Source organism: Ovis aries, chromosome 4, assembly GCF_016772045.2.
Source record: "Ovis aries strain OAR_USU_Benz2616 breed Rambouillet chromosome 4, ARS-UI_Ramb_v3.0, whole genome shotgun sequence".
NCBI lineage: Eukaryota > Metazoa > Chordata > Mammalia > Artiodactyla > Bovidae > Ovis > Ovis aries.
The window spans coordinates 16,371,117-16,947,832 of record NC_056057.1 but is presented as its reverse complement, the minus strand read 5'-3'; the positions used below and the strand labels follow the sequence as shown (position 1 = coordinate 16,947,832).

At 39.6% G+C, this 576,716-nt stretch overlaps 4 protein-coding genes across 13 annotated transcripts; 1 reads left to right on the top strand and 3 right to left on the bottom strand.

The window, feature by feature from the left end:
• Positions 1 to 20,699: 20,699 nt before the first annotated feature.
• GLCCI1 (glucocorticoid induced 1) lies at positions 20,700 to 130,881 on the bottom strand. Of its 2 annotated transcripts, none has more exons than XM_027968481.2 (8): positions 129,902 to 130,881; positions 100,639 to 100,790; positions 74,936 to 75,022; positions 51,245 to 51,361; positions 43,829 to 43,981; positions 39,771 to 39,981; positions 24,729 to 24,849; positions 20,700 to 23,566 (listed from the first exon to the last, which is right to left on the bottom strand). In XM_027968481.2, exons 1-8 carry the CDS (start codon positions 130,356 to 130,358, stop codon positions 23,221 to 23,223), a joined length of 1,644 nt encoding a protein of 547 aa, XP_027824282.1. In that variant the 5' UTR covers positions 130,359 to 130,881; the 3' UTR covers positions 20,700 to 23,220. The 2 variants fall into 2 exon arrangements, with proteins under 2 accessions (XP_027824282.1, XP_060270493.1); XM_060414510.1 differs by having other exon boundaries at positions 51,245 to 51,358.
• A 99,718-nt stretch (positions 130,882 to 230,599) lies between these two features.
• Positions 230,600 to 495,358, bottom strand: UMAD1 (UBAP1-MVB12-associated (UMA) domain containing 1). 4 transcript variants are annotated; one of them, XM_012176385.5, is made up of 4 exons: positions 495,277 to 495,358; positions 457,492 to 457,591; positions 309,761 to 309,834; positions 230,600 to 233,687 (listed from the first exon to the last, which is right to left on the bottom strand). In XM_012176385.5, the coding sequence occupies exons 2-4, from the start codon at positions 457,571 to 457,573 to the stop codon at positions 233,430 to 233,432; spliced, it is 414 nt and encodes a 137-aa protein (XP_012031775.1). In that variant the 5' UTR covers positions 457,574 to 457,591; positions 495,277 to 495,358; the 3' UTR covers positions 230,600 to 233,429. The 4 variants fall into 3 exon arrangements, with proteins under 4 accessions (XP_012031775.1, XP_027824283.1, XP_060270506.1 ...); XM_027968482.3 differs by lacking the exon at positions 495,277 to 495,358 and adding an exon at positions 482,141 to 482,392; XM_060414523.1 differs by lacking the exons at positions 230,600 to 233,687; positions 457,492 to 457,591; positions 495,277 to 495,358 and adding an exon at positions 288,783 to 297,263 and having other exon boundaries at positions 309,761 to 309,836.
• Positions 495,359 to 495,656: 298 nt separating this feature from the next.
• Positions 495,657 to 498,824, top strand: RPA3 (replication protein A3). Its single transcript, XM_027968480.2, has 4 exons — positions 495,657 to 495,775; positions 496,890 to 496,964; positions 497,750 to 497,858; positions 498,447 to 498,824. The coding sequence occupies exons 1-4, from the start codon at positions 495,677 to 495,679 to the stop codon at positions 498,527 to 498,529; spliced, it is 366 nt and encodes a 121-aa protein (XP_027824281.1). The 5' UTR covers positions 495,657 to 495,676; the 3' UTR covers positions 498,530 to 498,824.
• Positions 498,825 to 516,697: 17,873 nt separating this feature from the next.
• MIOS (meiosis regulator for oocyte development) lies at positions 516,698 to 556,237 on the bottom strand. Of its 6 annotated transcripts, none has more exons than XM_042248402.2 (12): positions 556,194 to 556,237; positions 555,133 to 555,224; positions 547,848 to 549,192; positions 547,431 to 547,529; positions 540,470 to 540,724; positions 538,152 to 538,321; positions 535,732 to 535,797; positions 533,526 to 533,684; positions 528,887 to 529,039; positions 527,280 to 527,484; positions 520,473 to 520,602; positions 516,698 to 519,359 (listed from the first exon to the last, which is right to left on the bottom strand). In XM_042248402.2, the coding sequence occupies exons 3-12, from the start codon at positions 549,139 to 549,141 to the stop codon at positions 519,263 to 519,265; spliced, it is 2,628 nt and encodes an 875-aa protein (XP_042104336.1). In that variant the 5' UTR covers positions 549,142 to 549,192; positions 555,133 to 555,224; positions 556,194 to 556,237; the 3' UTR covers positions 516,698 to 519,262. The 6 variants fall into 6 exon arrangements, with proteins under 6 accessions (XP_042104336.1, XP_042104338.1, XP_042104333.1 ...); XM_042248404.2 differs by having other exon boundaries at positions 547,848 to 549,189; XM_042248399.2 differs by having other exon boundaries at positions 556,198 to 556,237.
• Between the last annotated feature and the right edge of the window lie 20,479 nt (positions 556,238 to 576,716).

Sequence of the window (576,716 nt, the reverse complement as noted above, 5' to 3'; positions counted from 1 at the left end):
ACCTGTTACTCCAGGTGTTTCCTGACTTCCTACTTTTGCATTCCAGTCCCCTATAATGAATAGGACATCTTTTTTGGGTGTTAGTTCTAAAAGGTCTTGTAGGTCTTCATAGAACCGTTCAACTTCCGCTTCTTCAGCGTTACTGGTTGGGGCATAGACTTGGATGACTGTGATATTGAATGGCTTGCCTTAGAAACGAACAGAGATCATTCTGTTGTTTTTGAGATTGCATCCAAGTACTGAATTTTGGACTCTTTTGTTGACCATGATGGCTACTCCGTTTCTTCTAAGGGATTCCTGCCTGCAGTAGTAGATATAATGGTCACTTGAGTTAAATTCATTCATTCCAGCCCATTTTAGTTCGCTGATTCCTAGAATGTCAATGTTCACTCTTGCCATCTCCTGTTTGACCACTTCCAATTTGCCTTGATTCATGGACCTAACATTCCAGGTTCCTATGCAATATTGCTGTTTACAGCATCAGACCTTGCTTCTATCACCAGTCACATCCACAACTGGGTATTGTTTTTCCTTTGGCTTCATCCCTTCATTCTTTCTGGAGTTATTTCTCCACTGATCTCCAGTAGCATATTGGGCACCTACCGACCCGGGAAGTTCCCCTTTCAGTATCTTATCATTTTGCCTTTTTATTCTTTTCATGGGGTTCTCAAGGCAAGAATACTGAAGTGGTTTGCCTTCCCCTCTCCAGTGGACCACATTCTGTCAGACCTCTCCACCATGACCCGCCCACCTTGGGTGGCCCCAGAGGGCATGGCTTGGTTTCATTGAGTTAGACAAGGTTGTAGTCTGTGTGATTAGACTGACTAGTTTTCTGTGATTATGGTTCCAGTGTGTCTGTCTTCTGATGCCCTCTAGCAACACCTACTGTCTTACTTGGGTTTCTCTTACCTTGGATGTGGGGTATCTGTTCACGGCTAATCCAGCAAAGCGTAGCTGCTGCTCCTTACCTTGGAGAAGGGGTATCTCCTCAACGCCGACCCTCCTGACCTTGGACGTGGAGTAGCTCCTCTCGGCCCTCCTGCGCCCGCGCAGCCACCGTTCCTTGGATGTGGGGTTGCTCCTCCCAGCCGCCACCCCTGGCCTTGGGTGTGGGGTAGCTCCTCTCAGCTGTGCTTCTGCCATGCGGTCCGTCCCAGCTGGCACACTTCACCCACCTTAGATGGTTACTAAACTGTGAGAAAATACATTTCTGTTGTTTTAAGCCACCGAATTTATGGTAATTTTTTTACAGCAGCTACAAAAACTGGATACCTACATGTAAAAGAATGAGATTAGAACACTTCCTAACACTGTACCAAAGATAAACTCAAAATGGATAAAAGACCTAAGTGTAAGACCAGAAACTATAAAACTCTTAGAGAAAGACATAGGCAGAACACTTGATGACATAAAACAAGATCCTCTGACCCACCTCCTAGAATAATGGAAATAAAACCAAAAGTAAACAAGTGGAACCCTATTAAACTTAAAGAGCTTTTGCACAGCAAAAGAAACTATAAGCAAGGTGAAAAGACAACCCTCAGAATGGGAGAAAATAATAGCAAATGAAACAACTGACAAAGGATTAATTTCCAGAATATACAAGCAGCTCATACAATGGATCTCGAAGAGTCGGACACGACTTTCACTTTTTCCTTTCACGCATTGGGGAAGGAAATGGCAACCCACTCCAGTGTTCTTGCTGGAGAATCCCAGGGACGAAGGAGCCTGGTGGGCTGCCGTCTATGGGGTCACACAGAGTTGGACATGACTGAAGTGACTTAGCAGCAGCAGCAGCATACAACTCAATGCTAGAAAAACAAACAATCCAATCAGAAAGTGGGGAAGAGACCTAAACAGACATTTCTCCAAAGAAGACATACAGATGGCTAACAAACACATGAAAAGATGCTCAACATCACTCATTATTAGAGAAATGCAAATCAAAACCGCAATTACCTATCACCTCACATTCTGATGGTCAGAATGGCCATCATCAAAAAGTCTACAAATAGTAAATGCTGGAGAGGGTGTAGAGAAAAGGGAACACTCTTGCACTGTTAGTGGGAATGTCAATTGATACCGCCACTATGGAAGACGGTATGGAGACTCCTTAAAAAACTAGGAATAAAACCACCATATGACTCAGCAATCCCACTCCTAGGCATATACCCTGAGGAAACCGAAATTGAAAAGATAACATGTATCCCATTGTCCATTGCAGCACTATTTACAAGAGCTAGAACATGGAATCAACCTAGTTGTCTATTGACAGATGAACGCATAAAGAAGTTGTGGTACATATACACGATGGAATATTTCTCAGCCATAAAAAAGGAATGCATTTGAGTCAGTTCTAATGAGGTGGATGAACTAGAGCCTATTATACAGAGTGAAGTAAGTCAGAAAGAGAAAGATAAATGTCATATTTAATGCATATATATGGAATCTAGAAAAACAGTACTGAAGAATTTATTTACAGGGCAGCAATGGAGAAACAGATAGAGAATAGACTTATGGACATGGGGAGAGGGGAGGAGAGGGTGAGCTGTATGGAAAGAGTAACATGGAAACTTATATTTCATATGTAAAATAGATAGGCAATAGAAATTTGCTGTGTGGCTCCGGAAACTGAAATAGGGGCTCTATATCAACCTAGAGGGTAGGGATGGGGAGGGAGATGGGAGGGAAGTTCAAAAGGGAGGGGATATATGTATACCTATGGCTGATTCATGTTGAGGTTTGACAGAAAACAACAAAATTCTGTAAAGTAATTATCCTTCAATAAAAAATTTTTTAAAAGTCAATAACATTTCAGACAAAAATTATAAAATTTTTATCACATTTACCAGGTCACTCAGTACTATATAACTAATCCTTTCTGTTAACAGCTTTATCCATCAAGGTTTCCATTAAAATTAATTTTTTACCCAGTTCAGCAGTATGATGTTAGTTATCAGAAACCTATGCTTTTCAAAAAGTCCTTTCGATGAATATTCTTGAGGATGAAGCATTTTTGCAAAAGCATGCAAGTGAATAACAACTGTCTCTGAATGACAAAAGGACTTCAGAAGTCACGGTTATGGCTCAGTGGTAAAGAATCAGCTTTCCAATACAGGACACAAAGGTTCAATCCCTGGGTTGGGAAGGTCCCCTGGAAATGGCAACCCACTCCAGTATTCTGGCCCATGAGAAATCCCATGGGCAGAGGAGCCTGGCAGGCTACAGTCCATGGGGTTGAGAAAGAGTGGAACATGACTTAGCAACTAAACAACAACAGCACCATTGATCATAAACACAACAAAATCAAGAACTGTTTGGAGTAACAAAAAGAAAAAAAGAATTCTGTCAGTTTGATTACATTCTGCTCTGCAGAAATTATAATCATTTTCATCATGTGGTTCTGAAAAAAAATCCTTCCATGTTTATGGATATACAACGAAAGAGCATAATTTCCTCATGTGCCTTACTTGTGCTGGTATAGTCTTATGTCCAAGATTTTCTGCCGTTTCACTGAAAAAGAACGTTGACTGAAAAGTTGAAAGTATGCCAGCTCTTGTAACAGTTCTTGTTTTATTCTCTTTCATGGTGAGGCCAAGGAGTCTTTCTAAATGGAGATCAGGGAGCAGGAGCCAGACTCTCCAGGGAAGGACAGAGAAGCACCAAGTCTCTGTTTGCTGAGAACTTAGTAGGGGGCGAGCAGGGCAAAGGGCTGACACTGGCAGACACAGGAGGCTGTAATGAGACTCGACATTTGCCCAGTGCTTTTGGTCTTTGAAAGTATATACATACATCATGCGAGCATATGCATACACAGCATATGTATATACTTTCTCTCTTAATCCCAACAATAACCCCCAAAGTACATACATACTCAGGCACACATACACAGCATAGGCATACACTGTCTGTCTTGATCCCAACAATAACCCCCAGAGGTAGGCAAAGGATTCTTTCCATCTCAGAAATGAGAAAATGGAACAGGTTAGGGTTAGAGTCACAAGAATAACAAACAATGGAATCACAAGTAAATTAAGCAAAGAAAACAATTGAAAACAAGGAATTTGGTAAGGTGAAGTCAGAAGAGAAAGAGAGCAGGTATGAGCAAAAGTTAGTCTCCATCCCTTGTTTGATGAAGACGGAGGTCAACAGTGTGGCTGATGGAAAGGCCTTTGGCTGAGGAACACATAGGATTGGGCAGAGAGGGAAGGATGAGACCAGGATGAGCATGGAGTTTGGACTTAATGTGACTCTGTAATTAAGTTACAGAACTATTTTTAAAACATACCCTAAACTGCAGGCAAAATATAATACAGACAACATCTTTGTACTCTCTCTGATCTTTATGAGGTACTAGGCACTGTTCCTCCAACAACACTAGGTCCTATTATTACTATCCCCGTTTTACTGATGAAGAGACTGAGGCACAGAGAGGTTAGGTAACCTGGTCAAGGTTGCTAAGATAGGAAGGGGCACAAGTGGCATTTGAGCCAAAGCAGGCTGGATTCAGAGTTCATGCTCTTAACCACTGCAGTATCATATTCCTCTAAGCAAAAAGAAGACTTCCAAAAATGTCTTCTGAAGGTTCTCCTCTGATTTACCTTGTATATTACTGAAACAGCCAGTCTTATCAGCAAAGAGGGTTAAAGTTGTGGATTATCCATCTTTACTTGACTATTTTTTGCAACCCAGAAAGAACCAATAGTTGTAAGCAGTAGATGTAACATCAGAAATCTTCAGGGGCTTCATAATATATGCATACAGTAAAACCCTTGAGAAAAATTAAAAGGCATCTAAAAAAAGTTATTGTTAAAGATCTGACTACCAGACCACCTAACCTGCCTCTTGAGAAATCTTTATGCAGGTCAGGAAGCAACAGTTAGAACTGGACATGGAACAACAGACTGGTTCCAAATAGGAAAAGGAGTACGTCAAGGCTGTATATTGTCACCCTGCTTATTTAACTTATATGCAGAGTACATCATGAAAAACGCTGGGCTGGAAGAAACACAAGCTGGAATCAAGATTGCCGGGAGAAATATCAATCACCTCAGATATGCAGATGACACCACCCTTATGGCAGAAAGTGAAGAGGAGCTAAAAAGCCTCTTGATGAAAGTGAAAGAGGAGAGTGAAAAAGTTGGCTTAAAGCTCAACATTCAGAAAACGAAGATCATGGCATCTGGTCCCATCACTTCATAGGAAATAGATGGGGAAACAGTGGAAACAGCGTCAGACTTTATTTTTTGGGGCTCCAAAATCACTGCAGATGGTGACTGCAGCCATGAAATTAAAAGACGCTTACTCCTTGGAAGAAAAGTTATGAGCAACCTAGCTGGTATATTCAAAAGCAGAGACATTACTTTGCCGATTAAGGTCCGTCTAGTCAAGGCTATGGTTTTTCCTGTGGTCATGTATGGATGGGAGAGTTGGACTGTGAAGAAGGCTGAGTACTGAAGAATTGATGCTTTTGAACTGTGGTGTTGGAGAAGACTCTTGAGAGTCCCTTGGACTGCAAGGAGATCCAACCAGTCTATTCTGAAGGAGATCAGCCCTGGGATTTCTTTGGAAGGAATGATGCTGAAGCTGAAACTCCAGTACTTTGGCCACCTCATGAGAAGAGTTGACTCATTCGAAAAGACTCTGATGCTGGGAGGGATTGCGGGCAGGCGGAGAAGGGGATGACAGAGGATGAGATGGCTGGATGGCATCACAGACTCGATGGACATGAGTCTGAGTGAACTCCGGGAGTTGGTGATGGACAGGGAGGCCTGGCGTGCTGCGATTCATGGGGTCGCAAAGAGTCGGACACGGCTGAACGACTGAACTGAACTGAAAGATCTGACTGCCATGCATAAGGCCTCTGGGACTTACCCAAGCTGCTGTGACATACATTTTGAGGTAATAACTAAAATTATGACTAACAACATCGTATCAAGGCATATTTAAATTATTGAAATTTCATATAATTTCTAGAACACTTTTATTAATGACATGCATACAGTATAACCTAAGAAGGTTGACCACTGCTGTGATAGTGCCTCCCATGCAATTTAACATATAAAACAATGCCAGTTAGTTTAATATTTCTCTCTCAGATGCTTTAGGAGCTCTCTGGAGTATTCCAAAATTAGCTGGAGATCAAAAGAACTTTAATTAAAATTTGATATTTGAGGAGCTTGTCAAAAATACCAAAAATTTTTCTGAATATTTGGACGAATAAGATCATAGATCACTGTGAAACAATACTTTTCACGTTAACCAAATTGACAGAAAATTTGAAGAGCAAATGCCCATCATTTAGGCTGTCTGAGGAAGTCCCCACAGGCTCCTGCTTGGTTACACGTTTACTTTGCATAATATTTTAAAAGTTCATCCATGTTGTATCATATACCAGTACTTCATTCCTTTTTATTGCTGAATTAGTAGTTGTATGCATATGACACATTTTATTTACCTAGTCATCAACTGATGGATATTTGAATTGTTTCCACTTTATGTCTATTATGAATAATGCTGCTGTGAACACTTCTGTGCAAGTTTTTGTGTAAACATTTATTTTTGTCTTGGGTGTATACCTAGCAGTGGAGTTGCTGGGTCAAATGGCAGCTCTATACTTAACCTTCTGAGGAACTGTTAGACTGTTTTCCGAAGTGGCTACATCATTTTACCCTCCCACCAATAGTGTATGAGAGTTCCAATTTCTCCCCATCATCACCAACATTTGTAATTATTTGTCTTCTGGGGTATAGCCTTCCTAGCAGGTTTCAAATGGTATCTCATGGTTCTGACTTTCATTTTCCTAATGGCAGTAGGTGTTTGCTTGCTGTAAATTGTGTCTCCCCAAAGATTCATGATTTGGAGTCCTAAAGCCCTAGTGTGACTAGATTGCACATATGACCTTGGGAAGTAATTAAGGTAAAATGGGATCATAAGGAAGGGTGGGGCCCTGACCTGATAGGATTAGCATCCTGAGAAGAGAGGAAAGGCTCAGTGAGGACAAAGTAGCCATCTGCAAGCCAGACAGAGTCTTTTCTAGAAACTGAACCCTGCTGGACCTTGATCCAGGACTTCCAGTCTCCACGAACATGAGAAGGAAATGTCTGTTGTTTAATCCACCTAGCCTGTGGTCTTTTGTTACAGCAGCCCAAGCATATTGAGAATTATTATCTCTTTTTGCAGACCAAGACTCTCAGGGTCACAGGGTCACCACTCACTCTTGTCTGATGCCAAACCTGGACCACATCCCCTTATGCCACTCTGCTTCTGGGTCCCAGAATATGGGAGAGACATGGTTTTCTACCATGTAGAGCCAGCCAGCTGACCAAAACCACAAACGACCAAGTGTGAAGACTCAGTCTGGAGAATAAGGGGCAGAAACTGGCCAAAAAGTAGAAATAAGGAAATGTCCCAAGTTACTGTCCACCCCATTGGCTTATGCCAGCTACAGATTCAAAGACTAACAGGAGGGACCAAGTCCTCCTGCACTGGTGATTTTCAGGCCAAGGACTTCACTGCAGCTTGTTTAGTGCTTTGATTCCCAGTCTCCTCCAGTTCAAATCCTGGCTGGCATCCATCTCACATGTACCCACTTTGTGCAATCTCTATAAAGCTAGACTGAACAGCCCTCTATGAAGAGTGTACTAAGAATCAGGAGTCATATTCGGGAACCATCTCTTGGCCACTTCCAGGTTTATATAGTTTGCTTGGGGCAGGGAGTTCTTTTCAGTTTTTCTTGATGAGGTAGTTCAAGAAGTTTAATCAATGGAATGGACTGTGGAGCCCCTGGGTGCCCACACCACGAATCCAGCTCAGCTGAGTGGACGGCAGTTAGTGTGTTCCATGCTCCGGGTGATGCTCTGTTCTCAGAACTTGAGATGCAGCCTCCTCCAAGTGAAATGTACCTCCAGTTCCAGTCCAAGCTTAAATCATTTAAAAAATTTTTTGTTTTATATTGGAGTATAGCTGATTTACAATGTTGTGTTAGTTTCAGGTATATAGGAAAGTGATTCAATTATCTATATCCATATCATCTATTCTGATTCTTTTCCCATTTAGGTTATTACAGAATATTGACTGGAGTTCCCTGTGCTATACAGTAGGTCCTTGTTGATTATCTACTTTGTGTATGTGTGTGTGCTTGCTAGGTTGCTTCGGTCATGTCCGACTCTTTGCACCTAGGGACTGTGGTCTGCCAGGCTCCTCTGTCCATGGGATTCTCCAGGTGAGAATACCAGGATGGGTTGCCATGTGTTCCTTCAGGGGATCTTCCCGACCCAGGGATCCAGCCCACGTCTCCTGCATTTTCAGGTGGGTTCTTTACCACCTGGGAAGTAGTGTGTAATGTCAATCCCAAGCTCTCAATTTATCCCGCCCACCACCACTTAAACAACTTAACCCTCTTTACCTGGTTGTGAAGCTGTTGGGGGCCATTTTTTTCTCTCCCTAAGAGGAAAAGGCTTCAAACTCTGTCATATTTGGACTCTCCCACTGAGCCAGAATTCGCTGTACCAAACCTTCTCTCAAGCCACCTTGATTTTAAGAGATCTGTGGCTCATTTCTGTTAAAATCTTTTCTACCATTTCCTTCTTCTACTCAATATTTTTTCCCCTTCTCTTGATTATTTAGAAATTAACATGCACTTTCTCTCAGGTTATATGGCTAACAGTTCAGTTCAGTCGCTCAGTCGTGTCCGACTCTTTGTGACCCCATGAATCGCAGCACGCCAGGCCTCCCTGTCCATCACCAACTCCCGGAGCTCACTCAGACTCACATCCATCGAGTCAGTGATGCCATCCAGCCATCTCATCCTCTTTTGTCCCCTTCTCCTCCTGCCCCCAAACCCTCCCAGCATCAGAGTCTTTTCCAATGAGTCAACTCTTCGCATGAGGTGGCCAAAGTACTGGAGCTTCAGCTTTAGCATCATTCCTTCCAAAGAAATCCCAGGGCTGATCTCCTTCAGAATAGACTGGTTGGATCTCCTTGCAGTCCAAGGGACTCTCAAGAGTCTTCTCCAACACCACAGTTCAAAAGCATCAATTCTTCGGTGCTCAGCCTTCTTCACAGTCCAACTCTCACATCCATACATGACCACAGGAAAAACCATAGCCTTGACTAGACTGACCTTAGTCGGCAAAGTAATGTCTCTGCTTTTGAATATACCAGCTAGGTTGCTCATAACTTTTCTTCCAAGGAGTAAGCGTCTTTTAATTTCATGGCTGCAGTCACCACCTGCAGTGATTTTGGAGCCCCCAAGAATAAAGTCTGCCACTGTTTCCCCATCTATTTCCCATGAAGTGATGGCACCGGATGCCATGATCTTCGTTTTCTGAATGTTGAGGTTTAAGCCAACTTTTTCACTTTCGTCTTTCACTTTCATCAAGAGGCTTTTTAGTTCCTCTTCACTTTCTGCCATAAGGGTGGTGTCATCTGCATATCTGAGGTGATTGATATTTCTCCCAGCAACCTTGATTCCAGCTTGTGTTTCTTCCAGCCCAGCGTTTCTCATGATGTACTCTGCATGTAAGTTAAATAAGCAGGGTGACAATATACAGCCTTGACGTACTCCTTTTCCTATTTGGAACCAGTCTGTTGTTCCATGTCCAGTTCTAACTGTTGCTTCCTGGCCTGCATATAGGTTTCTCAAGAGGCAGGTCAGGTGGTCTGGTATTCCCATCTCTTTCAGAATTTTCCAGAGTTTATTGTGATCCACACAGTCAAAGGCTTTGGCATAGTCAATAAAGCAGAAATAGATGCTTTTCTGGAACTCTTTTTCCATGATCCAGCAGATGTTGGCAATTTGATCTCTGGTTCTTCTGCCTTTTCTAAAACCAGCTTGAACATCAGGAAGTTCACGGTTCACATACTGCTGAAGTCTGGCTTGGAGAATTTTGAGCATTACTTTACTAGTTTGTGAGATGAGTGCAATTGTGCGGTAGTTTGAGCATTCTTTGGCATTGCCTCTCTTTGGCATTGGAATGAAAACTGACCTTTTCCAGTCCCTGGTGGCCCCTGCTGAGTTCTCCAAATTTGCTGGCATATTGAGTGTAGCACTTTCACAGCATCATCTTTCAGGATTTGAAACAGCTCAACTGGAATTCCATCACCTCCACTAGCTTTGTTCGTAGTGATGCTTTGTAAGGCCCACTTGACGTCACATTCCAGGATGTCTTGCTCTAGATGAGTGATCACACCATCGTGATTATCCGGGTCATGAAGATCTTTTTTGTATAGTTCTTTTGTGTATTCTTGCCACCTCTTCTTAATATCTTCTGCTTCTGTTAGGTCCAGACCATTTCTGTCCTTTATCGAGCCCATCTTTGCATGAAATGTTCCCTTGGGATCTCTGATTTTCTTGAAGAGATCTCTAGTCTTTCCCATTCTGTTCTTTTCCTCTATTTCTTTGCATTGATCACTGAGGAAGGCTTTCTTATCTCTTCTTGCTGTTCTTTGGAACTCTGCATTCAGATGCTTATCTCTTTCCTTTTCTCCTTTGCTTTTCGCTTTTCTTCTTTTCACAGCTATTTGTAAGGCTTCCCCAGACAGCCATTTTGCTTTTTTGCATTTCTTTTCCATGGGGATGGTCTTGATCCCTGTCTCCTGTACAGTGTCACGAACTTCATTCCATAGTTCATCATACACTCTATCTATCAGATCTCATCCCTTAAATCTATTTCTCACTTCCACTGTATAATCATAAGGGATTTGATTTAGGTCATACCTGAATGGTCTAGCGGTTTTCCCTACTTTCTTCAATTTGAGTCTGAATTTGGCAATAAGGAGTTCATGATCTGAGCCACAGTCAGCTCCCAGTCTTGTTTTTGTTGACTGTATAGAGCTTCTCCATCTTTTGCTGCAAAGAATATAATCAATCTGATTTCGGTGTTGACCATCTGGTGATGTCCATGTGTAGAGTCTTCTCTTGTGTTGTTGGAAGAGGGAGTTTGCTATGACCAGTGCATTTTCTTGGCAAAAGTCTATTAGTCTTTGCCCAGCTTCATTCCGTATTCCAAGGCCAAATTTGCCTGTTACTCCAGGTGTTTCTTGACTTCCTACTTTTGCATTCCAGTCCCTTATAATGAATACGACATCTTTTTTGGGTGTTAGTTCTAAAAGGTCTTGTAGGTCTTCATAGAACTGTTCAACTTCAGCTTCTTCAGCATTGCTGGTTGAGGCATAGACTTGGATTACCGTGATATTGAATGGTTTGCCTTGGAGACGAACAGAGATCATTCTGTCATTTTTGAGATTGCATCCAAGTACGGCAGTTGCTGCTAAAGAAAATGTAGAAAAACAGAAACACAAATGTTAAAGAGAGATTATCTACAACCCAGACATAACCACTGTTAACTTTTGTACCTTCTTCGTGTCTTTTTTAAAATTCACATATATATTTTTTTATAAAACTATGGGTCACACTGTTTTGTGTAAGTCCTGCCATGCTCCTCTTCAGAAAGGTGGACCAATTTATTCTTCTAATGGTATATATGAAGATAATCATATTCCTGCTACCCCATTGTGAAAGTGAAAGTCGCTCAGTTGTGTCCGACTCTTTGTGACCTCATGGACTATACAGGCCATGGCATTCTCCAGGCCGGAATACTGGAGTGGGTGGCCGTTCCCTTCTCCAGGGGATCTTCCCAACCCAGGGGTTGAACCCAGGTCTCCCACATTGCAGGCAGATTCTTTACCAACTGAGCGCTACCCCATTAAACACTGAATATTATCCTTCCTGTTAATCTTCGCCAGTTTAAAGGAAACAAATTGATTCCATTTGTATGGCTTTGATCATTAGTGAGGCTAAACCTTTATTTTCACATTGATCATTCCCTTGAACTCCACCCTGTCTTTATATCAGGAGTGTGTGAAGCAGTTCAGTTCAGTCACACCCAGGTCAGCCCTGTGGGCTGCAGGTCTGATGAATGGACAGTAAGAAGGGGGTTGCAGGCAGAAGGAAGAAGATTGCCAAGGATTCTGCAAAAATGAAGATCATATTTTTTGTCCTCTTCTTTTAGAACACATTACTAAAGGAATGCATGCCCATTGTAAGCAGAAATCAGGTATTTCCAAAGGGCTTATGAATATTGTGAATGCTCACCTCCGCCCTCTTCTTGCACCACCCGCAGATCCGTCCCCGTGGTTTAACCATCTTTGGTCTCCTTGCATGTCTTTGTTGTCTTCCTGCGGGACCTGAGTTTAGCAGAGTGACCAGAAGAAAGGGTCAGGGATTCAAAATAAAATGCGTTCCTCACACAAAGCTCCCAGGGTGGTCAGCTGGGAAGGGAAGCAGGGCAGACCACCCCCGGGGGTTTGTCTGAAATCAAATGGGCAGATGAATGGAGAGCAAGCTACATTATCCAGCTTGCCTTGATTTCAGGCTGTATGGAAAATGGCAGGCTGTTGACTGTAACACATGAGCAGTGGCCTTTGTTAAGTGCTGTCCCTTGAGTATAACCCCTTTCCTTTACAAAGCAGAATGGAAAACCTGAGACATGGTTTGCCTTTTCCCTCATGAACCCTTTGCTCCGTCTGGCAGGTCCCTGTGAAGCCCTCCATCCACCTTTGATCCAGTCTGCTTCCCCACAGGGGCTTGAAATAACATCCACTGCCTGCAGGCCCACACCCAGGTCTGGCTTAAGGGATGTCATCAAAGTCACGCTTAAAATTTATGCCCAAATCTGAGTAGAATCTGTAGTGTGAAATGCGACCCATTTCTTATCATCGGAAAATCTTTTGGAAGGAAAATGATCTAATTATTCAAATTCTTAGTCAATTTTAAGAAAATGACTCTTGAATGAGAGGGGTCATCACCCAACTGATCTGGAACTTTGAAAACATTTTCCTCTCCTGAGCAACTCAGAGGCCTCTGGAATGGAACAGGCCATTAGAATCAATGGATCACTAGCCTCCTGTTCATTAAAGGGAAAAAAAAAAAAAAAAAAGACATTTGAGATGGAAATATTTCCCATTATTTTCAGAGATTCTGCTTTTCCACTGATCATCTATCCTCCTCTCTTTGCCTCCCTTCCCACAGGGAATCCTTTCCTGCAAGGATTTAATTTTTCCCTCCACTGGATTGTCTTAGGTATGATGGTTTAATGGTAGGCAACTTTCCATCACAGTCTATTAATAGTAGATTATCATGTGAGTTGTTCAAGTAACAGAATTATATATGAGAAAGCTTTGTCTTGAACTTAGTCCAAATGGCCTTCATTCAAGGAGTGTCCATTCTGAAAAGGCAAGCATCATTTTCTGGAGCCAGAGGATGGAGTGATACAGGTGAGACTCTAGGTGATATTGGTGCCAGTAATGGTGCTAGTGGTAAAGAATCTGCCTGCTGAGATACGAGACGCAGGTTCAGTCCCTGGTCAGGAAGATCCCCTGGAGGAGGGCATGGCAGCCCATTCCAGTATTCTTGCCTGGAGAATCCCATGGACAGAGGGGCCTGGGAGGTTACATTCCATGGGGCTGCAAGGGAGGCTGGAGGGCAGCTGCTGTATTGTATATTAGTTCTCAAGCCCGAGATGACAAATTACCTCCAAACTTAGTACCTTAAAACAACAAACATTCTCTCACACACTTTCTGAGGGTCAGGAGCCCAGGAGTGATTTAGCCGGCCTGGCTTGAGGTCTCTCATAGGAGTCAACAGTCAAGCTGTGGCCTGGGGCTGCAAGCGTCTGAAGCTTCACTGGGGCTGAAGAGTTGTTTCCAAGCTCACTCACATGGCTGCTTGCAGGCCTCAGTTCCTCGCCAGCTGGAGGCCAGGGGACTCTGCTGCTCACTGTGTGGGCCTCTCCATAGACTCCCTGAGTATCCTCACAGTGTAGCTTTCCCCGTAGCGAGTGATCCAGGCGTGCACGTGTGAGACAGCAGCCTGTCTGTGCTGCTGTGCAGCCGCTAACTTCTGTCCAACTCTGTGACCCCATGGATTGCAGCATGTCCGGCTTCCCTGTCTTTCACCAACTCTCAGACTTTGCTCAAACTCATGTCCATGGACTCAGTGAAATCCAACCATCTCAACCTCTGCTGCCCCCTTCTCCTTTTGCCCTTAGTCTTTCCCAGCATCAGGGTCTTCTCTGAGTCGGCTCTTTGCATCAGGTGGTCAAAGTATTGGAGCTTCACCTTCAGTCCTTCCAATGAATATTCAGGGCTGATCTCCTATAGGATGGACTGGTTTGATCTCCCTGCTGTCCAAGGGACTCTCAAGAGTCTTCTCCAACACCACAGTTCAAAAGCATCAATTCTTTGGTGCTCGGTCTTCTTTATGGTCCAACTCTCACATTCATTCTTGATTGCTGGAAAAACCACAGATTTGACTACACAGTTGTCATTCTGTAACCTAAGCTTGAAAATGACAACCTGTCACTTCTGTTGATTTCTATTTTTAAGCAAGTCCAGCCCACACTTAAGGGGAGGAAAATTAAACTCTACGTCTGGAAGGGAGTAGTATAAAAAATTTTGATTTACACTGTTGTATAAAGTTCTGATGTACAGCAAAGTGTGTGTATATATATATCTAATTATATATGTAATTCTTTTCCATTATAGTTTATTAAAAGATATTATAGTTCCCTGTGCTATATACAGTAAGACATTGCTTATCTGTTTTATACATAGTGAAAGTGAAAGTAAAGTCGCTTAGTCGTGTCTGACCCTTTGCCATCCCATGGACTGTAGCCTACCAGGCTCCTCAGTCCATGGAATTCTCCAGGCAAGAGTGCTAGAGTGGGTTCTCATTTCCTTTTCTAGGGGATCTTCCCAACCCAAGGATCAAACCCGGGTTTCCAGCACTGCAGGCAGATGCTTTACCGTCTGAGCCACCAGGGAAGCCTTTATACATCGTAGTGTGTATCTATTAATCTCAAGGCCCTAATTTATCCCTTCTACCTCTTTCCCCTTTGGTAATCATAAGTTTTCTATGTCTGAGAGTCTGTTTTTTGTTTTTCTGTTTTTTTTTTAAGAAAATTATATCCATTCATCTGCTGATGGGCACTGAGATTGCCTCCATGTCTTGGCTGTGGTAAACAGTGCTATTATGAACATCAGGTGCGTGTATCTTTCTGAATTAAGAGTTTTTGTCTTTACTGGATATATGACCCGGAGTAGGATTGCTGGCTCATATGGTAGCTCTATTTTTAGTTTTTTAAGCAACCTGTATACCGTTCTCCACAGTGTTTGCACAAATTAACACTCCCACCTACAGTGTAGGAGCATTCCCTTTTCTCCACACCCTCTCCAGCGTTTATTATTTGTAGACTTTTTGATGATGGCCATTCTGATTGGTATGAGGTGATACCTCATTGTGGTTTTAAATTATGTTTCTCTAATAATTAGCAAAGTTGAGCATCTTTTGGTATGCCCATTAGCCATCTGTTTGTCTTCTTTGGAGAAACATCTAAGTCTTCTGCCCATTTTTTGATTGGGTTGTTTTGTTATTGAGCTGTTTTGAGTGTTCGTATAATTTGGAAATTAAGCCCTGTTGGTCTCATTGTTTGCAAATATTTTCTCCCATTCCATAGGTTGTCTTTTCTTCTTTTTTCTGTGCAAAAGCTTATATTCTGCACAAAAATCTTCTAAGTTTAAGTCCCATCTGTTTATTTTTGGTTTTGTTTCTATTTCCTCAGGAGACTGATCTAAGAAAACAGTTATGGTTTATGTCAAGAGAATGTTTTGCGTACATTCTCTTGTAGGAGTTCATGGTGTCATGTCTTATATTTAAGTCTTTAAGCTATTGTAAGTGTATTTTTGTGTATGATGTGAGGGAATATTCTGACTTCATTGATTTTCACATGGCTGTCCAGCTTTACCAAAACTACTAGCTGAAGAGACTGTGGACATATTTTTGAAACAACCACATTTATGACACAGGTTACCCAATCTAGCTTATTCTTTGGTCTATGCTGCTAAGTTGCTTCAGTCGTGTTCTGTGAGACCCCACAGACAGCACGGCCCAACAGGCTCCTCTGTCCCTGGGATTCTCCAGGCAAGAATAGTGGAGTGGGTTGCTGTTTCCTTCTCCAGTGCATGAAAGTGTAAAGTGAAAGCGAAGTTGCTCAGTCGTGTCTGACTCTTAGCAACCCCATGGACTGCAGCCCTCCAGGCTCCTCCACCCATGGGATTCTCCAGGCAAGAGTACTGGAGTGGGGTGCCATCAGCAGAGGTCAGGTCAGTTCAGTTCAGTCGCTCAGTTGTGTCCGACTCTTTGTGACCCCATGAATCGCAGCACGCCAGGCCTCCCTGTCCATCACCATCTCCCAGAGGTCACTCAGACTCACGTCCATTGAGTCCGTGATGCCATCCATCCATCTCATCCTGGGTCATCCTCTTCTCCTCCTGCCCCCAATCTCTCCCAGCATCAGAGTCTTTTCCAATGAGTCAGCTCTTCGCATGAGGTGGCCAAAGTACTGGAGCTTCAGCTTTAGCACCATTCCTTCCAAAGAAATCCCAGGGTTGATCTCCTTCAGAATGGATTGGTTGGATCTCCTTGCAGTCCAAGGCACCGTCAAGAGTCTTCTCCAACACCACAGTTCAAAAGCATCAATTCTTCAGCTCTCAGCTTTCTTCACGGTCCAACTCTCACATCCATACATGACCACAGGAAAAACCATAGCCTTGACTAGACGGACCTTAGTCGGCAAAGTAATGTCTCTGCTTTTGAATATACTATCTAGGTTGGTCATAACTTTTCTTCCAAGGAGTAAGCGTCTTTTAATTTCATGGCTGCAGTCACCATCTGCAGTGATTTTGGAGCCCCAAAAAATTAAGTCTGACACTGTTTCTACTATCTATTTCCCCATCTATTTCCCATGAAGTGATGGGACCAGATGCCATGATCTCCGTTTTCTGAATGTTGAGGTTTAAGCCAACTTTTTCACTCTCCTCTTTCACTTTCATCAAGAGGCTTTTTAGTTCCTCTTCACTTTCTGCCGTAAGGGTGGTGTCATCTGCATATCTGAGGTGATTGATATTTCTCCCAGCAACCTTGATTCCAGCTTGTGTTTCTTCCAGTCCAGCGTTTTTCATGATGTACTCTGCATAGAAGTTAAATAAGCAGGGTGACAGTGTACCTTGATGTACTTGATGTACTCCTTTTCCTATTTGGAACCAGTCTGTTGTTCCATGTCCAGCTCTAACTGTTGCTTCCTGGCCTGCATACAGATGTCTCAAGAGGCAGGTCAGGTGGTCTGGTATTCCCATCTCTCTCAGAATTTTCCACAGTTTATTGTGATCCACACAGTCAAAGGCTTTGGCATAGTCAATAAAGCAGAAACAGATGTTTTTCTGGAACTCTCTTGCTTTTTCCATGATCCAGCGGATGCTGGCAATTTGATCTCTGGTTCCTCTGCCTTTTCTAAAACCAGCTTGAACATCAGGGAGTTCACGGTTCACATATTGCTGAAGCCTGGCTTGGAGAATTTTGAGCATTACTTTACTAGCATGTGAGATGAGTGCAATTGTGCAGTAGTTTGAGCATTCTTTGGCATTGCCTTTCTTTGGCATTGGAATGAAAACTGACCTTTTCCAGTCCTGTGGCCCCTGCTGAGTTCTCCAAATTTGCTGGCATATTGAGTGTAGCACTTTCACAGCATCATCTTTCAGGATTTGAAATAGCTCAACTGGAATTCCATCACCTCCACTAGCTTTGTTCGTAGTGATGCTTTGTAAGGCCCACTTGACGTCACATTCCAGGATGTCTTGCTCTAGGTGAGTGATCACATCATCATGATTATCCAGGTCATGAAGATCTTTTTTGTACAGTTCTTCTGTGTATTCTTGCCACCTCCTCTTAATATCTTCTGCTTCTGTTAGGTCCGTACCATTTCTGTCCTTTATCGAGCCCATCTTTGCATGAAATGTTCCCTTGATATCTCTCATTTTCTTGAAGAGATCTCTAGTCCTTCCCAATCTGTTGTTTTCCTCTATTTCTTTGCATTGATCACTGAGGAAGGCTTTCTTATCTCTTCTTGCTATTTTTTGGAACTCTGCATTCAGATGCTTATATCTTTCCTTTTCTCCTTTGCTTTTCGCCTCTTCTTTTCACAGCTATTTGTAAGGCCTCCCCAGACAGCAGAGGTCAGTAAATGTTTTTTCTATAAGGGCGGTTGTTGTTCAGTCACTCAGTCATGTCTGACTCTTTGTGTCTCTGTAGCATGCCAGGCTTCCCTGTCCTTCACCATCTCCTGGGGCTTGCCCAAACTCATGTCCATCGAGTCAGGGATGCCATTCAACCATCTCATCCTCTGTCATCCCCTTCTCCTCCTGCCCTCAATCTTCCCCAGCATCAGGGTCTTTTCCAGTGAGTCAGTTCTTCACATCAGGAGGCCAAAGTATTGGAGCTTCAGCATCAGTCCCTCCTATGAATATTCAGGATTGATTTCCTTTAAGATTGACTGTTTGATCTCCTTGCAGTGGAAGGGACTTTCAAGAGTCTTCTGCAACACTGTAGTTCAAAAGCATCTATTCTTTGGTGCTCAGCCTTCTTTATGGTCCAACTCTCACATCCATACACAACAAGTGGAAATATGGATAGCTTTGGCTATACAAACTTTTGTTGGCAAAGTGATGACTCTGCTTTTTAATACAGTGTCTAAGTTTGTAATAGCCTTTCTTCCAAGAACAACCATCTTTTAATTTCATGGCTGCAGTCACCATCTGCAGCGATTTTGGAGCCCAAGAAAATAGTCTCAGTTTCCATTGTTTCCCCATCTATTTGCCATGAAGTGATGGGACCGGATACAATGATTTTCATTTTTTTGAATGTTGAGTTTTAAGCCAGCTTTTTCATTCTCCTCTTTCACCTTTATCAAAAGGCTCTTTAGTTCCTCTTTGCTTTCTGCCATAAGGGTGGTGTCATCTGCATATCTGAGGGACCAAATGGTAAATATTTTAGGCATTGTGAGCCACACTGTCTCTGTGGTAGCTACTGAATTCTGCCATTGTACAGCAGAGTCGCCAAAGGCAGTACATAAGGAACTAAGCGTGGCTTTGTTCCAGTATGTATGTATGTGTTAAGTCACTCAGTCATGTCTGACTGCAACCCTGTCGACTATAGCTCGCCAGGCTCTTCTATGGGGATTCTCCAGGCAAGAATACTGGAGTGGGTTGCCATTTCCTTCTCTAGGGGATCTTCCCAACTTCCCAGGATCAGACCTGGGTCTCCTGTATTACAGGCAGATTCCTTACCATCTGAGCCACCAGACAGTATAAATGTAGATTTATAAAAATAGACATTGGGGAAGATTTGGTCCGTGGGCTATGGTTGGCTGACCCCTAGTCTACAGCTGAAGAGATTTTTGGAAGTCCAGCAAACTTATTTTTCTTGCCATTTGAATCCTGTTTCAAAAGAAATTCATCCACATAGCATGGCTGTCTTACCTACCACCATCACAGCTCTAGCAGCTTCATATTTCAGTGGTGAACTAGTAGGAAGACAGGCAATTTTGATTTAGGTGAAGAAAATGTCAGAAAATAGTGTTCTAGTCCTTGTTTTCTGGGAAACAGAAGGAACATAAGTGTGAAGGAGAAGAGCTAACTTGGTATGACAGGAACAAGAGTGTCTTCATTCCGTTTAATCACTGAAGTTGAAATGAGGCAAGAAGTCCAAGAGGAGATGCTTGCTAGATATCTGGAACTGTGGGGCTAGACTATAGCATTCAGCTTTTGACTCAAGGTGTGAATTATGGGATCTACCTTCACAAACTTCCTGTAGTTCTAAGGAACCCTAAGTTCACCAAAGTGAGTTTACCAGGGAAGACAGACTTGTGAGGTCCAAAGATGGGGTAGGAGATAGAAGCTGCTTATAGGGAGTAAGTTGGGGATAACTGAACTTCAGAGCTAGAACTCACTTCACACTGTGGGTGGTGGTAAACATTTATTTTGTGATATTCATAAATAACCTTTATTTCTATTAACATAGGGTTAAACATAAAATTTTTAGAATTTCTCCTTCCTTGTTCCTTAGGTTTGATTTTGCAAATACTAACTTGTCTCAGGGCCATTTATTATTAAGCTTGTATGATCAAGCAAAGATGGGGCTGAAATTCCACTTTTTCTCCACATTCATTTGCAGTGGAATTTTAAACTTGTATACAGTAGATAATTTCCTGCTTAAATCATATATAGTCCTGAAGAAGACAATGGATCAAACTTACTCTTAAAAAGTTATATTTTTTAAAGCCCCAAACATAATCATTTTAGGTTCAACTTAAATCTGTTTAGTGAGAGGTGCTTTGGAAATGAAGACTATGCTGCTGGCAAAGTATTTCTCAAAGCAGTTAGTTTTTGCTTTCAAGCTACCACATGGCCTATGATGACCCTATTTAGGTAACTGGGAAAAACATCAACACTCTTTTGCTCTGTAAATAAAAAGAGTGAAATTTTTAAAATTTTTGCTGCAATCTCCTTTGTGGTGATTTCATTAAACAAACATTTTCATAAATAATTCTTAGGCATAGAATGATGACATGAGGACAGTGTCTTCTCTTTTTAAGGTGCTCATTGCTGGGAACAGAACAAAGACTTGGTGAACTTCAGACATCACATTTCTTAGCTTGTGATGAAAAGTGTGTAAATAAAAATATCAAGAGGAAACCAGGCTGTGGAAATCTAACCCAGTCAGTGTACCTCCAACCTGAGAGCTGAATTCATCCTTGTCAGGTAAGATGCTAAAAGCCCAGTCTTTCCAAAAACATAGTGAACTATTCCAGTTTTACTAATAACTTTATTTAAATAAGAAGACACAGGAACTTCTATACTGAAAAAATACAAAACAAAAGCCACACATTTCCTTGTGTAAAGCCATATTGTATGGTAACTCAAATACTGTTCAGCGCAGTGTAGAATTAAACAGTACAACTATATACAAAATTTAAACAATCTCTGACAAATTTCTACAGCTGGATGTAGGATACATTTGAGCTCAACAACTTCTGGGAAATTTACATGGCAAAGCATAAGCTTTAACACATTTGGTTCAAAACTTTAATATATGCTAAGAACAAATGTACAACACAATATTTAGTTTTCTCATGAGAAAATAAAAGCACATGTCACTATAAATATCGTACATCAGATTTCATTACCAAAAAAAGCATATTCAGTCCATCGTTCAGAAATTGATATTGATACTATTGCATCTTATTTGGACAAAAGCAGAGTATAAGATCAACACATCATGTAATGCTAAACCAGATATCAGAAGTTAATGGAGCTCATATTTATCTTACAGAACTAATAATTTTCTCCCTTTAACCATAATCTACAAAATATAGTATTTTCATCAAGGCCTGAGATTATTAGGGTTAAAGGTGTCTTCTGCTGAATAGATTGTTTTAAAAGGTTCCCCTGTGAAAATGGTGAAAGTAAACTGAGTCTTTCCCATGACAGTCTCCTACAATATAACACTGACTAATTGAAAGGAGCCAGAATGCACCTTCAGGAGAGAATATTACTGCAAACTTTGGTGGAAAGAAGATAACTGGGATCATGACAAAATAATACACTGAACACATACACAAACATATACACACACATATATATATCATTTCTTAAAAAAAAATCAATGGTGTTGCTTTCTTCTTTATCACATCTTCCTTCTTCAACCTCCTTAGAAAATAAAACAAAGGAAAACCCAGGAATGACTGAAAGGAACTGAAACGCTCCTGTAACTGTAGGCACCTTGTTCCCCTAATTCTTCAGAAAATTGTGCCATGCACTTTCGGTGCAGATCAAACAACGGTTTTATTGAACGGAAGGAATAAGCACACAGCAACTTCTCTCCGCTTTTGAGCATACTCTTTGTGCTGCAGAAAACAATGTCAGAAGTTGGGCTCTTTCACTGACCAATCTGGAACATCTAGGGCTCTCCTCACACTTCAGGAAGTTATGCCAAGTCTGCAGGGTCAAGGCTCTTTACTTGGGTTTATGGTCTACTCCATGCTTCCAAAATATGAACAGAAGTGTTCATGGTATTATTGCGAGAGGCTTAAATGAAACAGCTCCACACTGCGTGCACTTGCGAGTCACCAAATAACCTATTTTGAATTCGGAGACTCACATGTGCTCTCTCTACATTAAAACAACTCATGCACCTGAACTGCTTGAGGAAAATAACCAGTCTGTCATTTCTTAACCTGCAGATTCAAGAATTTCCAAAAGAGAAACGAAACGTGACTATGCCTTTGGATAGATCAGTAGCATTTCATGACCCTGATGGCCAACCTAAACAAAAAAACCTCAGCCATCCTCTGGGAAAATTACACCTAGACATTCTTGTCTTTAACATCCACACACACACTGGGGGAATGTTTCGTACAGCCTAGTACCTGATACTTTATTCGCAACACTGTATCAGTCATTAACTGAGCAACACCTGAACTTGTTAACAACAACAACAAAAAAGCCACATTTACACATGGTGAAACGGTGAATGCAACAGTTGTTTTACTTGTAACCCCATGACAACAGTGATGTCAGACACCACGGATTTGCTGGTTCTCCTCGCGTTCACCCATGTCCAGGATTTCTGTCCTCCTAGGGTTGAATGCACTTCTTATTCTAAGAATGTGGAATGTAATGAGGAAAGGGAAATGCATAAAAGAAGAAAAGGCAAAAGAGTGCTGTTCCCTCTTTAGCTTTTTAGCTGTGAAATAGTTAATATCCCAATATGATATACATTCCAAGTTACCTGAGTTTAGACTTCAACTGAAGTACCTGAAGCTAGGCCATAGGGTGGGCCCTGTGCAACTGTTGTGGCCATTTGTTTATTTTTTGCATTGTATGTATTACAGAAGTTAGAAACAAACACCTGGATCAATTGTAAACATAATCCTGAAGTACAGTATTTTTCCATAGGACAAAACACAGCAAGACATTTTCTATTTAGACAGGCAACTTTCTGATATAGAGCTTATTTATACTGAAGATTTGGGGACAAAACACAGGACACAGTACTAATCTGTCAGACATACTATGAAATGCATAGTCTCCACTTAGAATGCTGAATGATACACACATTTTGCAAGCATTACTGCTTTCCACAAAAACTGCTGAATAGGAGTTCCGTCCCTGCCAAGATAAGTGCTGAGATACTTGATGATTCTGATTCAGTCTTCTGTTGGTGGTGGTGGTGCTGTCAGAAAGTCGGTCACTCCATGCAGATGGGTGTCTGAGATCTAGTTCTAATGCGTGGGAAACAGGGTGGAGGCCAGCTCCCCCTTCGCTTTAGATGACCACGTAGTTGTGAGCGGAGATGTGGTCCTCACCCGGCAGCTCCTGCAGGAACTGCTGCTGCTGGGATGGCTGTTGGGCAGAGGCCTCCGCGGAGCCCGCTATGCTGGTGTCGTCGGAAAGGGATGTGAAGGAAACCCGAGAGGAGAGCTGCTCGACGGTCAGGGTGGCCAGAGCCGAGCTCTGGCCCGAGTTAGGAGAGTTCTTGAGCATCAGGTCGGAGGCAGGGAGAAGAGGGCCTAGGAGTTTTACAGGACAGAAAGCTGATCCGGTTGGGATGAAATTAACCTTGTTTTTGTCAGGACATGAAAAGAGAGGGGCTGAGATAGGCTGACGAGACCTAAAACCATAAAACAAAATTAGGTTTTACAATCATTAAAAAAGTCAAGCATTTTACAAATTAACTGGAGTTCTCTAAAACAGCTAAAATGTGAATGGCAGGGAATGGATTCAGTGTACACAGAGGGATAAACATCTTCCATAGCACAAGTCAGCTGGCATACTACTGACGTACACAGCACTGAGGCGATATTGAAAACAAAAGGATTTCCAAAAGGATTGGGCAGACAAAAATGTTTCTGACATTAGTTTGCTTTCATTTATTTAGAAACGTCGATTATGCGATGTTAAAATGACCTCTTCTGTTAGTATATGGGAGAGGGATTACCCCATCGGATTTTTGGTTTTAACTACTTCCTCCTTTTTCTGTATCTCTATACATAGTTCTACTAATACAGATCAGGAAAAATAAGAAAAAAGTTTTTCAGTAGTTTCTTGTAGAGCCAGTCAGCCCAACAGAGCAGTGTCCACAAGCCCTTCATCTCCCCCCATTCCTGCGAACTATGCCGTTACCTCCTACAAGACCGGTCTCTGTCCCCTTTGAGGTTACAGGAGTGCAGCAGCCTCCAGCGGGCAAGCCTGCACGGGGACAGGGGGACGAGTGAACCCAAGAGCCGCACACTCTCTTTATTTTGAGCTGTTCTGCCAAGTATTTACAGCATGAATCTCTTTTCCCTGAATTTTTCTACTTTAAACATACTGAACTTTCAAAAAGAATAAAAAAGAAACCCGTGAACAGGAAGTCTGAATTCAATGAATGCACATGCTCGATGTGTCTACAGGGAAGGAGACAGTCCCTCCGGCTGGTGGGGTCACTGTCGTGAAGGCTACGCACATGTGGGGATTCAGTGTGCTGCTGCAGCTGTTTGTTTTCTTTAGCCATCTAAATTAATAGAGCTTATGAAAGGAAAATTCTTAAAGATTCAAAATTGATCTTGTAGGTAGTCGGGATGAATTTCCAAGTTTCTCTGTGTTAGCGTATTTCCAGCACACAGACTCTTAATTCTCCTGATCTCTTTGGCCTATTGAATTCTCTTTCCATAATTTACTTCTGAAACACATTATCAGCTGGACGGAGTAGTTGATTCATCTGTAATCAACTGGTCTCAGTAAAAAGCTTTACAGCTTTGCAGATCCCAGCTGATAGAAAAGACATTACTTACGCCATTTCCTCAAAGACCTTCACTCGCTCACATCCCTCTGGGGGCTCCCGTTTGAACATGTAGCTGTTGTTTGGTTTGGGAGATGAAGCATACTTGGGTAGCGGTGAGCTACTCCCACTGTCTGTAAATTTAAAGCAGTTACATTAACTAGTGATTGAAGGTTCTTTTAAATTAAATGTGATTTCCAAACAAGCAGCCTTTTGCACAATTTATCCACTGTTGCCCCTTGGCTTCCACCACAGAGCTTCCTTTATTGCAAAGCTATTTCTAACATCCTTGTGTTGTACATTTCTTATAAATAAAAGCTTCAATGCAACAGAAGTCTGCCATACCACAGAACATAAAAAAGCTGATAGTTTGGTCCAGAAAATGGTATTTTGAGTAAAACAGAGCTGTAATCCTGAAAATAAACACATCATTAAGTATTTCAAAAAGGTAAACAGATGGGGTAATATGTATAAGCCATGCAGAAGAATTGTAAGAGATTAGGATACAGGGTTCTCTATATTTTCTCACTTTTCAACTGATTTAATTGAGTATCTTAATTTGTAGGATAATCTTCATTACGAAAGCTGTTAGCAGAAATGTTACGAAGTACTATGAATGACAGGTATGCAGGGAAAAACAGGCTTATAAGACAATATACTTTCCCTTGGCCCACAATGAAAAAGGTAATGCTCAGAACTCTGCTTTTTAAATGTCTCTACAAAAGAACTTTTTGAGCACTGTTTGTATTTTTGCTGCTGAAAGCATGAGGAATCTAAAAGCATCTTCGTATTTCTGACCAAAGAGAAACGGTCTATTCATGAAAAGCCATAAAGCCTATATGCAGTTTCTTCCTTTCCTACCTGGCAAAGGATTTTGGAAATTCAAATCCCCCCAAATGTGTCATTATCTGTTTAAGATGCCAAGTTGTAAAGCCAGTAACATACCTGTATAAATACAGTAGTCCTATTTAAACAAATGCTGACTTAAAACCAATCCTCAATGCAAAAATACTAAGCACATGACCTACTGAGGATATATTATTTTTATACATATTTTGAAAGATGGCATTAGTACCATAATTACAGGTGTCACCATTTTGATAAGTTGCTTCAGTTTAAGATTCAGTGCACAGTCCAACACTCATAATCTGAGTAACAGGGTTTTTTTAAAAAATCATCATTTATGAAGTATAGTACATGCTTAAAAAGTAGACCCTTGAGGCACACTTATAGTGTATTTGGTGAATAATTCAAAGAGCATCTATGTAAGTCGTGGGAGTGCAGATGTGTGCTTGTGGTTGTATATGGCAGTATCTCTGGCGGGGAAATCACTGCCTGCAAAATAACAAGGCCACATTACTGGGAAACCTAAGAGAACCACACAGTCCATCACTACTGTTACACATGTCCATACAGATTATGTATAGTCTCTTGGAAGGAATGAAGTTTCGGAATTAAGCTGGGTTTCTTCAGACTTGAGGATTTTCTGAGATTCAGCACTTTTTTTTTTCTTTTTAAACTGCTTGAACAAATGGGAAGGGAGCACAAGGAATAGTCTTTCTCTCAGGGAGATACAAAACATCACAAACCCGACTAGACTCTGGGCTTCCTGCTACTTGAGCTAGGCTAGACAAAACAACTGGTCTACCTCATGGTCTACGGTGAGACCTTGAATTCAGTGTGATACCAAGATTACAGGTTGACCTTGCTTTACTATCCAAACGACCAGCCTTGCCAAGGACCTCCATGAACAAGTAGCTATGGCATGTGGTGGCCCTTGGAGAGGACTGGTGGCGACCTGCCTCACTGCCTGCAGGACAGGCTCATAACCATGGGCTCGATGCCTTTCACTAGCCTTTTCTGCCATCAGCAGAGGGGTGGCCATGTCAGCAGTCAGGCATCCACCCTATTATCATGTAGGGAAAGTCACCGTGGCCACAGCCTTTTGTCTCCCATTTCTGGCCACATCACCATTCCTACTACATGATTTCTCTCATAACCTCGTTGATGGTTTCACGGGACCTTCCCAGAATGGAAAGCCAGCTGTTGAGCTGGAAGCTGGATAATCTGCAAAACTCTTCCTATTAACAATCTACAGTGAATTAGACAGTAAATGGTTTTTCTTCTTAAAATTTTTCTAGTATCAAGAGAGGCTTATATTTCTATAGAGTTTTACCTACTTGAAAATTCTTTTTTGGGAGAGGGGGAGGGTGATTAATGTTTAAAGAAACACGGTATACTGCTGTCCCAGAAAGATGGTATTCAGTGCTATTATATTACGTTGCCTTTTCAATAAAAACTATTTGTAGAAAATACACATGCACAAACACAGACACACACACACATATGTGTGTGTGCTTGTGTATTACATCTAATGTTTGGTGCTGGAAAGACAAAGCTTGAAAGAGAAACTATTGGTGCCATCAACAGATTTCTTAAATCTGTTTTTTCCTCCCTAAGGCAAATATGCAATCTGATAAGAGTATAAACAGGAAAAAGGAATAGAGATAACCTTCTGTGGTTTTAGCTCTGTGACTAGCTGCATAGTTCTATAACCTTCAACACAGCTGCCTCTCTAAGTTTCTATATTACCACAGGAATTGCCATTCCTAACTAAAATTCTGTAATTTGGGAGAGGGATAGTTAGGGAGTTTGGGACTGACGTGCACACTGCTACATTTAAAATGGATCACCAACAAAGAAGAGGGCTTCCCTGGTGGTTCAGACAGGAAATAATCCACCTGCAATGCAGGAGACCCAGGTTTGATCCCTGCGCTAGGAAGACCCCTTGGAGAAGGGAATGGCAACCAACTTCAGTAGTCTTGCCTGGAGAATTCCATGGACATAGGAGCCTGGCAGGCTACAGTTCATAGAGGTCACAGAATTGGACAAGACTAAGCAACTAACACTTTCAACCAACAAAGACCTACTGTCTAGCACAGGGAACTAGGCTCACTATTATGTAAGAATCTAAGTGGGAAAGGAATTTGAAAAAGGATAGATACAGGTGTATGCATAAGTGAATCACTCTGCTGGACACCTGAACCTATCACAACATTGTTAATCAACTATACTTCACTATAAAAATGTTCTTAAAAACAGGTTCTAACATACAAAAGAGGGGAGGTGTAACAAAATATTTTTTTGCTTTATAAATGGCGTGCTTTAAAAATAACTCCCATGAACAACTCATTATACCCATTCCAGACTTGGCTGTCTAACTTCTGCATGTGGAAGCCTGTGTTGAGTTTGATAGCCACATTTCAGTAACTAAATGTGAGGTAAGCATGCTTGCTCAGGAGATTCAAGATGAAGTCTCATGGTAATCTGTATTCAATCCCTTTTGTTCACAAGCATGATACATTTTCTCATTCTGTTATCCCATGTTAAGACAGTAACTAGACATGTTATTGAGATTAAGTCAAATGTTACCTTATAGTCTTGTAACTTCATAAGCCATATGAATTATGAAATTAAATGTGATTAATATGATTATATCTGTCTGTATTCACAACAGTTTCATCTATATTTATAATAGAATCACCCAGATCTGGAAACATTTTACTGACCAGTTTATTATAACAGATTATACTTAAGCAGGTACCATACTAACAATTAAAATATAAGTATTTTTAAACACATGATAATGAACTAAAGCTTGGAAAAATTAAAGATACTGAAGTCTGAAATTCCATATAGAAACAAATTTCATTCAACTTTGTGTTTTTGTAGTTTTCTGAATTTCTGCTTTTATACAGCCTCATTACTTCTGGTGTGTTAGGTTGCATGGCCCACAATTCTAGTATTAAAGACGGTAGATATAAAGTTGCTTCATTTATGTAGGAAGGTATGTAAAATCTCTGCCATGGTTCTACTCTAGCCTTAAGTCTTTACATGTGCTTTTTCTGCTACTATCAGATTACTTTATCAAATTAAGTAAAATTAATTCTAATATAAGCAGTATAATTACAGGGCAGTGGTTCTCAACCCTGGTTTCACATTAGACTCATCCCAAGATGTTTTAAAAATACGAATAAATGCCAGTGTTGACACCTCATCCCAGTAGAGGTTCTGACTTAATTAGTCTGGGGCCCCTTTCCCAGGCATGTGCTGTCCCCACCCCCCCATTTTTTCTGGTAAAGCTCCCAAATGCTTTTGAAGGACAGCCAGCTTCGAGGACCAGTTATGAAGAGGTTTGGAGTCAGGCCACCTGACTTCTCTCTAGGCCCAACTGCATGGCCAAGGAACAGTGCCAGCCTCTGTGCTTCGCTGTATAAAGCAGGAAGAACTACTGATGTGATGGTTGTGGGAAAGCCTGTGTCCCTGAAACACAGCACGCTCTCAACAAAGATTGCTACAATAGTAGAAAGAAGACATCGCTACCAATTTACCAATTAAACTATGGTGGACCATTCAGAAATTCAATGCCTATTCCATTCTGTTGGCAGAAGAGAGTAACAGAAATGTCCTTTTTAATAGAGCTACACACTAACTTTGTTATGTTATATAAAGATGGCATCTTTTAGCATACGGGGATTTATCATTCTGAAATTTAACAACAAGGCCTAAAGTATACAGATTCTATAGATTCCTCTACAAAGAAAATATTTATTATATGTGCAGCAACAGCCAGTAGAATATAATTGTTATTTTAATTCTAGTATGAAAATGACTTCTTTAACAGAAGATGTGGTACATACACACAATGGACTATTACTCAGCCATAAAAAAGAATGAAATAATGCCATGTGCAGCAACACGGACGGACTTGACTTGGAGGACACTGTGTTAAGTGAAATAAGTCAGAGAAAGACAAATTCTGTAGGACATCACTTATATGTGGAATCTAAAAAATACAACAAACTAGTGAATTTAACAAAAAAGAAGCAGATTTATAGATACGGAGAACAACTAGCGGTTACCCGTGGAGAAAGGGAAATAGGGACGGGCAACACAGGGGTAGGGAAATGAGAGGCGCAAACTATTAGGTATAAAATAAGCTACAAGGATATACTGTACAATGGGGGTATAGTCATTATTTTACAATAACTGTAAACAGTTATAACCTATAATAATTATGAATATTATATACCTATAACATATAACAGTATACAGTAACTATGCTTCTATTTAAAAAATTATTGTGTATTAGGAAATGAAATTATCAGCAGTAGTGTGATTTGATGGCCTAATGGAATCAATAGAAACAACTGTATAAGCATGTCTCGATGACAAACTTCTGGCACTAGTTGGCATTACCTATTGTATTGAACACCTGTGTTTTCAGTGAACTCCAAGATCAAACTGGGAAAGAGCAAGGAGAACATCTGACTTTCACAAATAGTTTCTAAGATTTCCCCACAATTTCAAAGTCAGCCTTTCATGTGAAGGTTTGCTGTTGTTCAGTCACTAAGTTGTGTCCGACCCTGTTGCAACCCCATGGCTCCCCTGTCCATGGGGTTCCCCAGGCAAGAATACTGGTGTGGGTCGCCACTTCCTTCTCCAGGGGAGCTTCCCAACCCAGGGACTGAACCCATGCCTCCTGCCTGGGCAGGCGGGTTCTTTACCACTGAGCCCCCAAGGGAAGCCCTTATGAGAGGGTCACACAATTGAAAAAGGAAAAACAACACAGCTATAGACAGACAGCTAAGATCTGTTTAGATCAGCATACAGCAAAAGGTAAAGAGGAAAAAATCAACATTATAACCCTTGTCACTTGTATTTTTGAACTCTGTTCTCAAAGACGACTGTGTTTTGAACTAACTGGGACTTAACTTACATTCCAATGTCAGGCCCATGTTTTACATTTTATTCTGCATTCACTGAATCGATAATTTACAAATTAAGCAAAAAACTCTAGTTGCTCCTTTGTTCTTGTGTACTCAATACACAACAGCTTCTTTTGCAAACATAATCCTGATAGGCAGCACAACACTGCTTAGTATTGTCTTCAAATGTGACTTGACATCATCAACATACTAACTAGTCACTCAGACTTGTACACAAATGTGAACAAGTCACTCTGAATCTATCTGACATGGCAGTTAAAAATGAAAGCAAATCACCCTATTGAAGACAGTCTTCAAACCAATTTATAGACTAAAATCATGCCTCTTATTAATCACAATGGTAAAACTAAACTGAAAATTTCAGATTATTTTATATCTGAAATATTTTATATCTGGAAAAGTAATGTAATTAAGGATCTTAGGAGAGTTTTTCTGATAGAACCTTAGTTTTCACATTCTTAAGCTTTATAGATGAACAAATTTCCAGGGACATCAGTTTTCAAAAATCTGAAAAACAGTGTTTCATATTAAAGTGCTCCAGAAGTGTCCTACAGAAGGAAAAATGAAAACTTCTAATAAAAGTTTCAGTATAATTTTAAATGTGCACTTATATATTTACAGAGTGAAACAGAAGGCAAAACAAAATGCTATGTATCAATATTAGGTAAAAATTCAGTATTTCTCCTCTCTCCTCATTCTTGCTTAAAGGGAAATGGCATTATAACATCTCTAAGCAGATAACCAAACATAATGTTACACTTATATAACAGTCACCTGAAAGCCTGTTCCTTCTCTGACATTCACTGCCTTATTCACAGTGGTAATTGTTTTCCCATGTTCCAAGCTAGAACTTTGTTAGAACTCTGCCTTTATCCTCATTTTTCGAACCCCTCACCTTGTACATCTGATCAGCCACCAAATGCTGCTGATTCTTCTTCAGTCTGTTTCTTCCAGTTCCTCTGCCTGTGCTATCCCTCCTCATCTTTGCCCAACACTTGTGGCTTCCCAACTAGAGTGCTGGGAAACAATCTGCTGACATGCAGGAAGAAAGCTGGAGAACACTTATATGTATTTACTGTTTATCCCTAAAACTAAGAAAACTTTACCAATACATATTTTGTATATGCATTGAACTATGTACTTAGATAACTCAAAAATATATAAATTAAAAACTGCTGAAAAAAGTGTGTAATAAGCCACGTTTGGAGACTTAGGACTAGACTATTAAAACAGCATCTTCTCTCCTCCTCGTAAAGTCTCTCTCCACTTCTGTAGCTTTATCCTTAGAGCTGGTCATGTCCTTTAGCTGACAAAAGTTCTTCAGTTAGTTGCTTATTTCAGCAAGGCTACAGGCCCTTATGAAACAGTGGCCTTCCTACCTACGTCTCCACTCTTACTGCTTTCTCCTCCCTACCACTTATCCCTGTGCTCCGGCCACACGGTTCTGTACAATTCTCCACACACCAGGCTCTTCCACCGCTGAATGACTGTGAAATGGCCATTCCTCTTGCAAAGGCAGCAACAAGTAGTGTGAAGTTACTGCAAAAGATCTCTGTTGGCCTCTCGACTCCACAGACTTTAGGAAAGTTCACTTCATTTTTCTATGCCTTAGGCTCCCCATTCTTAAAATAGTGACACTATGCCTACTCACAGGATTGTGGTAATATTATAGGAGCTAAAAAAAAGATAAAGGCTCCTGAGCACGTTTCATCATCCTAACAATCCTATAAGGCAGTGCCATCATTTCCCTTAATTTACAGGTCCGAAAACCAAGATACAGAGAACCTGAGTAACTTGCCCAGAGATACACAACTAGTCAGTGGAAGAGCAGAGATTCAGTGGCTGCAGCAGAGTCAGAGTCCATGACCATCATCTGTCTGCATCACCGTTTTGATCTATCTCAACTGTAGTGTCCTCATGAGACTAGATGACCAAGTTCCAATCTAACATTCTAGGCTTCTACTGAAGAGTCTTAGAGCTTAGGCAACAGCTTCATGGGGTCTGCCTTCTATTACAAAGACACAGTGCAAAGAACGGCGTCAGTGCTTGCTATTTCTTCTTAGAGGAACGTAACAGATAACAGAAAGAAAAAATTCAACAGATTCCCCTTTACTTGATACCCTATTTTTTCCCTAGTCATGATCAGAGTATAAGATGGGATAGATTTTAGCAAAGTTACTTTCTTTTCTGTAATTTCAGTCAGAAATCTGAACTTTATGGCTTCTTTCTCACCAAAGACCCGTCATCACTGTTAGCATAACCTTAGAGTGGTTACTCTTTACTGTCTTTTTTTTGGGTAGCAGGGAGGATTATCCTACTCTTCCCAAACATTCAAAAACCTAACATATATAATTAAATAACTTAAAGAAAAGGATTCTATTGTTTTTAACAATATATTCTGTAAAAAATGGACATACCATGAAGAAAGAATACTCAAAAAATCTCCACTAATCATTACTTTATACTAATGATCAGCAGCACGGTAGTTGTTGAGGATAAAGTAATGAGCGAATTAAAGTTACCTGCTCTTGATGAAGCTTATATCATAGTAAATAGATAACTGGAGATTAACTGAAATTATATATGCATCCATGCTCACTAGCGTCTGAGTCTTTTGCAACCCGATGGACTGTAGCCCGCCAGGCTCCTCTGTCCATGGGATTCTCCAGGCAAGAATACTGGGATGCATTGCTAGTCCCTTCTCCAGGGGATCTTCCCAACCCAGGGATGGAAATTATATATATCAAAATTATATATGCAGGCATATAAATAAATTTTGGTTTGCTTTTATTTTAGACTCTAAGTTGTAAATGCTAGAAGTGAGTTGTATACTTAATAATAATTTTGAATTAAGAATAGTAACTCATCCACAGAAAGTTAGTACAGCAATTGCCACTAGTACAACTGTAAACATTCCAGAAAGAGTGGGGAAAGGCATTTACTGGATGATTAAACACATCAGATAATGTGAATATATATAATTTCAGACGCAATCTTGAAAAAGCAAATCAGGGAAGATGAACTTAGGGATGTAATTCTCCAGAAGTTCAGTTTTTAACCTATGGAATAGGTTAAAATAGGTTAAATAACTCCTTTGTAGGGGTAAGAGTTCTACACTCTTTGTAATTTTACCACGGAGAGGTTCTTCTAGGATAATAAGCACCTAGAATCATGTGGGGATAACCTTTTGATTGAGAAACAGATCAAGGCTCAAACGAAGTGATTTTCAAGGTGTGGTGGCTAAAACAAGTATATCTAACAAATCTATTTTCACAATATAAACCACAAAGAAAAGTGCCACAAAATCTTGGCTGATGAGGCTGTCTGGAAGATGGAGAGTTAAAGTATGTTAAGAGCAAACGTCAAAGAGTGTTAAGAAACAGAGCCCTAAAGATGACTGCAAATAGAGTTTAAAATGTATATAGAAAGGAATAAGACGTCAAAGAGAGTCTTTTTCAAAAGTATGGCTAGGGTCAGCCCTAGACCCTGAAGAGATAAAACTGTTTCTTTCTTTCCTGCAACTACGGACTTCTCAGTCCTAATACTTACTGTTCAGAAATATTAATGCGTTAAATCATGGTATGAGTTAAACAGACTGATGTGCACTGGCCTTGGAAACTCCATCCACATGATATACACTGTTCCTGTGGGGAGACCCAGTTTAAGTTCCAAGTAGCCAATTTATGGAGTCTTGGAATACAGCTCCTGGTGGTTGGCCTGAGTAGAATGGTTCAGTTGACTTCATGATTAGAATAATCAATGTTTCCACAATATCTTGCAAAACTGCAGAATTTTATAACAACTGCCTAAGTGAACTGTGCCAAAGATCAACTGTAAGTGGCAGACTGAAGTCTAGATTTTGTGACTTGGTACCAATAAGGAAAGCCAGCAGAGCTGCTGAAAGAACTAATATATGACACTGCCATTTACATTATATAAAAGACTGTTTTTCTCCCTTGCATTTTGGGTGTGATAAGGCAGAATTTAGGCTAACTAATCATAGGGTATATTCTGCAGATGTGAAGATGAGAGCTTATTCTGGATCCCTGAACTCTCCGCAGAAATCATTATGTAGAACTGTGACTGTTCCTTGGTTAGTTAGCCAAGCAACATTACACATGATAGCTGGCTGCCTTCAGCCTTTAAGTCACTGGAAAAATCTGTCCAAAACCACCCAACTCAAAAAACTAAAACATGAAAAGAGTCTCTTAAAGGCTAGACTTTTCTTAATAGAGTGTTTTTGTCCTGGCACTGCGATTGAAAGAACCAAAGAAAACCAACATGTTAATCAACTAAAATTATTTAATAGATCTCAAAGTATACATGTGTCATGGAGAAAAACGAATGTTAGGGATAAGCAGAAATAACAAAGTCAAGAAAAGGATAAGTATATAGCACATGAACACTAGAAAAATAATCACACCAGCCCATCTCTCATTAGAACAATATACTCATGTGCCTCTCCCTCTCCCGTGTGCATGCCAGTTCTGGATGTCTAACCTAGCTCTTCCACAACAGCAACTACAGAAGAGGTAGGTACTCCAAATCAATCCAAACCTCTTAGAAATCTACAGCTTCCCTTTTTTCTTTACAGGAAATAAATATAAAACAAAAGATCAATTTAAGCTTTACTGTGGAAAAGTGCAAATTATAAGCTAGAATTAGTATTGTAAAAAATTGGGCTGTTCATAGGGAAGCAATGAGTTAGAGATTATTCTATAGTTTGAATGACTTAAATATGTAAAAACTGCAAAACTGACAACTCCCTCTCCTTTGTACCTTTAGTATTCTGAACATACTCGTGTAATAGTGTATTATTTTTTAACACTACTATTAATCCTTATTAGAGTATAAAGCTCTTAAAAATAGGTATCACATCTTCCTCTTCTCTATTTTCCCACTGTCCAGTAGAGTGCCTGACATGTAGTAGATGCCTAAGAAACGTTATCTTGAATAAATCAGAAGCATTAACTCAGCTGAAATACATAAACCTCCACTCCCAATCCTAAAATACATGTATATGTATGATACACATATACAAACATATGTAAGAGAGATGCTTTTTAATTTTCCTTCACAAAGAAGGTAGTTGATTTGAGAACTAAAAACTGAACATTGTAATAGGTCACACAGTTTTCCAGGAAACTTAATTTCCTGGAAATTAACTGTAATTTTTCTTAATTACAAAGTAATGCAGTTCCAGAAAAACATCTATTTCTGCCTTATTGACTATGCCCAAGCCTTTGACTGTGTGGATCACAATCAACTGTGGAAAATTCTGAAAGAGATGGGGATACCAGAGCACCTGACCTGCCTCTTGAGAAACCTATATGTAGGTCAGGAAGCAACAGTTAGAACTGGACATGGAACAACAGACTGGTTCCAAATAGGAAAAGGAGTACGTCAAGGCTGAATATATTGTCACCTTGATTATTTAACTTATATGCAGAGTACGTCATGAGAAACGCTGAGCTGGGAAAAGCACAAGCTGGAATCAAGATTGCCGGGAGAAATATCAATAAACTTAGATATGCAGATGACACCACCCTTATGGCAGAAAGTGAAGAGGAGCTAAAAGCCTCTTGATGAAAGTAAGTGAAAGTGGAGAGTGAAAAAGCTGGCTTAAAGCTCAACATTCAGAAAATGAAGATCATGGCATCTGGTCCCATCACTTCACGGCAAATAGATGGGGAAACAGTGGAAACAATGTCAGACTTTATTTTTGGGGGCTCCAAAATCACTGCAGATGGTGACTATAGCCATGAAATTAAAAGACCCTTACTCCTTGGAAGAAAAGTTATGACCAATCTAGATAGCATATTCAAAAGCAGAGACATTACTTGGCCGACTAAGGTCCATCTAGTCAAGGCTATGGTTTTTCTAGTGGTCATGTATGGATGTGAGAGTTGGACTGTGAAGAAAGATGAGCACCAAAGAACTGACGCTTTTGAACTGTGGTGTTGGAGAAGACTCTTGACAGTCCCTTGGACTGCAAGGAGATCCAACCAGTCCATTCTGAAGGAGGTCAGCCCTGGGATTTCTTTGGAAGGAATGATGCTAAAGCTGAAACTCCAGTACTTTGGCCACCTCATGCGAAGAGTTGACTCATTGGAAAAGACCCTGATGCTGGGAGGGATTGGAGGCAGGAGGAGAAGGGGACGAAAGAGGATGAGATGGCTGGATGGCATCACCGACTCGATGGACATGAGTATGAGTGAACTCTGGGAGTTGGTGATGGACAGGGAGGCCTGGCGTGCTGCGATTCATGGGGTCACAGAGTCGGACATGACTGAGCGACTGAACTGAACTGCCTCAAAGCTACATTGGTAAGTATATTAAGAAACTTATGTCATGAGGTCTTAAATTTCCAAACTGAGGCAGTTTTGTAGAAAATGGAAAAGCGTCTTAAATGCTTCTGCAATCTCCTTAGTTTCTAAAGAAATTTTTTAAAAAATGACTATTAGTCACACCCAACACTATTTATTCAATGTTTACTACATACCAGGAGTTGTGCTAAGCACTTTGTCCCAATATCTCATTTAACCCCAAGAGTGGTATCAAGTATGAAACCAAGTATTAGCACCCTGTTTTACTAAGAAAACAATTTTTTTAAAAAAACTGTTGGCCTTAGAGATGATCTGGACCAATGTTCTCATTTTACATTAAAAAAAAAAAAAAACACCAAAACCACAAGAGGAACAGAACATTAACAGGTAGTTATCTGGTAAAAAGAATAAAAGCATATAGAAAAAATATATACAACCAAAGGCAAAGTCTTAGGAAAACGTCTAACTTCCCTAAAAAATTATCAGAATTCAAGTTATTATACTATCTCAAAGAGATAGATGTCTTCCTATACTATATCATGGGGACAACCTAAGTGTCCATGAACAGATAAATAAAGAGAATTTGGTTCTAAGTGGCTGTGAGACTGCTTCATCAAATATAGGCCCACAGAGGCCGAGAAAGCAACCTCATGAACAGCTAACCAAAATGGAACTCATCTATCAATTTCCTAATATATCTCCCTTTTGGTTCAGCATCTCAATTATCCACAGGATTATACTTAGAAGAAAACAAAACTCCAGAATTTACTGCCTAGCTTTATATCACTGTTATTTTTACTTTTCCTTTTAACTCAACTACAAGTGCTAATAAGTAGCAAAAGTGATTTGCACTTATCCTTTTTTACTGGTATAACAAAGAATACAGGTTTTGGAATCAATCAGACAATATTTGCTTTACCATTTACCACCTGTGCATCCTAAAACAAGTTATGATTATTAACCTTCAAAACAAACCCTGCTACTAGAAGCAAGGTGTCTTCTTGTTTTATTATGAAACATCCATATTAAAAATGTGAGGAATTGATCGACATGTCTGCTGTGGTAGGACACCTTAGCCTACTGGAAGTTCCCTAGTCTGACTTTCCTTGAAACAGAGATTCCACTTGAAGCAGAGAGATGCCTAATTAATGTTCTGCTTTCAATACATTCTTAATGGAGGAAGAGAACTCCAAGGCTTCCAATAAGGAAAGGGCAAAATCAAAGGGGAGAAGCGTTGATGTCCACCCACAGAAATCAAAGCAGACGACGAAGTCCAAGGGAGCTTCCCTCTAAAATCTCAGCAGAGAGTCAGGTATAATGATGACTGAAACAAGCCAGACCAAAAGAACACAGACTGCATCATTTCATTTCTGCGAAATCCAGTAATGGGGGAAAATTAGGCTACAGTGATGCAAGTGAGAACAGTAGTTACTTCCAGGCAGAGGGGAGAAGGATTCTGTCTGGAAAGGGAGCTAAGGAGCCTTCTGGGATGCAAAAAATATTCTGTATCTTGATCCAAGAGGTGGTTGCATGAGTGCAAACGTGTAAACCTTCAGGGGGCTTGCACTTAATATCTGGGCACTTTAAATGTATTAATACCTCAGAAAAAACTGAGGGGACTGGGGGGTCAAGCCAGGACAAGGCCCATAAAATCCTGTAAGATTTTGTAAACTTTATTTTTTTCATCTTTTTAAACTTTCTGTTGCCTATGACCTGTTTCTCTGTGGTGAGAGGCAGTAATGTGTTACAGAGGAAGCTCAGTATTCCTTCATAAGTAGCTAGGAAGGTGGAAGCTGGACAGTCTTTGGGACCTTCTGTGCCTCAGGGGCCAGAAACTGAAAGAAGAGAGTGAACACTGGTGGTCAAGTGCCTGACACGAGGACGGGAGGACATGGAGAGTGAGGGCCTGACATGAGGACACAGGCGGTGAGGGCCTGACAGGAGGACACGAGCAGTGAGGGCCTGACTGAGGACAGGAGGACACGGGTGGTGAGGGCCTGACTGAGGTCAGGAGGACACAGGCACTGAGGGTCTGACTGAGGACAGGAGGACACAGACACTGAGGGCCTGACTGAGGACAGGAGGACACGGGCGTTGAGGGCCTGACAAGAGGACATGGGCGGTGAGGGCCTGACTGAGGACAGGAGGACATAGGCGGTGAGGGCCTGAGGACAGGAGGACACGGGCGGTGATGGCCTGAGGACAGGAGGACACGGGCGGTGAGGGCCTGACTGAGGACAGGAGGACACGGGCGGTGAGGGCCTGACAGGAGGACACAGGCGGTGAGGGTCTGACTGAGGACAGGAGGACACGGGTGGTGAGGGTCTGACTGAGGACCGGAGGACACAGGCGGTGAGGGTCTGACTGAGGACAGGAGGACACGGGCGGTGAGGGTCTGACAGGCAATAAGCCCCGCGGGTTCTGCACTCTTACTGGTGTTAATAATTCATCTACATACCATAATATAATCCATGATGTGCTGCAGGTACTTGTTAATCTTTATCCTTCTTAGTTAAAAATATCCTCATTCTTCCAACTGAATTTTTGGAAACTATTTCCTTCCAAATTAATCTGATTATGAAATCTAACCTCAGGCACGAGAAACCTAAAGTCTACCATAACCATGCTTTACTCTCGACAACCCCGAGGGAAAAACTGTGTGTTGTATTATGTGAAGCTGTCCACACTCATTTTATAGCTTTCATTAACTGTTAGAACCACGCGCTGTGCTCCTCTGACACATTTATGGAAGATGTTTGCGAAAGTCACAAAGAAGGGGGTACGTGAAACCAATGAACAAACAAATCTAGTCAACCAATCCTTTACAGTCCCACCATTCAACAAAAGAAAAAAGGTGATGTAATGGTCTAAGACAAAGGAAGTATAATGAGCAAGGCCCTGTAACACACCCGCTACCTAAGTGGATGATCCCATTCTCACCTTTGTCACGATCATAGAGTAAATCTTCTGTTGAGCAGGGGCTGCCGTCCTGGGATTCCGGGGGACAGAAGGGAGAGACACAGGGTGAGTGACTGCTGCAGCTGCTGCTGCGCTCCTGCACAGAGGGGGTCTGCGTGTCGATGCTTCGAGTGCTGCTGCTCCGGTAGTGAGCAGGGAGGGGGGCTCTCCGACCATCAGGGATGTCCAAAGGCTGGAAGAGCAGCAACCACCAGAGTCAGTGACGGTTTATACACTTCATCCATACAGAAAGCACATGCTGTTTCTTTTGATTTCACTCTTCACTATTATTGCCAGCATAGCTGATTCTTCAGAGAATAAAGATACCTATCTTAGGTCATCATTTCTGCCAGTTACCTTTAGGTCAGTACTCTCAGGAATACTCCTCTAGGACAGGGGCGTCCTTTAACACTGGATCCTAATGCCTGGCACTGTGCCTGGCAGACAGCAGACACTCAATAAACATTTGTCCAAAGAATTAGTCAAACTGCTCCAGAAATCACTTTGACTTGCTAATAAGAAAAGAGAAATCTCATATTCAAAGGTATGGATTTCCATTTTTCATTCTTTCTTTTTTTCCTTTTACAAGCCAGCAACAGGTTTTGCAGGTTACCCAAAGTATCTAATAAACAGACTTATTCTAGTAGAACTGAGTGGAAGATATTAATATAACTGAACAATTCTACTAATTTGGTATCCAACTGAGTAGGACTACTAATGAATTTTGCCTAGTTCTAATGCATTGTTCTGAGTGGCAAAAATAAATAGAAATGAAATTATAATTGTAGACTCATATATGAATCATATATTTTCAACCTAAAAAGACCCTAGACCTCATCAGCACAGTGTCTTCACCAATAAAGAACTTATAGAGCTCCTGCTGACATAATCATTTAAATGGCATCAGAGCTTCTGACTCTTTCTACTTTGCTTCTGCTGTAAAGATGTATCTTACTCACCAGCAAGCTAACAAAGTGAGGTCAACAAATACAATGTATATATTAACCATTTACAGTATTTTTGTTATTATATAGACAAGGATGAAATGCTGGGAAAAAAGAACCAGTATATGCTTAGTTTATTTACAACTTATTTTCACTATTTACAGGCTATCACTCCTGAGGTTTGTCATTTCAGAGATTTTAGAAACACTGTCAGATGGAAAATGACTTAAGGTAAAACATGAGACTCAAAGAGTATCAGTTTTTTCTGTAACAAGTAAAGGCCAAAACCTAAAATGAAAACTATGCCATCTTTACAACCTGACAATGACCATGCTACTATTAAGAAAATAGCCACTTATGGAACATTAATTCATTTTGTAACAAATAACAAAAGTAAAATTTTCCAACTTAGGAAAGAAATATTCCCAAAGATATATGAATTTACTTGGTCAAATGCTATTACATTATTTTCTTTTATTTAACTAAATTTAGATTTTAATTACAACTCTGCACTAAATTCTAAGAAATCATTGGTGCAGGGTTTTTTTCTTTTTTGACAAAATTATATGATAGATGTGGGATTTTTTCAGAACAGCCCATCAAGATCATTTTGGAAAATACATGAGGCCTTTATGACAGAGGTCTTTCTTAAAACATATATTTAAGTCGATGAAAATCTTACTTTAATAAAATGTCAATATTGGTAATCAGTAACATAATAATGTATCAATTTGTAATTAAAAAAATTTAAGAACCTGAGTTATGTTTTACTCATATCCTATTTGATAAACACAATTTTTCTGTAGTCCCACTTCTGAATCTATAACTGGATAATACATACCAATTTCCTTAACCAACTTCTATTTTGTTGGGGAGAGGGTTCAGAGAATTAGAATAACAAGACAGATTTTAGAGGTTTACATATTTACACAAAATAATGATGGAAATTATAAAGGCTTAGAACATTGATATACTTAGGAAGCTACTGGCAGGCTCACCTGCCAAGATGATAACATTTTGATTTAAAACTCTGAGGCACATTTAATCATAAATCTAAAATTTCTTAAAATTAATATTTTAGTTATTACTGTGTTGGTTACCCCAAAGTAATTCTGAAATGTCTACTGTGAAATTAGAATATGACTTATTTAAAATCAGAATTACATCAATATATTTAATTTTCTAATATAGTTTTGCTTAGCAGTTCTTAAAGAATTAGCAAATATGACTGATTATCTCATCCTGAAAAAATCTGACCAATTTTACTTTCTTACATTACTGTTCTTAAATGTCACATAATGTATAAAGGAAACATTTTAATGGTATGCACAGCTAAGCTAAGAGCACAATTTCTAAAGGGTTCCTTTCTGGCCTAATGAATATAACGTAAAAATTTAACTCTTAGGGAGAGTAAAATGGCACAACCTTTTGGGATGGTAATTTTAGCAGTATTAATCAAAATTTAAAATGTGCAAATGCTCTGACCTAGCAATTTCACTGCCTGGAAATTGTCTGCCAAGAGTACACTGTGTTTTCTAAAGCACTGCTTATGATGACAAAAATTGACAACAGTCTAAATGTCCACCAGTAGGGGACTTTTAAATTAGGGTACATTCATGCAATGATTCAACATATATTAGCATACAGGCATATATTTGGAAGAATAGACAGTAAATTATGATTAGTGCTCATATTTGCTAAGCAATATTGAAAGTTGGAAAAAGGATTTTTTAACCAATTTTATAAATATAAAATTATGTGAATTTTGAGATGAACTCTAATTAGTGTTTAAAATCTACACATTATTTGAAGGAATCAGATACACATTTGACATAAATCATATTTTAGTTCTAAAAAACCATTAGAGAGATAATTAAGCCAAAAGCTACTTGATGTTTTCTTTTGTTGAATATACCTTTAAAATGTGGTCAAATATAGGTTGATGTATAGGAGTGTCCAGATTTCTGTTCTGGGACAGAGATAGTTTATAAAGTATTTTTGATTAATTCAAATGGATGCAAGGCTTAAATATATGTGGAAACTAACACCATAAAACCCTAAGAGGAAAACACAAGACTAAATCATTGTGACCTTAGATTAGGCAATATTTTCTTAGCTATGCACAGTGAAAAAGACAACCCACAGAATGGGAGGTATTTTCAAATCATCTATCTAATAAGGACTTCTTATCTAGAAAGTAAGAACTTTAGACCTTTTACATTTCAATAGTAAAAAGACAGCCTAATTTTGAAATGAGGCAAATAATCTAAATAGACAGTTTTCCAAAGAAGATATATAGTAGTCAACACCATAATGAGGTACCACTTCACACCCATCAGAATGGCTATAATAAAAAAGGTAATTACAAGTGTTGCTGAAGATGGAGAAATCGGAACTTACATACACTGCTGGTGGGTATGTAAAGATACAGAGTGGCTACTTTGGAAAACAATCTGGCAGTTTCTCAAAAGGTTAATCAAAGAGTTACCATACTAGCAATTCCACTTCTAGGTATATACTCAAGAGAAATGAAAATGTCATGTTCACCCAAAAACTTGTATACGAAGTTTTTTTCACGGCAGCATTATTTTTAACAGACAAAAAGTAGAAATAATGCAAATATTCATCAATTAATGACTGGATAATAAAATCTGTATGAGTGAATACTATTCGGCAGTAAAAAGGAATAAAGTACAGATACATGCTACACTATAAACGAACCTTACTTCAGCCTTAAAAACCTTAATCTGAGTGAGAAAGGCCTGATACAAGGGCCCTGTATTGCATGACTACATCTACATGAAATATCCAGAACAGGCCAATTCACAGACCGAGTACATGAGTGGTTGTCTCACTGGGGGAAAAGGAAGAGATGACCGCTAAAAAGTACGGAGTTTCTTTTGGGGGTGATGAAAAAGCTGTAAAGTTGATTGTGGTATTGACTGCATAACTGTGAACATGCAAAAACCACTGTACACTTTTAATGGGTAAATTGTATGGTATGTGAATTATATCTAATAAAGCTGTAACAAAAAAGACTGAGATACTTCACAGTGTTAAAGAAAAAAGGGATTCAAACATCCCATATACCCTTACCTTGGACACGTCCTCCTTCCCATTATTTTCTTTAATGAATACCTTTTCTAATTCGGGACTTATTCCTTCTACATTGCAGGGCACACGTGAAACAGATGATTTTGGCACAGATATATTTGACAGCGGCATAGGGACTGATCTTGATCCAGTAGCCTACAAAACACAAGGTAAGGTGGTATCGAATTATTTGTGGATGAAGAAATTATGAACTAAAGAGCAAGGTAAATCTTAAAACAGAAACTCAGTGAGTAGTTATTTTGACATTTCAAATACAATATAAATTCAGGTACACAAACAGCAATTTAGGTTCCAAAGTAAGAAGTAAGGTCAAAATTACAGAGTCAAAATAATCTTTTATGGAAGTGTAAAGCTATAATTGTAACTGTATACATTTTTTCAGCAGAATATCAGACAGAACCCTCTGTACTGTTTTTTAATTCGTTTTTCTGATTTTACTGAAAAAGCACAGCTGAAATCATGTAAAATGAATGTATCATGTGACTCTTCAATTCTGCTCTATGCTTATGTGTGTGTGTTTAAACGATTTGTTCCCCACACTGTGACAATCCCCATCTAGTATTTTTCGTTTCTACTTTATCCAGAATTTAAGAAAACCTTTTGGATTACTAATTAGTATGGCAACAATATCATGATAAGTTCTATAACACTCACTTAACAGCTTTAAGGCTGTTTTCAAAAGTCCTTTGGAGGACTTGTCAAAAATTAATACCCCTCATAGCTGTCTTGTGGGAGGTACCATAAAGTGGAAGTCAAGCCTGTTGATTCTCAAGGAACTTAAAGAACACAAAGGAAATTAAAAACATTAAGATGAACAAGGAAAAAAGAAAAATAATATGATCTGTACCTTAATCTGAATGGTTAAAGCTGATACATATGATTCACAATGAAGTAGACAGCTAGGCACTGATTAAATGAATATTTCCCACACACATGCTATGCTCTTGCCATTTGTGAATTGCTGCCTGCGAATGTCCTTTGTCTCGTATTAACGTATGAGTTTTTTTCATACTGAAGTTGTAACTCTTTGTCATCCATTTGCTGTTTGCTTTAGTACGAAATATCTTTCTTCCAGTACCTTTATGGTTTTTCATATTTAAATATTTAACCTATCATGATTTATTTTTCTGTATGTTATGAAGCAGTATTTTTTCCCACATGGTAATAAAACTGCCCCAACATTTCTCTTTGGATTCTATATTTTATTTCCTTTAAGTATTATCCAGCATTTCTCATGATGTACTCTGCATATAAGTTAAATTGGCAGAATGACAATATATAGCCTTGACATACTCCTTTTCCTATTTGGAGCCAGTCTGTTCCATGTCCAGTTCCAACTGTTGCTTCCTAACCTGCATATAGGTTTCTCAAGAGGCAGGTCAGGTGCTCTGGTATTCCCATCTCTTTCAGAATTTTCCACAGTTGATTGTGATCCACATAGTCAAAGGCTTTGGCATAGTCAATAAAGCAGAAATAGATGTTTTACTGGCACTCTCTTGCTTTTTTGATGATCCAGCAGATTTTGGAAATTTGATCTCTGGTTCCTCTGCCTTTTCTAAAACCAGCTTGAACATCTGGAAGTTCACAGTTCACGTATAGCTGAAGCCTGGCTTGGAGAATTTTGAGCATTACTTTACTAGCGTGTGAGAGGAGTGCAATTGTGCGGTAGTTTGAGCATTCTTTGGCATTGCCTTTCTTTGGCATTGGAAGGAAAACTGACCTTTTCCAGTCCTGTGGCCACTGTTGAGTTTTCCAAATTTGCTGGCATATTGAGTGTCGCACTTTCACAGCATCATCTTTCAGGATTTGAAATAGCTCCACTGGAATTCCATCACCTCCACTAGCTTTGTTCATAGTGATGCTTCCTAAGGCCCACTTGACTTCACATTCCAGGATGTCTGGCTCTAAGTGAGTGATCACACCATCGTGATGCAGACTACATCATGAGAAACACTGGGCTGGAAGAAGCACAAGCTGGAATCAAGATTGCCGGGAGAAATATCAATAACCTCAGATATGCAGATGACACCACCCTTGCGGCAGAAAGTGAAGAGGAACTAAAAAGCCTCTTGAGGAAAGTGAAAGTGGAGAGTGAAAAAGTTGGCTTAAAGCTCAACATTCAGAAAACAAAGATCATGGCATCTGGTCCCATCACTTCATGGGAAATAGATGGGGAAATAGTGGAAACAGTGTCAGACTTTTGGGGCTCCAAAATCGTTGCAGATGGTGACTGCAGCCATGAAATTAAAAGACCCTTACTCCTTGGAAGAAAAGTTATGACCAACCTAGATAGCATATTGAAAAGCAGAGACATTACTTGGCCAACAAAGGTCCGTCTAGTCAAGGCTATGGTTTTTCCAGTGGTCATGTATGGATGAGAGAGTTGGACTGTGAGGAAAGCTGAGTGCTGAAGAATTGATGCTTTTGAACTGTGGTGTCGGAGAAGACTCTTGAGAGTCCCTTGGACTGCAAGGAGATCCAACCAGTCCATTCTGAAGGAGATCAGCCCTGGGATTTCTTTGGAAGGAATGATGCTGAAGTTGAAACTCCAGTACTTTGGCCACCTCATGCAAAGAGTTGACTCATTGGAAAAGACTCTGATGCTGGGAGGGATTGGGGGCAGGAGGAGAAGGGGACGACAGAGGATGAGATGGCTGGACGGCATCACTGACTTGATGGATGCGAGTCTGAGTGAACTCTGGGAGTTGGTGATGAACAGGGAGGCCTGGTGTGCTGCGATTCATGGGGTCACAACGAGTCAGACATGACTGAGCGACTGAACTGAACTGAAAGTATTATCTGACAATCTCTATTCAGAGGTCCACTTTAACTGCTGTAATTTTACAACAATTACATTTTGCATTCTGGTATCCAGTAGGGAAAGCCTTTTCAAATTTTGTTTTTAACTGACATTACTTTTCCACATTAACACTGGAAATAACTTTTAAAGTAATAAAACAATTCATTTTGCAGTTCCATTGGAACTCAATTCGTACATTAATTTTGGGCAAATGACTATTTGAAAAATGCTGAGTCCTCCCATGTATGAATGCCTTCCCATTTATCTCTATTGTATATTTCATATCCTCAATAAGGTTTGCATATTTCTTTTAAGGTTAATTCTAGGCATTTTATATTTTTCACCAGATATATACTAACATGCTATTTGGTTTCCACCCCAGTTCCTGACACAATGTTCCTGAATTCTTGTAATTTCCTGAGGGATGAAGGCATTAGGAGCATCTTTCGTTCAGAAATTTGGTTTCTGACACTGATCCTGACAGATAGCTCCTAAACCCCTTGGGATTTCCTAAGTGATGGGAGCAAGAGTCTTTCATTCTAATGAGGTGACTCTTAGTGGGTTCCTGAATAGGTTCAGAATGGGGTGCTGGTCTCTAAAAAGAACCTATGACTAGAAGCTTGGAACTTCCAGTCCCACCTCTGGTGAGAGGAGAGGGAGCATGCCTATGTGATGAAGCCTCCAAAAATCCCAGCACTGTGGGTCAGACAGTTTTCAGGTTGGTGAACATATATCCATGTATCACGAGGGCGGCGCACATCAACTCCATGCCAGCAGAAATTCTTACATTTGAGTTACCGCCAGACTTTGCCCTGTGAACCTCCTCATCCTGCTGTTTATTTTGTTGTTCAGTCACTCGGTCATGTCTGACTCTTTGCAATGCCATGGACTGCAGCACGGCAGGCTCCCCTGTCCTTCACCATCTCCTGGAGCTTGCTCAAACTCATGTCCTTTGAGTCGGTGATGTCATCCAACAGTCTTATCCTCTGTCCCCTTCTCCTCCTGACTTCAATCTTTCCCAGCATCAGGGTCTTTTCTAATGAGTTGGCTCTTTGCATCCTGGGCCAAAGGACTGGAGCTTCAGCATCAATCCTTCCAATGAATATTGAGGATTGATTTCCTTTAGGATTGACTGGTTTGATCTTGCAGTCAAGGGGACTCTCAAGAGTCTTCTCCAAAACCACGGTTCAAAAGCATCAATTCTTTGGCGCTCAGCCTTCTTTATGGTCCAACTCTCACATCCATACATGACTACTGGAAAAACCATACCTTTGACTAGAGGGACCTTTGTTGGCAAACTAATGCTTCTGCTCTTTAATACGCCGTCTAGGTATTTCATAGCTTTTCTTCCAAGGAGCAAGCATCTTTTAATTTCATGGCGCAGTCCCCATCTGCAGTGATTTTGAAACCCAAGAAAATAAACTTTGTCACTATTTCCACTTTTTCCCCGTCTATTTGCCATGAAGTGATGGGACCGGATGCCATGATTTTTGTTTTCTGAATGTTGAGCTTTAAGCCAACTTTTTCACTCTTCACTTTCACTTTCATCAAGAGGCTTTTAGTTCCTCTTCACTTTCTGCCATAAGGGTGGCGTCATCTGCATATCTGAAGTTACTGATATTTCCCCTTACAATCTTGATTCCAGCTTGTGTTTCATCCAGCCTGGCATTTTGCATGATGTACTCTGCATATAAGTTAAATAAGCAGGTGACAATATACAGCCTTGTCGTTCTCCTTTCCCAACGTGGAACCAGTCCATTGTTCCATGTCCAGTTCTAACTGCTGCTTCTTGACATGCATACAGGTTCTGCAGGAGGCAGGCAAGGTGACCACAGGCAGGTATCAGACCAGGCTCCTAAGGTCTGATATTCCCTCTCTTGCAGAATTTTCCACAGTTTGTTGTGATCTACAGGGTCAAAGTCTTTAGCGTAGTCAGTGAAGCAGAAGTAGATGTTTTTTTCTGGAATTCTCTTGCTTTTTCTGTGATCCAGTGCATGTTGGCAATTTGATCTCTGGTTCCTCTGCCTTTTCTAAATCCAGCTTGAACATGTGGGAATTCTCGGTTCACATACTGTTGGAGCCTAGCTTGGAGAATTTTGAGCATTACTTTGCTAGCATGTGAGGTGAGTGCAAGTGTGTGGAAGTTTATTCTTCGGCATTGCCCTGTTCCAGTCCTGTGGCCACTGCTGAGTTTTCCAAATTTGTTCATCTGTATGGATCCGTTATATCCTTTGTAACAAACAAGTAAATGTACTTCTCTGAGTATTTTGAGCCCTTACAGCAAGTTACTGAACCTGAGGACAGGGTTGTCAGAATCCCTTCTTTATTACTGGTAGGTCAAAAGTACAGATGATGACCTGGAACTTTCAACTGGCATCTGACCAGGGGCAATTTCATGGGGTGGAGTTCTTAATCTGTGGGGTCAATGCTAACTCCAGATAGTCAGTGTTATAACTGAATTGTAGGATGCCTGGTTGGTGTCTAAAGAGTTGGATAATTCATTAGTTGGTGTGGAAAAAACCCCACACCTTTGGTGTCAGGAATGTTATAAGTAGAAGGAACAGTATTTTACCTTTACCAGTACAGGAGAAAATAATAGTTTTTTATGTGTTTATTTTTTATCCATTTATTAAGTTCTCAATCTTTTTATTGTGAGAAATTATAATCATAATTAACAGAATACCTAATAGATGTACATAATCCAGCTCCAAAACTTATTAACATTTTCTAATCTTACTTCATCTAAACATCCACTTGCTTTTGTTCCTGGAGTATTAACACACATTCTAGCCTTCATATTTCATCTATAAGTATTTCAGTATGTATAGCAAGATAATTATTTTTAGATAACCACAATGCAAAAAAAAAATCAATGTAAATTGGGAACAAGTGTATAAATCTTTTCTTGTTAATCAGTAAGTCAATAGATATACAGCAAAGGTGCTCTAAATAACAAATAAGAATGAATGGTATATTAATTCTAGCAGATTAAGAAGAAAAAAAGGAAGGCATATGTGAATTTTCTCTTGAAATGTCTGCAATGTTTTACAGCTCTGATGAAGTATAACTGGCATACAGTAAAATCCTCCCATTTTAAGTATGTAATTCTTTGAGCTTTGTATACAGTCATCCAATTATCAGTATAATCACATTTTAGAAACTTCTATCGTCCAAAAAAATGTCTCTATGGCTTTTCTACAGTCAGCTTTTCTAATACTTTTCTAAAAGGCAACATTTTGCCTTTTTGAAGATGTACGGTAATGTAGCCTTTTGCTTCTGACTTTTTTAACTGGCATGATGTTCTGAGATTCAGCCAAGTTGTCATAAATACCATCAGTTCCTTCTTTTTACTGCTGAATAGTATTACACTGTATGGATGTATGAAGTGCTGTTTATCTATTCACCAGTTTATGGATATTTGCTGCTTTCCATGTTTTGAGTTTTATAAATGCTGCTGCCATGAACATTGATATAGATGTCTCTGTGTAGACATTATGTTTTATTTCTCATGAACAGATACCAAACAGTAGAATTCCTGAGCTGTATGGTCAGTGTATGTTAACTTCTTCAGAAAATGCCAAACTTCTTACCAAAGTAGCTGTACCATTTTGTGTTCCCACCAGCAATGTGTAGCTGTTCTGATTATTTCACATCCTCATCAATACTTGGTATTGCCAGTATTTTCCATTTCATCCTATCATTAGTTTTAGTAGTTCAACAAATTCACTTTAATTTTCTAAATATACAACAATATCACAAATAGTGATAAGATTCCTTTTTCTTACTGCTCTGTCTAGAACCTCTAAACTACTAGCAAATAACATCAATAATTACAGACATCTATGACTTAACTTTTATTTTTAACAGAAATACTTTCAGTATTTTACTGTTAGGATCTCACCACATTTGCAGGTAGTTACATTAGGAAGTATCCTATTTTAAAATAAGTTTTTATCACATATGGATACTGAGTTTTAATCAAGTGTTATTCAGCATCTGCTTTGACTTTCTAATGCAATGAACTAACAATGCATTTCCTAATGCTGAACCATCCTTACATTTGTGAAAAACCCCTAATTAAAAAATTTTTTGATATGCAACTTGGGCTGCCTCTGCTATATTACTATATTTGATTTACTAAAATTTACATTAATATTTGTAAGTAAATTTAGAATATCATTTCCTAAATTTTGCTCCATAGGATGTATCAGTACAAGTTTGGTAGGGTGGGGGGACAAAAACACTAATTCTCAGTTTCTTCATAAGTAAAGTGGAGTAAAATATACAAAGTGACCAGAGATAAATGGGTTAAGGTACTATTAGAAGATTAAATAAGAAAATGCCCAGAGTTGCTTAGTCAGTGAATGAGCTAGGATTTCTGTCCAGGACACTACCAATCATCCTTGAGACCATTATACTCTGTCTGTTATTAAAAGATTATACATATGGCTAAAACAAAAACATTTTTTTTATAAAAAACACTGTAATTTAATCAAGCTAGAGATATACATTAATTTTTTATCCTAAAAGGATGGAGTCTTCCTTACAATGAACCCTTTGAAAGGAATTATTCCAATCTGGACGAGCTGTTAGCCTACCTGAGTGTGACTGATTGCTATATGGTTGCCATGGAGAGGTGACTGACGATCTTTCTCCTTACTGTGCCGACTACTCTGTTTACTACGCTGTAGTTGCTGCCTCAGTTTGGCAATCTGCTTTGGGGAGAGGGAAAGAGAAGGAAGAAGAGAACAAAAGTGAATACCAAGCTTTAAGCATTTATTTTTTTAAGTTTGGATATTAAAAAATAAAAATTTTATCAAAGATTTCAAGAAGAGATATTTCATTACAATGATTTATTCTCTAATTTTTAATAGTTGAAACCACTGAAAACAAGAAATATGTGCTACAAATGCTTCACTTATACAATTTAAATAGTGTTGTTGGTTAATACATAGACTAAATTTCCCCAGATTATTTCATATTTTACCTTTGTAACACCAGAGATATCTTCCCTTCTAAGCATTTTTTCTAAGGGGTAAAAGTAGTATTTCATATGCCTGCTGATTAAAGTCAAACCCAATCTCTTAATATATAGGGATCACATTAGTTTCTAAGTTCCCATCTTATATAAACAAAATTGATCTGGTATACTAATTTCTGAACATAAAAAAAAAAAATCCCATGGTGTAAATCCTTATGGCATTTAGCATTAGTTACTTGTATTTACCATCTTACTATATATTACTTTAGTCACAAAATTTTTATTTTCCAGCTTTATTGAGATATAAGTGACATATAACATTGTGTAAATTAAGGTGTGCAACATGTTGATTTGATGTTATTGTATACTGCAGAATGATGCTACTATAGCATGACAGCTCTACTCCATTACATAATTTGAGATTTATTCTCTTAGCAGCTTTGAAGTAATAACACTATTACTACCTAGAATCAAAATCCTATACTTTAGATTCCCCAGAACTCATCCATCTTGTAACTGAAAGTGTGCACCCTGTGGCTACTCCCCGTTTCCTTTACCCAGGAACCACCACTCAACCCTCAGTTTCTTTGAGTTTGGCTTTTCTTCTCTGGTATCACAAAGCAGTGATACCATTCAATATTTGTCTTTCTCTAACCGATTTACTTCACTTAGCATAATGCCCTCAAGGTTCATCTATATTGTTTACAAAAGGCAGGATTTCCCTCTTCCTCATTGCTGAATATATACGCCACATCTTCTTTATCCACTTATTCACTGACAGACACTTGGCAGTAGTGACATACATTTAAAGACAAATATAACTTAGGTATTTTCCTAAATGGAATAGTAATACTCCAAGGCTTAAGAGAAAAGTCATTTCTATAATATGGCTTGGAATTCATCAAACTATTAATATATTTTAGGTGCTATACAATCGTCTTAAACTGTGCCAGACCAGAAGGCAAATATACCTGAGCATTTTCAAAGGGAATCATTAGCAATTTGGGGCAAGTTACTTAATATTTTCCTTGTAGATGATGACATGAATCAATTAGTAGGTACTCCTTGAACACTTACAATGAGCCCAATTTTATGTTACTTATAAGGCAAAGTGCCAATACAAAGTCAAGTCTGTAAAATATATTGATTTTCTCAAAGACATGTTAGCAAAATGCTTACCTTGAATAACCATGGCAATAAAAAGCAAAATAGACAGTTGCTATTAAAGCCTATAAATGTTCAAGGGGAAAAGCATATGGGTTGCTGGGAAAATTTATTTTTACCTGTGGCAAACAGAAAAGAAGCAGCATGGAAGAAAATAGAGAACCTAAAAGAAAATCTATATTTTTCCTTTTAAGTAAGATCCTTAGTCTCCTCTAGTGTTTTGAAACTCTTTGTAGCTTTAAGGACATCACATACAATTTCCTTACAAAGATATACAAATGAGATTATGTTAACATTTGTGTTCCTTGCTCTCTGTTGAAGTGACATCATTTTCTTCTAGAGAATATTAATTTTCATGAGAAAAGGAATCAAAATTAGTTGGTAATCATTATAAACCAAGCCAGACTATGATAAAAGATAAATACAATTTCAAATTGTACAAGTTATTTAATTAGGACAGAGGTATAAAATTAAGTGTTTTCTGAGTATTAATGATGTTTTAGTGGTGTTTCACGGAGAAGGCAATGGCACCCCACTCCAGTACTCTTGCCTGGAAAATCCCGTGGATGCAGGAGCCTGGTGGGCTGCAATCCATGGGGTCGCAAAGAGTCAGACATGACTGAGCAACTTCACTTTCACTTTTCACTTTCATACTTTGGAGAAGGAAATGGCAATCCACTCCAGTGTTCTTGCCTAGAGAATCCCAGGGATGGGGGAGCCTGGTGGGCTGCCGTCTATGGGGTCGCACAGAGTCGGACACGACTGAAGTGACTTAGCAGCAGTGGTGTTTCAAAACTGGCGTTTTAAAGAGCTTGTAGAGAAGAGCCCATAATGCTTACAGATTAATCAAAGCAGTGTGTACTTTTTCATTTTTAAAATAATCTTTAAAAAAAAATCTGAAAACTGATCAATCCTAATCAGTCTCTTTTTAAAGGGCTTTGAGATATCATAATAAACCAGAAGTTTTTGTTCTTTAACATACCATTCTTTAACATAATGATACACACCCTACTTTGCTAGGAATACCAACTTATACTATGCAGTCTTATAGTTTCCACATAATACTGTTTATCTCTGGATTATAACATTGTTATGCTTTTGTTTACAAATTAGAGATTAGAGCAAAAGGAAAGCCCATCTTACTAGATATATAATCAAAACATTACGACTCTTACTCAGGAACCATGTAGAATGAAAGCAGGGTATAATAAATCTTCCTTTGCTTCAGAATATAAGAGATTCCCATGTTTCCTTACATGACATTCAGAAGAGTGGCTTATGTATATAACAACTGCAAATATTCTTGCCTTCCATACTTTCACTTAGAATTCTTCTCTTCTCCCTTGGATGCTCAAGAGCCCATGGTTATCCAAAGCCATCTCTTCTCCCTAACCTCAGTACCAGTAGACACAAAGGTATCTCTGGGAGGAAGGGGCCGATGTGTGTGTTAGTTACTCAGTTGTGTCCAACTATTTGTGACCCCATAGACTGTAGCCCACCAGGCTCTTCTGTCCATGGAATTCTCCAGGCACAAATACTGGAGTGGGCTGCCATTCCCTTCTCTAGGGGATCATCCCGACCCAGGGACTGAACCCAAGTCTCCTGCACTGCAGGCAGATTCTTTACCATCTAAGCTACCAGAGAAGCCCAGGAAGGGGCTTAGGGAGTTGTACTGTCCGATCTAGTCATACACCCCCTCCTGCCTAAGGCACCCTCTCTAGTCAATCTCACGTTCCAATGTATCACCCAAAGCTCTTGGTTCTCACTTCAGTGAGTCTACTCACCCTGGTTACTACAGTGAAACTCCTGCATACAACCTTCCTTTATAAAGGGAACCCTGAGTTATACCAACTGGATTTCTTAAACTATAGATGAATCTTACTTGTGTTTCTAAATAGTCATTAGCAATGCTTAAGCACAAAATTAAGAATGGACCTTGAGGATATTATACTAAGTGAAATAAGTCAGATAAAGTTAAATACTGTATGAGCTCACTCATATATGGAATCTGAAAATAAACAAACAAACAAAAAAAACAACTCAGAGAACAGCTTGCTGGTTGCCAGGGGCAGAAAATGGGTGAGAATGGTCAAAGTGTACAAGCATCCAGTTATAAGATGAGTAAATTTGGGGGGTGTAATGGATAGCATAGTGACTGTGGTTAATAACAGTCTATTGTATATTTGACAGTTGCTATGAGAATAGAGCTTAAAAATTCCTATCTTACACATACAAAAATCATAAAATTATGACGTGATGGATATGTTTACTAACCTTCTTGTGGTAGTCACTTTACAATATATACATATATCAAATTATTATGCTGCATATACCGTAAGCTTGTATGATGTTATATGTCAATTATACCTCAATAAAACTTAAAAAAAAATTAAGAGGGAAGGAGAGAGGAGCATTCTCTAAACATGAAAGGGATCTTAAGCACATGTACTCTGACATTTTAAAAAGATAGGGCATAAGTACCCCGAGGTCACAAAGAAGAAATAATAACTGTAGGGAGAAGAATTATCATAAATATTCACTAAGAAATGACTAAAATATTTGTGGAATTAGATAAAGAAAAATCAGAGACTGGTCCCACTTAAAATCTAAGAACTAGGAACACGTTTTACTGTACATTTTTGGAAACCTGGTCATATCACTCTTGTTTATTTGTAATTTTTGTCCTGATAGTTTCTCCCATATTGTTAACACTTAAAAAACAAACAAACAAAAAAAAAACCCTGAACTCTAAGCCTCAAAATACTAGTCGATTATTTTTGCCTCAGGTACTGAAAAGGAAGGGACAGAGGGTGATATTTCTCAAATGAATTCTACTCTATAGTAGGCAGGGAACTGAGAAATCTTAAACAGACTAAGTAGATGCAATAGGAACGGAAGCAAGACCCGAAGGAAAAAACGAGATGAGAGCTAGATTAACACCAGGAAAATGGCACTTTGCCACTCATATTTATATTGTTATAAAATGAAATATTTTCTATTTTGTTCTCATTCATTTCTCAATAGAAACATGAGATAAATGCTATTATTATCCTCACTTATTAGGTGAGGAAACTGAGGGGCGGGAAGGTTAGTTTGTTGAAAGCCACACAGTTAAGTGGTGAAACAAGTACATGAACTTAAGGAAGTGGAATTCCAGAGTTTGCTCTCTTAATCACTATTCTATACTGCCTAGAGAACCAAATTAGTAACTCACAAGGAGAGAAAGAATCTTACAAAAAGACAGACAGACATATAAATAGGAAAACATACGAATGACAACAGCTGAGCTGTTAAAAGACCAAAAACAATTACTAAAGATATTAATCCAACAAATTTTCCTGAAAATACAGTTTGAGAAGTTATCAATCTCAAGCTGTTATTCCCTTTTATGTGACAAGAGAGAATACGTGACAAACTTGAGTGCTTACAAAGACCAATGTCTCAAAAGAAAGGTTCTGCAGTATGAAACAGAGTTTACATACTATATCCTTTGTCAGTGCTCAAAGGAATTTAAAATGCAACGTACCTGCTGTAACACTAAAATAAAATTTAAAACTTAACATAAATATGAGCAAGTCATGCTGTTTTCCTTTTTTCTTTCATTTTCCAAAAGAAAAATGCTAATGAAATAACTGGGGCTTCCCTGGTAGCTCAGATGGTAAAGAATCTGCCTTCATGCAGGAGACCCAGGTTGGATCCCTGGGTCAGGAAGATACTCTGGAAGGGAGAAGGGAATGACAACCCACTCCAGTATTCTTGCCCGGAGAATTCCATGGACAGAGGAGCCCGGTGGACTACAGTCGGACTGCACTGTTCAGTCCTCTGATACCCAAATGCACACACACAGGCATATGTGTGTACAAACTGCACATATAAAGAACACACAGGTGTGTAAGCACACACACATGAATAGGGAGCTGTCACCTGCACACACATCACCAGTACACATGCATGCCCATGTACAGACTCACACCCCCACCTCAGTCAAAGAAACAGATGTTTCCATATAGATTTATCTCCACAGATACAGCTACCTTTGGGACACTTCAGTTTTTGATACAGAAATTTATTTACCAATAAGGTATAATTGTCAATAGAGGAATGCTGACAATAATATCAGACTAACATTGAGAAAAAAGTTCATAAAACAACTAGATTGCACAGATATACTGTAACTATTTTACAGATGAGGAAGCCCTTTAAAAAGTAAAGTATCTTTCCCAAGGTAACACAACTAATAAACAGCAGACCCAGTCCTTTAGCCTTTATTTCATAACCTCTTTCTATTAGCTACCAGTGCTGCTGAGAGTAGTACTACATTAATGTTCACAAATAACCACTAATACCTCACTATGTATTGGCTCATAATCTCAACCACTTCGCAAAGTAACTTCCTTTCTTAATGTTGGAGATATTGCAAGATGTGAAATTGCAGTAAAGATGAACAAAAGTTTGATGTGGCAATTAACTGACTACATACTAACTTACTGATACATTTCTTTTTCAATAAGCAGTTTGATGACCCTAAATACCATTCTTACTGGTCCAATTTTAAATAATGAAAATATGACATCTTTACAATTCAATTTAATGTGAACTCAGAATTTACTGGATGAGTATTTGTACTTTTAAGGTTTTACCACATAATTAAATAAAAATTCTTCAGAATGTTGTCTTTTAGGTCCAGAGAAAATATTACTGCAATTATTTTCCCCTAGTATGGTATGATAAAGCAATTCTTTTTAAATAGCAAAAGTTAACAGAACATTAGGGCAGTTATACTCTTAGTAATGATTATGAGGAAACTTTTATTTTTCTTACTGAAAAAAGAAAGACCCCAACAATATGTGTTAATTACTACTGGATCAGAAACAAGAAATGTCCCTAATCATTTCACTTAGAGTAAAACTATCCCAAGTAATAACAGAGCTTATTGATGAGATAAAGAAGCAACCTATGATTTTTTTCTTATATCCACTGAAGAACTTAAAAATACTCACTTTTTAAATTTATCTTTATCAAAATCAGAAACAATGTAAAAGAGCCAAAACAACGATATAGTCATATTATTTATATTCGGTCTGGGAACATCACCCTCTGGGATAAAGAGTAGGTTTACTTACTCCTTACTATTAATGTAAAAACAGTGGATTCTCCAAGTTCTGTTTCTCTCCTGTAATGTGATCTATTATTTGTGCAGGCATCCATTTAGACCCTCTCCATCTACCCCACTGGGGTTTACAGGGACGAATGCAAATAATAGTCTTATTACTTGCTATGCTGTGAATAATAAAGTCCACTGTCTCTAAACCATGAGCCTCATGGCTTCTGCTAGTGTCCATGAACTAGTAAAAGGCTAACGTATTAGGCTATCAATAGAAAAAATAAAATCCAAGATGTGAACCAGTGTATTTCCTCTTCTGCCTCAAATGAAGAGAAAGGAGTTTTAATGGAACATCTTGGGAAGACTGACTGTTCCTCACAGATAAAAGGACATGACAGACTGGAATCTGACTCCCACTCCTGATACCGATAATCCTGAGTGAGGATGATGGAGATTTACTGTTGCATCAGAGTCAGCCTCAACTCCCAGATAGTAACCAGATTTTTTAAATGTGCGAGTTTCTCAGTAACCATCTGGGAAATTTGAAAGTGAGAGTCCCAGTGGAGGGCTGGCTTAGGTTCTACCTAGGAGGGCTACCCTAAAGGATAAACAGAGCTCAACACTGGAGAAACCGAACATTATTTCTAGAATTCTAGAATCTTTGGAGAAAGTAAGATAGAACCGTAGGAAAGAGATGCAGCAACAAGGGATGTCCAAAGAACCCAAGAAATTTCAAAAGAAAGTCAGTTTCAAAAATCTGTCAAGACCAGGCAATAGAAAGGTACCTTATAACAGTACCAGCAAGCAGGAACATTTCTGTTCCCTTTATCTCCCCATTGGAGAAGGCAGATTCTTACCATCTGAACCACCAGGGAAGCTTTAGAGCAGGAGACATAGGTTTGATCCCTGGGTCAGGAAGATCCCCTGCAGGAGGGCATGGCTACCCACTCCAATATTCTTGCCTGGAGAATTCCATGGATAGAGGAGGCTGGAGACCTACAGTTCATGGTGTCACAGAGTCAGACACGACTGAGCAACCAACACAACACTACCACTACCACTCCACCTCTCCCTTAAGCTCCAACTCCAGAGGCTCAGACACAGTAGCTATGGAGTTAGGACAAAGGTGAGCAAAAAAGACAAAGGCGCTTTCAGGTTCCCTTCCCCCAGGAAGCCACTCAGTGGTAGTATGCCCCAGCTAGAAGAGGAGCGACCACAACCATGAAATGAGGAGGCTTTACGAGAGACTGGAATGCATGCTCATTTACAGAAATCACAGGAGTGTAAGAGCTTCTAGTTTTGCACTGAACTTCTCTCACCAAATAAAGGACAGTGAGAGTTAATATAAAGTCCTTTTATTATCCCTTAAAGCCTTAGTTGCCTTTCCTAATATGTAATTAAGCTCTTTAAAAAGTAGATTTTACCTACTGTTTCTTTTAAAATTCTACATGCTTTTACACAATTTTTAGCATACAATCTTATTCATTTGATGCTAATCTATGAACAAATACAGTGTCCCTACAGGCTGATAATGTATGCTAAAAAATATCTTTAAAATTTACCTTTTTTCTCTTTTACCTCTATTAAATGTATACAAATCAAGTACCATAAAAATAGAAATAGAGTCACAGATGTAGAAAACAAACACGGTTACCAGGGGAGAAAGTGGGGTGAGGGGGATAAATTGGAAGACTGGGATTGACATACACACACTACTATATAAAATAGATAACTAGTAAGGACGTGCCCAATAGCACAGGGAACTCTTCTCAATATTCTGTAAGGAACGATATGGGAAAACAATCTGGAAATGGGTAGATATATGTATATGTATAACATTCACTTTGCTGTATGGCAGAAACTAACACAACATTGTAAATCGACTATACAGGTTATGCGACACAACCCATCACTACTCTGTACACGGCTATCAATTACAGGTTCTGATAAATGAGTTGATAATCTGATTCCTAGTTTTTTCATAGGTAATCTGCTTTTTTCTAATTGCAAGAATGAGTATGTGTGTGTGTGCTTGATCTACAACCCACCAGACCTAAAAGTGGAGATTTTTGTTTTGTTTAGCCTCCAAGGCATTGGTGGGCTTTTTCAATCTAAAGACCCACCTCACTCTCCAAATTCAGCATATTGTCAAACTTTAAGAAATACCTCTTCCCTGATACCTACTATTCTTTCCTTTGGAGACTCCTTACTCAGTCTGTTTTCCATGTTTCTTAACTTCTCTTTCATATTTTTAACCTCTATCTTTTTAAAAATTATTTTTTATTGAAGTATAATTGATTTACAATGTGGTATTAGTTTCTGGTATATAACAAAGTGTTAAGCTGTAGATCTATCTATTCTTTTTCATATGTTTTTCCATTATGGTCTACTACAGGATATTGAATACAGCTTCCTCTGCTATACAGTAGGTCCTTGTTGGTATCTACTTCATATATAATCACTTGTACCCGCTAATCCCAAACTCTTAATTTATCTCCCCCACCTAGTCTCTTTCTCCTTTGGTAACCATAAGTTTGTTTTCCATGTCTGTGAGTTTGCTTCCGTTTTGTAAGTAAGTTCATTTGTATCTTATGTTAGAGTCCACATATGAGTGACATCATATGGTATCTCCTTCTGACTCACTTCACTTAGTATGATAATCTTGAGGTCCGTCCCTGTTGCTGTAAATGGCATGACTTCATTCTTTTTTATGGCTGAGTAAATCTTTATCTAGTGCTCCTATGAACATATGGGTGCATGTATCTTTTTGAATTAGAGTTTTTGTTTTTTCTGGATATATGCCCAGGAGTGGGGCTGTTGAGTCATATGGTAGCTCTATTTTTAGTTTTTTATGGAACCTCCATACTGTTTTCCATAGTGGCTGTACCAATTCACATTCCCACCAATAGCACACACAAGAGCATCTTTCGTCTCCTCTATATACTGTCCAGCATTTATTGTTCATAGATTTTTTAATGATAGACATTCAAACTGTCAATTTCTATCTTTTTATTTTATATTCTAGATGATTTGCTCATTCAAACTTTCTCATTTGAGACTTTTGATTCACTAATTCTCAATTCTGCTATGTCAACTTAATCCACTGAAGAGTTTACTTTCAGTTTCACCAACTTTTCAGCTTCACCAATAAGCCTTGGAAAGGACCCTTTATCATTCTGCCTATTCTTACTTACTTCTGTTTTCATTGTGAGTTACTGTTTCATTTGAAATTCTTAAATATTCTAAGTTATTTTTGGGGATTGTGTTATTTTCCCAGATATACCCTATTTAATGTATCCACTCTCTCTTAGAGCAATACATTTCCTTACATACCATAAAACACTTACTTGCAAGTTCTCTGTATGTGGGAGTTTTATCCTTTGTAAACGTTTTACTGTCTGTCTTGCTCATAGTTCAACTGATAAAGAATCTGCTTTATTGCCACATTATTTCATGGTTGCTCAGGACTATGGTGTTTCAAAGGTGCATAGCTTCAGAGCAAGACTTAAATCAGGAAGATTGGGGCTTTGCCCCTACATGAGTACAGCTCTATTCCAGACACCATATCCACACATAGCATATGGTTACTATTTCCATTTTTTTTACAGATGTTCTTTTTACACAAGAACACCAACAGTGTCAGGTGAAATTATTTCAGATCTAGTTTTACTGTTTAGACACATGGTCCTAGTTCCCTGCTTTAAGCATACAGCCCAGTTCCAATCTCCCATTTGCAAGACACATTTTACCCTCTTAAAAGGTGTTGTTGTTGTTGTTGTTGTTGTTGTTGTTCAGTCGCCCAGTCATGTCCGACTCTTTGTGACCCCATGGACTGCAGAACGCCAGGCCTCCCTGTCCCTTGCGATCTCCTGAAGTTTGCCCAAATTCATGTTCATTGCATTGGTGGTGCCATCCAGCCATTTCATCCTCTGACGCCTACCCTAGTCTCCTGCCCTCAATCTTTTCCACCATCAGGGACTTTTCCAATGAGTCAGCAGTTTGCCTCAGATGACCACTAGAGTTTCAGCTTCAGCATCAGTCCTTCCAATGAGTACTCAGGGTTGATTTCCCTTAAGATTGACTGGTTTGATCTCCTCACTGTCCAAGCAACGCTCAGGAGTCTTCTCCAGCACCATCATTTGAAGGCATCAGTTCTTCGGCACTCTTCCTTCTTTACGGTCCAGCTGTCACAACTACATGTGACCACTGGGAAGACCAAAGGCCTCTGTCGGCAGAGTAATGTCTCTGCTTTTAAACACACTGTCTAGGTTTATCATGCTTTCCTGCCAAGAAGCAAATGTCTTCTGATTTCATGGCTGCAGTCACCATCTGCAGTGCTTTTTGAGCCCAAGAAGAGGAAGTCTGTCACTACTTCCACCTTTTCCCCCTCTATTTGCCATGAAGTAATAGGGCTGGAAGTCATGATATTAGTTTTTTTTTTTTTTAATATTTAGTTTTAAGCCAGCTCTTTCACTCTCTTCCTTCACCCTTATCAAGAGGCTCTTTAGTTGTTCTTTGCTTTCTGCCATTAAGGTGGCGTCATCCATGCGTCTGAGGTGGTTTATGTTTCTCCCACCTATCTTGATTGCAGCTTGTAACTCATCCAGCTCGGCATTTTGTTCACGACGTGCTCAGCATACAGATTAAACAAACAGGGTGACAGCAGACAGCCCTGTCATACTCCTTTCTCAATCTTGAACCCATCAGTTGTTCCATCCAGGGTTCTAACGGTTGCTTCTTGACCTGCATACAGGTTTCTCAGGAGACAGGTAAAATGGTCTGGTATTCCCATCTCCTTAAAATGTGTAGTAATCTACAGTTTCTTAAATTTGGCTCAACTCACAGAAACCTAGCCAACACGATTCAGATTTCTGTGAGTCAGATAACATCAGCATCTACTCATCATTAAGGATTTCCCTTCTATTCATGGTCGGCAGGGGGTTCTATTGTCTTAAATGTAGCCTAAATATACTTAGGTATTTCTTTGAACATTTTTCACATTGTAGTCTTATAAGCTTGGAGCAAAGCAGAAGTAGACTATACAGGTGCTTTCACTGACATTTAAGGCAGAAACCCAGATGCAGATTATCTGAGGTGGGGAGCATATCTCTGACTCAGGAAGAATGGATGTGATATAGCTGAATTTATGCCATGACAAGGAAGCAGGTCTAAGTTATTTAAAACAAAACACAATGAATTTTAGTAGCATGTACTTTTAAAAATATTACTGTTTCAATAACATTAATAGTTTTGGCTTTCATAGTTCCCTCAGATTCCAGTTTTGTCATCTTTGTAACTATTCTTAATATTTTATTTAGTCTTTACCCATATACTCAGTTTCCAGGCTCAGTTACATAAAATCTACTATGAATATACAATGAAAAGCCTACTAGTCTTTTATGTCTATTCCTTTTTTTTTTTTCATCTTTACTGAAGTATAATTTACATTGCCTTAACTTCATCCATTGTAAGGGTAAAATTAAATAAGTTGTAATCACTTTGTAGAATTGTACAAAGTAATCACGAATCAATTTTTAGCACTTTTTCATCACCCCCCATATTTGCTTTGAGTCTATTTATAGCCAATCACCACCGCCTCCACCCTAGTCCCAGCCACATGCAACCACTAATGGGCTTTATTTCCTCTATAGATTTGCCCTTTCTGGCATTTCAATATAAATGAAACCATATAATATGTAATCTTATTCATCTGGCTTCTTTCACTTAGCAGGGAGTGGCAAGCTACAGTCTGCAGGCCAAATCTAGTATGCCACGTGTTTTTGTAAGTAAGATTTATTGGAACATAACCATGCTGAACATAACCATACTCCATGCTGGCTATGGCTGCTTCCACACTATGGCAGTGGCGCTGAATAGCTGCAACAGAGGCTCTGTGACCCACACACCATAAAATATTTACTATCTGGCTTTCCATAGAAAAACAAAATGTGCTGACTCTTGACTCAGTAAAATGTTTTTGAAGCTCACTCCCACTGTAGCATGTATCAGGATTCATCACAGTGTTCCTTTTTATTGCTGAACAGTCTGGTATTGCATACATATATGACATTTTCTTTATCCATTTACCAATCAATGGCTATTTTCATTTTTTTTTTTAGTTTTTAGTTATAATAGTACAAGTAATTCTGCTATAGTGTTTGTGTAAATGTTTCAATATAGACAGGTATTTTCAGGATTCTATTTATAGAGTCCCAGAAATAGAATTGCTAGGCTATATGCTAAATTTCTGATTAACTTTATATTTATTCATTTTTGGCCGCACAGATTCTTTGTTGCCGGGCAGGCTTCTCTCCAGTTGCAGCGAGTGGTGGCTACTGTTTGTTGCAGTACACAGGCTTCTCGTTGCGGAGGCGTCTCTTGATGTGGAGCACAGGTTCTAGGCACATGAGCTGCTTCGGTAGTTGCAGCACACAGGCTCAGCAATTGTGGCTCATGGGCTCTAGAGCACAGGCCCAACACTGTGGCGCACAGGCTCAGTTGCTGAACATGAGATCCCTTTGGACCAGGGACTGAACCTGTGTCCCCTACACTGGCGGGCACTTTCTTAACCACTGGACCACCAGGGAAGTCTCTCTGATTATCTATTTTAGGGAAACTGTCCAACTGTTTTCCAAAGATGGCTGTAACATTTTATTTTCCCAACAATGTTTAGGGTCCCGGATCCTCTTCATTCTTGCCAACACTTGGTGCTATCTGTCATTTAAATTAGTCACTGTAGTAGTGTGTAGTTGTATCCTGAGGTTTAAATCTATGTTTGCCTAATGTCAAATGATGTTGAATACCTTTTCATGTGGTCATTTACCATCCATACATCTTTGATGAGAAATTTCTATCAAAGTATCTTACCCTTTTTTTAATGGGCTGTCTTACTGATTTTTAAGAGTTCTTTATATATTCTGGATATAAGTCCTATATCAGATATTTCTGTCTGGTCTTTTCATCCTTTTAGTCATGTAGTGTAAATGTTCATTTAAATGAAGTTCAATTTTTTTTCTTTTATGGCCTTACTACTGGTACTGTATCTAAGAATGTCTTGCCTAATCCAAGGTGTTCTAGAAGATCTAAAATTTTGGAGCTTATATTCAGGACTGTGATCCATTTTGAGTTCATTTTCCTCTATGGTGAGTGTCAAGGATCTAAGTTTCTTTTTTGTTAACTTTTAATTTTGTATTGTTTGTATAACAAACAATTTTGTGATAGTTTCAAGTGAACAGCAAAGGGACTCAGCAAATGGACTCATGGATCCAGTCTCCCCCAATCTCCCTTCACGTCCAGGCTGCCACGTAACACCGAGCAGAGTTCCATGCACTATACAGTAGGCCTGTGCTGGCTATCCATTTAAAATGTAACAGTGTGTGCATGTCATCCCTAACTATCCCTTCCTCTATCCTTCCCTCCTGCAATCATAAGCTCATTCTTCAAGTCTGTGAATCTTTTTCTATTTTGCAAATAAGTTCGTCTGTATCATTTCTTTTTAGATTCCATATATGAGCCATACCATACAATATTTCTCTGAGTTTCTTCACTCTGTATGACAATCTCTAGGTCCATCCATGTTGCTGCAAGTGGCACTATTTCATTCTTGTAAATGGCTGAGTAATATTCCATTGTGTGTGTGTGCGTGTGTGTGTGTACACACACATAGCACGTCTTTATCCATTCCTCTGTCAATGGATGTTTAGGTTGATTCCATGTGGCTATTATAAACAGCTCTGCAGTGAACATTAGGGTACATGTATCCTATCAGATCATGTTGTTCTCTGGATATATGCCCAGAAGTGGGACTGCTATGGATATGTAATTATTCTAGTACCAGTTGTTAGAAACACTGTCCTTTTCAACTAAGTTGTGTTGGCAGCTCTGCTAAAAACTGACCATAAAATATAAGGATTTATCCTTGGGTTCACCATTTTGAATCATCTTTATTTTTTCTTTATGCTAGTATTTTGCCAAATTCATTAATATAGATTTATAAGAAGTAGTGACATTATATAAGAAGTAGTTCTCCAAAATTTTCCTTGTTTTCAAAATTACTTTTGCCATTCTAGGTCCTTTTTATTTCCACATACATTTTAGGATCATCTTGTCAATTTTTAACAAAAACCCTAGGAAAAAACAGGGATTACACTGAATCACTTTGAGGAGAATTGCCATCTTAATGATAATAGAGTTTTCCAATCCATGAACAGTCTTCCTAGTTATTTAAATTTTTAAAAACTTTGTCCAACAGTTTTGTTTTCAGTGCATAAATTTTGAACTGCTTCTATTATATTTCTTCCTAAATATTTTAATATATTTGATTCAACTATAATAAATTATTTTCTGATTTGAGGATTGTTCACATCTGATACCTAGACAAACACTTGATTTCTGTATGTTGATGTTTCTTTTCCTGCTGAACTTGTATTAGTTCTAGTAATTTATATATTTGTATGTTCCCTAGGAATTTCTACATATAGGATCATACATCCAGGAATAAAGACAGTTTTGCCACTCCCCAATGGCTTTTATTCACTTTTTCTGCCTGACTAGAACTTCCTGTACCACACTAAGAGAAGCGGTGACAAGGTGACTGTGGACATCACTACCTTATCTTAGGAGGAAAGCATTCTAGCTTTCACCACTGAATATAATGTTGTCTGTAGGCTTTTCAGAAATGGTCTTTATCAGGCAGAGAAAATTCTCTTATTCCTGGTTTATTTAGAGATTTTTTTTTTTTACCATGAATAAATACTGGAGCTTGGCAAATGCTTTCTCTGACTCTACTGAGATAATTATGTGGTCCTGTTCTTTAGTTTATTAATATAGTGTATTTACATTAATTGAATTTTGGATCTTAAAACAACTTTGCATTTCTAGAACCAATCTCACTTGCTCTTTGTGTATAATCCTTTTTATAAGTTGTTAGATATGGTTTGCTAATATTTTGTTAAGGATGTCTACATCTGTGTTCAAGAGAGAAACTGATTTGAAATGTTCTTTTCTTGAGGTATCTTTGCCTGCCAACATCAGATAACTCTAGACTGATACAATACATTGGGAAGTGCTCCCTTCTTTCTGAAAGAGATTTGAAGGATTGTTTCGTTGAATATTTGATAGAATTCACCATGTCAAACCCTGGGATTTTCTTTGCAGAAGATTTTTAATTCCTTAATTTCTTTATTGCTTTAATTTATACTCATATTTTTCTATTTGTTCTTAGATTAGCTTTGGTAATTTGTTTCTTTCTAGTAATTCTTGTCTTGCTAGAATTTTATCCATTTCATCTTATGTTCTATTAATAAATTGATGACATACATTTGATTATAATATTTCTTTATAAAACCTTTTAAGTTCTAAAAGGCTGGTAGTAATGGCACCCCTTTCACTATTCATTTTGGTAATTTGTGTCTTTTCTTTCTTGGTCAATCTAACTAATGGTTTGTCAACTTTGTTCACCTTTCCAAAAAAACAACTTTTAATTTCATTGACTTTTCTCTAGTATTTTTCTGTTTCATTAGTTTTTTGCTATATTCTTTATAATTTCCTTTGCTTGCTTTTGGTATGATTTTCTCTTCTTGTCTAGTTTCTTAAGATGGAAGCTTAGGTACTGATTTGAGAATTTTCTTTTTCTTATATGTGCACTTACATATAACTTTTCCTTGAAGTACTGCTTTTTCTGTAAACATAAATTCGATCCAAAAATCTGCAAGCAATAAATGCTGGAGAGGGTGTGGAGAAAAGGGAACCCTCCTACACTGTTGGTGGGAATGCAAACTAGTACAGCCACTTTGGAGAACAGTGTGGAGATTCCTTAAAAAATTGCAAATAGAACTACCTTATGACCCAGCAATCCCACTTCTGGGCATACACACCGAGGAAACCAGAATTGAAAGAGACACATGTACCCCAATGTTCATCGCAGCACTGTTTATAATAGCCAGGACATGGAAACAACCTAGATGTCCATCAGCAGATGAATGGATAAGAAAGCTGTGGTACATATACACAATGGAGTATTACTCAGCCGTTAAAAGAATTCATTTGAATCAGTTCTGATGAGATGGATGAAACTGGAGCCAATTATACAGAGTGAAGTAAGCCAGAAAGAAAAACACCAATACAGTATACTAACACATATATATGGAATTTAAGAAGATGGCAATGACGAACCTGTATGCAAGACAGGAAAAAAGACACAGATGTGTGTAACGGACTTTTGGACTCAGAGGGAGAGGGAGAGGGTGGGATGATTTGGGAGAATGGGAATTCTAACATGTATACTATCATGTAAGAATTGAATCGCCAGTCCATGTCTGACGTAGGGTGCAGCATGCTTGGGGCTGGTGCATGGGGATGACCCAGAGAGATGTTGTGGGGAGGGAGGTGGGGGGGGGGTTATGTTTGGGAACGCATGTAAGAATTAAAGATTTTAAATTTAAAAAAAAAAATTCTAAGCTGTCTTTTTTGCTTTCATTTATTCAAATATTTAAAATTTCCTTTTTGGTATTAGGTAAATGTTCTTTAAATGACAAATATTTAGGTTTGTTACAAGATTATTTTCTGTTATGTGATTTGAGTCTTTCACAACCTATTGAGTCTTGTTTTATGGCCCAGTTTATGGTCTAACCCAGAAAATGTTTCAATTTGAAAAAAATGTGTATTCTACAGTCACTGGGCAGTTTTCTGTGTATGTTAGGTCAAGTTGACTGATTATACTGTTTAAACTTCTATCTCCTTGCTGGTTTTCTACCCAATTCTATCAAATATTGTTAAGCAAAACGATTTCTTCTTCCACAGTTGTGCTTCACGCATTTTGAGACTGTTGTTAGATATATAAACAATTATGAAATGTCTCTGCCTTCAGTAATATTTTTTGTCTAAAGTCTATTTCATCTGATAAGAAAGCATCATTACTCTTTTCAGTGTAGCTTTCCCCATCTTTTTATTTTCAACCTACTTATTCATATCTTTGAACATAAGGTGTGTTTCTTATAGACAAGATACAGGTGAGTGTTGCTTTTTTATCCAATTTGACAATCTGTGCCTTTTGAACGGAATGCTCGCTCCATTCATTCGATGCAATTGGATAACTGGATTTATTCCTGGCATTTTGCTGCTTTTCTACTTGTGTCACATCTTTTTTACTCCTCTCTTCCTCCTTTAGGTGCTTTCTTTTGTGATATTTTGTATTGTATCATTTTATTCCACTTTTGGGGAGAAGGCAATGGCACCCCACTCCAGTACTCTTGCCTGGAAAATCCCATGGATGGAGGAGCCTGGTGGGCTGCAGTCCATGGGGTCGCGAAGAGTTGGACATGACTGAGCAACTTCACTTTCACTTTTCCCTTTCATGCACTGGAGAAGGCAGTGGCAACCCACTCCAGTGTTCTTGCCTGGAGAATCCCAGGGACGGGGAGCCTGGTGGGCTGCTGTCTATGGGGTCGCACAGAGTCGGACACAACTGAAGCAACTTAGCAGCAGCAGCAGCATTCTACTTCTGATATTTTCTATTCTTATATAGAGTTGTTTTGTCAGGAACTGCTCTAGGGATTATAACAAGAATTTTAATTTATTATAGTCTACTTCAAAATAATATTTTATTCCAGTAAATGGGAAACGATATTCCAAAATATGTCTTTTCCCTTGTCCTCTTTTGTGTTATTACTGTTATATTTAATGTGTATGTTATACACCCAGCATAACAGTATTATAATTATTGTTTCATATAATCTTGTGTTTTAAATAGGTAGAAAAATGAGAAAAATGTACCTACAGATTGCTTTATATTTACTCACACATTTGCCATACCCAACACTCTTCAAGTTTTCCTATCGATTTGATTTAAACTGGAGTCAGCACCTTCAGTATTTCCTGTAAGACAGCCTCAGTTCAGTTCAGTTGCTCCGTTGTGTCCGACTCTTTGCAACCCCACCCAAGACGGGCGGGTCATGGTGGAGAGGTCTGACAGAATGTGGTCCACTGGAGAAGGGAATGGCAAACCACTTCAGTATTCTTGCCTTGAGAACCCCGTGAAGAGTATGAACAGTAAGACAGCCTAGTGGCAGGAAATTCTGTCAACCTTTATCTCGGAAAACTTTATTTCACCTTTATGGGTTTTCTGAATATAGAATACTTGGTGGATATTTTTTTCTTGTAGCACTTTGAATATGTCCTGCTTTATGGTTTCCAGTGTTCTGATACAAAAATCAGCCATTATGGTATTATTGTTCCCCTACTGAAATGTGTCATTTTTTTCTCCCAGTTTCAAGATTTTCTCTTTTCCTTTGGCTTTCAGCAGTTTAACTATGATGTGTCTATGTGTAGTTTTTTGGTTTTCGTACTTGGGGTTTGTTGAGCTTCTTGAATTTATAGATTGTTTTTCATCAAATCTGGAAAGTTTTCTGCCATTATTTCTTCAAATTTATCTCCTCTCCCCTCTCCTCTCCTCAGTCTCCACTTTGTGTATACATATGAACTTAATGTTTCCCCACAGGCCTTTGAGGCTCTTCTGACTTTTCTTCCATCTTTTTCTCTGCTCTCTGACAGTATTCTATTGACCTGTACTGAAACTCACTGATTCTTCTGCCATCTCAAATTTTCTACCGAGTTCATCTAGTGAATTTTCAATTTTAGTTACTACACATTTCAACTCTATAGAGTTTTGTATATTTTTCGACTAATCGCATCTTTGTGGATGTTCTTTATTCACTGAGTCACAGATGTCCTACTTCCCTTTAATGCTTGAAACATGGCTTTCTTTAGTTCTTTGAACGTACTTATAATAGCTGCTTTGATGTTTTAGTCTGCTAAATCCAACATATGGAGACACTTAGATACAGTTTCTACTGACTGTTTTTTATCCCTCAAGTATAAGTTCAGTTCAGTCACTTAGTCGTGTCTGACTCTTTGCGACTCCATGGACTGCAGCATGCCAGGCTTCCCTGTCTATGACTAACTCCCAGAGCTTGTGCAAACTCATGTCCATTGAGTCAGTGATGCCCTTTGTCATCCCCTTTTCCTCCTGCCTTCAATCTTTCCCAGCATTAGGGTCTTTTCCAGTGAGTCAGCTCTTCATATCAGGTGGCCAAAGTACTGGAGCTTCAGCTTCAGCATCAGTCCTTCCAATGAGTACTCACAACTGATTTCCTTAAGGATTGACTGGTTTGATCTCCCTGCAGTCCAAGGGACTCTCAAGAGTCTTCTCCAACACCACAGTTCAAAGCATCAATTCTGTGGCGCTCAGCTTTCTCTATAGTCCAACTCTCACATCTATACATGACTCATGGAAAAACTATAGCTTTGACTATATGGACCTTTGATGACAAAATAATGTCTCTGTTTTTTTTAATATGATGTCTAGGTTTGTCAAAGCTTTTCTTCCAAGGAGCAAGTGTCTTTTAATTTCATTGCTTCAGTCACCATCTTCAGTGATTTGGAACTCAAGAAAATAAAGTCTATCACTGTTTCCATTGTTTCCCATCTACTTGCCATGAAGTGATGGAACCAGATGCCATGATCGTTGTTGTTTGAACATTAAGTTTTAAGCCAGCTTTTTCCACTCTCCTCTTTCACTTTCATCAAGAGGTTCTTTAGTTTCTTTTTGCTTTCTGCCGTAAGGGTGGTGTCATCTGCGTATCTGGGGTTATTGATATTTCTCCCTGCAGTCTTGATTCCAGCTTGTGTTTCACCAAGTCCAGCATTTTGCATGATACACTCTGCATATAAGTTAAACAGCAAAGTGACAATATACAACCTTGATGTACTCCTTTCCCAATTTGGAACCAGTCTGTTGTTCCATGTCAGGTTCTAACTGTTGCTTCTTGACCTGCATACAGATTTCTCAGGAGGCAGGTCAGGTGGCCTGGTATTCCCATCTCTTGAAGAATTTTCCACAGTTTGTTGTGATCCACACAGTCAAAGGCTTGAGCATAGTTAATGAAGCAGAAGTAGATGTTTATCTGGAATTCTCTTGCTTTTTCAATGATCCAACGGATGTTGGCAATTTGATCTCTGGTTTCTCTGCCTTTTCTGAATCCAGCATGAACATCTGGAAGTTCTTGCTTCATGTACTGTTGAAGCCTAGCATGGAGAATTTTGATCATTACCTTGCTAGCGTGAGATGAGTGCAATTGTGCAGTAGTTTGAACATTCTTTGGCATTGCTTTTCTCTGGAATTGGAATGAAAACTGATCTTTTCCAGTCCTGTGGCCACTGCTGAGTTTTCTAAATTTGCTGGCATATCAAGTGCAGTACTTTCTCAGCATCATCTTTTAGGATTTGAAATAGCTCAGCTGGAATTCCAACATGTCCATTAGCTTTGTTCATAGTGATGCTTCCTAAGGCCCACTTGACTTCACATTCCAGGATGTCTGCCTCTAGGTGAGTGATCTCACCATCGTGGTTATCTGGGTTTAAGATCTTTTTTGTATAGTTCTTTTGCATATTCTTGCCACCTCTTCTTAATATCTTCTGCTTCTGTTAGGTCCACACCATTTCTGTCCTTCACTGTGCCCATCTTTGCATGTAATGTTCCCTTGCTATCTCTAATTTTCTTGGAGAGATCTGTTGTCTTTCCCATTCTATTGTTTTCCTCCATTCATCACTGAGGAAGGCTTTCTTATCTCTCCTTGCTGTTCTTTGGAACCCTGTATCCAGATAAATATATCTTTCCTTTTCTCCTTTGCCTTTTGCTTCTCTTTTTTTCTGAGCTACCTTTAAGGCTTTCTGAGATAAACATTTTGCCTTTTTGCATTTCTTCTTTTAGGGATGGTTTTGATCACCACCTCCTGTATAATGTTACGAACCTCCATCTGTAGTTCTTCAGGCATAGTTCCTCAAGTATGGGTCATCCATTTTTGTTTCTTTGCATATCTCTAAATTTTTTGCTGAACTTTGGACATTTTAGATAATATATCGGAGCAACTAGATTCTGATTTTGTCTGAGAGCAGTTGATAGACTAAAAGTCTATTTTCCCCACAATATGTGGCCACTGACATCTCCATTTCTCCTGCCCCTCATTCTTCTTTCTAAGACTGGCTTTTTCATACCTTTTTAATGTGGTCTCCAGTGTCACCTTACTGTTTAGCAAAACACTATTCAGACAGTTTACTCAAACATCTCAGTCCAGTAAAGCTTCCACTCTCAGGATGTGTGTATATTTCAATGAGGTTTATGTGTGGAATGAGGAGTGCATTCAAAACCTGGGCCTTTTACAAGCTGGCCTCAGATTTTATTACCACTGGGCGTGTTTGGTCTCATTTCCGCTTATTCTTAGGCTGCACTACCCAGTGAGAAGTGGGTGACTTGGGCCCATTGATATTCTGCTACACTATTCTACAGCCTCCAGTCAACCTGGGATATGGGGTGACCTTATCAAGCCTCCAAGGCTGTCTGACTTCCTAGAACTCTCTATGAAATCCTGCCACTCTGTTGAGTCTGGGCTTGCCACAAATCACCCCTAAATCTCAGACCAGCAGAACCACAGGTCCTTCCTACCTTGCAACTAAGAACATTGTTTTACTCTGTAACACTCCCTTAGCAAGGTTCTCTCTCCAGCAGGGGCAGCACAGCTTCTGCTTTTCAAGGCCTGCCCCGTCCTAGCTGAAATACCACACCTGCAAAGCTGGAGGTGAGGAACAGGGAAAGAAGCGCAGCACCAAGTAAGACCACCACAAACTTGTGTTATTCTCACCCTGAGGAGTTCAATACTTTCCATGAATGAGGTTTCTCAATTTGATTGACTTCCAGAGTGCTAAATTTGTTTTAATTATTTTGTCAAACTTTATTATTCTTTTGTGAGGAGAGTAATTAAATCTCTCACTCCGTCATGTCAGCCATTCCTTTTTAATAGGGTATATCATGTACTGCTGTAGTACAAAGTTCAACTATACCAATTCCTGGCTATAGCTTTAAGATTATATTTACCTGTGAGATAAAAGAGCAAATTTACTTTTTATTCAATATCACTCAATAGTCTATGCATATATACATGTCTTCAATGCCTATCTTAAACTAGATATGGAGTCAGCTTCCTTTTTTGTTGCTGTTGGGAAAAATTGATTTTGTGCATGTGTTTGTATGTGGCATGAATAGGAACTGAGGATTTCTCTACATCAATAATGTAATGAAGCAACTAAAAATGTAACACAGTCATAGGCAACAGACTATGCGAAATAGACTACTGTATCTATTTGGTCCAGATACCACAGTACATGAGAAATACTGATACATAAAGTATATGAAAATGATACTAAGAGGTATGGAAACTATCATATGAATATACTTGAGAGAAATGTCAATGTTTATCCTGGAGGAAAATGACATACTGCAAGCCTTTCAAATATTTAAATTATACTTTTTCAATATTGATACAGAGGGCAGAGTCAAAACTTAGGGGTATAATTTTAAGTTCAATATACAAAATAAACTAGTTAACAATTGAAGCTGAAACAACTGAACTATTTTGGTTCCCTTGCAAAGTGATGAGCTTTTTCACTGAGAATGACTATAATAGACTAGATGAACATTTTCTAAGGAGTGCTGTGTTCTTTTTTATTTTTGATTGGAGGATAATTGCTTTATAATGTGTTGGTTTCTGGAGTACAACAATGTGAATCAACTATAAGCATACAAATTTATTCAGGAGATGGACTAGATGATCTTTCAACTTTAAGTTTCTCTAACTTTATCATACCGTTGTAAAAACCTGTCATCTATAGGTCTAGTTGCTGTAATTCAAAAACAAGAAAGCTGAAATGGGGAAAAAAAATAAAATGAACAAGATAAAATTACATAAATTCAGACTTCATTCTGGAAAGGCAAAAAAGCTCAGTGAGTACATAAGAAATATTCATAAAAATATGAAGGGCACGAATCATGTAAACTCAATTATTCACCAAAAAGTGGAAAGCAACCCTTAAAACTCTGAAAGAGGTAAGTTTATCACAAATACAGGAAGTATCATTATATTCAGGAAATAGTTAAGACAATTTGCTAGGACCAGAGCATGTTACAGACTGGAAACAGAAGTAACTTACCTCTTTCAGTTGATCAGCACTCCCCCATGATGCAGAACGCTGATGTGATCTCTTTTCTGCACCTTCTTCTGCCCAACAACTAGGTGTCTTTAAAAAAAGAAACAAATAAAAAATGAGGAATTTTGTCTGTACTCCTTAATCTCATAGCAACTCAAACATATTATATTAGCACATACCAATTACAGGGTTATACTAAACACTAAAAACCTTAAAAGCTAGGACTTTCATGACCCTGTGAAATGTTTATTATTCTAACTTAGATACAGTCAATCTAAGATGTCTCTGAGTAATGTTACTCAAAACATTTGGTTTTTTACATCAACATTAATAACTTAAAGTTATCAAATTCAAAGAGAACTGTGAAATATACATATTGGTTTTTGTTTTTTAAAGAGAAAAGGCAAGCTAACTATGAAATGGTATTTTTATTACATACAACAGAAGTAAAATTAACAGAATGTGTTTAGAAGCAGCGGGCTTACAGATTACCTCTATGTCAAATACCTATTGATAGGTAGTACCATTTTTTGAAAAACATCAAGCATGTTTATATAAAAATGTTATAATAATAGGAGAAGATTAGGCTAAATTGACTATAATATTTGCTGTTGTTTTTACTAAGAATAATTGCTTTACATATTTTTCTGCCACATATCAACATGAATCAGCCATAGGTATACATATGTTGCCTCCCCACCACCGCCCTCCCCATCCCACCCCTCTAGGTTGTTGTTACCACAGCCCCTGTTTGAGTTCCCTGAGTCATACAGCAAATTCCCATTGGCTATCTATTTTATATGGAAATGTAAGTTCCCGTGTTACTCTCTCCATACATTTTGCCTTTTCCCTCCTCCCCAACCCCTGTGTCTGTAAGTCTGTTCTCTATGTCTGCTTCTGCACTGCTGCCCTGTAAATAAATCCATTGGTACCATCTTTCTAGATTCCATATATATGCATTAGTATATGATATTTATCTTTCTCCTTCTGACTTACTGTACTCTGTTATATAGGCTCTAGGTTCATCCACCTCATCAGAACTGACTCAGATGTGCTCCTTTTTACGGCTGAGTAATATTCCATGTGTATATGTACCACAGCTCTTTATCCATTCATCTGTTGATGGACACCTAGGTTGTTTCCACATTCCAGTTATTGTAAATAGTGCTGCAGTGAACATTGGGGTATATGTGTCTTTTTCAATTTTGGTTTCCTCAGGGTATATCCCTAGGAGTGGGATTGCTGGGTCATTGCTTTTATTCCTAGCTTTTTAAGCAATCTCCTAGATTTTCAAGTCTTCCATAGTGACTGTATCAATTTACATTGCCACCAACAGTGCAAGACGGTTCCCTTTTCTCCACACCTTCTCCAACATTTATTGTTTGTAGACTTTTTGATGATGGCCATCCTAACTGGTGTGAGGTGATATCTCATTGTGGTTTTGATGTGCATTTCTCTAAAAATGAGCGATGTTGAGCATCTTTTCATGTGTTTGTTAGCCACCTGTATGTCTTCTTTGGAAAAATGCCTGTTTAGGTCTTTTTCCCATTTTTTAATTGGGTTGTTTGTTTTTCTGGTATTGAGTTGTATGAGCTGCTTGTTTACTCTGGAAATTAATCCTTTGTAAACTGACTATAATTTAAAGCAGTGCATCTTAAAAAACAAAAAGAAACTGAGCTACATGTCAGCAAACAGAATTGCTTTTACCTAAAACCTCATTTTGAGTGAGTTAATCCATAATACACACTTCATCCAAATATACCATAAAACATTAATTGCCACATAGTAAGGTCATTTACTGGTTGTCTTAAAAATAAAAAATAGTAAAACTATCATCTTTAATATATGCGAAGATTTCTGCAACTTAGGGAACATTAAAACCACTATTTTAAGACAGACAAAGGGCAGTGATCATCACACATAAATATAAATATATATGGCTTTTAAATGATTTTTAATATGTATCTAAAATTCATCATTTACATTGAGGCTACATCTGTGACTCTACATAATGCACAACTTCTTATGAGGAAGCCATCAGTTCTATACAATTCAAAATGCTTGTGGACAACTTTTTAAATAATTACCAGCTCTTAAAAGTAATGATACTCCAAAATAAAACCAATAACAACTGAATGCTAGTTGAATAAAAATACATATAAACTGCTTTAAGAGTTCAAATAGTAAAGTGAAACTATTTAGTCATATTATTGAGTAAAAGATTTTATTCAGTTGGCATGTGCAAAGAGGTATTATTAATATATTAAATAAGCTGCTTGCAAACAACTGGTTATTAAAATTTTCTAATCTCAGTGTTAGATAAGAAAAACTACTCTGAAATTAATCCCTAAGTAGTTATATCTTTAACAATTCTAAAATTATTCAATTATGATAGTTTTAGTCAAACTTTTATTTTGAGAATCTATATGCCTTAATACTTTTGCCTTTCTACCAAACATAAGCATTACTCTAACCCAAAGTCAAATGATTAAGGGTCATCTGATTTTGGATCAAATGACTAAGGATCAATGTTTAAAACTCAAAAGTGTATTTGCAGAAAATTAGTCAAATTTCTGATATGTTCCATAATTATTTAACAATAACATTTATAACACTATTTTCATTTTGTAAGCTCTAATTTTTTCAAAGGATATTTATATAAACTGTATCTTCAACTTAGAGATAAATCTATAACCAGGAAAATTCTGCAAATGCCTCAATTCTGGCAAGCATGCCAATGGCAAATGAATTTAAATCTGAGGTCTCTCATCTGAGGGTATCTTCTTTCTTCCTATTGTCATTCTTTTCTTAAAACTGAATGTGAAACCCTTTTGATCATTTGGAATGTAGTACTGGTTATACAAAAGAAATACATAAAAACTAACTGTAAACGAATATTTATGATCCTGAAATCTATCTAGCAAATTACGTAGGTTTTTTTTTTTTTTTTTAAGTACAAAACCACTGGGAGAATTCTGTCAATCATGTAGCTATAAAATGACATGAATATAAATTACTTAAGTATATTCATCAGTTTCAACTTTTCCAAAAAAGAATTATTTCATCTTAATTGCACATATATACAAATACATTCTAAAGACTGCACTGTCCAAAACAGAAGCTACTAACCACATGTAGTAATTTTAATTAACAAAAATAAAACAAAAAATCCAGTTCCTTGGCCTCACTAGCACATTGTACATGCTTAATAACCACATGTAGCTACTGACTGCCATACAGAACAGCACAGATATAGCACATTTCTACCACTGCAGAAAGTTCTGTTGAGAGCAGTGTTTTAAAAATCATTGATTTTTAACAAGTTATTCAAATCAAACCAAAATCAAAGATGGCTACTTGGTCTTCAAATCTACTTATAATTATGTTTCTGAAGTCACAGAGGATGAGTTAATTTGTATCCAATTTGTTAAGTCTGAGTACATGAGAACTATTTTACCATTTGAATTAGGAAAACAACAACGCAAAGTAGCAAAAGTTATTTGCTTTCATGTCAGCAAGAGATTCTTTTCCAACTGGCCTGTTATTCGGTTCATTAATCTAGAGTAGAGTTTTATGAACTGTCCTACTTATGTCCTGGATTTCAGTAAAAAACTTATGACAGAAGAATCCCATGATCAAACAAATTTGGGAAATATTATATACTATATCTGTCTATTCAGTGTAACAATGCAATTAGCATTTCAAAACTCAAATATACAACCACATACCCAAATAACTTTTTTTTAAACCTGCTTTACTCTCTCTTATGGGCTTCCCTTGTAGCTCAGCTAGTAAAGAATCCGCCTGCGATGCAGGAGACCCCTGGGTTCGATTCCTGGGTCGGGAAGATCCACTGGAGAAGGGATAGGCTACCCTCCCCAGCTGGGCTTCCCTGGTGGCTCAGCTGGTAAAGATTCCGCCTGCAATGTGAGAGACCTGAGTTCAATCCCTAGGTTGGGAAGGTCCCTTGGAGAAGGGAATGGCTACCCACTCCAGTATTCTGGTCTGGACAATTCCATGGACTGTATATCCATGGGGTCACAAAGAGTCAGACACAACTGAGTAACTTTCACTTTCACTTTCACTTACTCTCTCTTACTTATATGATCCTAGAACACTTATACTTACTAACATTTCCAGGCAACCTGGAAAGAAAGAAAAGAAATATAATCCACAGTGAGTGGTATTATATATAACAGCTTGCTTTTCAGCCCACATACTTAAGAGGATTCTTCCTTTCTAGCTGCCTCTACTTAAACTACTAGGGGAGAGAAAATGAACCTTTCATACATTTGAGAAAGACTATTGACAAAAAGGTGGCTGGCCAAAAAAAAAAAAAAAAAAAATCCCCTCTACATCAGAAAGGATACCTATAGATGGAAGAGGCCATTTTAAAATTTTACCTCTCAGAATCACACAAAGTCCAGCCCTTGAAGCTTTAAGGACCCCCTTAGCCGGCCTACTGTCTTGGTTTCCTGTGAGATGAATGCTGCTTCTCCGAGTAAAATAAACAAAAAATAATCCTACTGCACAGGACTACACATTTGTATTTAAGACTATTTTTAAAGACCAGTTTCAGGCTAATAGACAGACTGAGAGACATTACAGAGATTTTCTATATACCCTTCACCTCCACAAATGCACAGCCATCCCTACAGAGTGGGACATTTGTTACAACTGATGAACCCACACTGACACATCATTATTACCCAGAGTCCATAGTTTACACTTAGAGTTCACTCTTGGTGATGTGCATTCTATGGATTTGGAAAAATGTATAATGACACATATCCATCATTACATTACCATGCTGCTGCTGCTAAGTCGCGTCAGTCGTGTCCGACTCTGTGCGACCCCACAGACGGCAGCCCACCAGGCTCCCCTGTCCCTGGGATTCTCCAGGCAAGAAACTGGAGTGAGCTGCCATTTCCTTCTCCAGTGCATGAAAGCGAAAAGTGAAAGAAGTCACTCAGTAGTGTCCTACTCTTCGCAACCCCAGGGACTGTAGCCTACCAGGCTCTTCCATCCATGGGATTTTCCAGGCAAGAGTACTGGAGTGGGTTGCCATTCCCTTCTCCATACCTACAGAGTTATTTTCACTGCCCTAAAAATTCTCTGTGCTCTATTAATTCCTCCCCCTCTCCAAACCCCTGACAACCATTGATCTTTTTACTCTTTCCACTGTTTTGCCTTTTCCAGAATGTCAGGTAGTTAGAATCATTGCCTTTTCAGAGTTGTTTCTTTCACTTAGTAATATACATTAAAGGTTCCTCCACGCTTTTTCTTTTTTAAAAAATATTTATTTGGCTGCGTCAGGTCTTAGTTACAACACACAGGATCTTCAATCTTTGTTGCAGCACGTGGGGGTATTTACTTGCGGCGTGCGAACTCTTAGTTGTGGCATGTGGGATCTAGTTCATTCACTCATTCACCTACTGAAGGATATTTTGGTTGCTTCCTAGTTTGGCAATTATGAATAAAGCTGCTGTAAATATCTGTATGCAGGTGTTTGTAAGTTTTCAACTTCTTTGGGTAAATACCAAGGAACATGAATGCTGGTCTGTAAGCTAAGAGTATATTTAAGTTTTGTAAGATACTGCCAAACCGTCTTCCAAAGTGGATGTACCACTTCCTATTTCCACCAGCAACGGATGACAGTTCCTGTTGCTCTGCATTCTGCTCAGCATCTGGTGTTGTCAGAGTACTGGATTTTGACCATTCTAATAGATGTGTGGAGTACCTCATTTTAACTGGCTTTTCCCTAATAACCTATAATGTGGAACACCTTTTCATATGCTTGTTCACAGTGTGTACATCTTCCTTAGTGACCTGTCTATTAAGGTCTTTGGCCTATTTTTTAATCAGCTAGTTTGTTTTCTTCTTGTTGAGTTTTATTTATTTATTTATTTATTTGTAAGCTATTTTTTTATTTTTTATTTTTTTAAATTTTAAAATCTTTAAATTTTACATGCGTTCCCAAACATGACCCCCCTCCCGCCTCCCTCCCCACAACATCTCTCTGGGTCATCCCCATGCACCAGCCCCAAGCATGCTGCACCCTACGTCAGACATGGACTGGCGATTCAATTCTTACATGATAGTATACATGTTAGAATTCCCATTCTCCCAAATCATCCCACCCTCTCCCTCTCCCTCTGAGTCCAAAAGTCCGTTATACACATCTGTGTCTTTTTTCCTGTCTTGCATACAGGGTCATCATTGCCATCTTCCTAAATTCCATATATATGTGTTAGTATACTGTATTGGTGTTTTTCTTTCTGGCTTACTTCACTCTGTATAATTGGCTCCAGTTTCATCCATCTCATCAGAACTGATTCAAATGAATTCTTTTTAACCGCTGAGTAATACTCCATTGTGTATATGTACCACAGCTTTCTTATCCATTCATCTGCTGATGGACATCTAGGTTGTTTCCATGTCCTGGCTATTATAAACAGTGCTGCGATGAACATTGGGGAACATGTGTCTCTTTCAATTCTGGTTTCCTCGGTGTGTATGCCCAACAGTGGGATTGCTGGGTCATAAGGTAGTTCTATTTGCAATTTTTTAAGGAATCTCCACACTGTTCTCCAAAGTGGCTGTACTAGTTTGCATTCCCACCAACAGTGTAGGAGGGTTCCCTTTTCTCCACACCCTCTCCAGCATTTATTGCTTGCAGATTTTTGGATCGCAGCCATTCTGACTGGTGTGAAGTGGTACCTCATTGTGGTTTTGATTTGCATTTCTCTAATAATGAGTGATGTTGAGCATCTTTTCATGTGTTTGTTAGCCATCCGTATGTCTTCTTTGGAGAAATGTCTATTTAGTTCTTTGGCCCATTTTTTGATTGGGTCGTTTATTTTTCTGGAATTGAGCTGCATAAGTTGCTTGTATATTTTTGAGATTAGTTGTTTGTCAGTTGCTTCATTTGCTATTATTTTCTCCCATTCAGAAGGCTGTATTTTCACCTTGCTTATATTTTCCTTTGTTGTGCAGAAGCTTTTAATTTTAATTAGATCCCATTTGTTTATTCTTGCTTTTATTTCCAGAATTCTGGGAGGTGGATCATAGAGGATCCTGCTGTGATTTATGTCTGAGAGTGTTTTGCCTATGTTCTCCTCTAGGAGTTTTATAGTTTCTGATCTTACATTTAGATCTTTAATCCATTTTGAGTTTATTTTTGTGTATGGTGTTAGAAAGTGATCTAGTTTCATTCTTTTACAAGTGGTTAACCAGTTTTCCCAGCACCACTTGTTAAAGAGATTGTCTTTACTCCATTGTATATTCTTGCCTCCTTTGTCAAAGATAAGGTGTCCATATGTGTGTGGATTTATCTCTGGGCTTTCTATTTTGTTCCATTGATCTATGTGTCTGTCTTTGTGCCAGTACCATACTGTCTTGATGACTGTGGCTTTGTAGTAGAGCCTGAAGTCAGGCAAGTTGATTCCTCCAGTTCCATTCTTCTTTCTCAAGATTGCTTTGGCAATTCGAGGTTTTTTGTATTTCCATACAAATCTTGAAATTATCTGTTCTAGTTCTGTGAAAAATGTGGCTGGTAGCTTGACAGGGATTGCATTGAATTTGTAAATTGCTTTGGGTAGTATACTCATGTTCACTATATTGATTCTTCCGATCCACGAACATGGTATATTTCTCCATCTATTAGTGTTGAGTTTTAAAAGATGTTTGCATATTTTGCATAGGGGTCTTTTATTAGGTATGAACAATGGGTACTTGTGCGATTCATATCTATATTCACAGACATCAAGGGTGAATACGCTTTCCTGCTTTATCAACTTCAAAATGGATCAAACTAACTCCTAGCAAAATATTCTTTTTCAATATGCAAGAGCCTAGAGTCAGTTCCAAAAATCTCACCAAAAAAAAAAAAAGAAAAAGTGAATCACTTCAGAAAATTCTCTTAATCTTACTTAAAACTTACTTTAAGTCCTATGTAAAACTTTAAAATCTGTATTTTTTGTGTGGTTTACATTTAGTCTTAAAAATTTACTATAGTTTATAGTGTATTACAGAAATACGATTCCTAACTGCTACTTACTTTTACTTTACTTAAATAGATGATACTTAACATTATGGTACTAATAAACTTGACAAGAAAAGAAATGGAATTACTTGAAAAATCAATGATAATTAATTTAATAATTAAGATTATAATCTGATTTTAAGGTACAGAAAAGTTTTTAAAATAGAAAATGACAAACCCCTCATTATTCATGTCTTTGAGAGATTTGGTTTTCTTTTGACTAATAATTTTTTTTAACTTTTTAAAAACTCTGAAAAGATCATTTTGAAAAGACTATCCTGATAAAGCATTAAAAAATAGAGCACAATAAGACTGTGACAATAATATTATGCTTTGCTTTCCCAGTAACTGTATATAAGTTTATATATTTTTATAACCAAATATAAACATGAATAGTCTCTTCACTAATTAAGACGTGTACAAAAGGAAGAGTCTGGCTAAAAACAAGAGCTTTAGGAATTCAGTGAGAGCAGTTACACACTCAAATTTTTTCATCATGCTCCAGCTACATACTAAGTTACCTGCTCATTCTGTTAGATTACAAAAATGTATAAAATCCATGTCTATTTAGGCTTAAAAGTGTTCCACACACAACTGAATAAAAGCCTGTGTAGTAATGGTTTGTGATTTTCTAGATTATTAGCCAGGGATCTTATTCAGAAGAGTTAAGAAGTTATATTTCTGTTTCCAGATCTTAAGGTGATGGAGGTGTTGGTGGTACATCTCTGGATAGCAATTTTTAAAAACAGGAAATACCACAGAAATCAACTATCACATCTATGTTCAGTTCAGTTCAGTCGCTATGTTATACATGATTAAAGTATTTGCCTGATCTGTAAGAAAGGTTAATTTGAATAAAAGCAATCATAAATGTGCCCCAAATCTTAAGAATATTCATAGTAAATGTACTTCTAAAAACTAATCTGAAATGCACAGCAAGAGAAGCAGTGGAAATAAATGTCTATCAACAGAGAAAAGAAAAATTGTGGAACAGTCTTATAATACAAGAAAACACACTAAACAGACTGTAATCCCACTTTAGTAACCAGATACACAAACAGAGAAAAAGACTTTAAAGAGATATTTCAAAATATAAATATGTAAGAATTCTAGACAATTATAAATTCTTTTTTTCAGCTGAGAAAAATCAAGATTTAAAAAAGAGACTTAAAATAATACTTAATGACGTAAGAAAATGTTATGATTTATTAAATAGGTTATAAAACACTACCAGCAATATCATCTGAACTCTCTATTTTTTGAACTCTATTGTTTAAATGGTAATTTAAATTTTTTAATTTTCTAAATGTAAATAATCAAAATATAAGAGGGTATATACATCAAAATGTTAGAAACAGCTATCTGGATATTAGAATTTTAAGTAGCTTATTTTGAGATTTTAGGTATTTTCCAAATCTTCTGCAGTGACTACTGTTTCAAAATTAGAAGTAGGATTTTAAAAAAATAAGAGAGCTGTGTTATATAGAATTTGTAAGTGTGGATGTATATTCTGAGAAAGTCAAACACAGAATTTATAGAAATTCTAACTTTAGATGCAAACCTCAAATCTATCTTGGAAGACACATTACAAGTTAAATAAAGAGGTTAGTATACATCACCATAAAATATTTCTCACTGCACAGGGGTCCCTCTGACTAATAGGCTGGGGCTCTCTCACAGCTGCAAGTGCCAACACGTAGTTTATCACTGGCTGTGGGAATAGAGTTGGAGACTTTAGAAAAGCCAAAATATTTAAGTGTTTAGAGTAAATGAAAACTGAAGATAACTGAAAAGTCCAACACCCAGAAATATTAGTGGAATGAGAATATGACAGGAAATTATAATTCAGTTTAGATATGTCTTTCATGTTATACTTTAATTATATGGAGGAAAAAATATCTATAAAAATGTTTTCCTGAAAAAGCTAAACACAGAGCTTCCATATGCTCCAGCAATTCCTAGAGAAATGAAAACATATGTAAACACAAAATCTTGTATGCAAATGTTCGAAGCAGTTCACCAACTCGAGAATGTACAAATAAACTGTAGCATGTCCATTCCATGAACATTATTTGGCAATACAAAGGAATGAAGTACTGATAACTGTGCTACTGCATGGATGAAACTTAAAAATACTATACTAAATGGTAAACGCCGGAAACCAAAGGCTACAAATTGTATGAGGCTATTGACTGAAGCAACAGAGCATGCACGCATGCACTGATATGCAATGTTCAGAGCATGCACACCAAGAGAGGGAGAAAGGAGAATACTCGGCACTGTGTGCGGCTGAGGGAAGGAAGGCTGGGGCCAGACAGTGAGGGACTGCTAATGGGCACAGTGGTTTTCACTGGATGGAAATGTTCTAAAATTGATTATGGCAATGTTTGTACAACTCTGAATATATTAAGAACCATGAATTGTACACTCTAAATAGATGAACTATATGGCATATAAGTTATATTTCAATAAAAATGGTTATTAAAAATAATTATGTAAGAGGAAATTATAAATCAATCTCATTTTTCAATTTTAAAAAAGCCCAGTATTGCTAAACCTGAAAGTCCCAAGCATTGCTTGTATTTTCTCAAAAATAGTCTTCTCTATCAGACTCTTCTTGCCAAGCTTCAAATCACACTGAGGCACTAGTTATGTCATAGAAAAGGGAAGGAGGAGTACATTAGTATTCTATCCAGTCAGGTTTCTCAAATCATTTCAAGAACATTTAACAAAGAAAATAATGTAACATAAAGTAAACTATATATCAAAAATGCTAATCTCTGACTTCTTACAGAAACAGTTACTAAATAGGCTCCTGACAAACAACCGGTTTCTGCTTTAATCAAAAGGAGACAGTCCTATGAGGAATTAAAATTATAAAGAATATTTTAACTTATTATTTGGTATTTATACTTAATAGTACCTATTGTCTTGAGTTTTATTACTATTATTGTGGATAAATTTAAAGCCAAACTAATTTTCAGTTTTTAGAGAGCATTATTAAAACATTCATTCTTTACTGTTGCGATTTTTTCAGTTGCAATTTGCTTTGGTTGCTGAGTTTCAAAAAACTGATTCCACTTGTAAATAATGAGAGCAATTTTACTTTTTTAAAAGTAGTATTTCCAAACACTTTTAAAAAATATATTTGGCAAACACATCTGACTATAAGTGCCTCATTATTATCCAAGAGATAAATAACTTTTATTGCTTTTAGTATCTTTTAAGAATTGATGCTTTTGAACTGTGGTGTTGGAGAAGACTCCTGAGAGTCCCTTGGACTGTAAGGAGATCCAACCAGTCCATTCTGAAGATCAACCCTGGGATTTCTTTGGAAGGAATGATGCTAAAACTGAAACTCCAGTACTTTGGTCACCTCATGCGAAGAGTTGACTCATTGGAAAAGACTCTGATGCTGGGAGGGATTGGGGGCAGGAGGAGAAGGGGATGACAGAGGATGAGATGGCTGGATGGCATCACTGACTTGATGGACATGAGTCTGAGTGAACTCTGGGAGTTGGTGATGGACAGGGAGGCCTGGTGTGCTGCGATTCATGGGGTCGCAAAGAGTCGGATATGACTGAGCGACTGAACTGAACTGAACTGAATGTTTTTTAATCTCTTATACTTGACAGAAAATCAGCAACATAGGTGACTGACAAGACAGACATCAGAAATACTAATACTGACTAGATACCTGCCAAAAATATTTCCATACCATTCTGAAGTCATAAAAACTAATAGTGCTCAACTGATGATGACATGAATATCATCAATGGAATACGTTAGTAATGAGAAGGGAAGTAGGAGTTTCTGTAGCAATAAAAGTCTACTCTCCCATACTTGTACTTATAAATCTGAAATACCATTTCTTACTTGTAAGACTGCACAGTAGAAAACAACAGCTACTTCTGACTGAATGAATCCTGACCTACCAGGAACTGCTTACTGAGTCTGTGAGTCCGAGCATGCCCTGGAGTTAGTTGCATCATTTCTATGCCACTTCTGACCAGTCCAGGCTTAATGTTCATAACTGCACAATTATTGACACTAGTAATACTGTCTACTCAATTCAGTATTATTATATTTAAAGAATAAAATACTATAGATTCCAATACAAAGATAGGTAACATTTATCAGCATCTACTATGTCCTACTTACTGTGCTTTACCATTAGGTACCAGTGTTACCCTCAAAAGCTTTAAGAATTTCAACAGCATAAAAACTTATTTTCACTTGGTTTACACTAATGTTTCCTACCAATGTAGGAAACATGATGTATTTTATGCCAATCATTTATTCAAAAATTTATACCAAGTTATTAACAACTTGAAAGGCATACTGCTTTCCCATACTACATACACCCTTAACTATGACCCAGTTCTTAAATTCTTAACTCTTAATATCTCTAATAAATGTCTTTCTAATATCATAGGATTTTTGATAGAAAACTGATAGATTTTAGAATATAAAAAGTTGAGAAACAATGTACCAGACAACAAAGGACAAGAAGACAGTCTAAGAAGGTTGTTTCAAATAAATACGACCTATTTCACAACTTTTCCTAGAGCTAGTTTAGGGGAAGGGAAGGGAAGAGATAAAGGAAAACAGGTTGATCTGTTAACTGTTAAACATTTCTGGTAATGGGAAGAGACTGGTACATAGGCAACAGGAGTATGGGGAAGGCCTCTGCTATTTACCTTCTACTTTTGATTTGAATGGATACATTATTAAAAATTAATACGGAGAACTTGGAGTTTCTGTTAATTTTAGTGGTAGTAGTTGAAATTGATGAGTAAAATAGTAAATATTGTTCAGTAAAATAGTAAATGTTGTATTTTAGCTATGTATTTAAATTTTTCATCAGTACATCTGAGTACATTTCTTTGGCAACCAAAAATATTACTCCCTCAACTAGGAACATGACTCCTATCATGTGGACAGTTCAACTCTAGGATTAGAAAAATCGTCTTTTAATTACCTAATGGCTGAAAGAAAAAGTAATGGAGATCCTAAACAAGATAGAATCTTTATAAACTTACTCAACTGCCAGTTGGGGACCAGCTTCATAAAACTTAACAATTTAGGTCCCTGGAGTGCAATCTAAGAGGCCAAGATCTTTAGACTTGCTTCCATTTCAAGAAAAGCTTCCCCTGTTCAAAATTGTTCCAACAACTACCGCTTCTTAAACAAACTTCAACAGCAAGCTCTTCAGCAAGGGCACAGGAAACCCAAAGAGCTGTACAAAGTATGACTTTTGGTCAGGAAATGAGCTTCTGATCAGAGTGGTAAAACTGAAAGTTCTCTTTTATATCTATTACTATTTGAAGTGTATCACCTACTCCTTTGATTAAAGTCCTCTCCACCCAAACTCCTTTTGTGAAGGGAAGCAAAGGTTAGAGTGTTTTAAATGTTTATTTTCAATAGCAAAGAATTAATATATTTTAGTTGAGTTGTTGACTTTATCATACGTTGGCTCGAGTCAACAGTAGGTACCTACTCCAGATCTGTTTCTTAAAAATAAGTATAAAAAGGATTTTTAGTGAAAGACACTGGCATAAGACCATGAAACTCCATACACTCAAACTCAATGTAATGAAGAAAAATAAATTAAAAGTTTATCTTATGTACCTTTTGGGCATGTTTAAATGTTGTACACTGTAAAATTTGAAAATTAATTAAAAACAATAAAATATCAAAGAAAAACATCAATCTGGAGAAAAGAAATAAATATGCAGAATTTCATTTAAAAATCTAACCATTCCATTTCTTACCCTTCAAAGAATACAAGAGATAAATGGGAAGTTCTGAAATCTTCCTCTGATACCAACTTTGCAGAGAAGATGTATAAGGGGGATAGACCAGCATTCAAAGAGGAAGGACTCAGAGAGAAGGAAAAGCTACTCACACCTCAACTGGTCATCAGACATTTAAAAACCATCAGGCTAAAAAAAAAAGTCAGGCTTACCATGTCATTTTTCCCTAACAAAGAGATATATGGCAGATGACTCAAAAAATATATATAAATGGCTCAAAGATAATTATTTCCAGCAACAAGCAAGATTTATCAGAACAGAAAGACAAATGACAAAAACACTGAAAGAAAAACCATGGAAAACAGGTGGGAAAAAAGGAGGAAGAAATTGCTATTGGAAGTTCCCCTTTCCAGCTGTGAAATAAGAGTGCCACGGCCAATATCCAAACATCCACCTATTTTCTTCTCTCTGCTAGTAAATGTAAGTAATGTGAAATGCAGGCTGGACGACTCACAAGCTGGAATCAAGATTGCCGGGAGAAATATCAACAACCTCAGACATGCAGATGATACCACCCTAATGGCAGAAAGCAAAGAGGAACTAAAGATGACGGTGAAAGGGGAGAGTGAAAGCTGGCTTAAAACTCAATATTCAAAAAATGAAAATCATGGTATCTGGTCCCATCACTTGATGGCAAATAGATGGTGAAAAAGTAGAAACAGTGACAGATTTTATTTTCTTGGGCTCCAAAATCAATGCAGACATTGGCTGCAGCCACAAAATTGAAAGACGCTTGCTTCTTGGAAGAAAAGCTATGACAAACCTAGGCAGCATATTAAAAAGGAGAGACATCACTTTGCTGACAAGGGTGCATACAGTCAAAGCTATGGTTTTTCCAGTAGTCATGTATGGATGTGAGAGTTGGACTATAAAGAAGGCTGAGCACCAAAGAATTGATGCTTTCGAATTGTGGTGTTGGAGAAGACAACTCTTGAGAGTCCCCTGGACTGCAAGGAGGTCAAACCAGTCAATCCTAAAAGATATCAGCCCCGAATACTCATGGTAAGGACTAAAGCTGAAGCTCCAATACTTTGGCCACCTGACACCAAGAGCGGACTCACTGGAAAAGATCCTGATGCTGGGAAGGGCTGAGGGCAAGAGGAGCAGAGGATAAGATGGTTGGATGGTATCACTGTCTCAATGTACATGAGTCTGAGAGAACCCCGGGAGACACTGAAGGACAGGGAAGCCTGATGTCCTGCAGTTCATGGGGTTGCAAAGAGTTGGATATGACTTAGCAACTGAACAACAATACTGACTTATTGACACTTAATATACCAGTCATTATACTTAGCATTTTAAATTCATTAACCCAAATTAACCCTTACAAGAATCCTGTGAGGTAGAATACTCCATTAATAAATGAGGAAACAGGCAAAGTGGTGATCTGCCCAAAATTACAAAGCTAAAATGCTAGAGCCAAGATTCAAAGCCAAGCTATTTGGTCATAGTACTCTGTGACAACCTAGATGGGTGGGATGTGGTGGGGGGGGGGGAGGTTCAAGAGGGAGGAAACATATGTATACCTATGGCTGATTCATGTGGATGTACGACAGAAACCAACACAATATTGTAAAGCAATTGTTGTTATTGTTCAGTTGCCGTGTCATGTCTAACTCTTTATGACCCCATGGACTGCAGCATGCCAGGCTTCCTATTGCCATCTCCTTCATGTCCACTGAATCAGTGACGTCATCCAACCATCTTATCCTCTGTCATCCTCTTATCCTTTTTTTTTTGTATTTTTGTCAATTTTATTTTCAATTGTAAAGCAGTTATCCTCCAATTAAAAATAAAATTAAAAAATACACAAAAAAGACAATTCCAACTGTAAGTTTTAACAACAACAACAAAAAAACCAAGCCATCTGGTTCCCAAACCACAGCTCCTGGCCAATGAAAATGAGTTTACAATGTTAATTTATATCATAAAAAGGTTATATTCAGGGAAAAATATTAATCAAGACATTGACTATTCAGTAACAATAAACAGTATCAACCATAAGAAAGACATACGGATATACATCTTTAAAATATCTGTATTATCATCTAAATACAAGGCAATGACCACTGGAAACAGAAATCAACAAAAATTTTAACAACATCCAGCTCATGATAAAACAGACGGACATAAAGGGGGCTATATGGAAACTAACATAATTAATATGGCTGAATTAATATGTAATGAGGGATTTCCAGGTGGCACTAGGTGCTAAAGAACTCTCCTGACAATGCAAGAGATGTAAGAGTCATGGGTTCAATCCCTGGGTCAGGAGGATCTCCTGATGGAGTGCATGGCAACCCACCTCAGTATTCTTGCCTGGACAATCCCATAGACAGAGGAGCCTATAGTCCATAGGGCTGCAAAGAGTCAGACACAACTGAAGCAACTTAGCACGCATGCCAATATGTTATGAATTCTTTATCTAAAAGTAAAGACTGTATCCTCATTTTCAAATACAGAGAAGTAAGAAAAAATAAATCATATATTAAGCTACAAGGAAAATCAATGAAGTTTCCAAAAACCTATTAGTCTATACTATAATGCAATAAAACTAGAAATTGAATTTTTATTAGGAAAAGAAACTTTAATCATTTGGAAGTTTAAAACAAAGCAAACAAAAACTCTCATATTTTAAACAGAATATCAAAACTGAAATTGCATAATCTCTTGAAAATACAAATAATGGAAACATATGAGCCAAAATTGAGCTCAGAAGGTAAATCTTGGCATAAAATGCATAAAACACGGACATTACTAAACAGTAAGTATCATGAATAAAAAAATTAAGCATTAATCTTCAGAATCCAGAAAAAGAGCACTGCATATGCCAGGAAGGCAGAAGAAAGGCAAAAACAGATCAAAGTCAGAGGGCAAGGAACTCGAAAAAAGAAAAACAGGAAAATAAATTCAACACCTTAAAAAATTTAATATATAACCTAGTAAATTTAATTACTCGAACTCAAATATATACAATATTAAAAATGAGAACAGAAAAATAACTGCAGATAAACAAAAAGCTGAAAGAATTATAGAAAAGTACTTTGTGAAACTCTATGAAAATACACTTGAAAATTTGGATGAACTAGATTATATTCTAGGAAAACAAATGAAAAAATTGAACAAAAGAGACAGAAATCAAAAGAAACTAACAGCCATGGAATAAACTGAGATTTACTAAAGAGCTATAATCCAAACACATACTAATCTGCTTCATAGGGGAAATTCTTTCAGATCCAAGTAACAGATAACAGAGATGAAATTTACACCATGCCAGAACAGAGGAAGGAAATCTCGCAAAATCTTTTTTATGAAGCAAATATAACACAGAAATCTAAGGGTTACACTATAGAAAGAGAAACTTTCAGACCTCATTTCTCAATACTGAAACAAATATAGTTAAATATTAAACACTTCAGTTGCTACTATATATTTTAAACAACTCCATAAATGAATAGTATTCATTTCAGAAGTGTAACTATGATCAATTAAGTATTTAAAAACTCACCAGATTATAGGTTATGAGTTAAAACAACCTTCATTTCAAAGATGAAATGGCATTTCACACCTAATGAATCATTTTTGATTTAAAGAAAACAATTAGCAACATACGCATGTATGTTTGATGTTAGTCTTGTCAAAGTGAGTGCTCTAGCTTTCTTTTAAATTGAGGTATAACTGACATATGACATTATATTAGTTTTGCGTATACAACATAATTCAATATTTGTATATATACAAATATTGCTGAATGATCACCCCAACAGTCTAGTGAAATCTGCCACCATACATAGTTACAAAAAGCTTTTTCCTTGTGATGAGACCTTTTAAGATTTTCTTTCTTAGCAACTTTCAAATATGCAATGCAGTATTATCAAGTATACATACCATGCTGTGAATTATATCCCCATGACTTTAGTACTAGAAGTTTGTGCTTTTTGACTCCCTTCACCCATTTTAACTACCCCACTATGGTGTTTCCTGTGGTCATGTATGGATGTGAGAGTTGGACTGTGAAGAAAGCTGAGCGCTGAAGAATTGATGCTTTTGAACTGTGGTGTTGGAGAAGACTCTTGAGAGTCCCTTGGACTGAAGGACTTCCAACCAGTCCATTCTGAAGGAGATCAGCCCTGAGATTTCTTTGGAAGGACTGATGCTGAAGCTGAAACTCCAGTACTTTGGCCACCTCATGCAAAGAGTTGACTCATTGGAAAAGACTCTGATGCTGGGAGGGATTGGGGGCAGGAGGAGAAGGGGACGACCGAGGATGAGATGGCTGGATGGCATCACGGACTCGATGGATGTGAGTCTGAGTGAACTCCGGGAGTTGGTGATGGACAGGGAGGCCTGGTGTGCTGCGATTCATGGGGTCGCAAAGAGTCGGACACAACTGAGTGACTGAACTGAACTGAACCCCCTCCACCCTGGCAACTACCATCTGTTCTCTGTATCTAGGAGATGGTAGATTTTTGGTTTTGATTCCATGTATGAGTGATAAGATATGGTATTTGTCTTTATCTGACTTATTTCACTTAGTATAATACCCTCAAGGTCCATCCATGATGTCACAAATGGCAAGATTTCCTTCTTTTTATGGCTGAATGATAGTATTTTTTATCTATTCATTTTCTTGCTAAATTCATCTATCAACAGACAGTTAGACTGCATCCCTATCTTGGTTAAGTAATTCCATAATGAACATGAGGGTGCCTATGCTTTTTTCAAGCTAATATTTTCTTTTGGATAAATGCCCAGAAATTGAACTGCTAAATCATATAGTAGTTCTATTTTTAAATTTTTTAAGGAACTGCTATGCTGTTTTCTGTAGTAACTGCACCAATTTACATTCTTACAAACAGGACAAGAATTCCCTTTTCCAAAAAAAAACAAAAAACAACAACAAAAAAAAGAATTCCCTTTTCTCCACATTCTCACCAACACTTGTTATCTCGTGTTTTTGATAATATTTTCTTCAAGTATGAGGTGATAGTTCATCATGTATTTGATTTGCATTTCCCTGATGATTAGTGATATTGAGCGTCTGGTAGCCATCTGTATGTCTTTGAAAGAATGTCTATTCAGGTCTTCTGCCTGTTTTTTTAGATTGTTTTGCTATTGAGTTGTCTGAGTTCTTTATATATCTTGGATACAAACCCTTTATAGGATATATAATTTGCAAATATTTTTTCCCATTTAGTTGTTCAGTTGCTAAACTGTGTCCAACTCTTTGTGACCAGGCTTCCCATTTAGTAGGTTGCCTTCTATTTTGTCTATGGCCTCCTTTGATGTGCAGAAGCTTTTTAGTTTGATGTTGTTCTGCTTGTTTATTTTTTCTTGTATTGTCTTCACTTTAAGTTTTAAATCCAAAAAAAATCATCTCCAAGACTCATATCAAGGAGCTTACCACCTACGTTTTCTTTTAGGATTTCAATGACTTCGGATCTTATATTCAAATCCTTAATCTTTTTTTTTTTTTACTTTGTTGAATATCATCAATTATTGGGTCTTTTACTTTCTTGAACTAGTTGCTTGAATCTAAGACACAGAGGAAAAAAACTCCAAATGATGCTTTTGAAAAACAGGTCTTACATTTTTTTTAATTGAAGTACAGTTTGATTTATAATATTGCATTAGTTTCACATGTGCAGCAAAGTGATCCATACACACATACATACATATATGTTCTTTTTCCGATTCTTTCCCATTATAGGTTATTACAGCATATTGCATATAGTTCCCTATGGTACACAGTAAAACCGTGTTTATCTATTTTATAAATAGTAGTTTGTATCTGTTAATCCCAAGGTCCTAATTTCTCTCTCTCCCCGTTTCCTCTTTTGTAATCACTAGTTTGTTTTCTATGCCTTCAAGTCAGCTTCTGTTTTGTAAGTTCATTCGTATCATTTTTTTAGATTCTACGTAAGTGATATCATAGTATTTGTCTTTTATCAGACTCACTTTACTTAGTATGATAATTTCTATGTATATTCATACTGCTACAAATGAAAATATTTAATTCTTCTTTATGGCTAAGTAATATTCCATTATATAATATATAGCACATCTTCTTCATCTGTTGACGGCCACAGGTTGCTCCATGTTTTGGCTCTTGTAAACAGTGCTGCTATGAAATTGGGTGCATGTATCTTTTTAAGAGTTTTTTGTCTTTTCTGGATATATGCCCAGGATTAGGATTGTTGGCTCATATGGTAGCTCTATTTTTAGTTTTTTAAGGAACCTCCATACTGTTTTTCATAGTGGCTGTACTAATTTACATTCCCATTAACAGTGTAGGAGGGTTTCCTTTTCTCCACACCCTCTCCAAGATTTATTATTTGTCGACTTTCTGATGACAGCTTTTCTGACTGGTGTGAAGTGATAACTCATCATAATTTTGATTTGCAATTCTCTAATAATTAGCAATGATTAGCATATTTTCATGTGCCTGTTGCCCATCTGTATGTCTTCTTTGGAGAAAAGTCTAGTTAGCTGTCCTGCCCATTTTTTGATTGAGTTGGTTTTTGATATTAAGCTGTCAGAACTGTTTGTGTATTTTGGAAATTAAGCCCATCTGTGTCAGTTGCATCATTTGCAAATATTTTATCCCATTCCATAGGTTGTCTTTTCATTTTCTTTATGGTTTCCTTTGCTGTGCAGAACTTGTAAGTTTGATTAGCTCCCATTTGTTTATTTCTGCTTTTGATTCTTTTGCCTTGAGAGAGACTGACCTAAGAAAACGCTGGTAGTATGATCTATATCACAGAATACAGAACAATTCGTGTCACAGAATGTCTGCCTGTGTTCTCTTCCGGGAGTCTTACTCTTTCTTTCTTGTTTGGCCCTGCTGGGTCTTTGTCGCAGCACACGGGCTTTCTCTAGCTGTGGTACACAGGCTAAATTGCCCAGTGGTATGTGGGATCTTAGTTACTTCACTAAGGAAGGAGCCTCCACATCCCCTGCATTGCAAGGTGGATTCTTAGTCACTGGACCACCAGAGAAGTCCCTCTCCTAGGAGTTTTATGGCATCACATCTTTATTTATGTCTCTAAGCCATTTTAAGTTTATTTTTGTGTATGTTGTAAAGGGGTGTTCCAACTTCATTGATTTATATGTGGCTGGCCAGCTTTCCCACAACCACTTGCTGAAGAGACTGTCTTTTCCCCACTGAATATTCTTGCCTCTTGTGTCAGATTAACTGACTATAGGTTTGTGGGTTTATTTCTGGGCTCTCTATTCTGTTCCATTGATATATATACCTGTTTGGGGGCCAATATTGCACTCTTTTTATTCCTACAGCATTGCAGTATTGCCTGAAATTTGGGAGGTTATGCATACAGCTTTATTCTTTTTCTTCAGGATTGCTTTAGCAATTCTAAGTCCTTTGTGGTCTCATATAAATTTCAGTATTATTCATTACAGTTCTGTGAAAAATGTCACGGGTAATTTGACATGGATAACATTAAATCTGTAGATTGCTTTGGGTAGTATGGCCATTTTAACAATATTAATTCTTCCAATCCAAGAACCTGGGATAACCAAACATCTTTTAGATGTCAATATTTATATTCTATATATTAAAGTTAAGTTGTATGTTAGAACGCACAAAGTGTATACTTGTATAAGTTCTAATAAATATAATATATCCACCCTTGTAACCAAATCTCTGTCAAGATATACAACAATTCTACTATCCCGTAAAGTTCCCTCATTTTGGGCCTTGATTTGAACACAAGATTTGTCTCTAAAGTCCATAGTCTTTTTCACACTATGCAACTTCTTTTAAAAGGGCCCAATGTGTAAATGTATTAAACAATAAAAATTCTATTTCTAACCATCAATTAAGGTAGCTGAAATATGGAAAAATGAAAAGTGGACAATACCTGAGATTCCCGCCACTAAAGTCAGACAGCCTCGGTATTTAGTATCTGTAGCAAACGGACTGCACCACTTCTCTCTTTACTAATTTCCACTAAATAAATAAAAATAATCTTCTTTCTTCCCCAAGAGTTAAAGAATTAACCAAGGAAGGATGAATGTGACAATAATAACCATCTCCTATGTTCATCTCTTATATCTTCAATTAAACTAAAAATGCTTCAGGGCAAGACCATTTCTTACACATGTGAGGCAAGCACTACACACTTTAGTGATTACTATGGAAGGCAGTGAGGAACTGGAGAAAACATAAAACCTTTGGAGTCAGCCAAATCTGGATTCAAATCTCTTCATATTTATTAGCTATATAACAACGTACAAGTTACTAAACTTCTCTAAGCCTCAGAACATCACATGTAAAACGAGGCCTGTATTTTGCCTTCCTATCAATGTCTGGCTTCTCAAATAGACAATCTACATGAAGACCCAGGCGAGTAAGGCCCTACCTTGGACCTCAAGCTTTTGGGGGAACTGCTGCGGCCCTCTTCCAGCCATGCCTCTTCCCAAAGGGTGAAGAGACTCTGGGGTCAGAAGGGCATACACATCATGAGCCCACACCTCTGCCATCAACTTTTCTCTGGAGAACCTAGACTCATGAGTTTGTTGTTCAAACCACGCCAGATCTGATTCCCAGGGTCTACAAAGGCCTACTCCTGGTTTCACTCTCTGAGAAAGTATATATGGAGTATGAAGGTGAAGACTAGGCGGTTGACACAGATACATAAAGCCACCCCTCAGAGTATAGAGTGGTGTGAGTGACAGGAAGAGTTATGGGTTCCAACTCAGAGGGTGGGGTGGGCTCAGCATCATGCAGACACATTCTGGCATTCAACTCTGAAGAATCCAGGACTTCTTTCAAGCATGAACCTCAAGGTCTATAGGAAGGTTTATATATAAAGAATGAATGGATAAAACAGATTTTATGTAACAGTTTGTTGATTTAATTTAGTATGTATATGGTATGTAGGTGTACATTTTGTATTTGCTCCAGACTCTGCAAATGTTACAAATGGGCCTGTCTGTATCTACTGCTAATAACCTATGTATTGCCGTATTCATTTTCAAGTAGTCACTCAGTCCTGTCCTACTCTTTGCGGCCCCATGGACTGTAGCCTACCAGGCTCCTCTGTCCATGGAATTCTCCAGGCAAGAATACTGGAGTGGGTAGCCAGTCCCTTCTCTAGGGGATCTCCCTGACCCAGGGATCGAACCCAAGTCTCCTGTATTGCAGGCAGATTCTTTACCACTGAGCCACCAGGGAAGCCCATTCACTTTCAAATATTATCCTAAAGTGCCAGCCTGCAATGCAGGAGACCCGGGTTCGATCCCTGGGTTGGGAAGATACCCTGGAGAAGGAAATGGCAACCTACTCCAGTATTTTTGCCTGGAGAATCCCATGGACAGAGGACCCTGATAGGCTACAGTCCATGGGGTCGCAAAGAGTCAGACAAGACTGAGCTACTTCACTTTCACTTTAGTCATCCAACATTATCACGAGTTAGGTTTCATTAATCCCACTGCACAGGTAAAGAAACAGATATGGTTAAGAAACCTACCCAGCTCCTTTTTCTGTTATCTCCATATCACTCTCTTCTTAACTCCCAAGTATCCTCCCCTCTTGGCATATTATCAGTCTTTCACTCTCCAAGACAATAGGCCCCTAATCCCTACATCTAGTGCTTACGTTCTGTGACCTCGCGATAGTACCTAAGACTATTCATAATCTTTTCTTTATTAAAACAAGTTTCCCTTTGGTGTGTAAGGCTACACTATTTTAGTTTTCTCTAAGCTTTTACTCTTTTTCTGTTTCCTCTTCTTTCTCAGAATTTTGGTGAAGAATGAGTATGATAATGTTTTTTGGAGAATGTCAGCATAAAGCATATATATTCAATAAAAGATAGGATTTCTTTTTAATATAAAAAGAATACCTACCATTTTTAAGTATAGTGCCAATTACTCTACTAGGTGATACACAGACACACACTATTCCATTTATCCTAAAACCCCTAGAAAATTGAAGTTTAGATTGGCTGACAACCTGATTAGAAACGTGGCTCCAGCATTTTCTAGCTTTATGATACTGAGTAAGTCACTGAACTTCCCTGAATTTCTGCTTCTCCATTGTGTACTTTTATATTGTCCTTATAAATGAATTAAATGAGAATGAGACACAGATATAAAAACACAAAGTACATGGTAAATAGTCAGTAAATGTAACTTTCTTCTTGTTGCTACCAGGTGAATACATTAATTTTTTATCCTTCCCTTGTGTGCATTTCTAAAAACTGAGTCCTTGATCTCTTGACCTTCTTTCTTTTTATAGTCTATTCCTATACTCTATTACACTTCTGAGTCCAGCCCCTCCAGAAAGATAGTTTTGAATTATCCATGACCATGTCTAAGTGTCCAGGCCCACATCCCAGGGCCTACTACATCAAACTGCTCTTTTTTCTCATCAAGAGTGGAAAGCAGAAGACTTGGTGTGGGAGACCTAAAGTATTACACAGACAAACTGAGAGGATGGAGATAAAAAAGCTAATGCCATGGCTGTAAGCTTGCCTGAGAAAATTACAAAACTGGAAAAGGTTTTCATAGATCATGTCCAAAATTTTCTCCTCTTTCCTTCATTCTTCAGACATGAAACTCTAATCCTTCTATTTCCCTCATCCACAATGCCAAAAATGTTCCCATTCCTCTGAATTCCCTTATATTTCAATGCTCCATTCATCTAATACCTAATTATACTCTGTCTTCTGTTACCAATTTTCTTCCATTTACATCTTATCTTCCCAACTATGCTGTAAGGCTCTTAAGGCCAACAGCCATCTCTCATACTCTTAGTAATTCTTCATAATGCTGATTGACCAATGCTATACAGATATGGTCAGGAATTCAGAAACCATATATTAGGATGTTTTCAGATATTTTCCTGCCATGGAAGGAAAACTTTTCAAATCAAAAGCTTCAGAAATCTTCCACAAATAGGCAAAGTGGGACCAAAAATGGGAAAGTGTGACAAACAGGAAAGTTTCTATTTCTTTCTCGAGGATTTCAATTTTGGTTTTAAACAGGAAAAATATCCTTTAACATAAATTTCCTTAGCCATGTATTAATACTTTATAAATTATTTCCAAGAACTGCACAGGTATTCTTCAAAAATTACTTATGCCAGCATACCTCGGAGATACTCCAGGTTCAGTTCCAGAACACCACAATAAAGCAAATCACACAAAATTTTTGGTTTTCAAGTGCATACAAAAATTACGTTTATTCTATTACTATCATCTGTTAAATGTTCAACAGGATTACATCTTAAAAAAACAATGTACATGCTGTAATTAAAAACACTTCATTGCTAAAAAATGCTAACCATCATCTGAACCTTCAGCAAGTCATAATCCTTTTGCAACAGTATCAATAAAGATCACTGATCATGGATCACCATAACACATATAATAATAAAAAAAGTTTGAAACATTGAAAGAATTGACAGAATCTGACAGAGAGACATGAAGTGAGCAAATGCTGTTGGAAAAACTGACGCTGACAGCCTTGCTCAGTTGAAGACTGCCGAAAACATTGAATTTGTATTAAAAAAGGCAGTATCTGAGAAGCATAATGAAATATGCCTGTATTTTCTAATATAGTTACTAGTCATTATATTAATTTCCGTAGGAAAGTTAATTCTTAAAACTGTAAGCCTCAAAAATCACTAATACAGACTGATGTGCTACTTATTAAATACTAAATAATTCAAAAACCCAGGTGATAAAAGTTTTTAGTTTAAAGTTTATTAAAGATATCGTTTTGTTTGATATATTTAATAATTGGGAAAATTTGATTAAATTACGTTTTTACTGTGATCAAAACAGAAGAACTATAGGGTAATGAAACTGATTCGCTTATTTTACCTGAGTAGCTTTATCTTTCATGCATGAGGGGTAATGAACATGAGGATCCCGTGGCCACTGTCCTGTGAGATAAGGTCCTGTTATGGTATCCAGGGAAGAGGTTCGCCTTATTGTGCTAGAGGTTCGAACTTGCTGAGATTTGGGCCTGTCCACTATAAAAAGTGAAGGAAAAAATACATTAGTCATAAGAATAAAGTAAAACTTAAAATTATTTAAACTTCATAGTTTGTAAAATACCATCCTGCCGATTGTCCCCACAATGTATATTTACCCTAAAAGCCATCTTGTATGAGCTGATGAAATTTATAGACCAAAGGAAAATACATTCACATATTAAATTTTGCATATACTGTCACACCCTACAAAGCTCATTCATTTTAGAGACCTATTCTTAACCCTCTATATCATCTCCACTGCCATTATTTTAATTAAGACTTCATCACGTCTCAACTAAACTGCCAGTTTCCTAACTGCCATCTCTGAATCCACACTAACTTTATCTTACAGGGTCACCTCCTTCCACTGCTAAAAAAAAAATTGCCACGGTTTATTCAGTCTTTCACTCAAAGGCCATTGTTTTTCACAATTCATCTCCCATGTAGCTCAATACTTAATGGCTTGCTACCACCACTCCTCCATAAACCTCTGCTAACTACTAAGAACCATAACAACCTAATAAACTCCAATGTCACAAATGTGAAGTACTCGCTTCTCTGCCTCTATTCTATCATCTCCTGCATCTAAAATATTCCCCTTCTCTGTACACTTGGCAAAAACTTATCTTCAAGACCAGCTCAGGTGTCGCACTGCCTCTGTGAAACCTTTCTCAGTGCCCTTCTTTTCTTCATCTCTGTCCTTCTTAAAGATATACACACTCTCCTCTGCTTGCATCAAGCCCTAAATCTGTCGTTCCTTTCTGACCAGAGGGTAGGTTTGGTCCCTACAGATTAAAAAGGAGTCGATACTCAATACTTACAAATAAATTTATTCACAGCTACACCTGCACAAAAAAACATGTATACAGAATCTTATTTTAATTCAGTTTCCTCCTTAATGGATGAAGAATTCAAAGCCCAGAGGGATAAAATTAAATTGTCCAATGAAACAAAACTGCTAATAAGTGACAGAGGTAAAAAGGAACCAAGATCTCCGGACATACTACACAGTTCAATCAATCTACTATAATGATCTGTTTTACCTCTGCTGAAAACAGAGATGATCATACTGAACTCTATAGTATTTTTTTACAATGAAAATATAAAAAAATGTTCATGTATGCATCTCAAATGTGCATACTATAATAAAATCCAGTGGATTACAAGTATCCAAGGCTTAGTCTTATTCAGTTATATTTCACATCAAAGAAAATGCCTTGCACATTACAGAGGGTCAAGAAACATTTGTTACTGAATATTGTCCTTTATTCTTCTGAAAACAAAACACAAAATTGTTGTCCTTTTTTTAAAAATCAGAAGATGAAAGGAAATGCAGCATACTGTGAGCTGTCACGTGATTCACACACAGTCACCCTCAGTTCTGCAGGGGACTTGGCTCTTCGTTCAGTCATCGGTCACTCAGTCATGTCCAACTCTTCGCTACGGCATGGACTGCAGCGCGCTTCCCTATCCTTTACCTTCTCCTAGAGCTTGCTCAAACTCATGTCCTTTGAGTCTAGGACTCTCATGAATAGCAGACTCTGAGAAAGCTCAAGTCTCTTACAGCTGGTCTTCCACCTCCCTGGGGTCCACCTCGTTGGACACAGAGGGCTGGAGAGCCAAACTGTATCTTAACAACTGCAGTTCTGATTTCTTCTTTGACCCCAGAGTGTTAGAGAAGATCTGGAAATTACCAGATTTCCTACCTATCTTTATTACTTAGCTCTCATTTTATTTTATAATAAGCAAAGTCTAGGATAATCTATTTCTACTGTTTGGAATCACCTGAAATTTTATTCGTGACCAAAAATCATAGTCAGTTTTTACAAATATTTCATCAGTCATGGAGAGCATGTATCTTCTGTTTTCAGCATACAGTTCTTTTTCTTATATACTGAAATAAAAATACAGAATATAGTGATAAAATAGAACCATGATCTGTCACATATTTAGAGAACTACTCCAAAATTTCTAAACTACTACTGAGATACGAAAATTCTCTTTATTTCTTATAATTTTTATCATTTAAATTTAGTTCCGAGGGCTTCCCTGGTGGTCCAGTGGTTAGCACTCTTGCACTTCCACTGCAGGGCATGGGTTCAATCCTGGTGGCTGGGGAACTAAGATCCCACAAGCTGCGCTGAGTGGCCAGAAAAAAAATTGTTACAGAAATTTAGTTCTGTATAATTTGGTTACATATTGATCCATGACATTATTATTATGACTTATATGCTTTACCATTACAGTCTGTTCCATTTATCATTTTTTACTTTTAAACTCTATCAAATTTAATTTTATCACCCCTTGATGCTTTCTTTCTATTATACTGCATCTGGTATGCCTATTCTTTCATTTTCCGTTCCTTTTAATCATGCTATTTAGGTAACACTCTTGTATACTGTATACAATTAGGCTTTTGAAAAAACTTTATAGTAAGCATTCTTCCTGAAAAATATATGTTCGTCCCACTTATATTTATTGTTATAACAAATCTGATTAAATCTGTAACTCTTTCATGGAGCTTTTTCTTCCTCTTAGAATGCTTCCTTGCCATTTGTTTTCTATGACTTATTGTTTACTTCTTTCTCTCCTTTTTATCTCGCCCCCTACCATAAGCAATTCAGAAGACATGCAGACTGTTTGTAGTTCAACTACCAGGAGCTATTTCTATTGATTATTTTTTTAAAATTTGGCTATAAAAGCAATACGTACAAATTTTAGCAACTTTAGGAAGCAGAGAAAGTTAACACCTCTCATAATCTGACTTATAATGATTTATTAAAAAATTTTTAAAGTTATATTACGTTCTCTCCACCAAGAAGAAACAAGGGACAAAGACAGATTATCCCTTGCAAAAGAACCATTTTTAGCAATAAAAAAAGGCCTACATAAAGGTCAGCTACAACCAGAAAATGGCAAGCCACTATATATGAAAAACTTGTGTCCCAACTTTAAGCCACATGTTAGCCTTCTCAGTTATTCCACTGACTGTCCTGGTATCACAGTGTTTGTAAGTAACAATTATTTCACTTAACAATGACTCAAAGCACAAGAGTAGTGATGCTGGCAACCCGCTATGCTGAAGAGATGCTGAGAGGTACTCCCTTGAAGTGAAAATGTGAACGTTCTCAGCTTAATAAAGGAAGGAAAAAAATATTAAATGCTCAGGTTACTAAGATCTATGGTAAGAACAAATCTTTTATCTGTGAAATTGTGAAGGAAAAAGAAATTTGGTTTCTTCTGCCATTGCACCTCAAACTGCAAAAGAGCCATAGTGCGTGATAAATGCTTGGTTAAGATGGAAAAGGCATTATATTTGTATGAGGTATTTTGAGAGAGAGACTTTGCTCACATAACCTTTATTACAATACATTTTAAAAAATGTTTAATCTGGCTTCACTGGGTCTTAGCTGTGGCGTGTGGGATGTTTGGTATTTGTTGCGGCATGGCAGGATATTTGGTTGCAGCATGTGGGATCTCGTTTCCTGACCAGGGATTGAACCCAGGCCCCTTGCATTGGCCCAATAGGGAAGTCCCCATAACAGTATATTCTTACAACTTTTATTTTATTGTTGTTGTTGTTAATCTCTTAACTGTGCCTAACTTATAAAATAAGCTTTACCATCAGTATTTACATACAGGAAAAATACAGGATATACAGGATATAATAGTATCTGCAGGTTTAGGCTCAACTGGAGGTCCTGATATGTGTCCCCTGTGGATAAGGGGGGCTACTCCATTTATATAGCCAACATAATAAATTCTTTATTTCATGATTACAGCTGTGATTAGAATAAGTATTTAGTTTTGAACTGGGTGATCACAACATTTCTCAACTAATTATTACAAAATTACCTCAAGTAAATCAAACAAGAGGACACCATATCCACTAGAAACATACATTAGTATACTTAAACAATCTTTAAATTTATAAGCACTTAAATAAAATCTAATTAAAATTAACAATAAAATTGCTAAAATAAATATTCTAAAGAATGAAGGAAAAGCAATTAAATACTTATTATCATTACTTAAGGTAAACAGGCATCAGAAAAATAGTAACTTCGTATGTGGTGAAACCAGGTAATAACCACCACTGATTAAAACTTGATGAATGTCTACTATATGAAAAGTACTGTTTGATGTACCAAGGAGAATGACAAAATAAATTCCATATTCTCCTCAAGGAATTTACATTCTGGTTGAGGGAGATGTGATATGTAGAATTAAGCTCTAATATAAAGTAGTATATTATGGCACATGCACACCAGTGCTGGACAAGAAGGCACACAAGGCAAAAAGTAGGTGAGAGACAGTTAGAGTGATGTGTTCTAACTACATCAAGGGCAACTGTCAAGGAGTAAGACTCTTAACATGCCACTTGTGGTCCTGTTGCTAACATCTCCTACTTAAATATTTGAGGGTAAAATGCAGAGTAAGTAAATTCAGCAACAAAATGTGATGGCTGGAAAAAATCACATGTTTCCAGTACCATCACATTAGGATCAGAAGATGACTACTCATGCAGCATTCTGTAAAATGATGTCCTCATTATAATCCATCTACAGGTTATATTAGGTTTCCCTGGTGACTCAAGACAGTAAGGAATCTGCCTGCAGTGTGGGAGACCTGTTCAATCCCTGGGTTGGGAAGATCCCCTAGTGAAGGGAATGGCAACCCATTTCAGTACTCTTGCCTGGAGAATCCCATGGACAGAGGAGCCTGATGGGTTGCAAAGAGTTGGACAGACGGAGCGACTAACATACCCAACACACACAGGCTGTACTATCCCTCTCCCCTTATCTTCCCTGAGGACGGAGCAGTGTAGGCTTGCGGTTCCTCTGGCATACCTGCTGAGGACTGTACAAAATAATTATTGCTTTCTAACAGCCAATTGGAAATTTAAGGCAATTTGATCATAGTATAATAGGTTTAAAAGCAAGAAGCCATATTAGACACTCTGAATCCAAATAGCATACAAGGCATTGTTCTAAACAGGGAAAAGACACCTAAAGTCTAACTGCCAGAGAACTGTAATATGATGTTAGATTCATTAGTTAGTTCCCAACTCATTTAAAGGCAATAACTGAAGATTGACTGACTAGTGGCTTTGGAAATCTGATGTATTAAGAAACTAATCTGAAGTAGAAAATTAACAAAGTTAAGTGGAATTTCTACAAATTAAAACAAATTATTGTTAGAAATTTTAAGAACTTTAGCTACACTCTAGTAACATGAAACAAGCCACCACACATTCTAAACCAACCTCACCAGGTGATAAAAAGGATGCAGTATTTTTGAGTGCCATAAGGTAGCCACACAGAATGTACACTAATACACGTAATAAAAAATGCTCACATTCTTTTCTTAAAACTTTAACACACTCCAACGTTTTCATAGGTTCAGTCTGCATAAGTAAATAAAAAGTAAAAATTGTTAATTTTCTGTGTTTAGCTCTCAATAAAGATTATAAGCCAAGCTTTCTATTAACACTGATGTTACAAGCAAAGCACATCTGAACTTAAAGCATTTCAGTGCCCACTTATTTAAACCTTCTGAAAAAGAGCTATTGTTCCTTCAACTACTGTGTAAGGACTATAACTCCATGAAACTTAGCTATTGTAACACCATCACCAAGAATGAACTGCTTCTTACTTTATTCAAAACCCAACATTACAACTTGAGGTAATACTCAAGTCATACAATTCAGCAGAATGCTTAAGACAACTAACTAACAAGTACCAATTTTTCCAGACCTTTCTACACAGAACTCATATTAAATAACTAGTTTTACATATATATCACATTAACAATGTTAGTCAATAGTATCAAAACACAAGTGTATAAAACCTTTTTATCCTTTAACAGTTATATTCAAAAAGAAGGAGCCATTAAATCCCATAATGTATGTGTGCGCGTGTGTGCACACGCGCACACATACACACCTTAAATCACCTAGTATTGAATAGAAAAATGTAAGGCAATCCTTTTAGTTATGCCCAATGCAACATCCGGGCATGTCTGAGAAGTAACAGCAAGAGCTTTCTAACATAGCATTTCACCTAGAAATCAGATCTTGGGAGATCCCTAGAACATAAAGGTACAAAGCCCTCAGGCACAGGTGAAACTAAGCAACAGATCTCAAAGATGGGAGCCTAAGATGTGGCTTTCTGTCTAAGCATCACCAGGCAGCTTGTTAAAAATGCAGGCTACTGGCCCATAGTCCCAGATAGTTGAATGTAGTAATCAGGTGGACCAGGTATCAACATATTTTTTAAACCAAACCAGACTGATTCAAAAGCATCAGCCTTGGGAACCATGGAGGTCCTGAAGCAGTGTTTCTCAAAGTGTTGGACATTTGTTAAATATGCTCATACCAGGCCCAATTTGTCATCAACAATGTGAGACTCTCTGCTAGTAAGACCAGAAAATTCTGAATTTTTAGTAAGCATGTGAATCTAATGCTACTGAAAACTTAGGAACTTATGTCTAAAGGATTGGGACTAGATCCTTCAGAGTTACAGCTGCTCAGAAAAAGAAATCATTTTGTTGACTATAAATCCACTCCATTTACAGGTACTGAAAGTCTGAATATAAATCCAGGAAAGTATCCTGCTGCAAAAATAGTCACCCAGTTCTTTGAAATCTGCACCTAGCAGCTCACCTTCTAGAATCTAGCAAACCTAAACTTCTAGTCATCTCCTTCAAAAGGTCACTTTCTAAACTGAGTGCCAGTCATGAAAATAAGAACCTTCAAATCTAAACACAGAGCACTCCAGGCAGAATGCTTAGGACCAGAAAGATGAGATAACAGACGAAAAGCAATACAGCTTCTTGGGAAAGATTGCCTTCCACCCAAACAGGGCATTTTGCACAGAAATAAAAGTTAACTTCAATAAAGTTCACTTCCTAAAAAAATACAAGAAATTCTGAAAAAATAAACTAAGTAGGTTCCTTTACATAAAGTGAAAGTGCCAAAGAAAAAATATATAAACAAAGTCAAATTTATATTTTAATCATTAACCTGAATAAAGAATTTAAGCCTAACTCTTAAAATACTACAGTATTTTATAGCTAGTTTATTTAAAACCTTTATCTTTTAACAGAAAAGCAGTGAGTTTTTATGATGTGTAAATTAGCTTCTTCATATTATAATTTCAGTCCTCATCACTGAAATCAAAATAACAAAATCACGAAGCAGAGCCTGAATATAAGACATTAAGTTGCTTTTTCTTTAACTTCAAAATAATCTGAAATGATACAGTTCCTAGTGATCCAGAATAACCAAAAGTAGATGCAGGTAGGGAATACTCCTTCTATTGGTTCACTGAGCTTAAGCATGAACTGCTACAGGTCTATTCCGTTAATAGAAATTTGCTTCAGTTATTTCTATAATGAGAGCTCTTTCCTTGAAAGTTATAGTTTTAAATTTATTAACACTGTCAAAAAGTGTCTCCTTGACCACACTTTAGTCCAGCTCCTCTGAACTCTTCCCAGTTAGGCCCTAATTTGTAGGTTTCTGTGTTTAGCTCTGAATTGTCTGATTTTAGCAAGAACCCTACGATGTCATTTTAACCAGAATCCCCCACCCTCAATACTGATCACCCTCGATCTGTGATCAGGTTCCTCATCTCCACCATCTCCCATGTAGAATCTCGCTGCCCTGGCCTGTCGTCTTCAATAATCCTTTCCAGATCTGTTTAGCCAAGATCGCCCTTATTTGGATGTTTCTTTCCTCTTAGTCATTTTTCATCTATTCACTCCCATCCTTCTTAGCTAGCTATACATCCTCACTTTTTCTACTTTTATTTCGAGTTTGAGCCCAATCTCTCTGTATTTACTTCCGGTTATTCTCTCTGCATTGCAGTGGTGCCTACACCTATCGCAACAGTCTCCCCAAAAATAGTCTGCTTTACTATCCTTTAAAAAGTGTCATGAACAGTTTTTTTCTTAAACATCACTACCAACATTGTGAGTAATTTTCCTCCTTACCTCACAGTTACAGACAGCAATTTCCAAAATAAATCCCACCACCACCCCCCCCAAAAAAAGAGCAATTTAAAGAATTGTATAACTAAGAATAAAAGAATGTAGAAAAGAGCAGATTGGTATACCTTTCTAGCCAATCTAATGCATATTAATACTGATCATCTAGCAGAATTATTGTTAGAGTCAGCTTTCTAAAATCGGCACTGTCTAGGCACTTCACAAATGGCCTTCATGGGCCTTTCTTGCTTAACATATAAGAAGATGGAAAGTAAACCAAATACATGGGCCACATAAAATAAAATCATCAAAATCAAATAAACTTCCAGTAACAGGAAGGACACCAGATCTGAATGTGCTATCTGAACTAAAACTAAAGGGCAAAAACTAAAGCCCTCTCAGTGTGAGTAGTTTCTGAAACACTAATCAACCAGCCCTGGACTCCTGCCACAGAAGCAATCTAGAAAGCATGCTGAAATGGCCATATGGCTGCCCTGCAGAAATCTGGAAAGGAACCAGTCAAGAAGCTGACCCGAGAAACCGACATGCGTCTGACCCGATGAGGCCTGACACCTGTAACCTGAGGTCTGTCAAGAAAAACAAACAGGAAAATGGAGTCCAGCAGCCATTTAGGAATGATTCTCTAGGTTACAGCTCACTCAGATTTGTGTCAAATGATGCATCAGCTGAGATAAGACATTTGGAGGAAGGCCTTCAGCCTATTTTCAAATAAAATTCAAGAGAGTGTCTTTTTGTATCAAGGTTATGAAGAAAACTTCACCAAGATGGTCATGAAGGCAGGTGACAAGCACTGGAAGACATACACAACAAATTTCGATGGAGTTCTGACACTTAGAATATATCTACAAAGAATTACGGATACAGCAGCTGAGATTTTAAAGATTTTTAAGTTCACTTTTTTTCTGGTGGCAAAATGGTATTTCTTTAGGGAACCTCAACAAAGTCATAATTAGCAGAACATTCTATAAACTTTATGAACTTCCAATGAATTCAATTAATAGAGAGTCCAAATATCCAAAATCTCACGTGACTAATGGGTTCAAATTTTAAAGAAATAATCACGAAGTATTAGCAACTATAAAATAATATAAGATGATCAAAGATGGAAATTAATATAGTGAGAGGAAAGCAGATATTCCTTACCCAGAAGATGAAATGCTTCATAAAGTTTTGTTTCAAAGCCCTTATATTCCAGTTAAAGCAATGGTAGAGCTTAGAAAATTTTTAACCAAATAAGGCAGATCCACTATTATATCCCAATTTAAAAATAAAAAACAAACTAACAAAAAAGACTACAGCACAATAAAGGCTACTGAATGGGCTGTATCTTTTTACCACACTATGACATCCAATGTTAACTGATGAAACCCCCTGATTGAAAGTAGGGAAAACTGTGATCTCATAGTTCAAAACATGCTAAAAATCTTCTTTGAATGTGAGAAGCAATGAAAAACCTCAAAATTAGAAACACTCAGAAATGATGTGTTTGCAGGCAAGGAAGATATGAAAAGAGAGGTGAACAAACTCAGGAAAGATTCAGAAATAAAAGAAAAACTTATTTTAGGAATGAAGACTTTAAGTTATAAGAAACAGAGTGGGTTAATGCATTGCCTAAGGTAGAAAATGGAACATAACACAAATTTTAGAATTTAATAAAAGAAAATTTAAATTTTAGAATTAAAAAAAAAATTTAAGAGACAATAGTTATTGTGTAACATAAGCAAGACTGTCCAACATGTTTAGGAGGAGTCCCTGAAGACGATCAAGGCAACAAAACATGCTAAAAACGACAATTTAAGAAAACTCTCCCAGAATGAAAGATAACTTCAAACTACATACTGAAAGACCATACATGGATCTGAGAAAAATGATACAGCCAATACAGTCCATATCAAACACACTTTAATGAAGCTATTGACTTTCAAGTATAACAAGCCATGGACTAAAAAAAACTTTCAGTTCTTGCTACATAATATATGTAGAACTCAAAGAATATTGTTCCGATGAGTCTTTCCTGAAGAATCTACCAGAGAATAAGCTTCATACAACCAACAGCTTGGAAAGGAATTAACATGAAGACTGCTGGAATGTGTGAGCCATTCATGCAGTAATTTTCAAAGGAGAAGACAGCAGAATGCTCAGTATCTCTAAGGCAAGTCTTCCATCGGTACATGAAAGAAATAACCAGAGAAGGATTGTAAATTCATATGGTTATTCTCTCAGCACATCTGAATTTAAGACTTAAGAATTTCCAGAACATCTGATAACCAAATTTAATTATTAAAAATTTTATATAACCATATTTATATTACAATTTTTAATATTCCTCCAATATTTTATTATGTTGACTCAGAAAAATTAATACTAGCCCTAAAGAGGTACACTTTATTCCCGGGTAACCTAGTAAAGAAATGAGCTCCTGCTCAATCTACTGAAGAAACTAACTGAAATGGAGCATCTATAGTCACTCCATTATGAGAATTTTTGCCCATCTCCTTCCTCTAGAGCTGGCAGTTACAGAGTCAAGTTTGAAAATACACCCTGCAGAAGCCTGTAGCAAGAATCAGGAATGGATCAAGGAACAGGAATTCCTTTTATGGGGAAAAGTAGAATAATGGGCTGAGGTGCTTGGAGAGAGAAGCATTTGGAAAAAACAAGATGGAAAAGTCTGAAGAGGACCTTCACCTCGCAAGGGGCTAAATCTAGAAGGACCTGCTTCTCGAAGGAACAAAAGCAAGCAGCCTCTTTCCACATCATCCCACTATCTATGGGACAAGTTAATAAAGAACAAAAAGTCCTAAAATAATTTTCAAGGCCAAGAAAGAATTGACTATTAACATTATGGAATCAGGATCTTACCACTATTACAAAAGAACAATCAAGTTATACCATGAAAAACAAGGTATTTAGAAATCTGTATAGTTCCTCTGATTCTGAAAAAGAATCTGAAAATGATCATCTTTCTCATCTCTTATTTAAATAAAGACTAATGACTAAATATGGCACAAGAAAGCACAACAGTCTCCTAGGCAAGTAAATATCTCTTCTCAAATCTACACTGAAAATCTGTAGAATTCTCAATCAAAATATATTTTAACAACATACAATTTATAAATGAAAGTAAGATTCAAGCATTTAAGTCTTAAGTTCGAAACATTTTGTTTAGGTAATAAAAACTACAGATTAGCTCATAATAGCATGATAATAGCTCATAATAGCATAATAAGAGGGTAAATAGTTAACTCCATGGTTAAATGTAGAAAAGATTAAGGAGAAAGGCTTAGGAAAAGAAAACTGTTTAGTTTCATTAAGATATGACTGCTAGTCAACCTAATTTACTGATGGTAGGCAAATTATAAACAGAAGGCTGTACTGAAATACATCTGGATGCCACTGATTTGCTTCATGAAAAAGAATCTAATTAAATCTACCCTCCTAGTATTTTTCCCTTCAAAAATTGTATTTTTCCCTGTGTCCCCAAATCCAGCAATGGTGAATACATTGTTGACTGGGAAATACAGGACTAACTACACTTCTGTAGATGAAACCCAGAATCAGCAGGCTCAACAGAATGAAGGCTTCAGAAATCAGGAAACACAGATGTTTATTCTAGCATTTACTTTCATAAATATTGACATCAAAGAACCAAATATGTACTATGAAGCAGTAGTTCATCCAAAATTGGATGCTTCATTAAAGCTGGAAATGGCCAAAAGCTGCAGGAAACATCCTGAAGGAAAAGGTCTCACATAAATGATACCTTTGTAGACACCATGGAGTAAAACAGAACGTGGTAAAAACCAGTTCTGTGTTTGCATACACAGAACACCTTCCACCTCAACAATTCTACAAATATTATGCATAGAAGGTTGCCAGGAAACGTTGCCAAGGACTGGGAGCAACTTCAGAAAAAATAAAATAAAACTACTAGTGGCATGACTAAGTGTAGGGGAAAAGTGTCAAAAATATTTTAGAAGAGCATCATATTTTATTCCTCTAGAATAGACCCAAAACTGGTAATTATAACCTTAGTCAAAAATAGTCTATTGATATTATTGATTGAACTGTACTTAATTCAAAATGGCACTGCCCGGGAGCAATAAATGGACTGAAGTCACAAAGTTTCAGAGTTTGTTATTAGCATCTAACTTAATTTTTTCCCTTAAATGATACAAAGAACATTGTTCAAACCAAGTGCCCAAGAAATGAGTGAACAAATATCAGACTATACTTTTTGGATATAGCATAAGTCAGTCATACCTAGAATAGCTAGGGCATTTTTATAAAAACCTGAACAACACTTTCAGATGTACTAAAAAGATTCATCTCAACAAGGGAAGAAAACAAAACCACATTTTTGCCAATTATACAAAGGAGATGAGTCAACCGGATTTTTGTCTGCCCTTTTCCTCCATTCTTTCCTTCTTCACCTCTGATCAGAATTTTTAAAATATCTCCTGTGTAGTGTTTGAGGCAGGACAAGTACTGAACAATATCTGTTCAAACATTACAAATAAAATCATTTTCATTTTCATGAACACATCAAATCAATCATTTATCCATCTCTCTTCCCCCATATTATATTTTAGCTAGTTTACTTTCACTTAAGAATGAAATTTAAAAAAAAAAAAGAATGAAATAAGAAAGCAAAACCTAACACAATTCACTAATCTGTTTAGTTTATACTTAAAGGATAAACATATTTGCCAGAGGGTGGGCTCCTTTCCTAAAAGTTAAGGCTGTCTCTTTTTTTCTTTGTTTCTCTAACAACTGGCACAACTTCTCAAGTTTTGTTAAACCTGTGGATTTATTTCAGTTATACATTCTTTCCTTATTCTTAACGTAATAAATTACCCCAAAACTAAGAAATCACCTGGCATATACTATGGAACTCATTACCGAAAGAGACTTTTTGGAAGGGCCTCAACAGAATGGCTCCTATTTTATTTTTTAACATTCTGTATGTGAAGCTCATCTAAAATCATTGTGAGTAAGGTGCAAGACGGCGACAAAAGGAACTTGAATTCAGATCCTATTATCATTCTGTTTTCAACATGTACATAAAAGGCTATGATTTCTATGCTTAGGTATTTCACAAGCAGGTCATTAGGTTCATACAATAAAGAACTCTTCCATTCTCTGCATGCCCAAGAAAAATAACATTCATATAAAATAACAAGACCACGAAACTTAGTGCCCTGACAGGCACTCTGCGAGACCATGGACTGACTTCCACAAGGCTATCAATGCTTAAAACATCTCCAAACTTTTTCAAAAATGGTACAAGATCTTCAGTTAATAAAAATAAAATAGCAAATTATATAAAGATAAATCCATTCCCCCCAGATCACACAGTCTTGGTGTGTGAGCTTCATGTCTCCTGCATACTGGCTGAGGCACTGACGACAGCGAACCAAATGTGCCTACGTGCTGGATCGCGGGAGCTAACAGTGACACTCCCAAGGTGAATTTTCAAAGCGGCTCCAGAAGCAGTTGGTAGACCACATTTCTTTAAACTGTGAAGTGCAGCAAAGTTGCTAATGCTGGCAGCTACCATTTTTTTAAATTTGTGGCTTATCACAATAGAAACTCAATGTATCTTCCTGGCTGACAGATGGCCTTCCATATAATCATTCATGGATTCTGACTTCCTTCATTTCATGGCTCCATCATTCCCCCAGGGCCTTGGTTAGACTCCTCTGCTAAACTCTTTGCATCCAGCTGGCAAATGAGGAAAGAGAAGAATGAGGAGGATCAAACTAGTGCTTTTTTACTGAACACAGATGAAAGTGTTGTTGTATATCACAAAGCTTTATTTAATTGCAAGGAGTAGGAAAAATAGTCTAGATGTGGGCCAAGAGGGAGACAAAACAGAATTTGGTGAATACTTAGAAGTCTCTACAATAGAAAGGCAGTTTGTCTGAATTACCCTCGGAGATAGTTTGAGCCAAATTTTAGAGTGTGTCTCACTGAATTATTATAATCATCACCACAAATAGAATAATCTAATTTTATTTATAGTAATCAACAGATTACCTTACCCTGACAAGGAAAGAAGTATGGAGCTACTGAAAGATAACAGCATTTTCAATACAAAGCGAGTTCAGTTTACAAAGTACTCGAGGTACACAATTGTGAATGCTAACATGAGTCATTTATGTCAAGGCAAGGATTGTGAACTTCGGAATTTTTTTTTTTTACAGACAGACTGTGTTTATAACAATGCCAATGGGTAAATTAGAGATGGGAGACTAATGACAGGGGAACCACTAGAGAGGCGGCAGTTCTAGCAAAGCAATAAGCAGTAATGAAGCCATGAGGTGATGGAAAGAAGCTACCAGATTCAGGAAAAAATTCTATGGAGATGGGAGATGGGATAAGACATAGAATGGGATAAATGAGGGAGGAGGAAAGGTTAATAATTATGCTATAAGGAAGTTAAGAACCCAATCCAATGATGCTCTGGGTCTGAAAGTCTTAACCAATGCTGCTGTGTTTCATACTGCCAGTAAGCAAATACAAGAAACTATTCAGCTGTTTCTGTACCAAATCTCTGAGTTTAAATTGGTGGCTCAGACAGTAAAGAGTCTACCTGCAATGCAGGAGAGCCAGGTTCGATCCCTGTGTCAGGAAGATAAGATCCCCTGGAGAAGGAAATGGCTACCTACTCCAGTGTTCTTGTCTGGAGAATTTCCATGGACAGAGGAGTCTGGTGGGCTACAGTCCATGGGATGGCAAAGAGTCGGACACGATTGGGCAACTAACACACACACAGTGATAATGATACTTCTAATACTATCTTATCACGTGGGGAATAATTAAAGCACATTACCTAAATTTGAAATTACACAGAGTAAAATGTAGTAATAAATCACTGCTTTTCTGTCAGCACTGAAAAATATACTAGGCCACCTTTTCAAAGCATGTGATATATTCTACTATGTGAAACACAGGTGGAATATACTTAAGTGAAAACTTATATATATAGATGGTAACAAAATCAGCAAGGAGGTAAAGAGCATGAGCAAAACATCCAAGGACAATTATAATGATATTTTAAAGTATTTGGGTATGTAAACTTGCAGGATGTAAGGGTCATGTCTATTTTAATTTGCTATATACAGTTACCACCTTAAAGAATACCCATTCCAATCAGTGGAAATGCAATAACTACACCTTTCAATGCTTGTTTCAACTTTGAATTTAAATACCAACATAATCTTCTGCTCAAAAATCACAAAGCCAATTCCAGCAGAGAAAATTATCATACACTTGTTAAGAAAATTAAACTACAGACAACTGAACTGTCATTCCAAATTGTTAGGTGACTCAGAAAGGGGAATTTCTATTTAAACCGATCAATCTGTATCTAAAAACCCATCCAACAAACTTATTTTTACCAAAGAGTCCTGAAGTAAATACTACAAAGAATTCAGCTTTTAAGACATGCCTCTAGAAGGAAATATAATTGTGTTAGAAATAGTAAATTTCTCTATAACCACAAGGAAGATGTTCAGAATTCTCATCTAGTTAGATGTCCACTGCTTTTATCTTACATGGGACAAGTAACATAGAGCTCTAAGTAACTAACACTTAGTATAAGTCACTACCATTTAGTATATTAAAATTACTTACAGCATTATGAGAAGATGACCGTGAATTTCTACTCTACATGGCAAAAGTGTCAGGAGCCAGTGATTATCCAGCGACTGTTGAGAAAGGAATGTGAACTTTGCAGCATTCTCTCTCTTATATACATACACACACCACACTAATGGATACTGTGCAGACTTCAGGTATAATCGGATTAGGTGACCAATTAATCTCTCTTTTTTTTTTAATCTGTACACAAATTTTTGTAACATTTTATAGAAGAGATTTTTATTTGTAATAGCCCCAAACTTAACCTCAATGTACTCCAATAAGTGATGGGTTAAAGAAACTGTGGTACATCCGTGGATCTTGGAATTCTGCTTGGCAATAAAGGCGAACAGACTATCGGTACTCTCAACAACTTTGATACATGTCAGTGGCACTATGTTGAGTGAAAAAGAGCCATGCTCAAAACGCCACATAGTGTATGATTCCTTTTATTTAACATTCTCAAAATGACAAACTTATACAGACAGGACAGCGGTGGAGAGGGGGAGGGAGCGGCGTGACTGCGAGGGGCAGCACGGGAGGGGGATCTGCATGGCCTCCGACATCTGTGATAGAGCAGCTCTGCGTCTTGATTTCACTGGTGGCTACACAGATCTGCTGCACACGCGATAAGACCGATACACACATACAGCATCAGGCACACCAATATAAAAATCCTGGTTTGATGCCATCCTTTAATTTTGTAAGATATACTCATTAAAGGAGAAGTTGATGGAGGATACATGGGACTTCTCTGTACCATCTTTTCAAGTTCCTGTGAATGTTTGTTTATTTTTAAATTTCTATTGCAGTGAGGTTGATTTACAATGTTTTGTTAGCTTCAGGCGTACGGCAAAAAGAATCTGTTATACATATATCCACTCTTTTTTAGATTCTTTTCCAATATAGGCCATTATAGAGTATTGAGTAGTGTCCCCTTTGCTATACAGTAGGTACCTGTTAATTAATAGTGTATATATAGTGAGCAATTAATTTCTTAATCCTTAAGTATATAGAAACCTTTAAATCAGACTATAGAAATATACAACTATAAGGATCATAATCCACAATGTTAATCATATTTCTAGTCTAATTATGCTGACTTATTGCCTTGTCTTCTTGACATTAATAACAGTAGCAGGTTTGGTGAAAGTTTCTCATGAAGGAAGAAATATTTCCTCCATGAAACTGGTTAGGAAAGGTTTGGTAGGAAATTATAACTCAAATAGTAACTTTTTTTATAAGGACAAAATAATCCAGTAAAAAAAAAACCTGGAACATTTGTTGAATTTAAAAGCATACCTTTCCACAGAAAAATGTGAGAAATAGGATCATTAGTGCATATGAATTCTTTCCCTTTTAGGGGTTATCTGAATACAAAATTTCTTATAATTTTAATACTCACACTAGAAAGGGAATGGAAGAGATCTATTCATGTTCATTTATAACTTCTTAGGATATTAATTCTGCTAAATGTCAGTAGAACATTTTATGTAGCAATGAGAAATTACGCTATTCAGTAATATATTTTTACAACCTCAGATGAACCTCAATCTTGTGTAATTGACTTCCTAAAAAGTTTGTATAAATAACACTTTGGTAAATTGAATAATTTTACTTGCACATAAATTGGATATTCTCTTAAGCAAATAACCACCCCAAAATCTGCTCTATACTTTAAAATTTTTATATTATAATAAAGCAGAAATAAATATGTAATTCACATTCTCCTACTTGGAGCTTAGAATAATCATGGTCTTTATGACAGATCTGAAAACATTTAAATTTTTAATTGAGTATGTCCACAGTTTTTGGCATGATGGTTTTTTAAGTTTCTCCAAGTAGAACAGCTTCAGAAGCTGATTTCATGTTAATTCCACAAGGCTAGGCCAAACTTTAGCAGAATATTTTAATATGTCTAGGCAGCAATACAGCTTAGACCTAGATATATTAGAGAAGCCACAAGATGATGCTCTCCTAAGGTTCATCTAGTAAGGGAAAAACACATATAAGTATTCAGTATTCAAAAAAGAATACCAAAAAGCTCAACCTAATCTTGAAAGAGAAGCATAGGAACATAATAATTCATATGTGAAGTTCAAGGCTCAGAGAAAACAGTGGGTCATATTCTTGGCAGATTTTAAATAACCTGAGTTTGTTAAGAAATATAAATGTGAACAGACCAACTGCACCTAGAACACGTATTCTTTAAGGGTTAAACAGCTCTTCAGACATAGTAGAGACTCAAGAAATAGTTATTGTGTGAAAGAGAGAGAAAATCCACTAGTTTTACCCATCAACATACTATGAACAGCTACTGCAATACCTGAAAATAAAAATTTCTTGAATGAACAGTTATCACTGAAATTAAAGCTGTATTCATCCCTGGTGGCTCAGACGGAAAAGCATCTATCTACAATGCGGGAGACCTGGGTTCAATCCCTGGGTCGGGAAGTTCCCTGGAGAAGGAAAAGGCAACCCACTCCAGTACTCTTGCCTAGAAAATCCCATGGATGGAGGAGCCTGGTGTCTATGGGGTCGCAAAGAATCGGACACGACTGAGCAACTTCACTTCACATCCTTTTTGTATTTTAACCAAAAAGAGAAAGAATGAACAAATGCAATCAAACTGACCAGGTGTTTTTCAATAACAGGTCGCTTAGATATGTAAAGAATGACCAGAATTTTAAATAAGGTTTATTTTAGGCTCTCTGATCAAAATATTGCTGCATATTTTAGCTTTTCCCCAAAACATTATTTCTGAGCACAGTCTATCTCCCTAATTTTACAACTCTAATGAAACTGCATTTAGCAGTATTTGCTAATCCCTGCTTAGTAAGTATTAGACACTTAAATGAAACAACCTGACCTTAAACAGGAAAAGGACAGTTGATTCTTCTCAGAGTACCTTCAAAAACCCTTTAGTAGAAAGAAAATGACACTGTCAGAAAACTCAAAACTATCATAAATAGAATTTGTTTATAGATTACCAGCTAATATAGAGAAAAATCTCTATTTTACTATGATCTTTTATACCCATTTATGGAAAGATCATTTCACAGGTTACATGCGCACAGCAAACAGTTTTTAAAGGTAACTAAGCAACTGAGCTCTGTAAGTTTTTTTTATTATTTTCTAAGATACAAAGATTACTTCACTAATCCAACTTATAAACTGATGTATTTAACTAGGAAACTACAGAAGAAATGTCATGAGAAACTTTATCACACAGACTCTATAAAACACTTTCAGAATCAGAACAACAATAAAAATGTCATGTCTAATGTTACTTATGAAAGGATCTATATTCCACACTATCAAAGAGAGCATACAGTAAGCGCAAGGGACACTGAAAACTGTCACAACATCCTGAAAGAAGTTGTTAAAATGCAGATTGAAATATCTTTCTACATCACATCAGCAAACCTAGAAAAAGGAAAAGAGCCCAAGGAGGCATAAACTGAGAAGACAGCACACCTTACTTTGCCATGAGAATGAAATATAAAAAGGTACTATTTTGAATGCTGAAGAGCTGTCAAAGAATGGTGGAAGTTAAAATCAGTGTTATGCTTGAATGGAATCTTATGATGCTTTATTACAAATGCAAAGGTTACATTATCAAATATGAAAATACAAAAGGACTCATTCTACCCAGATTTTGAGATTTCACATGAAATCTAAATTCTGTCTTAACAAAGTATATTTTACAGACCAAGGGAAAGGCCTGCTAATGACATAATAAAGTTCTGAAGTGCTATGACATTCTTATATACATATCTGAGGCCTGAATCACTGGGAATACTTGCAGCTATTTTAAGTTCTGTGGACCCTAGAGTTTAGTCCCATTTAGCTTTCTCTTCACCCAACCCCCTGCCAAAACTATTTTTGGCCTTTCTGTGTCTTAACTATATAAGCAATGGGATTACCCATTGTGCATGTTTTCCTGTCCCATAATTAACTGGGTTCCAAAAGCAACTTCCAGCTAACCTGAAGTCAGGACTTAGAGAGTTACATGGCCCTGTCGGCCTCTGTGCATGCCACCTGACCCTGAGCAAATTACTTAACCCTTCAAGAGAGAAGAGAGATTATAAAAGTTATCTGTGAAGAGAGATTGTAAAAGTATTATGAAAGTATTCTACACTGAGTTCTGGTTAAGACTAGTTGCTCAATACATAACTAATTGTACAAAGAATCATCTAGTTTATACAGTGCCACAGCAATGGAAACAGTATGGTACTGGCATAAAAACAGACACATAAACCAATGGAAGAGAGGGCCCAGATAAATAAATCTATGCATATTTGTTGCTGTTCGGTCATTAAGTTGTGTCCGACTTTGCAACCCCATGGACTGCAGCACCCCAGGCTTCCCTGTCCTTCACTATCTCCCAGAGTTTGCTCAAACTCATGTCCACTGGGTCAGTGATGCCATCCAACCATCTCATCCTTTGTCACCCCCTTCTCCTATCCCCTCAACCTTCCCCAGCATCAGGGTCTTTTCCAATGAGTTGGCTCTTCACATCAGACCAATGGCACAGAAGGCCCAGATATAAAACTCCACAGATATATGGTCAACTGATCTTTGACAGAGGTACCAAGAATATACAATGAGAAAAGGATAGTCTCTCTATACATGGTGCTAGGAAAACTGGATATCTACACGCAAAAGAGTGAAACTGAACCCTATCTTATACTGTATACAAAATTAACTTGAAATAGATTAAAGACTTTATAAGGCCTGGAACTGTCAAACTCCTAGAAGAAAACATAGGGAAAAAGCTCAGTCCTGGCAATGACATTTTGGATATAATACCAAAAGCACAAGCAACAAAAGCAAAAATAAACAAGCAACTAAAAAGCTTCTGCACAGCAAAGGAAACAATTAACAAAATGAAAAGACAAGTTATGGCACAGAAGACAATACCTGCAAACCATACATCTGATAAGGCCCTAGTATTTTGGATACATACATTTGCTATATCCAAAATATAGATATGGAATTCATGTCACTCAATAGCAGAAAACACAAATAAGCTTATTAAACCATAGACAAAAGAGAGCAAAGTAGACATTTTCCAAAGATAACATACAAACGGCTATCGAGGGTACATGAAAAGGTGCTCAAACATCACTAACCAGAGAAACGCAAATTAAAACCATAATGAGATACCATCTCACACTTGGTAGAATGGCTACTGTCAAAAAAGATAAGAAAATAACATATGTTGGCGAGGATGTGGAGAAAAGCGCACCCTTGTACACCACTGGCGAGAATGTAAACTGGTGGGAATGGGAAACAGCATGAAGATTCCTCAAAAACTTAAGAATAGAATAGAACTAACATATAATCTAGCAATCTCACTCTGAGTATATACTCACAGGAAATAACACCAGGATCCTGAAAAGATACCTGCACTCCCATATTCAATGCAGCATTTTCCACAATAACTAGGAGATGGAGAACCTCTGTGTTCACTCATGGGGGAATGGATAAAGAAAATATATACACACAGGTATGTGTACACACACAAGCACACGCGCGGATTATTACACAGTCTTTTAAAAAGGAAATCCTGCCACTGGCAACAACATAGATGAGCTTGGAGGATATTTTTCTAAGTGAAATAAGCCAGACACAGAAAAACAAATACACAGGGAAAAAAACAATTATGATCTCACTTATGTGCGTAATCTTAAAAAGTAATTCACAGGAGAGAGCAGAATGATGGTTGCCATGGACTGGCAGGTGAGGAAAGTTGCTGGAAGGGTACAAACTTTAAGTTGTAACACAGGTAAGTTCTGGGAACCTAAGGTACAGCTGGTGACTGTAGTCAGTAATACTGTATTGTATACGTGGAATTTGCTAAGAAGAGATCTTGAGTGTTCTCATCACACATCCAAAAAAAAAAAAAGGTAGCTCTGTGAGGTGATAGATATGCACTTATCTTAATTATGGTAATCACTTCACTTTGTAAATGTATACCTAATCATCAAACTGTATACCTTAAAATATATACAACTTTGTCAGCTATACCTCAGTAAAACTAGTTTAAAAAATTCAAAATCATCATCTAGTTTAATAAACTTACTTTTCCTTTCCATAGTAGACTCTTTTCCTTACCCAACTGAACTCTTAAAAAGCCCACCCATCTCATTATAAAGAGAGAGAAAATTAGATGAAGATTTAGAGACTTACTGTAAGTCAAATGTTAGAAGTGGATAAATAACCTAAGTCTCTTGACTTCAAATCTAGTTATTTTTCAGCGTACCTTTTTGTTTCTAAGGTTCTTTTATGGAACCATTTGGAAAATAATTTTTTGGTCTTTAACTTGATAAGAGAAAAAAGCCAGGTTATTCTATCAAGGAATATATGTGGCCACACACTGTTTCATTCCACATTTATCAGGAAAAGACACTTCCCAAAGCAAATTTACAGCATCAGTAATAGGGCATGCTCATTCAATCTTATATTCAAAAGTATCTATTAGCAATCGTAGGTTTTAAAACTAATTAAGCTACAAAGAGTTCATTGAGGTTTTGTTTGTTCTGCTTAAGAAAACAATTGTATAATGATTTTAGAAAGCATCTGTTTCACCAAATAGTTAGTATTTTAGTAATCTAAAAGTTAGCTATGTGAAGTTCTCCCTGCGGCCATACTGGCTAAATAAGGGGCTATTACTGTCAGCAGGAGATAGATACTTGATCTTTAGTGACACTAGGCAGCAATCTGTAGCAGTTTTTGCATTCTTGTTATGAAACACATCCAGAGTTTCTTAATTCTAGTATCTTGGAAGACAGTTTTGGACACCAGTCTTCCCACACAATAATGAGTCTCACAAGTTTAACTCATCCTTGTTTTTGGTAAGCCATCATTAAAGTACAACATAGTGGCATTTCACTAAGTTACAAACATTCAGAGTTCAAACCCACAAATTGCAGGGATAACTATTAGCTTCTTAGGGGTGAGGGGCTGAATTAATCCAGCACCAGTTGCTGGGACTATCACCTGAGACCAGAATCTCTGCTTAGTGATTCCTGAGACATTTACCAGTTTATCGCCACATATAACTTTTAATAATCATGGGGAAAAGTACTTCTCACTATAATACAATTCAGAAACAGTACAGATCCTAGAAGTACACAAGGCCAGATACAGCCAAGTTCATATCCTTGACCCTTCAGGAACCAGGATTTCTCACACACTGTCACTTAAACCTGCCTTCTGTCTCTCTGTCTCTCTGTCTCTCTCTCTCTGTCTCTCTCTCTCTCTCTCTCTCTGTCTCTCTCACACACACTCACATACATTCTCAGGCTTTTATGTGACAAAGAGATATGACCAATCCAACCATATTTTATTTTAGTTACAGTCACTAACCTAGGTCTTACATTTTTAGACATTCTGAAAATGTCAAAACATACTCCAGCACAGTGTAACAGTGCTGTGGAAGCAATAGAAAACCTATTCATTAGTAACTTTTACAGCTCAGAAATCACAGCTAATGACCAGTATCAGAGTCTTCTTTCAATTAGGAGCAACAGGATAATCCTGTAGAGTGAACACCGTATCTAGAATCAAAAATTAGATTTCAAATCCACTTTCTTGATGAATGAAAGTATATATTGCCTTAAGCACTCACATGTTTTCTTCCTTTCTACCTACATCTTTAGAGATACAACATAATATTGGAGAGGTTACTGAGGTATCTGGGGCTTCCCAGGTAGCTCAGTGGCAAAGAATCTACCTGCAATGCAGGAGATGCCGGAGACGTGGTTTCAGTCCCTGGGTTGGGAAGATCCCCTGGAGGATGAAATGGCAACCCTCTCCAGAATTCTTCCTTGGGGAATCCCATGGACAGACGAGCTGGGAGGGCCACAATCCATGGGGTCACGAAGAGCCAGACACGACTGAGCAACTAAGCATGTAAGATTGAGGTATCCATGAACTTGCCTGGTCCCGCCACCTGCCACAGTAACATTTACCTGCGGTAAACACCACAGCTTAAAGGTATCTGCCATGCTTGCTCCTACAAAAATGAAATACTAGAAAAATGTCTTTTCCACAATTTGTTCATAATTAAGGATAATCCTATTTTCTTCAAAATTACTATAAATCCATTATGTGTGTGTGTGTGTATATATATAGGTGTTTTTTTTTGTTTTTTTGCAAAATAAACGCGAATCTTGTTCTAGAATGAGCCAGATGAGTGATGAAGTCATTGTAGTTCCAGGAATTCAGACGAGGGGTAGAAAGGGAAAGCAAGATGGCTCCTGGCTCTTCCATCGGTTTCTCAAGTTTTTTACATCATAGATGACAGTGTGCTCTCTGTCTTCCACTTACTTTAAGCAAACCCAGCTAGCGACAATTATGAGATAAGCTCAACTTCTTGTTAAAAAAGAACACAGGACAGAAACAGCACAGTGATTTGGTCTCTTAGACATTTAATAAGAGAACAAAATTATATACTGAAGACAAAAAACAGCAGCAGCAGGCACAAACCCCAGACAGGTGCTAAGGAAAATCCTATCAGGGGATTTAAACTCTGGAGAAAAGACTAAACTAAAATTAAGAATAACAAAGTCATCAGTAGATACGTCTTGGCAGATTATTAGCTACATGTGAAAGCTTTGATAAAATGGGCTTTTAGCAATGTTTTAAATTTCAGATTTAAGAAAAATCCTCTCCTACTAGCCATTCGTTGAACATTGCCGTTTATTTCCATTGTTATTCACTGCCATGGAGCCCAATTACTCCTTTATTTTCTTCTTCACATTTAGTCTGCATTAGCAAAACTAAAAATCACAAGGATACCGTTACCCTTCAACATTTCCCCAATATATAAATCCTAATTTGCATTAAACCCTTGAGGAAACATACACTGTGGTGAATGAAATGTCCTTCTGTAAACAGTAAATAATGAAGTAATTTTTAGCTAAATATATGTACATATAACTTTACATACAGTTAAACTGATCAAGGCGCTTTTACAATACTAGGTGTATACAATATTCAATATGCTTAGAATAATAGTTATTTGAGAGGAATGTAATCTTTGAGCATGAAAAAGTTTAAGAATAAAAAACTTCTATAAATTCACTTAGATCCATTTTGCTATTGACCCACTGATGTAGAAGTTTTATTACCATAATTAATGGGAAAAATTAATGAATGCTGCTGATACTTAGTGTAGTTCTCAAAAGCTGAAAATCTTTCTCAAAAATCAGTATTTGAAAGCTATCTCTTTAGGGAAAAAAGTCAAAGCTTTAATTGTCAGTATATTTTTCAGTCTAGTATAAGAAAGCTTTGAAACAAGTAACTCTAAGCACTCTAGGAAAACTAATTTTAAAAGTGGGGGCCACAGGAGTGCGAGAACATAATTTTCAAGAATATTAGCCTGAGAAGTAACTTTATAATATAAGAGAATGTCTGAATATCTTTAAAATGGGGGGAAAATGTAATTAAAAATGCTGGAATTCTACAAATTGAGCACAGCACTAAAAATGACTCAAGAGGGGAAATTTAATGAAAAGATAAAAAACTGAAAGCAAACTGACTGATTAAAACACATACACACACACACTCTGAAGGCAGTCATTCAGGATTATATGTTAGTTGGCTTTGTATTTTCTTTTAAATAGAATAACTTCTTAATGTATAAAACAATAAAGCTCTCAAGACACTCATGAAAAATTCTTATCAAATTTCACTCTAGAGTTAATAATCTGTTAGACTATTAGGCCTAAAAAAATCTATTATGTTAAATCAGGAATTAACACATGCTGTTTTCCATAGCAGGAAATATATAAAATTATAAGCTCTTCCATGTTTTTGTTATTAGGTTTGGTACCCTTAAAAATAAGTGGTATTCTACATCCAGAGTGCTCTAATGCAATTGTCTTTATATCTTTTAGAATTTATAATTCATCTCAATGCTCAGTCCTTACAGAAAACCACAAAAGGACGTGCAACTGCTACTTACTGTCTTGAACAGTAAAACTGTATTTGTTCTGTTTTTGAGCCCATAGGTTTTGCTTTATGACGTTTTCAGAATGAAGCAAATTTATTCTATTTTCTTTTCACTGTTACACATGATTTCTAAGATCATTAATTTTAACACTAACATCCTGTTACATTCTCATTTGAGTTGTTCTATTTATCTCAAAGGTAGACTTACATATTACCATTACAAAAAATAACTATTTGCATAATACTTTATGATTTTACATCTATTACAAACACATCACAGGGAGCCTGAGGATGCATTCAGTAGCTTGTCATTCACCACTTCAAGACCCTTCAGAACTAAACAAGGGGGAGGGTGACATTTTGCTAATGGCAGAAGTAAAGAAATGAATATAAATAACAAACTTTGAAGTTTTAAAAATGCAAACTAAAATTTTTAAAAATGCAAACAAAAATATCCATATGCATAAACAAGATAGTTTCAATTTATAAAACCTGGTGATATCTGTAGAGAGTAAGGTGTTTGGAGATTTATGTATCTTCTATTATGATAGCCATTTAAATTATCTAAAACTGTGCTACAAAATAAAGAAAATTAACATCTTCTTGCTAAATGTTATAAATTATACCATATTAAAATTGTACCTATTTACATAATTCAGCTTTTTCTCAGCCTTGTGAAATAATCTGATTATCATTTATTACTCTAGACTTAACCCTATAAATATGCATAATAAGAATGTTTCAGAGGGAGATAATAATGATCTAACATGTTTAGAAATCATGTTGTTTCCTAACTTCTTGGTAAAACAACTACAAAGAAAACTGTTTACAGCTTCTGTATTTTCTTCCATAACTACCAGTCCAGATAAAAAAATACCGAGTGCTGTTATGTCACCTCCAGTCTAAATGCTCATAGCACTTGAAGCTTTTTGTAAACAATATGCCTCTATACTAAATACCTATCCCTGAGCCACTAGCTACGTAATTTAACATTTTTAAATGTAGTTTTAAATGCAGCATAATACTGTCTTAAATACACACACACACACACACAGGGGAGTGTGCAGAAAAGGAAGGAGGTGGAAAGCAAGAAATGGAGCACGTTGTTGTTTTTCATTCATGCAGTATAGTGATGTCAGTGTCTGCAGCAGCAGCAGCAGCAGCAGCAGCGGGAGGAGCCTTGACCTGTGGAGGCTAAAATCCACTGAAGTCAGAACCTTGCAGAATTCAAAAGAAACTGGGTAGATAATCGTTTGAAAAAATTGTTCAACTGTTCATAGTATGAATTTTAAATAGCAAAGTAAACAGAAAAGATTTAACTTGAGTAGAGAGGAGCAAGGCGGGATGTGGAGAAGTAACATAAAGATAATATCATCAGGGAACTGGGGGCAGAAGAACCTACATTCAAAATCACTTCAATGTAAGAAACTGACAAACTACTTGATGTTAAAAAACAACAGAAAGGCCTCTTCTAGTCCCTGTACAAGCTCCCTGATGATGCAAATTTGTCTCCTGCACAACCAGACTCAGAGAAGTGTTTTCATCATGATTGTGTTAAAATTGCATTAAACTCAGATGTGCCGTACTACAACAAAGAGGACAGTTTAAGTCTGGTCACAAATTTTATTAAAACTACTTGATGATGGACCTTGTAATTCCTAATCAATTAAGACTTTTGGAAGATGCAGAAAAAGCAAGTTGTACTACGAACTACTATAACATGCTAGTGATTATCAGCAAAAGGGGAGGAGGTAGTAGATGGCCATCATATTGTTGCAGGAATTGCTCAAACTACTCTTACTACGCCCACAAAACCCTCTGGACAGAATCTTTCTGCAGTGCTTATTTTATGGCTCTCATATTAGTCCTTAAAGAAAGTCCCAAAACCCAACGGACATACTGTTGAAGCTAAATCACTCAAAAACGTATGTAACTGCCACTGTCTTTTCATTCTGTTACCTTTCATTTCATACAGTTCTAGAAAATGAGCAAGGGAGTCGCATATGGCATTAATCTGTTAGAAAATGGTGGCCTTTTCTATAAAATACAGCCAAAGATGTGTGTTCAGTTGTGGTCATTATTAGGGCGATCACGTTGTTTTCATTCATTCATTCAGGATTTGCTGGAGGATGTCAGTTTCTGCAGCTGGCTTGACCTGGGGGAGGAGTAGGGGAGCAAATTCCTTCTGGTGCATACAGATTACAGGATGTGTTTCTTGGTGCTCCTGTACACATACCACTGCACTATATCCAACCCTGCCTTCACCATCAAGTGGTCTGAAAACAAGGGCCTTAGCAACATGCAAATTACAGGTCCGAGATACTAAAACAAAAACACTCAAACTGCAGTCTATCTTACTTAACACAATCACTTTCTCCAAGTCCAAGACCCTCATTGAGAAAACTCCATGAAAAAAATGCCACATACCATATAAAACACCATACAGAGCTCCACAATGACTTCCTCCCAAGCAGAGATTTTTCCTCTGTTAGCGGTATGATAGGGTCTCTCCACAATGCAGCAGCAGCAGCATCTGTAGCCCTAACCCGCTATCTCATCACATGAGCTACTACTTCTTTACATCCCTGTTTTGGCTTATCTCCCTGTTCTCCCCCAGGACTCAACCAGATCATGCACTATGTCCCTAGAGATAAACCAAACCACACCAAAACACAAAACATTAAGGGAAGCGACAGCATCCACCAGGTCTCCATTGCCTTTGACAACTAACAGAAAAAAAACTCGAGATCCTTTAACAGCTCAACTGAACTGTTAAGTGTACTTAAAAATGGAAGGAAAAAAGTGAGCACACTCCACAAATAGGTCCTTAGAAATTTACCACGCAAGTCTCGAGTTGGGCATAAACTGTTTTCAGTGCAGTACCGCCCGGATGCATATGACTATATAAAGTAGAGAAAAGGAGACCAAAAAAAAAAAAAAAAAAACCAAACACTATACACTTCAATTGCACATCCAAAACTGTCCCCTCTACACACCCAACAGGATATCCTTACATCATAACTAGTGCCTCCACCCCTCCAAAAAAGAAAAAAATTACCCCGGTAGGCAGAGACACATTATGGGAACTTTGTAGGAAAGCACAAAGAGGTTGTAGAGATTACAACCACCACCTTATCTGCTGCCCGAGTTGGTGTGCGTGTTTTTTTTAAGTGTTTCACCCAGCTCTTCCTTCCCCCACTACAAACAGCAAACACAGGAGTGAGCTAATCAGCTCTTAAACTGAAAAACCTTTCGATGCAGGCGTGTGATGGTAGATAAAAGCTGAAGGGGCGGCAGAAGGGTCAAATAAAAGTTGCTCTGCAGTCCGCTCCTCCGAGCCCCGTAGCGACCGCAGGGGGGTGAGGTTCCCAAAGCCACTTTCACACCTTCGATAATGCACTAGCAAAGAGAAGCCCGGAGAGGCTGAAGTTTCCACGGAGGGCACCGTCGGGGAAGGGAGACGTAGCCCGGGAGGACGGAAGGGTTGGGCTCGCTACCTCTGCAGACGGGCGAGCCGGGGCTCCGTCGCTCAGGTGAGTTGCTCCTCCGGTGGCTCTCGGGGGACCGTCTCGGGCGGCCCTTGGCCCGCGGCGCCTGCTCGGTTGGGGCCGCGGCCGGCGGCGGCGTCGGGCTGGGCGGGCTGGGGCCGCGGGCCGCGCCGGGCCCCGGGAGGCTGCCCAGCGAGGCGGCGGCGGCGGCGGCGGGCGGGCGCGTGGGACTGTGCTGGCTGCCCCGCAGGAGTTGGTAGGGCACCGTGGCGCGGATGGGCTGCAGCAGCCGGCCGGCTCCCGCAGCTGGGGCGCAGCCCACACCGCCGCCGCTGCCGCCGCCTGCACCGTTGCCGCTGCCGGTGACGGGGGCGGCGGGCGGGGAACCCGCGGCGCTGCGCCGCATCCTCTGCGGCGGGGGATGAGGGGTCTGAGAGGAACTGGAAGAGGAGGAGGCAGTGGACATGGTGGCTCCGCGGGCCCGGGACGACGCCGGCCGACACCGAGGCGCGGAGCGGGAGGCGCGCGAGCGTGTGGGAGCCGGCGCGATAGTGCGTGCGAGTGTGTAAGGGGGAGGGGCGGGGGTATCGGGGAGAGGGAGGAGTCTCCCGGCTCCCCCTTCCCGACGCGCACCCCCGCCGCCTCGGCGAGGGGGGAGGGGAAAGCTGCGAAAACAAACGTCCAACGGCCCCAACCGCCCGGCCGGGCTCGCAGTGGCGGTCACGGCTGGGGCCGCAAGGAGCCCGAAGCCGCCGCTGCCGCCCCAGGCATCGCGCTGACAGGGGAGAGGGGCAACCGGCCGGATCACGCCGACTCGCGGGGCTGCACGCGCGGGAGAGGCCGGTAGCTGCAAAGGGCCTGGACCCCTGCTTCTGGGGACCGGAGTAGGGGGAAAGGGCCTCGAGGTGCCTGGCTCTCCGCGGAGCCGCGCTCCCGCAAACGCCGCCGCCGCCGCCGCTTCTGCCCTCTCCTCACTCCAAGTGGCAACTAACCCCCTAACCCGTACCCCGCCCCCGGCACCGCCTCCCGGCGCTCGGGACCGGCAGCTGCCGCAACGAGCACTCCCATTGGCTCCGTCCTTCTCCACCAACGCTCTAGTGATTGGTTTCAGGGTAGGAGTGAGAGGAGCACCTGCCAATGAAAGTGGGTGTCCTACTCTGGAGGCGGGATATGAAGGGGTGGAAGAGGGAGGAGGGGGCTGTGGGCGCAAGGAGGGGCGTGAGAGTTGACAGCCTTTGAGCTGAGAGGGGGACTTTGATTGGGCTGCCTTGGGAGAGTGGGTCCGTACGTGTCCTGCCCCAACACCCACAGACACGCGTACACCCGAGGAAGCAGGTTACGAGGGCTCCACCCTCCAGGGCCGATTGTACTATATGATACATGGGATACATCAGGCAAATTTGACTTTGCAAGTACACCTGTTCTGATAGTGGGATGTTTTAGAATCCATCCCTTTCTTTCTAACTTTAGTAATCTGAGGTTTTGCGGCGGGCAGACTAATCGAAAGAACTTCAGGCCATCAGAAGCAATGTGTGGGAGCTGGATTGAACGCTGAGTGGATACTTTTACAGTTAACCTATGGAGTAAAAAGAGTTAGTCAAATCTTATGTTCCAAGATAATAACTTGGAATTGCAAGAGTCAACAAGGAGTTGTACATCATTACAGCATCAGTTAAATACATTAATGGAGGGTACCCTGTTGTCTTTCCCAGAAGCAGATGCCCTCTTGGGAGAAATAAGTACCAGACTTGATGTAACAATACACTGTGGTAAATTTCGTTTTTATTCTGCAGTGAAACTGAAGGGATACAAAGATTTTAGATGACTACCAGGAACCTAAGTTTACCCCTAAATTGCTCCTGCTTAAACCTTAAGGAACAATTGATTGAAGGGTCTACATCAGATAACCTCCCTTAGTTTCCATGAGATAAGAAAAGCATACCTGGTGGGTCAGATTGGTCTACTCTTGGTGTCTGCCCACAGTGACAAGCTTCCTCTGATTTTAGGCACTAAATGCAGGGATCACTTAGAGGGGCCATCCTTCTCAACTTCCTTCTGTGCTCAGAAAAGAAAGTATACCCGGTTCTGTAAAAAGTGGATGAAACCCACTTTTTCTGTAAAAATTCAAGAATTGCTCCCATTAAGACGAGTGACAGTTCCTCACTTTATCACATGCTAGAATAATAGTGAACATTTATTGAACATTTCATGTGTCGGGCATTGTTCTAAGACTGTTGTATCTGTTAACGCTTCCAATCCTTCTATAATCCACAACGTAGATACTATTATTATCCCCACTGTGTTCATATATGTTTGTTTTCCAGAATAATATATTAATTATGAATACAGTAAAAATTTTACTCTTTAAAATTTGGTATAATTGACCTATTGTATTTTTTTCCATCTAAAATAAAAGATTTCCTCATTCATTAGGAAATTGCATTCCTTCATGAGGAAAAAGAATGATAAATGGCTTCTTTCTGATGACTTTTTTGGAATATCAAGAACAAACATTGACAGATTAAAATAAAGTTTTTTTAAAGTTGCTGGTAAAGATCCAAGTTGTTGATTTGATTACAGCATGGTTTCATTATAGAAGTGTTATTTCTGGAAACAAACTCAATGCTTTAGATTACAATAATTCTAAGTTTATACCAATCCACAGCGATAATGATCAATACTTCAGTTCAGTTCAGTCTCTCAGTTGTGGCCGAATCTTTGAAACCCCATGGACTGCAGCATGCCAGGCTTCCTTCCCTGTCTATCACCAACTCCCAGAGCTTACTCAAACTCATGTCCATAGAGTCGGTGATGCCATCCAACCATCTCATCCTCTGTCGTCCCCTTCTCATGCCCTCAACCTTTCCCAGCATCAGGGTCTTTTCCAATCAACTTGATTTGGATCTAAAACAACCTACCTTTTAAAGGCTTTCTGTATTTGTTCAAAACTATCATACCAACTTAAATATCCAAAACAAATCTAAATGACACACAAAGAGAACCAGTATGATCTTAAAATGCTGTTTTTAGTTGCTGGTAAGTCAGTAAGTCATCATGACCTATTTGGATGTTCAGTCACCTCTTTACTAAAGATACCTTGGTCGTCTCTTAAACCTTTGTTCTCATGAAATAAATATTGATCTTTATGTGTAAGGAATTGTCTCTCTAAAGAAATGAAAGGTGGGCTAAAATAAACTAAACCCAGTATCTGCTTTCAAATGTCCACATGTTGAGGTCTTAATAGCATTTTCTTCTTAGTGAGGATGGGAGTGGGCTCCAAGGGTATAAATTTAAGTTTTTGGAAAACATAATCCCCAGTAAATTGGAAACCCCTTAGAAGGAAATGTGAATTTCTAGGCTAGAAGAGCATTGTTGTCATCGGACTGTGCTAGGTATGGAATGCATTATCTCTGTTTGTTGAATATAAGTGTAACAATCCCTGTAAATTCTGTAAATGTTAATATTGATAATAACCTCTTCTTTTGTGTTGTCCTGCCGGGAAGGAGACACCACTGAAAGCACAATCAGGTGGCAGGGGAAACATCTCTGTCCTCAGTAACCTGTGTCTTAGTTATTTGTGGAACAGATCTCACCATTAGCTTATCTGAGGTAGAACTCTTTTACACTTAATTCTTGATTCATATATGGTAATGGGCTGTATTACCCATTAGGTTACATTAAAACTTGGAATCATTGGCTGTGTCTGATTAATATGCAGTCCCGTGTGAAAAGAGAACGAGATAACCGTCGGGCCTACAGAGCTACCCAAACCCCCCTCTTCTAGTTTCATCCACATTTGCCAGGCTGTGCATCCAAGGCCCAACCAAATGTAAGAGGCAGTCCAGGCTGTCAGCATTAGAAATGAGGTCATGGCTGAGAGAAAACACTAAACAGATCTGCACTGATGTTCAGCTTAAGCTGATTAAACTCTCTTGTAGGTGGATTCTTTATAGCAACAACAAAAAGAGCCTTGCCTGAATTTTTGTCCCTGGCAGATGCTTACAGTAAAACTCCTTACTGCTTGTGACAGCCTACGTGCGCCTTTGCACTGGGTGTTCTCTCTGCCTGAGGAGTTCTTGCCCCAGTTACCCACATGGTTCGCTCCCTCAGTTCCCCCAGGTCTCCACTCAGAGGTCATCCCCTTCACAGTGAAAGCTTTTCTGAAAACTCTTTTGAAAATTGCAAGCACCCCCGAGATGGTCCCTACTCTCGATCATACTTTTCTTTCCCAGAGCACTGATCACCATCCACACATTGTATACTGTAATTATTTTTTATTCTGTCCGTGTAGAATACACCATGGAGGCAAGACTTTTTATCAGTTTTATTATTGCTGAATCTCCATAGTAGTGCTTGGTACCCAGTAGACAATATTTGCTCAATGTTTTTAAAAGAGTAGCAAATTTTAATCAGACTAAATTGTACCTTTCGTCAGAAAACAAAATTGACAATAACAAGTGTATGTGTATCACTGTTGTAGAGGCATAGCCGCAGGGTAGAAAAATGTTCCATGTGTCTTCTGTAAACTATACAGATACTCACACTGGGGCTAGCATTCAAAAGGAAAGCGTATCTTGTATTTCGATCGTTATAAAGGCAGAGTAAAAAATACTAGTCCTCGTGGCTCTTGTAGGCTCATCTGATGTTGAAAATGGAGAATGAAATTGGTAATGGAGAAAAGGCAGTTGAAATCTGCAGAAAAAAATAACCAACTGAAATTGACAGAGGCCAGTTGAGGAGGATCAGTTAGAGAATGACATCTGCTGATACGTAATTAGTTCTATCTCTCTATTGGGAGCAGTTATTCTCAAGAGGCCTGTGTGAGGGAACTGAAAAATACATAAATTTAATTAAGCAGAAAGGAACATTTCATGAAAATAATAATCATCTTACTTTGTTTCTTTTCCCCCCAGCTTTATTGAGATGTAATTGACATGAAAGATTGTGTAAGTTTAAGATATGTAACGATTTGCTACTTAGTGGAAAATAACATCATAAGGTCAGTTAACACATCCATCACCTCATATAGTTACAAACATTTTTATGATGAGAACTTTTAAAATCTATTCTCTTAGCAACTTTTAAATATTCAATTTAGTATTGTTACAAAAATAACCACTATGCCTCTCATTATATCCCTAGAATATATTCATCTTATACCTGGAATTTTGTACCTTTGACCATCTTTGCCCATTGCCCCCACTCTCCAGCCCTTGCTCCTGTTCTCTGTTTATACAAGCTTGGATTTTTTTTCTAGATTCCACATATAAGTGAGATCATATAGTATTTGTCTTTTTCCATCTGACTTACTTTACTCATAACGCCTTCAAGGTCCATCTGGGTGGTCACAAATGGCAGAATCTCATTCTTTTTATGACTGAATAATACTCCTTTGTGTATGCATGTCACATTCGTTATCCGTTCCTTCACTGATGGACACTGAGGTTGTTTTCATATCTTGGCTGCTGTAAATAGTGCAAGCATGGAAGTACACATATCTCTTGGAGAGACTGATTTCATTTCCCTTCAGCTATATACCCAGAAGTGGGATTGCTGGATCATACAGTAGTTCTAATTTTAAGTTTCTTAGTAACATGTAATGTAGCGGCTGCATCAATTTACAGTCCCATCAACAGTGCACAAGGGGTTCCTATGTCTTTATATCCTCCTCAGTACTTATTATTGCTTGTCTTTTTCATAATACCCATTTTAACAGCGAGGTGGTAGCTCAGTGTGGTTGTAATTTGCATTTCTCTGATTAGTGATGTTGAACACCTTTTCATGTACCTGTTGACCATTTGAATATCTTCTTCAGAAAAAAATCTCTACTCAGATCCTTCGCCCATTTTTAAGCGGATCGTTTGCTGTGTTTTTCTTCTTCTTCGCTTTCATATGAATTGCTTACATATTTGCAGCATTAACCCCCATTGAAATACGGTATTTGCAAATGTTTCTCCCGTGATGCAGGCTGACTTTCCGTTTTGTTGGCTGTTTCTCGTGCTGTGTAGAACGCCTTCTAGTCTGATGTAGTTTCACTTGTTTGTTTTGTTTTGTTGCGGCGCTTTGGGTATCATATCCATAAAATCCTTGCTAAGACTAACGTCAAGGGATTTTCCCTTATGCTTTGGTTTTAAAAAGTTCAGAAGAAGCAATAAAAATCAGGGGTATTTTCTTTTTTGACTGGTAAATATCAAAAGAGTAAAGGATGCAACTATTATTACCTGGATAGAAAACAGTGATGAGGACCACCAGTTTTTCAGCTTTCATCTTCACAGCAATTCCTGTCGCCAACTATGATGCCAGGGGCACATCCCCTGAGCTGGTATACGTGAGTAGGATTTTATCATTTAACTAACATATTCTATTCTACAAACCCAACACATTCGGAGTCTAAATAGACTTTGGGACCAGGAAACTGGAAATACTCTCTCTTTCCTGTGACATTTCATTTGTTTTGATTCCAAACCCAGTGTCAACAATATATGAGAGCAGTTGTGATCCTATGAAGAGACTGTACTTGATTATCACAGTACTATTTTTTTAATGAGAGTTTAGAGTAATTAAAATTTGTCATTGATTAATTTCCTCCTCTGTGGCTGAAGTTTACTTTTGACCACATAAGTGTGTTGAATGATTGTTGTTAAAGTGCCATCCATTCATCAGCACTACTTGACTAGAGAAATTTTTTTAATTATTAAAGAAATTTTGGTAACACATAATTTCCAGTGGCCTCCCCAGTATCCTGTTGAAAAGGTTCATATTAATATATTTAATAAGCCTGTATGAGGATTTAATAGCAATAATACTAGCATCAGGCTTTAGTAACTCCTCATCAAATTACTTATTAAATACCTTCAAAGTAAGACACTGTTGTATACTCGGTAAGGGCTGCACCTGTTCTCACACTTTGGTAAATTGAAATCCATCAGAGGTGGAAAGATATTTCTACAGATAAAGGAGAAACCATGTCTAAACTAGCATGGCTTCCATAGGAGCTATGCAGATAAAGGAAATCGAAGTAATGGGAGGGAAAGATCACTTTTGAGGAACAGCTCCAGTTGACAAGTGAAGTCTTGTCACTAGGAAAACAGAGGATGTGTTAGGACATGGTCGAGCAGCCTGCCTCGACTGATGGAAGATAAGGCTTGATCTGTTGATGACATGTCATGACATGTCGTGGAGGTTGCACTTTATTAAGTTTGCAGGGGGAGCTGTTGAAGATTCTTGAATTGGCGGGGGAGACATGAAAGGAGCTGGGCTTTATGAAGATTAATGCAAGAAGAGTCTACAACTTGGATGGAGACTGCAAACTGGAAGATGATAGTAGGCTTTGAGAGGAGTCCGTGGAAGTTTAGGTAACAGGAGTTAGGGGAGTGAGAGGAGTGAGAGTGGACATGCAGAGGGGGAAAGGTGCAAGTAATACTCCTTCTCAGCTGATGGACCTTGAAAGTGGGAGGTCAGACAGTGCTGAAGTTTCAGGCTGGGATGCCTAAGAGGATAGTGGTGGCTTTAATAGAAACAGGGAGCCAAGAGAAGGAGTAGGGTTGGGAAAAAATAATGAGTTCAGTTATAAATAAGGGAACCAGAGGATATTCATAGGGAGACAGTTTTTTCCTTTGTATTATTGAGATATAATTGACATACAGCACTGTATAAGTTTAAGGGGTACAGCATCAAGACTTGACTTGCCTATGTTATGAAATGATTACAGTAACTAGTTGAGCCAACATTCATCATCTCATATCGATACAAGGCAAGGGGAGAATATTTTAGAGTTCTTAAAGACAGTTTTTAAATGATAGTTGAGAAGAGCAGAGGTTTGGTTTGGGGTCGGGGAGAGGTTATCCATGCACATTTTGTAGTTGAAGCCATGGACACAAATGAAGCTGGCAAGGGAAAAAAGTATAGCAGTAAAGAAAAAGAGGATTAAGGACAAAATTTGGGGAAATTATGCATTAGTGGAGGAGGATATGTAAACAAATAAACCAAAGAAAACAAAACTAGGAAGCACTTCTTAATTAGAGTTTGGGGTCTCCGAGGATGTTTGGTGGATGCCTGTGGGGATCTGGGAGCTCACAACCCTTTCTCTAAGCACTAGTCCTCCCCCAACAAAGAGAGGGCTTAGGCCTGACAGCTGTGTTTGTACACAGTGACCTGTGCTTCTGGCCATGGTTGGCTTGACCTGAGTTCGATAACTGACCAAAGCTGGACCAATCAAATTTTCTCCCCTTGGAAATTTGGAATTAAGAAATACAATGTTATTCTATTAAGGGCACAAACTGGATGATCACGGAAACTTGTGCCTGGGGTGGCTGTCTTCTTTCACGGAAATGGAGAAGCGGAGGAAACCTGACTTCTGAAAGAAAAGAATGAAGTGACTTGCAGGAAACAGAAATGAGAACAGGTGACCTGAGAGAGAGAGAGAGAGAGAGAGAGAGAGAGAGAGAGAGAGAGAGACTGAGCGTATGTTTACTTTCCCATAATGACTCGTTCAATCTAAAACCATCCCCACACCTGCCTACCCCTAAGACAACCATCAAATCTACAAATCTTTTGGCACTTGGACCAGACCCCTCTCTCCTTCCTTTCTGTTACAAGCGATATTTTCTCCTCTCGCATCAAAACCCATTCCTCTACTCGTGATTTAAATCCCTTCCCCTCTTTCCTTCTTAGGGGCTTCGTTTCTTCAGTAACCCCCTCCCTCCTGTAAATCATCAGCTTCTTGATTATCCTGAACATGTATGCCTGTGTGCTTAGCTGTGTCCAGCTCTTTGCAACCCCATGACTGCAGCCCGCCAGGCTGCTCTGTCCATGAAATTTTCCAGGCAAGAATACTGGAGTGGGTTGCCATTTCACTCCATCCACTAGGTATGAATATGCTCTATCCCAACATTTAAAAAAAAAAAAAAACACCACAAATTCTTATGCTGTCCCTCTCCATCTATAGTACTAATTCTCTGATTCCTTCACAATAACCATTCTTGAGAAAGATGGCAAGTTAACTCGGATTTGCTCTTCAATCTACTCAGCTCAGACTTCCACTCCCGCCATGCCTGTGGAAACTGCTAATCAGTGTTGTCAGCAGACTCCATAATGCCAGGCCCAATGGGTGTTCCTTGAACCTTAGCTTCCTACTCCAACTTTCAGCAGTTTTCAACACTGTTGGTCGGGTTCACCTTCTTTTTTAAAAAATTGCTTCTGTCGGCTGATCTGTCTCCTACTTCTCTAACCGCTGCTGTTAGTGACCTTCAGGGATTTTTCCTCCTCTGTGTGTGTGTGTGAAGGCGCTCAGTCATGTCCGACTCTTTGCGACCCCGTGGACTGTAGCCCACCAGGCTCCTCCATCCATGGGATTCTTCAGGCAAGAGTACTGGAGTAGGTTGCCTTTTCCTTCTCCAGGGGATCTTCCCAACCCAGGGATTGAACCCAGGTCTCCCTCATTGCAGGCAGACGCTTTAACCTCTGAGCCACCAGGGAAGCTTTCCTCCTCTAGTGGCCTCTAAAAACTGGGCTCCATTCTCCGCTTTCTTCTCCATGAACTCACCTTCTTGGTAATCTGTGTCCTTCTCATAGCTTTAAATACTATAAAATGGTAACAAACTCCCAAATTTATCTCCACAGTGTAGACATTTCCTCCAAATTCTGTTTCCAGGTACTCATTTGCCTGTATGACAAGTCTCCATGAATATATGAAATTAACATATCTGAAATAGAACTAAAACTCTAAATTTCTGTATCCCTTTCCTCCCCTCCCTATCTTCATTTTTTTCCCCACTTCAGTACATGGTATCACCATCCACTCAGTTACTCTTAGCAAGACTACCTAGGCAACATTCTTGATTTTATTTTTTCTCACTTTCCTTCCTTCCCCAACTCTAACCCATCAGCTGGTCCTTTTATTTGCTCCTCATGAATAGACATCTAATCCATCCAGGTCTATCCATCTCCTCTGCTACCACCTTAATCCAAACTGCCATCATCTCTTACCTGAGTTATTGTTGTAGCTGCCAACTGGTCTACCTTCTACCCTTGCCATCTTTAATCTGTTTTCTGCTAATTAGTCAGGGTAAACTTGGAAATACATTGGACCCTCTTATTTCCTACTTAAATCTGTTTGATGTCTTCCAATTACTTTGCACTGAGATCCAAATTCCTTTAAATAGCTTTAAAGGTCTGCCTCCTTCTCCAACCTCACCTTGCTCTATTCTACCCCCACCCTTCAGGTTCCAGCCACAGTGGCCTTCTTTCATTTCCCCTGAAACACCCCTACAGGACCTTCACACGTGTGTCCTCAGCCTAAAACACTCCTTCCACAATCCCGTTTCTCAGCTTCTCTGACTGGCTCCCTCACAGGCTTCAGATCTGCTTAACTGCCATGTCTTTAGAGTGTCCTTTCTGTGTTCCCACCTACCAGTAATAACCTATAATAATGTATCACGAGGTCAGTTTGTTTCATCTGTAGAGCTCATTACACGGTGTAAATACATATTTGTTTACCTGTTGATATAAGCCTTCCCTGCTGCTGCTAAGTCGCTTCAGTCGTGTCCGACTCTATGTGACCCCACAGACGGCAATCCACCAGGCTCCCCCGTTCCTGGGATTCTCCAGGCAAGAACACTGGAGTGGGTTGCCATTTCCTCCTCCAATGGATGAAAGTGAAAAGTGAAAGTGAAGTCACTCAGTCATGTCCGACTCTTAGTGACCCCATGGACTGCAGCCTACCAGGCTCCTCTGTCCATGGGATTCTCCAGGCAAGAGTGCTGGAGTAGGGTGCCATTGCCTTCTCCAATGGATTGTAAAGTGTCTAAAGGCAGAGACCTTGTCTCTTCTATTCACGACTTGGTCACTTGACACCCAGCAGTGCCTAGAATACAGCAGGTGCCCAAGAATTCTTCGTTAAAACTTTATTGCTTACTGATAGGTTCCCTGGAGGAGGGCATGGCAGTCCACTCCAGTGTTCTTGCCTGGAGAATCCCATGGACAGCGGAGCCTATAGTCCATGGGTCTACAGTCCATGTAGACTGTAGGAGGGCTATAGTCCATGGGGTCGCAAAGAGTCAGACACGACTGAAGCGACTTAGCATGCATGATAGGTTTCCAGCTCCTAACTCTAAGCTTGGTGCAGTGATATTACACTTTCTGTAAGAGTTTCTGTGGTCTTAAATTACCCTGCCCCTTATTGTTTCAATTATTTGAATAAGATTCTATCCTTACAATTCCATGATCACTAATTGATTAGTGTTTTTTTAAAGGATGCAGTGATCAGCAATGTCAAAAGCTGTTAGATGGAGAAGAACGTTAGGGGCTAAGCAAAAATCATTGGATCTCATCACTGGTAATCTTCACACCAGCCGTGTCAATAAAATGTGGCTCTGCAGAAGCAGGGGACAGTTGGGTTGATGAGAATGGTGAGAAGTTGAATGCAATATAGGGCTCTCTTTCTGAGGAATTTGACAATAAACCCAAGGCATGAAGTAAAATGAGATCTTGGGGTTCACTGGAGTCCAAACAAGTATAAAAAGCTTTAGTTTAAAAAGAATAGGGAAGAAACATCTATTGACGGGCTGATGGAAGCCAAAAGAGAAAAAGCTCGAATGAGGAAGATGAGATTTCGTTTCTATGAGGCAGTAGAGGATTTGATCAACAGCACAAGTCTGACAAAAATAGAATAGTGTTTTCCCTTCCATTACAGGATGAAGGGAAGATAAGAGAGTGAAGGGAAAGAAAAAGTCTATTTAGCACAAAGGGAGGTTGAACATGGCCACTTGAGGAGGTAGCAATGTCTTCTACAACTGGTTGTCAAGGGGAATCTCTGGGAAGACTTTCCCAGACTACACTTCTATCCCTTTGCTCCATCACCTCCCTACCCAAGACGGTTGATGCTGTCCACCTCCACGGCAGTGGGGACTCATTGCCGAGAGCCACAGTGGTTGGTGGGAACATGCCTTATCTCTTAGGTGGGGTAGAATAGAAAAAAAGCCTGGAGTCACTGAGGAAGGGGGTAGGCAAAAGGGAATATCGGGGTGTGAAGAGTTCTAACATCATCAGGAATACAACAAGGGCACAGCTATTTTCCAAACATATAGCTCATAAGGCATTCTTGGGACCTTCCTAAAAAATAGACTTCAGCCTTGTTCCTTGTAGAGTCTAAATTTGGCAGGTCTGGGAGCAGGAGGGGTAGGAGTGTATAGTTTTTTACAAGTTCCCTGAGTGATGTATATGATTAGGCAAATTTGGGGAACTGTTGATTAGAAATGAATAAAAGTTCCCCAAATTTAATCACAGGCCCTAAATATTAGTGTTTAGCAAAATATAATTCAAAGAAATGTTGATAACTGATATCAATTTATGGAAATTACACAAATAAAACAGTTTTCAAAGGATAGGTATCTAATTCTATGGTTCTGAATAATCTACACCAGTATTTAAATATAAGAGTAGTTTATGGGTATTTCTTTATTATAGAGAATTTCACTGAGGAAAAGGTAAATGGAATAAACCAGCTAACAGTGATTACTCATAATACAGTAACAAGTCAGGTATTTTAAAGCCTGTTCTGCTTCTAGTTTGCTTAGCTCCCAAATTAATAAGCTAAACATAATAAAAATCTAAGAATGTAACTTGACCTTACCCATTCCTAGCATTCTTAAAGGAGATCTTTAGCCCGACAGCAGTAGAGCCATTAAGAGCAGATTCAGATCTGCTTAAAATATTTTTTCCATTCCCTCCCAGAAAGGGTGATTTGTATTGATATACAACATTCGAGTCTCAGACCACTTTCAGGGACCACAGGGCCTCACTAATTTGTACCAGTTTTCCTCTCTCCTAGTTGACTCTGACCATCAGGTATAAATTAGTGCTAAATCAATATTAGCTGATACTTCCCCAGGTGTGGGAAGTGTGGAAACTGGATCACATGAGCAAACACAGCCCTTCTTGGCTACATTTAAAGTAAGATGGTTATTATTACACTGCACGGGGAAAAGGCTTTTTAAAAAACAAATCTCATGCCACCTTAATTTGCATTAACTCAATAGACTGACATCAATAGTCAGAATCAATTTTCAGCTGTTAGTCTCCCTGCCACCCTTCACACTTCCTTCCTTCATTCAGAGAGGCTTCTCCTGCCCTTGTATTCCACCTTCAACCATGCACATGGGCCACACTGTTCTTCCTTCCGAGTACTACTTACTCACAGGGTTGAGTGGAGGAGCCCACGGGGACTTAGATTACATACCTGCTCTAATCGCTCACCTTGGGTGGAGCAGTGTCCTACATAAACCTCAGTTTTGCCACAGCACCATTACTCAATAAGGTATTTATACAAATGTCACTTAATCACACGAAAATAAACAAGGCACTTAAATTTGTTACTGAGAAAGAGGCTTTAGGCTTTAGCTGCCCCCCTTTCCTTACTCAAGGGCCAATCTCACCTCACTTATTCTTGCAAAACTTTTAAGGAGTTTTCCTTAAAGAAAACCTAAGAAAAACCACAGCAGAGAACTGTGAGTCAGGTCTAAGCTACCCTTACCTTTGAAAGAGTTCATTCCTTTGTTTTAATTATCAATAACAAGACACCTTGTAATTTCTATCAATATTTCCCAGTCATAGCTATTCATAGTGGAGCTGGGCATTCAACAAACTCATAAATATCAGAAACATCTATGTTCGGTATTCAACTAGAAATGAAAACCAAAACAAATATTCAGCGTTCCAAAGAAATGGTGTGATTCTCCATGACTTTTTCTTTTCTAGAAATTTCATAGTATTTTTAAAGCCCTTTCATAAGTAGGACCTTTTTATATGCAATACTTGTGTGAAGTAGTTACATGACTTCCATTTTACAGATGGGGAAATTGAGGCTTGAAGCCTTGGCTAGGGTCACAGCTCATGAGAGATTCAGAACTGGAAATCAGCTCTCCTGACTGCAGGCCCAGTGTTCTTTCCTCTGTATAAAAACTGCTTGTATAGGAAGAGAGTCAGGGGTATGTTGAGTAAATAATAGAGAAGCATGGACCTTTTCCACCCCTGATCTTTGAAGGACCTATCAGCTGATCGTGTGTGTGAGAGCGGACACTTCCTGCCTGAGAGATTGATCACCTACTTGCCGAGCACCCTGATAATGCACCCTGATAGGAAAAGGGCTGTCTACAAGGTCCTAATTTGCTTTACACACCCCGAGTTCCTGCTAGGAAGACAGGGTGTGGTAATTATATATCTTGCTTTTGGCTTATCTTCTCCGTATCCTCACCCTCACAGATGTCTTTCAAACATTGGTAATTACAGCTTTCACAGCCAAAGCCTACAGACTCCTAATCCACACAGATGACATACCAAAATCTACTCAAACATGTAAGGCTAGAAAAACTTTCAGCTACTGGACTCACATTAAAAAGAAAACTGCTTCCAAAAGAGGCAGGCTTTATTTCTGCGTCCCTACTCCACTGCATAGAGGGATAAATGGCTTCTTGTTGAACTGTGAGGGTGCAGATTAACTCATTTGCTCTAAATGCAATCAGCAACTTAAGAATAGATTATAGTACATGTGCAAATGACATGACCATACGATTAAAACCAAATAGTCTGACATTGGAAAACAGACCCAAATGAATGAAACTAACTTGAAACAAGGAACTGCTTCTAAGCAAGGGGAAGAATCAGTATCAAGAAATAAGTACAACACAGGAAAGCAGTTATCCTTGTCATGCTGGCCTATAAATGGAACCCGAGTGAATAACATCAGACTCTCTTAAGAATTCAGTGAGTTCTTCCTATAATGGCAGCGAGACAATATATAAAGAATGGTGAAATTTCCCACCATCAGTGTCACTGGCCAGACCAATGGCAATATATCCTGTACAACTTGGTGTCTTGCAATTTAGGAAGGTCTAAATGTTTAAGAATTATGAGAGTAGACTCTAGAAAACGTCAAACCAGCTTCCAGGACTTAGTAATGATCTTCAGAAATATTGGTGTGTGTTTACTTGAATTGTAGAAAAATGCAAGGACATCTTACAGATTTGAGAAATGCAGGGCAGATTTGAGAAATGCAGGGTAAATAAAATGATGTAGCATATGTTCAGCATCTACGCTGTGCAGGACACTCTCTATACACTATCTCATGAAATCTTTCAAACACCCTGCAATGGAATCCTCATAGAAACTGAAAGTAAATGAGAGTAATAAAGTCCAGGTGAAAGGTTAGAGTCCTTTATTTAGTATTTGGTGCAGGGTCAAAGCCTGTGCTCCTGACACCAAGTCCCCATAATATTATACTTCCCTCATTAAATTCAAGATAGTTTCTAGAAAGATGTGTTTGAGACAGTGATATATTCCTCTGTCGAAGTAGGAAAATTGACTAAATTCCTCTGAAGTTGCTTTAACTCTGTAGTTTTAGATTAAAATTAAAATCTATAGAAATTTGGTTTAGTGCTTTTATAATCATGAAAGATCTAAGACCTGTAATGTGGGGAAGACTTTAGGAATTTATATTTAAAGTTTTTCCACCTACACTTACATGTTCAACAATAAGAACTTGGTCTAGTTATTAAAGTATAACCATGCAATGGGATTCTGTGTTTAAAATTATGTAGAGGAAACTTTAATGATTATAAGAAAACAGTTTGATATACAATTATCAAATGAATTTTTAAAAATCAGCAAAATCAAACCAAGCTATAAAGTATGTTTCCAATTGAATTTGAATGTGTTTTTATATACACATGGATAAAAGCAACTGGGGAAATATATACCAAAATGTTAACAATGGTTCCCTGGCATAACTGATGGCTTTTATTTTCATATCTCAGTAGCTTGAGATTTTCTATATGTAGAAAAAAATAGGTTTTACACATATTACTAGAAAGAATGCTTTACCACCACACATGTGCCTGTGCACAGCACCTCCCCCCACAAACATGACTTTCTGCAAACATCTTAAAATTTAGAAATAAAACAATAATTTGGGAATTATGCATATGATAAGGGATATTTATTACATAGCATCAAGCCCATTGGTGGCAGCAAACTGTGTTCTCATCACGGCAAATAAAATTGATCCTTCAAGTAATTTCTTATTATGCTAAAATTATTACATAGAACTTCCAGAGTTCAGTTCCCTGCCTAAAACTCACAAGGCACAGAGAAAACATACCGTTAAACTTATGGTACCATGTGTGTAAAATGGAGATAATAATCACACCTTGCTCACAGAGTTTTCAGAAGAGTTCGGCAAGATGATACTACTAAAGCTTCTAGCACAGTGCCCGGCACATAGTAAGCACTCAATAAAAGCTGGCTATCTTGGTTGTTGTGTTCTACTGATAAGCTAAGGAACTGAAGAATTCACAGAGGAAGATGATTGTTGATCTTAGAAGTCCATATCCATTACCTGGCACACATATTTCATTTAAAAACACCTTACAATTAATGTAGGTTGTGTCCGAAGGAATCTCTGGCACACTGTAATTATGTAGTACATTTTATTCACCACACGTATCAAAGTTTTAATGAGTAATGAAAACAGGAAATGAAGCCATGAGATAATTTCATTTTTCTTTAATCATACTGCTTATGTTTGTATTTCCAGAAATAGTTGAAATGCAAAGAAAACATCAGCACTTGATAGCTACGCAGTTACAGTTTTTATTTGTGATTAAAACCAGTTTTGAATTTAGATCCGCCCTTTATTATATAATACAAACAAAAAGACATCTAAAATTCTTTTTTGAAGATATCATCATCCCATTTGGAAGCTATCTTTGTTCAGACTGCCATAACAAGAATACCATAGACCGGGTGGCTCAAACAACAAACGTTTATTGCTCACAGTTCCGGAGGCAGGGAAGTTCACGATCTAGGTGCCGGTAGACGCGGCATCTTGGTGAGGCTCTGCTTCCTCATTTATAGAGAGTCACCTTCTCACTGTGTCCTCACAGTGTGAAAGGGCCCAGAAAGCTCTCTGGGGTCCCTTTTGTAAGAGCCCTAGGGCCATTCCTGAGAGCTTCACCCTAAGGACCTAACTACCCCCCCCAAAAAAACTTACTCCCTAATACTGTCACACACTGGGGGTTAAGATTTCAACATATGAGTTTTGCCAGGACACAAACATTCAGTCTGTAGCAGACACACACACACTTGCTTAAATGTATTTTAATCATCTGTGTTAGATAAAATTGGAATGGTTAAATGTCCCACTATTTTTGAGGGAAACTGTTTTAGGAGTTACATTTCTAAATGAAGGAACATTAACCCCGTGATCTCAAGGAATAGGGCTTGGGTCTGGCATCACATTTCAAGACCAACAGTTAGAACCTCAGTTACTTACTGAGGTTATAAATGAAAGATACAATTATAATCAATAAGAAAGCAGCTCAGCAATGAGTGGGATTTTTAAACAACTAGATTTATTTGTCTCCCACTCAGATTGGATCCAGAAGTATTTATTTAGGGGAGCAAAGAATCCAGATGACCTGGAGAAAAATGTTTCTGTTCATTGAAGAATAAGGATGTCTTTGCCCAATTCAGCCACTTCCAAAAAGCAATTAAGGCCTATGCCACACAGATCAGTCTTGCGCCTTCCTGTCTCAGCCCCTAGTCTCTCTCTTCTCTGAATTCCCCTGGAAGTTTCCCTTCAGGACCGTTGCTAATTAATGCCTTCTGGAGTCCACCTTCCTCACAGTTATTGGGGATTTTTCTGCCTTTTCAGGAAAAAGTTTGCCCTTGGTGATATAAATCTTTGCTCAGCCTCCTCCAGCTTGTTTTCTAGCTAACGGGTTTATTTGTGGCCCCAGGGAGCAGCCTAATGGGAGACAGGGGGCTCAAAGAGACCATTACCCTTCAGTACACAGCTGGTAAACTTATTGCACCAAAGATCACCGGTATGTATATTTCCTTAAAATATGCCTTTTTAAAACTCCATCAAAATTTCACATTTTAAATATTCTTAATGTTTCTATTTCTATCTTGTGCTTTAAATATAATCATTTTAAAGCAAGAAAAGGAGAAAGGGTACAAAGAGGAAAGGCTGGGAGCATTACAAAGTTGTTCCCTTACTGTCTCAGCAGATTCGCCTTTGACGGGCTGGTGGCTCTGTGTTTATATCCCAGGTAGCAAATTACTCTTCTGTATAAATAGGGAATGCCTCTTTCTCTCCCTAAGGGGAAACCACGTGATTCTAGATTTGGATACTAGAAAGCAGCTGCCAACATGGGGCAGAATGATTTAAAATAAGATGGAAATATGGACTTGGATTACAGAAGCTTTGGTGGCAGTGATTATTTGCTCAGTTGTGTCCGATCCTTGTGACCCCATGGACTGTAGCCTGCCAGTCTCCTCTGTCCATGGGGTTTCCCAGGCAAGAGTACTGGAATAGGTTGCCATTTCCTTCTCTAGGGGATCTTCCAGGAATCAAATCCAGGTCTCCTGCATTGCAGGAGATTTCTTTACCAACTGACCCACCAGGGATGCTCAAGAGAAGAGATATCTTAGGCAACTGAAAGAACATATTTCCGTCTGTAAGATTAAAAGAGCCTGAACAAGACCGTACTTTGCGTTGGACAGACTTACCTAGACAAAAAAGAACCTCCCTGAATGCTGAGGGACGAATCAGTTAAGTGGCCTGAGTTTCATTCTCTTTAAGTATTCAATCTGGTAATTAAACTGGCCAAGCAGAAGATATGATAAATATAGATTGGAATAAATCTGCATTTTCAAAACCTGATGAATTTTTAAAAAACTAAATTAAGTGACTAGCTGGAATCTTGAAGCTGAAGGAACCCAGACATGCTTCTTGAACTGAAAAGAGGTCTAACTTAAAGTTTTGTTGTCTCTGAGGATACATTACAAAGAGATAAAGAGACTCAAGACCATATGGATGGCCTCTGTTCCCACTCTGAGACCATAAAGTTAGGTCTGGAAAAATGAGTATTCTCTATGGAAACATAAATGTTAAAATATGAACATTTTGCTTTGATTTCAATCCAAAAAAATAAACAAATGAAATGTCAAAGATATCTATTCTAATTTTAAATTTTCTGTACATAACCTAATATGTAGTAGGCACCAAAAGTCTGTTCACGGTATGTGACTGAACATTCTTTATGCAGTGTATGTTATTGTTGTTCAACTGCTAAGCTATGCCCGATTCCTTGCGACCCCATGGACTATAGCATGCCAGGCTTCCCTGTCGTCCATTGTCTCCTGGAGTTTTCTCAGATTCATGTCCATTGAGTGAGCGATGATGTCTAACCGTCTCATCCTCTGTCACCCTCTTCTCCTTTTGCCTTCCATCTTTCCCAGGGTCAGAGTCTTTTCCAATGAGCTGGCTTTTCATATCCTGTGGCCAAAGTATTGGGGCTTCTGCATCAGTTCTTCCAATGAATATTCAGGGTTGATTTCCTTCGGCATTGACTGGTTTGATCTCCTTGCAGTCCAAAGGACTCTCAAGAGTCTTCTCCAGCACTGCAATTCGAAAGCATCAATTCTTTGGTGCTCTGCCTTCTTTATGGACCAATTCTCATATCGCTGCATGACTACTGGTAAAAATATAGCTTAGACTATACTCTTTTGTAGGCAAAGTGATGTCTCTGCTTTTTAATACACTGTCTGGATTTGTCAGAGCTTTCCTTCCAAGCAACATCTCTGAAATTGCATCAAATGTGAAATTAATGGCATGTCATAATGTAATTGGCAGCATCTTTTTTCTTAGCATCACTTTAAAATAATGGTACAACTTAATAGTGTCTTGGATTTGATGGAATCCAATATTCAATACAGTGTAAAAAGTCAAAACTCTGTCTAGGGTTCCAAGGACTTCATAGATGTTTCAGTATTTGAGACTTAAGAATAAGCTGGAAGATTTTTTTTTTTTTTTTTTAAATACTCCTGAGAAGCTCTGTTCTTGGGAGCAAAGATGATGTGCATGGTCAGGGGAGGTAGGTGGGCAAAGAAACGAGCCTGATATTGACATCAGTCCTTTAGGTCTGACATCAAACTCCTGCCCCCTTCCCTTCATTCCCAAAGCTGGGTTTAGACAATGCCAGTCCCTTTGTATTGTGTTGCAGGTCACTGATACACATTGAAATCCATGGAAAGGTTCGTATAGACTCATACTGAGCAGAATAGTAGGTGTGATGTATTTTCTAGGTATTTATCCAAAGTTTGGCTATAAAAGGTGTCTTGTATTTTTAAAAGATTTCAAATCTCATGGGAGTCCTATGAGGTAGATATATTACTAAAAACTTAATTAAAGCATTTTTCACCCTATTTAGATCAGTTCAAAACAGCATTAGCTTTCCCGTAAGAGCTTAAGTTAAAGGAAAAAAGAAGTATTATTGAAGATTAAAACCAATAACTCACTGTTTTAAAAAAGATGAATATATACACATATTATATATAGCTATGTAGATAAGGCAGTAGGAGGGTGTGTCAGAATTGGTTATTTCTAAATAAAAACTATCAGGGGTTTTTTTTTTTTTTCCTCTCGTATTTTTAAACTTCATCATAGTAAACATGTATTGCATTTGTAGTACTTTTTTTTTTTTTTTAAAGCAATAAGGGTTTTCTTTTTTACCATTAAGTCCTGGGTATGAAGAAACACAGCTGGAATCATCATGGGTATATCTTCAAGGGTGCATTGGCTTAGTAATTTCTTGCAACAAAGTTACAGACCATCAGTCTAGCCACAAAGTACAATTTAGAGTTAGTTACACATGAGACAAGGGAGGGCCCAGGAGCTGATGCAGAAAGAATAATTCTGCCTTCTATCTTAACACTGATAGAGAAGGAATAATTTTACCTTCCATTTTGATAGAGACAGAGATTTTTGCATGTTTCTGTGTGTTGACAGTTTATATGTGCACGTGCAATTTGCTTTCTCTGGCCAGGCTACAGAAAGAAGCAGTTTACTTAACAGCATGCATTTCTTGATGTGGATTTTGTTCAAATTTCTGGCAGTTTGGATGTTGCTTCAATCTCTTATGGCATAAAACCCTTTCAGCATGGGTCTTTCTCCTACTGTAATCCCATTTTTGCCAAATTAAAAATATTGATAAGCACTATCTGAAAATTAATGATGCAATCAATACCCTCTTTTGCCTAGCTGTTAGCACAAGTTTAGGATACTGCACCTCCTTTACCATCTATTTGGTAGAAAATTATATTTCTGCTTTCTAAATGACTCAAAAAAGTCAGTATTATTCAGGTCCTTTGTTTCTTCAAATCATGCAATAACCATGTATTGGCATATATAGTTCTTTCTCCTTTTATCTTCAGTGTATATAATTTTTTCAACTTTGCAGGAAAAACAGATCCCCTCAGGGTCTGAACTGGTATTTGAAGAGATAAGCTCACTTTTAGCTCATTCCTAATAATATTACATTGTTGTTTAGAAGGAGATAGCAGCCTCTGTCTTATAAATTTTAATAGACTCTGTCACCAAATAACAACTGAATTATACTGTGGATAAACCATAGGACTCCTATTGAACTGTGAATGACGTCTAGTCAGTCTGTTTTTGCCAACTAAGAGCACAGAGAAATATTATGCAATGACCAGAGCCCCAGTGACTTTAGGAACCTGTATGCAGTTAGTGCCTTTTTACATATTGTTCATGGAGCATATTTTCCAATGATTTCAGGAGAAGAACAAAAGGGAATGGAAAGGAGAATTAACTGAGTATTTGTGAAATTGGGCAATGGAACTTCTCTAAGCCTCAATTTCCTCTCTGGTAAAATAAAGAAGATAATTTCTTTCTTACAAGGTGGTTGTGACTGTTAAGTGTGTGCATGCTCACTCATTCATGTCCAACTCTCATGACCGCGTGGACTTTAACCCACCAGGCTCCTCTGTTCATGGGATTCTCCAGGCAAGAATAATGGAATGTGGTGCCATTTCCTCCTCTAGTGACTGTTCAGTTCAGTTCAGTCGCTCATTCATGTCCGACTCTTTGTGACCCCATGAATTGCAGCATGCCAGGCCTCCCTGTCCATTACCAACTCCCGGAGTTCACTCAGACTCACGTCCATCGAGTCAGTGATGCCATCCAGCCATCTCATCCTCTGTCGTCCCCTTCTCCTCCTGCCCCCAATCCCTCCCAGCATCAGAGTCTTTTCCAATGAGTCAACTCTTCACATGAGGTGGCCAAAGTACTGGAGTTTCAGCTTTAGCATCATTCCCTCCAAAAGAAATCCCAGGGCTGATCCAGTAGTAATTGGATGAAAACAGATCATAAAACATTGAGCTGGTTATTATTGTTGCAGACATATGAACATTGAGCACGTTATGAAAGACCTTATTAAATGTGGTACTTTAGCACTCAGGGGAATTAGGGGACAGGTTGGAACACTGTTGACCCTAGCACTGCAAAATCCACTCCCCAAATTTCCTGGTTGGCAGTGACATTCAGTTTGTTCAAGGTCTGTCCCTCTCATAGCAGGGGAACTCCTCCTCTGGCAAAGGTGTCCAGTGTGGCTATGTCATCCTCTTTAGTAATCAGGAAACGTGGGAGCATTAATGGAAAAGAGGAGGCTAGCTTTCCCTTGAGGGAGTTTAAGGAAGCTTTTGCAACTGAGGATTGAGATGGGCAGCAAACTATGATTTAAACAGTGAATGGGCATTAACTGAATATGCCACAAGGAAAGCTGATTGGATGAAATACATATTACCTCTACAAACACACTGAAGTCCTATTAACACAGTAGCTCTGCACCCAAGCAAGAGAGTGAAAGATAAGGGTCTGGGTGTCCCTCCTGCCAGTGTCCTGGGGGCAGGAGGATGCCTGGTGGCTGAAGAGGTCCACTCTGTTTGCTGTAAGCAGGGATTCTACTTCCATCATCTTATTTTGCAACAACAGAGACAAACAAAGGGGATTTTCCTGAGCAGCCAGAGTGACAAAGAAATGAGGCAAATTATTGAGAAACCAATTGGCATTCATCTAAGAGCAACAGACTTGATTGATCAGCCTGAAGGGACTGCCTTCAGAGGGAAGATGAAAGAGAGAAGTCTCCCAGCATGACCACTGGCTCTGGCTAAGAGGGACCAGCTCTCTGGCCACAGGAGCTTGAAGGGTGTAAATACCAGGGACAGAGAGGAATAATTTAGTGTGGTCCAAGGGGACGGCAGGAGGAGGAGTGGAAATGAAAGTCAAAACAAAGATGATTTACGTGGCTGAGCAGATCTCATGCCCTGATGGAGAGGCCTATTATAAGCTGAGCTGAGCTGTCCCCCAGGAAGGCACGGAAGCCCCATCACCTATGCCATTTGCAATTGGAAAAGGCACTAAAAAGTAGATCAGCATATTGGAGAGGGAAAAAACCACCACACGCCCTCAGAGAATCAGTGGGATGACTTAATAGGTCTTTCCCATCTCAAATTACAGTGATGTGGCTCGTGTACATGGGGACCTGAGTTGCTGGAATAATTTTCCATCATCTGGGCTTCATTTCTGTTCCTACAGGGCCCCAGTGAAGAAATGAGAATAGGTAATGGAGAGCCGTTTCTGCATTATAAATAGAAGCCTAAGTGCACTGATGCTTTAGTGTGACGGCAGAACTGAGTAGGTTAAGTTTCTCATTGTGATGTCAGTGTAAATAAATACACACACTCCTGACTAAGACTCAAAACAACAGCCGTATTGACTGAGACCCAAGACAAAGGAAAGGGGCTTTGCCATGTCTGCATGGTGACTGCCTCGGTGCAAGGTCAAGCAGCTTATTCTCTAACCTGGGGAAACCAATGTCCAAACACTTGCATGCTATCTTGAAATTATCTGGTCTTCCAAAACTATTAAACATTTACTGTGTAGGAAGTTTAGGACCCATGTTTTGGATATGCTTCTGTATTTCTGTCTACAGCTGCGATGGTGTTAGTGACTGACACATCCTGAAACTCTGGATGGCCCAGAAGGGCACATGCAGGCATGAGGCCATGCTAACCTGGGTAACAACTGCCAGTGCCAGGGATGGGCACACTTGGTCACATGGAAGCTGGGGCAGGCAGAGAAGGGCCCGTGTGACTGTGAGTGCTCCAAGGAGCACAGCTGTGACCATCACAACCTCTCCCCGCCAGAGGATGACACAGATGCAGGGGGACAAAAGTGGTCACAGGGCAACAGGAGGGAGAGAGGCGGTGAGAAAGAAAGCAAAAGAATCGAGGTGGAGGGGGGACCCCACAGATGTTAAGTACCCCACAGGTGGAGGATATCACGGTTCCTGATAAAAATATTGTATGTGGTCTAGCACAAGGGAAACTTGGCGTTCTGGAACACTGAAGTTTGCTACAAACAAATTCAGGGCTTGCCTTCCACCCGACAGATATAGGTCAAGCCTCATCCTGCTGTTCATAGCAGCTGTGGCCAATGGGAGACGGAGCTGCCCAGCACGCCAGTTTAAGCCACTGCTAATAGATGAAAATCAACCTAACCCCGTTTCCTGCCTCTCTGCGTCCTCATGAGTGCATTCACGGCCCATGTAGGCACAGGCTGAGCTGCTGGATTGCTGTAACTGCTGGGAGACTGATGAGATAGGACCTGATGCTGGCAAATACTCCCTTCTTATCTAGGTGAAAGGTCTGTTTGTAAGCCCTTAAAACAAGGACGGTGTAAAAATACAGTAGTATTAGCCTGAAAGTGAAGTCGCTCAGTCGTGCCTGACTCTTTGCGACCCCATGGACTGTAACCTACCACGCTCCTCTGTCCATGGGATTTTCCAGGCAAGAGTACTGGAGTGGGCTGCCATTTCCTTCTCCTGAAGGCTATGCTAAATTTATAGATTTTCCTGATCTTTCATTTCAAGGAAACCCTGGAGATGTTTAGATAGAGGAAAGTCCATGATGGAGCCTCTCTCTGAAAGGCTACAGCAGAAGTTAAATGACTTGTCTAAAGTTACTCAGAAAGGTGGAGAATCAAATGGGTGGTCTGGGAAAAATGGGGAAAATGATCCAATTAAATCTGGAGAAAGAACGTTGTCACTGATACTCACGGTTAAAGATCTGTTGGAAGTCCCAGTTCAGTAACACACATTCCTAAACCCCAGGTGTTCAGACTCTTCACTTAAAAGTGAGTTCAGATGTTTTCCTGGGCTCATGTTTTTAAAACTGTCCTACCTGTTCTCGTCAGCAAGAGTGACAGTAGATCCAGCTCAGTCTGGTCATGTGGCTTTAACTGTTCACTCACTAAGGCCTCTAGCCAGGCGCCTATGGAGCTGAATTAGAGCAAGAATTAGAATAAACCTGTGCTAAATGTTGTGTGGATAGCCACATATCTTTCTGCAGGATTTTATGACTTGTTCTTTTTTCTTCCCCCGCTGGATTCTGTAACCTGGAATCTTTGATTGAGATAGATTGTTGTTTTCTTTTCATCCCCTTAAGAGAACAATGAAACCTTGCCACTGCTTTTCCCACTGCTTAAGCTTTCAGAGGATATTTCTGACTGAAAGTGGTCCATGTTCTGAAATAACAGGTTCCTTCATGTTCTTTGTGTTTGAATAAACAAAATTAGGCTTGTTAAAGAATATTTGGAAAATATTTAAAAGAAAATAAAAATTACCCATAAACTTGCCAGCCAGTAACAACCACAAGAACATTTTTGTGTGTTTCTGTCTTATTTCTACACACATTTATGCTTTCCAAAATCTGTCATAAGTGTTTTCAAGGTTTTTCATATATTGCCAAGTTGCCCTCCAGAAAGATTAAGTCAATTTTTAAGCTGTTTTAAATGAATGATAATTTTGTAAAATTCAAGCAGACTTGAAGTTTGCAAGTTGAACAATGACACCTCCCTGCTGTCCTTGTTTTCTTGTATCTGCTTCACTCCTAAGGTTGACTGTTTCCCCCCATGGTTGTGGCCAATATCAGTGAACTTTGTATTTGATTCCTCAGCAACATTGTGGTTTCTGGAATTGACCCCAGTGCCAGGAATGGGTCTCAATTAACACAAATCAAACATGAAAATCCAATCTCTCTTGCTGGCGAATGGTTCAAAATGAGAATATGGCATTCCTCTGATAGCAGAATTGATCAAGCTTGGTCCTGAACTGACTCAGTGAAGCTAAGGAGAAGGGCTTATATTGTATTGTTAGTGAAGAGACTCCATTTCTCTTCCGATGAATGTGAACAAGAGAACATGTTGCCCCCCACCCCCCAGTGACTGCTGGGTACCATCTTATGATCCCGAAAGAAGCCATCCTCTCCTTTTGAGTCCACAAGATAGTATTTCCTTATTTTTTAGGTCACTTTTATTTGGAGTTTCAATTTCTTTAATGAAAGTTTATCATAACCCTTTTTGTTCTATGGGTTTTGGTTGTTGTTGTTGCTTTTTTAAATTTCATTTTTGTCAATTCTTGTTGGGTATTCTTAGCATCTGTATTGCTGATGTGGCATGGACTCTACTGAGAATATAGTCTTCTTGTCTTTCTTTACATTGTGAATATATCTCCAAGTTTACCACTTATAATTTATTCTTTACTTTTGTTTAATATAGGTAAGAATATAATTTAAATCTATTAAATCCATCAGTGTTTTTTTAATGATATATTCCATTGCTTTTACTTTTATTCATTCATTCATCAAAGAGTGTATATATGTGTCAGTGTGTGTGAACTACAAGGTGCCAGGCATTATTAGAGATAATAAGACTATTGTGAGTCAAGAAAGACACAGTCCCTGTCCTCCTGGAGTTCATATCCTGGTGGGGCATTGGTGTATATTAGAAATTAACTGAAAAGCCACATAAATGCATGTAAGTATTAATGGATAGGTCCTATGAAGGGAAGGACACAGTATAGGAGAGCTTTCAAAAGAGGACTAGAGTTAGGGAAGTCAGGGAAGCTTTCCTGGGGAAGTGGTGACTGAGCTCAGAATGATAAAGAGGAATTAGGTAGTTGGGTAAGAGCATTACAGGCAGTGGAAAGAGCAGGTGCAAAGGTCCAGCTCAGGGGCAAGCACAGGAAACCGGAAGGACTGAAAGAATGTAAACAGAGTCCACATCCTGAGAAGGGCCTGGTACAAGATGAAGGGGGAAGGTTGAGGGTGGGGGTGGCGGATGCTGACCACGGAGGGCCAACAGTCCACGTCAAGGAGTTGTGTCTCCTTCATAAGATCCACGGGATGTCCCTGAAGGTGTCACCTTTGAGAACCACATTAATTTTACCTCCAACATCCATTCTAATAACAAGTCCTAACAATTTTGCTTCTAAACATCTCTTCAACCTATCTACTTCAACCTACCTGCTGCTGCTGCTGCTGCTGCTGCTAAGTCGCTTCAGTCGTGTCCGACTCTGTGTGACTCCATAGATGGCAGCCCACCAGGCTCCCCCGTCCCTGGGATTCTCCAGGCAAGAACACTGGAGTGGATTGCCATTCCCTTCTCCAATGCATGAAAGTGAAAAGTGAAAGTAAAGTCACTCAGTCGTGTCTGACCCTCAGCGACCCCATGGACTGCAGCCTTCCAGGCTCCTCCATCCATGGGATTTTCCAGGCAAGAGTACTGGAGTGGGGTGCCATTGCCTTCTCCCAACCTACCTACTTGTGTTCATCATTTCCAAAAGTTCCCTGGTTCGTTCTCGCCTCACTTCTGCCTGGACTAATGGAATAGCCTCCTCAATAATCTATCTGCACCTACTCTTGCCCCAGTCCAATCCATTCCTACACTGTTATGAGATACAGACCTGACCTTGATACCCTTTGACGACACAGAGAGCACTGAAAGAGGGTCAGTTTGTTTTTTATTAGTTTTGTTCTTGAGAGTTTGTGGAGTGGGCAGTTCATGAGTTTAATCTTGGATGTGTTGAATTTTAAATACCCCTGCATGTCCTAGAGAAGAAGCCAAGTAGGAGGTGAATAGATCTCTTCTGCCTCTCCATCTAGAGCCAGTCTGCACCCATCTCTACTCTGATGCATGTCCGGAGACTCTGACCCATGTGGGAGGAGCCAAGATGCCATGTTTCCCCGGCACATGGCTCCCATGTGCTCTGGCTTCCAGTTCCATTCAGTCAAGGCGGGGTATAGGCAGATCAGGAAGGAGAGTGAAGGCTGAGTGTTTGTATCATCTGCATCCTGCATCATCTCTCCCCCTTTCCCATCTCCTCCTCTTTCCATCTTGACTCCTTCAAACCCTCCTCCTTTGCCTCCTGCTTCTCCTGCTCTTCTTCCTCCCATCCCTTCCTGTTTTTTTTTTTTCTCTTTGTAATCCATTAATCACTTCCATCTCCTACTTAAAGTCTAGACAGGAAAAGTTCCCTGAGATGCTGGAGCATAGATTCTCTATTGCTTTCCCTAAGCCCTCTACAAATGATCTTGTGACTACAGTCTCCTTAATTCTGGTACATTTTGTTGTGCCACCTGTCTCTTTCAACGATCTTGACCTATGCTAATAGGAAAGAAGTGGCTGGGCTAGAGTTAAATTTGAGTCGCTTGAGTAGAGGTGGTAACTGGAGCTGTGGGTATAGATGTGAATACCTTGGGAGACAGTGTAGAGAAAGAATGGGCTCTGAGGAACTCAAATGTATAATGGCTTTTGGAGGAGTATAATCTTACAAAGGAATTGGAGAAGTAGCAACCAAAGTGGGGTGAAAAATCAAGGCATTGTATGTTGCAGAAGTCAAAGAAAGCAAAGGGAAGAAAAAGAAGGTTGGTAGTCAAGACTATCAGTTGGTCCTGCAAAGTTATTGGATTTAGTGACATATTAATACCATCGTGAATATGTTGCATATTTTGTTTCCTCTGTATAATGATTTAAATTTTTCACATTAATTCATCTATAATTTAGATAAATACAGTCAAATTTGTTTTAGAATATATTTTAAGGTAAAAAATGAACTATCCTTCCTTAACCATTCAGTTCAGTTCAGTCACTCAGTTGTGTCTGACCCTTTGCAACCCCGTGGACTGCAGCACGCCAGGCTCCCCTGTCCATCACCAACTCCTAGAGCTTGCTCAGACTCATGTCCATCAAGTTGGTGATGCCATCCAACCATCTCATCCTCTGTAGTCCCCTTCTCCTCCTGCCTTCAATCTTTCCCAGCATCAGGGTAGTTTCCAATGAATCAGTTCTTTGCATCAGATGGCCCAAGTATTGGAGTTTCAGCTTCAGCATCAGTCTTTCCAATGAATATTCAGGACTGATTTCCTTTAGGATGAACTTGTTGGGTCTCCTTGCTATCCAAGGGACTCTCAAGAGTCTTCTCCAACACCACAGTTCAAAAGCATCAATTTTTAACCATTCAGCTTTCTTTCTAGTCCAACTCTCACATCCATACATGACGACTATAAAAACCATAGCTTTGACTGAATGGACCTTTGTTGGCAAAGTAGTCTCTGCTTTTTAATATGCTGTCTAGGTTGGTCATAGCTTTTCTTCCAAGGAGCAAGCGTCTTTTAATTTCACGGTGCAGTCACCATCTGCAGTGATTTTGGAGCCATTATTCCAACATTATTTATCTTATGTTTTCTCTATTACCATTATTTCCTCCAACATTCACTGTTTCTAAAAATACAAAATGATGTTTGAGCACTTTGTACTAGCTATTAAAGAGCTTTCTATTTGTATCATAGCGGTTCAGTAGTTGTTGCTGTATTGTTAATTTTACTTATTTCTTAAATAGTTTTTAAAGTATTCACTGATTTATTTGGCTGCGCTGAGTCTCAGCTGCAGCATGCTAGACCTTTTAGTCATGGCATGAGAACTCTTAGTTATGGCATGGGGGAGTCTAGTTCCCTGAACAAGGACTGGACCAGGGACCCCTGCACTGGGAGCACAGAGTCTTAGCCTCTGGACCACCAGGCAAGTTCCTATCATTCATTTTAAAATGTATCCATTAGAATAAATCTAACCTCTTAATTTTTAATTTTCAGAATTCTGTTGTCAATATTTCTTTCTTTCTTTTATTATTCTATCGTCTCATTTATTCTTCCAGATAGCTTTAGAACTGTTTTATCAGTTAGAGAAATCACTTCACTGGGATTTTGTTTGCGGTTATTTTAATCCTGTAAATTAAATTGAAAAGTTAAATCTTCATGATATTGTCTTGTAGCCAGAAACTTGATGGATGATAGACAGATGGATCCATTCATCTTCAAATATCATTTTTTTTTACCTCTAAGAATAGTGTTGTAATTTTCTTCAAATAACATGAATATTTCGTGAAAGGCATTTCCAAATATTTTATGTTTACATTCTTCTTTCTGATCTTTCTCAGATATTTTTTGTTACTCTTTGTCTGACTTCTTTTGGTATAAGAGTAATAATGTTTCTGGTAGAGGAAACCAAAAGGAAAAGCACTAAACATAATTCTAATAGTCAACATCCAGATCCCAGCACAGTTAACTTTTTGGTGCACTAACTAAACACTTGATAGTCTTATGTATGTGTATTTTTATGCTTCTTATGCAAATGAGATACCATATTATTCTGTAACTTCTTCTACCTACTATACAGCTTTTCATGTCACTATATGCACATCTGACTCATAATCCTTCATGACTAGACTCTGTCCTGTATTACATATGTTCCTTAATTTATTTAACAAGACCTTTATTGGGGATCTTAGTTGTTTCTAACTTTCCAGCATGAAATCATTCTGTGATAAACCTCTTTTTGCCTCCTCAATTCCAAAAAGCCTTGACATTTTAGTAAGTATTGAATATGTACAAAAGAATATTTATAAAATGTTTAATGATTTAAAAAAGTAACACTACGATGATCACTTATGTATCCACTGTCCTGTTTAAGACATAGAACCATTAAGGCCCTATGTGTCCCACTCCAGTCTCATCCTTCCTTCCTAATCATTCCATATACATATGTGTGTATGTGTGTGTATCTGTGTGTGTATGAATTTGCATGCTTTGAACTTCATATAATTGGAATATGACCATATGGGTCTTTCTGGGACATGCTTTTTTCACATAATAAACATATTCCTGAAATTCATCCATGTTGTTGCAAATAACTACAGTTTATTCATGTCTATTGCTCTATAGTATTCAATTATATGAATGTACCATAATTTTTAATCCATTCTATTTTTGGTGGATACTTTGGTTATTTCTGGCTTTTGCTCTTACAACTATGCTACTATGAATATCTTGTACTTATCTCCCACGCTGTGTGTACAAGACCAAACATCAGAGAATAGAATTGCTAGGTCAAAGGTATGCAGTGCCTCCAACCTAATAGACAATGCAAATTGTTTTCCAAAATGGTTGAAATAAATTTACTCTCCCACCAAGCAGTGTAAGAATTCAGTGACTCCACATTCGTAACTGTTGGTATTTCACAATTATAAATTTTTGTCAATCTGATCAGATTGAAATAATATGCCACTGTGGTTTTAATTCCCATTTCTCTGATTACAAAGGAAGTTAAACATATTTTCATATGTTAATTTACCATGTATGTTCTCCCTTCAATGATGTGCCCATTCAAATTGTTTTCCCATTCAAAATAAATTAGTTGTATTTTTTTCCGTAATGGTTATAGCTTTTGTATGGTCTGGATACTAACCCTTTGTCACATGCAATGCCCTCTCTCAGTGTGTAGCTCATCTTTTCACTCCTGTTATGGTTTCTCTGGATGAACAGAAAAAAGCTCATAATGTAGAATAGTTGCTTAGTGGTGTCTGACTCTTTGTGACCCCATGGACTGTAGCCTGCCATGCTCCTCTGTCCATGGGATTTCCCAGGCAAGGATGCTGGAGTGGGTTGCCATTTCCTTCTCCCAGGGATCTTCCTGACCCAGAAATTGAACCTGGGTTTCCTGCATTGTAGGCAGACTCTTCACCAACTGGGCCACCAGGGAAGACAGAGATAATCTTATGTTCCTTTACTTGAAATGATCATTTTCTTCTATTACTTTCAAAAATGTTTAAAGCTATACCAAATTTTGAGTATTTTATACACATAGAATTGATTTTTGGCGTGTGGTGTTAGTAGGAGTTCAGATTAATTTTTTCCTATATGAATAACCAGTTTTCTCAGCATCACTTTAAAGCTTATACTTTCTCAACTGATTTTCAGTGTCAGCTGTGACATACTTGAGAATCAACCTACCAAAATTCACTATCCATCCCTCAATGCCCACCAGTCAAAATAAATACTTTGTTGGGATTTTAAATATAATAAAATAAATCTGTGCATCAATCTGAAAAGCAATGACAACTTTATAATATTGAATCTTCCTATCCATGAACAAGGTATCTCTTTCCATTTATTTAAGTTTCCTTTAATTTTGCTCATTCTTTTTATGATTTTATGTATACAGGCCTTACTTGGATTTTGTTAAGTCTCTTCCTAGGTAATTAATATTTTTGATACTACTGTAAGTGGCATCTTTTAATTACATGTTCTAATTATTTGTTGCTGGTATACAGAAATTCATTTTTAAAATATTGACCTTATAAGCATCAATTTTACTTTTAAAATCTTAATTCTATTTGATATATAGATTCTGTTATACTTTCTAAGTAAAAATCTTATCTCCTGCAAATGATGACTCCCTATTGTCTGCCTCTCCAATCTTTATAAATTGTACATAAATTTTATACTATCTGATATTTCCAATACCTAACATTTACATGGGTGATGAGAGTTTCTTGGTGTTTTGTTGGGGCTCACTCATCATGCCTTTCTTTTTTTAATTGTGGACACATATGGGAATTATTATTTGAAGTCGAGATTAAAGGGAGTTCATTTAAAAAGGATTTGTGTGTGTTTCTGGCAGATGCCCATGGCTACTGCTGAAAGAGGGCCACTTTAAACTGAATTCTCAGCTTGAAGTTTTGAAGACTACTGAGGTAGAGCAAAAACCAAGAGAGTTCCAGAAAAACATCTGCTTCTGCTTTATTGACTATGCCAAAGCCTTTGACTGTGTGGATCACAATAAACTGTGGAAAATTCTGAAAGAGATGGGAATACCAGACCACCTGACCTGCCTCTTGAGAAACCTATATGCAGGTTAGGAAGCAACAGTTAGAACTGGTCATGGAACAACAGACTGGTTCCAAATAGGAAAAGGAGTACATCAAGGCTGTATATTGTCACCCTGCTTATTTAACTTATATGCAGAGTACATCATGAGAAACGCTGGGCTGGAAGAAACACAAGCTGGAATCAAGATTGCCAGGAGAAATATCAATAACCTCAGATATGCAGATGACACCACCCTTATAGCAGAAAGTGAAGAGGAGCTAAAAAGCCTCTTGATGAAAGTGAAAGAGGAGAGTGAAAAAGTTGGGTTAAAGCTCAACATTCAGAAAACGAAGATCATGGCATCTGGTCCCATCACTTCATGGGAAGTAGATGGGGAAACAGTGTCAGACTCTATTTTGGGGGGCTCCAAAATCACTGCAGATGGTGACTGCAGCCATGAAATTAAAAGACGCTTACAGTACTTTGGCCACCTCATGCAAAGAGTTGACTCATTGGAAAAGACTCTGATGCTGGGAGGGATTGGGGGCAGGAGGAGAAGGGGACGACAGAGGATGAGATGGCTGGATGGCATCACTGACTCGATGGACGTGAGTCTGAGTGAACTCCGGGAGTTGGTGACAGACAGGGAGGCCTGGAGTGCTGCTATTCATGGGGTCACAAAGAGTCGGACACGACTGAGCGACTGAACTGAACTGAACTGAGAGAGCTAGTCCAGTAAGAAAACTCACACATGAGGGCTAGCTTGTACTTAGAAACTTTCAGGAAAGATTTTTTTTTCGCCTTTACCAGTGCAAAATTTTGAGATAAGTAGATGTCCTTGTTGTCTGCTATGGGAACAGCTTTATTTCTAGAATGCCCTTTTGAGCTTTATGTAGGATTGTCTTTGAGACTGCCCTCTTTTGCTTTGTCAGATATCATCCATATCTCTAGAGGCTGTGAACACTGTGAACACTCAAGATCCTCTGATTTGTCAAAAGCCCTTAGTGCAAAGGCCAGTATCAGTGCCTGGGTCATCCCACTAGGACCTCACTTTGAGTTCATTTTGGCCTTACTATATTACCAGGTCATTGATGCATTTAAAAATATAATTATATATTTTATTCATTGTTTTTAGTTATTCTCAGTGGGAAGTTTGTTAAGGGCATCCAGGTTGTTAAGCATCCTCCACCTCATTTCAGCTATAACCTCTCATATTCTAGATCTTTTCATTTCCGATACCTGTTTCACCTCCTAAATCTCAATTTCTGATATCTTCTCTGTGGCCATCATCTCCTGTCTCTCATTTACCAGTCGCACCTGAACAATTCTTTAACTCTATTAGCTCCCAATTCATTCACCCTCCCAAATATTTACTGTCCGTTTACCTAGGTTCTCCCTCATCCATGTTAGAGTCTATGCAGGGTCCCTGTATTGCAGAATACAATGTAAACAGTACCTTCTGGAGCTGTGCCACGCTGTGGTACTGAGTTTGTGTTCCACCATCATGATCGCTCCCTTAGACACACTCTCATGTCCTTTTGTTTTTTCCCCTCCTATCATCTGACATTGCACAGTTGTTGATTAAACCCCTACTTATCTGCCTACTTTGTACCTGGTTCTGGAGGAAAGCAAGCAACCATGCCGACTAGTCTCCTTCAGAGTTTGTGTCGTTTCAGGATGCTCAGTAATCCTTCTGTATTTCTCTAATCAGTTCTCTCTACCGTCTTTGAAAGCAGCTTCTCTCTGCAAACCCCAAGGCTTCCCTTTCTCACTTATTCCACTGAGACAGTGGAGTCTAACACTGAAGCGCATCCTCATCCACCCACCACCAACCTCCCTGCATTTGTAATAGATTCTCAGCTTTCCCTCTTGTGACTTCAGATGAACTATCCATTTTCATATCTAAAGCCAACCTGTGCACAGGATCCCGCCCTTTTTCCTTCCTCCTCCCATCACTACCAGTGAGTGATTCTCTCGTCATTCTGTTTCTGCCCTGAGAATGAACACATCCTGTCAGATTATATTTTTTTCTTGAAATAAGAGAGAACTTCTTCTGGAAAGATGAATTTGATGTATTTTCCCATATTCTTCCAGCTGAGTAAAACACAAAAACCCTTGGACATTACATATAAAAGAAACATAAGAAGGCTGAGAGGTTAAAAAAAAAAAAAAAAGAAGAAGAAGGCTGAGAGGTACAGAGAAGAAGGCAGATCAGCTAGGGGCTTTGAGACCTGAAGAATAACATATGGTTAGTTCCTATGTTGGTTGGTTGTTTGCCTCAAAAAATCCCAGACTTGGAGCTGAAGAAGCTGGCAACCCACAAATACCAACAGGGACAGACAAAAACAAAACAAAACAAAACAAACCCTTAACCAAAGCCTGCTTTGCCTAGACAGAGAACCAGGAATGGGTTATCCTAGTGAAACGGAAAACTTAGAATTATCTAAACAGTTCTGGGCTTCCCAAGTGGCTCAGTGGTAAAGAATCCGCCTGCCAATGCCAGAGATATAGGGGATGTGGGTTTGATCCCTGGGTCAGGAAAGATCCCCTGGAGGAGGGCATGGCAACCCACTCCAGTATTCTTCCTTGGAGAAGCCCATGGACAGAGGAGCCTGGTGGGCTACAGTCCACGGGATGGCAAAGAGTTGGACATGGCTGAGTACGCATGCACAAACAGCTCTCCTCTAGCCAAAACCACAGAAAACCACTGACCCATTCCCACCAATGCCAGCAAAGTCTTAGGGGGAAGCCTAGACTTCAGCCTCCACTAGGCTGTACCAAGGCACCCCCAACATACCCGCCAAGGTGGTGACAGAGAGGGATACATAGGGAGCTGGGGTTTTCCTCCCCACCAGGCAGGGATAACACTTGCTGTCCTCCCTTCCCTCCCCACAGTACCAGTAGAGACCACACGGGGAGCCTGGACTTCCAGCCTCTCCTGGCAGCAACAAGGCCTCCCTCCCTATCCCAGATGGGGTGCTGTTAGAGAAGGCCTAGCCTGGAAAATCCCATGGACGGAGGAGCCTGGTAGGCTGCAGTCCATTGGGTCGCTAAGAGTCGGACACGACTGAGTGACTTCACTTTCACTTTTCACTTTCATGCATTGGAGAAGGAAATGGCAACCCACTCCAGTGTTTTTGCCTGGAGAATCCCAGGGATGGGGGAGCCTGGTGGGCTGCCGTCTATGGGGTTGCACAGAGTCGGACACGACTGAAGCGACTTAGCAGCAGCAGCAGCAGCAGCAGCAGCAGCAAAGAGGCACTTTTGCTCCTCTCAGCCAGGAAGGCACTGGTGCAGTCCTCATGAGGAGCTCACAACTTTAAGACAGCGTGGCCTTTACCTTCTAGGTCACTGTGTAACCCCAGTGCCTGGAAAAATAGGGCCTAGTTGGGTGATCTTGCTCAAATCACTCATCCTTCCTGTGTCTCAATTTGTTCCTCTGTAAAATGAGAATGAAAATAATAGTACCTGCCTGTAGGTTGTTGCGAGATCTTCCCTGTAGCTTGGATGGTAAAGAATCTGCCTGCAATGCAGGAGACCTGGGTTTAATCCTTGGGTCAGGAAGATCTTCTGGAGAAGGGACTGGCAATCCACTCCAGTATTCTTACCTGGAGAATCCCACGGATAGAGGAGCCTGATGGGCTACAGTTCATGGGGTCTCAAAGAGTTGGACACGACTAAGCGACTAACCCACACATTATGTTGACTCATTTAATCCTCATGTAAAGCTCCTAGAATAGAAAGTGGCAGCCATTGCTGGTGCTGCTTGCCTTGTCGCTATTCATTCCTCACTGATTTACGTGCCTCTTAAAAATAGCTTTAGTCATCTTTCATGAGTTTTGATTTGCATGTTTTCATTTTTTTATTTTCTAAATATTCTGTGATTGCAAACATTTCCTCCTTTATGCCCAAGAGATATACAGAAGGGTGTGTTTGAATTTCCAAGTGGGAGGGAAATTTCTGCTTAAATCTTCCTAATTTATGGCTTTATTGTTCTGTGGCCAGAGCATGTCTGTGCACTTTGTGCTTTAGGAGATTTATTGATGTTTTCTTTTCAGTCTAGTCCATGATCTATTTTTAAAAAATAATTTCTTCAATTAAAATTGTTTTTCCCTTTTTCCTCATTGTGAAGGCTTTTATGCTAGGGATATATCCTCTAAACATACTTTCCAATACACCAAACTAGACAGTTAAATGAAATATTCAAAGAAGCTTCAATCATGTTGAGTTAAAATGCTTTATTCCTGTTCAATTTGCAGTAAGCACAGATTGCAGATTCCCCAGAGGGAGAGAAATGGGAGCAGGCATACTCAGCCTTCAGGTGTGATTTGTTAGTTGTTTCGGCTGCTTCTTTTCTCTCTCTCTCTCTTTTTTTTCTTTTTTTCCTTGTAAGGAAGGTCTTTAATTCTAGTTGCAGAAGATGGTAATTTCCAAAAGTGGCCACAGCAATATTTTTGGCCCCACATTGCTGTTCTAGGACCTTGCCACCTCCCATCAAGGGCTGAAGATCCATCTCCTTCCCCTTGAAGTGGGGTAGAACTTGATGCCTGCCTCAACGAAAAGAGGTGGATGTCATGTTGGGTGTTATGTTGTGGACTTTCCCAGCTGGGCCACAAATGGCAGTACAGCCTCTGCCTGACTCTCTTGTGATGCTCACCCTTGAAAGCCAGTCACCATGTTGTGAAGAAGCTCAGGCCACTTCTGTAGCACAGGAGGGGCTGCTCTTAGTATTGAGGTCCCAGCAATAGCCACCATCAGTTGGCAGCCACGTGAGGGGATGACTTCAGGAGATCCCAGCCCCTAGTCATCCCCAGGGTCCCTGCCTGAATTGTGACCCACAGACCCAGTAAGCCCTATCCTGCTGCTGCTAAGTCGCTTCAGTCACGTCCGACTCTGTGTGACCCCATAGATGGCAGCCCACCAGGTTCCCCCATCCCTGGGAGTCTCCAGGCAATAACACTGGAGTGGGTTGCCATTTCCTTCTCCAATGCATGAAAGTGAAAAGTGAAAGTGAAGTCGCTCAGTCGTGTCCAACCCTCAGCAACCCCATGGACCACAGCCTTCCAGGCTTCTCCATCCATGGGATTTTCCAGGCAAGAGTCCTGGAGTGGGTTGCCATTGCCTTCTCCGAGTAAGCCCTATAAATGGTTATTTTACCATTGGTGATTTACAAATAGTATTTTATCATTGAGTTGTAGGATAGTTTGTTCCTCAGCTGTAGTAACCAGATCTCTAATGATGAAGTGGTCCCAGCTAATCAGAAAATTCCAGTAAGAAGTAGGGTGCTATAATAAAAAAACATGAGGACCTGGGAGACCTAGGTCATAGACTAGATTAACTCATCGTTGACTTTGGGACCTTGAACATAGCATATAACCTTTGTGAGTCCTAGTATTTGACCCTTTTCAGCCCCTCCAAGTTCTACTATTGATTAATGTCTTGATATAGAACATTGTGTATTATAAAAGGTTTCGTATCAGAAGTATTCTGACTCTTGAGAGATGGCATATCTATATTTAATCAATGACATTCTTGATTTTGCAGTTAGCTCTTACAGGGAAATCTTATCTCCCTTGTTTCCGAACTATTGGAAATAATTTTCCAAAGTATTGACAGCAGAGAGTAAATCATTTTTTATTAACTTAATCTTACCATAAAATAAATTAGAAAGCTGACTAGGCATTTGCTGCAAAAGGTGGGCTCCCCAGTCTCAGTTCGTGGAAACATAGTAACCACTGCTTTGATTACCAACTTTTATATTGTCCAGTGATCTTTGCCTGCTCTTTTGGGTATTCTTTATTAGTTACCAGGTGACTTGCTGCCAGAATATGCTTACTGAGATGGTACTGTCTCTATCTAGATTCAGCAGTTTGAAAATTTTAACTATGCCTTGCAAAGCTAAATCGGCTAGGTGATATACAAGGCTGGTTTCTTGGCAGTTGTAATTCTCTAGTAGTTTCATTGTGAAGAGGAGTCAGCTGTTATTCCACATACTACGTTTTAGAAGAAGCTAAAGCAAGTGTGCACGGCATGCTTTCCAATGCACAATACTGCACAGTCCCTAGGGTGTGATGGCTTGGGACAACTGCCCCAAGTCAATATTCAGGGGACTCAGCCAGGCTGGCAGCTTGTCAGTGACATAGGAAGCACCAGCTGGGGCCCCGTGACAGGCTTCTACTTCCCTCACAGAGAAACAGTCTCACTTAACTCCCTTTCCTGGATTCATCAGAATCACTGCCCCCTATCCCCCAGTATTCCCTCACACAGAACAAAGTAGGTTAGCCTCTCATATGAATTGTATGCTCCCTGAGAAGCAGTTGTTTCCCACATCTGTTTATGACAGTTGCATTTTGTTATTTTAACGATGTGGTTTCATTAAGTATTACATAAATAGATGGAATACAAAGACAAAAAGAGTTGTCTCTATGCACAAGTCAAAAGCATCATGAAGTGTGAGTGATATAGCTGCAATAGATTGTGGGGAAAACTCTAGAAGAGTTCTGCACTCAGGTCCATTCCCCTTTCTCTGTAAGTTTTCACTCTCTTTCAAAGACACCCATATTTTAAATCTCAGGTAATATGCTATGTACTGTGCTTAGTTGCTCAGTCGTGTCCAACTCTTTGCTATCCCATGGACTCTAGCCCACCAGGCTCCTCTGTGCATGGCAATTCTCCAGGAGAGAATACTGGAGTGCGTTACTGTGCCCTCCTCCTCCACGGGATCTTCCCAACCCAGGGATCGAACCCAGGTGTCCCTCATTGCAGGCAGATTCTTTACCGTCTGAGTCACCAGGGAAGCCCAAGAAAACTGGAGTGGGTAGCCTATCCCTTCTCCAGGGGATCTTCTTGACCCAGGAATCGAACTGGGGTCTCCTGCAATGCACGCAGATTCTTTACCAACTGAGCTACCAGGGAAGCCTTAATATGTTACAGGTGTGCTTTATTCGAGAGTAAGGCTCTGCGCTCAAAGAGCTTGCCCTTGTGTCAAAAGATTGGTCAACTGATACACACTTGTTTTCAGTTAAACAAAATATTTGTGGAAATTTTCATTTTTTGACTTGTTGCTTTAACCTACTTTTGAACAGAGCAACACAAGCTCCTAAGGAATAAGTTGGCTTGAGCTGTACATAAATCCAGCTCATCTCTGCTCTCTGTTTCATCACAACAAACAAAGAGCTGTGCAGACTGCCCTTTCCTGCTGCCAAACTACAAACTGCCACTTTGTGACCTTGTTTTCACATCAAGGATCCTCTTCAGCTTTAGCCAGATGCCCACAAGCCATTTTTCCCTCACTCCCTGGACTCATTCTATAAGAATGTGCTCTATCCTAGCCTCCACACACCTCACGGGGATGGTTTGCATAAGTTCATCTACCCTGGCCATCCTCTGCTATTGACCCAAATCTAAAAAGACCTCTTGCTCCAGGCAGCTCCCTAGGGCAGCACCCTAGTACAACACCTTCTCTTCTGTGTTTCAGCAGAAACACATAGGTGTTTATTGGGCATCAGAATTTACTGGGCACCTATCACATGTCAGGCTTAGCACCAGCTACTAGTTTTGCCATAGTGAATAAACTGTGTTTATATCATGAACAATAGACATACAGACTTCACTTTGACTTTTCACTTTCATGCATTGGAGAAGGAAATGGCAACCCACTCCAGTATTCTTGCCTAGAGAATTTCAGGGATGGGGGAGCCTGGTGGGCTGCCATCTATGGGGTCGCACAAAGTCGGACACGACTGAAGCGACTTAGCAGCAGCAGCAGCATGAGCAGAAGAGCAGTAGCTAAGTCTTTTTTTTTTTAATTGGTAAATGAATGAGGGAGAGTTTCCATAGTACTTTTGACTTGGGAAATTGTTAGTTTGTCATTATGCATGTATTTATATATGGTACATATTTATATGTATTTCTGTGGAAATTAAATGGGCATGTAATACTTTAATCCAAGGGCTTACAAATTTTTCTCTAAGGGGGTCAGAGAGTAGATATTTTTGGCTTTGTGTCATAGGGTCTCTGTTACAACTACTAAGCTAAGTAAGCTCTTGTAGTGTAAAAACAGTTATAGATAATACATAAGTGGATGGCAGTGGCTGGGTTCCAATACAATTTTATTTACAAAAAAACAGGCAGGAGCTCTAGTTTGCTGACCCCTAGAATCTATCAAAATACCTTACTGCTTCTCCTAGTAGCAATTAAACTTCTTCAAGCCCCTTCCCCCTAAAACAAAAAACCAAAACCAAAACCAAAATCCCACATCACTGCAAGAAAATTGTCTTATACTTATCATCTCTACATCCCTCCCTCTCATTTACCCCCAGTGCCAGACAATCTGACCTCTGTGCTCACCGCCCTCTGAAATTGCTCTTATCAGAGTCACCAGCAATCTCCGTGTTGCCAAATACCTCAGAGACTCCAGTCCTCTCTTACTCTCGCCACAGCTTACAACATAGCCAGCCACTCCTTGCTCCTGGAAACACTCCCCGCTCTTAGCTTCTGAAACCTCACAGGATGGGTTTTCCTTGTACGCCAATAGCCACTCTTTCTGCCATCAGTCTTCTCTTGACAGTCTCTACATGGTGAAGTTACTCAGGGCTCCGTCTTGGGTTCTGTTCTCTCCTTTGGGGGCCTCATCCACTCTTTAGCTTTAAATGACTTGCTGAAAACTCCCACCTTTTTGCCTTCGGCCCAGACCTTCCCCCCACCTACTCTTCTCCTGCCTCACATATCTAGTTGCCCACTTGACATTTCAAATCTCTCAGGTGTCTAAAACATAAAGTACTGAATAAATATGACTGAATAAATAAATGAATTTACCTGGTTGCCCAACAGAAACCAGAGCCTCGTCAATAACCCTCCCTTTTGCCCACTTCATGCATTACCCAAATGTAAGCCTTCTGTTTCCTAACCATCTCCTGGATCTTTCCTGGCTCTGTATACCTAATTCCCAGGCAAGTACAGCTGTATCTGTTGCTGAGATATTGAAATATCAATTCTTCCATACTGGTTGCAGAGAGCTGCTAGTCTAAGCTCCAATTGTGTTGGCCTCACCTCTGGGTGCCAGCTGTCTATCCAGCCTGGCCTGGCAGAGATGTCTGCAGACCCTTGTTTTTGATTAGTCGCTCAGTTGTGTCCAACTCTTTGGGACTCCATGAACTGCAGCATGCCAGTCTTCCCTGTTCTTCATTATCTCCCATGGTTTTCTCAGACTCATGTCCATTGAGTTGGTGATGCCATCCAACCATCTCATCCTCTGTCATCCCCTTCTCCTCCTGCCTTCAATCTTTCCCAGCATCAGGGTCCTTTCCAAGGAGTCATCTCTTCCCATCAGGTGGGCAAAGTATTGGAGCTTTGGCATCGTTCCTTCCAATGAATATTCAGGATTGATTTCCTTAGGATTTACTGGTTTGATTTCCTTGCTGACCAAAGGACTCTCAAGAGTCTTCTCCAGCACCACAGTGCAAAAATATCAATTCTGTAGACATTGCTCAAGGCTAAAGCTATCATCCATCCATCCTGATGAATTAATCCTCATGCAAAACTGATTGTTAAAGATTTTAATATTACCCTTACCTAATACACTGTCACCAAAATATTCTAGCACCAGGAAATCATCTCTCACCCAGTTGATTGGAAAAGCCATCTAACTGAGCTCCCTACCTTCTCCTCCTGCCTCTTCAAGACTCTGCACAGCAGCCAGAATGATTTGTCTAAAATACAATTTGATTGCATCTCTCCTCTACTTAAAACCTTTAAACATGGGTTGCCTTTGCTCTGTTACTAGCTCATATCCGACTCTTTGCAACTCCATGGACTGTAGCATGCCAGGCTTCCCTGTCTCCTGGAGTTTACTCAAACTCATGAATAACCATCAAGATAAAACCCCAACTCCCTAATAAAGTTCACCAGGCCCTTCCTGATCTGACCCCTTTTCAGCCTTCAAACCTCACCTCCTCAGAGGCATCCGCTCTTTACGGTTGCACCGGTTTGCTTTCTTCACTGTGTCGATCACAATTTGACATTATGTTGATTTTTAAAAGTCCGTTTCCCCTACTAAAGTATTGGCTCCTGAGGGCAGATGCCATGTGTGGCTTATGCTCTGGTAGACCCCTTGCCCTTGTATATTTGTGAAGCTGATAAATCTGGTCCCCTGAATCTCTTCTAGCTTTGACTCTTGCCCCTTTCTCCCTTGTAATCTGCGGTTTAGGATATTCAAGGATCATTTGATCACAAGCTATTCTCAGTTCCTTAAATATTCCAGGCTACCCTTTGCTTGGAAGACTTTGTACCCTGGTATCCTTTCCCCTGAACTCCCGCTTGACTTCCAGGAATCAACACTGTCATTATACCCTCCCCTTCAGGACATTTTGCCTGTTAATCCCTCCAGATCAGAACCCTCAATACTATCATTTAAATGCCTGTTTCCCTTTCTGCTTTCCTCACTAGATGGTAAGCTTGTAGAAAGCAAGAACCATTTGTCATTTTTCATAGCTGCATCTAAGACAACTTACTGAGTGCCTGGCAAACATTTAGCAGGCCAATTCAGCCCTAAAGCAGACACTCGAAGTCCTGAGAGGGAGTCAGGGAACTTATATCCATTTGGGTGTTGGTATACTATTTGTAAGTGGGATATCTTCCCCCAGTAGTAAAGGGTTTTGTTTGTTTTTCCTAAGAATGAATTTTCCCTTCATGAAAATTTTCCTTAGTGCTTCTGTGATAGGCAGTGACTTCACCTGGAACTCACTGTTTGGCTTTATGGGAAGAAAGTGGTTCTTAGTGGGAAGTACAAAATATAGGTTACTAAAAAGATGTTTAGTGAGACTGGATTTTGTAATGTCTTAGAGAACACCAGAAGACAGGAGTTACCCTTCTTTGAAATAATTTTTTTGGGTGTTCATCCGGAATTCATGTAATTCAGTTAAAAAAAGAATCCCTTTCCTCTGCTTGTTAGTGGTGGTTTTATGGTTTCATTTTGCTGGGCACATAAATATGTTATAATATAAACAACCAATGGTGTAATGAATCATTGCAGTCTTATTGTGTGTATGTTTTTACTACAAATCTTGGGGGGGGAAAAGCTACTCATGCTTTGCATTTTTAAATTATGCTAATGTGATTAGTCATTATGATCCTACTTACTCTTCGTGATGGATGAATGATGTCTAAGAATCCAACGTACTTGTGAGGGACCTGATTAGTGTGCTTGAGACCCAATCAAGAAGCTGATGATGGATTCACATAACACATTAAAAAGTTACTTAAGACAGAGAATTTGATAATTGCTTATATAAGATTGTATAGAGGAATAAAATCAGTGTAAATTGTCCATTTGTACATTTTTTAATTTAAAAAAATTTTATGAAGTATATTTGATGTTCTTTTTTTTAATTTTTTTATTTATCTTTTAATATAAATTTATTTCTTTTCATTAGAGGTTAATTACTTTACAATATTGTATTGGTTTTGCCATCTATCAGCATGAATCCGCCACAGGTATACACATGTTCCCCATCCTGAACCCCCCTCCCTCCTCCCTCCCTGTACCATCCCTCTGGGTCATCTCAGTGCACCAGCCCCAAGCATCCAGTATCATGATTTTCAATGTTCAGGTATACAGCAAAGTGCTTCAGATACACACACACATTCTTTTTCAGAATTTTCCACTCTAGTTTATTACAAGATATTGAATTTAGTTCCTTGTTCTATACACTGGGCCCTTGTTGCTTATCTGTTTTATATATAGTAGCGTGTATCTGTTAATCTGAAACTAATTTATCCCCCCACCTTTGCCCTTTGGTAGCTATAAGTTCTAATGTACATTTTTATTCTTCCATGAAAATATCAGCTGCTGCCATAACCTTTGAATATATTTTGCCAAGATATGTCCAGGCCACCTTTTTTTTTTTTTCAATCAAAGTGTGAAAATGACAGAGTAAGCTACTGCTATTGTTTAGTAGGAAAATTCACACATTCACATCTGTAAACAGGTGTTTGCAAAGCCCAGACTTCAAAATAATTCACCCATTCTTGCATTTTGATGTTGCAATCAAGCAAAATGAAAAACAGAAGGGACACATTTTGGTTGATTATTATCCTGCCAAATCAGATTGTTTCTGTTATTGTTTTAACACAAATACAAAGCTCAGAGAGCAAAGTGGGGAACAGGGAGAAAACACAAATACAAAGCTCAGAGAGCAAAGTGGGGAACAGGGAGAAAAATATGGATGTGTGTGAGGAGAGAGAAAGGGTGGGGTTAGAATTTTAAATGAGTCCAATACATTGAAGACTTGCTTAATGCTCTCAGAAATAAAAGTCACTAGAAAAAGAAGTAGTTTAGAAAAGTAGAAAAGAAGCACTTTACTTTCAGTTTTTTAAAAGACTGTTTTAGAAGTAGAACCCTCTTTTCAGAAGAAATATTACGAAGAGTCACACAAATATATAAAATAGATAGGAAGAATATTTTTAGTAAACGTGTTAGTTCATATTTATCACATTTTTTTGAATTCACTGAAAAAACAAGACTGTTTTGATAATACCTAAAATTAAAATTAGGGGATTAGTAAAAATTATCATCTTACATGAGCTTCAGCAACACACTTATTTCTGTGATTTCTTCCTGTGTATTATCAAGATTCTTCTTGATCACAATGCTAAACTGTGGGAAATAGAGTTCTTAAACAAGTTACCTGGTGATCTCAGGTCGTCATTCCATTTCCGTAACAAGAAGGAGCTTCATATGTCCTGAGGGCTGCAACAAGAGATTTAACCTGAGGAGGCCATGAAGCGTGTTGCTAGCCTCTATTGGGTTACCATTTTGTATGTGACACTTGAATGTGCCTATTTTTCAAAATATTGTTTTATGGAGGTTAAAAATTAAGTAAAATTCCAATGGAATGTTCGCTGACCCCTTGAGTCTCCTCAGGACTTCCCTGGTTGCTCAGACAGTAAAGAATCCGCCTGCAATACAGGAGACCTGGGTTTGATCCCTGAGTTGGGAAGATCCCCTGGAGGAGGGCATGGCAACCCACTCCACTATTCTTGCCTGGAGAATCCCATGGACAGAGGAGCCTGATGGGCTGTAGTCCATGGGGTCGCAAAGAGCTGGACACGACTGAGAGTCTCCTCAAGGACATAGAGGGGTGGGGCGTGTGAGGACACTTCTGGCTGACCCTCTCTGAGTTGGAGACGTTTCCACTCTACAAGGAGGATTTTAACAACAGATTTGCTGGCCTCACCTGCTACAGGCATAAATGCTGTAATCTTTTTCCAGTGTTTTCTCTCTCAGTCAATAGCATCACCATTTTAGGAGCTGAGGCCCCTTCAACTTTCCCTCTTCCTCATCCCTAACATTTAATACCTCATGAAAGTCTATTCATACCATCTCCAAAGTGTCTATGAAATCCATCCTCTCGTCTCCTCGCTCTCCTACGGCAATGACCTAAGACTTGAGCTTTACCCTACCTCTCACAGCCAGAGCTTCTGTTCTGAGACACAATTAGATCCGGTCATCCCCCTGGTTCAAAGCTCGTAATGCTGTCTTTCTCTTACCTGGTTGAGACCAAACCCCTCAGCATAGTACAGGAGGCCCTTCACTGTCTGACCCCACCATTCTCCAACCTCACAGGCCCTGAACGCATCACACTAGATGCACCTTATTCTTTGCATCTGTTTTCTTTGTGTCCAGAGAACTCTTGGTCATCCTTCAAGTTCCAATCCAAACATTACCCCTTTCCAAAGCATTTCTTGAGGCTTCCCAAGTGGCTCAGTGGTAAAGAATGTGCCTGCAAATGCAGGAGTTTCAGGAGATGTGGGTTTGATCCCTGGGTCGGGAAGATCCCCTGGAGTAGAAATGGCAACCCACTCCAGTATTCTTGCCTGGAAAATTCCAATGGCAGAGGATCCTGGTAGGCCACAGTGCAAGCGGTCATGAAGAGTCAGACATGACTAGCGACTGAGTGCACACGGAACATTTCTTGATTTCTTCAGGCAAAGCAAATTGTCCCTCTTCAGCTTTCTTTACACTACTCACGCTTGTAGCATTTGCTCCATTTTCTTTTACTGGGATTAGCTGTTTATGTCCCTCATTTCTCTGATATATGGTGAACTCTTAATGAGCAGACTGTCTCTCATCCATGTTTTTATCCCAAACACCTACCATCACACTTGACATGTGCCTGAGATACGGGAAACTCTCAGTGTGTATTTTCGAACTTTTCATTGCAGCGCTTCACATGGAGTTTGTTCCTGATTTGTCCAGTGATAAACTAGCAGAAACCACAGTGCATCCTGTAGACTCCCTCTGGGCGAAATTGTCGGTTTCTTTTCTCCTTCAAGCTCTCCATGCCTTTGGACACCTAAATCTTTATCTTCCTCCAAATGTATTAGCATATTTCCAACTTGAATTTCAGTTCAATTGAACTAAATTTCAAAACATCTTTTCTCGATGGTGTTTGCTTTCCCAAATTTATTTATTCTACTCTGTCCCACCTGATGTGATACTTCCCTGGTGTTTGGAATTTCAAAAAAGAACTGGTCTTCCTGGTTTTAGCAGGTCAGACTTTTGGAGAAGGATTATTTATCCTGCTCCAGGTAACTTTGGTGTACAGACTCTTTCATTTTGTTTCCCCACTACATTTTATAATCCTTCCCAAGAGAGCTCACATGCAAGCTATCGCTGATTTGCAAATATTAGGTCCCCTGCCCCCATATTTCTTAGGCCTTGAAGATGCTGAAATGAGGTTGCGATCTGAATCAGTTTTGTAGATTCATGTGAATATGCGCCTGTTAGATTCTTTTCCTTGTCTGTCTTTACAATTTAATAAAAATTCATCCCATAATATCGTTACTGCTTACAAACTCAGTTGTTATTCCTGGTCATTTAGATATTTTATAGGTTTTTTTAATCATCTTTTATTTGCTTCATGAATTTACTTGAAGAGAATTCAATAACACCTACCAGGATGGGTATTCTTTCTCAGACACTCAGTGGTATCCATCCCTTTTCAAGGCATAACATTTCCTATTTCCAATCCTCTCTGGGTTTGAAAAAAATAGCCTGGCAATGATTCACTAAGAATTGTAATTTAATCCTTTGGAATAACAGGCTTTTCATCTGTGCTCCCTGCAATGATCCGAGATCTGCCACACAATCAGTTCCTTAGAAAAGAACAATGCTTCTCAGAAGAAAAAAAAAGTACTGGCAACATGGAAAAAAAAATACATATATATATATATATATATATATATATATATAGCTGGTAAATATATATATACATTTATATATATATAATATAAGGCCATTTATAAAATTTATAAATTTAAATTAACCTTGAGAGTGAATGACATCAAATTATGAACTATCACTATTTTTCAGAAGAGGAATCAGAACATTTCTGACAGCAAATGAACTTGAATGAATGTCTATGCTTTTGATCCGGACTGTGTAAACACAGGCTCATAGCTAGGTAGTTTTGTGTTTATGTTGGTGGAGTCTCTAAAGTTATGCTTACAGTTCCAGGAACAATGTAATATTTAAGAAAAGACAAACACAGACCTAATTCTTACCTCTCACGGTCCTCAACCTCAAGAGTGTTTGTCCAGGTTGTTTGGTGTCCCTGTGTTTTATGGAGCAGGTTACAGTAAAAAAAAAAAAAAAAAACTGCACAGGTACCACCCTGTGCGTCTATAACATTACATGTATATTTGTTTAAATGGGATAGGGCTGATGCCGTATCCTTTGGAGACAATCATAGGTCATCAGCAGTCTGCATAGTAATCTATCACCTCGTTTTCAGTCATTATCACTGTTAGTCAACTGTGTGTTCTACAGCCTTCACATCACAGATAGTTCACTGGAATTAGATGTTTTAAGATTCATTAGCATCACCGTTATTTCTACAAATCACACCATTTGTTTAGCACCAACAATGTGCTGAAGAAAGCAAGTTGGCACAATCTAAAGTGGCTAAGAAACACTCCCGAGTGTAAAAGGAGCCTGGGCCTTGAGCTCTGGGCAAGGGTGAGGGAGGGCGGATGACTAGCAGACTCTCAGGAAAAAGGCTATTGGGTGTCACATTTTCATGCCCAGAATGCAGCCTCCTGGAAGGACAAATACTTTTTAAAAATCCTTTTCTTTCTCCCAGTGGCCTGATAATCTATAGAAAGTAAAGACAGCTGACCAGAAGGCATATTTAAGATGAATTTGGGCAAACTGGTCATGTTTATGGCACATTATTATTTTTTTTCTGCAAAGCCTATTGGAACTAGAACTCTCTTGAGTCTTTCTGAGCTGAAGTTGGTGTCTGAATTCATGTGTCTCAGGCTCCCTCCTCTATCCACACAGGCTACCTGTGTGATGTCCAGAGAAGAAATCCGCTCAGTTAGTTGAGGTGGGGTGTGAGAAGTTGAGTCTGAGTTTAACCCACAGAATACCATATAATACAAAAGGAGGCATTTCCTTCTGATCTAATTATTATTGCAATCAACTTAAGGTTCTACTATGCCTTATTTGGCATATAAAGGACAAGTCTAATACTCCTTTTCCTTTCTATAAAATATAAACCTTCAGAGTTCAGTGACCCTAAATGTGATTATAAAGTTTGGCTTGGAAACTAAGTTAAAGAAAAAGCACAGAAAGAATTTTTTCTTGTCTTTCCTGGTATCAGCCCAAGCTTTGAACAATGCTTAAGAATGAAAGAAATCATTTAGAGAGAATGTTTGTGTTCCTCTTTTATACATTTATTTAATACTTTTATAAACTTTGAGAGTGAAACTGTTAGTTGCTCAGTCGAGTCTGACCCCTGGGCCCCCCATGAATTGTAGCCCACCAAGCTCCTTGATTCTTGGGATTTCCCAGGCAAGAATATGGAGTGGGTGGCCACTCCCTTCTCCAGGAGATCTCCCCAACCCAGGCGTCGCACCCAGGGTTCCTGCATTGCAGGCAGATTCTTTACCATCTAAGCCACCAGGGAAGCCCCTAGTAAAATAATAATTCATATCAATAAAAATTCACTTTATTTTTATTGAGAATCAGTACATTTAAAGCCATCTTATATTTGATGAGTAAATCTGAATTATTAATGAAATTTTCAGTTTGTGTGAAAAATCATACATTTTTCTTTATAAGAGGTGTGATATAATTTTTAACATTTTATAAAAAGTTATGGGATAAACTATTATTTCTATTTGATCTTTCATATATCCTTTTGGCTTCTGGTTATAAAATTAAGGCTAAAGACACTCCATATTTTAATAGGCCCAGGTTTTCTATAATGTCTAAATGTTCATACTGCTGCTGCACATTTACTATACTCCAGTTAGCATCTGTGCACATAAGTGTAACTGAGAAAGAAGAAAAAATATCCTTTTCCACCTGAGTATTTCAGTTTGGTATTCTTGGTATGAGATGAGTACATTTTTATAGAAAATGACTGCAGAAGAAAAAAATAATATTTGAGAAGATAGAGTCCAAGAATTCTTAAGTACCTGGAAAGTTTTTTTAAGTAAATAAGAAAGAAAAAAAAATGGTGGGCTCTTTCAGAAAACAAAGTGAACCAATATATTTCACCACTTATTTATTGTTTTGGAAAAAAAAAATCTACAAACCTGGACCAGCTAAAACACCCTTCCCACAATGACTGATGCCATTGGCAAGGTTGCTATGTGCAGAAAGAAGACTGAAAAAGATAGAGTACAAATATTGTGGGTTTTCACTGTCATGGTGAGAAACTAATGTTTTTAGACCTTGGATCTGAGAGGTAATTTACATGGCCGATTATGAGAACTCTCAGGGAATGATTGTGCACCTGTATTTGGTCAAACAGAAAACTCTCTCACTGAGTAATGTACCATATGCAAATTGAGGGATCAAAGGATCACAACAGCTGGCATGCAAAGAATATTTTACAGATTCTTAGGGAGCACTAGTCTGGAGGCACTCAGACCTTCCACCAAGCTGGCAAAAGTGTAGCTTAGGTAACCTTAACTGGAGTCTGAATGAAAACGGCTTTTGGAGAAAGTGAGAAATGTTACGGCCAAAGTCCCAAACTCACTAGCATTGATAACAGCATCCAGAAAAGTGAGAAGAGCTATTAACAAAGTCATTAATTAGAATGTTTTTTACATTCCTTCCATCAACTGAAAACATGTTTAATATGCACTTTCCTTAATTTTTTTTGTCTTTTCTTTCCTATTTTTTAAAATTTATTTTAGTTGATTTACAGTGTTGTGTTAATTGCTGCTCTATAGCAAAGTGATTCAGTTATATGCATACATACATTCTTTTCAAATTATTCTTTTCCATTAGGGTTTATTACTGGATACTGAATACAATTCCCTGTGCTATAAGACCTTGTTTTTATCCATTCTGTATATAATAGCTTTATCTGCTAGTCTCAAACTTCCCATCCCTCTCCCCCATGGCAACCAGAAGTATGTTTTCTACGTGAGTCTGTTTCTGTTTTGTAGGTAAGTTCATTTTTGTCATATTTAAATTCCACATATAAGTGATATTATATGGTTTTTGTCTTTCTCTTTCTGACTTACTTCACTTAGTATAATAATTTTTAGGTCTGTCCATGTTGCTGCAAATAGCATTATTTCATTCTTTTTTGTGGTTGAGTAGTATTCTGCTGTGTATGTGTATATCACATCTTCATTATCCATTCATGTGCAAATGGACATTTAGGTTGTTTCCATGTCCTGGCTCTTGTTAGTATTGCTGCTATATTTCAATATTTATTGCTAGAAAAAGAGAACCTGCCTGAATTTCATAAAGACACATTGGTGAATTTCATAAAGACATATTGATGAATATAATAAAGATATGTCAGCACACTACCTATGTTTCCAGGGCAGAGTGGGCACATCTTGGGTCAACACATAGATTAAATGACAGTCGTGCTTGAAGGCTTAGCTGTTACTTTAGCAAAGAAGTTATTATTCATCAGAAACAGACTGCTAACAGGACTTGAGAGATGGTGTGGTCTATGGAAAGAGTTCTGGACCATCTGAAGCTTCAACTTGCTCATCTGTTAAGTGGGGATAATAACACTTGCCCTGTCCAGGTCATATTTGTTGTGAACATCAAAGTCTTAAGAGGTGAACATACTCTGTGATGTATAATATGTAATATACATAATGCAAGGGATTATTCTTAATGAATGAATTCACTAATAGCTATTTTATAGGGATTAGAGAAGTCCTAAATCTCCAAAGAGATTGATGCAATTATATCAATAATTATTTGACCCTTGTATTTATTTAGTTAATAATCACACGCATCTCTTACTTAGGGAAGAAAGCTAAATTTCCTGTGTGAGCCACCCTTCTGCCTATATTCCAGTCTGCTTTCTTTGTGTTTGCATAACTCAGTGAACTCAGCCAAGATGTCAACAGGGAAATCCTCTTTTTGATTCAAATGGGTTATTTTGGCATGTATGTCCTAACGCTAATCACGAAGACAAGACCAGAAAAAACCCCAATGTCCCATTCCATGTGATTCCAGAACCCTGGGCTTCCCTCATTCTTGGTCCACTGACCCAAAAAAGCTACCATTTTAGCAAAATTTACACACACCACTGCTCTTCTATGTAAGTTTTAGAACAGCACATTCATAATACTACACTAAGAAGCATCATCAGAAGTAATCAAGGTTCAATTGTGCTCACAGAGCAGCCCTTTATTTTTCTCTTTCTAGAAAATTCACAACTTGGCATCTGGTCACAAAATTTTAGAAGCCCTTGGCCATGCCAGTAAGCTTTGAAGTGCAGATGTGGATAAGCCCTGGGATAGAACTTTCTTGACCTAAATTTTACATGCTTATCGTTTGGTAACTAATTTTTCTTGCTTTTTGTTGTTGTTGTTTCCTTTGAAAGAGGAGAAGGCCTTGTAACTGAATGTATATTTTGCAAAGGATTGATAGCCTTTTTAATGATAAGCCTGAGTTATAATAGGGACCATGTATAATACTCTCTCTCTGCCTCTCTGGAAGTGCCTCTAGACTTGCAGCTCTGGGAGGGCCCTCTTCTTTGCTGTTGTTCAGTCACTAAGTTGTGTCTGACTTTGCGACCCCATGGACTGCAGCACATCAGGCTTCCCTGTCCTTCACTATCTATCAGAGTTTGCTCAAATTCCTGTCGGCTGAGTCAATGAAGCCATCCAGCCATTTCATCCTCTGCCCCCCTTTTCTTCCTGCGCTCAATCATTCCCAGCATCAGGGTCTTTTCCAATGAATCAGCTCACCTTATCAGGTGGCCAAAGTATTGGGAGCTTCAGTATCACTCCTTCCAATGAATCTTCAGGGACTGGTTTCCTTGTTGCCTTCAGGTAGCTCGGCTCTCTTACTTTGTAACCTTAAGGCTCAAGGGCAACTCTGGGACCATTTTTTTTCATTTGTAAAAAGCATTCTTGAGTTGAGGATCTCAAAGCCCCTTTCAGCTCTGACCCAGTTTAGTCAGTGCATAAGCCTGAAAAATGCACTCTTAATATTTGGGACCTACCCTCAACATCTCTCATGAAGACAATTCTTATTTCCTATATTAACTTGAGTTTTCATTCAAACTTCTACAACTGAGACCATCCATCAACAACAAAACCCCACAACTAAAATAATGTTGTTGTTTTCAAAAGACCATTCAATTTCAACTTATTGGATTCATTTGTCTACTCGATGGGGAAAACTGTATGGAGTATTTCACTGTGAACAAGTATACTTTGAGTGACAAACATTTACTGTGATGATCACTGGAAAAGCAATGCTAATTATTGGTTAACCACCTTTGCTGGCTAATATCTAATCTACGCTCTGTCATTAACGGGCTAAGTGGCCTAGAATAAACTTCAGTTTCCTTATCTGCAAAGTGGGAACTAAGCCAGTGACCCAACTCTTGAAAAGTACTTGTAATCACTCTTGAGTCTCAGAGGGTAAATGGTCATGGGCACCATCTGACACTCTTTGCAGGGTGCATTTACTCTTTGAGGCCATTAAGGGAACCATTTAGTACTGTAGCAGTGACTTACTGATGTTGCCCCAGTGGTCCCGAAGGCATAATGCACAGTCCGTATACCTCTTGCTTTCTTTGTGTGTATCAACTAATCTATCAGATGGTCCCTTTGATAGATCAATTTGCTAGACACAAGTGGGTGGGCATTTTACTCCCAAACAGTACTTGCCTCTCCCCTGCTCTTAAAAGAATCAGAGGCAAACCCAAACGGCATCTACACAACACTCCTACAGAGAACTTCGGGGCTATTTATGAAACAGAGTTGCTAACTGCTGTAACCTCCCTGTGGCACTACTGTATTCTCTGGTGTTAAGAAGAACTACACTGAGTGGAAGTGTTGGAGGTACTTTTTTGATTTTAACATTATTAATGTTCTAGGGTATGAATGTCGCTCCACTCACACATCCTCTTCTCTTTCCATCTGGATTCAGAGAAACAGGGACTTTGAAGAAGATAAATCTACTTAATTTCCAGATCCCTTCCTATCTGCTCTCTCCTCAAGTAGCATTTTGATCAAATATTCATAGTCTCTCCTGAGTCATTAATTTTTCTTTGGCTACTCTTTTCTTTCAAACTCTGTAAAAAATCTCTAATTTAACTTATGTACACCCATGGCGGATTCATGTTGATGTATGGCAAACCCAATACAGTATTGTAAAGTAAAAAATAAATAAATAAATAAATAAATAAATAAAAATAAAACTTTTTTTATTGGAGTATGGTTGATTTATAATATTGTGTTACTTTCAGATATACAACAAAGTGGCTCAGTTATACATATATTCACTCTCTTTCAGATTCTTTACTCACATAGGTTACTACAGAATATAGAATAAAGTTCCTTGTGCTATACAGTAGGTCACTGTTGGTTATCCATTTTATATACAGCAGTGTGTGTATATTAATCCCAAACTCCTGATTTATCCCTCCCCTCAATGTTTCTCCTCTGGTAGCCATAAATTTGTGTTTTCAAAACCTGTGAGTCTCTTCCTATTTTGTAAACAAGATCATTTATATCATTTTCAAAATCAGATCCCACATCTAAGTGATATGATATGATAAATTCGTCTTTCTCTTTCAGACTTACTTCACTTAGCATGGTAATCTCCAGGTCGATCCATGTTGCTGCAGATGGCACTACTTTGTTCTTTACGGCTGAGTAACGCTTGATTGTATATGTGTATCGTAGCTTCTTTATGCATTCTTCTGCCAATGGACATTGAGCTTGCTTCTATAATTTGACTATTGTAAACAATGCTACATGAACATTGCGGTGCATGTATCTTTTCCAACTATGGTTTCTCTGGCAATATACTCAGGAGTGGTATTACCAGAGCAAATGGTAGTTCTACTTTTAGTTTTTTAAGGACCCTCCATACTGTCCTCCATAGTGGTTGTACTAATTTACATTTCCACCAACAGTATAGGATGGTTCCTTTTCCTCCACATCAATTTCCAGCATTTACTATTGGTAGACTTTGTGATGATGCTTTTCTGATTGGGGTGATGTGATACCTTGTTGCAGTCTTGATTTGCATTTCTCTGATAATAAGTGATGTTGAGCAGAAAAGCTCTAATCTTCAATTAATCAGACCCTCCCTGGACTTTATACCCTTGTTTGCCTCTCGCCTGCTCTTTCGTTTCATTCCTAGTTATGCCTGTGAAAAGGAAATCCATTCACAGTGCCCTCACTTCATCACTCACTCCATAACCCACCAGAGCCTGTGAATGTGGTCATCACTGATAATGGTCTAGGTCCTCTGGGTTTTCAAGAACCTGTAAAATGTTTGTGATCTGCAAAAAAGTTGATTGGCTTAAATACAAAAAAAAATTAACTAGTACTAACTTCAAAGGGAAAATTTTTATGAGAAGAATTTAATGTGGAATTTGGCATTTGATGGTGGCTCAAATGGTAAAGAATCTGCCCGCAATGCGGAAGACCTGGCCTTGGTCCCTGGGCCATGAAGATTGCCTGGAGAAGGAAATGGCAACCCACTCCAGTATTCTTGCCTGGAGAATTCCTTGGACAGAGGAGTTCATGGGGTCGCAAAGAGTCAGATACAACTGAGTAACACACTTTCACTTTCACGCCAGAAACGAGTGTGTTTAGGATCTAGGAGAATTGTAAATGATGCGTCTGCTTTTTCTTTCATGTCCCTAGCTAAGTAAAGAGTACATATCCCTTCAACAGCTCAATCCAGAAATCTGGGAGATGTGTTATACCTTTTTTCCCTCACATCTTACATCCAGTCAGTCATCAATTCATTCAGTCCCTTTACTTTCTTGCATATGTCCACTTCTCTACGTCTTTTAAAAACACAGTTCTGGGTTTGCTACCCTCATGCTTCATCCTTTTAGTGATTCCCATTAACTTGGGATGAAGCCCCCAATGCCACCATGACTCCTAAAGCCCACCATACTGGCCTCTGCCTGCTTCTCCAGCTCAATTCCAGTCGCGCCCCTCTTCCCTCTCAGTACATTAGCTGTAGCCAGAACGGTGTGCATCTTAAATCACTCTGGCAAGAATCCTCCCCCTTTTACAAGGTGTTTCTTATTTTAGAACATCTTTCTACCCAGTCCCTTGAGCCTCCCGACTGTGTCAGCTGCTCCTGTGCCTGTCACCATCCACCGCAATCACATTCTCATTGCAGTCTGGACCTCACCTTCTGTAGCTCTCCAACACACTTTATTTTTTTAAATTTTATTGGTATATAGTTGATTTATAATATTGTGTTAGTTTCAGGTGTACAGCTTAGTAATTCAGTTATACATATATTCATTCTTTTTCAGATTCTTTTCCCATATAGGCTACTACAGAATATTGAGTTCTCTGTGCTATATAGTAGGTCCTTGTTGGTTATCTATTTTATATATATGGTGTGTGTGTGTGTATATTAATCCCAAGCTCTTAATGTTATCCCCTGCCCATGTTTCCCCTTTGGGAAACCATAAGTTTGTTTTTGAATCTGTGAGTCTGTTTCAGGTTTTGTAAATAAGATCACTTATATCATTTTTTAAAAAGTAGTTTCCACATATGAGTGCTATCATATGATATACTGACTTACTTCACTTATGATCATCTCTCAGTTCATCCGTGTTGCTGCAAATGACATTATTTTGTTCTTTCTTTATGGCTATATATTCCCTCATATATATGTACTACGTCTTCTTCGTCCATGCCTCTACTGATGGACATTTAGGTGGCTTTCACGTCCTGGCTGTTGTAAATAGTGCTTCAGTGAACACTGGGGTGTGGCTGTGTGTATCTTTTTGAATGACAGTTCCAATAGACTTTAAATTCTTTGTTCAATGTGTTCAATGTTTTCTTTTTTTTTCCCCTAATACAAGTGCCTAGTATCTGTTAAGTACTTCCTATGTGTGAGGCATTTTATATACACTATCTCACTTTGATCATGACAGCAACTATGTGAAAGTGCTAGTCGCTCCGCTGCGTCTTGATTCTTTGCAACCCCGTGGTCTGTCCGTGGAATTCTGCAGGCAAGAATACTGGAGTGGGTAGCCATCCCATTCTCCAGGGGATCTTCCCGACCCAGGGATCGAACCTGGGTCTCCTGCATTGCAGGCAATTCTTTACCATCTGAGCCTATTCCCTGGTATATATATACCACATTGTCCCTACCCATTCATGGGCATTTCGGGTGCTTCCATGTCCTGGCTATTGCGAACAGTGCTGAAATGAGCATTGGCGGGTACATGTATCTATTTGAATTATGGTTTCAACACACTTTAAATTCTTTGTTCAATGTCTGTTTTCCCAATAAGAGTGCCTAATATTTATTAAGTACTTCTATGTGTGAGGCCTCTTTATATATACTATTTCATTTTAATCTTGACAACAACTATGAGGCAGGTTCTATGATTACTCTAGCTTTATAAGTAAAGAAACTGAAGTTCTAACAAGCTGAAGGCCACATAGCTAGTGAAGGATAAATTAAAACTGGAACCTAAGCAGTCTGTATCCACAGCCCATGTGTGACCATGATTAATATGCTTCAGTGAAGCAATAAACTCCATAAGGGCAGAGGCCAGATCTTATACCCCCAGAGCCTAACACAGGATTGGCATATAGTAGGGGCCAGCAAGGACTTGTTGATATACTTATTGCAGTGCCAGCTCCTAGAGTGGTCTATGGTCCACCACATTCTTCCCCTCATCTACCTCGCTAGACTTTTCTCCCAGGGGGCCTGTCCCCTTTTCCCCATGCCCCATCTCCTAGCCATATAAGCAGTTCCCTGTACAGGCCATAGTGGTTCACACTTCTGCTTTTTGTCTGTTCATTACGTCATTTCCCTCGTTTGCTCATCCATTCGTTCACTCACTCACCATGCATCTGTTTACTGAATACCTACTGAAGGCTCTGTGTGTGTGTGTTTGCGTGTGTGTGTATTCAGTCACTTCAGTCCTGTCAGACTCTTTGCAACCCTATGGACTGTATCCCACCAGGCTCCTCTCTCCATGGCGACTCTCCAGGCAAGAATACTGGAGTGGGTTGCCATGCCTCCTCCAGATCTTCCGGACCCAGGGATCAAACCTGAGTTTCTTATGTCTCCTGCACTGGCAAGTGGGTTCTTTATCACTAGCACCACCTGGGAAGCCCTAGGCAGTGAGAAAAGTCCTGCAATAGGCTATGGAACACTAAAAAGGATGTCTAAATAAGACTGGGGAGTCAAGAAAGGCTCCCGAGAGAGGTGACATTGATTGTGTCAAAGGCTGCACGGCAGAGCTGCTCGGCAAGCCCCTGTTCACCTGTCAGGACTCTGCTCTGTCTCTTCCATCGCTCTCTCCATGGCAGAGCATTCAGGGATATTGTACCACATGTCTTTAGAGGACTGCTTCTCCTGCCGTGAGGTCCTTTACTCTCTTTGTGTATCATCTCAACACATGAGTTCCTGACACAGACGAGACCCCCAATAAAGCACTGATGAATGAGCAAGTAACATCATGGTTCTTTTAGTGACAACATTCCTCTGAAATTCATTGTACAACTCTGTGCATTTACCTGAAACCACAGAATCTGGGTTCATACAAAGCTATGATTTCTCCAGTAGTCATGTATGGATATGAGAGTTGTACCATAAAGAAGGCTGAGTGCCAAAGAACTGATGCTTTTGAACTGTGGTGTTGGAGAAGACTGTTGAGGGTCTCTTGGACAACAAGGAGATCAAACCAATCAATCCTAAAGGAAATTAACCCTGAATATTCATTGGAAGGACTGATGCTGAAACTGAAGCTCCAGTACTTTGGCCACCTGATGCGAAGAGCTGATTCATTGGAAAAGACCTTGATGCTGGGAAAGATTGAGGACAAGAGGATAAGGGGGCAACAGAGGATGAAATGGTTAGAAGGCACCCTTGACTCAATGGGCATGAGTTTGAGCAAGCTCTGGGAGATAGTGAAGGACAGGGAAGCCTGGCATGTTGCAGTCCACGGGGTGGCAAAGAGTTGGACATGACTGAGCAACTGAACAACAGCAACAATAGAATAGATATTTTCTTAACAAACAAATAAAAGGGGTTTGGGGACCATTGACACCTAGCAACATGGTATCATTTTAGACACAGATATGTGAACTCCATAAAAACACTTCTGTAAATTCACATATACACAGAGCCATATGGTTTTGTCAAATTTGTGAGTCTAATACCTAGAGGAGAGAATTCACACCGTCAGGCACACTCTCCTGAAAGCTCTGGATACTCAAGAATATTACATGACAGAATGTTAGTACATTTTATGGAAAGCAAGATGATCCTCACGATTCTCCCATGAACGAGAAGGACTTTCTCATTATTGAAATGGGCCTTAAATGTTAGGAAGTTAATGTGTTTTGTGCACGTGTGAAAAAAAAAATGATGCCATTATACACCCTGGACTAACATCAAAGCACACATATGTCACACTATTCTTTTTGGGTTTGTGATATACAGGGCTCTTTAAAAATTGTAATGAGATGCAAATTTACCCCAGTGTCCCCTTCTCTACTTAATATATGAAGGACTGCTATGACTCTCTGGGGACAAAGCTCTTACAGGAACTGTTGAGGATGATGCCTGGCATTCTGCAGTCCTGTGCCTCTTTGAATGTATTACATTGAGCTACCACTTTCTCTCTCAGGACGAGTTATCTCACCTGCCAAATCAGTAGGCTGGACTAGAGCAGGGGTCAGCAAACCTTTTTGGAAAAGGGTGAAATAGTAAATATTTTTGCCCTTGAATCACATGGTCTGTGTTGCAACCACTTAACTCCATCCCTGTAGAGTGAAAGCAGTCATCCAAATATGTAAACAAGCAAGCATGCCTACTCGCCAATAAAATTTTATTTACAAAAATGGTGGGCCAGAGTTGGCCAGCGGGTCAGAGTCACAGACGCCTGGACTAGTTGAATTCTAGCATCCCTTTCAAGCTTTTTTTCTGCCATGGTGTTTGGTTTCAGTCATCCCGGGAGAGATCAGAATTCAGGGACAGCTGAGAGCAAAAGAGAAGCACACTTTAAGAAATCACTGGCTGGATGAGATGACTATATTTGACTTATCTTTTCACTTGAAATCTTTTAACTTTGTAGCATAATGCCCCTATTATATTTAGCAATTAGAGTGCCATCACAAAGTAAAATGTAAAACCATTATTCCTTGAAAAGAGAAAAGGCTTGTGGTATGAAATGATGCATGCAAGGAGTGTGGGTGATAATTTACTCATATAATCATTTCTATTTCAGTTCTATGGCAAGTATTTCTGGAGATGGCTCACACAGCAAGGAGATCTTTAAAGATGTGCACACCATAATTAACCTTTTTATATACTCTGATAGAAATATCAATAGTCTTTTCTCTGGTAGCAGTTTTAACTTTACTTATGGTCTACGGAATGGTTTGAATTAAAGAATGATGATTATAAGGGAAAAAAACCTTTATATACTTTGAGCTTAAAACAAAACATGCATATTCTTCCCATTACTTTTATTTCATAGTTAAGTTCTAGACAATGAAAACTCTGTTTCTTTTTTCTCCCTGGCAGAGGAGATTAGACAACTTACTGGCTAGTACTTCTGAAGCACATAGATCAGTGATTCCCTAAGCATGGTCTCTGGACCAGGAGCAACCTCACTAGGGACTTAGGAATGCAAATCCTCCAGCCCTCCCCCAGACCTACTGAGTGAGAAACTCTGAGGTTGGAGCCCAGGAGTCTGTATTTTAACAGACTCTCTAAGTGATTCTGATGCCCAATCAAGTTTAAGAACCACTGGCATAGATGGTCACTTTCTAGAAACAAAAATTAAAGGGAAGACTTGACCTCATGCAAACAGCAGAATGACCCTAGAGTAGGCACACTCAAAAAGTGCAGAATAAGGACAATAAAGCTTTCCCCCATGGCTCAGTGGGTAAAGAATTTGCCTGCAATGCAGGATACACAAGAGACGCAGGTTTGATCCCGGGTCAGGAAGATCCCCTGGAGAAGGAAATGGCAACCCACTCCAGTATTGTTGCCTGGAGAATCCCATGGACAGAGGAGCCTGGCGGGCTACAGTCCATGGGGTCACAAAGAGTTGGGCATGACTGAGTGAATAAGCACATATACAAATAAATTACAGGAAGAAAGAGGCTGGGAAAGAAAAACAATAGGTAAGAAGAGAGAGAGAACTTGGATGAGTAAGAACTAGAAAAATCTCAGAGGTTCCATTTGCAGCTGAGGCTGAGCTCATAGACATCACCATCCCTTCCAGTTTCAAAGTCACCCATTCAACAACCCAGCCCATGATTGGTGGGTAAGGACTATGCTAGGTGATGGGGACATGGGGATGAAGAAGATAACTATTCCTGTCTGCAAAGAGGTCATGGTCTTAGAGGGAAAATGAAAAGCAGCAGCTCCCCCGAGAATTTACAAGTACCTAATGGTCAAAGTCAAAGGAGAAGCAGGATGGCAGGAGAGTAGAGACAAGGTGAAGAGAACAAATAAATAAGAGGATGAAAAGAATGAGCATCAGATAGTTCTCTTTGTGTTAGGGCACTGAGGAAGCTGTCCTTCCAATCCCTCCCGTGACTCAATGGCAAGTTCTGCTGTGACTTGCAGATACGGAGCTCTAACAATGCTTGATGCCTCACTGGTCTGCTGATCAGAACTGCAAAACTGCAACCAAGAGCCTTCCTTTCTCTTCCTTTATGATGCTCACAGCTGGCAAAAAGCAAAAGTAACACAGACATGTAGAACATTAAGTTCATATGTCAAAAACAATATGATCTTATTGCAACATTACCTGGTCATTCTTCTAGTTCTGTGGCATAGTGTTGATAAACTTAGAGCCTCATCTTAATGTCACCTTTAGGTTCACAAGGAGAGTGTTACAGATGAAAGCATGTTATTAGAAACTAACACCAAATCAAACATCATAGTGCTTTTAGATTTGGATAATTTCTAAACATCCTTTCGTCAAACAGACTCAGATGTTCTAGAGAATGACTTTATTGTTTTAAAGAATAATGTCTATTATTGTTTTAAAAAATTCAAGAAATACAGAAAGGTACAAAGGAAGAAGTAAATAATTTCCCAAAGTAAAGATTACTAAATTTGGTGAACAAATATAAATACACATAGAATGACAGGTAATTTTAGATATGGTTTGAGAAAGAGGGATCACACAATACCTGTTATCATTTGAAACCAAGTTTTTATTTTGGTATAATTTTAGATTTACAGAAACATTACAAGAATACTACAGAGTATTACCAGCTTCCTCTCCTTTTAGCATATTACGTTACTGTGGTACATTTAACACATTTAAAAACCAACACTGATACCTATGATTACCTAAATTCAAGACTTGGTCTGAATTTTGCAGTTTTTCCACTAATATCTCCTTCCTGTTCCAAGTTTCACATTGCAGTTACTTGTCAGGTATTCTATTAGTCGAGATTCTCCAGAGAAGCAGAACCAATAGGATGTGTGCACATGTTGTATAAGAAATAAATAATAATTAATTATTTTTTAAGGAATTGGCTCGCTTGATTTTTTATCAATTTTTATTGGAGTACAGCTGCTTTACAATGTTGTGTTAGTTTTTGCTGCCCAACAAAGTGAATCAGTTATATGTTTACATATATCCCCCCTTTTGTGGATTTCCTTCCCATTTAGGTCACCACTGAGCACTGAGTAGAGTTTCCTGTGCTATACAGTAAGTTCTCATTAGTTAGCTATTTTATACATATTAACAATATCAGTAGGGTATACACATCAATCCCAATCTCCCAATTCATCCCATAGCCCCCTTCCTCCTTTGCTCTCTACATCTGTGTCTTCATTTCTGCTTTACAAATAAGATCATCTATACCATTTTTCTAGGTTCTACAAATATGCATTAATATACAATATTTGTGTTTCCCTTTGACTTACTTCACCCTGTATGACAGTCTCAAGGTCCATCCACATCTCTGCAAATGGCACAATTTCATTCCTTTTTATGGCTGAGTAATAGGGACTGCAAGGAGATCCAACCAGTCCATTCTGAAGGAGATCAGCCCTGGGTGTTCTTTGGAAGGAATGATGCTAAAGCTGAAACTCCAGTACTTTGGCCACCTCATGAGAAGAGCTGACTCATTGGAAAAGACTTTGATGCTGGGAGGGATTGGGGGCAGGAGGACAAGGGGACAACAGAGGATGAGATGGCTGGATGGCATCACGGACTCGATGGACGTGAGTCTGAGTGAACTCTGGGAGTTGGTGATGGACGGGGAGGCCTGGCATGCTGCAATTCATGGGGTCACAAAGAGTCGGACACGGCTGAGCGACTGAACGGAACTGAACTGAATATTCCATTCCAGTGTATACCACATCTTCTTTATCCATTCATCTGTCGATGGACACTTAGATTATTTCCATATCATGGTTACTGTAAATAATGCCCCAGTGAACACTGGGGTGCATGAATCTTTTTGAATTATGGTTTTCTCTGGATATATGCCCAGGAGTGGATTGTTAGGTCATATGGTAGTTCTATTTTTAGTTTTTTACAGAACTTCCTTACTATTCTCCATGGAGACTTTATCAATGTACATTCCCACCAACAGGGTCAGAGGGTTCTTTTTTTCTCCACACTGTCTCCAGCATTCACTGTTTGTTCATTTTTTGATAATGGTCATTCTGACTGGTGTGACGTAATACCTCATGTAGTTTTGGTTTGCATTTCCCTAACAATTAGTGATATCGAGCATCGTTTCATGCATTTGTTGACCATCTGTGTGTCTTCTTTGAATAAATGTCTATTTAGGTATTCTGCCCATTTTTTGATTGGATTGTTTTTTTCTTGATATTGAGCTCCATGAACTATTTATATATTTTGGAGATTAATCCCTTGTCAATTGCTTTTCTTTGCAAATATTATCTCCCATTCTGAGGGCTGTCCTTTCATCTTGTTTATGGTTTCCTTTATTGTGAAAAAGCTTTTAAACTTAACTAGTTCAATTTGTTTATTTTTGTTTTATTTTCATTTCTCCAGGAATTGGGTTAAAAAATATCTTGCCATTATTTATATCAAAGAGTTTTCTGCCTGTAAATTTTCCTCTTTGAATTTTATAATGTCTGGCCTTACAGTTGGGTCTTTAATCCATTTTGAGTTTATTTTTCTGTATAATGTTAGGCAGTGTCCTAATTTCATTCTTTTAGATGTCCAGTTTTCCCAGTACCACTTATTGAATCTCTTGAATTTTTTATTCTAATTCTGTGAAAAATGCCATTGGTAATTTGATAGGGATTGCATTGAATCTGTAGATTGCTTTGGGATAGTATAGTCATTTTTACAATATTGATTCTTCCAATACAAGAATGTGGTACTGATATGAACATGGTACTGACATATCTCTTTATCTATTTGTGTCATCCTTGATTTCTATAGTTTTCTGAATACAGATTTTTTTTGCTCCTTCAGTTCAGTTCAGTGCAGTTCAGTCACTCAGTGGTGTCCGATTCTTTGCACCCAGTGGGCTGCAGCATGCCAGGCTTCCCTATCCATCACCAATTCTCGGAGCTTGCTCAAACTCATGTCCATTGAGTCAGTGATGCCATCCAACCATCTTACCCTCTGTCATCACCCTCTCCTCCTGCCTTCAATCCTTCCCAGCATCAGGATCTTTTTCAAAGAGTCAGTTCTTCACATTAAGTGGCCAAAGTATTGGAGTTTCAGCTTCAGCATCAGTCCTTCCAATGAATAATCAGGACTGATTTCCTTCAGAATGGACTGGTTGGATCTCCTTGCAGTCCAAGGGACTCTCAAGAGTCTTCTCCGACACCACAGTTCAAAAGCATCAGTTCTTTGGCACTCAGCTTTCTTTATGACCCAACTCTCACAGCCATACATAGCAACTGGATAAGCCATAGCCTTGACTAGACAGACCTTTGTTGGCAAAGTAATGTCTCTGCTTTTTAATATGCTGTCTAGGTTGGTCATAACTTTTCTTCCAAGGAGCAAGTGTCTTTTAATTTCATGGCTGCAATCACCATCTGCAGTGATTTTGAAGCCACAAAAAATAAAGTCTCTCACTGTTCCATAGTTTCCCCATCTATTTGCCATGAAGTGATGGGACCAGATGCCATGATCTTAGTTTTCTGAATGTTGGGCTTTAAGCCAACTTTTCATCCTCCTCTTTCACTTTCATTGAGAGGCTCTTTAGTTCTTCGCTTTCTGCCATAAGGGTAGTGTCATCTGTGTATCCAAAGTTATTGATATTTCTCCCGGTAATCTTAATTCCAGCTTGTGCTTCATCCAGCCCAGCATTTCGCATGATGTACTCTGCATATAGGTTAAATAAGAGGGTGAAAATATGCAGCCTTCATGTACTCCTTTTCCAATTTGGAACCAGTCTGTTGTTCCATGTCCAGTTCTAACTGTTGCTTCTTGACCTGCATATAGGTTTCTCAGGAAGCAGGTAAGGTGGTCTGGTATTCCCATCTCTTTCAGAATTTTCCACAGTTCGTTGTTATCCACACAGTCAAAGGCTTTGGCATAGTCCTCCTTAGGTGGGTTTATTCCTAGGTATTTTATTACTTTTGTTATAAACAATCCCAATGGTAAATGGGATTGTTTCCTTAATATCTCTTTTTGATCTTCTGTTGTTAGTGTATAGGAATGCAAGAGATTTCAGAGTATTAATTTTGTATCCTGCAACTTTACTAAATTCATTTGTTAGCTCTAGGAGTTTTCCAGTGGCCTCTTTAGGATTTTCTATGTGTAATATCATGTCATCTGAAAACAGTGACAGTTTTACTTCTTTTCCAACTTGGATTCCTTTTATTTCTTTTTCTTCTCTAATTGCCCTGGCCAGTACTTCCAAAACTATGTTGAAAATTCAGGTGAGAGTAGATACACCCTTGTCTTGTTCCTGATCTTAGAGGAAATGCTTTCAGTTTTTCACCATTGAGAATGATGTTTGCTATGGGTTTGTCATATGGCAGTAGTTTCCCTCATGCTTACTTTATGGAGAATTTTTATCTTGAATGGGTGCTGAATTTTTCAAAAGCATTTTTGCATCTACTGAGAAGGTTGTATGGTTTTTATTCTTCAGTTTGTTAATATGGTGTATCACATTGATTTGCATGTATTGAAGAATCCTGCATCACTGAGATAAATCCTACTTGATCGCGATGTATTTAATGTGTTGTTGGATTCAGTTTGATAGTATTTTGTTGAGGATTTCTGCATCTATGTTCATCAGTGATACTAGTCTACAATTTTCTTTTTTTGTGATATCTTTGTCTAATTTTGGTATCAGGGTGATGGTGGCCTTGTAGAATGTTAAGACTGTTATTTCCTTTGCAATTTCTTGAAAAAATTTGAGAAGGATAGATGTTATATCTTCTCTAAATGTTTGATAGAATTTGCCTGGTCATTTGACAGAATGGTCAGAAGTCATCTGGTTCTGGACTTTTGTTTGTTTGAAGATTTTTAATCACAGTTTCAATTTTATTGCTTGTGATTTTCTATTTCTTCCTGGTTCAGTATTGGAAAAGTTTTATTTTTCTAAGAGTTTATCCATTTCTTACAATTTGTCGATGTTATTGGCATGCAGTGGCTTGTAGTAGTATCTTAGGATCTTTTGTATTACTGTGGTGTCAGTTGTAACTTCTTTTTCATTTCTAATTTTATTGATTGGAGTTCTCTCCTTTTTTTCTTGATGAGTCTAGGTAAATGTTTCATCACTTTGTTTATCTTCTCAAAGAACCAGCTTTTAGTTTCATTGATCTTTGGTATTTTTCTCTTCTTTCTGTTTCATTTATTTCTGCCCTGATCTTTCTTTCCTTCTAGTAACTTTGGGTTTGTTTACTCTTCTTTGTCGGGTTACTTTCTGTGTAAGGTTAGCTTGTTCATTTGAGAATTTTCTTGTTTCTTGAAGTAGGATTTTACTGCTCTGAACTGTCCTCTGAGAACTGCTTTTGCTGCGTCCCATAGGTTTTGTTTTCATTATCATTTGTTTCCAAGCTATTTTTTTTAATTTCCTTTTTGATTTCTTTAGTGACTCTTTGATATTTAGTAGCAATATTGTTTAGCCTCCATGTGTTTGCTTTTTTTTTTTTTTAAGTTTTTTTTTCCTGTAATTGATTTCAAATCTCATAGCATTTTGGTCAGAAAATAGGCTTGATATGATTTCAATTTCCTTAAATTTAGATGTTATCTATCCTGGAGAATGTTCTGTGTACGCTTGAAGAAAGTGTATTCTATTCTATTTTTTGCATTTTTTTTTTTTTTTGGATGGAATGTCCTATAAATACCCACTAAGTCTATCTGGTATAATGTGTAATTTAAAGTTTGTGTTTCTTTATTAATTTTCCATCTGGATGATCTATGCATTGGCTCACCCGTAAGTGTGTAAGTAGTGTTCAAGTACCTCACTGTTATTGTGTTACTGTCAATTTCCCCTTTTATGGCTATTAGCATTTATGTTATATATTGAGGTCCTCTTATGTTGGGTGCATAACTATTTACAATTTTTATATATTCTTGGATTGAATCTTTGGTCATTATGTAGTGTCCGTCTCTGTCTCTCATAATAGTCTTTACTTTAAAGTTTAGTTTGTCTATGGCTCACTTGATTTTGGAGGCGAAGAAGTCCTAAGATTTGCATTTAGCCAGTGAGAGACTTAGGGTAACCAAGGTGCAGTCTCACTCTGAAACCAATAAGCTGAAGCCCCAGGACAACCTGATGTTTCAGTTCAAGTCCAAAGACCAGAGAAAACAAAAACAAAAACGATGTTCCAGAGCTCAAATCAGTTAGGCAAAAGGAGTTCCTCCTTACTCAACTTTTTCGTTCTGTTCATGTTTTCAATTTATTGGATGAGGCCCTTCCACATTAGGAAGGGCAGGCTGCTTTGCTCAGTCTCACCATTGAAATGTTAATCACATTCCGTAATACCTTCACAAACATACCCAGAATAACGTTTGATCAAAAGTCTGGGCATCCTGTGACCCAGTCAAGTTGACACACATTAACCATCACAGGTACACATACTATTGGTAATATATTAATTTTTATTATTAAAATTATTTAAACTTACTGTTAGATCATTTCTTAAAATGCTTATGGTAAACAGACAGCTCTCTAGCTTCCCCTACTCATTAGTTCAACTGGATACTTTCCTAGAGTCAACTGTATTTGAACCCAAACCTTTAAAATCATATAACTTCATTGAATTTTAGGAAAAAAATGATAAAAATACCAATGCAAAAAAGAATGAATCATTGTTTCATAAAGACTAGACTGAGCATTAAGAAGACTAGGTAAATGTAAGGTTATTCAAAACTTGCTTTAAGTTTAGCTGGTAACCTATTGGGAGGTAGCAGAGGACCTCAGAGGGGAGGACGCAGCGCTCAGATTCTCTCCCAATGTTTTTCGGTTCTTGTTTCATTTTAAAGAAATCGAAACTGAAAATCCTGGAGAGTTTGTTATTAGTGTAGTTCATGCAAAAAAGATGGCCAGGGGGAATTCCGATCAGGCAACTGCACTCAAAGATCTTGGCCCCAAATCAAAAGATTGGCAAATGGCTATATATATATGTTATATAAATACGTTAAAATATGCATTTAGGGAAGATAAAATAGTTCCAAAGATGAAGAGTGTGATAGTTGTACAATGATGTGAATGTTTGTGTCATAGAATTGTACACTTAAAAATGCATAAAACATTAAACTTTATGTTATCCATATTTTATCACACTCAAATATTAAATATGAAAATTAGGTTTATTTTTTCATATTCTGTGTTTCAACAAGTTTTTTTAAACTTATAAATGATTATATTTGATAAGAGGGCTTATTCTGTATTAAGTTGACTTTTATTTTAATTCAGTAGAAGAAAAGGATAACAATATGAAATGGAATGATTTGATGTAAAGAATCCCTTCTGTGATTTTTCAGTAAGGAGACATTAAATCTCCAACATTGCTCTAAATTTGAAGAAAAAAAGTGCTATTAAAAAACCTATATGAGGTGAGAGTAGTGTCTCTCAATCTAATGCAGTGCCAAGTTCTTAGGATACTTTTAGAAATGCAAGGAGATGTTTTTGGCGGTCACAGTAACTGGCATTTAGTGACTGGGCTGCAGAGATGCCAAACATCTTACGGCGCACAGAACCTTCATAATATCAAAGACACGCCCCTCCCAAAAGTCCCTAGTTACTCAGTGACCAATACTGAGGTACAGTCAATGTAGTTTTAAAATTATGCTTCAGTTTTGCATCAAATCTGTTGACTTTCTTATGAAATTTGAAGAAAGAGACCCTCGTTTACTTTCTCTCACCTCGCTCCTTCTAACCTTACTTTTGATTAGTTTTACTATTCTGTACAGTGCTTGGGTGTATAACACTCATCTCCTGTTCTGAAACCATCATTCAAACAGTTGTTTACTCTTGATCCTCTTCTAAATAATTTGGTGCTCAACACCAGATCTTTCCATGCCCTGGCTTTTCTATTTCTGCACTCTTTACTTTGCTTCATCTACTAGGTTGCCTTGAGTTTGTCATACAATATATATTTTCTTTAATTGGAGTATCATTGATTTTTAATGTTGTGTTTCAGGTTACATATCATACAATAGTTTTAAATTTTTATTCCAAGAAAAGCTCATGGAATTTTATTTCTTTATGTTCTTTCACCTTATTATCTATTTGCATTTATTTTAGGAGGTAACTTGATTGGGTTTAAAACTTTCAAGTCATGCATTCATTTCCTCAGAGTTTTATAGACACTGCTGCACTGTCTTTGGTTTTCAGAGTCGGATGGAAAAGTAAAATTTGAAATTTAGTCACTCAGTCACATCTGACTCTTTGCAACCCCGTGCACTGTAGCCCTTCAGGCTCCCCTGTTCATGGAATTCACCAGCCAAGAACACTGGAGTTGGTTGCCATTTCCTTCTCCAATACCTGTATTATCATTTTAAAGATTTTTAAATTTTATTATAAATAGAACATTAGATTCAAATATTAAATATAAAATATGTAAATTATAAATAACCAAAATTAAACACTTTTAAATAGTCAGTCAAGAGCCGAAAGAATCACCAATATGCATCTGCCTATGGATTCCTTCTCTGCTCCATCTCCTCTTCCCCCTGAGGGAGCAACTTTCCTGTATGTTTATCCTGCCTTTGCAATATTCCAAACAGTTTTATCATGGATGGGCATATCCATAAATAATAAGGGCTTCCCAGGTGGCCCTGGTGGTAAAGAACATGCCTGCCAATGCAGGAAATGCAAGAGGCTCGAGTTTGATCCCTGAGTTGGGAGATCCCCTGGAGGAGGAAATGGCAACCCACTCCAGTATTCTTGCCTGGCGAATCCCATGGACAGAGGAGCCTGGCAGGCTACAGACCATAGGGTCACAAAGAGTTGGAAGCGACTTAGCATGCATGCATAAATGATATATTATTTCACTATGCCTTTTAAAATTTCACGTAATATTTCTAAAGATTCAGCTCTGTCACTTTGTGTTACTATAGAGCACTCTTTAATAGCATTATTGACAATTAATGTACACACTAGAAAGTTCACCCATTTAAAGTTTATAGTTCAACAACTGGCAGTATATATACAGACTTGTACAACCATCATCATTTTCTAATTTTAGAGTCATCACTTCCCCAAAACACTTTATGCCCATTAGCAATCATCCCTAATCTCTTCCTTCCTTTTTCTTCCATACCCTGTCTCACCACCACTGATCTGTTATACCGTCTGTATTACATATAAATTGTCCATGTATTTTTGGGTTACTCTCTGCTTCATCCTGTCACTCTCCATTTGTCGACCTTTCTAACTCTCTGCCAAAATCACACTGTTTTCATTATTACAGTTTACAGAAGATCTTCATACCTGGTACAAATTGTTACACTCAAATTCTTTAGGAGATTCAGTTTGTCTTAGGTTTCTGTCTTTCCTTATACATTTTAGAATTAGCTTGCCCATTGCATGAAAAATTCTGCTAAGATTTTAAAACTATGGGCCAATTTGAGGGAGTATCCATCTTTAAAATATTAAGTATTACTATCCATAATGTGGTACATCTTTTCATTTATTTAGGTCCCTAATGACTTTCAAGTTTTATTCTTTTCTCTAGGTAAACCTTTTGTTAGATTTATTCCTAGAGACCTTATGTTTTTGCTGGAATTATAAATTGTACCTTTTAATTATTACATTTTAAAATGTTGATGGCCACTGTTTGTAAAGGCAATGAACTTTTGCATGTTGGTCTTAGAGCTGTATACAATAGGAGTAACGTTGCTAAACTCTTCTGTTATTGCTAATACGTTGTTTTTAGATTGTTTGTGGTTTTCTGTGTATGTAATCATAGTAACTGCAACTAGTGTTGGGTTTGTTCCTTTCTAGTCTTTGAAGTCCTTATTTGCTTTTCTTATTGTCTGGCTAGAGCCTTCAGCTTTAGTGACAATCAAAATATGATAGCAAGCAAATGTCCTTTTTCTGATTTTAAATGGGATGCTTCTAACTTATCATTAAGAATGATGTTTACTGAAGCTTTAGTAGATATCTTCATTCAAGTAAAGTAAAAATCCTCTTCCACTCAAAGTCTGCAAAGACTTTTCATGCTGAATCAAAGCTTAACTTTATCCAATTTTTTGAGGGGGGGTTTCTATTGAGATTATATATTAGTTTTCCTTTTTAATCTATTATGGTGGGTCACAATTCTAGATTTTCTAATGTTAAACTACTCTAGCATTTCTGGGATAAACCCAACTAAGTCATGATAAATAAACTAAAACAAAACAGTAGATTTGATATTTTGTTTCGCTTGTTGAGTGAGATTGGTCTATAATTTCTATTCTCAGATTGTACTTGTCTATTTTGGGTACTCAGATTATGTAGAATGATTTATAGGGTAGTTATTATTTTTCTACTTGCTGAGTAAATCCATAAAAGATAGAAATTACTGTTGAATGTTTAGTGATTTCCTAAATCCTATAAAATTTCCTGGAGCTGGTCTTTCCTTGTAGGAATATTTTAAATTATTGATTCAATTGCTTTAATGGTTTTAGGACTATTCAAGTTTTGTAATTCTTAAGTCAGTCTTTAAGTTATGTTTTTCTAAGAATTGTTTTATCTAGGTTTTTAAATTATTGGCATAAAATCGCTCATGGTATTTTCTTTCTGCACTCTATCTATATTTACATTCCCCTTTTATTCCTTTTGTACTCTCTTTTTTCTTAACTGGTCTTGCAAAAGGATTGTCTCTTTCATTAGTCTTTTCAAAAAGTTAAATTATAACTTTAATGATGTTTCTATTGTCCTTTTGTTTTCAATTTCATGGAATTCTCTTATTTTCATTGTTTCTTTTGTTCTCTTTGTTTATTTCTTGTTCCTTTCTAAATACTTCAGATGGATGCTTGGTTCATTTTCAGATTTTCCTATTGTAAGCATTATGGCTGACAGATATCACTCAAAAATAGTAGTCTTGACATGTTAATTTTCATTATAATTTAGCTATACTTAAAAACTTCACTGTGATTTCTTTTTTAAAAATTCTATCGGAGTACAGTTGATTTACAAAGCTGTGCTAGTTTCTGCAGCACAGCAAAGTGAATCAGTTATACAAGTACGTATATCCACTCTTTTTTAGATTCTTTTCCCATATGGGTCATTATAGAGTACTGAGTGGAGTTTCCTGTGCTTTATAACAGGTCTTTATTAGTTATCTATTTTATATAGTAGTATGTATATGTCAATCCCAGTCTTCCAAATTATCCCTCCTCCACCTTCGTCTTTCTCTACTGGTAATCGTAAGATCGTTTTCTACATCTCTGACCCTAAATAAGTTCATTTGTACCATTTTACAAGATTCTACATATAAGCGATAATCACGTATTTGTCTTTCTCTGTCTGACTTCACTCAGTGTGGCAATCTCTAGATCCATGCATGTTGGTGCAAATGGCATTATTTCATTCTTTTTTAATGGCTGAGTAATATTCCATTGTATATATGGAATCTCTATTCATTCTTTGTCAGTGGATATTTAGGTTGCTTCTATTTCCTGGCTGTTGAAAACAACACTGCAATGCATGCCTGGTGCATGTATCTTTTTGAATTATAGTTCTCTCTGGTGTGCTGTGGTTCATGGGGTCACAAAGAGTCGGACATGACTGAGTGCCTGAACTGAACTGAACTGGATGTATGCCCAAGAGTGAGATTGCTGGATCACATGGTAACTCTTTTTTTCTTTCTTAAGGAAATTTGTACTGTTCTCCATAGTTGCTGTACCAATTTACATTCCCACCAACAGTTTAAGAGGGTTCCCTTTTCTTCACACCCTCTCCAGCATTTATTGTTCGTAGAATTTTTGACGATGGCCATTCTGATGACTAGTGTGAGGTGATACCTCATTGTAGTTGTAATTTGCATTTCTCTAATAATTAATGATATTGAGCATCTTTTCATGTGCTTTTTGGCTATCTAAAAAATGTCTTTGTTTCACTCTAAGATTTGATAATACCTATTTCCTCTCAACACTGAAAATATATACATATATATATGTATATATATGTGATTCTATTGCCTTCTATTTCCTGTTATTATAGTGGAACAGTCTGCTGTCTATGAAATAATCATTTCTTTGTGATATCTTTTGGCTTTGGCCACTTTAAAAAAGTTTGTCTTTGTTGCTCTACAGAGTCACTAAGAGGTAACATCTAGGCATTGATTTTCTTGTCATTTCTCCTGCTTGGGAAACTGTGCTTTCCAAAAATGTAGATTAATAGCTTTCAGCATTTCTGGAACTCCTTGATTAGCTTTATTCTCTCTTGTTGTGACTCTTACTGACATATGTTTTACTCATTTTATCCTCAGTATTTTAAATTATTCTCTTATATTCCAGGCCTTTTTCTTATTAACTTCTTCCTTCAAGTTGATTAATTATTTCAAATGTGACTAATCTGCTCTTTAAAATACTTCGTTTGTTCTTTCACTATTTACATATTTTTGTTTAAATATCCCATTTAGTTATTTTTCAGAACTGCCTGATCATTCCTGATAGTTTTCTGCTGCTTGTTCATGCTTCTGATTCTATGCTTTATTTCTTGAAGTACTTCATAAGCAGCTATTCTGTATCTGACAGCTGTAACATAGATGGCTTACTTCCTTGTGTGCTTAGCGGCCTTAGCTGTGAACCAATATTTGTCCACTTATAAACTGGGAATCTGATGGGTTATTCTGTAGGATGTATTCCTAAGGAAATCTGGTTTGTTTCTGCTGGGACTGGGGCCATTTAAGCTCTCCTGGAGAGTCCTGGACTAATGCAGAATCTCAGGTTTAGTGCCCTTTCTTTGCTGTTAACTCTGGATTTAGTGTCAAAACTGCAGTATAAATAACTGGCATTTTCTCTCAGCATAACCCAGTTTCTCTCCTTTGCTTTTTGTTCAGCATATTTATCTGTTCATTGCTCCAGGCTCCACTTTTCACTCAGCTTTGTTCATTTGGGATGGGGGAGAGAGGAGGACTGGCCTTGGAGATGATTTTACCTATTTCTATGGAGTACAGCAGTGAACCAAAATGTCCTATTTAGGATCTAGTTGGTTTCCACCACACAGTAGCTTGTCTGTCATTGCTGCTGGAAGTGGCAGTTCTATTCTGAATCTAAGTTCAGTAAATAAAACCCGTGTCCTGATCATTCTGTCTTCATTTTCCCAGCACAAGCTTCCCTATTATGACTTAAAGGATGGTATAATTATTTTTAAATTTTCAATTTACAAATAAGGGAATTGGGTAAGTGACCCAATTCATGATAAAGGGGGACTAGAAACTATTTTATGCCCAATCCAGTAGACTTTTCAATAACTCCTACTACTCTTTAGACCTGATTTTAGAAGACATGTTTAATTAAATTCCACCTGTGTTTATATTATAACCTGGTCTATAATTTTATTTTTTATGTAGATACACGTCCGTGTTTAATCTCATACATATATAAATCAAGCCTAAATAGAAACTATTATAAATACAATTTAATCTGTATAGAGGCATGACTATAAGGGAAACACCTTGGAGACCCAAAAGGAAACTACAGAATCCCAATCTTGCCTATCTTTAATAAGCATGGCCTTTAAGATCAAAATAATTGTACACACAGAACATTTGCTTTTACTTATGCACAAAAGCAAACAATTGCTGGTGAAGATGAGAATGACTTGGATTAACTATGTTAATCCACATTATGCTATGTCTCAAGTAGTTTTTTGAAATAATCTTTCCACTAATTCATAGGGTGAAATTATAAATTATATGAATACACCAATGAAGAAAAAAATGTGGGATTCCTTGTGGACACATCATCTGTCCTCAGGAAATCTGTCAACATAAACAGTTGCTAGCATAGCACACAATTAATAATGATTAATAATCCCTCTCCCAGCCCAGGGAGAGCAAGGGTGAAACCCGGAGGCAATCAGTGAAGCAGTCCTTTCAATTTAGGGCAGTCTGCTATCAGAGAACCTGGGAGGAAAGGATTAGAAATACACCCTGTGATCTACCAGCATTCCAACAAAGTTATGAATAGCTGCCACAAGTGACCTTGGGATTTTTTAAATTCCATCCGATAGTTTCTATTTTACTAATTTTGTTTAGAAGTATTTTTAAAGTTAAAATAATAATGAGTTAATATCCTAAGCTTCATCTTAGATACTTCGAGGATTAAGGGTGGAGAGATAATATTTTTTTAAGTACTTTTCAGGTGATTTGGCCATATTACTTATCCCTTTTCAAAAGTTTTCAGAGATTCTCCCCACCCCCCTGCCCCAGAGGTATTTAAGTGAATTATTTTTTATGTCCTTGTTGATAATGTACCTACAAGTCCCCCCCAAACCCCGCCCCGCCGCCCCACCAGCCTTTGGACTTTCCCATTCAAGTTTTAATTCTCCACCCCCCTGCCCCCTACCAAAAAAACCCACAACAAACCAACACCACCCTCTGGCATGTAGCTCCACTTGTCAAAACCAGGTATTGTTTTAGTCAAATGTGATACTAGTTTGAATATAGTTAGGCTGAGGCATTTTCTTTGGGGGTGGGACTGAAAACCTTTTAAAATCTGTGTTGCTAAGATTGTTCACAGCACAGTGCACATCTGCTATTACTCTTGAAAAACATTAACAGATGAAGATGTTTATTAATTTAATGGGTGAGAATTGAGGGGTGGAGCTTGGGCCTGTATCACCCCTTGAACGGTGGGAGGCACTAAGAGAAGTCAATTTGGAGGGAAGGGGACACAGAAGAAGGTGGTTTCAACAAACCAAGTCTGTAACTGGCATCTCCAGAGTCAACTTCTAGTTTTTTTTTTCTTCCAGTTTGAGATTTAATTGACCAACAGCACTGTATAAGGTGTAGAGCATAATGAATCAACTTACATGTATGTCATGAAATGATGACCACAATAAGTGTAGAGAACAGTCATCATCTCATATACATATATAATTTTGTAGGTATATAAATAAATATACAAAATATTAAAAAATATTTTCCTTGTGATGGTAACTCACAGGATTTACTCTAACAACTCTACTTCTAATGATTATTAATTGATTAATAATCTGTAAATGGTTATTAATTTAGTGAATTTTTCAGGGCTTTTGTTTCTTCTTTTCAACTTCTACCTTATATAGTAGCATGGAACTTCATAGGAGATACGCTTTTTCCCTACACCAGGGGATCTTCCCCACTCAGGGCTCAAACCTGTGTCTCTTTGCCTCTTGGATTGGCAGGCGTGTTCTTTACCACTAGCGCCACCTGGGAAGTCCATTTATATTACACATACTTTCAAATACAAGCTTCCAGGGTGGCTCAGTGGTAAAGAATGCCTACAATGCAGGAGACTCTGGGTCAGGAAGATCCCCTGGAGAAGGAAATGGCAACCCACTCCAGTATTCTTGCCTGGGAAATCCCATGGACAGAGGAGCCTAGCGGGCTGCAGTCCATGGGGTCACAAAACAGTGTAACAGGACTTAGCGACTAAATAACAACAATATCTTTCAAATCTGCTCTAAAGCTTAAGTGTGAAATTACTGATTTATTTTTACCTGAAAAATCTAACAAGCCCTCCCCGCTCCCAGGGGAGTGGTCCTTGTATGTGGGTGTGAAAGAGTACTCCAACCAATTCGTTGTGCCCGGAGCGTTTTAAAATGAGATACCATCAACTTAAACATCCTGTGCGTTATAAGTTGCCTTGTGTTACTATTATTTTTAATAGCAATGATAGTTTCACTTGTTAAGGAAATCAGCCAATTCTGAGTTAACAATGGGAGTAGTTGGTATCTCGTAACACAAGTTGGAGAAGGAAATGGCAACCACTCCAGTATTCTTGCCTGGAGAATCCCAGGGACAGCGGAGCCTGGTGGGCTGCCATCTATGGGGTTGCATAGAGTCAGACTGAAGCAACTTAGCAGCAGCAGCATAACACAATCATTTCTGATTGCCTGAGGAGATGTTAAATCCCTGGAGTCAGAAGTTAGGGCAGTGAGAGAAGCTGGTTACCCCTGGAGCCCAGTGGGAAGCAAGTGACAGTTGGCATTTTCTCAGGAGAGCCAGTTTACTCATTATTTCAGTGTTTGTGTGTGTGAACACCTTCAAAGCAAAATTAATTTCCCTTTTGGATTACTTAGGATATTATTTTTAATGCTGAAGTTTTCCACATCATCCTGAGCACCTTTTTTCCCCTCAGAATGATTAAGTAAAGAAAAAAGTCACATGATTGTTTCTAGCAGCACATAAAAAGTAAGATTTTGAGACATTTTATTTATTATTGCCTATGATTTTGTGTAGATATTCTGTGATGCATGTTCTCCAGGGAGGACAAAAAATGAAACAAAAACATTTAGTGTTATATACTAAAATGAAATTTGTTTTATTGGAATGAGGTGGTGAAGCTCTGCTCAAAATCTCTAAAAATGAAATTCCACCTACTTCTGTCTATAGCCGAGCTCTCCAGCCTCCAAGTGGCAGATGCATAAGTCCTGTCAAATTATCAGTGACATTAGATCAGAAAGAAAGCGCGCAATAAATGGAACGTACTTGAATCATTCCAAAACCATTCCCCGCCCCGACTCCCGGTCCATGGGAAAAATATCTCCCGAGAAATCAGTTCGTGGTGCCCAAAAGGTTGGGAACCACTGGTCTAAAAAAATCCCAAACCACTGAAACCTAAATCTTGCTAATCAAGAATAAGCTCAGAATATCAAGGCCACTCTGGACCTGCCTGAAGTCCTGTCTATTTCACGTCTGTCACCCCGTCTCTGGTCTGTGAGCGAATGGAGGGGCGAAAGGCCTTTCTTCATCTATCCAGCCGCTCCCACTCCTGCCAGAGCATCTCTGGGCTGTGCCTAGGGGACAAGAGGCAAGTCAGAGGAGCATGAAATCAGCTCCAGTTTCCGCTCCCTCTTCTTACCACCCCCCACCCATCCCATCAAGACCTCCAATTCCCAGTGGCTGGAGGAGCTTCATACCTGTCTAGGTCCCCTCGGCCAAATGCACACGGGCAGCCTCTCGAGAAGAACACATTCCAAGCTTCCAGACAGTTAGTGTCACTTCCTTTGCACTAAACTTTTAGATGATTTGCCAAGCTTTAGGCATGTTTGGGGAGAATTTTGCTGTCTCTTCCTTAGGAAGGGCTTACTAGAAATGGGCTTTTAATATCCTTACAAGCAGCTGTGTTTAAGATGAGCTTAATAAGTTATTATTAATACATAATTATTAAGTAATTAAATTATTCAGTAACTCTAGATAAGATGCACCATGACAGTAAAGGGTGGAAAATAATCTAATATTTCAACTTTATTTTTTTAATTTTATATTGGAGTATACTTAACAATGTTGTGTTTCAGGTGTACAGCAAAGTGATTTATTCATACCTATACATGTATCTATTCTTTTTCAAGTTATTTTCCCATTTATGTTATTATAGAGTATTGAGCAGAGTTCCCTGTGCTATACAGGAGGTCCTTGTTGGTTATCTATTTTAAACATAGCAGAGTGTACATGTCAATCCCAACCTCCCAATCTATCCCTGACCCCAACCTTTCCCACCTGGTAACTATAAGTTCGTTCTCAAAGTCTGTGAGTCTGTTTCTGTTTTGTAAATAAGTTCGATCGTCTAATTTTTTAAATATTCCACACATAAGTGATATTACATGATATGTCATTCTGCGTTGACTTCACGCAGTATGATAATCTCCAGGTATGTTGCTGCGAATGGCATTATCTCATTCTTTTTAATAGCTGAGTAATATTCCATTGTATATAGGTACCACATCAGCTGCTGATGGACATTTCGGTTGCTTTTATGTCTTAGGTATTGTAAATAGCACTGCTATGAACAAGAATGTATCCTTTTTAACCATGTTTTTCTCTGGACATATGCCCAGGAGTGGGATTGCTGGATCATATTGCTGTATTTTTAGTTTCTGAAGGAGCCTCCATACTAATATTTTAATACTATGTAAGGTTGTGTACAAGTGAATTCAAGAGAAAGGTTCTGATGAAACAGATTAATCTTAAAAATAAGGCACACTAAGGGCAAAGTACATACAGGGAAGTTGTATGGATTTGAGAAGGAGCAGTGAAATTCTTTTTGATGAGGTTTAGTGGTATGAGCTTCTTTTGAACTGTCTATATGTTTTAGGTTAGATGAGAAAGTAGCAACTTAGGAAAGCAAATGGATCTTTGCTCTTCAGTTCAGTTCAGTCGCCCAGTCATATCCAGCTCTTTGCGACCCCATGGACTGTGGCACGCCAGGCTTCCCTGTCCATCACCAACTCCGAGAGCTCTTAGAATGGCAAATAAGCTTTGCTCTTGGAATGGCAAATAAGCTTCTCCACTCTTTTAAAGTGAGAACCAGCAGGCAAAGATCATTGTTCAGTTCAGTTCAGTCGCTCAGTCATGTCTGACTCTTTGCGACCCCATGAACTGCAGCACGCCAGGCCTCCCTGTCCGTCACCAACTCCTGGAGTTCACTCAGACTCATGTCCATCAAATCAGTGATGCCATCCGGCCATCTCATCCTCTGTCGTCCCCTTCTCCTCCTGCCCCCAATCCCTCCCAGCATCAGAGTCTTTTCCAATGAGTCAACTCTTTGCATAAGGTGGCCAAAGTATTGGAGTTTCAGCTTTAGCATCAGTCCTTCCAATGGACACCCAGGACTGATCTCCTTTAGGATGGACTGGTTGGATCTCCTTGCAGTCCAAGGGACTCTCAAGAGTCTTCTCCAACACCACAGTTCAAAAGCATCAATTCTTTGGCGCTCAGCTTTCTTCACAGTCCAACTCTCACATTCATATAAGACCACTGGAAAAACCATAGCCTTGACTAGACGGACCTTTGTTGGCAAAGTAATGTCTCTGCTTTTGAATATGCTATCTAGGTTGGTCATAACTTTCCTTCCAAGGAGTAAGTGTCTTTTAATTTCATGGCTGCAGTCACCATCTGCAGTGATTTTGGAGCCTGCAAAAACATAAAGTCTGCCACTGTTTCCACTGTTTCCCCATCTATTTCCCATGAAGTGATGGGACCAGATGCCATGATCTTCGTTTTTGAATGTTGAGCTTTAAGCCAACTTTTCTACTCTCCTCTTTCACTTTCATCAAGAAGCTTTTTAGTTCCTCTTAAGTGCAACACGCAATATGCCAGCAAATTTGGAAAACTCAGCAGTGGCCACAGGACTGGAAAAGGTCCGCTTTCATTCTAATCCCAAAGAAAGGAAATGCCAAACAATGCTCAAACTACTACACAATTGCACTCATCTCACACGCTAGTAAAGTAATGCTCAAAATTCTCCAAGCCAGACTTCAGCAATACGTGAATCGTGAACTTCCAGATGTCCAAGCTGGTTTTAGAAAAGGCAGAGGAACCAGAGATCAAATTGCCAACATCTGCTGAATCATAGAAAAAGCAACAGAGTCCCAGAAAAACATCTATTTCTGCTTTATGGACTATGCCCAAGCCTTTGACTGTGTGGATCACAATAAGCTGTGGAAAATTCTGAAAGAGATGGGAATACCAGACCACCGGACCTGCCTCTTGATGAACCTATATGCAGGTCAGGAAGCAACAGTTAGAACTGGACATGGAACAATGGACTGGTTCCAAATAGGAAAAGAAGTACGTCAGGGCTGTATATTGTCACCCTGCTTATTTAACTTATATGCAGAGTACATCATGAGAAATGCTGGGCTGGAAGAAGCACAAGCTGGAATCAAGATTGCTAGGAGAAATATCAATAACCTCAGATATGCAGATGACACCACCCTTATGGCAGAAAGATCACTGTTACTAGAGAAAAACATAAGGTTTTATAGAAACTTCCGCAGAGAGCTTTGATGGACAAGTCCTGGAAAGCTCCATATTTAAACCGGGACCTACATAAGCCCAGTGTGTGTGTGTGTGTGTGTGTGTGTGCTAAGTTACTTCAGTTGTGTCCTACTCTTTGTGACCCTATGGACGGTAGCCCTCCAGGCTCCTCTGTCCATGGTATTCTCCAGGCAAGAGTACTAGAGTGGGTTGCCATGCCCTCCTCTGGGGGATCTTCCCGGACTGGGGATAGAACTCACGTCTTTTACATCTCCTGCACTGGCAGGTGGATTCTTTACCGCTGAGCTACTGGGAAAGCCCCAGAGAGAGACTCAGTGACTGAGAAGAGCTAAATGTTAGTGAGGTACTTGTCTGTACCTGGACACATGTATTTCTTGAGTCCTAGCTTTATAAAAAGTATACTTAAAATGCAGTGCCTGTTTTATTATATGGCTTTTAATTAAAGTGTGCTCCTTTATGTTTGTATTTACATGATACAATGAGGTTTTATTTTATAGGAGAAAATAATAATTGTTCTTTGGCGAGGTTCAAACATGCCATAAGAAGTCCTAACCAGAATCATACCCATCAGCATGGGCATCCACCAGGCAGAACTCAAACTTCCTGGTGTGTCAAATGATACAAGACATGGGAATAAAGTGAACAGTTTAAGGAGCATTCATTATTACATTTACTTGGGAGATATTTTCTGAGCATCTCTATTCATTCTGCTCCATCTCAAAGGCCAAGATTCCTTACCACATCCCAGAAACCAAAGGGGACGAATAAATCTAGACAAAACATTTCATCTAAGTCTAAAGAAATCCACCTCAAATGTTATGAAATTTTTGTGTGGGGCCCTGTATTTTTCTTCTTCAATATAAATCATTCTCAGCCCCACTGAGACTTAGAATAAAGGAGATAAGGTAGAAAGAAAAAAAAGAATCAGAAATTCCAAAGTGAAAGAATTGCTTGAAGACAATCAGGCAAAAACCAGGGAGCCAAAAATTAATGTTTTCCTATAAAGGATGTAGGATGAGTTGTTGGGCTATTAAATGGATACAGGAGGATGCAGAAAGGGCCATAAGAAGGATTTATTGTTGTTGGGAGAGTTTTCACCTAGCATTTCCTGACTTTTGGGCTTTCAACTTTATAGTCAGATATTCCACTCTGGCAGTTAAAAAAAAAGCTTATGTGATAAAATTAATACTATGAAGAAATGAGTTGTTCAGGCACTAAGTCATGTATAACTCTTTGAAGTCCCATGAACTGCAGCACACTAGGCTTCCCTGTCCTTCTCTGTCTCCCAGAGTTTGCTCAAACTCATGTCCATTGAGTTGGTGATGCCATCCAACCATCTCATCCTCTGTCATCCCCTTCTCTTGTCCTCAAGCTCTACCAGCATCAGGATCTTTTCCAGTGAGTTGGCTCTTCGCATCAGGTGGCCAAAGTATTGGAGTTTCAGCTTCACCATCAGATCTTCTAATGAATAGTCAGGGTTGATTTCCTTTAGGATTGACTTGTTTGATCTCCTTGCTGCCCAAGGACTCTCAAGAGTCTTCTCCAACACCACAGTTCGAAAGCATCAATTCTTCAGCACTCAGCCTTTTTAATGGTCCAACTCTCACATCTGCACATGACTACTGGAAAAACCATAGCTTTGACTATGTGGACCTTTCTCAGCAAAGTGACGTCTCTGCTTTTTAATATACTGTCTAGGTTTGTCATGGTGATTATTCCACAGAGCAAGTGTCTATTTTAATTTTGTGGCTACAATCACCATCTACATTTATTTTGGAGCCCAAGAAAATAAAAGGTCACTGTTTCCACTTTTTCCCCCATTTATTTGCCATGAAGTGATGGGACCAGATGCCATGATCTTTGTTTTTGAAATACTGAGTTTTAAGCCAGCTTTTTTACTCTCCTCTTTAACTTTCATCAAGAGGCTCTTTAGTTCCTCTTTGCTTTCTGCCATAAGGGTAGTGTCATCCACATATCTGAGGTTGTTGATATTTCTCCCAGCAATCTTGATTCAAGCTTGTGAGTCTTCCAGCCCAATATTTCACATGATATACTCTGCATGTAAGTTAAATAAGCACAGTGACAACATACAGCCTTGATGTACTCCTTTCCTGATTTGGAACCAGTCTGTTGTTCCACGTCCAGGTCTAACAGTTGCTTCTTGTCCTGCTTACAGGTTTCTCAGAAGACAGGTAAGGTTGTCTGGTATTCCCATCTCTTTAAGAATTTTCCAGTTTGTTGTGATCCATGTAGTCAAAGACTTAGCATAGTTAATAATGCAGAAATAGATGTTTTTTGGAACTCTCTTTTTTTTTTTTTATGATCCAGTAGATGTTGGCAATTTGATCTCTGTTTCCTTTGCCTTTTCTAAATCTCTCTTATACATCTGGAAGTTCTCGCTTCATGTACTCCTGAAGCCTAGCTTGAAGGTTTTTGAGCATAGCCTTACTAGCATGAAAGTGAAGTCGCTCAGTCATGTCTGACTCTTTGCAATCCCATGGACTGTAGCCTACCAGGTTCCTCCATACATGGGATTTTCTAGACAAGAATACTGGCGCGGGTTGCCATTTCCTTCTCCAACTAGCATGTGAAATGAGTGCAATTGTGCGGAAGTTTGAACATTCTTTGGCATTGCCTTTCTTTGGGATTGGAATGAAAACTGACCTTTTCCAGTCCTGTGGCGACTGCTGAGTTTTCCAAATTTGCTGGCATATTGAGTGCAGTACTTTCACAGCACCATCTCTTAGGATTTGAAATAGCTCAGCTGGTTCCATCACCTCCACTAGCTTTCTTCATAGTAATGCTTTCTAAGGCCCAATTAACTTCACACTCTAGGATGTCTGGCATGAGGAAATGAGAGAAGAGGTGAGTTAGGCTGATTTGAAGGAAAATGTTTCAGAAGAAAGGAATAAGTACATTCAATTATGTTTTTGAGATGATGGCTAAAAGGCAGTAAGAGTTCTAAGCCCAATGGTTGGGACCAGCAATGATTTCAAGTCAGATGCTGGGATGATTTATAACAGTAATCTCTAGGCAAGAGAATTTCTTGAAGGAATCTAGCACAGTGTCAAAGAAGATAAATCCAGTGCTTAGCTATTACCCTATGATTCATGTGATGGAATTAATAGCAGTTCCCTAAGCCAAGATTTAGCCTAGAATATGTGCCTCTCTAGCAAATAGAGTGGTTAGTAGTTGTTATAGTGATTCTAACTCTAAACTAGTGTGGTCAGTATAAAAAGTGACTGCTACAATCTGTGAGCCATTTGCTTTATAGCCAGATGAAGTCACAAACATAAAAGAAAGCTCTGGATTATCTCTTGTATCTTCTTCACATTACTATCTCACATATATTTTAACAACTTGAAAAAAGTGTTAGAAATATAGGGTTTAGAAAGAATTGCACAGAATCTCTCTCCCAAGCCTGTCTACAGCTTTAGTAACCCTAAGAAGACATCCTGACTAAATAGTGAACTGATTTTCAGAGAAGAAATTTAAAAGATAGAAGCAATAGCTACTTTCCCAAGTCATCCTGTTTCCACCTCTACTTGCCCCATTATAAAAAGCATCTATCCTCTGAACACTTTATTCTCCAAAGTCAATAGACAACTGAATTATGAACCCAGGAGCATTAGCCAGGTCTTCATACAAACCACCTACTTCAGACACCCAGGTAACAGTGAGCACCCATTTCCTTCAGGTCATCAGTCAGCATAATACTGCTAAGGTGCGTTTTAAACTGATAATGTTTTAGAGAATAACAAAACAGCAAATAAATGTTTTTTTTTTAATGTTTTCCTATGTGTTAAACATTAATTAAAGGGTTTATTTTTATTTGAAGGATAATAAGGATATTTATTTTATTTGAAGGATAATTTTATTTGAAGGCTTTACACTGTTACATTGGTTTCTGCCATACAATACCCTGGATGAGTCATAACCATATGTATATGTATGTATGTATGTATGTATGTATATATCCCCTCCCTCTTGGGCTCCCCCCATCCTGCCCCTCTAGGTTGTCACAGAGCACCAGGCTGGGTTCCTTGTGTTATATAGCAGCCTCCTACTTGCTAGCTGTTTTGCACATGGTAGTAAATACATGTCAATGCTCAGTTTGCCCCCCTCTCCTCTTCTCCCGCTGTATCTACAAGTCCATTCTCTACATCTGTTTCCATTCAGTCCCTGAAAATAGATTCATCAGTCTACTTTTCTAGATTCCATATCTATGCTTTAATATAGGATATTTGTTTTTCTCTTTCAACTTACTTCACTCTGTGTAACAGGCTCTAGGCTCATCCACCTCACTAGAACTGATTCAAATGTGTTCCTTTTTATGGCTAATATTCCACTGTATATACATATCACAACTTCTTTATCCATTTATCTGTTGATGAACATCTGGGTTGCTTTCACGTCCTGCTTATTGTAAATATAAGCAAAGGGGTTTTAAAGAAATAAGACAACAAATGTGAACTCTGAACAGGGACTGTGCCTTATGCTGTCTTACAGGAAACAGATATGCATGAATGAGCTCGTTTACTCTCCACCATCTTATGAGGAAAGAAGGGCAGGTACCTTCCTCCTAATCATTAAAGGAGGATGCCGGTAAACAGATGTTACGTGGCTTGCTGAGAGTGGTGGGCAGCATCAGCTCTAGGGAGGTGTACCAGGGAGACAGGGTCCAGTGTGGCCCTTCTCCTGAGTGAACACTTGGCAGCTTGTCTTTATGCTTAGCAGGAACCATGACTAAGTTCAGAACAGGTAGACTCAATCCTGGCCGACTCTCCTGAGCCAACTACTGAGTGATGAAGAATCTCTTAGGTCACTTTGATATGAATCAGTCCATTCTCATACTACCATCTATTTTTTCTGCCAGAAAAAAATTGCTTTACTCAATGTTATTTACAGACACTATTGCCAGTAGTTGCCACATATTTGCTATTCACTACTGGCTAGGCTCTCGCTCCTTTAATTCTTATCTCAACACAATCTCAAACATCATGCCCATTTCAAAGAAGAAAATGGAGGTTCAATGAGGTCATGTAACTTGTCTAACATCAAGGAATTAAAGCTAGAGCTGCCAAACTTCATGGTTCGTAAATGTGTCTTCCTCGCTATATTTACTAGCTATTCTATGATGTGAGTAATCAGCTGATGGTGCAGACACGTTTTAATACTGTGAGTGTATTTCTAGACACTTTTATTTCTTAAAGGAAACAGATGCCTCTTTGAATAATGGAGACTGAAGAAAAGGGAGGGAATCCACTTGTTGGGAGGCATGTTCCATCCAAACTAATGTGATAAAACAGGGAGAAAGATAAAAATGTATCACATTCATGAATAGAGAGCCATGAAACTGAATTAACTGGGATGACTACTGACTGAACCAGTAAAAGGACGTATCTAATGAAAACACCCAGCAGGACTCCTAAAATTCACTCACCGTTCACATTCTAGACATCCTGTGTTATCTCATTTTAGGTAGGGATATTTCTCACCTTTTCAGAAAAAAACTGCTTGGTCCACCTAGTTCCTTAGGCTACAGCAATGTTTCTCAACCTTATTTATTTTTTTTCATTATTGCTCCCTCAAAAAGAAGAAAATAATTTAAATACTCCTTTATAGAGAAATGAAATACTGGGATAAGATCTGTTGGGTAGGGCTGAGTTTTAATGTCTAAGACATTTTTGCGCTGTTGAAAATGTTTGGGTTATAAAGCTACTTGAACCTTTCTCCATCATAAATACGTGCTATGACTTCTAAACTGCAAGGGATTATGTCTAAATAACAAGCACTCAGGAAATGCATGTGGATGGTTGGCAAAGCATTTCATGGGTGTCTCATTAACTCAGTGTACAGCAAGGGAGCCCACTTGATCTATAGCTCCTGCTAACTATAAGGCCATTTGTTCAGTGGCACAGGCTGCTCAGATGGTGGCCATGAGGAATATAAATTCCGGTGTCTGGATTAAAATCTCAGCTCCACCACTTCTCAGTGATGAGACTGCATATTTTTTTTTAAAAATTATTTATTTATTTATTTGGCTGTGCTGGGCCTTAGTTGTGGCATGTGGGATCTAGTTCCCTGATCAAGGAACAAACTCAGGCCTCCTACATTAGAAGGGCAGAGTCTTAGCCACGGGACCACCCGGGAAGTCCCAGCAATGAGATTCTGGCCAATCATCTAACCCAGTGGTCCTCAATTAGGGACAATGTCTGGAGACATTTTTGATGATGACAACTGGGGGCGGGGTGCAGGGTGGAAGACTACTGTTATCTGATGGGCAGAGGCAAGGGATGGGGCTAAGCAGCCCATAAAGTGCATACCAACCCCTCACGACGGAGAATTACCCAGTCCAAAATGTCACCTGTCAGGCTTGTTTCCAGCAGGGGAAACTCTGCTTTAACCTCTCTGTTGCTCATTTTTGTCACTGTGCCTTTGGTGTTCATTCCCTAACAGACATTTCCGTTCCATCTCCTTGTTGCCTCCTGGAAGAGGCTTGCGTGCTCTGTTGTGTCTGAGTCTTTGTGACCCCCAAGTACTACACAGTCCTCGGGGCTCCTCTGTTCATGGGACTGCCCAGGCAGGAATACTGGGCTGGGTTGCCACTTCCTCCTCCAGGGGATCTTTCTGACCCAGGGATCAAACCCACATCTCCTGCATTGGCAGGCCAATTCTTTACCACTGAGCCATCTGGGAAGCCCAGCAGAAGAGGCTGGAAGCACTAATCACTTACTTAGCCAGGCTTCCTTGCCTTGCATCTAAGGACAGCCTCGGGGCACAGCTCTGCCCAGTCAGGTTCAAGTGGAAACATATTAGAGGCAAAGGAAAAGCTTCTGTTTTTTCCTGATACAAGAGAAAGATTAGACAAGTGTCATCCCCTTCTTATCCACTTCCTACCTCAAACACGGAAGCAATACATAGAGTTGTAGCCATTTTCTTGCTATTATCAGGAAAAGGCAAGAGACTCAAAGTGGAGATGACCTCAATATCATTGAGGCCATGAACCAATGCTGTATCACCTCTTGTACTTCTTGTTTTTGTCAGAATATATAACTCATATTTGTTTAAACATTCCTGTTATATTCAAACTTAAAATTAGGCTAATAATAGGATTATTTTTACTAATTTTTATTGAGGGGCTTTCCTCGCGGCTCAGACAGTAAAGAATCTGCCTGCAATGCAGGAGACCCGGGTTTGATCCCTGGGTTGGAAAGATCCCCTGGAGAAGGGAATGGCACCCCACTCCAGTATTCTTGCCTGGAGAATCCCATGGAAAGAGGAGCCTGGCGGGCTACAGTCCATGGGGTCACAAAGAGTCGGATATGACTGAGCAACAAACTTGAATAACAGGGTTTTTCCCCACTAACTTTTATTGAGGCAAAATATATAATAAAATATGTTGTTTTGACTATTTTAAGTGTACAGTGGAGTGGCATCAGCTACATTCACAACGTTATGGAACTGTCACGTCTAGTTAGAGTCTGTATCAACACCCCAGACAAAAACTCTGCTCACTAAGCAAGAACTGCCAGCCACCTTCTCCCCAGCCTCAAATGCCTGCTAACCTCTCAGCCACTTGCTGTTTTTATGAAAGAATCTATTCTGGACAGTTCATATACGTGTAATAGTGCAATATTGTTCCACAAGGCTCACTTCACCTCAGATAAGGTTTACCCCGTTCATTCATGTTGTAGCAGATACCAGCACTTCATTCCTTTCACGGCTGGATGATATTCCAATGTTTTCATCCTTTTGTTCAGCCATTCATCTGTTGATAGGAGCCTGAGTTGTTTCCATCTTTTGGCAATGATAAGGTTTTCAAAGATTCAATAAAATAATATACCTAAAGCACTTAGGACAGTGCTTGATACCTAAGAAGAACTTAGCAAATGTAAGCTAAAATTATATCTGCTATTTACCATATGCCATCAGGTTACATCCACTCTGTCAACTGTCTTTTTTCCAAGGGGGAATGGACAAGTATATATGTGCACTGGCATGAAACAATGATCAGAACCTACTGTACAGTTCAAAGCAAATGATACTCTCATGGATCTGTGACCGTGTGCAGGTGTGATGGACAACAACCCACTTTCATTGATCCAGTCATCCTTCCCTTGTTGTTATTCAGTCGATCAGTCGTGTCCAACTCTTTGCAACCCAATAGACTGCAGCACACCAGGCTTCGCTGACCTTCACCATCTCCTGGAGCTTGCTCCAACTCATGTGCATTGAGTCAGTGATGCCATTCAACCATCTTGTCCTCTGTTGTCCCCTTCTCCTCCTGTCTTCAATCTTTCCCAGCATCAGGGTCTTTTTAAATGAGTCATCTCTTTGCATCAGGTGGCCAAAGTATTGGAGTTTCAGCATTAATCCCTCCAATGAATATTGAGGATTGATTTCCTTTAGGATTGACTGGTTTGGTCTCCTTGCAGTCCAAGCGACTCTGAAGAGTCTTCTCCAACACCACAATTCAAAAGCACTGGTTCTTTGCTGTTCAGCTTTACTTATAGTCCAACTCTCACATCCATCCAGTGGTAACTGGAAAAAACACAGCTTTGACTATACAGACCTTTTTGGCAAAGCAATGTCTCTGCTTTTTAATATGCTGGGTAGGTTTGTCATAGCTTTTCTTCCAAGGAGCCAGCTTCTTAATTTCATGGCTGCAGTCATGCATCTGTCCATTCAGAATTTACTGAGCATCTCTTATGGGAGAAATTCTATGCTTCAAACCTAAGCTGAAGTGACGCATAATTGATTTATTTAAAAATACAAAGAAGAAAAAGAGGTGCTTAATAAACATTTCTGGTAATGATAGAATAGTTCTACACTCAATCATGAGCTTCAAAAACATCTCTAGGACTGGAATGTGTTATTTCTCTGGAGTTATCAATGAAATAGACACCTGCCTTAGGAAGTCCTCATCCTGCTAAATACATTTTTTTAATGGATCTTCTAACTATTGTTGACTTTCATCCTTTGCACCTAATGTCTCATTTGAGAAGGTACAAAACAAAAACTCCATACAGTTACTGTCATGGGTGGTACCAGGGAGAGTGTTATTTCTTAAGTGAGAAAAACAAATTTCTGTCTCCAAGTAACATGGATAGGTAGGGAGCAGAGATGTGTGCAGAGCAGGCCAATGTTTTAGCTGGTGGGAGATATAGTTTGGGAAGAGGATCTGGGGTCGGCAGGGGGCTTATACTGAAGAGCACATGAAAACGAGAAGGAGGAAAAAGTGCGGAGGAAGAAATGACAATAAATCGGATGACAGTGGTGATAGCAGATCTTACTTGGGCAAAGCAGGCCTTTTGGATGAGTGTGGATGGTTGACATTTAAGATGACCTACTGGAATGTTTGGAAGTGAGGCATTCAAGGAGCTCCTACCATGTGTAATATGTCCTATAAAGTGATTATCAGCCCTGGTACAATTTACAGTGTATTTAAGAGAGTCAAGATTCACCCCCACAATATCATCAGAAAGCAAGTGGAAGAAATAGAAAATAAGAATGCCACTGAGGTTCTGAGATGTACGTGAAGTCCATGCATAGAGAACGTTCAGGAGGGGGCTAGAAACTGAGCTGCACTGAGTAGCTGGCTTTTGTGTTTTTTTTAATTATTTATTTTATATTGGCTTACAGCTGATGAACAGTGTTGTGATAGTTTCAGGTCAACAGCAAAGGGAATCGGCCATACATATATGTGGATGCATTCTCCCCTCCCATTCAGGCGGCCACATAATACTGAGCAGAGTTCCCTGTGCGGTACAATAGGTCGTTATTGGTTATCCGTTTTAAAGATACCAGGACATCCCAAACTCCCTGACTATCCCTTCCTCTCATCTTCCCCAACTGGGAGCCATGAGTCTGTTCTCTAAGTGTGTGAGTCTGTTTCTGTTTTGTAAATAAGTTCATTTGTATCATTTCGTTTTAGATTCTGAATATGAGGGGTGTCGTATGGTATTGCTCCTCCCTCTCGCCTTACTTCACTCACTATGATGCTCTCTCTAGGCCCACCCATGTTGCTGAAATGGCATTATCGTGGGTGGCATGCTTACAGGCAGAAGAGAAGATGGAAAGGGAATGGCATCGATAGAGGACCGACAGGGCACTGGAGAGGAGGTGGGAGGCTGAACAGGCAGTGAAGAGGGAGGTCGGCCTTGCTGGACCCCCACAGGAAATAGAGCGGTGCCCAGGAAGAGAGAGGCAGTGAAACTGGTTATTGTTAGGTCCCTCACGAGAGATCCAGGGGCCTCCCCGGTTGGCTCAGACAGTAAAGAATCTGCCTGCAATGCCGAAGACACAGAAGATGTGGGTTGGATTGATCCCTGAGTTGGGAAGATCCCCAGGAGGAGGGCATGGCAACCCACTCCGGTACTCTTTCCTGGAGAACCCGCAAGGACAGAGGAGCCTGGTGGGCTACAATCTATAGGGTGGCAAAGAGTCACAACTGAGCGACTAAACACAGCACAAGAGAACACAGCTTCGTTTCTGCATGCTGGACACTCTCATTCCGTTCCACTACCCCCTCCCCTGCCTACTTCTCTCATATCTTCTTGTGTTTCATCTTACACACTCTAGGCAAGGGGAAGATAAAAATAGCTCCCACCAAATTTTCCTGGGTTCCTCTGAATAACTCCCACACACCCTCCCAGTCGCTCTTTCCAGGAGTTTCATTTAAATTGGCTTACTTACCCATCATTTGCTGATGACCTAACCTGTCACCGGCTCTTGAGGAGATACTGCGGTTGCTGTCAGCTATGTTACATTCTGGAATGAAAAGTGGTGGCCTTCCAACCTCTTCTGTCTTTTGTTCTGTCGAGTGCTGGGTACATTTCTTGCACTTGGTACCTAACAAGTGTGACAAAGCAGGCCTGGGCTGAGGGATCTGGCATCAGATCCACAACAAAGGCAGCGAGCCCAGCGGTCTCCACCTGCGGGGTGGAGAGACTGCCCTGGGAAATGAGGCTCTTATCACAATCTACGTGAAAAAAGAAATTGTGCCTCCAGTGAACACTCGAAAACCCAAATGGAAATAACCTACACCCTGGAGACTAGTGCTTTGCTTAATCAGGATTTTTTTCCTACAAGCACTCTCCAATAGGTGTACATTGCTAAGCATAGAAACTTAGAAAGTCACGGAAAATTACTAGGGTGGTAAACCTAAGATGAGCAGAGAGCATTTCGGGAGATAGTCTTTCAATTAAGAGGGAAAAAAGAAACTGTTGACCCTTGATACTCATTTAATACAACATTTTAGTCAAGAATAGGAAGGTAATAAAGATTAAGGACTTTGTTTCAAATTTAATTTGGGAGACTATTTTTGCCCAAAAGCTTGTCTAATGGAAGATTTTATTACTTCCTGATGTTATAAAGTTTTGCAACTTGTTATTTAGACAACAGAAACACAGAATTGTGTTAACCAACATAACAGGCATTTTTGCCTTTTGCTTTTTATAAACTAAATGTAAGTTTTAAGAGATTGGCTACTATTATTTTCTCCATCTGTTGGAAATGATGTATGTCTTCATCTTTGCATCTAGGGAGAAGGGAGTATCCATAAAAATGAGGAACTTTAGAGACTGTAATAATTAATGTGGTGACCAGACTGGTTAGAAATGTAATTGATTAATAACATACAGTCATTATAATCCATTATAGAAATTAAGAAGGTGAATTTATGCAGTAAACTGGCTCCCAAGTGAATGGACCAGTTGGAGAATATTTTAGAATTTGCTTTGATTACATGAAAAATCAACATACTGGTGTTTCCTCAGATAATCGTTTCTCTTCAAAAGTAAAATGAGCTTGTCCTTCAAGAATGTGTAAGGGTTAATATTTCCAAAGTCTTCAGTGAGGTTAGGTTACATAAAAACAAAATGCCACAACCCATTAAAAAAGCAGGCATTCAATTTTTATGGTGTATATTTCAATCTACACAGATCTATGATTTAAGAAGAGCCATGTAATTTAATTAGCAGTAATCAATGTTGATTTAATGGAAGACAGAAGAAAGTTCCAGCTCTGTGTACATTAAGGGAAACTGAAATATAAAACCCGAGTTATGACAGATGGACTCACAGTCACTTAAACTCCCCAAATTTAATCTAAAGACTTAATCAACAATGTCTGAAACAGGTGATAATGAACACAAAAAATCCTTTTGGTATTTATTACATTTTGCATCCAATACTAAGAAGTATTAGTACTCCTGATACAGCTAACCAAACCAAAGGTAGATTTCTACTTTCAAAAAATTTAAGAGCTAAATTACATAGGATACAAGATAAGTTTAAGGCCATTAAGAAATTTAGCATATTCTAGTACAAACATCTAGAAGGATGCTCAAAGGCTTCCAAAAGACACTCAAAGGCAAATTCTACTGTAGATGAAAAATAACATCATACATTTCCTTGGATCAATGGTGATTCCATCATGTGTCCATTCAACCAGCGTGTACTGACCGCACACACTGTCAGCATCACGTTAACCCTGGTAGTACATGAGTGTTAGGGTCCACTCACAGAGCTATGCAGCAGACAGTGAAGAAACAATTATAATACTGTGGCTCGAGAACCTTGAGAGAAGGGTACACAGGAGAGGATACTGTGTATATGACCCATGGCAGGACCGTGTCAGGAAATCCAGTCCCGATTAGGAAGAATAAGGAAAGGCTCCCAGAGGAGGTGCTACCTGGTGGAAACCTTGTAAAAACATTTATCACACGTTGGGACACTTGAGATCATGGAATGAATACTTTCTACGGGGTGCATAATACTTTAAAAAAATGTCTTCTTGTCCTCCATTACAGTGTGCTTTTCAAGGACAGGTTCTTTTTTTAACCCATTTTGTGAGCCCTCTTGTGCTTTTTTCTGGTGTTTTCTGAAGCTGACCACTAGTGACTAATGAAAACAGCATGAATGCACTGTTGCTGCGTAAGTGTAATGTGATGTGGTTGGCACTTAACAGATACTCTTGTGAACGTTCACAAGCAGCCTCCTCTGTGACAAAGTGCTTTTAGTGAGTCTCACCAGTGGCTTTACATCTGCAGAGCATTGAGGGGCTGGGCTGATTTTTGAGAGGATTGAAATTGCTTCATCTTGTGATCCTAAATTTTGTATCCTCTATATTCCATAAAGGAGAAGGCAATGGCAACCCGCTCCAGTACTCTTGCCTGGAAAAGCCCATGGAAGGAGGAGCCTGGTGGGCTGCAGTCCATGGGGTTGCTAAGACTAGGGCACGACTGAGAGACTACTTTCACTTTTCACTTTCATGCATTGGAGAAGGAAATGGCAACCCACTCCAGTGTTCTTGCCTGGAGAATATTCCATAAAGCATCACCTAAGAAATGTTTTTGGCTGGAAAACAAACAACAACAAAAAAGAAGAAGGAAGGTCAGGGTGGTACCAGCAAAAAAGAAGGAAATGCAAGGATGGTGAGAGAAGGTAGGGCATGCCTGGGGACAGGGCATCGCTTACCAGGGCAAGGATGCAGAGGAGCTGAGTGAGAATAGCATTAGGTGAGGCTGGGAAGGCAGGGTTGGCTTCAGGAACCTGGAATTAATCAACAGTGATAAATCGCCGCTAGGGAATTGAGATAAGGCCTTTGGCAGGTTGGAGGTGGCTCTCGTATGAATCAGCTCTCTGGAAGTTCTAAACAGGGATGGGAAATCAGATTAATCAGAGGGTCAGTGAAAGACCAGAAAGGAAGTGGAGGCACAAACTACTCTCTCAAGAAGCTGGACACTAAAGAGAAGGAAAAGGAGTTTATAGCTGGAGGTGGGGTGGAGAGATCTGAACATGTTTATATGAAGAGGGAAGAGCTGGCTGAGTAGGAAATGTCAGACAGACACTGACGAATCCCAAAAGAGCGTGCAGTACTGCTTCTAGAAAACTGTTTTCTCCTAAAACTTGGTCGTTTAAAATATCCAAGTGTGCTCAAAGGAAAATATATGAAAAAGGAAACCATTTTGAAGAACACGTCAGACAGGATTAATAAACTCTGTGACATGAACACACACACACAAAACCAAAAACACACAAGGGAAAGTAGGCTGCCAGACAAAACCTCCAATGCGAATCCACAGCACCAAAATACACTGTGTTGTCTAGAATCAGGCCTCACTCATCGAGAGGATGTACACAGTTATTATGGGCAGAGGAAAACACAACCTGGAAAACAAGGAGAGCACCCGAAACAGACAAAAGGCGCAATTTGTAGACGCTTGGTAAACTCAGCATTACTTTCAGCTGTGTAAACACAGCATGATAATTTGGGGAACTTACTGGGGCCTGAAAAATGACAAAAGTTTTGAAATTCTATTCCTTTGCTTTTGGGAAGTCTCCCGTATAGATAATGTGGTGATTTATTATACTGGTTGACTCAATCATTCAACAAATCCTGATCGAGGATGTGTTTATGTGCTAAGCATAGACTGATAGAAAATCAACAAGAGCACATAGGTTCTTAAGGAAAATGGGAGTGGTGGCTGTGCTTGGAAAAAGCATATTCAACTGACCTGCTGTTTTTGGAATAGAAAATACACAATAAAACCTGTTAAAAATTTTCGTGGCTGGTGAAATACTTAGAAGACAGTATGGAAAACACTGTAGGGCACATTGGTTTTAAAAGATGGAGAACCCCTGGCCTTAGGATACAAGCATTTCTCTTTAGAAAAGACTCAGTAAGATGAAATCTGAAGGTTCATTCCTCCTCCATTAAATTCAGTGTCTAAATACAAACTCCGAAGCAGGCAAACCAAGGGGAAACTGTACGTTTAATTATGGAAATACAGATATAAATGCTCTTGACTATTAGCTCTTTATAGTTCTTACCAGTTTAGTTCCCTTCTCTTAATCATCCATTTCTGCCACTGCATACGTCATCTTTAGGGTTAGGACCTCAAATACCTAAGACAGAAACTTCTAGATTTGCCTCAGAAACAGGAGCAAGGGGAAGAGGAGAGCGTGGTTTTACAGCTTTAAGTGTGTTAAGTGATGGGTATAGCTCATGCAGTGTGAAATTAAACCTGGATGCAGTCTGTCCCAGACTCAAAAACACATTGATGAGTACAAATTCTCATGAAGATCCAGAACAAGGATGGCAGGGGGATATAGGAAGAAAATAAATATTTAGGTTCTGTGTTTGCCTGTTGGCGTTTCTGCGTCCATTTCTGGTTTTTTTTTTTTTTTTTTTTTTGCTCCTGAGAAGACCTATTCAAAAGACTAAGCCAGCAACGCCACACACAGCCTGTCCGTGTATGGCCTAACCTGTAGGTTTAAGAACTCGGCTTTGTTTTGCCCTTGTTCTTGAACAAAAGCTTCTTCTTTGTTAGTTTCCCAACTCTTCCTTGCCATAATGCAGAACTACATTAATTTTGAAACAAACAAACAAAAAATCATGTGCCTTTTGGAAAGCAAAATGAACACACACACACTCACATACATACGTCTGCGTGGTGAAGCTGACATTACTCCCTTACTTCTTCCGTGGGTCTGAGAGTTATAGCCAACACCTGTGGCCACACAAGGGCAGGCTTGGCAGCTGCAGAACCCAGATGTCAGACACTGGATTGTAGGTCCCTGGCAGCAGTCCTAAGTGGGAGGCTGTCTCCTTAACTGACCTCTGAAACGGTCTATTGTCTGTCCCCCTCTCTGGCCTGGGTAGTAACTAACAAGCTGTCTGTGGGCCTGGGTCAGAGTTAACTTACTGATGGGTTGTTCTGGATGCAATTATCCTTGGCCTTACCTTTGATTATAAGGAATTTATTTCCTTTGTGGGGGTGAAAATTGGGACTGAGCAAATTCTTGACAAGGAACTATATTCAGCTTTCTCCCAAGGACAAATAAGATGCTTTTTTGCTTTGATTGATATTTTTCCTCACAGAAATTGGATGAGATTAACCTTGTTTTCGCACACAGTGTTTTGATTAAGCAAAAGCAAAAATAAGAGTTTCTTGGGCACCTCCTCCCTCTGATAAAAGACTGAGTTTCCTTATACTGTTTCTTAAAATTATTTCCCAAAGGTTGAAAATGAACCATTTCTTTCTTTAGAAACTTAAGGAGCTATAACTTGTCTTTGCTGTGACTAACACAAACAGACAAAAAATAGTATCTACTATAGAGAAGAGATCATGAATTCTCTTGGTTCTATAAAGAGGAAAATGGTTACACTATAACCTTGCCTCCGCATCACTTGCAGAAGAAGGTCATTATATGTGAGAAGCAATCGTCATGGGAATGAGGTGGGGAAAAGCCAAGTATCTTAGAGGGCTCCGCTCAGAAGGCAACACTTAGAGCCTTCAGGGAATGTCTAGGGTGAACATGGAGTCATGGCAAGTTAAGGAGAAATACATCTGATATTTATAGGAAGATGAAGTTGGAGAAATTATCGACTATATTATCATACCCAATGTCAAACAGTATTCATTAGCACCATGAAAAATGTTCCAACTTATCTTATTAACTTTTATAAAAATGTAAACATGTCTCTTGGTCACCACTGATTTGTATTTGGGGGGAAAAGGGATTGAATACTCATGAGTTCCAACATAAAAAACAAAGTGATGGAGAAATAAATAGGAGAGAAGAGACATTTCTCTCATAAGCAAGAACTCCAAATAAGTTATGTGGGTCCTCACCCCACAAGGAGATGAAGCTAACTTCCCTGTCCCGTGAGTGTGGGCTGTGCTTTGTGATTTAACTCCCAAGAGTAGAGTGTGAAAAGTACAGGGAGAGAGTTACTTTACAGAGGAGAAAACTGGCAAACACAACCTGGGCCAGAAGATAGTGGTTAACATCAGGCCGTCGTGTGGATAGCAGGCATCCTTGCTATGACACGATCTCATCAAAGGGCGCTTCACCTTTGCAGTCTTCCTCCCAAAGCCCATAACCATAGTCTCACCATTTGAACATATTAGATTAAATCCCAACTGAGGCACATTCCACAAAACACCTGACCAGTACTCCACAAAACTGTCACGGTCACTGAAAACAAGAAATGTCTGAGAAGCTGTCACAGCCTAAAGGAGGCTCAGGAGACATGATGACTAAATGTAATGGGTTACGCTAGATGGAAAGCTGGAAGGGCAAAAAAACATTAGAAGAAAACAAGTCTGAGTAGAGTGGGGACTTTAGCTAATAGTAATATCTCAATAATTTAGTTACAGCAAATGTATCATAGTGATGTAAGATGTTCAAAACAGTGAAACCTGGGTAAGAGGAATATAAGAATTCTGCATTATTTGTGTAGCTTTTTAATGAATCTGTAAATGAAACATTTCTTTAAAAATGATGATTAACACATAACTACATTGACTAGCATGACTAGTAGCAGAGTTCCAGTGCATCAATCATTACATCTTTCTTTTTCTCTTTTTCACCCCACCTATCCACTGAACTATATGGCATAAAGAGTCATTTTCCTGACACACAAGGATTTTCTGTGTTTCAGACCAATGTATAAATGGCGTCAAACCTATTCTGAGAATTTTAGGTTTTCCAATAGTAACATGACACAAATACTCAAAAGATAATATCCACAAACCCATATTTCTCAGCAGCTTTAAAGGTGTAACATCCTTCAACCATGTATCCAATACACTGCATGGGAATGTTATTAATGACATGACTAAGACAAGGTATTAACCTCTGGAGGTAACATATTGTTAGACTATGGTGTTCATTTGTCAGTTGTTACCATGAGAGGTAAGAGGGTAGGCTCCTTATGCCAGTTTTAGAACATGGATGAGATTATTTCTTTGCTACTCCATTCTGTACTTTAGAATGAAAATAAGCCAGGTCTCTAGGAGTTTCAGAAGGCATTGCTTTCATTCTGTTTTCTTTCTATTCTTTTCTCCTGACTTTGCAAGACTGAAACTGCATCAGCCAAACAGTTACTATTATAAGATGTTATAAGGGAGTGTTTTTTGTTTTTGTTTTTTTGGATGGTTAGCATTTTTTTAAGCAATGTAGTATTTTTAATTATTTGGAAGGACTGATGCTAAAGCTGAAACTCCAATACTTTGGCCACCTCATGCAAAGAGCTGACTCATCGGAAAAGACTCTGATGCTAGGAGGGATTGGGGGCAGGAGGAGAAGGGGATGACAGAGGATGAGATGGCTGGATGGCATCATCAACTCGATGGACATGAGTTTGGGTGAACTCGGGAGTTGGTGATGGACAGCGAGGCCTGGCGTGCTGCAATTTATGGGGTTGCAAAGAGTTGGACATGACTGAGCGACTGAACTGAATTTTCATTTTATATTGGAGAACAGTTGACTAACAATGTTGTGTTAGTTTATATAGCAAAGTGATTCAGTTACAGATATTTCTATTCATTTTCAGATTCTTTTCCCAGTTAGATGACGATACTGAGTAGCGTTCTGTGTGCTGTGCAGTATGTCCTTACTATCTGTTGTATGCACAGTAGTGTGTGCATGGTGATCCCAGTGTCCCATTTACCCCTCTCCCCTCCCCTCCTGGTAACTGTAATCTCTTGTCTACATCTGTAACTCTATTTCTGTTTTGTAGCTAAGTTGATGTGTACCATTTTTCTTTAGATTCTACATATAAGTGATATCACATATTTGTCTTTCTCTGTCTCCACTTAATACGATAATCTCTAGGTCCATCCATAGTACTACAAATGGCATTATGTCATTCTTTTTGAAATAGCTGAGTAATATTCCATTACATACCCACACCCCCAGACCACCCACCCCCCCACAACTTCCTTATCTATTCCTCTGTTGATGGACATTTAGTTTGCTCCCACGTTTTGGCTGTTGTAAACACTGCTGCTATGAACACTGGGGTACATGTATCTTTTTGAATTAGTTTTCCATTTATACTGTTCCCAATTTATCATTTTACTTTGATAAAGAGAAAAAAAGTAGTATCAATGAATGTTTACTTAAAAAACTACTTGTGTTTCTAGAAATGTTAACAAAAAATGCTCTCTTATTAACATTTAATGGTACAATTTTAAAAGTTCAAGCACAATTTAATTAACCACATTAATAAACTGGCCAGAATCACCTCTCTAAAGAATACAAATGTCAGTAAAGAAGCTGAAAAAGAAATATGCAACTTCCTGAATATATTTTAGGGTTAAAAATTCACTAAAGTTTCTTGTACATTCTGTATCAACAGTATTTTATAATGATTACTTATATTGAGGAAAGGGACCATGATGCATGATAAAGAGAGGAATAAAGAAAATGTTCCCTGTGGAAGTCTTAACTAAGGAATTACAGAGGAGTCAACCAACCTATTTCAGCAATGTTTTCCTTAGTGAGGTATTTAATAGAAAAAAATAATGGGGTGGGAAGGCTCTACAATAAATGTAGGTAGCTATTTTTATAATACACTTTAAGCAGGTCAGTTAGTATTTTGCATTTAATCAGACTGCTGTGTGTGTGTGGTTAGTAATAAGAATTATAAGAGCTCTGTTTCCGGAACACCTATGTTGTTTTCAAGCTTTCTGTTGTTAGGCATTTAACATACAGCATCTAAAACCCTAACACAACCCTGTAAAGTGCATACCATTATTATGGACTCTTGAAATTGGGGCACTAACTCCAAATCTCACAGCTGTTTAAGTGTAAATCATTACAACCTCTGGCTGCCTCAAATATACCAGAGCATACAAACTTTGTTATAATTTATATCAAAATTATTAACACTATTCAAGTAAATATTTATCACTAATGAGGTGACTTAAATCACTTCACCTTTCTAGGCTTCAAGTTTCTCTTGGGTAAAATGAAGTTGGATAGTTGATTTCTAATGTTTTTTCAGTTTTAGAAGAGTAACCACTGATTTATATATAGAGTAAGAAAATTAAAATGGCCATGTTTACAATGTTTTGTTAAAAACAGGACAGTAACACTGGGCTTTACTGAATTTTGTGATGATGGAGATCTACCTTGAGCTGTTAATGTGATTTCTCCCAAATCCCTGTAGTCTTAAGGATCGAGGACTAGTCATTTTACCTACATATCAGAGGAAATTTCATTTTTCTCTGCACTACAATAACTATGTACTTAAATCTTAGCCTCTCAAAGAATCAGTAACTTGCACTCAGATATGAATAACACAAAGAAAACTATTATTTCTGGATCTGAAAATATTAAAAAAAATCAGTTTTTTAAAATTAATGTTTATTTATCTTTTATAGACAAATTAAAATACTTATAAGAATAATTAAACATGGTAGACATACATATAAATGAAATGTATAAGTACTTCAGACAAAATTTAACACATATCAGACAAATTGATGACATGCTTACATTTGGTGTTAAGGTATATTCACATGAATATTGAAAAAAATGTTTTCACAAAAACTGCTATAAAATATTCACATTTGTCTTAGTAATAAATTAGATTTCCTAGACTGATGTTTTATGAAAACTATGTAAAGATCTGATTTAATCATTCACCTCAGATGGTACCATTATTTGTAAATAAAGCAAACTTTTATCAATATAAATGTACATTTAACTCTTAAATCATGTAACAGTTTATCAAGACCATGCCACATTTATTAAACAAACACGCAAGCCACAGTAAAACTTAATTCAGGCATTATTATGCACAGCGTTTAGTTTTGCTATGGCACTCTATCTTCATGAAAAATATAAGATTTGGCACAGAGTCAAAAAACTGTATTGCCACTAATCGGAACAGATGTAATTTAAATTTTCCAAGGCATAGAAAATACTCTATCGCATCTCTTCCCTTTATAGTTTATGGGCCAGTGGCAGTTGTCTATTTTAGTCAGAAGAGACAATGGATAGTCACAAACTAAAAGCCCTGTCTAGATGTTCTGCCTGCACTCTAGCTGGAAACGAATCAGCTGTAGTTTTTCTGGCAGTAAAACATTTCAATCTGTGTTGTGGCCAACAAATGTCTGAATAAGGGCTTTATCAGCAATAATACATATCATCACAAGCTTCTTTTCTCTGGGAGGCAGAGAGGCTGGAAAGGAATGCGGGTCTCTTCATAAACCAGAAATACAGGAGGTAAGGAGAGAAAATGCCAACTGAGGCAGAAGCAGGGGATGTTCTTGTAAAGCTGGTGAGAGAGCAAACCATGAAATAGCAAAAAATAAAGGCAGGAACCTGGGTCTCCATCAAGGTGGAGAAGACTGCCATGGGCTTAAGGAAAAGCTGTCATTCAAAAGAAACCAGTACCTGGAACATTCTTCATACAGTGTTCTTGTCTCAGCTAACTACTACTGCTTTCTAGGAAAAGTTGTAAATTTCCACATCAATGTCTAAATTAAGATTAAAGAAATTAAGCTAACTAGCAACTTTTTTTTTTTTTTTGGTCTGAATTCATTCATAAACACAATGGAAGGAGAAAGGGGATAACATTAAGTTTTCCTCCAAACCAGAGAAGTCACACTCTAAGTAGAGATTTCAGAGTTGTGCCAAAAAAAAATTAAAAAATAAAAAAAGCCTCAGTTCTTTTTCAATTTTTCTAAGATACATGTGAGGTGCTATATTTTGAGAGACTAGTTGACAATATCTTTCAAAAAACCTTGATAAATTAATCTTTGTATTTATTACTAGGGGAAAAGGAAGTAGATCTTAGGTTTAATTTTTATACAAATATGCTTTATTCTAAAAAAATAGAGCAATGAATATATTATTATCTGCTTCATGATCCTTGCTTTCCGAGGACCTTTAAGGGCCTTTACAAAAAACATCAGACAAGTTAAATAAAATCGGCAAACTTTTGTTTCAAAGTTTGTTAAGGTGTACACAGACATAAAGATTATGAACCATAGAGTACTGAGTTTTCAAGAGTGAAATCATACCAAAACCTTGACAAGTTTTCGCTGACATCATAGGAGAGTAAGTGGTCAGGAAGATCACTGATGGTGCCCTGCACGGCCAGCACGTGTGGGGCCAAGGTGAAGGGTACGTCGCTCAGGAGCTCGGCCATTAGTGAGCTGTTCTCCAGGGTCTGGCCTGCCTTGTTTTCCGTCTCAGGCCCTGCTACAGTCACACTGGATGAGTTTTCTTTGCCAGTCTAAAAACACATATATATGTAAGTCATTTTGATCTTATGGACTTTGAGGTTATATGGCATTAATATATCAAAGCGTGGCATTAACGTATCAAGGTGATTGAGAAATGTGGAGTATATAAATAGTCCCAGGTTGTCATTGCTTAGTTGCTCAGTCCTGTCTACCTCTTTGTGACCCTATGGACTACAGCCTGTCAGGCTCCTCTGTCCATGAGATTCTCCAGGCAAGAATACTGCAGTGGGTTGTCATTTCTTTCTCGCTAGGATCTTCCCAACCCAGGGATTGAAGCCCCGTCTCCTGGAGCTCTCCTACATTGGCAAGCAGGTTCTTTACCACTGAACCACCAGGGAAGCCCATTCTCAGATCGGAACGCCGCTATTTACTTACTCGAGAAACACATCCATCTATATATCTCCTAGGTGTTAAAATGAATCCGAAGCCCCACCCTTACTCAGATGAACCACCCACAGGCCCCTCTGATACAGATGGGCACTCTTGCCATTTCCCTAGCCCAGATCACGTCCACAAAGTCTCTCTCGCTGCTTTTCCAAGTCTGACGTCAGCTTTCAGGCTCCACAGAATCCCCAGCTTCTTTCTGAAATCTTCTATCAACACAGCCAAAGTGACCTTGCCCGCTTCAGCACGGTTACAGGGCAGCTTGCCCGGGCTAGTATTTGGCGTTTCCTTTATGCGTCTTCGCTAGCTGTAGTTTCATGTGCTTACGTCTTAACCCCAAAGAGAATCTAGGGTCCTTGGGGGAACACAATCCATTGTGCCCATCTCTGTATTCTCTGCCTTTCATGCGCTCCTGCTTTGCCCTCACGTGTACTTGGGAACTGACTTCTAACATGCACTGAACTAGTGACTGATAAGCTGCCTTTGATGAAACTAAAATGCTATGTTATTATGTAAGTTATTCAAATAAGAAGAATTGATATATTTTGTTCGATTTATTTAAAATTGGTGTCTCTTACAAGTTTACCAAAAGACATGCAGCACAAGTTCACAGTAGCACTCCGTGCAAGCCCTGAGCAGGCACAGCAAGCTGGCATCCGGTCACCAGTAGCAGCATGGACAATGAAAAGCCTCCCACTGCAAGCAGCCCACACCTAACCCAAACCAGGTCAGGCAAAAATTTACTCCCCATTTCGCAAGGTCTCATGCAGGACCAAAGTCCTGAGCCTTTACAAGGCCCACCACCGTGGGCCACAGGCATCTCCCTGACACCAGCCTGGCTGGTCTGTCCTTGTTTGGACTCCTCTAGTCCCGCCACGGCTCTTGCATAGTCAGCCCATTTCTGCCTCAGGCTGGACCCTCCAGACCCTTCTCCCAGATACGCATGGGGCTCCTTCCATCCAATCCTTCCCAGTGTTGGCCCAAACGCCACCTTCTCAATGCGGCTTTTCCTGGCTGTCTCATTAGACTGCGCCCTGAGCCCTCACCGCATCCCCTCCAGCATCCTCCACCCGCCTCTCCTGCTTCTGCCCTCTCTTGGCACCTGGTGGTCTGTTCTCTGCTTTATTCTGATTATCATCCCTCAGAAGCTTAAGCAGTTTTTTTCTTTAATGTTCACTGCTGTATCCCAAATGCCAGATCCAGTGTCTAGTGCTCAGCAAATATTTGGTGAATAAAAGAGAGTGGACAAGACTTTTGCCTGAGGAGGCCTTATACTAAAATGGCTATAAATGCTGATAAATTCCTCTCTCTTAAGTCTAGAAACAAATGATTTTCTGTGTAAGAAATAACAATTTTATAAAACTTTTTATGGAAGTGCAAACTACAGAAAAGGAGTACATCGTAAGTGCATAGCTGGTGCATTTTAACCAGCAAAATACTAGAACCCAGATAAACAGAAATGGCTCTCGTGGTGTTCTCTTTCATTCACAGTCAACTGCCTACCCCCTCAGTCACCATCCCGACTTTTACTGTATAGACTGTCCACCTATTTTTTATGTTTTAAATGAGGGTAACCATACAGTGTAAAGTCTCTACGTTTGTGGCTTTTTTCATCCAGTGTGGTATTATGAGATTCATTTATAATGTTGTATGGGCTTCCCTGGTGCCTCAGAGGTTAAAGTGTCTGCCTCCAATGCGGGAGACCCGGGTTCGATCCCTGGGTCAGAAAGATCCCCTGGAGAAGGAAATGGTAACCCACTCCAGTATTCTTGCCTGGAGAATCCCATGGATGGAGAAGCCTGGTAGGCTACAGTCCACGGGGTCACAAAGAGTCGGACACAACTCAGCGACTTCACTATACACTATATGTGGGATTATATTTTTTTTAAGAGCGTATTCTGCAGAGGAGATACTCTGTCAGGCATCTTAAAAGAACTGTTTTGTTTCCGTGTTGATAGCAGGCAGTGAGGGATATAAGGGTTGGGGAAGGAAGTTGGAAGACAAGCTGGGAAAGAGAGATGATAGTGATGTAGATTAGGGCTGTGATAGTAAAAGCGAGAGAAAGTGGCTGAGCTTTGGAGAGACCTAAAGGAGAAGGCAATGGCACCCCACTCCAGTACTCTTGCCTGGAAAATCCCATGGATGGAGAAGCCTGGTGGGCTGCGGTCCATGGGGGTCGCTATGAGTCAGATAGGACTGAGCGTCTTCACTTTCACTTTTCACTTTCATGCATTGGAGAAGGAAATGGCAACCCACTCCAGTGTTCTTGCCTGGAGAATCCCAGGGATGGGGGAGCCTGGTGGGCTGCCGTCTATGGGGTCGCACAGAGTCGGACACGACTGAAGCGACTTAGCAGCAGCAGCAGCAAAGGCTAAAGCCAGTAGGGTGTGCTGATGGAATGGACGGTGGCCTGTGAGAGCAAAAGTGGAGTCTGGGGTGAAGCCAGGGTGGGCAGACATCTAAGGGGAGCGGTTAGAAGACAGGGGGTGTGAGTCAAGCCTGGAGCTCGTGCGATCTGGTGGAGGAAGTCAGCTTGGTTGTATGTTTAGAAGACAGAAGGAGGAGAGAAAGTGAAGACCAATACGAGAATAGGCTACTTTCTAAATGGGATGCTGCAAATGGGAAAGAGACATGGCCAGTAGCTGGAAAGGAAAGGAGGGCCAAGACAACTTTCTCTTGATTTTTCTTTTTGTTCTGGAAGTTGGGAGCAATAATGGTAGTTTATATGCTGAAGAGAAGAGGCCCCTAAGAAAGGAAAACTCCGTGGAGACTCTGCAGAGAAGGAACTGCTCTCTTCACTGGCATCCCCCCAACATCTAGAACAGAGGCTCTTAAGAAGTACTTGGGCAGTGAGTGAATGAATGAATGAAGGTACCAGACACATCCCTATCAGGGTTGTTTTACAGCTTCATGTGAAAATAAATCACCAGAGTACTTTCGTAGGATGGCAACTAGAACAAATGTAACATCACCCAGTGACGAATCTTATTAGACAGGTCCATGTATGCACTGACCGAGCAGAGTCTGCCTCCTGAAACCTAACTGGGACTTAAATATTACGTGTCCTTGCGTCAGCCAAGAGTACAGGCATTGGTGAGTAACAATGCCAGGACTCTAGCCTCTTTAAAGGGCATCACTATACACTGGTTTCCTCAATATTATGCAAACACCAGGGCTTTGGTTACCATGGAGCAGCATGGCAGAGTGTTTAAGAACACAGATTCTAGAGTCAGACTATTTGGGCTGGGTACAAATCCTGCTTAAAAATAAACAAATGGCCCAGGACAAGTTATTTAACTTCTCTGTGTCTTTCTCCTTAGCTGCTAGGAAATCAATATTAGTGCCTATTTTATAGAGTTGTTATGAAAATTGTATGAATAATCGTAAGTAAGTAGAATAATCCTGAGCACATGCTAAAGTCAGTGATAAATAAAAACTTTAGAAACGTCAGACCCCTTTTGGCTTTACGTAAAGTCCAGGATCCATCCAGTCCTTTTGTTTTTGACATTCATGGATGGTTCAAACAATCTTGCCTTCCCCTCTCCTCTTAGAGCTTGTCTTCTCTCTTAATCTCACAGGCAAAAGTTCCTTAGGTCTGCTGATCACATCCCATGCTTGAGCTTTCTTCTCTTTCTCCCTTGAGTACTGAATGTGTTCTTCAGTTTCATTAGCCGGATCATCTCCTTTCTTAAACAAAAGCATTCCTAAAATCTCACCTTCCCACTGAAAAAGGAGGCATGTGACCCAGAGCACTCTGTTTTCTAAACATACAAGCTTCTGAGGTTTACCTCTGGCAGCGCTATTTTTTCCTTTGTTCACGCTATTATTAATCCTCTTCCCTTGCCTTTACAAATCATTCTTGCTGTCAGAGCATAATTCCTTGAGGACGAGAGCGTATCTAGTACAATAAAGGAACTGAGACATGTGGCTTCTTGTTCAAATTCTTCTGATAAAACTGCCATCTGACCTGACGGAGGCTGCTTCATCCACCTGGGCCTCAGTTCTCTGTCTGTCAAATGAACAGTGAGGGCAAAAGATGGTGGTGGTGACGATGATAGCAACTAGCACGTATTAAACACTTAAGTATTAAGTCTTACAACAGCTCTGTAGGGCGTGTCCTATTACTACCCATATTGCCCTGTATGCACCCAATCTCATCTGATCTTGGAAGCTATGCAGGGTCAGGCCTGGTTAATACTTGGATGGGAGATGAGTTTCAAATTCAGTTACCATGAAAAAACTCTATATTCTAAGCACACTTCAGCCATGCTTTGGTAGACTGGGTAACTGAATGAACAAAGCCTCAAAAATTTAGGGGAAAACATGATAGTTACTTGGCTTAGTAGCATCTCAGCTTAATTTAGAAGAAAAAAAAAAAGAGAGACCCTCATATCTCTTACCTTTAGGAAGAAAGGATTGAGAAAATCATTAAGGGGACAGATTTTAGACTGAAGAAGGATGGAAAAGAAAGCATAATTTAAGAAAGATTTCTCCCTGGAAACAAATCTCCCAGTAGCCTGGATAAACCATGGGGAAAACAGCATGCTCAGTGAAACAAGATGGTCTGTGTGTTGATGATGGGTGAAGAGGACAGACAGAAAGGAACGTGGGCATGTATTACAGTATTCTTTCTTCCTCTGTATATGTTGGAAGGCTTTGCATAGTAAAAAGTTTCCAAAATTTAAATTAAAAAAATACCATGCACACACTATTCCATTAAATGCCCCCTAGAAGGATCTGAGTATCAGCGGTCTGTATGTCTTGATTCCAGCATCTCGCTCTTAACAGTTGGCTAGAATGCACAGTACAGTCTCCAAGGAGGCCGCCTGCCCTCTTGGCAGCAGGGCAAGTGCCACGATGCAGCTGCTGCTGGCATGCTGAGAGTTGGAAGGGGAGAAATTAGACAGCGAAATAAGAGTAAGTCACAAAGGGGATGGGAGTCAAAACTCAAGGACCCCACACCTACTAACCCTGATCACCAAGTCCCGGACTTGGCAGCCAATGGCAGCAGCGGTGGGGGCTGAGGGCTGAAACAGGTGCATGAGTCCCCCAGCAAAAAGCAGCCTTCTCGCTCCGACACAAAGCCTTTCAGTTTTTTTCCATTTGCATAATAAAATGGGTCTTTAAAGGGAAGAATGAGTATGTCAACCACAATAGAGTGGGAAGAAAAGAATCAATTAACCTTGCGGTTTATAGCCAAATTTTTAAAAAATTACTTCAAATATTATGCTCATAAAGCATAGTCATTATTTTTGTGACTAATCTTGCTCCCAGAATTACTGATATGATGATACTCTTGAATATAAGGTCCTTCCTATAATGTAGCTTTCATAATGCTTTTTCAAATTAAGTTTGCCCTTACAAGGGTAAGTGAGAGTATACCATGTCGGAATCATTTTTTAATCTCAGGGAGAAAATAAATTTCCTTATCTACATCATTTACAAATAACCAGGTGTTTTCATGTCTGTATAAAAATTACTTCTTGTTCATCAGTTAACCTGTTAAAAATGGGCTAGCCAAGTGTATCTTGGGCTCCTTACATTCTCTTATCTTTGCTTTGAATGATTCAGAGTGGTTTATAGGCTCTATTCCTCCCTTTCTTGCAGAAGGGCTGTAAAAATTCATGAGGCTCAATCTGTAAAATCTTCTCAGAGCTTAAGGAAAAACACACTCTGAAAATACGAGGCATGTAACAATTTTTAGTCAAGGCTCAGAAAAATGAAGTCACCTCTCCAGAGCATCAGAAGGTTAGTGGCGTCCTTCTGAACTTCATTCTTGGGTGTGTGGAAGCAAGAAAATGCAGGTTTAAGAGCAGACTACTACTACATTTTTCCTGGCACAAAGGCCCCACTAACCACCAGGAAATCTATAAAGGGTTGCCGACTTTGCAAACCCATTGACAATTTGGAGACTTCATCTGCTTAGCCATACCTGACTTAAGTATAAATAAGTTTACTAATATGAATGGCACCTATATTTGGCATCTTTTAAAACCTCCTGCCTTTTTCAGTAACCTGTGCCTCAGATAAGTACAGATAAAATAGTGTCCTATAAAAGCAAAATACTGAAGCATTAAAATTTAGAAAGCAGCCTTAACCCCAACAGTAATAGAACCTATTAAAAGAACATGAAACCAGGTATAAAACACTCATCTAACACATTCAATTTACATACAAAGAAGGTAGCTATATCAAGTGTATTTCTAGGAAACGAGTTAGAGGAAGAAGAGGTAATACCAAGCTTTGGCTGTCTATGCCTTTAAATTTTATGTCTATAAATAAAAGACATATTCCTTTGAACAATAGCTTGAACAGGGAACACCGTACTCCTGTCGCTTTATCTCCCCAGATAACGATCCATTCTATTTTGGCTTCAGCTGGTATCTGCTTGCATCACATCGGTGTCTTGATTTGAGGGCAGGAAGGGGGGCAACTCTGAGTCAGAAGTATCAGGGGACGAGAGGTTAGAAAAAGGTGATACAAGCATGGCACACTGCAGACAGGACCCAAACTTCTTATTTCTTCTAAGAAGCTACTTGCCAGTAACTGTCTGGCTAGCTGATAAAAGCCAGAGGATTGGGCTCTTCTGCCTACCTGAGTCCTAAGCAGTGGTCTCCCTTCAGCTGGGAGAAATTATACTGCAAATGTAGAGACTACTTCCTATTTTTCTGCAAATCCCCACTACCCAGAACAACTGTACCTGAACATAACAAGCACCCATTAAATACTGTGAATGGCACGGAATCTGGCCCCCTTGTTTCTCTGATTCCTTCGACCTGATTTTTAAATTAAGGGGTTGGTCCAAAGAAACAAAGAAAAGCCCAGAATACTTCATTGCTGATGCAAATAAATGAGGCAGAAGAGAGCTGAAGGCACAGAAAGTGGCTGTGTTCCATGCGACTTGGGCTCCCAGATCAAGGATGCTACATATTTTAGGAGCAAACTAAGATGCTGGGTTAGAAAGCAGGTATTTTCTTTGCTCCCTCTTCTCTCTGATCTAGGACATCATTTCAGTTTGCATTTTGGTTTGATACTCTTGTTTCAGTGTTTGCTCCCTTTTTCTTTTTTCCCCCTCAGTGTTTCCACCTGCCTGTGCTTCCTGCTTCTCCCATCTTTAAAAAAGAATAAAGTTTTCTTGACTTCCTCTTTTCAGAACTCCAGCTGAACGTATACAAGTGAAGAAGGGGAAGCAAGCTGGCTGGCACTTGCCTCTGTAATCTGTTCCATGTATTCTTGGAAAAGTGGCTTGACTAAAGCCGGAAAATCTTTAGTACCAGCCAACTGGAGTGGGGGAGAAGTGGAAAGAGGGAAGAGGAGCATTTTAGGAAATGAACCAGCAAGAAACGCAGTGTGCAGCGGGGGATCCGGTTTTATACTGGTTTTGAAAATATAAAGGGCTGTTTCAGTGATTCTTTTAAAAAAGACATTTAAACACTTCATATATTTAAAAAAATCATGATCTTTAATCTTATGCTGTCCAGAGATCTCCGATTTTCCCAGGACGTCCTCCCCACCCCTTGACAGCATGGATTTCGCCCTTTCTCTTCTCTGGCCCAACATCGTCACCTTCCTCCCTGCTGTCAGCACGTGGCCAGCCTCCTTCTTATCATAGAGAAAACAGGAGCCATCCGCTGAGGATCCCCCCTACCTGCTACGTTCACAAGCCTCACCCGCCTTCGCCCCCACCTGTGCCCCTCTCCTGCCGTCGTGGGCAAGCTGCCCTCCTCCTGCCCAAAGAGGACCCTTTCCTGGTGCTGCCCAGCCATTCTGTCCCCACTCTTCCTCCATCAGAAGGTGGCCCCTAATTGCTCATCTTTCATACAGGCAGTTCTCCATTTACAGAAAATTCTCCCCGCGTCTCTACGGACCCCTGGCACCTCACCCACTGACCTCCTCCGCTCCCCTCCCCACCACCGCTCTTTCTACTTTGCCTCCCAGCCCGGCTGACACCACCGTTGACGCTCGCTATCTGCCTCATTCCTCACCCACTGCCATCTGCCTCTCTCTCTGCCCCTCTACTGCCACTGATTTCAAGGTTACTCATATAATCATTCTGTCACTACGTTCAGAAGATGACTTGACGTGCTAAAACTTCCAGAACCTCTTTGCTGCACTTAAGGCTGGTGACTCTGAGTTTTTATTTCTTGGCTTCTATAACACTCGTTAGGTTTGCCTTCTGTCTGGTTTTCTTGCCTGTTTCTGAAGTGGTATTTTCCAGGGCCTCATTTCTGTTCCTTTGTTCTTAGCCTCAACACACTTCCCTGAAGGAATGTATCCATACCTAAGGTGCCTACCGCCCTACTCCTCCACCCAAAGTAAATATGTGGACGCATGCACGTGTACACACACACCCCAACCTCAAGCCCAGATTTCTATCGAGACTCCCTAACCCGTATGTGCAAACCCTATTATACATCATTCTTTCGGACACTCAATAGGGATCTTAACTCTGTGTGTTCTAAACCTGGCTTTCAGCTTTCTCCCAAGTCTACCCCAAACCTAATGCTCTAAGGATATGTTCTTTATCGGTGAGGGTGCCAACACGGTTGCCTGACTCAGAAACCTGAATTATCTTTGACTTCTCTCTCCCTCTCACTCCCTCCATCCTGTAAATGACTGACTCCTACTGACTCTGATGTCTTAGATGCCTCCCCGTGTCCATCCCTGGCTCCTCAGCTCCACTGTCCTCTCAGTGCAGGCCACCAAGGTCTCCTGGCGCGAATGTCACCAGGGCCTCCTGGGCTGGCGTTACACCCCCATACTATTACACATTCTCCCCATCGCTGGTGATGTCTAAGACTCGTGCTCGTCCCCGCTTACAGTGCCTCCATGTCTTCGGAGAAAAGCACAAACGCCTTATCGTAGCACATTCGGCATGAGCTGGCCTTGATCATCCCTAGCTTGCTTTCATTACCACCCTCTAAATTCTTCACTCCATGAACCACTGCTATTATCTGAACACGCCGGGCCTCACCCTCTTCTTTTCAATGATTTCTGCCTACATCAGGACATCTTGCTCTCCTTCCCCACTCCCTTCACCTTGCTTGCCCTCCTGCTGTGCATCAGGACTCTCTCAGGAAGACTATCCCACCTAACTCCTCAGACCTCAGCCCCGCCCCTGTCCAAGCGCTCCCCTAACAGTCTGTGCATACCCTTGTAAAACTGTGGAAAGCTCACAGCCAGGGCCAAAAGAGTCCTCTCTGTTTCCTTAAATGAGAGCAATGTCTGGCTCATGAGAGATGATCATGTTTGTTGCTGTGCAGTGGCTCGGTTGTGTCTGACGTTTTGTGGCCCCATGGACTGTAGCCTGCCAGGCTCCTCTGTCCATGGGATTCTCCAGGCAAGAATACTGGAGTGGGTTGCCATTTCCTTCTCCAGGAGATCTTCCCGACCCAGGGATCAAACCCACATGTCCTACCAAGAAGTCCAAGTGAGTGACTAAGTAATTTAAATTTCTTCATATTATGTTGATTGTGGATTTCTGCATTTGTTTTTTTCCTAACAAGACTTGACCCACTCTTTTCCACATTATCACTGACATGTATCACATATCAGGTAGAATGTTAAATTCACTTGAGACCCCAGCTACATCTATTTCCTGAAGAAAGAGATGGGTTGTTCTTGACTTGCCAAGTAAACAACTTCACAGATATGTCTCCCAAAGGATGTTCAATGAGGTGCTGCCGCAAACTTTAGAGAGGAAACCTTTCGGGAAATATTTTCACCAGAGACCTACCTACCTACCTACCTACCTACCTACCTTTCTTTCACTGAGAGAGCTACAGAAGCTAACCTCAGCTACTCCAAACTCCCCTTAATCAACTGTCTTAATCTGTTCAGGCTGCTAGACGAGGTAGCCTATAAACAACAGAAGTTTACTTCACATGGTTCTGGAAGCTGTGAAGTTCAAGATCAAGGTGCTGGCAGAATCAGTGTGTGGTAAAGCCTGCTTTCCGGCTCACAGACTGCCCTCTTTTCACTGTAACATCACGAGGCAGAAGGGGCAGGGAGCTCCCTGGGGCCTCTTTGGTAAGGGCCCTAATCTCGTCCATGAAGTCTTTACCCTCATGACCTAATCACCTCCCAAAGGCCCTACCTCCAAATACTCTCACACTGGAGATCAGTTTCAACATGAGAATCTGGGGGGTGGGGGACACAGTCGGTCTGCAGCAGCAGCCTGCCTTGCCTGGGAGTCAGGATTTGTCCACAGCTATGCGGTCCAGTCTGACGGGGCTGCAGGGGACCCTGTGCTTGGGGGTAGGGTTATGGGGTATAGGACGAGCAACAGGGTGGCAGGACTAGGGACTCACTGTAAGAGGAGGAGAGCCTCAGAGATAAGAGCTGAGGAAGTGGGTAGGAGAGGGGATGGATAAGTATAAATATATTTATTTAGTTTCTGTTCACCTCTGTTCAAGAGAAAAGCCCCTTTCTTCTTTGACTTCCATAAAAAGAGATTTTTCTTCAAGCACCCTGGCCTTCTGCCCACCCCCTACTCCCCACAGGAGGGAGAATGAGTTACCTTGTTGGTGAAAGATAGCCAAGGGTCCATGTTTCTAGATGGGACACCTGAACTGCCCAAGATCCTGAGGCCTGGGGAGTCTTTCTCCTGACTCTACCTGGACTAGAGGAGACAAGGAACCAGGGTAGGAGTGTGTGCTGTGCTGACTTAACCCACGTCCAGACCAGTGGGGAAAGCTTATTGGAAAGAGGAAGTCCATCTTCGCTGCTACTCTGAGCCCCGTCCAACCGAGACTGTCAGTCTAAAGGGGGAGCACCAGTCTTGTTCTCTGTCTCTGGGCTCTTCAGCCTTACTTCTCCATGGGCTCAGGATGCAGGTGAGGGAAGGTGGTACCCTTTGTTAGGAGATTAGAACCCCAGCAATTTCTACTTTCCAAAGCAACTCCATTTACAGTTAAAAAAAAAAAAAAAAAGAAGAAGCATCTTAAACACACCAAAAAATCAAAGCAAATATAGCAAAATCATCCAGACACCACATGATCGGGAAATCTTAAACGTAAAAAAGTAATGGTTTTTAAAATGAATGCGTCCTACAGTGCTCTCTGAAACAACTTATTGGATTGGTTTTATCAGTTTCACAATTCAGTTAAATCTAGGAGATCTGAAAAGTTCTGTTCAGAATCTTGGAAAAATGGCAACTACTATTTGTTTCGTGCTTTACAAGGCTTGTGAAGTTGTCTCACATACGTTACTGCATTTGAATCTCACAACCCACTATATCTGATAGGGAAGCTGTTGTTCTTATTCTCATCTTCTGAGGCTCAAAGGGTAGTGATTATCTAAGGTCACACACTACGTTCCAGCAAAGACTTGTACCCGGGGTCTCCTGACTTAGAACCCCAGGCTCCCTCTCTAACATAAAGGCCGTCATCAAGAGAAACAATTTTAAGGCTTACCTGTCTGGGTGTTTTATTTCTTAAAAGAACTTAAATTTAAGTTTCTCTACAGACAAGTGTTATCTGGGGTAGAGGACGAAGTTCCTAAAATACAGACTGAGTGACTAAAGAAAACAGAGTTTAAACTAACAGTTCAACTAAGCGTCCTATTACCAGGTTAAACCTACCAAGCTGGATGAAATATGTAGCTTAGAAAACTATAGCGTCTGATCACAACCAAGGTTACACAGTAGCTTAGGCTTTTGTGTATGAATTCTTCAAGCTTGTTATGTATACCACAGTTCTGAAGAATCCGATATCCCTTGTTAGTCACACTGGAGTCCACTTCCCATTTACATAGCTTTATTTATTTTAAATATCTATTCAACTTCTTCAGAATGCAGTGCAACAAGATCATATTTTTTCTAGTCAATTTCAAAGGAACACAATGAAAACTGATCTTGCACATTTCCTCAGCACACTGAATATTAATTTCATCCTAATGATTTTTTTCATTTTGTAAAACAATAAAGTACTTCAACCGTCTGCATATATAATCAGAAAGCAAATGAAATACTCTTTTATTTTTAAAGCTGATAAGACAATATATCTGTTTTTATAGGACTAGATGTTTAAATGTATATCATTAGATGTTTATAATTAGATATAACAAATGTTTTATGTGATACTGATTGAATGGAAATACTACTATAATATACTAGTAGAAAATGCCCCCAAAAAAGTAAATCTAAAAATATTAAATGATAGCTATATGCTGGCTTTTTTGGAATGTGCTTTGATGAAATGAACATTTAGTAAATTCATAAACCTAAGATAATATACATTTTTAAGAACTGACATTAGCATTTTAATCAATTCATGTTAAAGTTGTTGTTTGAAGACAGCTAATGTGTTTTGCAGCTCTTTTAATTGCAAATTTTGTATTCTGTCATTGACTTACCATTATTATGTAAAAACATAAATACATAATTTTTAGGATGCACTTCAATTGTTATCTCCATAGTCAGAATTCAAAAACAATTATCAGTAGGAGCTCATGTTCATACTGCATATAAACATCTTTCTAATCTCAGGAAACAATTTTTTGAGAAATAGGAAAATACTAGTTAAGAAAAGCCTTAGTTTCCTTGTAAATTGATGTGTGGAATGGTCCACACACTTGAAAATACTCTAGTTGGTGAATACACAATTGTATGCTTCCACATAAAGATGCAAGTGAGACAGAAACACATCATACCCAGTTGAGCACAGAAGTCATGAAGGCAGGCTAGGTAAATTCCATCAGAGGGCATCTGAGTGACAGTGTTACCTGGGTGCGCTGCACCTAACCAGAACTCCACTAGCACAACAGTAAACAGTGCTTGGAAAACTGAAGAGGGGAGCAGAAAGCTGTGTCACTTGACTTTGGCTCTCGTTTGCGAAAAGGTTGTATTTCAAAACAGAAGATGGGGTTGGAAAAGTAAACACAGCTGCGTTTTCTCTGCCCCAGTGTGAGAATGAAGAGGCTCTTAGGAGTGGCAGGAGGCAGGGTCCCTTCTCGGTGCACACTCAGAGCCCCAAATACAGTGCTGTTGTTTCACTTCATGGCAAACTCAGGATAATATTTTTTATTGTGGTGAAATATGCACAACACAATGTTTATGACCCTCGTCATTTATAAGTGTACAATTCAGTGGCATTAAATATAGTCACGTCATGCAATTAACACCATTATCCATCTCTGGAACTTTTCTTGTCATCACAAATAGAAACTCTGTACCCATTAAGGAACTCTCCATTCCTCCCTTCTCCAGCCCCTGGTAACTTCTATCTATCATATCATATTCCATCAACTTGCCTGTTCCAAGTATCTCATATAAATGGAATCATATAGTGTTTGTCCTTCAGCGTTTGGCTTATTTCACTCAATGTAATGTGTCCAGAGGCCATATGCATATATGTTACATCATGTATCAGAATTTTTTACGGCTGACTAATACTCTATTGTATGTACATAGCATATTTTGTTTATCCATTCATCCACTGATACACATCTGGGTTGTTTCTACCTATTGCAGTGTACTGCAGCACAATATTTTAAGCTACAGTAAAATCAACTAGTGGAAATCTACAAATTAATGTTAAAAGGATTGTCAGGAGTCAATGAATATAGGCATACTATTTAGGTATTTAGAGTTAGAAAGAACTTGAAGTAAGGGAAACAAACTATGGTTCCCGCTTATTTTGAATTATAAATCTATTTAGGTATAATAAATTTGTATGCTTTACTATTATACACTTTGCTTGGCTTTAAAAATCATAATCAAAAGGAGCCTTGTCAATTTAATACTTTATGAATTAACATCTGAGTATAACCGATGTTATTTCAATTCTGTTTGAAACAGCTCCATAATTTCTCAAAGACCTTTCACCCACACTGGAACTCTATACTGTAATTCTTTTGTGTATTTTTGTAAGGGTGCAAGATGTCATTACCTGCTCTTGGGAAAAGTTTGCTCAACAGACTTGAGAGTGAGTAATGCTAAGAAATGATTAAAAATGAAAAGCCACAGTTGTATCCAAAAAAATCATCAGAGGAAAATCTGAAATTCATATAGCTTAATAAATTTAAATACAGTTTAAATGCCTCAGCAGAATAACAAACTTTATCCAAGTCATCTTGGAATTTCTCAAAGAACAATACACTGTGTGGTTGAAAGATGCTTTCAAGATTGACATAAAAGTTGATTAATGTATAATCAATTCTTTGAGCCATCCTTTTTTAGGATTCCTAAGTTTTTAAGGAAAATGAAGGTACTTGTCAGAATATACACTGTTTCTGGTACATCAAGTTGAAAATTAATCTGCAAGACTTTGTACCAACAGCACTAGGTCAAGTCCCAGTGACTCCTGCTTCTACCTAAACCATGAGACCTTGTGTAAATCATCTAGCCACTCTGTGTTTCAGCCACCTCCTCTGAAATGAGGGGTAACTGGATCAGATGAGCCAGCTCTGGAGTGCCATGATTCTAAGTAGACTTAGGCCCTAACTCTTCCGTATTAGTAAACGTTCTTAGGGAAACACCACTGAAATCAATATAAATGATAACTGTAGAAAATATTGACAGTATCTTGAGAAGAAACTCAGAACTCCAGTGGTTATGAAAAGGATTCCTACCATGGAAGAATACTTAATTTCATCCTGCTTTTGATAATGAGAAACATTTAGGAGTCAAGTACGAAACATACAGGGAAGTACTAATCTTCTCATAATTCACCATTATATTAAGAAAGCAGACTGTATTTTCTCAGGCCAGTGAGTCCATAATAGAGAAGAAGTCTTATATATATGAAATAAATAGATGTAGGAAAATTATTATATATTAGTATTATCATTAGAATAATAATAAATTATTAATAGACAATAGGCTTCCCAGGTGGCTCAGTGGTAAAGAACATACCTACTAATGCAGGAGACATGGGTTTGATCCCTGGGTTGGGAAGATCCCCTGGAGAGAGAAATGGCAACCCACTCAAGTGTTCTTGCTTGGGAAATCCAATGGACAGACGAGCCTGGCAAGCTATAGTCCGTGGGATCACAAAAAGTCAGACATGACTGAGTGACTAAACAAATTAGATAAAATATATTAAAGTTATCTTAAATGTTAGTACTTGAAAAAGGCAAATTAAGTTGTATGAACTGAACTTTGGTAGGAATCTGGAAGGTACTTCAGAGCACTCTCAAGATTGCTAACCTAGATTTGTAGTGGAGTATTTTAATTAGAAATGTCTCTAGGAAATTTGGAGCACTATGGACATTAAGATTTTTTTGTTTTACTCTCCTAAATAGTAAGGTGATGAGGTCGAGTTTCTCCTGAAGTTAAGTGGCAACATCCGATCGAAGAGAGATAAGAAAGTTGTATGTGCATGGAAGAAGGTAATTCATTGGAAGTGAGAATGACTGGTCATCAGAGGTGAAAGCGAGAGTCCATTTTCAGAACACAATACAGATTTTCCTTTAGCCATCTAAAAATAAGTGCCATGGCTTCAGTGCCAAACTGGCCTGGAAATGAACACCTGTAATTTCCAAAAGTGTTCTTAAATGTACAGACTCTACACTCAGAGTTCACCAGAGCTCTCTGTTTCCCTCCTGTGCTTTCTTTGCACGTGGGATGATGGGACGTCTCTGAAGAAACTAGATAATTTATGGCCTGCCTATGAGGATGGAAATAAGGGTTTAGATTATGAGTTCTGACAAATACTGAAAAGTAAATTATACTAGTTACTAGTGATTCTAATTGTATTAACTTCATTTTGGTTCGGTCCTAATGTTCTGATAGTGTATGTAAGTCCACTCTCAGAGACCGTTCACATTTCATGAGCGTTTACTTGCGAGTCTCTATTCTAAGAATTTTTTCACCTGTATCATCTCAATGTTTCCATTTAAAAGGTGGAATACACTGAAACACAGAGACTTTGATCTAACTCTGGAAGCAGACTTTTAGCTGCTAGACCATTCTGCCTCGCAAATACAACCCAGTCTAAGGAAACTTCACTTTATGCCTTTTAAAATGTGCCGTGATTGCTTCTAATGACCAAAAGAGCATCTTCTCCTTTAGAAAGGGCTGTAGGATACTTTTCTAATAATCATACTTTCTTTTTTTCTCAAAACCAAAGCACAAGGAATGGTAAGATACCAACGTAAAAAAAAAAAAAAGGAAAAAACATTGGATGTTGTATGATGACTCATTTTTATATCCTGCTGGATATTGTTAATTTTATGTGAATTAGAAACTCTAAAATTATAGACTCTTTAGACTATTTTAATCTGTAAAAGCACCATTGTGAAGCCTCAGTGATATATTTTGAAAATAACCTTTTTACCTTAACCAAATATATTCCAGTTAAATTTAAGAACTTAAAGTAACCACATATTGTCTTTTGTTCGATGAAGAGGACTCTTCCTGAAATACACCCTCTGTGGTCAATTTTCCAGAGACATGGACAACTGACTGCATTCAGCTGCTCACATTTCCCAGCTCATGGCACTTGGTGAGCAATGGCAAAAAGGTGCCAAGCGGCTGGAACCTGGGTTGCAGTTTATTTTTAGGAAACCAAGAAGACACGTTGCCTTTAACAGGCCCAAACCACATGATCTGGGTCTACTTAACATTATTCCTGAACCAGCTATAAGAGGATATAAGAGGATTATATCACTGGCAAGACAAGAGAATGAGAACATTTCCGGGACTCAATATAGTTGCAAGCTTCTGGGTGGACTCTTACATGTAGGAAAAAAAGGGAAGTACATCATCACTGTTTATGCCCAAAGTAGCACAAATAAAAGTGGTGCTTTCATGCTCAAAGTGTATAGCTGATTTAAAAAGGCTCACGAGTGCATTTTTACTTCCTATTTATTTAACGGCTTTGAACCAAAACCTAAACAAAAAGTGATTAAAAGGACACTAAGCTTCAAAGCATACTATCATGAAAGTAAAAGGGCAACCTGCAGAATGGGAGAAAATATTTGCAAATCATATCTGATAAGGGCTATGAATCTAGAATATATATACTCTTGTAACTCAGTAATAAAAAAGATAACCTTTATGAAAAACAGGAGAAGGATTTGAATAGACATTTCTTCAAAGAAGATAAATGGCCAATACATACTGAAAAGATGCTTGACATCATTAGCTGTGAAGGAAATGCAAAAAGGAAAAAAAAACCCTTAAAATACCTACAATGAGATACTACACATCCATTAGGATGGCTATAATCAAAAACTCAGACAACAACTGCTGGCTAAGATGTGGAGAAATTGGAACCATCACACATGGCTGGTGGGAATATCAAGTGGTGCAAATACTCTGGGAAAATAGCTTGGCAGTTTCTCAGACATTTACACAGAGAATTATCATAGTGCCAGCAATTTCACTCCTAGATAGATATTTAAGAAAATTAAAAACAGGTATTCAAAAAAATACTTCTGTATTTATATAGTAGGGTTATTCACAATAGCCAAAAGGTAGAAACAACCCAACTGATGAATGGATAAACAAAATGTGGTATATCCACATAATGGAATGTTATTTAACAATTGAAACTATAAAAAGAAACGAAGTACTGATACCTGTTTCAAATGGATGATGCTTGAAAACATTATGCTAAGTGAAAAAAGTAAGTCACAAAGTGAAGTGAAGTGAAAGTCACTCAGTCGTGCCTGACTCTTTGTGACCCCATGGACTATACAGTCCATGGAATTCTCCAGGCCAGAATACTGGAGCGGGTAGCCTTTCCCTTCAGGGGATCTTCCCAACCCAGGAATTGAACTCAGGTCTTCCGCACTGTAGGTGGATTTTTTACCAGCTGAACCACAAGGGAAGCCCAAGAATACTGGAATGGGTAGCCTATCTCTTCCCTAGCAGATCTTCCCGACCCAGGAACCAAACCTGGGTCTCCTGCATTGCAGGCAGATTCTTTACCAACTGGAGCTATCAGGGAAGCCTGCATGTAATTCTACTTATATGAAATATTCAGGAGAGGCAAATCCATTGAGACAGAAAGTAGATTAATAGTGAAAAGTTCACCTTTACTTCCAATAGGTCAAAGCTACATCTTCAAGTAAAAGGACAATGTATTGATCATAGTGTTTTTTATTTTCTTAAACACTCAACCAGACTCATAGAAGAAACATTTTCATTCTTTTGCCAACATATTTTTGAAAATCATAAATCTATGATGATTTTTAAACCATAAATCTATGATGATTTTTAAATTTCATCTACACAGTATATAATATTTAGATAAACTTCAGAGGAACACTGTAGATTCTACTATACTAATGTGCTTAAAAAACACATACCTTTATAAGCTCTTCCCCTCCCCTGTAATTACCATGGCCCAATCCTTCTCTTCATTTTACTGTTAGCTTTATTGCAGTAATAATCATCCTCAGACACATGAATTTATTGTAGGAAAAATTAAGCTCTTCTATTAAGAGATACCCTTCTACAAAAATTTTTAAGTAATTATAAAAATGTGTAATATATTTATATTGTTTTGGTTGATTATCTACTACAAATAAATAATTCAGAAGAAATTTCTAACACTTGGCCTGTGGTCATAGTGTGTGTGTATATATATAGAGAGAGGGCTTCCCTGGTGGCTCAGATGGTAAAAGCGTCTGCCTGCAATGCAGGAGAATGGGGTTCGATCCCTGGGTCAGGAAGATCCTCTGGAGAAGGAAATGGCAATCCACTCCAGTATTCTTGCCTGGAAAATCTGATGGATGGAGCCTGCTAGGCTACAGTCCATGGGGTCGCAAAGAGTTGGACATGACTGAGCGACTTCATACACACACATATACATGCATATATGCTGCTAAGTTGCTTCAGTTGTGTCCGACTCTGTGCGACCCCATAGATGGAAGCCCACCAGGCTCCCCTGTCCCTGGGATTCTCCAGGCAAGAACACTGGCGTGGGTTGCCATTTCCTGCTCCAATGCATGAAAGTGAAAAGTGAAAGTGAAGTTGCTCACTCGTGTCCGACTCTTAGCGGCCCCCAGGACTGCAGCCTACCAGGCTTCTCCAGCCATGGGATTTTATATATATATATATATTTTATGCATACTAATATTTTTTTGTTGCCAAGAAATATGGTACAGTGATCAATAAAAGATCTTCATGGATAGAAATCTGAGTTCAAGTAGAAAAAGGAATGATGCAAAATTTCTGATCGGTAAGATGGCACCCCACTCCAGTACTCTTGCCTGGAAAATCCCATGGACGGAGGTGCCTGGTAGGCTGCAGTCCATTGAGTTGTTAGGAGTCAGACACGACTGAGCGACTTCACTTTCACTTTTCACTTTCATCCATTGGAGAAGGAAATGGCAACCCACTCCAGTGTTCTTGCCTGGAGAATCCCAGGGACTGCAGAGGAGCCTGGTGGGCTGCCGTCTCTGGGGTAGCACAGAGTCAGACACGACTGAAGCGACTTAGCAGCAGCAGCAAAGAGCTTGTTCATGTATTTTTTTAGACAGATGATGTCATGTGTCAAATTGCTATGGGATTTCAATTTCATTGGATAAATATGAAAGAATGATGTCATAGTTTTATGTTTAAATGTCAATATTTACAATATGTGGGAAACTCCATCCTTTTAAACTGTTCAAGTTGTGACAGAAAATTTCCTATGACATCTTAGTATAAGAGGATACATTATTGGAGTATATATACAAAATTGTCTACACATTTGAGAGAGAATGCTAAATTGCTCGCTAGAGTAGTTGTTTCTACTTATACTGGCTCTGAGGGCTTTCTTTTTCTCACATCACCACCAAAACTTGGTGATTTTCAGGTTTTTTAATCTTTCCCAATCCGAATGTGAAAAGGTATCATACTTTGCTTCTCAGTTCTAACACTCTGCTTCAATTCAACGTCTCATCTTAAATACCATTTCCTCAGAGAGACTTGCTCTGTTCACCCCATCTTAAAGTATATCCTCCCAAGTAAATTTACTTGCTCTCTATCTCATTCCATGTGTTATTTCCTTCACTAAACTTACCACACGGAGAAGGCAATGGCACCCCACTCCAGTACTCTTGCCTGGAAAATCCCGTGGATGGAGGAGCTTGGTAGGCTGCAGTCCATGGGGTCGCAAAGAGTCAGCCATGACTGAGTGACTTCACTTTCACTTTTCACTTTCATGCATTGGAGCAGGAAATGGCAACCCATTCCAGTGTTCTTGCCTGGAGAATCCCAGGGACGAGGGAGCCTGGTGGGCTGCTGTCTATGGGGTCGCACAGAGTCGGACATGACTGAAGCAACTTAGCAGCAAACTTACCACAACTTGATATAATTTTATATGTTTGTCTGTTTTTATTTTAGACTTAGTTTTCAGTCTTTATCTCCTACTAAAATTCAAACTCTGTGAGGCAGCGTCCCTGTGTAGTAAATTGCACATGCAGTATGTAGCAGACACACAATGGACACAACACAACACTGAATGAACGAACGTTGCTGAGCTGAGTAATCAAGTAGTCTTCATTTTCTAGTTTTCTTTTTTCTTTTGTTAGGTTTGATGACTGGATAATAAAAGAGCCAGTAATAATTTTTTATAATTATTCCCTTGCTTCTAGACGCAAGTGGTATGGATCAAGGCAGCATTCCTGGCAAGATTTCACCAGTTTCTCCCCTTCCTTTCCTGTAACAATGCTCAGAGAAATAACTTCTAGCAAGCATTTTACTAATAGTAACTTTTATTCAGCATATTATCTATTGTCATTGTTGAGACCACCTGAAGCGTCACTTGACTCTGCCTTTCTTGGTGAAAGTACTGCATTTGGTACTGAGTATAATTTTAACAAAACTGTGAACATTTTAGACACCAGACCAACTGCTGATGTTAGGATCAGAGACTTCCCGGAGTGAAAGCACACGTTCAACCCAATTACCAAATTCACTGGGGTGCATTAAAAATTGCCAAAATGCATTCTCTTTTTGAAAACATTAATTACTTGTCACTCTATCTTGAGATGGCAAACTGAAACACAGACTGGCCATGAGGTGTATTGTGATACATTTAGTAGCAAAACAGATTCTGTTAAATTCAGTTAAAGTCACTGTGGAGAAATAAATGACACCAAGACTTGTCAAGTTGCAAGAGGCATCAATTTATAATAATATTTTTAAAATGTTAAAAACAATCATTAAAAATTATATGCGAGATCACATATCATTGATTTCAAACAGCTTTGAATGGTGCCTGAAATGTTTCAGAATTCTTTTCCTCATTTAGTAATACGTTAAAAAAATTTCTAATTGGCTTAATTCATATTGGCTCGAATAGTCAAAGCATCAAAAGATGATTACCAATTAAAAACAGTTTAAGAATTTTGTAACTACATGTAAAGAAACCAAATGGCTTTAAGGAACTTGGCCAAAAGAATCTAAATAATGACCTGTACTTTTTCCATTAAAAATGCATATCCTAATTATAAAAATGACAAAGGTAATATAATACAGAAGAAAGAAATGAATTAGGAATCAGAAAATCAATTGCATTCATCTATTTAAAAAAAGTATTTGGGTCCCTATAGTGTGTCTGGCACAAGACTGGGCAACAGATAAAGTGGGGGATAAACAGCTGTGGTGCTACTTTGGTGAGGATTATAGTGCAGAGGGGAAATTGGGCAAAATGCAAGAAAAGCAACTGTGGGAGGTACTGGTTGCAAGGAAGGAACAGCCGGGAATGAAAAGAAATAGCATGGGTAGTGGGCACGAAGAAGGGCAAGATAACAAGTGCTGACTATACATACAAAGAACTAATTTTAAGTGAAAAACCTTTAAACTTATATTTGCCAAACTTCAATGTTAAAATATTTGAAATTTGGGAACAATTATTATTGAATATTATTTGTTCCAATATTCTAACTCAATACATATCAAATTTTAAAATCTATTTCAATGTTATGACAGTGTCTGGTGTGGTTACTAAAACATAAACAAAGATTATAAACATTCCACCATGATTTTGAAAAGCCAGTTTTAAAAACCTCCACTATTTGGATGAGTGTTTTTTTGGGGAATAGATCAGTAGACAAATAAGTAGTGACCAGTAAGAGAAGGATATTGGCATGTCTGGTGCCTTTTTAAAAACGGAGATATACCTGACATATAATATTGTATTAGTTTCAAGTATATAAGAAGTATTTGTATGTATTGCAAAATGGTCACCACAGTAAGTCTAGTTAACATCCATTACCACAGAGTTGCAAAAATAATTTTTTTCTTATGATAAGATCTATTCTCTTAGCAACTTTCATACATACAAATAGAGCCTTATTAACTATATTCTCCATCCTGTACATCACCTCCCCAGGACTTACTTGTTTTATAACATAAAGTTTGTATCTTCTGACCACCTCCACTCATTTCTCCTGTTTGTGGCAACCCCCACACCTCTGGCAACCACCAATCGGTTTTTGTTTTAGACGCCACATGTACGTGAAATCATATGGTATTTGTCTTTGTCTGCCTGACTTATTCCCCTCAGCGTAACACCCTCACGGTCCATCCATGTTGTTGCAAATAACATTTGATATGTACATGAATACACACATATTGCACACACACACACCTCTATATAGATACACATATGTCTCACTTTGGCTCTACCCATTCATTCACTGATGGACACTTAGTTGCTTCCATTTTTGGCTGTTAAAAATAATCCCACAATAAACACGGGGGCACATAAAACCTTCTGAGCTAGTGTTTTCATTTCCTTTAGATAACCAACCCAAAGTAGAATTGCTGGGTCACATGGTAGTTTTAGTTTTTTGAGGAACCTCTGGACTGTTTTCCATAGTGGGTGCACCTACTTACACTCCCACCAAAAGGGCACAAGTGTTTCCTTTTCTCCATATTCTTACTGACACTTACCTCTTGTCTTTTTGATAATAGCCATTCTTCGGGTTTTAGGTGATATCTCATTGTGATTTTGACTTGCATTTTGCTGATGATAAGTAATATCAAGCAGATTTTAATATATCTGTTGGCCATCTGTATGTCTTCTCTGGAAGAATATCTATTCAGGTTTCTGCCCATTTTTTAATCACATTGTTTTTGTGCCATTTAGTTGCATAAATTCTTCATATACTTTGGATATTAGCCCTTTATCAGATAAAAGGTTTGCAAACATTTTCTCCTACCCTGTAGGTTACTTTTTAATTTTGTTGAAGATTTCGTTTGCTGTTCAGGAGCATTTAAGTTTGGTCCCACATATTTATTTTCGCTTCTGTTGCCTTTGCTTTTTGGTGTCAAATCCTAAAATCATCACCATGACCCATGTCCATGAGCTTATCATCTATGTCTTCTAGAGTTTTATGGTTTCTGGTTTGAGGTTCAAGTCTTTAATACACTTTGGGTTAATTCTTACATATTGTGTCAGATGGTGGTCCAGTTTCATTCTTTTGCATGTGGCTGTCTAGTTTCCCCAATACCATTTATTGAAAAGACTGTCCTTACCCTATAGTATGGTCTTGCCTCCTCGTTGAAAGTTAACTGACCTAAGTGTATGGGTTCACTTCTGAGCTCTCTATTCTGTTCAACTGGTCTACATGTCTGTTTTTGTGCCAATATCATACTCTTTTGATTACTACAGATTTGTAAATTAGTTTGAAATCAGGGGGCATGATGCCTCCAGCTTTGTTCTTCTTTCTCAAGGCTGCCATAATTATTCACAGTCTTTTGATTTCATGCAATTTTTAGGATTTTTTTTTCTGTGTCTGTGTAAAATGCCACTGGAATTTTGGCAGGGGCTGTACTGAGTTTATAGACTGCTTTGGAAAAAGTTAATTCTTCCAGTCCACGAACACAGAATACCTTTCCATTTATTTGTGTCTTCAACATCCTATACTTTTCAGGGTACAAGTCTTTTACCTCCTTGGTTAAATTTATTCCTAGGTATTTTATTATTTTGGTGAAGTTGGAAAAATCACTATTTTTTTTAAAAATTTCACTGGTGGCCTAGGGGCTAGACTCTGCACTCCCAATGCAGGGCACCTGGGTTCTATCCCTCGTCAGGGAACTAGATCCTGCATCCTACGGACTAAGACCCAAGCACAGTCAAATAATAATATATATATGTGTGTGCGTGTTACTATTTAGATAAGCTTTTTTAATAAGGCTCATCTGGTTATATTTTATATTCTAACTGTGATATTCTATGCCTATTGTATTTTCAACGGGAGTGTCTCCAGCTGTAAGTGTCGTATGGAGTGTGATATCTATCAGAAATAACAATTAAAAATCTTTCTGTGAAAAAGAAGATGTCCCTGATAAGTAGGTTTGACCAAGAACGATTACTTCAATGGGAAAGAGGAGGAAGAAGCTACAAAGGTTTTACAGATAAGAGCGAACACGTGCTCTTTCATCTTCCCTGTGTACTAAAGTAACACGGCCAGTGTGAGGCATCATGGGACACCTTGCCGGGCGCATGCGTCATCCGAACCTGCACGGCTACCCCGTGGATCAGCAGTAGCGTCCCTAACGTACAGACAAGGAAAGTGAGGCAGAGACAGTAAATAATGGGTCCGAGGCCACAGTGCACACGCTACAGAACACCACTGTACGCTGCTCTTCAAAACTGAGCTCGGGATGACTTTCCTACACATGAGCAATTCTTTAGCTCAAATAAAGGCTGTTCTCACAATACTAACACAGAGAGTCCTAAAGCTTAGCAAGCGAGAGTAACTAGTTGCCTAGCAATGCACCAACGAAATATATAGCGTGGCGGCCTCACTCTTACTAGCATCATTTCCCAGTAATATGCTTACATGATAGTGTGACTAGAGCATACCCAACAAAAATGTGAAATTTATGATGTATCTATATTACAAAAATGCAATGAAAATTCTAGAGACTGAAAATTCTAATATGGTATTTACTGGCTCTTTTAAAATAACATTTCCAATGCCTAAAGTGTTCTGTTTGTAAGATTTTCATAGGGAAAACTACCTCCATCTTAAGAAACACTAATAACTGAACACATTCATTAAAAAAAAAAAAAAACTAAAAGACTTTTTTACTTGCGCTATTGACAAAAATGAAAAAAATCTTTGCTCTAACTAAAGGGTTCAGTGAAAAATTCTGAAAGGTAGACGCTTTCTCCTATATAAAAAGTATCAGAATCTCAAAGTGCTGATATCGCTGAAAAGGACACTGGCCTTAAGATTTGAGAGGAATTTCTAGTCACAAGCTTTATTACTATACTAAGATGCTTTGTGACTTAAATAAAGTGAGTCATTTAACTTCTCTGAATTCTACTTGGCTTTCTTATCTCTAAAATGAAGGGGTGGGACTACAGGATCTTTATAGATCAGTCCTATTAAATAGAAATTAATAAGAACAGCCTATGTAATTTAAAATTTTCCACTTGCCACAATAAAAGAAAAAAAAAGGAAAAGGTAGAAATAATTTTATTGTTGTTGCTGTTCAGTTGCTAAATTGTGTCCAACTCTTTGGCAACCCCATGGATTGCAAGCAAGCCAGGCCTCCCTGTCCCTCGCTATCTCCCAGAGTTTATCCAAGGTCATGTCCATTGAATCGGTGAATCTATCCAACCATCTCATCCAAATAAGTAGTTTTAACAACATAGTTTTGTTTAACCCGTTATATCTAAAACATCAGTTCAAAAAAACAATATAATAAATTATGATTCTTCTTTCCAGACTAAGCCTAGTATGTATTTTACTAAATCTGGTATGTATTTTACTCTTAGAGTACACAACTCAGATTCAGTACAATGCACATTTAACGTGCCCAAAAGCCACATGTGTGTAGAGGCAGTTACACAAGTTCATTCTCCAATAATTCATGTAAAATGTTTCAGGAGTATTCTATTATTAAAAGTAAGGCACACTAGCAGAAATTAGGCTTAATGAAACTAGCTGTCCACACAGTGTGGTTGAACAGCAGCACCGTGAAGGTCCTCAACTACAGAGGCTCGAAAAGCTACCTAAAAAGAGAAAAGAAAAGAAAAGAAAAGCTACCTCAAGTGGGCATTGCTTTGGGGTAAACAGAAATCATCTGTGCTTTTCAGTGTTTTTAAAATATAAATCACAGAAGGACAACAAATTGACAAATTAAGTTTTTATGTAGCACAATTGAAAAATCTTTTTTAGAAGCAGATGGGCGGTAAACAGCACACTAGAGGGTCCTTACTACTTGATATGGATGCGAGTTTTTCCTATCAGCTGGATCATCAGCATCTAACAGGACTTTGGGGGAGTAAGAATCAGAAACCTGCAGAGGGGAGACACCTAAGAAAAATTTTACCTACTTACAACTTAGCATTGCACTCTTGTAGTCTAACTTTAATGGGAACTTACAGTTCGAACTAAAATAGGGTAAAGACCAAAAGAAAATCTGGATCGTCATGTGCTAGACAGAATCATGCCCAAAGGAAGGCTGCTGTTTAAGCCTGCACATCAGTTAACGACAGCTGTGACTGACAGAGTGACATCGGTGAAGAGTTAACACCAGCAGTGTCGGAAAATGTCCCCAGGCTCCTCTAAGAAGATGTATTAACAAGACACACGAAAAGTTATTGACAGAAGCATCGTTAGGCAAGCCACTTTAAAACAAATGGGTGCTAAATGACAGATGAAACCTAAACCTCGAGTTGCACCTTGAGAGGAGAAATGGGAAGACTGTGGCACAGAGCTTGTTGAAGGCAAAAATCTAGACTATGTATAACCTGTGTCCTCTCATCAACCAGTTCCCACTTTGAGATTCACATGGAGATGCTACAGAAATCACATCTGCAGGATGACCACACAATAAATACGTGAGAAGGTCGTGCCAGCCTCCTGTGAAGAGGAAGGAGGAGAAGGAACCAGGGTGGTTACCAGTGCAACTTCAGCCATACATTTTTATTCAGTCAAGTGCATGGAGGCTATGAATTTAGGACAAGGATTCATGCATTACAGGAAATGTTTACTCCCTCTCACTAGCAAGGAGGAAAGTATGGCTTGATCATAAACCAAGAATTAGTGTCTCAGTTTATTCTTGTAAGCAAACCTCAATGCTGAACTTATGTTCATCATGTGTGACATTATGTGTGAGGGAGGAAGAGACTCCCTGTTACTTCTTGAGACTGGAGACACAAAGACTTTGGGGGGGATTACATAAGTGGGATGGTAACCTAGCTAAGACTGGCTCCAAACCTACAACTTTCCTAGATAGAAAAGATTTTTATCTGAGAATCACAGGTGGTAAGAAATCCCCACTGCAGAAAATATAGCAAACAAGATGTATTAAATCTTCCTTCCATAGGCTCTTAAGGTTATCTCCAGCCTATTCGTGTCATGCTTATGAACAGGTTTAAACTCAGCTCAAATACACGGCACAGTACAAGGTTGGGTAATATTAAACACCACAACTATAGGCAGTTTGCTTGATTCTCTTTTCATTTATTCTCTAAGAATAAGAGAAGGACTCTTCATTGCCAATCCATGCAGAGACTGGCTAAGTGAAACTGGGGTGTACACAAAGTTCTAGAAGCAATCAGAAGAAAAGTCCGCTACATTCTGAGAAACTTTCATTTTAAAATAAGGTTTACCGTTCCTCACAGAAGACTCTGCCAGTTTTTAAGCAATCACTTTAGTTAGTTCTAGAAGCACCCAAGGAACAATTGACTGGGCCCAGAAAGAGGCTCATCTTGGCAGTCATCTCAAGAACAGACCAACTGTGAGCTGTGACAAGGACACCTCCATGCCAAAGCCATTGACCTTTGACAGACTTCGCAGTCAAGTGCTCAGAGCTTTAAAAGCAGGGGCTTAATACAGCATCTTGTGTTTTTCTTTCTTAAAGTGGAAAAGGAGACTTTAATTTCTGCAAAGTAAGTGCACAAAATAGATTTTTAAATCTGTGCATCTGGACTGCTGTTTGGAGGGCTGGCAGTATGGGATGGGCCGTCTTAAACAGAATCATATTTAAGAAATGGTGAGATTCCCCAGTTGGCAGGGATGGCTCATGGCGCCCACCCACCCCACCCCCTGCCTGCCTGCACTATCACAGAACAGACTGTGCAAGGTTTTTTGTAACTGCCTTCATACCCTAGGCCCTGGGAGGACATGGACCATGCATATCTGTTCATAATTGTACTCTATCTCCAACCCTGAGAAGCATGCCTGGCATGAGACAGGGGCTTAGGAAATATTTGTTGAATGGGGAAAACAAAAATTTTCTCAAGGAGGCTAAAAGAAACGACAATGAAACTCCAGTGACCAAGATTTCTGAAGAGTATGTATCAAGTTAGAGATGTACTCTTTATTTTTTCCCCTAGGGTAATATTATTTTCTTCAGAGAGTGAACTTTGATCTCAATAAAATATTAATGGAATAGTAGTCCAAAATATCAAAAGGCAGTTAGATTTGCTTTGCTATAATTTACTCAGCACCATCAGGAAAATGTCCACAGGTCATCAGAAAACATAAAACTATTTTTCTTTTAGACTATAAGAAAGCATTCTAAATTTCTGATGGCTTACAATAAATGCTCTAAGTTCTTATGCTCATAATGGTGATGCCGAGTCAGGTTTTAAACCTCTTTAGGTCCTGGTCGTGCTTATCAAAGTAACTTAAGGTCCATTTTTTAGATCAGAAATACAGCAATGACAACAACAAGAACTGAATGACAATAATGACAAAAACCATTGTATGTAGCAATTTCTAACGTACAAAGTAGTCCACACTCATACCCTCGTTTGCTTTTAACAGCACCCCTGTGCAGAAGCCAGGAAGAGAGTTACCCTTGTTTTTACAGAGGAAGAAATGGCGCTCACAGAGCTAAGGCAGCGTCACACAGTCAGTAAATGAATAGTTGGGAATTTCAGGTGCGAGAGTCGGACAGAAACACAGGTGAAATATTTAAAAGATGACTGATTTATAAAACAAACTTTACTGTCTTTTTAAAAAAAAATGTGGACCATTTTTAAAGTTTTTATTGAATTTGCTACAACATCGCTTCTTTGGTTTTTCGGCGGTGAGGCATGTGGGATCTTGGCCCCCAACCAGGGACTGAACCCACGCCCCTGTACTGGGAGGTGAAGTCTTAGCCACTGGCCTGCCAAGGAAGTGCCTGGCTTACCTCTTTTTGCCTACCTAACACACCCAACAGAGACACTGCACAGAAATGACATTCTTTACTGAAAAGGATCATGATCCAGCCACGCCATCATTATTTTTGCTTTATACGGGGCCACAGAGGAAAGCGGATGTCTTCCTGTATCAAGTGATGGGCTTTAAATTAGCTCTTTCATTCACTTAGAACACAAGCTGATCAGAGCTGTCATGAAGGACAGAGAGCATGGGGGATAAAACATAAGAGGTTATGTCTCTTTACAGCAAACTAAAATCTGGTTGGGTATAAAGGGACAGATGTATCTTATTCTTCCTCAAACTAGAATAGAACGAATCTGGAATGTTCCAGTTGGGAGTATTTCCCAATCCTTTCTCTGACATTATCTTTTCTAACGTGTTTGCACGCCAGCTTTCCCGATGAGCCAGTGAATCTACATGAAAACATGCTTTCATGTGCAAACCCACAAAAATAAGATTATTTCTGTCACACTGTTCGTTTGTACCTAGTAGAATTCTTTGCATTCTTTACCGAGACTACATCTTGAAGAGGCCCTAAAATGCCTGCAAGTACACACGGGCTTTAACAGTACTGCTCCCGCTGGCTGGAAACACTCTTTCTTTGTGGGGGAAAGGACAAGATTGCAAAAGACGCCCAGAAAGCAATCTGAAAATATAAAATATTAGTGTTAGGTGTTTAATGTCTGTCTCCTCTACCCACTCCGTACTCTGCGGCAGGAGCCCTGAAACACAGCTAAGGCTTATACGTCCCTGTCAGTAATCGGCTGTCTCAGCCTTTAGGTCTGACAAGAGAAAAGAAGGTCTACTAGGCAACTGTTTGGCTCCCAGGGCAGGAAGCTGCATCCAACTCCTGACCAGCTGGCTTTGGATGCCTGCAGACTGCCAAGTCAGCAATGATGGGATGGAGTGCCTTCTTGCTTTAGTATTACTCTGGAAGATCAATTAACAATACTGCCAGCCTCCAAGGTTCTTTTTCCAAACTCTGTTAGGAACTCTCCTAGATGATCATCTAAAAATAAGTGGGCTTTAACCTTTGGAAGGACCCTTTGAGACTTTTAAGATCTGGACTCTTTTCCCTGGATAACACCATTGCTGTTGCCACTGTCAGTAATGATGAGGACTGTGGTAGTAATAACAACAAAAATACCAGCAGATCCCATTTACTGAGTGCACACACTACAAGAAATGACTTGAGCTCAATGCCTTTCAAGGAGATTCTTACCCTTGGAATCATCCTTCGTTCCTTCCCCAGCTCACAATACTTTCCCCTACCACTTCTCTTATGATCATTCTTGGCCAACATTCATACTCGTGGTTCTCAACCCTGAATGCCCATTATAATCATATGAGGAGCTCTCAGGAAACGGCAGTTCAGTTCCCAAGAAACTACACATAGAGATGCTGATTTAATTCATCTGGGGAAGGGTCTGGGCATTGATTTTCTTTGAAAGCTCCTCAGATTATGTGGAGCCAGGACCGAAAGCCATGAGTCCATAACCCATCCAATACTCCACTGTTTCCATTCTATGACCTCCAAAATCCTTTCTGTTCAACCACAACAGCCAGGTACACGTCCACGGTCATCTTAGACCTTGAGGTTAATAATGAGCCAGAACTTTATTTCATGAATCACACACATTCACGTCCACCTCCTGACAATCGGCTTCACACACTCTGGAAGCTGTACTCTGGCAATTCAGTGACCCACGAAGATGGCCAAGCCACTTTCTCATTGTCCACGGTATCACCGTATCTTTTCCTTCTCTCTCCAGCCTGGATTCTGCGTTTCATCACTGTAATTATTTCACTGCACACACCTTCAGCTCCAGCGCCTTGTTTGGTCTATGTGGTGTTTTCATTCAGTAAATCCTCAAGCCCAGGAAAACCCAATTCTATGCCAACCGCAAACCTGCACGCACTTGAGTTGTTACCTGGGTGCGGGTTGAAGCAAAGCACAGAATCACGCTGACTAGTTTTATTTTATGTTTGTGACCAAACATCTCTAGAGGTCATCTTTATTTCCCACCAGCAAGTTTACCAACCTACTTTTAAGTGCACCATATAATTTCCCTCACTCCCCATTAAACTGGATCAACTGTCCCGAAGACCAAACCATCTGTATACCGCATCATTTCTCAAGGACTTGGTTCTTGAAATTACGGGTAATTTCTTCCTCATTTTGATATTTCATCTCTTTTCCAGATCACTCCTATTAGCTTCCAACATGGTATAGCATCTGCTTGTTTCTTTTTTTTAAATTTTTATTCATTTCTCTCCTCCTATCGTTCCATTGCTCTGTTCTGTGTAGTAGAATGCCTGGAAGAAGTCTCCATCCTTGTTGTTTGCACGCTTCCTTCCCCCATATTCCTCTGTGTATTGTATTTCATTTCTTAAACAATGAGGAGATAATACGTTAAAAGTATGTCAGGCACAGAGGATTTGTATTTTATCACTTAGTTTAAGGAACAGAACATTACTAGAAACTCTGAAACCTACTGTCTCTCCTGCCCACCCGCATTCTTTCCCCTCCCTCACCATGCTATTTTTCCAGCTGTATTAAAATATAACTGACATATACCATTATGTAAGTTTAAGGTATACAATGTGATAATTTGATATATATTGGGAAATGATTATCAGAATGATAAGTTGCTCAGTCGTGTCCGACTCTTTGCGACCCCATGGACAGCAGCACGCCAGGCCTCCCTGTCCATCACCAACTCCCGGAGTTTACCCAAACCCATGTCCACTGAGTCGGTGATGCCATCCAGCCATCTCATCCTCTGTCGTCCCCTTCTCCTCCTGCCCCCAATCCCTCCCAGCATCAGAGTCTTCTCCAACGAGTCAGCTCTTCCCAACAGGTGCCCAAAGTACTGGAGTTTCATCTTCAGCATCAGTCTTTCCAATGAACACCCAGGACTGATCTCCTTTAGGATGGACTGGTTGGATCTCCTTGGAGTCTAAGGGACTCTCAAGAGTCTTTTCCAACACCACAGTTCAAAAGCGTCAATTCTTCAGCACTCAGCTTTCTTTACACTCCAACTCTCACATCCATACATGACTACTGGAAAACCATAGCCTTGACCAGACAGACCTTTGTTGGTAAAGGAATGTCTCTGCTTTTGAATATGCTATCTAGGTTGGTCATAACTTTCCTCCCAAGGAGTAAGCATCTTTTAATTTCATGGCTGCAGTCACCATCTGCAGTGATTTTGGAGCCCCCCCCCCAAATAAAGTCAGCCACTATTTCCCCATCTATTTGCCATGAGTGAGGTTACATCACTTCACATTATTACTATGTCTGTGTATAGGGTGGGGGATGTGGGTGTGTGTGCTGAGAATATTTAAGATCTACTCTCCTGGTTATGTTAAGGTATGCAAAATAGTACTGTTACCTTTAGTCACCACACCATAGTTGAGAGCCCCCAAACTTATTCATTTTCTAACTAGAAGACTGTACCTCCGGATAACATCTCCTCCTTCCCCTACTCCATTGGCAACCACCAATCTACTCTATTTCAGTTCATTTTTTAAGAAGAGTTTTTTAGATTCCACATATACGCGAGATCACAGCATGTTCTTCTCTGACCCACTTTACTTACTATAAATGTCCTCAAGTTTCAGCCACGTTGTTGCCAGTGGCAGGTCTGCCTTCTTTTTTATGGTGGAGTAATCATACATCATCCATAGTGCTGACCCTTGAACAAGATGGGTTTGAACTGCATGGGTCCACTACTAGATTTTTTTCACCAGTAAATACGATAGTGCTACAAGATCCAAGGGTGGCCGCATCACGCACACTGAGGGCCCACTATAGGTTACAAGCAGATTTTTGACTTTGCAGTGGGTCAGTTGTTCAAGGCTCAACCGCATGTGTGTATTTCTATTTACAAAAGTTGCATTTTCTTTATCCATTCCTTCATCAGTAGACAGCTGGGTGGTTTCCATGCCTTGGCTGTTGTAGACAATGCCACAATAAACACAGGGGTGCAAACACGTCTTCAAGATATTGATTTCATTTCCTTCAAGTATATACCCAGAAGTGGGATTGCTGGATCATACGGTAGTTCTATTTTTAATTAAAAAATAAAAACTCCATAAAGTTTCCTATAATAGCCATACCAATTTTTATTTTTTATTTTTTTATTTTTTGGAGAATTACCATTCTTTATTTTTAAATTGCCTCTGAAAGACTCCGCGATCTTATTTTAAAATATATTCCACAGATTATTATAAAATGTAATACAGAGAAGCAACTATTTGTTATGGTCTATCCCAATGTTCTTTACTTGGGGATTATTTTGCTCACTGGGACACTTGTTGCAATGTCTAGAGACATGTTTTATTGTCAGAACTGGTGAGGAAGGCAGGAGCTACTGATGTTTACTGGGTAGAGGTCAGGGATGCTACTAAACCCCTCTATAAGGCACAGGACACTGCCACATAACAAAAAACTATGCACCCCAAAATGTCAATAATGCCAAGTTTGAAAAACCCTTATCTAGACAAATAGCCAGTATGACTAAATTATTCCTCTCTGAAAGATTCATCATTTGAATAATTGGACTAATCATTAAAGGTGTCTCTGTATAGAATGCCTTGGTTTCAGACCACTGCATTAATATCATTGAAGGATAATATAACAGCAAGATTTTGTTAACTTACACATATTTAATGACTTATCTGCATTTATTCTACTGTCTATGTATGTTTTTTCTCCTCTTTTACTTTCCTCATGGGTTGACTGAATGTTTTTATTCCTTTTAAAATCTCCACTATATTTAGAAGTTACACCATATCTTTTTAGTGATTACCCTAGAAATGTTAACATGCCCTGAGCAGAGAATGTCAGTAATTTTACCATCCTCCTACATAAATCAAGGACCTTAGGATACTTTAATTTCAGCTACTTCCTTCCTAAGTTATTTGCTATAAGCCATTACTATTTTGGTGTTACAAATCAATTTTAGCTTAGATTTATTCTCATGTGAACTTTCTGAGTTTATCATTCCTTTCTGCAGCTAAGGTCTTCCATCTGGGATCATTTTCCTTTTGCCTAACGTACATCAATTAGAATTTCTTTTAGAGATGGTCTCTTGGCACATATTCTCCCAGGTTCTATCTATCTGGAAAGAACTTTATCTACACTTAATCTTAAAATTTTGCTGACTCTAGTCTGGCAATTATATGGTCTCCCCACTTTGAAGATATTGTTTCACAGCCTTCTGGCTCCATGGTTGTTACCGGCAGTCAGTTTTGAGTCTGCTTTCCTTTGAAGCGATCTTTTAAGATATCTTAGTTGTCTTTGGTGTTGTGTAGGTTCACTATGATATGTCTAATGTGCATTTATTTTTACTCATTCTTTTTGGAACTTTGAGAGGCTTGCTAAACCTGAAGATTGATGTCTTTCACCAGTTTTGGAGAGTTATTAGCTCCTATCTTTTCATTCTCCCATTCTCTGATTCTGACTCCTCTACTTCTGGAATTCCAGTTAAGATGCATGTTAGACCTCCTCACTTCATTATATTATAACATTATGTATTATATACTAACATAGTATATGTTATGATAATTACTTATAATTATAATATTTATATTACTGTTTTATATATATATATATACACTATATATTAGTATATATTATGCTTTAGTATTTAATTACAGCCCTCCCTATGGGCTTTCCAGGTGACTCAGATAGTAAAGAATCCCCCTGCAATGCAGGAGACCCAGGTTCAATCCCTGGGTTGGGAAGATCCCCTGGAGAAGGGTATGGCAGCCCACTCCAGTGTTCTTGCCTGGGTAACGCCATGGACAGAGGAGCCTGGCAGGCTACCACCCATGGGGCCACAAAGAATCGGACGCAACTGAGTGACTAACACTTTCACTTTCTACATAATAGTAGCACCTCCCATGCAACAGTTTTATATTTCTGTATCTCTCTGTGGTGAATTATGAGTAACTCCTCTGGATGTCTTTTAACCCATGAGATCTCTCTTCATTTATGTATAGTATGCTAAATGTCAACCTGTGCGTTGCACAACTATTTTTAATTTCTAATGACTCATTGTATTGTTTTCCAAATATGCTTGATCTTTTTAAAAAGTCTCTTGATCCTTATATTTTCAAGCCTGTCCCTTACTCTTTAAATACATAATTATTTTACATGATGAGATATACCAGTATCTGAAATCTCTAGATATCTGATTCTTCTATTTTTTGTTAACTCTCACTCATTCAGCCTTGTTTCCTTTTGTATTTTATGATTTCTGGCTGAAGAACTAATATTCCTTGGAACTCTGTGAGAATCTTTAGGCTTGACGAAAGGGGATTCCTCCAGAAGGGATTTATGTTTGCTTCCGCCTAAGCCTGAGGACACTAATAACTCAGCTTAAATTGCCCAAAGTTCTAGACTTGGGTTTCTCTGAACCTTTTATTACCAAGTAACTGAAAAATGTAATGACAAAATTTAAAAAGAGAGCAAATGACAAAGAGTAAAAAGGGAAGAGAACTGAGATCTAAACTACTATACTGAAGGGTATTTTTGAAAAAGAAATGCTTGAGACCCAGATATTATGCTGCTGCTGCTGCTAAGCTGCTTCAGTCGTGTCCGACTCTGTGCAACCCCATAGATGGCAGCCCACCAGGCTGCTCTGTCCACAGGATTCTCCAGGCAAGAACACTGGAGTGGGTTGCCATTTCCTTCTCCAATGCATGCATGCATGCTAAGTCGCTTCAGTCGTGTCTGACTCTGTGCGACCCTATGGACAGCAGCCCACCAGGCTCCTCTGTCCACAGGATTCCCCAGGCAAGAATACTGGAGTGAGTTGCCATTTCTTTCTCCAGATATTATACTATATATGATAAATGTTTAAATTTCAAAGATAAGGAAAATAAACTGAAGGATGAAGCAGAAAAAATTTACCTAAGCAGAAGACAGTGGAGTGATATACATAATCTTGAGCAAATCCAAGATTGTGACATAGGAATTTTATAGTCAGTAAAAGTACTGTTCAGGTATAAAAACAGAAAAACAGTATTAAATATGCAACAGCTTAAACCTATATTCAAACCATTCTTAAAGCAATTTTCTAAAGATGTTTAACATCATAATTAAGAAATTTAGGAAGATAAAATTTTGTATAAAGATTGACGGTAAGCATGAAAAACCATTAAATATGGACATGTCACTGTATTTGCTATAGATATGAAACCAAATAGAGAATAGTTCTTTAATACAATTAATAAAATTTAACCCTTAAGATTAAGGGGACGACAGAGGATGAGGTTGGATGTTATCACTGACTCAATGGACATGAGTTTGAGCAGGCTCCAGGAGCTGGTGATGGACAGAGAAGCCTGGAGTGCTGCAGTCCATGGAGTCTCAAAGAGGCGAAATCAACTGGGTGACTGAACTGAACCCTTAGGATTATATTAATAAAGACTATTAAGTAAGAGTGTGACAGATTACATTTTACATGTTGCAAAAGGGAAAAGGGACAATTCTTAGGTTTGACAGGCAAAATTTAGAGAATGTTTTGAGGGTCAATGAAAATAACCACTTACGTAAGTAAGAACAATAACATCTTCTATATCATTAGAGAAAAAAAACAAAGCCAAGATATTATCCACAGGAATGAACAAGATATAAACTACAAGGAGGCAAAAACTCTAGGAAGCCTAAAATAAAATCTAATGAATTTAAGATCAGACATATCAGCTATTTTGATAAATGAGTTTTACATCCCTTTATTGAAGGACAAATATTCCCCTCCATTAACCAAAATATAAGACTTGTACTTTGTCATGCTGCCTATCATGCTAGCACAAAATTCGATTTTATTTTCTTCAAAGCACTTACTACTGTTAGAATTATTTCACTTGTTAATTGCCCAGTTCTCTGCACTAGAATATAAGCTGCATAAGGAAGGACCACGGCTGTCGTGTCCATGCGTATATTGTTAGGCGGCTCCATAAATATGTGTTGAATCAATCAGTGAATGAGTGAATGACTAGACATCACAAAGAAAGTTAAATATGAAAAGTCAAAGAAAAAGAAAATAGAGGTTCCAATTAAAATGTCATGTAAAAAGTAATAGCAAAATGCTTTTAAAATAAGTAGAAGAAATATACTGTAGGGAGAAAAGGGTTATTACGGGATTATACAATATGTGTGTAAAACTTCTGAAAATTGTGAAGCACTGTAGAATTCAAAGAATCTTTCATTCAACGGTAAATATATTGTTGAACGAAAAATAAGAAAGATTCTCTCATATATATATATATATAATATATATATATATATATATAGAGAGAGAGAGAATATATTTTTGTTTTTAATGAAAAACAAAATCAATAATGGAATTTAAGTCCCCAAATCTTGATATATCAAATTCTAGGATTTACATACATACAAAACAAAATAAAAACAGAGAGATTCAGACAGAAAATGATAGAATTATAATGATTATGAGTGACTAACAGTCACAAATACACTTCTAATAGTCTAATAGTCTTTGATAGATTCAGTTCAGTTCAGTCGCTCAGTCGTGTCCGACTCTTTGCGACCCCATGAATCGCAGCACGCCAGGCCTCCCTGTCCATCATTAACTCTCGGAGTTCACTCAGACTCACGTCCATCGAGTCAGTGATGCCATCCAGCCATCTCATCCTCTGTCGTCCCCTTCTCCTCCTGCCCCCAATCCCTCCCAGCATCAGGGTCTTTTCCAATGAGTCAACTCTTTGCATGAGGTGGCCAAAGTACTGGAGTTTCAGCTTTAGCATCATTCCTTCCAAAGAAATCCCAGGGCTGATCTCCTTCAGAATGGACTGGTTGGATCTCCTTGCAGTCCAAGGGACTCTCAAGACTCTTCTCCAACACCACAGTTCAAATAGATTAGGTAGATGAAACATAAAAATATAGTCTATCTGAATAATTTACCCCTATGAATGTATACGTGTGTGTGTACTTTATATGCACAGAAATAGTTTTCTAAGTGTACATAAGAACTTCCCTGATAAAGCAGTAGTAAAGAATCTGCTTGCCAATGCAGGAGACATAGATTCAATCCCTGGGTCGGGAAGATGCCCTAGAGGAGGAACTGGCAACCCACTCCAGGACCCTTGCCTGGGAAATCTCATAGACAGAGGAACCTAGTGGGTTATATAGTATGTGGGGTCACAAACAACTTAGCGACTAAACAACAACAAGGATACATATACTATTTAAATTAGCAAATAATCATCACTAAAGTACTCGACAGATTCCATCCGGAAAGTTTTTGACAAGCTTTTCTTACCCAAAAGCTATTAGAAAAATAATTCATGGGATTTAAATAAAAATTTATAATAAATGTAAATTTTTCTAGATGGAAAAAAATTTAAGTCTAAGTGTATGGAAACCATTACTGCAACTGGTCTATTACTGTTGTAAATGTTGTATTAACTAATACTTTCTAAGTAATACGATCTCAAACACATAGGTGCAGGAAGATCTCATAAGCCGGAATGGGTGGAGAGAAAAACTGAAGAAGGCTTTCTAAAGACACAAGTGCAGTACAGTTCTACAAGTAATGACTTTTCTGCAAGAAAACTATGTTAAATTTGGTTTCAGAATGCTGTGTGCGATTCCATATACTATGCCTTGAGAAATGAAAGGGAAAGAGTGAAGGTAACATTTTATTGAGCAAGTATGTGTTGTTCTGAGGTCTAACTACATATAATAATTGGTGCCTAAAAGTATGGCTGATTTCATCCATTCAACAAGTACCTCCATGGATAAGGAAATGGTGACCCATTCCAGTATTCTTGCCTGGAGAATCCCATGGACAGAGGAGCCTGGCGGGCTACAGTCCATGGGGTCGCAGGAGGTGGACAGGACTTAGTGACTAAACCGCCACCAGTGTGATGAGAAGCCTGCACACCACGAGGAAGAGTAGCCCATGCTCACTGCAACCAGAGAAGACCCACATGCAGCAACAAAGACCTAGCATCAGTTCAGTTCAGTTCAGTTCAGTCGCTCAGTCGTGTCCGACTCTTTGCGACCCCATGAATCGCAGCACGCCAGGCCTCCCTGTCCATCACCAACTCCCGGAGTTCACTCAGACTCGCGTCCATCCAGTCAGTGATGCCATCCAGCCATCTCACAGCCAAGAATAAAAATTAACTTTTAGAAATCCTGAAAAAAAAAAAATAGTAAGTACCTCCTGAGTCCGTCCCTCCACTATGCCAGGCATTAACAAGCACTGGCAGGAACACAGGATACAATCATGTGAAACAGATCACCCAATAGTGGATGGTGATAGCTAACATGAGAAAAATAAAGCAGAAAGGAGGGATGGAGAGACTTGGGGAGTTACAATTTTAAACAGTCATGAAAGGCTTTCCTGAGAAGATGTTAACTGAACGAACACTTACAGGAGATGAGGGAAGTGTGTTCCAGGCCAGAACAGCCAAAGCCTGGAGACACAAGGCAATGAGGCTGGAGCAGCCTGGAAAAGGACTCTGAGAGTGGGAGAGCAGCTACTGGGAGACCAAACTGTGTGGGCCCTTAAGTTTATGGTCAAAGACTTTGGCTTGTAATTGAAAGTGATCTGCCTTACGCTTGAAAAGAATCATGATGTCCTTTGGATAGCTGAGGACAGAGCACCGAGGATGGAACAGAGAATGAAGAAGCTACAGTAGTAATCTAGATAGCAGATGCTGGTTGCTTGGCCAGAGGTGGCAGGGAAGGGACAAGAAGTACAGATTCTGGATGTAACTGAAGGTAAACTCACAGGAACTTGCCGGTGGGTTAGACGGATGCACGAGCGGTAAGAGGAGTCAACAGACCTCCAAAGATTTAGTCTGAACAGACAGAAGGATAAAGTTTCATCATTTGCATTAGTTATGGAAAAGGTGACTAGCATTACTCCAAAGCTCACAGTCTTTCCATAATGCCTCAGTACTAGAGAAAAAAGGCAACCAAAATTATGTGCATAGAGCATCTACCATATGGATTATAGACTTTTTCATTTTACAAATGAAGGTTGAGAAGACTTTCTCTCAAAATAATTGGCATTTCTCATAATAATTAGTTTCCTGAATTATGAGATTTCTTGTGCAATGACATGGTGAAACTTGAAAATGTTAAAAGACTGAAAAAGGATAGGAAATTTATGGATGACAGAATCGTATCAGGTTATCCAGGGACGTTAGGGGTATTTGGGTAAATCTCCATATTCTTGAGGCTGATAGTAAGATAAATGATCCACAGGACCTCCTTAAAAACAGTGTTTGACAGAATAAGATGGAGCACAGACTTTCCGAAGATTAGATATGAGAATACTATTTTGCTCTGGCTTCTTCATGCCAAGTGTTTCAAACAGAAACTTGGGAAACTAACCACCAATGTCCTAAGCTGCTTTTCAGCGACTCAAGATATTCTTTGAGCATACACACAGAGCTATGTTTTGGACATTTATCATGTATGTATAGCTTTCCAATTCGTTTTTCGTAGGATAAAGGTTAATAGGCTCCAAGAAATGTACTTGTTTAATTTCTTCAAGCTTTCTGTTTATATTCTCTCATTGGCCATGTTCATAGGTTGCCTCAGCAATACAAGCTGATTCAGTTGTTGAGATAAAATATAATTATTTTCCACTAGTCTTAGTGGAAACATTACACTGGATATCTAGAATTAATCTTCTTCTGTCCCGCTATCTTTGTCTATTTGTATAAACATGCCATCCTGTGATAATTCCCAAGAGTGAGTTCTCTTCAATCTCCCCCACTCCTGACATCACTATTTCAATGAAAGCTACTTCCTTCTTTCTTCCCAGTCATCTTGACCTAGCTCCTTCCTGTGTTTCAACTCTGTGTCAGGACAGCTGCCAAGTTCAAGAAATACTAACCCATGCCTCATATATATAATAACGGTCTCTTTCAGTCCCAGTGCTAAACCTCCAGAGATGACTCTGGTCTTAATTTTGGCGACACCTCTGAATGCATCTCCTCTCCTTTAGTCTGTCCCAGCTGTACTTTGTCTAGCATGCTGGGACTGGGTTAATTTTAAACCATGGCTCTAGTAATTTCACTATCAAGACCATGCAATGGCTTCATGTTGACAGCTGAATTCTATGTAACTTTTTGTACCTACCTTTCAGGGCCCTCCACAATATGGCTCCAGCTGTCTTTCCAGTTTGGTATCGTTACTATTTCCCTTACAAGATCACTATAGCTCTAGCAAAATCAACCCTTCTTCCCTGAACCTGGCTCCATTTTACCAGCTTGGTGCTGGGCTTCCCAGATGGCTCAGCAGTAAAAAAACAAAACAAACAAAAAAACCTGCCTGCTGACGCAGGAGATGTGGGTTTGATCCCTGGGTCGGGAAGATCTCCTGATGGAGGGAATGGCAACCCACTCTAGTATTCTTGCCTGGAAAATCCTATGGAGAGAGGAGGCAGGCAGGCTACAGTCCATGGGGTCGCAAAAGAGCCACTAAACAACAACAAATCTCTGTTTATACAAAAACTTCCCCTATTGTCTATCAAAAGTTGACCTGTCCTTCAAGTCCCAGCCCAAATATGGCTCCTAAGAAGCATGTGCTGATGCCCCGGGCCTGATCAGTGTGATCACCACCTCCCTGGCAACTCCATCCCCAAACCCTGTACAGTGCTGACTGCAGTCTGCAGACCTGAGCACCTTTCGTATCTTCAACACTTAATTCTAAGCTCCTAGAAGATAGCAAGTGTCTTGCTTATCTCTGAATCTCCCATGGTGGTAGGATCCTGCCTTACATAATTTTGAGTTCAAGGATTATCAGTGACAAGAAGTGTGAAAGAGTAGATATCTTTTTAAAGGCTGTTCTTAAACTTACTGTTAAAAGCTGTGAACACTCCCCTCTCACTTAATAACAGGGGATCAGTGGAGACAAACAGATATAAGAGTATCTCCTTGGTCTCTTGAGTAGTCTTTCTACTCTCCTGTATAAATAGAATTTACATTACAGTGATTAAAAGTCCCCTGTAAAATGCTGTCACGAGGCCATATCTGGGAAGAGAGGATGAGTGCTAATCTGTTCCTAACTCACTCTTTAGTGAGTAGGGACAATATGAGATGATCTGTCTGGATTAAAGACAGAAAGGAAATGGAGTTTTCAAGGCAGAAAAAAAAAAATTAACCCCCCGACCCCCAAAAAAAGCTGTGTCATAAAATGTAGTCTGTGGAGAATCTTTCAGCTGAATGACAAGATTAAGAAAAATCAGTAAAACCTTTGAAACCTGAACTATGTGAAAGGCTTTTTAGGCTTGATGGCAAAAGACAAAGGTATGGCTTCAAGAACACAAAATCTTTCTCTAGCAACCGCAAAAGCAATTCTTCAATATTCAGGAGCCTTCATGGCCCCAAAATATGCTTAGCACAAATTGCTTATTACACAGATAGGGACAGTCAAGATTCAAACGGCCTGCGTTTCCAAAAGGACTTTTACCAAGGCTGTAATTAGTTGTTCTGGCAAAAATGGCATACAAGTCTAATTGCACACACAATTTGCTAATTGTATCTTCAAAAATAAAGGGTGAAGGGTTAATTGTATCCACATCTGGCCACAAAGAAAGAGATCGTCCTTTGAAAATATGACCCTACACTCAGATGAAAATTTGCATTAAACAACCATCCCCATTACTACTAATAATTATAATAATATCACATGCTTACAAATTGATACCTTTCATCCTGATCCTGAAAACACTTTACAAACATTAATTAATGTCACAATACTCTTATGAGGTACGAAAGGCAATTATCCCAACGGTGTCAAGGAGGAAATACAGGAAAGTTAGGTAATTGTCAGACAGACACAAAGGGAACTGGAATTCTCAGTCTCTGGCTCTGAACACTGACCCTGGTCACCAGGGAGGTTCCATGGGTCACATAAATCAGCAAAACTGAGCCTGAAACCAAAGGCAAAACTAGGTAACCACATTTCAGATAGCGAAACAGGCCTTTGATTTAGGCTCCACTTTGACCTCTTTTTTTATCCAAAGGAAAATAGAGAGCATCTAGAATGGAGCCAACAAGGAGAACTTTTTGGTTTTTTAATCATATATTTCAGATAATCAAAACAGAGCCCAGATAATCATATGATGCGTCCCTAATGAATGATACATTCAAAGCTATGTAAGAGGAAAAAGTTCCCACAGGGGATGGGTACTTAGAATGTTCTGGTTGTAGTAGCTGTGAGATGAGGACATGCTGGACCTAATAAATACATGGGGTGAGGGACTAAAACAGAGTAAAATTAACGTTACCTTAATTCTAACTGTTGTGAATTTACATCAAATTACTCGTTAGGAGCATTCAATTTATACCAGCCTGAGTACAAATAAATTTCCTTAAAAATGTGCATCATTAGTATTTGTGTATCATTAATAATATCTTCTTTAAGAATTAGAGATATGAAGATTCATTTTTAACAGCCAGAAAACATATATTTTAAGGACTGATTTATAATTTATAATTACTTTTATAAATAATATAGCAGGGGGGATGAAAATACAAGTTTTTCTTTCTTTCCTGTTTTTTTTTTTAATATAAAGCTCTGACACCATGTAAGGAACAGACCAGGAAGGTGAAAATCAGGAGGCAGAAAGATCTGTCAGGAGGCTTTGTAATACATCAGCTGAGGGACGATGAGGGTCTGATCTCTGATCTTGGCATAGGAGAGGTAAAAGAGAGGACCAACAAGATATCTGACAGCACCTAGTGAAGAATTAAATGTGAGGAAAAGGATGCACTGCACATGACTCAAACCCCTAAATGCTACCGACCAAGGGCAACCAGAAGGCTCATATTGCATATCTGCTCTAATGTCATATTAGCACAAGTATCAACAGGGTTAACATACCATAAATATTGTTCATAAATGTCAATCGTATGTTGCATGTGTGCACGCTCAGTTGCTCAATTGTGTCTGACTCTTTGCGACCCCATGGCTGCTGCTGCTGCTAAGTCGCTTCAGTCATGTCCGACTCTGTGCGACCCCATAGACGGCAGCCCACCAGGCTCCCCCATCCCTGGGATTCTCCAGGCAAGAACACTGGAGTGGGTTGCCATTTCCTTCTCCAATGCATGAAAGTGCAAAGTGAAAGTGAAGTCGCTCAGTTGTGTCTGACTCTTAGCGACCCCATGGACCGCAGCCCACCAGCCTCCTCCGTCCATGGGATTTGCCAGGCAAGAGTACTGGAGTGGGGTGCCATTGCCTCCTCCAGGGGATCTTCCCAAACCAGGGTTCGAACCCTTATCTCTTGCATGTCCTGCATTGGCAGGTGGGTTGGGGAGCCTAAATATTTTTCATCAGTAAATACTGTATCACAAATATTTTTCATCAATGAAAAGCATAAAACATTGTTTTTTAAAGTAATACCATAACATGAAATGTATCTTTTTAAAAATAAAAATGAAACGTATTATTTTTTAGCCAGACTCCGGATATGAAAGTAAGATTATGTCTCTAGCTCAGGTTTCTGCATTCTCTTTGCTCTGTTCATTCACATTTATAAAAAGGAAAACAAGCTTTAGTTTTTTCTTTCCCAGATATTCAAAGGATCTGTACCCACTAAGGTCTTTATATCTCCCTTCCACACTGCCAAAGATAATGTAAAACTCTGACAAAAATAGATGCTTAAAAATTACTGATTAAATGAATAAATTTAAAAATTAAACAAAAATTTAAGTCAAATATAAATCCCCCAAACATGGAGAGAGTTATTGCTGTTAGTATTAGACTGCCTGTTAAATGGTATGTTAGTGATGGCTATTGTTTATTAAATGACAGCTTAAACATTTCACCAGGAAAAATCCATTTCCCAAATAATTTACACTGATCACCACACTTATTATAAAAAATTGCTAGCCACTATATCCAAAGACAAATCCTCATTAGCACTAGTGCTGAGAACTGCTATTGATAGGAAAAAAAAAAAAAAAACACAAGAAAATGTTTGGGAGACATTACAATGCACTTAAAATGTTTCCTTAGGAAATGACATGACTATATAGTCAACATTATATAATTAGAAATTTCTCCCCTTGTAACAATGTTCCATCTTTGTGTTCTGAAGAGAAACCACTGGTTTTTATCTACCCTAATTTAAAGATAACATTATTGTTAGTGACATCCTAGTCACATACAAAATTGAGGTCAAGATTTCAGATTTGACATCCAAAGGCCTGGATGATATGGACCAATGGACTTCTACTCATAATTCCCTCTGATATGGTCAGTGATTCCTGAGGAATGAGGATTTGTACCACTGGCTGTGCAAGTGCTAGGAGGACGGCGCCTAGAGGCTGGGGTTCATGGGGGACTTCATGGGCAAGAAGACAGGCAGAGTAGAGGGCAGGGCAAGTCAAGGGCTATCTCCTTTGTTTTCTGGATCTAAGCCTTTAGCGGCAGCCCCTCAGCTCCCACCTGTGCGAGCACGTGTGTACACACAGGTCAGCATGAGCGGAGTCCCCGGGGAGTGACCTGGCTGCCGTGAGCTCAGAGCCAGGGGCTCTGGGACGGCTCAGGCAGAGCTGCAGCCCCAGCGGTGACTTAGTGACAGTGACTCGGCACCTAAGTGTTTGATCTGAGTCAATCTGAATTCAAGCTGGAGCCACGTACCAGCTAAGTGACCTGCATAAGACATTTCACTTTCTTAAGTGTCAGTTTTCTCAACTGTAAAAACAGGGAGAATTAAATGATACATACTGCTCAGCACAGCACCTAAGCATAGGAGAAGAGCAATAAATAAAAGCTTTCACCATTAGGACTGAATGTGAATCTACACCACCAGAGCTCTAGGCAGCAGTCTTCCAATCTCATCCATCCATTTAATCAAACAGCAACTATCAAAAACCCCTATGCTTCTTAAAACACTAGGTTGAAAATTCTAATGTAGAATTCAGTGAAAATATTTTGAATTTGGTAAACGGTTTTCAAAAGTACTTTCCCCAAAAGATGTCAGTTCAGTTCAGTTCAGTCGCTCAGTCGTGTCCGACTCTTTGCGACCCCATGAATCGCAGCACGCCAGGCCTCCCTGTCCATCACCAGCTCCCGGAGTTCACTCAGACTCACGTCCATCGAGTCGGTGATGCCATCCAGCCATCTCATCCTCTGTCGTCCCCTTCTGCCCCTCAATCCCTCCCAGCATCAGAGTCTTTTCCAACGAGTCAACTCTTCGCATGAGGTGGCCAAAGTACTGGAGTTTCAGCTTCAGCATCATTCCTTCCAAAGAAATCCCAGGGCTGATCTCCTTCAGAATGGACTGGTTGGATCTCCTTGCAATCCAAGGGACTCTCAAGAGTCTTCTCCAACACCACAGTTCAAAAGCATAAATTCTTTGGCGCTCAGCCTTCTTCACAGTCCAACTCTCACATCCATACATGACCACAGGAAAAACCATAGCCTTGATTAGACGGACCTCTGTTGCCAAAGTAATGTCTCTGCTTTTCAACATGCTATCTAGGTTGGTCATAACTTGTCTTCCAAGGAGTAAGCGTCTTTTAATTTCATGGCTGCAGTCACCATCTGCAGTGATTCTGGAGTGGTGGATGCCAAAGAAACACTTCTTTTATTCCACCACTTTCAGAACGTTATTCAATAATCTGACGCATTCAAAAGAAGAGGACAACAGCAGAAATGGCCACACAGCTTCCTGAAACAAATGCTTATCAGAAGAGTCATCTATACCATTTTGCTTAAAAACTAGTTCTATGTATTTTATATACTTATTTAAATATTTTTAATTTAAATATTTATTTATAGTTTTAAAATTGACCTATGTTTTTAACTCAATACATATACTTGAAGAGAAAATTTCACACCAGTATCATAAATGTAAAACCAACTTTCCTTGCCAGCTAAAAGATAACTTAAGAAAATGGTGATATTAATGTTTTGCGATCAGTGAGCAGTGAAGGGATATTTGGCTCAATGGATTTGGTGTTTCAGACAGACTGGAGGTTCTACATCCAGTAAGATAATTGGCTTTTAGTTACTCAGTCTGGTTTTTAGTGTTATTGTGAGCAAGCAGGAAAAACTTCAGTCCACATGTGTATCAAGTTCTGATCCCAGAACATTGCACTTTCCCTCTGAAAAACTTAATCTGATTTGGACTTTTCTACTTCATTACGGATTTTAAAATTTTAGTATCACCCTTTCCTTAAGTTACCTTTTAGTTGGCAAGGAAAGCTGGTTTGACATTTATGATACCAGCATGAAATTTTCTCTTTAAATACATATATATATATCGAGTTAAAACTTGCATCAATTTAAAATACTAAAAATATTTTAATACGCATATAAAATAGATTAATGTAAGTGCCCTAAGAACAGCAGGTGGTACGGGTTGGGGGTGGGCAGGTGCTGTCTCCACCATTCTTGTTGGCCTGGCCCATTCTATCCATTTCCCACTTTTTGCAGAAGGTCCTCCTTGGCCCCTGCAGCCATGGTCTGGACTCTCTGAAATGTGAACGTCACTAGAATTTAGTCTATATTATATGATTTCATCTTTACTGTATGATTAGCACATAATCATAAGCTCTGCTGCTGCTAAGTCACTTCAGTTGTGTCCAACTCTGTGCGACCCCACGGATGGCAGCCCACCAGGCTCCGCTGTCCCTGGGGTTCTCTAGGCAACAACACTGGAGTGGGTAATCATAAGCTCTAATACACCATTATTTAATTGCACATGTCTGTGTCCTGGACTATTAGACTGATAAACGACTTGTGGGCAAAAAGAATTCATTCATCTCTGGGGTACTGAGCAAACAGGGGGCATGCTGATAAATATTTCCTGAATAGTCTTATAATTCCTTATGTTTATATTTAAGTACCTGTACTTCAAAGGCAATTCTATTATAATATTAACTAAAATAAACCAATTTTTAGTTCTATGTACCTATCTGAATGATCCTATAAAGGCAAGAACTAACAGATTATTTGCCCTAATCTGGACCAGTGTAAGATTACTAGTTACATACCTTTCTTCCTTAGTTACAGACAATACATCATGGCAATGTGCCTAGCTTCCAACATTTCCCCACCATTCCTGCTGGTAGAGATGGTCAAGGAGATGCTGTTGGATGAGGCTTTTGGAAAAGCCATTTAAAAGGAGCTCGCGTTTGCTTCAGTCCCCTCCTTCTGTGGTTGGAGATGCATGGCCACACTATAATCAGGAGGCAACCTGGGTTATGGAAGCCACACACTAAAGGTGGTGGAGTAGAAAGAGAGAGAGTCTAGGATACTGACAGTGTCATGCAGTCATTGTACTGGCTCTCAATGGCCTAATTTAGGACGTTCTCAGACGAAGAAAAATATACACCTAATTTGTTTAAGCCACAGAGTCTCCATTGCTGGCAATCAAATGCAGTTCCTGATTCATGCATATGTAGAATCATTACAGACAGGCCTAGGTAATACTATCTGGTGGTGGGTGGGTGGTTTAGTCGCTAAGCTGTGTCCAACTCTTGTGACCCCACAGTTTGTAGCCTGCCAGGCTCCTCTCCTCTATCCATGGGATTTTCCAGGCAAGAATACTGGAGTGGGATGGCATGTCCTTCTCCAGGGGATCTTCCCAATCCAGGGATCGAACCCATGTCTCCTGCATTGTAGGTGGACTCTTTTACCACTGAGTCACCAGGGAAGTCCCTGTACTATCTGAGGGGTGATTAAAAGGTCTCCTGCTTTCTCAAAAACACCTTTTCCTTGGTACTATAAAGTACAGACTTCCAATAAAGTATATCATGTCAGTGTTATTCATTCTTTGGTGTTAGGAGTTGAAAGCATCTGTTAAAATGAAAATATTGTCGGACAAGAATTACTCTTTAGGTTATCAATATAACTGACTATCTCATTGCGAATTAATTTATGAATTAACTTTCATGATTTGCTAGGCCCTGAGGGGACAGAACACAAGATAGGTGAGTTTTCCTATAGGGAGACCAGTCAAGAAAGGAGCAACATCTGGCTACCTTTAGAATCTCTTCTTCCCTCTCCTGGCCCCTGGAGCCATCCTCATCCTCTGATTGCAGTTGCACCCCCAAAGACATGGACAGGCATTGGGGGTGGGGGGGTACAAGAAATGAGAGATACAGGACCTAATGGGAAAGGGTCCCAAAGGCAAACTCATGTTTACTACACAAGGCTGCTGATAACCTCCCCTTTCTATGGGAGTACTTTATTTATAAGAAAATTCCATAGCTAGTAAATAGCATTGGTAGATTAGCTATTCATTTGAAAATTAAGAATCGCTCTTCTTTTCACCAATTGATGTGAAAGAAAGGACAAAACTGGTAGTGAGCAGCTAAAGCACAGACCAGTCCATGGGACCGGCTCTACCCATAGCTTTGACCACGCAGGCAGCAGATCCAGTCAGGCGCGCAAACACCCGTCAGGTACCTGCTATTTTCTAGGCACTGTGCGAGAAACTGGAGATTTGGAGATGCTGATGATGATGAGTTATCTTCAAAAAAACTTGCAAACTTCTCCAGGAGACAGACAAGTAAATAAACCATTGCAACACACTGGCACACATCAGTGTACATAAGAGACGAAGTAGGAGGAGAGAATTTACTTTAAGGACAGTGATGCTGGTGAGGAAAAGTCTCACAAAGCAAATGATGTCTGTTCTGGGCTTTCAAGCACGAATGGGGCTTTGCTAGGGAGATAAGAGGGGCTGTACATTCTAGTCAGAAGGAAGAGTGCATGCAAGGCTGGAATGAATTAGCATGGTACGTTCGAGGACCACAAGTGTTTGTTACTGCTAGCATCAAGTGCTGAGACAGAGGCAGACGAAGTGGAAGAAGGTAGAGCCCAAGCTCATCAGTGTGGACTTTATATGATGTTAGGCACTGGAGTTAAGCCAGCAGTACGGCAAGATTCATATCTCACAAAAATCACTGCTAGTTGTCAGCTTAGAAAAGAGCAAGGCTGGAGGGAGGAATATCACCTAGGAAACTTTCATAATTATGCAGATGACAAGAGATGAGGTTGTGCCTGGTAAGGGTTCATCTCTGGTTCTCCAGTGTGGAAGGTGAGGATGGGGGAAGAGAAGGAAGGGAACACCTTTCACCCGGATCGCAGTGTCCATCCTGGAAGAGTCACTTTTCATCCACCTGCCCACTCTCTTTACAAAGCACAAAGGAAATTATGTTCTCTCTGAATTCACTCTTTTCAAGTTTTTTTTCTTTAGCTGCAATTATACTGCTAGAGATTTCACACTAAATGAACCAAAAATAGAGGCAGGTTAGAAGGAGAATCAAATTCTGCTTTAGGTGTCCTCTTAGCTTTCAGAATTGTATTACCACTTTTTAAGAGACCATTTTCTTCTTTTTAAAAATTAAAAGGAGGCGAGCTGAGAACAGAGCATACCCCTTCCTGTCTTCCCCCAAATATATGGATGAATGAGAAAACAGACTTGAAATACTTTGCGTCTCAAGGAGCCACAGCTTATCCTGATATTGCTAAGGTCCGGGGGGAGCAGGATGACCAGCAAACAGCACAAGGACCAAGCACAGACAGACCTCACCCAGATCAGAAGGTCTCTGAGTTAATAAGAGAGCTGAGTTATGGTTATGGTTGCCAGAGTAAATATAGGTGATTTCTTTAAAAGTCTAAGTATGATACAAATATTACATAGCGCATTCCCTTTTCCAGAGGATCTTCCCGACCCAGAGACTAAACCTGGGCCTCCTGCACTGCAGGTGGGGTCTTTATACCGTCTGAGCCCCCAGGGAAATACAAAGGACAAACATACTGAAAATTCTGTTATCTGCAATTCAAATTTATTTCAGCATTAAGTATTGTTATTTGCTAAATCTGGCAGTTCTAGTTATGGTAGTACTCTAAGGGGAGAAAGATGGCTCAGTTATGGTTTATGCATCTTATTTGTGGCATTCTGGTTCCTTTTATGTAACAGGAATAGCTACATGTAAGGGAATTCTGAAACACAACAATATAAAAACGTGAGCATGAATGGCCAACAACTTACAAACACCTTACCAACAATATTGGAAATCTCATCTTGGTTGTTTAAAACAGCAAAGGCGGAGGACTTCTAACTAATGAAACAGTACGTTACCATTTTTAAAGAGAGAATAAGCAATAGTCACTGACATAAATATTGCAACTTCAAAGACAAGTATTTCTAAAAAGCAAACCCACAAGAATACAGAGGCATAAAAACTTTTCAAAAGAGATAACATTGAGGGGAAAAAAAAGTATGCTAACAAAGCATACTTTCATGATAAATGACAGAAAAGAGATCCACCCCCGAAAAAGTTTTTCATGTTCAGGGAGGTCTTACTAATATGTCCTCAATTGACTGCCAGGAAAAGAGTGACAGGGCCATCTTTGGAATCCAGGGCAAGGTGGAGAAGCCCTAAATGTCCAAACTGGGAATCTTGGAGCACTGCACTAAGGCATTGTGGCTTTTTTTTTTTTTTTCAATGCACTCTAAGCTCACTTTTATTACTTCCAGACCTCCTTCCTCATTAAGGCACAGATATAAAAACTGGGAGCTACTTATAGAGTAGATACCAAATAGTCTGTCTGCTGGTGAGATACAGACCACCACCTTGCATGCAGAACAGCTGGAGGAAAAAAGAGCCCTTATTCATCAAATTTAAAAAGCACTCTCTCATTTCATGCTAATTGTATGGCCTTTTGCATGATATACAAAAGATTGCCTCAGATGAAAGGAATTGAAAAGAAAACTACCAGTCTCAGAGGGTTTTTGGAGGAACAAGATTAACTTATTACTTTTTGAGAGAAAGTAAATGACTGAGTAATTTAAGTATTACATTTATTTTCACAGAATGACCTTTACAGGTTTTATTATTATCAACATCTATCCAACTGCCGCTTCCTGCCTAACATAATGTGACCTCACTCTACTAATCTCAGTGCTCCCAAACCCTTCAGGTTAGTATCAAACAGTTCATAAATTAGAGAATTTAAAATAAAATGCATACAGATTTTTTACAATTTTTTTTTTGCACAAAGGAAAAAGGCTGATTATTCATAAATGTTTGCTTCCCAGTCCTGCAACATGTAGGTTCTGCTTCAACTGGTTTCTTACAAAAGAGTGATCACAAAAACTCATTTGTTGTTATCGATATTTCTGATCAATAATAACATGATAACAAGTGACAATATTATTCAAAGGCTGTAAATAAGATGATGGGGTGTGATGATTTATGACATATTGTAAATTATGGTATAAGGTGATATACGAGCTGGGTCTTTGAAAACCTGCATGAATTTAGATCCATGTTACTATAAATATCAGTCTGTTATGAAAAACCATGTAAAAGCCATCAGGGGAAAAGGTGTAAAGCAGAGAAACAGTAGGTGCAGTTCATTCATTTGGACACAAAGCAGCACTTATTCCTTCTAGAACTATCTACCAATTGCTATCAGTCAACTGAATCAGGGTTGGCAACTGCAAAGAACAGCGGCTTATGTGCAGCCCTTGAAAAAAGCACAAGAAATGATCGGGCTTCCCAGACTTCCCAAAGCACTGACTCTTCAAGAGGTTAAAAACTGAACTAAGCATACTAATAATTAATATTTACTATAAGACTAAGCCTTTTTTAGTCTATTAGACTGGCACTGTCCAGTAAAACTATAAGGCAAACCACATTTGTATTCTAAACGTTTCTAGTAGCCACAGTAAGAAAGTTAAAAGAAACAGGCGAAGTTCCTTTTAATACTTCCCCCCCCCCCCCCAGTGCAATCTATCCAGAATGTTATCATGGCAACATGAAATCCACAGGAAATATCACTGAAATATTTAACAATCTTTCTTTCATACCATGTTTCTGAAACCCAGTATGTATTTTACACTTATAGCACATCTCAGACTACTAGTCACATTTCAAGTGCTCAACAGCTACGTGTGGCAAGTAGAGACCACGTATGGCAGTGCACTTAAAGTTTCACAACTTTGGGGGGGAAAAGGCCGTGTTCTTAATTACTACCTAATGTTTTCCTGTGAGGCAAATCTCTAGCCACTAGTGAGCTTACTTACCCTTTGTGTTAATGAACACAGCAAAAACACAAAAAAGCTATACCACTAGAAACAGGGATTGTAGTCTAAGAGGCTATGCGTAATTTTCATTAAAAACAAGTATTTCTTAAACTACTCGCTTTCTCTGGCCACATTTCTATTCCTGCCACAAATTTCACAAGTCTGGTTTTTCTCTGAGGATCAGCCACATCACCAAAGATGAATCGAAATTTTGCCATCTTTACATTTGCCACTTGAATAGTGTTCCCAAAAGGTAAATTATATAATTCCTAACTGGTTTATGACTAATTGTTAAGAACCATGGAGTTTCCTCATGAAAAGAGTTCCAAAAAATCAAGAAAAGAAAAACTGAAAACAAATAAGTACTAAAACACACTAAATTCCAGACTAACAAGCATTTCAGCTCTTGTGAAACTACAAAGGCCCGCTTAAGGGCTTGCACGCAAAACTGAAACTCAACAAGCCATTTTCAAGAGCTGAGGCAGGGCTGATCGTTAGCAGAAAATTAAGCGACGGAAAGGTACCAGTATTTAGTCCTCAAAAATGAATATTCAAGATGTAAAATAATTAATATCTTTTTTAAACAATGAATGTCAATTTATACTTTTCTTCTTTCACTTTTTTAAACTGATTTACGTTTTATTGAAGGATAATTACAGAATTTTGCTGTTTTCTGTCAAACCTCAACATGAATCAGCCATAGGTATACATATAACCCCTCCCTTTTGAAACTCCCTCCCATCTCCCTCTAGCTTGATCCATAGCTCCTGTTTGAGTTTCCTGAGCCATACAACCCTCTAGGTTGATACAGAGCCCCCGAGTTTCCTGAGCCATACAGCAAATGCCCGTCGGCTATCTATTCCACACGTTACTCTTTCCATGCCTCTTACCTCCCCTCCCCTCTTCCCATGTCCGTAAGTCTATTCTCTCTTTCTCCACTGCTGCTCTGCAAGTAAATTCAATACCATTTTACCAGATTCCATATATATGTGTTAGAATATGGTGTTTCTCTTTCTCTTTCTGATTCACTTCACTCTGTACAATAGGTTCAGGGTTCATCCGCCTCATTAGAACTGACTCAAATGTGTTCCTTTTTATGGCTGAGTAATATTTCATTGTGTATTTATACCACAACTTCTTTATCCATTCATCTGTTGATAGACATTGAGGTTGTTTCCATGTTCTAACTATTGTAAATAGTGCTACAATGAACAATGGGATACATGTGTCTTTTTCAATTTTGGTTTCCTCAGGGTATATGCTTAGGAGTGGGATTGCTGGGTCATATGGTGCTTTTATTCCTAGGTTTTTAAGGACTCTACATACCGTTCTCCATAGTTGCTGCATCAATTTACATTCCCACTAACAGTGCAAAAGTGTTCCCTTTTTTCCATACCCTCTCCAGCATTTACTGTTTGTAGACTTTTCGATGAGGGCCATTCTGACTGGTGTGAGGTGATATCTCATTGTGTTTTTGATTTGCATTTCTCTACTAATGAGCTATGTTGAGCATCTTTTCATGTGTTTGTTAGCCATGTGTATGTCTTCTTTGGAGAAATGTCTGTTTAGGTCTTTTTCCACTTCTTGATTGGGTTGTTTGTTTTTCTGGTATTGAATTTTATGAGCTGCTTGTATATTTTGGAAATTAATCCTTTGTCAGTTGTTTCACTTGCTATTATTTTCTCCCATTCTGAGGGTTGTCTTATCACCATACTTATAGTTTCCTTTGCTGTGCAAAAGCTTTTAAGTTTAATCAGGTACACTTCTTTTTTTTTTTTTTTGTATTCTTTTTTTTTTTTTAATTTTAAAATCTTTAATTCTTACATGCGTTCCCAAACATGAACCCCCCCTCCCACCTCCCTCCCCACAACATCTCTCTGGGTCATCCCCATGCACCAGCCCCAAGCATGCTGTACCCTACGTCAGACATGGACTGGTGATTCAATGCTTACATGATAGTATACATGTTAGAATTCCCATTCTCCCAAATCATCCCACCCTCTCCCTCTCCCTCTGAGTCCAAAAGTCCGTTATACACATCTGTGTCTTTTTTCCTGTCTTGCATACAGGGTCGTCATTGCCATCTTCCTAAATTCCATATATATGTGTTAGTATACTGTATTGGTGTTTTTCTTTCTGGCTTACTTCACTCTGTATAATTGGCTCCAGTTTTATCCATCTCATCAGAACTGATTCAAATGAATTCTTTTTAACGGCTGAGTAATACTCCATTGTGTATATGTACCAAAGCTTTCTTATCCATTCATCTGCTGATGGACATCTAGGTTGTTTCCATGTCCTGGCTGTTATAAACAGTGCTGCGATGAACATTGGGGTACATGTGTCTCTTTCAATTCTGGTTTCCTCGGTGTGTATGCCCAGCAGTGGGATTGCTGGGTCATAAGGTAGTTCTATTTGCAATTTTTTAAGGAATCTCCACACTGTTCTCCATAGTGACTGTACTAGTTTGCATTCCCACCAACAGTGTAGGAGGGTTCCCTTTTTTCCACACCCTCTCCAGCATTTATTGCTTGCAGATTTTTGGATCGCAGCCATTCTGACTGGTGTGAAGTGGTACCTCATTGTGGTTTTGATTTGCATTTCTCTAATAATGAGTGATGTTGAGCATCTTTTCATGTGTTTGTTAGCCATCCGTACGTCTTCTTTGGAGAAATGTCTATTTAGTTCTTTGGCCCATTTTTTGATTGGGTCGTTTATTTTTCTGGAATTGAGCTGCATGAGTTGCTTGTATATTTTGGAGATTAGTTGTTTGTCAGTTGCTTCATTTGCTATTATTTTCTCCCATTCAGAAGGCTGTCTTTTCACCTTGCTTATATTTTCCTTTGTTGTGCAGAAGCTTTTAATTTTAATTAGATCCCATTTGTTTATTTTTGCTTTTATTTCCAGCATTCTGGGAGGTGGATCATAGAGGATCCTGCTGTGATTTATGTCTGAGAGTGTTTTGCCTATGTTCTCCTCTAGGAGTTTTATAGTTTCTGATCTTACATTTAGATCTTTAATCCATTTTGAGTTTATTTTTGTGTGGGGTGTTAGAAAGTGGTCTAGTTTCATTCTTTTACAAGTGGTTGACCAGTTTTCCCAGCACCACTTGTTAAAGAGATTGTCTTTAATCCATTGTATATTCTTGCCTCCTTTGTCAAAGATAAGGTGTCCATATGTGTGTGGATTTATCTCTGGGCTTTCTATTTTGTTCCATTGATCTATATGTCTGTCTTTGTGCCAGTACCATACTGTCTTGATGACTGTGGCTTTGTAGTAGAGCCTGAAGTCAGGCAAGTTGATTCCTCCAGTTCCATTCTTCTTTCTCAAGATTGCTTTGGCTATTCGAGGTTTTTTGTATTTCCATACAAATCTTGAAATTATTTGTTCTAGTTCTGTGAAAAATATGGCTGGTAGCTTGACAGGGATTGCATTGAATTTGTAAATTGCTTTGGGTAGTATACTCATTTTCACTATATTGATTCTTCCGATCCATGAACATGGTATATTTCTCCATCTATTAGTGTCCTCTTTGATTTCTTTCATCAGTGTTTTATAGTTTTCTATATATAGGTCTTTAGTTTCTTTAGGTAGATATATTCCTAAGTATTTTATTCTTTTCGTTGCAATGGTGAATGGAATTGTTTCCTTAATTTCTTTTCTACTTTCTCATTATTCGTGTATAGGAATGCAAGGGATTTCTGTGTGTTGATTTTATATCCTGCAACTTTACTATATTCATTGATTAGCTCTAGTAATTTTCTGGTGGAGTCTTTAGGGTTTTCCATGTAGAGGATCATGTCATCTGCAAAGAGTGAGAGTTTTACTTCTTCTTTTCCAATTTGGATTCCTTTTATTTCTTTTTCTGTTCTGATTGCTATGGCCAAAACTTCCAGAACTATGTTGAATAGTAGCGGTGAAAGTGGACACCCTTGTCTTGTTCCTGACTTTAGGGGAAATGCTTTCAATTTTTCACCATTGAGGATAATGTTTGCTGTGGGTTTGTCATAGATAGCTTTTATTATGTTGAGGTATGTTCCTTCTATTCCTGCTTTCTGGAGAGTTTTTATCATAAGTGGATGTTGAATTTTGTCAAAGGCCTTCTCTGCATCTATTGAGATAATCGTATGGTTTTTATTTTTCAATTTGTTAATGTGGTGAATTACATTGATTGATTTGCGGATATTGAAGAATCCTTGCATCCCTGGGATAAAGCCCACTTGGTCATGGTGTATGATCTTTTTAATGTGTTGTTGGATTCTGATTGCTAGAATTTTGTTGAGGATTTTTGCATCTATGTTCATCAGTGATATTGGCCTGAGTTTTCTTTTTTTGTGACATCTTTGTCAGGTTTTGGCATTAGGGTGATGGTGGCCTCATAGAATGAGTTTGGAAGTTTACCTTCCTCTGCAATTTTCTGGAAGAGTTTGAGGAGGATAGGTGTTAGCTCTTCTCGAAATTTTTGGTAGAATTCAGCTGTGAAGCCGTCTGGACCTGGGCTTTTGTTTGCTGGAAGATTTCTGATTACCGTTTCAATTTCCGTGCTTGTGATGGGTCTGTTAAGATTTTCTATTTCTTCCTGGTTCAGTTTTGGAAAATTGTACTTTTCTAAGAATTTGTCCATTTCTTCCACGTTGTCCATTTTATTGGCATACAACTGCTGATAGTAGTCTCTTATGATCCTTTGTATTTCTGTGTTGTCTGTTGTGATCTCTCCATTTTCATTTCTAATTTTATTGATTTGATTTTTCTCTCTTTGCTTCTTGATGAGTCTGGCTAATGGTTTGTCAATTTTATTTATCCTTTCAAAGAACCAGCTTTTGGCTTTGTTGATTTTTGCTATGGTCTCTTTTGTTTCTTTTGCATTTATTTCTGCCCTAATTTTTAAGATTTCTTTCCTTCTACTAACTCTGGGGTTCTCCAACTCTTCCTTTTCTAGTTGCTTTAGTTGCAGAGTTAGGTTATTTATTTGACTTTTTTCTTGTTTCTTGAGGTATGCCTGTATTGCTATGAACTTTCCTCTTAGCACTGCTTTTATAGTGTCCCACAGGTTTTGGGTTGTTGTGTTTTCATTTTCATTAGTTTCTATGCATATTTTGATTTCTTTTTTGATTTCTTCTGTGATTTGTTGGTTATTCAGAAGTGTGTTGTTCAACCTCCATATGTTGGAATTTTTAATAGTTTTTCTCCTGTAATTGAGATCTAATCTTAATGCATTATGGTCAGAAAAGATGCTTGGAATGATTTCGATTTTTTTGAATTTATCAAGTTTATATTTATGGCCCAGGATGTGATCTATCCTGGAGAAGGTTCCATGAGCACTTGAAAAAAAGGTGAAATTCATTGTTTTGGGGTGAAATGTCCTATAGATATCAATTAGGTCTAACTGATCTAATGTATTTTTTTTAATATATATAATTTTATTACAAAATTAAAAAAAAAAAACAGAACGCAACATTCTCATTTAATCAGGTACACTTCTTTACTTTTGTTTTTATTTCTGTTACTCTAGGAGGTGGGTCATAGGGGATCTTACTTGGATTGATGTCATCAAGTGTTCTGCCTATGTTTTCCTCTAAGAATTTTATAGTTTCTGGTCTTACATGTAGGTCTTTAATCCATTTTGAGTTTATCTTTGTGTATGGTGGTAGGAAGTATTCTAATTTCATTCCTTTACATAAATCTGTCCAGTTTTCCCAGCACCATTTATTGAAGAGGCTGTCTATGCCCCATGGTATATTCTTGCCTTCTTTGTCAAAAATAAGGTGCATGGGTTTATTTCTGGGCTTTCTATCTTGTTCCATTGGTCTATATTTCTGTTTTTGTGCCAGTACCATACTGTCTTGATGACTATAGCTTTGTGGTATAACCTGAAGTCAGGAAGCTTGATTCCTCCAGCTCCATTCTTCTTTCTCAAGACTGTTTTGGCTATTCAGGGTCTTTTGTGTTTCCATATGAATTGTGACATTTTTTTGTTCTAGTTCTGTGAAAAATGTCATTGGTAATTTGATAGGGATCACATTGAATCTGTAGATGGCGTTTGATAGTATAGTCATTTTCACAGTATTGATTCCTCCTACCCAGGAACGTGGAATATCTCTCCATCTGTTTATGTCATCTTTGATTTCTTTCATTAGTGTCTTATAATTTTCTGTGTACAGTTCTTTTGTCTCCTTAGGCAAGTATATTCCTATATATTTAATTCTTTTTGTTGCAATGGTGAATGGGATCGATTCTTTAATTTCTCCTTATTTTTCATTGTTAGTATATAGAAAAGCAAGTGATTTCTCTGTATTGATTTTGTATCCTACAACTTTGTTAAATTCGCTGATTAGCTCTGAACTGAACTGAAAGTCACTTAGTCGTGTCCAACTCTTTGTGACCCCATGGACAGTCCATGGAATTCTCTAGGCCAGAATACTGGAGTGGGTTGCCATTTCCTTCTTCAGAGGATCTTCCCAACCCAGGGACCAAACACAGGTCTCCAGCATTGCAGGCAGATTCTTTACTAGCTGAGCCCCAAGGGAAGCCCTGATTAGCTCTAGTAACTTTCTAATACTATCTTTAGGGTTTTCTATGTACAGTATCATGTCATCTGCAAACAGTGAGAGCTTTACTTCATTTCCAATCTGGATTCCTTTTCTTTCTTTTTCTTCTCTGACTGCTGTAGCTAGCACTTCCAGAACGATGTTTAATAATAGTAGCAAAAGTGGACACCTTTCTCTTTTTCCTGATCTTAGGGGGAATGCTTTCAGTTTTTCACCATTGAGAAAAATGTTTGCTGTAGGCTTGTTATATACAGCCTTTGCTATGTTGAGGTAGGTTTCCTTCTATGCCCATTTTTTGAAGAGTTTTAATCATAAATAGGTGCTGAATTTTGTCAAAGGCTTTTTCTGCATCTATTGAGATGATCATATGGTTTTTTTCTTTCAATTTGTTAATGTGTATCACATTGATTGGTTTCCGTATACTGAAGAATCCTTGTATCCCTGTAATAAACCCAACTTGATCATGGTGTCTGAGCTTTTTGATGTGTTGCTGAATTCTGTCTTCTTTCACATTTACTGTTAGGAAATTTTAAGACTGGGTTTTGACTTGACTAATAGTTATAGGCAATGTATTAGAAACCAGAAAGTTACTGGAATTATACATTTTATAACCAAATCCAAATGTTCTGGAAATAGAAATAAAATATTCCTCTTAGTCACTTATAATGAGATTAGGTAAGATATGTCAGAAAAACTAAGCATTCTCATACGTTGCTCTTATCCATAGTTCATCCATAATTTAGCCTATATTTCTCATATCTTCTTCAGATTTCACATTTTCCTGTAGCTCCTTCTTTATTAATAAAACTCCTTAATACTTACTTGATTAAGAAAAGCCATAAATGGCATGGCTAAGTGATTCATTTGGTTACTTGATAGTTAGCTTTGTGATGCCCTGAAATTTGCTAGAGGGAAGACTGTCTCTGAGAGACAGAATTATAGCTTCTAATCCTGGAGTTCAACTATGGCCAACCATCTTGCATGATCTTGCAATGATGAGCTTTTAGGTGTGTAACACAAGTTTTTTTTAACCACAAATCTTCCACAAAATAATACCGCCAACATTTTTAGACATGGAGAACAATGTTTAACAATGTCTTGCTCCAAATAAATGTTTAAGAAATATTTAAACAAATAAATAGTTCAAAATGAACTTGGATAAGAAACTAGGGAATTATCTATTAACCAGGATAACCAGGTTTTAGTTAGACAATGATAAAAATGAAAAGTTACTCACAGGATCTTTTGAGGACTAAAGAGTGTTATACCAGAAACTGAGTCCATTTTTCTTTCAGAGCAAAACTACAACTATTGAAGTTGAAGGCACAGAATCTGATTTTGGTTCTCAGTGTCAACAGGCATGAGGCAGAAGTTGAAAGCAATAAGTAACACTCTTGGAGATTTATCCAGTTACCAACGGTGCACCTGCTTCTGTTTGATTCAATGGCCCTTTTCACAAGTGTGATTTCGGAAGGTCTTCATTGGTCTGGTGTACAAATGTGGAAATTCTCTTTCACTGACTTTGGACTTGGACATTCACCGTAGTGCAGGCTTCCCAGGCACTGGTTAACTGAGATGCTATTGCCACGGCTTCTTTCCTTCCTTCCACAAATATTTGACACTTATTATTTGTAAGTATTGTTTTTAGGCATTAGAGAACAATGGACTGGGTTCAAAACTGGAAGGGAGTATGTCAAGGCTGTATATTGTCAGCCTGCTTATTTAACTCATATACATCATGTGAAATGCCGGGCTGGATGACTCACAAGCTGGAATCAAGACTGCCTGAAGAAATAACAACCTCAGATATGCAGATGATACTACTCTAAGGCGAAGAGGAACTAGAGCTTCTTGATGAGGGTTAAAGAGAAGAGTGAAAAGCTGGTTTAAAATTCATCATTCAAAAAACTAAGGTCATGGCATCTGATCCCATCACTTCATGGCAAACAGATGGGGAAGAAGTGCAAACAGTGACAGGTTTTCTTCTTTGGGGCTTCAAAATCACTGAGAATGGTGACTTCAGCCATGTAATTAATAGACACTTGCTCCTAGGAAGAAAAGCTATGACAAAAATAGACAGCACATTAAAAAGCAGACATTACTTTGCTGACAAAGGTCTGTCTAGTCAAAGCTATGGTTTTTCCAGTAGTCCCACATATGGATATGAAAGCTGGACCATAAAGAAGACCGAGTGCCACAGAATTAATGCTTTCAAACTGTGGTGCTGGAAAAGACTCCTGAGAGTCCGTTGGACTGCAAGGAAATCAAACCAGTCAATCCTAAAGGAAATCAACCCTGAATATGCATTGGAAGGACTGATGCTGAAGCTGAAACTCCAATACTTTGGCCACCTGATGCAAAAAGCTGACTCACTGGAAAAGACCCTGATGCTGGGGAAGATTGAGGGCAGGAGGAGAAGGGGACGACAGAAGATGAGATGGTTGGATGGCATCACCGACTCAATGGACATGAGTTTGAGCAAACCCTGCGATACAGTGAAGGACAGGGAAGTCTGGTGCGCTGCAGTCCATGGAGTTGCAAAGAGTTGGACAGGACTGAGTGGACTGAACAACAACAACAATAATAATAAATAAGAGAAGATGCAGCTTTTAACAATCTCAGATTCTTTCAGTTACTATTTGCAACTTGTCAGATACAGCACAATGTAAGGAATTTTTTTAATGTTAACAGTATTTGCTATATAATATTACAAACTAGGAATTACAATTTTAAGGAGTAGCAATAATACCTATGGTTTGGAGAAAAATTCCAGATGCCTATCACTTACTCATTTTGCTAACTTCTTAATTCTTGTGCAAGAAGGTCCTGTACTATTTTAAATGGCTAAAGAAGGCAACAAACATACCAAAAACCACTTAGGAGTCAGTATTTAAAAATGTTTTTTTAATCATTTTAAAATTACCATTTAAAATGTATCTTCAGTCAGGAATGGATGCTGAAACAGCCAATACAAAGGAGAAACATCCGAAACACAATTGAGTTTTGGGGAAAGACATAAAACATAACAGAACTGAGATCCTCTTCAGGATCTGGGAATCAGAAGCACTGCTGAGCTGGCCTAATGGGATTAAGACAACCTGAAAAGCTAACAGAAACTATGGCAGAACCTGATGTAAATAATACCACTTGGAGAGATGGAATACTTTTACACATCTACTCCTGTTAATCCTGCACTAAAAAAATAAGGACTTTGTCCAAAGTTAGGCTGTTCCAGTCCTTAGGTAATAAGGTGAACAAGTCATTCTGCCTTTGGTCTAATCCAAGCACTCATTTAAAAAATAAAAAAATAAAAAAAATAAAAAATAAAACAAACAAAAAAAAAAACCAAAAAACTAACATTATATACTTACTGAGTGCCTGACACCTGCTGTGCACGATGCCAGGCAGAGAGAACACAGTGCGGAAGCAGCCAGGACCCCCCAGTCAAGATGCTTCCCGTCATGACACAGGGAGCCAGACACTGGCACGGAACGGCGCTGAGCGAGCAGAAGAGGGGTCTTTATGCTGCCTAAGAAGAAGAGGGTGACAGAGGATGAGATGGCTGGATGCGCCACCAGTGTAATGGATGTGAACTTGGGCAAACTCTGGGAGACGGTGAGGGACAGGGAGGCTTGGCATGCTGCAGTCTATGGGGTTGCGAAGAATCAGACACCAGTTGGTGACTGAACAACAGCAACAACAAGCAAGAGAGACAAAGATGGCACCCAAGAGGCCAAATATTTGAGCAGGAGTTTGAAGGGTGAACGGCAACACTCTAACTGTTCAAAAGCGGGAAGGGATAAAGAAAGCATTCCAGAGTCCCGCTGCTGTCCACCCAAAACTATCACAGCATTGTTAATCAGCTATACTCAAAATAAAAAGTTGAAATGATTTTCTTTTAATGGAAAAAAAAAAGCACTCCAGGAAAAAAGAGAATTGCACATATAAACTCCAGGAGAAAGGAAGATGTTCACAGCATGGTCAGAAACTCTGTGTAGTGACACAGGACAGACCCGGAGGTTTATACACATGGCAGGGCCAGATCATGAAGAGACACACATGCCAGACAAAAGTTACTCGATTTTATCCTGCAAGAAGCGAAGAGGCCCAGATGTGATCAAATAAGGCAAGTACATGCTCAGATCTGTGGCGAATGGGCTGAATGAAAGTAAGACTAGGGCGCAGAAGGCTCTTTCAGAAACTCTGCAATAGCCCATGTGAGTGGACTGTTCATGGGACCGCTGGAGGTGGAGCGGGGAGAGAGAGGACAGGACAGATAAGTGAGGCAAAAACACAGCGACGTGGTGATCAGCTGGGTTGAGCGTGGGTAAGAGGGAAGAAAGCAAAGATGATGCCCTGGCTTCTGACTTGAGAAGATATCTGTCTTCAAGCCAAGCCTTCTGTCAGCTTTTTGGATTCTGATCTCTTGATATTGGTCACTGCTGCTCTACCTCCTGAAGAATGTGCTCCTGACTCCAGAGGCAGAAATCCAGAGATGGCCGCCAGCCCCTCTGAGAGGGAAGCACCACCGCCTGTTCCTCCCCGCCTGGTCTGGGCAACCTTCAGCAGCCACAGCAGAGATCCTTTTTATGGTGCTCATTTTAATTCTGTTCACAAATGATTAGGTCAACATATAGTTATTATGGGCCCCAGGAGTATAACGCACTACAGAAAATAAGAGCAATGTGCAATGACAGGTTTCTCCCGAGTTATGCGGGAGAGCAGTACAGTGCAAAGCAAAGGTTTTGTGGTCACTCAGGTGCAAGCCTGAATTCCAGCTCCATTACTGTTATGGGTGATAGGACTTTGGGAAATTGATGTTCTTGACCCTTGGTTGCTTGATTTATAAAATCTAGATAGCACAGCCTATCTCACTGGTTAAAGTTAATGAGGTGATATATGTAAACTTCCTACCAGTACCATGCCTAACTTACTATAGGTTCAAAAAATAATAAGTAAATCCTTATTTTTCCACCCCCCTTTGACTACTCAAAGGCTTTCTACCTCCAAACAGATCCTGTTATCACCAATGGGTATTTCCCTCTACTTCTCCACGTCTGTTGTTGGAAAAATGAAGCTTCTAAAATCGAAGCAGGATGGTATCTGTATCAAAGACTGCTTGCAGCCTATCCAGTATTCATCTTCCCTTTCTTCCTGATTACTGGACCTTGATTTTGCTGAGGGTACTACACAAAACACATCTCCCAGGATCCCCTGCCACCAGGGATAGCCTAGTGTGTGACACAACAGAGCCAGTAAAACTCTGTTAGAGACATTTGGAAAGTTTCTGGACATAGGTATTTTTATTCTCCCTCAGCTATCTTCCTTTTTCCAACTTCCTGGAAGTGAGGTATGATGGCTGGAGTTGCAGTAGCTATGTTGCAACTATGAGGAAAAGATCAAGACTCATAAAGCATCAGCCTGGCCATACTTGAGCTCCTGAAACAATGCTCCCACCACCTTCCACCAGTCTTCTCATCACATGGGAAAAATAAAGTCCTAAATTTAAGCCACTACCTTCCATGTCTCTGTGACTCTTTTCTGAGCCCAATTCCTAACTGATTCAATCCCTTCAATCCTACTTGGGTATGAGTGGGAATCATCCACCATGATTTCCTTCCAATTTAAAAAGAAACTCTTATTTGAGTATCTGGTATGTCAGATACTGTGTATACAGACACACTGCAAAGTAAATAGTATCATCATGTTATGGCAAAGGCGCTTGAAGTTCTGAAAGCCTAAGTACTTCATCAGAGGTACCACAGTGATGCACGGAGAGCCAAGACTGGAGCTCCACGTCTGTCTGAGGATGAAGCTCACACCCTGGCAGCTACTGATGCCACTGCAGGGCTTCTGTGAACCGTGACTCCCAAGACAGTGTCTCTCTGGGTCCTCCTACTGACACCTCAAATTCAACAGGGAAACCACCTAAAGCATATCTAGAGCATGGAAAAGCAGTGTGTGAAGTAGGGGACCTCGGAGCGGGAAACATGCAAGGCTGAGGGTAGCGTGTGCCCAAGGCACATGGCCTGACTGCAGCTGGACAGAGCTGAGCGTCTCCAGTGAACAAGGACCTGAAGAAACCATGTTAAACTGGAAACCGGCATATGAGCCTGAGGCATGGCAGAGGGAAAGCAAGGTGCCCAGCATCACACACATTCTCACAGGTAAAACAGCTCATGCTTTTGGCACATGTAATTTTTTAAAAGAAGAGTGAGAGAATTAACATTGGGAATTGTGTATGTATCTTGCGCTTCCCTGGTGTCGCAGACGGTAAAGAATCTGCCTGCAATATGAGAGACCCAGGTTCGATCCCTGGGTCTGGAAGATTCCCTGGAGAAGGGAATGGCAACCCTCTCCAGTATTCCTGCCTGGAGAATTGCATGGAGAGAGGAGGCTGGCGGGCTACAGTCTATGGGGTCACATATATCTGTGTGTATATATATATATATACACACACATATAGATATCTTGTAACTTGTATCTCTTATAACCTATTAAAAAACAATTTAAATATATACTTGTTTATATAAGTAATACATAAATATACAGATAAATGTATATGTTAACTCTTTCCTCTTTACAATGAATTTGAAGCAGCCAATAGAAGATTCACAATAAATTTAAAAATCATAACCAGGAAAAATATAGGAGCATCAGATAAGAAGAAAATAAAGAAAGCCAATGTATATTCTACACAGTTCTAAATATTTACTAAAACTGAGCTACAAATTTAGGTCTGAGCTACCTCCTGCCAAAACACGATGGAAAAAAAGTGACTAGGTACCAAATTCACAGTGGCCATGAGAAAGAGTATTACTACCTCAGGAGAAACAAAATATTTTCTGTTAGCATAAAAGCAGCAAGAAGCCAGAAGACCTAAGTGGGACTTCACACAGGGGCAACTACAGAAGAGGGCAGACAATGTCTCAGTAATTCCTCCATAATAAATGTCACAGTGTATTCCGCACAACAGTTTCTCACAGAGTTATTCAATCAAGCTGAAAAACAGCTCAGGGAAGGCAATCTGTGCTGCACCGAGGCAATGAGATAGGAATATACAGCTCTCCAATGGGCCAGCTTGATCTAGCAATAAATCCCGGAATATCTACGTGAACAAAGAGACAGCATGTTCTTCAAATTATTCTCCAACCGAAACCAACTTAAGAAGTAGGATTATGCAACAGTTTACTGATTCTTTTCAGTTCAGAAGTTCTGAGAAAGTTTTCAGGGGCATTTTATTATTATGTAAATTGTACTCAGTCCACTGGCATTGGGCTCTTAGGTACAGTACTTATATGCCAATCTTTTCTCCTTCTCCAAGGACAAAAAGGCATAAAAAGGCAGAGAAAAGTTGGGTTGCATTTCCTTAAAAAAAAATTATGGCCTTTTGCTTTTATATTAGGAGGCTCTAGTCCACACACTTTCTATTACATAACTAGCATTAGAGAAAATTTAGGAATTCAAACCCATAATGATTTCTTAACTAATTTAAAAGGTAACGTGTGAAAGGCATATACCTAACAATATGACATTCCAAAAGTGGATATTAAACAGTCCTTGAATGGGTAGAAATTAATACCAATTATTTAACAAGACAAGATGAACACAGGAGTTCATTTTTTAAAAAACCTGATATACAGTAAGAAATGGGGCCTGTTAGGTCTGGGAAAAAAACATAAAATCTATGTAAACTTAGCTGAGCTTAGTTAAGGTGTGATTTTTTCCCCCTATGTATTCATGTTGGTGCACTCTCATAAGCATATTCACAAGAATCCTCAGTAAGGTACAAAGTGGAATATTCAGAAAATGCCAATTAGGCCAAGTACATACCTGCAGGCCAGTTTTTCCACTGCATAAAGAGTCAGGTGAAATTTATCCTTCTGAAAAAGAATCTCTAGTTGTGTGTGCAGACAACATAAATAGGGCTGTGCTTTAATCTGAACTCCCTATAGAGTGACCAGGTACAATTGTAACTGGAGCCAGAGGAGGAAAAAATAAGGACCATTTGTTACTAATTAAAAAAACAGGGGATTAGAAAAAAAGATGGCTCTGGGAAATAGGGAACAGTTGTTCTCCCAACATGGACCTCCCACCCTGCTGATTCTGTGGTTTTTTAAAACTACAAAAGTGAAAACTGGAAAAATGACAACCAAATGACTACCGACAGACAGATACACAGAATAGCCTCTGTGGTTTTGAAAATAATTCCTAAACTGGAGATAGCAAATCTGGTTTTCTCAGCAGAAAGCCAGCATTTCCACATTTCAGTTCCTCCTTCGAAACATACTCAATACAGACACATATTGGATCTGATGTAGCTCTGTGCAATGCAATTACAGGTTCCGGTTCTTTGATTCTAATTGCAATCAATTGTGAAGAATCAACAGAGGAGGCAGGTGGTTACAGTTACATAACGTTTAACAAACTAAGACTGCTCAAGTTGAACAAATAGCACTGTGGTCACTTTAAGCTTACCTTAGCTTCATCAAGTGGAGCTACAAAAGCAGCAGGTTAGCAGGTTTCTGGCAAGGAGTAACTGGTGCTGAGCAACAGACTGTGTACATGAGCTGAGACGCTGCGTAAAACTCCCATTGCCGGCTTACCCACACCATATGTGCATTCTGGATGGAAGCGGGGCACCGCTCATGCACCTCACATAGTTTGGCCTTTTCTGGCCAGGATGAATGAACATAATGTTTCAGTGCTTGTTAACCCAACGGAAGCCAGAAAGTACCAGAATTATGACCTCTCCATTCCAATTTTTTCCAGCAAAACTGAAACTAGGACTGAGACGTAGTGGTAACAAAAACAAGTCTGAAGTGATGGAAAAGATCTTCACAAACTCCGAGGAGCACGCCTCAAGCTAATTCATCTTGCCAGTGTTTCGAGCAATCAACAACCCATGCTAATCTGGCAAACATGAAAGTACAAAGTTTATAGTTTTAAAGACATAATCATGAGGTATTTTAATTGTTCTTTACCAGTGGCCAAATTTATCATTTTCCCAAACATACTCTGCAAGCAAGAGCAAGGATCTTGGAAATGGTTTTAGCAGTCTGACAATTTACCTGCAAGGACTTTTGGATAATTCCTTCCTAACCAGCACAAAAGCCTGATTAATCAATACCTAAAATCTTCATTATGCAGCAGGTTTCTCCCCACCCCCCTTTCCTCCACCCTCCAATCAAAGAAGCAGTATAAAGGTTGGCATTTGGTGGCAAAATTCCAGTTCACTTTCCAAAGAGGTAAAGAGCCAGGACTTCTGGGGAGGAAAAGATCTCAGACACTGCATCTAATCCCTCGACTTCATTGACTAAGAATTGAAGTTGAAGAGAAGCTTAGCAACTTGTCCAAGATCAAACACTTGGTGAGCAGAGGAATCCAGTAAAAAATGTACTTTCTACTGTATTATATGGCCCACTAATTCAAGTGAAAACAAAGATTGGAGAGATGCGCGCTAGAAAATCTTTTCCCAAAAGGTAACTTGCATAGGAGGATAAACACATCAAAGAATTAAATTTACCATTTAAATGACATAAGCACTGCAGTAATCCAACTGTGCTTCATTTCCCAGTAAATAAAAAATGTGAAATAGGTCTATATGAGGAAAACAAAACACAAAGATCCTCTCACTCATCCTGGATAAAGTTGTATTCCCAGAAACTGTTATAAAGGGAGAAATTAGTATCTTCAAACTAAGAGTCTCAGAGTCATAGATAAGAGGAAAAAACAAGATCTGTAGGTAAATACATGTTCAGACAAGTAACCCACAATCTCTAAGAGGGGGAATATGACTTTATAACCGATACAGCAAATTAGACAGTCAAGTAGATCAGCGAGAAAAGTCTGGGCCCTGTGATTACCAATGATAGGTGAAAAATAACCTTTCAGTCACTCACTCTTCTCCCTGCTGGAAAGACCCCTAGGTGAGAGGACAGGTGTTTTGACAAACTGTGATCAGATGTGATCAACTAACTAAGACTTCGTAAATAGGCCAAGGTAGCAAAGTGCCTACATATCTCCCAAAGGTCATCATCAGTAGACTGCTCCGTAGCCTCAGCTGCCATCCAAAAAGGTTCTTCTGTTAGGCAAAATCCTCACCATCAAACTTACTATCATTTAAAATTAAGATACATTCACAGACAAACAGGAAAATGTGAGCACTGGAGAGTATGCTTTCATCCATTTATCTAACATTCCCAAGGCAATTACTCTTAATGTTTTTATGTATTACATCATCTTTTTCTGCACCATTTTGAATATAATTTTGTACCTCAATTTTCTAATTGATTATGAAACCAAGAGTCTTTATATTTTATTGAAAACTAAAAAATATTCCATTAAGTGGACTGCCATCTTTGTGCACATACAACCTCTTGTGGATTTAAGAGTATTTTCTTAGAATCCTAAAAGTGGAATTACTGTCAAAGTATGTTAATGTCTTTATGGTTCTTGACACTTATTGCCAAAATGTTTTCAAAAATGGTTGTGCCAATTTAAACTGCCTTCAATACCAATTCCCATTGTACCTGTATTTGGATTATGAATATCTTGTGAGAATAGTTTTATAATCATCATTATAACCCCCATAATGTAAATTTATGAACTTATTAACATGTATCATGTTATACTTAAAAAAATCTTAAAACCAAAATTGTGATAACCAGGGGATGAATATTTGCTATTCCTGAGAATCACTCAAGTTTCCTTTTTTCTGTAGTACCCAGTCTTAATTTTTTTCTACACAGAATTCAGTCTTTAATAAGATAATCTTATACCCCTTTTTAAAGAGTGGTAACCAAAGTCTACATCATATGGAATTTACAAACTTCAAGGATATTTTCATTCATTTTAATGACTATCTAAAAAAAAAAGGAACAAGAAAATTCATCCCTACAGAATCTGAAGGCCTATAGCTTTGTCAAAAGACATAAAGCAAAATATAAAAACATTAAAAAAAAGAGTGAACATTTCATTAATACATGTGTATTCTGTGCCTTTTTCAAAAGATCACTTTTTGTTCTCTAAATCACTGAACTATGAATTTCACAGGTAACTTAACAATCTATCAAAATGCAAGTAAGAAAATACAAAAACTGTACACACTGCACTAGACTGAGATGTCACCTCAAATGACGTGAACCAACAGAGTCCCCCAAGTCCTCACCTTGCTCTCCAGGGAGCCCACTATTACGCACTTAACCATCTTAGCAAATGTTTTGCTGCTGTTGCTGATAATCTTACTGGTTTTACAACTGCTGTCTATTAAATTCCCTAGTACAAACTGGCTGTATGATTAGTTTAGGTCTTCATTAAAAAATTTATATTAAATATGCGGTAAGCTACTTTGGTTAACAGAAGTTGGGGGGATATTAGTGTCACAGTTTATTATTATAAGCAATTTTTGTGTCTTCTGTCAGTATAACCACAGTAGTATCTCAGCACCACCAGCTGATAATAATCTTTATAAATCCTCCTTTGCAGCTATACCATCTGTTAGTGATTATTTTATATGTGTCTCCATATGCATATGTGAATTAGTTGTCACTCAAGACAAACACACAAACGGAACTGTGGTTTTGTGGGGACTTTTTTATTGGCTTGTTTTTGTATTTTGTTATCTTTAGGTTAGCGAACTAAATAAATAAACATATTCTTCAGTCTTGGAGACCAAAACGAAATGCAAATTGCAGTTATAGAAATACAGACTCTCAGTTATAAGTCATGAGGATGTAATGTATAGCATGGGGAGTAGAGTCAATAATACTGTATTAACTTTGCATAGTGGCAGATGGTAACTAGACTTACTGAGCTGATCATTTTGCAATGCATACAAATGTTGGAGCACTGTGTTGTACACATGAAACTAATATAAGAGTGTATGTCAAATGTACTTCAATAAAATAAAGAGGATAAAAAAGGCAAATTAAAAATTAATATTTGTAGTACAAATAAATTTAAGTTCAACAAACACAATCTAACAGTATCTGCTAAAACTGATTAAAATTAATAGTCACCAAAACTGATGCAATTCTATTTAAAAAACTGATATTTCTATATTCACAGCTCTCAGAATATACCTACAGACCAAAAACAATCAGTAGTAAATCAGTTACTAATATTGTTCTATTTTTCACAATATGAAACACTTTCCACAACTGAAGATTAGAAAAGTGACTAATTTCTTACTTATATTGTTAATTCCTTGCAGAGATGAATCATGACAAAAATTCAAAACCAGTTCCCCATTGATCTGTGGGTTTATCCCCCTGAGCTGTAAATACCCTGGCTCCTACAGCAGCAGCAAACAGGAAGCTGTAATGTCATTACAACTCACCACCAAAATTTACCCAGAGAGGCAACTACAAAAAAAGGAGCAGAAGGAGGCAGATAAACTTCCAACTGGATAATTAGTTCCAAATTATCACTTTTTCCTCAAGTACTACAGTCTAGTGACTTGATTTTAATAAGCTCAAATATGGGTTTACAGGAGCTTATAAAAACATGTGAATTCTGTAAAGAGTTACTAACGGGAATTAAGACACAGACTAAAGCACAACCTGGGAGAAACCACATTTGATAACTAGATAGTTCACTGTCTCCTTAAGTTATCCTATTTTAGGGAACAATGCTTTAGGATTATATTCAGGGAAAGCTAAAGTACAAACAGCAGTAAATAAAGTCATAATTAAGAGAAACCTAAAATATTTACAGAGGGGGAGTAAAGAAGAGACAAACATACTGGAGAAAGTATGATTTCCTGGAACGAATGCTCCATTATTTTCAGTTTCATGAAGTAAAAAATCACACTAATAATTTTTACAAATAAACATGCTGCTTTTCATAGAATCTTCTGTGCATTAAAATAAGTCCTACTCCAACTTTGTAAAATGTAGCTTATTTGATGCCCAAACCAGATCTCCTTTTTTCAAATATATTTCATCTAGAATTTCCATGATGTCTGTGGGAAAGCTGTACTTGGAGAGGCAACACAGGTTTTGAAGTTTACTTGGGCTATAAAGTGTAAGGGAAAATAACACAGACTACTTAACAAAATATTGTAAGTGCCATTAAAACTACATACAGTATAGCACAGGCCAAGCTCCATTCGTTGTTTTTTTTAAAATACTTTATTATCTGTCATTGAGATCCATGTGTGGAAAGTAGTTTCAACCCATGATTTGCTTCTGTATGTCTAAAATGTTAATGAGGAATTTCATTTCACAGGAATTTGTATTAATATATAAAATTGCATAAACTGTAAAGAATTTTTTTTTTCATAGTTCAAAGCTCACCTAATACATGAAGCCTTTCTTGATTCTCACTAATGATGTTTCTTCCTTCACTGAAATCTCAGTTATCTTTGTAGTTACGGAGTTTAAGACATGTGTTTATTCCAGCTTATATTATAATGACTTGTGGAGTTGTCTTACGTTCATGAATAGACTGAGAATTAAGTAAGAATCATGAAGTCTTACACAGTTTTATATCCTCTTTGCCCCATGTCCAACCAAATTCCTTGAGAATAGTAGTCAATCTACATATTTATTTGAATTCACCGAAAAATTCATTTGGGGACACTAAAATATACCTTCTCCAAAGGGTTCTTAGAAAAACATCATATATTTTGGTAACTAAGAGTGTTATTTTTAAGCTCTAGGGAACCTATACTAACTGATCAAATATGTTTTCATTATAAACAATATTTCAACATTTGTTGTATAGCCATTAAAAAGGAAAATAATGACAGTCTTTCTTGCTAGGTACAATAGTTACATTTTAATCAGATGTATATCTTTCAAAAACCCAACTGAAATCATAATACTTCATCCTGCTAATGTATTGAATGTCAAAAATAATCTAAATTAATAGATTTATAACTCCTAGGGCTTCCCAGGTGGTGCCAGTGGTAAAGAATCCACCTGCCAATTCAGGAGACGTAAGAGATGTGGGTTTGATCCCTGGGTTGGGAAAATCCTCTGGAGTAGGAAAGGGCAACCCACTCCAGTATTCTTGCCAGGAGAATCCCATGGACAGAGGTACCTGTGGGCTACAGTCCATGGGGTAGCAAAGAGTTGGGTACAACTGAGCAAATGAGTCCACACAGTGGGTAGTCAGTGGGCTTGAAGTCAAGGAGTGATGTGATCTGATTCAATTTCTGAATTTCTGTCTGCTGTGAAGAGAACAGACTTAAGGGGGAAGAATGGAGGCAGAGAGTCCAGGTGAAATTGGTAGCTTAGGATTCTAGCAGTGCCCACATTGAGAAGTGGTTAGAGTCTGGATGTACCGGGAAGGAGAGGAAACAGGCCTTAACTGGTGGAAATGCATGTAGAGTGTGAGGGAAACAAAGGAGCCAGGGGTACCCCAGGGGTGTGATTCTAAACCACTCTTCAGAGGGTGACGCTATTTAACACTGATGGTGAAAACTTGAGCGGAGAGAAGCCTCAGGGTGGCAGGACCAGGGATCAATAGTTCTTCTTTGCTTAAGTAACGGCTTAACTGTTTAGAAACTTGTAAGTGAAGTAGCTTCAATAATGAGCTAGTTTCAAATCTCAGAGGATCTATTCTCAAAAGCTTCTTTCCTTCAAAATTAATCTTAGAATTCTTCCTATCAATACATCGACTTTTAAAAATAACTGAGTTCGGCAGACATTTCCACTGAGTCACATATATACCTAGGCAGTAAAACTGAAGTAATCATGGATGATTTCTAAACCATTCTGGTGGTTCTTTCCTAAAGCTCAAATACATCAACCTTTATTTCCTATCAAAGATGCTACTACCTAAGGTGGAAGCGAGATCTGACAGGGAGGGAATATATGTGTACATATAACTGATTCACTTCACTGTACAACAGAAACGAACTCGATTAACCCCCAATTAAAAAAACAAAAAGATGCTACTTATGTTCAGTCTTCACTAAACATCTGAGTAAACAAAAGAGATCAAGATGCTTCAACACATATACTGCAGATTTTTCTTTGTCCTTCTATCTTTTTTTCCACCACTATATACTCACCCCCTTGCACAGTCATTGCTTAATGAATACCACTGGCATGCATTAATAGAAAAAAACACATGCACAGTTTTATTGGAAATATGGCTGTTTTTCTTTTTCTACATCAATTTTACTTCCCAAGTAACTGCTTTTAAGTTTCTCTCCTGATTATAAAATATTTATTCACTGTGGAAAATCTAAACCCCAAAACCTTTCTTTTTAAGACGAATATTATTCTCTACTTATAACTCATGATTGTATTCATTCATTTAACAAATACTTTTGACTTCCTTTTCTGTGCTAGGCTTTGTGGATACAGTGATGAATTAAACAGGCCAAGTGCCCTGACCTCACTCCAGTTGTATGCAATGCCCTCACTTCCTACAAAAAGTAGAGGTGTGTCACCATGCAGACTGTTTCAAAACCCATGGATATCTCTTCCACTCCCATCGTTACCATTCTCTCAGTCTTAAAAATGACTATTTCAGTGATTCAATAAGGTCAGCATGTTTCCATATAGACTATGAAAGGAAATAAACTACACTCTCAGTACTCACAAGGAGCAAATAATTTTCTCACGTGGAAAAAGAATAAAAACTCTAGTCTTTTTAAAAACTCTAGTCTGAACAATATCAAGGAGTGTACTATGGTGGTGGAAATGCTAATGTAAGACAGTTCTGAAGAAGTTACTCTCAAATCTTTCTCTCTAGGTTCATATATTACCTATTTATTCAAATGTATTAGAAAATAATCACTCAACAAAAATAATTTAAATGTTTTAACTTCGGTGTTCTATGCCTCTGTTTCCAACAGGAAGTTTCCACTTCTGGCACTAGGAAAAGCTTAGTACTTGGGAAGTCACTGCTGCCCACCATACCTTGACTTCTGGCAGCTCACCTGTTCTCCTGGTACCTCGGCGCCTGTCTGCATGGCCAGAATGGAAGTGACTGTTTATCCTCAGAGGACTGTATTATCACAGGGACTGGTTTGGATTTACTCAAAAGGGCTCACTGAGCTTCACTTACCTCCAAAGGCTGGTTGTCTTCTACACCTGAAGTTTCACCTCTTGCTGCCACTCTTTGCTCAGGTGCTGTATCTCCTGTTAGACAAAGAAAAAAACACAAAACTTTACCACGCCATCGAGGCCAAACTGTCTACTACTTATCTGAAATATCTTCTGTTACTAAACAATGAACGCTGGAGAGGATGTGGAGAAAAAGGAACCTTCTTGCACTGTGCTGGGAATGTAAATTGGTGCAGCTACTGTGGAGAAGAGTACGGAGGGTCCTTAAAAAGCACTAGGAATAAAACCACCACATGGCCCAGCAACGCCACTAATGGGCACATACCCTGAGAAAACCATAACTCAAAATGACACGTGTACCCCAGCATTCACTGTAGCACTATTTACAACAGCCAGGACATGGAAGCAGCCTAGCTGTCCATCAATGGATAATGGATAAAGAAGCTGCGGTACATATAAACGATGGACTGTTACCCATCCACAGAAAGGCCTGTTATACGGAGTGAAGTAAGTCAGAAAGAGAAAAGCAAATACTGTATATTAACACACATATATGGAATCTAGCAAAATGGTACTGATGAACCTATTTGCGGGGCAGGAATAGAGACACAGACATAGAGAACGGGCTTGTGCACACAGCGGGAGAGGGAGGGGGGGATGAACTGAGAGAGTAGCACTGCAATACACACAACGCTGCGTGTACAACAAGTAGCTAGCAGGAAGCTGCAGCGCGACACAGGCAGCTCAGCCTGGCTCTGTGGTGACCTAGAGGGCTGGGACGGGGTGGAAGGGGGCTTGGGAGGGAGGGGGTGCATGTATACTTATGGCTGATTCATCGTGTTGTACAGCAGAAACCAACATAACATTGTAAAGCAATTATCCTCCAATTAAAAAGAAATTTAAAATAAAGAATTTATAGGTATACAGGTATTTTTACCTATAAATTTTCACTGAAAATTCAGGATTTTCACTGAAGGACTAATTTTAATAGAAGAAGATGGGACATTTTTATTATAATTAAACACAGAATGAAAAATTTTCAAATAACTCAGAAAATGAGATTTAAATAAAATTTTGATATACCCCCAAAAATGAGATATCTTCTGCTATTGTATGTCCACACTGTGGAGTAAACAAATTAATATTTAAGAATAGTAATTTTCTAGAGGTCGCAAAAATCATAAATACAGAGACATACAATCTGAACCAGAAATGTATCCTGCTTTATACAGGGTTGCTCTGGAAAAATCAAGTGAATTTATATTTTGTAAATCAAGTCATATTTCAAATAAACTAGGAAAGCTTATAACTTAAAGAGATAAAGCAAATTATTTTCAAACATTAGACATCTAACATGAATAACTGTCCTCTAAATGTGTCTTTTAAGAAGTTTTACTCTTTATAAAGGTTTATTGGTGTCTCTGTAGATCTGCCTCAGAGTATGTATGTTTGTATGTAATAATTAACCATATGTCAAACCATTTTTACAACAGGAAAGAACAATGAACAAATTCATAAATTAGCATTTAGTTAATAGCCTAATTCCTAAAGGTGGTGCCTGGGTGGGTTATATTACTAAACCAAGCTGGTCACTAGGTTGCCTCTAAGGACACAGGACAGACAGAAATATAGTTAGGTCAGTACAAGCATAATTTAATGTATTAATAGTCTATGTTAATTTATTGACTAACACTAATCATCTGTGATTAACACATGGTAGGTAAAGAAACAATTAGTCTACTTGTTAAAAGCATAATGAGAAGTTAATCTAGTAATCTGCTCTTCCCATAAAGTTAGGCCAGCCCAGGAATGTCCACAAGAGGGAAGATTACAAAATCCACACACGATGACTTGGCTGACACTTAGGAATTTGTTAACATAGGGAAGGTCACAGTCTTCACTGGAGGTAACAAAGTATGGAAGTCTGGGCTGGGTTTAATTTTTCCATAGTGAAACACAGAAGTTTACCAATGGCTATAATCAAGAAAGAGCCCTGTAAAATTTTAAAGAATTAATTAAAATTCTGTTAAATTCTAAAACTATTAAGCAAGAATTAAGTTGGTAGTTTACTGACATAAGATAAAGCAAACCACTAAATGTTTAAAATCCAAGCACATCATGCAATTCCAGCCTACAAGCTGTGTTCTCAAAGCCAAGTATGGCATTCATACTGTTGGTCAGAACCCAGCATATGGCAGGCATTTCATAAATACTAGCTGAGTAAATTATTGAACTTCTATCTATAGTCTCTAGTCTATAAAACTGTGATAATACTGTGCATGCGTGCTTAGTCACACAGTCGGGTCCAACTCTGCAACCCCATGGACTATATAGCCCACCAGGCTCCTCTGTTCGTGAATACTAGAGTGGGTTTCCATTTCCTCCTCCAGGGAATTCTCCTGACTCAGGGATCAAACCCACATCTCCTTCACTGACAGGCAGATTTTTTACCACTAAGCCACCTGGGAATCCCATGACAATACTAACTAGTATGTGATAAAAGCTTTATTTGAGCATATAATTAGTCTTTTTCCTCTAAAACATATTTGTGAAACTTAAGAAGCAAATTTATTAAATACCATTCTGATATATTGTTACCAGTGGTTGGTAATTGGGGCATAACTTGATAGATTTTTAAAAGTTAATGATTTTTTAAAAATCACGCTGAAACAAAAGCATTAGGAACTTAAATTACAGCTATAGGATAATAAAGTTAATAGTCATTAAGTGAAAAATTATGTCAACTTACTTTTATTACTAATTGTGATTGATTTTTTAAAAGTTATTATCTAAACTGACCATTTATTTGCACATCGGGAAGAGTCTTATTCTCAGAAACCCACCTTCTCTCTGAAAGTTAGGGATAAGCAAATCAACCCCCAGTTCATGGATGGCAAAACCAACCACAAGTTGTTCAGTTTGCTTGGGTAAAGGGAATGAGACCACGGAGACCCCAGCAGCATAAGCAGCCAAGGTAATGTAAGTCCCTGTACAGAGTCAGGTGTTTAATAACTCACATGCCTGAGGTTTAGAAGAAAGTATATGTCATCCAATATGAAAGGTCATTTACTCTTAAGTTTTTTTTTTTTTAACCTTTTAAAATGATTATAGGGCCATCTCCTAGCCATACAAAGACTGTATTTGGGTGAAATCATTCAAGTCTATGCTGCCTTTGCCAATTTCTGATTTCAAGGCAAGTATCTGTGAGATGCACTCATCTCACATGCTAGTAAAGTGATGCTCAAAATTCTCCAAGCCAGGCTTCAGCAATACGTGAACCGTGAACTTCCTGATGTTCAAGCTGGTTTTAGAAAAGGCAGAGGAACCAGAGATCAAATTGCCAACATCCACTGGATCGCGGAAAAAGCAACAGAGTTCCAGAAAAACATCTATTTCTGCTTTATGGACTATGCCAAAGCCTTTGACTGTGTGAATCACAATAAACTGTGGAAAATTCTGAAAGAGATGGGAATAGCAGACCACCTGACCAGCCTCTTGAGAAATCTGTATGCAGGTCAGGAAGCAACAGTTAGAACTGGACATGGAACAACAGACTGGTTCCAAATAAGAAAAGGAGTACGTCACAGCTGTATATTGTCACCCTGCTTATTTAACTTATATGCAGAGTACATCATGAGAAACGCTGGACTGGAGGAAACACAAGCTGGAATCAAGATTGCCGGGAGAAATATCAATAACCTCAGATATTCAGATGACACCACCCTTATGGCAGAAAGTGAAGAGGAACTAAAAAGCCTCTTGATAAAAGTGAAAGTGGAGAGTGAAAATGTTGGCTTAAAGCTCAACATTCAGAAAATGATGATCATGGCATCCGGTCCCATCACTTCATGGGAAATAGATGGGGAAACAGTGGAAACAGTGTCAGACTTTATGTTTTTGTGGGCTCCAAAATCACTGCAGATGGTGACTGCAGCCATGAAATTAAAAGACGCTTACTCCTTGGAAGAAAAGTTATGACCAACCTAGATAGCATATTCAAAAGCAGAGACATTACTTTGCCGACTAAGGTCCGTCTAGTCAAGGCTATGGTTTTTCCTGTGGTCATGTATGGATGTGAGAGTTGGACTGTGAAGAAGGCTGAGCACCGAAGAATTGATGCTTTTGAACTGTGGTGTTGGAGAAGACTCTTGAGAGTCCCTTGGACTGCAAGAAGATCCAACCAGTCCATTCTGAAGAAGATCAACCCTGGGATTTCTTTGGAAGGAATGATGCTGAAGCTGAAAACTCCAGTACTTTGGCCACCTCATGCGAAGAGTTGACTCATTGGAAAAGACTCTGATGCTGGGAGGGATTGGGGGCAGGAGGAGAAGGGGACATGAGAGGATGAGATGGCTGGATGGCATCACGGACTCGATGGATGTGAGTCTGAGTGAACTCTGGGGGTTGGTGATGGACAGGGAGGCCTGGTATGCTGCGATTCATGGGGTTGCAAAGAGTCGGACACGACTGAGCGACTGAACTGAACTGAACTGATCTGCACCAAACTTTTAATTTATGTATGTATTCAGTTGTGGCGGCTCTGGGTCTTCACCGCCGTGGGGCTCTTCTCTGGCTGTGGCGGGCGGGGGCCACTCTCCCCCTGTGGCGCGTGGGCTCCTTTGCAGTGGCTTCTCTTTTGCAGAGTGCAGGCTCAGCAGTTGTGGTGCATGGGCCTAGCTGCCCTGGGCTATGTGGAATCTCAGCTCCCGGGGTCCGGGACTGCACCCACGTTCCCTGCACTGCCAGGTGGATTTGTAACCACTGGGCCGGCAGGGAAGTCCCAGACCTTCCCAACACCTCCCTATGGCTTGAATAACCAGGAAGGCTGTCAGCCAGCGTTCTTGACACCACACAACACATCTGCCTGGGAGCACCTGTACAGTCACCGGTTACGGAAACGCCACATTTGGTGATACCTCAAGACAATAACCGATTACTAGGGAAAATGAGACCTGCATAAACAAGGGCACAAAATGAAAACTACACAAACAGCGAATAGAAAAGAACAGGTCACAGTGAAACAGGACCATTTTCTTCTCACTGAAGAAGTATCTTATCATGATAAAAATTCAATTAGTGTCTCTAACTTGTTATAACCCATATGAAAATAAGACACTTCAACAATAAAAATAAAGATGCATGAGATGAATGTGAAATGATGCTTCAGCTTTCAGACAGGAGTTAGTTCTAATTTCTGTGCTGTGTAGACTCAGCAGGGCTTCCCAGGCGGCTCAGTGGTAAAGAATCTGTGTGCTAATGTAGGAGACACAGGTTTGATCCCTGGATCTGGAAGCTCTCTTGGAAAAGGAAACAGCATCCCACTCCAGGATTCTTGCCTGGAAAACACCATGGACAGAGAAAGGAGCCTAGCGGGCTCATAGGATCGCAGAGTCAGACATGACTGACCGAGCATGCACCCATAGATTCAAAACTTTCATTTGCAACTCAGCTATTTAAAAGGAAAAAGACAACAAAAACAGACCCAAACTATTACATGTAGAATGCATATACGCCAAGGTCCTACTGCATAGCACAGGGAACCATATCCAATCTCCTGGGATAAACCATAATGGAAAAGATTATTGAAACAGAATGTGTATGTGTAAATAACTGGGTCGCTTTTCTGTACAGCAGAGACAGGCACAATACTGTAAAGCAACTATACTTCAATAAAAAAAAAGAAAAAAATTCATAGTATTAACATTTCATAGATTTATAACACCACAGTTGATTCTTATCCCTACTTCCCTCCTCCCCAACTTCACACTGTGGGCTTTCCTGACAGCTCAGACGTTTAAGAATCCACCTACAATGCAAGAGACCCAGGTTCGATCCCTGAGTCAGGAAGATTCCCCTGGAGAAGGGAATGGCTACCCACTCCAGTATTCTTGTCTGGATAATTCCATGGACAGAGGAGCCTGGCAATTTAGAGGAGAAAGGCTTTATGCATATTAAGGAAGCTCTTTCAGAACTTAAAGGACTAAAGTGAAGTTTCATGTGTATTTCAGCCTAGTGAGGCTAGACAGGAAACATTTTAGGCTTCTCTGTCAAAACTTCTCCAGTCTACCACTGTAGCTGGGAACAGCCACAGATGTATAAACTGCTGAGCGGAGCTGTGTTTCGACGAAATTTTACTTACAAAAGTGGGTTGAGTCAGGCTGTAGTTTCCAGATCTCTCTTTTAGAGCCTACCTCTTCCAGGATAAAAAGCTGAATATGCTATATAAGGAGGTGAGAAAGGGCTGGTGATGAGCATGCCTTCATGATCTCATTCTACTGGGTGACCCGGGTGGAGGGAGAGGAGAGATGTGACGAAGAATGAGCACCAGGCACAAGGGAAAAGGAAAGAGGAGCCGCTGCCAGCGATGCCAGGGGAACCTGAATGCCTCTCTGGATCACCCAGAGGAGCTCTCTTTCGGGGAGGGGGTGGTGGGTGAGTCAGGGAGTACTCTCACTCTTTAGGCCCCCTTCATGTGGAGGAAACCCTAGTTACTAACATCCCCCCAGTCTCTCCCTGCATTCTTGTCACTGGGCTGGTGATGTGGGAGGGCAAAGCTAAGGGGGTTCTTCTTGTCTCACTCCCATCCCCAGTCCCCTCTGCTCTGACCCTGCCCAGGGGCCCTCCCACTGGAGCAGGGCTGCCCCAGCCCAGCACACTCTGTGACAGGGTGGAGGTCAACCTAATGGGGTTCAGAACAGGAAACCCATTTGCTTCTTGACAGAAGCCACGTTCTTCAACACCAGCTTTATAGGCAATAAAGATGAGACTCTGTTCTTCATCTGTCTTTGTTTTTTTTTAACTAAACTGTCCAGATCTTATCTGGGCAAGGAGGGTGGTATTACTGGAACACCCTAGAATCCAGGACAGGGAATGGCCTGGTGTGGACAGCACTGGAGCCTGCCTACAGATGAAAAACTCTGAACACAGAAACCTGTTTTCTTTCTTTCCTTTTATTAGAGAGGAATTATCTAGAGCTTCATATCTGAGAACGCAGTCTTCAAAACACTAGTTTTAACGGGTTCCCATGGAAAACATGGCTCTCTGATCAAAAGTATGAGGAAAAACCTACCAAATGCATTCCCTTCTGATTGATTTTCAATGTACTCTGACATAGTAAAGGCTCTGAAAAATTCAGTAAAGAAACTAAAAAGAAATTTTCACCATGTTTTTGACTAGAAAACCACTTTATTCACTCTATTAAAATCCTGCAGCGTGTCAACACTACAGGAAATGCTACTATAACATTTCTGAAGTTAAAATTGAATATGAAATATTTTTACTGACTTTTAAGATCCTCCACATTGTCAGATTTGTTATTTAGTTCCTGAGCGTTCATTTTATGCAATGTTAACTCACGCTTCTTTTCCTTTAGAGGACTCTTTTTACAACTCCCTGTTAATTCATTCAGTTGCATTTGGGGCAGACTAGCAGGTTGTGACTGCATTCTACCGCATGATTCTGATTCCAGAAAGCTGATCGTCTACAGAGGAGAAAAGGATAGCCAGACACCTTGAAGACACAGGAGAAAGCCCCAGTGCTCAGAAACATCCCGCCCCCCCACAATTCTACCAATTAGAGATTCATTAGGGTTAATGAGCTCCTCTTTTAAAATGCAAATACCCTGTGGGAGTGTTTGCTTATTAGTCATTCACAGAGTGAAGTAGTGGAAAGAACAGTGGAATGGCCTCTCCATTAACTCCTTTTCATTCCTCAGTCACACACTCATTACCCAAGGAGGCCTGGCACGGTGGCAACAGAATGGCTTTGGAACTGACAGAACTCAACCCAACGCCTTTGCCAAATCCATGACCTTGGGCACATTACTGAATTTCTCAGAGCCTCAATTTCCTCATCTGAAAAATGGGAATCATGACATATAATAAGGCATTATGGTGGCATTAGTGGTAAAGAATCCGTCTGCCAATTCAGGAGATGCAAGACACACAGGTTTCGATCCCTGGGTGGGGAAGGTCTCCTGGAGGAGGGCATGGTAACCCACTCTGGTATTATCGCCCGGAGAATTTCATAGACAAGACAGCCTGGCGGGCTACAGTCCATGGGGCTGCAAAGAGTCAGACACAACTGAGTGACTGCATGTGCACACACAGATTAAATGAGAAAACATGCTCAACACTAACGGCAGAGAGGAAGAAGGGAGAGGAGCTGGGGCAAAGACAAACGTTGTGAATAGCTGCTGCCATGATCTTCAGCACAGCAGAGGTGAGGGAAGCGCTCTCCTATAAACTCATTTAGTGCCCCATGCAGTGTGGCGAGGTCCGCTTTGTAATAGCCATTTAACGATGGCAGACCTGGTGTTGGAATCCAAGTCTGCTGACAGCACCAAGTCATCATGTACCACCACGCAGCTTCTCAGTACTCAAGACAAGTTATCCAACTCGGCTTCATACACATTATATTTAAGTCTCCTCCAGTTCCCTTCTGTTTTGAGAATATTGTCCACACGCTCCCTGTTTTCCGCTATAATGAAGAAAGGAAGGACAGAGAGAAAGCAGAAGGACTAACTGCCAAAGCTGTGCCTTGCCCAGGAGCCTGCTGCTGTCAGGCCAGGACTCTTGACGACGACAGGGACCCCACAAGAAGCCCAGAATAAGAGCACCCAAGCCATGGAGAGGGGACCGCAGTCAGCAAACACGTGGAGGGGAAGGTTCAAGCCAGCGAGGAATTAAAGAAAAGCAAATGAAAATGGCACCAAGAATATATTAAATGCGCATACCAAGATTATGACACCCAAATTAGCTAAGGATGCTGACAACTAACACACTGGCATCATTCTGATAAATGTAGTTGACACTGTTGATTCAACTGTATGTGAGAGGGGGATAGTTTAAAGACAATTCTATACACACACAAAGAGCTCCTGAAAAGAATTATAAATGACTGTTAAAATATGGAGAAAAATTAAAATTAAGGGTTCAGTAGAACACGCAATGCATTTTATAAGATATCAGTATGACTCTCAGTGGTAAAGAATCCACCTGCTAATGCGGGAGACTCGGGTATGATCCCTGGGTTAGGAAGATCCCCCAGAGAAGGAAATGGCAACCCACTCCAGTATTATTGTGTGGCAAATTCCACGGGCAGAGGAACTAGGCAGGCTACAGTCCATGGGGTCACAAAGAGTCAGACACGACTGAGCAACGGAGCATGCATGCACACACAGTGTGAATCTTAACTTTAACACATTTTTATATACAACGTTTAGGCAACATAACGGGTTTTAATATATGACTGCTATTAAAATCATACAGCTAAAATTTTGCTTACTGCACTGCAAGCTGAAGGTCACAGTGGACACTTAAGGACATCTATTCAAGGAAGTAAGAATACCCGAAAATCCAACAGAAGTCAGACTCAATGATCAGTCCTCCCGGCCTGCTCTTAATCAATTCGTCCTGGGATTACAGATTTCTTTAGTTCTGAGTCTTGTTACTATGTAGCTATGGGTAAAAATTTTTCTGAAAGATTTCAAGCAATCCAAAACATCAATTAAGTATTTAACACTACGTTAAACACAGAAGCCCAGGCATTTCTTTAGATTGGAAGACTAGACACTCAAAGGGCCAAAGTAGTTTTGTGCTTCTACATTTGTAGAATATTGTATCACACTATACAAATATGCCTTCAAAAGTGGTGTGGTTTTTTTTTTTTTTTGATAGCTTTCCTAAATCAGAGTAAATTTATACCCTGCAAGAGTATGTTGGGTGGCTCATCATTCCTGACCCTGGATCCCAAGATGCTGCTGAAAGAACCCACTATACAAAGGTTAGCTCTGAGCAGGCCGCTGACTACACATCTCCAGGCCCCGCTGCAAACAAACAGGACTGATAAAAGGATTTTCAATGTGTAGGGCTTGAAACCTAAATCTATAAACAGAAAAAAAAAAAAAAACAGGCTCACTCTACCAGTTTATCTGGTATCCCGAAACAAAGACTCAAATGTGCTGCCTGTTGTTGGGGAAAAATGATGGCGCTGATCCATCACCAACAATGCAACCGAGGCAGAGCTCACTGGCACCAAGTCACTCACGCGCGGGAGTATCTTGCCTCCTTTCCAACCAACAGAATAAACTTGCAGAGTTACTGGCTGGGGTCAGAAGTTCTGCTCAGTCAGTTTTCCACATAGAAATAAGGGATACCATGAGATCAAATGTGTGTTTCCACCTACAGCATCCATTGGTCCAATCAGAGAGAGTAGGTAGATAAGCTGTCAGTGTCTTGAAACTGAGTTCTGATAAGGACCAAAGAGTTGTAGTGTAAGAAGTAAAGCTGCTTTCAATTTTTCACCATTGAGGATAATGTTTGCTGTGGGTTTGTCATAGATAGCTTTTATTATGTTGAGATATGTTCCTTCTATTCCTGCTTTCTGGAGAGTTTTTATCATAAATGGATGTTGAATTTTGTCAAAGGCCTTCTCTGCATCTATTGAGATAATCATATGGTTTTTATTTTTCAATTTGTTAATGTGGTGAATTACATTGATTGATTTGCGGATATTGAAGAAACCTTGCATCCCTGGGATAAAGCCCACTTGGTCATGGTGTATGATCTTTTTAATGTGTTGTTGGATTCTGATTGCTAGAATTTTGTTGAGGATTTTTGCATCTATGTTCATCAGAGATATTGGCCTGTAGTTTTCTTTTTTTGTGACATCTTTGTCAGGTTTTGGTATTAGGGTGATGGTGGCCTCATAGAATGAGTTTGGAAGTTTACCTTCCTCTGCAATTTTCTGGAAGAGTTTGAGTAGGATAGGTGTTAGCTCTTCTCGAAATTTTTGGTAGAATTCAGCTGTGAAGCCATCTGGACCTGGGCTTTTGTTTGCTGGAAGATTTCTGATTACAGTATCAATTTCCGTGCTTGTGATGGGTCTGTTCCAGGCACATTTTTCACAGAACTAGAACAAATAATTTCAAGATTTGTATGGAAATACAAAAAACCTCGAATTGCCAAAGCAATCTTGAGAAAGAAGAATGGAACTGGAGGAATCAACTTGCCTGACTTCAGGCTCTACTACAAAGCCACAGTCATCAAGACAGTATGGTACTGGCACAAAGACAGACATATAGATCAATGGAACAAAATAGAAAGCCCAGAGATAAATCCACACACATATGGACACCTTATCTTTGACAAAGGAGGCAAGAATATACAATGGAGTAAAGACAATCTCTTTAACAAGTGGTGCTGGGAAAACTGGTCAACCACTTGTAAAAGAATGAAACTAGATCACTTTCTAACACCGCACACAAAAATAAACTCAAAATGGATTAAAGATCTAAATGTAAGATCAGAAACTATAAAACTCCTAGAGGAGAACATAGGCAAAACACTCTCAGACATAAATCACAGCAGGATCCTCTATGATCCACCTCCCAGAATGCTGGAAATAAAAGCAAGAATAAACAAATGGGATCTAATTAAAATTAAAAGCTTCTGCACAACAAAGGAAAATATAAGCAAGGTGAAAAGACAGCCTTCTGAATGGGAGAAAATAATAGCAAATGAAGCAACTGACAAACAAGTCATCTCAAAAATATACAAGCAACTTCTGCAGCTCAACTCCAGAAAAATAAACGACCCAATCAAAAAATGGGCCAAAGAACTAAATAGACATTTCTCCAAAGAAGACATACGGATGGCTAACAAACATATGAAAAGATGCTCAACATCACTCATTATTAGAGAAATGCAAATCAAAACCACAATGAGGTACCACTTCACACCAGTCAGAATGGCTGCGATCCAAAAATCTGCAAGCAATAAATGCTGGAGAGGGTGTGGAGAAAAGGGAACCCTCCTACACTGTTGGTGGGAATGCAAACTAGTACAGCCACTATGGAGAACAGTGTGGAGATCCCTTAAAAAATTGCAAATAGAACTACCTTATGACCCAGCAATCCCACTTCTGGGCATACACACCGAGGAAACCAGAATTGAAAGAGACACATGTACCCCAATGTTCATCGCAGCACTGTTTATAACAGCCAGGACATGGAAACAACCTAGATGTCCATCAGCAGATGAATGGATAAGAAAGCTGTGGTACATATACACAATGGAGTATTACTCAGCGGTTAAAAAGAATTCATTTGAATCAGTTCTGATGAGATGGATGAAACTGGAGCCGATTATACAGAGTGAAGTAAGCCAGAAAGAAAAACACCAATACAGTATACTAACACATATATATGGAATTTAGGAAGATGGCAATGACGACCCTGTATGCAAGACAGGGAAAGAGACACAGATGTGTATAACGGACTTTTGGACTCAGAGGGAGAGGGAGAGGGTGGGATGATTTGGGAGAATGACATTCTAACATGTATACTATCATGTGAATTGAATCGCCAGTCTATGTCTGACGCAGGATGCAGCATGCTTGGGGCTGGTGCATGGGGATGACCCAGAAAGATGTTATGGGGAGGGAGGTGGGAGGGGGGTTCATGTTTGGGAATGCATGTAAGAATTAAAGATTTTAAAATTTTAAAAATAAAAAACTAAAAAAAAAAAATAAAAAAATAAAAAAATAAAAAAAAATAAAACCATTTACAAAAAAAAATAATAAAAAAAAATAAAACCATTTACAAAAAAAAAAAAAAAAAAGAAGTAAAGCTGCTCAGTCGTCTGCAACTTTGCAATCCGATGGACTGTAGCCTACCGGAGTCCTCCGTTCATGGAATTTTCCAGGCAAGATTACTGGGGTGGGTTGCATTTTCCTTTTCCAGGAGATCTTCCCGACCCAGGGATCTAACCCAGGTCTCCCTATAAGTAGTGTACGAGAATGAACGGTGCAAAGAAAATTTCCAGCAGAAACAATAAAAGCAGAACATGAAACATACTACAATCAGCTTCATGTTGTTTCATTCATTCAACAAATATTTGCTGAATACCTATTATGTTAGATAGCATCACTGACTCAGTGGACATGAATCTGGGCAAATTCCAGCAGAGAGTGGAGGACAGAGGAGTCTGGCAGGCTATAGTCCATGGCAAAGAGTCGGACATGACTCAGTGACTGAACATAACAACAATCTATTACGTGCCACATATCACACTGGGTACCATGTGAACTATGGCGATACCATCCCTGCCCTCAGAGCATTTACGTCCTCAGTTCAGTCAGTCGTGTCCAACTCTTCGTGACCCCATGAATCGCAGCATGCCAGGCTTCCCTGTCCATCACCAACTCCCGGAGCTTACTCAAACTCGTGTCCATTGATTCAGTGATGCCATCCAGCCATCTCATCCTCTGTTGTCCCCTTCTCCTCCCACCTTCAATCAGTTTGCATCCTAGAGGAGATTTTTCAGCCAACAAAATGTAATCACAAAAGCTGGTTGTAGAAATTAGCCCCAAACTGAAAATTATGGGAGTATCAAATCAATTAAGGAATAGAAATTTCATTCAAAGCACACCGTGGGAAAAGTGGCCAGTCATAACAAGAGCAAGCTCCGTATTAGGGCTTTCTTTCCCCCTCAGCTCCTTTCACTAAAAATAAAGTATATATTTGTCAGCATCATTACTTTAAAAGGAAGAGAGTATTTCTGAAAATATACCATATTATTTGAAGAAAAGTTGATATTAAAAATGAATCACTTGCAAACCACAGATCACAACTTAGAAGCAAAGCCACGTGTGACAAATGCGATGAGGTGGTGTGACGTTATCCCAGATGAAGAACGGGAGTTTGATTTCAAAATGCAAAGAAGCTGGCCTGCTTTATTGAAGACATCACACTTCTCATTTGATTATACGATATGAGCATGTGACACTGCTGTCCTGAGGATCACCACATGTCACATTTAAAATGTTCATGTGGGGGCTCCCCTGGTGGCTTAGTGCTACAGCAGCGGCCTGACACTGCAGGAGATATGGGTTTGATCCCTGGTCAGGGAAGATCCCACGTAACATGGAGCAACTAAGCCCGTGTGCCCCCACTACTTAGCCTGTGCTCCAGAGTCCGAGAGCTGCAAGTACGGAAGCCTATGTGCCTCGAGCCCAAGCTCTCCAATAGGAAAAGCCCCTGCAAGGAGACGCCCACAACTAGAGAGCAGCGCCCGCTCACCACAGCTAGAGAGAGGCTTGCACAGCAATGAAGACTCAGCACAACCAAGAAATGAAAAAGAGTTTTAATGCTCATAGAAAGAGGGAGGGCACATATGTATACCTATGGCTGATTCATCCTAATGTATGTCAGAAACCAACAACGTATTGTAAAGCAATTATCCTTCCATTAAAAATAAATACATTTTTAAAAAATGCTCATATAAGACAAGTGGTTTGGCCCCTTTAGGAACTCAGGTAAAACTCAACACCACAAGGTCTGAGGGAGAAAGTCCTAACCTGTAAACCTGTCTACTAACTAGAAGCAGGTAAAGAGCCACAGTGAATCGCCGATTAGCCTCCTGAGGAAGGAGGAGCCCAACTGGGAGGCGATCAAAGTTTAGGATTGTAAACTCGGGCCTGGCCATCCTCTTCTATTTATGGAACTTCTAGTTGGACTATAATATACAGACAGGATGGAAAAGAAAGTGTATCATGGGCGAGACTGGGACAAACGTGCACTAAGGGAAAGCAGGGGCTAAGAGCAGCAGAGAGCAGGACCTTCAAATGCATCGACATCTCCTACATGGCCCGGTGGGGCACTGCATCTCACATCAGAGTGTGTGACAATCACCAGGGGTACAAATTCCCGAGTCTCATGGGAGATGCAGACTTGCTCAGTTCAGTGAACAGTCAAAGAATCTAAATTTTTAGCTAGCATTTTGCTGCTGCTGCTGCTGCTAAGTTGCTATAGTCGTGTCCGACTCTATGTGACCCCATAGACGGCAGCCCACCAGGCTCCACTGTCCCCGGGATTCTCCAGGCAAGAACACTGGAGTGGGCTGCCATTTCCTTCTCCAATGCATGAAAGTGAAAAGTGAAAGTGAAGTCGCTCAGTCGTGTCCGACTCTTCGAGACCCCATGGACTGCAGCCCACCAGGCTCCTCTGTCCATGGGATTTTCCAGGCAAGAGTGCTGGAGTGGGGTGCCATTGCCTTCTCTGAGCTAGCATTCTAGGAGACTCTAAAAGAGCTGACTCACAAACAATACTTCACAGACACACTGAAGCTGAGATAACCTTCCAGGGCTGACAGAGTATAATCTGCCTGATTTTGGGAGTGACTGTCCCCTCCTTCATTTCTCCTTCCTGCCCATATTGTTTAAATGTTTAGAGAGTACGTACGTAGCTCTGTGCATAGCTGTAAGTCACGGCCCAAAAATTCCCCAAAGAACTGAAAGCAGGGAGGGTCTTGAAGAAATATTTGCATATCCATGTTCACAGCAGCATGATTCACAAGAGTCAAAAAGCTGAAGAAACCCAACTATCCATCAACAGATGAATGGATAGACAAAGTATGGTATATACATAGAAGGAAGCATTATTCAGCCTCTCAGGGAAGAAAATTCTGACATATGTTATGACACGGATAAATCCTGACGATATCGTGCCAAGTAAAACGTCAGTCATGAAAAGATACATGCTGTGTGATAACTCTTATATGCGATGCCTAGAAGAGTCAAATTCATAGAGATAGAAAGTAGAATGGTGGTTGCCAGGGGCTGGAGGAAGGAGGGCAGAAAGCTGCTGTTTGATTGGTAGGTAGTTTGAGTTTTGCAATATGAGTTCTAGAGACTGATTTACAACTTTGTGAATGTACTTAAGGGAACTGTACATGTAAAACTGGTTAGGACGGTAAAACTTACAGGTACTTTACTACAATTAAATATAAAAATTTAAGATGTGTTATTGTCTATTTAGAATAACATGATAGAAGTTAAAGGTAAGTCTACTGCTGATCAATGCTGTACTTTACAACTTATTTTAGCTTTGTCCTAATAAGTGTTTCCCTGGTGGCTCAGATGGTAAAGAATCACCTGCAATACAGGAGACCCGGATTCAATCCCTGGGTTGGGAAGATCCCCTGGAGGAGGGCATGGCAACCCACTCTAGTACTCTTGCCTGCAGAATCCCCATGGACAAAGGAGCTTGGCAGGCTACAGTCCATGGGGTTGCAAAGAATCAGACACGACTGAGCGACTAAGCATAGCACAATAAGTGTTTACATACAAATGCTATAATTGGTATTTATTCTATGTTTATGTTGATATATACATATATAAAGAAAAAAATGGAGAAGGCAATGGCAACCCACTCCAGTACTCTTGCCTGGAAAATCCCACGGATGGAGGAGCCTGGAAGGCTGCAGTCCATGAGGTCGCTGAGAGTTGGACACAACTCAGTGACTTCATTTTCACTTTTCAGTTTCATGCATTGGAGAAGGAAATGGCAACCCACTCCAGTGTTCTTGCCTGGAGGATCCCAGGGATGGGGGAGCCTGGTGGGCTGCCGTCCATGGGGTCACACAGAGTCGGACATGACTGAAGTGACTTAGCAATAGCAATAAAGAAAAAAAAGGAAAAAATTAAGTGAAGCAAAATGTGGTTTTCTTTCTGTTACAGGATTGTTTATGACTCAATTAAAGGGCCAAGCTATAAGAAACAGTTTGCCCAATCAGAGAAGAAAAAGAAATAAAAGGAATACAGATGAGAAAAGAAGAAGTAAAACTCTTACTGTCTGCAGCCAACATGATACTGTACATAGAAAACCTTAAAGACACTATCAGAAAGTTGCTAGAGCTAATCAGTGAATTTAGCAAAACTGCAGGATACAAAATCAATACACAGAAATCACTTGCACTTCTATACACTAACAATGAAATATCAGAAAGAGAAATTAAGTAATCAATCCCATTCATCATTGCAACAAAAGAATAAAATACGTAGGAATAAACCTACCTAAGGAGACAAAAGAGCTGTACACAGAAAACTGTAAGACACTGATGAAAGAAATCAAAGACAACACAAACAGATGGAGAGATATCCCATGATCCTGGGTAGGGAGAATCAATACTGTGAAAATGACAATACCACCAAATGCAATCTACAGATTCAATGTGACCCCTACCAAATTACCAACGTCATTTTTCACAGAATTAGAACAAAAAAAACCTCACAATTCATATGGAAACACAAAAGATCCCAAACAGCCAAAGCAATCTTAAGGAAGAAGGATGAAACTGGAGGAATCAGTCTTTCTGACTTCAGACTACACTGCAAAGCTACAGTCACCAAGACAGTACTGGCACAAAAACAGAAATACAGACCAATGGAAGGAAGCAGAGAGCCCAGAGATATACCCATGCACCGTCAGTACCTTCCATTTGACAAAGGAGGCAAGAATATACAATGGTATAGTGTAATCTCTTTAATAAGTACTGCTGAGACAACTGGACAGCTACGTGTAAAAGAGAGAAATTAGAACAACTCCCAACTCCCCACACAGAGATAAACTCAAAATGGATTAAAGAGCTAAATGTAAGACCTGAAACTATAAAACTCTGTGAGGAAAACATAGGCAGAACACTCTATGACATAAATCAAGCAAGATCCTCTATAACCCACCTCCTACAGTAATGGAAATAAAAACAAAAATAAACAAGTGGGACTTAATTAAACTTAAAAAGCTTTTGCACAGCAAAGGAAACTATAAGCAAGGTGACAAGACAAGCCTCAGAATGGAAGAAAATAACAGCAAATGAAACAACTGGCAAAGAATTAATTTCAAACATATATAAGCAACTCATACAAATCAAGACCAGAAAAACAAGCAATCCAATCAAAAGGTCGGCAAAAGACCTAAACAGTCATTTCTCCAAAGAAGACATATAGGTATAATAAACATGTGAAAAGATATTCAACATCACTCATTATTAGAGAAATGCAAATCAAAAGTACAATGAGATATCATCTCACACCAGTCAGAATGGCCATCATCAAAAAATCTGCAAACAATAAATCCTGGAGAAGGTGTGGAGACAAGGGAACCCTCTTGCACTGTTGGTGGGAATGTAAATTGATACAGCCACTATGGAAGACAGTATGGAGATTCCCTAAAAAACTAGGAATAAAAACACCGTACGACTCAGCAATCCCACTCCTAGACACATATGTTGAGGAAACCAAAATTGAAAAAGACATGTACCCCAATGTTCATTGCAGAACTATTTACAATAGCTAGGGCATGAAGCAACGCAGATGTGCACCAACAGATGAATGGATAAAGAAGCTGTGGTACACACACACAGTGGAATGGTACTCGGCCATAAAAAGGAACGTGTCTGAGTCAGTACTAATGAGGTGGATGAACCTAGAACTATTACACAGAGTGAAGGGAGTAAGAGTCGTGTACTAAGGTATACATATGGAATGCAGAAAGACAGCACTGATGAACCTATCTGCAGGGCAGCAAGGAAGACAGAGAACAGCCTTATGGACGTGGCGGGAGGAAGGAGGGGGGGGATACATGGAGAATAACATGGAGACATACATTATCATATGTGAAACTGACCGCCAATGGGAATCTGCTGTCTAACTCAGGGAACTCAAACGGGGCTCAGTAACAACGGAGAGGGGCGGGATGGGGAGGGAGGTCCACGAGGGAGGGGACACAAGAATATGACTGATTCATGCTGATGTCTGGCGGAAACCCACACAATACTGTGACGTAATTATCCTTCCACTCATGTACACCCGTGGCAGACACATGTTGATGTATGGCAAAACCAACACAGTATTATAAAGTAAAATAAATAAATAAATAAGTTTAATTAAAAAATAAAACAGATAAGCAACAGGGACCTACTGCGCAGCACAGCTGCTCAGTGCTCTTGCTCAGTGGTACATGGCAGCCTGGCTGGGTGAGGAGTTTGGAGGAGACGGACATATGTATATGTATGATCAAGACCCTTTACTTTCCACCTGAAATTGTCACACAATTGTCAACTAGCCATACTATAATACAATATAAAAAGTTTAATAGAAAAAAGAAATAGCTTGCCCAACTGCACAGTTACAATGCATTGCATTAATTAATAATAACATCAGAACACATTTTGGCCACTTGGTACTAGTATAGTCATGTTGTGATACTGTTTCTGTAGGTGTACATCTACATACGTGTTTGTATAAACATTACCAGGTAACAAGGTAACAACACAGTGTTAATGATACTGAGCATCAACATGCTATACTTTAAAAACATCTCAATTGCTGGTCATAAAAATTGAAATTTTCTAATAACTTGAACCAAGAAATCTACAATATAAAGTACTAGATAAATAAAGCACAAGTGCAGATCATGTAAAATTTCAGAGCTATATTCCTATCTTTTCATTGTCTAATGCAAAACACCTAAACGTCTTCTTAGGAAGAGATAGTTTTCAAGCCCCTAAGCCTTAAAGTCACTAGGATGGGGAGAGGAGGTGGCTGACAATGAAATCCAGGTTTGTTGGAAGAGATCACTATCAATAAATTAATTGTAAAGTCCCCAACTAGTGGCTTGAATTTCCCACAGAAATCCCTCCCAATATGAGAGATTAAGGGAAGAAAAAGAAGAAACTAAGAGGGTAGGAGTCTGTGGACAAATCGGACTTGGGGAGCCCACTACTGGTAGGTCCTCAGGTAACAACGAAGGGACACTGACCTCTGGAGCTCCAAGGTGGACTGAGAGCACACAAACCCGAAAGGTGAAAGGGCAGAAACTCATTAAGGAAGAAGTCCCCGGTTAGAAGGGGAAAGTCACACGGCTGAAGTATGAGAATTTACTTGACGACAAGGTGAAAAGTGATGACAGGCGGAGGGCCACTCTTGGCCTGCGGTGCTCCTCAGCCTAGACCCCACCAGCTGAAATGTACGCCCTCCTCCCATCTCAGCCTCCAGACCCAGGAGAGCCCACGCCCCCACCACACGCTCCCATTCATGCCCATCCTCCAAAGTGCTCTCCATGTCCACAGTCACTCAGTGACTTGCACTCACTCGTTTAGTGGCTTTTGTTCCCCCTTGTCTGTCAGCTCCACTGGGACAAGGCTGTGTTTCTTCCCCACAGTATTTCCAGCACCTACTACAGTAGATGGCAACCAGCATACACCGGGTAGACCCTGATGGAATAACTCTGTTTGTTACATTACAGCAAAAGTGGCCTTGTCACGAGGAGGGTCACACACAGCCTCAGAAACCCAAGTTTCTGATGAAATGATGGGATAAACAAAGAAAGCTAAAGAGGAGGCACTCTGATTGGTAAAAGGAAATACGTTTATTAAGGGCACTCAGAAGTGAGTGGAGGGCAGAGTCTGGACAAAAAGGCTTTGGGAGAGATCAATAATCACAGCTCTGTCATCAAGTTTGGACAGGATTTCAGCAATAAGGAAGGTCAGGGTAGACCAGCTGTAAAATACTTAGAAACACTTCCCAGAAAGTTGTTAAGGGTAGATGAAAAACTCCAAAGAGGCAACGGTGACTCTGAAATCAGAGAAGAGATCTCACTGGGTTCTCTGTCGTTACAGTGAGTTTGAGGTAACTGCATGAAACAGAAGACATGGCTAAGAATCCGAAGGAATTCTGACAAAAGTATTTTTATCTATTTTATTGAATTTAAGGCTGCGTTTTTAAGTTTACTACTAACATCTATTTGGCAAATTTTAAATGCCTTCTTTAAAAAACATAGAAACATTAGAAATATGTACTAACATTTGTAATTTTTTCAAAAATTTCTCTCTTATCACTTAAAGTTATGAAAAGTATATAATGCTTATGTACTTAAAATTCCTAATTTATTACCACTGAATTCCACAGTATTGCTCCACCTCATGAATTAGATATTTTTGAAATTAGAATTTGTTGCTTAAATCCCTATTATATACTTCATGACACAGCAATTTCAAATAAATTCAGTAGTCTCCTAGGGGCTGGCTCAGTGAAATTAGAATTCATCTAGACATGTGCTAGAACATTAGAACATGTTAAAAAAAAAAAAAAAGAATTCCAATCTTCAGTAACATTTTTCCTAAGGCTTAAATCCAATCTTTAGCAACATTTTTCCTAAGGCTTAAAGGATGAGGACAGAAAAGATGCATATATTAAGCCACCAGTTCTGTTACGGTAAGTTTTCTAAGAATAGTTGCTTCATTCAAATCAACCCGTCTCAATCAAATGTGTCCTCTTCTCCACTTATCACTTTAACCACCTTCAGACCTCATGAAGCAAACCTGCAGCTGCCAGATTCTCCCTCTTCACCCTGAAAGAAAGCACATCAACCTACTGAGGGCAAGCCCCCTGCAACCGAGCCCAGCAGCAACGGGCAGAGCACCTCCATCTAAGGAAAGAACAGGTGGCTCTCCCCACGCAGCTTCCTAAGGGAAAAATGCTAAACGCTGCCTTCTCTCACAGTGCTGACTGATCTGTAGACCACGCATCTACCAACTCATCTCTTTGCCAAAGAAGCTGGGAAGAAGAGCCTAGAGAATATTTTGTTGTTGTTGTTAAGACTGAGTCTAAGATGAGAGCAAATAGTGTGATTAAGATGTTGTTTCTCAGACTGGGAGACAGTATGTAGGAGTGGAATAAAGAGCTGGAGCACTTAGATTTAGGCCATGAGTTCTCAAAACCATAAAGAGACTCACTCATATTCAAATATCAGTAGAAGAGAAAAACATTGTGGCTCAGTTGGTAAAGAATCTGCCTGCAATGCAGGACACCCCAGTTGATTCCTGGGTGGGAAAGATGGCAACTCACTCCATTATTCTTGCCTGGAGAATCCCATGGACAGAGGAGCCATGCGATCACAAAGAGTCAGACACAACTCAAGTGTCTTAGCATGCACGCAGGCACATTCATGAGCTACTGAGTCTCTGATAATTTGTCATAGCAGGTGCAACGGACTAAGACACATTCTAAAATCAAAATAAATACATTATTTGGGGGCTTAGCCATCAGTTCTGGTTATCCGAATATCTGTTTCCTTACAAGATGGGTGAACTTGTCTTTTTATTCCCAAATTTCTACGGGCAGATTTTTAAGTCAGTCATCTAGCTAACTAGCTATCTGGGTCTTTCTTCCTTTTTCTCTCTCTTCTGAAGTAACTGAGTCAGAAAGGTAAGCGGTGGCAAGAAGATACAGAGCAAGTGAGGAAAGGAGGATATAGGGGAGGCCGAGGCAGCATGGCCTCGTTCAGGCTGTTGAAGATAGGCCTAGACCATCTCACTGCGACATAAAGCACTCAAAGAACGAGGAGGACATTTGCAGGGGCTCCCACGGGCCAAAACTAGAACATTCCAAGCAGCAAAATAAGTGACACTAACAGATTATAATCCATTAAAATATCCATAAATAATAAAATCATTTAAAAAATCCATGAACTCACATTAATATACAAAAGAAGAATGAATACATAGAGAGGAGGATGCTTTGCTTTGCACTGGAATGCCAACTGATGAATGGGGGAGGAGTGAAGGAATTAGAAAAATCACCATTCGGCAACTATTATCATAATAATTCAGCTAAAAGACACAGATAGATGCTAAAGCTCTCTAAGTTTGGGTGGCTGATAAGGAAAAGTATATTACATAATCTCAAAATGCTGTGCGGTGCTTAGTCATGCCTGACTCTTTGCAACTCCATGGACTGTAGCCCGCCAGGCTCCTCTGTCCATGGAGATTCTCCAGGCAAGAATACTGGAGGGGGGTGCCGTGACCTCCTCCAGGGCATCTTCCCAGCCCAGGGATCGAGCCCAGTCTCCCGCATCGCAGGTGGATTCTATTCCCAAATACTGATTTTAAAGGGAGGATGAGCAGTTCATGGCAGAGAAATCTGGTAGATACAGCCTTAAGAAATGATGATTAATCGCCCTGGTGGCTCAGTGGTAAAAAAATCCACCTGCCAATGCAGGAGATGTGGGTTCCCTGGAGAAGGAAACGGCCACTCCAGTGCTCTTGCCTGGGAAATCCCATGGACAGAGGAGCCTGGCAGGCTGCAGTCCACATGGTCACAAAGAATCAGACACAACTAAGTGACTGAACAACAACAAAAATGGAACAAAGGAGAACTGTGTCCTACCCAACATGGTACATCATTTCTGTGACATTCCTGAGAAAAATACACAATCCAAATCTAATTTTGAGGACATGTCAGCCAAACCCAAGTGTTAGTCACCCACTCATGTCTGACACTTTCAGACCCCATGGACTGTAGCCCACCAGGCTCCTCTGTCCGTGGAATTCCTCAGGCAAGAATACTGGAGTAGGTTGATATGCCCTCCTCCAAGGGAATCTTCCTGACCTGGGGATCAGACTCAGGTCTTCTGCATGGCAGGCGAATTCTTTACTGCCTGAGCCACCAGAGAAGCCCCATCAGACAAACTCAAACTGAGGGATATTTTACAAAATAATTGGCCTGTAATCTTCAAAAGTGTCTAGCTATTGAAAGTCAAGGAAAGACCAAGGAGCTATTCCAGACTAAAGGGAATTAAAGAGACAAGACAACTAAATGTAACATGCGATACTGACCTGGATCCTTTTGTTATAAAGTGCATCGTTTGGACAAAACAGAAAGGAAGCATCTGTGGCTTTGATGGTTAGTGCCCTGATTTTGATCACTGAGGTAGGATATATCCTTGCACACTCAAGTATTTGGAAGTAATGATACATAATATTGCCAATTTACTATCAAGTGGTAAAACAAAGAGATCTCCGTATATTTTTGCAAACTTTCTGTAAATTCAAAATTATTTCAAAATAAACAGAAAATAAAAGAGAGAGGAATAGTTAGGAAGGTTAGAGTACAGAGTTATGGTTTAAAGATAAAGACAGAGACTGTGGTAGAGATTTCAAAGGTCCCTTTAACTCATCAACCAAAAGAGAACTAACTAATCCTTTATCCTTTTCACCATTTTTACTCACAAGTGAGTGAATGTAGTATGTGCAGTCACCCAGGGATGTTTTTATGTAGCAACAAAAACTCAACACAGTTTAGATAAATAAGGAATCTCTCTGAGGAGGAGGAGCAGGAACAAACTTAAAAATACACTCAGAGAATACAATAATGTGTCACCAGGCTAATCTCGTTTATTTTCTTATATAGAACTTTTCCTCAAAAAATTTTAAGCAAATGTGATTTTCCTACTTTTCAATAAAGCTGTGACAGTTTCATGAATGGCGAGGCAAACTTCTTCACAACAGCTTTAAGAAGGGATAATTTTGCTTATTTAACAGGAGACAAAAATAATGAAAAAGGTATTTCAAAGTTCTGAGCATCACAAAATGCCTAAGTGGTAGGACCAGTATTCAAACTAAACTCTAGGTTCAAGACCCACAACACTACTCCAGACCCGTATTCCTACTCAAGACCCACGCCCCTTCACACAGAATTATAAAAAGAAAGAGTTAATTCTGAATTCTCTCCATGAACAATATCCACCTTTAGAATGGCGTACTCTCACAGGCAAATAAGATCCATTTATCATCTTAAATTTCCTCTTTATTTAGCCCCCTTTGTGTGAATGCATTGAATGAGGACAGAGTACAGTGCCTATTTCTGGCTGCATTCTGCTCAACCAGAAGCCCTGATCGTGTAATAACACTGTGCAAAACAAAGTGAGTACCGCAGGGCGCCTGCCTGTTCCAGCAGTTTTGTTACCGGTTTTTAAGAAGATGTTTGGTGTGATTGTTTCTGGTTCCGATGTTTCATTTCTATTTTCTCCTTCAGGACTGAGAACCAGTTTTACATCTTTCTAATGGAAGCACATCACTTTACTTCTACAATTTACAAGAGTTCATCTTTCAAACTAAGATCTGGTAGTTAAGATGTGAGAGCAACCTTTGGGACTGTCTCGGCTACTGCCCTCCATCTCTGCCTTCAATTCCATTTTATGGGTGAGACCAGGAACATGATGTCCTTATCGTCCACTCTATTCTCACCTCCCAGACCCAACGCTTAAAAAACACCCACAGAAACACCCCCAACAGAATTTTGCCTTTTTAAAAAGATCATTTCTTTTTACAAAAGGTCGGGATTCCTACTTCTTCGTGTTCCAATTCTACTGTCGTACAGAGAGGGTGAATTTTTTTTGACAAAGGAAGTATGTCTTCCAATAATAACACCAGCCTTGGCTTACAGGCCACTTAGAGCGCGTTATAACTATCTGTTTAACCGACCTGACCTAGTTTCATCTTATAAATAAGACAAGATACCACAACCAGCTTCTCTCTTACAAGGGTGAAATGAGATTCTAACGTGGTCTCTTCGTACATATCAGCAAAACCACCGTCTCAAAAGAGGACAGTTCATTTCTAGATTAGGCTTTGCCCGTGAGTCTGTGTCCACACAAGAGATTATATGCCAGATATTCTGCTATTGTTGCTGATACAGGCACAGGAGGACAATAATGTGAATTAACTAGGATTAATGTGTTATTTTCTGATTACATTGTAGCTCAAGTTTCAACTATTCTTAAGAGTAAACAAAAACCCTACAGTTTAAACTAATAAAAAAGAAAATAAAACATAAAAAGGTTTTAAAAATTCAAAGTGAACTATCCAACTGAGAAATTCCTATTTTCATTGTATATGCAACAGCTTCTATACGCATGACCTAGACATACTGTCTCACCTCTGAGGAGGAAGTGATACATAAGATCCAGTATTCAGGGGATCTTCCTGACCCAGGGATCAAACCCAGGTCTCCTGCATTGCAAGCAGATTCTTGACTACCTGTGCTACACTGGAAGCCCAGACATACTGTCTTACCTCTGAGAAGGAAGTGATACAAAAGACAGCCTGGGACATAAGTATGTGTGTCATACATGGACACGTGTGAAAGGTGTCAGATAGATAAATGGTATAAGGAGACAGAGGATCGTGAGAATCACCCAGAAGAACAGAAAGGTATTGAGAAAAACACATAGGAAAAATACATGAGAAAGGTACACAGCAAAAATCTGAAAGCGAAACTGAAATTTTTCCTTTTTCCCTTGTTTATGCCCTAGTTTATTTTCCATAAGTGTTAAAAAAGATTTCTTCCCTTCTTCCCAAACTACTATATATCTAAAAAGAAACAGAGAAGCAAAACAAAGAACAGATAAGGGGAAATTCTAAAAATGAAAGAATGGAAATAAATTCAGAGTAACACAAATGGTAAATGATGTGGTTTTCATCATACAAGTAATGTGCCTAAATGAGAGATTTTCATGTTTAAATTTTTTTTCATTAATTTTATGTTTAACTTTGTAATCTGCTTCTTCATTCAAAAATGTAAGCTTGAGATAATGGTTTCAATTTGACAAAGACAATACCTCAATGCATGAAAAAAAAATGGGAGTTTTCCAAATGACCAGAGTTCTACGATTCTATTTTAAAAACAGTTTTCCAGATTACTGTTTCTATTTCTTTATTCCAGGTATCAACTTCTCTTTTTCTCAATTTAGAAATCAAATGGCCCCAATCCCCAAAGCATTTATGGTCCTAAACTCAAACAAAAACTGTTAGTATTAATAAGAGCTCAGTAAAGAGGAAAAAGACAAAATGAATATATAAACTGAATAACTTTCAAATAACTAGTTATAAAATAAAATGTAAAGAAATTATTTAATCCCAGAAAGTCACAAGATATGAAGAATTTGAAAGTAACTTGAGAAAAGAGATCCTGTAAGAATAAACCTATAAATTTTACTGAGTGACATTTAATAAAAATACTTGAATAAATAAAGAATCATTTCTAGGTAGACTATATACACATAAACGTGTCGGTTCTTCCCAGATAAGTGTATAGAAATACCAATGAGGTAATTCCATGAAACATCTACTGAGTTCGGCAATGTATTTTAAAGTTCTACCAGTAAACATTAAAGAAGAAAAATCAGATAATTTCTGGAAAAAAAAATAAGAAGGGGAGTAGGATTTGTGCCCTATACACTGTTAAATTGTTAAAATCTAAATTAATTAAAACAACATTGAAATGTAAAGACCAACCAGTGACTAAGAAAACTCAGAAATAGATCCTGGGATATAAAAGAATTCAGTGAATTTAGTTCAGGTCAACAAAATTTTATTGAATACCCTATGTGTCAATACTGTGTTAGTACGAAAGGAAACCAGTAAAATTTTTCTTGAAAGCTATTTGGCAATATGTATCAAGAACATTTAAAGAGTTTACATTCTTTTAGGCAGCAAATGCACTCATAGAATTTATTCCAAAGAATGGTTATTTATACAAAAATATTTTGTATAAACAGTTATTTATAAGTTATTTATACAAAAATATTCATTATAGACATTTCTAATAGTGGAAAACTAGCCAAAATAATAGAATTTATAAATAATATTCATACAATGGAATAATATATAACTCCAAACATTGTTTTAAAACTTATTAATGTATATTCACGCAATAGAAAATTTCATAACAAGAATAATGAACTACAACTGCATGTAATATGGATGAATTCAAGAACATAGCAATTTTTACTGAAGGAGCAAGACACAAAAGGTACACACCATACGATTCACTGACACACATTTCATATACACGAAACAATCTGTGCTGTCACATGTCAGGATAGTTTGGGGGAGTAGGCAACCCACTCCAGTGTTCTTGCCTGGAGAATCCCAGAGATGGCAGAGCACAATGGGCTGCCGTCTGTGGGGCTGCACAGAGTCGGACACGGCTGAAGCGACTTAGCAGCAGCAGCAGCAGCAGCAGCAGCAGCAGCAGCAGCAGCAGCAGGGTAAAGTGACTGAAAGGAGTTAGTTGGGAGGGGGGAAGATTCTAGGACTTCATCATTTCTATTTCTTGATGTGGATGCTAACAGCATTTTATGAAGTCACTGAACTCATCATTTGTATATGTCTCTGTAAGTTATTCATCAATAAGAAACTCTTCAAAATTAATGACATGATAAAAAGTCTATTAAAGAGGAAAAATCAGGGTACAATACTGTATATAAAATAGTGTCTCAGTTTGGGGAATAAAAGAATAGCAAAGAGCAAGTGCTAGAAGGAAAACAGGCTGGGGTAAGTTGGGGGGCTTAGGAGGATTTGAGGAGCTAGTAAGAGACAGGAAAAGACGTCTCCCTGTGGTGTCTTGTAAGAGTCATGTGTTAGGAAAGCTTGGGGTGAAGATATGGCGGGGGGCAGGGTGTATGTGGAGTAAAGGGGAATGAATGGTCTCAAGACAGGAAAAGCCTAAACCTGTTTAATCTCCGATGGAAAAAGAGTCAGTAAAGGGAAAGGTACAGAAAACATATGGAAAACAAGCAGTAATGTCCCTCAGAAGACTGCTAAGCGTACACAGAAGAGGCAAACCCAGAAAAGGAGTGGGAAGGTTTTGACTGCTGATATGTACACAAAGCTCTTCTTTCTCACAGAGCTCTGCAAATTACTGTGTCAAGAAGGAGCTCAATTTCCCTCTCCATGTTTCCCCATTTGTAGTCTGTCATGAGGCCTTCAGATTATCATGCTATCTGGATCAGTCAACGGTAAGAGTTTCAGCCAGAGGACAACCTATCTCTCACTTCAAAATACTTCAGGCCAAAATAAAGAGCGACTGGGTCAAGCGAGGTCCAGGTCAAGTATAATGATAGCTGGTCTGGTTGCAAGGAGCGTTTCTATCACAGGCTAGCTGTGTGACCGGAGGCAAGTGATTTAATCGTACAGGCCCTGAGTGGCCTGATATGAAAAATGAAGAGGATAATAATAGATTGATAAGAGGCTTACATGAGCTGGGCCACATAAAATGCTGGGTCCAACACGAGACACAGAGGAAACCCTCAATAACTATAAACCGCTATTGTCACTACGTTTTAAGTCTAGGGGTGGAGTTTCTAAGACGTTTTCAGATCCAGAGGCAGCAAAACAAAGACAGGATGTAATAGGTAATGAAGCAGTCTCTCCTGGTTCACAGTAAACAATCTCAGCAAAGAATATGCTTGCTCCCAACTCTTCTATTTTCAAAAATATTAAATCTTCAGAAAGTCTGAAAGAACAGCACCATGAACATCTTTGGCTATCCACCTTCATCTGTTTTTACCAGTTGCTAAATTTTGCCATGTTTACTATTTCCTGCCCCCGGGCTACCCTGATTGCCCAGTCGGTAAAGAATCAGCCTGCCAACGCAGGAGATGTGGGTCAGGAAGGTCCCCTGGAGAAGGAAATGGCAACCCACTCCAGTATTCTTGCCTGGGGAATTCCATGGACAGAGGAGCCTGGAGGGCGACAGTCCATGGGGTCCCAAAGAGTCGGACACGACTCAGCGACTAAACCACCACTACCATCATCTGCTCACGCACAAAAACTCACAATCAGTGTTAGAGAATCCAAGACTCCAACTGGCTGACTCACTGTGTAGAAGGACAGACTTGCCATGCATACAAAGAAAACCACCTTTTTTCAGACAACATGATGTCAAAACCTAATGTCATGATACTTAAGCTGCAATAATTACAAAGAACAATGGAGGCTAACTAACACTGATCGCAGATGAAAAGGTATTTTTTGCAATGCCCCTTAGGGCAAGAAAAAGGGTTTCAGAGCTCTGTTCTTAGGCCATTAGTAAGGAGAGAGCAAAGGCTTTCAGTTAGAGGCAAAGAAGCCCTGACACAGCTGGATCAGGGTTAGACATGTTACTTAATGAAATTACTGCACAGGGCTTAGAGAAGTTTTCCCCTTCGGTATACTGAATGACATTAAAGTGAAGGTTCTCCACTCCCTTTTTTAAGCATCCAATAATCATGCATATCTGGCAGTGGATCCAAAAACCAAAAGGACTCTAGACACTTCATTTCAAATAATTACACACCTAAGAGTGTATTCGGCAGATTTTAGGTTAAACCACATAAGTTGTTGTTGTTTTTTTTTTTCCCCAGGTTAAGAAGTCAATACTGGAAATTTCATATATTCATATATATTTGTTCAAAAGGGAAATGACATACATATAAGGATATTCACTATAGTATTGTTTACAAAAGTGGAAGTCTGGGAATAATCTAAAGGTCAACATGCCAACAGGTAGAGGATCAGTACATGAAGTATAGCATGGCCACGTAATGGAATATTATGCAACTGTCAAAAGAAGAAGTAAGAAGATACGTACCAAATGGAAACTTTCCAAAGACATGACTGTTGAGCAAAAAAATGTATGGTGCAAAACACTGAGTAAACTTCCTTCTATGTAAAAGCAGGGAGAAAGGTTAAAAAAAGATATATTTACATTTACTTACACAGACAAAAGGAAATTCTGAAAGAATATGCAAGAAATTAATAGTATACAGTTGTTTAATTTGGAGGGAGCATGAGCTGTGTGGATGGGAGACAGATGTTGAAGAAGACTTCTCAGTGTATCCCTTTTTCTGTATGTTTGAACCATCTGTATCTATTATCTAGTCAGAGAAATATAAATAAGAATCTCTGAGAAAGAAAATTAAGGCATTGAATATTCAGATAGGGAACCAGAAATTGAAAGTGATTCTTGCTATGTCTTCTATCTGCAGTGAGGCAATGTTAAGCTGCCATCATTTCCATTAAGATCTAAAAAACTGATCACTTTTGGCATGTTATTTTTGTTTCATGTTAGGGAATACAATAATATCCAAAAGATTTTTTTCAAAGAAACTCTTTAATTTTCTGATAATTATAGATTCACTAATTATGTATTTTATAGTAGCAGAAATAGCACTGAAAATTCCTGTGTAACTTGCACCTATCTTCCTCCATGGTTTCCAACCCTAAACCCTGGCAGGCACTAATCTGTCTTCCATCTCTGTAACTTTGTCACTTAAGGATATTATCTATATGTAATCATACCGTATGCAACCTTTCAAGATTAGCTTTTAAAAGTAGTTTGCAGCTTTAAATCCCCATATTTCATTTTCCCATATGTTTTTTTTTTCTTTTTTAAGTCAGGGATACTGAGGGATAATTTACATGCTGTGATATTCATCCTTTTTAGTATGAGGTTCTATTAAATGTGTTATTGTTTTATTGTGATATAAGTAATGTATTACAAACTCACATTTTCAAGCGCCAGGTCTGATGAGTTCTGACATATGTATGCAGTTGTTAAAGCAGCATCACATTTAGCACCATGAACACATCCTCCACCTCACGTTTCCTTGTGCCCCTCTGTAATCCATTGCTTCCCCACTACACTCCCACCCCCAGACATCACCACAGGTTTCAGTTTTTAGATTTCTATATAAATGGAAACAAACAGCATCTTCTTTCATTTCTCCAATGACTGGGTCATGTAGTAGACACGATTAACTTTTTAAGAAACTGACAGAACGGCTGTACCATTTCCCATCGTCACTACCAACACAAGCAATTCCAATTCTTCCACACCCTTGCCACCTCTGGCATCGTAATTTTAGCCATTCTAATGGGTATAGTGGTAGCTCATTGTGGTTTTATTTTCCATTTCCCTATTAACTAATGATACTGAGCATCTTTCATGTGCTTGTCATCCATATATCCCCTTTAATGAAGTGTCCATTCAAATCTTTTGCTCACTGCTTAAAACGAGGCTGTATCTTACTATTAAACTTGGAGTTCTTTATATTTCAGATACAAGTTCTTTATCAGATAAGTCGTGTAAATATTTCCTCCTAATCTGAGGCTTTTCTAATCTTAACAATACCTTTCTAAAAACAGAATATATAATTTTGATGAAATATAATTTACCAATTTTTTCTTTCATGGAGCATGCTTTTTATATCTAAGAAATCTTCATCCAAGGTCACAAAGACTTTTCCCCTATCTTTTAATTAATCAGTTTTATAGATTTCGATTTTATATTTAGGCCAATCACCCAACTTGAATTAATTTCTGCATATTGTGAGCCTGGTATGGAATCCTAGGGAATATCTATTCTTAGGGGTAGGAGCAAAAAGGAGAGCAGTCAGTGACAGCTGGAAGAGAATGAGCAGGGTGCTGACGCACAAGGCCAAAGAGGAAGAGGGCTGCAAGTAAAGGAGAGCTAAGGCCGTCAACATCTACATGGAACTTTGCACAGAAACCAACAAATATAAACAGGGCAATGGTCACTGGATTTGACAATAACATCAGTGGTGGCCTTCAAGGCAGGAGTTTCAATACAATGAAACAGAAGTCATACTGAAATGGATCAAAAGAAGGTATGGATGGTGAAGAGGGAAAGGGCTCAAATCACTCTTAAAAATTTTAGGAATGAAAATGGGAAAAAAAAAAAAAAAAACCACAGGACACTGAACTCAAAGAGTTTCCTGGCCATGGAGAAAGACCAGCTAGTGTTAGTGACTCAGCCTCCAACTCTTTGTGATCCAGGCTCCTCTGTCCATGGAGCTCTCCAGGCAAGAATTACTGCAATGGGTACCATTCCCTTCTCCAGGGGATCTTCCCACCCAGGGATTGAACCTGGGTCTCCTGCATTGAGCCACCAGGGAAGGCCTTCTGGCAAAGCAGGGGAGGAGTTTATCTACTGAGACTGAGAAAGGAGGGGCAGAGGCTGGGTCTTGAGAAGGTGAAAGGGTTTGGAACTGGTGTTGCAGGGGATACTGATCGGTCAAGAATCAAAGAGAGAGAAGTAATGGGATCATCCAGGAGCTCTGAGAACACTCACAGAGAAAGGACCCATGTTTGTAATAAGATTTAATCCTCGCTGCATTCCCATTTCTTGGCTGCCAAGATCTCAAAAAAAAAAAAAAAAAAAAGACAAAAATGGGTCTGGGTCAAGTGGTTCCACAACTACACACGGGAAACACAATTCTCACTCTGTTTTTTTTTTCCTCTAAGATTCACAACCTGTTGGGTACGTAGAACAGGTGTCCCAGTTCCATGTTACACATGAAGAAATAGAAGCTGGGAGAACAACTTTCCCAAAATACTTGGCTAGTTGGAACTTGAATTCAGATCTTTTAATTCCAGTAATTAAGAGATTAGAAAAGATTAGAATTTCCAGTAATTCCCTCTCTGCACCACGCTGCTCTCTTTTCTCCGATGCTCTTCATCATCATTCTTGTCTGAAAACTTGGCCCCAGACATTCCTTGATAGCTATTCTACCTGTCCAGCCCACTCTTCGCCCCTTTGCATTCACTTTCCCCAACTCAGCTTCTCTCAGGTTCATCAGAGGCAGGAGCCGCCAGAAGAGTTTGGTGCACCCGAGGGTGCAGGGTGCAAACAGAACCACCAACTCCCAGCTGCAGTCATGGTTTGCCAATATTTAGAATGAACTCACACCTGGTTCTCAGTGTTTTCTTAGGGCCTCTGGGGAGGAAAGACACAAGGAATCAGGAGAGAGCAGTCACCAGGGAGTGGGGGGAATGACAGTGGGGTTTCTTCTTGAAAACACCCAGTGTAGACTCCTCCTCCCAAATTAATCCCCAAGATGACAGCTGTAAAACCGGAAACAGGCTTTAGGGTAGTAACTCCTTGCCAATCTTCAACTGGAAATAAAGCCCAAGAGCCTCCACTAGAAAATCATCAATACAGGATAAACTCTTAGAGCAAAACCTGATCCTGGCACTCTTGTTTTGTTTAGGGTGAAAATTTTGTTTCAGTATGTTGGGCAATTAGCATAAAAACTTAGAAATGGATGAGTGTCTAGTACAATCTCGGTTATTTGTGAACACAATTGCTTCTGTTGTTTTTTTTTTTTTTAATTAATCTCCCTCTGACCTTGCAACAGTTATTTTCCTACTGTAGACTGTGACGCAAATTAAGGCACTTCTATTCTTATTTCAGAGTCTGCTGTATAAAATAAGTGTTTGCTTTTCAAAGCTAACTGACAGTCTAATGTTCCACATTTAACTATAACAAGTCAACATGTTGCCAGATTACGTCATCACTATAATGACTAATTCATTAAAAATTTTATCAAGAAAAATGTAATTTTCACCTCTCGTAGTTTCTGGTCTTAAAAAATAGATTATCCTCCTTACGTTGCAACTTGTATATAAAATGAGTTTTGAAAATGGCCTTAACTTTTTCCTACAAAAGTAAATTACTAACTCTTTTAATGCATTAGGGTTGACATAAATAAAACTGTACAATCTCTTATTAAACATTATTTGAAAAGCAAATCTTTGATGAGCTAAATCATCCCTAAAACCCATACCTTTTAGCTTGTATCTGTTATAAAAACAACTAGCTTATAGTAGAATGCCTTATATTTCCAAGAGCTAAATGATATTGTGAAACAGCAAAATCTTACAGAGCAGTATAGGGACATTTCAGCTTTTAAGCATTGAAGGAAAAAAAGAATAAATTTAAGGTGAACCCCCCTTTTTTTAAAAAAAAGGCTTCTTCTGTTATATTTAATCCATTTTCACACAGTTTTTCTTAATTACACTACAGCTGTCTGGTACGGCACAACTGACCACTTCCATCATGAAAACAAACTGTACCCCACCATCCAAAGTTCTTGATTAAAAAGCAAATGTTTTTGTGAGCCTGCAGAAAACGGGTGCAGCTGCTGCGTTTCACGAGGCAGGCACCTCTCCTCCATTCAGCTGTGAAGAATGGCGATGACTGTAAATTGTTCTTCCCGATCGGTTCCACAATAAAAACAAACCACCCTACTTTCAATTTTTCAAAGCCAATTTTTGTAAGCCTCTACTACGCTGGAAACAAGAGTTGTGTTCTTCTGATTCATGGCCTTTGATTTCTACAGAAACGTCCCTGTATGCATGTAAAAACAGGTCCCGGCAGGATACTCACGGAGACTGTATAGATTAACTTACCAGATGTACCAGAAGATAGAAACGCCATCAGCCTACCTTTTAAAGCGAGATACTATTTAACAGCTTCAACTGCCTGTGACTAAAGGGGGACTGTAAAGAACACACTGTATGTGGAAGGGCACTGGGCAGCTCCTGAGAAAGCAGCAATGTGTTCACACAACGTGCAACCAACGGTTTTGAGCTTGCGTTTTCATGTGCTCAGTTAAAATCCAAACAGTGGAAGGGAGGCTTAGTCACACATCTGCATTTGTGCCTCAAACGCTGGGACTCTAGATCATAGCTAGAGTCCTTAACAAATTGTGATAAGAAACCTCTAAATGTTCCTAGTTTACTCATGATGCCCAAACAGTTATCTATGCTTTCAACTTGAGGTCTCCAAAGTATATTCTCAAACAAGCACTTAATCAATTAAAAAATGTTTGCACATGCCTCCCCTGCATATAAAAACAGAATTCATTTACAAACACGGAGCACTGTACTAACACCTAATGCACATTCGAAAACATATTCAAAGACAGACAGCTGTTTGTTAAGGAGGGGAATGGACATAATTCATTAAGGTAAGTTTTAAAACTGTCTTTGCACATCTCCAAAGGCCCCTGCTGGACAGCTCTCGGGGGAATGTCCACCTCCTCCCCCACCTCCATGGAGACCCTAAGGGGGCCAGGGCTAGTGTGAGGCCAGGCTAACTTGTTAGTAACTTTGGACAAATTAATTGCTGTAAATTTCGACTCCTGTTCCCATGAAGATTCTCCATGGAAACAAAAGTATATACTCTAGAGTTTCCATGTGCAGGCTCAGTAGTTCAGCTGTGTCCACCTCTTTGGGACCCCATGGACTGTAGCTATCTCTGCGCATGCAGGCTCCTCTGTGCATGAGATTCCCCAGGCAGGAATACTGGAATGGGTTGTCATCACCTCTTCCAAGGCATCTTCCCGCCCCAGGGACTGAACCCACATCACCTGCATTACAAGCAAATTCTTCACTGCTGAGCCTCTGGGGAAGCGTATGAACTAGTTCAGACAGCTTGAAATTCTGACTCACGACCAGAGGGCTGCAATGGAGTGTTAATGTGACCAGAGAGAAAACAGGAAAATGCTTAGATTCCCGAGCTTCCACTTTGGTGGCAAAGCTGCTGGCATGTTATCAGTGATTCCTAACACAGGACAGCAATCAATACCACCTACACTGACAAACGGTTTCTACTGAAAGTAACACCCTGGGCTGCTGCAATGACTGGATCGCCTAACCATGCTAGTCACCCAACCTCTCCACTGAATCGCCTAACCATGCTAGTCACCCAACCTCTCCACTGAATCGCCTAACCATGCTAGTCATCCAACCCTCTCCACTGAATCGCCTAACCATGCTAGTCATCCAACCTCTCCACGTGCCTCCTATCGACACTTCGCCTTTCCAAACTGTCTGCTTTACAAACCTGGTCCTTCCGAATCCCTAGCAATATGTTATTTCAAGCAAAGCAAGTTCCACCAAGAGGTGATTGTTTTCAATGAGCCCTGTCAATAATAGCATGTCTTAGACTTGACGGTCTACATACTTTAGCCAGGTTTTTCTGGAAGCTGGTAATACAAATATCCTTGTCTTCTTGGAGGTTAAAAAAAAAAAAAAGCAACAAAAATTGCATGCACACATACGCATACACATACACACACACCCTCCTCATGCATGCCTGTTTCCTCTCTGGCCATTTGCTCTCAGTTTCCCTCACAGGTTCTCTATTCTATCTCTTCTGGTATTCCCCAAGGTACTTCTCTTCCCATTCCATTCTTGGGGATCTTATTCCCAGGATACACCAATAATATAACGTGAAGCACACCAAAGTGTCTTTGACTAACAACATTATTTCTAAAGAATGTTTTTCTTGAGCTACAGCCCATACTTCCAACTACTTACTTGACTTCTCCCAACTGAATGCCCCAAGAGCAGTTTACTTCAACACTTCCAATAGGGAGCTCATCACTTTCTCCCTGACACTTGCTCCTCCTCCTGCATTTACTCCCTCAATTCACAGGAATCATTATGGATCTCCCCCTCTCCCGCAAATCTCATATCCATTCAATTTCAAGTCTGGTCAGTTCTACCCCCTCTGCGCCTCCCAAACTTGTCTGCTCCTCTCCAGGGCCACGACTTCGCTCAACTCACTCCTAACTGATCCTCCCTTCAAACTCCTGTCTTCCTTGACTTCTTCTTCCGCCTCCACACCACAGCCAGTGTAGTCTTTCTAAAAATACTCTGACCATCTTCCTTTCTTATATAAGGAGAAATGAGGGACATCTTAAGGAACAAAAAAAAAAGGAAAGAAAGCAAAGAATGAAGTTTTTAGCACACAAGAGATCTGAGGATGCATATTAGCTGAAAAGTAAGCCCCACTCCAGTACTCTTGCCTGGAAAATCCCATGGACGGAGGAGCCTGGCAGGCTGCAAGTCCATGGGGTAGCTAAGAGTTGGACACGACTGAGCGACTTCACTTTCACTTTTCACTTTCAGGCACTGGAGAAGGAAATGGCAACCCACTCCAGTGTTCTTGCCTGGAGAATCCCAGGGACGGGGGAGCCTGGTGGGCTGCCGTCTATGGGGTCGCACAGAGTTGGACACGACTGAAGTGACTTAGCAGCAGCAGCAAGAGCCTCTATTAAGGAAGAAATGAAAAAGTAGATGATAAATAGAGCAAGGTCCCAGAGTGCAAGGTAAGCTTGAGAACCCTAGAGGAGATACACAGGAAGAAAGATTATAAGGATAGCTGGGGATGGAGGTAAGACTTGGTGTGGAGGGGAGGCAAGCTGAGTGGGTAGATGCCAGGTATTTACTTCTTCGGGAAAATGACAAGGGAGGAAGACCTTTACTTCAAAATGAGACAGTTTTGAGAGGTGAGTTCCTGAGAAAAGCTGTTCTAGTTCAGAACAGTCACTATGGATAATAGAAAATGCAGTTGATTAGGAATAGGTTGGAAAAAATTAGAAAAGAGTGTGCTGATCTAAGACTGGCGATCGTAAATCTGAAAGGAAACCAGTAAGAAGAATGCCTGGTGCAAAGGTGATGGGCAGGAGAGGGGGAAGAGTGGGGTTATGGCACTGACAGGTTTTAAATCACCATCAGCTCTCAGCATCTACTCTCATCCGTTTAGCTCAGCTCCCCCTGGGCTGACGCCATCTCCTTTGCCTTCCTCTCCTGGAGCCTATGTTCCGATCATAATGAGCAAACGCCACCGTTTCTAGAACACGCCCTGTGGTCAGAACTCTGTCTTCAGACCTGTGCTCCCTCTACCTAGATGTGCTTCCCGCTACCCTCCTTCACCTCCCTCTACTCTTTATGGAACAAGAAAGGGACACTCCAGAATAAACCTGAACGGCCAAGGGCAGCAGGCCGTCAAGTGAGCCAGCTCGGCACGCAGGGAGCACTCTACAAGCACTGTGTCGGCTGAAGGCATCATACGATGTGGAGTGAGGCAGTGTTTCTAAGGCATGTAAAGAGAAGGGGAAAATGGGTTCCTCATCATTAGGTACCCCACCCCAAAGGTATAATAAACTTAGATATTACTCCTCAGGCCCATGTTTCTATAACTCATTGACTTTTAAACTTAAGGCTTAAATAAAATACATAATAAATACAATAAACAATTTTAGTATTGTTTAAATACAACAAATAATAATTCAAGTTCTCTATGTCTTAAAAAAAAAGTTGACAATGAAGGGCACTTTTTTTTTGTTTGAGATTTCTGTGGAAGGTAATGCCACTTACGTCCCCCTAACTGACAGAGTAGATTTATAGAGTTTTCATGCCTATCTCTAGAACTATTTTCCTTACCATTTTACCCTGAAAGACAAATGAGTATCTGGGAATTCATTTTGACTGATATGTCCAAATATGCAAATGACAGGCACGAAGAAACTGAACCTGTGGACAGAAGAATAAAAGGGGACATCTGTTCTTGGTGTTTCTGCACCCCGTTTCTTAATTCAGGGTCAAAAATTCTTAATGCACTGGTCCTTTCGGTCAGTACGCATCCTCGCCCCTCTTTAATCATCTCCACCCAGTAGCACAGAGGTGTAAAGATATTAGTCATTCATTCATTCGATAAATGCTTACTGACTACCTATTTTGCAATATAAACATGGAGGAAAATACAAATACAAAATGTGAAGCTTACAGTCAGTTGAAGGAGAAAAATGTATAAAACAATCAAATACAATATAATGAGCGCTATAATAGAGGTATGCATCCATTCAATGCATGAAGTGAAGTGAAGCAAAAGTCACTCAGTCGTGTCCGAGTCTTTGAGACCCCGCTGACTACACAGTCCGTGGAATTCTCCAGGTCAGAATACTGGAGTGGGTAGTCTTTCCCTTCTCCAGGGGATCTTCCCAACCCAGGGATCGAACCCAGGTCTCCCGCAATTGCAGGCGGATTCTTTACCAGCTGAGTCACCAGGGACGCGCATTCAACGCATATCAAATACCTAATATACAACTGGCACGATGGCGCTGAGAAGCCAGCATGAAAGAGAGAAAGAGCAAACCAAAAACACCTGCTGTCCTCAAGGAGATTAATTAATAAACAAATGAGCAAAGAAAACGAAGGCAACACTCTGAAGAAGACAACTCCTCCAGATCGAGAGGGGAGCACAGCCTTGTCAGAGAGGCTGCCGCCAGCGGACATACGAGGATGAGCAGGAGAGGCTGGTGGAGGAAGCAAACACTGCACGCGTGGAAGAGAAGAGAGTGTGCAGTTAGAATGGCAGGAATGCCCGCTCCAGCCAAAACCCACCGGGGGCCAAGCAACTCAAAATACTGCGGCAAGAGACGAGGAAGTTTCTCTCCAAACCTGGGCTCTTTCTCTTCAAGGGAAAACCCAACCTGCTTTTCTGTTTCCATTGTTTTCCAGAGGTGCAAAAAATTTTGTATGCAATGAATTTGACTAAATTTTCATTTTAAATTCGATAAATCTGTCAGGGAACCGGGCTTCCCAGGTGGTGCTAGAGGAAATGAACTTGCCTGCCAATGCAGGAGACCTAAGAGGTGGGCGTTTGACCCCTGGGTAGGGAAGATCCTCTGGAATGGGGCATGGCAACCCACTCCAGTATTCTTGCCTGGAGAATCCCATGGACAGAAAGGCCTGGTGGGCTACAGTCTGCGGGGTCGCAAAGAGTCGGACACAACTGAAGTCAGGGTACTAGGCATCAGGAAAATAAATATATGAATTAATCAACAGATCAGCAAGCAAACGCAATTAAGAACAAAAACAAATGAACTTCCAGGTTACCATTTGCTGAACTCACAATAAATGATAAACAAAATGATTTCAAGATAGGATGGTGATGAGTATGAGGAAAAAATAATACAGAATGCTCACTTTCATATTCAGAGTACACTGTGTGCGCTACACAAATTCATATTTACATATTTCAGAGAAAGCAGATCACTAGAACACAAAAAACAGGCAAGAAGGGTCATAAGAAAGCATAGCGTACAAGCTGCAGCAGAGCACAGAGGCTGGGCGCCAGGCTGCCTGGGATTCCTTCTTGGCCTCACTTCTAGCTAGCTTTGTAACCTTGGCCAAGTTACTCCTCTCTGAGCTTCTGCAGATGCCACACAGAGATTACAGTATGGTATCTACCTCAAATAACTATTTTGAGGGTTAGACTAGTAAATTTATGTAAAATTCTTAAAATGTCACTTGGTACCTAAATATCAACCGTTATCATCAATGTGTGTGTGTGTGTGTGTGTGTGTGTGTGAGAGAGGGTGGGCGGGGGGAGGGTATTTTTATTATGATGACCTGGAGCTGTGCACTTTACTGTAGGATTCATATTAGCCTAACACTGATGAACTCTTGAAAAAATGTTTATCGTCTTACTAAACTGTGTGAAATTACTGCTTCATTAATGAAATAATTCCAGTCACTAATACTCTGGAGTTGGAACTTGAATAAACATGCTTAGCAATGGAAACTGTTTAGTCTTAATTTTGGTTGAGAGCTTAATTTCTTGAAATGTTCACTATTCACCATGAATAGTTAATGGCTATCTAAAGAAACGTGCTCATGCCGTCTTTTTAAGGTGAAAGGGTTTTAAAAGACAGAACTTGAAACAGTTGCCTAGTTTCCATTGGACCAGGGGTGTGAATAAATGGACATGGTTAAACATGAACTGTTCAAGAATGGCTATCATTACAAACTCTATGAATAAAAGCTGGAGAGGATGTGGAGAAAACAGAACCCTCCTACATTGTCGGTGGGAATGTAAGTTGGTACAGTCACGATGGAAAACAGTAAGGAGATTCCTCAGAAAACCAAAAACAGAATTACCAAATGACCCAGCAATTCTAGTCCTGGGCGTGTATGCAGATAAAACTAATTCAAGAAGAGACATGCACCTCTGTGTTCGTGGCAGCACGATCACAACAGCCAAGACGTGGGAACAATCTAAAGGCCCCTCGAAAGCTGGAAGGATAAAGAAAATGTGGTGTATGTACACACAATCTTGCCTTGAGAACCCAGGACGGGTATGAAAAGGCAGTGGAATACTGCCTAACCAAAAAAAGAATGAAACAATACCACTTACAGCAACATGGACTCCCCTAGAGAATACCATCCTAAGTGAAATAAATCAGAGACAAACACCACATGACTTCACTTACACGTGGAATCTAAAACAGGACACCAACAAGCCTACCTATGAATCCAAAACAGACACACGGGCCTTGAGAGCGGGCAGGGAGGGAGGCGAGGGATGGAGCGGGAGGCTGGGGCTAGCAGATGTAAGCTACTATTTACAGAATGGATGAACAGCAAGGTCCTACTGCACAGCACAGAGAACTAAATTCAATATCCTATGATAAACCATAATAGAAAAGAATATTAAAAATGTACATATAGATATATATAACTGAATCACTCTGCTATATAGCAGAAATTAACAACACTGTAAATCAACCACAATTAAAAGAATAAAAATAAAAATGAACTGTCCAAATCTTAAGTAAATGATCAATTATACATCTGTAGGAAATTACATCCATATTTAAATCATGAAAAAAGGGAGTATTAGGTAAGCCTTAAAACAATCACACCTTTGAGCTTTAAATGAAGCACTGAGCTTATCCTCACCACTAACCAGTTCACAAGATACAGGAAGAAATTAAGCACCTCAGAGTACCCGTAGTTTGCCTAAAGAGGTTTGTATGTTTTAAACCAAAGCAGCACCTGCACCATTTAGAAGAATACATTCAACAAGAAGTGGTTATGAATCTATAAATTATAATGTTTTAGTGGTTCTTTTACTATGTGATCAACAGCAAGTGTTTTCTGGACTTGCAGCTGGTACACTATTTTTAAATGGCATGAGGACCTATTTTATTCAGGACAGAGTTTGAGACCAGAGGCAATATCAGTTTATTAATCAGATTAATGTTAAACAGTAAAAGTTTTACTTCTTAGCATAAATTGTTGGCCTGCAGATATAAGTAACAAGTAGTATGTCATTGGGTTTGCCTGTGATAAGCTATAACTTGTAGCAAAAAAATTTTTTTAAAAATTAACTTGTATTTAACCACATATGTATTCTGGAAGAATAAATAGAGAAGTAAAGTTTGCTGCTTACGGGCAAGGAGGCACTATTATAACCTGGTGAGCTGGTGTAATCAAAATTTTATTACAATGAGAAAATTACTACATTTGGGTTCTTGCACATCTGGGTTGTAACATAAGATTCTACGCTGAACAAATGATCAGAGGGCTAATTCTGATTAAAATGATTATTCCATTATTAAAGTAACTTGCAACTGAGGAGAACTGTTCTACCACTTATACACACCCACACACAACAATGCTACCCTGGCTAGGCATTTAACATAGAAGGAAGATAATTATTTCTAAAATCTTGTATAGGCCATCTTATTTCTACACCTTCAGCTAGACTTGTGTGCTTATTAGATAAGCCTGTAAGAGTCTCAGGTGTTCCTCTAGCTACTGGCCCTCTTCTCTCCTCTAACAGTCAGGCTCACCGGTTCCCAGCTCCATCTACGCTAAATTGACAGCACCCCTCTTCCAATTCTACAAGCCCCTATGCTCTGCAATATTCTTCCCCAGAGTCACCCCCGACCATCCTTCTAGTCCTCCTCAAACACCTGTTATGTTAAGCATGCCTGCGTAGACAGCGCCTCTCAACCTCCCACTGTATTTAACTTTTTGATGGTCTGCCTCCCCAGCTGACTGAAACCCATGCACGCAGGGATCTTATTATGTGTCCTGCTTGCCATATTGCATCCTCAGACCCTAGCGGAGGGTCAGAGCTCCATAAATATGTATTAAACATGTGAATTAAACCAATCAACTGAGGCTGGTTCCTCAGTCCACCAACCAAAACTACTGCCCATAACAAGAGTGTGAGCCTTTTAAGACCACAGAGCGCAGATCAGCCATCATCTTCTGTGCACGCCCAGCTCAATCCTGACACAGAGCTGGAACTCAAGACATGACTGATGGTTTGATGAAAGTTAACAGATTCAGCAACTGAACAACCTGCCATTTTAAAGGCAACTTTTAGGGCTTTAGTACTAAGTGACAAAAATTTTTAAGTTGACTAAAAATTAATTCCCTTTTCATAAGATCTAAAGTAAGAAAATATAGAAACTTAAAAGGTTTTTTATATGTCACCAATAGTTTTTTGAGGCAGTGGTGTAATTTTATTAAATATCATTTATTAAGTATCATATATATTATCATTATTATTAAGCATTGATATGTTATGCTACAAACAGAAGGAATCTTTTTAGAGAAAGATCTCAAAGCCAGAGTAAGAATTTGGTTATTGGAGGAAAAGGAACAGATACACAGAGAGTAAAGTGGGGAGAGACAGGATATGAGCGAGGGTTAGAAAGAGTTCGAGCGTTTTGAGCACTGAGATGCTGTCCTCACCAGCCAACGTGGAAAGCAGTGTAGCTGCAGGAATTGGGAAGGGAAGACAAGGAACAGGGCTTCAATAATTGAAGTGTGACAAGCCAAGACAACATCTGATTTGATGTGCTTATTAATGATAGTAAGAATGAGAGCAAAGAGGTGCCACTGGTGGTAGACAGTGGCGGCTGAAACACACATATGATCGGTGCTAAGACAGGACAGCAGGTATATTTAGGGAAGGAAGTGCTTTCAAAATGGCAGAGATAAAGGTACCCAATCAAAGAAATTCAAAACCAGGATCAAAAAGGGTGCTAAGAGAAAGGACAGGGTACCCTGGCAAGAACATCTGAATGGTCCTACAGCATAAACACTGAACCACAGATTGTAAACAGTGAGGCAGAGTTATCTGACCGGTAGAGACAACTGTAGAAATATGATCTCCCTGTTAAAGCACACTGCTTCCAGTCGGTCCTGGCACTGTTCCTTAATGGAGTTCTTTGTGAACTCCAAACTCACCTCAAGTAATCCAGCTCCCACCACTGTCTTAAGGTGCATCTTTTAAGATACTGAGAAGTGCCTATAAAAGCGTTCACGTTATTTCCAGATGTCCGTGGGCTCAGTCTAACCCAAACACATCTGTCTTCCAGCAAGGTGCTTATATCCATTCTCTCACTTCGTATTGTTTTATTACTTGACCAAAGAGAAGGCATTTTATTTTAAAAAGTCATATTTACTGAGCACATTCTTCCCTATCCTAAGTACTATAGTTTTTATTTTCCAAATTATTTGAAATACTGGGAGCTACTGGCTTGGCTGTTAGTGGGTTGTACTGTAGGTTGGTGGAAGCTTTCTGCTTCCCTGTAATGAGTCTGCAAAATGTTTCCAAATGGCAATGGTTCTTTGTGCCTGCCACAGCCCACTGCAACCTCACACCCGTTTTGTCATCTATCACCTAGGCTGCTTCTCAGCATTACTAAGCATTTTCTCCCACTGAGTGTCTGTTTCAGATGATCTGCTCTTAGATGTATTAGCTTGCATTTTCTTAGGCTGAATTTCACTATTTCCTGTGATATTTCCAAACCTTTTCGGGTATCTTGGTGCCACTTCTCTTATTTTGCTATTTGAGATGCTTCCCAATTTACTATCTTATGTAAATTTGGTTGACATAGTATTCATTTATGATTTTATATTTTTAATGAAAATGCACAGGAAAATTAGGCAATATGCCTCCATGAGAAAGCTGTATTTCATCTTTTAAGAAGAGTGAATTTAGGTAGAAGTTGTAAGTCATCATGTTATTAAGGAGAAGGCAATGGCACCCCACTTCAGTACTCTTGCCTGGAAAATCCCATGGACAGAGGAGCCTGGTGGGCTGCAGTCCATGGGGTTGCGAAGAGTCGGACACAACTAAGCGACTTCACTTTCACTTTTCACTTTCATGCACTGGAGAAGGACATGGCAACCCACTCCAGTGTTCTTGCCTGGAGAATCCCAGGGATGGGGGAGCCTGGTGGGCTGCCGTCTATGGCGTTGCACAGAGTCGGACACGACTGAAGCGACTTAGCAGCAGCAGCATGTTATTAAATCAGTAAACCTAAATTGTTTACTTTTACACAAGTCATATACTTAATTTTACGACCAATTAAACAAAAGTTAAAATGATTTTTAGTAGCATTTATTTTGTACATTATGTATATGTGGTTCAGTTTCACCCAAACATTTTTTTTGAGATTGAAGCAACAATTATTCAAGAGGTAAAAGGAACATTTGTTTAAATTTCAAATCTTAAATGTATTTACATTTAAAAAACCCAAATGTCTTTGGTTCCCTAATAATTATAAAAATGTCCTCACTTTTAATAAAAGACACCTTAAATAGTAATGATCCATTCAATATTTGAAATACTACCTCATTATATTTATGAGAGTTGTATTTATTCTCTTTATTTTATTTATTTATGCTGTTTTATAACTTCTTCCTTGGGTTCAAACCATATTTTAAAATATAACTTGACTAGTGAATTTCAGGATATTTATTTCCTAAATGCTAGGCTTACATAAACACAGAACTCCTGTTTTATATCCTTGTTTACTTAGGATCTGTCTAGTTCTGTCTAGCTTCTTTTGACAGTGCCGACAAATGCATTTAAAAAGTCTTCTAAAACTAATGTTACTCAAATGTATTTTCAGTTAGCCTAATTATCATAGTGCAGTTTTGACTCCAGAATCTTCCAAGAAACACATTCCAATCCAACCCAGGAGAGCTAAGAGTTAAATGTGCAGTTTAGAAAAGAAACATGGCAAGTCCGTGTATGTGGCTCGGACTTAGAGCGATGTTTACACAGGGAATCCTGGCTCTGTCTGCACTACATTAAGACCCTTGTCATCATCTGCCCTGGAGCAGTTACACATGCGTCTCCTTCGCCCATTAAGCCAGGCTCTCCCGAAGGGCAGAAGCAATGTGAAACCTCTGTATCTTCCGTGAAGTCGCCCATAGCACTTTGCACAAAGCAGCTCCACAATAAGTGTGTGCGAGGCTGTACCAAAAAAAAGCAAAGTTCTTGGGTTTTCCTTGATACACACACCCCGTGAAAAATGAAAGCAAAAGAAACCCAGGTGAATGGGTGGGGAGAGGTGATGGCGGTGGTGGTAAGAATGTTGGCAAGTAACTGCAAATGAAAATATTTAAATGTGATCTTACTTAGTGCTTCACTTCTGTACTTAAAAAAAAAAACAACTCAATTCATGTTTAAGTAACTTTTTATCCTTCCCAAGCTAAAAGCTGGGAAAGCTTATTTTATTTGAAAGTATAGTCTGAGTTAGACACACCCTTATGAGACAGCCAGTATAAATAATTTGTTCTCCTGGTATGCCACTGCTAAACAATGACGAACAGATCAACAGTACAGGAATTCCCCAATAAAGAGTGACCCATTGTGTAGAAAATGGATCCTAAAACAAGGAAGTATATTTAGGGTCGGTTTCTACATTCCAAATTCTGGCACACCCTTAGTCCCTGGTGCCTATGACTCAGTCCCCTGGTCAACCTGAGACTGAAATTCCAAAGACCATGTAATCCAAGAAATAGCATGCACCCACTGTACACAAAGGGACAAGAATGGAAACCTGAGAAAAGAGGGCGTGCAAAGGAGATTGAGGGCTTCCAAGGCAGTGCTAGCGGTAAAGAACCTTCCTGCCAGTGCAGAAGATGCAAGAGACTTGGGCTCCATTCCTGGGACGGGAAGATCCCCTGGAGGAAGGCATGGCAACCCACTCCAGTATTCTTGCCTGGAGAATCCCATGGACAGAGGAGCCTGGCGGACTAGAGTCCATAGAATTGCAAAGAGTCAGACACGACTGAAGCGACTTGGCATAAAGAACAAAGGAAATCTGAGAAAAATCACTGATCAGGGAAGAAGGGAAAGATACAGGAGAGAGGGGCTTACAGAACCTAAAAGGTAAGACAGATAGGAACCCAAAAAGAAAGACGAATTTGTCAACACTCTCAGATGTCACAAAAGGTTGGAAAGCTGAGACTCTAGAAGATAATAAAATTCTTGCTGAATAAATGCAAAGTACTGGGATCAATGAACAAAATTATTAACATCTTGAATTATTTATGTTTAGAATAATTTTGCTTTGTGAACATATTTGCTAAGAGTAAGTTTCGGTTCTATTAATTGTATTACCAACTCCCCTAAGATCCAGAGTTGATTTTTTTCTTTTTCCTTCTGGAAAATAATATAATAATTTACCAAGTCCAACTGCTCATGATTGTCATAGGCATGGTTGCACAGGTCGTGTACGGCACAAGAGTGTCACAGCTAGCGGGAGGAGCATTCACACTGGGGATGTACAGACTTCAGTTCCCAGTAGGTGGCAGTCAAGGGTCTTATTCCAACTAAATAAACATATCACAACAATTTTCTATGAGATGGAAATAAAAGGTCTTAAAGAAGGAGCAACTTTTAAATTCCCAGAATGCACTGAGTGGGTTAATGGAAGCCCAAAACGTCTTTCATCTACTTTCCAGGTTTCACAAATCAGACTCAGGTAACATCTTGCTACAATAGCTTCCAAACGGATCCCTAATTTCTCCACATTTGAGTCCAGAAGTAGAGTCCTACTAATATGACTTCTCTTTCCAAAAATTCTTCAGGGGCTCTATGTCATACAGTCTTTTCAACCTCACATCAAAGCCCTTTGTGACCACACCCGAACCTTCCTTTCTACCCTCCCCTAATCCACAACAGGTCCTCCACACCCAGGGCTGCGCTTTACATACATCCCGTCCTTCCTTCCCTCCCCTGCTATCTCAGCTCATTTCTTCTGCTCGGAATTCTCTCCAAGCTCAGTCCTCCTGCTAGAAGTTCTAAATTACACTAAGCATTATATTTGGGGGAGAGGTTTTGCATGATTAAGTATTGTCTTCAGCAAGCATCCAAAAAAAAGGAGTCCCCCTTCTTGGCTTTGGTTGCTTTTCTCTTATTTATTGGTGTATAACAAGCTATCTGAAACTTATGAGTTGAAAAATGACTATTTGTTTTCACACCTCTGGCTCAGCAGGTAAAGAATCTGACTGCAATGCGGATCTCAGACCTGGGTTTGATCACTGGGTTGGGAAGATCCCCCAAAGGGAAAGGCTACCCACTCCAGTGCTCTGGCCTGGGGAATTCCATGAACTGTACAGTCCATGGGGTCACAAGAGTTGGACATGATTGAGCGACTTTCACTTTTCACACCTCACATACTTGAGGGCCAGAAATCTGGGCAGAGCTGAGTGGTTCTTCTGTTCTGTGTGGTCACGTTAGAGGCTTTGGTGTTGGTAATCGGTGATCACTAACTGGGCTAATCCAGAGGGTTCTCATTCCTCCTCCTTGTCACAGACCTTTAAGGTCTTCACTCTTTAAGGCCCAGCTTGAATTCCCCTTCCTTCTAAGAATCCATTCCAGGTCTTTCAATCATGCTTAATCTCTCACTGTTTCAGATTCTCTGGTACTTTTCTCCTCACTACAGTACTTTACCTACTAATTACCTTACATTAGGCTTTCATTTAAGTAAGACGAAAAAGAGAGAGAAAGCCAAAGGGAGCAAGAAAATGCTGTGACCCTATAAATTTCAACCAAACTTTAACAATAGACACAAAATGCTCAATGTGACTGGAACCCTTTGTAGAATAAGTGGAGAAACAGAGTTTTAATCTAGACTGAGGCCAGAAGAGACTGATCGAGCAGAAGCAGACAGCCCACTTCACACAGGTATATAAGCATGCTTATCCTAATTATGGGCTTCTCGGGCGGTGCAGTGGTAAAGAATCTGCCTGCAATGCAGGAGACATGGGTTCAATCCCTGGGTTGGGAAGATCCCCTGGAGAAGGAAATGGCAACCCACTTCAGTAGTCTTGCCTGGAGAATCTCATGGACAGAGGAGCCTGGCGGGCTACAGTCTGTGGGGTGACCGTCAGACAGGCCTGAGAGACTGAGCAAGCACATGCGGTGACTATAAATTCTAAGAAAGACAAGCAAAATCAGGGGGAACAAGTTTAGTGTTTTCTGTCATTATACTTAATGAACAGTTCTAATACTGCATGTATTTTTGTCCTCAAAAATGTACAAAATGGGAAAGTAAAATCCACATCTTGCAGAATGACTTGAAGAGATACACTACCGGAACTGTGACATTATCTTAAGAACAAAACCCAATAATTCATACTACCCAGGTCACACAACCTATATAAAAATGAAATTTTGAGCTAGAAATGATATAAAAGATAAGTCTTCCTCAACTTACAATGGGGTTAATTAAAAACTCTCCTAAGTCATAAATGCATTTAATACACTTAACCTACTGAACATCATAGCTCAGCCTAGCCCAACTTAAATGTGCTCAGAACACTTATTTTGCCTACAGTTGGGCAAAATTCTCGAACACAAATTCTATTTGATAATAAAGTATTGAATATCTTCTGTCATTTACAGAAGACTGTACTGAAAGTTAAAAATAGAATGGTTCTCAGTGCATCAGCTGTTTACCCTAATGATCATACTGAATATTGCTAGCCCAGGAAAAGATCAAAATTCAATATTCAAAGTATTGTTCCTTTGAATACATATCTCACCATTGTAAAGTTGAAAAATCTTAAGTTGAACCATCATAAGTTAGTAGTTAGTGTCTGTAGTTCAATCTTACTATCTTTATGATAAAAAAAACTGAGACCCAAAAATGTGGCTAAAAAGAATTCATCTCTTGTATAAAAGTCAACAAAACTAAAGATGCAAAGTTCTGTGAAGCAAAACCTGTACAGAAACGTTGATGGCAGCACTGTCTGTGAGAGAGGCTGCAAATGCCTGCTATGAAGAGAAGGGGAAATGAATTATGGTATCTTCAAGCAAAGAAATACTATACAGTGGTTAAAAGGAATGGGTCAAATAAATATCAACAAGGACGAATCTGACAAATACAACACTGACTAGTAAAAGCAAATTGCAGCAGAATACAAATAAAATGACAGTACTTCTATAAACTTTCAAAACAAGCAAAACAATACAACATATAATTTGGAAGTATATAGCATACGGGTAGAAGTATAAGACAGGGGACTGAGTGGTGACTTCTATGGGGGTTGCAGGGTACACAGGCAGCTTCCACGGTAGCCATCCATTATGTTTTGCTTCTAAAAGCTGGTGGCAGACCCATGGATGCTCATATTATGCTTCATAATTTTCATCAAGCTTCAGTTCAGTTCAGTTCAATCGCTGAGTCACGTCCAACTCTTTGTGACCCCATGGACTGTAGCACGCCAGGCTCCCCTGTCCATCATCAACTCTTGGAGCTTATTCAAACACACGTCCATTGAGTCGGTGATGCCATCCAACCATCTCATCCTCTGCCGTCCCCTTCTCCTCCCGCCTTCAATCCTTCCAAGCATCAGGGTCTTTTCAAATGAGTCAGCTCTTTGCATGAGGTGGCCAAAGTACTGGAGTTTCGGCTTCAACATCAGTCCTTCCAATGAACACCCAGGACTGATCTCCTTTATAATGGACTGGTTGGATCTCCTGGCAGTCCAAGGGACACTCAAGAGTCTTCTCCAACACCACAGTTCAAAAGCATCAATTCTTTGGTGCTCAGTTTTCTTTATCATCTAACTCTCACATCCATACACGACTACTGGTAGAACCATAGCTTTGACCAGATGGACCTTTGCTTAATTTAACATAATAAAATTTCAAGATAGGAAAAGATGCATTAGGATATCTTACAGTTTCATCATTTGAGATATTCACTATTAAAATGCAGCACAGAGATATAAAAACTAGGCAGATGTTGAGGAGCTCAAGACCACTGACATAAGCTATGTGAGACCAAGGAAGAGAAGTCATCTCTGGTTCTCAAAATAAGATAACAAAAACCACCACAACAAAAATCCAACTACTCAAACATACTTAACAAAATTTTTTTTGTACATAATTCACACTCCAGATCCTTCCCTCAACTTTTGCGTGTTGATTTTAGAGTGCCCCTCCCCAATCCTCCCACTGTGAGGGGCCATGAGCAAAGAGGATAAAACATAGCAGACTGCTGCAGTCTTTGCAAGGGTGACGGAGGCAGAACCAACGGAATAATGACGATTTAGTGAGCATGTACTAGACCCCAGGCATCGAGAGCTTTGAGCTTTATCTGCATTTTCTACATTTTCTGTTTAACCCACACAATGCCTATGAGGTAAAGATGACCGTCATCTTCATTTCAAAAAGGTTAAAGGACTTTAGCAAGCGGTGGAGGGAGGATTCTAGCCAGAGCCAGACACATAATCACTATGTTGCTCCCTTCCTGTCAATCCAAAATTAAAATTAGCAAATACCTGTAAAATAAACTGGAGTAGGAAATGGCAACCCACTCCAGTATTCTTGCCTGCAAAGTTCCGTGGACAGGAGAGCCGGGAAGGCTACAATCCATGGGGTCGCAAAGAGTCAGACACGACTGAGCAACTGAGCACACAGCATCTGTAATTAAAGCACCTTCCAGAAAATGTTACCTAAGTTACATCTGGCTCCAAACCATGTTTCATTCCTTTTAAAGCAGTTTGCTTTGGTAGTGGGTATTTCCCCTTCTCGCACAGTGCAAAGAACTTTAGAGCTCACTCTCACAAAAGCACCTGTACTATGTCCACATGGTTGCCAAGGTTCAGATACGAATACAAATAATAACAGAAGCAACTCCAAGGGGAATTTTTCTTTGGGGGAAAGGATTAGATGGAAACATTCTAAAAAGTGAATACGGAGCACCATCTGAAATAACTGTTTTCACGCATCTTGGATACCTCGTTATATGTGCAACGATGTCCAAATCAAAGGCTCAAGGAGTCCTACAGTGTCTCAAGGTCTCAGAATCCAAGATGGCACACTGAAGAGACCACTGACTGTCCTTCACTTGCTAACCACGGACACATCCCCATCGCCCACCTCTTAGCAAAAGCAGCAACTCACCTCTCAGAGAAAGGCAAAATCCTGTTTGTTTGAAACAAAAAGATTTTATGCATATTTAGATTGCCACAAAATAGATCAACATGGGTGTTCCATCAAACTGGTCATCTCTTCTGGGTGAGCAGGGACCCCATTCTGTGGCTGCATCCAGGAGCTTTGGGAAGACTCTTAGCATCATTCAAGCCAGTGATCCTAAACCCTGGCCACACTGTAGAATCATCCAGAAACTTTAAAAACATTCTGAGCAGACTATTGTTCTGTATTATCATGACTGATAAAACAACAGTGACTAAAAGAGAACATAAAGAGAATGCTACTTTGATCTTAAAGGAGGCAAAGATTACTTGCACAGATCCAGAAAGCGTTAAGCAAAAGGGGAAAAGATTGATCAATTCAACATTAACATGAACAATTAGTTCACTAAAAGACACCCTGAGGAGTGGGAAGGCAACCCTTAGGATGGAGATAATGGTGACCAAAACACGTGTCAGAGAACAGACGTCAGACTGCTGGGGACATCCTGCCACTAGAGGAGGGACAGCCAGCCAGAAGGCCAGGCTCTGGGTCAGGAAGACCCTCTGGAGAAGGAAATGGCTATCGACTGCAGTATTCTTGCCTGAGAATTCCATGGACAGAGGAGCCTGGCAGGCTATCGTCCATGGGGTTGCAGAGTCACACATGACTGGGCGACTTACACTTTCACACACAAGGGGGACATGCAAAGACAAAGATCCTGGGCCCTCTTTAGAACCTGAATCAGGGCACGCCTAAGGTCAACCTAACTCATCACCATCTGCACAGAAGAGCCGATAAACGTCCCTTTTCCTGTAAGCCAGGAAAAGCCAGATCTTCTGTCACTTCCTTCAACAGTCTCCAATAATACTCACTTCAGATCCATTTTCACTGTGATTCTCAACTTCTCTGAGCAGCTCATTTTTGGGCCATCCACCACAGAGAAGTCCAACAACACCAATTCGGGGTGGTCACTTCCCTAGTCTCGGGCACAAAAGGCCACTGTTCCATTTCTCAGTAATCATCTTCACCCTTTAGCGACTTACTTCAGGGCATCCTTGGTTTTAGAATTTATTAAAGCTTCTTAGCCAGCTCTTCAGATTTTTTTCTTTTTGCTTATTTTGCCCCTGATTTCTTCAGTCTCATGGCCTGGACACAGTGCTCTAACAAACACCACTTATTGAGAGCAACACGGTCCTCCTGTTCACTCACTACGCCCATCCAACACATTTATCAGTGATAAATGTGCGCCAGTCCATGGATTTACAGCCATCACCATACCATGCTTTCTAATCTCTTCAGCTGTCAATGATCACAAGTCCTCCAAAATTTTGCACTCTTAAATGTAAAGTTTAAACCAATCACAGGAGCCTGCCTTATACTAATGGCACTAGAAGATAAACATTACGTACACACAGAACCAACAAGTTTTCACATTTCATTCTTTAATTAAAACAAAAAAAAGTTTCACATTGTACCACTCCACCTTAAAAAAAAAAATCTTACATTTTACTGCAAAACTCTTCCTTTACTTTCCATAAGCTTAGGAACCATTTTGGTGTATCCTTGCCAAGGCAAAAGGCTTTTCCTTAAAGCCTGGCATAGGCTGGACTATAGTGACAAAGCATAGAGACAAGGCAGATAGATTTTTCTCTTTTTGCACACTGATTTTAAAAAAGTGCCACCAGATGTGAAAGGGAAAATTTAGACTCTAAATTCTGAAATTTAACCTAGCAATAAAGAAGTACCCAAGTCTGAAGACACAGTGTATGTCAGCTATCTTCCATTGCACCACTTCCTCTTTCAAACTCCTTAAAATGTGCTCTTGATTTCAGCAAGCCTGCAATAATTTTTACTTGGTCTAACAAGGCTTCTTTTACTTTAGCGAGTACTACTGGTGCAGCAACACGGGATTTCTTTGCTTTAAAAGGAGATGGTGGTGCTCAGATAAGTGAGAAACTCTAATTTGCAAATAGAGAGCTTTTTACTTTACTAGTGATATTTCTGACGGAATTATTTATTTTTCTATTGAAGAATAATTGCTTTACAGAATTTTGTTGTTTTCTGTCAAACCTCAACCTGAATTAGCCACAGGTATACACATACCCCCTCCTTTTTGAACTTCTCTCCCATCTCCCTCCCCACCCCACCCCTCACAGTTGATATTGAGCCCCTGTTTGAGTTTCTTAGCCATACAGGAAATTCCCATTGCCTATCTACTTTACATGTGGTAATGTTAAGTTTCCATGTTACTCTCTCCATACATCGCACCCTCTCCTCTCCTCTCCCATGTCCATAAGTCTATTCTCTATGTCTGCTTCTCGACTGCTGTCCTGTAAGTAAATTCTTCAGGACCATTTTTCTAGAATCCGTGTATATGCGTTAGAATATGGTGTTTAGCTTTCTCTTTCTGACTTATGTCACTCTGTATAATAGGTTCTAGGTTCAGCCACCTCATTAGAACTGACTCAAAGGCGTTCCTTTTTATGGCTGAGTAATATTCCATGTGTATATGGGCCACAGCTTCTTTATCTATTCATCTGCTGGTGGACGTCTAGGTTGCTTCCATGTTCCAGCTATTGTAAATAGTGCAGCAGTGAACAATGGGATACATGTGTCTCTTTCAATTTTGGTTTCCTCAGGGTATATGCCCAGGAGTGGGATTGCTGAGTCACATGGTGGTTTTATTTCTTGCTTTTTAAGGAATCTCATATCATCTCCCACACAGTGGCTGTATCAATTTACATTCCCAACAACAGTGCAAGAGTGTTCCCTTTTCTCCACACCCTCTCCAGCATTTATTGTTTGTAGACTTTTTGATGATGGCCATTCTGACTGGTGTGACGTGATATCTCATTGTAGTTTTGATTTGCATTTCTTTAATAATGAGTGATGTTGAGCATCTTTTCATGTGTTTGTTAGCCATCTGTATGTTTTCTTTGGAAAAATGTCTGTTTAGGTCTCTTTCCCACTTTTTGATTAAGGCTGTTTTTCTGGCCTTGAGTTGTTTGAGCTGCTTGTATATTTTGGAAATTAATCTTTTGTCAGTTGTTTCATTTGCTATTATTTTCTCCCATTCTGAGGGTTGCCTTTTCACCTTGCTTATAGTTTCCTTTGCTGTACAAAAGCTTTTAAGTTTAATCAGGTCCTACTTGTTTACTGTTGGTTTTATTTCCATTAATCTAGGAGGTGGGTCAGAGACGATCTTGCTTTACGTCGAGTGTTCTGCCTATGTTTTCCTCTAAGAGTTTTGTAGTTTCTAGACTTACATTTAGGTCTTTAATCCATTTTGAGTTTATCTTTGTGTATGGTGTCAGGAAGTGTTCTAATTTCATTCTTTTACATGTATGTATCCAGTTTTCCCAGCACCATTTACTGAAGAGGCTATCTTCACCCCATTGTATATTTTTGCCTCATTTGTCAAATATAAGGTAGCCATAGGTGCATGGGTTTATTTCTATCTTTCTATTTTATTTCTAACAAGACTTTCTATCTTGTTGCATTGGTCTGTATTTCTGTTTTTGTGCCAGCACCATACTGTCTTGATGACTGTAGCTTTGTACTATAATCTGAAGTCAGGAAGGTTGATTCCTCCAGCTCCATTCTTCTTTCTCAAGACTGCTTTGGTATTTGGGATCTTTTGTGTTTCCATATGAATTGTGAAATTTTTTGTTCTAGCTCTGTGAAAAATGCCATTGGTAATTTGATGGGGATCATATTGAATCTGAAGATGGCATTTGATAGTATAGTCATCACTTCATGGGAAATAGATGGGGAAACAGTGGAAACAGTGTCAGACTTTATTTTTGGGGGCTCCAAAATCACTGCAGATGGTGATTGCAGCCATGAAATTAAAAGACGCTTACTCCTTGTAAGGAAAGTTATGACCAACCTAGGTAGCATATTCAAAAGCAGAGACATGACTTTGCCAACAAAGGTCCGTCTAGTCAAGGCTATGGTTTTTCCAGTGGTCATGTATGGATGTGAGAGTTGGACTGTGAAGACACCTGAGCACCAAAGAATTGATGCTTTTGAACTGTGGTGTTGGAGAAGACAAGGAGATCTAACCAGTCCATTCTGAAGGAGATCAGCCTTGGGTGTTCTTTGGAAGGAATAATGCTAAAGTTGAAACTCCAGTACTTTGGCCACCTCATGCAAAGAGCTGACTCATTGGAAAAGACTCTGATGCTGGGAGGGATTAGGGCAGGAGGAAAAGGGGACAACAGAGGATGAGATGGCTGGATGGCATCACTGACTCGATGGACGTGAGTCTGAGTGAACTCCGGGAGTTGGTGATGGACAGGGAGGCCTGGCATGCTGCGATTCATGGGGTTGCAAAGAGTCGGACATGACTAAGCAACTGAACTGAACTGAACCCAGAAACATGGACTACATCTCCATCTGTTTATGTCATCTTTGATTTCTTTCATTAGTGTCTTATAATTTTCTGTGCACAGTTCTTTTGTCTCCTTAGGTAAGTATATTCCTAGATATTTAATTCTCTTTGTTGCAATGGTGAATGGGATTGATTCCTTAATTTCTCTGATTTTTTCATTGTTAGTATATTGAAATGCAAGTGATTTCTGTGTATTGATTTGTATCCTGCAACTTTGCTAAATTCACTGACTAGCTCTGGTAACTGTCTGATACTATCTTTAGGGTTTTCTACGTACAGAATCATGTCATCTAAAAACAGTGAGAACTCTACTTATTTTCCAATCTGGATTCCTTTTAGTTTTTTCTTCTTCTCTGACTGCTATAGGTAGAACTTCCAGAACTATGTTGAATAACAGTGGGGAAAGTGGGCACCCTTGTCTTGCTCCTGATCTTAGAGGGAATGTTGTCAGGTTTTCACCATCAAGAATAATGTTTGCTGTAGGCTTATCTTATATGGCCTTTACTATGTTGAGGTAGGTTCCTTCTATGCCCATTTTGAAAGAGTTTTAATCATACATCGGTGCTGAATTTTGTCAAAGGCTTTTTCTGCATCTGTTGAGATGATCATACGGTTCACATTGATTGATTTGCATATATTGAAAAATCCTTGCATCCCTGGAATAAACCCAACTTAATCACAGTGTATGAGATTTTTGATGTGTTGCTAAATTGTTTGCTAAAATTTTGTTCAGGATTTTTTCTTCTATGTTCATCAGTGATATTGGCTTGTAGTTTTCTTTTTGTGTGTTGTCTTTGGTTTTGGTATCAGGGTGATGGTGGCCTCAAATAATGAGTTTGGAAGTGTTCCTTCCTCCACAGTTTTTTTGAAAGAGTTTTAGAAGGACAGGCATTCAGTTCAGTTCAGTTTAGTCACTTAGTCATGTCCGACTCTTTGTGACCCCATGAATCGCAGCATGCCAGGCCTCCCTGTCCATCACCAACTCCCGGAGTTCACTGACTCATGTTCATCGAGTCCGTGACGCCATCCAGCCATCTCATCCTCTGTCGTCCCCTTCTCCTCCTGCCCCCAATCCCTCCCAGCGTCAGAGTCTTTTCCGATGAGTCAGCTCTTCGTATGAGGTGTCCAAAGTACTGGAGTTTCATTAGCTCTTCTCTAAATGTTTGATAGAATTCTCTGGTGAAGCCATCTGGTCCTGGGCTTTTGTTTTTGGGAGATTTTTGATCACAGCTTCAATGTCAGTGCTTGTAACTGGGTTGTTCATAATTTCTGTGTCTTCCTGGTTCAGTCTTGGAAGAGTGAACTTTTCTAAGAATCTGACCATTTCTTCCAGGGTATCCACTTTATTGCCATATAGTTGTTTATAATAGTCTCTTATAATCCTTCGTATTTCTGCATTGTCTGTTGTAACCTCTTTCATTTCTAATTTCACTTGATTCTTCTCTCATTTTTCCTTGATGAGTCTGGCCAAAGGTTTGTCAATTTTGTTGATCGTCTCAAAGAACCAGCTTTTAGTTTTATTAATCTTTTTACTATTGCTTCTTTTCTATAATTTTTAAAAAAATTTTTAAAACTTATTATGTTTTTTCCTACATTTATTCCTTTGTTTGCCTTCCCTACTGTTTTCCCCTTGCAGTTAACCTTTAATGTATATAAATCTTCATCTACCTCTATTTAATTTGCATATCTATTCTTTCTTTCTTTCCTTTCCTCTCAACATATTTGTTAGTTTTGTTTTCATTGCTTTATTCCCCACTTGGCACCTTGCTTTAGTGTGTTTTCTAGTTTGTGCTTTAGTTAGTTTTGTTCTTAACTGGTAAATATTATTTTTTACTTCCTTTGTTTGCCAGGTCAATCTACTGTACTTTATTTTAGTTGGACTGTTTTGACTTTGCTTATGGGTATATATGTATATGTGTATATTCCATTATTTTAATTATTATTTGCCTGATTTAGTAACACCAATTGTCTACGGTTCATTGTTGGTTTTTCATTTTGGGGTATTTGTTTTACTCTCACTTAATGCCATAACAAACCACTTGTGGAATCTTTGTTCCTGACCAGAGATCAAGCCCTGAGCCTTTGGAGTGGGAGCACTGGCTCCAAGACCCTAGACCACCAGAGAACTAACCCTAGGGAGGATCAGATAGTGAGAACTCACAGAAAGGAAACCACTTGAATACAAGACCCGGCATCACCCGACCACCAGTAGCACCCTGTGCAGGATGCCTCATCTAAACAACAAAGGAAACAAAAATACAAACCCAATCATCAGCAGACAGGATTATCACCTCACTCAGCCTTGCCCCTCAGAGGAGAAACAAGTGGAAAAAAAAAAACCTCAGCACAGATCTTGCCTTTTACAAAACATACACACACCACTGGACCAGTCTTAGTAGGGGAGAGAACAAAAGGAAGAAAGAATTCAATCTTGAAGCCTGGGAAAAGGAGGCCTCAAACACAATAAGTTAAAAAATAAAACAAAACCCATATATACAATGAGAAGGCACAGAAATACTACACAAATGAAGGAACAAATCAGAAACACAGAAGTCCAAATAAATGAAGAGGAAATAGGCAAACTACCTGAAAAAGAAGTCAGAATAATGATAGTAAAGATGATGCAAACCTTGAAAGCATCATGGAGACCATGCAAGAATCAGTTAACAAGGACCCAGAAGAATCAAAGAATAAACATGCAAACAACAGTTACTGAAATTAAAAATGCTCTGGAAGGAATCAATAGCAGAGTTATCTGAAGCAGAAGAACGAATCAGTGAGCTGGAAGATAACATGGTGGAGCTAACTTCTGAGGAGCAGAATAAAATAAAAAGAATGAAAAGAACTGAGGACAGTCTCAGAGACCTCTGGGACAATATCAGATGCACCAACATTCAAATTATAGGGGTCCCGGTCCATGGGGTCGCTAAGGGTCAGACACAACTGAGCGACTTCACTTTCACTTTTCACTTGCATGCATTGGAGAAGGAAATGGCAACCCACTCCAGTGTTCCTGCCTGGAGAATCCCAGAGACGGGGGAGCCTGGTGGGCTGCCGACTATGGGGTCGCACAGAGTCGGACTCGACTGAAGTGACTTAGCAGCAGCAGCAGTTAAGAACAAAACTAACTAAAGCACAAACTGGAAAACAAAACTAAAGCACGGTGCTAACTGGGGAATAAAGCAATGAAAATAAAACTAAGAAATCTGTTGAGAGGAAAGAAAAGAAAGAAAGAATAGATACGCAAAGTCAAATAGAGGCAGATAAAGAAGATTTATATACATTAAAGGTTAACTGCAAGGGGAAAAGAACAGTGGGAAAAGCAAACTAAGGGAAAATGTAGCAAAAATAATAATAGATGTAAAAAAATAAAAATAAAAAGAGAGAGAGAAAAGAAAACTCCACAGAACTGCAAAAGCCCAACATAGAAGCAGTGGTTTCTCACAATAAAAAATGTGACTGAATAAAAAAGAAAAGTTAAAAAGCTTAATTAGATTCCATAGTGCCAATGAAAATGACAACTACAACAGAGGGGGTAAAAAAAGGAAAAAAAAGTCTAAAAGAATCAATAGAATAAGTCAAAACATAATAATAATACATGTTTTTCTTGAGTCACTGCTGTTCAAGTCCTTTCCCTCGCTGGGAATCACAGTCCATCTCACCTCCCTCAGATGCCCTTCAGGCCTGGGCTGATCTCTGGACCTGCTGTTGGGGCAGCTCAGGTTCCAAGCTGGTCTAACTCCTGTGTGTTCTCGCCTCCTATGTCCACAACTATCAGAACTAGTAGTGTTTTGTTTTGTTTTTTTTGCGGGAGCTCTCAATGTCCTTTTTTATATGTTCCACAGACAGAGAGGCTGCCTAGTTGATCATGTGGATTTAATCTGCAGCTTGTACAGCTGGTGGGAAGGTTTTGGGTCTTCTTCCTTAGCCACACTGCCCCTGGGTTTCAATTGTGGTTTTATCTCCACCTCTGCACGTGGGTCGTCCACTGGGGTTTGCTCCTGAGGCTGCCCTGGAGGACTTGGGTTTGCCCCTGTGAGGGCCAGGTGTGGAGGTGGTGCGGCTGCCTGGGTCACAGGGGTTCTGGCAGCACCAGGTACACAGGGGAGTTGGCGGCTAGGGCAGCAGAAATTATAGTGCTCTAGAAGGGTATGGCAACCAGTATTGGCTAGTGCGTTCCAGTATTCTTGCATGGAGCGCCCCCCCGACAGAGAAGCCTGGCAGGCCACAATCTACAGGGCCGCAAAGAGCTGGATGTGACCGAAGTGACCCTGCACGCATAGATGTAAGATTCTTTTTGCCTGTGGCAACTCTGGCCCCATGAGAGTTGAGTGTGAAGGTGGCGCAGCTGCTTGGCTTGCGGAGACCTTGGCGGCACCAAGTGTGCAGGGACACGAACTGCCTCCGCCACAGGAGTTATGACCCCATCAGAGTCTTTTTTTGAGCCTCTTGTAGCTGGCGATCAGAAGGCCTCTTTGACCAGTCTTTCTCCTTAGCTTCCCCTTCAGGCACTTAGAGGATCCCTTGCCTGGCGTCCTTCTCTGTTGTTCCGAGCATCAGGCACATAGAGGGGGCCCCCCTGGCTGGGGTCCTACTCTGTAGGTCAGCGCGACAAGTACTTAAAGAGACACCCTGGATGGGGTTCTACTCTGTAGTTCAGTGCGTCAGGCCTTTGATGGCCCGGCCTCTCTGTTGTTCAGCTGCCGATGCTGGTGTGTGCGGAGAGAGAGGCTATGGTGATGGCTCCACCCCCTACACGTGACTCAGCACTATCGCCTCGCTTCCGTGGCTGCCCAGCTTTCCTCCACAGGCATCTCCCACCACCATCTCCTCCCTCACATTCCCTCGGTCCATCTCTCCGCAGTCAACAGCAGCCCTCACCCTGGGATTGCTCCACAATCCCTAAACTCCAGCTCCCAGGTGCTGCGCCTTCCAGGGGACCTGCGTCCCTGTCTGAGGCTATGTATGGCCGCAGCAAGGACTGTCTGCTGCTCATTCCATTGAGCTGCCACAGATCAGCTGTTTCACTCTCAGCCTTACATGTTTCTCCTCTGACTCAGCAAGTTGCCCTGATGTGGGGATTGCTTCAGTTCCTGCTTCAGTTGCCTCACCCCTGAGGGCAGGTCCAATCCTACTAACACTCCTGTTTTTCCCCCAGTTCCTTCCTCCCACCGAGTTTTGCGTGCTTCTGTATATTCTTTTCGGCTGGCCAGGTACTCCTGTCGGTTCTCAGCTGGTGTTCCGCATGCACTTCTGTGTCTGAAGGTATATTTCTGATGTAGCATGGAGAGAGATGTACTCCACTTCAACCTATTCCTCCACCGTCTTCACTTTTTCTGACGGAAACTTTTAAAAGAAAGAAGTACCTGTGCTTAATGCTCACATTACAGATGCATAGATGCAGACCCTACCTGGGGATGAAGGGAAGAGCAGTGAGGAAACAGGTCAAATCAGGCCGCCTTCAATGCAGACTAAAGATTTCGGATTTTATTTTGAGATGGACTTCAAGCCACTGGGGGTTCTGAACACAAGAGTGATATGATCTCACTTATACTTAAAAAAAAATCACTTCAGCAACTGGATGAAAAAAGATTTACAAATAAAACATTAAGCTGCTAATAAATGAATGAGATAAGTCTATAAGTTGTTAGGGAAAGATGTGCAAAACATATAGTTCATTTAAAAGTTAAGATGCAGAACAGTATATGCATAGTATGACCCTCTTTACGGAAACATGTGTATGTATACACACACACACACACATACAGAAGCATCTACACATGTACCAGATTCCCCCTGATTTAAGCAGAAGTAAATTATCATACTCAAGTTGTTCTGAACATAGTAAAAAATTTTCTAATGAATATCTGTTTTAAATTTAGGTTCACTGAAATCACGTTTTAAAGGAATTAAACAAAATTTAAATGCAGTTAAAAAATTCAGTTCAATTCAGTCACTCAGTCATGTCCAACTCTTTGTGACCCAATGAACTGCAGCACGCCAGGCTTCCCTGTCCATCGCCAACTCCTGGAACTTGCTCAAACTCATGTCCATTGACTTTGTGATGCCATCCAACCATCTCATGCTTTGTCATCCCCTTCTCCTCCTGCCTTCACTCTTTCCCAGCATCAGGGTCTTTTCCAATGAGTCAGTTCTTCACATCAGGTGGCCAAAGTATTGGAGTTTCAAATTCAAGCATCAGTCCTTCCAAACAAATAGTCAGGACTAAGTTCCTTTAGGATGGACTGGTTGGATCTCCTTGCAGTCCAAGGGCCTCTCAAGAGTCTTCTCCAACATCACAGTTCAAAAGCATCAATTCTTCAGTGCACAGCTTTCTTTATAGTCCAGCTCTCACATCCATACATGACCACTGGAAAAACCATAGCCTTGATTAGACGGACCTTTGTCAGCAAAGTAATGTCTCTTCTTTTTAATATGTTGTCTAGGTTTGTCATAGCTTTTCTTCCAAGAAGCAGGCGTCTTTTAATTTCATGGCTGCAGTCACCATCTGCAGTGATTTTGGAGCCCAAGAAAATAAAGTCTGACACTATTTCCATGGTTTCCCCATCTATTTGCCATGATGCCATGATCTTCGTTTTTTGAATGCTGAGTTTGAAGCCAATTTTTTCACTCTCCTCTTTCACTTTCATGAAGAGGCTCTTTAGTTCTTCTTCACTTTCTGCCATAAGTGTGGTGTCGTCTGTATATCCAAGGTTATTGATATTTCTCCCTGCAATCTTGATTCCAGCTTGTGCTTCTTCCAGCTCAGCGTTTCTCATGATGTACTCTGCATATAAGTTAAATAAGCAGGGTGACAATATACAGCCTTGACGTACTCCTTTCCCAATTTGGAACCAGCCTGTTGTTCCATATTTGGTTCTAACTGTTGCTCCTTGACCTGCATATAGATTTCTCAAGAGGCAGGTAAGGTGCTCTGGTAGTCCCATCTCTTGAGGAATTTTTCCACAGTTTGTTGTGAGCCACATAGTCAAAAGCTTTCGTGTAGTCAATAAAGTGGAAGTAAAAATTCAATACTTGTCACATTTCAAGGACTCCATAGCCCCATGTGGCTAGCAACTACCTTATCAGACAAAACTGATCAAAACAAGTATAGAGAACACACAGGAAAGTTCTGGAACTTAGAACTGAGGGCAAGGGAAGGGCTTTCTATCTCTCATGTGGTGCCTTCTGGAATATATAAGCCAAATATAAACTTTTTTTTTTTTTTTTCAAATTAAGAAGTATTAACTACAGACAGGGGCAGATCCAATCTGTAAGGGATCTATCTGAAGCTTATAAAACTTTTAAAGTCCTTATAAAGAAGTCAAATACAACATTATGAAATACAAAATCATATACAAAAGTGAAAATGCATTTGCTGCTGCTGCTGCTAAGTCGCTTCAGTCGTGTCCGACTCTGTGTGACCCCATAGACGGCAGCCCACCAAGCTCCGCCATCCTTGGGATTCTCCAGGCAAGAACACTGGAGTGGGTTGCCATTTCCTTCTCCAATATATGAAAGTGAAAAGTGAAAGTCAAATCACTCAGTCGTGTCCAACCCTCAGCGACCCCATGGACTGCAGCCTACCAGGCTCCTCCGTCCATGGGATTTTCCAGGCAAGAGTACTGGTCATTTAGAAGTGAGCAAAATTCACAAATTTTACAAACACCTGAAAACACCACAAACATGAATCCAGAATATCATCCTATCTTTATTAATTAATCACTTAGCAAAATTCTGTAATTCTTTCCCTAAAATTTTTGACTACCACATTGTGACAAATGACAATTTTATAATTTCCGTGTATACATAAAATTAAAGAATGAACTAATCTTCCTTCTAATTATGGTATAGCAACATAGTTGTTTAGAAATATATGTCTAGGAAAGGTTCATTTAACTTCACAACTCATGTTGAGTCAACTCTTAGGATCATTGCTGAGTTTGGGGAAACTTCTATAGACTTTCTTTCATACGTAAGCTGCAAAATGTCAGGGCTTTCCAGTTTCTCATGTGATGACTAACCCCAAATACCTTTCAAACTGCAGGCATTTTTTAACTATAAAGCTCATTGCAGCATCATATTAAGAAGTTTTTTTGTTCTTTCTCCATGTTACTATACTGTGGTCAAACCAGCAAGAAACATAACTCTTTTCCAAACGTATCTCTATCATTCATCGCTTTTCATTAACTGGATTTTCAAACAATCTCATGCCTATTTATTCTATTTGAAATTTTGCTCTTCTCAAATGAATTACAGCTTTGAGGATAATCTGAAATTTCTTTTACAATATACTTTGTGTCATCAGAATTGTTTTTCATCACTTATTTTTATTTCTTTAGTTTTACGCTCCATTATCTGAATTTACTCAGTTCTTTAATAAATAAAGGTAGTAGTGGTGAAAAAAGAAGTAACCCTCCATATATGTTTACTTTGGGAATCTAATTTCCCAGTTGTCTTACTGAAACGCTCTTGAAACATCTTTCAAACTGTACTTAAAGCTCTATATTCCCAGCTCAACTTTCCTCTAAGCCAGGTCCTCAAAAAACTGCCTGTCATTCGTCCAAAGCAATCTAACATGTGAGGAAATGTGACGGAAGGAGGGTCAGGGCAGAAAAGAGACAGCAGTCTTAACTAATTGTGGTTTAAATATCTTAAAATTCTTCAAATCTTGTAAAACCATGCGGCCCTGTGAACACAAAGCTGGGGGTCTTCTCAGGGCCTTGGAGGGGGGTCTGTGCAAGGAACAGGCCCTGAAACCTAAACCCCCATCAGTTTAGCTCCTAGTAAACTTGCCTCTGATTACAGGTAAACAGAGGAGTCAGAAGACCCAGCTTAAGCCAAAGGTCCTTAGCTTAAGGAGTTAGGCATTTCTCCCCACCTGTTCCTCCACCTTCAGAGCGAATATTCTATTTTAGGCTGAAGTACACTTCTAGGAGGTCAGAGAGCAAATTCTAACCTTCTTCCCCACTTGACACAGCTACAATCACTTCATCTGAGTTTTTGCCAAAGTTGAGGTTCACACAAGCTGAAATCTTAAATGACCAAAAATTTCTATTTTTCAGAACCTTCCTCAGTTTCACTTTCCCGTATCCATTGTTTGGACAGATGCATTCAGCCTCTCTGAAAAGCTCTGGAAAAGCTCACTAAAGGGCTCTCTAAAGCCCTATTTTAACATAACAGCTCTGAAAGTCTCATTTGCCCCATAGGTCAATGAAATAAAAACAAAAACAAACTCCATCATAAGGGCTAAAGCCAGGACACAGTACAGTTAGGGTGGGCAAGAGTCATCACAAAGATCAATACTTCATTACTGGAAGTAACGAAACTAGTGGCAGAACACAGGCCAGAGTAATGATGGCGCTATAGTCACACTGCTCAGCTACACGCACAGGGCGAAGCCTGCACAACGTCATGCGTGGACGTGCGCGTTCAGTCGTGTCTGTGACCCCGCAGGCTGTAGCTTGCCAGGCTCCCCTGTCCATGTGATTCTCCAGGCAAGAACACTGGAATGGGTAGCCTTTCCCTTTTCCCTTTCTCCAGGGGATCTTTCCAATCTAGGGATCGAACCCCTGTCTCTTATGTCTCCTGCAGTGGCAGGCGGTCCTTCACCACTGCACCTCCCAGGAAGTCCCTTGAACATATCTATAAAGTAGGAATCGCAGCTGGCTTTTAACACAAAAGAAACTGTTTTCAGTTTCTCTTTATGACTCATCTTTTATTTTTAATAAAGAGTCCCAAGGTCTTATTATGTTATGTTAGTCACTCAGTCACGTCTGACTCTTTGTGTCCCTGTGGACTGTAGCCCGACAGGCTCCTCTGTTCATGGGATTCTCCAGGCGAGAATACTGGGTGGGTTGCCATTTCCTTCTCCAGGGGATATTCCCAACTCAAGGATGGAACCCGGGTCTCCCACACTTCAGGCAGATTCTTTACTATCTGAGCCACCAGGGAAGCCCAAGATCTTATTGGGGGTCATTATTTCTTAAATACTTTATTGACATGATTTATTATCTAAATTTACTCTCTCACTCTTGGAAATCCAGCAATAGGTTTCAGCTACTGCTTTCATCAAATTCTATCAAATCTGAAAAATATAAATACTTAAGAGCACAAACTCATAGCCAAACTGAATGTGTTCAAAACCCAGCTTAGCCACTTTCTACTTGTAGTTTTGAGCAAGTCATTTAACTTCCTTGTGCCTCAATTATCTTATCTCTAAAACAGGGATAAAATGAGAGAGAGATGTTGTGAACATTAAATGAAAATTTGTGTTTATAAATACTGAGAACAGCATGTGATACACACTAGGGCTGTATACATGTTTGTTAAATATAAGAAAAATATGAACCCATGTGTAATATGAAATGGGAGTGAAGCTAAAATCAAGATATTCATACTAGTCTGAGTGAAGTTTTACTATCTTCCATCATGTTGTAAATATCAAACTGCCAAAGACAGTTAATTCAAAAGAAAACAAACACAATTCTGAGCCAAATAAACAACTTATACACTATCAGTCCTTTATCTATCCCTGATCACAAGGTAATCAAACATGGATAAGCAGCTTGGGGTAACAGAGTCTGAGGTATATGAAATGGCCTCTAGCTGGGAAGGTGGAAAGTAAAGTGTCAGTCACTCAGTCATGTCTGAACCCCATGGACTGTAGCCTGCTAGGTTTCTCTGTCCATGGAGATTCTCCAGGCAAGAATACTGGAGTGAGTAGCCATTCCCTTCTCCAGGGGATCTTCCCAGTCCAGGAATCAAACCCGGGTCTCCTGCATTACAGGCAGATTTTTTACCATCTGAATCACCAGGGAAGCTGTAGGTACATCATTTAATTTCTTAGAACTTCGTTTTCTGTATTTGGGCAATGGGTATAATGCTGTCTGAACTTAAGATATATGCTAAAATCACATTATATAAAACATACATAAAGAGCTATTATGTAGTCCAGCCATCTAGCAGATGCTCAATAAATAGGTTATTATTACTATTGCAATCAACCATTATGCTGTTCATTTACATACCTCTTTCTATATTATACTATGTATTAAAGATCATTGCCCCTCACCATTCTAGCAATATAATTAAGAAAATCTATCTTCCCTATTCACTTTTGTTAAAACTGTCAAACATAATCAATGTCTGACCTTGTCCTGGACTAAGATTGAATAACATGGTGAAAGAGATCCTTCATGGGTATTTATGAATGCAAATGGGACACACAAGGTCCTTTCATTAGTACTTAACGTTATTAAAGTTTTTACAGAACTTAGATAAACTATCACAGAAAAGAATAATTATATCTTAGATTTCTTCATAATAGCAGTTTCAGTTTATGCCACCTTTTGTGAGAACTTGCAGAATCTTAATATATGCCACTCTGAATCTTTTCATTATATCTGCATATTAGATCAGAGCAAATATCAATGCCTGGTTTTATTTTAGAAAAATACGAGGCTAAAGATTTATGACTTGCCCTCCTAAACATACCAAGAAGGGAGTTCACATAATTCCTCACTATTTCTGGAGGAAGTCTTTGCCGCCAGTACTGAGAATGTTATAAAATTAAATATAAAAGGCTCAGATTGCTAAATATTCTGTAAGCTATGAAAAAAATACTTAACCCACTCCCATTTCTGGAAAACGAATTAACTAATGTCCCTCAAATATTTTCCCTTGCATTAGATGGAAACAGTTCAAACCCAAAGAAGACACATAGCTTTGACTTGGAATGTTGGCTGTTAGTGTGTGCACCGCTGGAAACTAATTAAATTGCCTTGCATGCTCATTTAAGTGAGATTATAAAAAATCAGAAAAGAGTCCTTCAAGGAAAAAAGAATGTCAGAATAATTTAAATTAATTTAACACATTAAATCTCACTGCATGTATTGTGGAATTGTTAGAGCATGCATGTTAACTTCAGAAAAAGTAACCAATAAATATTTTCCTTGGACTCCCACAAAATTTTGCTTCAAGTCTGTTATAAAACACCAACACCAAAAGTGGAAAAGCTATAGGCTAGAACTTTTAGAAGCACTGGCAAGGGCAATTTTTGAAAAACAGAAGAAAAAAGTAAGCATAAAATGAATGCAATCATGATGAATTAAGGCAAGAGGAGAAGAGGGCAGAGGAAAATCCTGCATGATGGGACTTTTTCAGCACAGCAACAGAACGGGGTGCAGGGCCTTCCCTGGTGCTCCAGTGGCTACAGACCTGCCTGCCAAGGCAGAGGGTGTGGGTTCCATCCCTGGTCCTGGGACATCCCACGTGCCGTGGGGCCACTAAGCTCTGTGCCGCAACTACTGAACCAATGGGTCCCAGAGTCCGAGCTCTACCACAGGATAAGCCACAGCAGCGAGAAGTCTGCACCACAAGCAAGAGTAGCCCCTGCTCGCTGCACCTAGAGAACACCCGCGTGCAGCAACAAAGGCCCAGCATCACCAAAAATAATGAGCTACATTTTAGAGAGGTTTTAAAAAATGGGATGCAAAGGGCTATCTGGAGTGTATGAAGGTGGGGGTTAGACTCATTGATGACCACGCCTAGTTCGAGGCTGACAGAGTTTAATTCCAAAGTATTACTGTACGAAGTATTACATTCTTTCCCCTACATTTTTCATCTTGAAAATAACAGGAGAAAAAACTTAGAACTTATATATTAAAATGTACTACTCTTTTCAGAAGAGCAACATGATATACAGCATTTAAACAGTTTTGAAAAAGTAAAACATATTTCACAAACCTTGGTAAACAGGTGCATCAGCATGATGACTGTTATTAATACACACCACAGCACAATGCCGATTGTGTGTGCGTGCTAAGTTGCTTCAGTCGTGTCTGACTCTTTGAGACCCTATGGACTGCAGCCCACCTGGCTCTGCTGTCCATGGGATTTTCCAGACAAGAATACTGGAGCGGGTTGCCATGCCCTCCTCCAGGGGGTCTTCCCCACCCAGGGATGGAACCAGAGGCTCTTATGTCTCCTGCACTGGCAGGTGGGTTCTAGTGCCACCTGGGAAGCTATAATCAATGCTGATTACTTTGCTGTAAATGTAAATCCAAGGTAAAGATAAGTCCTGTCTCACGTGCTTCTTTAAAAAAAAAAAATTATAGCCTCTCTAACAAGAGGATTGAGTGATTAATTCATATCCTAATTCTGGGATTGGTCATCTAGTTCTGTAGAATCAGCAATTTCAAAATCCCATCATTAGCTCCATAATATTTCTATAAATCTTTATTTTATGAATAGGTACTGAATTTATATTATGCCCTAATGCATGGAACAGAGTTTGGTTTCACCTCATGACAGACAATTTCATATTAAAAGATAAACATTAACAATAAATAAAATAGTAATTTTATATATAAAATAAAACAATGCATACAAGAAAACATATAATGCCCCAGAAGATTATACCTTGTTCCCCTATTTTTTGACCCAGAAACAGCACATTTTCTAATAATTTAATGGTGCAGATTTAATTTCTGTACTTTCTACCAAGAATTCAGGCAAACTATCCTTTTCCTTCAAGGGAAGTTACTGGTTAAACTGAAAATAATGACAGCCAAATTTTCAGTTATAGAGAAAAATAGTTACAAAGAGAAACTCAGCAAACAGCAATAAAGATTTTCCCATTTCTCAAAACCTTGACCGAGTGGGACTCTGTGTTTCAGATGAAAGGACCAAACCCTTCCATCTCTGCTCTGTTTTGAGTTACTACTCTTGCAGACTTTCTGGCAGTTTCAATTGGTTAAAAGGTTTTTTTTTTTAATTTCTGGGCAAAAATGTATTTCATAATTGTTAACTATCACAATAACCCAAGATTTGAAGATCTCTGAGTAGCACAGCAAAGCAGTGGAGAAACAAAAGAAAACATTCTCTGTTACCTGGTGACCTTCCCAACTCACTGGATATTTTTGAGCCTCAGCTTTCCTCATCTACAAACCAGGATAAAAGCATCTGCTCTGCCTTGTTCTAGAGGTTTCTGAAAGGACTGAATAAAGTAGCAGGCATGAATGCTCTCTAAGACAAAGTGTTCAACAAATGCAGCAGTATTAATAATAGTAGCAAAAAAAAGTGATTATTAATGAAATGAAACATTTAACTGTAATTGGGCTTTCTAGGACTAGGATATTTTCAAAGAATTTTAAAAATTATAAAGGAAAAAGGGTGAGTGACTTTTCTAAAAGGTAACTTCAAAAACAAAAAACACCAACAATTCTGAGCAAAACAAGCCTAGAGTTGTCCTCTACCCAGGGACAGACATCAAAACATCACTACGTAATATCCTCCCATGGCAGTGCCAAAACAATAGTAGAATTTATCAACCTCTTGCATCTCTATTATTTAGGAAAAAAGTCCTCATGGCCTGGAGGCTAATGAAGGTATCTCATTACTAATTCTCACTGTGCAGTTGAAGGCCACTTTGCCTACTGAACAATCAACAAAGCCATTTCTAATTCGATATATGAAGTATCAAAAACATGGTAATAACTTCCAGTAACAATTTATACACACACAACACACATAAACAGACTCCATTTTTTAAAAGGAATATAAATATCTTAAAGCATTCTTTTAAATCTACAGGACCTTAATCCCTGAAGATAGCAATAAAAAGGGGGATTATTTGTGTAAATTGTACCAAAATAATGAGAGATTTCCAAGTTTGTGTTTGAAGTTCTTTAAACAAGGTGGTCTTTTTAGGGAGTCGAGAGATAAAGGCTTAAAACACTTTTAGGGACACAGCATTTGGTTGGCATTCTGCCACTTTCTACACCAGATAATTTCAGTCGCTGCTGTTTGTCTCATATGTTTTTTATTCTCCCTCTAGGGAAGTCAAGGCCTTTTCACTTGCAGGCAAATTTCACTGTACTTCTGCTAACTACTTTACAAGGTGATAAGCATTCACAAGAGGCTTTTATTAGACCAGTAGCAAAAGAAAAAGCTATGTGCACATATTTAGACAACATCTGTGAAATGGAAAACTTTAAACGTATGAGAGTTCCATGTTAACCTACTAAAACTGCATATCCCATGAAAGATCTGGGGTAGAAAACAGAAACAATAGCCTCAAATATAAATTGACTGTTTATTTTCCTTGCCTTCAACTCAACATAAGAGCTTGTTTAATTAACCATGTCAACTCCTGCATCTGCTAACCCACTGCCATCTGATTTTGCCCAGAGTATGTTCCACCGCCTCTCCCATATCACTTTTCCAAATGAGTTTTACAAAGCTAGAACAGAAACCCTTGCTTTTATCATGTTTCTTCCATTTGGTTCCACAAGTAGTGTCCCAAAGAAATAAATGCTCTGAACTCGATGGTACACTCAAACCATAAGGGCAACTAAGCATTCAAATATGAGACCATTAGTTAAGATACAATTGAAGTTAAAAAGTATTATAGCCTATCCCTTCTCCAGCAGATTTTCCCAACCCAGGAATTGAACTGGGGTCTCCTGCATTGCAGGCAGATTCTTTACCAACTGAGCTATGAGTGATGCCCTAATCTAAGAAGGAAAAGAGTTATTATAAAGGTACCAGTCATGAAGGTACCCAGTCATGAAGGTTTTGAGGTAGGCCCTGGATTCCAGATAAGACTTGAATAAGAGGAGAAAAGAAACGGTCTGGGAAATGACAATACTGATCCAACATGACCAGCTTCCAGGGCTCAAAGGGACTGAAAAAGAGCTCTCTGACAAGGGGCAATGGCAAGTGTGGGGACACAGAGTATCTGTTAGAAATCACTGCACCAGACTAGCTTTCATATGTCATGAAGCCAAATAGACTCAGAGATGTTCAAGTCTGCTTCCTTTACTTGCAAGTTTATATCGTAAATCTAAAAAAATAAACTCTGCTTGTTTTGTGAAGACACAGTGCTTTTCCTGACAATGTAACTTTTCCCGACCTGTCCACTAGACTGTACGCTTACTGAGACTGAGTTCCACGTTATGCCCCCCAGAGGTTGGTTCCGGTGTCCAGGACAACAGCAGGATCCAAAATAAACGCTTCCTGAATGCTATGGCACAGAGTGGAGGACTAGGAAATGGACTTTGTTGGCACAGAGTGATGAATGTATAACCTCTGCCGGCTTGTCACTGACAGGGACATCCCATAAGGAGACCAGAACTTCTCAAAATAACATCTCAATGTAATGAGAAATCAGAAAGAAGCAACAGACATGAGTCTGAGTAAGCTGTGGGAGTTGGTGATGGACAGGGAAGCCTGGCGTGCTGCAGTCCATGGGGTCGCGAAGAGTCGGACACAACTGAGGAACTGAACTGAACTGAAGAAGCAACACACTCTCAAAAAAAAGACATGAAAGGCAAGCTGCTGCTGCTGCTAAGTCGCTTCAGTCGTGTCCGACTCTGTGCGACCCCAGAGACGGCAGCCCACCAGGCTCCCCCATCCCTAGGACTCTCCAGGCAAGAACACTGGAGTGGGTTGCCATTTCCTTCTCCAATGCATGAAAGTGAAAAGTTAAAGTGAAGTTGCTCAGTCGTGTCTGACTCTTCGAGACCCCATGGACTGCAGCCCACCAAGCTCCTCCATCCATGGGATTTTCCAGACAAGAGTACTGGAGTGGGGTGCCGTTGCCTTCTCCGATTAAAGGCAAGCTACAGAATGGGAAGAAATGACTGCAAATCATATATCTGATAGACTTGAATCTAGACTATATAAAGAACTCATAACTCAATAATAAAAAGATAAATACGTTAAAAACAAGGAAAATATCTGAATAATCATTGGTCCAATGAAAAGAATAAACAAATGGTCAATAAGCACATGAAAAAAAATGCTCAACATCATTAGCCATCAGTTAAGTGCAAATCAAGCCATAATGAGCTACGAGTTCCTATCCACTAGGATGAGTACAATCAAAAGGATGGGTATTAACAATTAATACTGACCAGGATAATTGAGAAATTGGAACTTGCACACTGCAGCTAGAATTGTAAAATGAGCCAGTCCCTTTGCAAAACAGTCTCAGTGAGGGAGTGAAATCGTTCAGTCGTGTCTGACTCTTTGCAACCCCATGGACTGTAGCCGACCAGGCTCCTCCATCCATGGGATTTTCCAGGCAAGAATACTGGAGTGGGTTTCCATTTCCTTCTCCAGGAGATCTTCCCAACCTAGGGATTGAACCCAGGTCTCTGGCATTGTAGGCAGACGCCTGAGCCATCAGGGAAGTCCGGAAACAGTAAAACAACAACAACAACAACAACAACAAAAAAACAGTCTGGAGTTTTTTCAAATGGTTAAACACAGAGTTACCATATGACCCAGCAAATCCACTGCTGGGTGTAGACCCAAGAGAAATGAAGACATATCTACTCAAAAACCTGTACACAGACATTCAAAGCAGCAGTATTAATATTAGCCAAAAAGTAGAAATAACTCAAATGTCTATCAACTGATGAATGAATAAACAAAATGTGGTATAGTCATAAGATAGAATATTATTCAGTAACAAAAAGGAATGGAATCACCATACACGTCCCAACTTGGATGAACCTTGACAAGTAAAAGCAAAGGAACCAACCATGGTAAAAGAAGCCAGTCAGAAGAGATCAGATAGACTGCACGACTTCCCACAAAACAGAGACCTACAGGGACAGAAAGCATGGGGGAAGTGAAAAGCAGCTGCTACTGGGTAGAGAGTTTCTTTTTAGAGTGATGAAAAGTTTCTAGAATTGACTGTGTAACTATACAACAACTGCTCAACTCTGTGACTCTATCAGTCAGTTAATGTTATAGTACGTGAATTATATCTCAATAAAGACTTTATTCAAAAAACACAGTTTCTGTTTCAGGTGATGGAAGAGTTCTGGAAATAGTGGTATTGGTTTCACATTATAAACCAATTAATTAATAGCACTAAATTGTATATTTTAAATGGCTAAAATGGAAATTTTTCTGTCATATGTTATTTTACCACAATAATTTTAAGAAAACACTGCAGAATGGAAAAAAATAACTTTCTTTCTCCAGTTTTAATTATGAGTAGCTTCTTTCTTCAGTATGATCACTTTGTCCAAAGTAGGAAAATCCCACACATCTAAAATATTTTATCAGCCCATATATAGAGAGAGGAAAACTACTAACATGATTTTGGTGATTTTATTGAAATAAATCAATCAGCATAACATTAAAAAATTGTAAAAGATATCAAAATCAAATGCATTCTTTTTAATTTTATAATTTATGAACTTTTTATTTGTGGTTCTTAAACCTTTAACACTTTTTGACAGATGATGCTTGCTATAACTGCCTTACTATTTTCTGTTATGGGGAAATAACTGACTATTATACTTCAGGTTTTAAAAGACAGGCATTTCTACTAACTATCCTTTGCTAATTATGTTGTGCTGGATTCTGCATATCATTTCACACTACATTTATCCTCCTACTTGGATTTTAGAGCAACTTATTTGTAAATAAGTGAACTTGCATATATTTCATTTTGACTCACCAGCGAAATCTGATTAAGTTGCTCCTAATCAATTCTATTATAGATAGATAAACAGAAATGCACACTGATGTGAGTAAACTAAAGATAATACTTAAGCACCTCTTTCAGATCTCAACAGGTATGTATCAACACATACACAGACATACAGACAGACCAAGGAAAAACAGCCTAGTGCATCCACTGTAAAAGTCATGTGAAAGGGAAGCGAGAGTCACGTCCAACTCTGCGGCCCCATGGACTATACAGTTCACGGAGTTCTCCAGGACAGAATACTGGAGTGGGTAGCCTTTCCCTTCTCAGGGATCGAACTCAGGTCTCCTGCACTGCAGGTGGATTCTTTACCAGCTGAGCCACCAGGGAAGCCCAAGAATAATGGAGTGGGTAGCCTATCCCTTCTCCAGGGGATCTTCCTGACCCAGGAATTGAACTGGGGTCACCTGCATTGCAACCAGATTCTTTACGAACTGAGCTATCAGGGAAGCCCTTTACAATAAATATTTCTCTGCAAGTCTTTTCCAATACACTGAGAATTATTGTTTTAACATGGCTGATTTTGAATGTAGAGTACTTTGATGGGTTTAGTTTCAAAACAAGCCTATGATGACAGAAAGAAGAGTAAATATTCTACCACCATATCGTTTTAAACAAAATAAAGCATCAATATCAGAGCTGGAAAAATTAAAGCACCAAACAACAGTAACTTTGTCACCAATCAAGCTTATTTTGGACAAATGAATACAGAATTTCAAATCTGTGATCATTCATATCTATATTCTTTTCACCTGACAATCTTGAAAACCACTTTACCTAAAAATTTGGGTCCCTAATGGTTGGCTCATTTATTAAAAGAATTAATCAATTAATCCTTTTTGTAAGTTGCAACTTATAAAAAGCACCTTGAGAAACAGAGTAAAAATACTGATATAAATTATGCCTTGATTAAAAAAATGTCATATTTATGAACATTTAAACAATATTATATATGATTTTTAAAAATCTCAATTTCTGTGATGAAAACGAAATGCTAGTCTTTTTCAGATGAGGAAAAAAAAGACTGATAAACACTGGATGTAAGGGCCAGGAGACTCTATAAATAACATTCGTAGTAAATTTTTAAGAAATGTATGGATTAAGTGCACACTCTATAAAAGATATTTTCTTAATCATTTTACATACCATTTACATCATTTCATTTAATCCTAACAAAAAATTTGTGCAGTAGGTATTCATTATGTACAGCCATTTCAGACACGGGAAATCTAAGGCAGAAGAGATTAAGGAGCTTGAACAATTGTGCAGGAGTAAGAAATAGAACTGGGACTGAATCCAAGCCCATGCTCTTTCCATTACACCATTCTTTCTTCCACTGGTAAACACTCTATCATTTACCAAGATAATTCAGTAGCATCAGCTATTACAACTGCAAACAGGCTCAGGGAATACCACACATTTTCCTGAAGTCTAATGGGCTCATCTATATTTACCCAGCTAGGAAGGGGAAATCACACTTTGGCACAGCAATCCTACTGTTTCAAGTTGGACGCATCAGAACAAAGAAGTAAACAAAACTAAATCAAACTCAACCTTTTTAAAATTATTTTATTTTTTTACTTTACAATATTGTATTGGTTTTGCCATACACCAACATGAATCCGCCACGGGTATACATGTGTTCCCAGTCCTGTATCCCCCTCCCACCTCCCTCCCCATACCATCCCTCTGGGTCATAACTGGAGGATAATTACTTTACAATATTGTGATGGTTTTTGCCATATTCAGCCAACATGAATCAGCCACAGGTATACATAAACTCAACCTTAATATTCACATTTCTTCAGTTCAGTTCAGTCGCGTCCGACTCTTTGCGACCCCATGAATCATAGCACGCCAGGCCTCCCTGTCCACCACCATCTCCAGGAGTTCATTCAAACTCACGTCCATCGAGTCAGTGATGCCATCCAGCCATCTCATCCTCTGTTGTCCCCTTCTCCTCCTGCCCCCAATCCCTCCCAGCATCAGAGTCTTTTCCAATGAGTCAACTCTTTGCATATTTCTTTATGTCCTACTAATCCAACCAGCAGAGGCAACTTAATAATAACATATGGAAAACAGGATGCCAATTTTATAAAAATAATTTCTACTTGGATTTTGCATGTTGTATATTTCCCATTCTGTGTGTATTTTGTACACATTTTTGAACAGGTCTTTTATTAGGTGTTTAAAAAACTGACTCCAAAAGGTCATCTCATTGGTTAATTTCATTTTTAAGTTATAGTGAGATTAATTTTTTGGATACAATATATTAAGAAGGCATTTTCTAGAGGAAAAAAAAAATATGTACATTCCTATATAATGGGGCTTCCCAGGTGGCTCTAGTGGTAAAGAACCCACCTGTCGATGCAAGAGACATGGATTCAATCCCTGGGTCAGGAAGATCCCCTGGAGAAGGAAATGGCAATCCACTTCAGTATTCCTGCCTGGAGAATCCCATGGATGGAGGAGCCTGGTGGGCTATAGTCCATGGGGTCACAAAGGGTTGGACATGACTGAAGCAAATTAGCAGGAACACATGCACAAGTGTATACCCCAACTATACAAGCATGGGCCTAATTCTTACTGAAACATTTTTTGCTTTCACAACACCTATTCTCCTCAGTATCTTCTCTTGACGCTGGCTGTTTGTTTTTGGTCCCTTCTGTGAGTGTCTTCTGTTATAGTAAAGTGGGAATTATTAGAGCTTGCTCGAGTCAGGTGCTGGGTTCTGTTTCTCAACATTTCCTCTGTAGGTGATCACATTCATTCACAAAGATGTAAACACCATCCAAACCCTGATAATCCCCAGATTTACACTATAAACCCAAACCTCCACCACTATATAAAAGTTACTTTGTCCAAAAGCTGAGTTCTTGATCTTTACCCCAAACCTGCTCCTTTCTCTAGACTTCTGTATGCTCTACCCTGAGGCTCATGTCATCAGACACTGGTTTAATTCTAGGAACCTCCTGGTCCCCATATATAATTCATCACCCTTTTTCCAGGGCAGTTCAGTCGCTCAGTCGTGTCTGACTCTATGCGACCCCATGGACTGCAGCTTGCTAGGCCTCCCTGTCCACCAACTCGCGGAAATTTTGCATTTTCCCAAATACATTCTAAATGTGTCCGCTTCTCTCCGTATCTACTGTCACTGCCCAAGTCACCACTGTCTCTCACTTGGGCCTTTTATTACTCCTCTAGGTTCAGGTGGCAGTAAAGAATCCGCCTGCCATTGAGAGATGCAAGAGACACGGGTTCAATCCCTGGGTCGGGAAGAAACCCCAGAAGAGGAAATAGCAACCCACTCCAGTATTCTAGTCTGGGAATCCCAAGGACAGAGGAGCTTCAAGGGCTACAGTCCACGGGGTCACAAAGAGTCAGACATGACTTAAGTGACTGAGCATGCACGCGCACACACATATCCAACGGATTCTCCTCTCCAACAACTATGAGGTCTTTAAGTTAAGGCAAACAAAAAATCAGATACTACCATTCCTCTGATTAAAAATCCTTCAGTAATTTCCCCTTGCACTTTAGAATAAAATTCAAAAGGCCAAGTCGCGTATATTCTGACCTGCCTATTCCTCTCCGTCTTCATCCCAGTTCTTTGTTCCTATCTGTCCTCCAGGATATACTAGTCTTCTTTCCGTTCTTCCAGTAAGCCAAAATCCTTCTTGCCTCAGGGCTTTTTTACGCACTGGTTCCTCTGCCTGGAACCCTTTCCTCCACTTTTTGCCCAGCTAACTGACTTATCTTTCAAATTTCAGCAAAAATATCACTCCTTTCCATGGATGGAACTGCCTTCCATCCAAATTAAATTAGTTCTCCCTAGTGAATTCTCTCCCATAGCATTCTTTTCTTTTGTATATCATTCATTACAATTTTTAAGTAATAAATCTGTATGTGTATGAAAGTGAAAGTGAAGATGCTCAGTCATGCCCAACTCTTTGTAACCCCATGGACTGTAGCCTACCACGTTCCTCCGTCCATGGGATTTTCCAGGCAAGAGTACCGGAGTGGGTTGCCATTTCCTTCTACGGAAGATCTTTCCAACCCAGGAACTGAACCCGGGTCTCTGGCATTGTAGGCAGACGCTTTACTGTCTGAGCCGCCAGGAAAGTATGTGTATGAACATATGTGTCTGAACACACGTGTGTATGTGTATGTGCATATTAAATGCCTGCCTCTTCCACTAGGTTTCAAAATTCATGAAGGCAGGGACCATGTCTCTCTTGGTCACCTCTGCATAGCCAGCACTTTGCGTGGTACTGGCACATAATGGGTGCTTTATAAATATTTGCCGAATTAATTAAGAAGTCTCCTTCTCTGCCAATACTCTGTTCCTGAAAGCAACCATTTTAAGAGTTTCTTTTTTATCTTTCCAGATACGAAAAAGTAAAAGTTACTCAGTCATCCCCAACTCTTTGTGACCCCATGGACTGTACAGTCCATGGAATTCTCCAGCCCAGAATACTGCAGTGGGTAGCTGTTCCCTTCACCAGGAGATCTTCCCACCCCAGGTATTGAAACCAGATCTCCTGCATTACAGGCAGACTCTTTACTAGCTGAGCCACCAGGGAAGCCCCCAGATATGAAAACACATGATTAAAGGGCAAAGAGTTCAAACATGAACGCATTTTAGTATGTTTTCCTAGTACGAATTTTTACACTTGAATTCAGTTCAGTTCAGTCGCTCGGCCGTGTCCAACTCTTTGTGACCCCATGAACCGCAGCACACCAGGCCTCCCTGTCCATCACCAACTCCTGGAGTTTACCCAAACCCATGTCCACTGAGTTGGTGATGCCATCCAACCATCTCACCCTCTGTCATCCCGTTCTCCTGCCCTCAGTCTTTCCCAGCATCAGGGTCTTTTCAAATGAGTCAGCGCTTTGCATCGGGTGGTGAAAATATTGGAGTTTCAGCTTCAACATCAGTCCTTTCAATGAACACCCAGGATTGACCTCCTTTAGGATGGACTGGTTGGATCTCTGTGCAGTCCAAGGGACTCTCAAGAGTCTTCTGCAACACCACAGTTCAAAAGCATCAACTCTTCAGTGCTCAGCTTTTTTTTATAGTCCAACTCTCACATCCATACATGACCACAGGAAAAACCATAGCCTTGACTAGACGGACCTTTGTTGGCAAAGTAATGTCTCTGCTTTTGAATATGCTATCTAGGTTGGTCATAACTTTCCTTCCAAGGAGTAAGCGTCTTTTAATTTCATGGCTGCAATCACCATCTGCAGTGATTTTGGAGCCCAGAAAACACTTGAATTAAATCTAATAAAAATAGTTCTAGAAAGATAATTAAAGAGAAGTCGGAGAAGGCAATGGCAACCCACTCCAGTGTTCTTGCCTGGAGAATCCCAGGGACGGGGGAGCCTGGTGGGCTGCCGTCTATGGAGTCGCACAGAATTGGACACAACTGAAGCGACTTAGCAGCAGCAGCAGCAGCAGGGCCTATATAATAATTAAAAGATAGTGTAAAACAAAAAAAAGAAAAAGTTGAGATTTGAGTACAAAAAGTACATGCTACATAGAAAGAAGCCATTACCATGTAGACGTTTAACACAGCAATAAAATTTTGCTGAGCGTCTATTATTATGTACCAGGTCATGTGGCTCATGTCCATAACGGTTTACCAGCAGCATTTTATCACTAAGTTTTGTTTTTTTAATTTTAAATTTATTCACTTCTTTAATTGAAGGATAACTGCTTTACAGATATCACTAAAAGTTTTAAAAGGAAGGTGGTAAGAAAGATTTCTTCAATAAAACTGTATTATTAAGTGGTTAATTGTATGACAATAAAAAGAAAATATTTTATTTAGGAGTAGGAAAAAATAATTTTGCCATTTCACAAAGGTGTTGAATTTCTAACAAGTTGATTTTACAGCCTTATACGTAGTAGTCCCGCTTTCAGAAGAGATGCATGTTTCACTCAGTCCTTATATCAAAGATAATTAACTGAAAAATCCAAAATTGTTTTTTAGCAAGCCAACAGTTTCACATTTATTCAAGTTAGCACTGTCCCACAGGCAGAGAGAATCTGAACTGTCATTCTTACGTGTTTTGTTTAATTGAAGTATATTCTAATTGTGTTTTAATTCACTGCATTAAAAAATCTTTTCAAAAAAAAAAAGGAAAACCTCCCACTTTATTTGTCCTTGCACTTAAAAAGAATTCAAAGTTCTCCTACCAAGTTCAACACCTGGGGAAACTTCATTAAGCGCTTTTCCCTGAAATTACCACTTCATGGTGCAAAATAGAGGCTTTATAACCTGAAGAAGTTAATGTGATGTGCACCGCTGCTCAGGGACTCACAGTGCACTGGGAAACGCTGCTGTGCTATTAGGTTAATTAATGTTTCCATCAAATGAATGGAGTGCAAAAAAAAAAAAAAAAAAATCCTGCCCGAACGTCCGTGTTTAAACGAGGAGAAACAATGAATTCTTGATTCGATATTACCTAAGGAAGACTTTTGATTTCTACTCTCAAACTGTCTTTAATTCTGACAGCTACATGTCAAAACACAAATGGACGCTGGATAACATCCAAAGATACTAAAATGATTAAGAAATCTGTTGGATGCTATATACCGTCAACTGTGAAAACTGTTACGACACTTGAGGATGGAAGGGAAATGTAAACGGCAGGCTATAAGAGTATATGATGTCATGAGCTGTTATGAAGGGTATGTCCTACTTGAACTTGGTCACCGAATTTCAAAATTCTAGAATTTAAGATCTTTACAACAAGGAAAATACCAACTTACATTTTGAAATAATTTAAGACACAGTATTATTTTAAGCTGTGGGGAGAAATCATCAATCTTGTAAGAACTGGTATAAAACTATATTTATAATAGTTTGAAGGAAGAGTTGGGTGATTTTTATACATTTTGTGGACTTAAAAGTAATCTTGAACTGTTAAAGGTTGTTATCACAAACAGTAATCATAAATTCACACAAAACATCCTTTGAGGTGAATGCAAAAATATATAGGTTTGGACCAGGCTCCCCCGTCCCTGGGATTCTCCAGGCAAGAACACTGGAGTGGGTTGCCATTTCCTGCTCCAATGCATGAAAGTGAAAGGTGAAAGTGAAGTTGCTCAGTCATGTCCCACTCTTCGCGACCCCATGGACTGCAGCCTACCAGGCTCCTCCGCCCATGGGATTTCCCAGGCAAGAGTACTGGAGTGGGGTGCCATTGCCTTCTCCAAGGGGCTGATGACCAGTTTTCAAATGAAAGTTTTAGCCTCCTGCTCAGAACTTCAAATCTGCCTTCTGCCTTGAAAGTAGGAGCAATTCTAGGTTTCAAGAATTTTTGGCAATCAAGGGCCTTTTTTTAAGCAAAAAAGGGGGTTCACTGCATAATAATGAGATGCTAAACAGTCTCGACTTATTTAAGCTGCCGGCCTATTTTTCCCACTGACACAGGAACTAAGAAGTTTACTCAGATTTCTCTTGGGGCAAGTCCTGGCTAACCTTCGCTGCTTCCCTTTGTAGAGAGAAATATATAGAATATGAACTTGACTAAGTTTCTCCAATCAATGAATGGCAAGCTGGATCATTTCTTCTACTCTTCATGAATTCATCATCAATCCAGAGTGGCAATTTTAAAAGTTCTATAATTTCTCTGAATATATAGACATATCTTGATTCATACAGAATGACAGTTTTCCTTTGTTAAGTGTAATTTTTAAGAAAAACTAAGTGGTTTTTAATCCTACTGTAAATATCTAGGTTTCCTAAAGGTACTGCTTGACTCGCTATGTCATTAGGAATACCAATCTGCTTCTTTGACAAAACTGATCTTGAAAAGTCTAAGTTTTGACAATATTTCTGACTGTTTTTAGACAGCAAAGGTGCCAAGGTCAAACCACACAGCCTAGGAGTCAATAATCAGTTACTTCAAAGAAGTATTTGTTGAGCTACTGATGCTCGCTACAAAGAACTGTCTCATTTTTTTGAGCACAATATGAAAGGGCAGGTATTAAGAATGAGGACAAATGCCAAATCTCACTTGGGGTTACAGCAGCTGACTGACAATATGGTCACAGGGACCAGGCAAAGCAATGATCGTGAGATACAAACTGACTATATGATTTAAACCCTAAATGCCTGCTGAGACAGCAATTCATTACTAAGTATTTACAGGGTCTCACCTGTGGTCTATAAAATTAGAAGTTTGATATTTTAACAAACCACACTAACTTTATATTTTAAAAACACATTAATCTAAGCTATTACTATCAGTTATTACCTAGGTATTCCTATTAACTATGTAATAACTTTAGGTATACCTTAATACCTATGTAATAATACCTAATTCATTTTAAAAGTTTATGATTTGCTCAGATATTGTGCCTGAATAATGGTGCTTAGAAGTAAAAATAGTTTCTTAGCCTTTCCCCTAAAAGTTCTGCCAGTTATTTTAGGAATCCAAATAGTAAGATTTTATTTTCTGTACCCTGTCTCCTCCTTTTTAGTTGCTTTCTGTCCTCTATCTCACCTGGGAATGTCGACCCTGAAGCCAACAGCTTGACCTTTGGCAGCTACCACCTAATTCCAAATGCGTCATATCAGGGCAACTGCCCACAGCAGGTGTACGAGAAACACCAGCACTTTACATCAAGGGTAAAGACAGTATCATTGTTAAGTATTAGCGCCATCCCAGAGTAGATTAAGAGCCAGTGGTTCTGACCTGCAGAAAAATAGGAAAGCAGGAAAAATACAGAAAAAAAATGCCTATGTGCTTTGTTGCTAAGTAGCTACAGCTCTAAGAGTCACTCAGAAAAAGGGCAATTGATTGCTAAAGCTAAAGCAAGGAAATTTTCTTGATGCAGAGCATTTGGTTACATAACCATAAACCAAAGCATATTTGGTTACAAGGACAAACAGAGTTCATTTATATTCAATGCTTAATGGAAGTTTTTATATATCCATATCATTGTGTAATACTTTAATATTGATGCAACAGCCCAGTGTTGATTGACCTTGAACAACAATCCATTAAATATCACCAGGTCCTGCTTGAACCAGTGGTTAGCGTCAAATACTACCCTGGGGTGTCCAACTCAAACAGAGATGATTTAAACTTTACGGCTTGATGAATACAGCAATGGTTTATTTTTTGGCACTAAGGGCACAAGGAGAACAAGCTTCTGTTTTGTTTGTTTCAAATTCAGCAAGTCAGATCCCCTACTGGAAAAGTTTCAAAAAGTGTATTAAATTCTTCCAATGCTTATACTTGGCCTTGGTCAGATGTTAAACATCTTCAAGAAACCAGATTGATCATTTCAATGGCTAACTACTATTTCACATTCTATAGACCCTTTTATCAATTCAGATAACTGTAATCTTGTATGTTGCAAATACATTTTTTCTATTAGTTTGGCTTTAGAATCCACTATCTCAATTGATAACAAGAAAAACTGGGTAACACTGTCGCTGTGTCTTAAAGTGACAAATTAAGACAAACTTTTATTAACATTGGATTTTCCATCACTTAAGTTCCTTAAAGACTCAGTATATGCAAGTGCTAGTCTGTTTTTAACATATATTATCTCATTCAATCTTTATGACAATCTGATGAACGACGCATTGCTATTTCATTTGACAGATAGGAAAACTGAGGTATAACGATAGTAAGTGACTTGCTTAGACTAAGAACTAATTAATGTTATGTGAACTAGATCTGGACTCAGGTCTAATGAGCTCCAGAGGTCGAGATCCTGGTCATTAGGGTAGACTGTTTTTACTCGGCTCTCCCAACCACACTTCACCAAGAGAACTGCAGGAAATTTCAATTAGCCAAAAGGATTACTCAGGTTAGGTCTCTACCCAGCATGAAGGACCATTCACTAAGGAAAGCCTGGATTGAACCCCAAGATGAGTTCTGTAAGTCAAACTCATAGATGTTTACTGAGCGTGTGCAAAAGAGGCAGAACCAAAGAAACAGACCTCATTTCAAGACAAAGAAAATATTCAGGATTGGTTTAAAAACAGCAAATGTACTAATCTTATTAGCATGTTTCTACATTTTATCTTAAAATCTGGCTACTATCAAATGATGCTCCCTGTCCACATTCCTCATTCTAAAGTTACTATATAGAAAGAGACAATGACCAGCTTTAAAGAGACCAATTCAGCAAAAACTTACAAGTCAACAAAGCGAAAGCAATTATTTTCTGACAGATGAAAATTTAGGCTAAATGAAAACTTAATAGATCTGAGTGTATACATTCAAATAAAGGTACAACCATCGGTGTGTCATCAAAAAAAATAAGTAAAACCGTCACAGGAGAAATCAAATAATACTGAGTATTTCCTACTGATTTTATTTTTCATCTATACTGGGGTGGTGGTTGTTTGCTCCAGGCTTTTGAGCCCACAGCATGACTCGAACATTATTTGCTCTGGAGATTAAGTCATGGACAAAACAAAGGCCAGGTTCAAGAACTGGTGGTAGGCTTGGGCAGAAACCTTGGCCGTTGGCTGGAGGGAAGCAGAAATTGTGACTGAGTGAGTACCCATTCTGCGCCCAGTGCTGGGCTGAGTACTTTACATTAAGTTATTGGATCTAAATATCTCAGCAGCCCTTCTGAGACCTCCTCCTTTCACAGCCAAGGAAACTGAAGCCCAGAGAGGTTCATTATCTCACCACTGTCCCAGTGGGCAAACAGCTGAGATGCGACTTCAGATGTCTGACTCACTAAAGAATGGGGTTCCCCCCAGGTGAACATATAAAAATTATATATATATTTCAATAGAGTCCCTTGGACAGCAAAGAGATCAAACTAGCCAATCCTAAAGGACATCAACCCTGAATATTCATTGGAAGGGCTGATGCTGAAGCTCCAATACTTTGGCCACCTGATGCAAAGAGCCAACTTATTAGAAAAGACCCTGATGTTGGGAAAGATTGAAAGCAAGAGGAGAAGAGGGCGACAGAAGATGAGATGGTTGGATGGCATCAATGACTCAATGGACATGAGTGTGAGCAAACTCAGGGAGACAGTGAAGGACAGGGAAGCCTGGAGTGCTATAGTCCATGGGGCTGCAAAGAGTCAGACACAACTTAGTGACTGAACAACAACAGTATATATACACATTTTGTGAACTTAACTCCTTTTTCTCCAAAAATGAGAAGATTCTGCTTTATAGAAGCTAGAGGGCAGGGGCAGGGCCCAGCTCACGGAAAGGAACACCCTCAGGAACGAGGCAGCCAGGAAACTAGCAACCTGACCATCTCCAGCCACCCTAGCTGATCTCAGTTAGTTTCCTACCTCCAGGGAATGGAAAGTTACCAGGGCTGTGGGCAGCCACTGAAGCCAGGGTCCAACAGTCCTGGACGCTCTGGTGGAGGATGACCTTTGCCTTCTGAATTGTGGGAAAGCTCAGAGATGCCGTGACTCCCACCTTACCCACCTTAACACAACGAGGCATGCGTCTACTGCTTCCCGTTTCGCCCTGTCACTCTACATGAAGACATTAAGAATTTTCGATTCTGAGGAAGAACTCTTCAAAAAAAAATAATATTTGGAAGAGACATTGACAGGAACCGGATTCGATGAGGAAAAGCATGTTCTGTGAAATGAAAACAAGTAAACGAGAGCTATCATGCACATTGATAAGATAATTTGGAAAGCAAAATGGAATAAAATAAAGACAACCAGATGTTTGGAAGTACTGAGCGAACGCATGCCATGTAAATAAGCAGAACTCCTCCATCCAAGGATATTTAGAAACTCAGCAAATGAAGAACCATTTAAATCCACCTCCATCAAACTGGGAGGTGGGAAAACTGGAGCCATAAGCCAGAGACCCATGGTTTAGCACAACAGTTGGAACTTACGAGGAAGAGACGTAGCAATACTACAACTGAACTACAAAATTCCAAAGCGATCGGTCTCAGAAAGAAGGTGGAACCAGAAGACATGGCTTCAAAGAGCAAATTTTTCACCTCAGAGCGAGCTGGGTTCACCTGGGAGAGATGACTAACTGATATCAGGACTTAAGTGCAGCCTGAACTACTAACAACACTGAAAACTCCAACTGCAATCGGGAGAACCTTCAGCCCAAGAGAAGGCACTGAAGTCACTGGGACGCAATGCTCAGAAGACAATCCTCTCTCACTCAGGGACAGAGCACTTGGTAATAAGGGTCACAGCTTCGCCTCTCCCAGGAGACACAAAGGTTTTATCTGAGGCAGCAATTCTCTAATCGTGCAAAGATAATGAGAGAGTTACTCCTAATGACCAGCACAAACTCGCAGGAACATGACTCCTAGGGCAAAAATTCCACGGGAGCTAATTCATGGGCATTACCACGTCGTCCTAAATCGAGTGAGACGAGGCTTTAGGGAGACTAGGAGCAAGACTTCTGGGGTCATCAAAACCAAAACTGACTTTGTAAGAATTAATTCTGAAGACATTCATCTACAATTCATATCGGATTCAATTCTGGAGATTTCATATCTGCAAGATCTTCCCTACTTGCTAAGAAATGTGTACAACAAAGTGGACTTGGACTAAAAATGTGTTGAAATCTTTAGTCTTCAGTACAGATTATATATTTTTATTATATATTTTAAGGTACAATAGGTACAAATATATTGTCCCTTGAAAAACTACCTTTACCTTATACTATTCTTTCCTTCCAATCTGATGCCTTGATAGGTTATTTCCAGCTATAACATCTGTGCCCAAGAGTGGTATGCTACCAACCACCAAAAATCAACTCTCCTCTGTGACTGACCTTGCAACAAGATTCATTTAAGGTACAATCTCTCTTCACGGACAAATCATTGTCTATCAAACTTTATTTGATGTATTCCTGGAAAATTTTTTTTACATTATTGGTCTTATGAAACCCAAGTGTTCTATGAAAGAAACTACAAAAATAACACCACCCTATTCACAACATACTCATTAAGCATACTTTTTATGAATATAAGTACAACATCTCATAATCTTATATTTACTATGTAACACAATTCAAACTAAATTCAAACACTTTTTGAGATCAGAGTCTTAGGTCTGGGGGGACAGCATGGGGTAGAGCATTTGACAGTAGATTCTTAGGTCTTAGCTATCTCCTAAACACTGTGGGAGACTGCAAAGCATTTTTAATTCATGCATTTGGGATTCAAAGTATTGCTTTTTGGATGAAAAAATAAACTGGCCTATTTTGCTTTAATAACCAAAAGATTTATCATAAGGTGTGTGTGCGCATGCTCAGTTGCTCACGTCATGTCTGACTCTTTGTGACCTCATGGACTGTAGCCCACTAGGCTCCTCTGTCCATGGAATTCTGCAGGCAACAATATTGGAATGGGTTGCATTTTCTTCTCCAGGGGACCCAGGGATTGAAATCGTGTCTCCTACACTGGCAGGTAGATTCTTTTACCACTGAGCTACCTGCTGCTGCTGCTACTAAGTCGCTTCAGTCATGTCCAACTCTGTGTGACCCCATAGACGGCAGCCCTCCAGGCTCCTCTGTCCACAGGAGGCAAGAATACTGGAGTGAGTTGCCATTTCCTTCTCCAACGCATGCATGCATGCTAAGTCACCTCAGTCGTGTCAGACTCTGTGTGACCCCATGGACAGCAGCCCACCAGACTCCTCTGCCCCCGGGATTCTCTAGGCAAGAACACTGGAGTGTGTTGCCACTTCCTTCTCTGACTGGGAAGCCCCATATCATGAGGATTAATGGAAAAACTAAAAAGCCTGAAATTGAAGGAAGTAATAGGTAACTCTTGTGTTTTTAATGAGGGAGAATGGAAAAATAACGATCATTAAATCCTTTAAGGCTAGGCATTTGGTTTCAGCACGCTGTGGTGCCTGCTAAGTTGCCTCAGTCTCATCCAACTCTGTGTGACCCCATGAATGTAGCCCACCAGGCTCCTCTGTCCCTGGGATTCTCCAGGCAAGAACACTGGAATGGGCTGCCATTTCCTTCTCCAGAGGATCTTCCTGACCCAAGGATCGAACCTGTGTCTCTTATATAACCTATACTGGGAGGCAGGTTTTTTTTTTTTTTACACCAAGAGTGACACCTGGAAGCCCCAATGCTCTGGTGAAGAGCTTCAATTTAACCATATTCCTCATGCTTTTGAGTATCTATGCTGAAACTTCAAATATATGGTAATGTTTATATATGTTTACATATAATAAAGAATAACAAATCTTTTGACTTTACTTAGATGAAAGCCAATTAGGAGAGAGATTTAACTCTGGAAAGTAAAAGCACAAAAATGTAGCTTAGTTGAATAGGGAAGGTAATTTTCAAAGCATAATCTTCCTACTTTCATGAACTTCTTAAAGGTTCACCTCTAAAGGCCTTAAGTTAAAATTAAAAAAAAAAAAAAATTCTTAGTGATAATTAAGGCTACCTACAACTCCAAGCTACAGGAACCAGAGAATTTCTTGGAACTGAGAGGATACTCACATACACACTAGGGTAAATCTAATGGTTCAATTTTACTCCACCTTCCCCAGATCTCACAAACGCAGACTCGGCTCAGAGACTCCACGAGCTAACAACAGAGGCTCCCTAGGATTACAGGGCAGGGGACAGTATCTCAAAAGGAACGCTGTGCTCTGCTCAGTCGTGTCTGACTCTTTGAGACCCCATGGACTATAGCCCACCAGGCTACTGTGTCCATGGGATTTTTCAGGCAATACTGGAGTAGGTTGCTATGCCCTCCTCCAGGGGATCTTCCCGACCGGGGACTGAACTCATGTCTCCTGCACGGCAGGCAGATTCTTTACCACTGTGCCACCTGGGAAGCCCCTCAAAAAGAATGCTGTAAGTTAAGCCAACAGTTCTACAGTTACTTTATAACAACGTTGATAATAACAACGTGGATCAAAAGATTTTTTTTAAGGTAGAGAAGAACAACCCTATCCTTTGGAATTAAAGCAGAAACTGCAAGATCTTAACTAGTAATATAGCAAAAAAGAAAGAAAGAAAAAGGCAATTATAACTCTTAGAAAATGCAAGGAAATGAAAAGCTCAGAATTATCTAAAAGAACCAGAAATTACACTCACATTTTCTTCTCTAAAGAGAGATATTCATATTATGGATGATGGAAATTTCTATTTTTATCAAAAAGTGGGAAATCTGCCTTGGTCTGTTATATCTGAATTCAAGATAGTTTCAAGCTACTCACACAAATGAAATATATTAAGCACATAAAATACGTAAGTATAAACAATTCATATACTTTTATAAAGATTTTTAAGAAAGGTTCAGAGACAGAGTTGAAAATTATGACGGTGTTACAGCAGAATATCTAACTTCAACTGGCATGAATGGCTAGTAGCAAAAACTGCGCTGGGATTGATTCTGCACAGTGGGTGGTGACAATCCAGCCTATGTATGCACAATTACCACACATTGCTCTCTTTTCTATGTAGCATCTATTTCGTGTGACCACCTTAATCTCAAAACATGAGCAATGTCTATTACGAACCACAACTCTAATTGAGGAATATGAAGTTTACACTGGTGTGCTCTGTTTTCCATAATAGCAGCTGTCATGACTAGGGGAAAGATGTCCTCACTAAACCAATAAATAAAATCAGCAAAGAAAATGCATCAGTGAAGCAACCAAAATGTCAGCCCACATATAGCTTAGAAATGTCTTCAAAACTCAACAGCAAGACCAATGACGTTCTTTCTGAGGTTTAACTTGGCACTGGGCTGATTACCCAGGGACTGGAGTTTCCTGCCAGATGAAGGACAAACATACCAACTGGGTATGGTGTGCTACTTGCTGCTGTTTGTTAAAAAACAATGCCGAACTGCAACATTCTTTGTCTCCCCCCACCAAATGCCTGACATTTCTGGCTTAGGACCTTTTGGGTCTAATAAATAACTCCATTTCTAACGACAGAGGTTTCTTTCACTGATGGATTTATTAAATAAATAAGCAGTTCATCGGTTTACAGAATGTGTTATTTCACACAATTTAATATGAAAGAACTGGCAGGTGGTACTATAAGAACCATCAGTAGTAGGAACTGTTTCATAGATGACCAACTTAATCTACATCTGGAACACTGCCACCCTTTATGAGGTTTTTTCCATATAACACATTCAGAGTTTTAGTGATCGTCTACTCAGGGTATTTATGAAATCCTTGTGCAACTTTCGGCATGACCTATCCCACTGAACTATATTTTATGGGACTGTGTTAAAACTGCTGTGTATTCATCCGGACCACATTCTTTAAAGGGACTTCAAGCCAGGATCATGAGTGCAATTTATGAAATCACTCAGCAGCAGCTGGAGAATGTTTTCAATGAGGTGGAAAATCAGACTGAAGGTTGATCACCAAAAAATGGTGGCTATGTTGAAGTCTATAAATTTAAACGGCAGAGTTAAAGTCTTATTCACACTGATTTAAGTAATTTTTATTTTTTTTTCTGACACAAATACAACAAAGATAAAGATTTAATGTTAACGTGGAAATTTTTTTTAAATACCCAATATGGCTATGATGTTATACATTTCTATTAGAAATTTTATTATTTTTCCCATGTCAGAAGACTAACAGCAACTCATTAGAAAATGTTTTACAGCATCCTAAAGAGCTAAAGTATATTTTAGAGATCATTGGTTCTCCAATTGACCTAGACCATATCTGTAAAAGTGTACTATTTATAAAGATGCAATTTTATAAGCAAACCATTTCCTAATGGGTTGTGAAAGGAGAAAAATCAATGCAAGAGAGAGATTGGTTAACATGGTAAAATATGGCTGGATGCAACTAAGAAAACTGGATTTGATCCTGGAACAAAAAAAGGACATTAGGGGACAAACTGGTAAAATCCAGATAAAGTCTGTGGTTTAGTTACTAGTTTTATACCAATGTTAACTTGGGGCTTCCCTGGCAGGTTAGTCAGTAAGGAGACTGCCTGCAGTGCAGGAGACCTGGGTTCAATCTCTGGGTTGGGAAGATCCACTGGAGAAGGAAATGGCAACCCACTCTAGTATTCTTGCCTGAAGAATCCCAAGGACAGAGGAGCCTGGTGGGCTACAGTCCATGGGGTTGAAGAGTCAGACAAATCCAATTTGTATCCACAGTTCAAATCCTTCTACCACACTTTTCCTGATTTTGATATTTTTATCTTTAAGACTTCTTTCATACATTCTAACAGACCATTAAGAAATATTCTGAATCACTAATCAAATAGTATACTTTAAACTTGGTCTAACATGCCACTCCATAGAAGATAAATAGTCTTTAAAAATTTTTTTCCTGAGAAGTCTTTTTTATATTGGGCCAGTTGCTACAAGCCATGCAGGGCGATGGTAATTTTGTTGTAGTGCTAGCATGGACTAAAACAAGTAGCTTATAAACAGGCAATTGAGCAGAATTCTGGGTTCAATTACTATGACCAAATTAAACACAGTACCTATGGGTCTTGACATAATACTCTAAAATGTAAAATGACATGATCCTCTTGGTTCCACCTCTATCAGTATCTCTAGCAGCAGTTTCTTCTCCTTTCACCTTTGTTGTTCCTAGGCTCAGCCTGATTCATCACTGCCTGATTAGATCACTGCAAATGGCTCCCCAAAATCCTTTGTGTCTTGAACCTATTTCCTCTACAGACCATGTCCTATACGGCGACCATAATGCTGTCCTTAAAACATACTTGGGACTTCCCTGGTAGTCCAGGGGCTAAGACTCCACACTTCCAATGCAGGGGGCCAGGGTTTGATCCCTGGTCAGAGAACTAGATCCCACATGCTACAACTAAGACCTGGGGCATCCAAATAAACTAAAAACAAACAAAAACATGTATTTGATCATTTCACTCTGTGCACACAGGAAAAAAAGACTAAGTATTTGAAAATCAAAGTTCAACAACTTTAGTAAAATATTCAGAGACCGAACGCCCGCTCCCACTGCTGCCCTTTGTCTGGTCCCAACCACCTTTCAGGTAGCACTTCTCAGTACATTTCATCATTTGCTCTGAAAAGCATCACCTTTCACTTATCTGCTTAATATTTCTTAAGCTTGGAACTGATTGCTTTCTCACCCAGTTTTGTTTTCAAGAGAAAATTCATGCTTGACAGGATGACAATGGTCCCACCACTTCATGGCAAATAGGTGGGGAAACAGTGACAGACTTTATTTTCCTGGGCTCCAAAATCAGTGCAGATGGTGACTACAGCCATGAAATTAAGACATGCTTGCCCCTTGGAAGAAAAGCTATGGCCAATCTAGACAGCACATTAAAAAGCAGAGACATTACATTGCCAACAAAGGTCTGCCTAATCAAAGCTATGGTTTTTTTAGCAGTCATGTATGGATATGAGAGTTGGACCATAAGGAAAGCTGACAGCTGAAGAATTGATGCTTTTGCATTGTGGTGTTGGAGAAAACGCTTGAGAGTCCCTTGAAATGCAAGGAGATCAAACCATTCAATTACAAAGGAAATCAGTCCTGAAGATTCACTGGAAGGACTGATGCTGAAGCTCCAATACTTTGGCCACCTGATGCGAAGAACTGACTTGTGGGAAAAGACCTTGATGCTGGGAAAGACTGAAGGCAGGAGAAGGGGACAACAGAGGATGAGATGGTTGGATGGCGTCACTGACTCGAAGGACATGAGCTTGAGCAAGCTCCGGGAGTTAGTGATGGACAGGGAAGCCTGGTGTCCTGCAGTCCACAGGTCACAAAGACTCGGACACAACTGAGAGACTGAACTGAACTGATGATGATAGCACATGTCTACTTTCTAAGCCCAATCAGAACAGGTCACTCAGCTCTGATCAGGACTGGAGGAGGAGGAGGAGAGAGACTGACATCCAGTGCACCTCTGAAGAGGTCAAATATGACAACGTAGGCAATTTTTTTCTCTATAACAGGAATGAACTAGCTGAGTATGGATGCCATTAAAAATAAGTAGGTCTAAAGGTAGAGAAGGGAAAAGAAGTTGGGATGAGACAAGATCGTCTGCTTAGCAAGAGGGCTAGGAGAAGGCTCAAGAAGAGGTGAATCAGTCCGTCAGTCTCTGAGGGCACATTAGCTCAGTGGTTCTAACCTTGGCTGAACACTGGAATCACCTGGGAAGTGTCTCACCAAGTGAAATGTACTCTAGGACAATCACATCAGAACCTTTAGAGGTGGAACGCCGGTGGGAGCGTTCCTTCCTCTGCAGTTTTTTAGAAGAATTCCAGAAGGAGAGGTGTTAACTCTTCTCTAAATATTTGATTCAATTCACTGTGAAGTCATCTGGTCCTGGACTTTTGTCGCTGGAGACCACATGGCCGAGTAATCCCAATCCTGGGCATATATCCAGAGAAAACTAACATGCATGCCAATGTTCACTGCAGATTTCTTTACAACAGCCAAGACAGGGAGGCAACCCAAAGGTCCACTGAAAGGTGAATGGATAAAGACGCTGTGGTACATATACATACAATGGAATATTACTCAGCCATATAAAAGAATGCCATTTGCAGCAACATGGATGGACCCAGAGATGATCAGACTAAGAGGAGGAGGTCAGACAAAGACGAATGCTATATGATATCACGTATATGTAGAATCTAATTAAAAATGATACAAAAAACATCTACAAAACAGAAACAGAGCCACAAATGTAGAAAATAAACTCACAGTTATCAGAGGAAAACGGAGAAGAGATAAACAGGGATACTGAGAGTGACATACACACACTACTATATATAAAGCAGACGACTAGGAAGGACCTACTGGATAACACAGGGAACTCTACTCAAGACTCTGTGATGACCTACGTGGGAGAAGAATCTGAAAAAGAGTAGACATATGTGTACGTACAACTGACTCACTTTGCTGCACATCTGAAATTAACACTGAAAATCAACTATATTCTAATAAAAAAGAACATTTATCTTCAAAAAAAAAAAACCCCACTCTTTACGGGTGGAACCAAGGCAGTGGTACGTTTAAGAACACCTTCAGGTAACTCCAGCACATAGTCAAGGCTGACATACACTCTGTTAACACAAAGCTGATGAGAAAGGACCAAAAAATAGAGACGACATTTCAGACAATTAGAAAGCAACAATGCATTATAGTTCCCATACACGTAGCTATAATTTTCTTCCAGTACTCTTAGTAGCCTGAGAGTAGGGGCAGATAAAGGGAAAGGTTGACTTTATCCAGAGCTAAAAACAGACAGAGATCAAAATAACTGGGAGACTTAATCTCACAAGACTGCAGTGATTGACCACAGGGTTCAAGCTAGATAAGTCAGAAAGTCACTGAAGCAAAGCTTTCAACCAGTTAGATGAGCAAGCAGGAACAGTGGCGTGAAACAGGGACACACGACATCAAAGAAGAGAATTCCGGGGTTTAAGATTTAAGATTTCTGAGGATGCATCACTCTGAGTGATCATATAATCAAGAGCAAGGCCACAACAGAGAACTACTCTGTAGAAAAGGAAGGTCATCAGCATAAAAAGTCTTTGGAGGATAAGGGACTGAGGTGAGGGTGTTAGCTGGGGCATCACCATGACCATTAGACTTGCCTAAGAGAGGTAATGGCACCCCATTCCAGCACTCTTGCCTGAAGGATCCCATGGGCGGAGGAGCCTGGTGGGCTTCAGCCCATGGGGTCGCTGAGAGTTGGACACAACTGGGCGACTTCACTTTCATTTTTCACTTTCATGCATTGGAGAAGGACATGGCAACCCACTCCAGTGTTCTTGCCTGGAGTATCCCATGGACGGGGGAGCCTGGTGGGCTGCCGTCTATGGGGTCGCACAGAGTCAGACACGACTGAAGCGACTTAGCAGCAGCAGCAGCAGTGCATTTGACACCACTCTTACGGCAGAAAGCCAAGAACTAAAAAGCCTCTTGATGAAGGTGAAAGAGGAGAGTGAAAAAGCTGACTTAAAACTCAGCATTCAAAAAACAAAGATCATGGCATCCAGTCCCATCACTTAATGGCATATAGATGGGGAAACAATAGAAACAGTAAGAGACTTTATTTTCTTGGGCTCCAAAAATCACTGTGGATGGTGATTGCAGGCATGAAATTAAAACACACTTGCTCCTTGGAAGAGAAGCTATGACCAACCTAGACAGCATATTAAAAAGCAGAGACGTTACTTTGCAACAAAGGTCCATATAGTCAAGGCTATGGTTTTTCCAGTTGTCATGTATGGATGTAAGAGTTGTACCATAACAAAGGCTGAGTGTCAAAGAATTGATGTTTTTGAACTGTGGTGTTGGAGAAGACTCTTGAGAGTCCTTTGGAATGCAAGGAGATCCAACCAGTCAATCCTAAAGGAAATCAATCATTTATATTCATTGGAAGGACTGATGCTGAAGCTCTAATACTCTGACCAAACCTAATGCGATGAGCCAACTCACTGAAAAAGACCCTGATGCTGGGAAAGGTTGAAGGCAGGAGGAGAAGGGGACAAAAGAGGACAAGATGGTTGAATGGCATCAGCGACTTGATGGACATGACTTTGAGCAAACTCTGGGACTTGGTGGAGGACAGGGAAGCCTGGCGTGCTGCGTCCACGGGGTTGCAAAGAGTCAGACATGACTTAGTGACGCAACAGCAACACAGTCTAGAACCCTCCCCAACCAGCTGACCTGTACACATGCTTTCACCTTCTTTGAGGGAAGACTTCCTCAAACTTCCTCACTTGGTCATCTGTTACAGTACTTATTGATGCTATAGTTTTACACTTAATCAGCTGATCATACAATTAACATTTATCTCTCCAACTGCACTGTCCCTTCTGTGAGGGCACAGCCTGTTTTCTATCATAATCACCATTTATTCCTAATGTCTAGCACTGTGGATGCTGTCTATCAAATTAGTAAGTGAATAAATATATGAATGAATACATAAATGAACACAGTGAAAAAGTCGATGGGATTTTGCTACTATTCTTATACAGCCTGAAATATCATTTTTCAAGGGCTTCCTATATGCTGTATATGGCTACTCATTTCATCCATGCATCAACCTCAAAGATAGGTTTTATCACCTCAGTTTTATAAATAAGGAGATCAACCCTCAAAGATATTAAATGACTTACCTCCTGTCCCCACCAGAGAAGTACCAGAGCCAAAATATTCTTAGGCAGAGGTACTCTATCTGCATGTAGAGCTGACCTTAGGGGTGGATACCTTCAGTTCAGGCCAAATTATTCTTCAAAAAAAGCAACCTCAGATGTGCACACATATCTGGCTATATATCGGTTTGACTGGCTTTGAGCTGGTGCTCTTCACCCTGACATTTTACAATAGAATAAAGGCCCTGAGAGCTGGACACTGGGTCGACAGAAGAGGACAGATTTCAGTGGAGAGCTCGATAAAGATCACAGTGAGGACAGTAACCAAAATGCCGGTGGGCAGTCACAGAAGGTCAGAGAGAGGAGGAAGCAGCGGTACCAAAGACTGATTCACTCACTCTGCAGACATCTTCCCTGAAGTGGAAGGGGATTTTCATTCCAGGGGAGACCAGTTCTTGCTAATGATAAAAGTCTTCCTTATCCTCTGGGAAAAAATTCCTACATTGACATTTAGTACTTAAATACACGGGGCTTCCCAGGTGGCACTAATGGTAAAGAACCCGTCTACCAATGCAGGAGGTGTAAGATACGCAACTTCGACCCCTGGGTCAGGAAGACCCCCTGGAAGAGGGCATGGCAACCCACTCCAGCATTTTTGTCTGGAGAATCCCATGGACAGAGGAGCCTGGAGGGCTACAGTTGCAGAGTCCAACACAACTGAAGCGACTTAGCACACACACACAAGTTCAAATACATGAGCATCTTTTTAAGGAAAAACTGGGTTCTAACGACAGGAAGACCTATGGCTCACAGTCCTGAATGAGCAGAGTGGTTGTTATCTGGTAACACGACTTGACTGTCTCCTTGACCTTGCAAACAGAATCCCAGCTTGCCACAATGGCAGGTTCAAAGCACATGAGCCTCTATATACACACAGAATACACGAGAAAAGAACTTCCACATTTTTCTTCTATCTACTTTTGATCAAAAATCTAAATAAGAGAAGAGCTATCCATGTGCTATCTTAGTTTCCTACAGCTGCCATTAAAAAAGTGCCACAAACTTAGTGGGTCAAAATAATGGAAATTTATTCTCTAACAAGAATCCACCTGCCAGTACAGGAGATATGGGTGTGATCCCTGGGTCAGGAAGATCCCCTGCAGAAGGAGGTGGCAACCCACTCCAGTATTCTTGGCTGGAGAATTCCACGGACAGAGGAGCCTAGCGGGCTATCGTCCATTGGGTTGCAAAGAGTTGGCCGTCATGACTGAGCACGCACACACACACACTTCTCAAACAGTTCTGGAAGTCTGAAGTCTGAAATCAAGTGTCAGCAGGGCCCTGCTTTCTCTGGAGTCTCTAGGGAATGACCCTGTCTTTCTTCTTCCCAGCTTAGAGTAGTTGCTGGCAATGCCTTGGGGTTCCTGCATTGCTCCAATCTCTGCCTTCATCATCACATGACGTTTTTCTCTCTGTGTCTCTGTGTTCAGATTTCCCTTTTTTTTTTTTTAAGGACACCAGTCACTGGAGGAAGATTCATTCTAATGAGTACGAGCTCATCTTAACTTGATAGCTTGATTACATCTGCAAAGACTCGATTTTCAAATCAGATCACATTCAGAGATACCAGACATTAGGTCGTATCTTTTGGGGGGACACTAGAGTGAGACTTTATTTTTTGGGCTCCAAAATCACTGCAGATGGTGACTGCAGCCATGAAATTAAAAGACGCTTACTCCTTGGAAGGAAAGTTATGACCAACCTAGATAGCATATTCAAAAGCAGAGATATTACTTTGCCAACAAAGGTCCGTCTAGTCAAGGCTATGGTTTTCCAGTGGTCATGTATGGATGGGAGAGTTGGACTGTGAAGAAAGCTGAGCACCGAAGAATTAATGCTTTTGAACTGTGGTTGGAGAAGACTCTTGAGAGTCCCTTGGACTGCAAGGAGATCCAACCAGTCCACTCTAAAGGAGATCAGTCCTGGGATTTCTTTGGAAGGAATGATGCTAAAGCTGAAACTCCAGTACTTTGGCCACCTCATGTGAAGAGTTGACTCATTGGAAAAGACTCTGATACTGGGAGGGATTGGGGGCAGGAGGAGAAGGGGGCGACAGAGGATGAGATGGCTGGATGGCATCACCGTCTCGATGGACATGAGTTGAGTGAACTCCGGGAGATGGTGATGGACAGGGAGGCCTGGTGTGCTGTGATTCATGGGGTCGCAAAGAGTCGGACACGACTGAGCGACTGAACTGAACTGAACTGAGTCAAGCCACAACATATGCTAACCATTAGTTCTTGCAGAGTTTAAATGGTATTTTTCCACAAACCAGAGAAGGCAATGGCACCCCACTCCAGTACTCTTGCCTGGAAAATCCCATGGATGGAGAAGCCTGGAAGGCTGCAGTCCATGGGGTCGCTGAGGGTCAGACACGACTGAGCGACTTCACTTTCATTTTTTCACTTTCATGCATTGGAGAAGGGAATGGCAACCCACTCCAGTGTTCTTGCCTGGAGAATCCCAGGGACGGGGGAGCCTGGTGGGCTGCCGTCTGTGGGGTCGCACAGAGTCAGACTTGACTGAAGTGACTTAGCAGCAGCAGCAGTTTCCGCAAACAGAGATTACTAGAAGGCAGCATACCTGCACCCAAACCACTCAATTTACTTCAGTGAAGGCTTTTAGTCTTTCGGTAAAATTTCCTTTATTTATATCAAAAGTTTAAATAAATCCATGAAAAATAATAGCAGCTTCTACAAAATCACAACTGAACACAACAAACATTATATTTTTTCAAAAAAACCTTTTAACAATTACCGTGAGAACAGTCTATTTCTCCTGCTGACAATGAAGAGTTTTCTTTTGTTCGCAAGTTAGGAAGCTTAGCAGTCTGCCTTCTAGCGGTCTGCTTATAACTGGTGTGTGCGTGCTTAGTCGCTCAGTCATGTCAGAATACTACTATAGTCTGGGGCAGTATTTCTCAAATGTTGCTGTGTGTCAAAAACCACTGGGTGAGAGGGTTAGGGAGGGAGATGAATAAAACCCCAGGTGCCTGGACCCCACTCCAAACCAACAAAATCAGAACTCGTGGGGATGAGACTCAGGCATATGTGCTGGTGACAAGCGTCCAGAGCGAATCTGAGGGACACTAATCTTGGGTACTACCAGGTAGGTCTTTCACACTCCCTTTCCCCCTTTATTCTCAGGGGTGAGTTCCTGTCCTTTATTGCAAGCTATTATAGATCCTATGTTTGCATTTAAATTTAAGATTAACAAGCAATTTCTAAGCATTCTACTTTTGAACTACTCATTTTGAAATGGTACGTATGACTGTATTTTAGGTCCTGCAGCACTTTTTCCCCAAAGATGACATATATTCTCGAACAGATGGCTCTATTTCATCCTCTCCATGTCCCTCTGTGGTACACTGGAGGAAGAAACCGTTTCTGCATTCAAAGATGAAAAATAAAGGCTCAGGTCCAAGTCAAAGTGAGTATTTATTAAACACCTTTAGTATGCAAGATACTGTTAGATGTCACCTCATCAGGACACACTAGGACGCCTGGGAGGCGGATCCCTGAATCCAGAGAGGTGAGGGCAGCACTAGAGCACTTCCCAGCCCACTGATTCACCATCTCCTGTTTGCACAGAATTAAACAGTCTAGACAGCTTAATTATTTTAATTGATCAGTATAAGTTGTCATGAACAATTCTGAAAAGGAGGTCCCAGTTCAAGTACTTTCTTCTTTCCACATTATTTTTCTCATCTTCATTGGATATGTAAAAATTAACTGAAACCTCTCAATTTGAAGATAATAAGGCATTATAAGGTACTACAGTCACTAAAGGAAAAAAAATTAATATATATTAGTTCCTACGGCCTTCTATAATTGAAACTATCTGAAAAAACCCTAGAGTTGGTTTGAAGCCTTTTGTGAAATCCCTTGTGAGACTCAACTGTTGACTGTGGTTAGAATACATTCAAAAGTATAATCAGATTGCGTCACCAGCATCACCTGCTGGAGGCGCGCTGAAGGCACATGTGCTTGGGAGGCTAAAGCTGGTTCATTGTACTGCACTCTCATGTGGGCTTGCCAGAGAGATTAGTCACCATTTCGCAGCTGGTTTCAAACTCAGTTGCTGCGATACAAGTGCAGATGCAATGGCTCACCCTAATTATGTTGCTCCAGTTTAATCTTTCCATTTGTAGTATACATACTATCTGCTGGATCAAATTCAAGACTCTGAAAATTGGTTTCAAACAGAAGAGGCTTCAAAACCACACATTCGTGACCCTCCCCTCCAGCTTGTTAATCACATTGCATCACCCTATCTTTTGGATCCTCTGAATCCATCCCAAAGGTGTTTTTAGCTAAGCCATTACTGAATCTTGCTAGCGAAAAGGCAGGAAAAACTCTTCTTAAAAAACATTTGTTTTAATAAAAGTTATGTTATCTCCAAAGACACTCTTTGATGTTAAAAAGTTCTTTCCACTTTCTCTCTGCTTGGAACTAACATACTAGCAAATCCTAAGGTAGTTCATCTTAATCAGTGGTTTATAAACTTGACTGATAATCAAAGACACCCTACAAGATTTAGGGGAAAAACAGATTTCTCGGCTTCATCAACCTACTGAGTCATGACTTAAAGAGAGTTAAAATTATCTATAAGCTAAATAAAGCTTATGCTGGTACTGCTTCTGAGAATCACACTGAAAGAAAGATGAACAAGCTTCTGCCTATTCCAGGCAGGTCTTTTTGCTGCTTGTTATCATCTATAACTAATAAATGCCTTGTGTCAAGAATAATATCTAGACACAATATAAACAAATTGGAAATTTGGGAGTAACATTTACATACTACTACATACATAAAACAGATAAACAAGGACCTACTCTATAGAGCAGAGAACTGTGCTCAGTATTTTCTACTGAATATAATCATCTAAATGGAAAAAGAACCTGAAAAAGTATACATACCAACATATGTATAAATGCATGTATAACCAAATCACTTTGCTGTACACCTGAAACTGACAGGTTGTAAATCAACTATACTTCAATTTAAAAAATTAAAGAATAAAGAATATCTACACAAAGAAATGAGGTCAATTGGAACCTTCAAAACAAAATATTAATAAAACACTAGAATCATTAGATCCACAGAAGATAATCAGACAAGAGGCACCAAGAGGATATTTCTGGAAAGTGAACAATAATGATGAAGAATAAGATACCTATTTCCAAATAGTCTTAATTTCCTAGACATCTGTTTCACTTTGCTGGATGCATATAGTTTTTTATCAAGGTAACTTAAAAGTATGACTTTGAAGCTATACATTTTTAACTTTAGACTATTCATTTCTACTCTCCTGTTTCTTAGTAATTCATTCATTTCACACTAGCACTGTCAAGGAAGTGCTAAACAAGAATTAACAAATTATGTGCACACCATGTGTACCATACCACATATGACATTATAAAAAAATTAAAATAGTTTGATAATTAAAATAAAGTGTAAGAAATTCATATCAATGTATTTCAAAATCCATCAGGGGGCTTTCCCACTGGCTCAGTAATAATGAACCTGCCTGCCAATGCAGGAGACCCTGGTTCAATCCCTGGGTCAGGAAGATTCCCCTGGAGAAGGAAATGGCACCTCACTCTAATATTCTTGCCTGGAGAATCCATGGACAGAGGAGCCTGGCAGGCTACAGTCCATGGGATGGCAAAAGAGTCAGACAAGACCTAGTAACTAAAACAACAAAATACTATTAGGGATAAAGACAATACACTCGAGTTAGAATGGACACATTATTTGGAAAAATCACTCAAGTTCCATATATTTCTCTTCCCCAAATGAATGATGCCAGTTTTACTTCATTATTTGATCTAAAATTTATAATTATGCAAAAATATGAAAGTTATTAATAAATGTTCTGCTACAACAGGTTAGTTAACACACTGCTTAAGTAATGAAACAGTGTTAATTCTAAAAACTGGATTTCCCCGAAGACTAAAAGCTATACAACTATGCTAAACAGAAACTACTACTTTAGTTCCTCTGCTTAATTTTCTAAAATTAAATGATTAAACAAGTTTAATTAATACAGTTTTCCTAAACAGACTTTCATATGAATGACAAAATGTTAATCTGATAATTATTTATGACCAGTTATAAATTTATGCATACACAGAAGTGGTAGAATTTTTTTAAAAATCCTGAGGTCAAAATTTTAATTCACCCTCTCATCTAGATCACAGTTCCTGATCCATACAATTACAAATTAATATACAAATGTTACTTAACATTTTATTTGTTCAAAATACAAATTATTTTACAAACATGTCATATTGTTTATATCCTATAGTGGGAAAAATAAATGAATTTAATACAGCAGAGGCTGTCTTATCCAGTGATTGGAACTATTTCATTTAATACAAATCTAGATAAATAAGAAATCATTTTTTTAAAAAATCACACTTTAGATACTACATTTTTCTTTAAAATAAATAAATTTATAAATAATTTATTTAATTAATTTAACAAAGTGGATAATCTGAATTTCTTTAGAAGAAATACAATTTTCCTGGCACTGATCCTTCCTATATATTAATATTGAATGCTGTTGTTCAATACAACATAGAGCTATGTCTAGGGTCTCTCTATGATATGAGTAATCTTTGGCTATGTCCTCCTCATCATCATACTGAATACATCCTTCTCCGTCACCACCTTTGTGGTTTCTGCATCATCCACAATTTTATCTAAAAGATCTGTGACTACTGGACAATCTGTCTCTTACCAATTGACAAAAGTCTTCAGTTTGAGATAATTAAAAACATACACAGAGCAACTAACTGTGTCCTTCAGAATCTCCTTTAATTCAGGATATTATTAGGTTACAGTTTTCACCAAGGTTCTGGAAATGCTTGGAAATTTCACCCTCTATCACTATACTATTTCTCAAATGTTTGATGTCACCTACTTTATATGACTGCTTACTCTGTCTTATACTTTTTTCAAAATTCTTTTTACCATATATACTCTTTAAACAATCCAAAAATCTGATTCAAAGGTCAGAGCAAGAACATTACATTCAATGGCAAAACTATGGTTTTTAGGTCACTTTCTGTAAGGTCTTCCCCAGGACGGGGATGAGAAGTAACTTAATGTGTCATTTCAGGTAAGTTTATTTACAAGTGTTTCTATGCTAATGGTACATATCAATGGGGAAAATTCTATAACTAATTTAGAATCCATCCGGCTGAAAAACTAAAACAAAAGTATAATGCATATTTTTCTAAAGTTTTAGCACTTGTGAATTTGCCTATAAAAAGCAGCTTTAGCTTGTTAATTCTAGTTGCTCTGCTGCCTACAGGAACTGTAATTCCCTTGCAATGTTTTTTACTCTATTGCCGCATGCTCCGCTTTTTTGTGTCATTTTGGAGAACGGTTTCAACTATCTGGTACAATGAGCCTTCAATAAAACTGTCCCTATCAATAAGAAGGAAAATCATTTGAAAGGTTTGGAACAACAGATTGATTAGAAGAAAATTTCTCCATGCAAGTGCCCAACACCCCAACAACTGACTTTTCCCTAACTTTCACGCATCTGGTAGTTGACTTAACCTTCCCACAGGGGGAAGATTGGAAGCTAAGGCCTTCATTGCACGAGAGCCACACTTTTGAGTTCTGAGACTTCCTTAGTAAGCCCATCATACAATTCATTACACACAGTATCCAACTGTTTTTAAGCAGCTGAGAACTTAAGAGACATTTGCAAATCAGTCTGATGTAGATTCCTAGACTCTTTTAACTCAGCCACACCTAAGTTGACAGTATCTTTTTTTTTTATTTTAGCAATTCAACTATAATGATTATTTTCAAAATATTTAGCAGTGTTTTTATAGAAACAATTACTCCTTTTTTATACTCACATATTTTTAATTCAATTGTGCAACTGTAGTAACAAACACACATATTTAGGAGCAAAGAGGGTGACATCTGGACAGGACACCACTCTGAAGGAGTGATGAAGGAGAAATGAAAAATCACTTCTGAGTTTACAAATCTTTGTCAAGGACCAATCCTATATTTCCAATTTTTATTTCAAAGATATACTTCTATCACAATTTTTTGAAATAAAGGTTTCCAAAGAAATCTGGCAAGTACTGATCTTTTTTGACTTATGATGGGGTTATGGCCCAACAAACTCCTTGCAAATTGAGAACATCATTAAGTCAGAAACACATTTATAATACATCTAACCTACTGAACATCACAGCTTAGCCCAGCCTACCTTAAATGTGCTCAGCACACATTTAGCCTATAGTTGGGCAAAATCACCTGACACAAAGCCTGCTTTATAATAAGGTACTGAATTTCTCATATAATTTATTGAATACTATACTATACTAAAGTAAAAAGCAGACTGGCTGTATGAGCACAGGATGGCTGTACGTGGTTGTTCGCCCTCATGATCACATTGCTGACTGGAAGCTGAACTGCTCACAGTTGCCCAGGATCAAGGAAGAGTATCATGTTGCAGTTCTTAGTCCAAGAAAAGGCAAAAATTCAAAATCTGAAGTTCTGTTTCTACTGATTGCCTATCACTTCCACATCATTGTAAAGTCTAAAAACCCTGTTAGGGACTGAATCTGCGTACGATAAGAAAAGTCAACAATGGAATTTTTAAATATAATTTTTACATAGTGAAACAAAACTCATTTTTCAAATAAGTTATGAATGCAATTTTTTCCATCCAGATACAGATAATATTGTTTCATTAATAATTAAAACTGACAATCTGAGCTCTATCAGTTTAAACTAAAATAACTAATGCTGATCACCCACAAAACTATAAGCAGGGTAGGAGAACCTGGAAATGCTAACATAAACAGGTAAAAAAAAAATTTCCAGTTTAATTGGATTACTGCTTTTTCTTTGATGACAACAATAGGTTTCATCTAATGTGTTACTTCAATTAATCAACAATGAAGATGGAAAGAATTTAAACAATAAAGTTAAGAATCCCCAATGGAATTTCTAGCAGCATTTATATAACAGGCATATTTAACTCCAGGCTTCACTGAACCACAAGGACTCACTCAAGCAGCCAACCCGTAACTGTACAAGGCTGTTCTGAAGACAGAACAATACCAAATAGGTCACTGTGCTCTGAAATCCTTAAAGCACCAAACGTATTAGGCATTCTTACTAATATGTATTAATTCTAATGCAAACCTTCTTCATTAAAGATCTCATAATTTCTATTCCCAGGATTTTTCCAAAATTCTTAATGACCAATGATAACTTTCTGAAAAGTATTCTAAGTAGTATTTCAATAAATGTGGGTTCAATAAAATATTCACTTTTGTAAACTCCTCCATGAAAAAAGGAGTTTTAAGCCAATCTGCTGCTGCTACTGCTGCTAAGTCGCTTCAGTCGTGTCTGACTCTGTGCAACCCCATAGACGGCAGCTCATCAGACTCCGCCGCCCCTGGGATTCTCCAGGCAAGAACACTGGAGTGGGTTGCCATTTCCTTCTCCATTGCATGAAAGTGAAGAGTGAAAGTGAAGTCGCTCAGTCGTGTCCGACCCTTCGCGACCCCCATGGATGGCAGACCACCAGGATCCTCCGTCCATGGGATTTGCCAGGCAAGAGTACTGGAATGGGGTGCCACTGCCTTCTCCGTTAAGCCAATCTAGAAAACGTTAAAAAGTAGGAATCTAAATTAGATATTTTCTAGACACAGTAATATATTAAAGACTAAAACACTCTTATGAAATGTTCTCAATCATCTAAGCCAAGCATTTCCCATACTTAATTTAAACATGATTCTCCTTTATTACCAACTACTAACATCTAAAAAAATTAGTAAATGCTAATGTTTCCAATTTAACTTAAATACTAAGTTGTCTCTTATTCTGTCCTAACATGGAAATTTTACAACAATTTTACATTTTGTGACCCTTTGTCTTCCATGTTATACGTAACATGCTCTCACTGCTAATTCTGGGTAAACCTATATTAAGCTACATGGTAAACAACCAGCAATGGAGTCATCTAAAAACCAATTAAATAAACACAAGAAGGTAATGCTCAAGTGTCTGAAAGAAATGAAAACCAAACACATCAAAATTAATAGTATTCATAACAATAAAAGTTTTCATACAAAATATTTGAGAAAGGTCACAAAAATGTTAACACAGGATTATGAAACAAAAACAACACAAAGCAATTACTGTGTCCTTGTGTTAAAAACTAACAATTTTGATCTTGAAATGGAAGTATGCAAGACAACAAATGTGGCCAGGACTTCCAAAGCTTGAGATGCTGAAAACATAGCTTTTGTAACATAAATGTGGGTTCAGCAAAATATTCACTTTTGTAATAGTGAATACAATAGTGAATCTATTGTGAATTGAATAGTGAATACAATAGTGAATCTGAAAACAGCAGATTTTCTTAACAGCTGCCCATTTTCTAAAGTACAATGAATGTAAGTAGAGTGTAGAAATCTACCCAAACAGAATTTATTTTCAAAAAACTTAAAAATTATCTCTCACCTACAAATATTCCAATAGGTCCATCTAGTCAAAGCTATGGTTTTTCCAGTAGTCACGTATGGATGTGAGAGTTGGACTATAAAGAAAGCTGAGCACCGAAGAATTGATGCTTTTGAACTGCAGTGTTGGAGAAGACTCTTGAGAGTCCCTTGGATTGCAAGGAGATCCAACCAGTCCATTCTAAAGGATATCAGTCCTGAATATCCATTGGAACAACTGATGCTGAAGCTGAAACTCCAATACTTTGGCCACTTCATGCAAAGAACCGACTCATTAGAAAAGACCCTGATGCTGGGAAAGATTGAAGGCAGGAGGAGAAGGGGACGACAGAGGATGAGGTAGTTGGATGGCATCACCGACTCAACGAACATGGGTTTGGGTGCACTCCGGGAGTTGGTGATGGACAGGGAGGCCTGGTGTGCTGCGGTTCATGGGGTCGCAAAGAGTCGGACACGACTGAGTGACAGAACTGAACTGAGGCTGTGAATGACATCTCAACAAATGTAAAGATTATCTTTTGGGCCATACTCTCTGATCACAAGGTATTAAATTAAAAATCTTCACCAAAAAGATAACCAAATCAAAACATTTCAGAAATCTTAAGATATTTTTAAATAATTCAACAAACGATTACAAATTGAAAAATTTTAAACCAAGAGCTAATGGAAATAACACAAACTAAAAACTGGAAACTGATAATTAGCAGCAAATATGAAAGAGAGAAATTTTAATAAATATATTAGAATATTAAGAAGTTTAAAAATTGATGAGCCAAAGTCAACAACCAACTTAAGAATCTAAAGGTGAATGATTAGCAATAAAAACTCTGTAAAGACGGCTCTACAAAAATCAACTACATGTTTTTATAGTAGCAACAAAATAGAAAATGCAGTCTTTGAAAACATTTTCAGGATGACTGTGCACTGAACACCTCTGTTCCCACCACTCAATCTAAAAGACAGAATTTACGGTTAACCTTGAAGTCCCTTGATCTCACACTTCCTTACTCCCTCCCCAAAGGTGAATTCCACTCCCTAAATTCCATGTTTCCCATCTCTTTTTAATGTATTATTATAATCATTTTAGCTTAATACATTTTAGAATCATATATATATATGGAATGACAATCACAACATACATACAAATATTCTACAACAATTTGACTTTTTCATTCAACAACGTGTATCCGGGATATTGCTGCACATACCTTTAGCTCTTTATTTTTATTTGGCATTCCATTTTGTAAATATACCACAGTTTACATGACGATGAATATCTGGAGCTGTTTTTATGTTTTATCATTAGAAGCAATACTGTTATTGGATGCTTAAAGGCAGAAAAAGAAAAAACTATAACCTTGACCTAACACTTTGCACAAAACTTACTCAAAATGGGGCTTCCCTCGTGGCTCAGTGGTAAAGAATCCACCTGCCAATGCAGGAGATACGGTCCAGAAATATCCCACATGCCTTGCAGCAACTAAGCCTGTGTGCCACAACTACTGAACCTGGGCTCTTAAACCCAGGAGCTGCAACTACTGAACCCATATGCTGCAACCACCGAAGCCTGTGAGCCTAGAGACTGTGCTCAGTAACAAGAGAAGCCACAGCAACGCGAAGGCCTCGCACAACGAGAGCTGCCCCTGCTTGCCGCTACTGGACAAAAGTCCGTGCAGCAGTGAAGACCCAGCAGAGACACAAATCAGTAATTTTTAAAAAATTACTCACAACGGACCACCTAATTTATGGTATTTTTGTTACAGCACCCCAAAGGGGCTAAGACAGCAGCACAGGAAGGGCAAAAACAACATTCGGTAAGACACGTCACTTTTATGACCTAAGCAGGATGTATCAAACAGACCCTTGTTAGGAACAGATGGCTTCTGAGCAAATCCTACTCATCCCACAAGCCTCGCTTAAACCCTGACTTTCCTTTCAATTGCAAGCCTCCCAGCGGTTCACTTTCTCTAGTTTCTTCTGCTTTGTTTTACAGTATTCTGTCCTCCGAGCTGGCACTCCGTCACATGATCACCAACATCTAACCAGTGCGGTTTATCCTCTGGACTCATCCTCACAAAAAATGATGAGCTAAGAGAGCGTGAGACTTCGTGACTCTTACTGGTGAAGATCCACAACTGAGCAAGTTTCTAATGTCCACATGTGCCAAAACTGACCTAGCATCTCACTTAAATCTACATTGGACATAACCGCGCACATTATACAACTATTCACACACACATACACACACGTGTCTGTGTGTATATATGTGTATATATATGTATGTAATTCAGATAATTTGAGAATAAAGATGGAAAAAGAGATGAAAGTTCATTTTAGACGAAGAGGAAATAAAATTCCTTAATGGTGGCAAGAAATTTGAAAATATGTAAGAAATTAATATGCAAGGCACCAGAAGACTAGGTATTGAATAATTAGCATTTCTGATGGTTAGGACCCGTTCTCCTCCCTTCCCTACCCCTCCTCTCCCTTTTCATTTCCTCCACACACACTCACACACTCTCTCACACACACACACAGTTTTTGTTGATAGGCAATTATTAAAATAAATCCATACAACATAGCTGCTTGTATTTATACAGACACAATACACACATGTGTATTTGCTATTTTGTACTGTTTTTCCTTTAACTTATAAATTATTGGCAAAAAAAAGTTCTAATGTTTACATCCACTCTATCTGTTCACTTTGTCTCTAGAAACCTCAGTGGCTCATTTCAGTCAAACCAGCTTAGTTAATACTGATTATAAAATGTAATTTTAAGGTGGCCAAAACAGGTTAGTTAGAAAAGTACATTAGTGCTTAATTAACAGAATTTGCTTCAATTTTGAATTCTATTCTAACAAAGGACAAATATACTGACTCATTTTAAAAGGTTTCCTTTACATGTTTCAAGTTATAAAGCACTGCTGCTTTTGTAAAAGATGCTATTAATTTCTTAATAAAGTGTTAAACCTGGTCCCATTCTATCCAAAATGGTAAATGCTGTCTAACAAGTATACGGGTGATTAAATCAGGGTCACTGTCACCTGGCTAACTATTTAATACATAAACAACTCATAATATACATATCTCTACAAAACTAAAACTGAGCAATCAATCATTTTGTCTTCCTTCGTCTCCAAGTAGCTTATCCAACATTAACTAGTAAATTAAGAATGAAAGGGAGGGTTTTAAACCACAAAGAAAAGATTCATTTTATTCTTCATTCCCACTTGAATCTATGTAAAATGTTAAGTTACAGACAGCTAAGGAGACGCTGTTGTTTTGGAATATGTAATTGCTATTTAGATGATAATGGCATGGATGTCGCAGTAGAACCATGATCCAAATTTGAATAAGGTCTTAATGAAGGGGGCTAAAGAGAAGAATGAGGAATGAAATACAACAGTGTCAGCAACAGACCTTAATGAAGCAAATTACTTTCAGCACCTTTGTGATTCAGGAGGAGCTGCATTTTTTTAAAAAAGTGACAATTAAAGGATGAAAAGCAGGACCTTTGCAAACTAAACATGCTTACAACATGACATCACTGTCTGGGCAACAAGGCATTGTGGAAGGCAGCCTCAATGTTTGGGTTTTACAGTTCACATCACAAAATAACTACATTATAAGATCTGGCGGGGCAACCTAGTTTCCTTAGAAAGCATCTTTATATTTCAAGTTAATGACATTTCGGAACAGAAAAAGAATTTAAATGTCCGAAGATACATTAATGGGCTTTTATAAAGCACTAGATATTAACACTAAGAATAGTTAGAAGGTAAAATTAAGCTAGATTATGGATCAAACAAAACTAAAGGGGTCTTTTTTTAGAAAAAATTCTAAAATATCATCCATTTCTAAATTGTTATTTATGAAGCATACAATGCATACTACTTAATAAATGAAATCACTTTACATATTCATATTTTAAAATCAATTTCACTTTTGCAGAGTTGCACTGAGGCAATATGAGAGCATATGGCATTCTCACTGCCAAATGGAACATACGTTTAACATGCTCAAACGATTTACTGGAGGTAACATTGACAACGGTGCTAGAAATGGGACACAAGGCTCCCAGCTTCCTAGGAAGCCATTCAAGGCAAGGAAAAGCGCCATGGTTACAAGTTTAATTTGATGCCCATAAGGACATTATCTTAAGTCTTCTCAGTTATAATAAAGTAATGGTAAAACTCATTCCTTAATATTTTAGACATGTCAGCAAGCTTACTGCCATGATGGATACACTTTTCGCTGCACACACCAGGCAGTACTCACAACCATAGAAACTGATTCTTGCCTATTTATCTCAACATATAAGTAATCCTATTATCCAAATAATGCTAGTATAATCGTTATATGTTTATAATGAGAAAATAACTCCTCAACATTAATTAGTGAGGGCCCTGACACACTCATGTACTGCTTCTAGGGACTGACTTCAGCTGTTTTTTTGATAAGAATGGGACAAGACTGTAAACCTGGTGTTAAGAAAGATTCATGGGTGGTGGTAAGGAATAGCTTGGGAGTTTGAGATCGACATGCACACACTGCTATATTTAAAATGAATAACCAACAAGGACCTACTGTGTGGCACATGAAACTTTGCTCAATGTCATGTGGCAGCCTGGATGGGAGGGGAGTCTTGGGGGAGAATGGATACATGTTTATGTCTGGCTGAGTCCCTTCACTGTTCATCTGAAATTATCACAACATTGTTAATCAGTTATACTCTGATATAAAATAAAAAGTTAAAAAAAAATTTTGCCATTACCCTTCCAGGTCACTATTAGGATCTTAGGCATCACTGCAAATGTTTTCCTATATTGGATTATTTTTAAAATCTACGTGAAGATGGTCTATCCAAAAATAACAGAAACAACCGATAGAAAGTATAACATACTGGTTAAGAGCACAGACTCCATTCGAGTTTAAAATCCCAACTCTGGCACTTATTAACTGTGCAATCTTGGACAAGTTATCCAACTTCTCTCACAATTAGCCTCCCCATCTGTGAGCTGGGGATAACAGTGCTAAGTTCTTGGAACTGCTGTGAGGATTAAATAAGTTAATATTAACTTTCAACACTAATATTTTTCCTACTTACTGGGGTGCATCTTTGAATGGATTACTTAAGTAATAGTGTACTTCATTTCCCCCAGCTCTAAAAAGATAACAGTATCTGAAGCTTTTAGCCATAATATAAATGGAGCGTCATGCTCAGTCATGCCTGACTCCTTGAGGCTCTTTGGACCGTAGCCCACCAGGTTCCTCTGCCTTTGGGTTTCTCCAGGCAAGAATCCTGGAGTGGGTTGCCATTTCCTCCTCCAGGGGATCTTCCTGACCCAGGGATCAGACCTGTGTCTCCTGTGTCTCCTGCACTGCAGGTGAATTCTTTACCTGCTGAGCCATCGGGGATAATTCAAATGAAGCTTTGGAAAGAGCTAAAAAAAGACCGAAAATATTAAATATGCTGTTAGCATATTGTTCATATGCTGTTAGTATAGTGTTCACAATAAACTGTGGAAAATTCTGAAAGAGATGGGAATACCAGACCACCTGACCTGCCTCTTGAGAAACCTATATGCAGGTCAGGAAGCAACAGTTAGAACTGGACATGGAACAACAGACTGGTTCCAAATAGGAAAAGGAGTACGTCAAGGCCGCATATTGTCACCCTGTTTGTTTAACCTATATGCAGAGTACATCAAGAGAAACGCTGGGCTGGAAGAAGCACAAGCTGGAATCAAGATTGCTGGGAGAAATATCAATAACCTCAGATATGCAGATGACACCACCCTTATGGCAGAAAGTGAAGAGGAACTAAAAAGCCTCTTGATGAAAGTGAAAGAGGAGAGTGAAAAAGTTGGCTTAAAGCTCAACATTCAGAAAATGAAGATCATGGCATCTGGTCCCATCACTTCATGGGAAATAGAGAAACAGTGGCTGACTTTATTTTTTGGAGCTCCAAAATCACTGCTGATGGTGATTGCACCCATGAAATTAAAAGACGCTTTCTCCTTGGAAGGAAAGTTATGACCAACCTAGATAGCATATTAAAAAGCAGAGATATTACTCTGCCAACCATGGTCCATCTAGTCAAGGCTACGGTTTTTCCAGTGGTCATGTATGGATGTGAGGGTTGGACTGTAAAGAAAGCTGAACGCCAAAGAATTGATGCTTTCGAACTGTGGTGTTGGAGAAGACTCTTGAGAGTCCCTTGGACTGCAAGGAGATCCAACCAGTCCATCCTAAAGGAGATCAGTCCTGGGTGTTCACTGGAAGGACTGATACTTAAGCTGAAACTCCAATACTTTGACCACCTCATGCGAAGAGCTGACTCATTGGAAAAGACTCTGATGCTGGGAGGGACTGGGGGCAGGAGGAGAAGCGGACGACAGAGGATGAGATGGCTGGATGGCATCACCGTCTCGATGGACATGAGTTGAGTGAACTCCAGGAGATGGTGATGGACAGGGAGGCCTGGCGTTCTGCAAAGAGTCGGACACGACTGAGTGACTGAATTGAACTGAGCACTGTGATATTAGTTCCCGTTTTCCCTATTGGAATCATTGTGGCTATTTCCTGACCTTGCCTGTCCTCCTCCTCCAATCACACGGCCTCAGACCAGCAAACACAGACGCATGTGGTAACACTCGCTGTCCACTCCTCTTCTAGACTTTTCTCAACACTACACCAAGAATTAACTTTTTTAGGCTTTCTAAGTTTTTTTCTTCTCAGAAGGTGATTATCCATTTTGTTCTGCTTAAACACAGATTTCACATATTTTCACTAACCTCTACTCTTTTTCTTCACCAAATAACCCAACATACACAAATACCACTGAGCGTCACCTCGTGTCTTGTCAACGACCAGACTCCATGATAACTTTGAGAACTTTCACAGCTTCTTCTAGAAAACAGTGATTTCATCCACATTTTCCTCCATGCAAAAATACAAACCATGATATCTAATAAAGATTTCTAATACAAGGCTGTAGATCACATACACTTTTCTGTTTTTAAATAATTGCAAAATTTCAGCCTGAATTATAATTCATTACCTTATAATAGAAATATTCAACTATCAAAATAAAGGATTAAGTAAATTAACACTTAAGAGCCAGATGATTAAATAAGATATGTACTTTGTGATAACACAATGAATAGGAAGGCTGGGTGTAGGTTACACAGAGCATGTGACCCAATTCCATTATATTTACTTAATCCTACCTAATTTTAGTATGCAGACATCATGACCTGAGTGAGTACTTTCCAAGACCATTTACAATTACTTCTGGCTCATTTCATTCTTTGGGATATATGTACTTCAAAACACTCTAATGATGTAAGTGGTTATTATGATTAAAAACTGTGAAAATTCTAGTTTGTATAAGCCAGTTACAACCCCAAACACAATCTCAATAATAACAAAAACTAAACTGCTGTGCATCAGTTATCCAAACTTCATTACAATCATCTCAGAAGTTTATAAGCTCATTTCCAATTCTATGCAGTTAGGTAAGAGTTGATTTAAGCTGAGATCTCTTCTACCACCATTGCATAAAAGGTTTTAAAAAACAAAAACTGGTTTACAACATGTGAGAATAGGAGCTCTGTTCAATTTAGAAGAATAGGCACGTACGAAGGAATATCCACCATCTTCTATTTAATGGATGTCAAGCAGCGCCCTGGTTCCTGGGGTGTCATTTCTCTCTGGGACATGCCCCCATGTGCTGAGTTCATTCAGAAGCTCTTTCCATTCAGTAAAGAGTACTTTTAGGATCTTCCCATCTTCCCTGCCTTTTTCACTTCTACCCCCAAATTTCTTTTTTTAATTCATGACTCTTTTATGATTAAGAACTCTAAGTTAAACAATATTCTGGTACAGAAGCAAGTCTCTAAGGCAGCAAGTCTTAAACTCGGTGACCCCAAGACCTCTTTACACTCTTAAAAATTAAAGACCTCAAAGGATTTTTATTTATGTCACTTATATCTCTTGAGGAGCTTCCTGAGTGGCTACTGGTATAGAATCTGCCTGCCAATGCAGGAGACGCAGAAAATGTGAGCTAGAACCCTGGGATGGGAAGATCCCCTGGAGGGGAAAATTGCAACCACTCCAGTATTCTTGCCTGGGAAATCCCATGGACAGAGGAGCCTGGCAGGCTACAGTCCATGGGGTCACCAAGAGTCGGACACAACTGAATAACAAACAGCATGGTGGCACATATCTCTTGATGGCACATATCTTTTTAGCATAACTTGAAAAATTTTTCACTTACTAATTCATGGAAAATTACATTTTACATGTTAACCTACATAACATGCTTTAATGAAAAATAGCTATAAGAAAAACACAAAAATGTAGTAAAAAGAGAGGCCCTGTCTTGTATTTTTACAAATATCCTTCAGTTTTTGGCTTAAGAATGGGCATCTGGGTTCACCTATCCGCTGCTGCCTTTAGACTGCTGTGATATATTGCTTCACTAAAGAAAAAAAAAAATGCAAGATCACACATATACAGTTGCAAAAGGGAACACTTCATGGATCCCGTGAAAGTATCTCTTTGAGGCCTGCCACTCTAAAGTATGTCTGTTTCATAATTAAAACACCTTATTGGCCAAAGAAACAACTAGAAGTGAAAACACTTCCTAGGGCTTCAAGCTCAGCCTCTGAACTGGTTGGACAGTTGACAAATTGATGGCAGCCCTGGGCGTGGTGTGCACATGTCCCCTGGGGTAGTTTAAACCTGAATCAGGACCTCTGGGATTCAACACAGATTAGGAAAGATGTTTTTTAAATTAATGTTTCTGCCATGTGTGTTTTATATCCATATAATGGACAGTTTATTTTTCTTTTTATTTATTAAAAGAAAAATTAGACTACTAATACAATGGTATTTCACATTAAAAAGTTAGAAATTCTAAAGGTAAAATAAATTGGAGTGCTGACTTACTAGTCTAAATTTTGATAAAGGATCATTTAAACAGCACCCTGAAAACAGACAAATTCAATTAATTTGAGGCACTGATGGAAGTCTTATTTCAGAAGCCTCAATTTTAGCATATTTTCAAAATCTTAGCAAAAAGGGTTACAAACATCGAGGAGAGTTTCATCGCCATTTTACTAGGTAAAAGGAATTATTTTTGGCAAATAAAATAAATTACAGCGGTACTCAATTATATGAAGAGTCATTCAGTGAAAGTCTGGCAAGCAAGAATTTTAAAAGCAGGCAGTAAATTCCGTGCGGTGCTACCAGAGGACTGGCCGATGGCATTCTCCTAAAATTCTGCTGTGGCTGGTTTCATGGCTTCAAAGAACACATAATAAATTTATATTGCAACAGGACTGAAGAATGCTGTAAGTAAAAATCAAGTGCTCTTCCCCTGCAGCTAGGACTGTGCAGTTGAACAGGTGGACATAGCAACTGTTCATCAATACACAAACTAGTTGGCTTGTATCTCAGCATTTTTTAGAAAAGAGCCAACCAGGTACTCACACTCAGGTCAGAGGAATAGTCTAGTAGCTCTACTATGGATGAAATTTTACTCATGGGAGTGCATTTCAGAGATTACAATAGATATGAGTGGAAAAATAAGATTCAGTGGCTTAAAAGTCACTTAAAATAATTTATGTGCCCAGTCGTGTCTGACTCTTTGCAGCCCCGCGGACTGTAGACCGCCAGGCTCCTCTGCCTATGAAATTTTCCAGGCAAGAATACTGGAGTGAGGTGTCATTCCCTCCCCCAGGGGATCTTCCCTACCCAGGGGTTGAACCCACATCTCTTCCATCTTCTGCAGTGGCAGGAGGATTCTTTACCTAGGAACTGGAAAGCATTTGTTTACTACATTAAGAAACATTTGCATCTTCATCCTTGAGGGTTGTTTTATATATTTATACATACACACACACACACACACACACATATATATAAGCATCAGGAAAAATATAGGGACTAGGAATTAAAATGGGAATAGCTGTTTCAAGTATAATATTAGAGAAGAATACTCAAGTTACAGAAAGAGCCATTTGAGTGTGGCTGAAACTCAGACAAGAATTCTATCTTACTTCATAAATAAAATACCACATTTTAAAAATAAGCTCTAATAAAATATATATAACATTAAAGCTGTCTGAACTGTTTTCTATCTTCCTTTAAAAGTCAGTTTGGGAAGCATAGGAACACCAGGCCCTGAAGAAGAATCTGAATTATATTACAGAGTTGTGAAAGAGCTAGTTAATAGAAGTTTAGACTTGTAAAATGTGAAACACTCTATTACTATACATTATCAAATGCCATATTTTTAAACCCAAAGTATGAAATAACTTATCCTGTAAAATTAATCCCTGGTGAGGAAGATCCCCTGGAGGAAGAAATGGCAACCCACTCCAGTATTCTGACCCAGAGAATCCCATGGACAGAGGAGCCTGGAGGGCTATAGTCCACGGTGTTACAAAGAGTTGGACATGACTGAAGCGACTTAGTACTCACATAAAATCTAGCTTTCAATCACAAAAATAACGGAAGGAGACGACCAGACATCTCTATATTAATTACTTCTTTCGTTTGAGATCCCTTCCATAAAACCCAACTGGGTGTAAATCTACTTCTTGCACACCTTTTCTGCCTGAACTTCAGTGTGAATCTCACTTCTCTGTTTTACAAATCATGACCGTCTCTTGTTGGAGAAATTCATAAAAGAAGAGAGATCAGAAATAGAAAAGGGAAGCAGAGTGGAGGGCAAAGAAATAGCAGACACGGTTACAGTGGTAATCTGAGAGAAGATAAAGGGAGGTGGCAGGCAGGAGAGTGAGGGAGCAGACACGTGGGTAAAAGGGTCTGTGGTGAAGTAATCCTGGGGATATCAATCCTGGGGACATCAACAGTTGTACCCTAGATACAACCAAGGGGGGCTGATAGGCAGACGGTGGGGGTAAGTACAGGTAAACACAGACACGGTCCATTATCACCCTAATCAGCCTCTGAATCACGCTTCTTTAAGGCAGGAACTAGAAGGCAGGACACAAAGGCCAACTGTGAACCAGAAAAGCAGGAAGACAAGAACATTTCAATGGAGGGGAGGCTCAGAAAAATGCTTCCTTTATAAATATTTTATGTTCAGCAAAGCAACACAAATCCACAATCATGGGACATAGCAAGGGAAGTCCTTGGTAAATGAGGGATGGTACATGGAATCGAGCAGTAAAGTGTCTAAAAAATCAAGCAGTGGCCCTAATCCAAGGTATATAAAACATCACGTAGATTGCTGCTAGCATGCTTTACTCTCTTCATTCGGAAAATGTAAAAACTGACACAGATACACCTCCAACTTAAGTTCCCCAACCTAAATTTCCTTTGAAGGTTTTAAGTTGCTGGCCACAACTTCATTTTCACAAGTTTGGGGGTCCCTGAGTCCTACAGGAAGGAAACGCTATAGTTCCTTTAAAGCTGTATGTGTGTTTTAAAAAGGTACAATAGGTTCCATTCGACCTCACACATTTTTCTCTCTAAGAATACAGAACATGTTTATTAAATGCCTGATACACAGGTGATGCTTTTGAACTGCGGTGCTGAAGAAGACTCTTGAGAGTCCCATGGACTGCAAGGAGATCAAATCAGTCAATCCCAAAGGAAATCAACTCTGAATATCCACTGGAAGGACTGATGCTGAAGCTCCAATACTTTGGCCATCTGATGTGAAGAGCCAACTCAATGGAAAAGACCTTGATGCTGGGAAAGACTGAGGGAAGAAGAAGGGAATGACAGAGGATGAGATGGTTGAATGGCATTACTGATTCGATGGATATGAGTTTGAGCAAACTCCAAGAGATAGTGATGGACAGGGAAGCCTGGCTTGCTGTAGTTCATGGGGTTGAGTCGGACACGACTCAGAGACTGAACACCAACAACACAAATTTTAACCAAATCTCTGCAGAGATCCAAGTGTGAATTATATGATTTTTTTTCTTAGTATAAACTTTCAAACTTGGGGGTTTGCCCCCCACCAAAGAATGAGTTAGTTAACTGAGTGAGCACCTTCCAAATATTTAAATGGCTTATTAAGTGGGTAAAATATCACTTTGAGAAAAAATACTTTACTGATATTTAGAACTTTTCCTATCTTTAAATATAGTTTTCTAGATGTAGAAAGCAAACTAGAAGCAAACAAAAGACTGATTTCCACTTATGTAAATCATTTTATTTATAACACAAAGCTCAGTTTAGAGGTTTTGCCATGCAAATTCACCAACTCCCCTTCACTCAACTCAAAATATTTATTGAACACCTAATAATACTTGTAAGGTATTGCATGAGCTCTGGCTTCCCAAGTGGCTCAGTGCTGAAGAATCAACCTGCCAGTGTAGGAGATGCAGGAGACACGGGTTCGAAGCCTGGGAAGGGAAGATCCCCAGGAGGAGGAAATGGCAACCCACTCCAGTGTTCTTCTTTCCCCCTTCTTTCTTTCTTTTTAACTGAAGGATAATTGCTTTACAATACTGTGTTACCTTCTGCAATTACATCAACATGAATCAGCCCTATGGAGAGAGGAGCCTCGGGGGCTACAGTCCATGGCTTTGCAAAGCATCAAACGCAACTGAGCTTGCACGCATATGAACACGAAGGTCATAGTGACTCACAAGTTATGGTTCTCAAGAAGTGGTGGAATTGAAAAATATATCTGCCCTCATTCAATACATCTTCTGGGCTAAATGTGAAGAGCCTAGAGGAAGGAAGTAGTCTTTCTGGTCCTAAACTTAGAATTGAATCTATTTCCAAGATGACCTTACAGATGGGAACATCATATCCACTGACCACCCTAGGGATTCACAGAGTTTCTAAAGTGAAACTTTCCAGTGCTCCTGTTTAGTTCAGCCTGGTGCCACTATTTTTAAACAGTTTAATGATTTCCCTATTTTTATGGAAGTAAAAATAAAACAGATCTGTCCAATTCATAAATTCCTGTAAAATTCTAAGGAAACCAACATTTTGACTTGAGGCCCAACATTACAAATGGGTAAAGCATAAACAGCTTTAACTTTTAAGTCATCACTTGGAGAAAGAATCTAAAGAGACCTAAAAACTCATTCTATTACCTTTAAAAAAAATTAGTCTGATAAGAAGGAAAAACACAAAACCGTTCTAAGAAAGGCTAATGCTCTTGTAAATCGATGGAGCCAGTGCCCCTCAGGGTTTGGGGAACCTGTATGCACAGAAGCCAGCATTACTTTGCTACAGGAAAAACCAAGGGCTACTTTTCACCTCCAAATCACCTTGAGATGAGCTGATTTTAAGACAAAATTGCCACTCTCTTTACCACTGAATAACCACAGAGGAAGAGGGGAGCTAATAAAACAGAGGGCTGGAGAAGGAGAGTGAAAGGGGTCACTGCAAAAAAGAACTTGAAATGCTAACGCCCGCAGCGCTCACCCAGAAAACTAGGCTATTTGATAGGCAAAAGAGTGGGCTGAACTGCCCAGACAGGATCTCTGGTTATATGATACACCACAAAACAGGAAAAATATTCGGGCAGAATGAAACCTGCAATGGTTCCATCTCAAACACTTTGTAAGTCAGGTGGGTCTGGTTCAAGAAGTGATTTCAAAGGAAAAGGCTAAGTTCTAAACACATTGCAAATAGACTTACAGCCATTTCTCACTAAAATTTCTACAAACTGGGTTGAAATTGACAGCAGAGATGGAGCGGGAAATGCACTCACATAATACTTCTAAAAATACACTGAAGAAGTAAGTCTTTGTAGTTGCTTAAAAAATAAAAATTGTTGTATTTTTTTACCTTTTCACAGAAATAGATCTGACCTATCTTTAATTCATTAAGTTCACCAAAAGACCTGATAAAGTATATGTAACTCATTATAAATAAAATCTCTTCAGAAACAGAGATAACTGTTTTTCTTCATGCCTACCAGCATGGGGTCTAGACCTTGGGCATAAGTATTTGAGTAGGCACTCAGTGTTTACTGAATTTATTGACTAAATGAGTAACTTACTAGAAATCCATGAACGGTTTACCAGGATTCTATGACTCTCCTGAAACTGTACATGAAATATTGGGCCCATGGGTACATGGGCGTTTTTCATCCGATTCTCACACAGTTCATACCCAAAAAAGGGTAGGACTTATTTTGAGTAATGGAAGAATTATTTCTCTTTCAGGCAATCCACTATTAAGACTGCTTGTTATTGAAGTGTGATAAGAACTTGACAACAAAGAAGATCCAGATAACACACTTCCTGGCTAGAATCTGTAGTGCAGAAATTCTCTACTTCTAATTAAAAGAAGAGTTATATGCTCTGACAGTCAAATAAACAGAGGGTCAGACTGATAAGGAATCCACTCCAAGCGACTCCCCAAAGCAAAGGCCATTTTACAACCCCTTATGACATGGCCTGGAGAAATATCAAAATTTTCCTTCCAGACACTTCTGGTCTCTTTAAACTGAGTCACTCAAGCAACTGAGGAACTCTGATTCATACTTCTCAAAGTGGGAGATGAGTCCCCAGGAAGACACACGATGACAGAGGAGGAACACAGCAAGTCCCTAGCATCTGAGTCACTGCCCGATGCTGCTGCTGCTACGCTCCAGTCGCTAAGTCTCTTAGCGACCCCATGGACTGCAGCCCACCAGGCTCCCCCGTCCCTGGGATTCTCCAGGCAAGAACACCGGAGTGGGTGGCCATTTCCTTCTCCAATGCATGAAAGTGAAAAGTGAAACGGAAGTCGCTCAGTCGTGTCCGACTCTTAGTGACCCCATGGACTGCAGCCCACCAGGCTCCTCCATCCATGGGATCTTCCAGGCAAGAGTTTTGTTTTAAAATGCTACACAGCTTTAAAGCATTTTATGTTAAAATAACCATCGCTATGTTTTGCACTGAGGGCAATATTCACATGAGTTTGAGATAACACTAGCTCGGAGGGGGTACACATTCATGCCCCCCTGTCACTGGGGTACTTCTGGAAAAAAAAGTATGAGCAGAACTGCCACAGAGAGAGGCCACAATAAATTTTCAAACTGAATTTTCCATTATTTTTTTAAATTTTTTTAAATCTCTAAAAGTTACCCATAAAATATCTGTTTTAAGCAGATAACTTTAAACTCCTCAAGATGAAATGGGTAAGTTATTTTCTTCTTAAGTCTTTCAGAGATAAGCAAGTTAAATATTGTAAACTGCCTGGAAAACTTGATGACTCTGATGTTAAAGCAATAAATATTAAGCAGTTCTGTTGGACAAAAAATTAGACAGCAAAAGTACTATACAGTGAGAGACCTGTCCAAAAAAAAAATATATATATATATATATATTAAATATATATATATATATATATATGTGTATATATATATTTAAAACCCTATACCATCAGCATTGTTGTAGAAGATGTTACTCTCTCTAGAGCCCAGCAAAGGGTCAAGTACATACTTCATGGAGAAGAGGAATATGTTCATCAAGATTTCAATGGGTGAAAAAAATAATTTTTAAAAATAAGAAGAAGAGCAAAACAATCTAATTCACCCTTGCTGAACATTATCTGATCTACCCTCGACCATTCCTCCTGACTCTGCTTGGAACACATACCAAGACTGAAGCTCTATCTGCAGAACTTGGAATAGACGGAGGGTGTTTACTGAGCTTGCAAAGCTTAGGTCATAGATGATTCTGCTTCCCATAGTCCAATGCCCAGGAAAAATCAATAAATCTGTGACGGGTCTTATGTTGTTCTTAACAGATTTCAGAAGGAATGTCTGAAAAGGGCAGTCTTTAAAAAAGAAAAAAAAAAAGGAAAAAAGGGAGTGTCTACATCTGAGTCTGGGCTGACAGGGCTCTAGCCATGGAGTTATTAAAGGTAAGCCAGTTGGCAAGGATCACTGCCCACTATTCAAAGGCAACTTTGAGCAGTTTGAGAGGGAGAAAATCTTTACAGTGTTTCATTTAGCTTGAGCTTGTGAGTCACTTGTTCTGTATGAGGGAGAGGAACTGGCAACAAATGAGGAAGAGCCTTGAGATTGATAAATTTCAAGCAGTTGACACTGGTTAATGGCTGGGGAAAATATGCTTCCCCACGATCAACTGAGATCTGAATTTCCATAATTTAACTTCCAAATTCATACCACAAGTTATTCTATTTCCAAATCAGACCTCGTGGCCATTTCTAGTAGCTAAGCTCATGTCTTCTAATAAGTTTTTCTTTCCTGGAAAATTAAAATTTTATACTAAGACATATCTAAGATTCCACATTGTTTTTCCAAGTTATCTTTATTTTATGTGCCTCACAAATCAAACCATGTTTGTTTAACGTACCCAACTGTACCCAACGTACCCAACTCTTCTAATCAATGCTGACTTGAACAGAGTGAGTCTCATAAGAGCTCAAGCAGAAAACAGATCATAGTGGTAACAGTGTTGTCAGAAACCCATGGAGATAAATTGTGTTTAAAAGAGCCTAGTATTGATAAGATGGACAATCTACCTCGCTCCTTCACACTCTTGCCTTACTAAATCCGACAGTGAGTGCATAAAATGAAATGTGAATAATGCCACTTAATTTATAGATATCATTTACGATCATGTGAGAAGACAGCTGTGGAAAAAATAAAGAACCTAGATACCTGAATGATAATCGCAATATACACAGATAAAAGACGCGAGGTCTGCTCAGAAGAAGAGGGGAAGGGCCTTGCTTAGGGACACAGGCCCAGAAGCAAGCCTTCTTTATTCAGGGCCATGGAGCAAGGGGTCAGATTCTGTCTGTAAAAATTCCACTGCCAGAAATTCAATGGGACAGCCGCTGATGCCAGAGAACATGAAAAGCAGGAGTGTTCTTGCTCTGAGACTAAACACTCAGGAAGTTCTGTGCCTAAAAGTAACAAGGAAGGGACATGGCTGAGAAACACAAAACCAAAATTAAGTGGGCAAAATCAGAGTAAAAATCCATTTTCTATGTCTAGAAAAAGACGAAGGGACAAAAGTTAGCAGATTTTTTTCTCTTTTCACATCCTTTCTTACCTAATAGAACATAACCATTCTTTGTTACAAATAAAACCCTAAATTGGTGAGGTCTGAAATCCTGCCTGAGATAAACTGTGGTGAAGCAAATGTTGAAGACTAGTAAATAAACTATTGTGTGATTACCAGGTGAGAGGCAAGGGGGATTTCTCTACTTGGAAAATATGCTTAAATCCTTCTTCAGGATGTTGAAATATGACTCAGAGGTAAACCTCCAACTACTTAATAATGCTCCTCTATAGGTATGGAAAAAAGATAAGATTTTTTTTAAATGAGAGGTTCTTATATATTTGTTCCAAGTGCCTAATGGCTCAACTGAAATTTTAAAAAATCCAGTTGCTTTCAGTCAGTGAATCATTAACAAGACATTCCAAATCACCTGAAAATAATGACAGCTAAAAAAAGGATCGTATTCTTCAGACAGAAAAACCTTTTTAACACCAGTCATGCAGTTATTAACTAAACAATCAATACAACAACCCACTGTAAAGAAAAATTATTATATATATATATATATATTCATGGTATGATTCGAGTTTAAAAGTCTAAACTTCAAATTTCAGAGATATATTATGCAAAATAACATATGAAGGTAAATATAAAACTTCACATTAATATTATGAAGATTTCCAAGTACAGAAAAATAAAAACAGAATTACAATTATGAATTAGAATTATGATCTGGCAACCCACTCCTGGGCATATAACCAGACCAAATCCTAATTCAAAAAGACATGTGCACCTCTGCAGTCACAGCAAAACTGTTCGCAATAGTCAAGACATGGAAACAGTCAGAAAGTCCATCAATAGATGAATGGGTAAAGAAAATGTGGTACATATATACAATGGAATATTACTCAGCCAAAAAAAAAAAAAACCAGAATGAAATAATGCCATCTGCAGCAACATGGATAAGTCAGAAAGAGAAAGACAAACACCATATGGCACTGCTTATATGTGGAGTCTAAAATATGGCGCAAATGAATCCATCCACAAAACAGAAAACAGACTCACAGAACAGACTTGTGGTTGCCAAGGCGGAAGAGGATGGGAGAAGGATGGCGTGGGAGGCTGGGGTTAGCAGATGCAAGCTTTTATATACGGAATGGGTAAACAGCAAGGCCCTACTGTATAACACAGAGAACTACATTCAATATCCTATGATATACCATAATGGAAAAGAATATTTTTTAAAAAGAATACATATGTGTCTAACTGAAACAGTATGTTGTAGAGCAGAAATTAACACAGCACTGTAAATCAACTATACTTCAATATTTTAAAAAACTGCCAAGAAGCAGACTATACAAAATTAAACAGGGTCCAAGTTTGTGAAATACACTAAAAATTACATAGTTTACATAAGTTATTTATAAAATACACTGAAATTTCACCTTTAAATTGACTTCAAAGTTTAAAGGATGTCTCTTGATACACTCCAAGTTCTGGTTGCATAAAGGTATTTAGGGAATAAAAGGATTATCTACATCCAGGAACAGAGGTGAGAGAAATTCAAATTACGGCAAAACCAATACAGTATTATAAAGTAAAATAAAGTAAAAATAAAAAGTTAAAAAAAAAAACACAAGTGGGTGACTATCTTTTCCCTATATGTTGTTTCCTCTAAGAAATGCAATAAATTATTAAGTTACTGAAAAATAAACACTAAGATAATAATATACTCTGGCCTAAAGTCTGTTAAAATAATATTGATAATTATTTATTTAAATATGTTAACAGAAACTAACAGTATTTGTATTTACTCAACTGATATTTGGTGAACTGGAAACAAGAGGCACAATGAAATTACAGTAGTAACAGGAAAAGGCACTTCTGCTTTTCGGAGAACGTCAGTTTTCATGAAAGAATCCAGGATTCAGGGACATACATCTTTGGGGCTCTCTTTCACTTTGGGGGTTGACAAGTAATATGTTTGTTGCAATAAATGTAAGTAACCAAAATATGCAAAGATAAACAGTCAAAAGGAAGAAAAAATTAAATAACCTGTAATCATAAGGTCCACAGATAAACATTTTTCTTTCCAAAGAATTTTTAATCACACAAAATATATAATTATATAACAAAAAGGTTTATGCTAAACATACCATTGTGTAAACTGCATTTGTTTACATGTTGATGACAAATTGAAAAAGAAAATGGCAACTCACTCCAGTATTCTTGCCTGGAGAATCCCCATGGATGGAGAATCCTGGCGGGCTGCAGTCCATGGGGTCACGGGGAGTCGGACACTACTGAAGTGACTTAGTATCAGTTCAGTTCAGTCACTCAGTCGTGTCCAACTCTTTGCGACCCCGTGAATCACAGCACGCCAGGCCTCCCTGTCCATCACCAACTCCCGGAGTTCACTCAAACTCATGTCCATCGAGTTGGTGATACCATCCAGCCATCTCATCCTCTGTCGTTCCCTTCTCCTCCTGCCCCTAATCCCTCCCAGCATCAGAGTCTTTTCCAACGAGTCAACTCTTCGCATGAGGTGGCCAGAGTACTGGAGTTTCAGCTTCAGCATCATTCCTTCCAAAGAAATCCCAGGGCTGATCTCTTTCAGAAGGGACTGGTTGGATCTCCTTGCAGTCCAAGGGACTCTCAAGAGTCTTCTCCAACACCACAGTTCAAAAGCATCAATTCTTTGGTGCTCAGCTTTCTTCACAGTCCAACTCTCCCATCCATGCATGACTACTGGAAAAACCATAGCCTTGACTAGATGGAGCTTAGTCGGCAAAGTAATGTCTCTCCTTTTGAATATGCTATCTAGGTTGGTCATAACTTTTCTTCCAAGGAGTAAGCGTCTTTTAATTTCCTGGCTGCAGTCACCATTTGCAGTGATTTTAGAGCCCCCCCCCAAAATAAAGTCTGACACTGTTTCCACTGTTTCCCCATCTATTTTCCATGAAGTGATGGGACTGGATGCCATGATCTTTGTTTTCTGAATGTTGAGCTGTAAGCCAACTTTTTCACTCTCCTCTTTCACTTTCATCAAGAGGCTTTTTAGTTCCTCTTCACTTTCTACCATAAGGGTGGTGTCATCTGCATATTTGAGGTTATTGATATTTCTCCCGGCAATCTTGATTCCAGCTTGTGCTTCCTACAGCCCAGTGTTTCTCATGATGTACTCTGCATAGAAGCTAAATAAGCAGGGTGAAATATACAGCCTTGATGTACTCCTTTTCCTATTTGGAACCAGTCTGTTGTTCCATGTCCAGTTCTAACTGTTGCTTCCTGACTTCTAACACAGCATAAAGCAAAGAGAATCTACTTGTTCAAAGCTTCTGATACTGCCGCTGCTGCTGTTCAATTAATAAGTCACGTTCGACTCTTTGCAACTTCATGGACTGTAGCCTGCCAGGTTCCTCTGTCCATGGGATTTTCGACGTGAGAATACTGGACTGGGTAACCTTTCCCTTCTCCAGGGGAACTTCCTAACCCAGGGATTGAACCCAGGTCTCCTACACTGGCATGGGGATTCAGTGGGAAGTGTCTGATATACATTGCCAATCTGTCTTCCATAAAGATTGTTCAAAGATAAATTCTCACCAGCTGGAGGCAGGCCAGTACACACATCTATCTCCATCTTCTTCCTAGGCTTTCTCTCAGTGTAACTCTTCTCTCTTGGAATGTCCTTTTCCTCCTATTGCTACCTCTTGGTCCTTATAAGGACATTAAAAGAATTAAAATAAAAATTTCATCTCTATTCTTGCCTCCGTTGTTTTACTGGTGCAAACTCTACCCCCTGGTAGGTCTCCATCATCACAGTGCCTCTTATGCTTGCTGACCAGCTGTTTTCTGGAATAAAGAAAGACAGTGACATGTGGGAGGGATGTGCAGAAAAGGAACAAAGTCCTTGCTTCCTTCACAGAACAGAATCCCAGGGATTGAGTAGGATGACCGCCAAGCTCTACGTACTTAAGATGTAGGACTCAACATACTGTGCCATGTGTAGGAGATTAGCTAGTTTTTTCTCAGTCTAACTGCACCCCAGATTCTGGCATTAAGCTGTCACCTTTGCATCTTGGTATGGTTATAAGACGTTCCTTCTGTTTCCAGGACTATTTTAATAAAAGATGAGTCAGGCTAAATTGGGGTTATGAGCTACATAAAATTTCAGCTAAAAAAACTTCACACTGACTTTCGATTGGCAGCTGGTGGACTGATTTCTTGCCCTCCCGAGAGAGAACTCAAAGTATCAGAAAACATTTGAGTACCAACAATTTACTCCAACAGAGATGAGAAGAACTTGAGGGATCTGTCAGTCACTTTCAATACAGAGAACCCAGGAGGTATCACTAAACTAACAAGCTATTAAAAACAAAACACAACTTCAGAGATAAAAGTCTAGTTGCCTTGCTCATTCACCACACGAAGAATCCGTGCCCCAGTAAAGTGATCTGAATTGCATCTGATGAGGAAGAAAATCAGCAGCAGAGTTGCCTTCTCCTTGGAAATCTTTTCCATAGCGAAGGCCATGAAATGTCTAGAAGTCTAAATACTCTTTGGACACGATGAAATATTGATATCTCAAATTCTACCACATAAACTATAATTTTAGACAAAATTTTATACTTAATTAGTCTAAGTTTAAATTGCCATTAGGTGATGCTAGTGGTAAAGTACCCGCCTGCCAATGCAGGAGACATAAGAGACACGAGTCGGATCCCTGGGTTGGGAAGATCCCCTGGAAGAGGGCACGGCAACCCCCTCCAGTATTCTCGCCTGGAGAATTCCATGGACAGAACAGCCTGGAGAGCTATAGTCCATGGGGTTGCACAGAGTTGGACATGACTGAAGCGACTTAGCAAACACACAGTGTTCAATTTATTTTAGGCTATAAAATAAAGTATAAAACCATGACTACGACTACAAATGTTCAAAGAATAAAACAGCTACAGAAGTAAATCAGAGAAGGCAATGGCACCCCACTCCAGCACTCTTGCCTGGAAACTCCATGAACGGAGGAGCCTGGTGGGCTGCAGTCCATGGGGTCGCTAAGAGTCAGACATGACTGAGCGACTTCACTTTCACTTTTAACTTTCCTGCACTGGAGAAGGAAATGGCAGCCCACTCCAGGTTCTTGCCTAGAGAATCCCAGGGACGGGGGAGCCTGGTGGGCTGCCGTCTCTGGGGTCGCACAGAGTCGGACACGACTGAAGCGACTTAGCAGCAGCAGCAGCACAAGTAAATACGATTTTTTGTTGGCAAGTTCTTCCTTTAATAACCCTTTGCGCCTTCTTCATACGTGTTACCTGCCCACCTTAATGTTGGCTCTCTCTTGAATTTAAGAAAAATTTCAGAATGAAAAAACTGAAATTCCACCAGCTTCTTTTTTCCCACTAACTGTGAAGAGAACACTCTTACCCAGTGTTGGGGGGGTGGATGGGTACAGCACCTCTGCCCAGGAAGGTGCACAGGGAACGTAACTTGAGAAGCAACAACACACTTGTGCCACATGCTTCAAGGTCCCGTAATTTTGGAGACATAAAAGGAGCTGAAAGAAACTGCTCCCCCTTAGGGAACAGAAACATTTAGCTGAACCCAGAACATTAAAACATATTTGGATGCATTCATTTATTTTTCTAAGAGGTAGAAATCATAACTGAATTTTTGTGGTGGTAAATTTAACCCAACTTTAGCAATAAAAAGATGCCCAGAGGCTAGAAAGGCATTTATATCTCACTGTGAAGGGAATGCTTTTACAATAATTGGTTCCTATGATAATTTGGTATTTTCTATAAGAGAGCTTCTATATACTATTTACCTTTCTATCTCTCCCCCCCACCAAAAAAAAAGAATGTACATATCTCAAAGTATTCTGAATATACAACTTTTACTCAAAAATACTTACATATGCGACTATATAAAACTATCTTTAAGATCTCCTTCCAGCACTAAAAATTATATGCTGCCTCACTCCCACTCTTTAATAGCAGAATGTTATAAATTATAAACCAGAGCTCAATTTGTAATTTCAAAATGTAAACATTCAAAAATAAGATTAATGAAAGTTCTACCACTGCCTTTAAAAACTCTACTTTAAAATCTGATGTACTGAACATAATTAATGTGCAACCGAAGTAAAAATATAATAGATATTGGTTTTTAAGCTTTAAAAAATGACTTCAGAATTATTGAAGATGATCAAAGGAAACATATACATTTCAATTTTTCTCCCAATTTTACAAGTTTAAAAAAAGAATTATGACTTCACTTAACATCTTTAGCATTTTTGAAAACAGTACATTCTAAATCTGTAACACACAAAGCTATATGAGTTCTAGAGGTGAGTTGCTTTAAGTTTATATTAAGTTTAAGACCATATTATCAGTAGCAGGACTGTTGACTTAATAAAATAGATGGTTCATATTAGAAAGGAACTGCCTAAGTAATGTCAATAATCCATTCCTGAAAACTGGACACGTAGGAAAGTGCACCAGGGAGCCTATTCCTCATTACTTTAGATGGGACAAATTACAATGTGTTGCACACCAATCTAGACCTCCCAACCAATTTCTTAAAATATAACTAAGACACAGTAGATTGCATATGTATATTAGCTAGTGATGATGTTAGTATGTTGAACTCATTTCCTGATCTCCCAACAATTAACATGATTGTTCACCAGCTGCTGTGTAGCAGAGGCCTGGCCTCCCTTGTCACCAGCAAAATCAAGATACAGATCCTTCTGATGCAGACCTTTTCAAATATTTACATGTGACTCTGGCATCCGGTCCCATCACTTCATGGCAAATAGATGGGGAAACAGTGGAAACAGTGGCTGACTTTATTTTGGGGGGCTCCAAAATCACTGCAGATGGTGATTGCAGCCATAAAATTAAAAGATGCTTACTCCTTGGAAGGAAAGTTATGACCAACCTAGACAGCATATTTAAAAGCAGAGACATTACTGTGTCAACAAAGGTCCGTCTAGTCAAGGCTATGGTTTTTCCAGTGGTCATGTATGGATATGAGAGTTGGACTATAAAGAAAGCTGAGCACTGAACAATTGATGCTTTTGAACTGTGGTGTTGGAGAAGACTCTTAAGAGTCCTTTGGACTGCAAGGAGATCCAACCAGTCCATCCTAAAGGAGATCAGTCCTGGGTACTCATTGGAAGGATTGATGTTGAAGCTGAAACTCCAATACTTTGGCTGCCTCATGCAAAGAGCTGACTCATTTAAAAAGATCCTGATGCTGGGAAAGATTGAGGGCAGGAGGAGAAGGGGACGACAGAGGATGAGATGGTTGGATGGCATCACCGACTCAATGGACATGCGTTTTGGTGAACTCCAGGAGATGGTGATGGACAGGGAGGCCTGGCGTGCTGCGGTTCACAGGGTCGCAAAGAGTCAGACACGACTGAGTGACTGAACTGAACTGAACTGGCAGTCTAGTCCTTTCACTTGAAATATAGCTCAAGATTATTTTCACACACTGGTCTGTTAACAACTGAGTCCTGCAGGACATAGATACAAACCTTGCCTATATGTAAATCAACTGAATCACTTGACTGAAACATCCATGTATTCCACAACGTCTGGACAACAAACACTAAGAGGGGCTCTGCCAACAAAGACTGACCCAGGAGGATGCATCGTTGCAAGCACACCTGTCAAACATCACTCCAGACATTTTCAGCTGCAAGTAACAGAAGTCAATCCCAAAGTGGCTTAAACTTTAACCAAGGAACTTATTATCTCATCTAACAAGAAACCCAGAGGTTGACAACTGCCAAGCTAGTAAACAGCAGTGTCATCACGGACCAGGTGAAAGTGTGAAAGTGTTAGTCACTCAGTCGTGTCCGACTCTTTGCGACTCCACGAACTGTAGCCCACCAGGCTCCTCTGCCCATAAGATTCTGCCCGTGGCAAGAATACTGGAGTGGGTTGCCATTCCCTTCTCCAGATCTTCCCAACCCAGGATTGAACCTGGGTCTCCTGCCTTGCCGGCAGATTCTTCACCATCTGAGCCACAGGGAAGCTCATCAGTGAATAGATTAGTTCAGCAGTGTCACTGCGGACCAGGTGGCTTCCACATTTTATTCTGCCAACATGTTCCCTCTGTCTCAGGCTACCCCTCCTCAGCAAAGATAGCAACAATGGACATAAACGCATCAGGCATTTCATTGAGATAAAACAGCTGCCAGGGGAAGGGTGGCTATCTCTGCAGGGTCTGCCTATGAGCCCTTCAGGTCCAACTAGTGAGAATGGTCACAGGTGCCCAGGCTGGCACGGTGGACAGGACTACCCTGACTGGCAGAGACAAATCAGAACTGCCCTCCCATGGCTGGAAGGAAGGCCAGTCTCTCTTGAAACACATGGCCACACAGAGGAAGGAGCATTCTTTGAGGTGTGGAAGAAGGGGGCATGGATTTGAGGCAGGAGAAACTGCTCTGAATACTTACTTTATTTTGCATTAATAACTAAAATTTGTAAAATTTAAGTCCAGGAGATGGGTGACAGAAGCCAAACAAAGGTATATTTTCGGTGGAAAATACCTTAATAGAAGTCATTACCAAGTTTTCTAACCAAATACTAAGCGATTTAGAAGTTATTCCAAAACCTGTTTTGGGGTTTCCTTGGCGACTCAGACAGTAAAGAATCCGCCTGCAACGCAGGAGACCCGCGTGTGATTCCTGGGTTGGGGATATCCCCTGGAGAAGGCAACAGCAACCCACTCCAGTACTCTTGCCTGGAGAATCCCATGGACAGAGGAGCCTGGTGGGCTACAGTCCATGGGGTCCCAAAGAGTGAGACACGACTAAGCGCCTAATACTTTCAAAACCTGTTAACAATTTATGGATGGAGGATTTATTTTATGGAAATCCTCATGCTGACTATCATGCAAGATACACAGCAGACAAGGGATCTGTATGGCTACCATCTAAGTGGCAAAACATTAAAAAGTTTAAATAACATTATAAAACAACGATATAGGAGCTGCTATATGATTAAGAAGCAAATAAATGATGGGAGAAAATGTACACCATGAGATCAAAGACAGAGCTCTCTAGAGACCAAAAGGCAAGATTTCATGTGGGATCTAACTGTAACAGGATACGGACAAAGTGGACCAGGCTGGGCGCTCTGCACAAAGGGGACACTGGGCCCTGAGCCTGGCAGCAGAAAAACATCCTGGTTCAAATGAGAGGTCCACGTAGAGGTAAACCAAGAGCAACCTGTCATTACTAGCTACGAATTATATGTTTAAGATAACAAGTAAAAACATTCCCCAACCACACTTTGGGATCTATACATATCCATTATCATTTGCCTATTTTTTTAGTTCTTTGAATGAGAAAAACCTAATTACAGCACCATGTCCTGAAAGCATCCCTGGAAAAGTAAATATACTCATGCTGAGTATAACTGACAGCATAAGACAGAGAAACAATGTCAAACTAACGCACTGTCTGAGACCACCATGGTATAAGCCATTCTATCAAACAGTTTTTTCAGTGTTTGATGTTACTGCTTTGTAATGTTACTTGACTTTCATTTTTGCACCCCTTGTGATATAGACTGTAACCTCCTTACAGACATCTCTTATCTGCTATGTGTCTTACTAGTAGTAATTATTCCCTAATTTTTATTTAGCTGCTCAAAAATCATTCTATTTTCTGAACCCAAATTAGTAAAAGCGGCCAATAGGATGTAACCTGTCTCTGACATAAAAAAATCCTTAACATACCACGGCCCAAGTGGCTAGTAAACACTGGTATACCTAGCCATAGATAGAGAAGTCACTATTCAATCTTTTTAGGCTCACAGATCTTTGAGAAACTAATAAAATTCAGAGACCCTTCTCACCCAAAAATGCAAACACAGTATTCTGCTTGCAATTTCAGGAGGCTTCCAGAGCACTCCACTCAGGCCTTCAAACTCATCATGGCTAAGACCCCCTAACACAGTGATAGCAACAAGGACAATCACTGATTGTCACAGTTATCAATTCCTTTAAGCAATTCATCTAACTATTTTAAGGGTTACAGTTTTCCTCTGGCACTGCCAAGCATATTTTCAGCTTGTGCATCAGGAAATAAAAGATGCCAGAAATAAAAATAAGTCATTTCATAAGTTTAGGGCTGAGCTATTTGACTTTGAATACTAAAAAAAAAATCTCAGAACAATGATGCTTTTAAGTCATTAATACTACCATGTAAAGCTTTAGTACAGTATACTTAATACTTCTCACTAAAAATATCATACACACGCATATATGCATGGCCATAAAAGTATATGCCATCTTTGATGAAAATACTGATAGCAGGGAGTGAATCAGTTTCTAACTTACTGATAACCAGAGTGTAGCAACATTTCTCAATCCTTTAATAGCATCCCACTAGTTAACGCACAGTAAACATTTCGGCGCTTGGTGGATATGAATGGACTACCTGCTGGACTCCTCGCACAAGCATGCAGTGGCCTTCCAGGCTGAGTGGAAGAAAGACCTGTGGGTCACAGGGTGCTTACCATTCCCTGGCCTACAATCTACGGTAGTAATGATCACTGCATTCTCTCCAGCTGAGCCCAGAGAGGCTGGCTCGGAATCATTCTCCCTAGCATGTCGCTGAGCTCATCAGGATTAGCAAGTGAACTTCTTATTCTCACTTCTGTAAGTGAAGAAATTGGTGTGAAGTTTCCTCTCATTCCTCTTCTCTAACAATGTCGTGAGGAAGCCATAATGCTATTAACTTTTTCTACGGAAGGAAAATGCGGCTGAAAGGCTAAGGAGCCTGCTTGATCCACAGCAAGAAAATGATGGAACTTGGCATCTGAATATTATGGTTTCCAGTTCAGTACCTGGGTTTGGTCATCTGCAGATGACAAGATGAAATAGTGGCTCACACATAAGTTTATCCCTGTCTCACACAAAAGCAGTTCAAAGGCAAGCATAATGGGGCTGTTGCGGCTACTCCATGGTCTTTTTAAGGACCCGGGCTCTCCCCCACTTATTCTTCATTTATCCTCACAATGCACTCTAGTCTTCAGGATCCAAGATGGTGGTTTGTCCACCATCAAAAAACCATCATCTCCGTACTCCAGGGTGAGAAAAGTTAGGGGCAGGGGAGAGATGCAAGGTACACACCAGCTGTGCTTTTAAAAGGTTCCATAAAACCTGCAGTACAACGTTCCTTCTTATATCACGTGGCCCAGAAATTTCATCAAAATTCCACATCCAACCACAAAATGGCCACATGGCCAGATAAAACGCCACTAGCAAAGAAGTGGAGAGCAGCAGATACTGAAGGAGGACTAGCAGCTTCTATTCCTAGCTATTCCTACACTATGTTGAAACTAACAGATGTGGAGAAGGCGCAACTGGAAGTGTCTGAGAGCGTGACTGCAGCGTGGCGGCCCCACACCGTTCACTGGCTTATTCTCTCCTTGTCATATCCCATCCACCCGGCATGAGTGTGTGTGCCCACTGCCTCAGCGATGCATTCAAGAGGTGATCACTCTTTCCATTCAAAAACAATTCTCAACTGGATGAAATTATTAAATTAGCTCCATTTTTTAAAATTAACACATTTCCAATAAAATAAAAACCCAAACAATACTTCACTGTGTTAAAATGGTCAGATATCTGATAGTTCACTACTGACAACAGGGGAGAATTCTGATGTCCCAGAATGGCACACAGGCCCACTGCAAATCCCAGTTCTAGACTTGCTCCTCACCAGTGGCCCTGACATACCCTCTCTCCTGAAGAACTGCTTACTGGCCCTGAATATGTTCCAGATTCTTCTGAATGCGCATACGTTACAGCCTTTCCCACCACCTGAAAATGTTCTGCTCTCCTGCCACACTTTATAAAAGAATTATTACAGTGATTCTCAATATTAGCCTGCATAAAAATCACCTGCAGTGCTTTTTTTTTAAAAAAAATGCTGATTCTTAGGCTATAGTTACAAAGAGTCTGTTTTACCAGCTATGGGTCAAGCCCATAAATCTGCCTTCTTTTTTAAACAAGGAGCAGAGTGTCCAGGACAGACAAGTGCTCCAGAATGTTCACCTGATGACTACCAAACAAGAAAAGACCATCTTACACTAATTTAAGATGTTTTTCTTGTAGTATGAGTTTTAGTAACTTTATCAGATCTCCCAGGCTTCTGGGAGAATCAAAGTGAAGTATATTCTTGAAGGAACTCAATTCAGTGACTGAACAATATATAATGTAATACAGTGTTATTAACCAACGGATAAGCTCTAAATTTATGTTCTAAATATGAAAAACAAAACAGTTAAAAAAAAGCTTTTCTTCTGGCTTAGTTTACTAGAGAATGCTATTTTGAGGTCCCACCATAATTCTATCATGATATAATGAAAGAAGACACATTCTCAGAAATTCACATTTGGAAAGATTAATGTGTGACCTCAATAAGAACCCTTCCTTTCATAATATGCTTTGGCTGCATACAATGGGAAAAAAACAGATACTGAATAAGACAACCACTTAAATATAAAACAATATTGCAGCATTATTAAAATTACTAGCAAGACAATATTTAGGTCTTCCAACCCTATCTAAAGTACTAGTACAAATTACAATGCTCATAAGCGTACATTCTACTTAGATTCTCATCCCCATTATTTTCTTAACAGAATGAAATAAGAATAAACTTGAAATGAAACTATCAAAGCTATTCATCACAATTTTTCAGTTAAAGTGGTCTCAGATGTGGAAGATACAACATTATGAAAGCCTCTGAGTAAATGCTAGAGGAAACCCATTTATGGACTATGGTGAGCACACATGAATTTTTCTGCCTACTGAAGTTGTGCTGAAAAAGTGTCCTCCAAGAAACAGCACCACAGTAAACCAGTCAACTACCCCAAAGAGTGGACTAAAAATCTGACTGCCTGATGGCTTCAGTTCAAAGATAAACTATATTAGAGTGGCTCTGAAGAGTTCACAGATGTTAATTTGTCAAATAAATTTACCTAAAGTTACTCTAGATTAGATACCCTGTGGCCAAAGACAGTTACAAGCCACCTGGAATTCATATTTGTATAATTAAGCTGACAAAATGCTTCTCAACTGCTTTACTGATAAAAAAAGGTTTTAAGTTTCTAAACATATTTAAGAAACCAATTTCATTCCTTAGAAATCTGATTTGCGGATATTGAAGAATCCTTGCATCCCTGGGATAAAGCCCACTTGGTCATGGTGTATGATCTTTTTAATGTGTTGTTGGATTCTGATTGCTAGAATTTTGTTGAGGATTTTTGCATCTATGTTCATCAGAGATATTGGCCTGTAGTTTTCTTTTTTTGTGACATCTTTGTCAGGTTTTGGTATTAGGGTGATGGTGGCCTCATAGAATGAGTTTGGAAGTTTACCTTCCTCTGCAATTTCTGGAAGAGTTTGAGTAGGATAGGTGTTAGCTCTTCTCGGAATTTTTGGTAGAATTCAGCTGTGAAGCCATCTGGACCTGGGCTTTTGTTTGCTGGAAGATTTCTGATTACAGTATCAATTTCCGTGCTTGTGATGGGTCTGTTAAGATTTTCGATTTCTTCCAAAATTGCAAATAGAACTACCTTATGACCCAGCAATCCCACTTCTGGGCATACACACCGAGGAAACCAGAATGGAAAGAGACACATGTACCCCAATGTTCATCGCAGCACTGTTTATAATAGCCAGGACATGGAAACAACCTAGATGTCCATCAGCAGATGAATGGATAAGAAAGCTGTGGTACATATACACAATGGAGTATTACTCAGCCGTTAAAAAGAATTCATTTGAATCAGTTCTGATGAGATGGATGAAACTGGAGCCGATTATACAGAGTGAAGTAAGCCAGAAAGAAAAACACCAATACAGTATACTAACACATATATATGGAATTTAGGAAGATGGCAATGACGACCCTGTATGCAAGACAGGGAAAGAGACACAGATGTGTATAATGGACTTTTGGACTCAGAGGGAGAGGGAGAGGGTGGGATGATTTGGGAGAATGACATTCTAACATGTATACTATCATGTGAATTGAATCGCCAGTCTATGTCTGACGCAGGATGCAACATGCTTGGGGCTGGTGCATGGGGATGACCCAGAAAGATGTTATGGGGAGGGAGGTGGGAGGGGGGTTCATGTTTGGGAATGCATGTAAGAATTAAAGATTTTAAAATTTAAAAAATTAAAAAAAAATAAAAATAAAATATTTAAAAAAAAATAAAAAAATAAAATGAAATAAAAAAAAAAAAGAAATCTGAATCTTTCTGCTCTTTTTTTAACATTTGAAAAGATGTTCTACCTAGAATTTTTGTCGTTTTGTTTGTTTATGGCTCAACTACAGTGGAAGAGAAACTAAGTTTTGTATTTTTATGAGGTCTTTTTCAAAGTGTTTTAACACATGATTTGATAGTGTCCATAACTAAATTATGAAGAGTGAGCTGCAGCAGTTCTCAGCCTTGCACGCACACAAGAGCTATCTGGGGAAACTCCGGAAAAAAAAGTCAGTGTCTGGACCAAACCCCACGTGCGTCTAATCAGAATGGAGGGATGAAGCCCCAGCACCAGGACTTTTGCAAACGGCCCCCTAATTCCAAAGAAGGTTAGACTCACTGAGTTAGGGAGACAGATCCCTAACTCGTATCTGACTCAGCTGAGTCTTCTGAGCCCTTTCTCACAACTCACAGCCGCCTGCGTGCCACAGAGGGGCCTGTGCTACCTCTCAGCTGGGTGGACATCTCTGCCCCGCCATGAAGCCCCCTCTCATCCTGCACCCTTCAGGAGACACGGCAGGGTGGTACGTCCCACGGGGGTCAGCCTGGCCCCAACAGTTTCACCTCTGAATGCCACGAGATGAGCCAGAATCAGGAACCAACGAATGTGCAAATTCTGTTCATCCTTATCCATTATACACACGACTCACCATTTCTCAATGGGAAAATAAACAACTGCGTTATGAGTTCAGTTGAAAATCCTGGCATACTTCCTTTAGAATTGAAAGGTCAAGAGAAAAAACCAGAAAGACTGCCAAGTAAATTCACTGCAATTTGACTTTTTCTGAATAGCACAATACATGGGTAAGCAGATATTAATAGGGTCGGCTGCTTTTTTTACCCATAAACACTTTTTTTGAAGATGTTATACTTCTCTTGGAAGGATGGGGAAACACAGGGTGAAAATCTGTTTAGTTTCTGTCACTGTTGTTTTCATTAAAGCCTTCAGTCCTACACAGAATCAAAGTGACTTACTGTCCCTTATTCTCTGGAATGTCAATTTTTAGTATACACCACTAGATTTCCACTTTTAAATAAAGCCAAGGGTACAGGGAGGAAGACACTACCTAAAAAGTTCCACATAAAAATGTGACAGTTTAACTTTAGTGCGTACACATGGTTTCAGTGATTCCCACCATGGGGAACTCAGTAGGAGACAATCTTAGAACTAACGCACTATTTCCCAAAACCTGATTTACCATTTAAACTGGCAAACAGAGGTGAGACTCAAGTACACACTTCAGTGTCAGTACTTAAAAGATGAAATCCAAGCTGGGGTGAATTACTAAACTGGTTCTAAATTCAATCAGTTTTACAAAATAATTAGCTTAATGGGAGCTAGAAGTTCTTCGGCTATAGTTTTAAGAAGCACCTGCATATTCGGAAAAACACGATGAACTTCAGTTTTACTGTAACCCCAGCCCTTTAATCTCTTTAATGGTGTTTGCCCAATTTCATTTTGACTGCTCCAAAGTTACATTCACTATTTGGTCACCAGTGCTGGTGAACAGACAATAATCCTTTCCACTTTATTTTCTGTGACTTTTCTTGGTTGCTGTTATTTTTCTTTTTTCTAGAATATGATAAGCTAATTCATGCCTCTGTCTTCGTTTTGGAAGGATTTTATGCCAACATCTAGGCAAGAGATACTCTTTTTCTTAATTTAAAATAAGTGGTTGCATACTACAGTAGTAAATTTGTAATCAACCTAAAGATAATGTCTTAAAAGCACAATTAAACATGTCATAACAGAAGAAAACCCCGGTAATTACAAATAGTACCAGGCTTGCTGGGGTTTTAAACAGTAGTGTAAGACTAAGAAAAACCGCCACCCAGTGGTACAAAAGAAAACTGCAGTTTGTTTTTGTGCAAAATGAGTACCCTAGAGGATTACTTCGATTTCATTACTGAATGAACGAATAGTTATTACCTCCTTATGAGAAAAGGAACTAGTTAAAGCGAAAGGATGTTTTTCCACCAGGCCTTTTTGGTTTTAATTTCCTTACTATTATTTAGCACACTCGATATTTTACAAAGGCTAAAAGCTTTGGAAACCCTAACAGGGAAAAAGCTTTCTGTCCAAAAGTGAGCTAATTCTGTACAAGCAGCCCAAATATCCCTCTTATCAATAAAAGAGCCTCGGCTCTGCTTGGACCCTGAGTTTCAAGTCATGGGGTATTGACTTCAGCAACACCATCTAATAATTGTTACCTCAAACCTATTTGTATTAACTTGGAAGGCATGTCTAGAGGAAAAGGTATTGTCAAGGGGGGAAATACAGATAACTTATACCCTTAACAACATCACTTACTCTAACCTCTAACCTTTTTAGAAATACGTTATAAAGGCCAAGTAAGATAACAGTCTAACAAATTCTACAGAATCCATACTGATAAGAAGTTGTTGAGAAATCTGTATTCAGATCAAGAAGCAAGAGTTAGAAGCAGACATGGAACAACAGACTGATTCCAAATTGGGAAAGGAGCACGTCAAGGTTGTATATTGTCACCCTGCTTATTTAACATATATGCAGAGTACATCATGTGAAATGCTGGGCTGGATGAAGCACAAGCTGGGATCAAGATTGCCTGGAGAAATATCAATAACCTCAGATATGCAGATGACACCACCCTTATGGCAGAAAGTGAAGAAGAACTAAAAAGCCTCTTGATGAAAGTGGAAAAGGAGAGTGAAAAAGTTGGCTTAAAGCTCAACATTCAAAAAACTAAGATCATAGCATCTGGTCCCATCACTTCATGGCAAATAGATGGGGAAACAGTGGAAACAGTGTCAGACTTTATTTTCTTGGGTTCCAAAATCACTGCAGACAGTGCTGCAGCCATGGAATTAAAAGTTGCTTGCTTCTTCGAAGAAAAACTGTGACCAACCTAGACAGCATATTAAAAAGCAGAGGCGTTAGTTTGCCAACAAAGGTCTGTCTAGTCAAAGCCATGGTTTTTGCAGTAGTCATGTATGGATGTGAGAGTTGGACTAGAAAGAAAGTTGAGCACCGAAGAATCAATGCTTGTGAACTGTGGTGTTGGAGAAGACTCTTGAGAGTCCCTTGGACTGCAAGGAGATCCAACCAGTTTATCCTAAAGGAGATCAGTCCTGGGTGTTCATTGGAAGGACTGATGTTGAAGCTGAATCTCCAATACTCTGGCCACCTGATGCGAAGAACTGACTCATCTGAAAAGACTCTAATGCTGAGAAAGATTGAGGGCAGGAGAAGGGAACGACAGAGGATGAGATGGTTGGATGGCATCACTGACTCAATGGACATGGGTCTGGGAGTTGGTGATGGACAGGGAGGCCTGGCGTGCTGCAGTTCATGGGGTTGCATAGAGTCGGACACGACTGAGCGACTGAAATGAACTGAAGAAGCTGGTATAGATATAATCTAAGTCTTCACTTAGTTGTATCATTTATAAGTTAATAAACACACAAGAACACATACATACAATTATTTTCCTGCAATGTATCTACTACACAAAAGGACCAAGCAAGACGTGTGGACACATGATAACCAAAACACATACGCCAAAGGCTGGAGTCATGTTGATAAAAGCAGTTCATAGCTATCATTTGACCTATGTGATATTTTTCAAACTTTTTACACACACATAGAGCAGGCTCTGAGAGTAAAAGTAGATACTACATAAGTTAATGTAGAACCATATGATAAAAAGAACTTAGACCAGTTTCTAAAAACAGTTTTCCATCCTATTTTTTAAGATAATTAACTATATTCCAAATCATCTATCCTGACTTTTACTGGTCAATTCTCAGTTAAGGCTTTAACTGCGGAAGGATATTTCACTAACTCAACAGTGTATAGTTGTCCTTCAGTTTCTGCAGGACCCTCACTAAAATCTGCAGCGGCTCACCAAGTTCCTTAAATAAAACAGTGCAGTATTTGCATATAACCTACGCATACCCTCCTGTATACTTTAAATTACTTATCACACCTGATATAATATAAATGCCATGTAAACAGTTGCTAGACACGTGGCAAATTTAAGTTTTGCTTTTGCTGGATCACTCTGGATTTTTTTCTTTCAACATTTTCAATCTGCAGTTGGTTGAATTCATTGATGCAGAACTTTGTGGACATAGAGGGCTGACTGTATCTTCCAATCTCAACTTCATTAAGGAGAGTATAGTTTACTGTAATATTTTTAAGTATTTAAAATATTAAATAGTGGAGAGTCTGAGGCAGCCAAAATTAAAGCCAAATTTATGTATAATACAAGCAACCCTCTTTTATTAAAAAAAAAAAAGAAAACAAAAAAGCATAGCACTTTGTCTTTTAAAAAATTAATTGTCTAGGGAACTCAGGGAAAGTTAAACTGACAGACATATTTATACTTCTCTGGCATTTAATCCTGTTATCCTTTGTACTATTTTTTAATCCCATTCAATAATAAAGTTAGTTAAGGAACATTTTAAAATTATTGAACACAATTTAAATTTTTAAAAAGAGCTTAAAATGTCACTACTGTCTGAAAATTTAAAATGATAATATAACTTAAAAAAAAAAAAAAGATGGATAGCTTAGTGGTTAAGAGGACAGGCTCTGAAGTTAGAAGGCCTGGGCTAATTCCAGATCTGGCCCATGTAAACTGGCGAGCTTTTTCAAGTCCTCTTCCGTATATGGGGGCTTCCCAGGTGGTGCTAGTGGTAAAGAACCAGCCTGCCAATGCAGGAGACATAAGAGATATGGGTTTGATCCCTGGGTTTGATCCACCGGAGAAGGCATAGCAACCCACTCCGATATTCTTGCCTGGGAAATCTCATGGACAGAGCACCTGGCAGGCCACAGTCCATAGCATCGCAGGGAGCTGGACATGAGTGAAGCGACTTAGCATCCACTGTATGGAGATATCCATACAGTGTATGTAGCATCCACTGTATATGGAGATAACATGACCACCTCACTCAAAGTGCTCTCCTAAGCATATTACACACATTAACTCATTTAATCCCCTCAACAACCCTACTGTTATCATGCTCGTTTTCTAAATAAGCTAAACGATACCTGGGAGGTTTTGTAACTTCCCCAAATGGTGAAGGGTGGCAGATATACCAGCCCAAAATATGCCACTTTAGCACAAAGATTATTCTGAGCTAAACTTGAACAAACACCAGGTGCAAGAAGGGCACTCTGTCCTCTCCTTTTCTTCCTGAAAGCAGGAAATAAAAAGAAAACAAACAAACAAAAACTTTCTGGAAGATTCTGGAGGAAAAAAAATCACAGAACAGTAGTAACCCAAGGATTTTTCATGGAAAATGGTGGAGGGGTTGGAGCTTTACACCTGGGGGAAAACATGGCACTAAACCGAGATAAGCATCAGTAGACATGGCAGCTGAAGGACCAGGAGGCCTCAGTCAACATGTGGGGGTCTGCTGTTGCTTGGATCATTTGAACAAGGGTGTGGGGTCCAGCCGCACCTGAAACTAAACTGCTTTCCTGAGCCTGGGGCAGGGTGGTGCCTCCCTGTGACTGCTCAACCGCAGGACAAGTGGCGCAGGAGCTAAACTGCACTAAGTCCAAGATGGCCCTGCAAAAACTCCCTCAACATACAGCGTGTCAGCTTATGAGAAAAGGCACCGTGAGAGCTGAGAGGCATCAGATGGGGCAGCTGGTCTGTGAAACCATACTAGGGGAAGTAATGGCTGGAGATTCCCTCAAGAAGCAGCAAATCTTGGCATTTCTGTCTTCTGAGCCTCAGTTAAAGGCCACTACTTAAACTAATCTTTCTTAGAAAGGCAGGGTCCACACCAGAAGCTTCACCAGCTGGGGACAGAAACCCCTGCTGGGCTAGTTATAAGACAGGCAGTGAAATATCTTCAAGCTACCAGCTACCAGACACTGGAGGAGATTTTAGAAACAGCAGCCCCAGCAGCTTTTTCAGCTGTGGTTAAATCTTGTCTCTGCGATGCTGCAAGTGGCAGGCCACAGAAGAAGGCAAGACGGATCAAGAGTTCTCCAAGCACAGCTGCAGAGGCTGTGTGTGCTCGCAGACACGTCAGCGCACTATTTCTAATCATGAGACAACAGGAAAACACAGCTCTCTGCATGTGCATTAAAGCCGTGTGCTAAGTCACTTCGGTTGTGTCACTCCATGGGACCCCACGGACTGTAGCCCACCAGGCACCTCTGTCCATGGGGGTTCTCCAGGCAAGAATACTGGAGCGGGTTGCATGCCTTTCTCCAGGCTACAGAGGTGTTCTAAAACAAAAAATACAGAGCAGAGTTTGGAGGACCAGGCATCGCTAGAGCAAATTTCAGAAAGAACTGATTGTGAAACTCCTGAAGAGGCAGAAACATCACAGGAGACCAGAGGCACCCCTGAAGTTTCTTCCGTTACTTGGGCTTAATTCGGCAGGTTAGAGAGAAGCAATGCTGGAAGTACTGGAAACAGAAGTGGGGGATGACAGAGCCGGTTCTGTCTTGGAAGCCACAGCACAATTTCCTGACACTGTAAGAAGGGCCAGAGAAGCAGCTGGGTTGGTGGCACCCCACTTCATCCTTGTCAGGAGGCTCCCCAGAAAAACCACCAACCCTGGTCAGACTATGCCCCACTGCTCTGCCTCAGACACAGCGGATCTGGTCAGAGAGAAACCAGCTCTCACCACTCTCACCTACGGCCCCTGTTCCAGGCCCCAGGAAGCAGATCCAGGCCTACCAGAACATGACTGTGGAAAAGATAGGCTATTTTATGGTAGCATTTAACTACAAAGAAAACTCTCCTCTGGTTTCCCACAGATTAAGGCCAAGAAGCAGAAGAGGGCCAGAGGGGTAAAACCCCCGTGTCCTTACTGCAAGAGACCAGGTCCTGAAGAGAAGCGCTGAAGAGGCAGAGATCCACCCACCCATTCTGGATGTGTGGGTCAGAGGCGTGGGGTGAGCCTGGCTCTTAGAAGGCCTAACCTAAAAGTTCAACATAACCTGCAAACCCAAAAAGCCATCTTCCACTTGTCAAGACACACAGAGCCTCTCCCAATGCCAGGGGACCTCGGGCTGACTAGGTCAAGATATAGAGAGAAGAGGTAGGGCTGATAGGGAACCAGGATCTACAGAGGGAGACCCTGAGAAATACTGTCAAGAGCAAACACTCTTTGAGTTCATGCAAATCCTCAGATACGGAGCTGACTCTGGCAGAAGGAAATCCAGGTAGAAGAGGACGGGTGTCCCAAGGGGACACTGGGTTTTAGCTCCTCCTCAACGCCCTATGAGAAAACAACTGCTGGGAAGAATTAGCCAAAGACTGCCAATCTCTTCTTTGGGATTGGCAAATGACATGAAGGAAATGTCATGTTTCAGAACTCCCCTTGGGAAGAGCATAATATCTGGTTGAAAGGAATATTTTTTGAAGCCACTAAAATGTTAATAACTAGCAGGTATTAATTTTATAATAGAAAATAAACTAGTCTTAAGATTCAGGAGTCACTATTTAACATATTTAGATTTTAAAGTGTACTTCAAAACTCCTGATGGGAACGTAAACTGGTGTAGCCACTATGCAAAACAGTAAGGAGGTCCTTAAAACACTGAAAATGAGCTGCCATATGATCCAGCAATCCCACTGCTGGGTATATAGCTGGAAAAAATTGAGAACACTAACTCAGGAAGATGCGTGTACCCTAAAGCTCACAGGGGCACCATCTATAATAGCCGTGACAAGAGAAAACCCAAGTGCTTATCAACACACGACTGGATTAAGAAGATGCAATGCACGCGCGTGGTGCGCGCGCGCATGCGCGCACACACACACACACACACACACACACACAAGTACTTATCAACACACGACTGGATTAAGAAGACGCAATGCGCGTGCGTGGCGCGTGCACACACACACACATGCACACACACGAATAAAAAGCCATAAAAAAGAATGAAATTCTGCAACAACATGGATGGACCCAGAGAGCATTATGTTTAGTGAAATAAACCACAGAAGGACAAATATGACATCACTTACATGTGGAATCACAAAAATAATACAAGTGAAGCAGGTGCAAAATAGGAAAAAACTCACAGATACAGAAAACAAACTAGCGGTTACCAAAAGGGAGAGGGAAGGGCAAGTTAGGGGTATGGGATTAAGAGATACAGGCTACAATATATAAAAAGAGATGAGCAACAAGGATGTACTGTACAGCACAATTATAGCCATTACATTATAATAGTGCTTATTTTATGATAATTTTTATTCATACTTAATCTATGAAAATATTCAATCACCATGTTGTACCCCTGAAAGTTAATATTGTAAATCAACTCTACTTAAATAAAACAATAAATGTACCTCGTTTAGCAACTATTTACTGGATGCCTAATTTAATTTCAGAAGCTGATTTATAAGCAGCACTAAGCCCTGCTTCTTCAAACAGAATTTGAATTTATCAAGAATTCTTCAAGACTTCTGGCTTTTCATAATTTAAAAGGTTGACTCGCTTCTGGATAGAAAAAAATGGGATGATTTTATAAATTGAACCTGAAGGACACATCTAAACTGATATACAAGAGAAGTCTGACTTGATGACAATATTTCAAGTGATTAATGGTCCACATTTTTATAGATTTCATATACATCAACTAATTCTGGAATTAGTAGAAAAATATTTTAAAATCAATCGTATAACTTTTCAAGTAATCTTTTAAAGCAAAAGTCATTCATTTACTAATGTGGCTTCAATCCCTGGGTGGGGAAGATCCCCTGGAAAAGGGAATGGCCACCCACTCCAGCATTCTCACCTGAAGAATCCCATGGACAGAGGAGCCTGGTGGGCTACAGTCCATGGGGTCGCAGGGAGTCAGACATGACTGAGCCACTAAACCACAAAGTCGGAAAACACTCACCTAAAAGGACAAAGCCGTCTGCCTCTGTCTCGGGTACTGACGGCTTCTTAGATTCCAGAGGCTTTCTGAACAAGTGAAACATTGCTGCTTCTGCCGTTACCTGAAAGAGAAGCAAACATCGTATTCTGTGAAACTCAGATGAAAATTTCACCCTTCTTACTAAAAAGCCAAATGTAAAGAGATCACAATAAGTACTTTTAGGAATTCTATCCCCAAACTTAAGAACATGAGGCCTCTTTAGGTAACAGAAGTATCAGAAGACAACACCTGAATATCAGGAGCATGGACTTCCAGTTTGACATCCTGTGTGCCTTGAATCCTGCAACCTCTCTCGACTTCTAAACATGTAGGAAAAAATCCAAGAAATCACTACAAGTAAAACTAAAATCAACAGATAACACCAAGTCTAAAAGGATCCCAGTAACCATTAACTGGACACTGGATTGAGGAAAGAAAAAAAAAACCTCTCCAGATTTCTTATCATGCCACGTGACACTGAGGGCAGCTGAAAAAAGAAGGCACTACACACACCATCCAGAGCTGGTTATCTGATTCAGACACTCAAGGCTCTATTCATGGAAAAACTGCAGCCAGATTTAAATCCCTATCAGGCAAATATCTGTACTGGTGAGATTATTGTACACTGCCCCCTACACACACACACACACGCCCTCTCTCCTCTTTGTCCTTCCATCTTTGGACATTCCAATCCCAAAGAAAGGCAATGCCAAAGAATGCTCAAACTACCACACAATTACACTCATCTCACAGGCTAGTAATGTTTAAAATTCTCCAAGCCAGGCTTCACTAATACGTGAACCATGAACTTCCAGATGCTCAAGCTGGTTTTAGAAAAGGCAGAGGAACCAGAGATCAAATTGCCAACATTCGCTGGATCATCGAAAAAACAAGAGAGTTCCAGAAAAACATCTATTTCTGCTTTATGGACTAGGCCAAAACCTTTGACTGTGTAGATCACAATAAACTGTGGAAAATTCTGAAAGAGATGGGAATACCAGACCACCTGACCTGCCTCTTGAGAAACCTGTATGCAGGTCAGGATGCAACAGTTAGAAGTGGACATGGAACAACAGACTGGTTCCAAATAGGAAAAGGAGTACGTCAAGGCTGTATATTGTCACCCTGCTTATTTAACTTATATGCAGAGTACATCATGAGAAACGCTGGGCTGGAGGGAAGCACAAGCTGGAATCAAGATTGTCAGGAGAAATATTAATAACCTCAGATATGCAGATGACACCACCCTATGGCAGAAAGTGAAGAAGAACTAAAGAGCTTCTTGAAGAAAGTGAAAGAGCAGAGTGAAAAAGTTGGCTTAAAGCTCAACATTCAGAAAATGAAGATCATGGTATCTGGTCCCATCACTTCATGGCAAATAGATGGGGAAACAGTGGCTGACTTTAGTTTTCTGGGCTCCAAAATCACTGCAGATGGCGACTGCAGCCATGAAATCAAAAGATGCTTATTGCTTGGAAGGAAAGTTATGACCAACCTAGATAGCATATTTAAAAGCAGAGACATTACTTTGCCAACAAAGGTCCATTTAGTCAAGGCTATGGTTTTTCCAGTGGTCATGTATGGATGTGAGAGTTGGACTATAAAGAAAGCTGAGCACCAAAGAATTGATGCTTTTGAACTGTGGTGTTGGAGAAGACTCTTGAGAGTCCCTTGGACTGCAAGGAGATCCAACCAGTCCATCCTAAAGGAGATTAGTCCTGGGTGTTCACTGGAAGGACGGATGCGAAGAGCTGACTATCTGAAAAGACCCTGATGCTGGGAAAGCTTGAAGGCAAGAGGAGAAGGGGATGACAGAGGATGAGATGGTTGGATGGCATCACTGACTCAATGGACATGGGTTTGGGTAAACTCCAGGAGCTGGTGATGGACAGGGAGGACTGGTGTGCTGCGGTTCATGGGATCGCAAAGAGTTGGACATGACTGAGTGACTAAACTCAACTGAACTTTGTACATTCAGCTTTATATATTTGGGCAGGGCAACAATGCCTAGAAAACAACCGGGAAGGAAGCTAAAGGGAGTTTGGGAGAACATGTACCATTCTGAGGACAGTCCCTACTAGCAAAGCAACACAAGAGACAGCAAAGCAGAATTCCTGGTGGCATCAAGTGCCCCACATTTCAGTTTCGTATATTCTGGCCATATCAGAATATCCTAGTGTAACAGGCAAGGTCGGCTTGGAGTACAAAATGAAGCAAGGCAAAGACTAACAGAGTTTTGCCAAGAGAATGATCTTGTCATAGCAAACACTCTCTTCCAGTAACACAAGAGATGACTCTACACATAAACATCACCGATGGTCAATACTGAAATCAGATTGATTGTATTCTTTGCAGCCAAAGATGGAGAGGCTCTATACAAAGAGCAAAGACAAGACCAGGAACTGACTGTGGCTCAGATCATAAGCTCCTTATTGCCACATTCAGAGCTAAATTGAAGAAAGCAGGGAAAACCACTAGACCATTTAAGTATGACCTAAATCAAATCTCTTATGATTATACACTGGAAGTGACAAATAGATTCAAGGGATTAGATCTGATACAGTGCCTGAAGAACTATATGAGGTTCGTAAGACTGTGCAGGAGACAGTGATCAAAACATTCCCAAAAAAAGAAATGCAAAAAAGCAAAATGGTTGTCTGAGGAGGCCTTACAAATAGCTGAGAAAAGAAGAGAAGCGAAAGGCAAAGGAGAAAAAGGAAAAATATACCCATTGAATGCAGAGTTCCAAAGAACAGCAAGGAGAGATAAGAAAGCCTTCCTAAGTGATCAATGCAAAGAAACAGAGGAAAACTATATATTGAAAACAACAGAGGAAAACAATGGGAAAGAATAGAGAGCTCTTCAATAAGGAGATACTCAGGGAACATTTCATCCAAAGATGGGCACAATAAAGGACAGAATGGACCTAACAGAAGAAGAAGATATTAAGAAGTGGCAAGAATACACAGAAGAACTATACAAAAAAGATCTTAATGACCCAGATAACCACAATGGTGTGCTCACTCACCTAGAGCCAGGCAACCAAGACTGCAAAGTCAAGTGGGCCTCACGAACATCACTATGAACAAAGCTAGTGGAGGTGACAGAATCCCAGTGGAGCTATTTCAACTCAAAGATGATGCTGTGAAAGTACTGCACTCAATATGCTAGAAAATTTGGAAAACTCAGCAGTGGCCACAGGACTGGAAAAGGTCAGTTTGCATCCTAATCTCTTAGAAGGGCAATGCCAAAGAATGTTCAAACTGCTGCACAAATGCACTCATTTCACCTGCTAGCAAGATCATGCTCAAAATACTCCAAGCTAGGCTTCAACAGTACATGAACTGAGAACCTCCAGATGTACAAGCTGGATTTAGAAAAGGCAGAGGAACCAGTGATTAAATTGCCAATATCCTCTGGATTATAGAAAAAGCAAGGGAAATCCAGAGAAACATCTACTTCTGCTTCATTGATTAACCTAAAGCCTTTGACTGTGTGGATCACAACAAGCTTTGGAAAATTCTTCAAGAGATGGGAATACCAGAACACCTTACCTGCCTCCTAAAGAAACCTGTATGCAGGACAAGAAGCAACATTAGAAGCCGACATGGAACAATGGATTGGTTCAAAATTGTGAGAAGATTACATAGAGGCTGTATACTGTCACTCTGCTTATTAACTTATATGCAGAGTACATCATGAGAAATGCCAGGCTGGATGAAGCACAAGCTAGAATCAAGATTGCTGGGAGAAATATCAATCACCTCACATATGCAGATGACATCACCCTTATGGGAGAAAGCGAAGAACTAAAGAGCCTTTCAATGAAGGTAAAAGAGGAGAGTGAAAAAGCTGGCTTAAAATTCAACATTCAAAAAATGAAGAACGTGGTATCTTATCCCATCACTTCATCGTAAATAGATGGGGAAACAGTGACAGACTTTATTTTCTTGGGCTCCAAAATCACTGCAGATGGTGACTGCAGCCATGAAATTAAAAGACACTTGCTCCTTGGAAGAAAAGCTATGACCAACCTAGAAAATGCATTTAAAAGCAGAGACATTACTTTGCCAACAAAGGTCTGTCTTGTCAAAGCTATGGTTTTTCCAATATTCATGTATGGATGTGAGAGTTGGACCATCAAGAAGGATGAACGCCAAAGAACTGACGCTTTTGAACTGTGGTGTTGGAGATGACTCTTGAGAGGTCCCTGGACTGCAAGGAGATCCAACCAGTCCATCCTAAAGGAGATCAGTCCTGAATATTCATTGGAAGGACTGATGCGGAAGCTGAAACTCCAATACTTGGGCCACCTGATGTGAAGAACTGACTCACTGGAAAAGACCCTGGTGCTGGGAAAGATTAAAGGCAGGAGGAGAAGGGGATGACAGAGGATGAGATGGTTGGATGATACCATTGACTCAAAGGACATGAGCTTGAGCAAACTCAGGGAGACAGTGAAGGGCAGGGCAGCCTGCCGTGCTGCAGTCCATGGGGTCACAGAGACTGGGTGACTGAACAGCAACAAGACCAGAACAGCGAGCAGGGAGGGTAGGTCAAGATTTTATCTGGTCAAAAGCCTTCTAGAAACGGAGATTGGTTTGGGTACTTGTGTAGGTCAACCTGCCCTGAGTTGTAGATCAGAGTAGATGGTAAAGGAGTCAGTTTGTTGGAAACATATCTGGCAGGTTTCACTTTCTAAAATTAAAAAAAAAAAAATGGAGAAGAAGAACACAAGCTGTGTGAAAAAGGAAATATTTCAGTAAAGGAAAAGGAAGAGCCTATGAAATCTGCAAAGATAGAGCTTACTGGATATAATGATGGAGCGATAAGAAAAGTCTGGAAAAATTTTGCCATCCTCAAAACAGTATAAGGAGACATGGCCTTTAAATCTGGCAAAAAGAAAGTGAAGTTGCTCAGTTGTGTCCAACTCTTTGCAAGCCCATGGACTGTACAGCCGACCAGGCTTCTCAGTCCATGGAATTTTCCAGGCAAGAATATTGGAGTGGGTTGCCATTTCCTTCTCCAAGAGATCTTCCCAATCCAGGGATCAAACCAGGGTCTCCTGCACTGCAGGCAGACACTTTACTGTGTGAGCCACCAGGGAAGCCCCAAAAAGAAAAAACAAGATTAAATGGAAAAGCAACAGGAAAAGATGAAAAGACAAGGAATGAGATTAAAAAAAAAAAAAACCTGAATAAGATAAAAAATAAACTGATTCAAGAAAGAAATGATATCAGAAAAGAACTGGTTGGCTTACAGGCAGGAATGTAAGGAAATAAAGTTCATCAAAGACTTAAAAGATTAGAAGAAGCAACTAAGTTCTCAACGTTAACAGCTAAGACTGAAACAGAGAACGCCTCTGAAGGAAGAGCAGATAACTAAAACTCAGTCTTGGTAAGTGACAAATCAAGGATATAATCATCAATCTGACACTAAAGCCTCAGCTGGCATGAATATGTGTGCGTGTGTGTTAGCTGCTCGGTTGCGTCTGATTCTGAGACCCCATGGACTGCAGCCCACCAGGCTCCTCTGTCCATGGGATTCTCCAGGCAGAATACTGGAGTGGATTGCCATGCCCTTCTCCAGGAGATCTTCCCGACGCATGGGTCGAACCCGAGTCTGCTGAACTGGCGGGCTGATTCTTTACCACTGAGCCACGAGGGTAGCCCGTCACTTAGGACACAAAGGGTGAAGGCATAGAGACGAAGCAGGCCAGTGTCCAGCTGGAGCCTCACAGAGAAAAGATACGTTTGAATAAATAAAGGGGGGCACATTTAAGGGTGAAAGATGAGAAATGCTGCAGATCTAAGAGTTACAGTTACAGTTATATAACTATAGTTATATTTATATATATTAACTTTATAGTTACAGTTAGCCAAATTGTAGATCTAGCTACAGATACGTGAAGCTGACTACAATCAAATAGATAAGTAACCAATACAATTTTGGAGAGCTGCGCTGCCAGTGACTACCAGTCTGGATTAAAGGAGGGCTATGACTACTGGATACTTACAGCAACCCTGCAGACAGAAAGCTGCCAGAGCAAACTGCTAATCCACCAAGGACGGTCTCCTCTCCAGGGCTTACTTCAGTGGTAGCCAAGGAAGTTACTGGAAGAGGAAGGAACTCCAAGAGGGTGGAGCCAGTGGGGCTGGAGACTGCTGGGGAGGTGGGGTGGCCTCCCAGGAAGCAGAATCGGGGCATAATTAGTTAACCTTCTCCAACCCAAGGCGGGGCTCCCCCATGATGCCTGCTCAGTGGGATGCCAGAACTGCCCTCCTCTGCGCCTGCCGTCGTCAATCTCCCAGCCCCTCCTTTCTGGGTAGGAGCGGTTTGGGCATTACCTTTCCCAGTTACAGGATGGGACAGGACAGACCGCAGGTCTCTTTAGTTCATGAAGTCACCACCCAAGAGCGCCACATCTGAACCTGAAGAAGACATACTGACCTTAGAGCATGTTGCTATGAATGAATGGGACAGAAGGTTCAAGCAGCTCCTCGGGAAGGGGTGAGTTACTTGGCCTACAGCAGGGAGAGAGACCCGAGTACACAGTGACCACAGATGAGAACCATGGAACCATCAGGCTCTCAACATTCTATCAGGAGCCATATAAGGACTGCAGTCTTCTACCCGCCTTGGAGGCCAATGTGGCAATGTCCCTTGTTCAGTTCACTGCCACGAGCTAGTAGAGTTCTAGAACAAGGAGCTTTGTGGACAGAGAGAGGTGTTTCAAAAACTGGTTCCTGATTTTAGCAAACAGAATTCAGCAACACATCAAAAGCTCATACATCATGATCAAATCGGGTTTATTCCAGGGGAGCAAGGATTCTTCAAAATATGCAAATCAATCAATGTGATACACCATATTAACAAATCAAAAGACTAAAACCATATGATCATCTCAATAGATGCAGAAAAAGCCTTTGACAAAATTCAGCACCCATTTATGATTAAAACTCTTCAAAAAATGGGCATAGAAGGAACCTACCTCAACATAGCAAAGGCCATATAAGATAAGCCTATAGCAAACATTATTCTTGATGGTGAAAAATGGAAAGCATTCCCTCTAAGATCAGGAACAAGACAAGGGTGCCCCTTTTCACCACTATTACTCAACATAGTTCTGGAAGTCCAAGCTACAGCAATCAGAGAAGAAAAAGAAAGAAAAGGAACTTAGATCAAAAAAGAAGAAGTAAAGCTCTCACTGTTTGCAGATGACATGATACTGTACATAGAAAACCCTAAAGATAGTATCAGAAAATCACTAGAGCTAATCACTGAATTTAGCAAAGTTTCAGGATACATATCAATACACAGAAATCACTTGCATTTCTATATACTAACAATGAAAAATCAGAAAGAGAAATTAAGGAATCTATCCCATTCACCATTCCAACAAAAAGAATTAAATATCTAGTAATAAACTTACCTAAAGAGACAAAAGAACTATACACAGAAAACTGTAAGACACTAATGAAAGAAATCAAAGGTGATATAAATAGATGGAAAGATAGTCCATGTTCCTGGCTAGGAAGAACCAATATTGTGAAAATGACAATACTACCAACTGCTATCCACAGATTCAGTGCGATCCCTATCAAATTACCAATGGCATTTTTCACAGAACTAGAACAAAAAATTTCACAATTCATACAGAAACACAAAAGATCCCCAACAGCCAAAGAAGTCTTGAGAAAGGAGAATGGAGCTGGAGGAATCAACCTTCCTAACTTCAGATTATACTACAAAACTACAGTCACCAAGACAGTATGGTACTGGCACAAAAACAGAAATAAAGACCAATGGAACGAGATAGAAAGCCCAGAAATAAACCCATGCATCTATGGGTACCTTATTTTTGACAAAGGAGGCAAGAATATACAATGGGGCAAAGATAGCTTCTTCAATAAATGGTGCTGGGAAAACTGGACAGCTACATGTAAAAAAATGAAATTAGAACGCTTCCTAACACCATACATAAAATGGATTAAATGGATCAAAATGGATTAAAGACCTAAATGTAAGACCAGAAACTATATAATTCTTAGAGGAACAGAACACTTGATGACATAAATCAAAGCAAAATCTTCTATGATCCACCTCCTAGAGTAATGGAAATAAAAACAAAAGTAAACAAGTGGGACCTGATTAAACTTAACAGGCTTTTGCACAGCAAAGGAAACTATAAGCAAGGTGGAAAGACAACCCTCAGAATGGGAGAAAATAATAGCAAATGAAACAACTGACAAAGGATTAATTTCCAAAATATATAAGCAGCTCATACAACTCAATGCCAGAAAAACAAACAGCCCAATCAAACAGTGGGGAAAAGATCTAAACAGACATTTATCCAAAGAAGACATACAGGTGGCTAACAAACACATGAAAAGATGTTCAACATCGCTCATTATTAGAGAAATGCAAATCAAAACCACAATGAGATATCACCTCACACCAGTCAAGATGGCCTCATCAAAAAGTCTACAAACAATAAATGCTGGAGAGGGTGTGGAGAAAAGGGAACCTTCTTGCACTGTTGGTGGGAGTGTAAATTGATACAGCCACTATGGAAGATGGTATGGAGACTCCTTCAAAACTAGGAATAATACCACCATATGACCCAGCAATCCCACTCCTAGGCATATAACCTGAGGAAATCAAACTTGAAAAAGATACATGTATCCCATTGTTCTTTGCAGCATTGTTTACAATAGTTAGAACAAAGAAGCAACCTAAATGTTCATCGACAGATGAATGGATAAAGAAGTTGTGGTACACAGTGGAATATTACTCAGCCATAAAAGGGATGCATTTGAGTCAGTTCTAATGAGGTGGATAAACCTAGAGCCTATTCCACAGAGTGACATAAGTCAGAAAGAGAAAGATAAATATCATATTCTACTGCATATATACAGAATCTAGAAAAATGGTACTAAAGAATTTATTTACAGGGCAGCAATGAAGTCCGAAATGCAATACTTGGATGTGATCTCAAAAATGACAGAATGATCTCTGTTTGTTTCCACAGCAAACCATTCAATATCACGGTAATCCAAGTCTATGCCCCGACCAGTAATGCTGAAGAAGCTGAAGGTGAACGGTTCTATGAAGACCTCCAAGACCTTTAGAACTAACATGCAAAAATGATGTCCTTTTCATTATAGGGGACTGGAATGCTAAAGTATGAAGTCAATAAACAGGCAAATTTGGCCTTGGAGTACAGAATGAAGCAGAGCAAAGGCTAATAGAGTTTTGCCAACAGAACACACTGGTCATAGCAAACACCCTCTTTCAACAACGCAAGAGAAGACTCTACACGTGGACATCACTAGATGGTCAACACTGAAATCAGATTGATTATATTCTTTTCAGCCAAAGATGGAGAAGCTCTAAACAGACAGCAAAAACAAGACTGGGAGCTGACTGTGGCTCAGGTCCTGAACTCCTTACTGCCAAATTCAGACTTAAATAGAAAAAAGTCTAGACCATTCAGGTATGAACTAAATCAAATCCCTTATAATTATACAGTTGAAGTAAGAAATAGATTTAAGGGACTAGATCTGATAGATAAGAGTGCCTGATGAACAATGGACGGAGGTCGTGATATTGTACAAGAGACAGGAATCAAGACCATCTCCAAGAAAAAGAAATGCAAAAAAAGCAAAATGGCTGTCTGTGGAGGCCTTACAAATAGCTGTGCAAAGAAGAGAAGCAAAAAGCAAAGGAGAAAAGGACAGATATACCCACTGAATGCAGCATTCCAAAGAATAGCAAGGAGAGATAAGAAAGCCTTCCTCAGCAATCAATGCAAAGAAATAGAGGAAAACAACAGAACAGGAAAAACTAGAGATCTCTTCAAGAAAATGAGAGATACCATGAGAACATTTCATGCAAAGATGGGCTCGATAAAGGACAGAAATGGTATGGACCTAACAGAAGCAGAAGATATTAAGAAGAGGTGGCAAGAATACACAGAAGAACTGTACAAAAAAGATCTTCATGACCCAGATAATCACAATGGTGTGATCACTCACCTAGAGCCAGACATTCTGGAATGTGAAGTCAAGAAGGCCTTAGAAAGCATCACTATGAACAAAGCTAGTGGCGGTGATGGAATTCCAGTTGAGCTATATGAAATCCTGAAAGATGATGCTGTGAAAGTGCTGCACTCAATATGCCAGCAAAATTGGAAAACTCAGCAGTGGCAACAGGACTGGAAAAGGTCAGTTTTCATTCCATCCCAAAGAAAGGCAATGCCAGAGAATGCTCAAACTACCACACAATTGCACTCATCTCACACGCTAGTAAAGTAATGCTTAAAATTCTCCAAGACAGGCTTCACCAATACGTGAACCATGAACTTCCAGAGGTTCAAGCTGGTTTTAGAAAAGGCAGAGGAACCAGAGATCAAAATGCCAACATTCACTGGATCATCAAAAAAGCAAGAGAGTTCCAGAAAAACATCTATTTCTGCTTTATGGACTAGGCCAAAGCCTTTGACTGTGTGGATCACAATAAACTGTGGAAAATTCTGAAAGAGATGGGCATACCAGACCACCTGACCTGCCTCTTGAGAAACCTATATGCAGGTCAGGAAGCAACAGTTAGAACTGGACATGGAACAACAGACTGGTTCCAAATAGGAAAAGGAGTACGTCAAGGCTGTATATTGTCACCCTGCTTATTTAACTTCTATGCAGAGTACATCATGAGAAATGCTGGGCTGGAGGAAGTACAAGCTGGAATCAAGATTGTCGGGAGAAATATCAATAACCTCAGATACGCAGATGACACCACTCTTATGGCAGAAAGTGAAGAAGAACTAAAGAGCCTCTTGATGAAAGTGAAAGAGGAGAGTGAAAAAGTTGGCTTTTTCGGAAGCTCAACATTCAGAAAACTAAGATCATGGCATCTGGTCCCATCACTTCATGGCAAATAGATGGGGAAACAGTGGCTTTATTTTTCTGGGCTCCAAAATCACTGTAGATGGTAACTGCAGCCATGAAATTAAAAGATGCTTACTCCTTGGAAGGAAAGTCATGACCAACCTAGACGGCATATTGAAAAGCAGAGACATTACTTTTCCGACTAAGGTTCATCTAGTCAAGGCTATGGTTTTTCCAGTAGTCATGTATGGATGTGAGAGTTGGACTATAAAGAAAGCCGAACACCGAAGAATTGATGCTTTTGAACTGTGGTGTTGGAGAAGACTCTTGAGAGTTCCTTGGACTGCAAGGAGATCCAACCAGTCCATTCTGAAGGAGATCAGTCCTGGGTGTTCATTGGAAGGACGGATGCTAAAGCTGAAACTCCGGTACTTTGGCCACCTCATGCGAAGAGTTGACTCATTGGAAAAGACTCTGATGCTGTGAAAGATTGAAGGTGGGAGGAGAAGGGGACGACAGAAGATGAGATGGTTAGATGGCATCAACAACTCAATGGACATGAGTTTGTGTAAATTCCAGGAGTTGGTGATGGACAGGGAGGCCTGGCGTGCTGCGGTTCATGGGGTCGCAAGGAGTCGGACACGACTGAGCAACTGAACTGAACTGAATGAAGAAACAGACATAGAGAAAAGACTTATGGACATGGGGAGAGAGGAGAGGGTGAGATATATAGAAAGAGTAACATGGAAACTTATATTACCATATGTAAAATAGATGGCCAACGGGAATTTGCTTTATGGCTCAGGAAACTCAAACAGGGGCTCTGTATCCACCTAGAGGGATGGCATGGGGAGGAAGATGGGAAGGAGTTTCAAAAGGGAGGGGTTATTTGCATACCTATGGCTGGTTCATGTTGAGGTCTGACAGAAAACAGCAAAATTCTGTAAAGCAATTATCCTTCAATAGAAAAATAAATTAATTTAAAAAAAAAAAGAAGGTAGGGAACAAAACAAGTAAACTTTAGAGCTAGAAAAGAAAAAAAAAAAAAAAAAAGGAAAGTGGTTCCTGTTCTAACAAACAAAGGAAAAGCCTTTAAGGGAAGGACTCAAACTTCAATACATTTTCATGTCTGGCCATAAGACCGAAATGGAACAAACATAAAAATCAGAAAACCAGTTCTCATGAGTCATACTCAAGCCCCCAAAGTTTAGATACATTGTTATAAAACTCAGAGCAAATTCAGCAGTAGTATAAGAATCTTTTTAAATTCAAGTATTTTGTACAGAACTTATAATTCAAATAATTAATTGAAGCATTTAAGCTCTCCATAACCTATAAAGAAAAGTTAAAACAATACACAGGCTTAAACAGGCTGCATCAGGTTGTCAACAGTACGACTTCTGTGGCAATGGATAGTATTACAGTTTGTCACTCTAGAACATTAGAAAATCCCAAACATATCAGAGAAGGAGAGAGAACTTAGCTTCCAAGAAGTCAAGAACCATCCAGGCATGGAAGAAATAGGTCAGGAATAGGAAAAGGGTAGTAGAGACAGTATAAAAGAACTCAGAATGGCAGCAAAGTTTGCTACAAACATCCATGGGAAATTGCTCTAAAATTGCTACAAAAGTATCCATCACCCTCACCCCTGTCTTAACTCCTTCAAGATGGGAGGGAGTTTCACACATGACCAGGGTCTTAACTCCTTCAAGATGTTTTCCCATGGGAACACGGTGCCAATTTCACAAACCAACTCTTGGGATTCCCTTGTACCATCAATGCTGCTGACATTAGTGATTCATTCATTCCACTAGGTACCTAATTCAGTCTAACTATATAGCTTTACAGCAATCACTCTGTGCATGTAAAGGCTATGTCCTGAGACACTAAAATCTACAACAAATTATCTTTATCCCATGGTATTTTTTGTCATTAAAAACACAAAGTGGTATAAAAATTTATCCTAGCAGAGCTGGCAATACCATTCTGCCATCTTCCCTCTACAGGCTAGTCCCACAGCAGGAAAGTTACACGGCTAGGTGACCACTCCAGCAGCCAGATTTTCTGACCCCACCTAAGACTAGAAACTGGGCAAGAGAAAGGGAGTAACTAACACCCCAGTAACACCTGCCAGGCTTCTACAACATGTCAAGCACAGTACCAAAATGCCTTAAAGACTCTATCTCCTTTAATCTTACCATCACCACACCAGGTACACATAATTAGGCACATCATGTAAATGAAAGAACTTAAGTTAGTTACATATGGATGCAAATGTATATGGCTGGTCAACAGCAGAGCTAGAATTTTAAACCAAGTCTCTTGGGCACCACAACTGAACATTTTTCATCAACAAAACACCAAAGACAAAGAGCCCATAACAAAGCATTTGTGTTGGACTTCAACAGAATATTTCCTAGTATGAGTCAAAATACATTTGATCAGTTTCACGCTCGTCTTTCTAAATCCCTACTTTTCCAAACCACGCTCAGCTCTGTGTTCTGAAGACACTTGCTAATTCCACAACATCCATGTTCAAGACTTTCACTTAAGAAACAGTCATAAAATATAAAGTAAGTGCTTAGGCCAGATACTAACCGGGCACTAAAAATGCAGCTGCTGCTTCTGCTGCTAAGTCACTTCAGTCGTGTCCAACTCTGTGCAGCCTCATAGACGGCAGCCCACCAGGCTCCCCTGTCCCTGGGATTCTCCAGGCAAGAACACTGGAGTGGGTTGCCATTTCCTTCTCCAATGCATGAAAGTGAAAAGTGAAAGTGAAGTCGCTCAGTCATATCCGACCCTTAGCGACCCCATGGACTGCAGCCTACCAGGCTCCTCCATCCATGGGGTTTTCCAGGCAAGAGTACTGGAGTGGGGTGCCATTGCCTTCCCCGAAAAATCCAGCACTCAACTTATATGTAAGGGAACAAACAGTGACCTGAACCTACCTGATTTTGAAGGCAATCCTGAGCAAAACTAAGAGGGATTTAGGAGCCCCACCCCCAAAGCGCAGAAGGCCTGTAGCAGCCCCGGTGCCCCCGGCTAGGCAGATGGGAAGCCCCAAGCATGCGTGCTTCTGACATACATGGCTTTGACGGTGGCCTTCTTCTGCTTGTTCCAGCATGTTCCAGCCTCATTTCCTTAGATACGATGTCAGCATTATAAAAATTGTCAACAGTGAGCAAATTTTACACTTACAGATGGGAGAAATATCAAAATTTATTCTTAAAAAGCCATTATCCCCGGCAGCAACACTATGGCCTGGCTGAGCTGGGAAGGCCCAGAAGGCCTCCTAATCCCCAGATGCTGGGATCCTGGAGCTGCCTCCACACAGGGGGGGATGAAGTGTTTGTTCACTGTCCAAGACACAGGTTGGGAGAAAATCCTTGCAAATCACAGATCTGAAATAGGATGCGTGTTTAGAACATATAAAGAACTCTTAAAATTCAATCATGAGAAAAAAAATTCAATAAAAACTGGGCAAAAGCTGCAAGCAGGCTTTTTCCCAAAGATGATACGTGATGGCAAAGAACCACATTAAATGATACTCAACATCATTAGTCAACAGGCAAATGCAAATTAAAATCTCAGTGGGTTAACACTATATATCCTTATTAACACTGTAAAAGGCGTGCCATGCCAACTCTTGACAAAACCATGGACCAACTGGAACTCTTGCACACTGTGGTACAGCCTCTCTGGATAACAGTGTGGCAGTTTCTTAAGAAAAAGTTACCATATACACCTACCATATGACCCAGACCTTCTCCTTTAAGTATTTACCTAAGAAAAACAACAGTGTATGTCCATATTTATATGCAAACTTTATACAGCTTTTTAGGTAACAGCTCCAAACTGGAAACAACCCACATGTTCAACAATAAATCAAAGAAGAAACAAACTGCAGCATACCCATTGGAGAAGGCAGTGGCAGCCCACTCCAGTACTCTTGCCTGGAGAATCCCATGGACGGGGAGGAGCCTGGTGGGCTGCCGTCTATGGGGTCGCAGAGTCAGGCACGACTGAAGCGACTCAGCAGCAGCAGCAGCAGGAGCATACCCATAATACTATTCAGCAACAGAAAGGCATGAAGGCCTAAGATACGCTACAACACGCATGAAACTTGGGAGGGGGAAAAAAAAAAAAAAAACAGGCTGAGTGAAAGAAGCCAGACCACAAAAAACTGCTAGAAAATGCAAACTAACATAAAGTGACAGAAAGCAGATGAGGGCCTGCCTAGGGAATGGGAGGTACTGGGAGGGAGAGTGGGAGGGAGGAATTACAGCGATCACAAGGAAACTTCTGAGGGTGACCGATTCATAACCTCAATTGGAGTGACGGTCTCAGGAGACATACACATGCCAGAACTCATCAAACTGCACACTTGCAACATGCGCACTTCATCCTATGTTGGTAATACCCCAAGAAAGCGGTTTTTAAATTATCAGCATGATGCTCTAGGCGTTATATAAACGCAGCGTGCTGTGCTTAGTCGCTCAGTCGTGTCCGACTCCTTGAGACCCCATGGACTATAGTCCACCAGGCCCCTCCGTCCATGGGATTCTCCAGGCCAGAATACTGGAATGGGCTGCCATGCCCTCCTCCAGGGGATCTTCCCAACCCAGGGATCGAACCCGGGTCTCCCGCATTGCGGGCAGATTCTTTACCGTCTGAGCCACCAGGAAAGCCCATGAACACTGTGGTTCACAGTTACTCATTGTCTCAAATCTCTTAAACCACTTTGTGTGGTTACAGGTGCAGCCTTCATATACAAAGCAAGATGCTCCTTTCTCTACGCATTCACTAAAACTGGAAAATGAAAGGACGGTGCCTTCACTCTTAATGACACACAGGCTGCATGTATAAGGCTACTCTGATCGCTGCGCAGGGCAGATTTTACTGCTCTGAAGGAAAGTGGGTAGCGCAAGTAACGTATTTATTTTTCCTATTATGCTAAGATTTACCTTTTAAATAATATTACCCATGACAAAAGGACTAAAGGTAACCTGATTTTCACAATCTGATCATCTTGTTTCAATAGACTTCTTGATAATGTAAATACATTAAGATAATGTAAATATACTAAGATGCCTATGTAGGACTGATATAAATCAATCCAGGAAATTTTATACTGCTGAAAAACTAAAATCCTGAACCATGTTTAATCTTCCTCTTCTGCAGGATGAGTTGTGAATTGCATGGTTACACAAAAGTAATAAAATCTAAATAACAAGTTTCCTAATTTATTCCAAGAGAGGCGAAAAAAGACAAAAGTCCATGCTTTGGACAGTTTAATCATAAAAGATTATATTACCCCTAATAGCATTAAACAGTACAAAACATTCCAGAAGGCTCAATGAGAATAAAGAGGCCTGTTACATGTGACCAACAGGCAGCCTTGAGTTTAACTTCATTTGATGGGCACAGACGTAAACCAGGAAGAAAAGGGAGGACTCTCCTGTGAGAAGGGTCAGCAGGAACAAAGAGCACAGCCTGCTGATGGGACAGCAGAGGGATCTCAGCTCACTGGAAGCACAGAGGTAAACAACAGAAGACTACAGAAGCAAAGCAGAGGGGCTTCCCTGGTGCTCAGGTGGTTAGGAATTCAACTTCCAACACTGGCAGTGTGGCTTCAATCCCTGTTCAGGGAGCTAAGACCCCCACATGCCATGTAGCCAAAACACCAGAACGTGAAACAGAAGCAACACTGTAAGGCATTCAATAAACTCTTTAAAAATGGTCCACATTAAAAAAAAAATTCTTAAAAACAAAGTATTGAAAGGGCTACAAAATCAAGAAAATGTTAGAATATCCAGAGCGGCTTACCAAGGTTTGTTGAATCCTATTGGCGTGCTGCAGTCCATGGGGTCGCAAAGAGTTGGACACGACTGAGCGACTGAACTGAACTGATTTGTGTAGTCTAGGCTCTTGCAGAAAGTAGTGTTTCAGAAAAATTTAAAATAATAATCTGGACCTAGAGAGATTACATACTAAGTGAAGCCAGAGAAACACAAATATTAACATCATATCACTTACATGTATATTGTCACCCTGCTTATTTAACTTATATGCAGAGTACATCATGAGAAACGCTGGACTGGAAGAAACACAAGCTGGAATCAAGATTGCCGAGAGAAATATCAATAACCTCAGATATGCAGATGACACCACCCTTATGGGCAGAAAATGAAGAGGAACTAAAAAGCCTCTTGATGAAAGTAAAAGAGGAGAGTAAAAAAGTTGGCTTAAAGCTCAACATTCAGAAAATGAAGATCATGGCATCCAATCCCATCACTCCATGGGAAGTAGATGGGAAACAGTGGAAACAGTGTCAGACTATTTTTTTTGGGCTCCAAAATCACTGCAGATGGTGACTGCAGCCATGAAATTAAAAGATGCTTACTCCTTGGAAGAAAAGTTATGACCAACCTAGATAGCATATTCATTACTTTGCTGACTAAGGTTCATCTAGTCAAGGCTTTGGTTTTTCCATTAGTCATGTATGGATGTGAGAGTTGGACTGTGAAGAAGGCTGAGCGCCGAAGAATTGATGCATTTGAACTGTGGTGTTGGAGAAGACTCTTGAGAGTCCCTTGGACTGCAAGGAGATCCAACCAGTCCATTCTGAAGAAGATCAGCCCTGGGCTTTCTTTTGAAGGAATGATGCTAAAGCTGAAACTCCAGTACTTTGGCCACCTCATGCGAAAAGTTGACTCATTGGAAAAGACTTGATGCTGGGAGGGATTGGGGGCAGGAGGAGAAGGGGACGACAGAGGATGAGATGGCTGGATGGCATCACTGACTCGATGGCCGCGAGTCTGAGTGAACTCCGGGAGATGGTGATGGACAGGGAGGCCTGGCGTGCTGTGATTCATGGGGTTGCAAAGAGTCGGACACGACTGAGCGACTGAACTGAACATGTAGAATCTGAAAAAATGATAAAAAATTAACATATACAAAACAGAAATAAACCCACAGACATAGAAAACAAACTTACGGTTACCAAATGGGAAAACAGAAAGGGATAAATTAGGAGTCTGAGATTAACATACATACATTAAATAAAATAGATAAGTAACAAGGACTGAGTTGTAACAGGGAACTCAATAGCTTGTAATAACCTATAATCGAAAAGAATCTGGAAAAGTATACGTGTGTGTGTGTATTAATACATAGAACTGAATCACTGTGCTGTACACCTGAAAACTAACATGACATTGTAAAGAGCTATACTTTAATAAAAATACAATACAATACAATAGGCTGGAGAGGCTGATTGAGAAAGTGGAGCCAAGAAGTTAGAATGCTGTAGTGAAAGGGGCTAGACTGAGGTGGTAGAAGTTTAAATAAAAAAGAAGGGATGCACAGCATTGTGAAATAGGATTTAGTCACTCAACTCTACAAATATTGATGGAAGGGAATCAATAAAAGATGATGGAAGTTTCAAGCCTGAGGGAGCGAAGAAAGTGACATTAAGAATAAGAAAAAGAAAGTAGGAAAAGGACGGTTAAGAAACACATGATGAACTCCATTTCAGACAAGTTTAGATACAGGGATACAAGGACTGGTCCACACGGAAACGTGTAAAATGCAGCTGGAAAAATAGGACCCAGTGCTCCAATGAAAGGGGTAAGTTGGAATTAGGGAGTTGTTGGCATGTAAGTGGTAGCTGAAATCACAAACATCAGTGGAACTTCAAATGGAAAATACAAGTTCAGGGATTGAGATCATGATTTCTAAGATCTCAAACTATACTATAAAATGCATCCCTTTAATCATCAGCAAACGGATGTGGATACTACCATTGCTTCATCATTTTCCAACACATAATACTGGCTGCCATACCAGGACTAACACATTAACTTGACTTTATTGTTACACATTTCAAAACTGCAGAAACAAGTGGCCTCTTCAGTACAATCCAGGGGGGGAATTCAAATGCCAGGCAGATAACCAAGGGTGAAACCAGCCCAGTCTGAGACAGGAGGGAAGGAAAGTGCTGGCCTGGTCTAAAGATAGCACCTCCAGGGAGTGGGGAGATGCCTGGGGAGCCACAAGGAGGAGCCCGTCACCAAAACAAGGCTTGAAGGATCTCTACTCAGGGAAGAGCTCTGGAAGGCTTTGAGCTGGGAAAGCCTGGAATCAGATCTGCATCTGTAGTTACAGCCAAGGCAAAAAGTAAAATAACCACCACCAAAAAAATTAGGAACAGGCTGAAGTTACAGTTACGCCATCTCCCCACTGATTCCTTGTGCTCACCCCACAAGATGATCCCAATGCATCTAGGAACCTCTGGGAAATATAAACTGAAGGTTTATGGTTGCATGGATGTGAGAGTTGGACTATTAAGAGAGCTGAGCAATAGCTGGGGAAACAGTGGAAACAATGGCTGACTTTATTTTTCTGGGCTCCAAAATCACTACAGATGGTGACTGCAGCCATGAAATTAAAAGACGCTTACTCCTTGGAAGGAAAGTTATGACCAAACTAGACAGCATATTCAAAAGCAGAGACATTACTTTGCCAACAAAGGTCTGTCTAGTCAAGGCTATGGTTTTTCCTGTGGTCATGTATGAATGTGAGAGTTGGACTATAAAGAAAGCTGAGCACCAAAGAATTGATGCTTTTGAACTGTGGTGTTGGAGAAGACTCTTGAGGGCCCCTTGGACTGCAAGGAGATCCAACCAGTCCATCCTAAAGGAGATCAGTTCTGGGTGTTCACTGGAAGGACTGATGTTGAAGCTGAAACTCCAATACTTTGGCCACCTGATGTGAAGAGCTGACTCACTGGAAAAAGACCCTGATGCTGGGAAAGATTGAGGGCAGGAGGAGAAGGGGCTGAAAGAGGATGAGATGGTTGGATGGCATCACTGACTCGATGGACATGGGTTTGGATAAACTCCGGGAGATGGTGAGGGACAGGGAGGCCTGGCGTGCTGCGATTCATGGGGTCACAAAGAGTCAGACACGACTGAGCGACTGAACTGAACTGAGGGTTGCCTCTGTCTGAAGATCCCACCCTTTGGGACCATGGGCCTTGGACTCAGAACTGCTGCTCTGTCACCCAGGCTTCTTGGAGAGACAACCTTTTAGCTGAAGTATCTGTTTTATACTATTTCATCCTTTCTGGTACTTTTTCTAATTTGGCTTTTCAAATTGAAACTAGCAGGCTTTTATTATAAAATTATTTTCTGTTTTATATGTGCAGTTAAGTTTTGTACATTCTTAGGAAAGAAATCAGAGAAGGCAATGGCACCCCACTCCGGTACTCTTGCATGGAAAACCGCATGGACGGAGGAGCCTGGTAGGCTGCAGTCCATAGGGTCGCTAAGAGTCGGACATGACTGAGTGACTTCACTTTCAGTTTTTAGTTTCATGCACTGGAGAAGGAAATGGCAACCCACTCCAGTACTCTTGCCTGGAGAATCCCAGCAATGGGGGAGCCTGGTGGGCTGCCATCTATGGGGTCACACAGAGTCAGACACAACTGAAGCGACTTAGCAGCAACAGCAGCAGGAAAGAAATACAGAAAAATATACACCAAACCTAGTAGCTGTTGTTACCAGGAAGCACGACCAGTTTATATTTATGTTATGATTCTTTTATAGTATTTGCTTTTTTCCTAAGCCAAATATCATATGAAATCAAATAAAAACCTTTTTCAATTTTTAATTGAAGTATATCTGATTTACAGTAGAATTCTTCAGAATCTTTTCCACTACAAGATAGTGAATATAGCTCTCTGTGCTATATATACCAGAGCTTCCCTAGTAGCTCAGTCCATAAAGAATCTGCCTAAAGTGCAAAAGACCCGGGTTCAATCCCTGGATCGGGAAGATCCCCTGGAGAAGGAAATGGTAAACCACTCCAGTATCCTTGCCTGCAAAATCCCATGGACTGGAGCCCACCAGGCTCCTCTGTCCATGGATTGCAAAGAGTCGGGCACTACTGAGCAACTAACACACTGTGCTATATACTGGTCCTTGTTATTTATTTTATATACAGTAGTGTGTATATTAATTTCATACTCCTAATTTATCCCTCAGCATCCCTCTTTTAACTTTTAATAAATACTTAATACCTATTACTTAATAATATTAATTAAATAATATTTGATATTATTTGATATTAAACTGATCATATTAAATAATACTTGTTTAATTAAAACTTAATACTTTTAATTTAAAAGTACTTTTAAGAAATACTTCTCACTGCAGTGGCTTCTCTGCAATGAGAGCTCGGTCTCTAGACATACGGCTCTAGGCACATGGGCCCAAGGTGCACCAACTCAGTAGCTGTGGCATATAGGCTTTGTTTTCCACGGCATGTGAAATCTTCAAACCCAGGGACTGAACCCATGTCCCCTCCACTGACAGGTGGATTCTTATCCACTGTACCACCAGGAAAGTCCCTCCCTTCCCCTGTGGTACCCATGATTCTTTCCTATGTCTGTGAGTCTTTCTGTTTTGTAAATAAGCTCACTTGTATCATTTTTTTAGATTTCATAAATAAGCGATGTCATATGATATTTGTCTTTCTCTAATTTATTTCATGTAAAGGTATGACAATATTTAGGTCCATCCATGATGCTGCAATGGAGAAGGCACTGGCACCCCTCTCCAGTACTCTTGCCTGGAGAACCCCATGGACGGAGGAGCCTGGTAGGCTGCAGTCCATGGGGTCGCTATGAGTCGGACACGACTGAGCGACTTCACTTTCACTTTTCACTTTCATGCATTGGAGAAGGAAATGGCACCCCATTCCAGTGCTCTTGCCTGGAAAATCCCATGGACGGAGGAGCCTGGTGGGCTGCAGTCCATGGGGTCGCTAAGAGTCGGACACGACTGAGCAACTTCACTTGCACTTTTCACTTTCATGCATTGGAGAGGGAAATGGCAACCCACTCCAGTGTTCTTGCCTGGAGAATCCCAGGGACGGGGGAGCCTGGTGGGCTGCCGTCTATGGGGTCGCACAGAGTCGGACACGACTGAAGCAACTTAGCAGCATGATGCTGCAAATGGCATCATTTTACTTTTTTTTTAAATGGCTGAATACTCCATTGTACACATATACCACATTTTCTTTATCCATTCATTTAGGTTGCTTCCATGTCTTAACTACTACAAATAGTGCTCCTATGAACATTGGAAACCGCCTGCAGTGCAGGAGACCCCGGTTCGATTCCTAGGTCGGGAAGATCCCCTGGAGGTCATGATAACCCACTCCAGTATTCTTGCCTGGAGATTCCCATGGACGGAGGGGCCTGGTGGGCTACAGTCCACGGGGTTGCAAAGAGTCAGACATGACTGAGTGACTAAGCACAGCACAGCACTGGTCTGTAAACATCACCCACCAACGTCTCTATCAGAATTGGAGACTTTTGTCTAGTTTTGCTGCTGCTGTTGAATGTGGGGGCGTGAGGGGTTTTGTTTTCCTTTCATTACTCTTACTTGATTTTCAGAATTCACACTTGATTTTCAGAATTAACAATGGCAGCCTTGTCAGCTACAAAGGGGCACTTGCCATCGACCTCCACAAGGGTTAACCCATGTGCTGCTGCACTCGCTGACCTTTAACATTCCCTGAAAGCAGTTCAGGGTAGAGAGCAGAAATGAGGCACTCTGTGCTCTGGAAACACTGGCAGAACAAGTCTTCTGAGAGTTAAATATTCTCAGGAGCTGATTTTACGAGCCCAATTCTTGCATCTCCTCACATCTAGAAAAGCACTAAATTCCTTCATGGTGACCACTACCCCTCATGACTTACAGAAACCCGCAAAAATACATGCTTGATTGCATGTACTCCCCTTTCACCAAGATCACATATACACGGATCCTCCCCCTACCTCTTTGGAGCAGTTTCTCAGAGTATCTGAAATGCCATCTCCTGGGTTCTAGTCTTCATTTTGTCACAAATAAACCTTAACTTGCAAATCACATTGTGCACTTTTTTTTAAGTCAGCAACCTGACAATGATAAAGACTGACTGCTTTTTTCCTCTGCTGTCTCTAACTGATAAAATTAAAAACAGGATAGCATTAAAAAAAAAAGCCATCACTGATTCTACTAATTTAGGGGGGAGGGAATCACCCATTACATTAGATTACATTAGACCACAATTTCTCAATCTTTTCACTGTTAGTATTTTAGACCAGACCATTCTTTATTGTAATATATTCCTCTGTGGACGGGTGTGATCACTTAGCATGTCATGCATTTTAGCCATAAGATATCTTAATTTAAAGAGGTGTTATTAAAACAAACAAAAACTTTCCTCTTTTTAATGAAGGACATGTAAAAGCTGTATCTTTCTTTTCCTAAGGAAGGATGCTAAATAGTGTGAAGAGACACAAAAATTTAGAAGATAAAGTTGCTGCCTTTGAGAGGTTATAACAAGTTGCACTCAAAATTTGTATCATTTTGGTCTCAGTCATTGACCAAGAATGTAACTGAAGCCTTGGTGTTATCCTGACTCTTGTAAGTTAATTATACAATGATGTACTTTTATGTTTTATAAAAGTTACAAGCATAATTCTAAATAACACAAAAATTTCTGATTTTAGATTAAATAACACCGATACCTACTACGAAAACACGAATTTCTAACCACTGCACTTGATGGTACAACTCTGAAATGAAAGCACCACCTGGGAAAGACCCCACAAAAACTCTAACAAAAGCATCTCTTCACATGAAACAAGTATTTTGGTGATTGATTTAAATAGGTGATTTATTTAATAATGTCCTAAGGGAGAATGAAGTCGACCAATGTAAGGTCACCCCTCTTTACAACTCTATAGCATAGAGAAACTGAGAATGAATGAAATAAATAAAACATTATTCAGTGTGGGTCTTCAAATAGTTTCTATTTGCTTACATCTACCACACAACAGGAATCATTATATACAACTTCCAAAAACTCAACTGCCCATTATAATATCTACATCATTTGACTTCCAATACAATCTAACCTCATTATCATAAGTATTTCCTCCCTAAACAAAAACAAACTTCTAAAATTCAGTCGTTTGTTCATTTGCTCACTTTTCATTCAACCAGCAAGTGCTGAAGGCCAGATACTGGCCAGGCACACTGCTGTGAAAGCGCAGTCACTCAATCATGTCCGACTCTGCGCAACCCCATGGACTGTAGCCCGCCAGGCTCCTCTGTCCATGAGATCATCGAGGCAAGAATACTGGAGTGGGTTGCCGTTTCCTTCTCCAGGGGATCTTCCCAACCCAGGGATCAAACCCAGGTCTCCTACTTTGCAGGCGAATTCCTTACCGTCTGAGAGCCACCAGGGAAGCCCACTGGTGGGCCCTAGAAAATCAAACCAAACAAGGCACTTTCTCCAAATTCAAGGAACTACCCATATATATGCTGTCTCTGGGCTGCCTCTCTACCACCTCTCACAGGACCAGCGGGCACAAAGCATGCTGCCGAGCCCTGTTAAAACCAGCACCAGCCAAGCAAGTGGCTGACAGGTGGCTAACAGTCTAGTCAAACACTGCTATCTGTCTGAAGTCTTGCTTCACACTCCTGAGTACGTAAGAAAGCTGACTATTTTACCTCCTCCCAGTGTTTCATCAAAATGCACAGAAAGAAACACAAGACAAAATCTGGCAATAACTCTATCAACCATATGCCAAAGTCTATTCACCATATGCCACAGTCTGAGTCAAAGGTCCATGAACTGCACAACCAAGAAGCTCAACTGACCCAAGAGTTCATCACCATACTTACTGTCTTGTGGTACATCTTCCGAAATGTTATCCACGGATGAATGAATAAGTGAAGAGACAAGCGAACAACAAGAGGAGAGTGAATCACAAAGACGGGGAGAACACATCAACCATCCCCATCGCCTGAACTTAGTTCTGAAACACAGGAGCTCTACCTACCAGAAAAAGACAGGCTGCTGGACAGGTCACTGCATGGGAACTCCTTCCAAAGTTTGGCAAAGTTTCCCTTTCTTAACCCTCCCCCTCTCCTGGGAGATCTACTTCATTCCAAGATGGTTATTATTGGCCTGGGCAAGCAACAGGGAAAATTAAGGAAGGCAATGGTTCATAACTGCCCAAGGACGACTCTGTAAAACAGGGTCCCAGAGAGAAAAAGCTCCATGAGCAGAACACAGGAAAATAACAGATATTACTTTCATGGCTGAAGAATTATGTGTGTGCATGCTAAGTTGCTTCAGTCACATATGACTCCCTGCGACCCTATGAGCTGTAGCCCGCAGGGCTCCTCTGTCCATGAGCTTCTCCAGGCAAACTGCTCCTAATTCTCTAATTCATTCAGAGACCTGGACAGTCTGTGCCATGGAAATTTCCATCTCAGCCTGGCAGAGCCACACGATGATGAGTGCCTGTTAGTCCCCGGGAACTGAACAAGCCAAGGAACACGTGCAACCATACATCTTCCAGGACTAGACACAGAGACAAGAAGCTGCCTGCAATAGAAAGTTCAGTGAGGAAGACGGAAGAAGCCGCCCTCACCCACTTCAGTGAAATCAAAAGAAGGAAGGGAAAATACAGACCCAGGGATCAAGAGGAAGCGTATCTTTCTGATGAAAATTCTCTTGAAGCTCTTGAACAGTACAGCTAGTATCCTGGCAACCTTCAAAATGTTCTGGTTCCATCCAGGCTGCCGAGCGGAGCTGGGCAAAACATACCATCACCCAGATGGTTCATGATCTCAGCTCTCAGACAAGCCTGCATACTTCTCTCCTTTGGGGAAGCCCCCTGGGGTTTTCATCCCCCTTCATTATCTTACTTTTCATCATCATTAAGATGTCCAACAGATACTTTAGGACAATTTGGTCACGCTATTAACACTTAAGTCACAATTTGTTATTTAAATACTTAGTGTAACAAGACCCTTTACATATGCAAATCTTACTTAATGCTTAAAATAACCACATGAAGCTTTTTTATCTCCCATGTTTACAGAAATTGCAGCTCTGGAACGGATGAATAATTTTTCCAAAAGTCACTTAGGTATCAAGTATCAAGATTTAATCCAGGTCTGTAATCCTTCAATCTGTGCTGTATTGCTTCAGTGTTCAAGCCTGCGTCATCTTCCCGGCACACATAGCTCAGCTGGTAAAGAATTCACCTGCAAGGCAGGAGAGCCCGGTAGCATAACAGTCAGCCACGACTTGGCCACTAAACAACAGCCTGCCAAAGTCACTGTGTGTCAGTGAAGTATCCTACTTCATCAGATGTTTGCTGAGCACCTGTATGGGTCAAGTGCCATCCTGGGGTAATGGGAAATAAACCTGCTTTGAAATGTTTAGAATCTTAAAACTGTAAAACAGATGTTACTTAGCCTTACTATGATACTACCTCCACAAGCATGTAAGATTTGTAAGGGGATGGGGGGTTGCTTATTTTTGTTTATTCCACAAATTAACAGCATTCTTGGACCACTGTTGAATATTTTAAAAGTTTACAAGATGTGCACTCCTTAAATATAGTCTCTAGTTTAAAATTAGCAAGAAACAATCTATAACAGCAACTGAGAGGCAATATGTTCATGACCTTTTAATAATTCACATTAAACATTTATTCTTATGTATCAGTGTATTTACCACTTCAGATAATTGTACACCAAAAATAAGATATGTGAAGTGCACAATCTTTAAGTATAAAGCTTGATAAATTTTTGCAAAATGATCAAATATATGTATCAGTCAGGGTCCAGTCAGGAAATAGAAACCACACCAGTTGTTTGAGCAGGGAAAATGTAATACAATGAATTGTTAACTGGTAGGAAGTAAATACTCAAAGAAATAAAAAGATTTCAAAGAAAAATAGCAGTGCAAACTCTGCTCCCCCAGCCCCCAAAAAAATTAGCCACTATCTCTAGGCTGAAGAAGAGTGGACGTGAGGTAGTTAAGCACCCTACCCCCACAAGATGAAGATTCAGACCTCCTTGGAGGGACAGAAACTGTATCAGGAGCAGCGGAGGAACTCGCCAGAGAGCAGGCTGGAGCTGGGCCGTGGGCAGGGCGAGGCCTTAGCGTCACAGCCTGACCTCTGAACAGGCAGTGGGGCTCCCGCTGAAAGGTCATAAAGGGGGCTGGAGCCTGGGAGGGAGGGGTCTTCCCGACACAACAGCCTTGCAGTGTTCCTTCAGGGCCCTCTGCTGGGAATGCCTAATATTCCAAAGGAAAATGGTTTACAGAGTCCAGCTTCATGTCACACAGCTGGGCAAGCAAGACTCAGTGTGGAATTGAGAGATGATCAGTTGGCGCTGGACTTCGCTGGTAGTCCAGTGGTTAAGAATCAACCTGCCAGTGCAGGCCACGTGGGTTCAACCCCTGATCCAGGGGGACCCCACGTGGCACAGGGCGACTGAGCCTCAGGCCACAACTCCTGAGGCCTGTGCGCCCTGGAGCCGCTGCCCACGCCATCCCAGTGAGCAGCGGTGCGCTGCAAGTAGAGAGCAGCCCCAGCTCAGCGCAGCATGAGAAGGACTGGGCAGCAACGAAGACCTAGCACAGCCACAAGTCGGTAAATTGATTAAATTTTTTTAAAAAAGAGAAAGAAGACAGCCTGGATTCTGAAAGCTTTCCTACTCATGGTTCCAGTCCTTTGTGAGGCTAATAATTTTAGGCCAGTCAAGCTAACCCGAAAAAGTTCTTATCAGTTTCCTTTTGGTAAATGTACCCCAAAAGAAGAAAGGGGAAACAAAATGTAGTATTCACTACATACAATGGACTATAATTCAGCATTAAAAGGAATGAAACTCTGGATACCTACTACAATATAGAAGAACCTTGAAGACATCAAATGAAATAAGCCAGATAGGAAAGTACTGTGTCATTCTACTTACAGGAGGTACCTGGAGTAATCAAATTCACCAGTGGTTAAATGGGCACGGAACTGCAGTCTGCGATGATGACAAAGTTCAGAAGCTGGATGACAGTAATGGTTGCACACGACGTGACTGAATGCCACTGAGCCATCCAATTAAAAATGGTTAAAATGTAAAATCTTGTTACATACATTTTACCACAATTAATCAAAAAAAAGAGTTTAAGTATTTACTTCCTACCAGTTAACAATTCATTGTATTACATTTTCCCTGCTCAAACATCTGATGTGGTTTCTATTTCCTGACTGGACCCTGACTGATACATATATATGATCATTTTGCAAAAATTTATCAAGCTTTATACTTAATGAGGTCATATTACTTGTACCAAAAGCACCTTGATTACTATATTTCAACCCATTCATCATCATGAACCCAGAATACTCTACCTAAAATGTCAAACTTCACCCCTTGATCCGCCAGCCTCACTACTAAGCTAAACTCCTCTGCGTGGCATATGAGGAAGACATTCCAAGTTCTTGGTTCTACTTACCTTTGTTAGGTAGTTAAGAGTAGGGAAGGAGGAGTCCAAAATGGTGGTTAAAGAAAAATAGTGACTAGAAAAAGCCCCCGAAAGGGTGAGAGAAAGGGAAAGGCCCACAGAAAGGGGAAGCCTCAGACTGGAGCGAGAAAACTCTGGTGAGCCAACACCCAAACATGGCCCCTTCCCTGTCTGGCCTTCAACACTCGCCCTATTTGGTTGCAGATAAAAGCCCTACTTTGCACTGGCAAAACCAATCAGGCTACATGGAGTATAAAGGGTCAAAGACAATAGATATAAAAAAGGAAGCCAAAAGGATTCGAGAACACTCCTACGGGAGTTGGCCCCTCTCACATCTAGAGATGTGAGAGCTCTAACTGAGCTGTAGGTAGTCTGCCCTTCCAAGTCTCTGTTACAAGACAAAAACCTCAAGAAAATAACACTGCTGCCTGCTTAATAAACCATGCCTGTTTGAGCTGTAAGTAGTCTGTCGTTTCAATTCTCTGCAACGACGAGACAAGACCAAGACCGAGGGAGGAAAACCAACCCCAGACCTTCATCCTGAATTCTTGCTGCCCCTTGGCGCACTGCTCTACTTTCACTAACACTTTGTCATCCTTAACAACTAACAGAATCCCCACAGTGGCTCTCTAAAAGGGCACTTGTGGTAATGTTTCAAATATAAATATCTATTTTTAATGTATGGCTAACCCAAAAAAAGAATAAAGAAAATCTATAGAACCCAGAAAACACAAGAATCTATAAATCCACAAGGTTATATACAAGGACTATAAGTAACATTTTCCTTGCAGGCATTACTGATTGCTAATGGCTAAAAGCCTGGGTTTTAATTATCCAGGTCCCACAGGGAGAATCCCGTGGACAGAGGAGCCTGGTGGGCTACAGTGCATGCAGTCACAAAAGCTGGACACGACTTAGCAACAAAACCACCACTGCCACCACAGGGAACAAGGACAAAATCTGGGAGCCAACAACCTTGGAAGGAGGAAACACAGAGCTTCTCTGGAGGACAACACCTTCAAACTAAACCTCAAAAAAGTCAACAAAACAGTTCCAAGAAACATGAATTCATAATAAAAAAAAAAACTGTACAAATAAAGATACAAGCCACAGTAAGGAAGAGTCAAACAGAATCAAAAACCTCTACAGAATCAGACCTATAAAGACTGTGGGTATCAAAACTAGACTCTGAACAGACTCGCCTTACACTCTGTGAAATATGAAGACGTAAAGGGAGACCTGAAACTATGACAAATAACAACTAAGATGTGTATAAAGAACCAAACAGAACTTCTAGGGAAAAAATTAGTATTGAAATTATAGCAGATGAGTCACAACTGCATAAAGAATTAGTAAACTGGAAGATCTGAGAAAGTTATCCAGAATTCAAAGAATCAAAACCACTGAATCATAAAACAAAGGTCAAGAGCACACCCTTACTTCTTACTTCTAACTGGAATTACAGAGAGAGTTAGAGAATAAGAGAGAAACAATATTCAAAAATATAATGGTTGAAAATGTCCCAGTGCTGATCAAGACAAGATTATCAGACTCACAAAGCACAACATATTCACCACAAAACTAAAAGAACTCTTCATCAGTACACATTACAAACTAAAGATCAAGCAGATACAGACATGAAAGCTTATAACAAAGTCACAATTTAAATGAAAAGTAAATTAACAGTAAAATAGTACCAGAGTAGCCTTAAGAGAAATTAATTGTCCACTTAGAACTTTATATAGATAATAAACCTGCCTATTGAAAACAAAGATGAAATCAGCATATTCAGAGAAACTCAAACTGATGCCCACACTACCAATGATTCTCACTGAAGGAACTTCCAAAGCAGGTACCTCAAAGAAAGGTGGGGGAAACAACAGAAAGAGAGGTGAGATGTAAAAATAAAAAGTAAAGACGGATTCTTTGTTGTAAAAATAAAAAGAAAATGATACATATGAAAATTCCAAACAAATATTAACTGCATAAGATAATGTGTTCATGCTCAGTTGCTCAGTCATGTCTCTTTGTGACCCCATGGACTGTAGCCCACCAGGCCCCTCTGTCCCCAGGATTTCCCAGGCGAGAATACTGGAGTGGGTTGCCATTTCCTTCTCCAGGGGATCTTTTCAAACCAGGGACTGAACCTGCATCTCTTGCATTGCAGGCAGATTCTTTGCCACTGAGCAACTATATAATAATGCCTAATTTGTGGAGCTAAAAAGAAATCAAAGTAGAATTAAAACTGTAGACAACAGCATGCAATTGAAAAAAGGGCCGTGGAGTTACAGGTTCTCATCTTGACACAGAGAAAACTTTAGGCTTTAATGTGCTTGTTAAAGGGTGACCATGAACAAAGCTTTTTTTAAAGAATATATAACAATATATAATACAGAGGAATAAAATACAGAGAATTACAGGAAAGATTTTAAAAGTCAAATCTAAAGAAGAGAGGAGAAAACAACAACAAAGAGCAGAACACACAGGAAGTGCAAAATGCCTGCCAAAATGCATCCGAAAACATCAGTGACGACAATCAGTGTAAGTGGACAAAAGATATAAAACTAAACCTCGAGGCATATGCACTATTTACAAAAGATACGCGTAAAACATAAGGACACGGAAAAGCTGTAAGTTATCAGGCCAATACCGACACAAATACCACAAGGTCACAGAGCATAAATTTATCAAACAAAGTATACTGGAAAAACCATAACAAGCAAAGTGGCAAAGAACTTGTGATCCACCAAACACTAGTGTTCTCAGAAAAAAAGAATCCAGCTTCCACATAACCTCTCTGCTGCTGCTGCTGCTAAGTCGCTTCAGTCGTGTCCGACTCTGCAACCCCATAGATGGCAGCCCCATAGACGGCAGCCCATCAGGCTCCCCCGTCCCTGGGATTCTCCAGGCAAGAACACTGGAGTGGGTTGCCATTTCCTTCTCCAATGCATGAAAGTGAAAAGTGAAAGTGAAGACGCTCAGTCTTATCTGACTCATAGCGACCCCCATGGACCGCAGCCCACCAGGCTTCTCCATCCATGGGATTTTCCAGGCAAGAGTGCTGGAGTGGGGTGCCATTGCCTTCTCCAACATAACCTTTCTAGACTGTATTATACGACAAAGCTACAGTAATCAAAACAGCATGGTATTGGCACAAAAACAGATATGTAGATCACTGGAACAGAACAGAGCGCCCAGAAATAAACCCACGTCTACAATCAACTCATCTTCAATAAAGGAAGCAAAAATAGACCATGAAGAAAAGAAATTATCTTCAACAAATGGTGCTGGGAAAGTTACATACAAGTCAATGAAATCAGAATACTCCCTCACACCATATACAAAAATAAACTCTAAAAGGTTTAAAGACCTTAATATGACGTGATACCATAAAACCCCTAGAACAGAACATACGTGAAACATTCTCTTATATAAATTGTACCAGTATTTTCTTAGATCAGTTTTCTAAGGCATAAGAAATAAAAGCAAAAATAAACAAATGGGGCCTAATCAAACTTAAGAACTTTTGCACAGCAAAGGAAACCATCAACAAAAATACAACATATGGAATGGGGGAAGGTTTTCGCAAACAATCTGACAAACAGGGAGTCAATATCCAAAATATACAAACAGGTCATACAACTCATACTGCAAAGACAAACCTCCCAACCAATAAATGGACAGAAGACCTAAATATATATTTTTCTAAAGAAGACATACAGATGGCCAGAAGACACATGAAAAGATGCTCAACATAGCTAATGTTTAGAGAAATGCAATTCAAAACCACAAGGAGGTATCACCTTACACCAGTCGGAATGGCCATCATCAAAAAATCTACAAAAAAAAAAAAAAAATGCTGGGGAGGGTGTGGAGAACACAGTTGGTGGGAACGTAAACTGGTGCAGCCACTATGAAAAACAGTACAGAGGGTCCAAATTAAAATTATCGTATGTTCCAGCAATCCCACTCCTGAGCAGATATCCAGAAAAGACGAAAACTTTAATTGGGAAAGATACATGCACAGCAATGTTCACAGCACCACTATTTACAACAGGAAAGGCATGGAAACAACCCCAGGGCCCATCAACAGATGACCGGCTTAAAAAGAGGTGGTGTGCGTGTGCACATGTACACACAGTCGATTATCACTAGGTCACGGAAAAAGAATGAAATATTGCCACTAGAAGCAACAGAGACGGACCTAAAGAATGTCACACTCAGCGAAGTCAGACGGAGAAAGGCAAATACTATATGACATCACTTACGTGCCAACTAAAAAATAATCCAAAGTTATATATACAGAACAGAAACAGAATCACAGGCATAGAAAATGATCTTATAGTTAACAAAGGGGTGAAGGGAGTGAGTCGGGATAAATTAGAAATATGGGATTAACAGGTGCAACAGAGATTTACTGTATAGCATAGGGAACTATGGGCTTCTCTGGTGGTTCAGACAGTAAAGAATTCGCCTGCAATGCAGGAGAGGGTTTGATCCCTGGGCTGGGAAGATCCCCTGGAGGAGGGAATGGCAACCCACCCCATTTTCTTGCCTGGAGACTCCCATGGACGGAGGAGCCTGGCAGGCTACTATCCATAGGGTTGCAGAGTCGGACACAACTGAGTGACTAAGCATACATACACAGAGGGAACTACATTTAATATCTTGCAATAACTTACAACGGAAAACATTCTGAAAAGAATATAAAACCGAGGCACTTTGTACATCTGAAACGAACTATACTGTAAATCAAGTATACAACTACAATTTGAAAAAAATTAAAAAGAATCCAACCTCCACACATTTGGGAAATTCTGTCCAAAGGAAGCCTACTGGTTAACAAAGCACACTGTTAGGGAGGAACTGCTGGAGCTCACAGGCTGGCATCAAATTTTTGACCAGAGACATTAATATGCCTTTTGTTACCTGAATATTGACTGGAGATGTTGCAATATTTACTGACATAAATTGCCAGCCACAGACATTAGTTTCTACAAAAATCCCCTTGTCAGTTACGTGCTATCAACCTGCTCCCTCTTTGAGCTAAGACTTACCAGGTCAGCACTCCAATAAGCCACCAAAGAGATGAGGAAATGAACCACTAAAGTTCAAAAGTCTTGCCTCCTTTAGGTGAAGTATAGGACAGAAAAAGAGACAACAAAGAAAATTTAACCAAAAGAAAGCCAGTGTATCAACAGTATTAGCAGCAAAATTAACTTTAAGGCAAAAAGCATGATTGGAAATAGTCACTACTTCGCTGCACCATTTTCCTTCATAATCTTCATCTGTGTGTACTGAAAAACACATCTTCAAAAATATATGACACAAGTTGTCAGAAGTTCAAGCAGAAACTGCCAATGCTACCATCTGCAATTATCTCTAAAATTGAGACATTAATCAAACAAAAGTAGAAACAGCTGAACACTGCAATTAACAAGCTTGATCCAGTAACTGGAAAACACAAATTTTTCCCAAGAATACATGAATCATTTACAAAAAGCTGTCCATATACTTCATAAGTCTTAAAGCAAGCCTCACACTTTCACAGTATCAGACCATACCATTTGAGGATAATGCAATTTACACCATAAATTACCAACGAAGTGACTTTAATAAGTAAAACCTTTATGTGCGTGTTCAACTGTTCAGTTGCGTCGAACTCTTTGAGACCCTATATGGCCTGCAGCCCAGCAGGCTCCTCTGTCCATGGAATTCTTCAGGCAAGAATACTGGAGTGGGTTGCCATTTCCTCCTTCAGGGAACCTTCCCCACCTAGGGATGGAATCCAAGTCTCCCTCATTGGAAGCACATTCTTTACCACTGAGCCACCAAGGAAGACCAAAATCTATACATTTGGAAACAAAAACAACCCTTGAATCAGAGAGTATGTAAGACACTAGAAAATACTTAGAACTGATTTAAATCTACTTAGGAACATTTGTGGGCTATGCCCAAGGCAGCAGGCACAGTTAATTAAGGGCTCCCTGGTGACTCAATGATAAAGAATCCACCTGTCAGTGTTAAGATAACATGGGTTAGATCCCTCGGTCAGGAGATTCCCTGGAGGGGAGATGGCAACCCACTCCAGGATTCTTGCCTGGAAAACCCCATAGACAGAAAAGCCTGGTGGGCTACAGCCCATGGGGTCACAAAAGAGTCAGACATAAAAACTAAGCAATAGAAGATAACCATATGGAAAAGACTCTGATGCTGGGAGGGATTGGGGGCAGGAGGAGAAGGGGACGACCGAGGATGAGATGGCTGGATGGCATCACTGACTTGATGGACGTGAGTCTGAGTGAACTCCTGGAGATGGTGATGGACAGGGAGGCCTGGCATGCTGAGATTCATGGGGTCGCAAAGAGTCAGACACGACTGAGTGACGGAACTGAACTGATACCAAACCCAGGATGTTTTACAGGTGAGTTCTGCCTAACACCAAAAAACAGGTGTCTCCAGTTTTACATAAAACCCTAGAATACAGAAAACATTCCACAACTTATTTCATGAGACTATTGCAATCCTAACATTAAATAATACCAAAATCTCGCAAAGACTACATGAGAAAGAAAAACTACAGGCCAATCTCATTCATGAACGTGAACGCAAAAAGCGCTTCAAACAAAACAATAGCAAATCAAAGCCAAGAATACAGAATACAAGATAACGTATCATAACCAAGTTGTATTTTTTCCAGGAATGCGAATGTTATTCAACACGGAAAATATATTCAATCATCTCAATGCAAAAAAATTCATTTGATCAAATTTCATAACCACTCAATTAAAACTTTTATCAAACTAGGAATAAAAGGAAAAGTCCCTAACCTACTAAGTAGAAAGTCAAGTTGTGAAGGACTTTCAGGAAGGCTCTTTAAAAGGGAGCTGAGTCCATGAAGACAGACCCTTTGTGTGTCCACTTCTTTGGATTTGGAATGGGGACTACATGGCTGATTTCCCAACATCTACTCTGGCCTATGAGGTGATGTGGATCAACTGGAATTCTCCTACTCTCCTGACAGGAGGATAAATTGGTACCACACCATTTAGAAACAGCTACATATATGTTAAAATTATACAGGAAAAAAAAAGGGTGCTTGATACAAATTTCAAGATAGTGTTTATTTCTAGCTGGGTGAGAGAAGGACTTCAACTGAGGAAGTGACAACCCCTAACTGGTAAAGCTCCATTTCTTTAGCTAAATGAGAGGTCCAACTGGGTTCATTTCATTTCTCTGGAAACTATACATATCAGTCGGATATACTCTTCTCTGTGCATGAGATATTACACAATAAATTTTAAGTGAATGAAAAAATATCCAAGAAGCTATTTGAAAATATCTTCTTGCTCATCTCCCTATTTAAAAAAAAAAAAAAAAAAAAGCTCTTGGTAGGTAAAAGTGGTTTTTTTCATTGCTATAAAATTGCTATTGAGATCTGGCACTTTAGGGGCTGCTCTTAAAAAAAAAAAATTGCTATTAAACACATTCATGTGTACTCCTCCCTGTATAACGCAATCAACTTGGTTTTCAAACATCTCTGAAGTGCAAAAGATGTGAAGGCTTTGCACAGATTCTACTGACTTGCAACCACTTTCTTATATACCAACTGACATTCACCCTATTTCTGCTAATGAAATCCTTTACACTTGTCTTAGTAACAGCAACATTAAAGGGTAAGAATTTGTACATAGATACTAAGTTGCTAAATAAACAGAGAGGCGAACTAAGCTTTAATTAAGATATCCAATTTACATCTTAAAGTGCTGTGTGGATCTTCTTAGCTTAAGGCAACTGTGGGACTAAACCCCAGAGGCTAGATAGGTACCCAAATGGTTTTAGGCTAATTTATGGACTTCGTTTCCTAGAAAATAATAATATCCCAGTTAAAAAAACTTCTCCAACTTCTGGAGCATCCTTCGCAGGTATTTTTATGAGCACTCATTCTGGAATATCCCTGGCAAGGCAGGTACCAAATCCCGTAGGATAAAGGCCGGAAAATCAACAGCGACATAACCCAACAACAGATTCAAGAATTATCCCGCCTCGTCACTGCCCCCCACATCTCCTGGAAACAGGTTGTCTTTCACATGTGATCTCCCCTCCAGAATCCTGAGGTGTGAAAAGCAATAGGGAAAATTACTGGGAAATGAGAAGGGTCCCTGAATCATATAGACAAAACTTAAATCAGCTGGGACCTTGCAATTAAAGTTACCTGACTTCACTTTCACTTTTCACTTTCCTGCATTGAAGAAGGAAATGGCAACCCACTCCAGTGTTCTTGCCTGGAGAATCCCAGGAACGGGGGGGAGCCTGGTGGGCTGCCGTCTATGGGGTCGCACAGAGTCGGACATGACTGAAGCGACTTAGCAGCAGCAGCAGCAGCAACCTCATTCCTAGATGTTCTTTGGAAGGAATGATGCTAAAGCTGAAACTCCAGTACTTTGGCTACCTCATGCGAAGAGTTGACTCATTGGAAAAGACTCTGATGCTGGGAGGGACTGGGGGCAGGAGAAGGGGACGACAGAGGATGAGATGGCTGGATGGCATCACTGACTCGATGGACATGAGTATGAGTGAACTCCAGGAGTTGGTGATGCACAGGGAGGCCTGGCGAGCTGCAATTCATGGGGTCGCAAAGAGTCGGACACCACTGAGCGACTGAACTGAACCTCATTCTGCGGAGAAGGCAATAGCAACCCACTCCAGTGCTCTTGCCTGGCAAATCCCATGGACAGAGGAGCCTGATGGGCTGCAGTCCATGGGGTCGCTAGGAGTCGGACACGACTGAGCGACTTCAGTTTCACTTTTCACTTTCATGCATTGGAGAGGGAAATGGCAACCCACTCCAGTGTTCTTGCCTGGAGGATCCCAGGGATAGGGGAGCCTGGTTGGCTGCCGTCTACGGGGTTGCACAGAGTCGGACACGACTGAAGCGACTTAGCAGCAGCAGCAGCAACCTCATTCTGCGGAGAGGGAAATCGTGTCTCGGGAAGAAGCGCACCTGCTAAGGATCTAAGAGTCATTTGAATCCATCTCCTCTCTCAGTCCAGTGATCGTTCCCTCACCCACTCCCAAACGCTTCAATTCGCTCCTGACACGGAGGTGAGGTGACAAAACCCGCACCTCCAGTGTAGCCAGAAGGTCGGGACCAGAAAGGGTCGCGGCCCCTCCTCTCACAGGTGGTGAAATTGACGTTGGAAAGTGACGCAGCTAGGGCAGAAAATCAACGACCCTCGGCCACCGAGCTGCAGGAGCTTCCCGAAGGCGATGAAAATCACTGGGGACCCCACTTCCTAGCTCTAGGAGAGAGAGGGTCAAAATGAGACCGGCTCCCTATATTTCAGCATGAACCCCGAGTTTCCCTTGCAGGAGAACTGGGGAAGCACAGACAGCTAGTGGCGCAGGGCCGAAACCGATTCCCGCCTCTCCCGCATACATGTCCGTGGAGAAATGGCAACCGTGAGGATGCGGCGACTCCCGCGAGAAGAGATACCTTATGCTCGCGCCGCAGTCCCCCGTCGTACCAGCACCGGAGCCCGCCACCTTGCTTCCGGGGTTCAGAGGCAGCAAGGACCGAAGTCTCAGAAGGAGGGAGCCTCAGCCCCGCCCCATTCAAGCCCCGCCCCTAAGCGCGCCTCTCCGAGGACCCGGGTAACTTCCGGGACGCCGCGCGTCACTAAGCAGCCTGTCCCCACTTCCGGACGCATCCTTGCCTTCCTCGCTGTCCCAGACTGCTCGAGTGCTGTCGAGATATCGGCACGTTTGATTGGCGGAGCGAGAACGCTGGTCTCCGCCGATTGGATCTGGGGGAATCCGCCCCGTAGACGTCAGCTGGGAGCACAGTCTCAGTGGTCGGCTGGTTTCCCGCCGGCTGCCTGTCTTGAGTTGCAATCATGGTGGACGTGATGGAGTTGCCCAAGGCGCGAATCAACGCCAGCATGCTAGCTCAGTTCATCGACCAGCCGGTCTGCTTCGTAGGGAGGCTGGAGAAGGTGCGCGCGCTCACCGCCCTGGGCTTTTTGGGTGGAGGGGCCCCTTGGCCGTCGGGCTGGCGGAGGGTGGAAGAGAGAAAGCATCACTGCGCCCCGAATTGCTTTATTTTCTCGCAACGGAACTTTTTGCACACTTTTTGGCTCTTAGCGCGCGGAATCGCGAAGTTTTCGAACGCGCTCCGTTCTAGTGTCCCGCCCTCGTTTTTTACTTGAAATTATAAACAAAATTCCATCTGTTTTCTGTTAGCCGGCCTTGACAGCTAGTCCAGTTTTCTTGTTTACTTTTCTGCTGTTCCCTCTTTTCTCAAACCTCGTTGTATCGTTGAAGTCGCTTTTCTGTGAAACATTGCTTGATTGTATTTTACTGATCCAGTGCCAGTTTGTTACCTTACCCAAGTGTTAAGAGCGCAGCCCCTCATCCTACTGGTGAGAAACAGGCCCAAAGGCTCAGGATCAGGAAACCGAGAAAACTTTTTTATGAGAGTTTTTTACTAGTTTATTTCAGTCACATTATCTTCTTGCAATAGGTGTATTTGGACGTCACAGTTACGGAAATTGGGTAGGAGTGGCATCTGGTTAAAAAGTGCTTAAGGCTACGGCAAGTAGCAAAGCTGGCATTCAAACCAGATCTGACTGCACTCTTTGCAGCTGTCTCGCGGGAGTAGAGCCCAGATGTTCTGATAACCAGTCTCTTTACTTCCCTCACGTCTCATTTTTTAAAACATACCCTCTGTGGGATATACACTGTTTAAATCATGGATGCCAGTAGGTCTCACTTTTAGATAATATGAACCCTCCTTAATTTGTTCTTATTTCTAATTTGTTCTTAGATCTTAATTTGTTCTTAGATCTAAATCTGGGTTGCCAGGTTTAGCAAATAAAAATAACGGGACACATTTGCACTAAAAAGGTAATTGGTGTCTATCTAAAGTTCGAATTTAGGCATCCTTTGATCAGGTATAGTAACACCAGACAATGTGAACTAGTTAAACTGCTCAAAAGAATTGCTTTGTGTGCACTGACTGTGGGTCAATCTGCTCATCTTTTGTCAGACTTCTAGTCTTTTAAAGAGGTTTATATGGACTTTAAAAAAAATTACGTGTTTCTTTTTCAGATTCATCCCACTGGGAAAATGTTTATTCTTTCAGATGGTGAAGGAAAAAATGGAACTATTGAGTTGATGGAGCCTGTATGTTTAAGTATTAATTCTGTTTATATTATAATTAATTCTTCCATCTTATTTGGTTTATTGCTGATGTTTCTTATTCTTGGAGTGGACATATAAAGGACCAGTTCATCAAACTTCTCTCAAATAAAATTTGTGTCCTGCTTTTACATTTGCCTTTACTTTTCTAACCAATGATTTTTGGGGCTCTGTCATTTTTAAATGAATGCTGACAACTCTCATTCCTTATGAAAGACCAGAAAATCACTTAAGAAAAAAATTATTTTTAAATCACTTTTCCTTTCCTCAGTAGTTTCACATTTTTTTAATTCAGTTCTCTATTTTTGTTTACATTTATTTTCAGTTGTCACTTGCTTTTATGGTTTATGTTTGTGGTACACTTTCTTTGTCTTTTATGAAGACAGATGTGTGTGTTATTTGGTTAATGCATACAGAACTCACTGTACAGATATATATAATAGAAAGTTCCTTTCAATGAGTCCTTTTAAAAAATTACATCTTGTGGAAATACTGGACAGTCTCAGTATCTTTGATTTTTGTCTTCAACTTAAACATTTAACTGTAGCTTTAGACCTGAAGCCACTAAAGGTGACTGGACTGGTGACATGCTGACAGTGATAAGTACTCGAACATTTTTAACGAGTTACAATCCATTTTTGCATTGATAAATCTTAAAATTATTTTGCTACATGAAATGAAAGATTAGTAAAATCTAGAACAATTTTCCAAGTTAATTTATCAGCTGAAAATGTGATTACACCAAGTTGGCATTTTGTTCTTTGTGTTAGCTTGATGAAGAAATCTCTGGAATCGTGGAAGTAGTTGGAAGAGTAACGGCCAAGGCAACCATTATGTGTGCATCTTATGTCCAGTTTAAAGAAGATAATCATCCTTTTGGTAAATAAAACATTCTATAATTCATGTAATTAGGAGGAAAACAACTTTATTTTTAACTTGCTATGTCTTGGTCTTGAGTTTCAGTCCTGCTACAGTTTGAATTTCTGTATTACTTGCTGATCCCAAAGGAAAATGCTAGGACATTTTAGCCTACTTATAAATAATACTTCTGTATGTAAGAAACACAATGAAGATGAATATTTGTGGAAAGAGAATTTTTTAAAACAAAGTAAACAAAACAAAAATACTGTTAATAGTTTTTTTATTTGATTTTAATATAGAAAGGCATCAAATAATGCACAAAACCTAAATCACAACCAGGCAAGAATGGTGCCTGTACGATGGAAGTCAAAATGGAAGTTATACTCCATGAGTTTTGGAAATCATGGCAGTTCTACTGCATGACTTTTATTTTTTGGAACTCTACTTAAATAAATATGACCCATATCACAGTTTTACCAAATGGATTGTGAAAATAAGTTCTCTCCTCTAAAAGGGAGAGAAAAGAGAAACAGGTAGAACTTAAATAATAATTGATGTTACAACTTTCCGCTGTAGACTAAATGTTTGCTAACCTATTTCTTTCAGATCTTGGACTTTACAATGAGGCTGTGAAGATTACCCATGAGTTCCCTCAGTTTTTTCCTTTGGGAGTTGTACAGTATGGTTGAACTATTTTGATGATTGCCCGTGAGCTACAAAGACTATTAAAGGAGGCCCCTGATATTTGAAGGAGCAATTCCTGTGATTTTTAATATTTAATTTGTTCTCTTAATTTCATTTACCTAACTTTATTAGATATTCCAGTGTGCCATTTTTGACAGAACTGGCTTAGTGACAGTTCTCACCTAAATTCTCATGAAGAATAATTTCTCTGGCATATGGTCAGATTAAATGCACACACAAAAAAATTTGGTTGAACTCAGTTTTCTGCTTTATTAATAAAAGCTTATGTGCTGTTGGTCATATTGTTCTTCTTCTTTCAGTCACCTGTTCAAGCACAAACTTGGAATTTAATAGCTGTCAGGTCAGGACTTAAGATTTCCCAGTGGAACCCTGGGCCAACCGTGTTAAGAATGTACTGCCACCCCATGAACTACACCATGTTCATCACTTCCTGGACACTGAAAAAACGATGATATTAAAAGCAAACAGAATCCAACATCTGTAATTTTTGAATACTTGTATTAGGGCATTCTACAGAATCAGAACCAATAGGATATATGTGGATATGTATATGTAAATGAATTGTTACACAAGTTGGTTTACATGGTTATGGAGGTGGAGAAGTCACCCGATCTGCAGTCTAGAGAACCCAGATCTGCAAAACTGGAGAACCAAGAAAGTCGGTGGTGTACAGTGCGAGTCTAAGAGCCTGAGTCACATGCAGCCCACATTCGAAGACCGAAGAACAGGGAAGACGCTGCTGTAAGTCCAAGAGTCTAAAGGCCCCAAAACCAGGAGCTCCAGTGTGAGAGGGCAGTTGAAAATAAACATTCCAGCTTGAGAGCAAATGTGCCCTACCTCTGCCTTTTTGGTGTATTTTAACTCTATAAACGGATTGAATGATGCCCACCTACTTTGGCAAGGGCCATCTTAACTCAATCTACTGATTTAGATGCCAATCTGTTCCAGAAGCACCCTCACAGATATACTCAGAAATAATGTTTTACCAGCTATCTGGGTATCCTTTAGCCCAGTCATAACTGACTCATAAAAAGTAACCATCATAGCATCTCTTTCTCAGGATTTGATTAATAACTGTCCAAATGTGAAATTTCTCTATTCTTGCACTTCATACCACCAACCAGGGTGACATGTTGCAAGTGTACTACAGTAACAGTAATTGGTGACCTGTACGGCCACAAGATTTATGGCTTGACCCATTTTCTTCAGTGAGGAAATAAATTCTAAATCTATTCAGGTTGCAGATCATGCCAAGAATATTTAAATTGGTAACATCTTCAATTTCATCCCCAGATATTCTACAAATTACTTAAGCAACGGAGCTACTCATGGTAAAACATTTTATTACAGTAAGGAAAGACAATTTTGGTCTTCCCAGGTGGCGCCAGTGGTAAAGAATCTGCCTGCCAATGCAGGAGAGGCAGGTTCGATCCCTGGGTCAGGAAGATCCTTTGACATCGTTGGAGCAGGAAATATCAATGCACTCCAGCATTCTTACCAGGAAAATCCCATGGACGGAGCCTGGCAGGCTACAGTCCATGGAGTTGCAAAGAATCAGACACAAGTGAACACACACATACATACATAAAGACAACTGTAACTGAAATTCAGGTGTAGGAGGGACATCAGCCAATCCCAGGAACACAGTGTTGTCTTCAGTGCCAGAGAAGGGGTCAGCCTGCAATTGTGTTAACCTCGGAAAACACTAAATGTTAAAGGTGTCCTGTTTGAAACCCCTGAACAACTACGTTTAGTAAACTGGACTAAATGACTAGGGTACTTCTGACAAGTGAGCCCTTTATACTAATGATTTATGGTGCCATTTCTCTAGCCCCAGTGTTACCTATGAACTTTGGCTTGAAGGAGTGTAGTTTGAACAGATGCAGCTCCCCTGCCATGTGTTGCCTGACATTTAGTAATAATTTTTAAATATGATTCACCTATTTCAAATGTACAGTTCAGTGACTTTTAGTACACTGAAAGAGTTGTACATCCATAACTACAGTCAATTTTAGAACATTTTCATCATAACTTACCTGTCATGGCCCAATCCCTACACCACCACCTTGCCCTTAAGAAGAAACTAGTCGACTTTTCTGTCTCTGTAGATTTACCTGTCTGGGATATTTCATCTAAATGGAATCATATATGGCCTTTTGTCACTGACTTATTTACCATAATGTTTTCAAGGTTCATCTGTGCTGTCAGTGCTTCATCCCTTTTTATGGACAAAAAATACTCTACTCTATGGATATACCACTTTTTTTTCATCCATTCATCAGCTGCTCTACATTTGGATGTTTTCCACCATTTAGCTATAACGAACTATGAATATTCATGTAGGAACATTAATAACCTCATTCATGAACTATGAACATTAATTTCTGTGTCAGTTCAGTTCAGTCACTCAGTCATGTCCAACTCTTTGCAACCCCATGAATTGCAGCACACCAGGCCTCCCTGTCCATCACCAACTCCCGGAGTTCACTCAAACTCACGTCCATTGAGTCAGTGATGCCATCCAGCCATCTCATCCTCTGTCGTCCCTTTCTCCTGCCCCCAATCCCTCCCAGCATCAGAGTCTTTTCCAACGAGTCAATGCTTCACACAACGTGGCCAAAGTACTGGAGTTTCAGTTTTAGCATCATTCCTTCCAAAGAACACCCAGGGCTGATCTCCTTTAGAATGGACTGGTTGGATCTCCTTGCAGTCCAAGGGACTCTCAAGAGTCTTCTCCAACACCACAGTTCAAAAGCATCAATTCTTCGGTGCTCAGCTTTCTTCACAGTCCAACTCTCACATCCATACATGACCACTGGAAAACCATAGCCTTGACTAGACGGACCTTAGTCGGCAAAGTAATGTCTCTGCTTTTCAATATGCTATATGCTATCTAGGTTGGTCATAACTTTCCTTCCAAGGAGTAAGCGTCTTTTAATTTCATGGCTGCAGTCACCATCTGCAGTGATTTTGGAGCCCAGAAAAATAAAGTCTGACATTGTTTCCACTGTTTCCCCATCTATTTGCCATGAAGTGATGGGTCCAGATACCATGATCTGAGTTTTCTGAATGTTGAGCTTTAAGCCAACTTTTTCACTCTCTTTCACTTTCATCAAGAGGCTTTTTAGTTCCTCTTCACTTTCTGCTATAAGGGTGGTGTTATCTGCATATCTGAGGTTATTGATATTTCTCCCGACAATCTTGATTCCAGCTTGTGCTTCTTCCAGCCCAGCATTTCTCATGATGTACTCTGCATGTAAGTGTTTTTATTTCTCTTTATATACTTAGGAGAGGAACTGCTGTATCAAATGATAAGTATGTTTAACTTTCTGAGGACCTGCCAGACTATTCCAAAGTGGCTATACCATTTTACATTCCCAGCAGCAGTGTTTGAGGATTCCAATTTCTCCACATCCTCAACACTTACTATCTAACTTTTTGTTCAGAGTTATCCTAATGGGTGTGAAGTGATCTTGACTTGTCTTCTTTCAAAGGCACCATAAGCCACTCTGTTGGCCACAGAAGCTTGACCGCCTCTCCTCCTTTTCCCTGTCGCTGCCACTGTAAGTTCAGATCGCTGTCATTTCTCACTTTGAGCTACTCCAGCAGCCCTAAATACATGACTGGCCTTACTGCTTCCAGCCTCTTCCTATCACCCAGCCAACAGAGTTGCATTAGACATTAATTATAATCAACATACTACAAAGTTTAACAACCAGAGAAGTGTGAAAATGGGAAAACGTCCTGGGAAGCTTAACAGAGGAGAAACCTGGCCAATGAGACCTTAATGAAGTGAACAAGGTTAACATCACCAGTGAGACATGTGGATAATCATGTGCCCACGAATAATGGGAAAACAAAGGCACTTCACCTTTGTGCTATTTTTTCAAAAACGGGTTGTGCCAGTCTGACCATGAGTGACTATCAAACATACTCAAATTGAAGGACATTCTACAAACTGATCGGTTCCCCTCAAAAATGTCAAAGTAAGGAGGAAGGAATATCACAGAGCACGAAGGAGGCATGACAACTAAGTGCGATGTGGGATCACAGACTGACTCCTGGAACACAGGAAGGATGTTGACAGGCAAACAGGTGAAATCTGAATAAAACCTGGAGCTAAAGTGATGGGCCAGTATTGGTTTCTTAGTTTTGGCGAATGTACCAGGAAACTATAAGGTAACATAAAAGGAGACACCCAGGGTGAGGGGAGGAATTCTTTCTTTGTAACTTGTCTATAAATTTAACATTACTCCAAAATAAAAAATGCACTCAATACAAAATCAACAACCTCCAGAGGCTCCCCAGTGACTAGTCAGGTCCACAGCTCTAATTAGTAGTCCAGACCTTCCCACATCTCACCTCAGACTCAAATCCTACTCTCCCCTGAAGCAAACCCCCAGCACTGCTCTGCTGTTGCCAGAACACACTAGACCCTTTAAGATCCAGATGTTGTCGAGTTTGCTCTTGGCTCTGATTGGAATGTCTATTCCTATGCCCAAAGGAAAACATTCTCTAAGCTTTCCCAAACATGAGCAAGCAGAGTTAGTTACATCATGTTGTATTCCTCTCATCACACTTCACTTGCTTATAATCTATTTTTTTTGATTAAAAAGTTACATATATATGTAGTTTTATTATATTTTTAACACTATAAAAATCAGAAAGTAAATTTCCCACTGTCTCCCCAAAGATGCTACTGTAGATTGGTATGCTGCTTTCCAGAACTTCCTCTGCATAAGCTGTCTACTGCCCTACAACATGCATTTTTTTTAATAAGTCTTGGAAATTGAGATATTGAGCTATCTCATCCTTTTTAATGGATGAAAAATATCCACGTGCCAAGTGTTTCTTAATTTATTAAGTCAGTCCTTTACTAGTCACAGAGTCAGATACAACTAAGCAACTAACACACACATTCTACTAGCCTTCCCCACCAAGAGGCGCTCACAGATGAAGAACTGGTAGTTTAAAAACCTGTCTTCTCCGTATTTCCCAATGACTAACATCTGTTGTTATTCAGTCACTAAGTCGTGTCTGACTCTTGCGACCACATGGACTACAGGACACCAGGATCCTCTGTCCTCCACTATTACCTGGACTTTGCTCAAATTCATGTCCATTGAGTTGGTGATGCTATCTAGTATATAAATAAATTAGTCCATGAACCCTGGTTTGAGAAGCCACAAAGTTGAGAAGAGAGGTAATGAAGGCCTGAACCATAATTCAGTGAAGTGACAAGGGACAGCAGGCCAAGAGTTGAGGATATATTAGAATGGATTCCACAGGACTCAGTGAGTGATGATGGTAGGGCTTAAACAAGGTAAGAACCAAGGATGAGATCAAAAGGTGAGGAGGCAATATTTTCACTTCAATACAAATTTAAGTATTTAATAGGCCCTTGTGTGAAGATGTCCACAAGATATTTGGAAAAGTAGGACCAGACAGAGATTTGAGTTGCAACCTGCCTAATATTTAGAGTTTAAGAGATCTACCAATCCCTTGGAGAAGGAAATGGCAACCCATCCCAGTACTCTTGCCTGGAAAACCCGATGGGCGGAGAAGCCTGGAAGGCTGCAGTCCATGGGGTCGCTATGAGTCGGACATGACTGAGCGACTTCACTTTCACTTTTCACTTTCCTGCATTGGAGAAGGAAATGGCAACCCACTCCAGTGTTCTTGCCTGGAGAATCCCAGGGATGGAGGAGCCTGGTGGGCTGCTGTCTATGGGGTCTCACAGAGTCCGACACGACTGAAGCGACTTAGCAGCAGCAACCAACCCCTTATCTGCAATTTCAAAATCTCTAACAGTTTGAAACCCCCTTTTCCTAAATTGGGGCCTAAATGCATTTGGCAACAAAACCTGGTAAGAACGGTAATGAGGCTACTTCATAGTCTTTATCCCACTTCCTGGAAATATTCCTATGCTTCACCGCAGAAATATTACCATGTTTGATTAGAGAGTACTGCCACTCTGGGAAGGATGTTTCATAACATATAGTAAATATACCCTCTTTGACTTTTCTAAAATAAAAAAGCTCTGAATCCTGAAGCACATCTGGCCCCAACAGTTTCAAGTAGGGGAATGTGTTCCTAAATCAGGGACAGCATCCTGAGGAAGAAAATTACAGAACCCGTGACAAAACCTGGAGGGAACGTGCACTTATGGAACAGCACTGTGAGTCAGGAGAAGGACCCCAATAGTGCCTGACACCTAGTAAGCACTCGCGAAATATTTATTCCCTGAAGGAATATCATGGACTGCAGGGGAAGAGAGTTTCAAAGAGAAGTCAATGATGCTGAAACCTCAAAGAACTGAAGATGAGGACTGAGGATAAAAGACTGATATTACTAACATATATCACACATTTCAAAAAAGGACGAGGCTACAAAAATAAAAAGGGAAAACATATCAAAAAAAGGAGGTAACAACTATAAAAACACTCAACAGGAAGTAAAATTAGACTTTAAACTTAGCTCCAAGTGTTCCTGAGAAGCGAGGAAGAGTAAGAAATAGGCCACAGAATTTTGATAACCTTAAATTCATCATGACAATCAAACTTTTCTCTAAAAGGAATATCACCCAGAATCTACCATGAGGAATAATGAGCTATAAAAAGGTTGTCATCAGTCATAATCTTACAGATGTTTTTCAGATGATTTTTTTATTTTCATCCGACAAAGACAAAATTAAAACAATTCTGACAACTTCTCTTCACTGGATGAGTTAAGCACTTTCAGTGATAAACTATTATACTGACTTTAAAGAATTTTGAGGTTGTCTTTTAAGGTATTAACTTAATAAGCATTAAGTCACTCAACAATTAAACTTAATAAGCATTAAGCCACTCAATAATTATTTTAGTCTTGGGCTAATTGCTAGAGATACAAAGTCCTTGCCTTCTGAAATTTCAATACATGGCAGTTTAGCATAATTTCCAAAGATGTCTCAACTCAGAACTATTTAATATTTAACTGGCCTAAGGTTTTAAAGAAATCTACTTATGATTAAGAACAATTGAATTCTGTAGTTTCTATTTAGTGAAACTCCAATTTGGTTTCCTCTCAATTAATTCACATGGAATTTGATTCTGATCAATTCCATGAAAGAAAGAAAATTAAGAATCCCAGTACCACAGGTTCTCATTCATAAAAAGATGCTAAATCTAGAATATTTAATAAAGCATATGTTTTGAGTTATTTTCTAATTGTGATGTTGGTTTAAGTTAAGCCTCTTATGTTATTTATGACCTCAGTTGACCTACAGTATAGGGTTTTGAGATGGCTAATTAAGACCAGAGGTGTAGGCTATGAAAAATTTATGGTGTAATATATTCATCTTGGGGGAAAGGATTAAATTTGTTATTAGCATGCCATTGTTTCTTCTTTACCTATTACCAAGTGTCAGAAGCAGGTCTTATATTCTAGTATTTCCTCATGGTTAAGATTTGGACTGAAGAACCCACCTGCCAATGCAGGAGACGTAAGCAACATGGGTTCGATCCCTGAGCCTGGAAGATCTCCTGGAGGAGGGCATCGCATCCCACTCCAGTGTTCTTGCCTGGAGATTCCTATGGACAGAGGAGCCTGGTGGGTTATAGCCAAAGGGGTCAGGTTGCAAAAAGTCAGACATGACTGAAGCAACAGCACACACGTACGCCGTACTTTCACATATGGAAAATTATTTTTAAACCAGATTATTTCTGTAGGTGGGTGAGTAAAGAACAACAATCCCTGTGGACTCTATGTAATACATTAGTTAAGATGCAAAACTGAGAAGGCTTTGAGCCAGTTCTCAAACTCTTGAGCTCTGTGCTGTGCTTAGTCGCTCAGTCGTACCCAGCTCCTTGTGACCCCATGGACTGTGGCCCACCAGGCTCCTCTGTCTATGGGGATTCTCCAGGCAAGAATACCAGAGTGGGTTGCCATTCCCTCCTCCAGGAAATCTTCCCAATCCAGGGATCGAACCCAGGTCTCCCGCATTGTGGGCAGATTCTTTACTGTCTGAGCCACCAGGGAAGGCCAAGTTTCATAAGCTGGAAGGAAAATAAGTAAGCAGTGTAAAAAGTTTTGGGCAATGCCATTGATGACACTGTGACTTAAGTAGCCCCCTTTTTAAAAAGACTATTCACTTTTCACACAATGTTAAAATATTCCCCAGGAAAATAAGGCAATTATCTTGGCTGGTAAGAAGAATCTCTCACCAGAAAACGTTATATTGAGGCAATAAAATTTAGTAATTATAGGTTTTAAAAAATGATTTCAATGAAAGATCTTGGTATCTTGTCACCCTGAATCTTGAGGTATAATCAGTAAGGAGAAATTCTTCTACTGAATAAATGCTAGTTAAAAAGCTAGATAATTTAACATTATTTTTACCTTAGATATTCATTTTGGAAATTAATATTATTTAGATCTTAACATTTATTTTCATTAATTCACTTAATATACGATTATTTAAAGCCAAACTGCATTAAATGAATTTAGCATATCTCTATAGAAAATCAAAAATATTATTTCATTTCTCTTAAATATTTTAATATTTTTGTTTAGCTTTTGAGGAAGCTTAAGTGTTATGAAAACATTAGACCTGATGAGAAAATATATTTCTTTCAAGAGATTCATCTTTTAAGTGATCAGGGTTCTGGTGAGCCAATTGTTCTTTTCATTTGGCTCAGAGATGTTATGCCTTAGTCAGTCATGTATTTGACCATTTATGAAAGGCAGACAGTGGACTAGGAGCTGCCTCATCTTGAAATCTCCTCAGAAATTATTAAATGTTTTCCAGATGAACATATTATGGATCAAGGGAGGACCCAGGAATTAGAATCATGGCCTCCAAACCAGTGGAATTTGTTGACTTCTCTTTCTTTTAGAACTCAGTGACCTAGTGGAATTGACCCACTGGGCAATTTCCTTCACTCTCAGTGGTATGATTAAGTCATGAAAACAACTCAAGATGAGATATGGTACGTATATATTTTTACCCCACTTGTTTCCAAAAAAATTTAAGACAACTGCAAAGCCTTCTATTCTTTCCTGTTTTCTCATCATGAACTTATACAATGTGACTTTCCTAAATGTAAACTTCAGTGGAGGTAGAATGGGACAGTCAATTGATTATCATTATTTGTCACAGGAATATTAACCTGCTAAAAATGGCATTAATATCCTACTTTATCCTTTGTAGAGAAAACGTTAAAATGTCATTTCAAGATGAATAAAATACGTTCTGTGTTGCTTTCTTCCGTTTTATAATATAAACCTATTTGATGTACAAATCTAAGAACATATTTTAAGCAAAAAAAAAAAAAAAAAAGCAGGGAAAATACAACTGCCAGTACATTTGAACTCAAGAACTATACCTAAGATAGCTTAAACAAAAATAATGTTTCCCTGTTTGCTTCTTTCAGTGCTTAACATTTGTTAACTTCATCTGCAATAATTGGTAAAAGAACCAGTTATATTTACATCTATGATTCCTTAATCAAGGGGCTAGAAAGGATTATAAAGCACGATATGGTTCTAGGTGTGGACTCCTTACAAAGTCTGGAACCCATGACATTTGGCTTCTATAATTTTAAAAACAGAATCTAGAGATAAGTAGTCTGATAAACTGTCTCACTGGAAGCATTAGGAAACTGCAGAGACTTGGAAAAATAAACTAATGCATAGACAACCATTTGCAACAACAGAACACTGCTGAATTTATTTAAAGTACATTTCAGAAATGAATAATTTGGATTCATGCATTTGAACTTTAAAATTTTTTATGAGTTAAAATCATTAAATCAATGACATTTAGAAGCAGTCATGCTGCCTTCTGTGTTCTCAACAGATTCTAAATTCAGCTACATGTGTCTTGTGATCACAAGATCTGGTTACAAACAGCAATAACTGTTGCAAAGCAAATTACGCGGTGGCACAGGAATACATTCCCCTTTCCAGTAAAGGAGAAAGTGGCTACTTCACTCACAACCTGCAGGTTATATGTAATGCAGATTACAGACTTCAAAACTGACGTATGCTAAAATAGAAAAACTACGTCATGAAAAAAAGACTGCTTTGTTTAGGGAAAAACTTCTAGAGCACTGATGAGAAATACTTAAGTGTTCATGAGCTACGGAAACTTGTTCCTAGGAAACAAATTTATTCATTTCCATTCATAAGAATGCAGGCATGCAAATAAGAGTTTTATTCATATAGGGTTTGAATATATTACAATGATATTAAAATACACAATGTAAAATAATATTTTATAACAAACACTGTACATTTATACAATATTATTTATTTACAATGTATTACATTTGTGTATTGTACATTTAACTGTCACAACATGCTACAATTATATATACTATGTATAATACTACAACGTGGAAATAGGTAATTTCTACTTAGCGGGACTCAGTACACAGACAAAAATGACTCATGAAATATTTAAAATCATGAATTGTTAGTTTTAACCCACACATTTGAATAAAAATTGGTCAGAACATACCAAATTTTGGAGCTAAAAATGGCAAACCAGTGAATGACCAGTCGGTAGTTGCTGCCTCCAAAACAAAGCAGAAAAAGTTTCTGAAAAAAAGAGGGTAATTGATGAGCAACTTGTGTCAGGGTGAAGAAGGGTGTGGTCACTCACCAAGCTCCAGCTCACCTGAGCCTAATCTGTTCATCTCATGGTAACTGAGAATTCACTTGTCAATTGTGAATGTTAACGTATAAAGGAAGTTTTGTTATTGGTCCACTTGCATAATTCATGTTCCCACGTTTTTTCATATCACAAAATCGCTTCCTCTTACTGTAACCATATTCTGCCCACTTTCCAAAATACAAGTCTCATTTATGTCAATCTCTTGTTAGGTAAAACTGTCCTCTACTTAGCAGTACTCAAAGCTGCCTTTTCTAGCTTCTTAAAATATACACAAACCAGAAAAAAGATGACAACCCAGAATACCATCACCCACAGCCGAACTACTAGAATCTTAATCAATGTAGGCTGAAGGCAGACGGACTGAGAAAAAACAGCGATGGCTACATTTCATTGTATAGCCAGTTTCAGCTGTAAAGAAAATGGACACTTTGATTGGGTGACCAATATAATTTCAAGAAGTTGTCTTAATCCAGTAGATTAAACAGCTGGTCTCATGAAAATCAGGAGACAGCAGAGACAGGAAACAGTGGGAAAATACAGGGGAATGAAGAGAGTCATGTGCTGGAAGACAAAAGTAGCTGAGGGGGAAGTTTAAGTTCAGTAATACGGAGAACTCTCAGGCGGTTATTCCAGGAGTGGATGGAGACGCTAAACTAGAAGTTCTGAGGCCCAGCTGTTTTCTTTGGGTATCACTTTACCAAAACTATAATCTGTCACTTTTTTTCTAGGCCTCTACAGACCTTCATGCTCTGCCATCTGTTTTAGAAATAAAGACGTCATCAAGACACCTGAATTACGATGCTCTTACCTACTCATTCTCACATCTGCTTGCTGAAAAATTAGAAAAGTCTCACTTCACTGTGTCTGAGTATCATTTGTCTATCTCGATCCTCCGACTTTTTCTTTTCTGGACTAATTCTGGCCTTTCAAAAATGTCTTTACCCCCTCACTTCTCTAAACACAATACTTTGGCAAGTTTACTGTTCATCACTGCATGCAAGTTGCATACTTTCATAAATGTTATTTCATACAACATGACAGTGACTAACAGAGAGTGAAAAGTGTGGAAATCTTACTGCGATGTACTCAAAACAAGAACAACTCAACCTCTATGCCTTTTCCCATCCTTCTTTGCTCAATCTAAGGTTTTACGATGGTGACTGATCAGCAAAAACAAAACAGAACCACCTTACCAGGTGTGACAGAGTGACTCTGAAGGGACACTTTATTTTTAATGCCATAAGTTAATTCTTTATTTAAATGCTAATCTATTGGTCTAGTATAACCCTCTCGAGGCACAGTCAATTTCAGTAATGATGCTGATGGCTGCAATATGATCAAGGGAAGCCTCTACCACTTGGTACAAAGGAGTGGATATGATAGACAGCTCATTAATCATTTACCCCGGAGATGAACACATTCAACTCCTGACAGGGGGCTGTAGGTGAATGCTGCCAAAATGAGAAATGTCAATTGTCAGGCCTCATACATAATAACAGGGTAGCTATTTTTAAGCTTTATTGAAAATTAGAGTTGGGCTCTTTTTCCCTACAGTTCCATCACATATGCTTGGCAAGTTTTGTTCTATGAGAATTCATTCTCACTCTGCTCAGACATCTCTGTTTGAGAAAATATACACTTCTCAAACTTTAATGTAAGATTATCGGAAAGGTTATTTAGAAATCTGTAGAATCCTGCATATTGGGAGTGAACTCTAAAAGAACTGAGAAACAAAAGAGGCAAAGCAGAAAAGGTATTAATAACTTTTTGGTTCATTTATCTGCACAGTATATGTTTTATCAGCAGTAAGGAAAAAACACATTTTAAGCTCCTCAGATCTCTAGAAGGAACAGATGTATTCTATAATTCATGCAACTATTTTCTGAAGACAGAGGTAAACAGAATTCAATGAAATAGACTTAAAAATATTGCATGTTCACCAAATTAGGTGAACAATGTTACCGAAAGAAATGACCTTCAGAATCTGCCCCAGCTATCTATAGTTTATGTATTATGTTTCCAGTGGAAAATAATGTTCCCAGCCTGAAGAAATTCTCTTCTGGAAGCCAGCAGTATCTTATAATTCACTGGGAGAATTATATACACTTTTTCAAAAAGAATTCCACATATTTCAGAAACTATCTTTTAAAAATGGTGTGTTTGTCCTAAGAGTCACAACTGACCTTGCATTCCATTTTTGAAGAATGGAAGGAGAAGATCAGAATATTTAAGATGAGAAAACATACTAACTTCCCCACACTTATCAAGTTGCTGAATATTTTGCTCCATAAATTAAACATCTTCATCGTACTTGGGGGACATTTATGTGCCATAAAGCTACACGCTCACATTATACCTGCTTAATGAATAATACAAATTCCAAAATTGATAAGGAAAGTACTTTTCCTTTGATATAACTAACATGTGTAGCAGAGGAACTCTGCAGCAAATTTTTACTATAAAATAATCAGCTGTCAAATTACTTGATACTAAGAAGGATACTTAGTTTTACCTACCACGTTTGGTAGCGGCAACTTCTTAAACTGTCATCAACCAAGTATCTGGCTGCAATGTAATAAAATGTGAACCAACATGAATTTTGACATTTGCCTTCTCAAGCTCCAGACTTTCTTGCGAACACATCCCCACACACTCCCACTTACCCTCTCTCCCATGTATGTGTATATATAAGTGGAGCTAATATTACTCATGTAAAAAGATGTAAGACTAACAATTTGCATGGTTTCCTAAATGCCTCTTTCAAATTTATGATACATTGCTGCTACTGCTGCTACTGCTAAGTCGCTTCAGTCGTGTCCAACTCTGTATGATCCCAGAGACGGCAGCCCACCAGGCTCCCCTGTCCCTGGGATTCTCCAGGCAAGAACACTGGAGTGGGTTGCCATTTCCTTCTCCAATGCAGGAAAATGAAAAGTGAAAGTGAAGTCGCTCAGTGGCGTTCGACTCTTCACGATCCCATGGACTGCAGCCTGCCAGGCTCCTCTGTCCATGGGATCTTCCAAGCAAGAGTACTGGAGTGGATGCCATTGTCTTCTCCGTTATGATACATTACTCCCTTCAAATGCTCTTTAGACTACTCTTGTCTTTATGACTTTATATTTTAAGAGCCTAACTAGATTCCTATATCAATTTCCAGTCATGAAATTAAGTTATGGCAACATGCTTTTCACAAATTGAATGATGAAAGAACTGTATTCACTGAATTACTATTATTGATGCTATTTCTGACATTACATAAATTATCCTTTAATCCTAAAGTTACCTTCTTAGCAAAACATTTTAAAATACTATACTATTAATAGATCAGCAAGAAAATTGCATTTTTGAAAAATGTAATGGACCTCTACTTCCTCAAATTATTTCTAATTAGGAAATAAGTTTGAAAGTCTAAAATTAGAAAATTAAATAAAATAAACTGACATTTATTTTGGCCTACCGAGAGAGACAAGATGCTATTATGATACTCTTTCTAGCAATTACAAATATTAATCTGAGTGAATTTGAGTCTGCTGAAAACAATGCTCATGTCTACCTCTTCCATTAGACAGCTCCTCCAAGGCAACGGCGGTGCCATCAACCCTTTGAAATCATAACCTTTGAGTGTCCAGCACATTTAAGCATGCTAATGCCTGTTTGTTTGCTGGAAGCATAGACATGCAGGAATGTTCAGAATTCAACACTTAAATATCAGCATCTTCTTAAATTACTGGAAATGAGTTGAGTAAAATGCAGTCTATCCTGGATTGGACAATAATCATCTGATTTCTAAATAAAAAGGACAGACGTACAGCCACAGGCCCAGAGCCAAAACACAGGAGTCAGAAAACATCATGAGGAACATTGAGGAGAGAGAAGATTGAAATAAAGTAATTAATGATATAGCACTACCTCAGCAACAGTTACAACAGACTGGTTCCAAACGGGAAAAGGAGTATGTCCAGGCTGTATATTGTCACCCTGCTTATTTTATTTATATGCAGAGTACATCATGAGAAACGCTGGACTGGATGAATTACAAGCTGGAATCAAGATTGCCGGGAGAAATATCAATAACCTCAGATATGCAGATGACACTACCCTTATGGCAGAAAGGGAAGAAGAACTAAAGAGCCTCTTGATGAAAGTGAAAGAGGAGAGTGAAAAAGTTGGCTTAAAGCTCAACATTCAGAAAACGAAGATTATGGCATCCGGTCCTATCACTTCAGGGGAAATAGATGGGGAAACAGTGTCAGACTTTATTTTGGGGGGCTCCAAAATCACTGCAGATGGTGACTGCAGCCATGACATTAAAAGACGCTTACTCCTTGGAAGGAAAGTTATGACCAACCCAGACAGCATATTCAAAAGCAGAGACATTACTTTGTCAACAAAAGTCCATTTAGTCAAGGCTATGGTTTTTCCAGTGGTCATGTATAAATGTGAGAATTGGACTGTAAAGAAAGCTGAGCACCGAAGAATTGATGCTTTTGAAGTGTGGTGTTGGAGAAGACTCTTGCAAGTCCCTTAGACTGCAAGGAGATCCAACTAGTCCATCCTGAAGGAGATCAGTCCTGGGTGTTCATTGGAAGGACTGATGTTGAAGCTGAAACTCCAATACTTTGGCCACCTGATGTGAAGAGCTGACTCATTTGAAAAGACCCTGATGCTGGGAAAGATTGAAGGCAGGAGAAGGGGGTGACAGAGGATGAGATGGTTGGATGGCATCACCGACTCAATGGACAAGTTTAGGTGGACTGTGGGAGTTGGTGATGGACAGGGAGGCCTGGCGTGCTGCAGTTCATAGGGTCACAAAGAGTCGGACACGCCCAAGCAACTGAACCAAACTACCTCAGGAAAGTCAGAATTACCTTATGGATCCATTTTCCAATGTGTTAAATGGAGAACTAAATGCACTTTTTCCAAATGTGATGAAAGAGACGATTAAGAGAAAGAACTGCTTCTGTTTATTATTCCTATATATTACTGTAGAATATGGAATCTAGAAAAATGCTTTCTAAACAATTAAATGTTTTGATTTTTCATAATAGCTTATAACAAGTATCTTTAGGTCAGAGAATAATTTGATTGTTAATTACGGTAAAAACAAGATCCCAGGTCATGGGTAATTTTTATAAAAGCCATTAAGGTGTGTGTGATGGGGTTTCCCAGGTGGCTCTAGTGGTAAAGAACTGGCCTGCCAACACAGGAGACCCAAGAGATGCGGGCTTGATCCCTGCCTCGGTCTTCCCAAAGGTGCCCTGATGCAGGGAAAGGTAACCCACTCCAGCATTCTTGCTTGGAAAATTCTATGGACAGAGGAGCCTGGCAGGTACAGTCCATGGGATGGCAATGAGTCAGACACGACTGAGCAACTGCTCACACAAAAGGTGTTGTGATATACGTATTTGTTTATATATTCATCCTTACTGCAGAAAAACTAGAAGGTGCAGATAAGAAAAACGCCACTTAAAATCCTACTCTTGAAAGATGACCACTGTTAAAATTTTGTAAATACTCTCCTATAGTGTCCCATGCGAATATATTCTATATAGACTATCCTGTAACTTGCCTTTCCTTCCATTTATAAATATATCATGTCATTCTTTGTCTATAAAAACACCCATACTATTTGAATAGTTTGTGAGTATCCCTCACAAATAGCTTATACGTCTGTGACAATTTCTTTACTCTTATTGAACACAAATTTCCAATTTATTATAAACAATGTGATTTCATAAAAACATAAACTTTTGTGCACTTATCCAATTAATCTCCCAGAAACTATTCCCAAATCCATCTGTCAAAGGGTATGAAGCTTTTTAAGACTTTTGTCCTTAGGAAAACGTGTACTAATAATATACTCTTACAAGTTATCTGAGAATGTTCCTTTCCCACAGCCATGAAAATGCATATTATTCTAATCTATACTGGCAAGTGAACTGTATCCTTTTGTCACTTTAATTAACATTATTACCATCTTAATGTTTATTGGCCATTTTGACTGTACAAATCCTTGAAAATATTATCCACTTGTGTCTCTTCCTTATGGACCTGAAAACATTCTTTGTCAATTAAGGGTCTTATTCATATGCATGTTGCAGCTTACCAGTTTGCTCACCTTCTCAGTTTATGGTATTTCTGCTACACCAAACCTTAAAGACTTGGAAAAGAGCAAAGCTGTGCCTTCACCCACTCTCCCCTTCTGCACTGCTGTGTGCAGAACCTATGGAACCACGTAATACTTGTTTTACGCTAGGCTATAACGGGAAGGATTCTAGGATTTCCTCACTATGTTGATATTGGCTATTTGAGACAGACAATAAAATTGGGACAGGGAAAAATGGAGGAAAAATATTTCCTTTTCATGATTAAAAACAAAATGAAAGTACAGATCGGGAACCAATGTTTAGATTTTATGACTGCCTTTTGTATCCCAAAAGCCACTGACATGTTTGTTTGCTTGCTTTTCTCTTTTGGTGTATAAATAGTAAATATAGTAAACCCTCCTTTGTCGTGGTGGATTATCCTCTGATACACAGCCCACAAAGTAGGACAGAGAAGTATGAAACATGAGAAGTGCAGACTGGGAAGTCAGACTACTGGAGTCTAAGTCTTGGCTCTGCTGTAATTAGCTGTATAACCTAGCACAAGTGACCCAACGTCCCTACCCCTTAACCACCTCACGTGCAGAATGGGCACAGTAATAGCGAATCTGCCTCACAGGGCTACCGTGAGGCCTAAACACGGTTATGTGCATGGTACCCGGCATGTAAGAAGCACCGATAGTAACTACTATTCTCAGAAACATACTGTGGGATTAGATATTCACTTTGTGGTTGCTGCTTTGCCACTGAGTTCTGTCCAACTCTTTCGTGACTCCATGGACGGCAGCCCGCCAGGCTCCTCTGTCCAGGAGATTCCCCAAGCAAGAACACTGGAGTGGGTTGCCATTTCTTTCTCCAGGGATCAAACCCGCATCTCCTGCATTAGTAAGCAGGTTTTTTACGACCGAGCCACCAGCCAAGCAGATATTCACTTTATTTATGAATTTACATAGCTATCCCAAGGGAAAATAGACTTCACAGTGTACTTCCTTTTTTATTACCACCACTACCCCAAAATTTTAACTTAAATGAACATCAAGTATAAAAGAATGGCAGGAAAGGAAGGATTATACTGAGAAAATCCTAGATATTTTCTCCTATGAAGGCCAGGATATAAGAGTTGCACATAGATACGAAAACAACCTCAAGTTTTCAAGAGTTGCCTGTGTAGATTGACCCAAATTTTAATTTTCATCCCTGGGTTCCCTCTTCTGTCACACTAAAATCCTAGGTGGTTGTTCAGAGGACTTCTTCATATAGGGAAGAAGTAGTAGTCAAAATACAGGATAAACAAAAGCAGTGAAGTTCTATCTCAAAAGAAAGATTTGTATTGATTCAGATTTGGGAAAACAAGCCCTTGGGAAATGTTTACTACTGAGAGGAATTTATACTTTGTTTAAAGTATATCACATTTAATTAAAATGTACTGACACATGGGTAACCAATAAAGATTAGGTAACAATGACTGTTAAGCACTACTTTTACAGAGCATTCTGTGACAAAGATATAACACTCCATGTTTATTTCATAACCTAACACTCCCAATTACCCTATGAAGGAGAAATGTATTAGGAAATTGAAGCTCAAAAAGGTTAGGTCACTTAGCCAAGACACTGGGGCTAGGATTATAACTTAAATTTCAAAGCCCATACTTTGAGTATCTGTAAATGAGTGACTGAAATTACATTCAGCCATGCAATTAAACACAGAACTACATTGTTCCTAACTCTAATACTTACTGTGTGTAGCACTGACAATGGAAAGATACTTTTAAAATAAACCATTTTAAAGAATCATCATTCTGGAAAGCTGAAAAACAGAGTCAACAAAAAAAGTTACTTCTAATATTAAGTATCAAATTTGCCACCAAAGTAACAGATATTATCTCACTGTATTATTTGCAGAGTGGTCATATACAATTTCTAGATTAGGTGTGTTGATGTCAATTTTTTAAATTAAAAAAAACATCTTTATTAAACACTTCTATTTAACATGTTTACGTAAAATCTCTCATTTTCTAAACCCCAATATTAGTGAACTAGTAATAAAAATGAAAAATTAACCTATTTTCATGGTCCATATACAATGAGATGCAAAATAAGCATAATAAACATCTTACAGGAATATTTGAGATCACAGAAAATATTAGGAGACTGACACATAGGTTTAAACAATTATTTGTAAAAATGTCACCCTTTGGTTATAAACAAGCATATTATATAACAGACTTTATGTCCTATATTGTATTTCCAAAAATTACACATATTTTAGATATAACCCTAACCTAAACGTCAACTCAAAAAATTTACCTTACTTTAGCTAAGGAGAAATAAAAATGTCTATGACAGTTTGACATTAAAGCCAATTTTTCATACTATGGACAGAGTAAATTTGAAAGAAACACTTCACCTGAAGCAACTTTAAGGGAAAAGGTTATATTTTAATAAAGTGAAATCAGGAAGACTTACTTAGAAGACTAGAAAAAGTCCCCTTAGTAACAATCTTTGTTTAAAAAACCCAAATACATACACACAGACACACACACACACACACACACAACTATTTCCAGTTCTTTGATTTAAACAAAAGATCGTCTTGATGAGATGTTTACTGTAGATATGCAATTTTTTCCTAGAAAAGGACCTTTTGTAAAAAGACCTCAAAGCAAAAAATAAATTTAATCTGCCTTTGTTCAGGAGTTAGATCTTATCTCAAATTAATCTAATAGATCTTAGTTTTACCAGGTAAAATGGCTAAAATAAAAGCTTCTGAAATTCTATATTTCTTCTTCAAAATCTAAGTTTCAGGCTTACTATTTTTCTAAAAGTACAACTTTAACTATGAAATTCAGTCCTCTGCATATGTCAGATGATGTTATAAATCTTCGTATTTCTCTTTTAACTATTTAGCTGTGAAAAGGGAAAAAATAAAATTTTAAAATGAAATCCCTGTATTGGCTCAGATATACTTATTTTTAGAAATGTAAAAAGATGAAATTGTCTCCAAAGTGACTCTGTTTCCCTCAACATCTCCATCTACCTTTGAAAAAACAGAATATTCTACAAGAGGGGCTCTCACAGTAGGGACATATAGATTATGCTGAATGGTTGGTCACATAAAACCTTGTACAGACTCTGCATTCTGCACAATGCTTCCAGATGATGAGCATAAGTTGATGAACTAACAGGGAAAGAAACCCTGGAAGACAAATCAGGACACTGGGAAAGCAAAACATGGAAATGGAAAATTTTATACACTTTTCCTTAAAATGGTGCATATTTTTCTCTTCATATGAGAAAAAGTCATAAGACACATTCTCAATTTTGACCTTTCTTAGGAAGACAGTAAACGTCAGTGCCAAAAGATTTATCTTAAAATCAAAGTGTATGAGAGAAAAGACTCCTTAAAAAATATGTATCAATCATACACTGAGAAATAACTCTCCAGTGTAGGGTAGGAGGAGTCTTTCTAATTCTAAAAGTAAAAACCCACAATATTATCTGAAGGGAAACTAACCATGGTTGAGCTTAAACTACTATCTCAACCACTTAATTATTCAAATTATTCTATTTCAAAAGTGCGTAGATTTTACTGAAAGATATCCAATTTCAACGTAACAGGTATGTATGGGTTCAATGTCTGTTCTTAGTGATTCCAGAAGCTGCTTGCAGAGCACTCATAATTTCAACAAAACCCGAGGAAGTTCTTTCCAAAATGAACGTCTTCAAACTACTGAACAGAATTGATGCTCACACTCTGATGTTCATTTCAGCAGCATTTCTCTCTGTGAAGTATATCAAAATCACCCAAACATCAAATTGCTGATTTGATAGAATGATTTATTTTCCCATTACAGGAAAGTCATGAGTGGCTTGTTCTGAGGTATGCTTCTGAGCTACGAAGGACCTCTCTTAGGGAGCTCTGCACTTGAAGGTGCCTCTTCAGGTGACAGCATTTTATGGCTGGACAGTCTCTGCGGGTACCAGATTCCCTGTTGTGTCCAACTGCATACATTTACACGTGCATGCAGACACGGGACACTCGGCGTGATCCCTGAAACACAAGCCAAGTCACAGGTAAAAATCTAAACTACACATACCTACACACATTTATCATATAGCCTATTCATATCTATAATGCAAGTTTTCAAAATGGCATTTGGAAAGATACAGGAATTAAAAACCTGAAGACCAAAAGCATTAAACTAGAAATAAGCACCAAGCTGAACATGGGGAAAAAGTTACCGAAAAATGAACAGCTTTCCTTTCTAAACGTATCTCGTTTACAGTTATGACCGTAACAGTCTGTGCTCAGAGTTTAGGTCTATGCCAGTGTGACAAACTGGGTGCAGAAGTCAGAGCAATGAAGAGCGCAGGGCCACTGGCACCACCCAAAGTGAGATGAAAGTCGCTCAGTTGTGCCCGGCTCTTTGCGACCCCCACGGACTTTGGACCCCCGTACCTTCCGTGGAATGCTCCAGGACAGAATACTGGAGTGGGTAGCCTTTCCCTTCTTCAGGGGATCGTCCCAACCCAGGGATCTAAACCCAGGTCTCCCACACTGCAGTCGGATTCTTTACCAGCTGAGCCACAAGGGAAGCCCAAGATTACTGGAGTGGGTAGCCTATCCCTTCTCCAGGGGGTCTTGCCAGCCCACAGATCGAACCTGGATCTCCTGCACTGCAGGTGGATTCTTTACCAACTAAACTATAAGGGAAGCCCTCAAAGTAAGAGTTAAATATGATCTTGAGTCTCCTTTGTATGAAATGTTTATTTTCTACGTAACAAGCTTATATAAAAGATAACTATTACAGGAGTTTGACATGTATTCTATTGTTTAACTCAGTTACATACTAGACCTTATATATGATGGAATATTCAGTCAGTTGTAAAAAACTGTAAATATATCCTCTCTCTAAATAAAGTTAAATAATGCTTTTCAAACATTTAACCCATACATTTATTAAAGTTTCTTAAACTGTAAGTATTAATTTTATAGTTTAAGGTTATACAAACTAGTGATACAAATGTCTGCATCATCTGTGTTAAGTGACAGTAAAAATCAAACCCATCCATCCCCTGGCTGTATAAACCTGAAGTGTTCAAAAGGCCCTCCGCTTTATCTCCTGTCACCCCAAGCCTACTAAAGAAGGAAAGAACTGATTACCTGAACCAGCTAAGCATGTGTCCGGCATGTCCACCGTGCCTGCAATTGTGACACCATGTAAACCAGTTGTTAAACTGAGCTAATTTTTTGTCCTTGCTCAAGTCTACTTTTTCATCTGATTTGGATCCTCCTATGGGTTAAAAACAATGATCTTCATTAACTATAGCATAATACTTGACTCAAAATTTCTTAAAAGGTAGATCTGAAATTATGTCAAAATACAAATCACACATCATACTGAAATAGCAGTTTTAATGTTAGAATATAGTTTAGATTGAAAAATAATAACCAGAATTTCTTGTATTTTTAACAGTCAATAATAAGTGGAAAAACAGACATTATCAAACCTACTAAGAAGTAATCCGAATTAACAATTTTAGAGAAATCATCAGTAGTTTAAAAATCTTCTCATAAAGAAAATACCAAGTTTGGTTTACAGGTGAGTTCTACACAAACTTCAGGGCTTCCCAATTGGCACCAGAGGTAAAGAACCCACCTGCCAACACAGGAGACATAAGAGACGTGGGTTTGATCCCTGGGTTGGGAAGATCCCCTGAAGGATGAAATGGTAACCCACTCCAGTGCCTGGAGAATCCCATGGATGGAGGAAACTGGCAGGGTACAGTCCACAGGGCCGCACAGAGTCAGACACAACTGAAGCGGGTTAGCACGCGCACACACTTTTCCAAAGTGTAGGAAAAGAGGGGAAATTCCCCAATGCCTTTCATAAGGCAGGTATAACTTTGCTAACAAAACCAGACAAAGGTAACATAAAAAAGAAGATTACAGGCCAATCTCCCTCCTGAACAGACATAAAATCCTAAATACAACATTAGCAAACAGTATGACTCAGCAGCTCTCTGGCGATTTAGTCACTGCGTCGTGTCCGACTCTTAAGACCCCATGGACTATAGTCTGCCAGGCTCCTCTACCCATATATTCACCAGGCAAGAATACTGGGATGAGTTGCCATTTCCTTCTCCAGGGGATCTTCCCAATCCAGGCACTGAACCCAGGTCTCCTGATCTGCAGGCAGATTCCTTACACTGAGTCATGAGGGAATCCCTTGGCTTCCAGGAAAATGAACTAAAGAAACTTCTGTGCAGGAATGTTCATAATAATAAAAATCTGTAAAGAAACAAATGTCCAACGGAAGAATTTGTGTTACAGTCATAAATGGTAAGTAGTAATAAAAATGAGTAAATCACAACTACATTCATCAGCACAACTGAAACTAAAATACAAAAAAACTCCAAGGCTGAGTAAAAACAGCAAGTCAAAGGACATATGCCATTTGATTCATTTATAGAGTTTAAAACACAGGCAAAAGTAAAGTGTGATAAAACTACACAGACAAGCAAGAGACGAAATTAATAGATGGTTTAGGACAGTAGTGACCTTTGAGGAGGAGCCCAAAGAGTTGTGAAGAGGCAGGGAGAAATGACCCAAGGCACTGGTATAGACAGTATTATCTTAAGCAGGGTGGGAGACCCACTGACGACTGATTTATCACAGTACGTGATGTGTACATTTCTAGACATTTGTATTAGAGTCCACAAAAAGTTGAAGAAAAATGTTATTTATACATTTACATTCACACACACACATTTATGTAACTTGCAATGCTTGAAAAATCCTCATTCTATTAATTTTGGCCACCTGAATATGTTTCATTTCATTCTAAAACAGCAAATCAAAATATTTTATGACCATATATGGAGAAAAGGATAGTAAGATAAGTAAAAATATTAAGCTTAAATAAGCAACTGTGTACCCATTAAGACATAACGCTATATTCAAAAGTTCACCTGGGTCATTGCTGATCACACTACTACTGGGACAGTCTTGCAAACAGTTTTTTAATATACTTATATCATTTTGTAATGGTGATATAAAGGTGGTTCAAGGATTTAAGATATATACACACTGAAACTCTTCCTAAAAGCTTAATAAAAACAATTAATAATGAAAGGAAGGAAAAGAGGGGAGAAAGAAAATATAGACCTTTTAAGGATAAAGCATTTTATACTTTTGTGTATAGTTCTCACTGGTGATTTCCTCTTTGCTTTTGTAACTTCTAATCCATAGAGAAAACAGACTGAATCCAGGACAGATTAAGTCTTAGGCTTCTGATAAAGCTTAAAATAACACTACCTCACTGCTATGTGAGAAGGCTTTTAAAGATCAAACAGCTTTTACTTTATTTTTTCTTTTTTTTTTTTTTTTTTTAGTTTTTATTTTTAAATTTTAAAATCTTTAATTCTTACATGCATTCCCAAACATGAACCCCCCTCCCATCTCCCTCCCCATAACATCTTTCTGGGTCATCCCCATGAACCAGCCCCAAGCATGCTGCATCCTGCGTCAGACATAGACTGGCGATTCAATTCAAATGATAGTATACATGTTAGAATGTCATGTCATATTTTTTCAATTTTTAAAAATAATTTTTGCTTTTAAATTTTATATATTTGGTCATGCCAAACAGCATGCACGATCTTAAGTCCCCACCAGGGGTGGAGCCTGCACCCCTTGCAGTGGAAGCACAGAGTCTTAACCACTCAATTGCCAGGGAAGTCCCTCAAACAGCTTTTAAAATTAAAACATTTATAGTGAATCATGAAGGTAAGTGCCACAGAATACGTAAGGGGAAACGAGAGTTTCACTTAGGCACTAACTAGAATAACAAAACGATAATGATGACAGTAAGAAGAAGAATAAACGAATATATAATCTCTTACAAATCTATCACAGCGAAAAGTTAAGCTCTATAACGGCAGGGATTTTTGTCTGTTTTGTAACATTTCTAGTATTTAGCAAAACAGGCACTGTTAAATAGATAATGTTTATAATTTTTAATGTGAAATTAGTTTATAATTTGTAAACATAACTAAATATGTATAGTTATAAATTCAATGAGACACTTCTAAAGAGGTCCAACTTTGAAAGCACAACCCTGTATAAAAATTTGCAACCCTCAGTTAAATAAACTTATGGAAACTCTGGGCATTTGCATCACAAAACATGATGGATTCATGCATCTCTAGCTGCACACAGAGTTAAAAGGAGGTTTGTTCACCTGAATCTTTACACTGCCATGAGCCAATACTTGATTTCTATTAGGCCCTATTTTTGGAGAAGGCAATGGCACCCCACTCCAGTACTCTTGCCTGGAAATTCCCATGGATGCGGGAGCCTGGTGGGCCGCAGTCCATGGGGTCGCTGAGGGTCGGGCACGACTGAGTGACTTCATGTTCACTTTTCACTTTCATGCATTGGAGAAGGAAATGGCAACCCACTCTTGTGTTCTTGCCTGGAGAATCCCAGGGACGGGGGAGCCTGGTGGGCTGCCGTCTCTGGGGTCGCACAGAGTCGGACACGACTGAAGCGACTTAGCAGCAGCAGCAGCAGCAGGTCCTATTTTAAGAATTCAAGAGTCTTCTGATTTTACAGAATAAAAAAGGAAAACGCTTACTGCTCCATAATTAACTCAGTTCAATCTGCCTTCCTACACTGTTCCCTAGACCCCATCACACTCATCTACTCAGTGGTCTCCGCAGACTCGTGGTGATTACCATCGTTACCAATCTCTTTACTCTACTACATACTTTGTACTCTGCTACAACCTGGGCAGGCTTCTCTAAAATCTTCACATACTTAAATCTATCAAACTTTAGAGGACTAGCTTAAATGGCATCTTTATTTTGGTGGGGGGTGGGGGGGAGTTTTTCAGACAGAAGCAATGTTATCTTCTTTCAAAATTCCTAATATTTTCTTTATAAAATATCTAAAATACCCCTTATTCACCTTAGAGAAGGCAATGGCACCCCACTCTAGTACTCTTGCCTGGAAAATCCCATGGACAGAGGAGCCTGGTAGGCTGCAGCCCATGGGGTCGCTAAGAGTCGGACATGACTGAGTGACTTCACTTTCTCTTTTCACCTTCATGCATTGGAGAAGGAAATAGCAACCCACTCCAGTATTCTTGCCTGGAGAATGCCAGGGACGAGGGAGCCTGGTGGGCTGCTGTCTATGGGGTTGCACAGAGTTGGACACAACTGAAGCGACTTAGCAGCATTCACCTTAGAGAGCCAAGTGTATTTCAGAATTTGAAATATTTAGGGATGTTAGAAAAATAATGAGCAAATATTAAATTACACCCCCTGAGGTGTAACTCTTGAGGCAGCATCCTGTAATTAAACACAACAGTATTTCTGTGATGAAATATATGAATGTTCACAAACAAGAGAAATAAAAACTTTAATAACCTCATGTCAATCCTGAACAGATTTTTTTCTTTTGCCAAATCAGATTTTGAAAATTCAAAAAAAAACCTAAACTTTGGCTTTTCAAATATTATAGAGATTTGGGAATGACAGATAAAAGGACCTGTGGACAGGCATGCTCAGTTGCTCAGTCGTGTCTAACTTTTTACAAGCCCATGGACTGTAGCCTTCCAGGTTCCTCTTGTCCATGGAATTCTCCAGGCAAGAATACTGGAGAGGGTTCCCATTTCCTATGCCAGGGGATCTTCCTGACTCAGGGTTTGAACCTACATCTCTTGCATCTCCTGCACTGGCAGGCGGATTCTTTATCACTGGCACCAGCTGGGAAGCCCCAAAGATTCTGAACTAGTATTTATTTTCTAGAACATATAATTTATTTTATGTTAGCTATCCATGCTCATTTATACATTTATATATCATAAGCTCCACGAGGATCTTTGAGTCATCCTAGCAATCAGCCTTAACTTAGTGCATTAAACAAGTATTCAAATTTATAGAGACATTATTTCTGCAGCAAATTTTTAAACAAAAATTTGAAGCAAATATGAGAAAGTTTTAAGACTTGATAAACCTGGGTGTTGACTTTTCATTAAATTAATAGCCTTTATAACAGAGCTTAAAATGCTTTATGGTTTAATTTTCTTCAAATTCTAGAAAACTGTTTTTATCTTTTCTTACCTATTTCAAAAGTAGAAAAACCTGAAAAGCTAGAACCTAGCAAAAAGCAATAGCACTCTAGCCATTACAATTTGCTGAGACTTATGGTCCAAAAGACATATTAAGTTCAATCATTTCTAAGTATTTAAGTTCACATAGAACTTACTAGACACCATATTTTGCTTCCTTGTTCTCTCACTGTAGTAGATTTTTATCTCAAATTGTTATTTTCTATTCATTAGTAGCAACGCCTTCCCTGGTGGCTCAGATGGTAAAGAATCGGTCTGTAATAGGGGAGACTTGGGTTCAATCCCTGGGTTGGAAAGATGGAAAAGGATACGGCAACTCACTCCAGTCCTCTTGCCTGAGGAATTCTATGGACAGAGGAACCTGGCGGGCTACAGTCCATGGAATCATAAAGAGCTGAACACAACTGAGGGACTAATGCTTTCTTTCAAGGCCATAAAAACAGTGATCAACATGCAGTGTAAAAAGTGAAAGTCCTGGATGAAAACAAGTCAAGACTAACATGCATCTAAAACGTTACATACTACATTTGTTAAAAATAAAGGATGGGGCGGGGGCGGGGGGACTTCCCTGTGGCCCAGTGGTTAGGAATCGACCTGCCAATGCAAGCGACCTGAGTTCGGTCCCTGGCCCCAGGAACTAAGACTCCACGGGCCACGGGGCAACTGAGGCCATGCGCCACCAATACTAAGCCGCACGTCCTGGGGCCTGTGCTCTGCAGTAAGAGAAGTCGCCACAGGGAGAAGCCCGCGCGCCGCAACTAGAGAGCAGCACCTGCTCCCTGCAACTAGAGAAAGCCCGTGAGCAGCAGCCCTGCTGAAAATACGTAAGATAGACAAAAGAAATCCATGCTTTAGAAAAAAAATCTATTCTGAAAAACAGTAACAATACTACTAGCAAATCTCTTTCAGACGTTAAAGCAACAATAAAACAGACTACTTACAAGAATAACCTGCAGAACAGAATTATAAAGTTTCATAACTAGGAGGATCTCCCAGTCCAACACTCCATTTATAAGTGGGTTAAAGTGACTCTCAATCTCGCAGACTAAACGTCACAGAGCCAGAACTGAAACAGGCATTCTGATATCAGACGCAGTTCTTCATTCCTTATTCATTTACCACTATGCCAGATATTCAAGTGTGTCTAGCTAAAATTTTTGCCTTAGTATGATTTTTAACTTATATAAATAGCTGAAATATTTCCAGCCACTAGGTACATTTATATTCGATTATCTACTATTCTCAAAAATGTTCTCTGTATGTTGACGTTAAGCAGTATACAGTAATTCTAGTATTTTTAACCATTAAAAAAGTACATATATTTACAAAATAGCTGACGGACATAGCAGAAACAACACCAAAACTTAGAAGGACAGGACTCTGAATGCTAGGTTAATACTTTCCCCATATATTTTCACAGGCAGATTTTGAAGATGAAATAAGAGAAAATGTCAAAGGGCTTTGAGATGATCAAAAGTTCTTTATGCACACAAGATATCTGTTACTTGATGAGGCCACAGTGACTTTTAAGCATAAAATTTAAAAGTGGTAAGAAAACAGTATATAATTATTTAATATTTAAGCTCTTCTTACAAACTTTAAACTGGTAAGCATGTGTGGTTAGAGATACTGCGGATAGAGAGTTTACTTTCAATGTACAGATTTTATAAATTATAGAACACAAAAACTGCCAAGCCAGCAAAGTGGCTTGCTCTTAGAAATAATATAAACCCAAGGTGGTATGTCTTTTATTTACAACATCATTAAATCAATTATGTAGAAACAATTTCAGCTCAAAAGAGTATACTGAATTATTACATGGAATCACGTCATACCAGGACAACTGGAGACAGGCGTTCCCATATTAATGAGGCAAAGTGCACAGCGAGGGAGGGGCTTTCGACAGCCGGGGCAACTTGTCACTTTAGATTTCGTTGGTGAGCCACTGACACCATACTGGCTGAAACCTCGGCCCTGGTGGGGAACAGTGGAGCAGCTGTAGGAGATGGACTTTCCACAAAAATTGCAGCTCACAAACACCTATGAAACAGGTGAAAGGAGAAATAAATAAAACGCAAACTTCATGAATAAAATTTAAAATAACTAAAGTTTGGTCCTAACAAATTATCTTTCAATAATTTTTAAAATTTTATTGTATACTGTAAGTTATCTGCTAAGCCGGCTAGTTCTAAGACTTCTACTTAGCGGTTACATAATTTGAATACTTCTTGTTACTTTGTTTAGTTATATTCTTCCTAACATCACTGATAGGTACAGGAAAACTCAGAAGGATTAGATTCTAAATTTTAGGAATAACAAAGACTAAACAAGAGTTTACACTGGGACATAACAAAATACCTAAATGACTTTTGATACAAATTTCAATGATATAATATTCTGAATAAAATTTTCCTTTAAAGAAAATACTCATTTTCTAAGATTAAAAAGGAGTTAGGGAGCCTATAATAGTAAATAGCTAAAACTCAGGAATAATAGCAATATAAACTGTTCATTTTACCTTTAAACTCCTAGACTCTCAAACACGTATAATACAGAGTAGTAGCAAATATCATGTAACACTACTTTATTAATATTCAGGGTGTTTTAATACAAACAGTAATTTCTCAACTTTCTAAAACAGGAAGACAGCACCATCCAGTGCTCACATCGAGGATATACCTGACTGCTAATGAGATTTAATACTTGGAATCAGATACAGTGATCTCATGTCAAGTGCTTATGTAACAATTGATCTCATGCTGCTTTTTTTAAGTCAAAGTACAGTCGATCTACAATAGTATATAATTTTAAGTGCACAGCAAAGTTAATTCAGTTTTAGAGTATTTTCAAGAGTCTTTTAGGTTATAACAAGACAGTGTTACAGTAAATTCTTGTTTATTTTAAATAGTGCTTATTTCATGTTTTTTAAACTACTGCTTGAAAAATAAATTTCTATGTGTAATTAGACATATAGATATATATTTATGTACTATTAAACAAATCCTGCCTTATTACATATAATAGTGCAGAAAAACACAATACCCAAGTGCAAAGTGTAAGAACATACAGTAGTTAAAATTTGAAAGGTCTTGGAATAGACCAGAAAGCCTCACTCAGACAGTCTTAGGACTGAGTTGGGTTTGCCTAAGATCCTCTAGGCCTGCTGTGGTTTGTTCTGTGTTAGATTAAAGTGCAAGACACTGAGAGGACTGTTAGAAAGTGTAGGATCAAAAAAACATGAAAACTAAACACAAAGCAGAGTCTGGTTAGACAAAGACATCAATGGGAACTCAACATGAGCAAAAGAACGAGTTTATTAATAGCGATTTATTAAACTGAACCCTCAATTGACCCTATATAACATGCTGTAAACACTTCTTTTTTTTGGCTGGGCTATTAGGCGCATGTTACAATTTGATTCTCTCCAAAACAGTGCACTTACCTGTGCTAAAGGCTTAGAACTGGGATCCAACTTACTCCTGTGAATATCAAATTCAGCTCGTTTGTGCCAAAACCTCCAGGCATCTAACAAATTTCTATAATTCTCAATCCAGTACTGAACTCTTTCATCTTTAAGAACATCTAAAGGAGAACCCTAAAAAGAAAACATGAATTATTTCAGTTTCTAAAATTTTCTTGGCTAAGCCTGAAGATTCTAGGCAACATGTGAGTGTGAGTCACAAGGGAAGAAACAGGCCACCTTTTTGCCAAAAGCTGGCTCCTAATGAGGATACAGATAAGTAGTTGATGGAAGCTCCACTACTTTAAACTGGCTTCTACCAGTGACATACATATGCACTGTGTATACTATTCTGTCTGGCCAGGGAAGTGTAATTCTCTCTTAAGTTTAAAGACCTAAGAGCAATCAATTCACCTCCCTGGTTGAATGCAGTAAAGTCAAAAAACAATGCAATTATTTTTTTCTCCCAACAATTAAACTTCTAGGTTGACAAAATATATTTACTCATTCCAAATACACACCAAAACTGCTCAATCACATTTGAAATAATACTGGGCTTGGTCCTTTCAATCTAGCACTGCACTGGGAATTCAGATGCCATTTTAGTATACCTATCTATTTGAAAATTAAAACTGCTTATTCTCTGCCTGGCCTTCAACTAAAACATGTATTTATCTCCTTAAAAGTAAAAAAAAAAAAAAAAAAAAGGCAAGAAAGAACCCACAACTGAACAAAAAATGCTTAGTTCTTTGACCCTTAAGCCATGGTGAAAAGGAATACTTTCTTTCCTTAAATTTACCTTAGATTCCTTCTCACTAACAACTTCAATTTCCTGCCAGTAAGACTTTTCCAAAAGCTGTACTTTCTCTGGCAGCTGTGACGTTCCACATTTCACCTATGCTTGCTCTGAGTTTTCACATATTGCTTTTAGCTCGCTCAGGATACCATCCTTATCTTCACATGAACAAAGCAGAAAAAGCCTCTATCCTCAATGATCCAATGGGCATTAATCTGAAGCCAAGGTTTTCCAGTTTTGGGGCCACAGAGAAAAGTGAAATGTGAGAGCAGTTCGCATTCATCTTATGGAAAAAAGAAACCTGTAATAGCTAATAAAGACAATCTACTTTTAGACAACTCATCAAGACAGAGAAGCACATCTTTCACCTAGTGATTAAGTATTAGTTTCAATTACCAGAGTGAAATTTAGCTAAAAGAACACACGAAAAACTAATAGCTGACAATTTCACTTTTTAAAAAAGTAAACATCTACTGTACTCCTAATTATGACCAACTAGCCAGAACTAACAGAGAAGGCAACAGCATCCCCACTCCAGTACTCTTGCCTGGAAAATCCCATGGACGGAGGAGGCTGGTGGGCTGCAGTCCATGAGGTCGCTGAGAGTCGGACACGACTGAGCGACTTCACTTTCACTTTTCACTTTCATGCACTGGAGAAGGAAATGGCAACCCACTTCAGCATTCTTGCCTAGAGAATCCCAGGGACGGGGGAGCCTGGTGGGCTGCCATCTATGGGGTCACACAGAGTCGGACACGACTGAAGCGACTTAGCAGCAGCAGCAGCAGCAGCCAGAACTAAATCCCTGATTCAAAAAGAAGACTCACAGAAAAATCAGAAATTTTCCTATCCCACTCTTTCCCATTCTGTGGCACTAAGGATAAACTAAGAAAGAATCTGGTCAATTCATATTTAGTAAGTCTTCTCTAGAACCATTTCAATAAAAGTTAAAATCAAATTCTGAAAACGTGTGCAGGAAAACAGTTCAGAGGTTAGGTCTGATCAAATTAGAAGGACTTGGGAAATATTATGGGCTTCCCACAATAGTAAAATTTAAGACCAAAGTGATCAGCAAGTAACCAAACTTCCAAAAGCATTAACCAACGTACTTCAGCAGGAAAGAAACCAGATTTCTATAATGGACTGCAAACAATGTCCAGTACTGAACAATGAAAAAAACTAGACATATTAGAAACAGGTAAATTGTGGTTCAAAGTAAAGGAAAAAGAAAGTTAATAGAACTAAACCTTAAACAGCCCTTATGTTAGAGTAAGCAAAGACCTCAATGCAACTATTAGACATGTATTCAGACTTAGAAGAAAGTGTTTTAATTATAAACGGATAGAGAACTGAACTGAAAAATGTAAACAATAAAAAAAAAAATTGAGACTCTAGAACTAAAAAGTACAATAACTGAAATTAAGTATTCCCTGGAAAAACTAACATCAGATAGAAGGTGAAAGAGTAGCCAATTAACACATCAATAGAATTTATCCAGTTTGAAGAAGTGGGACAAATGAAAGGAAAATGAACACAGCTTCAGATACCCGTGGGACAAAATCAAAAGGTTTAATACTTGCGCAATAATAGTCCAAGAAAGGGAAGAGAATGAGACTGAGGCAAAAAGAGAAATACTTTAAAGAAATAACGCCTGGAAACTTCCTAAATCTGATGAAAAACATTGCCTTGCAGATCCAAAAACCTGAGTGAATTACAAGCAGGATAAAAAGAACCACAACTAGGTTCAAGGTTTAAACTGCTAAGAATCAAAAAGAAAATCTTGAAAGCAGCCCAGGGGAAACAAAGACAATAATATCTGATTTCTCATCAGAAAAAATGGAGGCCAGAAGACTGTGAAACCACATCTTTAAAGTGTTGAAAGAAAATGAACAAAACAGATATTTTCAATTAAAATTAAGCTATGAGAATCTGTCACCAGCAACTCTGAACTATAGGAAACGCTAAAGAAAAAGGCCAAAGGGAAATGACAAGAGATGAAACCTAAGTTTACTGTAAGGAACAGACAGTAAAAAAACAGCATGGCCAATAAACAAATATAAAAGCCTGGATCTTCATTCTTCACATAATTTACATAAAGACAAGCGACTGTTAAGAGCAAAAGCACTCAACTGTAAGCTGGGCTTTACGATGTGTGCAGAGACACAGCACATGACAGCAGAGCAGAGGAGGGGGTCTGTACCTGGGGCTACACGGTGATCACCGTTTTGAAACACGAAACATGAAGCAAAAAGCAGAAAATGTCAGGAGGAGAAGGGTGAAGTAGGAAGCATGATGCACCAGGTGTGAAAGGTGAACTGCTGCTGCTACTAAGTCGCTTCAGTCGTGTCCGACTCTGTGCGACCCCATAGACAGCAGCCCACCAGGCTCCCCCATCCCTGGGATCCTCCAGGCAAGAACACTGGAGTGGGTTGCCATTTCCTTCTCCAATGCATAAAAAAGTGAAAAGTGAAAGTGAAGTCGCTCAGTTGCGTCCGACTCTCCGCGACCCCATGGACTGCAGCCCACCAGGCTCCTCCGTCCATGGGATTTTCCAGGCAGGAGTACTGGAGTGGGGTGCCATCGCCTTCTCTGAAATGTAAACTATGAGGAGTTAAATGGCTGACTCATGAGTTAAGGACGCATATTGTTAGACCTGGAGCAACTACTTAAAAGAAGAAGAAAATGAAGTATAACTAAAAAGCCAACCTATGAAATAAAGTAAAATACTAAAATACTCAATTAGCCCAAAAGAAGGCAGGAAAGGAACAGAAAAACAACACAGAAAACAAACAGCACGAGGGCAGACTAGATCTTGAGCATATCCATATAAAGGGAGGAAACGCCTCAATTAAAAGGCAGCTGACTATCAGACTAGGTGTTTTAAAGCAAGATCCAATTATACACTGCATTTTAAATAGATTTTATAGACTTTGTCAAGAGGTTACCAACCATTTGTATTTCATAGCCATATATCTATACTGTGGTTTAATAGATGTAAGCTCATTCTGGTAACAAAACAACGATACCTTACGCTATAGAAGGACAGTAGCCTGATACCTTAAGGTAAGTGTACTTTGTGGTTTGTGGGCCAATATTTACATTTGTTCCTAAGAAGGTAGGGTTGGGGGAGGAAGCATTTTACTTTGTTTACCCAGTATGCAGCATGCTACTATACTGCATTAAAGGATACGAACAGGAAAGAGAATACCAGGAAAGGGTAAGTTCTGCTGGAGAGCTAGGAAATCTCTGGAAAATGCTCTAAAATGTCACCATTTTTCCAACAAAAGCAAAGTTGTAGGGAATCTTTGCCAGGAATCCATTTTTAATCAGTGGGCAGTAAAAACTGAGAGAAAAATAGATGACTGGTTACTCCAAGTCATGCTCATTTAGTAAATGAGGAAATGAGAGAATAAAAGGGAATAATGAGAACCGAGAGCTGAGTGTAACTTGCCTTCTGTACTTCAAGAAAGAGGTACTGTAATTCGGGTCAGGGAAAGGCAATCTCTTTGTAGGCAGTGTTGTTCTGTCAACAATCAGAGAAATCAAAGAGAGGCTTTTCTGCTTCGTTTGAACTCTACATAAACTCAAGACTGACACTTCTCAAAGGGAAAGGAAAAACTGGGTAATCCAATGCAGGAGGCTTAGGGACAATAAAATAAGGCAGAAGTCTTTTGTAGATCAAGTGATTAGATTAAAATTAAAGTTAAATGTCTCCTAAAGATCCTAAGTAAGCAAACGAGCATATCCACCCCATAAAGGAAGAAAATAGAAGCCTAAGCATTTTTTTTTCTCCTTAATAAACTGCTGCTGCCACACTGCACTAACCTGTAACATGCAGTAACTTGCTGTTTGGACATCTCCAGTTCTGTCGACATAACTCTCCATTAAGTCCACTCCATCTTTAGTGAGGCCTGTAAGCAGTATTCCTTCCAAATTTCCAGCGTCTTTCATTTCATTGGTCAACTTTTCGATGTACCTATTTAACTGGAAAATTCAAAGCTATTTTTCTAAAGCAATCCATTTCACTACTGGTATTTTCTGTTTCATAAATTCTACATTTGGAACAATTTTACTCTTAATGGAAAACATTTTAAACCAAAAACCCTTGTGAAAACCTAGATATGTGATCTCTACGTGTGCATCTATTATAAATTACAATACAGCATCCATGATCATTTAAAATATTTCTTTAAAAAGGAAAGGTATTTACTATGTTTTGTTAATTGTTCTATAAAGATCCACAGACAATTTACTATTTTAAATTTAAAGAAAACTGTCCTTATTATTGAGCTTCCCAGGTGGCACTAGTGGTAAAGAATCTGCCTGCCAATGCAGGGCACACAGACGACTGGGTCGGGAAGATCCCCTAGAGGAGGAAATGGCACCCCACTCCAGTACTCTTGCCGGGAGAACCCCATGGACAGAGCAGCCTGGCGGGCTGCAGCCCATGCAGTTGCTAAGAGTTGGAAATGACTGAGCGTCTGAGCAACAACAGTCATTATTATGCAAAGTTCTTGATGGCTATCAGGATGTAATAGAGTCATGGAATCTGAATTGGAAGAGAAGTTCAAGATTACCAACAATAAACATTTCTTATACGTAGGATGGATAAACAAGAAGGTCCTACTGCATACCACAGAAAATTATATTCCATATCCTGTGATAAACTATAATGGGAAAGAATATGAAAAAGAATGTATATAAGCATGACTGAGTCACCTTGCTGCACAGCAGAAATTAACACAGCACTGTGAAACAACTATACTGCAATAAACCTAGAGCAAAAAACAAAAAAAAACAAAAAAACTTGAAAATCTCTTTTGGGATTTTGATCCAGTAAAGCTCACGAGTCCTTTATAATCTTATCCTAAACAAACAAAACACCAAACCATTTCTTATAAAGTCTCTCTGATTTTCCGCTGCATGCATGCTCAGTCTCTTAGTTGTGTCGAACTCTTTGCAACCCCATGACTTCATCCTACCCCAGACTCTAGCCAAGATTGCTTTATGTTCCCCTAGTACTGTCTCACACTGTATTATTAGCTGCTGCTGCTGCTCAGTCGCTTCAGTCGTGTCTGACTCTGTGCGACTCCATAGATGGCAGCCCACCAGGCTCCCCCGTCCCTGGGATTCTCCAGGCAAGAACACTGGAGTGGCCATTTCCTTCTCCAATGCATGAAAGTGAAAAATGAAAGGGAAGTCACTCAGCCGTGTCCAACTCCTAGCAACCCCATGGACTGCAGCCTGCAAGGCTCCTCCGTCCATGGGATTTTCCAGGCAAGAGTACTGGAGTGGGGTGCCACTGCCTTCTCCGATTACTAGCTAGTTATGTACACTTCTCTCTCACTATCTACACAGCATATTCATGAGAAAGTATCAGTTGCTAAGTCCTATCTGACTCTTTGCAACCACATGGACTTTGGCTCGCCAGGCTGCTCTGTCCATGGGTTTTTCAGGCAAGAGTACTGGAGTGGGTTGCCAAACCCTCATGCACTACCTGTTTACTGTATTAGAAAATGAAGAAATTCTTTAATGTAGCATCACTAAGAGATGTTAAACTAAAAAGTTCAACATCTTTACCTACTGACTAATCTCACTCATCATGGCAGAAACAAACTATTAACTCAGACTCCCTTTTTTTTAATTGAAGTATAGTTGGTTTATATTGGTTTTAGTTTCAGTCATGAATCACTTTGCTCTTTTATATATACATATATGAATCACTTTGCTGTACATAAAATATATATACATATAGACAACATTCTTTTTCAGATTATTTTCCCTTACAGATATTACAAGACATTAAGTATAGTTTCCTGTGCTATACAGTAGGCTCTTTAAGTCAGCATTCCTAAATAAATACATTTAGGTATGATATATGTTTATGTCTCAATCTAAAAGAAATTACCTCATTTTTTAGAAGAATTTTTATATAAACCTCACAGACACATATTTAAACATAAATATTAGTTTTTAATCCACTGGCAGTAAATGGTAATCAATTTAAATATCAAATTAAATTAGTTGTTACCTGACTATCACTAAGGAATTTACAAGCAAATGCCACTCTGTCACGTACGGCAACCTTGTTTTCATACTGAAAAGAAAAGAAGCAAGGAGTTACTTTCAGGTGTTGTGAGTTTTAAATTTTTGCAGACTAGATATTTTATACCTAATATACAACTTGATTTCCAAATGTATTAATAAGTTATTGTGTATATACTGGCAGAGCCATGACTAAGATGCCTTTCTTAATGCAATGCTCAGAAAACTCAGTGCTAAGGTTATTCATACAAAGATGACCAATTTACTTTAAAAAAACTAAAACTAGTTCAGTCTTATATAACTTTAACATAAAACAAAAGCAGTGGTGTACAGTTTATCAAATTTAAGATGCCAATAATCCTTTCATCACTGAAATTTATTCTGGTGAAACTGAGGAAACCTTTCCTTGGCTTCTATGTTAATCAGCAAGTTTAGGAAATCTGTGACTTATCAGTAAATATAATAGCACATTTAGAAACATCAATACATCTTTCTCAACTCAAAGTTTTAAAACATACTCTAATAAGTAAACAGATACACTTTTGTGCCTATAGTAAAATACTGTCATATAGGTAGGTGGCTTGTAGCAAAACAAGAGGCATCATAATACATTCTTAAGTTTTTATATACTTATCAATATTGTAAAATACTATTTTGAAGTGTTTACCATAAATGCAGAAAGTACAATTAATTTTTTGTCAAGTAAAAATACAGTTTAAGGGTGGATAAAAGATCCTATTTCTACTGAAGTCAGTCCTTGAAGTATGGTTTTCCTCTTTAAACATAGGTTCATTTCAGTTGATACCTTAGTTGCGTTTTCTCAATTATAAAATATGGTTCTGCCCTAAAGAGGAGACAAACTAGACAGACAAATATTTGGTACAAACTAGATTTAACTCTTGAACTATGTTGCATGTGTTACTATTTTAATCTGGAGAGAGTTATAAATATTATGTGTCCCATCTTACAGATGAAAAAACTAAAACCTTGAAAAGTTACCTGACTAGCTTAGGTAACTGAGAGCAAGGACTCAGGCCTATATTTTCTGATTTCCCAATTCAAAACCTTTCACGAGATTACTGTAACTTACAATTTTTAAAAAAGAAAAATGATAGTTATTACTTACATATAAAGTTTACTTAGGTACACTTTCGACACAGTTTGGAAATATTAACTTCCTACTCAAGAAATTATGCCCCTTATTTAGGTGTAAGAAAAGAGGGTATTTTTAATAATCACTTAATTGGAAACACAGAAGTTTAATAATTAGACAATATACTTCTCTATCAATTTAAACTCTAAACAATCCACTTCTTTTTCTAGTCTTCATTATCCTCTACTTCCTAAAAATATTTTATTTTCTCAAGATACAACGTTTAAAGTCTTCTATTTAACAAAAAGAGTAGTAATCGTAAAAACAAGGCAAAAAACCCCCAACTTGCTCTTGGATATTGATATGAAAGTGGTTAAAAAAGTTCAATAGTAATTTGCTAAAAGTAAACAAAATACATAAACTAAATAACTGTCAAAAGGAACACCACCAACAACATTTATTAACATATTCATTAAGGTACCTCAATAAAATACATGTTTTTAGAAATTCTTATGACCTGACATTTAAATCAATTATCAATTCTGTATTTTTAAAAGTGCTACAATGGCCAAAAAAAACAGAAAAACGTTTCATATTTGACAGCTCTTCTCAGTGCTAGCAAGAAGCCCAATAAATGCCAATAAAGTTGTGGTAATAAGGTGAAGCTTAAAACCCAATAATAAAACTGATGAACAACACTCACTTCTTTCTTTTCCCATTTTGTGATAAAGAACCTATTTAGTGATGTGGTCGTGAGTGGTTAAAGCAGGAGAGAGAGGAAAGAAAAAACAGCAATGAAAAGACCAAACAGTGAAAAAATAAAAATAAAATAGTCCACTGTAAGTAGTGCAATCATTTATCTTCCAAACTGGAACATGTCTGCGTGTCTGCACAGGACAAACACTCAGACAAGATACTTGGACTTCCTGACCACCAGTGATCATGCACTGATTTACTTAACTAAAAAAAGAAAAAAAGAAAAAATAGTGTATGCACATTTAAAAGATTATATTTTAATATAAAATATATGTATCTGGAGTTGCAGAGTTCCAGAGCTCAGTTCCTCAGCTAAAGTATAAAATCTTAATCCTTCTATGTCTCTAAATTTTATTATTAAAACCACTAAAAAAAATCAAGCTCAGTTTGCTATCAATGAACTCCAAATTTTTAAGATACCTTGTTTTAAATAATATAAATTCATCAAAATGGAATGTTACTTTATGCAAGTGACATTTGCAAATTTTAACAAAGTTATATTGAAAACTCCTATCTTAAAAGAAGAGTCTCACGAAACAGAAGTCAGCTTAGCTTACCAATACTCCGTCGTAAGATCCTGCTTCACTTGTCAGAAATGCAAACATGACGCACAGATACGGGTTGTTTAACTGTAATCGTAAAGTGCTGCACATTTCCCTCCAAAGGGAGTTCTTCTCATCCGTGTAACCCGATAAAGCCATTGCTACCACATTAAGATTCAGATCGCCTGCGTATTAAAAAGAGCTAGCTGATCAAAGTAATCACAAGCTTAATGCTTCCTTCTTCGAGTTCTTCAACCATAAACAAATAAAGATCAGAGGGTGACTTTTAGCCCTCGGAAAAATAAACCCATTAGAATAAGGGTTCTGACACATGCTAGATAATCTGGCAAGAACCACAAGCAAAAACTTCCACTCTTATAAAATTTCTACCCATATTGCAAACCTTGGGCAGGACAAGCACATCTTTTAATTCTTGAATTCTCATTCCAGGCAGATTCCTACACCGTATGTTACTGCTTAAGGACCTAAAGGCAGAGTAGCAAAGCACACTGCCAACTTCATCAAGGTCTTTTATGTAGAGATGTTTCAAAGTGTTGATAGTAAATATTATTGTATCTCAGCACTACAATTTTCAAAATCATCTTGTTTTCCTATTTCTACATATATAATACCCATGCTTATGTATGTGTTTTATAAGCAAAGTACTAAAAGTCAATATTTCAGCATTCTTATTACATTATTATACTTTTAATTTTTCTCTGGCGAAATTAATGACCAGAATGACCACAGAATTGTATTTAGACATACTTGCAACAAAGTATTTGTTAACAATAGTTATTTAAACATTTGTTCTCAGTAGTTCATACGGGCTGCTGATGAGTGGCTAGGCTGGCAGTCAGTCCTATGACTGCCTAGCCATTTAACCTAAGTTTAGTTCCAAAAGAGAACATTAAATTCACTATTAACTTTTACTCTTAAGCGTTTTCTACGTTTATTATAGCAACTTTATTATGTTTCTTAATTCTAATCATTTACTTCTTTTCCAAATAAAACAGCATTTTCCACTGCATGTTCTATTAAGAACAGGCTATTAAGCCTGCTCCTCATTTCTAGAAACATTTTCCCCAAATTATTTTGTGCCTGCTTCCTGTGCTACAACCACCACAACCAAGGAGTATCGTCTTTGAATTCTGGTTAGAACAATCCCTCTCCAAACGGAAAGGACTATTTGATTCAGTAAAATTTTTTCTTCAATCCTCAACAAGATTATTCAAATCACTGAAGATACTTTTCCTCTATTGTTAAGACAGGTGTTTAACACCAAATTTTCCAGGTACAGATGACAAAAATTATAACGCTCTCAGGTCATAGTAGAATTATAATTAGAAATGGCTTTAAATATCAATTCTTTCTTCCATCACCGCATATCTTCTACTGCACTCTCAAACGGGACAGATTTATGTTAGAGTAAGTGAAGGAGAAGAGGCCAATCTGGGCAAAACATTCGCTTTTTCAACTTTTAGACTATATGCAAAATTAATATCGCAAATTTCAAGTGTTTTTCCTAAGGTAAAACAGAACTGTAATAGTTTTTAAATGGACCACCAAATCCTGAATACTCATACATAATTTAGCAAGGTGTATTAAAAATTGGTGTATTGAAATGAAATATTCCCAATAAGAAAAAAAACTGAATTCTTGGATTAAGATTCATTTCTCTGAGTTTTCTCTTGCAAAATGTCAGAGTGAAAATTGTATCACACTTACCTTTGTTTCTTCTTTTAAAAAAATATTAAATAGATATGATGTTCAAATAAGCAGACTCAAGCAGAAATACTTTTGCAAGATCAAAGTATGATTTTTTATAAGAATCTATATTAGTCTAACTAAAAGTGTCATTCAGTTTCCAAAAAGTCAACCAAAAACCATAACAAAAAGTAAAGTATAAACTAAAATACACTTAAATGTTTGCCATAAAAATGCTTGCGAACTAAAGTAGTTCTAGTCTCCAAGAAAAAATATCTTTAAATGTATGTGAACTACTGGGTTGGTCAAAATATATGTGAACATTGTATGGTTATGTTATGTTTCTACGTATGAACTTTCTGGCCAACTTATTATCTTGAAAGAAAAAACACTGAAATAACATTTGTATATTCTTTGTAATATTACAAAGACAATTAAGACATTTTATTTTTCATAAATGTAACCAAAAGTGATGGGCTAACATTTACTTTTATAGATACAGTTCTGTGCTAATTTTTCTTTCAAAAAAATTTACCAAAAATATTGATTAGAGTTTTAAAAATCATCAGCATTTTTTCTTTCACAGATTCAGTGAATGGCATGTATCTTAGTATATAACCCTATACCTTTTCCTGAAGACGCCCCTTCATTCAGGATCTGGATGGCGCGCCGAATGTCCAGGTTGAACAATGCCACAGCAGCTGCTCTCTCCCATTCGCCTTCTTGCACAAGGGAGTTCAAAAATGGGCCCACATCCACATCCGTCCCTTTCTTTATCCACCCACAAAGCTGTAAAGCTAGGATTCTCTCTTCATTTAAATTCTGAATATCGCTTTGCTTATCCAGCCCACTCCAATTATGTCTGCTGCTTTCCACCATTCCTAAAAAAAGAAACACCTTTATAATGTTTATTTTTTAAACATATTTGCCAAAGAAGTCAGTTTTATACAGAAATATTTCAACATTAGATTTTAAATATTCAACTTCTCAGCCACAATATTATGACAGACAGCATAAAGATAAAACATGCCACAAACAAAACACACTTTACATGTTGCTAAGTGCAACAGCTTCCTAAGTTACCAGGAAGAGCTACGGGAGTAACAGTCAATGCTGAGGGCCATGCTGAGTCACTGTTTCAGAGAAGCCTCCCTGATCATCGAATCTAAAATAGGGTGCCACTTGTTATTATCCAATTGACCACTGGTCCCTCCACTTCCTTTACACTGACACACGCTCTCATATTTTATTTATTTCTCAGCCTTAGCACTTCTCTTACTAGAACATAAGTTGCAAAAGGGCAGGCATCTTGCCTTTTATTTGAAAGGTATCCCAGTGCCTGAGAACCAACACTCACTCTCCCCCTCCTTCTGTCACTCTATGACTATATCCATCCATATGAAAGAGTGAGATAAAAACATCAAAGTACTTTGAAAGGTTAAGTGCAAAGCTAAAATACAATAGGCATGGTCTAAAGGTTTTCCCTGCCTTACTAAGCCAGGAGACTTTATATTCTCATTCTCTTTTCGTAAGGAATTGTTTTATAGAAAAGTTTGAAGATGAGTCATTTGTAAAATTGTGGAAACTTTAAAAATAGTTAAATAATTACACTTGAAATTCTTTATTTTTAATCTCACTGCTGGAAGTTTGCCAATTTAGATCAAGGAGTTAGAAAGAGACTTCTGAGAAAAGGTTTTCTTTGAGAGAACACCTGCCCATCAGAAAGGAATATGCTGCTCTCCTTGCAGCCACGAGGGAGGCTGGTGAAGACAAAGTCACTTATAGTTCGCAAAAGTGAGATTTTAAGAATTCTGAGAAAACTCTGAATAATTAAATACGGTTAATAAAACATGTTAAAAATTAAAGACGACTTTTTTCAGAACAACAAATCTGTTTATAGACAGTATGTAGTCTCTAAATTTCAGGTAGAACAAGCTGCAGATGTCCTGTAAGGTATTTACTTTCCTATCTCCTGTGCAAATGTTGGATTCAGGGCTAATAATATTATCTACTGATTTAAAAATACAACTTTAAACAGGGGAACAAAAACCAATTAACTTTTCAGACAACTCCTCTCGGTTTAATAATATTCTAGCTTCTTAAGAGTTTTTTATTTTCCAGGAACCGTGTCATGGAATAGAGACCAACATGTATGAATCCAAAGAATTCACTGCCAGGAGGTGGAAAAGTATTCTGTAAATGCATGGATACTGTGTCACATTATTTTGGCTACTGAGAGACATTCCCTCTGCTTAACAACTATGCTACAAGTAATTAAGGTTATCAAATAAGTAACGTGATATTGTGGCTTTTAAGTGCATAGTCATATCATGATTTTAACATGCATGAATTTTAAAATCTATGATTAATTAAAATCAATTTATACACACTGCATGTGTATTAAGTTGCTTCAGTGGTATCTGACTCCTTGCAACCCTATGGACTGTAGCTCATCAGGTTCCTTAGTCCTTGGGGATTCTCCAGGTAAGAATACTGGAGAGGGTTGCCATGCCCTCCCCTCTAGGGGATCTTCCCAATCCAGGGACTGAACCTGCATCTCTCATGTCTCCTGTTCTGGCAGACGGGTTCTTTACCACTAGCATCACCTGGTAAAGTGACAAGATTGTATCCCCAAAATTTGAGATTCAGTTCAGTTCAGTCACTCAGACGTGTCCAACTCTTTGCGATCCCATGAATCGCAGCATGCCAGGCCTCCCTGTCCATCACCAACTCCCGGAGTTCACTCAGACTCACGTCCATTGAGTCAGTGATGCCATCCAGCCATCTCATCCTCGGTCGTCACCTTCTCCTCCTGACCCCAATCCCTCCCAGCATCAGGGTCTTTTCCAATGAGTCAACTCTTCGCATGAGGTGGCCAAAGTACTGGAGTTTCAGCTTTAGCATCATTCCTTCCAAAGAAATCCCAGGGCTGATCTCCTTCAGAATGGACTGGTTGGATCTCCTTGCAGTCCAAGGGACTCTCAAGAGTCTTCTCTGACACCACAGTTCAAAAGCATCAGTTCTTCGGCACTCAGCTTTCTTCACAGTCCAACTCTCACATCCATACATGACCACTGGAAAAACCATAGCCTTGACTAGACGGACCTTAGTCGGCAAAGTAATGTCTCTGCTTTTGAATATGCTATCTAGGTTGGTCATAACTTTTCTTCCAAGGAGTAGGCGTCTTTTAATTTCATGGCTGCAGATTGCCCATATATAAATAACAAAATCATCATTTTATGATGGCTGTGAGGGAAATAAGTGAATTGGGTTCACTTAAACATTAAAAAACATTAAAATTTTTGTTTCAAATACTACATCAGGCAATCAAATACTATTTGTAGATATAAAATTTTGCATTTTTACATCTATATAATAAAAGAGCAGTAAAATAATCCAATGTTTATAAGAGCATTTTGTTCTCTAAAATCTAAATCCCAGATATTCTGCCCCTTAAAGCAATTCCTCTTAATAGGCATGCTTTCTAGATCAGTTTGCCTTTCAAGTATGAAAAATATTTTCATCCTGTTGGATGGAAAGCTGACCAACATTGTGTAATTTTCTGCCATCTTAAGAGGAAGGAATCATACCTACCGACAACACTGTACCCTGCTCCAGAAGTCGTACAAGGCCTTCCCTCAGGGCATGCATTCTCTTCCTGACTGAATTCTACACTGGATCCATCCTGTAAACTTGCCTCTGTTTCTTTGCTTCCTTATCTCCAGTGGTCCACACCTCCAAGATTTCACCCACTCCTATCGTGGACATACTCCACATGATTCTTCCTCCAAAAGAGCCACTTTCTAACCACAACCTCACAGCCTTCCAGCTTATAATCCCAATCTCACTATCATCCTTTGGCCACTCGTATTTACTTGTCAGTGTTCTGTCATCTTCCTCCCTCTCCAACTTAGACCCCAAGGACCAACAAATGAATCAACCTCTTGCCAGGACCCTTAATTCCCTTGCTCCACCGTCCTTTATTCTTTCTTCTGGTCAGACAACATTGCCCCACAGTCTTCCCATTTCTCAAGACAACTCTCTCCTCTTCTCTATTTCCACAACGTCCCTGCTCTTCTCAACAAGCAAGCCTACTATGTTGAGAAAATAGGAGCCATCAGGTGGAAAACACATCAGCTTCTGATCACTGAACATTAAACAACCTGCATAAACACCTGGGCTTCCGAGGTGGCACAGTGGCAAAGAACCCGCCTGCCAATGCAGCAGACAAAAGCGACGTGGGCTTGATCCTTGGGCTGGGAAGACCCCCTGGAGCAGGAAAGGGCAAGCCACTTCACTATTGTCGCGTGGAAAATTCCACAGGCAAAGGAGCCTGGTGAGTTACAGGCCAAGGTGTCACAAGGAATAGGATGCAACTGAGCACGCACATCCCTTTCCCCTTCCCTCTGCCTGCTACGGGGTAGGTGTGCACTCTCCTGTCTAAAGCCAAGCTTTCACCTATGTGTTGGTTCCCATTCCTAGGAATTTTGCTCTTCATGCTCTTTATTCTGCATCTTCCAACTGCTTTGTATGCATTGCTTCTCATCAGGATTTAAATATGCCTAAATCAATTCCATGCTAAAAACAAAACACAAAAGCTCCCCATGACCCCAAATTCGCCTGCTGCTATCACTGTGTATCTTCTTATCCTCCTTCATATAGTCAAATTTCTTTGAAGAATTAATTTAAATGAATGATCTCCTTTTCCCAATCTACATTTACCCATTGGACATCACTATCTAGCTATCTCAAATTTATCCCCAATAAACTCTTTTCTTGCTCTCAAACACATTCTTCCTGTGCTAGTCCTATCTAATTAACTGCTATTAGTATTATCCCAGTTGCCTTAGCATGCTTCCATTTTTCCTTCCCCTCCACCTTCTTCATCCAATTAATTAAATCTGTCCCACTCTCTCACCTACCCACGTTTCTCTAGCTCTTCTGCCACTAACTTCAGTAAGAATTCCATCATATCTTGCCTGATTATTATGGCTTCGGGAGTCCCTGCTATCAATCTTAATCCTCTCCAATCCATTCCACACACAGACTGACAGCTCTAACACACAAATCTCATCTTGCTACTGCTCTCTAAAATCTTTTCTTGGGTTCCCTTTGTTAGAGATGATAACAAATAATTCATATATTTATACATAATTTATCATCCCTTTATTAGGGATGTTAATTTCCCTAACCCCACGTCCTCAGCTGCCCCACTGCCTCCACTCTCTTCGGGTCCTCTCCCACGCTATCCCCTCTCCTCTGGGCTCACAGAATCTGCTGCTCCCTGTTTGAACCCTGTCTTTGCCTTTACCTCCTGCAAGAAACCACCACTAGTCCCTACAACCAGATTATGAATTCTTCTATCCACAATTGTCTGTTCTTCCTTGTATTATAACTAACTTTACTTGTCCATATTCTGAACTATATGGACAATATGAGTTTGAACTGCATGGGTCCACTTACACACAGAGTTTTCAATAAATATAATACCTGTATTTTCATTTTACAGCTCTCTAAATGTGGGGAAAAGTTAGTGTTTGATTAAAGATCACAATATGTGGAATCAAAAAAACTAGGCTTTCAGTACTAATTCTATCTAAACTGTTCTGGCTTCCTGTCCTTGAGTGAGTTACTTAGCAATTTCTTTGTTTTTGAGAAAGAAATATAAGTATGCAAATTTCTGACTGGAGGAGAGGGATCAGCGACCCTAACCACTCCCCCCACCTCCTCGTTCAAGGGTCAACTATAGACTGTAATCTTCCCAAGAGCAGGAATCCTATCTCATTCAGTCTCCATGACGAAACAGATTTAGCTATCCTGTTGATAGTTATGTCTTCAATTTTAGAATTCTTGGCATATAGTGAGCAAGTAATAAATATCTGCCAAATGAATAAACTTACCTTATATTACAGTTGAAAGAATTAAGTCAAGTAACAATGAGAAAGCAACCAGCATGATATCTAATTCATAATAGGCACTCACTATGTTATTATTTGTCACCAAAGTTAAAATTTAGCTGTGCACTCTATAAACTTGTGCATTAGGTTACTGTGGGCAAGATGGCTCCCACGTTGACTTACTATGTGCTGAATTATCAGAGGTACAATTAGGAAAAAAGAAAAGACTGAAACCTAAGGACTGCCATCTTTGACAGTCATTTCTCTACTTTTTATTTTGGGGTTGCAGAAACAAAAATACCTAAACCAATCCAAACCAAGCAAAAAGCCAAAAGTCCAGCAACGAGGTAATCTTTCCAACAGTAGTCTTAATCAAACAGTTTGGGTAAAGACTTCTCTTAACTCATGATACTCAGGTTTGTTTCTACTGCACCAAAAACATATAAAGATACTCCATTATTTCCCTGCGCTTTACACGTACTTGGCTGGCTTTTCCCTGAAATATATCAAAATACAGCAAAAAACAACAAACCTCACAATACTGAGAATGCCTGTGGTCTGACCTACTATATAGCTATACTTTTCATCAAGGTAACACAGTATCACTGACCTTTTACTTATATTAATAAAAATGGAAGTCTCTAATTAAACTCTTTCACTTTATTGTTTATAATAAAAATTACTTTTTTGGGTCAGACCTACTAAGAGAACACCAAAATGAAATAGATGAAATAAATAGTCTACTCAATCTTCAATAATGTGATCCAAAGTAATTTAAAAGTCCTTAAAAAAAAAAAAAATACAACCATTTAGTTGATATGCTCAAACTACTCATTAAAAAATAGCATTTTATTTTGTATTTTTTGGTATAGTATTCATGAAAGTCCTATTAAAAGAAAACAAGTTGGATTCATTACTTCTACTCCTATTTTCTGACTAAATCATAAGAACTACTTTTCTAGCAGCTTGACTCAAGACCAAATTTGACAGCTATCTAAAGCTAGATATCAAATGCTAGGCTGAGAAAACAACTATAATTGACAATTCAATTCCAATAAAGACAATAGGAACAACTGTTTAAAGAAGTCAGGGAACAAACAGTAAGCCTGGCTTTCTTGTCATACTTCCTTTAACTGTTAAACAGTCTATTAATTTCAATCCTACATTAATTCATACACTTTTCAATCATCAAGGACTGAAATAGCAAGGCACTTCAGGTAAGTCCATACTTCATGTCATAGTTATACAGGCCTTGCCATCAGACAGCTAAGTGGGAGGGTTTAGGCAGCAAAATAAAAAGGGGTCTCTTTCAATTAGGAATTTTTAAATTTATTTTTTAAAAAAGCAAATACTGTGATAAAATCTGAACTAACCACCAGGAAGAGCCTATAAATCCTCTAATGTAATATCTTTCAAAGTGAGTCTTCAAAAAAAAAATAGTGAATAAATTAATGAATAGATTCAGAAAAGTCAACTATCCCTTCAAAGAACCAAGACTCCCTCCAAAAAGAATTTTACATATATAAACAATTATGCATTTAACTCAATTCCCTAAAATATCCAGTCAGAAACAATGCAATAAAGAAAATATGGCCAGATATTACAGTATCCTGAGCTAAATATGGGGAAAAAATAAAGAGAACAAAAATTAAAAACATATTGCAAAAAATAAAAAACAGAATTTTCTTACCCAAAGATGATTTTACAATTGATTTAATTCCTGCATAAACCAATGATCCTTTGTTGCCTGGAGATTTCTGGTCCATATCTTCCGTATACTGCTTCATAAGTATTTAAATGCATAGGAAATACTAGTGATGAAGCATAATAAAGTATTTCAAAACTAAGTTTATTTTCATTTGGAGCCAATTTATAAAAGGCGTCAGTTCTACTCTTTTAGAGAGCTACTTTTCTTCCTCCTACTCAATCTGCAAGGCAGTATCTCAAGTTCAACAGTTTTAAACACTTTTACTTTGTGATTTTAGTATTATGTGACTTGTATTTGCTCACAAAATATTCAGCATGATATTTACAGACTGACCTTTCAACAAACTTCAAGAACATTTCTATTTGATTCATCTCACAGAACTCACCACACAAAGGATATAGTGCAGAGTGTACCAGAGTGACTTGAGCTGAGGATCCTCATTTCCAGCTAAAATATGATTTCTCCACACCTGCTCTGTATCAAGCCCATACCTTGATAAAGCCCGAAGGCGCATCTTTGTTGCTATATCTTTTTCTAGAGAATTATCATTTTCTTCTTCTGCACATTCATACAAATGACGACCACAAGCCCACATCAAAGATGTAATTGGGCTCCAGGCAAGAGAGATCCTTTCAAAAACAGTGAAGTCAGACATTGTCCGGTTAGGAGTTACAACTATCATTCGATTTTGACTCGTCGGATGCCAAGCAAAGGAAGCAATGTAATTGTCACAAGGTTGCACACTTCTTTCAATTATTGTGGGTTCAGTTTCATCACCAATGGGAGTGGGTGTGTGCTGCATATCATATAATCTAATAATATTACTATCCCTCGTTAAAGTGGCAAGCAGACCAGTTCTAGTTGGACACCAGGCTACTTTTGTTAAGGGCTTTGGTTGCTCAGTCAAAGTCAAAACTGGCTTCTCAAATTTCCTAAGATCCCATATTGCCACCTGACCTTCATAGAAGGAAGCAACACGATCATGGAAGTATGGGTCTACTGTCACGCCCTGAACAGCTTTCGTATTCACAAACATCTTCTGACTTGTATTCCGAAGATCAAAAATGGCCAGGTTACGATGCATACCAGCAAGCAGAAGTTTCTGGTCTCGTGGAAGCCAACAAAGAGAGAGACAAGCATCATTCTGTCCTAATTCGTATAGTGGTTTTGTTACTAATAATGACGTTTCAGTTTCACCTACTGAGAGTCTTACTTTCTCCATGGGAACTATATCAGGGGTGTATTTGCTGCAGATATCCCAAATCAGCACTGAAAAGTCAGCTCTATGTTTATCTAGACCAGCAGCAAGCCAGTTACTGTCCAGTGGATTCCACGCAAGGGTATTGCATTGCCGTGCGTGCTTTGGAACAAATTCTTTTCCTATCAAATCTCTGAACTTTGAGTTATGATCTTGACCAAGACTTGTCAGTACCACTCGACCATTTGCTTGTCCAACTGCTAGGAGACATTCAGGATCATAACTGAGATACCAGGCAACACATTTCATGTACGGGGTTTCTGAATTTATTGATAGTAATGTAGCTGCAGAGTCTTCAGACAAACGTAGAGATCCAGCTTTGAGTTCTGAATTCACAGTAGATTCCACATGGTAAAGACTAAGTTCGGAGTCACATACAACAAATCTATCAACCTGGTGTGGTGCCCACAATATATCAGGTTTGGTACCGCTCATGTTTATTGATGATCTCAGAGAGTCCAGTTAGGTCCATTCAGTGAAAATCTGCTGAAAAATAAAAAGTTTTAAAATGTTAATGAAATATAATTCTAAGCTGGATTTAGAAAGTCAGGAAATTTTCTACTAGAAATTTCTATTGAATTCAAGACAGTATTTATTAATAAAAAGAGAAAAAGAAGGACTTCTTTCAGTTAAGTTGAGCTGGTAGGAATCTGAGAACTTCATTCTGGCTTTATTTCCCATGATCAATTATCTTAATTGCACTATTAACAGTACCTTCAATTTAGTACCTTCAATCAGGGTTGAAATAATTTCAGGTGGTGAGTAAATTAATAAGTATCATCCCTTTGAAGGGGATAAAACATTAAAGGGTTACTGTACCTAAGTAATCATGTATCTAGGTAATAAAGTTGCACTATCCAAAGAACCTTCTGCAATGATAGAAATGTTCTCTGAACTATCATATGGTAACTATTAGCCACACCGACTACTGAACACTAGAAAATACGGCAGTGCAAATTTAAAATTTTATTTAAATTAATTTTAATATAAATAGCCACATGAGGCCACCATAACAGACAATGCAGATTTGAAGTAAAACCCACGAGTCTCCTCAAATTTCAATGGTAAGAAGCAGGAATGTACTCAGTTTTAGTCCTAGCTCTGACATATACTATACAGCTAGTACAGTATAGGCTCAAAAAAGGTCTTTTGTGTTTGGGGGTCCTTTTGTTTTCTCATCTATACAGCTTAAGGATTGGTTTAAGACTGCTGCTGCTGCTGCTAAGGCGCCTGAGTCGTGTCTGACTCTTTGGGACCTCATAGACGGCAGCCCACCAGGCTCCCTCATCCCTGGGATTCTCCAGGCAAGAACACTGGAGTGGGCTGCCATTTCCTTCTCCAATGCATGAAAGTGAAAAGCGAAAGTGAAGTCGCTCAGTCGTGTCTTAACTCTTAGCGACCCATGGACTGCAGCCTACCAGGCTCCTCTGTCCATGGGATTTTCCAGGCAAGAGTACTGGAGTGGGGCGCCATTGAGACTAGTGTTTTCCAAACTTCTGTTATTCATCTACCACCTGTGCCCTTTTTAATGTTTTTCCTTAAACTGACTCATTCTTAAAATCTGAAAATCAATTTTGCTTTCATCATAAGGTCCATGAATCATGAGTATGACATGTCAAATATATTTTCCTAACATACATTGAATTAATATGTAACTATTAAAAATGCAATTGGGTTACCTGAAATCATCCTGCTTATGACCAGTAGGATACACTGCACACTGCAAAACTGAATGAGCAATAGAGGCTTTTTTAATTTTCAATTTTATAACCTTTGAATAGGTATTGAAACAGGACTTTTGAAAAGGTTAACTATTCTAGTAGAAGTTTAAGCACATTTAAGCAGTAGAAATAGTTATGCTAAAAATGGTTAGTTTAAAAATACAAGATGCTTACAAAAATGCAAACTTTTGTTTTTCACTGAGTCTGGCTAGAGGTAGTTCAGTTCAGTTCAGTCACTCAGTCGTGTCCAACTCTTTGCAACCCCATGAATCACAGCACGCCAGGCCTCCCTGTCCCTCACCAACTCCCGGAGTTCCCTCAAACTCACAACCATCGAGTCGGTGATGCCATCCAGCCATCTCATCCTCTGTTGTCCCCTTTTCCTCCTGCCCCCAATCCCTCCCAGCATCAGAGTCTTTTCCAATGAGTCAACTCTTCACATGAGGTGGCCAAAGTACTGGAGTTTCAACTTTAGCATCATTCCTTCCAAAGAGGTAAGAGGTAAGGCTAGAGGTAAGTACGGATTAAAAAATGAACAAAGATACTCATAATTTTCATGGCGACTGGTATCTGTACACCCATGCTGTCAGTTCTTAAGGCGCGAAGTCAGGGTTCATTAATTTATGTCCTGTACTGGATGCAGAGCCTGGCACAGACTCCTAATAAAGATAGTCTAAATAAATTCAGCTCAAACATTCTTAACTTTTTGATCTTGCAAAAGTTTCAGTCAGCAATTACCAGTCTAGAATTTCAACAGACTCACAAAATTTAGATGACTGGGACAAGCCTTTAAGAATTCTAACACTGCCTTATTTCCTTCCTTAACAGGTCTGAAGCCCAAGATCGGTCACTTCAATTATCTTCTTACTAGCAGCCTCACCTTCATTTCCCTGCCCCTCCGGGTTTGCCTCCCCCGACGCTAACTCAACTGAATTATTCACTGTCTTCTTTCCTGCACCCAGGCTGCCGAGTGTCAGGACTCTGCATACTGACTCCATAAAAAAATAACAGACATGTCTGGCCTGTGGTGCTGTCTCAGCAATTCTTTCATTCATCTTCCTACTCTGGCCTTTATGAAATTCATCATTATATTATATCAAAGTGATCTTAATAAAACACAAACTTATCCAGGTTATCCAACTCCTGCTTAAAACCCTCTCATGGTCTCCAATTGCTTCTTCGTACAGACTTCCACCTCTTCAATATAACCTATAACACCCTAAACGCTTTGGCCTATCTACTGCTCCAGCCTCCATGTACCCCACTTGTCTCCCTGCTAACTGAGTTCTAGCTTCCTAGGAGGTGACCCTCCACCCCCACCGCCACACCTGTGCAAAAGTCGTTTCTTCTTCTGCCTCGAGCAGTCTCCCCTCCCTTCTTGGCCAAGTTAAAACCTGCTCAGCCTGAAATCAACCACCCTCTATGCCCTCCCGAATCTAAAGCAGGTTACTTAGATATACACCCTCATCGAATCATACTCCTCCCTTCTAAATCACCCTCTCCATCTCTCCCACTAGTGTTACTTCCCTGGTGGCTCAGACGGTAAAGCCTGTTGCTTACGATGCAGGAGACCTGGGTTTGATCCCTGGGTCGGGAAGATCTTCTAGAGAAGGAAAGGCAACCCACTCCAGTACTCCTGCCTGGAAAATCCCATGGATGGAGAAGCTTGGTGGAGCACAGTCCATGGGGTCACAAAGAGTCGGACACGACTGGGCAACTTCACTTTCTATCTCTCCTACTAGATTATAAACTCCCTGAGAGTATGGAAAGTATCTTCTGCTCTCCATATGAACCTCCAGTACCCAGCAGAGTATGAGGCACGTAGTAGAGACTTAGTAACTACTTGTTAAATAAATGCATGTTAAATGCTCCCTCTGACACTTCTCACACTGCTTTCTCCAAGTTGTACCAATCTCCCCACGCTTGCACCCCTGCCCTTTCTAGTAGGCGTTGGCTCCAGCCAAAAACTAAGTGGTCACTGTCATAATTGGTTCACCTGTTGGGTAAGGGCCCACAGCAAGCAGCTCTGAGAAGACCGCTCTAATACACTGGCTTTCATTTATTCTATAGATATTTACTGGGCCTCTCCTACGTTCTAGACACTGTTCTAAATGCTGGGAACACAGCAGTTAACAGGGACAGATATTTTAGCAACCAGATATCCATCTTGGCAGAGAAGGCAATGGCACCCCACTCCAGTACCCCTGCCTGGAAAATCCCATGGATGGAGGAGCCTGGTGGGCTACAGTCCATGGGGTCACTGAGGGTCGGACACAACTGAGCGACTTCACTTTCACTTTTCACTTTCATCCATTGGAGAAGGAAATGGCAACCCACTCCAGTGTTCTTGCCTGGAGAATCCCAGGGATGGGGGAGCCTGGTGGGCTGCCATCTCTGGGGTCGCACAGAGTTGGACACGACTGAAATGACTTAGCAGCAGCAGTATCCATCTTGGCTGCTATGGACTGAACTGTGTCCTCCCAAAATTTGTATGTTGAAGCCCCAACTCCACATGACTGTCTTGGAGACAAGAGTCTTTAAGGAGGTAATTAAGCTTAAGGCTAAACAAAGTGATAAAGTGAAGCCCTGATCTGACAGAACTGGTGTCCTTAAAAGAAGACGAAGAGATACCAAAGCTCTCTCCCCAATATGAGTACATGGGGAGAAGGCAGCTGTCTGGAATTATAGGTTTCACCAGAATCAAACCATCCTGGCACCCAAATTTGAGACTTACAGCATCCACAACTGTAAGAAAACAAATTTACATAGTTTAAGTCAACAAGTCTATATGGCATTTTTTTAACCAGTTGTGGGTGGCACTAGTGGTAAAGAATCTGACTGCCAAGGCAGGAAACATAAGAGACACGGGTTTGATCTCTGGGTGGGGAAGATCCCCTGGAGGAGGGCATGGCAACCCACTCCAGTAGTCTTGCCTGGAGAATCCCCATGGACAGAGGAGTCTGGCAGGTTACTGTTTATAGGGTCGCAGCTGCTGCTGCTGCTAAGTCACTTCAGTCGTGTCCGACTCTGCGTGACCCCATAGACGGCAGTCCACCAGGCCCCCCCGTCCCTGGGATTCTCCAGGCAAGAACACTGGAGTGGGCTGCCATTTCCTTCTCCTATTCATGAGAGTGAAAAGTAAAAGTGAAGTCGCCCAGTTGTGTCAGACTCTTAGCGACCCCATGGACTGTAGCCCACCAGGCTCTGCCATCTATGGGATTTTCCAGGCAAGAGTGCTGGAGTGGGGTGCCATTGCCTTCCCCATAGGGTCGCAGAGTCAGACACAATTGAAGGGACTTAGTGTGTTCGCACACACACATACGCACAAGCTAACTAACACACTAGTATAATAAAGCCTGTATCCTTGTGCTGAAGTTATGTCCAATCTTACAGACCATTTAAAAATTTAAAAAGAAGAAAAGGCACCTTGTGTAACAGGAAGTAGCTAAGAAAAACATAAAGAAGGAACAGATACTGCCAAATAAGGCTTCATTCATACTCATGCCCTTATAAAGAGAGGAAACCTCTCAACTGCAGGTATCCTAAGATCTGGCCCATCTTCCTATCTCGCTGAAAGACAAATACTAAAATAAGCACATTTATCATATAGGCTTCCATCCCATAGCTGTACTCTTTGCATAAATGATCTATGGTAAGAAAACGTGGTGCCACATGGCAAAATCCAACTTAAAAAAAAAAAACAAAAAAAACCAGAATGTGTTACTATAATTTAAAAAACTATTTAATTTACATGACTCACAATTAAGAATCATCTGTAATTCTTCTCGTATGATGTATATATTTATATTACCATCCACAAATCTGACTACAGTAATTCATACAGAATCAGAATTCATACAGAATTTGAGAGTTGAGTCTAGCAAACCCTGCTTAATTCACACAGGCGTAGAGAGGACCAGATGTTTTCACTCTTTCCCAGCACCTCCCTACTCCCATCCTAGATTACTGCACAGAGAAAGGATCAACTCATGTGCAGACCCCCCCGACACCCACCCAGCTTATTCAGAACATATCAAGAATTTCAAGACCATGGCAGAAGGGCACCATACCAAGTGCCAGGCCTTCTAAAGATGGGTGAAACTGGCCCTGAATACATATACATCTATACCCTCAAAAAACATAGCTGACCCTTGAACAACCAGGCAGTTAGGTCACTAACCCTCCAGCACAGTCCACATGTAGCTGGTCCTGTGTACACGTCCTTTCTCTGTGTCTGTGGTTCCACAACCTCGAATTCAACCAACTGTCGACCCTGTAGCACTGTGGTATTTACCACTGAAAGAAACCCGCGTATAAGTGGACCTATGCAGCTCAAACCCCTGCCGTCAAAGAGCCAACTGTTTTTCTTTTCAGTCCAACATACAATATAGACAGATTCTGGCTCCTGAACAAAGACCACCAGGAATATGGTGAAGAGCAGAATATCTCCAGCCCCTTACTAGCTTGACCCTAAGTACCTTAAAACGCCAAGACTATAAAACAGAGATAGAACATCTCCTATCTCCATCACACAGAGTAGTGACAATCAAATTAAACGAGTTCTTTGCATTGAAAATATGTCAGGATCACTACGATTCCCTTAAACAGCCCTGGAAATTAACGCTTTCAAATGCTGGAGACACCAAGACACTGGGGGCAGAGGGGTGGAGCTTGCCATAATTACAGCTTACATTTAGATCCTCACCTTCAAGTATAACAAGGGCTCACTTCCCAGTAATGGCTTCTGAGTAAAGGAAAGCCATGTTGATGATTCTGTGTTCCTCACCAGATGCTCATCTGTAACAGCATGGTCCAACAGAAGCACAGTGTTAGCCATATAACTTAAACTTTTCCAACAGTCACATTGAAAAATAAAAAGAAATCAATCAAATCGAATTTAACAATATATTTAACCCGACATATCAAAAATATTATCCTTTCACCATGAATGAGACATCTACTTTTCTTCTGGTACCAAGTCTCAGGAATCCAATGTGTATTTTACACTTTCAGCACATCTCAACCCTGTATGGCTAGTGGACAGTGAAGACCTATATAATATTAAGTGTACAGGGTATCCAACCACCCTTTACATCTTGTTGTTCCCTTTTCTACTTGTCTCAGCACGACAAGTAATAACAGCAGCAGTTTCAGGAAATTTCTACTATCACCATTTTCAAGGAGATGTTCTGCATAACCCCAAATTTCCATTAAAATATAGCTATAAAAAAGACTGCAAAGGCAGTCACTTTCTAAGTGATTTAGGAAGGCTCGTGGCACCTGTGAGAAGCTTTATCCTCTCACGGAATTTTCACGACTCCGTACAGGCAGCGAACAGCGCCACCCGGGTGACAGGCCCTTAAAGTATTCATCAGTACAAGGAGAGCAGGGCTGGTAGCAGAGCCGGGGGAGGCAGGAATCTGCGGGCGGCTCCCAGGCTCCAGACACTGGCTGCGTCTCTCGTCCACGGCGAGGACGCGGTTCCGCACAAACCCGGCGCCGCGGAGGCTGCAGCGCGGACCCAGCTCCGGGAGGAGGAAGCCGCGCGCCGCGGGCCGCTCGCAGCTCCGAGGCCGGGCCCGCCGCGGTTATCCTGCAGCGCGGAACGCGACTCCCCGCGTCTCGGCTCGGAGGAGGCCCCTCCGAGTCCGCACTCGCCGGGGCTTTTCTACTGGGCTTTCCCGAGCGACTCGAGACCGTCCCAGCGACCCCGAGCCCTGGACTCGAGCCTCCCGGAGCCAAGAGCGGATCCCGGGCCGCACTCACCGACCTGGGAGGCAGCGCGCCCGTCGTACTGCCGCTTCCGGCCTAGTCACCGCCCCTCCCGCCGGGGGAGTCCACACACGGGCAAGATGGCGGCCGCGGCGGCGCGGCCAGTAACCTGGCTACCCGGCCAACCTGGCTACCCGGCTGGAGTCCACTTCCCGCCCACCCAGCCTCGTGGACGCGCGGACGCGCCTCGGCCTCGGAAGGGGAGTTCCCAACTGCGAGCCCCGCCCCCGGCGATCCCGGCAGTCGCCCCGCCCTGGGGCGTGGTCACTGCGCCGGAGCTCCGGGTGACCTGCAGGCCCCGCCTGCTGTCTGAGCGCTGCTGTCCACCTCCGCAGGCCCCGCCCCCTGAGCGCGCGGGCTGGGTCCCGCGCACTTGGATCCAGACCGCTTCACTGAGTTGTTTCAGGTTTCAACCGCTTTAGACGTTTTAGCTTATTTGCTGCTGCTGCAAATCAGTCGTGTCCAATTCTGTGCGACCCCATAGACGGCAGCCCACCAGGCTCCCCCGTCCCTGGGATTCTCCAGGCAAGAACACTGGAGTGGGTTGCCATTTCCTTCTCCAATGGATGAAAGTGAAAAGTGAAAGTGAAGTCGCTCAGTCGTGTCTGACTCTTCGCGACCTCATGGACTGTAGCCTACTAGGCTCTGTCCATGGGATTTTCCAGGCAAGAGCACTGGAGTGGGTTGCCTTTTCCTTCTCCTTAGCTTAATCAGTCTAAATTTCCATTAAAAATTTATTTGCGGGCCATCGATGTAGCAGAAAATCCAGGGTACTTGGTTCACAATTTATTCAGTCATTTACTCCACAAAGACGTCCTGAGTGCCTACTATGTACTCGCTGTAATGCTGGGGACACTGGACTGAGCAATAAAGACGTGTGTTTCTGTGTGTCAGAAATGTTTCCTGGAGGACTGCTGGGCTGAGACAAGAAGGATGGGGAGATGCTAGGAAAGGGAACAGGGCAGAGGGGTTGGAAGAGAAGAGCCTTCTAGAGCAGAGGAAGAGAAAGTGCAGGGTCAGGAGGGCACATATCAGTGGGGAAACAGTGGGAAGTGGGGACAGATTAAAATGATGTATTAGCGTTGGGAAACCAGCTAAGTGAGTCCGGCTGGACTTTTCCCTAAAGGCATTGGTACAGTCATGGAACGTTTTAAATGAGGAGAGTGGTGTAGTCAACTTTTACGGGAGAGAAGGGGAAGGAATAAGGTAAGTATCCAAGTAGGAGATGATGGTTACCCATACTACCAGCGGTAGGGAGGGTGCTGATGGAGAGAAGTGTATGGCCTGGGGAACATATAGAGGTTGGGGTGATTATGGGAGTGAGGGAGAAAGACGGTTCTAGGTTTCTGGCTCCCATAGTTGAATGAATGATGCTGCCACAGGTGTTACAAAGCTGACACGGAGACTTTCTTCAGATGTCCCGCCATCTTTGCTTGTCTGTTCCTAGTTAAAAGGATGTGATTTGGGGCTTGTGGTGATTGATATAAACAGCATACTGAGCTTAGTCCTAATAATCTTCAAGGCAGATAATCTGGGTAAGAGGAAGTCTGCGGCAAGTGTTGCCTGTGGAGGTCTGAGGCTCCCTTTCACTCCTGCTGTTGCAGAAGTGGAGGCTAAAGAAAATGCTGAGCACTGAGGTGAGACACCACCGGATTCATCACTTCGAACACTATCTTGCCATTCTTGTCAATGGTGTTGGTCCTGGCTCCAAATCCCCACCCTCAGATCAATACAAGTTCCCTCCTTCTTCACTCCTACCACACCAAGCTGAGGGGAACATCTCCCCACACACTCAGGAGGAGACCTTGTTTCCTACTTCCGAAAGGAAATTAAAACTGTTAAGAATTCCCACAGCTTTCATTCACTCCCATTTTTACCTCCTTATAGAAGGCAGTGGCACCCCGCTCCAGTACTGTTGCCTGGAAAATCCCATGGACGGAGGAGCCTGGTAGGCTGCAGTCTATGAGGTTGCTAAGAGTCGGACACGACTGAGTGACTTCACTTTCACTTCTCACTTTCATGCATTGGAGAAGGAAATGGCAACCCACTCCAGTGTTCTTGCCTGGAGAATCTCAGAGATGGGGGAGCCTGGTGGGCTGCCGTCTACGGACACGACTGAAGTGACTTAGCAACAGCAGCTGACATACAGGAAAAGGAAGGGCCCTATATGCTGTTACTCCTGGGACCTTACACCATCAATTGTCTCCTTCCCCATGTGTCTTCAACATCCTCATTTCTACTGCTTCTTTACCATCAGCGTACAGTAGAGTCACTCCCACTTTTCTCCTCCAAGGAGAGGACCGTACTCACTCTCTAACCCCACATCCTCCTGTTTCCCCTGAATTCAGCCCACTCAGGCTTTCATGCCCACCATCCCATAACTCACCATCCCAGCACTAACTCAATGGACGTGAATATGAGCAAACTCTGGGAGATGGTGGAAGACAGAGGAGCTTCGCCTGTTGCAGTCCACAGCGTCTCAAAGAGTCGGACATGACTTAGCGACTGAACAACAATAACAGCAATTTTGTAAAAATGGCTCTTTACTTGCCCATTGCTGTCATCCTCTTCTGGAATATATGTTCCACACCGTTAGGTTTTTTTCTGTTAAACCACCACCGACACGTATCAGCAAGGCACTTGGTGATCCAGTCAGGATTTCGGCTAGGCACGGCTTTATCAAAAAAGACTCACAGAGTTAGAGAATGAACTTAGGGTTACCGGAGGAGAAGGGGGAGAGGGAGAGTTAGGGAGGGAGGTTAGGATTGACATGTACACACTGCCATATTTAAAATAGAGAAGAGTCAGACACGTCTTATCAACTGAACAACCACCACTACCATCAACTAGGACCTACTGTATAGCATCAAGAACACTGCTCAATATTATGAAACAACCTAAATAAACAAAGAATTTGAAAAAGAACGGATTACATGCATCAGTTCAGTTCAGTCACTCAGTCGTGTCCGACTCTTCGCAACCCCATGAACTGCAGCATGCCAGGCCTCCCTGTCCATCACCAACTCCCGGAGTTTACTAAAACTAATGTCCATTGAGTCAGTGATGCCATCCAACCATCTCATCCTCTGTTGTCCCCTTCTCCTCCCACCCTCAATCTTTCCCAGCATCAGGGTCTTTTCAAATGAGTCAGTTCTTCACATCAGGTGGCCGAAGTATTGAGTTTCAGCTTCAGCATCAGTCCTTCCAACACCCAGGACTGATCTCCTTTAGGATGGACTGGTTGGATCTCCTTGCAGTCCAAGGGACTCTCAAGAGTCTTCTCCAACATCACAGTTCAAAAGTATCAATTCTTTGGCACTCAGCTTTCTTTATAGTCCAACTCTCACATCCATACATGACTACTGAAAAACCAAAGCTTTGACCAGACACACCTTTGTTGGCAAAGTAATGTCTGCTTTTTAATATGCTGTCTGCTGCTACTGCTGCTAAGTCACTTCAGTCGTGTCCGACTCTGTGCAACCCCATAGAGGGCAGCCAACCAGGCTCTCCCGTCCCTGGGATTCTCCAGGCAAGAACACTGGAGTGGGTTGCCATTTCCTTCTCCAATGCATGAAAGTGAAAAGTGAAAGTGAAGTCGCTCAGTTGTGTCTGACTCTTTGCGATCCGATGGACTGCAGCCTACCAAGCTCCTCTATCCATGTGATTTTCCAGGCAAGAGTACCGGAGTGGGGTGAATATGCTGTCTAAGTTGGTCATAACTTTTCTTCCAAGGAATAAGTGTCTTTTAATTTCATGGCTGCAGTCACCATCTGTAGTGATTTTGGAGACCCCCAAAAATAAAGTCTCTCACTGTTTTCACTGTTTCCCCATCTATTTGCCATGAAGTGATGGGATCAGATGCCATGATCTTAGTTTTCTAAACGTTGAGTTTTAAGCCAACTTTTTCACTCTGCTTTCACTTTCATCAGGAGGCTCTTTAGTTCTTCACTTTCTGCCATAAGGGTGGTATGATCTGTGTATTTGAGGTTATTGATATTTCTCCCGGCAATCTTGATTCCAACTTGTGCTTCCTCTAGCCCAGCATTTCTCATGATGTACTCTGCATACAAGTAAAATAAGCAGGGTGACAGCCTTGACGTACTCCTTTCCCAGTTTGGAACCAATCTGTTGTTCCATGTCCAGTTCTAACTGTTGCTTCCTGACCTGCATATAGGTTTCTCAAGTGGCAGGACAGGTGGTCTGGTATTCCCATCTCTGGAAGAATTTTCCACAGTTTGTTGTGATCCACACAGTCAAAGGCTTTGGCATAGCCAATAAAGCAAAAGTAGATGTTTTTCTGGAACTCTCTTGCTTTTTCGATGATCCAACAGATGTTGGCAATTTGATCTCTGGTTCCTCTGCCTTTTCTAAATCCAGCTTGAACATCTGGAAGTTCACAGCTCACATACTATTGAAGCCTGGCTTAGATAATTTTGAGCATTATTTTACTAGCGTGTGAGATGAGTGCAATTGTGTGGTAGTTCGAACATTCTTTGGCATTGCCTTTCTTTGGGATTGGAATGAAAACTGACCTTTTCCAGTCCTGTGGCCACTGCTGAGTTTTCCTAATTTGCTGACATATTGAGTGCAGCACTTTCACAGCATCATCTTTTAGGATTTGAAATACTCAACTGGGATTCCATCATCTCCACTACCTTTGTTCATAGTGATGCTTCCTAAGGCCCTCTTGACTTTGTATTCCAGGATGTCTGGCTCTTGGTGAGTGATCACACCATTGTGGTTATCTGGGTCATGAAGATCTTCTTTGTATAGTTCCTATGAAGACCTACAAGACCTTCTAGAACTAACACCCAAAAAAATGTCCTTTTCATTACAGGGGACTAGAATGCAAAAGTAGGAAATCAAGAAACACCTGGAGTAACAGGCAAATTTGGCCTTCGAGTACAGAACGAAGCAGGGCAAAGGCTAATAGAGTTTTGCCAAGAGAACACACTGGTCATGGCAAACACCCTCTTCCAACAACACAAGAGAAGACTCTACACATGGACATCACCAGATGGTCAACACTGAAATCAGATTGATTATATTCTTTTCAGCCAAAAATGCAGAAGCTCTATACAGTCAGCAAAAACAAGACTGGGAGCTGACTGTGGCTCAGATCATGAACTCCTTATTGCCAAATTCAGACTTAAAGAAAATAGGGAAAACCAGTAGACCGTTCAGTTCAATTCAGTTCCATCGCTCAGTTGTGTACGACTTTTTGCAACCCCATGAATTGCAGCACGCCAGGCCTCCCTGTCCATCACCAACTCCCGGAGTTCACTCAGACTCACATCCATCGAGTCAGTGATACCATCCAGCCATCTCATCCTCTGTCATCCCCTTCTCCTCCTGCCCCCAATCCCTCCCACCATCAGAGTCTTTTCCAATGAGTCAACTCTTCGCATGAGGTGGCCAAAGTATTGGAGTTTCAGCTTTAGCATCATTCCTTCCAAAGAAATCCTAGGGCTGATCTCCTTCAGAATGGACTGGTTGGATCTCCTTGCAATCCAAGGGACTCTCAAGAGTCTTTTCCGACACCACAGTTCAAAAGCATCAATTCTTTGGCGCTCAGCCTTCTTCAGAGTCCAACTCTCACATCCATACATGACCAATGGAAAAACCATAGCCTTGACTAGACGGATCTTAGTCGGCAACGTAATGTCTCTGCTTTTGAATATGCTATCTAGGTTGATCATAACTTTCCTTCCAAGGAGTAAGTGTCTTTTAATTTCATGGCTGCAATCACCATCTGCAGTGATTTTAGAGCCCAAGAAAAATAAAGTCTGACACTGTTTCTACTGTTTCCCCATCTATTTGCCATGAAGTGATGGGACCAGATGCCATGATCTTCATTTTCTGAATGTTGAGCTTTAAGCCAACTTTTTCACTCTCCTCTTTCACTTTCATCAGGAGGCTTTTTAGTTCCTCTTCACTTTCTGCCATAAGGGTGGTGTCATCTGCATCTCTGAGGTTATTGATATTTCTCCCAGCAGGTATGACCTAAATCAGATTACATGCACATGAGTGAAAGTCACTCAGTTTTGTCCAACTCTTTGTGTTCCCATGGACTATACAGTGCATGGAATTCTCCAGGCCAGAATGCTGGAGTTGGTATCCTTTTCCTTCTCCAGGTGATCTTCCCAACCCAGGGATCAAACCCAGGTCTCCCACATTGCAGGCGGATTCTTTACCGGCTAAGCCACAATGGAAGCCCAATTACATGCATACGTATAACTGAATCACTTTGCTGTATACCTGAAATCAACATAACATTGTTAATCAACTGTACTCCAATATTAAAAAAAAAGTTAAAAATAAAAAAAGAACTGACCAGTAAGATGTGAGTAGAATTGGATTATGTCCCTCAAAAGAGAAGCTTCTCACTGTCTACTTCCTCTTCTTTCTTGGTCCCTGGAAAATGGCAAAAAGAAACGTGGACTAGGGAGGGAAGCCATGTATGAAGGAAGGCAAAACTGCTCCACTAGTCTACGTCCTAGGCCAGTTCGGGGAGCTGAGGTTCCCTCCTCCCTTGGGTCAGCCACAGATTTCTGGACCATTACACAAGAGAAAATGAACTCTCTTCCATTAAAAACTACTGTTTGCTCAGAACTGTCTGTTATGGCGGCTTATCCTATTCCCTAGGTAACACACAGGGGTTCTATATGCTTTATTCTCTGCTTGATCTCCACGACCTGAAACAGTGCACAGCACAGAGCATGTGCTCAGTAAAAATCTGTTGAATAACTCCTAAAGTAGTATCTTTCTCTGATCCACGTTCCCCTCCTGCTAATACCTTTTCCTCTCCTTCTTTTTTCCATCCAAGCTTTTGCGAAAGTGCATTCTTCTCATATTGCTGCCAGTTCCTTGTTCCCTAAAGTCCCTATGCGAATATGACCCTTTTCTCATTATGCTTAAAATTGATTTTCCTCCACTAAACTGTGTTTCTTGCAAAACTGAAGAATGTCTCTTAGAAGCTGCCCGCCATCCATTTCCTCTTCTCCCTTCCTGCTGTCTGGAAAATGGCAGATGGTATTTTTCTCCTAGGTAGATGGCGCTAGAGGTCATCTACCTGCCTATGCAGGAGACATAAGGGATGTTGGTTCCATCCCTGGGTCAGGAACATTTTTTGGAGGAGGGCATGGCAACCCACTCCAGTATTCTTGCCTGGTGAATCCCATAGACAGAGGAGCCTGGTGGGCTATAGTCCATAGGGTCACAAAGAATCAGACACAAGTGAAGTGTCTTAGCATGCACTCAAGTGAACTTTTAGTATAGAACTTTGAATTTCCTAGAGTACCTGACTACATAATATGTATTCAAAAATATTTACAGACTGTGAGAATGCACTGTATTTGTTGGAAGTGGAAACTGTATCAGGGAATTTAACAGACTGGTCTGAGGTTACACTACCTGCCTTCATCAAACATTTATTTTTACAGTGCCAGAGTTGCTGGTCTTAGTGTTTGTTTTGTTCATTTAAACTTGTGCAGCCCTAACAGGATGTTCTTCTTTTTAAGCTCTTTTATTTATGTTGCGGTGATCCAGCGCAGAATTTTTGGTTGTGGTTTTAAACCCATAAAGGAGAGCCGTTGAAGACTGCTAATTTCCTTCTAATTTACTGCTGCCCTAGGCAGCAATTCAGCAACTATTGCAATATTCTGTGGAGCCTGTGACTGGATAATCCCAACTCTCCTTATTTCCGCATGCACAAAATCAGTCTATACCTGGGAGCAGCTTTTACTCTTTAGGCACCAAGTGAAAATTAAGGCCCTGTGAACATGCGATATAGTTTAGGTAATCTTTTTACAAAGGTTGAGGATGTGAAGATCTGAGACATCTTAAAATAGTGGTCTTTAAGAAGTATTCTGCTACTGCTGCTGCTAAGTCACTTCAGTCGTGTCCGACTCTGTGCGACCCCATAGATGGCACCCCACCAGGCTCCCCCGTCCCTTGGATTCTTCAGGCAAGAACACTGGAGTGGGTTGCCATGTCCTTTTCCAATGCATGAAAGTGAAAGGTGAAAGTGAAGTCACTCAGTCGTGTCTGACTCTTCGTGACCCCATGGACTGCAGCATACCAGGCTCCTTCGTCCATAGGATTTTCCAGGCAAGAGTATTGGAGTGGGGTGCCATTGCCTTCTCCAAGAAGTATTCTAGAACACTCTTAAATCAATTTGGTAAAACAATGCACTTATCATTTTTTTGGATTACATCTAATATTGTCATAATATATTTATAAAGTTGTCAAGGGTATGATTTTTAACATATTTCTAAAGTTTATGTTGTAAATAAAAATGGTTATATCAAACTTTAAATGTATCCAGTGAAATTTAAATACCTTAATGAAAATTTCTACCATTAATGTAAAAATTTAGTGAATAAACTATTAATTGCAGGAAATTTTATACTATTCTACTTTCTCTTCTTGAGCTTGTATTTCCATTTTATTGTCTCCCAGTAGATTATTTATGTGTTTGATAACAAACAATTATATAGCATATATTATGTGTCAGAAGGGCTTCCCAGGTGGCAGAGAGGTAAAAAATCCACTTGCCAGTGCAGGAGACACAAGAGATGCAGGTTCCAATCTCTGGGTCGAGAAGATTCCCTGTAGTAGGAAATGACAACCCACTAAAATAGTCTTGTCTGGAAAACCCCATGAACAGAGGAGCCTGGCAGGCTATAGTCCAATGGGTTGCAAAGAGTCAGATATGACTGAGCGACTGAGCGCACACGTGTGCCAGCAGCTTCACAACACAGGCTCATTTAACACTGTCTCAGGTTGGGTGCTGTGGCAACCATATTCCAAGATGGAGATTAGGATGTAGGAGCTTACTAGGGAGTATTCTTTTTTTTCTTTTTTTTTTTTTTTTTACTTTATTTTACTTTACAATACTGTATTGGTTTTGCCATACATTGACATGAATCCACCACGGGTGTACATGCGTTCCCAAACATGAACCCCCCTCCCACCTCCCTCCCCATAACATCTCTCTGGGTCATCACCGTGCACCAGCCCCAAGCATGCTGTATCCTGCGTTGGACATAGACTGGCGATTTGATTCTTACGTGATAGTATACATGTTAGAATGCCATTCTCCCAAATCATCCTACCCTCTCCCTCTCCCTCTGAGTCCAAAAGTCTGTTATACACATCTGTGTCTTTTTTGCTGTCTTGCATACAGGGTCGTCATTGCCATCTTTCTAAATTCCATATATATGTGTTAGTATACTGTATTGGTGTTTTTCTTTCTGGCTTACTTTACTCTGTATAATCGGCTCCAGTTTCATCCATCTCATCAGAACTGATTCAAATGTATTCTTTTTAACAGCTGAGTAATACTCCATTGTGTATATGTACCACAGCTTTCTTATCCATTCATCTGCTGATGGACATCTAGGTTGTTTCCATGTCCTGGCTATTATAAACAGTGCTGCGATGAACATTGGGGTACATGTGTCTCTTTCAATTCTGGTTTCCTCGGTGTGTATGCCCAGCAGTGGGATTGCTGGGTCATAAGGTAGTTCTATTTGCAATTTTTTAAGGAATCTCCACACTGTTCTCCAAAGTGGCTGTACTAGTTTGCATTCCCCTAGGGAGTATTCTTGAGATAAACTCTTGTGAAAGAGAGGAAGAAAATGCAGACTTGGGCAGAGGGAGAAGCTGAGCCGTGATTTAATACCAATGAAGGTCTCAGCCAATCTGTGGGAAACTTTGGAATTAGATTGGCCCTTCAGACTTGTTTCCAGTTGGAAGGAGGGATCCAGACCTTTCAGCATGACTTTGAATGAGGCAGTTTTCTTGGCAAGGCAGTCCTTAAAGAAGTCTGAGAGCGGTGCGCCAGCTTCTGGCAACACACCCAGCAGCTGAAGGAGCAAGTCACTCATTACTGAAGGCGGACTTCTGGGTGGTCCATCAGAGAATTCACCAGAGTCTCATGAGGATGAGGCTGAAAATTAACCCAAGTTACAGATGAGAAAACTGAGGCACAGAGAAGTTCAATAAATTGCCCAAGATCTCTTAAGTCATGGGACTAGGATATGAACCCAGACAATCTGGCTCTACCATGTGCTTCTAACCTCTGGCCTGTGTGTGTGCTCAATCGCTTCAGCTGTGTCTGACTGTTTACGACCCGATGGACCACAGCCCGCTAGGCTCCTCCGTCCCTGCGATTCTCACATGAGAATACTGGAGTAGGTTGCCATTTTCTTCTCCAGGGGATCTTCCAGACTGGGTTAGTTTACTAACCTCTGTCTTAGGGGGAAAAAATATGCAAAGATAGAGGATACACTCATGGTTTACTGTGATAGGAATAAAACAGTACCAGATGGAATCAACATAATGACCCTCACCTTATATTTTAAAGGCTAGAGGGAATTGTGCTAACATTATAACAGTAGATTTCCCTGGGTGGTAGATTTAAAGGTGATCAATATTCTCTTTACTATATTTTTGTGTTTTCTGAAATAAAAAACGTAAAACATTTTTAATGAGAAAAAACTCAATGAATATTATTATTTTTTTTTGAATATTATTTTAAAGAGCATTGTTGGAGGGATTAGGATGCTAAATTCAGTAATGACAGAGGGGTACTTCATAAGCCATCCAATACTCACAGAGTTAAGTCAGAAACGATAAAGTTCAAGCAGCATGCAGAGCACTTTATCAACTGGGGTAGTTTTAGGATGATAATTGCAACACTGGTGATCCTAACATTTCCTGCTTTGCAGGTTGTCTCTTCACAGGGTCTCTGTTCCATTTGTGGGTAACCTGGTTTTATGGATTGAATTTTGTACTCCCTTCCAAACTGACATGGGCCTTCCCTGGTGGCTCAGTGGGAAAGGCTCTGCCTGCATGCAGGAGATGTGGGTTTGATCCCTTGGTAGGGAAGGTCCCTGAAGAAGGAAATGGCAATCCACTCCAGTATTCTTGCCTGGGAAATCCCATAGACAGAGGAGCTACAGTTCATGGGGTCGCAAAGAGTTGGGCACGGCTTAGTGGCTAAATAACAACAAATTGAAATATTGAAATTCTAACCCCCACTGTGATGATATTAGGAGGGGCCTTCCTGAGGTAATTGGGTCATGAGGGTGGAGCCCTCAAGAGTGGGAGTAGTGCCCTTATAAAAGGGACCCCAGAGAGCTCTCTCCCTCTTTTTCTGCCATGTGAGGACACGATGAGAAGTTGGCATTGAAACCCAGAGGAGGACCCTTACCAGAACCCGACTGTGTTGACACCTCATCTCAGACTTTCAGCCTTCAAAACTGTGAGAAATAAATTTCTGTTGTTTAGAAGCCACCCAATCAATGGTAATTTGTTACAGCAGCCCCAACTGACTAAGAAACTGGGCTCGCCCCTTCTGATGAGCTGCTGCTGCTGCTGCTAAGTCGCTTCAGTCGTGTCCTACTCTGTGCCACCCCATAGACGGGGGCCCACTATCTCTGGGATTCTCCAGGCAAGAACACTGGAGTTGGTTGCCATTTCCTTCTCCAATGCATAAAAGTGAAAAGCGAAAGTGAAATCACTCAGTCGTCCTCGACTCTTAGCGACCCCATGGACTGCAGCCTTCCAGGCTCCTCCGACCATGGGATTTTCCAGGCAAGAGTGCTGGAGTGGGGTGCCTCTGCCTTCTCCGCTTCTGACGAGCACTGAAGCGCTAACGTGGCAGCCATCAACATTACAATCAAATCCCAGGCCATCTCTCTGCCTGACCTCTTCTGCTCATTGGGCAGGATTTGAGTAAATCACATTAGTGCTTTTGGAACAGATAAGGTGTTCAAATTCTGTTAATTTTTATGCTCCCATGGCTACTGCCCTAGTTCATTTAGGTCTTAATTACTGCTTACCCAAACAATAGTCTCCAAACTGGTTTCTGGCTCCCCTGTTCCTACCCTTTTACTCTGAACCACTGATCTTTCTGAAGGACATCTCAAGTGTCTCTCTTATTAGAACACTTCATTGACTCATGATTCCTACAGACCAAGATCCAAACTCCTCAGTCTGGAGTTAAGATGTCAATATTGTAAGCCTTCATGGTGGATGAAGAAGAAAATTTGTATTTTCAACGGATCAAATTAATTTTACAATTACCTAAATACAATGAAGTCTAAAGCAGTTGTAAATGTAGGTTTCTCTTGGTAAAATGAGAAAAAGATGTCCAGAACCAACACTGAAAGTCAGACACATATCAAATTCTGAAGATAATGAGTTCAGGACCAGTGTCATTCTGAGGAAAAGATCAGGTCACTGAAAAATCAAAGCATATCTGATTGGTCTGAGTCAATAATTTGGACCGTTTCTGATGTAATGTACAATGTACGACTATAAATATCTTCAAATGGATAATGGACTTAATTTTCATGTTCAAAATTTGGACTATCAGTAGCATATCTGCAAAGCTAAGCCTGGCTTTCTTAGTTGAGTATAATTGTTACCCCAGGAAGAAATGGAAGAGGAAAGAAACCAGAAGCATAAGGAGAATCAGAATCAGGACAGAAAGGATGAGGAAGCAAATTTATGTCCTAAGTTTTAGCCCTTTTGTAAATTTTTTATCAGTTTTGTAATTGCTGCAATGTTGAGTATATTTTGTCTTCTCTTAAAAATCATTTAAAAGAATCTGCTGATGTAAATTTGTAAAAAAGAGATTCAGTTTACAATGTTTATGAATTTGGAGAAATCTAATTTATTAAGTCAATATATTTCATGAATTATCTGTAAAAATAAGGTATCAGTACAGTTCAGTTCAGTTCCATCGCTGAGTTGTGTACGACTCTTTGCGACCCCATCAATCGCAGCACGCCAGGCCTCCCTGTCCATCACCAACTCCTGGAGTTCACTCAGCCTCACTTCCATTGAGTAGTGATGCCATCCAGCCATCTCATCCTCTGTCGTCCCCTTCTCCTCCTGCCCTCAATCCCTCCAAGTATCAAAGTCTTTTCCAATGAGTCAACTCTTCGCATGAGGTGGCCAAAGTACTGGAGTTTCAGCTTTAGCATCATTCCTTCCAAAGAAATCCCAGGGTTGATCTCCTTCAGAATGGACTGGTTGGATCTCCTTGCAGGCCAAGGGACTCTCAAGACTCTTCTCCAACACCACAGTTCAAAAGCATCAATTCTTCGGCGCTCAGCCTTCTTCACAGTCCAACTCTCACATCCATACATGACCACAGGAAAAACCATAGCCTTGACTAGACGGACCTTAGTCGGCAAAGTAATGTCTCTGCTTTTGAATATGCTATCTAGGTTGGTCATAACTTTCCTTCCAAGGAGTAACCGTCTTTTAATCTCATGGCTGTAATCACCATCTGCAGTGATTTTGGAGCCCCCAAAAACAAAGTCTGACACTGTTTCCACTGTTTCCCCATCTATTTCCCATGGAGTGATGGGACCGGATGCCATGATCTTCATTTTCTAAATGTTGAGCTTTAAGCCAACCTTTTCACTCTCCTCTTTCACTTTCATCAGGAGGCTTTTTAGTTCCTCTTCACTTTCTGCCATAAGGGTGGTGTCATCTGCATATATTATTTTAAAATTAATTGTTTTGTTCAGTCACTCAGTCGTGTCTGATTGTTCACGACTATAATATCCAGGCTTCCCTGACCTTCAGCATCTCTCAGAGTTTGCTCAAACTTATGTTCATTGGGTCGATGATGCCATCCAATCAACTCATTTTCTGTCGCCCCCTTTTCCTCCTGTTCTCAATCCTTCCCAGCATGAGGGTCTTTTCTAATGAGTAGGTTCTTTGCATCAGGTGGCCAAAGTATTGGAGCTTCAACTTCAGCATCAGTCCTTCCAATGAATATTCAATACTGATTTCCTTTAGGATCTACTGGTTTGATCTCCTAATAAATGGTGAATATTCCTTTCTATGTAACATATACAGAAGCTTCTGGGATATTAAAAAAAATTATCAACATGAGGTTGTCCCCATTCTGGCCCAAAATATCTTTTCAGCTTAACCCTTTAATACGTTCTAGCTCCAGCCCTACTGAATTGTTCCCAGTTACTTTTACACAGCCATTTCCCTAAACATGCTTTTTTTCCACTTTCCCCTGGAATATCCTTCCCTGAGACATAGAAAAATTAAATTCTCTCCATTCCTCAAAATACATCCCTCAGCTTCTCAAAGTCTCCCACAACTGAAGTAATGTCTACTGTTCCGAACTCCTTGGCACTTGTAGCTGGGCCTTGTTTCACATCCTCAGTCTCTTTACATACACACAGACGTGCGTGTGTGTGTGTGTGTGCATGCATGCACACATGCTTATATATAGTTATGTGTTATAATAATGCTATTGCAGATTATATTACAGTATACTCATATGATTCTATTGTGAATTCTTTGAGGTTAGGATACACATTACAATCATCACTATTCCCCTTACTATTTGTTGAATCAAAACAACAAATACAAGATGAAAAATTAAACAAACATAATGAATGCTTCCATTTCAACTCAAAATTTAAAAATGTTATTATGAAGACAATATTGAAGGACAAGTTTTAAAATTCAGATATTTCTACCATGCACGACTTTTGTCATTTCCCTATTTCAGTTTAAGGATTTAGCCATGCTCATACAACATATTTGTTTATGTAACAGAATGTTAAAAATAGGATTTGTCATCTCTAGTCTTGGCTAAAGCCCCACTAGAGTGGAACAAAACAAGAGGTGATGAATATTCCCACATTCCAAAAATGAGATGCTAACACTTAACACCTATTCAGACCCTACTTATCCTCTGCTCCCTGCACTTCCGACTTCCGTGTCACAATCTGGGCCAGGTGCCTTCTTTGCAGGTCTCTATTATGGATATTATCACTCTGTACTGTCGTTGCCTTTTTATCTAATATTTTATTATACAAGTTTCAAATATACTCAGAAGTTGACAGAATTATATAACAAACCCACTACCCACCATCTAGATTCTGCACTCAACATCTGATCTGTAATATCTGACATATTTGCTTGATCATAATATTCATCCATCCCTCTATCCATCTGCTTTTCTTTTAAATGCATTCAAAGTTGCAGACACCAGTGCTCTTTACTCTCAAACACTTCAGCATGGTACTGCTAGCTAGAGCTGGATATTTGACTACTTAAAAATACTTTCGGTAAAACGTGCCATTGCCTTCTACTCTATTGCTTCCACTAGGCTGAAGTGACTGGGTCTTTTTTGTTTTCTACCCAATGCCTCACACATAGAAGGAACTAGGTTAACATTTGTTAAATGAATGCATTTCAGTTTTCACCAGGTGCTGGTTTCCTGATTCATACATAGAGTAATTTTGCCACTCCTTTGATTCATCTTCTTGTTACCCTACCCAGAAAATCTGTAGGTGGCTACCTGCATTTTACCTGTTTAGCATCCCAGGAAGCTAAGAATTTTAATCTGTTAATGATTGTAGACACTCTCTCAAAGTGTCTTTCTACAAAGCCCCACAAGGTGGTGCCCAAATATCTTTTTTCAAACAATAGTCCTTCAAGACCCATGGTCAGTCCTCACTTATTTCTGTTAGTATTTGGCATTTTTAATTTGGTTAATTAGCATAATAGAATATTTTATATTCATATATATAATTAATAAAGAAGTACTTACATTGAATAAAACTATACATATGTATTTCAGAATCTGCAGTTCTGGAAATAAGCAATGAATAATGATTATATTAGGTACTTTACATTTGTCTTGGTTTGTATTGAATGAAGTATAAGTAGAATGGAGTATGAGTGGGAATGGTAATCCTCTCCAGTAGTCTTGCCTGGAAAATTCCATTGACAGAGGGGCCTGATGGCCTAGGTCCACACAGCATCGGGCATGACTGAGCAACTGAGCATAGTATTGGAAGGTTTTTCATACCCAAAATAGTAAAATTTAAATTCAAGTCCCTTTCACTGTAAACTTTGAATAATTTACCCTTGTACAAATTTAAAAGGACAGAGGAGGAAACAAACTATTGTATAGAAGGAGCTATATAATTTAGGTGTAACTTGGGGGAAAAAAAAAAAAAAGATGACTGCTACCTCAATTGGGGACATTGCTGTGTGAACCAGAGCTGTAATGGATTGAGATAATATGAGAAATAAGCTACTTAATGTTCTTAAGATACTTTAGTTCCACGAGTTTGGTTGATTTATTTAAAAAACTTCGTTGAATATTCTTATGGAACACCAAAATGGACCGACTAGAAAACTCATAAGGGTGTTGAGTTTCTATAACTTATTACTCATACAAGTGATGATATCTATCTCTATTACTGGCTTTATTTCGATCGGGTATCAATAATATGCACCAAATCATTTTACTCAAATCATTGTAACAATCCAAGGCTACTCTGGCAACCTTGCCCAAACCAGGAGGAGAAAGTTCTTCAAATCTGAGCTCTCAGAAATGGTGTTCATTACCTTTGATGACCCAGGCATGGAGATTTACAGTGAGTGATGAGACTTGTTATTGTGCTGGAATTTAGTCCATGATAATTTACCCTGAGCCAGTTCTTACTAAAGGAAATATCCACATTTATGAAACATAAATTGTTGGCCAAATAACAGCCTCCTTTTTCTCCTGCTCTGTATAAAGGCCTAGAGACCTGCTGGGGTATTTAGGGACAGTGAAAGATGGCTGGCTACTGTACAAAGATCTAAACCGTATTCCCTCACTAACTCAAGGGATGATCTTTGGATAAGTCTCAACACCCACCCTCTACCTTATCACCTGTGAAATAGAAGAATCAAATGGAAGTGGTCTCAAAGTCTCCCTCAGGTTCTGAGATTTGATGCTACTATCTGTCCCCAATATAAGAAAAGTCTAACTACCATCTAGCAGAGAAATGGAAGAATTTACCAAGATACAACACATTTGCTAACACCTGAAAATAAAACCAGCCAAATGAAAAACAGAAGATACTTTCCCCATTAAAAAAGCAGACTTTGGTCAAAGCTTAGTAAGTAGATCCTATATTTCTCTTTTTGGGTGGATTCTGCATGAAGAAGTTAAGACTTCTTTATTCACTGAAGGGAATAATTTTTTTAAAACTTGGACATTCAAACCTATGATAGAGGAAGACCTGTACACTTCCAGATATTTCTTAGAAAGGAAAATTGTAAAAAATTTCCAGAGAGCACCCTGATTGTTTTTTCATAAGAAATCTGCTCTTAGTAAAGAATAGTACAGAAAGAGAAAATATGAATGTTGAAGGACATTTTTAGAGAAAGATTTTCACAGTCATAAGATCGGTCGATGAGGATTTATGCTGCCGCTGGGTTCTAGGACCCTCCTGTTGTATATGAGACTCAAGCTGAGGATCAGGTGGCAAATAATAAAGCAAGATGATAGATAGATAGAGAGTAAATAATACAAGAAAAATTGTGGGGACTTCCCTAGTGGTCCAGAGTTAAGGAGTCATCTTCCAGTGAGGGTGATATGCGTTCCATCCCTGGCCGGGGAGCTAAGACCCCACATGCCTCAGGGCACCTGGGCCCACGCACCACAGCTAGAAAGAAGCCCTGCGCTGCAACAGGCAACTAAGACCTGGCGCAGCCAAATAAAAACAAAGATATATATTTTTAATCGTGGACACAGCAGGGGAAGGAGAGGACGGGGTCAATAGAGCATTGAAATATACACTATCACATGAAAAATGGATGGCTAGTGGGAAGTTGCTATATAAGACAGGGAGCCCAGCCTGGCACTCTGTGATGACCTAGAGGGGTGGGGTGAGGGGAGGGGAGGAAGAGGGAGGGGAAGATATGTATAATCATAGCTGATTCGAGTTGTTGTATGGCAGAAACCAACACAGCAGCATAAAGCAATTTCCCTCCAATTAAAAATTAAAATTTTTTAAAAAGAAAAAAAAATGTAGATGGATGTTAAGGAGCCATGCTGCTCCAGATGTAAGAGATGGCACAATTTCTACATTTTATTACCAAGGATAACGTTCACTTCCTTGTCATTGAATGCTTTGAATCCTTCCCTTAGTTGATAAGTAGACCAATACCATTTGGGTGTCTTTCTAATTTATGGCGAATGACACGAGAGAGTATCTGTCGGACTCAAGTTCAGTTCAGTCGCTCAGTTGTGTCCGACACTTTGCGACCCCATGGACTGCAGCATGCCAGGCTTCCCTGTCCATCAGCAGCTCTCAGAGCTTACTCAAACTCATGTCCATCGAGTTGGAGTCAAGAAAGATAGCAAATCACAGAACCTCCAGAGCTTTGGGACCAGTGTTAGGTATTCTACTGTATCAACATTTTGTGCTGAAGAAAATAGACTGCTAAGGACTAACTTCTCCAAGCTGGGTAAGAAGGACACTGGTTTCTCCTTTTTCAGCAGAAAATGTTCTTTTCTACTGTGGATGAGCAGTCTGGGAGGTAGGTGCAATTAGAAGATTGTGAAACACTAAATTATACCTTGGTCTTGGTCCAGATATGCAACTGAGACAAGTCTGTTCTGATATGTTACTAGCCCTTTTGGTGTTTCTGTAACCCCAGGCACATAACATCTTCCAATATTCACAAGTCACCTCAGGTTTTGGTTCCTTTTAAATGATCCTTGGACTCTAAAAAATCATCACTGTTGAAATGGAGACGTTGGCATTGGTACCAAAACAAACACAACTAACATAGGTTCTATATGGTTGAATAGTTCAACAAATTAAAACATTTCAAAAAAGGATTTCCTGTCTAGCAGTGCTTTGAAGGAGCGCAATCTGTTGTATCTAGAGAAGGCAATGGCACCCCACTCCAGTACTCTTGCCTGGAAAATCCCATGGACGGAGGAGCCTGGTGGGCTGCAGTCCATGGGGTCTCGAAGAGTCGGACACGACTGAGCGTCTTCACTTTCACTTTTCACCTTCATGCATTGGAGAAGGAAATGGCAACCCACTCCAGTGTTCTTGCCTGGTGAATCCCAGGGACGGGGGAGCCTGGTGGGCTGCCGTCTATGAGGTCACACAGAGTTGGACACGACTGAAGCGACTTAGCAGCAGCAGCAACAATCTGTTGTATCATGATTCTCAAGTGATTGATGAACATTTGAAAACTACTTCTAATTATCCTTCATTCAACAAGTATTTATGGGGTGTTTACTTAGGCCACCTGCAGCAGTGATAGCAAAAATAGTGCGTTATCGTTCTGTATGAAGGCTGCTGCAGACCAACAGTCAGAAAGGCGTGGACTCCAAGTTGCCTTGTTCTAGTCATCACTGTTATCTGCTCCTTTATTTGGTCTGTGTGTGTACCAATTCAAGACCCTCCTTTAGGGTTAAGATTGCTTTATTAATGTACCTTTGTGCATTGTTCTTCTGGTTACAAATCGAATTGCTTTATGTAAATGAACAGAACACAAGATTTTTTTTTTGAGTCATCTACCCAGTCAACTTAGCGGCGATTTCCACACTTGAGAGTGAAAGGCAGGAAATATTAGGTTTGAGGTACCCTATCTGCCTTTGAGGTGGGCTTTTCTGGTGGCTCAGATGGTAAAGAATTTGCCTGCAATGTAGGAGATCCAGGTTTGATCCCTGGGTTGGGAAGATCCCCTGGAGAAGGGAATGGCTGCCCACTCTAATAGTCTTCCCTGGAGAACCTCATAGATGAAGGAACCTGGTGGGATAGAGTCCATGGGGTCACAAAGAGTTGGACATGACTGAGTGACTAAGCACATCTGCCTCTGGGGTACAGATGAGTACCGCAATGAATGAGTAGGCAGGGTTCTGACCCCTCACTTATTTCAATCAGAAGAGTTATAAAGCAGGAGGTCTTTAGTCCCATCTTTCACCTCAGGAGTCACCTGTTTGCAGCCTTGAGGTATTATTTTTCTGCAGGTTGTTAGCCTACCCTAAGAAAAAGAGCTGATCTTCTGAAGAACTGCCACTTCCTTGATCCATGACTCTCATCTCACAAAAGTGAAACATGCGGCTAACAGCTACAGGCTATTTAAGACACATATGTGGTTGCTTCCTAGATCATTCCGCTGTTACGTCTGTGATATATCCATTATTTCCTTTTTTCTATTACCAGAGTCCCACAAAACTTCCTTAGCTGCTCAAAACCTGCTACATGGTGAGGAGGCAAAGAAAATGTTCACATTTCACATGGATGTCAAACTTAATGGCGCAGCCTCAGGGATCAGAGTGATCTGAGTTAAGATCTTATTCTGGTATTCTCTAGCATTAGCAAGACCATGGGCAAATCAGTGAGCTCCTCTCTTTCTCAACACCCTTTCTCTGCAAAACACAAACCCCTGCAGTCCTAACAATCAGCAGATGATTTGCTTTTGGAGGGTTAAATCCCATAATGTGTGTGAAGCACTTAGCCCAGTGCCTGGCCACCTGGTAAAGAGTTCATGGAATGGAAGCTATTACTGTCACTATAAGCGGAGATATAAATGCTAAAATGTCTTCCTAAGAAAGCTGATTCTAAATTATAACATGAACACTTCTACTGCTTTCTCTGACCATCTCGCTCTTCTGATCCTTGAGGGAGTCTGTAGAGAAACCTGCTATAAATTGTGTAG

Bases quoted from the DNA above. Each gene is read 5' to 3' on its own strand.
- GLCCI1 (XM_027968481.2), bottom strand. From the start codon at position 130,358: ATGTCCACTGCCTCCTCCTCTTCCAGTTCCTCTCAGACCCCTCATCCC. The intron at 100,791-129,901 runs GTAGCGAGCCCA...CACTTTTTATAG, and splicing joins CGGCTCGCCCGTCTGCAGAG to TGGACAGGCCCAAATCTCAG. The intron at 51,362-74,935 runs GTAAGTTACTTC...CTCTCCCCAAAG, and splicing joins GTGCTGATCAACTGAAAGAG to CAGATTGCCAAACTGAGGCA.
- UMAD1 (XM_060414523.1), bottom strand. From the start codon at position 290,732: ATGAAAGAAATCAAAGAGGACACTAATAGATGGAGAAATATACCATGT.
- RPA3 (XM_027968480.2), top strand. From the start codon at position 495,677: ATGGTGGACGTGATGGAGTTGCCCAAGGCGCGAATCAACGCCAGCATG. The intron at 495,776-496,889 runs GTGCGCGCGCTC...TTTCTTTTTCAG, and splicing joins TCGTAGGGAGGCTGGAGAAG to ATTCATCCCACTGGGAAAAT. The intron at 497,859-498,446 runs GTAAATAAAACA...TATTTCTTTCAG, and splicing joins AGAAGATAATCATCCTTTTG to ATCTTGGACTTTACAATGAG.
- MIOS (XM_042248402.2), bottom strand. From the start codon at position 549,141: ATGAGCGGTACCAAACCTGATATATTGTGGGCACCACACCAGGTTGAT. The intron at 527,485-528,886 runs GTAAGTGCACTG...CCTGTTTCATAG, and splicing joins GTTCTAAGCCTTTAGCACAG to GTGTTTGTGAGCTGCAATTT. The intron at 520,603-527,279 runs GTATGACGTGAT...TTTAACCCATAG, and splicing joins GCCTGTCTCCAGTTGTCCTG to GAGGATCCAAATCAGATGAA.